A 490,147-nucleotide genomic window follows, 5' to 3' on the forward strand; every position below is an offset into this window, starting at 1 on the left:
TATGCGATTATGTGAGCTAAGTATAAACTGGTTGTCATTATTTTCTCATGGCATGAATTTCTATGTATAATTCCTATTATGAATTCATTATTAAAGGACAAAATGGTGTATGGAACAAATCTTGCTTTTATGTTTGTTTGATTTTTTTTAAAAAAAGTTTGAGTATCTCTCTCCCCCCCCCCTTTGGTAATGGGGATTGAACTCAAGGGCACTCAACTACTTAGCTACATCCCCAGCCCTATTTTGTGTTTTTTTTTTTTTAGAGACAGGGTCTTACTGAATTGCTTAACATCTCACTTTTGTTGAGGCTGGCTTTGAACTCATGGTCCTCCTGCCTCAGCCTCCCTAGCCACTGGGATTACAGGTGTGTATCACCGTGCTTGGCCAAAAGTTTGAATCTCTTTTCATTTCAATGTTGTTATTTTCATTCTTGTTCTGTATCTTGTATATTTTAGAACAATTTTTATATAACATGTATTTCTATTTCTTTACTCTGTAGTTAATTTTTTCCATGTTTAAATTTCTAGCTTGAATTCTTAAAAGAACATTTTTTATTCAAAATAATGAATGTGAAATGTAAGGGCATGCTTAATTGGCCTCAGTCACATAGTTTAAATTATCCCATTTAAAACATATCTCTTCTGTGGGGTGTGGTGGTGTATGCCTGTAATGTCAGAGATTTGGGAGGCTAAGGCAGGAGGATTCTGAGTCCAATACCAGCTTCATTGGTAAAATAACAGTCTTGGATGCCTGGGAGGTCATGAAGGAGCTGGAGGATAAGGAGTTAGTGGAAGCACTTGGTGTCTCCAGCTTCAACCACTTCTAAATGAAAAGGATCTTGAAGAAGCCCGGACTCAAATGGAAACCAGTGACTAAATAGGTGGAGTTTCACCCATACCTCACCCAGGAGAAAATGACTCAGTACTGCCACCCCAAGGGCATCACTGTCATAGCCTACAGCCCCTTGGGCTCTCCAGGTAGACCTTGGGCCAAACCAGAAGACCCTTCACTACCGGAGGACCCCAAGATTCAGGAGATTACTGCAAAACACACACACAAAAATCCTCTGCTCAGGTTTTAATCTGGTTCCAGATTCCGAGAAATGAGGTGATGATCCCCAGGTCTGTGACATCAGAACACATTGTGGAGAACTTTCAGGTCTTTGACTTCAAATGGAGCGATAAGGAGTTGGCAACCATACTCAGCTTCAGCAAAAACTGGAGGGCCTGTTTTCTGGCTGACCAGGCCCGTTTGGCAGAACACCCCTTCCTTCAATGCTGAGTACTGAAGCTGAATCTCCTGATGAAACACCTGGTGGATTCTTTCTCTTCACTGAAGTGGAACTCCCTCTCCCTGAGGCCTATTTTAGCCAAGTTTATATGAAGTCTTACTGTGCCTGACCTTGTCAGAATCTAGGCATGGTTTAAAAAAAAATTTTTTTATTGGTACATTATAATTGTACATAATGGGATTCATTATGCCCTAATTGTACATGCACGCAACATTAGTTGCTCAGTCTTCTTTCCAGAACCTTCCTTTCCTTCCCCTCCTCCCTCTCCCTAAGGCAAGGTTTTATTTAGATCCATATATTGACCCAGGAGAAGACTTATCACAGGCAAGTGTATGACTCAGATGAGCAAGTGACTGTTTCTTCCACCTATTTGAACAAATGTTTGTTAAACAACAGGATCTCTGCTAACATTGAGGATGTAAAAATAAAAAAAAATTAAAAATAATAAAAAGCTACTTATTAAACCATAACTTAAGCAGTTCATCGTGTAATCTACTACATATAAAATATATAAAATATAATTTTAAGGAAAATACCAACCAATGTCTAGTATACAGTGTACATTCATATACGACATAATGCCTAATGTACGCTTTTTTCCTGAATCATTTATTCTTACTTAATTTGTTCTTTTTTCAGTATGCAACACCTACCATTGGCTGTGCATCCATATTCCAGTTCAAAGATGTTCTGCCTCACTTTTTCTGGACAATACAGACTTACTGGGAAATGCTGGGGAATATGTTTGAGTATTAGGGGGACAAAGGAACTTCCTTCTGGGATTAAGAGATTTTTAAACTGCTTCCACTCAGTCCTTCTTATGATAGTTACACCTTTATTGTCTAGTCCCAAAGTGCCTCGTCCTGTTAATTCTGAAGATTCTAGAGAGTAAATGGGGTTGGTTTTTAGTTTTCTCATTGCTACATTAGGTTTGCACTTTCTCAAGTTTTCTAAGCCAATGATAATTCATTCATTCTCTAGTTTCCAAATATTTAAGTTTCCCAGGACAAAATATTTCAAAATGACCTTTGCATAAAAATGCATTTTGGCTCTCTGCTTCCTTGTGTGAAGTTCTGAGCTGCTTTCCTCAGCCATTCCTTTCTGCCATGATGTTCTTCTTTACCTCTGACCCACAGCAATGGAGCTGGCTGTTTGTGGACTGAGACCTCTGAAACCACACACTCCAAGATAAACTTTTACTCCTTTAAAAATGTATTTTGGATACATTCATATTTTTATCTCAATTGTTTCTTATTTTTAAAATAGTTCTGTAAATAAATATTTGGGCATAGGAGTTGCATCTCAAATGCGTACAGGGGCCAGGCAGTATTCTGGCTCTTCTCAGTGAGTCAGATCTCTGGACTAATCAGAGTCAGAAGTAATTAGTTAATAAGTTTGGGAGAATCCCATAGCAATAAAACTATGGGACACCCCAGGAGGAGAATACTTGCTCTAGGTCAACAGGTAGCTGCAGTAGGGTAGAGAAGCCTGTGTGCTGAGGTGGGGAGAGAGGGCCCGAGAGAATTCCCATCTCTCCACCCTGCTGCTTCCCCATGGTTTGAACTTTGAGGAGACAGTTTCAGAAGTTCCCATGTGTCCCTGATGAGGAACATGAAAAGAAGGTGACAGATACAAGTCAAGGGCATTGAGGGCCACGAGGCTGAGAGACAACGTAACTCCAAGCAGAGCCTACATGGCAGACTGCCTGGGCCAGGGGCCAGATGGAGTTCATGTTTGACATGCAAAGGATGCTTGACTCCTTGGGAGGCTGAGCTAAGAGTTCTGGAGGTGGTGGTGGAGACAGGGTTATTGCTTGGCCCCATGTTGAGAAATAGACCCCAATTAAAACCATGGATTTCAGCAATGGATATAAGCGGGACACAGGAGATTAGTTGCCTCTGCCTTCCTTTAGATGTCTCCTAAATTGTCTCCTCCTAGAGATGCTATCTTAGGAAGGAGGAGGAGGCAGTGGTAAATCACTGAGTACAGAGAAACAGCCTTGATGGACTTTGAAAATTCCATTTGCCTGAGTGTTTATCTGGAAGGGACATTTCAATTGAAAGAGATTTGTATCAAAGCCAAGTAAACTTAATCAGAATTAAACTTTAACTAGAAAATTTAAATGGTCCTCCCATCAGCAGAAAAGTTGGGCTCTTAAGAAAGAGTGAGTTCTACAAACCAACAAATATTAAAATATTTGGGTGTTATTGTACATGTCAAGATATGATGGAGCCCTTTCATTGAAATATTTTAACTAAATTCATTGAGTGCCACATCACTAGGTATTTTAAAAACATTTTACATATTTATTATGTTTGTTGCATTCAGTGATATAGATGTTTGAATATGAAACTAGAGAAATCATGGGAATCTGGACATGCATGCTAATAATTAAAACAGATACAGACAGCTTCAGATTATGTTAGAATACAAGACTATTGTTTGGTATTTACCACAATTTCCAAAATCAACTTGACTAGGAAAGACAACTCGACTCCCCCAAATATCTCGATGTTTATGCTTTGAATGATCATGTTATAAATGCAAATTCTGAAGCAAGACATACAAAAAAAAATTGTTGCTCTAAATGTTATTATTGCCATCCCCCAAAGATAAAAAGAGTTGCAAAACATAGCTAAACGTATGTTTTTGTCATAGAGCAGGCATCTGTCTTCCCTTTTTTCCCCCTCCAATAAACATCTAAAAGCTTTGGCTTTAGGTTCGGAGTTGACAGTTGCCATGGTCCTGCCCAAAGCCATTCCTGTCCTTGCATGTGAATGTGCGTGGGTGCGTGCATGCGAGCCTGCTCCAGCTGCAGGGGACTTAAGCTTTGGGATACAGAGTAACCATGTCGTATCCCTCCGGGGGCCTCGTGCGGGCTCTTGCGTGAGTTTCACAGTAGAGCTCTCCCTCCACGAAGAAGTAGCCCTTCTGTTTGAGGTTGAGGTTACAGTCTGCGCACACAAAGCACTCAGGATGCCGGTACTTATCCCGTGCCTTCACAACCGCACCACTGTTGGGAGGAACAAGCTCAAGTGAAAAACAGAGTATGTGACACAAAGGGAGAGAACACAACACAGAAGGCAGGTGTTATCTGCTTCACATTCTGGAAATGACAGTTGTCTCCAGTTGTAGATCCGCCCAGGGTGGTGACAGTTATGTGACAGGAAGGTGGGAGACAACCAGACTAAATCATCCCATGCTTCTCTCTGGGGTTGATGTACGAATATTTTTCATATCATCAAACAAGTAGTTTGCAGACAAAAAACCAACCAACCCAACAACCCATAGGATCCTATACCGAGTTCTTTCCTCTTTGAAAAGAGACCTGATATAGATAAGATAAGACAAACTCTGCAAAGATTCTCAGGGAGTTGGTGGATTTGCCTTTACTGTGGTGGAAACAGTTTACTCCAACCTAGTGCAATAATTGCTTTTGGTGACATCATGACTTTTTTTTTTCTTTAAGGTTCTCTCTGCTCCCAAGCGTCCTGCTCTACTCTTTCCTGTTTCACATTCCTCCCCTGGTTCCAATCAGGCTCATTCCCCACTGCCCTCTTCCTATGTAGCCTAAATCACTTGACAGATGTTACTGCTTGGGTGCCTGAGCTTATGATAGGGGAACAGCAAAAAGAGGTGAGAGAAGTGGCTACATGAGACACATGTAGCACAGAGATTCTAATAATCTGGTTCACTTGAAAATGCCAGTTAGCAAGCCAGGCTATTTAAACATGAAGTCTGTTGAAATGGAGCCTGACTATTTAGAAAAATCATATGTTAACATTTGTGTAACTTAAGCAAATGGGTAAAGATAATGTGTTTTAATTAACAACCTGATGATCCCTATATTTGTTTCTCCCTGTTTACACAGAAAGGAAAGTATTAAAAGGTTATATATTAAAGAAGGGAGGGCTTTTAAATTGCCATTCTTGGAAATTATATTTAAAAACACATTTGGGCATTTTTTTTCCACAAGAGTTATTTCTGAAAGTAAAATTGCTATTGCTGATTCACATTATATGCCAGTTTGGGGGTATAGCTAAGGAATGCTGGTCAAAATGTGCTAAAGTTTGTGGGCATTATGTTTCAAGTTGATGGGTAGAGATTTAAGTTTTTCATAGTTGCCTCTTCTACATAAAGTCTTAAAGTAGAAGAAATGGAAAACGGCCACCAAGATTTATAGTGAAATTTTGGGTTAAAAATAAGACGTACACAATGCCACTCCCACATTTGTCACAGAGTGGCATCTTCTGAGCACTGCCAGCACCACCGTGGACTTTGGTAACAGGAGCTCTCACACTTCGGGTTCCAGCAGGACGATCATCTGAAAAACAAAGTGTTTCCATTTATGGCAAGGAACAGCTGGCTCCAGTTTGCACTTTGCTTCTATTTTAAAGTGTGCACTTTAACCCAAGGAATTCTTAAGTTCTATCTGTGCTATCATTTCCAAAGAGCAGGACCAGTTGACAAAGAAGAGACTTGGTTCTGAAACAGGAACTTCAAAAAAGAGAACCAGTTAAATTTGTTTGTTGGTTTGTTTTGTTTTTGTTTTTGTTTTTGGAGGGAGCTCTTACAAAATGCTCAAATGAGCAGAGGGCAGCTTTCATTTATTTATTTATTTTTATTGTGGAACACATACATAACATGAACTTTAGCATTTTAACCACTGTTAAGTGTGCAATTCAGTGGCACTAAGTACATTCACAATGTTGTGCGACCATCCTAAATATACATTTCTAAAACTTTTTTTTAATCATCTACTCTGTATTCATTAAACAATAACTCTCCATTCCTTGTCCCTGGTAGCCTCTATACTACCTTATGTCACTATGAATTTGTCTATTCTGGCTGTCTCGTATGAGTAGAATCATACAATATTTATCCTTTCATGTCTGGTTTCTTTCACTTAGCATAATGTTTTAAAGGTTTTTCCATGTTCCAGCATGTATCAGAATTTCATTTCTTTTAAAAGCTGAATAATATATTATGTATATGCCACATTTTGTTTATCCAAGTAGCAGGCTCTTGCAAATAATGTGAACACTGGTGTGCATGTATCTGCTTGAGTTTCTGCTTTGGGGTATATATCTCCAGCTGTTTCATTGGTTAATTCCATGTTTTTTCTTTTCCTTTCTCCCTCCCTCCCTCCCTCCCTCCCTCCTTCCTTCCTTCCTTCCTTCCTTCCTCTCTCCTCCTCCTCCCTCTCTTTCTCTTTCTCTCCCCCTCCCTCCCTCCCTTTCTCTTTCTCTCTCTTTCTTTCTTTCATACCAGGGATTAAACCCAGAGAACTTAACCACGGAGCCACATCCCCAGTCCTTTTTTATTTTTTATTTTGAGATAGGGTCTCACTGAATCCCTTAGGTCCTTACTAAGTTGCTGAGGCTGGCTTTGAACTTGGGATCATCCTGCCTCAGTCCAAGTCACTGGGATTCCAGGCATGCACAACTGTTAATTCTACTGTTAAGGTTTTGAAGAGCTACCATTCTGTTTTCCACAGTGGCTGCACCGTTTTACATTTGTCTCTACAATGCACAAGTACAAAGGTTCTCATAATCTCCTTATCCTTGCCAACTTTTGTGTGTGTGTGTATGTGTGTGTGTGTGTGTGTGTGTGTGTGTGTGTGCGCGTGTGCTCGCGTGCTGGGGATTGAACCCAGGCCCAGGGGCATTTAACTACTCAGCCATATCCCCAGGCATTTTTATTTTGAGACAGGGTCTCTCTAAATTGCTGAAGCTGACCTCAAACTTAAAATCCTCCTACCTCAGCTTCCTAAATTGCTGAGATTACAGGTATGTGCCAGCTTCTTTACTAACCCTTGTTTCCATTTTTTTTTTTTTTTTGTGGTACTGTGGATTGAACCCAGGGCCTTGTGCATGTGAAACAAGTACTTTACCAACTGAGCTTTATCCCCAGCCCTCCATTTAATTAATTAATTAATTTAACAGTAACCATCTTAATAGGACTCTTACATTTTTGTGTAACTTTTTAAAGGATAAGTATATATCTTTGGGGGTGGAAAAGCATGGGTAAGACTGTAAGATCAGTAGGCAGCAGCAATGGGCTAAAGGCCCAGCCCTGATATTTACTGGCAGTGTCACCTTGCATAAGCCTGCATTCCTTACGTCTCAGCTTCTTATTGATTAAATAGGGCAAATAATAGCTCCTACCTCAATCAGTTATAGTGAAGATTACATGATAATGTGTGTAAAGTACACTGCACAGAATTCAGAACATTTTAAAGGTTCATTACAATGTTTTATTTATTTATTTTTTTACTTTGATGTTGATGATGCCCTAAATTTGGGAGACTGAGGAATTTTAAGATGTCTACTTAAAAGGATTTTATGATTCATGATCTGGGTTACCCTTGACTACTATGGATAGAATTTGTCTTTGGTGACTTTATATGACTGGTTTCATTTTGTGGCTACTTGGATATGTCCTGAAGACTCTTTTCCTAAACAAGGGACCACCCAAATCCTTCTGAGCAATGATTCATTTGATTACTGACTAAAACCACCTTTTAGGCCTGGCGAGGTGGCACCTGCCTGAAATCCCAGCGTCTTGGGAAGCTGAGGCAGGAGGATTGAGAGTTCAAAGCCAACCTCAGCAAAAGCGAGATGCTAAGCAACTCAGTGAGACCTTGTCTCTAAATAAAATACAAAATAGGGCTGGGGATGTGGCTCAGTGGTCGAGTGCCCCTGAGTTCAATCCCTGGTACTAAAAACAACAACAACAACAAAACCCGCAAACATCTTTTAGACTTGTATCCAGTTATGTTTGCTGTACTCTTCCTGCCCCACCCTTCCAATGGCCTCTATCAATAATGTTTTAGCAGACATTAGTGACTGCTCACCATCATTCACTAATTCCTGGAGCACCTTGAAGGAGCCCGACTGGCGAGGCTGTGTAGGTTCCTCCCGATTGTCATGGAGCATCCGGTATACATCTGACTGGGGGGGTACCGAGGCTGTGGGTTCACTGAAACACAAGTATGGCTGGTGAAGCATCATCAGGAGCAGCAACAGACTTCAATATGCAGTCAACACTATGTGTACAACAACTACTGAACCAAGATTGACTTTCAAGTGAATATTCTAATTTAAAAATATAATATAAATACATTAAAAATGTTGTCTTAAAAACGTCATTGAGCAACAGACCTGGGAATCACATCAGTACTTCCCCATTTGGCAAAACACTTTGGAGGGAAACCAAAAGGTGATTGTTAGGAAATGATATTTTAAGAAACAAGACTCGTGTCTGATAGATATATTCAATTATAGAAGTGAATAAAATTATTTTATTTTCAGAAAAAAGACAACATACACACGATAGTGCAGGAGTGAACCCAGTTTGATTATTCTCAGTCATAAAATTTGGAATGACGCTCAGATTCACTTTTATATTTAACTAAGGGTAAATTGCTTAATTTTGTTTTTAAGGTTAATTTGTTTTGTTAACTTGTGGAAATGACAAAAGTGTCATTTAACTTGTAAGTCAATGAAATTCAATTTGTCATTGTTTAAAACACATAATGCAGAAATCTTCATCTATACGTCTGTTAAACTGATTATCCTACCTTTTTAAAATAGCCACATTAAAATTCATTCAGAATTATAGCAGCTTTATTTTAATTTGTTTTCTACAATATATATATATATATATATATATATATATATATATATAAATATAAAATGAACAATTAAAAATACCACCATACTACTATTTATCAGGTGCTAAAAACTTTATCTCTTTATGTCATTTAACTGCATTATCTAGAAAAGAGTTATATACACATATTTTAGTTGTCTATATTATATTTTAAAATAATCATACATATTACTTTTTTGCAAAATGACTGAGATACATTATTAACTCAATGAATTTATCATGAAATATCTTTAAGATATTGTTACATAGCATTCTTAAGCATCACAATGATTTATAAAAAGTGATTCTGCAATATTGAAGGATGTAATAAGATTTTATCCCATAATAAATTATTTTAATTGAAAAAGTGTGATGTCAAAAGTACTTGAAACGTATTTATAATATATAAGAAAAAAAAGTCAAAGTAAAGCTCTATGGGAAAATTAAATATTTACTTTCATAACCTGAGGTATTCACTTATAAAATTCTATGTGAGTCAAATGTTTTAAATGAAAAATAGTTACCTCTTCACACACTGCCATTAAAAGAGGTATCATCTCATGAAAGTTCTATGACCCTCCCTTCCCTTCCTAATTTTTGACCCCTCAAAAGACAGACATAGTGTAAATTATAAATCAGTTTGAGAATTACTAAATCAGACATTTGTGAAGAACATTAGAGCTTTCAAAAGACATATACATTTGGTTCTTAAACGATTTCATTTTATTGCTGTCACATTATTGCCTTAGATAATTCCTCCAATCTTCTTGACCACCAGGACAAGATATTTGCAATAAATCCTCAGTATTTTTTCTTTAAAGCTTTCCACATAGTTTTCATTCCATTAAGATACTATTAAAAGATACGACTAAAGTTGACATTGCCCGTGTGTTTAGTTAATATGCTCATGGTTCAAAAAGACTGGCATTACCTCATCGAGGGTGTTTCCCCTAGAGCTGTTGAAACCTGACCCTGAAGTGTTTCCATAATATTGTCATCTGAGTACAACTGCATAGGTGTATTAAACTGAGCATGTACAATCTTCACCCCAGGAAGTTCCATTTCCAAAGGAATGTTAGGGGCCATCTTAGCAGCAACTTTCAAGTCACCTGGGCAAATGGTACTAAGAGTACTGACAGAAGACGGGGTACTACGTCCACTGCCACCGTCAATACCGGAGGGAGTGCTGCATCCACTGTGTTAAGGACCACACAACACAGAGACAACACAAGGCACCAGACACAGAGAACAGGACAGATAGGTTGTGAGGAATGGAAGGCAAAAAGTGAGAGGTGAATTACATCCAACTAAAACGCTAGCTAGAATTTGTTTTAAAAAAGGACGATTCATGATTGGAAAAGTTTAATGAAATTCAAAGATGCAGGTGATACCGCATTTGTTGGCTCTATTCTTCCAGGCAATCTGTGAGTTAGGCTATGTGCAGAAAGAGTTGTATATAAAGTAAATAGAATAGATGCAGTTCTCCTCCCTTTTAAAAAAATAAGCCAAATAACTTTACATCTCACAACATTATAGACTAGACATTGGCTAGACATTGTTTTGCATTTCTGAAGTACACTAATTAAAATTAAAACATTAATGAATGATCCTCCACATATGGTAGCTGAATATGTAGCAGGAAGATCCAAAGATGTAGAATAAATATTCAAAATAAGAAATATCTTCCAGTAATACAGAGGTGCTTCAGTTGAATAGTAATTGGCACCTTGTAGGTTATAAGATAAAGTTGTGTTAAAAATATTTTGTAAATATTTTATTACTCTTTTGATATTTTCTGTTTTATTCCTTTATTTTAAAACACTGTCCCATAGCTTAATACAGGATCTAGAAATAGCCAATAAATGCTTTTCACCTTGCCATTAATTATTAGAGGACAAATAAGGTAGTCACAGATTATTTAGGTGCTCCCCTTGGACTAAGATATATTTCTATGATACACAGCTATTTCATGTAAAATTTTGGAAGCACGATTATATTTCCAGGCATATTTCTCATTAACTTTAGAGGACAAGTTATAGGGGCTTATTACTAATATATCAGAAAGGCCAGTCATGCAAATTTAAGAACTAGGGATATTTCATATTCCTTACAAAACTGAATAGGAGTTTGGTCACAACATTTTTCTACATGCAATTTTAAGTGCAGCATTAGATGCATTTTAGGAGAAAGTAAAATATATTAAGAGATTTAGAAAAGCCCAATCATTTAAGATAAAGCAAAAAAGAAATGTTAGTATTCATGTAAACTTCTCTCATGCCTGTCAGTTAGTGTAGCTATAAACTTAAGATGGATAATGGATTTATATGATTCATTTACTGCAAAAATATTCTCTCAGGTTTCAAGTATAATCCCGTTTCTGAATATACTCTCTAGGGCTTCAATCTCACCTAGATAGCAAAACCCAGAAAGATACTGGATAGTGATTTTGTTGCAGCCTGAATAGTTTTAACAACTTATATCACCAAATAGATTAAATTTCTTTTCAGATTGTGTTATCCAATTTTAATTGAACTACATAGCCCAAACCAGGCAGGTAAATGGGTCTTTCTCTTTCAGTTTCTGGCTGTTGAGAACCTGTTTAAAACTCAATTTGCACCTTGGTGAGATCATATCCAGTGGCATTGTTTACCCATTTTGTAGGCTCAACACTACCCTGGATCCTAAAATTAACTTCAGCTGGTAAAAAAGAGAAGTAAAATTTCAGTTGTAGTGAGTTTAGTTAGGGTTACATTTATTTGACCTAAGCTTATGAAATGGCACTTTAGGATTTGAAATACTGAGTGAAATCTTGAGAGATTTTGGCTTCAAAATACTGAAAGTGTTCAACAAGCATTTAGAACTATTATGGCCTGGCTATATGTCAGACACTGTGCTGGATGATAGATAAAATATTATCAGACATTGTGCTGGATGATGGATAAAATATTATCAGATGGAAATTATAGATATGCCTTACTTTGTAATTAGCACTCTTTTATTTATTTGGGTTTTGAGATATTGGCATGGTTGTTTATATAATTTTAATTAAGCAAGGATTGTGTCTTCTATTTCCTATATCAGTGGTTCATGTCTATTAAAGGGATGGAAAAAAATAGACCCTAAGCCAACCAAAATAACCTTTGTAAATTTCTGGGACAATTTTTAAAGATCTCTTAAAATGATGCTTAAAATAAAATAGTTTTCATGGACTCCAGTCACTGTGGCTATTATCATGGTCATCATGACCTTGCTAAAGGAGTAGGTTTGTATCAGTGAGTTTTCCTGAGGTGGAAAGACCACCTTCAAGGTTGATGACACATTCAATAGCTTCACACTCAGGTCATTGTGACAGAGCGTGAATTTCTCTGGGGTGTGTACAGACTTTGGGGGGCATGCTTCTGGTTGTAATTTGTCCAAAAAACACTTGCAGGGAGTGTATTTTAACATTTGGATCTATAAAATACATTGCATATATTTTAAATTATATCTTTGGCTTTAAATTTTACATATTTGCACATAAAACACGGGTATTTTAAAATACTTCAATTATGATGGAATAATTAAAAGAATCAGAGCTATTACAAATTTAGCATGTCCAATTTACTTCAGATTAAATAAATTGTTCATTAATAGTGCTGTAATGGCTTGGTTTGTAGCCTCCTAAAATTTCCTCTCTAAAGATTCTTCTTTCAAAGGAAGCAGCAAGTTCAGAAGCTAGAGAAAATGGTAATATGGCACAAGAAGAAAAGAAAGATGAGGAGGCCTCTTATTTTTTGGAAGGGGGTTACCGAGGATTGAACACAGGGGTCCTTAACCACTGAGCCACATCTCCAGCCCTATTTTGTATTTATTTAGAGACAGGGTCTCACTGAATTGCTTAGTGCCTCACTTTTGCTGAGGCTGGCTTTGAACTCACTATCCTCCTGCCTCAGCCTCCAGAGCTGCTGGGATTACAGGCATGCCGGATCGAGGAAGCATTTTTATAATTTGTTCACTGGCATCTATTTTTAAGCAAATCCTTATTCCTGTACCTCTTCTCCCATCTTCTAAATTTAGCTATATTAAAGGAAACCTTCGAATGATAAATTCACACTGGCTTGTCCTTATTTCCATGTGGTGAAACAGGGCATTATTAGTTCTTTCCCCTTAGATTGAAATTCAATTTCCAGAGAAGGTATTTGAAAAGGATCATCTAGAGATGATAGCTTTTTCTGATTGTTTGGATAAGAATTTCGACCTGGCTTATTATTGTTCTAATTTGTACAGTGCTCTCCATGAGGGTATCTAATGCATCTCCCTCCCTCTCAACTTTTACTTTATACTTTTTTTCAAGCAAGTGGAGAAGTTTCTTGTTGGAGGGCTTCTCTTCCTTTGCAAGAATGAGAAGATTCTTTGCAAGGATCCATAAGAATGCCAGTTTATCTTTATGGAGGGGCTAGGCTTAGTGGGATTTGAAGGTGGAGTGAGAAGCAGATACTCAGGTGGGATGACCAGCACCTGTCAAGCCTGTGGAGGGACCTTAGCTTTCCCCTGTGTTCCCTGTCGGCTTCCTTACTCCTGACCCAGGGCACGATTCCATTTTTGTCCCTGCTGGCTGGGCTTTCCTGACCTGGGATAGACTATGTCTGAGTGACTCAAAGGTCACCGTGTCCTGGATGGGATCCCCAGAGCAGCAGGGGACTAGTTATAAATACACATGGGGATCGAATGAAATTTCACAGCTCTATAATCTTGTCAATATTTACTCACAGAAATGGAGGTTATTTGGCCTCTGCTCTCTGCTAAAGTGAGTTCGTTTCTTTTTGCTTTTGAAATGAGCTACGCGATGAGAAGAGCCACTGCAAACATCTTACAAGTTACTTTCTTGGTCATTAGTAAGAATGAATTAAAGGAGCATGCAGTTCAAACTTCACAATCTCAGAATTTATGACCTGCTTCGGCCTGGGATTATGAAAGGTTTGGGCCGAATATTGTGCTTGTGTTCAAAGTAGTTCACATCCTGTAAAAACAAAGGGTTACAAAAGTCCCTCAGTGGAAGATGACTTTTTAAAGATAAAATCAATTGAACAACAACTGTACAGACAGGATTATTTACCACCAAATATTGATATGACTAAGAAGGGTGGTGATATAGCCGGATGATTTCTTCTTTTAACCATCTATTCACTAAATGTTCAGGAACTGCCTGGCTGGGTTCCAGAACAATTAGAACCAGGTTCTAGATGCTTGTCTTTAAAATAAAAATCCGATAGTGCCTTCAGGAAAGTAAAAGAAAAACAGCAAGAGCTGGACTTTTGAAAAGAAAAGAAACCATATTATCAAGGTCAAGAACATTGTGGCCAGAACTGAGAGACCAGTACTTACTGTTGAGGTGAACAAGGAATGAGACCCCGCAGCTGTCCATGAAGCGCATCTTGGATATTGCTAGTTGAATAGAGCCCAATTGGTGAGTTATAGGAAGCGCTCACTACCTGTCTTTTGTCATCAATGTTTGCTGCTGCAACAAAAGGCTGGGCCCTTCTGTTGTGTGCGGTACCAATGGGTTTGAATTCCTGTACAATGGCAGACAAAATACACAAGGCCACAGAGTGCACAACAAGCCGTTAGTAAGCAAAACTAACAGCATCGCTATTGTTAATAAAGGCATCCTTACCTGCCATGAGATTGACAGAAAGGTTAAAGGAGGAGTTAGGGGTGCATCTTTCTGTCATTTTCCCTGAAATTTGCTTGTGCTATATTCACCTACCAAATGTTACCCTGCAAAGGAATTGACCTTGTTTAAAATATCACGAGATAATTGAAATATTGTATCTCTTGTCTGCTCCCTACTGACTTCATCTATGCTTTTAAGAAATTGTAATGACTCATTTGAATATTGAAAATTTGTGTCAGAAATGAGAATTTTGGCTCGGAAAAAATTATTATGCTTAACATTTTCTCAAGAAGAACTTACATATGCTTTCTCTTCTGATAGTGTCTTGGGAAATCTTCCCCAATGTCTTAAGACATAGTCTATAGAATGATGGTTTATGAGTAAATACACTGAATTGTTTTTAACTAATCTAGGTAAAAATGCTGTTTTTAAAAGGTATCTACAACCACAAAAAAACTCTTAATTTGGATTATGCTATAATCTTGAATTTTGAAGAAATGATAATGATTAAAATAATTGTTTATGAAAGTAGGAACAACATTTATAGATTTCCCCCCTTTTATTGTAGTGATTTCATGTTGTATATTTAAAGAAGTCTTCCTATTTATTCTAGTTCTGGAAAGTCAGTAAATTAGAGATGAGCAGTGTATATGAGTCATAAAAAGAGTTTTACTTCTTTACTTAGAGAAAAGGACCACACATCAGAATCCTAAACTCTGAGTTTGAAGCACGCCTCAGAGATCTGAAATCCTGTATTAGTATTTGTTAATGTAGGAATAATGTTTTCTAGTTCTGAATGGTTGTGTAATTTTGTAAAGCCAGTAAAAACCTTTTATTTTATCTTCTGAAACTGAAAAGAAGAGCTGAATTGAATGCAATTTAGCCAATTCTTCAATAGTGACATTGAATTTACTGATAAATTTCATTTAAATTTCTCCTCCACAACAGTGGCTCACTGCAGAGGAGTTGGCCAAGGCAACATTATTGTTGCTGTTGTAGCAGAAGGACTGAAACAACCAAGTTAAACTTTAGAAATGTTCCAGCTTTGAATTGCAGAATGTGTGAAAATGTGCTAAAAACTTACACAGTGGTACAATCTGATTGTTTTAGCTAAATTAATAATGAAGTCAGATTGGCTGTGTTTTATGATTAACCATTATTATGGCATGAAAATAGTGAACTAGAAATAATTGTAAGTAACGGTAATAGTCATGATCCAGGTCTTTGTAACTCTTTCTGATGTGAAAAAAGAGGAAAATTTAGTTTTGGTGAATTATAAATCTTACCTAATTTAGTTTTGGTGAATTATAAATCTTTTAGGCTAATTACAGTGTAAATTAGGCAGGACTAAATGGCTCAAGCTTTGAAGAACTTAGCTTTTTTTTTTTTAAACAAAGCATGAGCTGCCTTAATAATCTTGGTGAATAGAATTAAATTTATAACTAATTAACATAATATAATGGCTTTAAGGGAAAAATCTTTGCCCTTAATTTTTCTTAGCTTTAAAATGAATAAACATGGATGGTAATTATGCTGTAAATAATGTAATCTTCCTGAAATTATTTGCATCTTAATAATCTGTAGTCTTATCAATAGCAACATATAAGTTAATACCTTTTCTTCACCATTTTCTATTTTGGTTATATACATTGCAAAGGTCACAAATGCAAGTTTTGTTAAAAAAATTACTCTACTTTCCATTCAGATCATAAGGGGAAATATTTCTAACACAGACTTCAAACACTTTTATTTAGGCTTTGCAAAGCATTAGTTTATTGGCTTTCGGAGTCATTCCCAAAAGCCCAATGAAGTGTATATACCAAAGGTAAACAGAAATTTAGTATGGCACTAAAAGGAAACTTTCTATCCAAGTCTTACATCATTGTTGACCATCAAACAGAATCAAAAGACAAATCCAATTAGAAATTTGCTGTCCCATTTTAATCCTTTTTTGCTTTTCTTGGAAAATAATGAGTAACAGACAATAGCTGTACAAAATTTATATAGCAGTTAATATAGTCCAGCTCTTGAGTTTATTCTATCCAGACAAAACAATCAAATAATTCTTATCTCCTCCTAGGAATTCAAAAAGTAATCATCCAAAATTAATTGACAATTTAAAAAACTCTTATTTTTAAACCATAGCAGCTTATATTAAGGAACGATATTTTCAATTAGCGAAATGCTAGAGCCACCAGAGATAAAGCTAAGAAATGTGACAGAGCTTTGCTGACACTGGGAGACTGCAGCTCTTGATAAGGGTCTTGAAATGACCTTGAAATGACCTCAGCAATGTCAGCACTCAAGGGCAACTCACCTTCAGTTTCTGTCTTGGAGAAATGACCCATCATTAAAGACTCAGGATATACTGACCTCCATCAGAGCAATACATTTCCCTATAACTTACAATTTGTTTTTCATTTAAAAATGGAGGGAGATGAGAGAAACAAATTATAGGAAGCTAGTGTATATTTGACCAAGCCACAATGAGGGAGGAAATAATTGCATTTCATCATATTTGAAATCTATGCCCAATTACCCCTTCCTCATGCTCACTTCTCAAATGAAAAATAAAGTCACCCTTATTTTCTCCAGTGACTTTTTCAAATGTTTCCTGTTCTCATTGCAGTTATCTAAACATTGTAGATTAAAGTGAACTTTATGAAGATATACAGTGACTGTGCATGTAATTTGCATCTTTTTAAAAATTCTAATTTGTTATATATGACAGCAGATTTCATTACGATTCATACTACATATACAGAGCCCAATTTTTCACATCTCTGGTTGCATACAAAGTGTAGCTACACCACTTGTTAATTCATACAGGTACTTAGGATAATGATGTCCATCTCATTCCACCTTCTTTTCTACATCCATGCCCCTCCATTTTCCTCCCACCTGTTTGCCCTATCTAGAGTTTGTCTAATCCTCCCATTCCCCCTACCGCCAACCCCATTATGAGTCAGCCTCCTCATATCAGATTCAACATTTGGCATTTGTTTTTTTTGGGATTAGCTAACTTCAATTAGCATTATATTCTCCAACTCCATCCATTTATGTGCAAATGTCATGATTTTATTCTCTTTTAATGATGAATAATATTCCTTTGTGTACATGTAAGTGCATCTTGATTATCGGATCTTCAATGGCATGGATGAAATCCTTTGTATAAAAATGGAGAGAGCTTTCTTCTCATTTAGAGAAGAACCATCTTTTTTTTTTTTCCTGAAAAACATCTTTCTACTATGATAGGCACATGATGTTTTTGAGTTGATCAACCAATATTAAAAAATAAGGGTAATGATTTATTTGAGAATGTCACCTTTGAAGGACTATTGACATACTCTTAGTCTACAGTAATGCTTTGTATAGAAAAACATGTATATCTGCTCCTAGACTGTTCAGGACCTTATGAAAAGAATTAATCCAATTATTGGGATTTGATCTAAACAATTTCTAAGGTCCTTTATAAGCCTAAAATTCAAGTTTAAGTTTATGAAAACAAAATTTGATTATTTAGTGGTAGTATGGAAAATGAAAAAGGAAAGATTAAAAATTCTTATGTCAATTATTACTCTGTAAGAAAAAGTCTCCTAAGCCTAAACCTGTATAGAAAAGACCAACAGAAAAAAATATAAACACTTAATTATTTGTGACTGGGTTTGGATTGATAGATATAATGTTTCTGCAAAGAATAGATATTACTTTTAAAATGAAAAAGAATATTTTATTGTAAAGCACAGGTCACAATACCTATAATAAAAGTTTGACTTGGGTTGAGAAACAAGAGTTTGAATATTGTATCGTTATTTGGAATTTCACTGTCTATCTACAATGACATTTTAAAGCATGAAGAATTTTTTTTCTTAAACTGGCACACCTCTGTTGTCCAGAAGGCTGCTCTGTTTGCAGAGTTCTCATTAAGATTTTAAAAAAGGATCTTTTTACATAGCTTCATATTATTTTAAAAAATAATCATAGCTTAGTGTTTCTCTGATCTCAGTATGCAAGTTAAATTCACTGTTTGATCTTCATAACCACATTTTTCCCCCCTAGTTTATGCCATAGGATTTTCAGATAGTAGGCGATACACTGAAATTTACCTATTTTGTGTAGAGAATGTTTGTCCTGAAGCACAAGTTACGTGAACTGGTCATATGGAAATCTGGCATTAGAGTCTCATGAGGAGTAGAAACCATTTGGTCCATTAGGAGCCCTGAAATTGCTCTTATCTCTGAGCCCTTCAAACACTGGCCTCATGGAGAGGATGCCAGTAAGAGTTAGTCATGACTCAAACTAATGGCATTTTTAAAGGCTCCATCGGACTGGCTGTTATAGCTCTTATCTTTACCTTTTCTTTTTTTAATCTCACTTCCTTTTTTCCAGTTGTAGTTTCATAAATGTTCGTATTTTCTAACTCCAAAATGGGCCACATGGGCTAATACACGACTGACTAGAGGACAGATTATTTAAAAATTAGTATTAAGCCATAAAATCTAATTCTTAGAATAATCATAGTCATAAATTAATGCTCACAGATTTGCAGAAGAGGTGCTTTCCAGAGCTACAACTCAGGTATTACCTTTAACCTTCAAATCTGGATAGCTACTAGTAAAGCACAGGCTCTGATGGTCTAAGTGCATTTTGTGCTTAATCGAATACTACTTGGTAAATTATCTTTGTGTCAGGGTGGGAGGTGACTTAAGGGATTTGGAACGAGGATCAAATCTGTCTAGCCAGTTCCATTCCTTACATCTCATATGGATGAAAAAGGGTTTTAAAAAATTAGAAGAAAATTTGACTGGAAAGATAATTTGCAAAATGGTGAAGTGCAGTTTTGGATGATGCTGTATATGGACAAAGGAATGAAGAATTCCATCTAATTTGTCCTGGAGATAGCAAGAATTTGGATTGGTCTTCTTTAAATAAAGCACCAAAGAGTCACTTTTTTTCTCTTGTGTTGCTTCTAAGTGAAGAATAGATGAAGGTGGGAAGAACAGGTGGGTTTGGACAGTAATCCAAAGGGCTATATATAGGTAATAGCTTTGCTTGGAGAATTTTGTTTTTCTTCTTCCAATCTCTTTTTTCTACCTCTTTGACTTTTTCTCCCCCTGGAAGTGTTTCTACTCACCAACCTACTTATCCAGGGTAAATCACCATCAGTTTTCAGATCCTTTATCACTATATTTACAGGTTGAGCATCCCTAATCCAAAAATCTTGACTTGGAAATGCTCCAAATAGGTAACTTTTTGAGAAAGTGGAAAATTCCACAGCTGTCCTTATGAGATGGGTTGTCATCAAAACACAGGCACACTAAAAATATTGCATAAAATGATCTTTAGGTTATGTGTATAAATGTATGTAAAACAAAAATGAATTTCATTTTTAGACTTGGGCCACAACCACAAAATATCTCATAATGTATAAGCAAATATTCCAAAATAAAAAAATATTGAAATGTAAAATTCTTCTGGTCTCAAGGATTTCACATAAGGGTTATTCAACCTGTATTACCTATCTGGTCGATTTTATCATTTGCTCACCTACCCTGAAGAGTGAGTCTTACCTGACCTCAATATCCTACTGAACTTTCAAGATCTCTTATACAGTGCCACAGCTAGAGGTGGTGGCAGATCAGTTCTGGGAATTTGTTCCCAGGACTGGCCCTGGCCAGTGTTAGAAAAGGCACAGTTTATCATTAGGTCCTCTGTTCTTTTCTTTCCTTTGTCAGCCACTTATTGAGTGGCTGTTGTGGTCTACGGCCTGGAAGAGCCAAAGAGAAGAGAATAGATACAGGGTTCCTGTCTTCAAGAATATTCAGTGTCCTGCTCTTTCCCTTTGGGGTCTCCTTACTCTTCCTTTTGCTCCTTTGGTTTTAGGCTCAAACTCTACCTTCCTTCCCGTCAAAAATTAGAACAAGAATCTTATAAACCCTAAAGACTACATAGGGTATTTCTTTTGTTGGGGGTGGGAATTTGTATTTTAACAGCAGCCCTTTTTTTCTTTTTGGAGCCTTTTTTTTTTTTTTTTTTTTTTTTTAGTATATCACAATTAAGGTTTGATTTAATTTCAGTTTTTGGTTTTTTTTTTTTTGACTTTAGGAAACTAGACACAGTCAGACAAGCATCAGATTATTTGATTAATTTAGCTCATAAGATAAGAGTTGCCTCAAGGGAAAGTTCTCTATCTTTTGCAATTCAGCTGCATAAGCAGAAGATCTCCATGATAACATAATACAAAACTTTTTTTTTTCTTTTGTAAGATAAATCTGATTACAGAATATCCGAATTGGGAATTAAAGAAGGGTGTCAAATAAGATCTGGGCAAAGACCTTGAAGAACTCAAGTTCCCAACAATGATTAGATTAGAGACACCTGTTTCAAGCGGTAGAGCCTATTTTTATTTTGCTTTGTTTTAACAACTTAAACTTCTTAGATTACCTCATAGCCTTTTGGCAGGAGTCCATGATAAGAAATGAAAAAAACAAGTGGACTCTAGGTAAATTTAGCCAAATGCTTCCTGATGAGAACATACTTGCCTTTTAGCAAGATGTTTGCTAGGCATATTTCTCTTTTTTCTTGATGTAAGAAAACATGTATCACATAAATTAATCTCAGAAGGTAAAGACAGACAATCATTTCATCAGGTCTTGTTCCAATTTTTACATTTCCCATTTCTTCCTCTTGGAAGCAGCCCATCATTGAAAGGAAATATAATGCAAATGCCATTTACTCTAACATTCATACCTGTGGTTCTGACTCTAAGTTGATTTTGAAAGGATGAGCTTTCCCATCTTCAGATACCTGTGGAGACCATAAGCGAGTTTCTGCCCTGGAAATAGAAGAAAGTTTTAGTATACTTTAATTTCCTATTTTTTTTTTTTGAGAGTACTATCGACTAATTTAAGCCAAAGGATTTTTTTTTTAACTCATTATTCTGTATTTTTCCATGCCAATGAGTCTTATGTTTCTGTGTCCTTTGGGGGAATCTAGAATAGACCAAGAGTGCCTGGAGTGCATTGTACACTGGAAAGAGTTGGCCTCCCAGTGCCTGTGGGAAATGGCACTGCCCTTGATGCAGACCCCAGGACGTAAAGGCCAGGTCACCCCTTCTTCCCTCTTATCCTACTCAGGCCACCACAGGAAGCAGTGAAGGATGGACTGGGTAGATTTTCTACTGTCATCAGGAACAGAGCTTTGTCCAGCCCTTCTCAGGCATCTCTGGGACCTTATGACTCCTAGGGGAATATGTGCTTGGCAGCAGCACAGATTATGCATAAATGGGAAAAGAATCTATTTCACGCATGAAATTGGTGGATTGGCCAATTCATTGAGCCTCTGTACCAAGAAAAATAATTGTGAATCAGTAATGATATGATAAATGTATATCAAAAAAATTCACTATAATTGGCCATTATTTTTATGGTTCTGTTTCAGATCAGGGGTCTGATGACAAGAGTTTGGGTTCCTTTTCTTTTTCTTTCTTTTTTTCTTTTTTGGTCAGAAGGATCTCACATCTAACACACTTACATGCACATGAATTCTCATACCTTGTAATATTCTTCTGGCCTGAATTTTGTCCAAAAAAAAATGACAATGACTTATAGGATATTAACTGCTGATTTTTAACCCATTTTGGCAAGTGAAGAGATTCTCTTAGGGGCCTCTGTACTTTCCATTCCATTGTCTACCCTAGAATGACTATTAGTCATTCTGTTCAGAGTTTACACGGTCTATGGATTGACTGGGTTAGTAAAGGAAGAAAAAAATTCATTTGGCCTCTTCATTATTTGGACACTCTAGAGGATTCTAATTTTTAAAAATGACTTGTCAACAACTGCTGGATTGATGGACTTCAATGAAGAATAGACTAATGTGGCTGATACACACACACACACACAAAAAAAAAACAGTCAAAATTCTAGGTCCTATGACAGTCCTTCTCTCTAGGACGATGAAACCATTTGTAGCTGTGGTTCACTTTCTCCTGCAAAAAAGATCAAATTTTAACACCATTAATTAAAGGGCACCTGTCAATTTTGAGACACAGCTGGTGTGCGGCTGCTTTGATCCTGTCCTGCGCATCAGCATGAGTCATGGACTCCGTACCAAAGCCATCGATAGCCAGGATGACGTCTCCAGGACAGAGGTTGGCAGCTGCTGCCTTGCTTCCTGGAGTAATCTGGAAGAAATCATGGTACAATTTAAAAACCAACATCTTGATTTTCGTGCCTGACATTTGTATTTTAACCTGGTTTTTAGTGTTTAACTAGGCAGGAAATCTTAAACCTAATTTAAAACAACTTCTGATTTCCTTGTAGTTCCTCAAGCAGGCCAACTCTGTACCTCCTTGGGGTTTATTTATTTATTTTTTGATTTGTTCTTTTTAGATATACAAGACAGTAGAGCATGTTTTGACATATTATTCATACATGGAGTATAACTTATTCTAATTAGGATCCCATTCCTGTGGTAGAACATGATGTGGAGTTACACTGGTTGTTGTACTCATAGATGAACATAAGAACGTTATGTTCAATTCATTTGTATTGTTCTTTCCCATTCCTATTCCCATTCCCTCTCCTTTCCCTTCTCTATGGGGTTTTATATGCACTGTTATTTCTTCCTGAAATGTTTCTCCCACTGTTCATCTGGATGTTCCTTATCCTTCAGGGCTAGGCTCAACCTCCTGCTCCATTTGGAGTAGCTTCTCTAGTCCTTCTCCCCATTATCCTTTACCTTTACTCTCTGTTCATTTCCTTCCTGAAAATTATTGGTCATTTTATGTTCATTTGTTTACTTGTCTATCATTTGTCTTCTAAACTGGACTGTAAGCTCTTGGTTACATGTATATCATGTGTACAGATGGTCCCTGACTTATGACGGTTCAACTTGCGGTTCTTCAAATCTACCATGGTACAAAGTTGATAAACATTCAGTAGGAACCACACTTCAGATTTTGAATTCTGATCTTTCCATGATACCATTAGGCTGAGTGGTAGCAGGGAGGCCATAGTTCCCAGTCACTGAGAGGTAAACAACCAATGCTCTGCAATGCACTGTGTTGGCAAACTGTGACGTTCAGTAGGTTGAGTGTACTAAATGCAGTTTTAACTTATGATGGGTTTATTGTGCTGTAATCCCATCCTAAGTCAAGGAGAACCTTGATTTATAATGTTTCACAGTGTTTAGAATTCATAAATGATAAATGGAAGAATGAACGAAAAGGCTATTTAAGTGAGAGCTCACATAACAAAAAGAGCTAATATTCCGTACTCAAATATTATGGTTACTAATGTCAACCTGTCATTTTCATGCTTGGAAGTTCCTAGTATTTAGAGCAGAATAATACATAAGGCTTGACTCAATTTCAAACTGCTCCAGGAATAAACTAGATTGTCCCTAATGCTCTCTTTGAGGATCAGTCATTAATTCATTTCCCCTCAATTTGCTTATTCTACTTATCTATTCTATTTAACTTTGGGGCTCTAGGGGAGATTTAAGTTCATCTAAATAAAATTGAAAAAATAATAAGTTCTCACGTGTCCTAGATCTTCAGTCTTATCACTGAAATATTTATTGTACTTGCTTTACCTCTGTGATAGTCTCACTGTGGTGATCATGATACTTTTTCAATAGCAACAGTTGGTAAATGGTAGAAGCTGGGTGAAGACAATTGGGATTATTACACTTAGCCCTGGAAGATATTTTATCACTATTTTCCACTTAGAAATTCTCCCAGTCCTAGAACTATTAGACGAGCAAAAGTTTCCATTCCTGATGTGATTCGTAGGGATAAAAATAAACTTCATTTTCTCTAGATAGGGTAAGTCAAAATCGGTATTTTCTATTTTTAAACTTCTAAAACCAGGATGTATTTATTTGAATTAAAACATGAGATAGCATAGTTTATTGTGCTTGCTTTTAAAGCCTCTCTTAGTTTTACTAAGACATGTGAATGGATTTGGTTTATATAACATTCAATACAGTTCGATTAGGATAAGTAGGAGGTAGAGTTTTGTGTATACAAGTCTACTCACATTTTATACAGACTTATTGGAATGTAGATATTGAAAATCTAAGTAATACATATTGAACTTACCTATTGAATAGGTATTGAACATCTGAGTAACTTAGAGATTGAAGATTACTGACATTTACTAATAGTGTTAGTACTAACATTAAGACTACCATCTCATATTTATGCAAGATATTACATTTGCAAAGCTTTTTTCCCCTTTATATCTTTGACTATCCCAATAGCTCTCTAAGAAAGACTGGATGAAGAAGACTGTCTGTTTTCTGAGGAGAGGTGTCTAAGTAACCTGTGCCTTCCTGGTTGGTGAGAGCAGCTTCACAGTCATCTCACCATGTGTTCTAGAAGCTAAAGGAAAGGTGGTTGATAGCCAGAACCCACTTCTGACTTTGTATTCAACCTGGTAATTGCTGTCCTTGGGACTTAATGGAGGGAGAAATAGGAAGAAGAATGGATTTAGAGAGAGGGATGGGGAAGAAGAAGAAATATGATGCCTCTACGTCTTGTTAGTTTTCAAGTTAATCAGAGCTGGTGATGAGAAAATGACTGCAAAATTATCCTGGTTTTAGTAAGTTTATTTATTTATTTATTTTTATTTTTAAATTTGTTTTATTTTTTAATTTTTTGGGGGGTACAGGGGATTGAACTCAGGGGCACTTGACCACTGAGCCATATCCCCAACCCTATTTTGAATTTTATTTAGAGACAGGTTCTCAATGAATTGCTTAGTGCCTCACTTTTGCTGAGGCTGGCTTTGAACTTGTGATCCTCCTGCCTCAGCCTTCCAAGCCGATGGGATTACAGGCATGTGCCACCATGCCCGGCCTGGTTTTAGTAAGTTAAACCATTTGCTTAAACTTAAGAATCTATTACTTCTCAGAATTACTTTATATTATTACTTTACTTTAATATTTTTGTCATATTATTATTTTATATTATTGCTCACAGTTGATGATTACTATGTTTTCCTAAGTTGGGGGAAGAGAGCTGAAATGAGGCAGAATTTTTTAAAGGATTATTATTCAGATTCATTATGGTCTTAAATATTGAAAATATTAGAGAGATAACTGGACATAGCACTGAAATCAATCACACGGCACTATTTTCAAACTTGTTTGATTGCACAAATCACCTAGGGTCCTTGTTGAACATAAAGACGCCCTCCTACTCCAGATGTCTGGAATCAAGAATCAGAATCTCTAGGAAAGGAGCCAGGGAATTTGCGTTAGCAAATGCCTCAGATGATTTCTACTATTCCTATTAACCTATGACTTGGGTCCATCTGGGAAAAAGATAATTTAAAACACAAAGCATGTATAATGTCTTATTTACTGTGGGAGACACAAGGGAAGTTCAAGACATGCCTCTGATTTGATTCTGATGTTAAGAATAAAAATGCAATCAGGTGCAGTGGTGCTTGCTTGTAGTCCCAACTCTTCAGAAGGGTGAGGTGGGAGATGGGAGGATTGTTTGAGCCCAGGAATTCAGGGCCAGGCTGGACAGCACAGCTGAACATCATTTTTCATACACATAAATAAATAAAAATTACTAAAATTATTGAGGAAGACAAGTATATACAGAAAGGCTGCACTAGGGGCATGGGTCAAAATCATGAGATTTGGCTTATCAAATAAACTTCCCATGCCTCTCTTGGCCTAAAGCCCTCTGGTAGCCATATGCAATTCATGTCTCTAGAGCTGTACCTTGTGTCAGTTATAGCAGAATCTCTGCGTGCACCTTGGCATGGATATTTTCAAATGTTATATGGGTGATTCCAATGCAGCTAGGGTTGGGAACTGTTATTTTATTGTTATAATAACATTATTGATCTCATGTAATGTTATGTCATGTAATTCTACGATCTCATGTAATTCTTAAGACAATCTTACAAAGTAGCCATCTCTATTTTAAGAGGAGAGAACTGATGCTTAGAAAGCACAAGAAACTGGCATAGGATCATCTAGTGAAAATTTGAATTTGCCCCTTGGTCTGTCTCATTTTATAGCTCAAACTCTTACACTACCCCACTGTGCCTCTGCTGCAGGAATCACTTCCTTTGCCTCCTCCTATCTCTTTCGCCACAATTCCCCGTAGAATCCTGGGCAGGTCATATATTGGTAGTATCTTCTCTTCTTAATGCATCTATTTCTGGGGGTGGGAACAGAAATCTATCTGAATTATAACTGCATCCCACAATATCATTCACACACAAGCCATTCTACACACAATAGATATTTGTGGATGTGTGAATGTTTTAAGCATATGAAAACACTTTCATGTAGATGCAGTCTTTGCTAGCACAAAATTACATAGGTTTTTTTTTTATTCACATCAATCTTTCTACTACATTTGCTTTAGCCTGAAAAAGAATTGCATTCAGCCAACACGTACCTTTTTAAAAATTCATATTTGGATTAAAGATATATGTTAAAGCCTACACAAATGAATGCACTGACACTTTTGTTGTTACTCAAGTCCACACAATGTTCTTAGTTACAATGATCTCAGTCTTGATTTGGAACTTTCATGTGCTATGAATAGGAAGGAGGGAAGAGTGAAGGGGTAGGAAAGAGGAATCTAAAGAGAAAAGACAGACTGGCATCAGACGTATGTAATCATTTGATGTCACAAACCCAACACTGATTTGTACTGCAATCCGTATTGGAATTTGGTGAGAGCAAACAACCTGTAACTTGTCTATCAGAGCAGATCCACTTTCTGGATGGTTCAAAAATGTCCAAGACAGCCTCCTTAGAACCTTCTTTCAAGAACATCAAAAGAAGTTCACTTAGAGATGTGAACCTTAAACATTTTGTACCACTTTTATATCATTCTATGAAATACTTAGGATAATTATATATGGAATTTGAAATAATCTCTCCCCCGCTTAAACTGAATATTCAAAACATAAATTTTATCTTGCACAAAGTATAGCACACTTATTGCCTAGAAACTATTTGTCTGTGTATGCGCACATGTGTGTGTTCAATGATAGGAAGATTCACCCCATGGAATAATTTGGAAACAGTTTTGAAGAAGAGACCCTTTTTCTTAATTTTGTGAACTTCAATTTTAAATGAGGGAGAGAATTATATTTGTCCCTCTCTCACAAACTGGTTGCAGTTCCATTGTCTAGGAGCATGGCTACACAGTTGCTCCTCTACTTTATAAAATTGAAAAAAATCCTGAGTCAAAATGCATTCAATACATCTAACCTACCGAACATCATAGTTTATAATAACATGGTCTACTGTAGAGTGTTGGTTGTTGGCTCTCATGGTCCTGTGGCTGACAGCTCACTGTTGCAGCCCACCATGGAAAGAGGGTAGCATACTTCATATCACCAGCCCAGGAAAACGTCGAAATTCAAACTTCCAAGTATGGTTTGTACTGAATGTGTACCACTTTTATATCATTGTAAAGTAGCTCCAACATTAGCCCGGGAACACCTGCAGTCTGCATTTGTATAGAGTAAGGCAGGAAGGGAGGGGCAGGGCTTGTAGGAGGACAAAAAGCATTTAACTGACTTGATGAAATACATCTCATTTATGGAACTTTTTGTGACATTATAGATATTGCTGTTTCCAATCTTTGTATACTTAAGAAGTTACATAAATAATAATTTAGATAATTCTCATTTATCTTTATTGGGGAATATTTTTGAGAACACAATCTGCACCTATTTCATGCCAATAAAGTTATGTAAAAAGTAAGCATTTTAGTCAATTGTTCATATTGTGTCTATATTTAATTCTGTAACTTACATGACGTATAAACCATTGTGCTAGGCACTGGATGGCCCGAAGTAGTAATTTCCTGCCCCCAGGAAGCACCTTATCTGGTGGGACCCATATATGCAAATACCCATGATACAAAGCTCAATAGCAAGGAGATGTAATAGGCCCAAAGCCATCTAATCAAACAGATGGCCACACTACTCCTAGAAGAAGGAAGTGGGGGGAGTAGTGTTTGAATGGGTTTCCACAGGCACAAATGACAGCGGGGGGGGGGGGGAGAATTTTAGCGAAGAGTGGGGTACATTTGAAGCAAAGACATGTTAAGAAAATTTAAGCAGCCCCAGTGTAGTGGTACCACTGCTTAGGTATGGAGTGAGAGGAGGAAAGCGGGGGAGAGAGGGAAGAAATGAAATTCCAAAGCTGAGTTGGAATAAATAGTGAAAAGCTATGAATGCTATGCTAAAGATTACAAACTTCATTCTCCACAAGTTGGTGATGCCATTGAAGGATTTTTAAGAATGGGAGAGAGAGGAGCAACCCTGCATTTTTCAAAGATGGTAACATTCCAAGTTTTCTAAGGAATCTCCATACTGCTTTCCAAAGTGGTTACATCAGTTTGTAGTCCCACCAGCAATGTATTCCACTTCCCCCATATCCTCGTTAACACTAATTGTTGCTTGTATTCTGATAAAATTGCCATTCTGGTTGGAGTGAGATGAAATCTTAGAGTAGTTTTGATTTGCATTTCTCTAATTACTGGAGTGCAGGCAGAGGAAGAATGGAGGAACTTTGGATTTCGCAGAGGGGAGTGAGGGGAGGGAAGGGAGCATGGGGTAGGAAAGATGGTGGAAGGAGATGGACATCATTACCCTATGTACATGTATGATTGCATTAACGGTGTGACACTAAATTGTATACAACAAGAGAAATGAAAAATTATGCTCCATTTGTCTACAATGAATTAAAATGCATTCTGCTATCATGCATAACTAATTGGAACAAATTTTTTAAAAAGATGGGTGGTAAGAAAATGCAGGATGGATTGGAGAGATCAATGTCTTGGTGTGAAGTTATGAAATCTTGAGTAACAACGGTGGTTGGAAAAATGGAAATTGTTAGACCTTGAAGACATAGTATTGATAGAATCTGTGACATATCGGACAGCTCAGAACAGAACTATCTGAAAAATAAATGGAATTTTTTGCAAGTATGGGCTTCAGGAGGCAGGCTTTGGAGGCAAGTTGATCTGGCATCAAATCCCATCCTGCTATTTGTGATTGTTGGCAGCCTAATAAGCCTTGTGAATCCTCCTTCTTTTTTCTGAAAAAGTTGGTTTTGCTACTACTACTACTCTCAGAGGATTATGGTGAGATTTAAGTAAGTTAGTGAATATAAAAGGCTTAGAATAATGCACGGCAAGCAAGAGTACAATAACACACACACTTGCTACTTCTAAAAATTAAATGAAAATTGTAAAATAGAAAATTCCGCCTAAAAACAACACATTTTTTTTAAAAGAAATTATTGGTGTTTTTAATGTGTTTGCTTGTTGTGGAGCTAAGGATTGAACTCAGGGCCTTACTCATGCTAGGCAAGTGCTCTACCATTGAGCTACATCCCCAGCTACATCCCCAACACAAATTATTTCTGAGTAACACCTTTTAGTTTTGTTCCAAATGATTTTCAGTATTATTATAATTTTGGTGGAAATATTAACTAGGTCTGTTCACTAAGGCATTAAAGTCCAAGTGAATATGCATTCATTCATTCAACAACAATCTATGCTGTACATGGCTTCAGGGACACTTGGGTTAAAAAACAGTTCAGTTTAACCGGCTCTCCTGGAATTAAAATCATTGAAAAGGCAAACTCAAATGAAATACTCATATCTGGGAATTCACTATTATTGAATCAAGTGTCAAAATGAGTGACACAAATTAAATGAGTTAGAAATTCAAGATAGAACTGGCATTTCAAAGAACCCCTAATTAGCATTGTATCAGATAATTTACCAATAGCTTTTTTTAGTCTAACTGCAGGTGTAATACTTTAAAATAAACTTTGCTTATAATGTCAACAATTCAAGTTTCAAACATGATTAATTATACTGACATTTTACATAGTAATAACAAAATATTTCTTTTATTAGTTCCCTGAAGAGTTATTTGGTGACAAAATTACTTCTTTAGGATTTAACCTAAATATGATTTATTCTTTGTTCAAACTCAAAAGTTTGTTTAATTTAATATAAACAAATGAAAACTATACTCCATAAACTAAAAATGTTTCTTAATAGAGATAATGGAAACTGTTTTCTTTGGTAAGTCTATAAAAGGAATTGCTTGGCTCAGATCACAGGAGCATTTTCTGCTTAATTTACTTAGGAACATTTTTGGGGCTATGTTAAATTTTCATGTCTCATAAAAACACTTGTCAGATGTGTTTATATGTTTTTGAAAAATGTAAATCCAAGCTTTCAAATGATCTTATATGGCCTTTGTGATACACATTTTGAGATTTTTTTAAAAAGGATATTTGTTCTCAAATCTCATAGAAATATAAATAGGACAGAATTTAAAAGATATTGCCTTATTCAAAATCTGTGAGTGATCAGATTAAACATATACATTTATAAAATGTACTACAAGCAATTAAAAAAGAGAAAAAATTAACACTTGAAAATTGAAAGCATAATGTTCAGAAAGCTTATTCCCTTAAGTTAGGTTTAAAATGCTTTATAGGTAGTAACAGAAATAACTGTTTTCTATTAAGAAAAATACTTGTGTTAGAAAAAGAACAACTAAAGCAAATAATGCTTTAGAATTAATTTTAGAAATTCACTGATGGGGAGAAACTCAGTGGTTTCATTTTTACTTTCTCAGTTTTCCTAATTAGATAGTGCTTTACAAAACGTTAAATAAGGAAAAGTTTTACTTGGATATTAAAGCATTATTTTTAGAGTTATCAGTCTGATTACTTTCCACCAGGTCAATTAAAAAGTGACACACTTTCTTTGTAGTTTGTTAAAGACGATGACTCCAAAGCCACGCTCTCTGCTTTGGAAAAACATTTATTCAAAATGCCTGGGAACCCAGGAATACACATTAGTAATATTTTCCCTGTCTGGGCTGATATGAGCGGTTCCAGCTTGGCCAGCCGAGGTTGTGCCCTGCGAACAGCGCCCTGCTGAAGTTGTCATTCAAATCAGAAAAAAACGCTCAGATGCGCATCTATTTCCTAGAAAAAACCGCGGATGTTTTTTAATGCTTCTTCTCGCATTCCCTGCACCCCATCTATTTGTTACAGAAGGGAGGTGGGTGCGCAGAGGAGAAGGTACCCCAGTCCCCGCAGCCTCGCCTTCTCTGATACCTGTCGCGCGGTCTGTTGCTGGGGACCCAGAGGATGCGGAGAACTTTTAAGCTGACTTTGTTAAGTCTCAAAACAGTTCTGCATCCTTCAAACCTCAACTTGCCAGTTGTTGTTGCCTTTGGAACTTGGAGCCAGAAGCCCAAGACTCACCAGTGCACCGTCCCGCCCGCCCCACCCCAGGTTCCCAGGCCACTCTTCACTTGGAGGCACCCGCTGCGCAACCAGGGTCGCGAGTCCCCGAATTGTAACAAAAGCAACACTGGAAAACACCTACCCTGGTGATGATCAAAGGCTGATTGAAGTCTATGCCCCCCGAAAGTCTGAAGCCCCAGGGCGCAGGGCCTGGAAGGACCACGTTCTGGGGCATGGTGCCTCTGGGCGCGACCTTCCGCAGAAGAAGCGCTTTGGCTGCCTGGGAATGGGGGGCAAAGAGGGGCGGCTCGGCACACCGCAAGAGTTCCGCAGCGGCACAAGCCACTCTGCTCCCTGGGGCCGTTTACTAGCCTGGAGTGCAACCGGGGAGCTTTATCCCCGCTCCCGAGTGACGTCATCGGTCTCCCCTCCTCCCCGCCCCCTCCCATCCAGGAGAGCTCCAACTTTGGAAGCAAGACGCGCCTGACCCGCAGGAGTGTACAGATGCGCGCTGGCTGGGTGCAGCCTCCCAGACTCCTCTGGCTGAGAGCGAGCAAGCACTGGAGAAGGCTTCGGGTTACAGCTTCCATCACCCTCTTAAAGTAACACCTGTCCTCCTGTTTATGTCTACTGGGAGCTCAGCAGGGCACTTTACTGGAAGTGAAAAGCCGCCCAACTATAGCCTCTATACTTTGAATCAAAACACAAGCACCTCCTGAACTCCTTCTCTCTCATTTCTTCTGCTGTACTGGTCATGGATTCTCATCAAGAACCTAGGAATTAGAACAGAGACCCCGCCCCTAATAGATGAAAAAGTAGGCTCAAATCTTCATCAGGTCGGGTTAGGCCCCGACTTCCTTAACAAGACTCCTATAGTGCAAGAAATAAAATCAAGAATCAATAAATGGGGTGGGTTCAAACTGAAAAGCTTCTTCTCAGCAAAAGAAACAATCAGTGAGGTGAAGTGAGAGCCTACAGAATGGGAGCAAATTTTTACCACACATCATATAGAGCATTAATCCCTAAGGTATATAAAGAACTCAAAAATCCTAACACCAAAAAAACCAAATAACCCAATCAATAAATGGGCCAAGGAACTGAACAGACACTTCTCAGAAGGTGATATACAACCAATCAATAAATATATGAAAAATGTTCGACATCTCTAGCAATTTGAGAAATGCAAATCAAAACTAAGATTTTCCCTCACTCCAGTCAGAATGACAGCTATTAAGAATACAAACAATAAGTGTTGGCGAGGATGTGGGGGGAAAAGGCACACTCATACATTGCTGGTGGGAATGCAAATTGATGCAACCAATATGGAAATCAGTATGGAAATTCCTTGGAAAAATTGGAATGGAACCACCATTTGATTCAGCTATCCCACTCCTCCGTTTATATCCAAAGGACTTAAAAATAGCATATTACAGTGACACAGCCACATCCATGTTTATAGCAGCACAATTCACAATAGCTAAACTATGGAAGCAACCTAGATGCCCTTCCATAAATGAATGAATAAAGAAACTGTGATATATGGAATATTACTCAGTGGAATATTACACAATGGAATATGTGTAATATTCCATATAATACTGGTATATAGAATATTAAACAGCATTAAAAGAGAATAAAATCATGGCATTTGCAGATAAATGGATGGAGTTGGAGAATATAATTCTAAGTGAAGTAAGCCAATCTCAAAAGAAACAAAGGCTGAATGTTTTCTCTGATATATGGATGCTGATCCATAATGGGGGGTGGGGATGGGAGGAATGGAGGAACTTTAGATAGGGCAAAGGGGAGGGAAGGGAAGGGAGGGGGCAGGGGGTAGGAAAGACAGCAGAATGAGATGGACATCATTATCCTAAGTTCATGTATGAAGATATGAACGGTGTGACTCTGTGTAGGAGAGACACGAAAAATTGTGCTCTATATGTGTACTATGAATTAAAATACATTCTGCTGTCATGTGTAACAAATTAGAATAAATAAATAAATAAGTTTAAAATTTAAAAAAACCCAGAAGCACCTCAACACAATCTGTTATTTAGTAGTTTTGAGTGCGTTAATATTTACTTCCTAGTTATTTGACTTTGCCTAAGTTACTTACAATTCTCATCTGTAAAACTGGTGTCATAATTGTACAAGATATTAGGATTACTGTGAGAATTAAATGAGCTACCTCTGCACAGTACTTGACACAATAAAAATGCTCAATAAATACAAAGAACATCTACAATTAAACATATATGTATGCACTCATATATATTTATGAGTGTCTGTAATATACATTAGCACATTTATAGATATATTCAAGATTTATTTTTTTTAAATGAAAGGATCTAAATGTGAAAATGCTGGTCAAACATACACCCAATCTAATGAACCATCTAGAAGTATATATGTATGGATGATTAATCAATATTCTTAAAATATGAATATAAATAATTTTGAGCAGAGCACTTGTCACCTAACTCAAATTCAGTCTCCAGACATGTACTTTTGACACAAGGAGGTGAATGGAACAATAACCAAGAGTTGGGGCTGCCCTGTGTGGACACTGCAGCCAAAGTGAGGGTTCCTAGGGAGCGTGAATAAGAAACTGGGAAGATCCCCAAACTGGATGAAATTAGAGGAAAAAGAAGGGATTGACTGTTCACTGAGCACCTCTGTGGTCCAGGTGTTATAGTGATTGATTTATACACCATGTGATCTTAGTTCATCTGCACCAGTCTACCAGACTGCTATTTTTAGGTTCATTTTTTTCCAGGTGAAATAATTCTTAGAAGCTGAGTAACTTGCAAAAGCTGAAAAATGGGAAAACCAAATTGAAAACCCAGGACTTCCTGAGGTCTGAGTTGGGTCTCAGTGTGGAATCAGGTATTTCTGTTACATGTCAATATGTTCTGATTTTCAAGGAGTGGGGAAGGATGAGGGAAGAGAAGTATGAAAGGCTTTGGAAACCCAAAAATGAGGGTTTTGGACTTAATGCCTGAAAAGATAGAACCATGTCAGTTCAGGAGAGTGGAGCTGAGGGTTACTTTCAATAGAGCAATCTGTTTGGATGCAGTTTTAAGACAGATGGAGAAAAGAGAAAGGAGATTCAGGAAGCTTATAAACAAAGTGGGCCAGCATGGGAAAGGGTAAATCACAAAACCAGGATGGGTACTACTTTGCCCACTGTAGTAGGTAATATAAAATCCACAGGGCATAGGTGTGTTTTTCTAGTTCTAAACATTTTCCAGTAACCCACCTATGTTGTACCTTTGGGGGAAATAATCATAATATAATCTGTTGATTCTGCCTATTTGGGTTGGCTACATAATTGCAGAACACATTTCCTTTGTCTGTTACGGGCTGTGCGCGCGTACACACACACACACACACACACACACACACACACACAGTCAGTTCAGGAAACAAAAACCAAAAAAAAAAAAAAACAAAAAAAAAAAAACCCCCAAACAACCAGACAAGTTATTTGATGTGTAATTGTCACAATTAGTTGTTTATACCTATCGAAGTGGGGATGATGGCCAGCGTCCCATTAAGGGGTCCTTCTTCCTGCCCAGGATAACCCAAGCCACCCTAAAACTTACAATCTCAAATAATTAGTAGATAACAAAGCAAAATACTCGAAATATATTTACAGAAGATGAAGCCCCTAATAGATCTAGTCCATATGGGTGCTGGAACCAAAGGAAAAATGGCTCCAGTGGTTTGTTTAAGGGGGTACAATCAAAGGCAGGGATAAGTTTTCAAGGGCGGAGTCTTGTTTCTTGTTGTCTTGCAGTCAGCAGGTTGATTGACATCTTGGCAGGTCACGCCCATTTCAGGTGCTGTGCGGGGGTCTTTGGCAGAGCTTGATGGGGAAGTTCACCTACATCAGGTGGTCAATCCCTGTGGGAGGTGCCATAGGGAGTTCCCAATGCCAGACCTATTCCCTCAGGAGGCTGGGATGCTCGACAGTCCACACACAGCCTACCCACAGCTCGTGACATATACATTATCTCATAAATGGGTTTGTAGGGGCTGGGGATGTGGCTCAAGCGGTAGCGCGCTCGCCTATGGCATGTGTGCGGCCCAGGTTCGATCCTCAGCACCACATACAAACAAAGATGTTGTGTCCGCCAATAACTAAAATAAGTAAATAAATATTTAAATAAATGGGTTTGCAGAACCAGTTGTTTTTTTAGTATTATTTTTGCTTTTTTTAACTAGCCGTTTTGGCATTGTTTAGACGTAGGTAACACCTGTACAACATCACTTCATAATGAGTTTTAAGGAAACAAGGATCTGAAATGGGCAGTTTTTCTATATCCAACATTTGCTGAGGTCAGGAGGAATATGTTCAGAGGTGACCGTCAAGGAAGAAGTAAGAGTAGTTGTGCAAGAGTGTTCTAAGGAAGAAGCACTGGCCAATTCCCTGTTATTCCTAGAAATTCCTGCTTTTGGTTTGGGTGTTGTTATAAGAAGAAGTTCTTTTTCCATGACTCCTTCATTTATTTTCTTTTTCTTTTCCCTTTTTTCTTTTCCTTTTTATTTTCCAATACTCTGGATTGGACTCAGGGGCACTGGACCTCGGAGCCACATCCCCAGCCCTATTTTGTATTTTATTTAGAGACAGGGTGTCATTGAGTTGCTTAGTGCCTTGCTTTTGCTCAGGCTGAATTCCTGATCCTCCTGCTTCAGCCTCCTGAGCCACTGGGGTTACAGATGTACACCACCATGCCTGGTCTCAGCCCTTTTAAAAAATCCTTTTTATTTTGATTCTGGCTCTCACTAAGTTGCTTAGGGCCTCACTAAGTTACCGAGACTGGCCTTGAACTTGGGATCCTCCTGCCTCAGCCTCTCTAGTCACTGGGATAATAGGCATGCACAACCATACCCACTGGTTGGTTCTTTCTTTCTTTCTCTCTCTCTCACTCCCTCTCTCCCTCCCCCTCCCCTCTCCCCCTCCCCCTTTCTTCCTCTCTTCCTCTCTCCCTCTCCCTCTCCCTCTCTCCCTCCCTCCCTTCCTCTCTCCCTCTCTCTCCCTGCCTCCTTCCTTTCTTTATTTCTGTACAGGGGATTTAACGAAAGGGCGCTGAACTAATGGGTCACATCTCTAGACCTTTATAATTTTTATTTTAATTTTTTAAAAATATGTATTTTTTAGTTGTAGTTGAACACAATATCTTTATTTACTCATTTTTATGTGGTGCTGAGCATGAACCCAGGGCCTCACACGTGCTAGACACTAGGCAAGCACTCTACTGCTGAGCCACAACCCCAGCCCCCTTTTTATTTTGATTAGGGTTTCACTAAGTTACTTAGGATCTCACTAAATTACTGAAACTGGCCTTGAACTTGCTATCCTCCTGCCTTAGCCTCCAAAATCACTAGGATTATAGGCATGTGCCATACCTCCCCCCTCCTTATTTTCCCCTTTAAAAGGGAACAATGGGACAGTGTTTTGTACAGTGTTGAGTAAGAATGCTGTAACCCTCCTTGGGAAAGGTGTCAAGGGAAATTTTTGGGAAGAAGGAATGTTATAGCTGGATCTCTGAGGGTAAGCAGGAGTTTTCCTGGCTGAATTGGAACGGGACTAGGAAAAAGAATATTCAAGGTAGAAAGTAGTATGTAGAGTGTGTATGGGGAGGCAAGAAACAGACGGCAAATTAGGAAGCAGCAAGTCATTTGGTATGGATAGAACTTAACGTTGGGTAGAGAGAGGAGACCAGAGTCAGGTAGTGAGGGGCTATATCTGAGGGGATTTTGTATGGCTACAATAACATTTTGAGTTTATTTTTTTCAGGAGCCTTGAAGAGTTTTAAGGGAGAGGTGTAAAAATCAAATTTGCATTTGCAAGCATCATCCTGGGAAGTGGGGAGATGGATCTCAATTGAAGGAGATAAGAAGCAGAAAATCCAGTTAACTCAACAATCCAGGGAAGATGTTGATTGGGGCAATAGGAAGAGGGAAGAATGGATAGGTACAGAAATCCTTAAAAGGTTCATTGATGCAATCTGGGGACAAAACTCACAGAGGGGATTAGGGAGAAATTAGGAGAACTGAATAACTCTCCACCTTCTGTGTTAGGCTTTATTTGAGTGGTAGAATTATTAACAAAGGAGAGAATATATAAGAAGGAAGTACTGCAAGATATTTTCATTTTAATCAGGGGATGGTGGATTAGAACACTGTTTTGGTTGTCCTAGTTTTGAAATGCCTGTAGAATATCTGTGCAACATACTGCCCTGGTTCAAAAACCAAGATTTGGAGCCAGACAGTCTGGGCTATATACAGAGCTCCATTGTACTTTCTGGATGAACTTAATGTAACTTGTCCAACATCTCTTTTAAAATGGTGACGACAGGCGAAGAAAGAAAAATACTGCAAGTTCTCACTCATGTGTGGAAACTAAATAGGTTGATCTCATGGAAGTAAAGACTAGAACAGTGGATAACAGAGGTTTGGGAGGCATTGGGGGCTAGAGAGATGTTGATGAGTGTGTACAAAAATACAGTTTGGGGTTGTGGCTTAGCAGTATCACACTTTGCCTGGCATATGTAGGGCACTGGGTTCGATCCTCAGCACCACATACAAATGAATGAAGATATTGTGTGTCCATCTCCAACTAGGAAAAATACTTTAAAAAATACAGTTTGATGGGGAATAAGTCCTAGAGTTCTATATCATAGTAAGATGACTACAATTAATAATTTATTGTACATTTGAAAATAGCTAGATGAAAGGATTTTGAATGTTCCCCCCAAAATGATCACTGTTTGTGATGACAGACATATTAATTATCCTAAATTGATCATTACACATTGCATACATATATTGAAATATAATACTCTACCCCCACAAAATATGTACAATTATTATGTATCAATTGAAATAAGTTAAAATATTAAAAAATGGTGATAATGGGGCTGTGGTTGTGGCTCAGTGGTAGTGCTCACCTAGCACTTGCGAAGTGCTGCGTTTGATCCTCAGCAACACATAAACATGAATAAATAAAATAAAGGTATTATGTCCAACTACAATATATATATATATATATATATATATATATATATATATATATATATAATGGTGATAAGAATAATATTGACCTTCTGGGGTTATTATCAAGTTTTCACAAGTTGATAAACATCAGATACTTAGAACTGTGGCATGCCTCGTGCCTAGAATCATAATAATAATCGTGTATTATTATTAGTGGTAGTCGAATAGTAAGCAACTGGATATGTATAGCTAGAAATTTGGGTTTGAGATAAATATTTTGATGTTATATATATTTGTGGTTATGGATGTTAGGCATTTAAAAAATGTTTACAAATTCATTGATATTTTCCATTTCAAGAGGTAGAGTGTATGTCCTTGAACTCGCATAGACCTGTGACTCTTAGGTAACCAATGAAGTGAGGTGAAAGTGACACTGATTTCTGAGGTGAGGTCAGAAAAGAGGGTGGAGATAGTACATTGTTGATTGTTAACTTTTGTTCCTGAAGACCCAGGTTTCCATGAAAAAGCTCTTGGATGCCATGATGTAGGGAAGCCCAGGGTGCTTGGAGAGGCTATGGTTGGAACTACAATTAATAACTCCAGAATAGACCCTGGAGATGAGTAAAGAGACTCTTTCCAGTCTGTCTTAGTCCATTTGGGCTGAAATGACAAAATACCATTAATGAGGTAGTTTTAATAAAAGACAGGTATTACACTATTGAAGCCTGAGGGATTCAAGAACAAGTTGTAGGTAGCTTCAGTGTTTGGTGAGGGTTCTCTTCCTGGTTTGCATATGGCCTCCTTCTTGCTGCATCTTCAGGAGAAAGTTTCAATATCTTCTTCTTCTAAGGACACTAATCTCCTATAGGGGCTTTACCCTCATGACCTCATGTAAACCTAATTACCTCCTAAAAGTCCTACTTTGGAATACCATCACTTTGGGGTTAGTGTTTTAACATATTAATTTCTGATGGCACAAACATTCAATCCATAACACAGTCCCCAGCCTGTAAGTCACCCCCATCCTCTGGGTCCTTTCAGTTCAGACACCTGACATCGTGGGGTACAGAAGAGTCATCTCCATTGTATCTTTCCCAGATTCTTGGCCCATAGCATCGGTGAGCTTAATGAAATCGTTGTTTTAAGCTTGTAAATATGAGGCTAATTATTAGGCTAATTTGTAAGCTCCCAGTCATAGTAATAGATACTGAAATAAATTTCTCAAGGAAATTGGGTGTACAAGGCAAGAAGAACAGATGCTCAGTGATTAAACCCCGAGGAACAGCAGAAACAGTAGCATTGAAGGGGGAGAAAAAGAGGATGATCTTTCTCCTACAAAAAGTTTAAGGAAAAGGGAGGGGGCACAGGGGTAGGAATGAGGGTGCCATGAGATGGACATCATTACCCTAAGGACATGTATGAAGACATGAATGGTGTGAATATACTTTGTATACAACCAGAGATATGAAAAACTGTGCTTTATATGTGTAATATGAATTGTAATGCATTCTGCTGTCATATATGACAAATTAGAATAAAAAATTAAAAAAAAAAGTTTAAAGAAAACCATGAAAGTCGTGACATGGAAGAACAGGAAGGAGAGAGAAAGTGCAGGAGAGAAGGCCAATATTACAGGGAGATGAGGTCAAAGTGATGCCTGTTAGATTTGGTAATTACAAAGTTACTGGAGGTTTTAGAGCCATGTCAACAGAATGGCGAGGATGGAGGTAGACTGCCATGGTTTGAAGAATAGGAGGAGGAGAGGTGAAGATAGAAAGTCCTTTCAAGGCATTGTCCATGACAGGGAAGGGAAGACCTAGGATGGTCAACTGAAGAGGAGATGCCGGTCACGAAAACATATTTTTTTTTTAAGATGGGAGGGACTCATTGATGTTTGCTGAAGTCAGGATGAAGAAGATGCCAAGGAAACAGAAGAGGGAAATGGATGAAGCAAGATTGAGAGCTGGTCCGAAAGACAAGTGAATGTATAGGTTTCAAAGAGGACTGACCCCTTTTCTTTTGAGTACAGTTGGCGTTCCCATAAATGAAGAGGTGTTAGCAGTACAATGATAGATGACCTACTTTTAGGTCATTTTAAATTCTAACCTGCCTATTTTTGGGGGGACTTAGGGACTTCACCTCTTCACAGGGCCAAGTGTCCCTCTGACACAGCTCCCCTGCTAAAAAACTCCACCATACTTTCTACCTCACAGAATACTTTCAAGGTTGAAATCTGGTCATTCTCTGGATCAGGAACCTACACCAGGACTTCGTTGTCCTTAGGACACAGCAAAACTCTGTTGATGAAAGCCTCAGAGGCTCTTTCATCCTATGGCACATGCCACGGGTGCTATTCAGAGTTGGTCTCTGCACTGTGGGACAGTCATGAGAGAAATGGTAGCTGGTCACTGATGCCTTTTCCAAAGCTGTTTTTCATACAGTACTCAAGCAATTTCTTTTTTTTTTCCTTCTCTCCTTTCTGTTCTTTCTCTCCTTACCTCCTTTTCTTTCCTCTTATCTTTTAAAAATGAACAATGATTACAATTTTTATTTTAAAAATATTTATTGGTGCATAGTAATTATACAGAATAGTGGATTTTTGTGGCATATTTGATCAATTTCATTTTCTAGTACCTCCCCTTGTCCTCCCCTGCTTCCTCCCTCTGACTTGCTTCCTGGGCCCTAACTGATCTCCCTTCTGTTTCATGAGATCTTCCCACACCCCCTTTTTACTATATTCCATATAAAAAAGAAATCATATGACCCTTGACTTCCTCGGTCTGGCTTATTTCACTTGTCATGCTGCTCTCCAGTTCTATCCATTCCCCTGCAAATATTATAATTTTGTTTTTTATAGCTAAATAAAACTCCACTGTGTATATATATCACATTTGCTTTATCCAGGCACGTGTCCATTAATCTGTTGATAGATATCTAGGCTGGCTCCCTAGTTTGGCTATTTTGAATTGCACTGCTATCAACTTGGGTATGCATGTATTTCTATAGTTTACTAACTTTAATTCTTTTGGATAAATTTCTTCATATTTTTAAGGGAAGAATATGTATTTGTTTAACTTAGACTTTCCCTTAGCCAGCTCAAATTTTACAAGCATTAAAAGAACTTAGGAAGTTATTAGAAATGCAAACTTGAAGGCTCCATTCACAAAAGGTTTGAATTAAACTGCTGGGGCCAAAATCCATTGTGGGTGGTCTGTGGACCACACATTAAGAAACAATAATTAAAGTCAACACATAGGATGGTAATTTCTTATACCTTGTACTTTCTCCTATCCTGACCTTTCTTTCTGGCTCTTCTTCTTCTTTTTTCTAACACACTGTTATGATTTGGATGTGAGGTGTCCCTTAAAAGCTCACATGTGAAACAATGCAAGAAGGTTCAGAGAATAAATGATCAGGTTATGAGACCATTAATCCAATCAATGAATTAATCATCTGATGGGATTGACTGGTAACTGAAGGCCGGGGTGTGGTTGGAGGAGGTGGGGCATTGGGGGCGTGGCTTTGGGGTACATGTTTGTATCTGGCAAGTGGAGTCTGTCTGATGCTAAGAGCCATGTGAGCTGCTTCCCTCTGCCACACTGTCCTGCCATGATGTTCTATCTCATCTGGATCCCTGAGGAATGGAGCTGGCCTTCTATGGACTGAGACCTCTGAGACTGTGCGACCTCAAATAAACATTTTCTCCTCTGCAGTTGTTCTGCTTGGGCCTTTTAGTCCCAGTAATGAAAAAAGCTCACTAAAACATGTTATTATCTTTCCATATTTTCTGAGAAGATTCTATTTACAGTCGGTGTCTATATCAAACTTTCTTCCCCCTTCTTACTGCCCCCCGCCCCCCGCTTTCTCTCTGCAGTGTTGGATAGTGAACCCAGAAACTCACACATGCTAGGCAAATACTCTACTCCTGAGCTATATCCTCAGCTCTCAACTCTTAAATCTGGGCAATGTAACAAGATTTTAATTTAATTATCCTCTTACCTAACAAAATAGTGGGTAATGTGAGAATTGCTATGGGGTAAAACAAAGGCACAAAACATTGATCCAAATTTTGAGAGACATGCTTACAAAGATGACTTTTTCATGAGGGCTCTTTTTTACATTTCCAATCAGACATTAGGCTGCATTTCAGGAGCGGGACTTTATTACTCTCGAATATACCACATAGCCACTGAGTTGATGGTCAGTTATTAGGTAGAAACAGGTTTTGTTTCTGAGATCTGTTGGACTGGGAAGTTGAGTCTTCCTTCTCCATTCTTCCTTCAACAATAGTCCTACCAAGAAGCACCTTCCGTGATGATTGCCCTGATCCCCACTGTTTACAGTTTCATCTTCCTCACCTTCACCTTGCTTTGCTGTATTTGCCTGTACTTGCTGGTCTGGCCATGCAAACCAACTTATCCAAGGGCCCGGGCAGCCAGCCAGTGCTCCCAAGCCCTTTCCGTGCATTGTGTCTGACTTCCTCTTTGGTAAGCGCCCATGTGATTTTCATGCTTTGGAGGATTTGGGCCCTGGTGAAATCTCTTCTGGGGAATTAGCCACACTGAATTCCATGCTTTGTGTCTGCCCTTAGTGTTGGCAGGAGCTCATATTGTTTCATTCCCACGTCTTCACACTCCTTGGGACGATGCGATGGTTCAGCTCAAGTTCATTTGGTATTCCCTTCTGAAATGTCGCTGAGTTTTCCCACTGTTTGTTCCGAATTAACTAATAACAATCAAGGGACTCATTAGTATCCTGGGAAACATGAACAGAGGCATTGTGGTATGAGCAGCAAATAGGAGCCCCTCTGGGGCACCAGATCCTGTTACTGTAGTGGCTGCCATTTTATAGTGTTTTTGCTAATAGTAGAGTTGTGAAGAAAGAGGGTGCATGCATATCTATGTGTGTTTGGAGGGGCTCAAGATTTTAACATTTTTGTCCATTGAAGCAGCTTAACTGGGCCATTTACATTCTTGCTGGGTTGTCTTCTGGTTGGATTTCAAGCTGAATGAGGACATGTGGCTTTCTGTCACTGGAAGGTCGAGAAAGATGCTTCTTTTTTTAATGGGATAATTATGTTTCTGGTTCTGTGAAAGTGGATTTGATTAGAAGAGTTTCCACAAAGTGCCAGGCAGCGAGCATTCTTGCTTCTAATTTTTCTTGTTTTTTTTTTGTACCAGAGATTGAACTCAGGGGCACTGAACCACTGATCCACATCTCCAGCCCTAATTTGTATTTTATTTAGAGACAGGGTTTCACTATGCTGCTTAGCACCTAGCTTTTGCTGAGGCTGGCTTTGAACTTTCCATCCTCCTGTCTCAGCCTCCCCAGCTGCTGGGATTACAGGTGAGAGCCACCACGCCTGGCTCTTGCTTCTAATTCTTAAAACAATTCTGCAAGATAGAAATTATCCTACGATACCGGGGCTGTGAGAAGATAAAGGATTCTTGGCAAGTTCCAGAGCTGGATTCAAACCTAATACTTCTTCCTCCCATTTCCTGATTCTTTGACTTCTTCCTGTTGCCTTGTGAGAATGCACCTTTGCCCTGGAGCTCTTCCAACAGTTAACCCTATCAACTGGTGAGTGCAGTGAACCTGGGAAAAGCCAACAGCTCTATTCAAAATGAGGTTCCATTCTCTTTGGAGACCATGATAGAGTCACAAAAAACCGTGGAGAATATTCTTCTGAAAGCTGAAGTGGATTCTGCTCAGAACAGCTTGTTAATGCTGTTGTGGGGATCCTGGAAATCCCTGCCTAAATGTGTCTCCCCAAATCAGAAATACCTGATCTCCCACTGAGTGGTATTTTACTTGCTCGGGTTCACTGGCCTCAGCCCACTGGCCTCTCTCTCGAAGCACCTTTGCTTGTTTTTGCCAACACTGGAGAGTAATCAGAAGAGCCAGGGTGCATATTTATAATAGAAACACATCTGAGCCTACTCTTCCGTAACAGAGACCATGTGTTTGGGGACTTTCCTATTTGGAGTCAGTTTATCATCACTATAAAAACATTTCAAATGAGAGCAGAGTGGACAGAAACCCGGGAGAATTGTATAGGGAGCTCTTGGTTTGGATGGCTGAGTGCCTGGCCTTGGTTTAGTTACTCAGAAGGTTTGAAGTGAAGCGCTCATGCTAGCATTTAATCTCTTACAGATGCCTTGGCCTTCTCCTTGAGCATTTCCACCTGTTTCACCACTGGGATCCAAGGCTGGTCTCCTAACAAATAAAATGTGTGTGTTCTGTACTAGACATGTCAGTTAAATTGAGAGAGAACTGGGTTCCATATACAGTCATCTTTGTGGAGTCTAGTTTTCTTTTTTTAGTTCTTTAAAGATGAAACATTGGTAACAATAACTATTGACTACTTTAAATAGTCCACATTTAAATGATATGGAAAAATATTATTCTAGAATAAGTGTCTGAGATCTTAAAAGGGAGGCACATTATGGAGTGGAAAGAAATCAGTACTTCTGCCCTGATTTCTCCAGTTTTCTGGTGACATTGGGCAGGAAATGAGCATTTTAGTTTTAAATCCTGGTTAGGTGGGTGTGGTCGGAGAGAAAGGCTTCTCTCCATAGGAAAGTCATCTACCAGGCAAACACACTCGCTGAAACTCCCCTAAAATAATGAAATCACCACGTTGGAGACATCCATTGGATGTTCCTGACATAAATGAAAGTCAAACTCAGTGAAGGCTCTGGGCCTCGGTAGGCTGTTGAAATGTCCCTCCCTTGGACCCTTTAGATCTAGATTTTCTCTGATATATTTCACTAAATGTAGTTTTTCTCAGTTCCTTGAAAAGGCCCCTTCTATAGTTGCTTCTTAAATAAAAACTTTTCTCAGACTCATATCATGTTTTGGAATCTCACTGGGTGGTTTCATTAAAACCCGTGGCCTTTTAAACTTGAAAATAAAGCCCATCTCTCCCAACCGAAGCTTGCTTTATCTCCTTCTTCACTCCCTTTCTCTTCCTCCCTAACTTCCTCCTTTTTTTCTTTTCCCTCCTCTTCCTTCTCCTCCTTCTCCTTTTTGGTACTGGGGATTGAAACCAGGGGTGCTTAACCACTGAGCCACATCCCCAGCCCTTTTTATTCTGAGATGGAGTCTCACTAAGTTGCTTAGGGTCTCACTAAGTTGCTGAGTCTGGCTTTGGGCTTGAGATCCTCCTGCCTCAGACTTTCTGACTTTCTTTCTTTCTTTTCTTCTCCCGCACTCTCTCTCTCTCTTTCTCTCTCATTTTTTTTTTCTGGACAAAAGATCCATATATTGATTAATTTTTTCTTTCAGAAATATTCAGACTCAGCTGGTCCAAAATCTAAGTGTTCTGCTTCCTCCCCTCCCCTGTCCTCTATGTTCTGGTGAACGGTGCCACCATAATTGTCACTCAAGATTCAGATTCAAGCCCAGTCCTCCATGCCTTCCCTTAACACAGGAATATATGATGGTTTACCAAGACCCAGGTCACCTCCATGCATTGCTAGCTCTTGTTTTCAAACCCTTATCTCCCTGTCTACCTGTTCGGTTCAGGCTTTCCCAGCTTCTTCCTGGGACAAGTAGAAAGTTCTCCCCACCTCTGTCCTTGCCCTTGGCTTCCCTCCCCCCAGTTCACTGCACACTCCCATGACAGTGATCTTCCCCAAATACAAGTGTGACCATGTACTTTGCCTGTTTAAAATTCCTCAGGAGTTCCTTCAGGGTAAATATCAAACTCTTTAGCTTGGCCCACCAGGCCTTGAAACTCTGCCTCACACGATACTCCTCGAGCTTCAGCTTCATGAATGTTCTAGAGTGCTCCTTCTGTCCCAGACAACATCCCAGCGATTGGGCATACAGCAGTGAACGTGAACATGGTGGAGTCTTGCCCTCACAGAACTCATATTCTAGTGGATAAAGATGGTAGACGAGTGGCTATGAAGTTTAGATAGTTCTCACAGTCACGCAAAAGCACAAAACCAGGGTGGCGAGATAGCAAGTACCAAAACACATGTGTGAATCTGCGGAGTTTTCTTTATATTGGGTTCTCTGGGAGATATTCTGAGCAGGGCAACTTTAATAGAGATTTTTGTTGTTGTTGTTGTTTCCTGGCAGGGAGCAACCATGGGGAGTCTTGGGGAACAGCAGGTGTAGCCCATGCATGGAGAATGCCCTCAGTGTTTTCAGAGTCATTTAGAAGAACGGTGGATGGAAGGAGGGAGTGGTGGGAGATGAGGGAGAAGAAGCAGGCCATGAAGTGTTAGAACTTACGGGCCTGGCACAAGATCTAGTTCTTTGTCTAAACAGGGGGAGTGATAGGACCAGATTTTTTTTTTTTAAATATTGCTCTAAAATAATTCCAATTTCTCTACATTCTGTTGTCAGTAGAAATGTAGAGAAATTGGAATACTCACACTGCTGGTGGGAATGTAAAATGGGGCAACCGCTGTGGAAGACAGTTTGGCGAATCCTCAGTAAGTGACCTCCCAGAGCTACCAGGGCATCCGGCAATTCACTTTTAGGTATAGCCCCCAAATAATTAAGAACAGGTGCTCAAACAAAATCTGATATACCACTATTCATCACAGCACTATTTAAAATATCCCAGAGGTGGAAACAATCCAAATGTTCATCAACTAATGAATGAATAAACAAGATGTGATAAATCTATTACAGTGGAATATTATTAGGTCATAAAAAGGAATGAACTTTTTATATATTTGTACATGCTACAGCATGGATGAGCCTTGAAACCTTGATGTGAAGTGAATGCTGACAGACACCGACGGCCAGTTATTGTATGATTCCATTTATATGAATATTAAGAACAGGCAAGTCTGCAGAAATAGAAAGCACATTAGTAATTACCAGGGGCTGTGGGAAACAGTGACCACTGAATGAGTGTAGGGTTTCCTTTTGGGGTGATGAAAATATTCTGGAACTAGATTTTAGTGATTGTTGGACAAATTGTGAATGTACTTAATACCACTGAATTGTACACTGTAAATGTTTAAAAGGGTAATTGTGTGTGTGTGTGTGTGTGTGTGTGTGTGTGTGTGTGTGTGTGTAGGGGGGACGTGGTACCGGGGATTGAATGAACGTCTCGTGCATGCCAGGCGAATGCTCTAAGAAAGTGGTAAATTTTATGTTGTCTTAGTCATCTCAGGGTGTTATAGCAAAATACCATGGTTCAGGAGACTGAAACAACAGAAATTAATTTTCTTACAGTTCTGGAGGGTGGGAAGTCAAAAATCAAGGTGTCAGCAGGATTGATGTTGGGGGAGGGCTGTTCCCTTTGGCTGGAGATGGCCACCTTCTTGCTGTGTGCTCAGAGGGCCTTTCCTCAAAGTGGGTGTGCACAGGGACAGAAAGGGGGCGGGGAGAGAGAGGGAGGGAGAGACAGAAGGAGAGAGGGAGAGGGAGAGAGGAGAGAGGGAGAGGGAGAGGGAAGACAATTCTCTGGAGTCTCCTCTTAAAAGAATATGAACCCTATTGAATCAGGTCCCCATCCTTTTGACCTCTTTAACCTTAGTTACTTCCTTCCTCCAAACATAGTCACCTTGAGGATTAGAGTTTCAACATATAAATTTTAAGAGCAAACAGTTCAGTTCACAGTATTATGTATATTTTAACCACAATAAAAAAAAATGATTGCTTTGACTACTGTGTCGAACATGACCACAGAGAAGGCAGGGAGCCTGGTAAGTGATTGATACTGTCATTCGTGTAAGAGATGATGGTGGTTTAAACTAGGAGAGTATTAGAGGGGAACTCAGTTTTACTCTTTATTTTCATGTGGAGAAACTTCTCAATATAACATTTTTGCTTCTTATCCCACACCTCACTCACCCTTTTTGTGGTGTTATTGGTAGTTGGTCCACATTTTTTTACTGTGTAGAGCTACTGTATTAATAAGCTATAAGAATCAGAGATTCTGTGTCCTTCCTTCCCTGTATTTTCAGGCCCAGGGTGAGATAGTAACCCTGTTCTGCAGACCCAAACTTTCCACCTGGAGCACGGTCAGTACTTAGACTGCGGTGGGCGAGGTTGTGGGCAGAGAGTATTAGCAAGCTCAGTTAGTCAAGTTACTCTTAGTCAAGACTCTGCACTAATCTCTTTCTCTAATCGGATTCATCAAAATGTATGTGCCACTTTGATTTCCATCCTCATGGCTCACTTGGTCTCCTCCACACAACCTTCAAATCTCAGTTCAAGTGTTACTGTTCTCTGGATGCATTCTGAACATCCCCACTTTCCAATGGAATATATTTGCTTCTCCTGTCTTCTTATAGGGCTATGTGTAGTTCCCTAGCTTAAAACATGCCAAATGATACTGCACTTTATCATCTCTCATGAGTTTATCTAGAGATAAACTCATGCACTCTCATCATATTTTGCACTGTTGCAATACATAGTCTTTAAACATATTAAGTTTCTAAAGGGTAAGGCCAGTATTAATGTCTTCATTTCTCATACCTGATACAGTGTTTGACATGAAATAGGTGTTTAATGAATGTTGAAACATAGCTCCAATAAACATTTCATTATTCCTTTCTCATCTTTCTTTCCCTCCCTCCCTCCCTCCCTCCCTCCCTCCCTCCCTTCCTTCCTTCCTTCCTTCCTTCCTTCCTTCCTTCCTTCCTTCCTTCCTTCCTATTTTTTAAGTCAGAGACCTTAAAGAAATATCAAAATTGTCTCAACCTTACTATTAAAAGTTAGTGTGGCTCATGGAAGAGATTAGATCTACAAATCACATACAGAGATTCAACATACAGAGATATCTATCCAGCAAGACAATTAAAGCTCTCTCATGTTTTTGATAAACTTGCAACTGTGATATTCACCTGGAGTTTGTAGTCTTCTTTGAAGGCTTTCTGACTTCCCAAAGTCATGGAGTAATATTTTCTTGGAGTTGATTGAAGTCAATGGGAATTCATCAAGTTGGTGTGTGTTTTTATTTCTTGAGACGGTGCAAGAAAGCAATGTTTTTGAAGTCACCTGTATTCCCAGAAAATTGAAAAAAAATACATATAAATTGTATATTCCTTTAGATGCAAAACTGATCACCTATCAAGACACTTCAGGAGGAATTTTTTTTTAAAAAAATCAGTGGTTATTGGGTTTTGCTGTCTGTGTACACATTTTCTTCTAGTTTTCCTGTGACTAGGAACCTGCATGCATTCCATGGTTATCTGGATTCATGGCTACGCTCTGAGGATGTGAAACAGGCTGGAGTCAGTTTGATAACATGGCATCTGAATTCTCTGATTTGTATTTCTTTAATTTCTGTTCTCCTATTCAGAAACTGACTTGCTTACAAATTACAAAAACCGACAGATTACAAATTTCCTGAAAATCTAATGATTTAAAAGCTATTTTAAGACGTGTCAAACATCTTAAAAAGTATGTGAGTTGATGTGTATTTCTAAAGATAGTGAGTTGCCTAAAAAGATAAGTGAAATAGTTTAAGCATTATGCAAGTCTACAAGTGAAATATAAAGAATGAATTGTGCATTTCCTTGGCAGCATATTTGAAAGAAGCCAAAATTAGAAACAGAAATTTATATCCATGGGCTTCAAGCACGATCAACTGTAATGACTGCCTGCCATTCATTTAGTGGTGATATTCTCCTTTGTTCTAGGAGAATGGTGTCTTGTCTCTGTGTCTCAGGGGTCAAATTTAGCCCTCTAACTCCCATGTGCACAATAATATAGGGTCTCTTTGGAATCAAGATGTCTTGTAGCTAAATATTGTTTGAAGGTGGAAGAGATGGTTATTGACTTGAGAAGTTGGTGGGAAGCTTGGCAGGCAGTTCTAGAATGGCAGGCATACCAATTTCATTTTATAAACTAGTTTAAAATAGAAGACACAAGATTTTATCTACTCGGGGTACTTCATCTTGCCTGGTCAGCTAGCTTTGATGGAGAGGCCAGAGTTATGGCAAGCAGGACATTCATAGTCCTTGGTTTAATGTTGTGTAATGTTTTTTTTTCTGCCCTTCCACTGGGTCTCTCAAATCTGAAAAATATCACTGTTGAAAATTTGCTTAAGGGATCCCTGAGATTTTAAAATTGTTATATCCAGTTATGAAATAAAAATGTAATGTATTACTGCAGTTTCAAATCAATTGTCAGGCAGGAACTTTGAGCTTCTTTTATTGGGCTTTTCAAAAGTGTCTTTATCATCATCCATTAAAGTTTTGCAGGGTACTTTTGGAATTAACACACATTTTAATTTATTTAAAGAAGATATGGTCATACTTTTGGAGACTCAGATAAAACAAGGAAAACCAAAATAACCAACAGGTCAAAATTAACCTGATTGCCTCTGCTTTTTGAAACTTGAGTATTTAAAAATTCTAAGAGTAGCCAATAGATATCATTTCAGATCAGCCAGGTCACTGCGCTTCTGAGTCTTCAGGCAAGAAGTTATAATAAAGGAATGAGAAGGAGTAATTTCATGAAAATATCTATGGGATCTGAGCATGCATACTGCCAGTTACAATGGTGCCAAAAAACTAGTGGCTTCAGAAGGCCACTTTCTTAGCCAGCAGCACCTTCAAGGTGGCATAAACATCTGGTGGGCATTGAAGTCCTTGGATCAAAAGTAGGTAGATGTGAGCAGCAATATGTCTGGGTGAGCACATTGCAGACATCGCTTGTACTGGTTACCCACTCTCCTAGGAGCCGTTAGCAGGATCAATGACTTTAGCAGAAAGTGACAGCAGTGATGGCAGCTCTGGACATCTTTGTTTTGACCTTTGGATGGTTCATTTTTTTTTTTTTTTTTTTTTTTTTTTTTTTTTATTGTTGGTCGTTCAAAACCTTACACAGTTCTTAATACATCATATTTCACAGTTTGATTCAAGCGGGTTATGAACTCCCAACTTTACCCCGTATACAGATTGCTGTATCACATCAGTTACCCTTCCATTGATTGACATATTGCCTTTCTAGTGTCTGATGTATTCTGCTGTCAGTCCTATTCTCTACTATCCCCCCTCCCCTCCCCTCCCCTCCCCTTTTCTCTCTACCCCTTCTACTGTAAATCATTTCTTCCATTTGTATTATCTTGTCTTACCCCTCCATTACATAGTTCTTGATATATCATATTTCACATTTTGATTCAAGTGGGTTATGCACTCCCATATTGCCCCTTATACAGCTTGCAGAATCACATCAGTTTCACTTCCATTGCTTTACATATTGCCATCCTAGTGTCTGTTGTATTCTGCTGCCTTTCCTATCCTCTACTATCCCCCCTCCCCTCCCCTCCCCTCCCCTCTTCTCTCTCTACCCCCACTACTGCAATTCATTCCTCCCCTTTGTATTATTTTTCCCTTTCCCCTCACTTCCTCTTGTATGTAATTTTGTATAAACCCGAGGGTCTCGTTCCATTTCCATGCTATTTCCCTTCTCTCTCCCTTTCCCTCCCACCTCTCAACCCTGTTTAATGATGGTCTTCTTCTTGTGCTCTTCTTCCCTAGTCTGTTCTTAATTACTCTCCTTATATCAAAGAAGACATTTGGCATTTGTTTTTTAGGGCTTGGCTAGCTTCGCTTAGCATAATCTGCTCTAATGCCATCCATTTCCCTCCAAATTCTATGATTTTGTCATTTCTTAATGCAGAGTAATACTCCATTGTGTATAAATGCCACAATTTTTTTATCCATTCGTCTATTGAAGGGCATCTAGGTTGGTTCCACAGTCTTCCTATTGTGAATTGTGCTGCTATGAACATCGATGTAGCAGTGTCCCTGTAGCATGCTCTTTTTAGGTCTTTAGGGAATAGACCCAGAAGGGGGATAGCTGGGTCAAATGGTGGTTCCATTCCCAGCTTTCCAAGAAATCTCCATACTGCTTTCCAAATTGGCTGCACCAATTTGCAGTCCCACCAACAATGTACAAGTGTACCCTTTTCCCCACATCCTCGCCAGCACTTATTGTTGTTTGACTTCGTAATGGCTGCCAATCTTACTGGAGTGAGATGGTATCTTAGGGTGGTTTTGATTTGCGTTTCTCTGACTGCTAGAGATGGTGAGCATTTTTTCATGTACTTGTTGATTGATTGTATGTCCTCCTCTGAGAAGTGTCTGTTCAAGTCCTTGGCCCATTTGTTGATGGGATTATTTGTTATCTTATTGTCTAATTTTCTGAGTTCTTTATATACTCTGGATATTAGGGCTCTATCTGAAGTGTGAGGAGTAAAGATTTGTTCCCATGATGTAGGCTCCCTATTTACCTCTCTTATTGTTTCTTTTGCTGAGAAAAAACTTTTTAGTTTGAGTAAGTCCCATTTGTTGATTCTAGATGTTAACTCTTGTGCTATGGGTGTCCTATTGAGGAATTTGGAGCCCGACCCCACAGCATGTAGGTCGTAGCCAACTTTCTCTTCTATCAGATGCCGTGTCTCTGATTTGATATCAAGCTCCTTGATCCATTTTGAGTTAACTTTTGTGCATGGCGAGAGAAAGGGATTCAATTTCATTTTGTTGCATATGGATTTCCAATTTTCCCAGCACCATTTGTTGAAGATGCTATCCTTCCTCCATTGCATGCTTTTAGCCCCTTTATCAAATATAAGAAAGTTGTAGTTTTGTGGGTTGGTTTCTGTGTCCTCTATTCTGTACCATTGGTCCACCCGCCTGTTTTGGTACCAGTACCATGCTGTTTTTGTTACTATTGCTCTGTAGTATAGTTTGAAATCTGGAATCGTTATACCACCTGATTCACCTTTCCTGCTTAGTATTGTTTTTGCAATTCTGGGTCTTTTATTCTTCCATATGAATTTCATGATTGCTTTCTCCATTTCTATAAGAAATGCCGTTGGGATTTTGATTGGCATTGCATTAAACCTATAGAGAACTTTTGGTAATATCGCCATTTTGATGATGTTAGTTCTGCCTATCCATGAACAGGGTATATTTTTCCATCTTCTAAGGTCTTCTTCAATTTCTCTCTTTAGGGTTCTGTAGTTTTCATTGTATAAGTCTTTCACCTCTTTTGTTAGGTTGATTCCCAAGTATTTTATTCTTTTTGAGGATATTGTGAACGGGGTGGTTGTCCTCGTGTCCATTTCAGAGGATTTGTCGCTGATATACAGGAATGCCTTTGATTTATGCGTGTTGATTTTATAACCTGCCACTTTGCTGAATTCATTTATTAGCTCTAACAGTTTCTTTGTAGACCATATTGGGTCTGCTAGGTATAGAATCATGTCATCTGCAAATAGTGATAACTTAAGTTCTTCTTTTCCTATTTTTATGCCTTTAATTTCTTTCGTCTGTCTAATTGCTCTGGCCAGTGTTTCGAGAACTATGTTGAACAGGAGTGGTGAGAGAGGGCATCCCTGTCTTGTTCCAGATTTTAGAGGGAATGCCTTCAATTTTTCTCCATTCAGAATGATGCTAGCCTGAGGCTTAGCATAAATTGCTTTTACAATGTTGAGGTATGTTCCTGTTATCCCTAGTTTTTCGAGAGTTTTGAACATAAACGGATGCTGTACTTTGTCGAATGCTTTTTCTGCATCTATCGAGATGATCATATGGTTCTTATTTTTAAGTCTATTGATGTGGTGAATAACATTTATTGATTTCCGTATATTGAACCACCCTTGCATACCAGGGATGAATCCTACTTGATCATGGTGCACAATTTTTTTGATATGTTTTTGTATCCGATTTGCCAGAATTTTATTGAGGATTTTTGCATCTAGGTTCATTAGAGATATTGGTCTGTAGTTTTCTTTCTTTGAAGTGTCTTTGTCTGGTTTCGGAATCAGGGTGATGTTGGCCTCGTAGAATGAATTTGGAAGTTCTCCCTCTTTTTCTATTTCCTGAAATAGCTTGAAAAGTATTGGTATTAGTTCCTCTTTAAAGGTTTTGTAAAACTCTGCTGTAAACCCATCAGGTCCTGGGCTTTTCTTAGATGGTAATCTTTTGATGGTTTCTTCTATTTCCTCAATTGATATTGGTCTGTTTAGGTTGTCTATATCCTCCTGACTCAATCTGGGCAGATTATATGACTTAAGAAATTTATCGATGCCTTCACTATCTTCTATTTTATTGGAGTATAAGGATTCAAAATAATTTCTGATTATCTTCTGTATTTCTGAAGTGTCTGTCGTGATCTTGCCTTTTTCATTCCTTATGCTAGTAATTTGAGTTCTCTCTCTTCTTCTCTTCACTAGCATGGCTAAGGGTCTGTCAATTTTATTTATCTTTTCGAAGAACCAACTTTTCGTTTTGTCAATTTTTTCAATTGTTTCTTTTGTTTCGATTTCATTAATTTCAGCTCTGATTTTAATTATTTCTTGCCTTCTACTTCTTTTGCTGTTGTTTTGCTCTTCTTTTTCTAGAATTTTGAGATGAAGTATGAGATCATTTATTTGTTGGTTTTTTCTTTTTTTAAGGAATGAACTCCAAGCAATGAATTTTCCTCTTAGAACTGCTTTCAATGTGTCCCATAGATTCCGATATGTTGTGTCTGTGTTTTCATTATACTCTAAGAATTTTTTAATTTCCTCCTTGATGTCTTCTAAAACCCATTGATCATTCAGTAACCTATTGTTCATTCTCCAAGTGATGCATGATTTTTCCTTGCTTCTTTTATGGTTGATTTTTAGTTTCATTCCATTATGATCAGATAAGATGCATGGTATTATCTCCGCTCCTTTATATTGTCTAAGAGTTGCCCTGTGACATAATATATGATCTATTTTTGAGAAGGATCCATGTGCTGCTGAGAAAAAAGTGTAGCTGCTTGATGTTGGGTGGTATATTCTATATATGTCAATTAAGTCTAGGTTGTTAATTGTGTTATTGAGTTCTATAGTTTCCTTATTCAACTTTTGTTTGGAAGATCTGTCCAGTGGTGAGAGAGGTGTGTTGAAGTCTCCCATGATTATTGTATGGTGGTCTATTAGACTCTTGAACTTGAGAAGAGTTTGCTTGATGAACGCAGCAGCACCGTTGTTTGGGGCATATATATTTATGATTGTTATGTCTTGTTGGTGTATGGTTCCCTTGAGCAGTATGTAGTGTCCTTCTTTATCCCTTTTGATTAACTTTGGTTTGAAATCTATTTTATTTGATATGAGTATGGACACTCCTGCTTGTTTCCGCAGTCCATATGAGTGATATGATTTTTCCCAACCTTTCACCTTCAGTCTATGTATATCCTTTCCTATCAAATGCGTCTCCTGAAGGCAGCATATTGTTGGATCTTGTTTTGTGATCCATTCAACTAGCCTGTGTCTCTTAATTGGTGAGTTTAAGCCATTAACATTTAGGGTTATTATTGAGATATGGTTTGTTCTTCCAGCCATATTTGTTTATTAATGCTGTTAAACCTGATTTGTTTTTCTCTTTGATTTTTCCCCCCCTTTACTGTCCTACCTCCCACTGTTGGTTTTCATTGTTGTTTTCCATTTCCTCTTCCTGTAGTGTTTTGCCAAGGATTTTTTGAAGAGATGGTTTTCTAGCTGCAAATTCTTTTAACTTTTGTTTATCATGGAATGTTTTAATTTCATCTTCCATCCTGAAGCTTAATTTTGCTGGATACACGATTCTTGGTTGGAACCCATTTTCTTTTAGCGTTTGAAATATGTTATTCCAGGATCTTCTAGCTTTTAGAGTCTGTGTTGAGAGATCAGCTGTTATCCTGATTGGTTTACCCCTAAATGTAATCTGCTTCCTTTCTCTTGTAGCTTTTAAAATTCTCTCCTTATTCTGTATGTTGGACATCTTCATTATAATGTGTCTAGGTGTGGATCTCTTATGATTTTGCACATTCGGCGTCCTGTAGGCTTCTAGGATTTGGGGTTCTGTCTCATTCTTCAAGTCTGGGAAGTTTTCTCGTATTATTTCACTGAATAAGTTGTCTATTCCTTTGGTTTGGAGCTCTGTGCCTTCCTGTATCCCAATGACTCTTAAGTTTGGTCTTTTGATATTATCCCATATTTCTTGGATGTTCTGCTCATGGTTTCTTAGCAGACTTGCTGAGCTGTCTATGCTCTTTTCAAGTTGAAATACTCTGTCTTCATTGTCTGATGTTCTATCTTCTAAGTGATCCACTCTGCTGGTAGTTTTCTCGATTGAGTTTTTAAGTTGGTTTATTGCTTCCTGCATTTCTAGGATTTGTATTTGTTTGTTTTTTATTTCCTCTATCTCCCTGTGAAATTGATCTTTTACTTCCTGGATTTGTTTATGAAGTTCCTTGTCAATGTGATCTTTCATTGTCTGATTTTGCTGTCTCATGTCTTCCTTGAGACTCCAGATCATCTGAAGCATGTATATCCTGACCTCTCTGTCTGACATTCCATCTGTTGCAGCTATTACCTCTTCTAGAGTTGAGTTGACCTGCATTGCCTGTGGTCCTTTCTTTCCTTGTCTTTTCATACTGCTGGCGTTTCTTACTGCTTGGTGAAGCTGTTGTGTTTTTGAGATTTTCCCTCTATTTATTTATATTGCTCTTGTATAGTTGAAAAGTCTCCCTTGCAGGACAGATGGTGGCTGTGATCCTCCACCAATTGGTGCGATCTGTCTACCACGCTGGCGGGCCCTAGGTCTGCTCTGCTGGCCGGTCGAAGGTCCGCCTACCCAGCAGGCGCGAGGGGCACCTCTGTCTCTCCGTAGGTTGCTGGGCCTAACCTCCCGATGGGTCCCTGGTATGCCTACCTTGCAGGCACTGGGGGTGGCGCTGGCTCCGGCCGCAACAAGCCGCTGGGCCTGATCTGCCGCTGGTCGCAGTCCCGCCTACCTTGCAGGCACTGGGGGAGGGGACTGTCCTGCCCCTCAGCAGGCCACTAAGCCTGATCTGCTAGAGGTGACAGTCCCGCCTACCTTGCAGGCTCTGGGGGAGGGGACGGGCCTGCCCCACAGAAGGCCGCTGGTGGGTCGCAGGACCCTGTTCCCTGCAGGCGCGTGTGTCAGCTCTGTCTGTCCGCAGATTGCTGGGCCTGGCCTGCCCGTAGGTCGCCGGTTCTCCTACCTTGCAGGCACTGGGGGTGGGGCCGGCTCTGGCCCCAACCAGCCGCTGGGCCTGCTCTGCCGGTGGTCACAGTCCCTCCTACCTTGCAGGCACTGGGGGAGGGGACGGGCCTGCCCCACAGAAGGCCGCTGGTGGGTTGCAGGACCCTGTTCCCTGCAGGCGCTTGTGTCAGCTCTGTCTCTTCGCAGATTGCTGGGCCTGACCTGCCTGTGGGTCGCCGGTTCTCCTACTTTGCAGGCACTGGGGGTGGGGCCGGCTCCGGCCCACAACCAGCCGCTGGGCCTGATCTGCCGCTGGTCGCAGTCCCGCCTACCTTGCAGGCACTGGGGGAGGGGACTGTCCTGCCCCTCAGCAGGCCACTAAGCCTGATCTGCTAGAGGTGACAGTCCCGCCTACCTTGCAGGCTCTGGGGGAGGGGACGGGCCTGCCCCACAGAAGGCCGCTGGTGGGTCGCAGGACCCTGTTCCCTGCAGGCGCGTGTGTCAGCTCTGTCTGTCCGCAGATTGCTGGGCCTGGCCTGCCCGTAGGTCGCCGGTTCTCCTACCTTGCAGGCACTGGGGGTGGGGCCGGCTCCGTCCCCAACCAGCCGCTGGGCCTGCTCTGCCGGTGGTCACAGTCCCTCCTACCTTGCAGGCACTGGGGGAGGGGACGGGCCTGCCCCACAGAAGGCCGCTGGTGGGTCGCAGGACCCTGTTCCCTGCAGGCGCGTGTGTCAGCTCTGTCTCTTCGCAGATTGCTGGGCCTGACCTGCCTGTGGGTCGCTGGTTCTCCTACTTTGCAGGCACTGGGGGTGGGGCCGGCTCCGGCCCGCAACCAGCCGCTGGGCCTGATCTGTCGCTGGTCGCCTGGATGGTTCATTTTATACGTCGTCTTGACTAGGTGGTGGGATGCTCAGAGAAATAGCATGATTTCTGGGCGTTCCTCAAAGAGATCAGTATTGGAATTGGTGGAATAAAGCAGATGGCTTCTCTGATGTAGGTAAACGTTATTCAGTCCATTAAGGGCCCAACAGAACAAAAAGTTAGAGGAAGGTTGAAAATAACCCTGCCTGATTTCTTGAGTTGGGACAACAATCTTCTCTTGCCCTGGCACTCCTTATTCTGAGGGCTTCAAAACTGGTGTGGAAACTATGCCATTGACTTTCAGCTCTCAGGCCTTTGAGCTATGCCACTAACTCTCCTGGGACTCCAGCTTGTGGATGAAAGATCATGGGGTACCTTAGCCTCTAATTATATGAACCAATACCTTATCATAAATTCACTTCCTTCCTTCCTCTCTCTTTTTCCTTTTTATTGTTCTCTCATTCTTTCTTTCTCTTGTTAATTCATTCATTCATTCTTTCTTTCAACATATACTCACATGCATATATTCATAGATGTAGGATGTATGTATTTTGCTGGTTTTGTTTCTTTGAGTGACCCATATTTCATCTAGATTAATCGCTAATAATTGCCCCTTCGAGTGTAAACCTTGTAGGAGCTGGCCGATACAAAAAGTCATTGTAGAGCACATGAAAGGTGCTCCTGGGGAGATACAGAAGAGTTGGAGACAAGTTCAAGGAGACTTGGCTTTCTAACACAATCACATGGGCAGAGCCAGTGGTAGAATCTTCTGCTTTTAATTGTGACCCTCTCTTAATCCCAGGTTAGAACAACCTGAGAATAAGATTTGACCAGTGTGGTGTAGCTATCAGCTTAAATCGTGACATTTTATGGTTTTAGGTATTTAGAGAGAATGAATAAATAATTGGAAAATAATTGTAAATCAATCCTTTCTCCCCATTTTTCTTTCTAAATGCTTCAAGATTCTTAAGTTCAAGATTCCCAACTTTAGTTTGGAAAGAGGCTTTGACGTAAGTAAAACATTCTTTACAAATGTAAAAAGAACATTAAGGGAGATAAGTTTTATTGATGCCCTATAGGACAGAGCCAAAGAGATAGATGCCATAGATAAATATATTATGGACACTCTTCTGGAAATTGAGCATCATGACTTTCCATTTTGTCATTTACTCCTCACTGGCTTAGCTTCATGTTGATCATTAGCATCAAACGTCACCTCTGAGACTGGCAAACAGCTGCTCCATTTGGTTTAGGGCTAAGGCCGATTCTGGCAAAGAAGATAGAGCTGCTCATTCCAGAAGAGAGGTTTTGGACTGAAACAGCGTGGATGTCTGCCAGAGCAGCAGGGATCAGAATGAAAGCCAGCACTACATGTACCCTTCTGAGCTGGCCCACGGGGGACAGGTGAAATCTATAGGCTCAGGAGTCTGTGTGCTAAGGGATCAAGTGTTGAGGTCTCAAGCAAGAAAATCTCAATCATGAAACAACAGCATAGCATTGAATCTTGGAATGGTGCATCATATCCCATGGAAAAGGTCGGGTTTAGCCTGGTTTCTCATAAAACTCCCTGTCAATGCATCAGAATATTGATAATAGTATATGTGATACATTATTATTATTAGAAATAACTTAGAAAATATTGTATCCAACTAGTCCATAAGTAGTCACTGTCAATCCACTGACTTCTTGCTCATTTGATTATCTAATGAAACTTCTTTATGTCGAAATTGTGTAATGGCAGGTAAAAATAATGACATTCCCTGTCTTTGAGAGGCCAAGATATGCTTCATAAAACAAGCGGAGGGTAATATATGGATAAACTGAGTGTTAGAAATTCCAAAAGTTGAAGAGAATTCTGAAAAAAAAAAAGAAATTAGGGATGGAAATAGTTAGGGAAGAGTACTTGAATATTTTTCCACATCATGAAGAAAATATTTGATCTTAGTTGGCAGAGAACAGAGGGTTTAACTTTGCAGAGCAAAACAATGTAGGTGAAAAGACCATCAGATATAGATTGAAGATAAAGGAGGGGGAAGTGGTAACATGGACAAAGATTGGAGTTATTGGGGGAAGATTGAGTGAGAATATAGATCAAAAACTTGTCTTCTTAGGAGACTTCTAAATTTTTGGCAAGGGTCTTTGGGCTATCATGAATTTATTCACATATATTTCCAATATCTATGTTTTACGCATTGGTCTAGACCTGGAAAGCAAGACTATTGCTTGCCCTAAAAAATTCCTGATAGGGGAGAAAGGCACATGAATAGTCTATTATAACATCATGTTAGATCTTAAAGAGGTCTGTAGAGAGTAGCCTGGTAACGAAGATTAATTTAAGAAGAAGTATTCATTTTGCCTAGAATGGGGGTGGGGGCTAAAGCATTTCAGATAGGAATAATGAAACAGCCCTGTAGATGTTCTTGTGGAACAATCCAAAAGGAATGAAAGCTGAGTAAATGCTGTAACCCAAACTGTAGGTGCCAGTGAACAAGAAGACAGCAGAAATATTCGAAGCTTCAGCACAGCTTGGGTGTGTAAGTCTTTGTAGCTGCCCTGGATTCACAACCTCCACCATTGCCATCAGCTACTACTTACTGAGTTTCTATATGGTAGCCTCAGGGTGAGTCCTGCTGTATTCCATCTTCAGTTTATAAATCTGGAACTTGTAGAGGTGACCAATTTGCTCATGGTCACACACCAACAAATTTTTTTGGACTATATGACTCAGATTCTACCTGGGGAAACAGGGGCTACAGAATTAAAGAAAATGACAACAGTTCTATAATGGATTGTCCTTGGCTTTTGTCTAGAGAGGAAAGAATAGAAGCTATGTTACCAATATCCTTCTGAGTAGACTTTCCACTTTCTGTGTAGTATCCTTGGAGAAGAAAATATCTAGGAGAAGAAAATTTAGAAACAAAAACAAACAAAAAACTTCTGATGTGAAAAATGAGCATTTCTGGTAAAAAAAAAAGGATGAATAGAAATTTTCTTTTAATTATTTATGATTTATATATTAGTACTGAGTTTTCATTTTGGGCAAAATAATGATTACATTGGCCTGAAATAATAGTGACTTGAAAGTCAGATTTTTTTTTAAAGAAAAGTAGACAAAATTGTAATGCATTCCACTGTCATATAAATAATAAAAAAGAATTTTCAAAATACCTCAAAAAAAAGAAAGAAAAAAGAAATCTTCAAAGCAATCATCTTTTATGTGGATAGAGAAATATTTTTCTATATTAAATTCTGCTTTAAAATTAAGCAATGGTACTACAATAGCTTTTTCTTCTTGCCTAACTCAAAGTAATTTTTCAATTTGTAAGGAAGCCAGAAGATAAATTTCTTTGTAGGAAATGGAATGTTATATAAATATTTTCTTGGAAGGGGCATGCACAGACAACATTAATTACAAGTGATGAAATGGTGTAACCTTATGACATCTAATTTTGGTTGTGTTTTAGTGTATTGATTGATGGAATCCAATTTCCTCTCTACTTTATTTAAATCCATCTTGTGGTTCCTGAGCAAAACGCTTAGAACTGAGCAGACATGATAAGTAAGAGTAACGTACCTAAAATACACATTCCTTTCCAAACTGGAAAAGGCATACGTTCCTTTTCCCCCAACCCCACTACTTGGTCAGCTAAACACAGATTGCACTTGTGAATAAGTCAAGAATAAAATCCCAGGCTTCAAGTATTCAATGTTGAAAATTTATTTTTTTATTTCAATTTTCACTTAGATAAGATTCCCAGGACAGTCAGTATTGGTGGTAAGCACAGAAATGATTGTCTCTCTCTCCCTGGTTATTGACTCTTTGCTTCCCTTCCCTTCTTGCTGGTATTAGTGTGCTGCTTGGTTACTGGAGAGAAAAATTTCCAGGCCTGAGCAATGGGGAGGTCATGAGGCAGGAAAGCTTTAAGCTTTCTAATGTGGTTGTTTTCATGAAAGGTCTGACTCTGTTCTTTCAGCATTAATTCTCAATAGCACTCATCTGTCAACTTTTCTCTTTCTGGGTCTTTTTTTCAACCTGGAGTCATCCCAGATACAAGAGGTATCTCACTGTAGGTACGCTGGTACGTAGGTGATGGTACTAGTCCAAAGGGTACCTGTGGTGTTCTCTGAGAAAATGGAGCCTCTGAGCTAACGCTAACCTCTGGACCTATGAGGTCAGACTGGGCACCTTCATTTCTCCCAAGTCACCAGCATCTCTGTCTCTTTGCAGTGGCCAAGGAGATTGAATGGAGTCTCCACACCTGGTGCTTCCTCATGCTCATGTTCAGCCAAGACTAGCACACAACAAAACTCTTTGAGTTCCAAATCTTGCTGATGCATGTCTCTGTGCCACAGCTCTTGGTGACACATCCCTTCCATTCCCATGTGGATTCATTATCCTTTTAGCACATATACTGTGATAGAGAGAGCAAAGTGGGCTGTGGGGTATCGGCATCAGCTTGAACTCTTGCCCCAGGATTGGCAATGCCTGCACTACCATGCTCTGTGGAAGGCCTTCAAAAAGCCTTCCTCATCACTATGGTGAATGTGCCTATTGTCCTTTTGTGTTCTTGGGTCTCACATAGGATTATGCTAGTTCAAAGCATATTTTCATACCTTTGGCTCATTAACGGGAAGAGTCAGGATTCTAATCTTTATTCTTCTAAGTTATCTGCCTTCTTTAAATTCATGGTTGTAAAATGATACATGGGGGAGAGGCAGCTTTTAGTAGCTTCAATGGCTGAAATGCAGACAAATACATTGATGGAGGATGATGTCCATAATGTCCGGGGCATAAAACCTTGCCATGCCAATGTTATGAGAGGATAATGAAGGAATTTGAGTTAGATCCATGTGGTGATGATTGAATGCCACAGTGGGTGCGATTTACGTGTAGGTAACTATTTCTAATCTCAAGGGTTCTCTGACTAGATTCCATTTCTTTTTCTTTCTGCACTGAAAACTTCTTCTATTGCTACAAGACTTTGTTCATCGAGTAGTGTAATGCAAGAGGGATTCTCTCCAAAGTACTACCATGATAGTTAGGTGCTCTCTCTCTCTCCTAATCCCAGGGTAAAGTTACATTTATTTCTGGAGCATTCATTTACTGTCTTCTAAGGCATGGAACTGCTTCTCCAATAGTAAAATTGGAGTTTTCGAATCTTAAAAACATCTTGTTCAATAGTGCTGTTCTGTGTTTCTGAAGCAGAACCCCTTCTGGTTTCTAGTCTTTCTAAGAACTGCACCCCTAGTCCTGCATTGGGAGGGAGTATTTGCCCAGTGCCTGCTCCTCAAGATGGAGAGCTGCTGAAAAAATAATCATCCTGGGGCCAGAGAGGAGCTGACTTACAAAGATGTTAGACCATGTTAGGAAGGAAAAGAGTACTCAGCAAGGATCAAATGACGCTATCCTATCAGCACCTTTGATAGTAAAGCACAAGCTTGCTAAAGCTGGAAGTACATCGTGGTGGGGCTGATGTTAGGTGCATTTAAGCCAGAGTGGAGGCTAGTGAGTGATGGGTACTGAGACAAAGGCACTGATGTTAGATATATAACATCTAGTGCCACGTGGAGGTTACAGAGGGCTGACTTTGGGTTTCTGTAATAGGCAAAGACCCAATGTATGAAGAATTGCTGAGACCCCTTGTTCTTATTTTGCAAATAAAATCATACTTAAAGTGTTCTACTGATTCCACGAGATTCTGTGGGGATCCTTTTTATAATGAAAAGAATGGTGAGCCAACATAAATACTCCTAATTTATTAGCTGACTCTTTATGGTCCATTTTATTGAGGTATAATATACACAGCCAAAGGGATGCACTTTCAAGTTAACAATTTGATTTATTTAAAGTATGCAATGAGCTGCATTTTGAGATTATTATCTACCCATGAAATCACTGCCATCCTTAAGATACAAAATATTTCCATTATCCCTGAATTCTTCCTTTTTCCCATTGAAGTTCTCCTTCTCCTCTGTCCCTGGCCTCAGGCAACCATTGCTTTTGGTCACTGTGAACTTGATTTGCATTTTCTAGAATTTCATATAAATAGTACTATGTGGCATGGACTCCTTGTGTCTGGTTTCTTTTACTCATGTAATGATTTAAGATTCACCCATGTGGTTATACATATCAGTTGTCTGTTACCCCCACCATTCTCTTCCTTTTTTTTTTTTTTTTTTTTGCTAAGAAGTATTTTATCATATGGATATTCCACCATTTGTTGGTCAATACCTGCTGATCAATACTGAATTGATTTTAGTTATAAATAATGCTGCTGGGAACATTTATGTGCAAGTCTTTATGTGGAATTTTATTTTTATTTCTTTTGGGGGAGTACCTGGGAATGGACTGACTGGATCCATTGGGAAGCATGGTTTTTTTTATTAAGAAACTGCCACATAGTTTTTATAAGTGGTGGTATCATTTAGCACTCCTGGGAACAGTGTGTGAGAATTCTCTTTGCTCCACCTTCTCACCAACATTTGGCATTTTCAGGATATAGCACATCTTCTTAAAGTGTAAATTCATATAAATGAATGGTTGCAAATATATAGAATTATACATATTACAAATGATCTTGGAGAATTTTTGGTTTCTTATGACTTTGAAGAAGTCTTTGCCTCTCCCCTTTCCTTTTCTTATGTTTTATTAAATTAGACACTTAGGAAGGAAAATTCATTTTCAAGTCACTAGGGGATTCTTTAATTCATTATAGCTCTGGTTAATAAAAGACACCACTTAATAACCTGACGGGATACATTTAATTCTTGAATATCTAATTCACAACTGGGAAAGAATAAAGAAGAAAGAAAAACGATTCAAAAATTATACATGGAAGAGGAAGAACGAGGTTGGAATGTGGCAATTTCCACATCAGTTGTAATAATGTGTGGTTGCATTGCTGCCCTCAAACCATGGCTCCTCTTATAGGTTTCAAAGGCTGGCAGCTAAGCTGGGCCACCGCAGGGCCACATCACCATTGCTAAACTCTAGGATGCTTTCCTTTTTTTTTTTTTCAAGTTCTGCCTTTACTCTAGCCACATTAATTGGGGTTTTCTAGGAGACAAAAGGTCATGAGAAGAAACAGCAACTGGGAGTAGTTCTATTTCCTGTTGCTGCTCATTATTGACTTTATTATGACATCATCAACATACAAAGCTGCTGAAGTGGAGTAGGGGAGGTGCAGGGTGAGTAGGAAGATATTGGTGGGATTGTCAGTGACATGCCATCTGGAAACCATCTGTACCCACGAGTACACTGGGTAGTGCTGAGTTCAGTGCAAGGTGGTGCTTAAAGAATGTCTGGGGCCCCAATAAAAGGTGAATGTATAAAAGTGGAAAGAGAAAAGAGCAAGATAGGAAAACAAAACAGAAGGAAAAGATTTATGTTCAAGGAAAAAAGCTTTCTAAAATTAAAAAAAAAAAACAACAACGATGATATAATTCAAAGTTTCTCATTGTTACAGTAAAAATAGAAGACACTCGCTGCTGGAGTTTGGATGTGGAATGTCCCCCAAAGGCCCATGTGGTAAAGTCTTGGTCCCCAGCTTGGCAGTATTGGGAGGTTGTGTTAGTCAGCTTTTCATCACTGGGACCAAAATACATCACCGGGACAATTTAGAGGAGGAAAAGTTTATTTTGGTTCAGTTTCAGAGGCTGAGTCTATGGTCAGCTGACTCCATTGCTTTGGGCTCAAGGTGAGTCAGAACTTCATGGTGGAAGGACATGGTTGAGGATCTCTTCGCCTCTCTGGGTGTCCAGGAAACAGAGAGAGGGGGAGAGGGAGGGGGAGAGGGAGAGGGAGAGAAGGTTAAGGAGAATAAAAGAAGGAGAATAAGGAAAAGAAGAAGAAGAAGAAGAAGAGGAGGAGGAGGAGGAGGAGGAGGAGGAGGAGGAGGAGGAGGAGGAGGAGGAAGAGCAGCAGCAGGGGGAGGGGAGGAGAAGAAGGAGAAGAGGAGAAGAGGAGAGACGGGACTGCATGGAAGATGAACTCCTCTAGGGTGTGCCTTCCAGAGACTCACCTCCTCTAGCTGTGCCCCACCTGCTCACAGACACCACCCAGTTAGTCCATGCAAAATAAGATGGACTAATTAGGCTAAAGCTCTCATAACCCAATAATTTCACCTGTGAATATTCTTGCATTAACAAAGGAACTTTGGGGGAATATCTCACATCCAAACTAAATAAAGATGGTGGAAACTTCAAGAGGTGGGACACAGTGGGAGGTCATTTGATCACTGGGGATGTTCCCTTGAGGACTACAGGACCTCAGTCCTGTTCTTACTTTTGCATCCTGGCCATGAGGTGACTGATTTTGCTCTACCAAGTGCTTCAGCCATGATGTGTTGCCGTGCCATATGACCAAAAGCAATTGGGCCCATTGATCATAGACTGGAACCTCTGAAACCATGAGCCCCAGTTAACTTTTTCTAAGTTGCTTCTCTCAGGTATTGGTTACATTCATGGAATACTAACCTACTAGCTAAAACCCCTGCATACTTTTGCAATGGCATTTTTGGTATGTTAAGGGGGTACCAGCATCAGAGAAATGACCAGTGGCACCTGCATTGTTAAGCCCATCCAGGCATCTTTACCTAAATCCCAGCATGTGTGGGGTGAAGGCTGGTGAAGGGGAGAAGCAGCCCTGGTGTGGGATCAGAAACCTGGCTGGCCCTGATGCTTTCTTACCTCAACTTTCAGGGCCTCCATTCCTTATCTATAATGCAGCAGTGATAACTGCTCTGTGAAGGTCTGAATAAGATGAATGAGAGTTGGCATTGATATCTACTTTTTGCTCATGGATATTTTCACATTTTCCACTTTGGGAAAAATACTCATGAGAGTTCAGTTCTGTTAATCTCTTAATTGTTCTATGTCTCCAAGGCACAATGGAAAAATAGGGTGAAAAAAAATTGTGTGGCTTCTACTTCATTGAGTATTAGCAACCTTAACGGTTGTAGACGGGCAGTCCTTGAAGGAGAAAAGATCAGGGCTTGCAAAGTTTAATTCCTTCCATTCAACCACTAAAGCTCAGCCTGTGTTAGTTATCCTCCTTTAGATTTAATACTATCTGGCCTCACAGAATTGCACCAAAGCTGTTTTTCCCTCTTGAAGATTCTCCCCGTTCTTTCTCCAGTAAACCCTGTAGTGAGTTTTGTTACCAAGATGCCTGCTGTTGCCATGCCGACAAGTCCTGTTTTCCCAACTGGCTGTTCTCAGGCTGGCAAGAGGGAACTGACTTAACTCCAGAAACATTTAAACTTCCTGAAAGATTAAATGGCCCTGCGCACTCCCACAGATGCTCTTCAGTGTTCTTTGTTGAGGTCAGGTTCATGCTTCCTTTGCAAATATGATGGCTTTTCTGGAATTCTTTATCTAAAATGTGACATCCCTTAGAAGTTGTTCTGCAGCTGCCAACCAAGGGCTTATCTTCTTAACATCCCTCCTCTCCTCTCATGCTTTGATCTCCAGCTGCTTTTTGGTGGATTCACTTTTTTTTACCTGTTCAGATGGACATACAACCTTGGAACTACCTTGATGACACTTTCCATGGTGTTTGATGTCAAGAACTAAAAATAGATGAAGGCTTGCCCCTTCTCCAAGGAAATAAAATTGAATAACATAACTGGATCACTCTTGGTTATCTTGCAGATACCCATGTGACCAGACTCCTACAAATGGCGGTGAGATCATTTCTAGTCACCTTCTTATGTGTTGGCCGCTGGCTTCTGCAAGCTTTGTAGAGTCCCCCTCACCCCCATTCCCACCCCCAAGCCAAAAGGCAGCCAGTAGTATTGAAAATTTGCATACCAGATTGTCACTTTTGACTTTTACAAGTAACTTCATATGGTTCATTTCCCTTTCCTCTCTCATCTCAGGCTTTTTTGTTCGGGAGGGAGTAGATCTGCTTTTTCACAGCCGTTGCTAAGAAAGAATCCTCTCTGTTTATAGGCTTCTAACAAATAGTGGCAGCCGAAAGACAAATATGGTGTTGTGTTTGCAGGAAGAAGATGGAAGGAGGCCAGCAATTTGCAGCCTCCAAGCACCAAACTCACAATGAGGCCTTTGAGAGTGTTGGCTGGCATTGTGTGTCCACAGATTGCTGGAAATAATTTAAAAAGGTGTTGGCCTCATGCTTTCAATGACAAATTTATTTTCAGAAATTAGCTAGGATTTTATAACTTGATAGAACTGCAAAGTAGCATAGTCATTTTTTTTTTTATCTCAAAGAAGCTTTTGCTTAATGGGAGCCCAAAATTCAGTGTGATTTGTGTCCCTTTTCAAAACAAGTTTGTTCAACCTTTGGGCCAGAGGCTGGCTGGGATGTCACAATCAATGGAAGCCGGGAGCAGGTTTATCTGTGTTCATCTTTCTTACCCCTTTATTTGGGAGGACTTATTCCATTTTTTTAGTTGCCTTAGGATGGCAGTGACTGGGCTTGAATTTAGAAAAAGAATGAGGCAGAGAAAAGAGAAGACAATGGTGTCTTTTGGCTTAACATCAATATATAAGTGGATGCTATGGTTTGAATGTGTCCTCTAAAATTCATGTGTTAGAACTTGATGCCCTAATGCAACAGCGTTGGTTTGTTTCTTTGTTTTGCTTTTGTGGTCCTGGGAATTGAACCCAGGAGTTCTCCACCACTGAGCTACATACCTAGCCTTATTTATTTTATTTGGAGACAGTCTTGGTAAGTTGCTGTTATGATTTGGATATGAGGTATCTCCCCAAAACGTATGGGTGAGAAAACACAAGAATTTTCAGAGGTGAAATGATTAGATTATAAGAAGTGTAACTGAATTGGTGGATTAATACACGGATAGATTAACTGGGCAGTAACTGCAGGCAGGTTATTACTCCAGGTGGACTGGAGGAAGTAGGTTACAGGGAGTGTGACTTTAGGGTTTATATTTTGTCACTGGTGAGCCAGGCTCACTCTTGGCTTCTTTGCCTTATCTTGATCTCTTCCATTTGTCACACAATTCTGCCATGATGTTCTCCCTTACCTTGAACCTGAGCTGTGGAGTCAGCCCACCATGGAGTGAGCCTCAGAAACCATGAGTCAAAATAAACTTTCCCTCCTCTAAGTTGTTCTCTTCAGGTCTTTTGGTCACAGTGACTCCAAAGATGACTAAAACCATTACTGAAGCTGGCCTCAAACTTGGGATTCTCCTGCCTCAGGCTTTCCAGTTGGTAGGATTATAGATAATGGGCCACCACACCTGACTGCAGCAGTATTGAGAAGTGGGATCTTGAAGAGGTAATTAGGTCTGGAGGGAGGGCTCTGGCCTCATGGAGAAATTAATGCTATTATTGCAGAAGTGCATTGGCTTCTCCTCTCTATCTTTCTTCTTTCTTGCCCTTCCACCATGAGGTGACACAGCCCTAGCCATATGCAACCCTCAATCTTGGACCTCCCATCCTTCAGAACTGTAGTAAAGAACACTCTGTTCTTTATAAATCATTCTGTTTCAGGTATCATGTTAGAGTAGCACAAAGTGAACTAAGACGATGAGTAATTAGGTTCTTTATTTCATTATTTCAGAATAAAAGAAATAGTTACCTGGGATAAAACAGAGTGCTATGAAATGATGCTTATTACGAAGGAGCTTAGTGGAAGTGGACTGAGCATATCATCTTCAGTCGGTGACAACAGCCCAAAGCCAGAATAGTAATGGGTAATGGCCAGGGATGAGGACGGTGGGTGATGAGCACACAGCCAGCTGCGACCCAAGCACTCTTCTAAGAGCTCTTTACATGAATATCAATGTATTCAATATGCCGTGCAGCACTAGCAAGCAGGTACTGTTATCCTGACTTACAAGGAAATAGAGGGCATAAATAACTTGTCTGGTATACACAGTAAACCATGGAGTTGTGGCCTGAATCCAGGTGGTTTGCTTCAGAACCATAGCTCATAAGCACCACACTAGGCTGCTTCTATTCATATCCCAGTAGTTCTCAAGCCTGACATTTTGTTCTCCTTTTTTTTTTTAAATCAACAGTACTTCCAGTTCCAGGGAGATTGCTGGCCTTGAAAAGATATTCACCAATTTAGAAAGGGAGAATTCCATACTTGCTTCTCTTTCTTTCCTCTAAGCCTTCTTAAGAAATGTCTTTATGGGTAGAATCCTGGAAAGACATTAGAGGAGACAAGAAAACTCTGATGTGAAAAGAGCACTAAAGATATAATGGTTTTCTTTTTTTTCCCCAACAGAGCATACAGTACAAAAATTGAACTTACCAATTCAGAATTACTGCTCCAAATTTCCTTTTGTAATCCAGATTGCCTGGATTGGTTACTTATCCTGGGTTCCAAAGTATGTCAGAAACTGTCCATAGGCCATCATGGTAGGCTTGGGATAAGCCAGCAATTAGCATAGATATATTCAAGTTCTCTTTGGACAGATTTCAGTCCTGTTGAGAGCTGAGATAGATATATATCAATAGAAGGCTGATTAAGCAGGGTTTGCCATTGTGTTCAAGATGGAATTCATACTCTTGGTCAGTAAGGAATTCATACTTGCTTTTTCAAATCTGACAGTTGAATTTGCAAATATGAAATCCCTTCATGCGCTTCTTCCCTTAGAAATGTCTAGTGTAAATATTCTCTTTTACCCACACAGGTGATGAAATGATGCCCCACATACTTATTCAGAAACACACAGAGAGAGCAGAATATTGGGGATGATATCAAGTTCCATGAACATGAAGACTCCTTAAAACTGGGGCTGAGTGCAGATTTACTTTTTATTTTATACTTACTCATGCCATTTGACTGATTTATAAAATATGCACAGTATTATTTTAAAATAGAAATCTAATTAAAATAGGAGTACCAAGTCTTCATTATTTCTAATATTTATTGAGCGTATAATTTGTGGGGCCAGGATCTGGAGGCAGCCTTAAGCTCTGCCCTTGTGTGAAGAGAGCTGGGATTCCTAATATAGGAGCCATGAGCTGAGCTGTAATGCCAGCCAACAGATGTTCTATTTAGCACTGTTTTAGTTAGATTTTTGTATCACTGTGGGAAAAAAAAAACACCCATGAGAACAACTTAGGAGAGGAAAAGTTTATTTGTGGGTCATAATTTTAGACGTCCCAGTCCATAGACAACTGACTCCATTGCTCTGGGCCCAAGTTGGGGCAACACATCATGGAGGAAGGGCCAGTGGAGGAAGGCAGCTCAGCTCATGGCAAGGCAGGAAGCAGACAGAGAGCAGAGGGGAAAAGGAAGATGCACCCTTCCAGGGTAGTCCCCTAGTAACTCATCGCCTCCAGCCACACCCCACCTGCCTTCAGTTGTCACCCAGTCTGTCCATTCAAACTAGGATGGACTGATTAGGTAATGGCTCTCATAATCCTAACATTTCCCTTCTAAATATTCCTGAATTCATACAGGAATTGGCGGTGTGTGTGTGTGTGTGTGTGTGTGTGTGTGTGTGTGTGGTGTGTATGTGTGTGAGTGACACCTCATATCCAAACCATAACAAGCAACAAGATTATTTTCAGATGGGCTCACAGAGGAAGCTGGGATGCGGGGTGCATTGGCAAAGGATACACAGAGGACGTATTTTAGTTCAAATTTGAGGATTCACTTACTCATTCTCAAGATATCATTGAGCACATCCTATGTGCCACATGTTAGAGAAGCAGGGCATTCCACAAGGAAACAAAAGGCCCAGACCTACCCTCAGAGTAGACTCAGAGGTACTGAGAGGATCATGAGCTGGCAAAACCTGGAACTGGCAAGAGGAGATAGCCCTGGGCAGCGATCTTGATGGCTGGAAGCAGTGTTAGGCTCAAGTGTCAGGAGAAGGGGAAGACATCATCCTGCCAAGAGTCCAGTTGTACCTGAGATGCACTGATCCTAAGACCAGAGCTGTCAGCTCTCTACCCTGTATTGACCAACAGAGAAGATATCCATCTTCCCACCATTGCCAGGAGAACTTCTTAGGGTCTTCTCCCCCCAGATCAACTTGGAAAGGAAGAAAGGAGGGAAGAAGCAATCTGTTAGTTAATACTTTAAAGAGTGTTTACCAAAATTAAATCATCTTAAGCTGGAAAAGTAATAATGATCACTAAATTTGAGCTAGTAAACTTCTAGTGCCACTTAACTGAGTGAGAGTTCAGAGGGGCAATTTTGTGGGTTTCATAGAGTATGATTCTATTTGTATGAAATCTCTAAAGTAGGCAAATCCATAGACACAGAAAGAAGATTGGTACTTGGCAGGGGCCGGTTGAATGGTATGTAAGGGGTAGCTGCTATTGAACTTGGGGGTGTTTTGGGGGACTGATAAAAAATGTCTGGGATTAGATAAGGGTGATGGTGATGGTTGTGCAACTTTGTGAACCCACAAAAAAAGCACTCAATTGTGCACTTTAAAGGGATCTTTTCTGAATTTTATCTCAACAACAACAACAACAAAAAAAAAATACAAAGCATACTGGGTGGGTTACAGAAAATAAGGAAGCTATGATTTCCTTGCCACATCTGAATAATAGTATAAACCAAGTCCATTATATCTGATAATTGTCAATCAAATGTCGATTTTCCAAATATTCTAAACTTGTACCACTTTGGATAAAAGTCCATCTGTGGCTTTATATTACTTCTATTAAGACCATAGACTTCATAAAGAGCTCAACTGGTATCAGAATTCAACTCAGCTACCACTTGTAGCAAAAAATAAATGTTCTTAGATAACTATCCAAAAATTAATCAATGTACAAAGTGCTGAAAGTCAATTGAGATAACATGTGCAAATCCAAATATTTTAAGTTAGAATTTTACTTTTTGATTTTTCTCTGTTTTTGAAGATGAGAAATGATAACTTTCATTTTCTCAACCACAGCGTTTCCTAAAAACACACATTGTAATTCTTACTGCTGTTAAATGTACCAAGTCATAAATTTTATTTTATTTTTTTTGTAGAAGGGTTTGAACTCAGGGCACTCATCCACAGAGCTACATCCCCACCCCTCTTTTGTATTTTATTTGGAGACAGAGTCTCACTGAATTTCTTAGCACCTCGCTGTTGTTGAGGCTGGCTTTGAACTTGAGATCCTCCTACCTCAGGCTCCTGAGCTATTGGGATTACAGGAATGCAATACCTTATCTGGCCATCACAAATTTTTGAATTGAAAAATTTCCTTCATTATCTTTAGATTTGTTTATATTGTTATCATATAAAACGTGGAAATAAATTACTCTTGTTCTGCGTTATAAGCATGAATGACAGTGGGCATTTTTTGTTATTGTTCTTATTATTTCTGCTCTTGGCCTTGAAGCTCCATAGTCACCATTAACACCAAGACTTCTTTCAATCCCTGAAGCAAACCAGGGACTAAGTCTTACACATTTTACTTTTGTAACACCTCTCACATGTGTTCCCCTGACCGTCAGCTCCCAACGCTGCCCAAGCCAGCGTCACTGCTGGCTTCTTGGCTGCAACCATAATCATCTTCTAAAAGCCTCCCATTGCCTTACATCCCTACACCTCTCACCACGGTTAAATCGGATTAAATTGTTGCTTTCTTCTACACTTAGGTTTATTTTCTTTACAAAGCTGTATCATGTCCAACATTTCTCCCCCACGCCCCCCAAAGTTTTGGATCATTTACTATTCAGTGAGAATTAGCTCTGTCAGTTACTTGAAATTCTTTCTGGAATAAAATGGTGTAGAAATGAACTATAGACACTTGGTATCTTGGTTATTTATCTTGGTCTCCTGTAAGGTTTATGTCTCTGGCAGGAAACTTGTTTTCATCATAATTGCCTCTCTCTAAAGCAACTTGATACTTAGAGAAATGTCAAATATTACAAATAAAAACACAGAAGGCATTTTTAATTCTTATCTTTTGAATTTTTTCTAAATTTTTCATTACTTTCTGTTCATTCCCTTTGTAAAGTTTAGCATCCTACAAGCTTCAGTTCAAAACCTTTTTTTTTTTTTCCTCTCTTGATCTCTCCCTGTTTTAGCTAGGTATGTATTTAGGTTGGTTATTTTTCTTAAATAACTTTATAATGGAAATAAGGTTTCAAAGTAGGTTTTTCTTGGCATGGGGGATTGTTGTTTGGCTTTATTGAATAAAAAACCTTTGTCTCTTCTACCCTCATCATTCATCCAAATATAATTGTTATAGGAGAAATTCCAAGGTATAGAACAAGGTAATGTTTATTATTAATATTTGGTGATTTGAAAAAGAATGATGTAAATGATTGTCTTAAATAAGGATTCCTATATCCCTTTGTCAAATTAATCACAGAGCACAAAGGCTCTTTTCAGAGATTTTTTTTCTCTAATGCCAAGAAGAATCACTTCTTGAGCTTTTAGCTAAGGTCAAGCATCTTGATGCCAATTGGATACCCTTCATACCTGGCTGGAGTGGGAAGGAGGAGGTTAGGGCATAGCAGAAGTAAAAGAGAAGTCTGGTTACTTTCTGGTCCTGGAGAATGGTAGAAATATAAAAAAGGAGAGAAAGAATGAAGAACAAAGTATCCCTGGAGGTGTGTGCTTTAAGACAAATTAACTTCAAGAGCAATCTGGATCCTGGTCATGAGTGGGGTGGGATGGTGATGCCCTGAGGGGAAGGGGCTCAGGGGCTTGGCTTTCCAGGATGCCCTGGATCTTTACATGATGGGGATTCAGAGTTGAGAAGGGAGAGATCCACAGGAGTGTACCTGATGGGAAGGTGAGGTGTCAGCACAGCAGATCCCATGTACTTCTGGGTCAGGGATGGAGAAAGGCCATGGCAGACATTCAGGAGTCTGCAGCCTGTGGAAGCTAACGTGAGGCTGAGTCAGCAGGAAGTGATAATCCTGACCAAACCAAGAGAGATTACCAGTTACACCATTCTCAGGTTTCAGCCTTGAAGGCCAGGAGACACTCAGGAGACAAGGGACATAGCCTTGGAGACCAGAAGAGGTAAAGGACATTGTGCCCAAGAGCTTTATTTTTTCCTCCACCATTGTGAGGGTGCTAATTTTCCTTCAAAAAATATCTTGGGGAGAAAACATGGGAAGATAGGCTATTCTGGAAAACCAAGCATTTTACATATTTATCTTGATGATTGATTATTTCCTAATATGAGTGCTGAAATCTCTTGAACAGATTACATTAAAACATTTGGTTAATTATATATATATGCATATATATTTTCCTAAGTATACATAATTTCTTTTAACCACAGGGTAGGGATTTAAAAGTCAGAATAATGAAGAAATTACATATTTTAGGTTTATTTGACTTGTATGTAAATTAAACATGTTACCACTACAAGTTTTTTTCTGATATTAAAAGAAATACATCTTTATTGTAAAATGTTTTAAAAATAGAAGTATCACAAAAATCACTAAGATATGGCCATAGTCAATATTTTTGTGAATTTTTTCAAATACTATTTCAACATATATGTATTCATTTACTAATTTGAATCATGAATATTCATTTATTAATTTGAATACTAGGAAATTAATAGTATTTTATTATTTTTTTACTTATACAATTGAAGATTTTATAGTGTTAACCTGATATAATTTGTCTAGGCACACACATGCATATACAAACACACAGACACATGTAAGAACAATCCTATGATCCAGGGGCACATGCACATAGGTAAACATATAGTCTTCCTTGCAAAAATGGGATCATGTTGTTTTGTAACATTTTTTCCCTTAACTATATGTTGTAAACATCTTTATACATCATTAATTTTCTGTTAGGCCATTTTTAAGTAGTCACAGTAAAAAGTGCCACAATTTATTTATTAGATAAATAATATCAAAATATCTACTAGTAAATAATGTATAAATATTTATTGTTGAATATTTAGTTTTTAAATAATTATTTGATACCAGAAACATCATAATTCATAAACTCATAGCTAAATATTTGAATATAATTATTTTATTAGAATAAATACTTATAAATAATATTGCTGGGCTAACAAATATGTAATATTTTAGACTTTTGGCTATCAATTGTCAAATTTATCATCCTTCAAATTTTATCAATTTACATTTCCATGAACATGATATGAAGACAAATTTTTGCAAGGTTGCTAATTTGCTGGGTGAAAATTTGTAACTTATTTTGTTCTGGGTTCTTATGGTCTACTGGGTTCTACTGAGTTGTTCTATTTTACCTTAGTCTTCATCTCTTTTAAGACATTGTTTCTTTATACCCTTTATTGTGCACCATATATTGTCTGTGGGAAGCAGAGCTTGTGGTCTGGCTTCTGATCACTAATTCTAACACAGGTTTCTAGTCTCAGACCTAGTTAGGAATTTCTATTTTTTTTTTTTGAGTCTGCTGGTATTTTTCTGGAAATATATTTTCCATAAAGATTACACAGATAGTTTAGAATTGGAAAGATCTTGATGATTTAATTGATTTTCTTCATTTAACCAAGGAGAATATTGATATCCTGGTCATATTACTTTTTCAATGTCACAATTATATGAGGGCAGGATGCCAGGCTCCATAGGCCAGATTTTTAGTCTGGGTATATCTCCATCACCCCTCGCTCTAGCAGCCTTTCACAGACTAGGTCTCTCAGGAGGAACTATCAAAATAGATACTGACTGGTAGTCAGTAGTTGGATGTTTCTTCACTGTTCCTTTTCTACTTCTGGCTTCTGTCTGTAAGTCACTCACATTTTTTAGGTGCTAGGGATTTAACTCAGGGGCACTCAACTCCTAAGCCACACCCCTAGCCCTATGTTATATTTTAATTGGAGACAGGGTCTCACTGAGAGTTGCTTGGCATCTTGGTTTTGCTGCGGCTGGCTTTGAACTCACCATCTTCTTGCCTCAGACTCCAGAGCTACTGGGATTACAGGTGTGAGCCACCATGCCCGGTTAAGTCACTCACTTTTAAATAACTGATTAGGTTACTGTGAAAAATTATAATGACTATTCTATGTAATATCTGCTTTAAAAAATCTCTCATTTATTTTAAACACATTTTTAAATGCCACATTCTGATGATCTTTTCAAATTTCTGATAAAACTTAGCAGTGCAGCCAAGAGAGTCAGTCTAATAAGTATATTCAAATGTTTGATGTTAATTAGCATCCACTTAAATGGTAACTTCAAAAGGAGAAGAATGTTAGGGAGCTTGCTTTTTAGTAGTGCCAACTATGCATTAGACATTTGGCTGTTTTATCTCATTTACTCCTCAGATAAACATGTGATGTTCTTTATTATGCCCATTTATACAAAGTAATTGAAGTAAGCACCAATTCAGGGCCACTTCCTTAGAAACCTGAGAGAGTCTGAGTTTGAAAAACATGCTTTGTGTACTATTTAGAGAAGTTGTATGGATACAGCAATACATTCTCTCTATTATACCCTTTCTTTTTGTAAGCTCAGAATTCTAGCACAATCCTCAAATAATATGTCATTTTTCAGTACCCACACGTGGTCAGAAAGGAAGCTTAGATACTTTAGGATTTGAAATCTACATAGTGATCCATGTCATGGCTTTAAATCTTTTCTTGCAAGGGAAAAGATGGTTTCCTGAAGTAGGAAGATTATTCATGCCTCCGTTTAGAAAACAGGTCATCTCATCTATGCATCATCAGTGTTGAGAAGTGTGCTGTGGTTTTCAAAACAGCTGTTTAGCAATTTATCTTTGATAGTGAAAGAAATACCATACCCATTAATCCATGAGCAGATGTCTGCTAAGCTTTTTGTCATATCATCTGACAGCTGACCAAAGGCATAATTTGTGTGTGTGTGTGTGTGTGTGTGTTTGTGTGTGTGTGTGTGTGTGTGTGTGTGTGTGTGAGAGAGAGAGAGAGAGAGAGAGAGAGAGAGAGAGAGAAAGAGAGAGATATCTTGGGTGGGTGGGATGTCTAGATAGCACTAAGCTCAGAGATCATAAGTATTTTGAGATTGATCTATTAGTATGAAGAGGAGCTGGGGAGAGGACGGGAGAATATTTTAAGAACTTAATTATAAATATTTTGAACAAATACCATTGGTGTTTTTCCTAGGGAACAAGCTGAAGATAAACTTACCAGTTCTAATTCATTATCTTCCAGCAACTATTTATTTATTTACTTTTTGCTGATGGGTTAAGGGGAAATGCCAGCAATTCTAGGGGAAGCCTATGCTGTCAGTAACTCTGAATGGCTGTGTAACAACTGGTTAATTTGTACGGGAACAGCTGTTGAAGGGCCTTCTTATTAAAAATAGAGTAAGCACATCTCTTGCTTTCAGTCAGGCCTGTGGTGACAGATCAGGTTCTAAATAGCTTGATGTCTCTGTGTGTGGTTTCCTTTGTTTTGAATTAGACATACTCCATGGGTACTGAGTCACCCAGATGAGAATTATCAGTGGAATTATCAAAAGGAATCATGCTTTCTGTCAACACTCCTGAGTTCCAGCCCCCAGAAGCACTTGGTTGAGATGTTGGTGGCATTCAGTCAGGAAATGTCAAGCCAGAGTGCTTTGAAAGACAAAATTGAGTTGAATCTTGTTGTCCTGTTTCTTGTATCAAAGCTTATCTATAGGAAAAAAAACCAGTGGCACTGGTAACATCTTTAAGTAATGACAGTAAAGAAGTGCTACGGGTTGGCAGTGCATTATAGACCCCAAACACAAATATTTGTTCCAATCTAATTTAGGGACTGATTTTACTTGATATCAAAGAATTGTGAGCAAGTCATCAAAAAGGGACACCAATCCCTTGCCATTTTGTTCAGGGTGATTTTTCTGGGGTGAGTATTATCTATAAATTCTTTATGCTCTATTCTTTAAGCATAAGAAAGCTTATGATTTCTTGCAATCTTATCTATACTTATACCCTAGTAAAGAACATTGATACTTCATGATTCTCCTGTGAACAACATCTAATATTAACTCTTGTTTTCTTATATATTTTAATACCTTGCATATAATATACACCATATGAGTATTTATGTACTCAGACAAACCCTCACAAGTGGAATCATTCATAGTCAATTGAATGTTTCAGTGCCATCCTGTCCCAAGAAGAAGGGAAACAAACAAAATCCCCTTGAAGGCCCTCCTATGGATGCATTTGAGAGTACTTTTATAGCAAATGATTGCAACATATGTTGAAGCAAAGGGAATGAAATAGTCTGGTCTGGTGGACTTAGGTTGCAGAGATCTCAAAAGGGTCTGACTGCCTGAGCTCCAGGTATCCACTTCCTCCTCCTCCTCCTCCTCCTCCTCCTCCTCTTCCTTCTTTTTTCGTCCACAGTACATCCTTACCCACTTGTGCAATTATAGCCTAGAAATGTGTTGTGCCTCATATCAAGGGTATTTATCAGCATGGAAGAAACAAGCCCTTGTAAAACTTGGTGCTATAGACTGAATGTGTGTGTCCCCTCTCAAATTTACATGCTAAACCCTCAACCCCAATGTGATGGCATCTGGAGGTGGAGGCTTTTGGGAGCTGATTAGGTCCAGAGCACAGAACCTTCACGAATGGACTTAGTGCCTTTCTAAAAGAGATCCCAGAGAGTCCCCTTCTGCCTCAATCATATGAAGACACAGCAAGAGGAACATATTTCTGAGGAAGGAGGCCCTTTCTGACATTGAATATGCGGGAGTCTTGATCTTGGACTTCTTGGCTTCCAGAACATTGGAATATAAATCTCTATTGTTTATAAGGCACCCAGTATGTGGCATCTTGTTTTACCAGCCTGAATGGACTAAGACACTTGGGGACACAGCATTCTGAAGGTTAACAAATGAGTAATCTAGAAATAGGGTCTGGATGGCTTTGGGATAGAACCGTACAGACAGCTTCAGCTACCAAGATGAGTTCAGTGAGGTCACTAAAATAGTCAGCAAAATATTGTTTAGTAACCTAAGACTCAATATTAAGTATTTTGTTATAGAACCTTCAACACTCCCTGGAGGTACTCATATGGTTCTGATAAATGTGCAGTCATGTATAGACATTGGAGAAAGTTAAGATTATAGACAGAAATTTTTCTTCTTTTGGGGGTATACTACTATTTACTTGGAGCTCTGCTGCATGGTGGACTGAAAGGAGATTCCTAATCTATGCAGGTCTGTGCTGTATTTAACAATGAGCGATGTTAAGATGCTAAAATCTTTGCTAAGAGGTTATTTCCTTGGAAATCTAGAAAATTTTCCCTGCATAACTGAATGTACCACTTGTGTTTTGTAGGAATGTTCTGTGTGTGTGTGTGTGTGTGTGTGTGTGTGCATGCACATATAGGAGAGAAGCGGTGTGGTTTCTCTGTGGAGGTACAAACTGAAATGCTCAACAGATCCCCTGTTATATCTTATTTTTATGTGTAAGTTTTAAATTAAGGATGGGTTGGGAGGAGGGGCAATTTTAGCCATTGTCACCCTTTGAAACAAAATAGATTTTCTGTATATGTCATCCACTGAGAACAGGGGAGAGAAGAAGAGGAGTGGGTGAAAATGGATGATCTTAAAATAAAGATTGACTGTATTATCAACTTGGGCTGCTATAACAAAGGACCACAGACTGGGTGGCTTAAATGATGAAAATTTATGTGCTCATAATTCTGGATGCTAAAAGTCAGAGGCCTGGTCAGAGGGATTGATTTCTTCTTGGCATGTAGGTGGCTGTATTCTCTCAGTGTCTTCATATGGTCTTCTTTTTGTACATGTCTGTGTTTTGATTTATTTTTATCAGGACACTAGTCATATTGGATTAGGACCCATCCATAAACTCTTGTTTTGCTTTAATTACATTTTTAATGGTTCTATCTCCAAATACAGTCACATTCTGAGGTATTCCATTAAGCCTTCAACATATGAATTTTATGGAAGGGAAAATTCAGCCAAAACAAGGACTGAGCTTCTGCATTTGTACTTACATGCACAGCTACTATTACTCTATAGCTTTATCTAGAGATGAGAAGATTCCTACCCTAATTCACTAGGAACATAAGTGTGGCCTTCCTGTTATAGATGGTATGAGTGATTGGAGGGTAACAGTTGGATATCCCAAGTTAAGTCTGGCTAGGTGGCATGGTCAAAGTTCTCAGTCAGAGGCCGGCTGGTCTTGTCATCAGTTCCTTATAAGAAGAGATTGGAGTCTTCTGGGAGGAAATGGAGTCTTTCTTCCCATCCTGCAGAGCTTCCTAATAACTGAACTCATCTTCCTCCACACTCCTATCTCTTGAATCACGGTATCATCCCAGGGGTCACCCTAGGAAAGAACAGCCCCTCTGCTCTGGGCTGGCATGGGCATGAATCATAGATGCTTCCACAGTTTCCATTTTTGCCCAGAGTCGTTCTCCAGAGATGAACATTTAACTGTAAGTTTCGTGTAGTTTTACCTCATCATGTATCTTCTCCTTACTAGATGTATTCAGACCTTATTTCCAGAATTTGGTAAGAGGGACTATTTTCATCTGCTAATCACAGGACAGAAGATGGAAATTAGGGTTATGGTTCTTGGCTCTTTTATTTGGAATTAAAAATGTTCCTAATATGATTTTCAATATAATTATCCTAAATTGAGTTATTCCAGAGCAGAGACTCTTACCCTGAACACTATGGACTTTTGGGCTGGATAATTCTTAGTTGTGAAAGTTGTTCTGCATATTGTGAAGTCAGCAGCATCCCTGACCTTTACCAACTAGTTGCCAAGAGCACCCCCAGTTGTGATAACCACAGATGTGTCCGTAACTTTTCAAATGTTCTGTAGGGAAGAGACAAAATCTTATTAACATTTTATATTTGACTTTTCTAGGATATATCTTTCAAAATAAATCATTATCTGTCCTGTTAATATCGATTCAAAACGTGTGCACTTTGCTGACTCCAGGATGTCTGGATGTCAGGTCCAATTGGAGTTCACACATTTCTCAATTTACTTCTCCCTCTTCTTTTAGCTACACCTTTGCTCAAAAGATGCCTAAAGCATTCTGTGAGATGATGACTAATATTTTCTTTTCTCCCTTCATCTCTCTTTCTCTTTTTCTACAAATACCTCGGATTACATTGTATTTACTAGCTTGTGGTAATTCCAAAATTCTTACCTTGTGGTTTTTAATTAATTCCAATTTCATGAATCCTGGGGTTTAACTTTGACTTTTTCTCATTTTTTTTTATATAGACTTTGTGATGTCAAGTTGTCTTATTCACTTTGTTTCAAAGTTCTGCTCAAGAGTAGGTGCAGGTTATAAAATGGTAAAGTCAGTTTGATCCCAGTTTTGTCTACACACTCCATATACACATGCATGTGCACGCACGCGTGCGCGTGCACACACACACATACATACACACACAAGTGCAGAAAAATATTTTGGAGGGATATATTATAAAGTGTAATCCTTACCTAAATGGGACTCTTAGTGTTTTTTCCCTCTTTTTGCCATTTATATTTGCTAATTTTTCTAACAATAAGCATCTTGCTTGTGCCATTAAAAAAAAGGAAAAAAAGATTTAAAAGTCATTGTCAAGCTTCTTGAAATATCAGTGCAAGCTATGGCACCCATTCACTGATGCTGTTAATAGTAACAAGAGTTTTATTTGAAATGGCACTTATTTTTGGAAGACACAGGACAACTGAGTCACTCATCATATTTTAGGGGAAAGGATGAAACAAGAAACCCCAAAGGAACAGGTGGAGATTTGCTAGGCAGATTTCTTGTCTTGTACTGAAAGCTTTTTGGGTCAAGATAAATGTATGTGTATGAGCTCAGATGGAACTTTCCTGAGCTCCTGATGGGCTGAATTTAGCAGTGAGCTAAGGCTCCGGGTCACTTAGCGAGTCACCTGGCAGAGAATGGCTAGTGTATCTTGGGGCTTTGTATATTTAAAAGCTGTCCAGCAAGCACATTGTGTTCCTAGAGCACCCTCAGCTTGCCTGTCTCCAAGTGGCTCAACAATACCAAATACTTCCCCAAAGCACTATCCGTGGCCCAGCCGGTTCCATGAAGTTCACAGAGTCTAGTTCCTTAAGGAATCACAGCTCACAGGCAGTCATGCTCTGTTAAAACACGCCAGGAACTGAATTGTATCGTCTGGTTCCTGTGTACTTTTAGAAATCAAAGTTCCCCTGAGGGAAGCCCTTTGTGCTTGATTGAGCACATATTTATTTCTTGTCATCTTGTACATCGTAAGATGCTGTTATGAGGAGAGGACTATTTGTGACAGCAGAATTTGGTAGAGGAGAATAATGGTTGAATGTAGCTGTTTAACTCTGTGTGCACAGTTTGATCAACAGTGTGTTTAGCACCAAGCATGGGTTGTTTAAGAAGAAAGAGCAGAGGCTTGGGAGACAGATACATCAGATTCTGAATCCAATTTCCATCATGTATTGTAATATCTTACATATATGATGAATTATTTAACCTTCTGCAGCCTCAGTTTATACCTCTCTAAAATAGGCACAAAGTGTATTTCCTCTTAGATTTATTGTGACGATAAAGACACAGAATGCATGTAAGTAACAGCTTGGTAGATAGCAACTGTTCAATATTCCTTTACCTCTGGTCAGTTTCTAGGTTTGTTGCCTACAATTAGCATAGGCCAAGAAGTCATAAACTTAGTTTGTAAAAGGACAGAGAGTAAACATTTTAGATTTTTGTGTACTAGAAGGTAAAATTGAGGTTATTATGTACATTATTATATAACAAGGAGAAAATACATCTCTGCCAATTATTATTGATGAAATTAAGAGTCTTATCATAAAAACAAAGTAAAATATTTTCTTTTTCTGTGGCTTCTTTTAAAACTATTTTCTAATATAGACCTACTAATAAAAATAAAGAAATTATTTCTTAGGAGATAATATTTTACTTAATTAGGGTTCAAAGTTAGTGTTCCCTAACATCAAGTTAATGGCCAGTAGTCATCTGTACAAACCACTCCTAACTTTCAGGGAATATAAAAAAACAGACAGAGGTCTGAATTTTCTCCTCAAGCTATAGTATGCCAATTCCTCCTACAGATAATTTATTAATAATTCCAATCTCTGCTTGTGTTCTGACCCTAATTATCAGTGATGAGTAAATAATTTGAAATCACAACTGACATATAAACAACTGTTAGAAGGGTACAATCTGGAGAGGAGGCTGAAATAATTATAAATTTAAATAAACACGTTCTTGGAAGCCGACAGAAGGCTTAGTCTGATTTAATCAAATAAATTTTTAAAGAATATCTCCCTTTGTGGCTGAAATCTGGGAAGCAGTGGGAAGAAATTATCAGGCCACACAAACTGACCACCTACAAAGAGAGCAAGCAGTGAATGGTTATGAAAACAGACGGTTACTCTGCTTTTGATCAAGTAAGAAAAGGACATGCCTATTTTCAATGATGGGGTCGTTAAGGCAGGGATTAACATTTGGCACATAAATATCAGAGGGTCTCTTCCTGTTGCCCGTTTGCTGACCTGGGTGCGTAGATGCAGTTTTATCTAGTTAAATTCCCACAAATGCACAGGTGAAAACAGGATCATAAGAATATTATGTGACATATTCTTCACATAAAGAGAGCATACATTAGTAGAAAGTTGATATTATCGGTGAAAATTATCCAATGGAATAGAGAAGATCAGTGTGGGAACTAAGATAAAGCAAGGCAGCACCGTGTTTTGATAATTGAGTTGTAAAGAGAGCAATGTCCAAGTTTCTGACAAAGACCAAGAAGGGACTGAGGTATACAGAAAGGATCCAGGTAGAAAAACTCTTATTATTTGTATGGCAGAAAAGGTTGATTCCACTGTAGCACATAGTTTGAAATTTGAGGAAAGCCTTTGGGTATTAACGGTGGCTGCCATGCTGTGGCTACAGATGTTTAGGGCAAGAATTCAAAAATTTGAAGATAGTTGACTTGGGAAAGTCACACTTCCTGTGATTAACTTGTCCTTGGACAAACAGTGAGTTTTGAGGCAGAAATATTTTAAAATGTATAATTTAAACTAAAGAGTAATTTTAGCCAAAGGGTATTTAGCAAATGAGCTTTAATGGTAGGTTTAAAAATACTTCTTCTCTGAGCTGTTGCTAACACATATTTTCTCCATTTGTGTGTCAAGAGAACACAGAGTAAATGAATTTTCTTATATTTTAACTAGCAACAGGAAATTAAATACGCAATTTAGGTAGGTATAAATGTCAAAAAGAAAAACTGAAGTATACTTCCAAGCAAAATTTATTAGATGTCTACTCAAGAAAAACACAATGACCTCTGCTTGTAAGAATTCAAAGTCAATTACCTGAAATCCAGGTATGAATATTTTTCTTTTTAAAATCAGATACAGAGTAGAAACAGTACTTTTTTTTAAATATGACAGGCAACAGATATTGAAGTCTTCTCTCATAAATGGCATCAAAGAGAATTATTCATTTATCAGCAAATCTGCATGCAGTTGACTTAATTTCAAACCCCAAACCTTTAAAGTATAAAGCTGATTGTGAACTTGATGGTAATCAAGGTGGTCTACTCAAAAATGCTTCTTTATTTTCTTCCTAAAGAAATTCCTCTGTAATCATTATTTATATACATTTCAATTTGGCTGCTAAGATATTTTAAACTCATAAAGTTTTGCATAAGTGCTACCTTACAGAATCACACTATCAAAGGGTGTGATCTGTGAGATAGGTAAAGGGTATTCTGCTGAAAGTGTTTTAGCAAAGTTTAAGTGCAGGATAAAGATCAGATTAGGAAATCCCCCTGCTTTCTCAATGACTAAATAGTCTGTACAAAAAAGAACAAACATATGTACAAAATTCAAGAGTCTATGTATTGTGAAAAGATCAATCATTGTCCACGGAAGAAATGCCATAAAAAGTTTTGTTTATAAGGTGCTCAAGATCCAAAGATGAATAGTTCTTATGCAAAGTCATAAGAAATACAAAGCTAGTTCTCAGGGTATGTGTAATTCAGGCACTGTTAACCTTATTAAATCTTTCAGGTCCAATGTAATTTTGCAAATTTAGGGCAAAAATATTACCTGAATGATTTAACATTGTCTCTAAAAAGTGCCTAATTTATTCCTAGGAAGTATTTTACACATACCAGGAAAATCAGGCTCAACATATTCCTGTTCTCAAATATAGCCAGGATTCTGGGTTCCACTGAAGAAAAATAATTACTATAGTAAAAATAATTGTATTGATCATAATCCTTGCTAAAACCAGCCTTAATACTTGTGATGCTTCTGAAGTACTCTATTTCTATAAAATAATATGTGGGATTCTTTTACATTTCCATAAAATGTACAACATATCATATGGATTATATGTTCTCATACAATCTCAAATGCGCCTGTGTACACACAGTGAAATCTTACCTACTAATATTGCTTACAGATACTTTCAAGTGTCTATATTAGAATAGTTCTTTGTACCTCTAACACTGCTTTCATTTAAATTTTATCAGATAAATAAAACACTAAGAGCTCATTGTTCATGATGCTGATGATTACATTTTAATATAAAATAGCAATGCAACTTTACAACACAATGTTTTTTTTTTCTTTTAGCCTAGCTAATCCTCTTGTATTCTCATGATAATTACCAAAGGCTCTTATTCACTCACTGTTTGCACTTCTAAAAAGTACAAAAAAAAAAAAAACTGCAGGAAAAGACTCCTATTTGAAAACTTACATTCAATCAACAAAATCACACCCATCCAAATTAACTTTCCTACTCTTGCTTTAGATTTTATAGTCACTGTGCATATAACAACATATAAGTGCAGGCAAACGATAGCTGAAGTACAGTTGTCATATAGTGTAAACCAGGACACTAGGCAAACTTGTGAAAGGAAAATAGAATGCCAAGCTAAGAATGTGAAAATACAAACCACAGCATTTAGGAATAAGCAATCTTCTGGTTGCCCCAGGGGAGACCATCTTTCAGAAATTTCCAAGTACAACCATGAGACCAGAGAGCATCCTGGATACACTTTCTTTTTGGCTTCAATATTTTACCTTTTCTAAGAAAAACGATTTTCTTTCTGATCCCACACATTGACATTTCAAAGTTTAGGGCAGAAAGCAGGAATATACACTTTCACATGAATGTAAGTCTGCCACGTTCCCCCCAAGGCTCACAGTGGCAGTTACTCTGCTGGTGGTTTGATGGTGGCAGGTGGGGATGGTGATGGCGTATTGGAAACTATAAGGCATGACAACGAGAGGCCTTCAGGGATGTCTCAGGCAAGTTTTATGCAGACGTGTTGCTGAAATGCGGCATAAATAAGGAGGGAGAGTGATTCACAGCCTCTTGACATAGTTTCCGGGGAAAGTACCAAAGAATTTGGTTCTTCTTGAGGTTCCTGAAAATAGAAGCAATAAATGAAAAAGGTGTGACAACAAGGAAATATCAGTTCATATCTGTAGACTTGAGCGCTTTCAACCTGCAAGGCTTCACTAAGAGATAAAGCCCTGAAGGGTTTTGGAAAGGATGACAGAAAACTCACTTTAAGACAACAAGAAGAAAAAACAAGCAATTTTAGTTGTGCTGCCTGATGTTTTCACTGCCTCATAAGCCTCAGTGATTGCTTCTGGCACACCAGGCTTGCTTGAAAGAAAAGCTCAGCCTCTTCAGCTAAGGGGAAAGACCACCCTGTGGGGGACTTGGGTGGTGGAACTCGTCACCATGCTGCTAAACAAGAGCAAGGAATGAGAAATAAATGTGACAGGATAACTGGAAAAGTGCAAGAGCAAGTGTTGGTTCAGGGCAAGAGGCTTCCTCAACACAGGTGCCAAATTAAGGCATTATCTGGACTCCGACAATACCAGTAGAGCTTTATTATCTCATTCTCAAAGCACTGCCAGAGTCCTTAATAAAATATGGAAAATGTGAACAATTTACAGAGTCACTAAAGAAAGAAAAGATTAGCCACTACTTGTGTGTTTATGTGGGGGTGGGGAAACAGTTTCAGTCATTGGGCATCATTATAATTACCTTTGGTTTCAAATACCATGATTCCTTGGAGATTTTTTTTGTGAAAGTTGATGCACCAAAAGCTCACTTAGGATTTCTAGCACAATTAGTGTCAATATGGTCTATCAAATTCCATTTCTCATTAAATTTTAGAATTTATCATCTTCATTTGGTTACCATTATTCCACACTCCTAAACCCCTGCCCCATGAAGGCCAGCCATTTTTTTTTTCTGGATGGGAATTATTATAAATAGAATCAGAATCTTGGGGCTGTAAATGTGGCCTTAGTCCTTTCATTTTCTTGGAGATAAAAACTGGCAGAAAATCACACATACTGGAAGCAGTAAAGACTAAAGAGTAAAAAGGCAATGGTTTGTACATATGTATATGCATATGGGGATTATAGAATGCATATGAATGCAGGAAAGATTCAAAGACATTATGAATTCAACGAAGGTTTGACTATCACAGTGAACCATGCAGGAGAGCAAATGCAAGCAAATTGCAGCCAGATGTGTCTGAAAAGAAATGGACACGTACCTACAAACCATCCATCGTCACATTTTTCCATCACATCAATGACATCACTTTCTCTGAGTTCCAGCTCATCTTCATTCCTAGGAGTATAGTTATACAGAGCCTGAAACCTTAAACAGGACAAGCGTGTTTTAATTTTTTTTTTTTTACATCTTTGTGCAATCGAACATAGTGCAATATTCATTTTATTTTTAACATTTCTATTCTTGTTAGCATTTTAAGTAGTGTAAATCTTTGGCAAGCATGTAAAGTAAATAGAAAAATTTAGGTCTTTTTATGGGAATGATACTACCCAAATAACATTTCGAAACTCACAATGAAGAACATTCATGGAAGATTATAATATTCATGAACTGGATGAAAATATGTTAACATTTATAGGTCAGACCTACATTTTAATGTTCAAGTTATCTAAAGTTGATTATTTAAATACTACATAACAAGCAGAATGCAAAAATAAATGATATTTGTATTATTCAGCTATAATAAAAACAAGAAGGAATCATAGTTTTTTTTTGTTTTGTTTTTTGATATCAGAGATTGACCCCAGGGGCACTTAACTACTCAGCTACATCTCCAGCCCTTTTTTGTATTTTATTGAGAGACAGGGTCTCACTGAGTTGTCTAGAGCCTTAAATTACTGAGATTGACTTTGAACTAGTGATCCTCCCGCCTCAGCCTCCTGAACCGCTGGGATTACAGGTGTGTGCCACTGAGCCTGGCTGGAATCATTGTTTTAATAGTCATAATCATTAATAACTGATGGTTGCAAATTGAATTTTTAAGTGATTCTAATTGAGATTCACAAAATGTTTCAGATGCACATCTTCTAAATCACTGTGTGGGAATTACTTTAAAAGGGAAGGTTTTTTTTGTTGTTGTTTTTTTTTCATCAGGAGATCTCCTTAAAGCAGATTAATTTAAAATCAGTGCATTTTCTGAGGATTTAGAATTTGCAAATCACCTATGAAGTTGAGTGGATGTAGTCTATGCTCAGTTATCACTGAGTCAATCTTAAATATTAGATTATGGACCTAAATGGCTCTGGGGCTGGGGATATAGCTCAGTTGGTAGAGTGCTTGCTTGCCTTGCATGCACAAGGCCTTGGGTTCAATCCCCAGCACAATCACAAAAAAAAAAAAAATGGTTCTGGAGAAATTGTGTTGAATTTAAAATTTCTTTGGAAAAAATTACTAATAGAATTCTATCATTTTTTTCTCCGCCTGAATTCTTTGAAGAGATACATTATGGTGACATTGATTAGTAACAAATTCAGACACTGAATTTGTGGTAACAAAATAGAATATATTTTAATGACTATTAGAATGGACTGGCATTTTGAAAAGTAAAGACAAAAATTATAATAGTTGAGAAGGTCAGGAATAATTTGTTTGGCAGTAAACATAAAAACTTATTCTTAATATTACTAAGTATTACCAGCACTATGAGGGGAATTTTTTAAAAAATTGGTGAATTTGATTCTGTTGCTCTTTGTAACCATTATATAATTCTACTATTTTTTGTAAGAAAATAAAAACAACATTCTAGGGTATTTTGGAGTTCTTTAAAGCACTTTGAAAAAATTGGTAAGAATGAGTTCTGATCAGGAACATTAATGATTTATTTCTAATTGCTTTATTCGGTCAGAAAATCATATTTTGGTAGAATAAACAATTCTATTGCTTGAACTCAAATATGGAGTCATAAGTAAGGAACACTGATCCACTAGTTTCTCTCTCTGTTCATGAGCTTTTTCAGCTGGATGGATATGGATAAAGTTGGCTTCAGGGAACTCTAGGAAAGAGCCACTAAGATACAGTGTCTAACAGCCTCTCTTAAAAAGCCCTGTCCTATACCAAAGCCTGAAATTCCAATAACAGAGATTTCTTTCCTTATTGATACCTTATCCTTCTAGCAAACTTATTTCACCCACTTATGTTCTTTTGAGAATAGTCTTCTGGGTCTTTTGTTGTGGGAGGATTCTGATGGTGGGCCAAGTAAAGAAAGGTAGGCAGGTTCCCAGAGCAGGGGTGATAAAAACTGCCAGGTGTTAACGGAAACAAATCATTTGGATGTTTGGGTAAGGCTAGCCTTGAAAGGAGTAGTCAAATTATTTTGTTGTATGTATTGACTTGGTTTTGAGGCTGGCAAGGTGAAGGAATGCTATCTTTTGTATATTCATGGGGGATACTGCTTTCAACATGGTGTCTTTTCCAGTTTCACATCGGAGGGAAACAGTCATTTCCAGGCTGCTATTTTAATAGGTATATACTGCATCCCTCAGTTTGGTAAAACTGATTCTGTGACTGAGCTTCTCAGGCCTCTTTAGCCTTTACCCAGGCACATCTCCAACCACTTACGGAGACAGGCCTATTTAAGGCCACAAACCCCAGCTGCTTGAAGAATCTCAAGGTCCCCAAAGCTAACAGACCAAAATTGGCAAGAAGTCCTACTTCATTTTTTGTATGATAAAAGCCAGCATGCTTGTCAAAATTTACTTACCATTCTGGTTTAATTAGACCACAAAAAAAAAAAAAAAGAAATTTTATGGAAACATAAACAAACCTTCCGGAAATCCTCCTACCTCTGCTGGCTTTCAAAAATCAGTATTGCACGACAGGAAATGCAGTAATTATGATTAAAAATGCTGTTTTGAAAGATGTGTTGGTGAAATGAATGATGGTGGTGGGGTCAGGATGCCTCAGAAATAAATTTGTCTTTATATAGGAAATGCTGAGCCAAACTAGAAACTCTCTGCACAATTTTCTATAACATATTGCACCAAAACTGAATTGTAGTGATATAACATTATATTCCCACTTTTGCTCCAAAACCTAATTTTTAAATGAAGGACATGAAGCAATACCCCCAATGAATCTGTAATCAAAATAGAAATTTAATAAAGAATGTTTTATACATGGTCCAAAGCAGGACTTGGAAAATGTGTCTTCTCCCACATGTGGGGTCTCTGGTTTCTTAATAGCCAAACAACCACAGTTGTCTATGACATAAAACAGTGTAACAGAAGACACTTAGTCATTCATCAACTCCTTAAAAGCTGTTTAAAAGAACATGTTGGTAATGCTATAAACCTAGACATCCCTGGAGTCTATATTTTTAAATTTTATTTATTTATTTATTTTTGTGATGGGATCTTATCATTGTTTGCATCAATAAGAGAAGGAACAGAAACTTCAGAATCACAAATTATATTTGAAGTTTCCCAGTTAAATTCAAATGATTATTTGTGGTGTGGAATTTCCTTCAACTAAAACACCTTTCTGTCTGTACTCTGTGAGAGCCAGTCTCTGTGGGAGCTGGGCTCTAAAGAGGATGCTTTTAGTAAGTTTCAGGTCTAGGATCTACAAGGAGCAAGGGCTTGGTGATGCTCAAGACTCAGGCCGCACAGCAGTTAGAGTGGACGACCTGTCTCATGGGTGAAATGGGGAAGAAAAAGCTACCCAAGAGAGATTCTTAAAGGCAATGTGTAATACCTTCAGGATGAACTAGCTTCTGTATCAAAGAGAGGGAATTTGAAAGGCATATTCCTGGTGCTGGGGAAGTAATACCTTCTAGCTGAATGACAGTGAGTGTTTTGTTTTAATACTGCCGTTTTCAAAAGACGCTTCTAAGCATGTAACTTTGGAATGATGGTATTAAGGTAGACTTTAAGTCTACTTTCAATCAAGCAGGTGGAAAAACAATATTAGGACATTTTGCATGTGTCTTTAAAACTGTAGTGACTAGTTACATAACCAGCAGGCAGAGGAAGAGACAAGTTTATAAATCTTGGGAATCACCACAACATTGGAAGGTTTTCTTAGTGCATAAATGAAAACCTTCTCTGTTTTCTTTTAAGCATTGCTTTTGATCTCTGTCATAAAAGATGGAGACCACTGCAATTACCCCTAAGTTAAAAGATCTCATGGAAGTTACTTTGATCTCTTTCACTTGCAAAGTTGTGCTATTCTCTGTTTTGGTACATCAATAATCTATATTGTGGGTCAAGGTTAGTCTTGAATTTAGAAGATAAGAAGAATACTTACGGTTCCCCCCCACCTTGAATGTTTTCATGAGTAAACACAGGACGCTGTGGCTGAAATGAAATGATTTTCAATGTAATCAATGTTTAAACTGGTAATAATTAAAAGATAATTTGGGTAATGGCATGGTACTTTTCTTGACATTTAATATTTCCTGTTGTAAAAAACCAAGAGGAAGAAAAACAACCACCAAATAAAGGGTTTCTGCAGGATTTATAATTAAAATATTTTGAAGGGTGCTTTAAATTAAATGAAAATAACCATGGTTCAAATGTTTTGAACACATCCACAATCTTGTCTTCTCAAGCTTTAAGAATTCAGGGTTTAGTCCCATTGATTTTTCAAAGGTCAGGAATATGGCAAGAACGTGGACACCAAACCACTAGAATAGGCAGTATGGACACCTTCACTCAACCTTATTCTCCAGCGTTTTCTCAAACAAGCAGAAAGTAAGCCACAGTTAGCTTAACAGCAGAATATCCACATTCATTCTGTAAACTTTTCCTTCACAGACAACATTTTCACATACAGTACAGGTGACATCCCATGCTACATTTGAAGTAACATTCTCTGCTCTCAATGTGGAGAAGACACATGCATTTTTAAAATGAGAAACAGAGAACTTTTAATAGAATGCAACAAACAATATCCAGGTAACATGTAACATTTTTACCTTGGAAGAGAAATATTGGTAGAAATTCCCAGTGCACTGAACTCTCAAAAGAGTTTCCTTGCTTTTTAAACTAAGCATCAAGACCAGTATCTGTAATAGATACTTATAATATTGGAAATGACAAGCCTTAGCATCCTATATAGCCACATAAATACTTCAATGAACGAAAATTAATACATTTGTTGAATATGTCAAATTTGTGTAATTGACTACCTAACTGTTACCTTTTAGGGAGAGAAATGCATGCAACTCATTCATAATATGTTTCAAAAGTATTTTCTTTTAAAGGACAGTTACATGGTGAAATAACAAAATCAGAGTTTCCATGGCAGTGACTCTTTATTGATTACGAAATTAATTGTTAGATCCATGTCCTTAGACATCAGGACCAGTTCTCAGGTTCCCATAATTATGAATAGATTATTGAGAGGCTTAAAAGTTTTTCCTGCAGATTGTCTATGGAAATACCACTGGCCCAGGCTTGGATGGGGAAATCTGGGATTCTCTGAACTCAATGATCAGTCCCCTTCCTAAATTCTTTATCCAACTGCTTCCCATCCATGCTATCTGGGATACACTACTAAAATGTCAATTTCTGAATCCATTCACTTGAAGCTATTACCAATAGTATTTCACTCAATAGTCCATGCACATAATAACTTAAAATTAAAGTTTGGGTAAGATTACATACACGTGGATGGCTTAAGGCCTTAAAAGAGTTTATTCACATCAACCAATAGAAAATTGTTAACAGTGTATCTATTATTAAAATGATAAAACATTATTTTAAGAATGATTAAGATTAAACCATTTCCAGCCATTTTTGATGATTTAAAATATTAAATCACTTTAAATGTATAAAGAGGCAACTGTAAGTCATCCGTAAACCTATGTTACATTTCTTCAAGTTCTTTTTTAATTCAACAAAACTTTATATATGTAAAATATCTTGCATGCTGAAGTAAAAGCTGTATATATTGTCACTAATACTATGTAATAACTTCCAAGTCTTCTTTTCTGTTTTCTTTTTCTTTTAAATGACTGCAGAATAATGTTCCCTCACATATGTATCCATATACTATATTTTTAACCATTTATTTTTGAAGTTTATTGGCCTAATCTTTTTTTATTTTTGCTATTATAAATAACAATGTTATTAACATTATATTCAAAAGCTATTTTCTTCTTTTAAACTAATTCACAGGAGTAAAATTTCCAGTCAAATTACTATTTATTACTATGTATTAATGCTACATGATTTTGAAAATGTCACATTTATCACTCAAAAGTATTGTGTATATAAAAGAGTCTTTAACGGAGTCTAATTTGCTGTCTTTCAAATAACAACCATGATAGCTACTATTCTTTCAAAAAATTTTCATAGCACCATACGTAGTGTAAGACAAAGAAAAGTTATAGATAAAAATATTATTTGTTCTTAAGAGAAAACGTTTTGTAAAATGTTTCATTATGCTCTAATGATGGCCTGCCTATTTCCACATAGTTATATCATCCTAATATGTTTAAATTGAGTAAATGTTATAATTTATAAAAGGCATTCAGTGTTTGGTGAAAGTGGTTGACTTAATATCATTAAAATGGGAATAACACTTTAAAAATGAAGTTATATATTAAAATAAAAACTCTACTTTCAAAGTTGGTATATCTCCATCACTATAATTCTACCAGTTCACTTTCTTTAATTCAACCTGCTTCTTCAATCATTTACGTGAACTATTCTTTTGACGATTGGATTGGAAGAATTGGGCTGTTGCTGTGTGTGGGTCCCTTAGTTCTGCAGGCCTCAGCATGTCAAGAGCTTGTGTTTCTGGCTGTGTCTGTCAGTAATGTCCTTGCTCTTGACCCTGTTTCCCAATAGGTCTTTTCCTTTCCTTCACATCCTTCAAAACTTGTCTCTGCCTGCCGCCCTTTCTATACTGTTTATACACACAGGCTAGAATTTCTCACAGCCTTAATTAACAGAGAAATTGTGAATCTCTCATAAAACTTTGCAAAACTTCCTTTAATAAGACTCACTCCATGTTAATGGATAACTAGGACCCAATTTGGAGGAAAGGTAACTAATTATCGTTTTTTGAATTAGTTAATTTGTGGGTGTGTATTGCTGGGGATCAAATTCAGGGCCTTGGGCATGCCAGCCAAGTGGTCTGTCATTGAACTGCATCCCCAGCCTGTGAATTAATTTATTTCAAAGGTATTTGACCAATAAGTAGTGGCATAAAAAGTGTTAGTGGTTGTTTATGAGCAGTTATTTATGAGGGCACATTTGTGTCTGTTTGGGGCATTGACTACTTATTCATTTCAGCTTTCTTATCTCTAAAGTCAAGGAGTTGGATGAGATGAAGATTAATCTTTCTCCGCTTGGGGAACTCATAAAGACAACCACATTTCCTCGGCTGTGTAAAGGGGCCTCTCATCAATCTTAGGCATTTAATTGTCAGAGAGCCCTGACAAGTGACATTTACTGGTTAATTCTCACTTGTCTTGGTCACATAAAAACAATAATGGTAATAATTCAGCTTTGTTTTCAGACAAATAAACCAAAACCCAAAGCTATTGGATAATTTCCTAATGTGACAAATAGATTAGAAAACAAAGTGGGATGATAAATTTTACTAACCCTCTTTATTGTATGAAATATTACTAAGATAGGCTAGGTGGCTCAACTTGGTTAATCAACATCTTAATTTTGTCTCTAAGATAGGTGTTTATGCTTTGTAAAGATATTCAAGCAAATTATCTCAGGAGACCATCTTCTGCTCAGTGTGCATGTACCCTAGAATTGGTGCCATATCTGCCCTTGATTGCCACCTAATGGTGAGTAGGGACAGCAACACACTACAAGTTGTTTTTGCCTTCGGCCAGCTCTCACCAAATTCCTTCAGCCTGGATTAATTTTGAAAGGATATTTTAAAGACCACAGAATGATGTGGAATGAGCAATCACCTGTTTTCCTAACCATGTTTTTCCCTTCCCACATTTTACATTCTTGAGCAGGAATCACTTGTCAGCCACCGATGTTTTTGGTCTGTGTTCATTTCTATTTTAACTATCTGCCCAGGCATTTCTATTACTCATAACTTCTTAACAGGGCTGAGATAAATATAGAAGAATATATATTTGTGACATTCTGAGAGGCTTACACGAACTGTGAGCTCCAGAAGACGGTTTTCAAGTTAACACATTACAATCACTGCTCTGGAAAATGTGAGCAAGAATTGAATTGTATCATGCCTATATTTCCTTGATGAATCTTAAAAGTAGAATAAAATTTATAAAATTCAGTGCAGCACCGTGCTATTTTTATGGTACCATAAGTATTTAATTTCCCCCTTAGCAATGTAACAATCTCTTTTTTCTTTTAGTGTAGTTATTTATTTATTTTGGTTGATGAGTAGTTATTTATTTATTTTTTAATGCTGTCAAAGATGAAAGACAGGTTTTTAACACATGCTAACTTTCAAAGCCAGGATCAACCACAAACCACTGCTCATAAAGAAACTGGTTTGACCTATCCTAGATACTCTGGCATCAGAAGAAGATATACTTTCCCTTCTCATGTGAGGTATAGTCTGTCTGAAAACCAATCTATTTATGCTTCTGCAAAGGTATTCCTGGAAGATTCATATATATTTGTGACATTCTGAGAGGCCTACATGAACTGTGAGCTCATCTATCTTTTATGACATCATTGTGAAAATAGTATGAATTGTTACTTTAAATATTGACATTGAAAAATCTTTGAAAGCATGATAAATTGTTCTAAAGTTAAGTCAAGTTTTTCCCAGAAAATGTTAATAGCAGTATTTATCAACATAAATGGCTGACAATCTCCTAATAACAGTACCAAGTTTATGTTTATAGGCTTATTTTTCTTCTTTCTTAAATTATGAAAGTAAACACAACTTTGCACAAGTGGAAAGAAAATAGAATATTTATGGTCCACACAAATGTGTAACCTAACTTGCCGTGACCCAAAGCATTCCAGTTCATTGACCCATGGGGATTTATGGATGAGCTCTATCAATTTTGGAAAAAGATTATGTGTGTGTGCGCGCGTGCGCGTGTTGGCTTGGAAGGCCATTTAAAGGCGTTTAAGAATCTCTACAAACTGACATTCCTCTCTCTCTATGGCAACAGAAGATTGCTTCAGCAACAAAACAAGGTCTTACTATGCAAAGCAAAAAAAAAAAAAAAGCACAAAATGCCATAAACACAGAACAGTATCTATATTTTAAAAATGGAAAAGGAAAACTTGAAATGAAGCCTTTGGGAACTTGAAATGCAGAGCCACAACTTTGTAATTGGCTAGTGAAACTCAACCAGGGCCTGTTGAACTAACAATGGTAAAAGGAATCCTGACGTATGCACAGATGAGAATTCCCAAACTTCTTGGCTGCGTTCCCCGGAAGTGACAGTTCCATTTAGAATCCATTCACTCTAAAGTGCTGCAGATGGTATAGAACTAAGCAGCTAAAGGAACAGTAATTGGACCTTTAAGTTTGATCAAAGCTGTCAAAAAATTGGGAGTACATGGACTCCAAAGAGCAATATTGGAGATAAAAGGAGCATTGAGTGAATGTAGCACTTGTCACGGGAGCAACAAAACATTTGGGAAGGCAGCTATGTTCACCCCTACACCACCAACACAAACAACACATTCTGACACAAGGATCATGAATTAAAATAAATCTGAACAAATTGACATGGAAGCCGACATCACTGAAAGCATGTGAGTTCAATATATGATTGGCAGCAGTTTTGGGTTTTGCACCATACACAGTGACTAAAAAGCAGCAATTTAGTCCAGAAACATGAGACAGATGTAGAAAACCGCACACACTCCTGCCCTTATTTGTATTGTGGGAAACTGATCCTGTCTTTTTTGGATTTGGGAAACCTGACACACACACCAGGGAAGGCCATGACCCCAAGTCTTAGATCAGGATTTTCCTGTTGATCTGATTTCACTGGTCATCATCAGCTGGTAACTTCCTCTCAAGGGTCTCTCTTCAGCCCTACTTCACTGTCAGATCATAGCAAGGACAACTGTGGAAGAGCCAGCCCACTGAAAGGGACAGTGGCCCGGATGACTGTCACAAGGTGGGTGCCATCTGACCCTACCCTGTGGGAACTGCCGCCAGGTGAGCTGCAGGATCTCTTAGACATCACTGGGCTACGAGGAGGTTTACCCAGGACAAATATCTCGCTTTTTAAATCAGCCTGGAAAAGCCATAAGAAGTTAGTTAGTTCTCATCTTCATGATGCAGTCTCAGGAGGAGTTTTTCTATCTGGGTCTTCCCATGCACACCCAGCATGCCAAACTCCCGAATAACAGCAGAGCAGGAAGGGTTAAGAGTCTGCAGACAGCTGTTCTGAGGGCTCCACACAGTGTCTACACTCAGGATCAGAGGCTGCATTGATATGGGGCTCATAGGCACAGCAGAAAAAGAATTAGAGAGAGAAGCTGGCATGGGGAAGGAATTTGAAAGCAAAGTACATGGCTATGAATACAAAGTAAAAATTATCTTTTTTTTTTTTTTTTTTGTCCTGGGGATTGAACTCAGGGGCACTCAACCACTGAGGCACATCCCCGCCCTTTTTGTATTTAATTAGAGACGGGGTCTCACTGAGTCGCTCAGAGCCTCACTATTGCTGAGGATGACTTTGAACTCATGAGCTTCCTGCCTTGGCCTAACTTTTTTAACAGAGTACTTAACTACTGGGTTAAAAATACCCTCAAATCTGACCTGTTTTCTTTGTGCTTATTGAACAGATACAAAGTGAGACGGAAACTCATCAAATTTCTTGGAAACTGTCAGGAGGAAAAATTTTCTAATAGCATGTATAAGAAGAGATGTTTTTTAATGGTGAAATATAATTAAATACTAAATATTGCCCTAACTAAAGCTTGATTGTTTCAGCATTTTTTTTTTTCAAAGTAAGATCTTCACTGTGACAGTAAATAAGCCAACCATGTGTGGGAGTAGATTTTACGAGGGGGCAGGATCTAGTAATATAGGGTCTGGCATTTGATTTAGCTTAAAAGACCTTTAGTAGAACTAAAAGACGTTTAAATAAAACGTGTGGTTTTCTCATTTAGGGGAAACTTAACAATAACTATTTATAATTGTCCTCAAATCAATAGTTTCTTGGGATGAAATGAGCTTGGCAGGTTTGCTTAAGGGTGGTAGCGGGAGTGTCTGATGTTCTCTGATATCCGTTTTCTTCTTCGCCTTCAGTAATGGGACCCAGGATGTTGGACAAGTTCATGGCCATTCTGAGTAAAGATTACATTTCCTAACCTTCTTTGTACTCAGATGTATTTGTATGGTAAGTTCTGAAAGATGCAATACAGGTAATTTCTGGGTATTTCCTGGATTTACTGGTGACTATGAAGCCACCATTCCAATCTGGAACATTCTACGTTTATGTCAGAAATGTATTTTTGCCAGGTTGAAGCTAAAACTATTTTGAGTTTTCTGGGACTGCAGGAATTTTGATTTTGATGAATACAGTGGTTCTATAATATCAATGCTGACAGAGGGGGGAAAAACGATGTGGACAGTAACAGCTAAAAAGATCAGTTGAACATAGAATTGGAGCCAAATTCTGTGTTGGAAACTGCTCAAGGGGCTCAGATTGGATGGGGTTGCTTTAGGATGATGACGTCCCTGTGGGACCATAAGAAATGAGTTTCTTGGAAGAAATCCAAGAAAAAACTGTTCTCTATCTTCATTAAGTGCTTTCATTGCAATTTGAATTCACATTCTATAAGTCTCTTCTACAAAATATTCTCTAGGATGTAATGAAAAGTACATCTCAGAGAGGATTGATTTTACAGTAATTTTTATTATAAAAACTAATTAATTTGAAAACATACTGAAAAAACTAGGGAAAAAATCTTGGATTTGGATTATTTATACATCAAATTTACAATTTGTTTATCTTTCAACATTCTATAATCCATAAAGTGGTAGTCAATTTTACTTTTATGGATTGCACATGACAGATTTTTCATGGTCTGAGAATATAATTTTAAAGAATAAAATGACATTGAATTAACCTAGGCTGAATAATGGCTGATAAGGGTTGATAAAATTGTTATTGCAATTATTTCATGCATTCTCTGCTGTACTTATTAAGATTATTAAAGTGGTATTTTCTCTTTGATTTCAGTGCTAGGTTTCTTTCTTTGCAATAAGTGTAAAAATTCAGAGTTGATTCAATTTGTATTTATATTTACTCAGCATGAATAACTCCAGCCAACTTATATTCTTTCTATGAGTAGGAAAATAGATTTATAAGGTTTTAAAAAAAACTCAATGGGAGATTAAATATCAAGATTTGCTCCCCAATGTAAGATAAAATCTTATAGAAAAACATTTACATTTTCTCTGGAGTTAGTTATTTTATGTAGTTATTAAAGTATTCTTTTGATATCTCTGTTCTCTCATATCATTCTATAAGCATCTGAGACCTGAAGAATTTATGAGATGAACTAGGTTCTTGCAGGAGAATAAAACTTTCTAAATTTTAGTTTTGTCCTTGATGCTACAAGGTCAAGTCCTCTGTCTGGTCTCTAAGTTGGAGAACTCAGATTCTAAGGTTCCTTTTTCACTCACTGATAAAGCTTAAAGGCCTGATGAATTAGTACTAAAAGGCAAGTAATAAATACATTAGCTTTAAAAATAAAACCACAGAAAGCAAGGGAGACAATTCTTAGCCTTAGACATTTTATAAAGTGGCATTATAGTGCTTAAATTTTTTTCTAATTATTTTCTGCCAGTAACGGTAAAATCTCTAAGAACAAACAGCAAATAGTCTTTTAAGTATTTCAGTTTTCAAAAGTTCCTTCCACACCTAAATGAATTCACAGAGATGGACTGTTCTGGTGGAGGGATGTGATAACACAGATGTTGAAGACTGTATAAATGGCACTGTTCAGGTGTTGGAGTTCCCTAACATAAAAACTTGGCTCTACCAAAGTTTTAACTTTCATCTGCAGAGACCCCCATTTCATGTTCAAAAGACTAAATATGAGGATGAGTTCTCATTTGAAATCTGTCATCTTTGCCAAAAGGGAAATATTTCAGGATCTTTCTGAGCCTAGAAGCAAATCTTTTCTGTGACGGACTGATTTCGTGTTGTGATGATCATTATCTCTTTCCAAGGCCAGTCATTAATTTTGTTAAAAAATTTTAAAAATATGATCTTAAGGAAGAGTTCAATACCAACAGAGTTGCCAGCCTGCAAGTGTCAGAGATGGATGCTTTGTCAATTGCAACAGTAGAATCATCCTACCTACATCCCCATTTACTCCACCTTTGTGAAAGGTCTTGGCTCAAGACAGTCGATGACAAAGACCATTCTGCTCTTAGGCTCTGCTGTTCCTGCTGATGGGTGGGAGGGAAATGATGGGAGGTAATGAATTTACTAGGAAGTGGGAGAGAATAACAGGCACAAAGCTTACACCTTTGAATGGGATGGTTCTCAAGCTGACTCCCAATACAAAAATCTAATGATTGTTTTTTATGATAATATAAATTTTAGTTTGTTCTTCTCTTCAACCTGGGTCTAGTTACTATGAAGATATAACTTCTAAATTTTTGAACAGAGGCCATGCTATCATGTTAAAAGTTAGCAATCGGTACTCATATAACTTTTTAGAGCTTGTAAGATGCCACAGATTCTAAATGCATACATCTACTTGAGTTGATTTAAAAACATGCAGTAAGCCACACTCAAGACTCAAGATGCAGTTACCTTTAATTTTGGTGAACTTATTTCCTGTTGATAAGAATATTTAGGGAGGAGAGGAGAGTAGGGCTGGGTAGGCTGAGAAAGTGTAGAGACCAGGTCAGAAACAGAGGCCAAGGGAGAATGGAATGAAGGGGAGGAAGGCAGATGGCTGGGAAAAGGTGTAGACGCTCCATCTCCCGAAGAAAATGAAGGTGGCTTAAAGATTGAGGAAAAACAAGACGTGATTATTCACATATCCAGAATGAGGCTGCAAAGTCTTTAGAGAATATTCTCCAAACTGAAATTAATTTTGAAGTTATCCTGGGAAGTGATATTTATGATACATTCTTGCTTTGTGCTTTTTCTTTTGAATTTGATTCAGAAGTCCCAATGGGTATAATTGGTTTAAATTGGGGGTGAGGAGATAACGTATGTATTCTACCATTTCATGTTTATTTGAAAGCTTCTACTACATGTGAAGACAAAAACTATCTACAACCCTGTAATGACCCTTTGTAACTTGCTTGGAGAGTAGGTCACAAACTCTAAGTATCACTTTAGAAACAAGAGAAGTGATGATCTCTCTGTGTGATGTGAACTGGCTACTGGGCTCCCCCCATAAGGCATATGCCAAGCCTGGTGTACTGTTTGCAACAGGCAGATAGCCTGTGAATTGAGCCACTTCCTGTGAATTGAGCCACTTACCTAAAAACATCTTAATACTGATTATATTGAAGGGAAAATTAGTTATTAAAGAACTCCTTTAGAAACATGTTTAACTTAGTGAATTCTCTCTGTGATTGATGAAGTAGTGTGTCTGTTTTATGCAAAGGAAGCATGGCAGGGTTTTTATTTTGGAAATAGAGGAATCATGGGAAAAAAAGTAACTGGCATAGAAGCATATTATGAACCTTTCTTTTTATTTTATAGTTTCAGTACTTGCAAGTAATTATATTTTATTTTTTACTTGCAGAATGCACATTTGAGAAATCAATTTATTTTTTTAAAAAAAGAGAGAAAAGTGTACGCATGAACGTTTTAGGGAATTTTCTCTCTTTGTGATTAACGCTGTTGTTTGATGTCCTTTGTTTGTATGAAGAAGTTGTGGAACATAATTCTTAAGTAGTTACCAACTTGAAGACAATGACCTCTCCAGAAAAATCAAAAAATGATGGAAGGACTATTTGTCTTTTTATTTATTTTATATTATTATAAAATATAAAGTTATATTTTATGTTATTTTACTTTTTTGCAAAGTGCCATCACATGAGAGGTGTAGTCTACTGTTCTTTTGTCTTGGAATTGGACTGATCTGTCTTTGCATCAGCTTCCTCATCTATATAGTGCAGATAATAATATTTCCCATCTCATTGGGTTTCAAAAATTAAAGATGTAGAGTGTTTAGAAAACTGCCCGACAGTAAGAGCTTCAACATTAGCTATTGTTATTAAAACTGGAAAACTATAAAAGGCTACATATTACAAAGACTTTTAAAATGTGAATTTGTACTCATAAAGAAATAATCTGGTGCTGGAATTATATATTTGCACCATTTTATTAAAATATGGAGTGTTTTCATTCATTCTTCCACCCTGACTCACACAGTGCTTGTTCTTTTTGTAATGAAACCTGTTAAGGCAGTATCAGTAGATATTTACTAATGTGATTAACTATCCTAGCTTAGTGCAGTAAGCCTGGTTAGTTGTTGGGTTGTTAGGCAAAGTTAAATACCTCATGACTGGATTTTGCTGCTTTGCTGTCTTCCTTAGAGATCCTAGGATCTGTTGGGATGCCTACTGGATATTTTAGGCAGCCATGTTTCTCCTTTTCTTCCTCCTCTTCAATGTGCAGCTCTGGTGTCACCTCTGTGCCATCATGGCCACACCACAAGACACCGTGTTCTTGAGATTCTGCTGGCCACCTCTGGATGCCTGACACAACCCCCTCACAGATTTCCTCATCTTCCTCTCCAATGACAGGGAGGGTTTCAGGCAAGGAACCCACATTGGTACAGGCAGAGGACACAAATTTATCACCCAGTACTTCAAGAACCCTTTCAGGGTCTGAAAAGCCTCTCTTCATTTTCTTCCCATCTGCAAACTTGTTTCGGGTGGTCTTTATGGGATCCTGAAGTGGCTTTGTATTGTAAGGCTGGGCTGCAACTGGGGTCACGCTCACGTGGGGGGAAGGTGACAGAGAGTGACGTGAGTCAGCAGCTAGGGATGCTGAAGGCAATGGAAGGAGAACAGGAGGCTCCTCCTTAATTTCAAGGATGATCTCCTCCAGGCCATTTGGTTTGGCTTGGTCGCCTGGTAAGGTTAGAGCGCTAAACTTTTCTAATTCATCCAAGAAGTTGTCCAGAAAAGAAGATGGTGTTGGGGACAAAGAGTTTGCTGGTGGATACCCCTCTGTCGGGGACAACCACTTCTGGCCATTTCTCTGGAAGGCTCCTTTGTCTAAGCCAGGTGAAGCTTTGTGCATGGGAGGAAGGGCTGGTTCGCTGGAAGCCAACTTAGAAATGAGCAGGGATTATGAAGTTAAAAAAATAGGCAAATAAAATAATAATAATAATGAGTAAGAACATAGAGACAGAGAAAGGCAGGAAAGGTATGGTAATGAATATAAAAATTAGTCTATGTTTAACATGGACATGGATTTTAAGATATTTGGAATATACCTAGATTGGAAGAAATTGTGTTGAAATTTAAATACATACAATCCATTTATGCTAATTTAAGAAAGCAACTTGAACAATAAAACACTACTCGTTTTGGAAAAGATTGTGTTACATGAGAAGATAAAGTGGTCATAGAGTATGAGGACTGACATCAAAACCTTTAAGAGATTTAATTTAATAGTGTACTTCATTTAGATGATATGCAGTCTTTTAAACTGTGATTCAAAGTTATTGTGGAAAATGTTAATGTAAAATGAGAACCAACAGCTAAGGGTTTTTTTATGTGTGTTTTATTCCTTAAGTTTATCTACTGTTCTTGCTTCCTTAGGCATTGCCCAATCTTTTGAACTCTCAAGACTTCCTTACTCATGTTTTCAAGGTCATTATGATACATCACATGAAGTATTATGGACCATTATACATGAACATATTTCTAAATGAATAAGTTCCAAAAATACGTTTCAAGAACAGAAACCCATAACCAGAATAAATTGAATTCATATAACTACTGCTTCAAATTAAAAAAAAAATATCCAAAGTAACTGTTTATACAGAAAAGAAGAAGATGCTAATGGAATAAACTTCTGCTTGTCTCCTATTCTGCCTCCGAGGCTTGACATTTTATATAAGCCCAAGGGAGTATAATTTATGAAGCTTAATCTTAATGTATATATATCTTAATATTACTGATGTAGTTTGGATATTTAAACAAAATGGTAAATTTGAATTTTTGTGCAAGTTCATGAAAAGTAGTTTAGAAGTTCTTGCTTAGCAATGTCTCATACATTGATCTATCTGTGATGGACAAGAAAACGTGCTGTACGTATATTCTGATGTTTTAGTACTTTCCAAGTAGATGACTTGTTTGGAAACAAAAAATTGTCAAGAAAGATTCTGGAGATGCACTTTCTAGTCGATTGTTTAGGACAATACTTCACACATACAGCGAGGACTCTAGGACCTTAGGCCTTAGTATGTGTAAGTACACATCAAATTCCCACCTAACTTTTGATTTCTGTGGCTTATAATAGGAATGGGACATTAGATGAATTTATTTAGTTTTTCTTTTTTTTAAAAAAAAGAAATATGATGTTGTTTCAGCAAGGAGTACCAAAAATGGCACAAAGTCTCATAAAACTCATCTGAGCATGTTACTACAGGGTACTCTAAGCTGCTTAGCACTTGATACAAAGTGAGCCTGTACATGTGAACTGTGTGGAAATCCATTCCTGTTAAGTCCTGTAGGTGTTGAATTTTAAGTGCTCTACTACTGAGCTATACCCCCAACCCACAGATGCTGAATTTTCAACAACATATAAATTAAGTCTTATTTGAGGGTCTATAGAAGTTCATTTATTGTTTAGAGTTCTATTTTATGGTCTTTAGTATATATAACAAAAGTTTTTAATAATTAGATTTTGAAAGTCTTTGAAACTCACAATAATTCAAGATAACTACTTCTGACTCTCTTTTATGGATAGGATTATTATTTGGGTGAGAAAGAAGGATCTTTAAATTCCTTATCATCATTATTATCATTATACTACATTACACCACTATTACTATTGCTATCTGCTACTACTATTATAAGTGCCATTTGTACCATAGACTTGGTTATATCAAAAGTTGTTAGGTATTTCAGAATACCTATATCACAAAAATGTACCCATAATACAAAAGTCATACTAGTATTCTACTTTCTTTCTAATGGGATTCTATTGTACTAAAAGCAAAAATATCAGAAATAATATCAACTTACATTTGAGTCTCCCCTAAGATGGAAATACTATGTCAAGAAACATCATTTAAAATTGTCAAAGGGTGATTTGAAAATCATTAATGAGCTCCTATTTGCAAATATCAGTTAGAAAATAAAAGATGTGACATTACTTTGAGTCTCATCATTTGAAAATATCTAACATTTCTCTTCCTGAAAATAACTCAGTGCAATGCTATTGGGAATTTCCCTCCATTAAGCCAGTAATATCATAGCATGGATCCCCAGTTGAAATGAAACCAGTAAGTATTTCTTTCAAATTATGGACATAAACTTTCAATGTATTTGTTCCCAGCAATGAGAATAAACTAATTAGTTATTAATGAAATTTGTGTACTCCTCTATTTAAAACCTGGTATTATAGAAAAAATGGAAAATACCAATTTAAATTATATTCACAAAGATTAAAACATTATAATCTAAAATATTATATTGTTTTCATTAATTAGGGGACATGGAAGTTCTTTAATTTTAAATAGACCTATATAGGGACATGATTTTCTTCCTTATACAATTTTATTTAAAAGTACAATTGCTTGAGATTTATCTGGCAGTTTTGTTAAATTCACTGATGGTGGATAAGGCAAATATTTGAATAGAGATTCTTATCTTTTCTCTTTATCAGTAAGAACTACTGAAGTAAGAATGTTGATCTTTAAATGCTAAGTCCTAAGTGGTAAAATAAATATACTCAGGAAGATTCTGGAAAACCTCACAATCAAACAAAACTGGAATTGAGAGTAATTTCCCACAACTGAAACCCAATATTTTAAAGGGGATTACAATGAGTAAAATGCCTACCTTTAGACCTTTAAAAGAAGGTGTTTCTTAAGAACACATTCTATCACTTACTTATTTAAAATTCTCCTAAGTCTCTTTTTTCAGGAGTAGTTTAAGTTTCTGGGGACATGACTTTAAAATGATCTTGCATTGCATATACTTCACGATTTCATAATGGCTGATATGCTGTTTTATTTTGCTAACTCTAGATGGTTTACTTTTCTACATCCTAGCCTTGATCTCAAGCAAAACAATAAATTATGTAACAATAATTTTTGAAAATGTTGGCAAGTATTTAACAGTATTTTGGAAACAATTCTTTGGCAATTGAAAAGTTTATACTTTGAAGTCAATTAAAAGGAGAAAGAAACCCCAAATTACCATCCATAAAGAAGAATACATTGTAATTCAACAGAAAAATAAGAAAAAAATTCACATTGTGAGTAAAGACAGTAGGAGGACAGCTTTTACTTGTTAACAAATTCAGGAAGTAGAGTCTCTTTTAAATTGCATACTGATATTCCACACTCATATAATTGTTTCAAAATGAACCCTAAAAGTATGTACAACTAAAAGAGAAACTAATAAAAAATAAATTGCATATGGAGATAGATAATAATCTTCAGCTACTAGCTCAAAGGAAATAGTAGAATTGGCATATACTTGCCCCCAAACTAATGAATAAATTTGAAGACTTCTAACAATCTACAACATTTTTATTCAAACTAATAAGCCAAATTAGTCTCTAATTTTTAAAAGAATTACTTCGTTCTTTTTCTATAAAGATTTGAATGAGATTTTTGTCAATCTAATAACCATATGTTCTTGAGATACACCATCTTGGGATATACATGGAATTTTATGAATTTTATATATATAAATATTTATATATATAAATTGTAATTGTATCTGCCTATAAAATAATGTATCATGATACAAAATTTATATTTATATAAAATCAAACTTCAGAAAAAATAAAGTTTAAGAATATATATAAGAAATATAGATAAATACCATATAAAGTTTTATGATACTAATGTTTTCTCTTCCAACATTTTAACTTGAAAACAAAATTAGCAAAAGCAAGCATTAACCCTTTATGCCAGAACCTATTTGAGAAAGATTAAATGGCACTCACATGGGTGGAACCAGAGTATGTAAATCCCATCTTTGCAATTCATTTGATAGTCTGATCCAATGTCTAAAATCACATACTAGTTATCTTACTACCAGCTCCCAAATTTAAAATGACAGAATATTCATATGACAGAATATTTTCTTACCTTATTGGAACTTAAGCTGTGGATTCTATCACTAGAATAGCTGTGGGGTATTGGAGGGTCAGGGTATTCCTCAGCACCTTTTGTATTCTTCTTGATGACTTCTACATAGGAAACAGGGAAGATGCCTTGTCTGTTGGTTCCTGGAATTTTACCTTCATACCAGTTTTGATCGACTCTTTTAAGAAGAATAATTCTATCTCCCTGTAATGAACATTAAGAAAATGCATTATAAATAGGCACGCAAAAATATTAAATGCATAACTGCTATTGTTTCTTAATTAACAAGTTTTACACTTGGGAAAGTTTTACACTTCTGGGTTTTGCTTAATTAGGGGAATGCAAGAAAGGTCTTACTAGAAAAAAAAAACAGATTATTGACATTCATGCAACTAAACCATCCATTTATAACATTAGAATCTTCCCTAAGGATGATTGGTGGTTGTGGATACGCTTATATATGTTTCATACTGGTACTGTGTGCAATGAGTTATTTCAAAAAGCAGACTAATTTAAAGGTAATGTTTTAATGACAGTAGCAGCATGCTATCTTTGTCAAATTCAAAGGAATGAGCTTCTTCAGGAAAAGTTTCAGAAAGTATGTCTAAAATGGTTGCAGAAATTGTCCTCAGGAAGGGATAAAGTAGAATAGCACACCATTTTTCTTCTTTAATCTATGTGAACTAAGTAGGGACAAAGAGTGAATTCAAAAGACAGGGGCAAAGAGAGAACCCTAGAATATCCACAGCAGTGGCCAGGACTGAAATCGCCCGGCTGTGTCAGGACTGTGTCAGGACTGTGTCATGCCAGCATCCTTTCTGACTGGTGGCCATGCCATACTGGGCATTAAATATTTGAATAGAGTCTTAGGCTACTGTCTACATTCATGATTGCTCTTCCTGAAGTGACCAAGCCAATGCCATAGATCCTAATTTAAATTTTGTCTCAAACCCACACATGGCCCAGAACTAAGTAGGCAGGCTACTGTTAAGCCACAAACCTGCAACTGCACATACAGAAGTTTAGACAACTGCATCTGAAAGAGTGGTGGAAGTGACATTGGTTAAATAGTTTCAGGATAGTAGGAAGCCATACTTCAAGTGCTACGCAATTGAAGGTTCTCTTTTTTGTCAAAGTGCTGGATGGTTTATTTAACATGTCCTACCATCACTGAGTAGAACTTAATGATGAAAAATGAATCTCCCCAAGTCTTAATATTGCCCTGATTTTCTAACACACCAAGAACACGCAGTCACCAGTGAGCTATGAGATGTACTTAGAAAGCCTTTCTCTAAAATAAGAAACTGAAGATAATACAGTACATGTAATGCTGGGAGGCTAGCAGAGAATCAGCTGATGATGCAGAATTAGGACTGAAATGAGAGAATGAAATGAGGTTCTGCCAGGTCCAGAACTTTATTGCATATGGAGCAAGATTCCACCCAGCAGGCCTGAAAGGTTCCAGACCATTCTAATTAATATTACTACTTCTCTGTATTGTATACAGAAGTGGTCATCTCAAACACATGTATGTCATTGTCCAGCAAACAATAAAAATAGTTCATTTAACATTCTCAACTATGTGGAGTGGCAAGTGAAAAGAGATAGTTAAGAAGAGACTTCAGTATTGGTAGGTTGCTAGAGAAATTTGGATCAGGCCCAGAGAAGATGTCAAGGAAGCATGTCAAAGAAGCATACATGGCTCTTCATTTTTTTTTAATGTGGTGCTGAGGATTGAACCAGTGCCTCACATGTGCTAGGCAAGCATTCTACCCCTGAGCCACAACCCCAACCCCAGAGATGACTCTAAAAGAGTTTCTCCCAGAAAGGAAGGATCTTGAGGGATATCCTTGATTCGAAGATGGAGAAAAATAAGTATTGGACACATATAAAAAATTGAATAATAAGGTAACAGAATATTTTGAAGTGTATTAGAGTGCTTTCTCCTTTTGAAGTCCTGCATGTATAACTTCTTGATATTCAGAGATGCATCCCTTGAAGAAGATTTGGGTTCCTGCTTCCCAGACCTAAGTCACAGAGGGAATCTGAGAGTTCTGTATCCTACAGGGTGGCCTCTGGAAGGACACTAACTCTAGGCAGCCTCAAGAATTTCTTCACAGAAAATGGAGACAACACAAAAATATCTAAGGAAGAAAATAACCTATTTTAGTTTTAAGAATATACAATCTTTTCCAAGGCTCCTATAAAGGAAAATATCTGGGTTACCTTTCTCAGCGAGAGCTCCACGTTGGTGTCTGCATTGAAATTGTATTTGGCTATAGCTTCTCCAATCTCTCCTGGCTGGGCAGGGGGTGGTGGTCTTGCAGGCTGTGCTTTTTCAGGAGGTATGAGTTTCTATAAAGAAAAAGAGTAATTTATTCCTGAATTTATGGTGACCAGTGAAACCTCTACCCTCAAGGAGGGAAGGGAGAAGGACCCACCTCCACATATGAGATTGGAAAAATGCCCACTCTTCCATGGTGCTCTCCCTCATACCAATTTTGATCAATTTTCCTGAGGATGTAGACAGTATCTCCTTTCTTAAATGACAACTCCCTGGAAGAGAGATGTTTAAATGGTCTTTTTCTTGGGATGCACAGCAATTGTTCTTAAGACCCATACCCTCATTAGATCTGTATTTTGTAAATAAAATTCCCATGTGTAAAAAATCTGTCAAGCTCTGTTAGGTGAGGATTTTCTTTGCAAATTCATGGACTTCACTTGTAACTTAAGAAATGCTTTTGAAATGATATAAATCATAGGAAAATTACAATGCAATTAATAATTCTGAAGAACCAGTTAATTCGTGGATTTTGGAATTGGGAATCAGGTCTTGCTTGTTTCACATCCCATTTCAACATGTATCTCTTACTAGCATAATTAAAGACAACTTAAATCATATGAAGAACACTTATCTGACTTACTTAGATGTCTGAGCCTTAAAATCATAAACAGCTTTAGCAGGCAATTTCTGAAAAGAATGGTAAACAGTTAGCACCAACTTAAAATTCGGATTTCCTGTAAGAGAATAGTTTTACATGCAATATAAAGCCTCAAGGAATGATTAAACATATATGATGTACATCCTATATGCAATTTACAAATAAATCCATTAGTTCTGCATTTAGATTTAAGTTATAAGAGCAATATAATAGCTGGCCTCTTCACTGTCATATTTTAAATTAGGTACCATAGTAAATTAATGTCATAATAGGATAATAAAATGCTCACAGAAGATCCTGACCTAGATGTAACTTTAGCTATTGCAAAGGTTTTTCCTGTGGATCACTGTGGCAGGTCACTATGGACTGAAGAAACTCTGAATCATAATAAAAGGACCAAAAGACATGAAGGAAATCATCACCCCTTTTACTGCTAATTAACATGTTAGCCAAGAAATATTAGCCCAATTATCACGGAGAGGTTAGTTAATGGTTGAAAGTAGAGTCACAATCATCCTGTGTCTCCAGAAGGGTTCAGGAATCCTTCAGCACACTCAACCAGCTGTTCATCTTTTAGTCATGATGTGCTCTGACCTGTGCCCAGCCTGAAACTTTGGGCCCCTGGAATCTACCTGAGTCACCCTGTACCATATAGTTAGCAACACTGGCTTCTTCCCCAGGAACCAATAATCCTTTCCTTCTATTCTCTTTCCCTGTGATTCTAACAAACTTCAGGAAACTTGGACAATTCCTGACTTCACAAGGGTTCACAGGTGCTGGACTATATCAGATAGATACTTGTAACATCTGCAGTGGCTGCCAGACCAAGTCTAGCTTTCAGTTTCCATCAAGTCCACCTGTCTCCAGGGCAGTTTAGGAGCAAGAGCTCTAGCCCTGGCTGAGCCATGGACAAAGAATCAGTTGGTACATTGTTCCCAAGATCAGTGTCATTAGAACTAGTTGGTTACGTTTTTTTTTTTTTTTTTCATTTGTCTCCCGTCCCCAACAGGAATCCTCTCTAACAAAGTAAGCCAGCAAAAAATGATTTATATGGTCAGTATTGATTTGCAACACAGCTGACCTAGGGTTGCCTCCTAGATCTAGTGGGCCAGGAAATGGTGCATAGGAAACCCCCTCATTCCACAAGGCAGCTCAGCTCAGGGCTCTTTCAGACATCAACTGTTACTTCATGAGTGTCAGGTCAAGACCCAGGGAGGCCTCTCTGCCAAAGCTGGTCACAACCAGGGAAGAACTGCAGCTAGGGTCAGAGTGCAAACTGCTCGTCGTCTTATTTCAAGCTCCCAGGAAAACTTTCTAGTTTGTTATTTTCATGATTCAGTCTGAGTTCTTTATTGGTTTTGGATGTAAGTGTGACTGGCAAGTGCTTTATCAAGTAGGTCATGGCAGAAAAGACTACAGCACGAATCCACCAACTACCTCTTTTTCTGGAGTTGCTCTTCTTTCTCTTGGCATACTTCTCCCCAAGTCAGTCAAAGTGGATGAGTAACTTCTGGGAGACTCGCGGTCTATTGGAAAGGACAGGGCCCGTCAGAATGAGTATCCACTTCATTATAAGTTGACTTTTCACCCATTTTCCCACATGCCAACTATAATTGCCCCCAAATTTTGTAAATAGAAAGTTGTAATGTAAGACGCCCCAAAACAAGAACGTTTCAAAAGGAATAATATTTGAGGTAGCAGGGTTATTATAATCACAAATATGTAAACGAAATCGTGACATTGCTGATTAATTATACTGTAGCACCTGGTGTAGGTGATTCATAATTATAGAAAATTTTCCGTATCAAAAAATTTTTAATACTTACTATTTCTATTCTCTTTGCTGCCGATCTATAATTAACATCATAAGGTCTATAGTGGCTGGAGTATTTGAAAGTAACAACAATTTGTGGAAACAGAAACATTTTGGGGAACAACATTTTAAGAAGGCAGAAATGAAAAAGAGATAAAATCAAAGAAAGTATGTTGATGACAAGATAAAGTAATGTCCCTTCTCTTCTCTCTTCCTCTGTTTTTAAATACTTGAGTCTTAAGTCATTTTCTTTATTTACACCTTTCTTTGGGCTCAGCTGATAAATTACAAAAGAGATAAGTGAACTCACAATAGTTGTCAAATTGCTTATGAAATATTGAGGGGTTTTGTTCACTTTAGCAAAGTGTAAATAATTGCATTACAAAATTATGACTGCAAATGTTCCTTAATATTTTCTTATTCCTTACACATTTATGTGACTTACATATGGAAATGTAACTAAAGGTTGAAAGTGTTCCAGTAGTCTGTTCATAGAATTTTACCAGTGTTAACTGGGTCAAAAGTTGTCAATTCTTTTTCTTGTTCCTTTACTAAATTTAGTTAAATTAATTCACAAGAAGCATTAAAAATAAAATTTATTTTATCCTTTTGTGAAATAATTTAAAATGCAGACCCATAAGAAGAAAACACTGTTTGGAGGATTCAGCTACTTAGACAATATAGAAGAATTAAATTCCTACAAATGGTGTCAGTTGCATGATGGATGAGGATAAATTCTGAGTTGTAAGTTCCAAAGTTTTTAGGTTTAGAAAGGTGATGCGGCCACAAATATTTCAGGTATAACTTAACTAGTTATTTTCATTTATACTACAGGATCATGTGGAGTATATTTTACATTGTAAGCTAACATACTTTTATTAACATGACACTTTCATGATTATAAATTCAAAATTTAACTTTACAACCCTTGGAATATAAACTATTTCTTGCTTGGCCTAAACGTAATTGTAAAGTGACTATTTCATTAAAGAACAAATAAGTAATAATATGTAGCTCAAAGCTCTGTCAAATTGTGTTTCAATAATGTATCTGCACAAAAATATTGAAAGATAATTACATCAGAATATTAGAAAACTAAAGATTAACTAATTTATAAAAAATAGATTAGAATAATTCTCAGGGAAAATTTCAAATTGTAGAAACTGATTTTAAAAATTCTTATCTATTGTTTTAGAAGCATGCTGTATAATATGAATGAGAAAAAGATAAATAGTAAAGTAAGTAAATAAACAAGCTACATCAGTTACATCAATGTGAAACTTAAATTATATGCTTTTTGACTATGGAAATTATATTTTCTATTATGAACTCTGAAATATTAGGAGTTTGAGTCCCCTTTCTGTTACGTCCACATCTGTATAACCTTGGGCAAGCTGCTTGCATTCTCTGGGCTTCAATTTCCTCAACTGTAAAATAATGGTTTTGACAACACCTATCCCATTGGTTTGTGCCAGTTTTTACTAGGTTATAGATGTGCAGCACCTAGTACTGGTAGTACCTAGTGTATACAAAGTTCTCTATTGACATCCAAAGTTTCAGCCTGAAATGTTCACTCTAGTCTCTTAAAATTTACATAATAAGCAGATGTACTTTAAAATTAAAGAAAAGAATTTGTTACAAATATTAAAAACACCCTATGCTTTTAAGTTATGTAAACTTCAAAAAGTCTGCATTTGAATTGCTATTTGTCCTTGTGTTGCCACTTTAAAGTTATCTATGTAAAGGGATTTGGAGTCACTTTTAACCTAGTCTAATTCAAATTTTGTCATAGCAAAAGTAAATAAATTAATGGAAAATAAATAAAGTAATGGAAAAGAAAATGAATACACTGATCGATGGAAATGGGACATTTATATATACAGCTTAAAGATACATTCACAAAAATTTCATCCTAATTGTGCCCTTTCAAGGGAGAAAATTATTAAATAATCCTAATCTCTTTAGATGTCTACCAATTACTATTCATACCTTCAGTTTTGCTTTCTGAATGCTTTCACATAATACCTTCCATACAGAAAGTGAGCAAATTATTTGAGTGAATGCTCTAAAAATTTTAAAAATAATATAAAAAATGATAAAAGGCTATTTATTAAACTGTTGGTTTTGATTCATTTTACAGAGAAAAGAGATCTCTGAAGGATACTGATATTCAAAGATAGTTTCTTCCCTAAAGTATTCCTTTTAATTAAGTAAATCGCTTAATTTGTCATCCCAATGTAACAGTTGTTGGAAGCCTGGTGCTAAGCTACAACGTGGATTTGCTTTGGCTCCTGAGTAAATTTTTGTGAACTGATGATCACTTTAAGCCACACATGAAGTTCAACGTAACTATGGGCACATGAGAGAGATTCAGTGAGACAGGTCTGCACAACACACATTTGCTTCACAACACACAACGATGCAAGCAGTCCCTCTCACAGCTCAGGAACGATGGGATGGACGAATGGATGGAAGAGCTGGAGGTGAGTATCTGAACCACAGGGAAAACCCAAGAAAAGTTCCTCCACCTTGGAGATTCAGTGCACTCTCGGGGTCCTGGTGGTAGCTGTTGGTGATGTCCACGTCTGGGAAAGAGGCACTGTGAGGCATTCTCCTACAATCGTTCTGGTACAGGGGACAATGAATAGCACCATCTTGAGGCAGTGGGTGGAAAGGCTGGTGCGTGGGGCTCCTTTTCAGAGCTCGGAGGGATGAATTCCTTTCAGGAATATCTGGCAGCAGCTCACTGATAAGACGGTGCAATATACTGTTGTCTGGCAAACTTCCTCTCCTCTTCTCAGCTTTGATTTGGTCACAGATGTCTTGAAGGGCGGAGTCCAGAGCCTCGAATACAGAAGCCTTACATTTTGCTTTTTCAGTCTGTTTTTTGGGAGTCACATTCTTTTTCCTCCGGAAAGGCACAGGGCTGACGAGAAATGCAAGTTTAGACAGGCCAGGGTCCATTTCTTGTCTCCTGGGCTGCTCGATGTTTTCATGTTTGGCTCTTTCGTGTTTTAACATCGTGGTAAATCGCGTGTAGGACGCGGGGCAGCGGCCTTTGCAGGAACTGATGAGGTGCCTGTGATGGTGGTGGTGGTGATGGTGGTGGCGATGGTGGCTGGAGCCGTAGAAACTTTCAGAGGACGTGAACGAGAAGTGATCAAAATCACTTTCGCTGCAAAAGGATGACCCTTCTACGTGAATGTAGTCACTGTGGTCAGACACCACTCCATCTTGGTCACTGTCGGAAAATTCCACGTGGGCTCTCGGTTGCTCCTCGCTGGTGACTTCGATGTGGATTGGCACCAGGGTGTTAGACTGGTAGCTCCGTTGCCCCTGAGAAGGGTGTCTGCTTTGATTTTCTTCCTCCAGCAAAGACTCGATGGAAAATCGCCTCTTGGGACACAAACCATTTTGCTGTGGCTCTAGGGTGACGGGAGAGAGCATTTCGTCTCCTAAATTTGGCATGGATTTTGATTTTTGAATCAACTTTTCAAATTCCGAAATGCGGGTGGGTACCATGTCCCTGGGCACCTCCTCGGTGGAGGACTGGCTCCATCCGTGGAGTAAGCCCTTGTGTTGCTGTTCCTTTTCGTACTGCATTATTCTCGACTTCACAGAGCAGATGACCTCTGAATTCATCAGATCCTTGCGGTTAATGCGGTGCATCTTCTTGTACATTTTTAGGAACCCTGGGGCGTTGTGGGCTGCCCTGTGTCTGATTCTTGATCTGCCATTACCTCGAACCTCCTGGATGTAAGGGGAAGCCCAGGTCATGGGGCAGCTCTCTTTGGAGTCCTCTTCACACAACAGGGAGCCCATACTTTCCGACTTGGTTTGGGGGTCTGGGAAGCTATCGCAGTCATCATTGAGGAGGTCGTCACAGCTACGGGATTTGATTTTGGGGGAAACTGTTTCTTCTGTGCTGCTCCAGATCTCTGCATTTTGCCGGGCCATCTGCCAGCCATTCTTGAAAGTGATGGCCCTTTGTGAGTCCCTCGGGACGTCCAAATGCTGTCTGTAAGTGCTACAGTACTCTAACTCAGGGGAAGGGGTGCCGTTGATCCCTGAGTAACTGCAAAGGGACGGACACATTTTGCTATCATCCCCACCTTTTAATCCAGAGCAGCGTGGCAGGAGAGAGACATTTGGAGAAGTTAAAAAGTTCACAAAGAGAGGAGGTCAGTATCAGAGAGCACAGCAAAGAGAAAGCAGTTAGTGTGGTTTATCTTAGACAGTGATTGTTAACACATGTAGCTTCAACTTCAGAGAAAAAAAAGCCTAAGGCAAAATAATACCTTTTCAATGAATTCAGCTTTGCAACTTTTAGAGTCATTTAAACCATGTGTAACAAGTAACTGATGTAATAAATACACCTATTTCTATTTCCTAATGAATACATCTTTCTGCCAAAGGGTATGCCAAAAATACAATTCTATCTCTTAAGCTAATAGCATGACCTGATAGTAGTAACTTTGAGGATTAACAATTGATGACCAAGTTGTTGTGAACTTAATCAATTTAAGAGGGACAGGATTTGAGGTTTATAATTTAAAATAGGGTAAGAAGTGATTTATAACTTACATTAATTGATATTCTCTTAACTCTGATAAACAAATTTTTTTCATGAGCATTTTGGATAGAAAACATTATTTTCCAAAGTAAAAAAAAAATAAAAATGCTGTGAACTATTGTTAGCAATTTTTTTCCAAGAAAAAAAAATAGTGAGAGGCTCTTTAGATAAAGTAATTTATCTCTTTAATTACTAACCTCAGTCTCCTATTAGACACATTGTTCTCATAAAGATAACTGGATATAATGTAAAACTTTCATTAATTATATCATGCTTCTTTTATGGGGGAGGTTTTTTTTTATTGTTTGACATTTGATAAGAGAAAGCTAAACCTGATCTCAGTTTGGAACAACTACAGAAATATTCTTTTCTTTTTCTTTGCCAAATTAGCTAATAAACAAGAGGCAAAATTACATCTAAGGATGTTTTGTTTTTAGAAATAAAACCGAGTACAGGAAAATATTAACAAATCATGACTTATGATCTTCCCCAAGTTCTTTAAAAGTAGATAAGCACATTAAGTAGATATGTAGTATTTGGGAAAGGAAGTTAATTTAATACTCCCTACTATTAAACAAATATTTAAATTCATCAGAAACCTTTTAACATTCTGGGTAGTATCCAAGAATAATAAATCAGTGGCATTTCATAACCAACTTGCTACCTTAAGATATTTGTTTGCACAAATGAGTAGAATCTGGTAAAGGCACATCTACTTATCTGAGTAAAGGTACAAGGAATGGGGCTCATTCCCCTGAACAGCTGGGTCCTACTCACAACTTCACTAGGCCTTGGAAGGCTTGGGTCCCCGATGTGCACAGGGCAGCCATCTCCACAGCTACTGATCAGCTCTAGATGTGGCCCTGGCTGTAGTGCCTACAATTGGTGACGTGGCTGAATCTATTTTATAGAACTTTCTGTTAGAGCTCATTTTCTTCACACATCTTAAAGTCCTTCTCTCTTGTCAGCTCCAAGATATTGGAGGAGAGTCCAATGGCTCCAGATTTGGTTATAGCTGAAGGTCCAGAGGGACACAGGGGGGCTCATTCAATCCTCACTCTCCATCTTAGAAATATTCCTGTCCCAGAGGCAATGATGCACTAAATGACCTTCCAGGGACCTGAAGCCTGACTTCTTCCCTTCTAATACTTAGCTCACTACCTTTCCAAAGAGGATAGAGGCCATCTGGAAAAATGGCTTATTGATTTCTCAGGTTTAAGATAATGGCTCAAAACCAGTCAGTTCTCATTGCATGGTGAATTGAACACCATGTTGCACAGTAGAATGTGGATGCTCTACTATATATATGAAGATTGGCCAAAATAAAGAGATAATGGTTAAAAAAAACAACTTTAATAGAGTAAGCATTTTTTTATCTAAAGATTTTTTTAAAATGTATGTTTTTAGGGAATAATTTTCTCTGTTGCTGTAACTATTAGTTTATAAATGTGATTGATTTGCTAGGTAGAGTAACATTAGAAATTTTTACTATACATTAATGCTTATAAATATCATCTTTCATCTTTATAAGCCCCCAAACAAATTATTTGATACTTTGTATGTGTTTCATAAAAATATATCTATATTGGGGGAAAAGCAGGAAAAGAAGCTAGTCTGAGTCCTTTAAGTGAACCCAAGTGGCTGGCCAGCTTGAGTCAGTCTGGGAAGGAAGAAAGCCATTGTTCTGAAACTGTACTTCACTTATGACACTGTAGGTAAAAGGTAGCATATCACTCTCACTGCCTGGCTCTCACTTTCAGTCTAGGCTAAAACTTTAACTAGTTCATTTTTGTGCGCTCCTTTATCCTTGCTCACCTTTTGCTCTTGAGGGGGAGGACGGAGAAGAGCTAATGAAAGACTTCGTAAGGGTGGCATTGGATCCTGGGAGGTCTGCCCGACCAGGGCTGGTCCTGCTTGCACTTTGCTCCCCCAAGCCCCTGGGTGGACCCACTGCAGGCTCACTCTTCCTCCGTTTCCTGAAGTCGCTGGCCATGCTTGCAGAGCTGAAAGAAGTAATCATATCAGTTTGACTGGTCCCGATGGAGGTTAGCACATGTACCACAAAGGCCCATGTGATGTGCTAGAGAAGATGGTATATGCAACCCCTAAATCTGCACCCCCAAAACAGCATGGTGAGGATCTCATTCCTTGACATTTAAAATGATTTCTTTAGAATCATCTTTTTAAGACATTTATTCCAACAGTGATATTCTGGAAAGGGTAAAATGTGGGGACAATAAAAAGATCAGTGGTGTTAGGAAGTGGGCGGAGGAAGGGATGGAAGAAAGGGTGGTGCCCTGGGAATTTTTGTGGCAATAAAAATTATTCTAAACTATTCTCTATGACATAGTAGTGATATATACTGTTACACATTTTAAAACCCCAAGAATATATAACACACAGCATATGTTAAAAAATACATGTTTTAGAACATTTAAAGACTTTTTTTTTAGAGCAGTTTCAGGCTTACAGGGAAAAAAAAATCACTTCCATATCTGTGGGTTCTTCGTCCACAGATTCAACCAACCATAGATGGGAGAGAATTAGAGAATTTAAAAAATTGCATTTGTATTTGACATGTACACATTTTTTATCCCAAGCAATACAATATATCAAATATTTGTATGGCATCTACACTGTAAATGATTGAGATAATATAAAGTATCTGGGAAGATGTGCATAGATTATATGCAAATACTATGCCCATGTACATCAAATACTTGGGCATCTGCAGATTATGGTATCCTTGGCAGAGGATGGGGGAGTGTTCTCAAGCCAATCCTTTGCAGACACTGAAACACAGTGTATGGAGAATTCTTTATTCTCACTCCAGTTTCTGTTTTTATTTACCTCTTCTATGGTATGTGTTACAACTGATGAACCTATCCTGACATTTCATCACTGAAAGTCTCCAGTTTACATTAGGGTTCCTGCTGCATATGATTATATGTTCTGTGGGTTTTTTTAAAAAAAAATGCATAAAGATATCTGTCCCTCACAATGTATCACATAGAATAGTTTAGAATAGTTTTATTGCCATAAAAATCCCCTGTGCATCCATCCCTTCCTCTTCCTGCCCCCTGACAATGTCAGATCTTTATATGATCTCCATATTTTGCCCTTTCCAGGATGTCACAGTAGGAATCATACAGTATGTGGTCTTTTAGATTAGCTTCTTTCACTTAGTAGCATACTTCTAAGTTTCTTCCATGTCTTTGTGTCACTTGATAGCTTATTTATTTTATGGCTGAATAATATTCTATTATATGGATGTACCACCATTTCCCATTCACCAAACTTTGATAATTATGAGTAAGACTTCTATAGGCATTCATACACAGGTTTCTTTGTGTGAGCATATATTTATAATCACTTTTTAAAATAAAAATTCTCCTATGGTGAACATTTTGTTGATACTGGCAATTCAGTGTTATGATATGTATAATGTATAATTTCTCTATGGAGTTCCAACAGCATGAACAGATCCAAATGGGGGACAGGGTGGGGCAGGCAAAAACAAAGGAAAGGACTGAAATAAAAGAAGATATCTAGCAAAATTAGTTTCTATTACCTCAAGGATTGCCTGCAGGCTTTCCTAATAATCTTAGCTTTGGAAGACCTAATACAGGAATTCCAACATTCTGTATTCAAATAATGAAAGACCAATAATTTTTCCAGAAAATTAACTATTAAGAATTCCTTCCACCCAGTTGTATAGAATGCTCTATTACAGCAAGGAGTTTTTATTGTGGTTGTGAATCTGAGAAGAATATTAGTGATTGACAGGCTCCATCATACAGCATGCTGTCTGTCAAATCACTGGAGAGAGTTACGTAAACAGTGACGGCATTGGATATAGCTCCAATGGAACTCAGTAAGATGCTATGTGCTTTATTTACATTTTTATCTTATTTAGCCCACCAAGTAACCTATGACGGATTGATATGTACACCCCATATATACAAATGAGCAAACCAAACACACACCTGGGAAGTACAGAAATAGACTTCAGAATTTGCATTCTTTCTAATGAGGAGGCTCCATCTCCTACACATATTTTTGCTGTGACTCTCCTGCCATGTGAGGGTCTATATCTTTAGAGCAATCCTTAGGAGAGATTAAAACTTAAAAATTCAAACATTTATAACATTTTGGGTGAATATATAGATACAAAAGATAAAAGGAGAAGTTGGATGCTCCTTTCTTTGGGCTATTAATGTAGCTGGATGAGCTTTCTACTTAAGTTGATAAAAATTACAGAAGGGCAAAAGAAAGTTATTTGTTGATGATACAATATAGCTGGGAGTTGGTAATATTCAATGTTGCTATTGAACTATGACTGAATTTCATTAAGAATTAAAGTAAGTGTGATATTTGAAGCCTACTTAATAGAACTTCTTTTGGGCTGACTCTGAAGGATTTTTATTTTGTTTCTCTCCTTTCCAGCTGTGTAAACTTGGCAAGTTACTAAGCCGAAGTATTAGTTTCTTCAGAGATATATCGGGGACAACAGTATTTAACTCCCAGTGTTGTCTTTTGATTGAATATGTTTAGGTACTTAGAATGCCAAGTATATAGTAAGCCTTCATGTATTGTTAGTAAAAGAATTTCTGATTTGTGTGGTCAGTATAATTAACAAATATGTGTATAGGAGTTTCTAATTTATAAATTTTTAAATAATTATCCTAAATATTGCTTAACAACATTGAAAATGAGTTATTCATAATACTTATTAAAAGGAAAGAAAAGCGGCTGAGATAGGGAAGGGAAGAATATATCAATCTGTGAAGGAATCCAGAATTATTTTATAAATTCTTGAATATGATCATATAAACTAATGCCAAAATTAAATTCATGAGGTGCTATTTAAAATAAGAACAAATAATACATAATTACCATTGAAAAAGAAACCACTGGCATAGAACATTCTGGTTGTCAATGTCATGGGATTCTTACCTAGCAGGCCTTTCCAGGCTTCTGTCTATAGACTGGTATATGGAGGCCTGTTAAAATAGAATAATAGCTTCATGACAATAATTATCATGGCAAATTTCATTTGTCTGTCAACATTAAATTAGGTAACTTACAAAGAGTATTACAAATATTGAGATTAAAAGTACCATTTATAAGGAGAATAAAAATGTCTTCCCAAATAGACTGGTAATAGAAGTCATGCAACCTGAGCTTCACTTTTCCTATGTACTTTCTCTACTGAGAAACTGTATTGCATTTCTTGTTGTAATTCAAGTTATCTATAGCCCAAGCATTCATTACATGGGGAAAAAGAAGAATCAATAATATTTCCTCAGGAATGCTGAACTGAATAAAGAGCTAAGTTATTCTGTAATATTAAGTTCAGAATCCTGCCTACTGATTGACTGTAAGTACAAATTGTCTACTATGTTTAAAAATATATTTGCAGTCATTATTCGATTTTTACACAGTATAAGCGTTCCCTATAATTTTGTTGTTGTCATCACGAAGAACTTGAGGTATCTTTCCTCTGTCAACAAAGATCTGACATTTCAATGACATCCACAGTATTTGATTTGAAATTAAACTAAACTACCTGGAATTTCAGTCAGGTACAGATATAAGTAAGTTCAGGGTTAGTTTAAAATAAATGATCTAATGAATCAAAATATAACTTTTTAAAAAATTTATTCTGTAGAGTACAGTAAAATTGATACTAAGCAAAAATGATAGATTATTAAGTTCCCATTTTCCATGGCCACCCAGTGTGATTATTGTTGAACTATCTGAAAGGCAAGAGAGGATTAGTATTGAGCTCCCAAATCTTGGAAGTGACAGTACAAGATTGGATGGAGGGCGACAATGTCTAGCATGCATAGGGAAATGTATACCACATTTATATGACTTTGGTCATAGTAAATGCTATTTATGATCAGACAAATTTTAGTTTAGTTTGATGAAAAAACTGAAATTCTAATTTGAAATGTTTGTCTATATGGAAATTTTAAAATGTTAGCCAGAAAGGTAAGATTTGAAAATTTTAATTTTAAATTCCTATTACATGAAAATATTTTTTACCAGAATATTGAAGATCTACACATGTTAACCCCACTTAACAAATAATTTCTATAACTCTGTTTTCTGTTAATTGGGAAATTAACATCAATTAGTCAATTGAAATATTAATATCTAACTGTACAATTGTTTATGTAGGTCAATCTGACAAGTCCCCTTATAAGTAACTATAAAGTTGCTTTTGTAACTAATATATTTATTTAATTCTATTTCATTGAAAGAGAATGGAATTTTATCTAGAGACAAATAAAAATGTTTCTTGACCAGAGAATATTTCTTTCTCTTTTTGGGCCAAAAAATTATATTCTAATATGTTTAGTTCCTAGAAAATGCTTTGATTCCTAGTTTTTAAATAAATATGAAATCAGGAAAAAATATGGTACAATAGCCTGATAAGTTTTCATGATTGTTTTAATTTACTGAACTCTGAATCAGATCCTGGGAAGGTAGAAAAACAGAGAGTAAATAAGAATGCAAGCAAACAAGTGAAAAAAAAATAAAACCACATAGTTATATTATAGTTTAGAACTATTAATTCTACATGTATGCAGAAGAGTAACACCAGAGCTGCTGGATACTGTCATCTGTGAGGATCAAGGTTTTCTTGGGACACAATAATACACTGTTGATCATCAAGTGGGGTCAAATTCAAAACACTTTTGAACATCCCTGAAGAGATCATTAATTTTAGAATGCCAATTTATGATGAGTCTAAACACTATTGTAATGTGAAATAAAACAGAGTGTAAGAACTGATAAATTGATTGTACCTAGTATTATTGCAGAAAACTGCAATTATTTTTCCTGTGATGATTTTCACTTTCAAATAAGCTAAAACCAGTTTTTGATTCTGTGTATAGTCAGAGAAGGTTCAGTATCACATTATAAGGTAAAGCATCTGTGACTAAGAGAAAAACTTGTACTCATAATTGTAAGCATGATATCTGTCCTAAAATAAAAATTCTATATAGAAAAAAGCAATCCATTCGACTTATTATGATCTATTGTTTACATATAGTCATTATTTTATCACACCTTGGAAGGTCGTTTTAATGAAGAGTAGATACTGAAACTTTCCTTCTGTTAAGAATGATGTGATTAAACTTTGTTTAAAATCTGGTAACAATTCTTCATCAATGTTAGTTTCTCAGTTATATTTAAGGATTAAAAAGTATGTTGCTAGCTGGGTACAATGGTACATGCCTGTAATCCCAGCTACTTGGGAAGCTAAGGCAGAGGGATGGCAAGTTTGAGGCCAGTCTGAGCAATTTAGCAGACCCTATCTCAAAACAAAACAAAACAAAAAATGCTGGGGATGTAGCTTGGTTGTTGACTTGCCTAGCATACTTCAGCCACGGGTTCAATCCCCAGTACTGGGAGAATAAAAAACGATTTATTCATGACATATACCAGACTCTTGATAAATGGTAGCTAAGATAATGAATATCAAATCAATTTATATATACTAGAAATGTTATATAAAATGGCATTAAAAACAAACTCTAGATACATTATTGGAGTGTTTTATTACATTCTGACAAATCATGATCTTATATTGATAACATAGTTACTATGTTACTAAAATCAACCAACATTCCTCTCAACCCCTAAGAGAGAATGACAAATAGTTTAAGAACAGAAACTGATTTTTAAGTGATTTTTTTGCAATTACAATAACATTTTAGAATGCATAATATGAAATTTTTAAATATTTTTATGTCCAGGAACTACTGTGAAATGTTAATTATTTGAACTCATTTCACAAAAATTCAACAGTTAATGAAAATTGTACTAAGTAAATTTATTTCTAAAAGGATTGAGCTCTTATATATATCTTTTGGAAATGTAAAAAGTGTGGAATAAGGGGAAGAGCACTAACATGAAGTCTGAGTGATCAGTGGTAGATTTTTTTTTTCCCACCATATTATCAGGTGGATTTTTGGACATATTTCTCAAAATTGTTGCACTCTACTCTAATTTACTAAAAAATGGGTGAGTTGGACATGATACTTAGCCTAGAAATATCTGACCAAATAGAATTTCAAAATCAATTCTTGAGCTGTTTAAAAGTTGAAATGATACCCTTTATTCATACATAAAGGTAACATAGCATATAGAATAGAATTACTTGTTTTATTAGATGTTTTTAGAGTATATGTCTGCTACGAAACATAAATCTTGAAAAATAACTGAATTCAGTAATCCAGAAGGTTCCTGATTATTGCATTTTACTTTTGGTTTGATATATAAATATCGTGGTCACTCCCCTGCTTTGACACACACTCTGACGCCTTCTACAGGGAAAATAATTTTGGATTGCAAATTAAAGCTTTAGAAAATTGGGAATTTCCTCCTGAGACTCTATGCCTGCAATTCTGGTGAACACTACTATGTATCAGTAGTCCCTCCTACAACATTAGTTTTGTTTTTATTTGCACATATTTAATTTTAAAATTTCAATAGAAATAAGATATTTATTAAATATTGTATTCACTTAAAACCATAAAGCAAATACTGTGTGAAAATCAGTTTATTCTGTTTGCTTTCATCTAGCTACTCTTAAGAGTTCTCACAGAGGTTTTTATATGGCAATTGGCTACCAGGCAGTGCCATTTTTGCTTCTGTCTTCTAGTAAGGCCTTTATTGATTTCCAAAATAATTTTCTGTTTTCTTTGCAGAGAGTAGGAAAAAATGCTTTGGTCTAGAGATATTTTCTATTTTTTTTCAATAATTGGTTAGGCATCAATCCTCTAGGATTGACTCCAATTGACTCACACAATTTTGACATTGTTTTATTATTTGTCTAGCTTGTTCCTTAGTTATTTTAAAACGCTTTTGTAAAGTATTAGCATTGACATGGAATCTTTCATGAAAATTTATAGCTTCTTCTAGTACAGAGAAAATATGTATGTCACGTGTAGTTTTATCTGCTAAATCATTGCCTAAACTAAGGGCTCCAGGCAATCCTGTATGTGCCCTGATATGTCCTATAAAGAATGGATCTTTTCTGTCCCAGATTAAACTTTGTATAGTGGAAAACAAAGAGAAAACAGTAGAAGAAGGGGAAATTCTACCAGCATCTTCAAGGGATACTATAGCATTAACTATATACTGGCTATCAGAAAATAAATTAAATACAGAATCTTTAAACATCACAAAAGTTTGTAATACTGCATTAAGCTCTACCTTTTGAGCTGATTGTTTGGGTACTAAAAATGTAAAAGTTTGATCAGGTGTAACTATTGCTGCTGTACCATTATTTGACCCATCAGTGAATATATTTGGAGCATTCATGATAGGTGTTTTTCTTGTCATTTTTGGAAAAATTACAGGATGCAATGACCAAAAAGACAATAAAGGATTAGATGGTAAGTGGTTATCAAATGAAACATTAGATTTGCACATTATTATTGCCCAAGTATTTAACTCATTAGCTAATTCATCAATTTGATTCATAGTATATGGAGTAATAATTTTATGGGGAGAAATTCCAAACACTGCCTTTGCTGTTTTTATTCCTTTGAGTATTAATTGTCCTACAGCCTCAGGATACCTAGTAAGAATAGTGTTAGGAGAATAAGATAAATGTATCCATAATAATGGACCTTCTTGCCAAAATACTCCTGTAGGAATATTTTTTGTTGGTAGTACAATAAATAATAAAGGCAAACTTATATCAATTCTATCCAAATGCATATTTTCCATATATGTTTCAATGATTTTTAATGCCTTTCTTGCTTCAGGCGTTAACATTCGGGGTGAATTTGGATCTGATGGACCTTTTAGGATATCAAATAAAGGTCCCAATTCTCCTGTTGGAATACCTAGATAAGGCCTTATCCAATTTATGTCTCCTAATAACTTTTGAAAGTCATTAAGTGATTTGAGTTGATCTACTCGTATTTGAATTTTTGGTGGACGGACCATGGTTGAGGATAATAGAACTCCTAAATAATTAATTGGAAAATTTAATTGCACTTTATCTATTGCTATCTCTAGATTATAATTTTTTAATAAGTTTGTAAGTGTGGCATAACATTCTAGCAATGTGTTTTTAGCTTTGTGTGCCAATAACACATCATCCATATAGTGAAATATTTGTAGTTCAGGATTTTGATTTCTAAGTGGCTGGATTACTTTGTTAACATAAATTTGACACATAGTTGGGCTGTTAGCCATCCCTTGAGGGAGTACTTTCCATTCATATCTCTGATCAGGACCTTCATGATTTAGTGCAGGGATAGTAAATGCAAAACGTGGACTATCCTCAGGATGAATTGGAATTGAAAAAAAACAATCTTTAATATCTATAACTAAAACATACCAAGTTTTTGGCAAAGCAGACAATTGAGGAATCCCCGATTGAGCAGGTCCCATAATGACCATTTCATTGTTAATGGCTCTTAAATCTTGCAGTAATCTCCATTTACCAGATTTCTTTTTGATGACAAAAATGGGAGTATTATGGGGAGATACAGAAGGTTGTATATGTCCTTCCGCTAATTGTTGTTTGACCAGATCATGGGCTACTTGTGTCTTTTCTTTAGTCAAGGGCCACTGAGGAACCCATACTGGTCTTTCTGATTTCCATGTAATTTTTATTGTCTCAGTGGCCCTTTGTGAAAATCCAACCCATGTCTGTCTGTTCCTTGATCTATTTGTATTGGTGCTGCTATACATTGTTCTTGTCTTTCTAATCTTTTTCCTTTCCTAAAACCTTGTCTAGCCATAATAGTGGGTGCATTTTGATTGATATTATTTGTTAATGTCAAACCTAATTGATCTAAGACATCTCGTCCCCATAAATTTACGGGAAGATGATCCAATACATATGGCTGTATAGTTCCTTCACATCCTTCAGGATCCTTCCAATCTAATAGCATTGCACTTCTATCGGGATTAGTCGCCACTCCTAGGCCTCGAAGCGATTGAGTGGCTTGTTGTAATGGCCAATGTTTTGGCCATTCTTGACGAGAGATGATGCTAAGATCTGCACCTGTATCCAGTAGCCCATTAAATTCATGTCCTTGAATATTTAGTTTTAGCATGGGGCGAGAATCTAAATTTAAAGAAAGCATAGCCCAATCTACACCTGTGGAGCCTAATCCCTTGGAACCTCTTTCTACAACATGACTGGAAAATTTATCATGTAGGCTTGGTATTATTAGTAACTGTGCTATTCTATCTCCTGGTGAAATTACTGATATACCCTTTGGAGAACTGGCTATAATTTTTATTTCACCTTCATAATTGGAATCAATTACCCCAGGACTTATCAAAAGTCCTTTTAGAGTAGAAGAGCTGCGTCCCAATAATAAGCCTACTGTTCCTTTGGGAAGAGGTCCTTTTACCCCTGTGGGAATGATTTGAACTCCCATCTCTGGAGTTAGTACTGATTTGGTGGAGGCGCAGATGTCCAACCCTGCGCTCCCTCTGGTTTGTCTGATGAGGGATCTGATGTGCTGGGCACTACCCTGATGGGGTTGCTGGGGTTGCTGGGTTCCTCCAGTGCTCCGTATATTTGTGGTTTGGGGCCCCGGAGCATTGGGGCCCCCTGTCCATTTTTTGGCAACGGAGCCCGATGCCTTTGTCCACGATATTGTGGATAAACACCTTGTCCTTGTTCGTTTTTTGATAATGGAGTACCCTCTATGGTGGTTTGAGGACGGTATTCATTAGCCCAATATAATGGAGTACCCTCTATGGTGGTTTGAGAACGGCATTCATTAGCCCAATGTCTCCCTCTACGGCATCGTGGGCAAATACCCGGTATTCTACTTGTTTGATACCTAGTTTTGTTAAACCCTCCTCCTATGGGGCAATTCCTTTTAAAATGTCCTGTTTGTTGACAATTGTAGCATGTTCTTGGCCTGGCATCTAAAGCCTGTTTTACTGCAGCTGCCACAATTTGCCCTTGTTCATTAATGTCTCTGGCATCTAAAACCTGTTTTACTGCAGCTGCCACAATTTGCCCTTGTTCATTAATGTCTCTGGCATCTAAAGCCTGTTTTACTGCAGCTGCCACAATTTGCCCTTGTTCATTAATGTCTCTGGCATCTAAAGCTTGTTTTACTGCAGCTGCCACAATTTGCCCTTGTTCATTAATGTCTCTACATAATTTAATATATGTGTTTAAATCTTCATGTTTCCATGGTCTAATGATATCTCTACACCAACGATTCGCTTGGTCATAAGCCAGTTGTTTTATAAATGGCATTGCTTGTTCTGTATTCCCAAAAACTCTGGTAGCTGTTTGAATAAGCCTATCTACAAATTCAGCGTAAGGTTCATTAGCTCCTTGTATTATCTTAGATAATTGACCTTGTAAACCTCCAGGTTCTTGTAAAGACTTCCATGCCCTAACTGCATCTACAGCAATTTGTAAATATACACCAGGATCATATGCAAGTTGTTGCTGCCGATCCTCATAAGGTCCCTTTCCTAACAACATATCTAGATTTCTCTGAGGATAACCAGCTGCTGCATTTCGACTAGCCGTCTCCTTGCAAAATTCCTCATTGGCAACCTTCCATAACAGGTATTGTCCTCCATTTAGCACAGCTTTACACAAACTAGCCCAATCTGCTGGCGTCATGCTTAAGTTGGTAATGGATTCGACCAAGCTTACAGTGAAGGGTGCTTGAGGACCATAGGTTGCTACAGCCTCTTTTAGCTCCTTCACTGATTTGAAATTTAAACCCTGGTAAGTTCGCTGCCCTCCTACCTCAAATACAGGGCATACTTGAGATCCTGTCTCAGGATCCAAACTATCAACTGCGGGGGTTGGGAGTCTCTTAGCATATGGAGGTGGTGCTGTTGATTGGACACTTATGCCCTCTGGTGATAGAGTGCTGTTAGTAGCAGTCTCCTGTAGAGGCGGTGCTGTTGGTTGGACACTTACGCTCTCTAACAAAAGGGTCTTATTAGCAGTCACCTGTTTTAACTTTTCCCCTGATAGATTTTTCTGCTCTAAACTTTCTTCCTCTGTCTCACTATCTCGAAAGACCTTCTCTTTTACTTGAATCTTTTCCTCTTTCTGACTAGCTCGAGCTTTTACTTGAATCTTTTCCTCTGTCTGACTAACTTGAGAGACTTCCTCTTCTACTTGAATCAATATGTCTTCTTCTTCCTCTACCTCTGTCTGAACTGAAGGCTTTGGACTAAGCAAATCAGATATGTACGTCCACAATGTCAATGTGCCAACTGGCAGAGTCCCTGGGCTGTTCTTTTCTATTCTTTTTAAATCTTCACCATGATGGTTCCATTGTGATATATCTAACAACTCCTCCTTAAAAAGCCATGGGCTATATTCTTGTATTATATCAACGTATGCCCTGACTGCTCTTGATTTTACTGGGAAGCTTCCTTCCTTTAACAATTTACTTAACACTCTTTCGGTTTGTTTTTTACTAATTGCTGATCCCGTATTTCTACTATAATACAACCCAGCAAGATAACAGCAAATAAAACCGAGACAGAATCCAATAAAAAGGGAACCACACAAAATCATTATAACAGCCTTTCTATCCTCCTGACATATGTATCCGTCCTTTCTCCCTATCTGTTCCTCAAACGCAAATAGTTTTTCCTCAGATGTGAGTGGTTTTTCTTCCCTCTTACTCATCTCCAGGGACAGGAAAGTTAAAACAAAAACGAAGCAAAACAAAAGAGGAGACTTAGAATGGCTCCCCATCCTCTCGCCCTGCCCTCAGGGGCGAGCAGTTTACTTACCCTCAGTTGCTCCCCGTGCGAGCCACCAAATGCCAAAGTCTGGCTTGGCACAAATCAGGAGCCACTTGTCAAAAAGAAACTAACTTTATTTTTAGAACTACAAACGCCAAACAAAACAGCTCCAGGGAAAAACCCTCAGAGCCCAACTGCCACCACCGGCTTCCACAAGCCTCTCTCCCCCACACCAGCCTCTCAACCTCCCACAATCCTCCTCTCTTGAGGCCGATTGGCTGGGTTGCGTGGGCAGAGCCAAAGAAGTCACCCAATGAGCAGCTCCGTGGAGGAGCCAATCAGCTAGATGTTGCTGGGGCCGCTGTGAGCCAATCATCAGCTGGCAGTCTGAAGGGCAGGGAAACAGCCCAATGAACATCACCGCAGAGGAGCCAATCAGCTAGATGTTGCTGGGGCAGTCTGAAGCTTGCTGGCAGCTGGAAGTTTGCTGGGGCCCCTTTGGCTGTGGCTCTCAACAAATAATCTCTTTGCCTATTTCAAATAAAAATTTACATTACATGGCCTAAATTTTTCATCTAGTTGACTGTCGTTAGTGTTCTTAATAGATATTTAAGTCAATTTCATCTATGTGCCTGGGATGATCTGTTATAGTGTCTGCCTGGATTATAGTGTTCAGAGAATTAGTGGTGTCTGTCAAGGGTATAAAACTGTTAAGTTATAACACACATAACACATGTTTGCCATCCGTATTCTTGACTGATACTAAAATCCATAAGTTTTGAGTATTTAGGAAAATGAAGGAATCAAAAAATAAATATTAGGCAAATGTGGTACATAGGCTTCTGATAACTTAAGAATCTAAATTCTGTAAGCATGATGATTGAAGTGGCTCTGAGAAGTTTGCTAATTCTATTTTCCACAGGCTAAGAAAAACAGTGGTTAATATATGCACTAATATGACAATGATTTTGATTTTTTATTTTCATGCTGCTGAATACCAAGGCTGCGCTGAATAGCTTAACTGATAGTTATGACTGGAATGATTCTTCATGTAGAAATTAGAAATAGCCAATGTCTGTAGTATAATTAATGTCTAGGCAATGATCCTAGATACAGCACAATGATACAAAGATAGGTTTTTCAAAACTGGCTTAGGCACTACAGTGAATTGTAAAACATGGGTGTTCAGAATCACAGTAACAGCCTCTAAGGGAGAAATCTGAAAAAGAGAGAATAATTTCCTTTTACCTCATTGGAAACACCAGAAGAATGATCTTGAACATAATCCAGAGCCTTTTTAGGAGGCTGGGGTGTAGATGAACCACATAAGCAGAAGTGTAGAGATGGAATGGAGGAGAATCAATGGCAGCAAGGAATGAACATGTGGAAAAGGTGACAACAGTTAGAAATTGAGTGCTGATAGCATCAGATACAAACAAAGAGTGACATGAATGGAGCAAAATGGGGGTAGCCTAGCAGGAAGAGTGCAATGTTTACAGATATTCTCAAGCATTGGGCACAATTGCTAGTGTTCAATTAGTAAATTTATAAACTCATTTTATCAAATCAAAATTAGCATTCCTAGTTTGGCCACAGAGGAATGCAAGGTTCATTAAAGAAACATTAAAGGAGCGAGTGGCTAGCATGCTGGTAAGTTTCAATTGTGTGGCAGAAAATGACTGTAGAAAATGTTGATAATTTAGGCTCAGTACAGAGGTTGGTATAATCCTTCTAAACTCTCTAAGCAATAATAACAAGACATATAAAACAAAGATCGAGAACTTTTTTCTTCTTAAATAGAATACATTAATATTAATGTTAGGATACAAATAAAAAAATGGAGAAAACATTTCTCCTATTAGGTAATAAAAATTTCAGGATAAGTTCTTTGGTTTATACTCATTTACAGTCACATTTGATTCAGTTCAATACAATATAATAAATCTAATCAGATTTCCTTTGCATTTTAATGGTCAAAGGGTCTACCATAACCCATTTATGATGCATATACAAGCATATAAGTCAGCATATGATATGGTAAAAGATCATAGACTCTGATTTTTCTTTTCTCTCTCTCTCTCCTTTCTCCCTCCTTCCTTCCTTTCTCTCTCTCTCTCCTTTCTCTCTCTTCCTCTCTTCCTTCCTTCTTTCCTTCCGTCCTTCCTTCCTTCCTTCCTTCCTTCCTTTCTTTCTTTCTTTCTTTCTTTCTTTCTTTCTTTCTTTCTTTCTTTCTTTCTTTCTTTCTTTCTTTCTTTCTTCCTCTCTTCCTCTCTTCCTCTCTTCCTCTCTCTCTTTCTCTCTTTCTCTCTTTCTTTCTTTCTTTCTTTCCCAGGGATTAAACCCAGGGACACTTGAACACTGAGTTACATCCCCAACAATATATATATATATATATAGTCTTGCTAAGTTGCTTTAGGACGTCACTAAGTTGCTGAGGCTACCTTTGAACTTGCAATCCTCCTTCTTCAGCCTCCCAAGCTGCTGGGATTATAGGCATGCACCACCATGCCCAGCATACCTCTGATTTTTAATAAGAGTTGTTGGGCAGTGTAATTGGCATGTTCTTTAAGAATTTAAAATTCATGAAACGTGACTGACACATCAAATGCATTGCTGGTGGAAAATACTTTTCCCAAATAAAACTTGATTTACTACAGGGAGTTATTTAAAGCTTAAACTAATTCTATTCCTATAAAGCCCAAGGGGGGGGCATCCTTGGGTGGGAGTTTAGGGAATAGCAACATAGCAGCAGGTTTCACTAGCAACACTGGACATCAAGGTTAACAGGGTTTCTTAATTTTTTTCTTTTCTCACATTTCTTCCAGTAGGTATTTTATAGTGGGCATATTCTGGTCATATATTAGGGTGGGCACTACCCAGAGACTTTTAGTTGCTGTTGTTTGACAGGCCTGGTTTTAACTTCTGGTTCTGCAATTTAGTATTTTGTGCAAAATTTTAACCTTTCTGTTCCTGTTTTCTTCTTATTATGGGGCATCAGAAAGATTCATGGATTAATGAGTACAGCCAGCTCTCCAGGAACTTGGTGATTCCTCAGCAAATGGGATCTACACAATAGTTGTTGTTATTATTATTATAATTACCAACATGGTCTTGTTTGAACTAGGTCAAAGTGAACTGTAAATGAGTACAAATCCATACAGCTGTAATCATTGCCTAAATATTCCAGAACAGAAAAATCTTCAGCATATTAAATTTACAATTAATTAGGTACAAGATAATCCTGATGCATGATTTGGAAAAACCATACAGCAAGTGTCTGAGGGCCTTAGCCATTTTGGTACAGAAGTAATGTGGACTAAGTTCCACCGCATTTGTATATATATTGTGCATTCAGTTTTTTTTTTTTTTTTTTTTTTTGTTCTCTAAACGAAACCTCTCTCTTCCAATAATGGTACGATTTAAAATAAAGCAAACAAAAACATTCTCCTATTTATCTTATAGTAAAGGCTAACCTCACTTACCGGGCGTCCAAACTCCAGTTCTGAAAAGAATTTATACCAGGGCTCATTTTCTAAATCTATGTCATCTGGATTTATGCGATCAGTCTAGAGCAGACGTGAAGGAAAAGGGAAGGAAAAGGCACACTGAGCGAAGTGAGGGAAATGCTGTGTGGTATGAAAAACACGCGCGCATTCACACGCCAACATGCACCAACTCTCATCCAACAAACCTCAGCAGGAGAGAACGGAGGAAGTAAAGTAAAATGAGTAAAACCAGGATATGAAGATGAGCGTCAAGGTCCCTGGCTATTGCCCCTGGCCAAGGTTTCTAATTCTCTCCTTAGCTCCTTGCACAAACCATGTTAAACTCGCTATGGAAGCGTGGAGAGCACGCCCCAGTCTTAAAATAGGCTCAAGAGAGGCACCAAATGGCTCTTCTGAGGCTGGTCACATCATTGTCCCTGGCCTCTTGGTGACTAGCAGCCCCAGGATCTGAAGTCTGCCGACAATTCCCCCAGGTGCTGGGATCTGGAGAGGCTGGGACAGGGGGAGGGAAAGGGAGAAGAGATACAGGTGCGGGGAGGAGTAAGAGGTGCTGGGAAGCGGTTGGTTAGGGGGTTTTTTGGCAGGAAGAATCCAGGGCTAGGTGACAGGGAAGAGGGGCAGCCGGGGGAGGTGTGAGTAGCCAGCTTCTGACTTGGCCTTCTTAGCCTCTGGAGAACAGGGCTCCTCCTGAGCTTCCCCACGAGCGTTAGAAAACTTAAAAGAAGGAAGGAGCTCACCCGGATGGGAGAGAGAGCTGGGGCGCATGAGTTTGGCGCGGGGATGGCGCTCCTGGGCGGAGGGGAGGGGCTACGCGTGACTTCTCCATAGGGTGAGGTGGAAAGAGGCTTCCGGCCAGGTTCCCTTGGAACAGGTGTTGGAGATGTTGGGAGAGGGGGCTGTAAGAAAGAGGGGTGAAGGAGACACTGATTCATTACATAGGGTCAGTGCGTGTTGTGTGCTGTGTTAGGCCGGGGAGGAAACCTTTCAGAAGGTGCAAAGGCTCCAGTGGGGGTCGAGGACCAGAGACCCTCGGAATAGTCTGGCTTACTGCAAAAATGTAAAGATCGGGAGTGGGCAGTGAAGACAGATGGTGTGTTTTCAGCCACCCCAAGATTCCCTTTCCTCCTGCATACTTTGAGCTACTGGAAAGGCTCTGCGTGGAGCCAGATTTCCCCAAGTAGGTGCTCTGGATGGCTGGCCACAGGGGAGGGAGTGTGGGATGAAATCTCACCTTGGTTTCCTTGCCATTCTAATTTAGAGAAAAGCCAATTTTTATAATTGACTTGCTTCCCTCTGTTGGTTTCAGAACGTTGTATTTAAGATGGAAAAACTAAGGAGTGTTAACATAAACAGTGGGAGAAAATCCATACAATTACTTAAGTAATAGAAAGCAGACACCCAGCAGTTACTTAGCCCTCTCATACTCAGTGTGTTCAAATAATACTTGCCTGACCAGATTGATTCAGGCTGTTCCTTTTTTAAAATTAAAATTGGGTATTAAAGTACTACAGGGGCCTTACTACTTCTTTGATAATTATCACACCACACCAGTTAAATATGGTATAGTTGAACAGTGCAGTATATTAAGTGAGAAAAAATTCCTAAGAAAAATTATTTGGTAACCCTGGCCAGGAGAAGAGCTGAGACTCCCAAGACATATTCCAGAAGGCCCTTAAGCACTCACTGGTCCAAAGCCAATTCCATATAATTTTCTTACAATTCTTAAAGGAGCTCAAGGATTTCCACTGAATAGTTACAACTCAGTCTTGAAAGAAATATTCTGTAACTTTTATAATTTTGAGGGTTTTGAAATAGTCCATATTCCAACAAAAACCTCTATTTTATATGAACTCATTTTAGTGTTTGATTGACTTGTTGTATTTGTAACAGTTTTTTAAATCCTATGTAATGAATAGCCCTATGTAATGAATTAGTCTATATTGAATAATATACACTCAAAGTGTTTTTGTGTTGTGGTTTTGTTTCAATATTTATAGTAAAAGGTTGTAATAATAACTACACATGATGATGAAAAAGTTTGAGACATCATAACAAAAATAGTGCAAGGACCCAAGTTATCCAATACATGCAGAGATCATAATTACAAAGACTGTTTAATAACCCTAGGAAATGTAAGTGATAAGTGATGAAAAAAATGTAACATGTACTTGTGCAGTAGTTATTATGACACCCCAAAGCTGGCATTGGATGATTACAGTAAAAAAAAAAATGCACATATACAGAAGACCACACTGGTGTTCTGGTATTGAAGCTGTTTGTTTTTTCTTTCTTTCAAATGTCATTTTGCTTTGTTGTTATGACATTATTTTTGCAATATATAAAAGTATGAGAGAATATCCTACGGTGTATGGGAAAATGCTGCAGAACTCTTAAGACATTTTCCCTAATTTATGCCACTATTATATTGGGTTTACACTTCAGAAGTAACAGTGAAACTGGAAGAAAGAAAACATTCTTGTAACTACTTTGCCCTTTTCTGTTTAATAAAGAAATTTGATTCAATAGTTCTAAAAATATTAAGATTTTGCTATTACTAAAATATTATTTCTCCAAGTTATTATCTAGAACATTATAGATGCAAAATATAAATAATCATAGAAAGGTTTTTCTGGAATTGAGTTTCTGATAAATTAACATTAAAGAGAATTTTTCAGTAATTTTTCTTCTGTTTAGAGAGGCATACTAGTTCTCCCATAGGAAACTAATCTCTGATTATTTCAAACTTTATAGTTACTATAATTAGATAGTAGTTATTAATTCTTGATTTTATTACCTTTTCTTTCAAGTACAGTATTTTGTTTGTTAAGAGGAGATAGAAATAACTTCCATTAGAGGAAATAAATTTGCCTAAAAAGCATGAACAGCAGAGGGCAGCAAATTTACTAGCTACATGAGTATAATTTCACTTTGACTTCAACTTCAAGAAAATATGTAATGAATAGATAAACTAAGTTCTCATTTTATGCTGGGAACAATGGCACATGCCTAAAACCCCAGCTACTGGAGAGGCTGGGGTAGGAGGAGCACAAATTCCAGGCTACTCTAGACACTTAGTGAGACCCTGACTCAAAAAATAAATAGATAAGTAAATAAATAAAACAAAGAAAAAAGGAAATATGTTTTTATGGTAGAATATAGAAAAGGAACAGAATATCTATCGTTTGGTACCATATCTTATAATGGCAATGTCCCATTAATTATGATTTTTTCCCTATTAAAAATATAATTTATAATTTCAATGGGCAATGATCTAGACTTTATGCCAGTAGACATCAGCAGAAAAAAACACACAAAACAATAACACTGGTAGTCTTCAGTAACTTTGGCATATAAAGAAAGGCACACACCTGAGTAGAGCCTTTGTGTGAGATAAAATGTAAGTGGCAGAACTAGAATTTTCTCTTTGCTGTGGTTGACCTATTGAATCGCCTTAGTTACGCAACAATTAAACGCATTGTGTAGCGATTGCTAAGATTGCTAAGGTACACACAAACCTCACAATAATCAGCGACGTGTATACAGATGGTCAGCCAACAGAAATATATGAAAGCTAATCATCTCCCTCATTCAACTTTCCTCCTATAACAGAGTTATTTTAGGAAGTATGGTCATGCTTCATTCTAATTGCTCATAAAAGGCAGAAGAGCAGAGATAACTGATGTGATCTTTCTAACCCTCTTTTTAAGATCCCAGCAAAACCCTGCTTAATACAAGCTTTATGTCACCAGTGTAAGAGGAAATACTTAAGAAAAGCTATAACTATAAATCACACATCATCCTTATTTAAAAGCTAACAAGGGTGAACAATTTTTACAGTTTAAAAGCATTTAGCTGCTTTTGTGGCTACAGAAATTTCACAGTTCTCAGTCTTCTGAGACTTGCTTTATGTTGCTCCAAACAGAAAGAAGTATATTTTTTTCTTGAGAATTTATGCTCATTAACTTGTAAGCTTCAAAGCACTGGCTGTTAAGTATTATATTTATTGTAGATCCATAATAAAAAATGAATGCTGTACACATTGCTAGTTGGAATAATTCTTTATGGTTCAAACCATTAGATAAAACTTTCAAAATTTTTATACATTTATCTCTGAGTGGCAACTTTTGTTGATAAAGAAGCTCATGTTCATTCATGGTTTAAATCAAATTTCCACTCTGTATAGTGATTTCAATGCTTATTTCCTTTGGTTTTTCTTATTATGTGTAGGTTTAGTGATTGTAGGGAAAAGAGCATCTTCATATTGTTTTTTATTTTATTAAGTGTACAGAGGTCCTGATCAAATGCCTTTTAAAATTAAAAAAAATTAACATGGCTCATCTACAAGCATATTCAATTTAGATGAGACATAAAGTTTCATTAATATAATCCTGATAGCGAGTTCCTATGATTGCCTCTTGGAATAAATAATTGTGGAAATATGGTTCTGACTTACAGATCAAGTCAATTAAAGATGACTTCAACTGGTGATTGCAGTCATTTTCTAGATATCAAACATTAGGCCCATTTAGTCAACATTTCTAAATTTATAGACAAATGAATATTTATGAGCTTCAGAAAAGTGCATTTACTTTTGCTTTCCGGTTGAACAGCATAAATGCATATGCCACTGATTCCTAAGGAAGAAGAAGGTCTTTTTGCCAGGGTTTGGGAAGGACTTTTGTTCAAACAGTATTGCCCCCTCTGCCTCCTTTGTATCCCTGAGAATCATGGAATTAGTGAGTCATAGTTACTAATAGATGGATAGAATCCCTCCTGCATGTCTTGATGGTGACTCACTGGGCCTTTTGTCACTAGAAATGTGTGGCATTCAAAGATAAGCAACAGAACAAAGATTCAGTCTCTTCCTAATTTTACACTAACTGCAAGGGCAAAATCTTCATTCAATTTACTTAGGAATTTGGTGAGTTATTCACCCATACCCACCATATGCCAAGGCTTGTTAGGTGTGGGAGATAGGATGCTGCACCAGACATGGTTCCTGCCTTCAAGGTGCTTGAAGTTGAGAGAGGGACACAGACAAGTAAACAGGCCATGACAGTTCTGTGTGATAAGGGCCATGGGGGGTGGGGGTCTGCAGGTACCAGCAGAGAGAATTTTAAACCTAGAATTGAGAAGGGACAATTACCTGGAGGAAGTGTGACTATGCTAAGACACAGGATGAAAATTTCCATGTGAAGGAAGAGGTAGTGAGGAGAGGTTTCTGGGCAGAGGAAATAGCCTGTGCAAATGAGGAGGTTGAAAGCTCCCGGAGTAGCTGGAACCCAGTAGCAGGGAGGGTGGGAAGAGATGAGGCTGCAGAGGATGCTGGGACTACGTCATACAACGCGAGAGAGTGTGTGTGTGTGTGTGTGTGTGTGTGTGTGTGTGTGTGTGTGGTGTGTTGTGTAAATTATGTTAAAGGATTTGGATTTTGAACGAAGGACAATGGAGAGCCAGGAAAAAAATTTTGAGCAGGATATTTTATAAAGATTTTCTAAATATTGCTCTAGTTGTGGTGTAGAGATTAGGTTGGAGAATTCGGGAAATGGATCTTTAGGTGGCTGTTACCTGATCCAAGCAATGACAGGATCAAGTGTAATTCAGGCAATGAACAAGTATGGACCAGAAGAGAAAAGTGACAGTGGTATCTCTCCTTGTAAGCAGGATCTTGAGTTCACTGGGAGAGAGGGGATTTGAGTTGACAACTGAGAAAACTGAGCAGATGGAGAGGTCCTCTAAGAATTTAAAAGAGCAACAGAGAAATGCCTGACTATTGTGTATGGTTTTTAAAAATTAAAAACAAGAAGAGCAAAGAAATGCTTTCAAACCCTCTTGGGGTAAAAAGACAGGAAGGTGCATCCCTAATAGCTTCAAACCCCTTTGTGCTGTCCATTTGTCTTACATCACTCTTATTTAGCAAGCTTGCACTGTGTCCTCTACATCTGTGTGTTCAAGACACTTAGAATGTTCTGCAAACAAGATTGATACGTAGTACCACTACCCTTAGGCCTTTGTTTCCCCACCTCCCCAGGTTATAGAGGACTGGAATGGATTCAGGATTGATGTTGTGGTGGTTGGGAGGGAGAATAGACTAGTCCTATAACACAGTGCCTGACTAAAATGATACATATGACTTGCTCAAGTCATTTGGCATAACGCTAGCTCCCAATAAATTTGTTTAGGAAGGATTAAAATTTTGGTTCTTTCCATTGCTCCATAGATCCATTCTCATTTCCTTCAATGTTTCTAGGTTCCTTTCACTTATCTTTTCCTGTGACTTACAGAACCTATACATACCCAAATCTCTGACAAGGCTCATGGCTCTAGAACTTTCTATCTTTTTAGGACAATTAAGTATTGGGTCATAATTACTCATGGCCCAGGTTTCTGGCAAAGTAAATAAAATACACTAACTTATTATAAATCAGTCAATAAACTTAATTTATACTGCAAAATAATCAAATAGACTTAGGTGGCAGTTGAGTCCCAGCTAAACGTTTCCCACTCAGCTAATCTAACACAGTAGTGATCAAGTGCACCGGGCATGAGTGCACCCACCAGCTAAGTTAGTTAGGTACTGCCAGTCTCTTTGTCCATAAAATGTGAATACCACACATCTGCTTTCTTAGGGTTGTTGGGGACATTACATGAGATAAGGCATAAATAACTAATTATACAAGCGTGGCACATAGTAAGTGCTCAGTAAAGATTTGCAATGACTGTTTTGGTTGTTGCTATTATTACTGCTACTTTAAAACAAGGAGTCTTTAAAGCTTTAATCTAAAGACTTCAGTAATGTAGGAATTTGAGTCACAACAATAGGGCTCATAAATGAACTTTAGGTGGGCACAGGGAGGATTCTTTAGGTGTGCCATTGAAGAGGTTGCTTATTGGCACAAATACAGATCTAGAAGTGTATGTACACTCAATGAGAGACTTGAAGCTCCTTAAGGCAGAGACACTGTCTTGTTCCCCATTATGTCCCTATCACCCAATATAAAGTCTGGCACATAATTGGTGCTGAGCCAGTTTTCTTGAATGAGTAAACCATAGCAATATCCTGATGGGAAAACTTTTGAAGTTGACTCTGTTTTCTGACACTCTAGCTACGAAAGCATTTCAGTACAATCACAACATCCACCATCCTAGGAGTCTTATAATTATTAGAATGATTATTAAAGTTTTGCTATTTATTTCTAAATATGATATTTTCAATTTCATGGAGTGGTAACATTCTGTTTCCCTTAATTCTCATTCTGGGAAATTTTAAAGTACCTCGATATTCAATCGTATAACGTAGAAAATGGGTTATAAGTTTGTAAAATGGAGTCTGCGAATCAGTGATGTTCCTTTTTTCTTTTAGTTTTTTGTTACTCAAAAACATATGAGTTGTTTGAAGAGAGCCACAGGAGACTTAGATAAATGTCTGTTTGAATTATATGATTATAAGGTTTCGAGCATGCTTCTTAAAAACACCACCACAAATTAAGGGTTTCCAAAACTAAATCAAGGACACTTAGATTGGGTGTGGTGAGGCAAAGGTTTCCAATTAAATTTCAGGGCTGGCTTTGCATTCTAGTCTGTTTGATAGTGTGTTTTCTTAGTTACTCTTGGGGGAGCTAACAAAACTTTCTTTTTCCTGTTCACTGATCCCAAAATTCTTTTAAGGCAAGGACGAAAGTAAATTGATATTGACATAAAAGGTTTTTCTAGAAGCAGGCTTGGAGATGCAGAGGAATTGCAGAGTTTTAAAGAGGGTCTGATCTCTGAGTGGAAGCAAAGGACAAAAAAAAAAAAAAAAAAAAAAAAAGGAGATTGGGGAGAGCAAAAATCCAGGGGACCAGGGAAGAACCTATTTGTTAACTTTAACTCTTAGAAGAAGCAAAGCATTTTTCTCAGGTTTACATATCTTTTTGTTTGCATATCCTTAAAATAAATAATTAGAAAAAATACTGCAAAATGAAATAGTCTTGATCCTAGAATGACAATCAATCGGGATGCTTGAGGCTTGGTAACCTGAGAGGGATTTAACAAAAATCAATTAAGTAACTTGTTATAAAAAGGGCATTTAGAAAATTTCCCCTTAAATTAAAGAAATATTAAGAAACCATTATGGAAGGCAAAGGATGAACCTTCCTGTGTCTGCATATATTAGGGAGATTAATTAATAATCTGTCTCATTGGCAACCTAGAATAGAAATTACATGTTGTGTTTATGAGTGTTTTGTTTTTTAATTAAATCCAAGTTCATGACTAAGCACAGAGTAGCTATGCTAATGAATCTAGCATATGTGCGTACACGAACACATTAATTATATAAATAATTAGATACATATTAAAAATATATATCATAAATAGCTATGATTATTAAAGTGTACCATTTCTAAGACAAGATGCACAGATCATGAAACAAAATAAACATGATTTCTAAATAATGCCAATAAATAAACTACCTTGTGACAAAAATCACTAAACGATGTGCAATTCAGGTTTATTTGGGAACCCTGGCAGCTTACTGAGTGGGCATTCTGATTTATGAGAAGTGCTTACTGGTCTCTCATGCTGCAAAATTGATGACTTCCCAGGTTCATATTCAAAAATACTCCTTGGCTCAGACCGAAATTTTCTGGTGTCCACTTTTCTGTCTGGAGGATCCCAGTCATGCCTAGAAATAAACAACAAATCACACACTAAAATAATCCTGTATGCTTAAAGCAGCTGTACACAAACTATTTGCTCTCTGTTTTCAAAGTTAATTTTAGCAGAGATTAAAAAAAAAATCTCAGGACAAAAAGTTAATTTATGAAAATAGCACATATTGTATATTTTGCTTGACATAAATGATTTAAGGAAAGTCATTCTTTTTATATTCTATTTCCTGTATTTTTTTTTTTTCCATATGGGACTATCCCACTGCTGGTTCAAAAACTCACATGAGGGGCTTATGGACACACAGGCGATGACATGTTAGTAAACTCATGGGTCAGTAATGGCAGCTGTGTATGTTTGAGTTTAAAGAATGTGGCAGGAGGTAAGTGGCAATATAGGCTCTGTGAAGCTATGAGAGTTTAACCCACCACTCGCTGACTAGGTGTCCTCCATCCAAAGTGATAAGGAGTAGCACACACACCATATTTGATCCTATTTCTTACAAGTGGTAGAAGAGTTTGTGAGGAGTTCAACAGAAGCACTTGGGCTGACATACACAGAAACATGCAGAGTGGCGTGGGAGACCCTTTTTGGTGTCAGCCTTGAAAAACCAATATCGGTCTCATGGGAATCTGCTTTTTTTTTTTTCTGAGCTCATATATCATTCAGAGACTGTCACAAAAGGATTTAGCAAGTAAAGCTCCAAGGAAGGACTTTGAAAGTCAAACTTTTTCAGGCTGGGACTAAAGAGGAAGGCATCTTTTAGAGAAGGAAGAAAAATTTGTTGATTATAGATTTCTCAGGAAAAAGGATTTTCTGACTTTAGATTAGGGAAATTCTGACTCCATAGATGGGAATAAAATTCTGACTCCAAAGCATATTGGAAATAGAAGTGCTCCAAGAGGGAAACTTAGGGGCAAGTCCTGACAGTCTAGTAAATTGCTGAGCAATAAAAGACCCCTTAAACGTTTTCAAGTCTTTGTTTCTTCTATAAGACAGAGTAAAAATGTGTCTTTTTCTCTTGCAGAGGGTGTTTGAGCATTATGAGAAAATACATATAGGAGCCATCTGGAATTTTTAAATGATCATCTTATGTCTTTACTGGGAAATAGTATATTTAAATCTGAGTTAGTTTTGGTCATTTCTGATAGCAAAGACACTATTTTGTGTCTAAATGATTATTTTTCAGTTTTAAGACATCACACTTTCTAAACACATAATTCATAAGAGATCGATATTAAAATGAGAATTTCTTCACATGTGATTTGTGTCCATTTTTGTGACATCATGGACCCTATAAGGATCAGTAATTATTGACAAGGAGGTGTTGTATTTAAACTTTCTTAAAGGGTTTCGATAGATGATTCTTAATAACCAGTATTAATAAAGACTAATTCTTATATCCTTACTTGTTCATTGCCAGCATAGGCTTTGGATTTAAGCAGAGCTGAGTTTGAATCCTGGCTTGGACATACTAGCTGCATGAGCTAAGCAAGTTTCTGCAATTTTTCAAATTAATTGTCTTTCTCTCTAAATTAGAATAGGGATGTTCTCAGAATTAAATGACATAATATGGGAAAAGTGCCTATCTAATGAGTTCCAGATAAAGATTACCTATAATAGGAATATAGTGTCATAATCCTACTAAAAATGACCTAATGAAAATGTGTTTGTAGATTTTTGTTTGAGTGTGAATACTCTGAATAAAAATATTTCAGTGGAATGAAAATTTAGGATCAGCTAAAAAAAAACTGGGGAAAATGAATCATAGACATTTATTAGCTAATTCCTTATTTATGGTTAATGAATAATTTCCTCTGGTTTCAAAAAAATATTTTCTTAAGCTAGTATTTCAGATCTGAGGAAACTGAAAATTAACTGTATAGACCCTCACCTGCTGTAGCAAAGGAAGTCTATGTAAATTATTTCTATTTATTTATCTCATATATGCACTTATTGGATCAAAAAGTAGAGGCTGTGTCCACTTTACTTGAAGTTTAACTTTGTGCATTTGAAAGATATTCCAAATACAACAGCATGACCCAACAAAATGCTTGCTACAGACTCCATAGTGGTGGGCCATATGGTTTATGTAAGGACTAATAAAATGGCACATATGTTCTCCCTACAAGACAAGCATGGATTCTTCTACTGAATGCCATGGAGCTTTATTTTGTATTCTAAATTAGGTATAGGCCCCTTTGTGGGATGCGGAATGCCTTACTTTTCTGTTGAAGACCGATCTCTTGGTCGGAGCGGTGGGACCGGAGGTGGAACATGTGGGGGAGGCACGGGAGAGGATGCATCCTTAAAGGCATCGGTGCCGTTGTCAGAGTGGCTTTTGGAAAGAGGTCTGTAGGTCTGGGTCTTTGCAGCAGGATGTGACTGAGTGCTGTAGGATGGGTGGTACAGACCTACCATGAATAAAACAAAAACAAAAATAAAAAGTAACATTTAAAAAAGCATGAAGTTGTTCATGCCTTTCAATATACCCAATGATTTTGAAAACTATTATCCACAAACATTCATAATGCACACATTAGATGGTATATCATGTACCAATTTGTAGTATTGTCAACTTAGTAATCATTATTTATTATTTAATAACATCACATATACAAGCACTGATGACAGTAAATCTTCATCAATTATTTTGGAATTAGTAACAATTCAGACTATTAATAAGAACAAACTTACAGGCACTCAGCAAATTTTCTCATCGATCATAGGCTAATAACATTGGTAAGGTTTCAGAAGAAGATTAAAAATTTTTTAGACCTATTTCCAAATATCTGCTGATACTTTAAAAACTCTGCTTTATATATGACAATTAATATGTTAATTGCAATCAAACAAAACCCTGAACAAGATGTATCCATACGATGCTATGTGAGGCACAAGGGAACATAAACACTCAATAAGCTTCTAGTAAATTTGAGGAAATGAAGTAAATGCTCAGTAAGCTTCTAGTACATCTGAGGAAATGAGGCACAAATAGAATTATTACTGAAAATAATTGGTAACATTTAATAAAGACCAAATGAGGAAAATATACTAAGAATTAAAGGAAATTATAAAATGGTAGATGGGTCAGAGATGCTATCATAAAACCCAAGGGACTAGTCATCCCTGAAGGATTACTTTGGGTGGACAGAAGAGGGTATCAGGGATAAGTACAAGACAAAGAGAAGAGGGATGTGGGGTTAGTAGAAAGGGAGAAGACTAGTTGCAGTTGCTGTTTCTAATGATTAAACGATAAAACTTATAGGAATTCTGGCTTTCCCTGCACTAATTACTCATGGAACATCATCTTCAATATTTAAAAAATCACAAGAATTCTGAATTTCCACAACTGCAATATTTTGGGGTAAGTTTATTTGCATTCCTCTGTTCCTCCCGAAGATCCACGCAAATTTCCGTGACAAATGTGAAGAGACAACATCCACACTTACAGTTGTTGCCTCAGTTCTACAGTCAGACTTCAACTTTTGAGCTAAATAAAGGAGGTAAGTTTGGTAACTGGAAATAAAGATGGAGGGGAATATCTTAATGGACTTCCCATTAGAATCTGAGGGAGCCAGGACCTAAAACCAGAGATTCGTAGCTAGCTAAGCTTGCTTTCCTCATTTTCCCTCTATTTGTCTTTGGAAACTAGTAGCAAAATATCTAATGCTTTTAGGGCCTGAATGCTGGTTCTTCAGGGGTCAAGGAGCAGGGAGCCTCACACAGTTCTGCTGCCAGATTGGCTAAAGGACCCCTAAATGAGAACAAGCTGATGAACAGTCCTGAGCCTGTGGCTGGGCAGGCAGAGAAGGCCCTTGGTGGAATACCTGAAGCAACATTTAGGAAAAAGTGATAAAAGGAACCATGTTTTCAAGGATCTCTCCCTCCAGCTGAAGACCACTTCACAAGGTGCCAGAGTACTCAAATACAAGTGGCAGTGCCCCGACTGAAGTTTTTCTATCAGGTTCAGTGGCAATTCCGAGTTAGAAAAGTGGCCCAGCCAAGTGGGATTTTTCACATCCCTCAATGAATGACTGCATTTTGGAGCAGAAACCTGGACAAGGTCACAAAACACTTGGCTTGATTTGTTTTTTGGGGGAAGTGTATTTGAAAGATCGTTAGCAATTGTAATCACTCTCTCTGCTGATAAAAGAAGATCTTTATCTTATTTTGTACCCTGGTCAAAATAAGATGTTCTTTCACCCTGTCCTTCACACTTTGGTTAAACATTCCTGAAACCCAGATAGAATGAGACAAAACAGTATTAATTCTCATTTCCATGAGAAAAGATCAATCTTTTTGTTATGCATGCTCTAAAAAAAAAAAAAAAAGAAATCAAGCAACCTCCTAATTATAGGAACCACAGTGTGGTCAAACAGAGGGACAAAACAAAGTGATGGTGTAGTTCTTCCAACATTGTTGAGCATCCAATCGTCATGACAAGCAAGGAAACCCATCGGCCCATCCTACCTGCATTATATGTGTAAGGAGTATTGTACATGTCTGAGTCATCATCTAGAAAATGAAACATAAATATTATGGTAGTACAGATTCTGTCACCATGCCATAACAACACAGCAGAATTTCAGAGAAACACCAGAAATTTGCTAAAAGAGCAATGCATTTTTCCTAGTTCATAATATCCATTTATGTTTCCAAGTACTGCTTTTTGCTGAGCCTCTCTGGACTGACCTTTCTTATCTTTAATGTATTTGCCTTATGGCCCTCTTCACAGCATGCAAAGCCCATGCCTTGTTCTCACTTCCCTAGGAGGCTTGTTAACTGCAGGCAGCAGGCTCAGCCAGCCCTGCCTACATCACTCTCCTGATAAGGAGCCAGCGCTCCAGGCAGGAGGGAGAGGGGAGGAAAGAGGAGTCCGTTGAAATAGACAACATGCCCAGTGCAGGATGTGAACAGGGAAGGATGGAGGGACAAGACCAGAACACTTGGCAGTGTCCAAGGTGCTCCTTCTAAGAGGCTTCCTGGCAGCTTGGGGGTGAAGGAGAGGCACACATCTGTGAGTTGAGGAGTGATAAAAGAACAGGAAGAATGTTGAAAAGAAAGGGGGCATGAGATTCACTAGGGTCTTGACATTTTTGTGTGAATGAAATCATGCGAAGGAGGAGTAGATCTCCTTCAAACCACAAGGCCCCCAACAGAAAACAGAACATGCATACCAGGCTTGTGCACCATGTGGATTTGCTTAAACATAGTCTTGTACCAGTCCTTGGGTCGGTCAACTGTCTGTAATAGAGAATAGCCAATAGTTAATAAAACTGACCCGAGGTAAATATTGCTTTTCAATGTCCTCATTGCTTGTAGTTTATCTTTTTAGTAGCAATTTCTATTTAGTTATAAAAATTTTCTGACTCTTCACTATTACTTGGTGGTGATTTTAGCAATTTATCCTGTTATATATGCAAATTATAATTCTATTATCCCACCTCTGAGTTCATACTGAGTTGGAGCGTTAGATGCTATGGTTTTATTTGTTCAAATCACAGCTGTGCACTGACTGCATCTAGCTCTTTATATGTGACATTACCTTATTGTACATCGGTAGAAAAGTAAACATATATCTTTATAATCATAACTAAATGTTTTGCTTGACAAAATCTTTATCCCAACTCTTTCAAAGTTACATGGGCAAGAAATTTGACTATTTTGTTTGACACAGTTAGCTAAATAAACCAGATTTTCTAAGACTGTTCTCTTGATTTGGAAAGTTTGGTTAGTACTGCTACAAAAGTATTCTTGTACTTGTTAGCTTGAGCATTGGTTTATATTTTATATCCTGATTTTTCTTTTGGAAATAGAGGTACCACATTTTTCATCTGGAAATTGAGGGTCCTGTGCCAGATGGCTTTGGCAATGCTGCACAAGTAGATTAACAATAAGGACTACTTGACTTTATTTGCCAATCACCTCTGCATTCTCAACTCTTCCTACAATGGAAAACTGAAGGCAGCTCATTGACTATACAGTCAAATGGCTGCAGCTGGTAGGAAGGACCATAGTGATAAAACAGGAGACTGGCTTTTATTTGCTGGCTCAAATGGAATAGTTAAACATGTATCTTTTTTTTTAAGTTATATTTTTTAAAGATGAACACAATATCTTTACTTTATTTTATTTATTTTTATGGGGTGCTGAGGATTGAACCCAGTGCCTCATGTGTGTAAGGCAAGCGCTCTACCTATCGCTGAGCTATAACCCCAACCCCAAACATGTATCTTTTAAAAACTTTATTGCAGTGCTGAGGATGGAACCCAGGGCCTTGATGTAGGCAGGCAAACGTACCACCTCTGAGCCCAACCCCTGTGCAACATTTAAGGGACTTTTATTTCCATAAAAGATCAACTTCCCTTCCATTAATCTTCATTTCTTTTATAGTATAAGAGCAACAAAAAATAATACATAACTTTGTGCAAAAATATTTTCTAGCCAAACTTGGATGCAACCAATGGGAACAACGAAGCCTAATAAGTCAACTAACGTCACTGAAAATGGCAATGTATTTTGACGGACAGGAATATTTTGCTCAATTGTTGGAGGGCCTATATCAGGCAGGATTTCACAGTTATGCCATCTGCTAGCTTTATATGGTGAGCAAAGAGATGCCAGGCAATGCCCCATCAGTTGGCAAAGGAGAACATGAAACTAGTAAAACGGGATTTTAAAATTCAAGGTCCCTTTCTAGAAGAAGTCCTATAATCCTTTAAAGCTCTTTTTTTTTTTTTTTTTTTTTTTTTTTTACAAATGCCATCATGGAGATTGTCATGCTTCATATTGTCATTATGAAAGTAGATGTCTACTCAAATCTGAGGAAATTTACTTTTAGATGTGTCCTTCAAAAACATTTTGCACAAACAGTAATTACCAAGACTTCATTGTGCTGTCGTCATCTATAACCTTGACTGAATAGATTTCAATTTTTCTACTCCTACAGTTTATGAAACATCAGAGTTTCACAATGAATTAACATGCAGAGATTCCCCAAAAGAAAACAGACATATTTTCTACATACCACTTTACAGTAATTCTGTTCTAATCTTTGCAACTTTCCAGTTCCAAGAAATGGTCAAACAAGTGTTATATTTGAATTAAAAGGAGGAAAACTTTGCATGTCTCTTAACTAGCTGGGCTTAATTACATGATCTCATGGGGTCTGAGCCCTAGTGATTTTTGTTGTTGTTTTTGAGAATGGCAGTAAAAGGCTGACAGAGACATCCCAGGGCGCAGGAGAGTGGTCAATCTAGAAAGCTCCTTCCCTTCATTAAAGTAACTCAAAAGTAGTGGGTATTGATTCTAGGCTTTCTGGAGCGTCTGGCCCATTTAATAAAATCCTGTTGCCTTGGTATATGTTGGTCATCTGAGCCGATACTACGACATGGTGCATTCAGTCAGTACTGCCTTTGGTGTATACACTGGGCAGAAATTTAATATGAAGTAATTTGAGTCTTATAATCATTCCTTTCTACACAGCTGAGAAAGGAAAATACCCTTGGAGATTCTTGGCCTGCTGTGGCTCAGAGATGGCCTGACTCAACATTTATAAACACAGCTATACTTGGGGATGTGCTCTGTAGGCTGCAAAATAGTAAACATGAGTAAGAGAAGTCTTCATAGACCTGGTCCTTCTTGGTAAAGTTTTAAAGGTCTAAGGAGAGAATGATTGTACATAAAATTACGGTTCCTTATAAGGAATTTCTGGGTTTCTTATGTTTTATTCTCTATTTTTAGAAGGCAAATGAGCATCACATGTCTAGTGTATGTACTTGCTTATAACTAAGCATGCTTTTGATTTATTGTTGAAAAATAAAACATAAATTTTAAGATTACTTGGTTTTCACTAACCATCAGTTTTACCTTTAAAATACAAACAAAGCAAGACCTTGCCAGTTAAAAATTATGTCTTATGGATTAAATAATGGATCAAGTTTGCATGCCCATTATTACATATCATGTACTGACTTAAAAAATCTACCCAGAGGTTTCAGATAAAAGTTTTTGAGTCCAACTTTATAATTACATTAGAAAGCAAAGATCTCTTAGTATGTTTATATACTGTTCCTCAAGGATCAATTAGACAAAACTAACGACACCATCCCTGTCTGACTTGGTATCCTTACATTATTAGGTGGAAAAAAACAATCAAATTTAACAATTTTGAGTCAGAAATCCTAAAAAAGGACACAAATGACCAAACACCACCATCGGAAACATGTAATCATTGTAAGACTGAAAATATTAGTCACAATCCCTGAACTTTTTCTGTTACTTCACTATGACAATCATCAGTTTCAACACAGAATTTTAGGACTTCACAATTCACCCCATTCAACATTCTAGCAATCTAATGAGTCAAAAGCCCCAGTTCCTGCTGTACTGATTTTTTTTTAACTTCAATTAAAACACGGATGCTTATATTAATCCATTTTAACTCTTTTCTCTGTATATGGACTCCTCATATAATAAATGCAGGTTCAAAAAGAGAAGAAAAGCCCCACACTTTAGCTTTTTTGGAATGCTTCAGTCTTACCACTGATTCTTCCTGATCTCTTTCCCATTCTTTCCCTCTACCCATGATTGTCTTTGGCTCCCCAGGTTTGCATTCCAGGGAAGCAGCTCTTGGCAACACCCAGCCCTTTATGTGGGCTTGGCCGGCAAACTGTGTGCCTCTGGGGGAGCTCCTTTCTCACACCTCCCCCCAATTTCACCTGCAAAGATGCTGTGGCTCTCATCCTGGTGTCCCCAGTCCTCCTTCTCCCCTTCTCCCCGGCAAGCACAAGCCTCCTCTTCAAGTGGACCTGGTCAGCACGCAGCTGCCTGCCCTGGCTCTCAATAGCTGCCTCTGCTGCTGCTGAGCTTTGCCAGAAGGGGCTGCCCCCGACACACTGAGCAATGCTTTGGCAGAGTTTAAAGACTTAAAAAAAAAAAAAAATTCCCAACACTTTCACTTATCATCCCCAGAGAGCGCCCAGCAGGCTCAGTTGACAGGGGACACTCAGATGTGGATTTTTCTTTAGACACTTTTCCCTTTCCATGACATTAGCTCCCTTCACTCCAATCATCTCACCTCCCAGCTCCCAATTCACAGCTCTGCATCTCCTGGTGTTAACACACATCCATTTCAAGAAACAAAATCACTGGTTTATTTGCAATGCATGTGGGAATTCAAGGCAGCCAAAGAATTTGCTTTTTTTTTTTTTTCTTGTTCCTTCTCTTTTTTCTCTATGGCTCTATCTATTCTTATTTTCTTTAAAAAAGTTTTATCATTTAATTAAAAAAAAATCACAATTTTCATGACTCTTAATTTAAATGGAAAAACAGGTTGCGTAATTTTCTTCAATGGACAGTTCTCTTTCTCTGCCACACAACATAATATTCATGAGAACTCAATGGCACAGAGGGCAATCCTCATTATATAAGACCCTAGGAATGCACAAAGCCACGCACAATCCATCCTTTGTAGAGGCTGTGCATAGACCCAGGCAGACGCACACGCTGGCATTTCCTACCGTTCTAATTGCTGTGGGGATTCCGGATTCATCCACTGGCCCAATCCCCGGGTAATGTGGAGCTTTGATGACTGTCACTCTCTTCTCTTCCTCTGAGGATCTGTACAGTGGGATTGAGCTGCTGGTGGTACCGTCCAGAGACTGTGCATGCTGGGAATAGGTCTCTGCAGAATCTGTGCAGAGAATTTGGTGAAATATAATATATTGGATGCAAAAAGACTCAAAATTAATAGTGCCTCTTGTACTTCTGTGCCAATTGTAACATAGAGGTCATATTTCCATGGCTCTGTCTTTTAATTCATTGACTTTGTTTTTGAGCAGCTTGTGGTATAGAGGATATAGTGTAGATGTGCTGTGAACAGGCTATAACATAGAAGACCTCAACATTTATGACATTTGTTGAATGGCTGTTTGACAGCCACTGTTAAGTGAACACGACATGTTCGACCTCATCTTCCCTTCCAGTAATCATGAGGGACTATCTTGGGAGGGAGACAACAATCAGTTCTGATGAGGGGGCAGAAGCTGAGATGAATTCAGTAATTTCCCTCAAGTCACAATTCATACCAATGTTATTCTTGTGATACCACTGACCACCAATGACAGTGACTTCATAAAAAAACCAAGTGAACAAAAAATCACTTTAAAAATTTTTACATCCAAACAAGCATGAATGTTAAAGGTTATGGGTAAAAACAAAAACAAAAACAAAAAATCTTTAAAATAATTAGTATAAATTGAGTTGGGTTTAAATAGCCAATGGCCATAAAAGGCCCTAACCATAACGTTTTACCATTTGAAGATAGCAATGGTATTGAGGATATAAATTAGAGGAAGCTTGTCAAGATCCTATCTTCCTGTTATCTTTATCAACTTCTGGTATACTTTCAGAAGCAACCAAGGGGACACCCAAGTATTATATTTTCCACTTACGCTGAGTTTGAAAATATGTACTGCCATTCATCTGGCAAAATTAGCAATAAGACATCCTGTCTTTTATCAATTAGTTTCAAAATTTTGGTGACTAAGAATGTTACTTTCTTTATACTGTTTATGCCATAGCTTGGTAGTTCTGTCACTCAGAAAGTTCTTTTATGTGGAAACAGAAGAGTCCTATGTTTCTGGATAGAATTCATTGATATCATTCAGATGTACATGTGTGGGGGTAGATGTACATATATATGTACACACACATATACATACACAAATATTATAAATAAATGTGTTTTTTCATGAAAAATTGCATGAACATCATAAATGAACATTTTAAAAAATTCAACTCATCTTTATAAGGGAAATTGGAGTTAAGGTCTAACATTTATAGCTATTATTATTGTTATGAATATTTTCAATTTAGTTTGCAACAGAAAAGCATTTTTAGTATATGTTTTAAAAGAATGGATAAAGCTAGGAATAAAACTGCTTTATGTACCAACGAATATGAAATAAATATCTTTTCAAATTCCAAAAAGGACTTGAGAGCATAATCCTAGTATTTTAATCATCAATGAATGTTTTTCGAAAAGTTAGTACGTGCAAAGTCCTAACCTAAGCACATGGAATCAACTCTGTCTTTACCTATGTTTCTTCAGGTTATAGAGACTGTAGCTTATGCAATGGAAGTTAGTTCTTTATTTTATTATTCTTTTATATGGTCCACTTAACTCTTATCTTTGCAATCCCTTGTCCCCAACTAACTATAAAGAGTAAACGTATAAATTCTTGTAAAATTCTTCTACTATCACAGCATTGGCCAATTAGAATTTGTTTGATGTTTATAAGAGAAAATTCTTCCCATGTAGTATAGTTAATATGTAAAATCTGCTCATTGATAAGGTCTAAAATCAAAGCCTCTCTCTATTTGAATATTTATAATTTTTTTTTGTTTGATGTAATGGTGCTGGTAGGGGGCATAAAACTGTGTTCATTAGGACAAGCAATTGGATAAAGAGTCACACTTTGATAATAAGTATTTGGGAAAGTGTTGTGGATATCCAGAATAACTTGTAAAGCTTTACTTTATATGTGTGATACTATATAGTTCCATTACAAAAATCTAAATATAATGGATTTCTGATATAATACTAAGTATGGGCTGGTGGTTAAAGGGAAAATTTTTGGCACAGGGAAGTTCTACTTTCTTGTACTCTAAAAGGACATCATTATAAGATGCACAGATGATCCCCAGGGGTAGCATTAAAGAAGGTACAAGTATGAGTCTTTAATGAGTCCCACAGCTGCATTTGAAGTCTTATAAAGAATTTGTTGACCATGGAAGCTGAGTTCCACCATGTACAGCCTGGATATTGCCATAACATATTCTTTAGTAAACTAGGGATTATCATGATCTTTCAATATGGAGTCACTATTGGGAAGGTGGGGTGCTGCCTGTTGTCAACCAGGGAATAGCAAAGTCCTGTATTCTGGTCACTTTTTCTCTGTTGCTGATTTGCAGTGGCCAGAGGATGTGTCCTCTCCTTTTTTCCTTTCCCGAGAGGCATATGTGGGCATGCTCTCCTCAGCTTCTTCTCTGCTTCTTGCTCTCCTGGAAGCTTTCTAATTTCTCAACATCACAGAAGCTTTTTCAGCCTGAATTCATATAGTGTTTCAATTTGGTATGTTTTTTAATGTTTGGGGGTTTTAGAAGTATTTATTACATTCTTTTCTAAACCATGCTAATATATTTTATATAAGATTTTTCTTTTTATGGCATAGCATCTTTTTTTGGGGGGAGGTTTAAAGAATTTATGAGGCCCACCAAATTATATGCTTAAATATTTTTATGTTTATGTTTTCTTTTTTCCTGGAGGAGAGCTATATTTTTCATCTGATCCTTAATCCCCAAAGGGTTAAGAACTGTTTCTCTATAAAATTATGGAATCATCATTTAAGAGACCTCTGAAGTTTCCCTTGTTTAGCTTCCTACTACCCCATCCCAAACTGATGGCCTTCTGGTCTTGGTAGTTTATTACCGTGTGAACCAGTACTTTATTGTTTTATTACTTTGTGAGACAGCCTGTTCCTTTGTCACACTGTTTTGACTGTTAAACCATTCTTCCTTGTATATAAACCAAAAAGAACATTCTGCAGCAAAAGTTCTTCCACAAAGGTAAAATCTGCCTCATGGAAAAGTACTACATTAATGTTCCCTGAGGAGTGTAGACTCTCCTCTCCCTAACTGTATCTTTTTCTTTCTACCTGCCACCTCAAATATCAAATAGCCTTTTTCCAGACTCAGAGGTAGATGGGATCATGGTCTTGGAAGAGCTGGGTATCTGTGTTGTCTGATGTTGAAACCTCTGCCCTGGTTCCTCCTAGGACAGGTCATTGAAGAGTGGAGTGTTGAAATATCCTGCCTCACTTTGATGCCTTATGTTTTTCTCGTGTGCTCTGTACTTATATTGAAATAGCTGCGGGACTCCTGGTGCTCACATCACTTACCAAGGGATCTGCCATGCTGCATGATCATGCTTGAGTTGAGCGAGGCTGGGAGAGAATACGCCGAGGGGGAGAACGGCCGTTGATAGTAACTCATTGGACTCACGGCTCCTCCAGAGTTGCCATTCACTGTTATCTGGCTCTGAGGAAAGGGCAGAGGCATCCTGTTATAGCAAACGGTTCCTGTAAACATCTCTCCTTTACATGACAAGGAAAGGCTTCCAACTGCATGACAGTAATCAACTGCCAAGTTCTGATTTATTTCAAAAACTGATGTCATAGGGGCAGGGCACATTTTTTTCAGTCTCAGTCTCTCTCTCTCCATTTTATTTCTGAAAGTCACTCTCCTCTATATCAGAGGGCACAGAAGGTGGCTAGAAAGGATGGAAGCAGTTAGACACTCGGTTCACAGAAGTGCCTAGTGGTATCAACAGGAGTCACCGCTACATAAACTTGGAGGGTGCATGTGCTCCTAAAAATCATGACTTCAGTAGTTGTGACTTAAATTGCACATGCAGGATTTGAAATGAATGCTCTGACATAAGGGAAGAGATTGGTTCTCAGATTTAGGAATATCCTCTAGTGATTAAAGGTTTCCAAAGCAAAGTTAATAATCTAAGGAACAACCTTTTCTAGAAGAGTCACATACCTAGTAAGGCATCAGAAAGACATGTTAAAATACTCACTTTTCCCTACTTCAAACTTCATCTGTTTGATTTATTAACAATTTATTTCAATTAATTTATATATGAGTGTTTTGTATTCCCAAAGGTATCTCAAGATTCTTGTTGAAGATGATCATAGATAGGCTTCTTTTTGAAGTTTTTATAACATACAACCTGGTGCTAACCATATAGTAGACATTCAATAGATACATATTCTAATTGAACTGAATCAGCTTAGTTTTGACAAGTTAAGCTCAGGAATAACAATTCACAGCACAGCGATGAGTATTATGGAGATTATGTACTGCATGCAAATAAGACAAAACATTAGTAAGAACTTTCAGTTAAAATTGTCTTATAGCTGAATACACACAAACACGCGTATGTACATAAAGACCCATAATTTGCGAGCTTGTCCTACTTATTTTAAAACAAAATAAGCTTCTATTATACAGGCTTGAAACATAGACAAATAATTACACAGTTCCACGATTTCACTTTAAAATAGGTTATGTTTTCAAATGACCTAGAATAAATCTGATTTTATTACTTCATAGCCATAACACATAGATACTAAAATCAATAAACATTTCATTATAAGGATTGCACTTTTAAAATACTTCTTTAAGATGTTAGGAAAATTGCTTTCATATCATAACCAATCATATATTGAGTACCTTCTACCTGGAGAGACCTGGACATTCAATGTGAGGCACAGATCTGATCAAATGTTTCAGAGCCTTTAAGTATCCCTGGGCAGTGATCTGAGGATGTTTTTGATTACTTGCCCAAATCAAGTCTGGTGGATCTTTATAAATATAATCTTAATGTTATTGCTCTAATGTGCTATAATTAATGTTAAAAGTAGGAGATTAATTTTTATTAAAAATCAGTAGGTTGCAGTGGGTTGAGTATCCATTATCCAAATGCTTGGGACCAGATGGATTTTGGAATACTTATATATACATAATGACATACCTCAGGGATAGAACCCAAGGCTCAACATGCAATACATTTTTATTTCATTCAAGCATTATACACATATGCTGAAAGTAATTTTAAATAATAATTTTAGTGCACCTGCATTTTGACTGTCCTTTCTCATGGAGTCAGGTGTAGAATTTTTCCACTTTACTATGCCATGTCAGTGCTCAAATTTTTTTCAGATTTTAAAGCATTTTGGATTTTGGAGTTTTGGGTTAGGAATACTCAACCTGTATGTTACGAAACTTAAGAAACGGAATCCTATTTTGATGGTTTCAATAATATTCAGGGATTATAAATGAACATTGAATGTAGATTTACACTTTTTATTGTGTTAAACCAATCAAGATTTTAGTAATTAAATAATACTATTAGGATTTTTGAAAATACTTTATAACTATAGTGATTATAATTAAAGATGAGGAAAAACATCTCATGAAGAACCTATGAGCAATAAACTGATATTGGTATTCATTTCAGTTGCCGTCCCCCCCTGACTGTGTACACAAGACCATATGCATAACTGAAGATCCCAGAGAGTCTTAATAACAGACAACTGAAGAGATCAGTACACGAATTGATATGCTCTGGTAGGACATAGGCAGCCATACCTGCCAAGCACCTGATAACACAGGCTGGTCTCCTGGTGTGGCAAGGGAGGAACGTTTAGTGGAGTAAGACCTATAATATGTTTTAAACACCTTCATTGGATGATTACCAAAACCCATCCAAAAAAAGATGGATGGGATTCATTTCCTGTAATTGCAGAGTCTTAAAAAATATATGGGTTCCTAAAACATTTCTCTATGCATGAATGTTGCAGATTTAATGTCCTGGATAGAATATAGAAACTATGTAACATGAATAAAATTTGTTTATGACAGTGCTCATTTGGAACTTCATTGTAACATTTATTTTAGGAAAATAAATTCCCATTTATTTATTTATTTATTTATTTATTTTCTGCCTAAAGTTATGTGCCTTTGAAATGGAAACCATTATTTCTACATTATATGCAATTGAAAATTTGTGCCATAACATTTTGAAGCATTTTAGGCATTCGTTAATAATTTATTAGGAACTGCTTGGCATATGGACACTTTTCAATGACATAGCATGTAGAAAAAATATTTATAGATGGAAGGCAAATATAAATAATGTATTCATAAATTTCTGTATTGGAGTGGCTCAGGAAAAATAATTCCAAAACAATCACAGGGCTAAATTTCTGTAATGTTAATTAAGATTATTTACATCATCCTCTCCTGTGGGGCAAAAGGGTTCAAAAGATGTAGTTTTTTAGTAAAAGGCAAGTAAGAAGAATGAGCACCACTCAGTCAGTAAGCACTTCTGTGAGAAACAAGGATATTAAACTATTTACATAGGACCATTAATATGAGTCAGTGAGGAAAAATGTTATCTACCAGGTATTAACATTGGATTAAAATTTTTGAAACATTTTAGACTTTTTTCTACATTCTAATTATAACAGTATACATATTTAACTTTCTGAGATAACTCATATTAAGGAAAATCACTGTACAACTCACCAGCCATAACCATATACTGAGCCATAAGTAAACCATTTTGAAGCAATCATAAATAACTCTTTAAAATTAAGTAAAGAAAATCTAAGTAAATTTTATAGCTTGAAGTAATCTTAATGAGGATGACTGTAGTGCATCTCCCTGGCAGATGGTATAGAATTGGTTTACTCATCAACACCTATGTGAAAAAAAAATGTTCAGCTGCATAACAAGATGGCAGACAAGAAATCAGTCTCTGTAAAAAACGGTGGAGGCGAAGGAAGGAAGAATAATTACATGAGTGGTGGCAGGGGTGGTTAAGGTGGTGCCATCTGTCACAGCAGACCTCTGACCCCAGGTTGGGGAAGGTGTCTCAGAACAGTCAGTGGTGTCAGGGTTACCCATCTGCAGCTCAGCTAGAATGGATGCGGAGGACTCGCTCTCAGAGCGGGAGGAGTGCTCGCCCAGGGAGGAGTCTGTCCTGAGAGAGCCTGGGTCGTGGCTGTGGACAAGGCTTTCGGGAGCTAGGAGAGGGTGTTTATAGGAACAATGTGACAGGCTCTGGGGCTTAGGCAGGCACGAAGGCCCCAGATCATCAGGTGGCCGTGCTGGGCTGGAGCCTCTATCTGGTGCAAAAGTGATTCCTTTTGGGTTAAAAGGAATCGCAGGAAAAGGGCACGAAGAAGCAGCTTCTGATGTGGTTTGTCTGTGTGTCTGTGAAGCATTTACCTCCAACACACTGGCAGCTAAGTGCTGATTTCCACGCTGAGTTTGAGGAAAAATAATAAGAACAGATATGAATTATCCAATGAACAAAAACATCTCTGTTTGGCAATGGAGCAGAGAAGGCAAAGCATTGGTTTTATTTGCAAGCACTTTAAGAAAATACACTCAGATGGATTAGGTGTCAACCACACAGTACAGAGAAAACATGGAAACATGAAGAAAACGAAGCCAGGCAGTGTTTTTTGGAAACAAGACTAGTTTTCACACGGCACTGCAAACTAAGTTTGGGTAGTAGGGGCTGTGAGTGTTGACATAAGAGATTTCTCCCTCAAAAGTTTGAGCTTTTTGTCCTGGTGACAGCAAAATGATATCAGATTGTCCATGGCTGGGCAGTATTAGTTTGACCTTCACAAGAGAAGCCTTGTAGCATAGCTCTTCCTGTGGCCTCTCCATGGCCATAATGTCCCCAAACTATAAATCAGTTTGCCTCATTTTTTTTTTCTGGCTTATGGATTTAAATACTGATCAAACTAAAAAACAACTAAGTGGAAAGGGGATTTGTTTCCTTTCCACTCGTTGAGTCTGTTGATTTCACTGAAACATGAAAAAAACAACTGAACTTTAAAATAGCAGTGCAAATAGAAGTTCTTATGTGTGAAAATGAAGTGAAAAGAAAAACCAGCCAGTGGGAATGGTTAGAAGGCACCGTCCTTGGTTAGAGCTAATGTTAAATCTCAGGAAAAGGAGAAAGAAACGGAAGGAGAAATAAAAGGTTTAAGATCATCAAAGCTATTTATAAAATGCATATATGTTGGAGGGATTGTCTGCAGCAGGAAGGGAGAAGATGGTCCATTAAACATTTTTGCATTCATCTCATAATTTTGATGGTGTCTGACCATACGTATTAAATATAATGATAATCATAAAACTCCGTGAATGAATTAAACTTCAAAGCAATTTTTCCCTTTTAGTCTCCCCTCCTTGAAGAATACAGGATCTTGGGGTATTTGAGACACTGCCAGGTGTAAGATGGCTAAAAGCATTATGGGATATTATCATCAAGGAGGGACGTGGATTAAAAAGAATTGTATAAACTTAGCAATATTGCCTAGTAAAGATTTAAGTGGTACCATTTGGTGTCCTTGGCCAGCCATAATTTTCATAGCAGCTGATGTCATATAGGTTGAGGGCCTCATAAAAGTCATAATTATTTTTTTTGCCTCAGGCTTTTAATTGAATACTTAAAATGCACCATATAAAAATTTCTCTCTGGGTCATAGATCCCATAGAAAGCTCTTGATTCTTCTCTTAGGAAAATTGTAAAAGTTCATGCATACATAAGGTTCTGTATAAACAGAAATACTTGCTTCTTGACGAATCATATTACATTTGTTTCTATAGCTAGAACTGTAAAATTCAATAGTTGGTCACCCAACTATTTCTTTTTGGGGAGGTACTGGGGATTGAACTCAGGGACTCTCAACCATTGAGCCACATCCTCAGCCCTATCCTCAGGGGCTCATGCACTCTTTAAAGCACATCCTTAATCCAACGAAGTTAAGAAATTCCAACCCTGCATAAAAAGACAGATTTCCATATTCTATTTTTATTTAATAAGCTTTGTTATTATTGTTGTTTAAACATAGTCATTTTAAATAATTTTTTCTTACTGTTTATGATTTTTAAAATCTCTAGAACTAACTGATTGATTTTAAGTCTGAGTTACCTAGACTCAAAAGGTTTTAATGGGAGTGTATCCATTGTATTAGAAAACATTTATAATAATTGTAGATTTTATTGGGACAGAGCTACAATTTTATGAAACTATAATAATTATAATTTAATACATCAAATTTTGATTCAAGTCTGAATGAAATTCAATATGAAGCACTCTTTGGATAGAGTCAGTGGAATTTCTTACTGTAAAGTGCTTTCACTAAACTAGTTTCCATATAATCATGAAAATATTCCATGGATCATTAAATTTGTGTATACTAAGTGAAAATTCTGTTAAATATTTTAAACAATGAAAAAGAAGTTGAGTCATCTGCTTAAATGAGTTTTTGGTCCCCTTAAAAATTAGAAAAATTTAATGACTTCAACTCTCATGAGATTGACTCTCCGTGTCCTTTGATGTGAAACATGTCAAAAACTAAGGCATATTCTTCCCATGATTACCTGGGTCATGGCATTGCATCTGGGAATGGTCTTTATCCATTCATTCATTTTTCCAAAGAGAATACACACAGAAAAGAGAACTGTTTCATCTTTTGTATTTTTCTTGCTACCTCCTGACATGGTCACAATTTTGAGTCTCTTAAGATGTGTATGTGGGGCATGTATGTATGTGAAGGGTGTATGTGTGTGTGCATGTGTGTCTGAAGGTAACATGAAATACTTGCTTCTTGACGAATCATATTACATTTGTTTCTATAGCTAGAACTGCAAAATTCAATAGTTGGTCACCCAACTATTTCTTTTTTGGGGGGACTGGGGATTGAACTCAGGGACACTCAACCATTCAGCGACATCCTCAGCCCTATTTTATATATATATTTTTTTATTTAGAGACAGGGTCTCACTGAATTGCTTAGCACCTCATTTTTGCTGAGGCTGGCTTTGAACTTGCCATCCTTTTGCCTTAGCCTCCCAAGCTGCTGGGATTATGGGCCATTGTGCCAGGCTAACTATTCATTTATTTAGTAAAGTTTTGAAATACCTTGGAATCCTTTTACATGACCTTAATCTCCATACTAACGAAATGCTCCTGGACAGAAGAGCAGAGGGAACCATCTCATATACATTTCCCCAGAAAATGTGAGAAAAGAAGAAAATGAATGTGAAAAAAAAAAAAAAGAGGGAGGAAGAAGTATTATCTTGCTCTGGACTACACTACTGTAGCAACTTTATTTGAATGTAGTGGCAGAGATGACTGCAGAAAATCACCCTGTTTTATGTCTTCTTTGCAAGACTATGTAAAGCTAAGCTGTCTGAATATGGGTCAAGGGTCACTAACTTTTTATGAATTTGAGATGCTTTTTGTTTTCGCTAAAATTATTGAGGGAGGAGCTAGAAACGCCAGCTAGCTGCTGCCTGGTCTTTAGAAAGAAAGGGAAACTTCCCAAAGCTTGGCATCCCTATTTCACCTGATTATTAAAAATAGCATTGAGCCTGTTGGTCCAACTGAATTCAATCCAGAATGCTAAGGAGAATCTGTGGATGAGAAAGATGACTAAATCAAGTCTGGAGCTCCCTGAGTAATGAAGAGCAAGGGAACTCAGAGGAAGGTAGATGTCAGAAGTGGAAAAAGCACAGTGAGTTGGAGGTAAGCACAGCAAACTCAAGTGCCTGCCATGGAGCAGGAAGCCATCTGGACTATGCAAATCAATCCAGATACTAGGTAACTCAGAGAATGCTGGGAACCAGGACAGAATGGAGAAAACATATTCCCCAAAGGCAGGATGGATCTGCCCAATGTCCTTTGGCTTGAAAGATGTCACAAGCTAAAGTACTTTCTCTCTAAAATGATCATGTCATGTGTGATATCATTAAAAATAAAAAGTAAATTAAAATTAAAAATTTCATTAAAAATGAAATTAACTCAGTGACAACCACAGCATATCAGTAGTCATAAGCCCTCAAACCACCAGTTTGTTGACTCTGTAGACGTAGAAGATGGAGGTGGAAAGAGGGAAGGTGGATGTGGACTTGGTGTGAAGCTGGGATAGGAAGAAAGTGCATGGCGTGGCAGGATGTGGAGTGAAGTACTTATTTGGAGGCAAATATTTAACTGAGAGATAAGAGCTCAGTAACTGAAATAAACATTATTTGAATGCAATATTAGGGAAAAAAATCAATGCAAACAAAAGTCCATACTGAATAAAATTTCCAAAGTTTAAATAAAGACCAGTGCCATGCCAAGCCATGTTGGAGACTGAGGAAAAAAGAACAGTTTGTGTACATGATTTTTTTGCAGGAGATACTGGGGATTGAACTTATGGGTGCTCAACCACTAAGCCACATCCCCAACCTTATTTTTGTATTTTGTTTAGAGACAGGGTCTCACTGAGTTGCTTAGCACCTCAACACTGCTGAGACTGGCTTTGAACTCACGATCCTCCTGCCTCAGCTTCCCAAGCCACTGGGATTACAGGCATGTGCCACCACGCCCAACTGTGTCCATGATTTTTTATGAAAGCATATGCCAGCAATAATGTTTCCAAACTCTACATCTTTGCTGATCTCATGTTTAATTGAGAGAATAGTCATGTTTGACAATTTCCTCTTGACCAATGAAGAGCTTAAATATTTTTTTGTTTGACTTAAGATGAAATAAATTTATGATAAATTTTTTTTGGTAAATAAAATTTATTTTTATTTACCAAAATTTGAATAATTCATTTTAGTAAAGCTACCTTTCAAATTCTCAGTATTTTCAAAAGATCTAAATACTCTAGAAATAAAACTATTAAAAACATACACAAATGTATATGTAGAGGGACATATTTTCTCTTCAGCTTTATGTTCCATATTTTCTCTTTAGCTTGACAGGGCCTTGGGGACTAAGATATTAACATCTTCCCTTTAACATCTTTAGCCACTGAGCTTCTAGGCCTTTCTCAAGGAACATGTGGGGCATGTATTCAACAGCAAGCAAAGGGATTTAGCAGGTTTTTGTTTGTTGTTTGTCTGTGAGGTTAACAAATTGCAAAAGATGTAAGTCATATTGTTTGACTTTGACAACAGGTGGGAGAGCCTCCTGGTGGCCTTGGATCTGCAGTCAGGTAGACTTGGTCAAGTTGTATCATCATCCTTGGCCTCAGTTTCCTCATATGTAAAATATGAGCATAAGTAAAACCCATCTCATAAAGTTTGTGAAAAATTAAATGAGATAATGTAATAAAGGTGCTTGGCACAGTGCCTAATGTGTTGTAATAACTGTTATTTTTTAAAAAAACAAACATGCTTAGAAGGCATTGGGATGCTTTGCACAAAAAAACAGGATAGAGAGAAGACAGCAATATGAAAACTGTCAATAGTAGGAAGAAAACTTCAACTTTTCTTGCTCCACAGAATGAATATGTATGATTTAAGGAAGGTAAGTTCAAGAACAAGCTGATTGCCCACCATTTGGGAGATGTAGAGGATTTCAAGATTCTTATGATTTTTAAATGGGGATAACAATCCCAAATATTCTCTAACATTCAGTCTTTCTCTTACACACACACACACTCACACACACACACACACACACACACACACATCAGATGATGACATTGTCAAAGATCTTGTAAACTCATAGCAAAGTGGTTACAGAACATTGGTTGACCAGACTAATGGAATACATCAAAGATCAGATCTGGTACTTATGGGGATGGTCCAGAAAGTATACTCTGTAATTCATACTTTTTCTGTCATTTCCACACAGTTGACACTTATTCCTTACTCTGCATATTGATTTCTACATATTGATCCCATGGAGCAAAAGAAATGAGTTTTCTCTCTGCTCTACTTGACAGATAAATTCCCCTTTGTGTCCCCAACATATGTGCAGTAGTTGCTGTGGAAGTCTTTGGCAAATGATTGATTATGTTGTTTCATAACAGAAGGGCCAAGTTTATCCCTTAGACGAAAAGAGCACAGCACGTACAAACGCCATCAAAGACCAGGTGTAGCTTTTTGCTGTCTTTTTAAAGCTTCTGGCTTAGGCTTTCACACATCTGACACTGAGAACAGTGTGACAATTTTAGCAACGGTATATTTGTTCACACAGCAACAGAAGGATAACATGCCTCATTTTTTCGTCTTTCTATACATAAATTTGTGGGAGGTAAATTTTAAAATGTGCAGTTGACAAACCATATGTCAAATTGTCAGAATTCCTCTAACAGTAGCCTATAGTCATCTATTTACACTAACGGTCAGACTTTCATAATAACAATCATATGTAAATGAAACTTCTTCAATACTAAAATTTGTTTTCCAGTCCTTAGTGTAGATTGCTTTTGTTCCTTAGTCTTCTAATTTCTTGGGAAACTAATTTTTTATAATAGCACATATTTGACTGATATATAGAATATGGCTTATAGTGCTTGATGCTTACTAAGATTTCTTGCAAGAATGTGAAATGTAAGTATTTAAAATGGAAAGGTTGGGCTGGGGATGTGGCTCAAGCGGTAGCGCGCTCGCCTGGCATGCGTGGGGCCCAGGTTCGATCCTCAGCACCACATACCAACAAAGATGTTGTGTCCGCCGAGAACTAAAAAATAAATATTAAAAAATTCTCTCTCTCTCTATCACTCTCTCTCCTCTCTCACTCTCTCTTTAAAAAAATAAAATAAAATAAAATGGAAAGGTCACCTGTGTAAAAAACCATTAAATGGAAAATGAGGGTTAAAGATGATGTATATTACAATAGTAATGATGTGAAAACAAATTAAATGTCCATCAAAAGATGAATTGATAAAGAAAATGTAGCATATACATACAATGGAATATCCTTTTGCATTAAAAAAAAGGCAATCTTGCAATATGTTACAACCTGGGTGAATCTGGAGGACATTATGTAAGTGAAGTAAACTAGTCACAGAAGGATGAATACTGCCTCATTCCCCTTATGCGAGGCATCTAACACAGTCAAACCCATGAAAGCAGAAAGGAGAGTGGTATTCGCCAGGGGCTGTGGGGAGGTAGAATTGAATTGCTTTCAATGTGTGCAGAGTTTCATTTATGCATGATGAGTGAACTGTAGAGATCTTCTGTATGACATTATGCCTGTAGTTGACTACACTGTAAAGAAGACTTCAAATTTGTTAAGAAGGTAGATCTCATGGTACCTGTTCTTACCAGAATAAAAAATAAGACAATTAAAACTGCAACAGCTTTATGCTTCCTTTTTTTTTTTTTTTTAGAGAGAGAGAGAGTGAGAGAGGAGAGAGACAGATAGAGAGAATTTTTTTTTAATATTTATTTTTTTGTTCTCGGCGGACACAACATCTTTGTTGGTATGTGGTGCTGAGGATCGAACCCTGGCCGCACGCATGCCAGGAGAGCGCGCTACCGCTTGAGCCACATCCCCAGCCCTTATGCTTCCTTTTTTGACTGTTAGGACACACTCTATCTTGAAACAAACTATAAGTCTGATGAAGAAAAGTCTTATTTACCAGTATAAAAATGAAGTAGTCTTAAAAATAATATATTTCTTTTCCCCAATCAGGTCCATAATTTGTAAAAATGACATCATTTCAAAATAATAACGGTTACTTTATGTTGAAGAATTACTGTGTAGCAGGCACTATGCCAACCTTCCTATATGTATTATTTTACTTAAACCTCATGGCAACTGTAGGAGATGAATGCTATTATTAGCTCCATTTTATAGATGAAAAAACCGAGGCTCAAGAAGGGAGAATAACTAATCAGAAGGTCCTACGTTAATATCACCTTGGAAGACCTGACAGTCCAGTTGCTCTCCTCCTAGGCTTTCTTAATTGCACTCCAAAAGTCAAGATTAGGTTTTCAAATTCCATCTTATACTTGCCCCGTCTGCAGCACTTGAGCAGTGAACCATTCCTTCTCCGTGTGATTTCCCCTCTTGTCTATTCACCTGCCCCAGATCTCTGGATTTCCTCCATCTGAGAATATGGCTTTCAGTCTCCTGGGCTGGTTTTTCCTATTAATGTTGGGATTTGCTTAGGCTCAATTCTTGGGTATCTTCTTTTCTCCATACTCGTTCCCTGTTGACCTCACTCAAGTCTCACTGGCTACGAGAAACGTCTGTAAGCTGATGGCTTTAACTGTGAACTTATTTCCTGAATTCCAGACTCTTGTATCCAACTGGACACTTCACCTCTCCCTGTGGGTGTCTTAGAGACACCTCAAAGTTATCATGTCCCAGTTGGATGTGGTGGTGCACACCTGGAATCCCGTGACACTGGAGGGTGAGGCAGGAGGATTGCAAGTTTGGGGCCAGCCTCAGCAACTTAGTGAGACCCTAAGCAATTTAGTGACACCCTGTCTCAATAGCAACAATAACAATAACAACAACACAAAAGGGTTGGGGATGTGACTCAGGGACCCTGGGTTCAATATCTAGTACCAAAAAAAAAAAAAAAAAAGAAAGAAAGAAAGAAAAAATCATGTCCCAAATAGTATCTGTTTCCCCTGACTGCTCTGCCCATGGTTGTTTGGTCTCTGTTGATGGCAACACCACCGTCTCAGCTGATGTCAACCTTGATTCTTCCTCTCACGCCCCATGAGCAATCTGCCAGGAAGTCCCTTGTACTGTACTTCTGAAATATAGCCACATAGTTGAATTTCTCACCACCCCTACTGCTTCCCCCTGGCTTTCAGTCACCATTGTTTCTCACTGAATTTATATTTTCCTAATCGGTTTGCCTGCTCACTTTCTGGCCCTAGGATAGATAGGTTTGTTCTCAGTTGTTCTAAATGTCCCTGCTAGAATGAGTTGGTTAGGATGTAAGCCAAATAATTATAGTAGCAGCCTCAAAATCCTTCAGCGATTCCCATTTTTACTGAGGATAAGAGTCAAAATCTTTGCAATGGCTTCCAAGGACTTTGGTCAGTTGGTCTTTGTTTTCTGTGACTCCACCTCCTATTACTCTAGGCCTCACTTCCTCTCTGGCTTCCTTGCTGGTCCGACCTTGGACCTTAAATGGCAGCAGCATGCTTCAGCCTTAGAGTCTTTGCACTGGATGTTCTCTCTGCCTAGAATATTTGTCCCCACTTCAATGCTGTTCTGTCCTTTCAATGATATCTATTTGACTAACCTGTGCGCCCCATCTCTCTGCTCAGCATTGCTTAATCACATTTCCCCAGAGTAATGTCTTTCTAATGTAGATAAATTACTTAAGTTTTTATTAACATTTGCCTCCCCCACACACACACGGCTTCAACTCCAGCTCTGTCACTAGAACCTTGATACATAGCAAGTATCAATAAATATTTGTTGAATGAATAAAAGTAGCAGAATCTTGCATCTTAACTTTGGGATCATGCTAATCCTCTGGGGATTGTGTAATTATCAATTATACAATGATGCTATGACAGAATTTTACATATATGGAAATCTTTACTTCCTAAAAATCTGGCTAATAAAAGTTGATTAATTAGATAGATAATTAATTAGATAGTGGAGACCCACTATCCTCAGTCAGCCTGGATAGTGACAAAACCATGGAAATGATCAGACTTAGGTTTTCAAACATAATAAAACCGTTTTGAGGAGCCAAATTGTATTAGATGAGTCCAATTGTTCTAAATGTCCCTGTGACTTCGCCGACCCCTGCTTCCTGTAGGGACACATCCTGAGACCCATGTCAGCTCCCTGATGCTAGCATAGTTCTGGATGTACAGGCTTAGATTGATTTTGCTTCCTCAGACCATCCTGAGCTCTTGGGCCCCATTAAGACACCTGCCTTATTTCTCCTTATGTCATAGCCCCATGTCTCTTTTCACTAGTGAGAAACTATTTCACAATGAGAGGTATCATAGTTCTTCTGAGGACAAGCTCTGCGGCCATTGGGTTTATATTCTGACTGGGGAAGCAACTCACTTTGGTGCCTCAGTTGCCTTATCTATAAAATAATTGTAATAATACATACATAATCAATACATATTGATGATGGAAATAAATCAATAGGGCAATGCCTGCATATGGGAAAACCTTATTATTTATTAGCTGCTTTTATTATTGATATTATCTTATTACCTGTGGGCTCTCCAAAGATATTAATGTTAATCCAAAAAGTTTGCTCTCCTGAATGAGTTTTGTATATTATGATTAGCTAATGAAGGGGATATTTTAATACATCTTATATTTTAATCATCTTTGTTTAAGTTTTCTACATTATGGATGGATAGGAGGATCTTGTTGTCAGATATCTATTGAAGACTCTCTTCAAAGTTGTGTTGTGGATGATATTTAACAACTCAGTGGCAGTAAATAGTATTATACAAGCCATTTACTTAGGTCCTATTGTTTTCAATACTTTCATGACTGCTATTGCTGCTAGTATTATGTTTTTCATTAGTGGTTATTGTTTATTGAGTGTTCGCTCTGTCCTGAGTAGATTACCTCTAATAGCTTCCCAGTCTTCCCACGACCTATGAGTTAATATTCTGACTTCTTTGTTTAGACTCCAGAAAATTTAGTAGTGGATTCTTCATGATAGTCAGTGGTAGAGCCTGGATTAAATTCTGTAGTTTGTTCTTCAAGTTCCTGCTCTGAACACTACATTATTTCATGGAAAATCCAAAAATAATGGAGTGCGTTTCTCTTCTAAACAAACAATAAATGTCAGCACAATGATGCTACAACAGAATTTTACGTATATGAAAATCTTTGCTTCCTAAAAATCTGGGTAGTAAAAGTTGATGTGTTCACTATCCTTTCTGACATGATAAACTAATCTAGTTTCAGTGAAAATGAACATTGAGCTACAAAGGAGTAAACACTGCTTGATATTGTGATGAACATTTCTTGCTAGAGTGAATTATTGACAATTATCTTAAGAAAGTGTGTACACTCAAATAAAATTAGCTAACCAAACATCTGGTCGGATAAAAATCTCTTTGAAATCTGAAAGTACTTTAAGTATTGAAGTGGTTTGCAGTGTCTTAAAGAACTGACCCTTCAGTGATTTCTAAAAAATATCTAGGAAGAAGAAATTTCTAGAACTGATTTCTGGATAAAAGTGTGTGTGTATGTGTGTGTGTGTGTGTGTGTGTGTGTGTGTGTGTGTGTGTGTGTGTTTAATTAAAATATACCTGGAAATTTACTGGTAGATTTAGTCAACCTTTAAATTCTAACTGTAAGATGGTTTCTTTCTCCTTTTCCTTCCTACTTGGAAACAAACAAAGCATTAGTTTATGTAAGAAGCCCAAATCAAAGGAGTTAGAGTCTCCATTATGCACATGAAGAAGAGACTGGAAAGTGTAATGTACCACCCGGCAGTCTGAGGACTGAGAGGCCGCAGCAACTGCAGACATTTGTTGCTCTTGCTGAGGAGGTATCTTTGTAGTCTCTGGAGGAAGCTCAGGATGCTGTTTGTGGCTTTCAGGATCTTTTCCTGAAAGGGGAGCTATTTGAATGGAAAGAGATGCTGTGTGTATCTCGGGCTCTGGGTTAGGGGGTGGTGAAGAAGGCCTTTTGAGAAATAATGGTACTTCAATAGGTTTGGAGAACTGTGGAGAACTCATGGGGCTGCTACTTCCTAGATCCTGGTTCTGAGTTAGTTTCATGGTAGAAATTCTCCGAGTATGAGAATCTTGTGTGTAGTCCTCTTGTAGCAATGGGGTACTGTCAGCGAAGGGAGCAGAACCTATTCTGGGAGCTGTTGGGAGAGGATTAGTGATTTTTTGTGTATATGACATAGTTGTGTTGGATTCTTCAGAATATATGATTGTCTGGCTAGAATTGTCACTAGAATGCATAGTTGTGTGAAGAGGCTCTTTGTTAGTAAAGTATTCTGTACAGGAAGGGGTTTGTGGGTTAGTTATCAATGAGTCTAAAATGTCAGGCTTTCTGTGATTGGTTATCAAGAAGCTACAAGAGCTCTCTTTTCTGGCTGGTGGAAGGGGTGCCTAGATGGCCAAAAGCATCCGGAAAAAGAAATAACATTGAAGGAAAAACAGAGAAAGTCAAAGTTAGTCATGAAAGAAACCTGCCCTTAAAGGTAGAACAATCTCTCTTTTCTCACTATGCTTTATGTTCTCTTGGCTAGATTAAATTATCATTTTCATTCCTATAAAAATTCCTATTTTAGCCAGGAGCAAGGGTGCACATCTATAATCTAGTGGTTTGGGAGGCTGAGGCAGGAGGATCACAAGTTCAAAGGCAACCTCAGCAACTTAGTGAGGCTCTAAGCAACTTAGCAAGATCCTATTTCAAAAGAAAAATATAAAACAGGCTGGAGAATGTATCTCATTGGTTAAGTGCCCCTGGTTTTAATCCCTGATTTAAAAAAATAATATTATATAGTTGCCTCCATCCACATTCTGGGAAATTATGTTAAAAATGAACATATGTTCTCTTGGCATATTTTTAGACCTCAAGGTCTATGGTTAATGAGTCACATAGTTTTACAATATTTTTCATGCTTGTGGCACAATTTTACTCAAATCTTCAACACAGAGTCCCTTTAGTTTTCAGAGTGAATAGTTGCATAACTCGTATTTATTGAACATACAATGTATTGTTAACCTTATGATTTTGAAATCCAAAACATCAGCTGCCAGCTTCTTAAGAATTAGAATGTATCCTAAACATTATGTTAGAAGATGGCTTACTTTTATGAGCTTAATCAGAAAAAAAACCAAAACAAAACAAAAAGCCCATAAAAAATATGAAACACTTGTTTTGAACATAAAATTTGTTCTCCTTGTAAATAGAAGTCTGGCAAGCAAAGCAAATTCAAAAGCAAATGTATATTAAAAAGAAAAGACTAAGAAAGAGGTTGCTAAGAAAGAGATTCTAAAGCTTTAATAACCATGCTTTAAAGTAACACAGTAAAGAAGAGTGTGCAGGATTACCTGAGTTGGTGATTTCTTTTCTTGCAGGTTTGGTCGAACACTTCTAAAACCTTTTGCTGCAAGAGAGGAATATGTAGCATCTCCGTTCAGTGTCTCTTGATTTCGATCATTGTAAGATCTCCATGCTTTTATTAAGGGAAAACAAATTGGATACAAAAATATCTGGGTTCACATAAACATTTTTTTTCAGAAAATTTATTTTTATTTCTAAAATGGAAATATTCTTACTAGAATTTTTATTTAAAATGCGTAGCAATGTATGAAATTTAAGTTTAACATGAGATCAACAATGTGGCTATGGATATGTATAAAAAAATCCTCATAATAAATGTAATAGTTTTCAGAATATCTTTTCTGTACCTGAGTCTGGTGAATGAGAATCACGCCCTGAAAGAAAAAAAATATTGAAATTAATGCAAGGGTACAATAATTGAACAATCCAGTGAAAATAGTTGGTGAAGAACTATGTGCATAATTTTTGCAGACATTATCTCAGTTCTAAAACTCTGGGTACTTTAAATATAATGAGAGGTTTGTGCATTAATTTTAACTTCAATGGAAATGTCATTTACTAAATAACCATAATATATAATTAACACATATATCAAACACTAATTTTTCTCCTCAATAATGCTGCAGCCATATAATTTTAAGATTATTGTTACCCATGAATTTCTTACATGAATTTCTGAATATTGAATTAAAGGATCTAAAAGGATCTGGTTCGTAAATAATGGATGTTTTTCATAGCATTAAATCAAATGAGCAGACCCATAACTGGCAAAAGCCCTGTTGTTACTGACTTTATTTAACTTCTGTGCTAGAGATGAATTTTTTTAATAGTTTGCATTGTTTCTATCAGATCATGAGATACTTTCAAACATTCTGTTACTTTTGAATTTTCTTCCTATTGTTATTTAAAAATCATTTAAATTTAAAATATGAAAGAGCTGTTAAAATGCATTCCATTTTCCTTTAACTCATGAATCTTGGAAAATAAATTTCAGTAGCTTAAATTACTCTTGGTAATGCAGTTGGAAATTGACTCAATCCCATATTTATTATTGATTTTATTGGAATTATGCATTCAAGAATCTTCTGTATGTCTATTTGGGGTAATCAAATGTGCCCAATGTGCACATTTAAAGTTATCAATTTGTCTGTGTGGTTCTATTATACAACATGGTTAATTGCACTTAGATATATAAAACCTTGCACTTGGAAAGAGTCCTACAGGCATTTAACTGTCCAATTCCTTCTACTTGTTACCTGGGACCATTATTAAATTACTATTATTTCAGTGACTTTTTTTTCTTCTCATGTATAGGGTATAATTATTTTGAACTCTGAACACTAAATTTGGGACGGTAGAAGCATAAATAGTTATGAAACCCTATTTAATTTTATATATTCTCGTTCTCTCCTTTAGGCAAGGCCTTTCAGACAGATTTTTTTTCCAAATCAAAGGAATAAAAATAAATATGAATCAGCACAGAGTAACTTAGAATGACTCCAGCCTGGGTGAGTTAGAGAAGACTAACAAATTCCCATTCTTTATAAAACTGAAAAATAGTATGGGATTTTCGCTCTAATAAATGAAAAACTGGAGTCATAAAATGAATACCAAACAGTAAAAATAACTTTAAACATTGATGAATGAAATGTACTAGATTCTATTTCCAGAATTTGATGGAAGGTGAAGATTGAAATTCGTCATTTAATTCAGTTAAATGATGTCGAGGACTCTATAAAGAAAACAAACATAGTCTAGTAATACAGAGCAATCTCTGGAATTTTATTTGGGACATTTAGGAAGAGAGATTTAGTAATGACTAGGGTGTCACACACTGTGGACAAAGAACAAATTTGGGGACTTAAGGAAAAAACAACGAATCAATCATGATCGTTATTTATATTATAATTATTTGCTTGAGAATAGGGAGTTTATTTTTCTCTTGGTTTGATAAGATGAAAAAAGAGGGTATGTAGTATGTGCTGAGGAGTGATGTCATAGGAGCCAGATATGTGGAGGTGCCTGTGGTTAGACGGGAGGGCGTACTAAGCTGGTCTGAAGGGTGTGATGTTTTTATGTGAGGTCAATGTATCCTATCATTGACAGTTTGTAGGGGGTAAACCCTGTTTCTTCACATTGCAGATCACATTGGAGATTACAGGACCCTAAGAAACCATACATGGGAAAATCAGAGGTCAGTCTTTCTAGGCCCAACTATGGACCAGGGTGTGCTAAAGAAACATGAGGTATTAATAATGGTGCTCTCTGCGGAAAGGCCTTGCCTAAGAGGGAACAAAACTGTGTAGAATTAAGAGAAAGGAGAAAAGAGAAAACTAGCCATGGATTAAAATTTCAGGATGAAGCAATATTTTTATCTAAGTTTATGTTGACGATTTAAGTCTACTTTTAAGTGGGTGGTTTTTAAGGATACTGACATGTACAACATTTCAGTTTCTTTAAAGTAAGCCCAATTCTAGATATTAAAAATCCCCAGCTCCGATTTGTGACTTTATTGTAGACTACAGAAGTCCTAAAAGAGAAGTTCCTTCCCACATGGACACCATTCACTATAGCTCAACTTTTATAGTATCACTGCCAGAGAAACTTGGGAAAGGGAGGACCTGTGTATTTTGGAGCAGGTAACAGAAAGTTTCCCAGGTCTGTGTCAAGAGTAAAGAGAATATGGATTCTAAAAACTAAGAAAGTTGAGCAGGTAAATGGCATGGCAGATACACAGGGTGAATAGTTTTGCCCCAGATCTTGAACATCACTGATGATCATTCACTTGTGAAGAATCAGAATTCAGATTCTAACAATCAGAACCCTGAGTTTCTAGCGTGTTTTAGCAGACAGCATTGTTTGCCTGAAATGCTAAGAATGACAAAATGAGATTTTGCATCTGAAAATAAACAGGGTCTTTGAGGGTTGAGACTTGTCAAAGCTCCTCACTGGCACAATGGGCTTGTTCTGTGTCCAGGCCTTAGTGGCCGAATACCTGTCAGAGATATTCTTTAATATATTCCTGGTCTGTTATCAGGGATTGGCCCTCAAAGGACCTTCTCAACTTTATGATTCTAACATCAGAGTTTTCATGTGACTGTGTTGGTTGTGCCTATCTGTCACATCACAATCTTTATGTTCAGGTTTTATTAAAATTCCTTTTAACTGATGTACTATATTGACTCTATCACCTATATTTTTCTGGAAAGTTATGAGGACTTTAATCCTTATGATGCATTTCTTTAGAGGACTCTAGTGCTTTGTACGAATTAAAGTCGACCTTAAATTCATGTCAATTAGTTGTGTGGCTCTAAGTACTATAATAAGTCTTTGCATTTATTTTCTTTAGTTATCCTCATTTAATTCTGACAAGGCCTTGTGGATTTGGGAAATGATGTTCTCAGAGAGGCAGGAAAGTGACAATTATTCTATTCTATTTTTTTTTAAAGAAGAAAACTTGAGGTACAGACAAATTTTTTTTTTAAGGGCATAAAACACACCAGTGATATTGGCAAGACTATCTCTTGGCAGAGTGGTCCTGTCACGAGTGGCATCCTTTACCAATGTCACCTCAGACTGCCAAAGGTTTTTGATTAAGTGAAATGTACTTTGGATGTTTCTCTTTAATCATCATTTTGCATCTAGCCTAGGTTTAAAACATCGGTGTGAGAGATGGTGCATTATCCTCTGGGTCTTCACTTCTGATGAGAGGAGGAGGAGACACACTGATGTAGGGGATGAAGAGTTGATGACACCTGCGGAACTTCTGATCTGAAGGGGCTTGGGGGAGGGGTGGAATCTTGTGTTTGTTTATGGAAAGGTTGTTGAGTTTCAAGAATATTAAATGCAATGAATACTTATTAATTCCCTTTTGATTCACATAAAGACGGTCAAATATATTCTTATGAAAGCTCCCTTAAAATGTGATTGGACACAACAGATGCTGATTTCTTTCTTTAAAATGTATTTAAAACTTCCTTAAACCAGTTAAGATTACCGTATGTGTCTGTTTTAAAAATTGCATCCAAAATTCAGGGGACTTTATTCTCTAGAAATCTTACTTATAGTGAGATAAAATATAAAATAGCTCAGAGTCAGTACATAGTCTTATCATTGAAGATTATTTCATATTCCTGAAGTGTTAAAATTTTTCTCCTAATTGGATTGTGAAGCATTGAATCTTTTTCTAACAAGTTGACTGATAGGAAATTGTTCATGTTTAACTTTTGACACTCCAAAATAGCAATCTCTATTCAATCTAATACTGTCTTTTGATGGTCACTTTTATAAATAACAGTAAATTGGCATTGATGGAACAGTGTATCATGCCTCAGGAGTACATCAGTGGGCCACACCTGAGATTATAAAACTTGATAAATGATAGTCATGGTACAGGCATTCCAATTACATAATGGCTCTGGCTTGTATTTTATTTATTTCCCTACCTCCTTTCATTCTTATTTCCTTGACCTATCTAATGTAAATGCCTATCGGTTTTGTAACACCTTGTCATGTTTATAAACACATGAATAAAATATGTACGAATGTATCTAGAGAGATTTTTGAAACCAAAAATGAGGTCATACAACATACATTGCAATACAACCTGAAGTCTTTTAATCTTAACATATTATGAAACTTCCTGGCCTGATATTCGAATTTGGACATTGAAATCCATTTGTGAATTGGAGGTGGTAAATGGACGTGGAATTCTCCATATGAAAGTTTGTTTTTTCTTCAACAAAACTGGGTAGTTTAGGACCTGGTGGCTTTAAAGCTAAGGGCACCTGTAGTAGTTAATCAACTTCTAAATGTATGTGAGTAAAAGATTGTGATATGCATAGTAAGAATTAAATTTATTTAAGAACTTTTTACCCCTTTCCCAATTTTGCTCCAAAACCAGAAACTGCAACTAACAAACCAACAATGAAACCAACCAACCAGCCATCAGAAGGCTTGGCTATGTTTTGGAGTCTAGGAATAGGGTTTTTTTCTGGGCTCACTGATCTTTTATAACTGCAGCCCCCTCCTGAGGGAGACTGTGCCTGAGGGCTTAGGAAAGTCATTGTTATAAAGAGACTACCTGAGTGAATGCCCTCAATAACTTTCTAGGGTGTATTTTTATCTGTAGATACACATTAATTTTAACTGGTCAAGATTTTCATATATTTAAAAATACGTATTAGATGGGTCTTTGCTGATTAATGAAAGGGTAAGGCCTTTCTCTAAAAACTATTATTCTATCATTCTGCTTATAATCTTTGGTGAAGAAGCAAATTAATGAAGATTGGCTTTCCAGAATTTCTTCCTGACCCCTGTATCACCAAAGAAACATATCATAATGAGATATGATGTTACTTTATTTTATGAGATAACAAAAACTTGAACAGTTATTAACGTTTACACTTATTCAACATGTTTTTGGCAAGTGTCTGTTGTTTTTAATTAAATTTTTAAATGTGTTCTACAAGATATCAGTTTCTTTTGACCTTTTATTTTTAGAACATAAACAGCTAGAAGGGATAAAATCTATTCTTGGGATAAGAAAAATAAGAACTCGGGGCCATTTGAAAGGTATTTACAGCCACTGTACTCATCCAAATAAGATCATTCTGGAAAGAAAGAGAGGTCAGGTACAGCCATTCAAGTGTGACATTCTTTCTGTGAGTTAGTGGTATTATACCTGCGGCCAATAGGTTTGGAGAACTTTGAACTCTCTTCACAGATGTTAACGTAACAGACATGGCAGCACGTTTGCGAGCACACCCACCGCTATCTGGAAGCAAAAAAATGATATAGCAGAAGCCAAGGCAACAGAGGAAGCACATGCAAAATCATGCGTTTTTAAGTGAAATGTGCCAGACACTCGTGAGGGAGATGAACAGTCAGAATTAGTAACCATGGAGCACATCTGCAAATTTCACACTCATCCCCTAAAACGGACAAAACAAACAAACAAACTCCCCCCAGGGGTCTGTCTCAGAAATAGATGCCAATGCTTTAGGAAAAAAACAAAAGGTTTGATATTTAACATTCAATGTTTTTTTTTTTTTCTGTTGTTGTTAATGAAAATATAGGCACAGAGCTCAACTGTGTTTATACCATTTAAATTCAATGCATAACTCTATAAGCAGTATATCTAGCTTTTAGAGTTATGGATTATCTACTGTCCACAGTTAAGCTCTATAGTTATAATATACTTTTGTATTAATAATTTAGGTTTTACTGTCTTGTAGCTTTTATGATTCCTGAAGATAGCTTGAAATAAATCTTATTCGGTGACATAGGCCTGATATACTTGATAATATAGGATTTATAAAGAAACAGCATTATGGGAAACTCCATGTCTTCCCAGAGTTATGGAAATGATTAGCCCAACTAAAATCAGGAAAAACATTGCTCCATACAGTATTAAAATGAGCATATTTTTAAAACTAATTTGTTGCTTTTACACTTTTGAACAATGATCTATATTTATACTTAAGCACATTGTGATGTGAAATAAAATAAGTGCAAATGCATCAGACGTTTTATGTGCTATGAGAAGTTTAGGCTTCTAAATCTGGAAGACAAGTCTCCTAAAATTGAAAGGTTAATGTTCTATTTATGACCAGATATGAATTCCATTCCCACATTCCTTTGTATTATAATGTGTGCAGTAATAGCATCCCTTACTCTCCTCATTTTGATCATTAAGTCAGAACAACGTTTTGTCTTTTTGAAAACTAAGACAAAAAGAACAAATAATGCAACCATCAACAAGATAATACAATCATCATATTTGTGATATGCTATCCCTATATATATTTTTTCTTTATTTCATAGAGAAACATATCCATTTGGTGCATTAGACACGAGAGAACTGAGCTTAGTAATGACACTTGGAAGTAAGATTTGAATTAGTTATTGATAATACTCGCAAAGAATAAGGTCAGCAGAATTCAAAGTTGGTGGAATTATTCTCATATAACTTAACAATATATGTTTAAAGTCACAATTTCTTAATATAGAAAATAAATAAACCAGAAACCTAACTTGAAACAACATTAGGTGAAAATAAGCCCAATGAATCAAAGGCTATAATTAAGAACCCAAAGAGAAAAACACAAATGATGAAAACTGAAGGTAGCTCCAAGAGAAGCACCGACAGGATTTTAATAAACATGACAAACTGAAAATAGCCAGGAGACAAGCTGTCTGCTAACGTGGAACTGATGTCCTAGGACACAGGGTATCTAGCAGCTAGGGCGGGTTGGGTAGTCAAGGGTGTTGGAACTGAAAACTGAGAGCACTCTCAATCATTTTACTTTCTGGTTCTTTGATTCTATATATCTGAAAATAAGCAGAGATAAAAACAGAAAATTCCAGAACGAGAAGATCCAGGACCATTGGTTAAACTTGGTGTTTTCGCTGTGGCCTGACAGACACTGTGCTGTCTCAGTACATTCACAGGGACGCTGGCGGCTGTCTCCATTTTTGAGGAAAATATAGTAACATCTGATGGATGCTATGTGAACTGATAACTTGAAGAAGAGCAAAGTTTCTACCTCCCAGGTTGTAACATCTATGCCTTTGGGTGACATGCGTCTTTGAAAAACTGAATTGAGGGTGGTTGTCATGTTGAAAACCAAGTGCCCTGTAAAAGTGAGACTGGCCCTGTACAATCTAACCTTACAGTCTGAGAAGTTTTTCAATGCACCACAGCCATTAACCTATCATTACTAAGTAATTGTGGTTATAAAGAATGAAATAAAATTAATATTTTCTTTTAGTTTGCATGACTATTTTGTCAAATGGCTTTTAAGTTGTTAGCACATAAAAACTTATTAAGAAGTATTATTAAGTGATTGAATTGTTTGCATCTTCTAATAAATAGAATTGTTAGATATTTCATTTGGCCTCAAAGCTTGATGAAAATAATTACCGAGACATTGTTACTCTGAGCCAAGGAAGTTTGGAAATCTTTGGGCTAAACAATTTATGTGTTTCAGGCAGCTCTAAACTTTGATCAAGTAAATGCAGAATCTGTCTTTGTTACCATTTAATAAAGAGCTTATTTTTAAAAAGTCAAGGTTATGTGAAATTTAGAAAACAGAGAAATCTATTATAGTATACTTATGTATTGAGACTTTCTGGTATTTCTTGAGAATATTTTTAAGGACGCAAAATGAGGAAGTTATCTTTTATACATCAGTTCATCTGAAGGAATCCTAATGCTGGTCTCTTCTGCACAACTATTCATGATCTGCAGCCTCTGAGTCACAATTCTACCAAGATGCAAGACCTCTGGACAAGGTGTTTCCACTGCTAGAGAATACTCACATGGGTAAACCATGTTCAATGAATTATTTGGTGTCTTTTTCTCTCTTTTCTTCAATAACTAATTTCTATGCCTACGAAAATAATGGGTTACAAATTCTGAGTGAAAATATAGCATGCTTTGTATATTTTCCTCCATTGTTTAGATAATGTAGAATGAAAAAAAATGAATCACATCCTCCTTGGCCAGTTCATTATGTATTTAATTGAAAGCAAAGATTAGATTTAAAGTAATTTTTAAATTATAGTGACTAATATGTAGATATTTAAGTTGTGATATATCTCTTCAATGATTGCTACATAGATAACACAGGCCAGTTTTACTTACTAGTTATTTAGAAACTAATTCCTACTTTATTTTGTAAATACAGCAACAACATTTACAATTTTCTAAAATGATATCTATTTAGCCTCTTTATATACATTTTAAAGTGATGTTTCTATAGCCACATTATAACATTTCTTTGGAGTTTAAAACAAAGGGTTTAAGTAACTTCTAATCAATTTTTATGTCTAAGTCTGAAAATCATATTTCACATGCATATATGCTTAAGTAAATTCACCCATGTAAGCAAAATAATCCTATGCAATTTAACATTCATCCAGAATCAGGTTTACTCTATCTAATAAATGAGAGAATGTTTTAGATGGTTGTGGTTATATTTAGGCGGTTCAGTAGTAACTTCGTTCTAGTATGAGACTTAAACAGATTTAAAAATTTCTTTGCACCTACCTTTGTCATTAGGGATTGAATTATATGAATAGAAGATCAATTATGCAGAATATATTGTACATGAATAAAGTATATTTACTTTAATCACATATACATATATATCACAATAGCGCTATAATAATTAGGAAAATCAGCACCCAACAAAATGAAGGATATTGGGAAGTTATGTTCAACTTAAGCCTCCAAAGAGATGCCTCAGATCAATCAGCACATACCACTCCCTCAAATGGAAATGTGCTGATTGAGTTTGGCAACAGAGTTTATCCTAGACCAGCTGAGGGCTCTATGTTCTATTTGATTTCTTTGCTGTCCTTTGCCTAATAATATTTCTTATTTCATTTTCCACGACCAATTTTAATACCTCCAATTCTTGAAATGCCTTTACTTGTTTAGTTTGGAAGAGCATCATTTCTCTTGACATCTAAGCCATGCTTGTCCATTTTGAGCATCTCCAATACCCTCATCTTGCCTGTTGCTCTACACGTGTCTACAAGCCGGTTGCAACCTCAGGACACAGCATAATCTAGGCCAGTTAGAGCAGGTTTATGTTAAGGGGCTTCCAGGGAAAGATGGACATAGTATATGTCCCTACAGTTGATCTGGGGATTAGACATTCGTTCTCACTAGTGGGTTATTAATTCTTCCTCTAGGCACTTTGATATTAAGATACAAGCAAAATGTCAGAGAGCTTGATGTGAAAGAATATTTCAAGCCATTTTTTTTCTCTGCCATAAAGTGACTGACTGACTAAAATAACTTCCTAGCAGCACTTGCTGGACAAAAGGAAATGACATGGTTTAAACACAAGTAACAAAATTTCAATGAGAAAGTCATTTCCTGCATTACTTAATACTGGTATATAAGACTTGGGTTGGGGAGAAGATGAAATTATAAACCAAAATATCTAAAAGACAGAAAAAATTATATTTCATATGTACATCCCATGTATCACAAACACTTTTATGATTAAAATATACACCATAAAGTTTGGAGACAATCTAAAAATATAATGCTTATGTCTATATGTGGGTTGTGATTATGAATTAATTAAAGTGACTTTCTATGCATGATGCTTTGACATTCTATCTGCCAACGTTGTCAACATAGAATTTATAGAATGGGAAAGTTTAAATATTTTTCACCAGAGCAACCTGTCTTTGAATTTAGTCCATCTTAAGTGAGAGATTTCAAATGTGGGCATACAATACCTAGCATTTTGGGGAGTTAATTTTAAAAGATGATTAGAGAAAAAGAGAGTAAGAGTATGTAATAGAACCCCTTTTAATGGCTATGAAAAGAAATAAAGGAATGAATCTGGACTATATATCTAATCAGAAACTCAGTATCACATTTAGGATCAGAAGAGTGATAAACTAATGATTTGGGGCCAAGATGATTTTTAGAGATCAAAGCTAAAAAGTTTAAAACTAATGGAGACAGCATACCTGTATTCATTTTGACCTTGGAGGTTTTGTTATTAAAGTCTTCAGATTTCCTGTAGAAAAAAAATGATGCATAATTTGTTCGCTAGCATGTGGAATAAGATACCATCAGAGTGTACTTTTGTTGTCCTGTAAACCTGTTAGTTAATGTCACATCATCATTAATCTTACTTAAACCAAGGTTTTAAAAAGGTTAGTCAGATTTAAGATACCATTCAAGTTAAAATCCAACTGTTCTTGATCCTAGGACCATAAACTTATATTTTGGTTTAATGATGGCTGTTTCATGAATCAAAAGAGTGTTCATTTTTGAAATTAAATTTCCTTTACAAACATTTATATGAATGATTTTTGTTCTCTAAACCTGGAAGGATCATCATTGCTTGTTAATTTTCCTCTTCCAGAATTATAAAAGGGACCTTTGACATCATTACAAGAGTGGGTTATTTTCACAGGCCAATTTATCTTAAAAAGCAATTGAGGGGAAACTTCATTAGAGTAAATTTTATTTCTTATTTTTCTGCATATACAAATAAAGAGGCCCATTTCTTGTTCTGTTTGTTTGTATCATTTTCCCAGAATGCTGCATGTTTTTGAACGCTAGGCCTTACTATTGCCCCTGTGGAAGGAATGCCAATGTAGCCAGGCAGGAAGGCAGGGGTCGGCTCAGGAGCTTTGAGAAAGTTCCTTCAAATGTATTTATTTTAATCTCTCAGTAGCAAAATTCCTAATATGTTAACCTTAAATGGACAAAATAAATAGAAAAGTTGCCTCAGGGGATGTCTGTGACCAAGGCTGGGACAGCTTCTAAAACAAGAAGGGATAAACAATTTCCAGAAAATGAGGACTGTAAGGACATTTTCCAAATTCTATTTGATCACTCCTTTTAGAAATAGGCAACATTGTATATTTAAACCTGATTCAGGCTTCAAAACTGAATGTGAACATAGTGTTGGGGCTGGAATAGCACTGACTAATACACACCAAATAGAAGGAAGCCTAAATCCCAGAACACAAACCCTCTTAACATGTAATAATAATGTTTTTATACCAAAGGAGAGATTTAGTGATCAGCACATATTGTGTGAATTCAGACGCAGATGTTTACAAAACATCTGACGCTCAAAAGGTAAAATAGGATTAAGGAGAACAAAGCCAGGCGCCACAAATCCTTGCGCTTTTCTTTAAAGTGATGTATCCTGTTACTTTAAAATGTAATTTGTGAGGTTTTTCAACTTCTCATTGTTTTAGATGTCAAAATGTGAAATGACTAACTTCCTAATCAGGCAAGACAGTTTCCAAGCTGTTAAAAGAAGAGCCAGGGTGGCAGAACTCTCCAGAAGAACCTGAGACTGAAAGGCTTCTTGGGTACCTAATGAAAATGCATGATTCTATTTCCCTTATTTGTGCTAAAGCCATTAGCAAATTCATGACTGAGAACTCTTTAGACAATTTAGACTAAAGCGAATCTAATCTCTTTTGTTCTGTTCTGAAAAAGTGTCTTTGATTGTACTTACATAACAAGCACAGATTATTCTGGAAAGCATCAAATTCCTAGAGTGTTTGCAGCCAGTAGAAGAATACAGTATTTCAAGTACTCTCTTAAATTGGAATTGAAGCAGGGCCAAGAAAACTGACTATAAAACTACCTTGAACCATCGTTCGTGGTCCATAAAGCAAAGAACTTTGCACAATGGGTTGTCAAGGTGATTTCCTGTAGGTTGTGTTGAGACTGTATTTGCTTAAATTCAGATTTTTTTCCCTAAGTTTTAGGTAAAAAGCAAATTGTATGTATCCTAACTTGTATATAACAATGGATTTGTTTTACTTACGGGACAGAGTAGCCTTTATTCTCAATATACTTATGGCAGTAGATGGTTCTGGTTATACATGGGCATGAATATGACTTCAGGTCTAGAGAGTTGTTAGTTCTACAGCTGGTTCAACCCATGCTAGGCAAATGCTCTTCCACTTAACTACAACCCCAGCCCTTTTAAAATTTTATTTTGAGACAAGTCTCACTGAGTTGTTCAGCTGCTCTCAGATTTGCGATCCTCCTGCCTCAGCCTCAGCCTCCCGAGTACATATTATTACAATTGTGAGCCACTTTCATTTACCAAGCACCTCATTATTTTCCTATGGAGCAGAGAAACCTTTGTTCAAAATATGCACAAGATAATAGGCTGGGTAACTAAAACTATTGAGTGGGGGTCCTAAATATTTAGATTGGTTATACTTTGGCATCAGCATGACTTTTTGTCTAAGGTCTTATAATTCTGCTTGAAACCCTTGGGTTATCAGGAAACCCATCTGAAGAAGACCAAAGGCCAGATCCTTGCCCCAATATTAGCCAAGAATTCTGTGTTATTTATTTATTTATTGTACCAGGGACTGAACTCAGGGACACTCAACCACTGAGCCACATCCCCAGCCCTATTTTGTATTTTTTATTTAGAGATAGGTCTCACTGAGTTGCATAGCACCTCCCCATTGCTGAGGCTAACTTTGAACTCAGGATCCTCCTGCCTCAGCCTCCTGAGCCACTGGAATTTCAGGCATGTGCCACCATGCAGGACATCATTTTATTTTGTAGACCTGAATTTAAATACCAGCCCATCTATCAAAATAGAGGACTTAAATTTGAATTCAGTTAATGTGAGGAGTTGCCCCCAAAGATTTTCTATGGAATAATTTTAGTCTAATAAATTGTTGTGGTCATTTTGACATTAATCTTCTCATAGTTCACATATTATTCTGGAAAAGGGGCACATAGATAATCAAAGTGTTGGGAAAACATTGTGGGATGTTAGCTATTTTAAAAAATCAATCTGACTTTATTTAAAAATAAAAAATATACTGTGATTAAGGTTACACATCAGATTTAACCTGAATCACATATTTACTTTGAAATGAGATCATTTGTACCACTCTTTCTTCACGAACAACCCTAACTGATCCATGTGTCAATGCATTTCTCTTTCTCTCTGAATGTAGTTAAGATTAAAAATGTTCATAAATGCTAAATGGTTTCACATTTCAATTATAATCAAATGAGTTCATCCAGGTTGACAGTTATCTTTTTAAAATATGTCAACATGCTCCTTTGACTTACGGGAAAACTCCAAGGAGGAGTTTATTTTGTCCTTTATAGTCCCTGAGTTTAGAAATGTAAGAATCCACCTTGACACCTTTTCTGAATAGCTTCTCTAAATTGGTAGCCTGTATGTGAGGCCTACGCAGAGACTTTCTGTGTCTGAGTAAAGAAATCTTCACATCAGTGCATGATTGCCCTTGCTCATAAGAACAATAGATCCCTCTCAACACTCCTGGCCTAAGGGTGCCCAAAGATGTCCATTGTTATTCAGAAGCCAAATGATGCCAGCTTTTATACAAGTATGTTGAGATCAGAACACAGTCAAAATCATTTCTAGGAATGAGGAAAAATTATTACCACAAATACTAAGGAAGAAAAGAATGAGGTTATTGGTTATTTTTATAAGATTATACAGTGTTCTTTATAATTATACTAAATTTCCTGATGCCTGGGCAATTTTCCTGAATAAAGAGCACTGTCTTTCAAGGAAATCTGCAATTTTTCTCTTGAGACTTTACAACGGGAGCTCTCAAAATACTTAGAGATCTTTCTTAATGACTGTATTGATTGGAAGTTGATCATCTGGTAGGTGATTCTATTTTTCTGGTGTTATTCCAAAGTCTCAAAGTTAGTGAAGCACTCTATTTAACTCTAAAAAAATGCTGATTTCATTTGCTTTAAATGGCCATGTGATTTCATAGTGCCCCAGCATCCGACTTTCATGGGGTCCTTTAGAGTAATCCTTCAGGGAATTATAGGATACATCTAAATATGTATGTTTTTTTCTAAGACAATATCATTTATTCAAATTGATAATACAGTATCAGAGAAGTTCCATTGGCTTATATTATGTAAATCAAAAGCGAAATGGATTCTAAATGAAAATAAAATCAGATTCCCCATAGTGATTCAGACACATTAAGAAAGCAACATGTGTAATTAAGATATTCCTGTAAGACATGTAAGAGGTGCACTATATAGTGTAGGAAAGATAGCCCTATGGTTTAGATACGGATTGAGTGTATCCCCAAAGACTTCATATATTTAATCTCCAATGTGAGGTATTAAGTGGGTGGAAACTTCATTCAACTAAGGTGTTTAGAAGCAGGGCTTTTAGGAGGTGATTAGGGTAAGATAAAGTCATTAGAGTGGAGCTCTCCCAATTAAATCTTTTTTGGGGGGTTGTACCAGGGATTGAACTCAGGGGCACTCTACCACTGAGCCACATCCCCAGCCCTGTTTTGTATTTTAATTAGAGACAGGGTCTCACTGAGTTGCTTCGTGCTTTCCGGTTGCTGAGGCTAGCTTTGAATTTGAGATTCTTTTGCCTTAGTCTCCTGAGTTGTTGGGATTACAGGTATGTTCCATCACGCCAGGCCCATGAATAAACCCTGGCGGATTTATAAGAAGAGGAAGACAGACCAAAACACACACACACACACACACACACACACACACACACACACTCACACACACACACACACACACTCATATGCACACTCCCTGCCTCTTGTCATGTGTTGCTCTGTGCGGCCTCAGGACTCTGCCAGCAAGATCATCTCCAGATGGGACCCTTACACCTTGCACTTCCAGGACCGGGAACCAAAATAAAACTCTTTTCTTCATAACTTATTCACTTTATAGATTATTGTCAACAGAAATGGACCAATATAGATGGGGTGTGGAATCAAGCCTGCCTGGATCTGGAGCCCAGTTCTGCCTATTTCTAGGCATCCATGCAAGCTATACCAATGTCATTGCCACCTTTTTCTTCAATAGCTGCAATAAGATTAAACCTGTCCCTCTTCCCACTGACAGGAAACCATCCTCAATCTGGCAAACTGGCATCATTCCCATAAACAATATTTCAGGTATTTTAAAGTAAACTTTTGCCTTGATTATGGTTTAAGAAAATAATCTAGACTTTACTGGAAATACATGAGGCATAATTATATTGCTTTAGATAGAAGCAAGTCACGTGGATTATTAGGCTACTTAGATGGATTCTCCCATTTCCCAATTCTCCCATCCCCCAACAGCAACATGTTAGAATCTGTTTTCCAGGAAGCTTTTATTTCTTCCTTAAACAGATCCTTCTTTTAGCTAAGATTGTTTCCCCCTTACATGGCAGTGAATAAGAAGAGACAGACCTAACAAAATAATTGCATCAAAGAATTGCCTCCTAGCCTCATAGTTAGAGTCACAGCTACTTAATCTAAGTAGAAAATGACAGTAAAAGGTTGTGATGATTAGCCTTAAAAAAAAAAGATTCCCCATTACCTTTGACAGTTTATAACCCAAGTGGGGGGTAGAAGAAAAGCGATGTCTGTAAAATGTCACACAGTGAATTGTGTGACTAATGGCAGAGTGATAGCGTCTTGATGGCAGCCACTCCTACTTAGTTTACAAAATGAGAGCGGTTCCTCCTCTTCTCACCATTGTACAGACAATTCCTCTCCTAAGGGGAAAAGCTTAATATTTAAAAAAAAAAAAAACTATTTTTTTTGAAACTATGTGCTATGTATATATTGATATCCCAAATCATTTGACTTAAAAAGAAATTATTTAATCTAGCTTAGTTTTGAAGGTTTCACTCATAGAATTTAAGTGGAAATAAACATTAAATGCTCTGGCAGGAATGGAAAGATATCATATCTGTGTTTTAATTTTAAAATTCCAACCCTGAAAGAAACCTTAGATCAACCACCTCATTTTTGAAGTTAGATATTTGAGGATAACTGAATGACTATGCCAAGGTAAAGTAGCAATAAGCAGACACCTAAAAGCAGCTTAGCTCTCCTGATCCTTAGCAAAATATAGGCATCCTCTTTAAGGCATCTTAAAATGTTTGAAATTAAGACCAACCCCTCAAAACATTACAGTACAATGATTAATTAAATGTTGAATCATAGGAGCTAGGGTTAAAGGAAAGAATAAAATATCAGCAGAAATTGTGGAGAAGGGGTAAACTAGTTGATGAATAAATGGGGGCTGTTATCATAGGGCCGTCTGTTTATTCTTTTAGATTAAACGGGAAATATTGACTGCTTGTGATAAAGATTTCTTTTGCCCAGTTACTGCTCAAGTCCAAATGGAAGGCATCATTCTGATCTCATAAGCTCAGATCAATAGATATTACTAATATTTTCCTGAAAGTCTCAGGATTTTAGTAAGTATGCTTATTTTGTTTTTAAAAATTTCTTCCGTATTTTATTGGTGTATTATTCTTGTATAGAACAGTGAGATTCACTGTTCCATATTTTCCCATGAACATGACATAATAATACAATTTGGTCAATGCTTCTCCCCACTATTTCCCCTTTCCTTCCTCTCTTCTCTCCCCCGGTCCCTTCCTTTTCTTTATTGGTCTCCCTTCTATTTTCATGAGACATGCCACTCCACTTTTTTCTCCACTTTTCCTCTCTGGTTTTCATACATGAGAGAAAACATACAACCCTTGACCTTCTAAGTTTGGTTTATTTCACTTAACACGATACCCTCAGATTCCATCCATTTTCCTACAAATGACATAATTTCATTCTTCTTTATGGCTGAATAAATTTCGATTGTGCGAATATACCTTTTTTTTTAAAAGTCTATCCATCCATTGACAGACACCTAGGTTGGTTCCCTAGTTTGACTAATGTGGATTGTGCTACTATAAACATGGGTATGCACGCATCACTACAGTATGCTAACTTCAACTTTTTATGATAAATATTGGGTAAGAAGTATGCTTATTTTAAAGTATTGTCATAGCAATTTTATTTTCTGAAATTACTATAGGCAAATAATCCTGATTATTGTTAAATGACTATTAAAGAAATGGCCACATTTTTCTTCTGATTTAATACATATGTTTCTTGAACACCTAAAAGAACATATACATAATTAAATAATGCCTAAATTTATTGTGCACTGCCAGTACTATGATAAACGTGTATTCATCTGTATCTCAGAGATACAATGCTGAAACGTGATAGGATAAATGATCATGACAACATTAAACTTTAGCAGAGATAAATGTGAAATCCTGCAATTAGACTAAGCCAAATTTTATGATAAAATTAAAAAGATTGATAACTTAAAATTTTACATGAAATAAGACTAAGTGCTTTAGTGGACTGAAGTGGGCGATATAATTCTTTAAAAACATAATTAAATCAATGTACAAATGAACAATGGTATAAATCCAGGAAGCTGTAATCCCATTTTGATGGTCATACTGGGGACCAACTGACTCAATTTAAAAATGTCTCCTTCTATGTTGTCCATGTGCCAGCGTGGCAGGGTTGTGGGTTTCTCTGGGCTTTGGAGCCTGCTGTCGCTGAATGGTGAACTTGAGCTTGGTGAGGACCCACTATAATGAGCTGGGGAGTGAGCATTAGCAGAAATAAGAAAAGTTACTGACCTATACTCAAATATTTTTTTTTCTATCTCAGAGAACTCATCCCAATGTTAATGTTCTCAGATAACCCAAATTTGTACTTTGAATTGGTAGGAAGATGCATGGAAAATAGTTGCAATTAGAAGCTTTAATGCTCCCTTAAAGATGAACCTGATTTTAAGAAATCTGACATCCAAATGAGACTGTTTTCTTCATGCTGGATTATTGACAGTCTTGTTTACGACTCTCGTCAGAAAGAATGTAAACTGGTCCATCCCAGAACTAAGTGCCTTTAGATTTCTGAATAGTACAGCAAAATGAATTGATACCTATTGCCCTTTTGTTCAGCGAAATGCCAACTCGAATGACTTCATTTCTAGTTCTTACCCGGCTCATATGTTCCCAGCATTCTTCCTTTTTTATACCTAATATAGTCCTTCATACCCTGCCACTATTTAAAGCTAAAACTTCCACTCAATCCACCAAAAATAGGCAAGGAAAACAACATACCAATTTATACTTAAATTATACATTGGAGAACAGTGAGACTCAATTAAACAAAGTTTTTGTCATTTCATACCACCTTGCTTATTTGATAATGGTGGCTAAATTTAGAAATGGTTTTAACACTCTTTAAGAAGATTATTGAGCATATTTTAAATACATAGTTAAATTTTATTTGGTCTGATATTTATTAGTTACTTTCCCTCTTTTGTCTACAAACTCCCAACTTTCTTTCATCCTGGATTTTGTAGCTCTTGGAGAAACAGAAAAGACCTCCTCTTGACTTCCCAACCATCAAGGGACAGGAACTCTTCCAGGAGAATCAGGTTTTATCCCCAGGATAGGCTGCCACAGAGGCATGGAGTCATGAATACCCTCATAGACCCAACCTGGGCTTCTTGGTCATGTGGATTCTACTTCTGCATCCAGAGACAGTTCTAGTTCAGGCTCAGAGGTGGAAAGTGTGTTCGCCTGAACATCCCTAGGACATAATTTGGTACACATTGATATCATCATCATTTCTTCTTTTTATTTTTTTAATATTTATTTTTTAGTTTTTGGTGGGAACAATGTCTTTATTTTATTTTTGAGTGGTTCTGAGGATGAACCTAGTGTCTCATGCATGCTGGGCAACATTTGGTAATGGATACTCAGAAACTATGTTGTGAGAATTTGTGGCTACAGTGTTCTATCCCAATAAGTTTGAGGAGAGTGATAACTTTCCTATAGTACATAAAAGTTTCTATTATGATCTATTATAATTAGGATGTTGCCTATATTCCTTTCTTGTATTGGGGCTGAGGGTAAGAAATGTCACTTATATTAGGGGGAAGTAAAAGAGATGGAGTGTTCAAAAAGTTGGCAATTTTCTTTCTTATGGGAAGAACAGTTGCACACACATCATCTGTTAGGAAGAATCAGAGAGGATTTAACAGCCCAGGTTTCAAAGAACTTTCTGGTACACACTCTTAAAAGTGCATTAAATTCTTTTAGTTGTCTTATCATTAAAGTTGGTATGCATTAAGTCCTGTGTGTGAATATGTGCAGGGAAAATCACTTTTATGTGCCTGAGTTAAATTTATAAAACGAAAGATTGTTTTAAAGTACAAAAGCACATAGTTCTTTTTATGGTGGGACATGTTGCTAAACATAGGAAGGTATGTTTAGTCAACAAATGCTCACTGAACTTTTCTGTGCAAATCACTAAGTTGGCTTTCATGATTGTATTTATCAAGCAAAATCTAACTGGAAGCCAATATTTAATGACTCATTCCTATATTAAAATTCAGAAGGAAGAGACTGTTAAAGATTCATATTTCTGATTGCGTCAGGAAGAGGTGGGATATGTGTTGACATAAATCAACAGCATCATCCCAGGGCTGTCTTTCTCGTTAGTGAACTTAACTCCAGAAATAAAATCTACAGGTTGTCTGCATATCATGTGTCTTTCTATATTATCTCAAGCATTTTTCCACTGAGATTCTCAATTTTTGAATTTATGCCTAAGATAATATCCATTTTATAAGTCTACCCTGAAACAAACAGAAAAAGCCCCAAACTTCAGTCCATATATTACCATTACCTTTTAAAAATCCTTTTTCATCATGAGTGGTAGTAGGGATGGAATTGACAAGAATGACTGATTTTGTTTGTATTCTGTTAGGCTTTATAGTAGAAAAGACCTTCAAAACAGATAAATCATAAGGCAGTTTACCATTCCAAATGGTACATCCTTTTGTACAACTTATACTTATGGAATAAAGTCAATATATTGAGTTTACAAAACAGGACCAAGTGATCTGAGCACATTGTATTTCTATTTTCTTTAATATTTATTTTTTTAGTTATAGTTGGACACAATACCTTTTTCTTAAAAAAAAATTATTTATTTTTATGTGGTGCTGAGGATCGAACCAGGGCTATGCAAGAGCTAGATGAGCACTCTACCTCTGAGCCACAACCCAAGCCCCATATATCTTTTTCTTTTTCTTTTCTTTTTTAAGGACAACAACACGGGAGCACAGTGACATTTCATGCTGTTCTTCATGTGGGTGACTGCTGTTCCATGATTCAGTTTCTGATGAAAAGATTTGGTATCAAGCACATGAACAGTGTTGAGGGCCACAGCCGAGTTGGGATGACGCATGGCATTTTTGCCAGAAGTAGTGATTGAGAGGTGACGCCAGCGAGCCATTAAGATGACGACTTTTGAGTTCTCACAGAGGAGTTCCCGTTGAGTTCCAGTTGAGCTCTCCTGGGATTCCTGGAGAGTTCCCATTGGTTGGGGAAGTGCCGGAGGAGGGATTTCCGGTTGGTGGTTCCTGGAGGAGCCGCGTGGGTGGCATTCGGGAGAGTTCCAGGAGAGCATGTGTGGAGTGTACTAATAGAGTTCAGAAATAAAGTTTGTTCCTGCTTGAGTGGTTCGTGATTTGTGCCCAGCCAGACTTCGGCAAATAGTTTTTTTATTAGAATGTTTACTTAACAACAGTTATGATTTATTATTCTTGGCCATCTTTAAGGCTGTGATAAATGGGTCATTAACTTGAAATGACTGGGAAAGACAATCTGAATTAGGGAGGAATAGGAATTATGGAATGTTTGTGAAGAAACAGCTTTTCCTTCAAAATTATAGATGAATCCAGGCCTGAGAAAGAATGCCCCAAAATGTGTCCTTTAGGGTCTTGTTTTAATGACTACATAAGAATGATCTGTACTCACATTCATTTGCAGGTAATAAATTTTTTTTAAAGTTTCTTCATGCAATTTAATTATTTATACTAGTATTTTACTTAAGAACCCAGTTTTCAGTATACGTAAAAGTAAAGACAGCCTAGACTCTCACCGAATGACCCTAATTTCTAAACTTTTATAGCTAAGTTAAAATTCATACTTATATGAATTGTATTTACATAGCCAAATTATAATTCATATTTATTCCTCATTTCAAGCTGGATTCATGATATTCCCTCTCCCTAAATCTTGCTCCATTTTTTCCACTATCCCTTTACTTTGTGGATGGTACCATTCATTAATCAAATATTTCAAGAGCCCATTTTATTCCAGGCATCTTGTAAGCCAGAACCTGGGTTTACTCTTGACCTTGCCCTCTGCCTCGACACTCTGTGCTTTGAGAAGTACAATGAGACATTTTGCTGTGGGAAGAGCAACATGCAATTCACTGGGCCATGAGACTTAGGTGTGAAGCGATAAGCATTTCTAGTCCTGTTGGTTTGCATAGGTCAACTACAGGTTAAGCCGAGCTTAGCACAAGGAGTGAAGGAGATGGAAGCTTTTGGTGAATTAATGGTGACTGAGGAGTTAATGCTGTTGCTTCCTGTCCCAAGACTGCAATGGACACTAAAACATATGATTTTCTAGTGGTTTACAGGTAGGGGATGGCACTGCACATAAAAGAAGGGGAAAGCAGAATGCACACACACATGCACACATGCACACAGGCATGTGCAGAGTTTGTGTTCCCTGCCCAGTTGTCTCAAAGGCCTCTAGTTTGTGGATAATTTTATCTTCCTGGTACAGATATGATCACCCAGATGTTGAGATGTGAATGCCACCAAGAATTACCCATATCATTTTGGTCCAAATTCATTATCTAGTCCTTTCTTTGTCTTAGCAAAAACATTTTAGGAAAATAATTCATTGAGACGGATTATTTAAACATTGGACTTGTTCGTCACAAATGTAATAGTAGCTTACTATTCTATATCAATATGCTAGTAGGGGATTTTCTCCTTTTTTTTCCTCTGATGCACTCTCAAGCCCTACCAATATCTAGTATGCAACATTTACTAGCTAAACACTTATTGAGCGAAGAGATCCTCATTCACAGACACGATGGAATGGAATGGTTTCCCTTTTGAAGTAGGTCATCAGGGAGGGAGATCCAGACAAAGAAGCGGGGAGACCCCTCACTTGTCCTTGACACTCCACCCCTTGGCATTTATTAAGATGTCTAGGGCCTTTTTTTCTAGGTTCTTCCAGGACACCCCAAATCTAACAGTGTCCCTAAATATTTACTATGTCTTCTAGCATGGGCTACTCAAGGTCTGTCTGGGTGATTCAGAGGTGCCAGGTACAAATACACACACATTTCTGATAATCAGTTGTGAATGTTGAGGTTGCTTGAGCTGATGTTTTGGCTGTTGGAAGGATGGTATGAAGTGTATTTAAAAAGTCATTTGATCAATTGCTAAGCTATGGAACCAACCTAGGTACCCTTCAACAGATGACTAGATAAAGAAAATGTGGTACAGATACACAATGGACTATTACTCAGCCACAAAGAAGAATGAAATTATGTCATTTGCCTGTAAATGGATGGAACTTGAGACTATCATGCTAAGTGAAATAAACCAATCCCCCCAAAACAAAGGCCATATGTTCTCTCTGATATGTGGATGCTAACACACAATAGAGGGGGAATAGGAGTTCATTGGACAAAGGGGAAATGAAGGGAAGGGAAAGTGGATGGGAATAGAAAGGACAGTAGAATGAACCAGATATAACTTTCCTATATTCATATAGGAATACACAACTAGTATAACTTCACATGTGTACAACCACAAGAATGGGAAGTTATACTCCGTGTATGTATAATATGTTAAAATACATTCTACAATCAGGTATAACTAAAAAGAACAAATAAAAAGTTTTTTTCTTAAAAAGTTATTCAATCAACTAGAGATCAGTAGAGGAAAGGGGGGAAGAAAAGAGGGGGAAGTGTTGGGGAGTTGGCATTGGCTAAATTATATCATTATATTGTATGCATGAATGAATATGTAACAACAAATCCCATCATGACGTACAGCTACAATACACCAACAAAAAATGTGGAAAGAGCAAATAAAAAATCATTTGGAATTTCTGAGGAGCAACAGTTGTCATGAAAATGATAAGCTTTTGTCTTATGATTTAGTCAATTCTAAATGACCAATCTGTATTATGTGATTTACACCAAAGTGTCTTTACTGTTGAACTCTAAACATTGATGTGAACTATGATTTTGCTTTTCCAAGAGGAGAAGACTAAAAACACTACTTAACTTTGGGAAAAATCTCAGTACATAGGCCTTTTATATCTATTATACCAGTCTATACACCCTGGCCCAAATTAGTCAAGAACAAGGAAAAAAGCAATTCCTTAGCTCTTTTACCTTTTAATTGCTTATAACATAAATGGATTTATAATGACAATGGACAGTGTTGTAGTTTTAGGAGGGGTTTCTCAAGTACACAGGACTGAATAAATCATCATCCTTGGTATATGACTTTCTTACAACAGGTCCATGTACCACCTCTCCCCCCGCAGTCACCCTCCTTTCCCTGTCACTAAACATCTACATATCCACCCTCTAAAATAAAAGGTAAACCCCATAAGCACCTCCTAACCAGGTGCCTTCCTCCATTACAGTATCCCCTTGGCTCTGTATATTGAGAGCCTTCATTCTGAATTCCATGTGTATCCTTTTATTGCTTTCCTTTTTATATAGTTTCATTGTATCTATGTGTCTCCCCAAAGTATACTTATTTTAATCTTTGTAATGATGTCATCATTACATGGCTAAGATTCACCCATGCTATTTGTGTTTTCATTTTGCTTCCTCTATATTATTCTAATTTATAAATATATCACATTTTTCCACATCTACTTTCCTGTGTAGGAGGCACTTGGGTTGCTTATAGATTTCTGCTATTTTCAAGAGTACTTCCATGAATATTTATGTACATAATTCTTATTGCTTTGCTGGTTAATTAACAGCTTGCCAGAGAATTTAAATGAAAATAATAGCTTCCACTTTTAAAAAGTTCTTTCAGTGTGCCAAGAACTGTCCTATGAATATTCACACATATATTAATTCACTTGAGTATCATGACAACCAAAAAAGGTACTATTGTGATATCACCGTGGAAAAAAGTTAAAAGAAACATTAAGAAAATTGTCCAAGATCAGTCAGCTATTAAGTAGCCAAGTCCAATTTGAGAACCTAGGCAGTATAGCTTCGAAATTTGTGTTCTGAAAAAAATTGTTCTACCATGTATTTATTAAACTAAATGCCTTAAGCATTTCAACAGTTTATAATAATTTGATTACTGACCAAAAAATTGAATGTTAGACTGTCATAATTGGGACTGATCAAGGTATAGGGTAGCCTGCAATAAGTAATATTTAAAATACTTATGTATATCATAACTACCCTAAAAACAAATTTCATACAAACTTCCTGGTCTATTTTTTTTTAATCATGTCTTGCACAAGGTTCTTTGCAAATTTATTTTAATGAGACCACCACTGATCCTGATGCATGCTTCCCCCAACTGAGTGGTGGCAGTTCTCTGTTTATTTCTCAGAGTCATCTATGAGTGCGTGGTTCTTGATGACTAATGACAGGATGCTCCAGGCCCATCTTTGTGCTCCTTTAAGGAGCTCAGGCTTCCACTGTGAGTCCAGTACTAAGGGAGCAAGCTGGGCCCTGGGTGGCCTTCATTAAATCAGATGAGTTCCAGGCCAAAGTGATGTGGTCTCTCATTCCCCAAGAGACAAAATACTCCTGAGAGATGAGCAAAGTCCCTCCTAGCTCAGTAGAGAAGCATCCTCAAAACTGTATGGAACTGTGGGAAACACCCTAAGCATGACTTTCCTTAAGTTCACATGTATAACCACATAATAACTCACAATAAATAGATTTGGTCAAGCTATGTTGGCACAGGTACACATAACCTATAAAGGCAGGAAGCACATACAGCCTTGGTTCACTCCTCCAGGACCAAGGACATCACCAGAACCACCCTATGTGGCTCCATTGATTTTTTGGTCATCCTGATCCTGAACATTTTGTCTCTAGAGAAAGAATGAGCCATCCCATGGATGAGTCACATTTTAGTTATAATCACCGGAACACTCAAAAATGAAATCATTATATTCAACTGAATGAACCTTATAAAAAGTAAATTACTTCATATACATTTGGCATAAAGATAAATCGCTATTTTGAGTATTTCCTGGAATTATCTCATCTTTTCGTCCCACCCTCTATTATGTTTATTTCCATCTCTCGTCCTTCCCAGTGTTAATAAAAAAAAAGGAGAGGAGGAAGACCTGAAGTCATTAAGGCCCAGGGAGACAAGGCCCACAGAAAAGTAGCATTTAATGTACCTTTTCAGGATACAAATAGAATGGCTTCAAAATAATTAAATACTAACTTTATCACTATTTTTACAACATCAACTTTAAAGCTTGAATTAGAATTTTACTTATGGGTCTCCTACTTTTAACTCTATGTACCTCTATCTCTACATGTGTATAAACATGTGTCTCTCTTTCTTTGTTTTCTTCATACAGATTTTCAATATATTTCAATGCTTAAAATACGATCCAGAGATGATTTTGTATAAATGTAAATCCCTTTTCTTTTGTTTGTCCAAAGCTTTAATTCAGTGCTTGTAAACTAGAGAGCCCTTATTTTTTTTTTTAATAAAAGAAAGCTATATTTACAAGAAAGGAACTTATATTCTGCTGAAATGAAATGGCAGGTTTAAAAGAAAGACAAATCTTTTGTATTAGGGTAGGGATAATCATTGGTGATTTTTTTTCTCTAGTGTGACAAGGGTTTATAATGCAGTTTTTTTTTAACTTTTCAAACTAAAATAACATGTAAATAAATTATAACAGGCATGCATACATGAATAGACACACACACACACATGCCCCATGTTTAAAATAATATATCCCTGTTATAGTGAGAAAAATTGACCTGTTCTTCCCTAAACATGATCCTTCCTACTCCTGGTTGTCCCTTTGATCATCTCAGAATCCTGCCACCCCTCATCAAACCCTATTCCCTTTCTTTTCAAAGTTCAGGTGAAGTTCTTCCCATCTCCCCCTCGCTGGGTGGCCCATAACTTTGCATTACTGTGGGGCCACTCATCCAACAATGAAGGACCCACTTTCATAGCACTTCTCATGTTACTGTCGTTTCATGTAACTCTAAGTCCTTTAGGAGGAGAGACAAAATCACTTAAAGTTTTCAGCCTCAGTTTCCTTGTAATATGTGAGGTAGGGACTACATTTTGCTAACTCCAACGTGTGTAATTCCTTTTTCTAAGACATTAAATCACCACTGATGTTTTGTCTTTGTTTTTACTACGCTTCCTCCAACTCAGAGATCTTTCAACTACAAGACCCAGGGTGGTCCTCAGCTTTGATAATGGCTGACTGTGGGTGCCATTGCCGTAATACGATGTAATAGCATGACTGGGGCCAGAGGTAGGAAGTGTTCAAAGGAAGTCAAAGTTCAGACTGTTCAAACTTGTTACTTAAGTGACTTAAAAAAAAAAAAGAAAAAGAAAAAAAAAAAGCAGACACCAGGGAATAGTTCCATCGTCAACCAAGTATGTTTGAATTATTATGTTTTATATTAGATCAGCATCTATCTCTGATTCCAAGATGGATTGTGTTTCCCCCTATATTTAACACTTAGTCTCTTCTTTTCCATATGATGCTTATACTGCTATTGTGGTCATTGGATTCTAGCACTAAAGTGGATTTTGCTTTTATCTTTGTGAGTTACACAGTTGCTGTCATGTAGTTGGAGCCCTGCTCTTACCAAATACAGAACCGGAATCATCTCTTAATGGTGGCAGCATAATGGTGAAAGTGCACATGCCCATCTGCTGCCCATGCTGCACAGGAGGCAAAAGTACACTTCCAGTTCAGGTGTGGAGAGTCCACCCTGCCCTATGGAGCTGTGTAAACATTCTTCTCTGTGTATTCCTCAGAGGCATCTATGAGTGCGTGGTTCTTGATCACCAATGACAGGATGCTCCATGCCCATATTTATGCTCCTTTAAGGATCTCAGGCTTCCACTGTGGTCTAGGACTAAGGGAGCAAGCTGGGCCCTGGGTGGTGGTCTTCATTAAATCAGATGAGTTCAAGGCCAAAGTGATGTGGGCTCTCATTCCCCAGGGGACAAAATAAACACAAGAGTGTTTACTCTTCAGGTAAACACTGATGGACTTTCACAGGTGCAAAACCAGGCCATAGTTCTATTAGTAAATTGAAAATCAATACATCTAAAGCATAACAAGAATCATGCAAATTAGATATTTAGAATAATGTTGAAACCAATGCAATCCCTTTCTATAATTAAACAAGGTAGTGTATCTTTAATACAGATATTTTGTTTCTCAAGTTCAGCTATAGCAGTTGGTAGAAATTTATGGGCCTAGTTAACATTTCAGCTCAGAGGGGCTCTGGCTGTATAGCATCACCCATGTCGGTTCTGAGTTAAGGCTCCAACAAGACTGCAGAGCACCCCAAGCATCTTGGTGTTCACCCATTTTTTTTTTTTTAATGTTTTTACCTCTTTTCTTTTCTTTTTTTGGCACTATTTTCTGTCCAATTGCAATCTTTTCTATAGGCTTCCCAATCAAAATTCTTCACCTATGTTGAGGTCTAGGCAATCATAATTGAGGCAATCACAGAGTTAAATATGAATGTGTTTGAAAGAAGAGCGATTTAACCTAAATTGTAGCACAAGATGACATGCCCAAGATAACCCCAGAGTCTTTGCCTCTGCCTGGAACACTTCCTGTGTGTATGCCTAGCCATGTCCTTTAGTTTTTCAAGCTAGTACAGAAATGCTACCCTATCAGAAGGACCTTTCCTAAGCACCCTGTCCAAGTGCCTGCTCTGTATTTCCCTTGCTTTTAAAAGTTTTTCCTGAAGAACAGTTCTTACTGCCTCTCCCCTTACATGTTTGCTTACTATCTCTTTCCCACCTGAAGAGCAGGGGCCTTCATCAGGAGAATGTGATTCAGAGGAAGGAAATTTAGTCATGGGGTGGAACATGCACGGAGGTTCAGCCCACATACTGGCACTGTGTTTCTCCACATAGGGTAGTCAGGGGAAGGGATGAGTCTTACGAGTTGCTGAAAATCAAGATTTCTTTTTCCATTAGGGAGTGCCAAGAGGTAGTCAACTTGACCACTTAGGTAACTGTGGAAATATTGCTGTTGTGGACAACCGTGAGGGGAAGTCAAGAAGACTGGAACAAAATTTATGATATTCTGCTTTATAATTTGGTCAACAGAAACACTAACCATTAATTTTTTTGCTAATTGCCCTGATGTCAGTACATTGCAGCATTGTATGAATTAATTTTATCATATCTCCATACTAAATATCATTATTTGCCTTTGTTATCTTATATGAAGCTAGACACACACTGTGACCTCATTTGGACTCTGATTATGGATTCTAAATAAGGCTGAAGCAATTCAGTGGAATTTGAAATCCCTGCCACTTCTTATGATTCTGAGTTTGAATTCTATAAATGAGATGAAATAGCTACCACTTTTTTTTTTTTTTTAAGGAGGAAGAATTTATTATGGGACTCAGAGTTTCAAAGGTCTTAGTCCATAGACTGCTCATTCCATTCCTTGGAGCCTGAGATAAGGAAGAATATTATGGTTGAAGTGTGTGGCAAAGGAAAGCTACCACCTATCTTTAAGTATAATGAAGAAGTTACTTTTTTGAAGATAACCAACCTGAATTATTTGATTGGCTGCGTGACCGATTTTCTATCTTACATTTAATTTCCCTGGGCTTTCTTAAAGTTATGAATGATGAAGCATTGTCTTATCAAAATAACACACTTGCATTTTCATAGGTTTTCTACAATTTCTTTCAAAAGAAGTATCTCAAGTAATGGAAGAAACCAGCAGGTTGGAATGTAGAATATTGTTAAGCAAAGGCCTTGCAGTGACCTTCAAGTGTTCCATTGGTCGTCAGCTAGCCCTCTGACTCTATGCTTCGTCTATACCATGGTCATACTTGAATTTCACCAATATACCAAGCTGCCATCAGGTGGAATCATGTCAGGCTGCACACATTTAATATTTATCTATCTTCATTGACACATACTTTAAGCTTTTTTCTTAACTCATTAGCACACAGAGCTTATTACCTAAAATTTTCACAAAAACCTGTTTTGCCATAGCAAATGATTAGTGTAATCTACCTGCATATCTCAAATAATTTAATGTTTCACTTAAGGAGGAATACATGATTCTATGATTCTATGAATTATAGCCCCCAAACACAATAAGAAATTGTGTTTGGGGGCTATAATTAAAAATTTACAAATCATTTTGTTTTAAAAAAACTTACTTTACAGTAGTATTTATTCACAGCAGGTTTTAGAAAATTTCAAGATTTTCTAGTAAATGTACATAAGTTTGTTTGTAAATAAGAAAACATTATTTTACTTAATTATTAACTTTATAGGTAGCATAACTATATAACTTGTCTAAACTGAAAAAATGATGTTAAGAGTAAAAGTAGATGTCATTAATATTCATATTGACCTAACAGACATACAATGGGATTATTCCAGGCAATAAGAAAAAATGAATGACTCAACAAAATTTCTTGTATTTCAATATTGATTTTGTCTTGAACAAGTTGTAGTTTTTCTGTTCAAGAAATACTCCTGCACTCTAAGAAAACAGATAACCACGTTGGGCAAAGCTTATAACAAGGTCTATAGGACAGATGTGAAGTAAAATAACTACTCAGCTCAAAAAGAAAGTAATTCCATTTAAAATAATTGAGACTCAAGAAATAACATGACTAAAAGTTCAAAATCGGGAAAAAGCACTGATAAAGTTAACTTGATGTTTCCCTAGGCCTTAATTTATCAAGATTAGAAGATACTACATTACACTTCAAAAGGTCTTTTTAAGAAAAATATATTAACAACCATTTTATGTAGTGAGTAGAAAATTTCTGGAACTCAATAATTTTAAGTATGACAGACTAAAAATGTAGACAGAATCTAAATCCTTAGAAGTATGCTTTAGTGACAGCTGCATTAATGTTTCTTGCCCTTGACTATAAATGTCTTAAAGACAGAGGTCACAAAGAATGAAAAATACTAAATGCTTAATGAATAAATAATAGGTATTAGTTGCTCACAAATGATGCTGGAATATGTAGCAGATATTTTTAAGGCTATTCTGGGTGGTAATTCTTCCTGTAAAGTGTCTATGATGCTTTTACTGGGCAGCACTAAATTCTAAATTCTATTATCCTACTCAGAATGAGTTTTTTTTTTTTTTTTTTAAATAAAACCTCACCCTGGCCAGGCATGGTAATCCACACCTGTAATCCCACTGACTCTGAAAAGGAGGATCGCTAGTTCAAAACCAGCCTCAGCAATAGCAAGGCATTAAGCAACTCAGTGAGACTCTGTCTCTAAATAAAATACAAAATAGGGCTGGGGATGTGGCTCAGTGGTGGAGTGCTCCTGAGTTCAATGCCTGGTACCCAAACTAAAACAACAACAAAAACACCCTAAGATATTTAAAATCCTCTTTTTCATGGTAATAGAAATTAAAAATTTTTAAAGATAGAAGAGAGAGAGAGAGAGAGAGAGAAATTTTTAATATTTATTTTTTAGTTTTTGGTGGACACAACATCTTTATTTTATTTTTATGTGGTGCTGAGGATTGAACCCAGCGCCCTGTCCATGCCAGGCGAGCGTGTTACTGCTTGAGCCACATCCCCAGCCCAGGTAATAGAAATTAGACACACTTTCTCTATTTTCAGCAGGTTTGACATGAAAAGCAGGTCCTAACAAATGTTTATGATCCAGAATCTGAGCTGTTTTACAGAATAGCAGCCTCACCTGCTGTCTTTGGTTTTCGGGCAGAAACCAGAGTGGAGTACCACAGTTCCTGAGGCTGGGCCAGGCTAGTGCCATTAGTGTGAGCACTAACATTGGGGACAATGTCACTTTGTAAAATGCTCACTCTACCCTATGCGGATGGATAACGTCAAAGAGTCATCCTTTCTCTGAACCTCATTGAGCTTCCTCCTCTAGAACAAAGGTGACAATGGTGCCAACCTCCTAGGATTGCTGAAGGACCCCGTGGGCCTCATAGGCATAAACCCATTTAGAAGTGGGTCTGGTACATTGTGGCAAAAATGGTGCATCTGCTAGACTGAATTAGACCAAGATATACTCCATGCGTTTATAATTATGTCCAAATGGATTCTACTGTCCTGTAGAACTAAAAGGAACCAATAAGAAAAAGTGAATATGTGTCGATGTATGTGTGAATAGTGGTGAAAGCATTTCGGATATGGGTCCCTTACTTGACTGGGTCATTTATTCAAATGAATTCTCTAGTCAGGTTTTCTCTTTTTATAAACAGGTTTTTTTAAAGGGGTAAACTAAACCATGGTTTGAAGTGATGAAATGAATTCTCCTAGAGCCATCTTTATTTCTCTGCTGCACAGATGGCTGAGTGAAATCTGTCGATTGCACCTTTCTTTGGCGCATTAAGGCGGCACGGGCAGCAGCTTCCTGGGATTGAGTAGGAGCAGGTTTTGATTGACAGGTCTCACCAGCACACCCGACTGTGAAGCCAGATAAGGAGCCCACTGGGAGAAAACGCCAGGGAAGGCGAGGTTGCCATGACACAGTCCAGCCCTACGTGACAGATGTCCCTTTATATGAAAGAGGTGGGAAACCAGCTTCAGCAAAAGGAAACGGGAGAATAGCAATATGATCCTGATTACTAGTGACGTTTAATTGCAATTAGATTTTTAACAACAAAAGCGATAAAACTCGTCAGTCTCTTGCATATAAAACCACCTACACTTGGGGACATTTTAGTGCTCATTCTTCCTACAATGGCATAATACCAGGTTCATTATATTTGCAGGCTATTGAAAGGAATTAATGACCTAGTGAGGGAGCTCTGCTGACTTTGGACTTAGAAGTCACATGCACTTGCACTCAGCCACATAAATTATTCCCTGGGAGTAATCTTTAGTGAGTTGCTAGGAGATGACCAGTTTGTGTTTTCTTTTGGTTATAGGGCATAACCACCCCACTGTCAAAATGCCAAAAGAAAAAAAAAAGTAGTCATTGATTAACATATTTTTTTCCTGTTATTTGTAGTGAGATATTAGAATTCAGACTGTTTTGCACAAAAGGAGGAGACTAAGGGAGCTGTGGATATCTCCCTAGTAGAATTATAAGAACCATTATCAGAGGAAGGCCATATTCTCCAATAATGGTCCGGTGTTCAACATGTATCATTTACTTAATCAAAATGAATCATATATGCTATTCATTTCTTAAAATAATAGTATTATGAGCAGGTATGATGGGTGACTTATGGTTTAAAACAGGGGCTTACTCATAGAGGTAGATGTACAAGGGTCAAAAGAGATAAAGTGCCATGAACTGAGGAATGTAATTAGCTCAACTCTTTGGATTGAGTTAAAATGAAAAAAGAGAGAAGACTGTGATTCTTTGGGCCCCAAGATTAAGGCTCAGTTCATTATATCACACTTTCCCAGTTAAGAGAGTATAATTCTTTTTCTGTTGACAGCCAATATAGGGCAGAGATTAAAAGTGACAACCTGAGTTTCTATCCTAATTTACTACTTACTAGCTACCTAACTTGGAGTGAATCACTTCTATGCTATTTTTCAGTTTCCACAATTATAAATAGGATAGGTTCAATGGGGGATGGACTAAAATAATATATGTCATAGAAACGTACCTGTCACAAGAATGAGTAAGGGAACATAAACTGTCATTTTCACTATGATTTTTAGCATTATTAGTATTGTTTTATTATACCTTGAGTGTAGCTCAACAGCACCAAAGAGTTTAAGGATCCATCGTTTGAAACTTCAAAGAATTAGAAAGACTTTGGTTTTGCAAATTTAGGTAAATGGGATAAATTAACCCAATTAGGAAAAGTTCATAGAATCAAGGGGAAAACTGAAAAAGGTTTTCCTATCTCTCTAGTCTTATTAGTTGTTGATTATCACTTTATCTTGGTGATAGATACACCCTTGCTGTTTATGTGCAGGATTCCTAAAGTGGGGTACTTACTTCATATGTGTTCTGCACAAGAAGCCCTATGTTTATTCCACCTAAAAGTCTCATGTAGTCCTGAGCATCAAGCAAGAGAAGGTGCATTACTCTGGAAGTTGTGGGTTCCATATTATAGTAGTTAACTGGATGGGCGTCTAGTTCTCTTTCTACCTTTGTCTACATATGCTTCCTTATTTGCCAAATGACAGTCAGGCATTTAGACATGCTTTCCTACTCTCTACATTTTCATAATTTTATAATCTTCTTTGTAAGAACAGTGTGTGCTATAATTTCCTTTGCAAGTTAGCTCTAAGCAAACCTATCATGTGCAAACCCAGCTATAAATCAGAAATGGATAATTTTCTTTTGCTCTACAAATGAGTTATAGGATTGTCAGATTTCATTAAACAGCAGGTTTTCCCAATGACTCTCAAATGCAAACTGGTTTTTGAAAAATTATCTTTCCTGTTGTCTATTGTGTAAAGAAAGATGCATGATAAAGTTATTAAATTATGCATTTAAAAAATTACTGTGCATGCATACCCATGCTTATAAGCAACACAGTTCACAATAGCCAAACTATGAAAGCAGCTTAGGTATCCGTCAATGAATACATGATGGAGTTTTATTCAGTCATAAAGAAAAACTGAATTATGACATTTGCAGGAAAATGGATGGAACTTGAGAACACTATCTTAAGTAAAATAAGCCACAGACTTAGAATGTCAAGGGTCATATGTTTTCTCTCACATGTGGAAGCTACAGAATAAAAAGGAAAAGAAAGGTGAGAGGGTTTCATAAAAATTGAAGGGAGACCAGTAGAATAAATGAAAGAAACAAGGCAGGGGGAAGGGAATGGAAAGGGGAAATACTGTGGAATGATATTGGCCAAATTATATTGTTATATTGTGCATGTATATGAATATATAACAACAAGCCACACCAATATGTTCAATTATAATGCACCATTGAAAAATGTGGAAAAATTACTCTGGCAAACCATTATCTTAGAGGTTACCTAGAGAACTGAAAAGGAAAATTCATACTTTCTCATATGGATAAGCAGCAAATAAAAAGTTGCTCTGAACTAAGGCAAGAAAGCCTTTTGAAGAATGAGGCAAATAGACCTGCCAGTGTTATTTCTATAGAGACTCCTACACTGGTGTTAACTGTACAATGTAATTAATTATTAAATATGATCCAAGTAAGAGCAGTCTATACTAACACAATTTAGTTTTTTTTTTTCTCTCACTGGCTTTTGGTGATAGATAGAGTAACACTTATAAGGATCAGTTTCTGCAACTCAATCCCTCAGCCTACTTTTTTAGTGTAAATAAACTGAAAAAGGGAGAAAAAGGCAAAAGGATAAAGTGCCATGTTTCAAGAACATTTGTCTTGATATTTCGGTGACAAGCTTAATCAAATTAATTATATTTGGCTCTGACTAGCTTAGCATAAGGTGTTAGTTTTTAGTTGTAAATGAGTAGCACTTGACAAGGTGAGAAATCTTCTTCAACTGTTGGAATCATCCAAGATACATTTCTAATCTACGTTTTTGAAAACAAAAGCCCTAGTAATATGCAATTAGATATATTTTCTCATCTATAGCTAGGTTCTGCAGAAGGGGATTATAGCACGGTTCCTGTTACCAACAGAGAGAGCTAATGATCTCCACATACCTAATCTTTCCTTCTTACCTTATTAAAAGAAGTTTTAGCTAGGCACATGGCTTTATCCAGGCTAAGATTATATTTGTCAGTTTACATTATTTTGGGGCCAAATTTTAGCCAGTGGACGTGAGAGGAAATGGTGTGCATCTTCCACAAGGCTGTGACCTAAAAGAAAAGGGGATGCTCCCCTCCCTCCCTTTCCTCCTTTCTGCTCGCTGGAATGTAGGGCTGATGTTAGGATCTGGAGGAGGATCTTGATCAAAGACCAAGAGAGGGTTGACAGCTGAGGAAGGCAGAGTAATAAACGGAAAGAAAGCAGGTCCCCAATAATTGCAGACCTCTCCTACTACCTCCACACTATCAATTTCAACTTCCACACAAGTAGGCAATAAAGAGCTCTCTTGTTTAAGCCTCTATCACTTTGGTTCCCTGTACCAGCAACCGAGTTTTATCCCAATGAATGCAATGCCACAGTTGGAATTCAGAAAAGTATAACAGCCCCATTAAATGTATATGCCTAGTTATAAAGTGAAAGTCTCCAATTTTCTACTTAATTTCATTTTCCTTCTGTCACAGGTTGAATGACATGTTGGCTATTAAACATATTCCTGGTGGCACTAGAACTCAATAGATGGTGCATGCAATTGCTTTCAAGGGCTAGGTCATTTTACTTGCACCTCATTCAAGTATCTTATTTTGTCCCTCTCTCTTTCCTTCTCTCCTCCCTCCTTGCCTCATGAAGTCCATTAGATAGACCATAAATTCCCTGAGGACAAGACCATGTTTCACTATTTTCTATTCCATACTTAACACTGAATGCCAGAAATTAGCAATTTGAAAATGAGTGGCCAAATCAAACACAAAATTTAACTTCCAAGTTTCCATGTAGACACTATTGATCTCTCTCAAAAACAACATATTCAAAGAGATGTTTTAATGGCACTTTAAGTGACTCAATACCCAAGAAACAGCCATAGGCACAAGAAACAGTGACATGATACATTTAGTTATACGGTAGTTTTGAATCCTTAAAATCTTTAAGTATAAAGCACCTCAAACCCAATATTTTATTCCATTATTGATTATTTTTAGTAAAAGTTGAAGATTAAGAGTTTCAAGAAATCATGAAAGACTGGCAAGATAAAATAACCATGGAATATAGAAAGCAAAATGGCTTATTCTGAGGTTTAAAAAATAAAATGAACAATAAATTCCGTGAATTTTTCATTTCTCTCTCTTTCTGTTTCTTTTTGTGGTACTGAGGATTGAACCCGGGGCCCCAGAAAACTAGGAAAGCATTCTATCATGGAGGTATATCTCCAATCCCTCATTTTTCATAACTCTTCATTTTTTTGGGAGTTGATATTATGAAAGTCGATGCTGTTTGTTCACACATAATGTAAACTTTTTTTTGCAACTAGAAGGATTTCTACAGCCTGGGTACATGGCTTATCCAGGCTAAGATTACATTTATCAGTTTACATTTATGAAGAAACAAGTTGTAATTTACCCTGCAAATCATGCATTATGTACCTAATGCAACATCTTTTCAGTGATGAAATACGGACAAGGTTAAGATTGCTACACACTTTCTGAAAAAAGAAGAAAACTTTAGAAAACATCTTAGCAATGAAAATGGAGGCAAAAAAGCAATAATCTTCCATGCATCTAAACTATCTACCCGGAAGCCTGTCTTCCAGTTCATTCATGTTATGGAGCTGCAATGGCTGCTGATGAATAGTTTGCTCGTTATTTTTTTTGATTTTGAGGTCTTGAGAAGCATTTACTAAATTTGTTAAAAATTGGCTCTTTTTAGATATACATGACAGTAGAGTGTATTTTGACATATTATACGTGCATAGGATATACCTTTTTCTAATTAGGATCCCATTCATGTAACTGTACATGAAGCAAAGTTTCACTGGTCATGTATTCATATATGAGCACAGGAAAGTTCTGTCCAGTTCATTCTACTGGCTTTCCTATTCCTATCTCACTTACTTACTAAATTTTTTGAGAGATATATGTGCTCTCATCTGAAAGAATAAATCATGTATTTTTCACAGGGGCGGTGTTGATAATCCATCCCTTGAAGCGAGGCCGTGTGGGAAGGCAATGTCCCAGGGCCTTATGGGCTTAGATTCTAGCCATGGCAGGGACATGCTAGACACATGGCTAGACACGTCGCTTTGTCTCCCTGGGCTTCAGTCTTGAAGTGGGAATGATCCTAAAGTGTTTGATCTGCTTACTCCATGGGGGTGTTTAGAAGATTATGTGAGACAAAGTATGACTATGACGACTGGGGCAGTGTATAACTTCCACCAAACCCAAATAACAATGAAAGCTAACTTCCCGTTTCCTTTTATGCCCCGGCTCTCTAACACAGTTGGATACAAAGGATTGATCTGCTATCTATTTGGAGACAAGATCACCATGGTGATTGGATAGATCTGTGCCCTAACTTCCTGGAAGAATAACTGAACAGGTAGCAGGGAGCTCTTTGAAGCTTGGGTAAGCAAACTTTTTGAAGTAGTCAGTGAAAGTCTTACCCCTCCCCTCCTTTTTGTCGCTTTCAATTGGAATTTTGATCCAGATATGAAACACAAATAGGGTTGGAAACCAAGCATGATGAAAAAAGAAAAAAAAATTCTTTTAGCATGATCAGAGGATGAACCCTGGACCACATTTTCAAAGAAGCCAAATATTTTCCTGTAAAGTGGAAGAAGAAAATGCCCAGATTTTTCTGCATAGTAATATGGTTTCTGTTTTAATATGCAATAGAAACAAGGGGAAAGCAAAAACCATTTAGGGGACTAAATAAATCACGTGAGGCATGGCACTGAATCGGAAAACTGAGATTTTCCTCTTAGAAATCATAGACTTTTGTTCCATGTAATTAGGCCCTGTGTTGCTTAACTTCCAGATAATTTAGAGAAAATCATCCTGTGAGATTATAACTTTTCTCCAAAACAACCTTTGCAATGTGTAGCAAAATATAGAAAGGAAACAAAAATGGGAAGTTTTTAGATCTTAGCCAACACAATCATTTAAGCTCCAAGTCCTTATATGCATGCACAATATTAATGTGCCTTAATGAATCTTGAGTTCTGTAAGAGATGTGAGAAAAGCAGTGCGTCAGAGCTGTCTGCAAAGTCAACAAAAACAAGATCTTGGTATGTCATGGGCACAGGCAGAGTGAGGATGTAGCTATGATGATTATGTTTGCTATCAGGGATGTATGTTACTTTCTGAGTTTTCTTTAAATAATATGAAAAACACCCATGAAGCTCTAATAAGAGAGTTTTAATTCTCTGGATCTCAAAAAGATCCTTCAACCCTAATTAGCTATGAGAAATTACATGTATTTGGAATTCATGTGAATATTTAACTGAAAGTTGACATTCTTTGGAAAACTGCTTTTGCACTGATGAACTGTGTTCTAACAAAGCAGCTATATCATCTTTTCTGGGTATTTTTAAAAGCAAAATGGTGCTGCACAATGAATCTGTATCTGGCATCTGATTGGTGATTAAAAATAATCAGGAATAGATCTTCAGTGATTCTGGGATAGAATTTCAAAATGATTGTTGGAAGAATAGGGCTAAGAGAGACTAGAGGGTACTCCGACTTTATCCTTATACTCCAGCCTGAGAGCTTTGTCAACATTGATAATGCTATTGATACTAAATTGTCTGATAATTAGAACATGAGGTTTTTCTTTTCTTTTTTCTTTTTTTGTACCAGGTATTGAACCTAGGGCGTTTAAGAATGTGACCACTGAGTCACATCCCAAGCCCTTTTTGTTTTTTATTTTGAGACAGAGTCTCGCTAATTTGCTTAGGGCCTCAATAAGTTGCTGAGACTGGCTTTGAAATAGAGATTGTCCTGCCTCAGCCTCCAGAGTCTCTGGGATTACAGGTGTGCACCACTGCACCTGGCTGAGCTTTTCATAATAGTTTTTCCTCTGAGGAGATCCAAAATTCTACCCAATGTGCCCAGAAAATAACCAGTTATTAAAAGTTCAGTAAAATTTTGTTTTGTTTAATAGTGGAAGTGGCTCAGACTTGAATTCATATCATCACAGTGGGAAGAAGGAAAACATCTGAGAAATTAATAAGCCCCAGAGCTACTAAAGGTATATGCATGTTGGGGCTGGAGTTGTAGCTCAGTGATACAACACTTGTCTCGCAAATGTGAGGCACTGGGCTTGATCCTAACACCACATAAAAACAAATAAAGGCATTGAGTCCATATAAAACTAAAAAAAAAAAAGAATTAAAAAAAGGTATATGCATGTTGGGCACAACTTTGGCCACAGAGCCAAGGATCTGAAATAACATAAATGCCTTCCTGTTGGTTGCATAGTAGCAATTTAACTGGAAACCCAGAGACAAGAACTCTTCTGCTCTCTTTCTCTCAAGAAATTTGAAAACCATCTTATATTTTTGGAGAATAAGCGCCAATTTAGTGTGTATTGCAGATTGCATAAAATAGTGTATGTTTTAATAAGTTTAAATCTGAGCAGCATCCATTAACAGAGCAATTTATTTCCCTGAGGATTATGAGAAAATAATTGAAGCTTTAAAGGAAGTCAAGAGAAAAAAATTGTCTAATGTACACCAGGAGGAGTATGTTCAAAGAGAAAGATCAGAGACATGAATTTGCTTAAAAAAATGCTCTTAGTCTTATTCTATTCATTTCCTTACAATAATTTCCCAGGTTGTTAACACATACAGACTTTGGGGGTTTGAGATAAAAGGCACATCCGTCACATGCACACTGGAAATATTAAAGTTTTTTTGGAGTTTTGTAATTGTTTCTTTAACAAGCATGTCTCTTTCCAGTTCAACTCTCTCTATAGAGTCAGGGGAAGAAAAAGGTGGAGTTCATAGTCACAGAGTAAGAAGTTGACTTTGTTTCATTGAAATGTCCAGGTCCTGAGTTCATCAAAGAACACAGGGGAGCAGTTGCAGTATATTAATCCATGGATTCCAGCAGCATTGTAGCTACCTATTTTTGATCACTTACTTTAAACTTTTTTGGTATGCCATGTACCACAAAGGATAGCCTGGTACCAAAAAGTAACAATTATGGGTGTTTTCAGTGTCTACTTGTTAGCCCCTGGTACTTCAGGACCCCTCATTCTTCTCTTCTGTATGCCAATGTCTGTATAGTGGACAGCAGGAAGATTTCAAGGACATAATGAATCAACCTTTCTTTATTTAAATTTCCAAGCTGAGTTTCCAATCAAGGAGGCTAGGTATTAAAGAGATCTTGGGTTTTTTAACTGCATGTAGCCTCTCCTTTTCTTTTAGGTTTTGACTTTTTTTCTTCTTCTTTCTTTTATTATGGTGCTTGAGTGTTTCGAAGGGGAAAATACGATAAATTTAGATCTTAAGCCATTCGAGGACAACTTTTTGCATGTTTTTTACCAAGTACTTGGAATATTTTCATTCAGAGAGATTGAAAAAAAGACCAAAAGGAGAACTGCTAGTTAGTAGTTTTCTAGCTACCAGAAGGAGCTAGTTATTTTTCAACATCAATTATTTCCTGGAGTGCTATGATATTTGTGGAAATCACCTCCAACATAGTTTCCCAGGGAACTGACGATCATATTGACAGCTTCCCTTTGACAGACAACTCAGGGGAGTGAACCTAACTTCAAATTTCCTTTCGCTCCTGTTATTTATACTGTTGCCAGAGAGTTCTTCCTAAAACCTAGCCAAATGGTATCACTATTTTCCTTCTGAGGGCTCTCTGCTGTCCAAGAGGTCAATTTCTAACAATTTACCATAACCTCAAGTTCATCTCATGACCTGTCTCCCTTCTCCTCTTTCAGTCTCATCTTCCACCACTTCCCTCAATTTCGCCATCTCTCTCTGCTCATCTTGAAATCACCATGGACTTTCATGCTGTTTCTCACAAATATGGATTAGAATTGCTTGAACCTTTTAATTTACCCAAATCCTATCCATTTTTCAAGACTTTCCTCCCCATGAATTAATTGCTGTAAATATTTGTGTCCTCAGAAACACTTTTGAGCAGTACTAGATGACTGCTTTTCCTTCATGTCTGCTCTCACCACGATTTCTGACAGATTAAGGATGATTTCTTTTTCACCATTGATCTCTCACTGTGTAACCAATTCAGTAACTTGCCCATCTTATGAGATGGATCATATATAAGTGTGTGTGGATGGTTTATATTTTAACAAAGAGCCTTTTTAAAGCAACCACAGTAAATCGTTGACTAGTTCCATAAAAAGGTTTGTATCTATTTTTGAACACTTTTTTCTGTTAATATTTACATTGAACTTCAGCCTTTTGTGGGTCAACAGTTACAAGCCATCCTAGCCTACAAAGGGATGAGAATACCCTGCAGGAAAAAAAAAAATGCCCTTTGCAGATGTTTGAGTTTGGAATCATTATCAGAGGTGCTGAATATTCTAGATACTTATCTGTGTTCAAAGGGAAGCAGCATTTGACAAAGCTTCTGACTGTGGGCTTCTGGCACCTACCATGCAGGACCCTGTTGCAGAGGGTCACACTCTCTGGTCTACATAGCATCTAAAAATTCCAGCAGAGCTTCCTTCAGAAAATTACTTCATCTCTTAGAGTCTCCATTGCCTCACCTGTAAACTTTGGAATTGCAACTTTATGTGCTAATGAAGCAGACCAGGTACCCCCACCCAAAAGACCCTTGCCATAATTAAGCTTCTCCTCTTGTCAGATCAGCAGAATGTCTGCAGAGTTGCAGTGATTGGTTGTTTCCTCTTTCTTGTAAATGCCAGGTTTGTATACAAGAGGTGTGACAGAGTTAGTCTGCAAGCATGTTGAAAAAAAAAAGATATTAACCTCTGTTTTCTTGGTAAAAACTTGTGAAACCTCTCTGGTCTAGAGGATGGAACAATAAACACTTGTCATGTGAAACTCCCATCTCCCCCACCCCTCACTGGGTAAAAGTTCAAAAAATTTCCAAAATCTTGGTTCAGAGGAAGAATTCTTAGGCGAGAGTCACCTTTGAACCCTGCAGTCAATAAACCTACTTCCTGAAAATTCCTGGGTGTCCAACCTCCTCTGTCCTTCTTCACTAAGGGTCCCTAAGATGGGATTAATCAAAATTCTAACTTAGTGCTTAGACATAGGCATTGACCGAATTATTAGCTATTATTGTTGTCTTTACCATTCCTTTCGCCGTTGTTTATATAGTTCTTACTAACACTGCTGTGAGTTGCAGGCATATCATGTTTTGTTATTTTAATTTGTTCTATCAAATCAATTATCCTTAACAATCTTTTAATTGGTTTGCCTGTCCCTAGTCCCCCCGTCTCACTCTCTCTCTTTCTCAATCTCTTTTCATTTCAAGCTGCGTTGGTAAGGTTAACATTTTGAAAAAGGACAGTGACTTCATATTATCTATTAATAAATTTCAAACCCAACCCAGAACAGTAAGGTCTTGACCTAATTTTTAAGACATGATCCCCTACTTCCCTTCTCATTCTGTTCTTTAAGGCTATTTGCTGCTCTTTATAACACACATTTTCACCTTCATTTGAGTTTAATCTGCACATCTTAACTGAATACCTACCTGTATGAGACATCGTTCTGGATCTTGAGGGTGTCAAGTTCATACAGACAAGTCCCTGTCCTCCAGGATCAAATGACTGGTGTGGAAATACAGCTATAATTTTGAGTCTTTTGTGAGATGTCTTTCTCATTGGGATCGCTCCTAATTATTCTTAAAATTGCAAACATTCTTAGAAGTTTATATCAAAGTATCCTCCTTAAGTTTCCCTTTTTCATTAACAATAACATAGTTCCTCATCTGTACCACTTCATCTAGTCTTTCTTTATGTTATTTGTGTTTATGGGTCTTCGAGCATAAGCCGATATTTTATTTACTCAAAGCTGACATTAAATGTACAAATGCCTTACACTTTCATGGCCCATTTTTTAAAAGACCGATCCCCCCAAGACTTTAATCTACATAGTTTACTTGGTGTGAACTATATTTACTTAATCTGAACACATGATAATTTCAGAAACCATATTTAAGGCTATGTATTACTTAGCTTGAATGAATAAGGTGATTGTTTATTTTCTTGAAGTTCTTAAGCTGTTTGTTCTATAAGTATTAATATATTAGAAATTATGGAAATAGAAGCAGGAAGAAATAGGAAGACATAAATATAGTATGGGAGCCTGGACACAGACAAGGCATTTCAGAAATAGAAGGGGTAGAAATGTGACTGAGAGGAGGGTTTGTTTTTAGCACATTTGGGCATGCATCCTTAAATATGAGACACATTTCTGGAGAGAACATTGGGTCCTGTGGGTAAAGTATTAGGTTGCCTCATTTTATATTTACTTGAGGCTATTATAGAGAACCAGCAAGAGGGAAAGCAAAGCCTAGTGAATTTGGTTTCAGAGCTGGTAACCATGTTTTTGACAGATTAGGAGCCCAGAACAGATGCCTCCACAGAAGCTGCAGCACCTGGAAGCATGCGCGCCCATCTCTTCACACTGCTTGGCATTGTTTCCATGGTTACCGGATGACTCACTCACTTCAGTCAGCCCTGAAGGGATCTAAATAGCTTCAGCAAAGCAAATCTCATTCTCTCTGGAAAGTGGGCAGATTATTAAGGAATGTCCACAGTTTGCATTAATGATCCTCTTGCTGATGTGGTCACAGCGAAAGCTAGCCAAAGAGGTGGAGAGTCAACGTACTTTGTTAATGATTTACCATTAAAGTAATAATTAAAGTAATGATCACATAGAAGTAGAAGTTAGGAAGACTTTAATAAGTTCTGCAATTGGCTTTTTACTATACGTAGTGACTGACTACTTACGTAGGTCACTTAGAGTGAGCAAATCTCACTTGGTTATCTCAATGCTTTTGATTGTTTTGAAATTCATGAAAAATTAACAATGTTGTTGCCAGATTATCAAATTAAGCATTTTCCCCCTCAGATTGTGTCTACATTTAAAAAGAAAACCCCAAAGCCAGGTGTGGTGGCCTGTAATTTCAGGATTTGGGAGGCTGAGGCAGGAGGATCACAAGTTTGAGACCAGCTTCAGCAACTTAGTGAGACCCTGTCTCAAAATTAAAAAATAGAAAGAGCTTGGTATATGGCTCAGTGATTGAGTACCCCTACCTTCAATCCCTAGTTACAAAAACAAACAAACAAACAAATACAAAACAACCCAAAGAGATCAACTTTTTATTTCAACTTCCTTAAATGAATATGCTTATCTTAGGAAATAAGCCTTATTTATCAAGGTTATTAAATAATTATGTAATAGTAAAATATGATCTCCAAAAATGCCTCAGGATTAGTCTTATTTTATTTTGATAAAATCACATTGCTAGACATTTTAACATACAATAAGATAATTTGTTCAGAAAAAATAATTAAACCCCAGAAAGACGAACCTAAATCATCATTTTGAATTATTGGTTGATGTTTATCTCTGAATCTGCTCTGGACAGGCCTTCCTTCCTTCCTTCCTTCCTTCCTTCCTTCCTTCCTTCCTTCCTTCCTTCCTTCCTTCCTTCCTTCCTTCCTTCCTTCCTTCCTTCCTTCCTTCCTTCCTTCCTTCCTTCCTTCCTTCCTTCCTTCCTTCCTTCCTTCCTTCCTTCCTTCCTTCCTTCCTTCCTTCCTTCCTTCCTTCCTTCCTTCCTTCCTTCCTTCCTTCCTTCGTTAACTAACGTGGGAATGACTGACTTTTTTTTGGAGGGGTGGGTGGTTACTAGGGATTGAACTCAAGGGTATTCAACCACTGAACCACATCCCCAGCCCTTTTTCTTTTTTATCTTGGACAGAGTCTAGCTAATTTGCGTAGGGCCTTGCTGAGTTGCTGAAGCTGGCTATAAACTTGTGATCTTCCTGCCTCAGCCTCGTGAGCTGCTGGGATTACAGGGATATACCACAGTCCCCAGATGGAAAGACTGACCTTTTTTTTTTTTTTAAGAATTTAACCTTTATTTATTTGTTGTTGTGTATTTGTATTTACGTGGTGCTGAGGACTGAACCCAGGGCCTCACTTGTCCTAGGCAGGTGCTCTACCACTGAGCCACAACCCCAGCCCAATGACTGACTTTTAAGATAAACTAATCCTTGCCTAGGGGTCAGATATCGAAAATTACAATATATGTAACCGATTTCTATAGCTAACTTGGTTTTAGTAAATTTATGCAGAATAACTCTATTATAGAGATTACTAGAACGTTTACAATAAAAAACTATTTTTTTTTTATTCCACAAAGTGCTTTTTTTTCTAAAAATGGGGGCCTATCCAGTCAGATGGTGCATAGGATGACAGTTCTCTCTTCTCTTATGGAGACCAATAGGTTTTATGTAATGCCAGTGACTGTGTTTCGTAAAAAAGCTTACGGCATCGTGTGTTGGAGAAAACCTGACCAGGAATCGATGACTTCCAGCTCTGGTTCTAACATCTACCACCTAGACAGATGTTTTCACCTGCCTGTGGATAGAAAAGGGTGTTTGAATTGCCAGAATAACTCTTCACGGATGAGAATTACTCGAGAATATTTTGCTAGAATCCTGTCTTTGTCATTCTATCAAACTCTGGTCATCTTCATGGATCCCGCGCTCTATGAAAAGACTCAATAAAGACTTGTTCACTGTCTCAACCATGGTTACATAGTGATTGGTAAGATTATTCTTGGTGAAACAGTGAAACCACAGGACCCTATTTCTAAATCTGGTTAGCCAAGTGCCTCCCGCATTCGCCTCGTTATTACAAAACGATGCATGGCAGCGCTAATTATTTTAATCAGAGTCGTTCCTAATTCCAAAGTTAATCATGATGATTCCCAAATTAAGAAGACAATAAATTAAGATGAAATGCCATTGACAGGCCTGTGTAATCTCCCAGGTTTCTTAATCAATCAAGTCGTACATTAAATCATGATGTTTGGGTTGGATTTTAGGGCTCTGGAAGACCAGACACAAACCCCAGCCGTGTGTGCTGTCCACTCTGTGAGGAGGACAAGATGATGGCTGTGTCCCTAGCCCAATGTCTCTCCAGCATACAAGCTGCGCCGGCTACTGATCAGGAGCCAGATATGAGCTTCCTGAGGGCAGTGGAAGGGGGAATGGAGTGAGCCTCCAAACTTGCCTTTCCCTGCTGTGAAACAGGCTGATGATACCTATTTGCCACCAGTTGCGCTGAGGATTACATAACATGAGAAGCCTTCGGCACAGAGAATGCCAGATAAGGAAAATTCTAGAGATGGCAACAGCCCCAGGAAGGCCACACCGCTGATCCATAAAACCACTCCTCATTTCCCACTCTATTTTCTTATATGGAAAAGTATCAATTCTACTGAGATTAAACAAGGGAAACTCTTGTCAGGTTAAAGCTATTAAAAGCTTCTGACTCTGTGTAGTTGAAAAAGAAAGGGAATGTGGCTCTGTCAATGACTTCCCACCCATCCCTCTGGCTGCTTAGCACATCCCCACTCACTCAGAGGAAATCCTTGTCAGAGGCTGTAACAGGATTTCCTTCTGAATTTTTTCCATATTTTCATTTTCTGAATAAGTAAAGAGCAGAACTAGATGCCTTGAGCCTTCCCTGCCTGCCTGTCCTTATGTTAAACTTTTTATGTTAAATTTGGGCCAGGCATGTTCACCTGTAATCCCAGAGGCTTCGGATGTTGAGGCAGGAGGATTGTGAGTCCAAAGCTAGCTTCAGCAGTGAGGCCCTAAGCAACTCAGTGAAACCCTGTCTCTAAATAAAATATAAAAAAGGGATGGGGATGTGGCTTGGTGCCTAAGTGCATCCTGGGTTGAATCCTTGGTACAAAAAAATTTATTTGGGAAGAATATGCCTCACCATCAGGGTCAACTGATGACCACAGATCTGTAAGTTCTCAGGATCAGTTAATTCAAGAATATGATCCAGTGTCACATTTGCTTAGACACCTAATTTCCAGACTGTAAAATATGAGGAATAATGTAGATAGTGCTTTATTACTTTTTCTTTTCACTTGGCTTGATGACTCACATTCCAGATGGTTCTGCTCAGTTTTAGAATTATCATGATCTACTTTGTAGAGAGGGGAAAAAAATAATACATTTTGTGTACTGTACAACTTATGTAATTTATTTTTCAGGGAACTGAGAAAAATTTAACACCATGTAGAAGAATTTCTAGCTTCTTTAATATTAGAATAATTTTAGCTTCTATCACCGGTGGCGTAATTTACTTAATTCCCTGTGTTGCTAATAAACATTTACATTTTCAAAGAATGTTTTTAATGATATGGAAAAATATTCCTCAAACAATGAATATTTACAAGCACAAGATGTAAACTGGTACAGACAATGTATTTCTCATTTTGTTTTTCCAAAAGGTCAATGTGATTGGTGTTTTAGAAAAAAAAAAAATGCCCCCAGATGGTCATTTTACCATCTGGAGGGCAGGTTGAAGTTTTATAAAATTTAACTTCTTTATTATAGTCTATATTATTAATTTTTCCCCTTTCATGTCACTCACTGGGTAGACTTTGAACTAAGAGCCTGGAGCCCTCACTGTGTGGATCTCGTCCCACCACTGTCACCCAAAGTCACTAAGGACAAATCAATTTCCTTTTCTTGTCTATGAAGCATGCCCTCTCCCACTCCCAGGGACACTGCCACATTTCGGATCTTAAATATCCTTCAAAGGCCCATAAGCTAAAGACTTGAAACCCAGCCTGTGGTGCTACGGGGAGGCAGTAGGACTTTTAGAAGGTGGGGCCTAATGGAAGGAAGTTATGTCATTGGGGGCGTGTTCTTTGGGCATGGCCTTTAGGGGGATATTGGGATTCCAACCTTGTCTTCCCTCCTGCTGTTTGCTTCTTGGCTGCCATGAGGTGACAGAGTTCCTTCTACCCTGTGCTCACTGCCTGATGTTCTTTCTCCCCATAAGCCCCAAAGCCATAGGGCCAAAAAACCATGGCCTGAAAACTCTGAAACTGTGAGATAAAATAAACCTTTTTTCTTTTATATGTTGATCAACTAATGTATTTTGTCACAGTGGCAGAAACCTAACACAGACATTATCAGGACAACCAAGAAAATTTACTAAGTCCTATGCTTCAGTACTTATGAATTTACAAAATAAAGGCAGTAAAAGAATTTATTGAGCTGTTGTAGAATACGGATGACTGGGCATTTCTGTTGCTGACAAGTGCGGATGGTCAGAGTTCTTGTGTAAACTGCTCTTGGCCTTGGGAGGAAACCCAGGATTGCTACATTTGTAGGCTTGCATTAGGTCATCTCAGAGCAGGAAAATGGGAATATCTCACTTTAGGGCCCTGACCCAAATATCACACACTCAGGCAGATCCAGGCTTCAAATGCAGTCTACCTCTGGAGCTAGGTACCTACACCTGGCCTGTTGGTGGCCAGGTAAGCAGCTATAAGCCATCAAGAAGCCAGACAGAGGCTTTTTCGGGACCTAGTTGTAGATCAATGTTCTGCCATAGTTTATGGTTACTGATAAAATGATACATTGATTTTTAAAAAGTGATGACACATATTTACTGACCATTCCCACAGAGACCATCAAACAGGGCAATTTTCTTCTAAGATGTAGCAAATGAGTAGCATCACTATTTTGTAGATTTTTTTCTCATGGTTAAGCATTCATGCTATTTTAATGGCTTAAAAAGGCTTAAAAAAAAGTTCAACTAGTTAATTTTAATCCTTTCTTTCATCAATGATACACAGAGCTTCCTTGAGCACACAGTTTCACCCTGACAGATTCAAATACAGAGACTCTAATCCTGCCCACCTAAAATAGGAGGAGCTGGAACTTAGAATAGAACATTCCTCCAAATGGAAAAGGGCTCAGATGGTTAATGCAAATGAGGAATTTCAATTGGCTTCAAATGGAGCATAATGCAAAATAACCACCTCGCAAATCACTTTCTTTTATATCTACTTACCAAAATATTTATAAAATGTCTTTGCAGTGTCGTACCTAACTAAGCCTCTTGGTGTTTATTTTCTCAGTAGGATTATCTTTGTTTTTATACAAAGCCTGATGTAATAACCAAGGACTGACTTTTAGAAAGTAGTCTCTCATTCTTTCTCTGTCTCTGTCTCTGTTTTCTCTCAACATATTACCAAATCAGTGTATAGATGGGAGACTAAGATATCACACAGATTATTATTGTAGATTACGGATGGTCAGTTCCACAATCTGATGTCTGTGCCCTGGTATTTGACCTTCTTTCTTGAAAAATGTACATGTAAAACTTTGGCTTATGACCAGGGAAGTCGAACTTTTCCTTTTGAAAATAATATACAGCAGAAAATGGAAGTCTCAATGGAGACTGGTGACCTTCTGAATTGTTTACATGGGAGTAAATAACTCCAGGGCATTCTGTAGCGCTCCAGTCAGAACAATCTAGGGGCACATCAGGCTTTAGGAAAAACTCATTCTTTTAGAAAATAATTTCAATATAGTATGAGAATAGGAAGATCATTGAAGTGTGAAGAATACCAAAAAAGATTGACCTATTTCAAGGAGAGCCATAGTGCTTAGGAGAAAAGTAAGTTGCAAGCTTATATACATATTCATATAGATACTCTCTAGGGGTTCATGCATTCTCAAGGAGACTAAAGGGACTGGGGTGATAGCTAGGGGTGATTAGTCCTCTGTGTGCTGGCCTCATTCAGAAATAGCTTGGACCAGTTGGGCCAGTCCTGCTAGGGAGGTCACTCCCTTCTTTGGCCTCTGCAAAGCTGGTCAGTTCCACGGATGTGGAAGAGAGTGAGTGTTGAATTTGGGCACTGAAGTTATTCTTTGAGGTTGCAATAGATACTTTGGAGCTATTTCCTGCTAGGAGATGACCCAGATCTTTAATTGTGGCTATTGTGGGGTGAGTTGTGTCCCCAAAAAAGATAGGTTGAAGTCCTAGCCTCCAGTGACTGCAAAAATGACCTTATTTGGACACAAGATCTTTGCAGAGGAAATTAAAACTGAGATGATACTCTAGTGGGGTGGGTCCTGAATCCAAGGATCAATATCCTCAGAGAGAGAGAGAGAGAGAGAGAGAGAGAGAGAGAGAGAGAGAGAGAAGAGACGAGACAGACACACAGAAAGAATATCATGTGGTGATGGAATAGTCCTGAAGATGTCATCATACAAGGAATGTCAAGAATCAAGAATTGCTGGTAACCCTCAGAAGCTCCAAAAAGCCAAGGTCAGATTCTCCCTCAGAGGCTTCAGAGGCAATGTGGACCTGCAAACACCTTCATTTCAGACTTCCAGACTTCTTTTGTTTCAAGTCTCCAGTTTGCTTTATGTTGTTACAGTGGTGCTAGGAAACTAATAAAGTGGCTAAGGTATGTTCTGTAGCCTCTCTTCCTTTTGTAATCCAAGGATGGAACTGACTTGACCTGAAGGGGTAAGAGAATGAAGTAAATTTGCTTTGGGAGTGGGCAGGTAGATATGGGTAGATTCCTCCATGGTGAGTTAGAGGAGCAATACACACTGGTGTCAAATCCAGGTAATTCGAGGCCAGAGTGATTTCAGAAAAGAAAACCAAGAAGCCCAGGAGTCAGTAGGAAAGTTACCCAGCAACCCAGCTAGCCCAAGGCTGCAGACAGTGGTCTTTGGAGGGAGGGAGGGAGTGAGGAACTTTTTTCCTTTCTACCTCTGGAGTCCTGAGTAGGGCAGGTGGAGAGCCAGAGAAAATCAACAGAGGTGGCATGGAGGTCTCCAAATGTGTGTGCATGGCTACAAGCATGTTTTCTATCTGTCTGACCCCAGAGAGGTATCAAAGAGCAAGAGGTATCCTCTCTCAGATTGTATGGGAATGGCTGTTCCTGGGAGACAATAGGAAGGAAGGAGCTTTAGGACAAGGGTAGGGCTCAATTCTTGGGTTCCTCACAGTGTTTCTAAGACCCACACAAGCTGAGTGTGGTAGTGCATGCCTGTAATCCCAGCGACTTGGAAGTCTGAGGCAGGAGAATCACAAGTTCAAAGCCAGCACCACACACCAAACACACACACACACACACACACACATCTGTGCTTTTCCTCACTGCCTCCCTTCCTCTGATGCTCCCATTGATTTTTAAATCACTCAGCTTAAATCAAATGTATCTATGCAGAATCTCAAGACAGAAGTTTTGCTGAGAATAACATAGGCATGAAGGTCAAGGACAGGATGTGCTCATTTTCTTGTGTTCATACTCTTTGGTGCCCACTGTCTTGTTTTCTTAACATCACTGAGAGATCTTTTTACCAAAGGTCACACATTAAGTATCTTCCTGCCTCATCAGTCCCAAGCCCAGGCAGTGGATTTTCCCCATGAGGACAGCGTACCTTCTGAAGAAATGCACCCAGATCAGAATGGTATATGAGTCTGTCCTAGTCTGGCTCTAGAAGAGAAATGTTACAATAAATAGGTGGGCGGGATCTGCTCCATAATCACAAACCCCACCAAAATTAGCAGCAAGAACAAACTAAAAAACTTAACTTTATCATGATATATTTTTTTTCTTTACTTCCCAGAAAAAAAGCCATAAAAAGGAAATAATGCAAACTTATTAATTTTAGTTTGTTACATACCACAATTAGTTACCATTTGGTAATTAAGTGAAAAAAGGTTAACTAGGGATGTTTTACCCATGGTTATGGGAGGTGGGAGTAAAGCAAACAGTGTGCTTGGCAGCCTCAGATATGTTCAGCTGATTTATTTTCTCTTTCCTTGGTCCTTAATACAAAATTCTTTTAAGAAAGCTTCGTAGGCAACCAGTGATCAGTATTTTAACAGAATGGAAAAATGTCATGTAACGAGGACCCTGTGTTAATAACATACTTCACACTGGCCATTCCCAACTCCTCTTCACTCTTCCAGCCTGTGTGGAGTGAGACTGGAGAGGAGAGGGACGTGAGGCTAAGAGGGAGACAACTCATCTCCTGCATCTTCAAGTCAGCTTTCCAAAGCACTCTCCTCCTTTCTGCACCAGCACTTGGTGCCGCCATAACTTCCTTCCACCTCAAGTTAATTCATTGTGTGTGGAAGCTCCCCCCTTTGTCAAAAATAATCTTCCTAGATTTTTCTTTTCTCTCTGCCACTCATCTTTCTGTTGCCCAGACTCTTCACTCACTGAAGATCACTTTTTGGGGACTGGTCTCTGCAACTTACAGGGGTGCACCTTTTCTGACCACTTAAGGATTTAATATGTGCTAACGGAAGTTGAGCACACTCTCTCAGGTAAATTATGTTTTAAATGGGTTTTGGGACTTTCTAATTGGGAATGGCCCCTATGGTGGAAACTTGAGAGCAGGAAGGAAACCAGGGTCATGGGATGTGGGGCAGCTACTTGGGGGCCAGAGGGAACTTGTGAGGGATCCTCATCTCTCTTCATGAGCCTATTTCAAAAAATATCTCTGATTTTATAGCAAAAAGCAATGCATGTTTCTGCAGATAAATCAATCCTCTGGTAGCAATAAAAATTCCATTTTGGCATTCTATCAGACTTGCTTCAAATGAATTACTGTAAACTATTTTTTTCCCTTCTGGAAAGAATAAAATTTACAGATATCTGCAGATTTGGGAAGAAAGCTTTTTTTCCCTAAAGGGAACTATTCTGACCACAAGGAGAAAAGGGCAAAGTACACACACACACACACACACACACACACACACACACATGTCCATGTAACTCTCCCTCCAAATCTCTTCCAGTCTTTATTCCATTGAACTTACCTGTTTACATATAGTATCAGAAGGTAATTTCACTAAACATTCATCTGCTTCTATGTTAAACTTTTGTTGAATTGCCATCTCTGGACTATATCATTGAAATTTTCGACCATCTACAGTGGTGTGTGTGTGTGTGTATGTGTGTGTGTGTGTGTGTGTGTGTGTGTGTGTGTGTGTGTGTAATTTTGTCCCTTTTGCCTAAAATAGATCAAAATAAGTATTTTCCTTACAGATAAGTACAATCCTCTACCTTTCTGAACATGCACCTTGATTTAGTTCATTTTGCAGTTGCAATGGACAAATACCATGGAAAATGATTAGAATCTGACATTCGAATATAATCCTAATGTTGCAGAGTTCCCAGCAACACAATTATAATATTCACTGCAGCCAATGCTTACTGTGATTATAGTGTGCTAAGCTCTTTCCCAAGCTCTCATATTAAACTAGGTTATTCTTCCAATAACACACAAGGTAGGGCCTACTATTTCCTACATTTGCAGATGGGAAACAGAGCCATGACCACTGCCAAGTTGCTCAAGTCTCAGCAGTGGGGTGGGCCTCCCACATAGGCAACATGGTGCCCAAGTCTGTGCTCAGACACTATCTGCTACTGCTGCTGTAAGTGACCCACTATAATAGTCATAGTAATTTTTTCCATTATGCTTTTTGAGAGCTTGGATACTAAGCCAATGAAGAAGTAATCTCAATATACTTTGTGGTTTTGTCCTACTCAAAAAGGGCTCCCCTTCATGAAGATGTTATAGTGTAAGCCTGGACTTGTATTAACCTCCACACCACCACCCAAAGAATTCATAGCACCTAAGGCAATCATAGGTTAAAACACATAGTAAATCAATATTCTCATTTAAAAGTCTTTCCTGCCACTATTCAGGTAACCTAGAGGTTAATGAGCAGAGACGTTTTGTCCCAAGGGAAAGTAGAAAAAGAAGGTGGTTTAAAAATCTTGAAGCCAATGCCATTTAACCACAGCATTATCTTTTGCTTTTATACCTATAATGGTATAGAAATGAGGTTTCAAAAGAGAGCCAAAGCTTGCTTATCTATAGGCATGTGGTATAGACGGTGGATCACATCCTTCCTCTATCATTTTCCAGAGTTTTGGGGTCTTCTTTCGCTCAGGGTACTCTAACACATCCAATGACCCCAGCACTCTCCAGGACCATGTTTAAGGTATATTCATTTGTGTTTGCCACTTACTTGCCCCAAAGCCCCTGAAGAGTCTCACCTTCAGCAATGACTTGGAAAATTAGGAACTGATAGTCCTTATCAAAGTACATTGAAATGTTCCCTAACAAGAAGAGCTGGTTCATTTACCTAACAATCCCATACTTACTTGCAAAATTTATTTTTTTGCCCCATCACTAACATTTTTATTCCAAGTTAACATGTCAAATAAAACATAATGAAAATGTCTGAGTTCTGGGTTGTTTTTAGCAGTATCTATTAATCTGAGCTTCTAACCTTCTTTACTAAAGAATAGGAACCAATGTAAAGAACTGAGTATGCTCCCAATTCTCCCTTTCCTACAATTATTTAAGTGCCTTAAAAACACAGTTTCTTTCACTGTCTTTTAAGGTGCCATAGAAGGAGAGATTGATTTTCCAATAATTGTTTAATTTTACTTGGAATTTTCATTGCTTTCAAGTTTCGGGTTTGGGACTTAAAGAGGCTTGGTATAGAAGAGCCATCGTTGGCCCAATCCTGACTGTCAGCTGATGTCTGTCCCAGGGCTGCTGGGGAGAGGAAGATGGTGGAGGTCCAGAAGGAATATCAAGAGCTGGGAACCACCCTATTGCTCAACTAGTGTCAAGAATTTGTCTGCTCTTTTCATTTAACCTTGGTCTTCCCTAGGTTGGCCGCACTGTTTTAGGAGCAATATGGGATAATGTGGGAGCAATTGAAAAGAAATTAAAAAAAAAATTGGGAGTGGGGGGGAGAATTCTGTCATTAAAAAAAAAAAAAAAGCAACTTTAAAACATTGTCTTGCCAAAGTCTAAATGGTCCTTAAGATGGCTGAGAGTTCAAAGGTTCTGATACTGAAACCTGGGTGGGAAACCTGTGTGAGCAGCTTAGTACACATCCTGGCGTCACCAGACAAATGTCGGAGGGCAGCTGTGAGGAGCTGAAAGGACTTCCCCCCTGATAAAGCAAAATCTCCACAAAATTAGGTTCTGTTTACTATCTTGCTGCTACCTAGACCTCCTGTTGAGCTCTGAGGCAAAATGGAAAACCATTTTAATAGTCCAGCAAAACTTCCTTCCCATAAACAGATCTTTCCGCACTCAAGAGTCCAGAAACACACTTTGTTTATTGCAAATAAGAGGCAACAATGGTTTACTGGTTCAGAGCAAGTCCACTAGTCCCTCAGCGATTTCTATGAAACAACTTCATGAAGCCTAACACTGCAAGATGAAAAGACAGTGCGAGAAGGAAGTTGCAGAATTAAGAAGGGGAAAGAACTGCATCTCATGAGTTCTGGCTTGTCTTCTCTAACATCTGCCTACACTTGTCATGACAATGAGGCAGGCTGTTGGTGCAGCCTGTAGCACACACAAATACTTTGCTGGCCTAGATGAACACATCATCCACATTTAAAGCAATTTTTTTTTTGTGTGTAAATGATGGTGCTGTTAACCTCCAAGGGTTATTCAAATATTTTCTGAGAAATTGGCTGCTTTGAGTTCTTTCTTAGAATGTCACGTGTTTCGTTTTTGAGCAGCACAGAGTTGACAGGCTAGACATGGCAGAGTTTAGTTAATTAACTAATTCCTGTCAGGAGAAGCAAAGTGATGGGATTCAGAGAGCGGGTCCCAGACAAGGGATTTTCCTTCATCCATAGCAGAAAAAGAACATGTTGTGTGGCTTTGTAACTGGGCAAGTTTAGAAATATTTTTAAGCTTTCTGCTTTGCCAAGTGTTTCATAAAAAACTATTTTCTTTCTATTTCATGCCAAAAAATGTCACCCCCTAAATATTGTTTTTCCCATAACTGGCCACATGTCCAAGATTTTCTTCTTTTCTAAGAATAAATAATTTTTCTTGGTTATAAAAATGCCACTTGTTCTATCAGATTAAACATATCTTTATATAGAAAAAGCATCTGAAACATTCTACCAGTGAGCCTAAGGAAAGCGTCTTGCTCAAAATAATTTTGTTCAGTTAATTTTGATGAAATGAAACATTTTGAATTCTGTTTGTGACTCTCGATGGAAAGTTCAGGCTTATTTTGTAACCCTCTCAATTCTACTTTCTCTCTCTGTCCTTATTCTATTTCATTTTACTAGAAAGCATTAAATAAGAATTAATTTCTGACTTTGACCAAAATAATACCTTGGAAATGATATCAGTGCAAGGGAAATCACTGGGTTCCATTCTCAATTTGCACAGTTAGCTGGAGTTGGAAGGGTTCAGCTGTCAAGGTTTCAAGAACTCTAGCATTAAAAAAAAAGTGTGAACTTGCAAATTAGCTGTCAAGTTTAATAGAAAGCGAAGAATGCAGCCAAGAGCTGACTTATTTCCATTCTTAGTATGCTATTGATCTTGCTTCAAGGTAAAGCACAGAACACTGAAAAATAGCAATTTGTATGAGTTAGTTTGGCATTTTCTTTTTTTACCATATAAAAAAGATCATTATATTCACAAAGTCAAAAAGCTGAACAAGGAATCTTAAAAGTGGGAAATCAAGTGCAAAACAAAAACTTGCTTGAAAAAGCAAAAACAGTTATAAACCTAAAATGTGATACATATTCATAGAGAAATAAACTGAGTGGCATTAGCTCTTGTAAAACCCCTAAGGACCTGCTATAATATATCATAGACTTAAAACCTAATACTGGGCAACTTAAAATATGCTCATTTGCAATTGACTTTTAATGCAATTGACATTTAACTAATTATTACAAGTAAACCTACTATAATAAAAAGTATTCTGAGTTGGTTTATAATATTATTGCTAGTTAGGTTAATTTTAAAAACCAGTCTGTTAGTGTGTGAAAGGTTTTTTTTTTTTTTTTTTTCTGTGTGTGTGTGTGTGTGTGTGTATTTTCAAGGATTAAGGGAGGGATTTTCTGGTCCTTTGTAAATGGTTCCTTCTAAACATCCTGGTTTATAGATCTTTATCACACTTTCTAAAAATGCAGGCTTATTTTATTTGGAGAATGCATTAAAGATAAGGACATAGAAACATTTCAGAGAGACCACATGACAATCTGATTCTGAACTATCACAATGTTGCTTCAAATAAATCAAGATCTTCCCAAGATTAACAATATGCTGAGAAACTAGAGGATATAGCAAATTATTTTGCTTGACTTCAATCCACTTTCATCCTGCCACAAATGGTACCAAATAAACTTTCCAGCCCTCTCCTGTCTTACTATTGCATAACCCTTTCCCCACTCAAGCATGGAGAATTATGTATGTACATGTTGAAAATATCAAGCATCTCAAAACACTTACATTTTGTTGAACTTGGTCTCCCATGGTAAAATGACAAAACCCAATGTGGTGAGTTTGCTTCCTAGGAACAGCAAATCAGCATCGTGATGCATCCAAGTCAGAAATAATACCCTTCATTTGCTGCTCTTGGTTTAGTATCAGTGCTATAAAAAATAGATGATGGAAAACTGGAGCTCTTGACAGAAATACAAGTCCACGGTGTGTGGCTTGTTCAGGAACAGTAGAGAGAAGTGGCAGTCTTATCTATACATCAAACTTGGGCTTCGTCTGCGCTGACAAGTGGCAGCACATGCAGAGTATACACACGCTGTCAAGGCATTCATCACTGTGGGCTCGAAGCAATGCCTGATTCATTTTACATAAATGACAGGGAGCTAAACATACGCACTCCTGCTCGAATTCAACTAGCATGGAAATTTGAGCCTATGGAATATCACTATGGAGTAGGCAAACCAAGTTATTTATGGCACTTGGGTTTTCCTTTTTGCTTTTGCAAGAAAGGTAATTTCCAACACAAGAATGTTTTGTGGCTTTGGCACGGAGAAAGCTGGAAGTCAGTGAAATACAGGCTTGAAGGTCACCCGGTCTGTCCTGCCGCATGGAGGGGTATTGGGAGGCCAATATGCAAAACAGGCAGCTGGGACCAGCACCAACTGTGTGTACTGATCCTTTGGCACTGACTCCAGGCCAAGGAGCATATAGAGAAAGTCTAACTAAAGATTGCAAATGAGGACCTGTGGTCTTTAACTTGCCTGAGTAATGAATGGCTATGAATGTAAGAATGAGAAAGATGATACAAGGTCGTTAAAGAGAAACATCATTTGAATCTTTTAATGTTACGTAAGAAAAAGCAAGAAGCACCAAGAAGGAAAAAGGCACACTCAATACCAGGAAGATATGCCAGAAAAATACCATTTGATCCTCAATCCTATCACCATGTTAAGGCAGATGACAGGCCTAAGACTCAGCATTCCCCCATCTAGCAGTCTATATTCCTGCTTTTATGGTTGTTTGGATGTTGCATGAAATAAACTGAAGATCTACATCCTTGTTTTCATTATCTGCTTTATTTCTGGTCCATTAAGTTGGACAGACCCAGCCACAAATCATACACTGGCTTGTTTACAAGGGCAAAATTGAAGCTTGGCTTTCCAGGTAATTATTAAGATGTGCATCACTGGCCACCCCACCCTGACCTCCACTCCATCCTCGTCTGTGTTCTCTTTGTCTTGTCTCCTGCATTTCAGACTCATTCACATTTCTTACAGCCTCTACTCCTGGGCCTGGGGTCCTTTCCCACTCACCGACTTGTCTTTCTTTGAAATTCATTTTTTAGCTTCTGTGTTATCTCTGATACTCTTTGTCACACTGGTTTATTTTCCCTGATAATTTTTGCTGAAGACAATACTCTCTAGTTTCTGGAAAAGGCTTGACTGGAAGAATTTGGATGTGGAGTTTAAATGACCCCAAGAACCTTATGTTTCAAGTCTATCAGCTGGCACTTTAGGGCTACTCAGTTCCTAAAGCAAGCAATAAATAAAACCAAAACCCAAATAAATAAATAGATAGATACATAAAGCAAAAACAACTGACCTAAGTAAAGGTAATACATAGACACACCTGTAGCATGACTGTGAGGTTAGACTGGTTGGCTCTGAATCTTGCTTCTCCCATGAATTGATTGCTTAAGTTTGTATATCACAAAATAGAAATAACAATAATACCTGTTTTATAGGTTGCTTTATTGCTCTTTCAGTAAATTATTATTATTATTACTTTTTTTGGTACCAAGGATTGAACTCAGAGGCACTTGACCATTGAGCCCATCCTCAGCCCTGTTTTGTATTTTATTTAGAAACAAGGTCTCACTGAGTTGATTCACCCCTTGCTTTTGCTGAGGCTGGCTGTGAACCCAAGATCCTCCTGTTTCAGCCTCCTGAGCCACTGGGATGACAGCCATGCACCACCACACCCAGCCTCTTTCAGTAAATTTTTATTGAGCACCTAAAATTCCCAGTCAAATGGATACAGAAGTACCCGGAGTAGACAAGCGTTGTACACTGGTAGGGTTTACATTCCAGTACAGTTTACTTCAGGTATCAAGTAAAATGATCCATCTAACCTGCACCACAGTGCCTTGGACATAGGAAGCACTCAGAAGCTCCTAACTAATCACAGGCAACAATCATAAATATATATTTACTACAGTGAAAATGATAGAACATCTAAAGAAGTACGAGTAGAGGAATTAGTTGTTAAAATTGTGCATGAATCTGACGCGAAGCACATTCTGAGTGGGGCTAAAGTCTGGGCCTGTGCTATCTGATGTGGCATTACAAATGCCTGGAAATGTGTATTTATAGTTTGGACCTATTTGACCACTATATGACACTGAACATCTGCACAGCTTCCAGAATGTGTCGACACTCTCCTTAACTCTAGAGCGCCTCTGGACAAGCACAGCTCTGAGCCCTTTGGCCACAGTCAGTACCAGCTCCAGTTTCCTGAAGAGGCATCTAGTTTACACCCCTCTACAAAAATCAACCTAGATCTGAACTTTAGATCTTAAGATCAGGAAGGGGGTAAGATTGAGGTCTGCAGTGTTACTCTTTATCAGATAACACTCTGCCCTTTTTAGTTACCATATTTTTACAATTATTTCCATTTGCTAGTTCTATTACAGCACCCTATCGAGGCATGCTAGTTTTACAACATGCTGCTGAAAGAAAATTTGCTATTGATGAGTCATTTGATCTCACAAAATTTTGGCACAGTATGCAAACATAGGATGTTTTCAATTGACTCTCTTTTTCATACTCACTTCACCCTGATAGAACAACTGGGGAGCAAGTTTTTGTTTTCACATTGATTTTGCAAAGAATTCTGAGCTTGCTCCTCAGTTGCTACCTAGGATGGTAAGGAATAGACATGCCTTGGTAGCAATGCTCTGCTCCTATGTCAAAACAGGGGCCATCAGTCCTATAACTGTTTATTCCACATTGTCCTTCATGGAGGAAGAGGAGGGCATATAGCTAAAAATGATGACATGTGATTATTTATTGCCTCTTCTTAGCACATTATCCTGTAGTTTAGATCTCTGTTTTTAGCTACCTAATCTGCTGAATTCCTTTGCATTCTTTCCCCTAGCTCTTACAGAGTCTATGCTGGAGAGGGCTCAAGTGTCAATCAAGTGGCTGGACAAGGCAAACTTTAAGATGATGATCTTTCCTCCTCCTGGATTTTCTCCTCTCGTCCTCCTCCTTCTTATTTATTTATTTATTTATTTATTTATTTTTGGTTAATCCATCTCCTACCCTTTTTATTTAGTTTTATTTTCTTCCTAATCGTTCATGTGGTTGGATGCTATTATGACTTTATGATTACTCTATGATCAAATGAGGGCTGGTGGTTTCAAAGCAATATACCTTATTGTATAAGTTATTGCTTCATGTGGAAATCAGAACCACAGTAGGTCCATGTGATACTTTCCAGGGTCCCCAAGAGTACTTGGTGGGCTTTAAAGCCAGTTTTCATCAGCACATTACTTTAGTCTATAGCGTACTATCAGGAGAGAAACAGACCATTGACTATTTTAGACTTTGCATTTCTAAAGAAAAACTGTGGCTTGGATTGGGTTACACAGGAGATAATTGATAACTGATCACTGTCATCTCTTTTCTTTAGCTCAAATCAAATAATGAAGTGGTACTGTCTTATAAGCTATGCAAACAAGTGATAGTAGCAAGCCCATTGCGTTGGGTAAATCTTTTTAATTGGTAGGATCCCAGAATGGGAACCTTTAACAAATTAAAAAATGTCTGATGGACTGGAAGCCTGGACTATTCTGATGTGAAATAATATCATGACATAGGAGGCTATTGAAATAAATGGCCATTATATATTAAAGACCAGGCCATTGAAATCTGGCTCCTAATATTATGATTTCCCTAAAATTGTGACACAGGATTTCCCTCTTAAACATAAGCAATATGATTTGGTGAAGAAATGCTCCCAAAAAGTGAGTCTTCTTTTGGAGGAGGGGCTTAAAAGAGAGAGAGATATGAAGGTCTTTAGCCCAGGTCCAAGTCAACTCTTGTTAGGCAGCAAGGGCTAAGTAGATGGCAAAGAAAAGAAAGGGCACTTGTGTCTGAGGTCAGTTGTTTTGAGTTGAATGGACATACCAGGAGTGAGTAAGTACTCCCCAGGTCACTGGGGGATGTTGAACTGAGAATCAGGCACAGAGGAGATGGAGCTGCTATGAAGAAGGCCAAGAGGGTGCAGTCCATGGGTTCAAGAAGAGCAGCATCCCTATCCAGGAATGGATACTGGTGGCAGGAACAACATGATGTGGCCAGTAAGAGCACAAGACAGATTGTGCAGAACTATCCCTGAACCAAGGAGGGATCCCGGACCACACTAATTTTTATTTTTCACATCTTTTAGACAGATATCTTGAAAAATTCCTGGCCCCCATGCCTAGAGGAGTCCATTAGCCCTGATCCAGACTTATGCTCAGGTAGACAAGGAGGACTGAGGGACATGGGTAGGCTCCATATTATCTCCCACTACACTTTCCTCATGGCCTATTTGTACCCAAGGAGCAGCAAGCATTCTGATTGGATGATGACAATGTATTCTGAATTTTCTAAGACTACAAGCAGCCACACTATATTTAATAGCCACACTTTATAGAATACTTAATACTTGCAGAAAATATGCAATTGAATGTTTTAATCATGGATTTAAAAGCAAAGTATCTACAGATAGGTAGAGTTTCTTTTGGGGGTTTTCTTTAGCTGATACATTTATTTTATAGGCATATACTCCCTCCTTCCCCACCAATTTGTAGCCATCAACTTGGGCTGCATAAAGAATGTATGCGATGAAAACCATTTTATTGGTCTATCTGATTGCTGTCTCTTGACCTTGACCTTTACCACCATCTTGATCTTCCTGAAAAGTGGGGAGGATACACCTATCACAAATATGTCTTCCTGGTCATACTTTTGATCTTTCCAGATATCAGCAAAACGATAACTATGTCTTTCTACATTGTGAAGTATGGAAAGGAGCAGAGGAAGAAATCACAGAAAGAATAAAATGACAGAAGTGTAGCTGGAAAGCAGCAAGTGGCTTTTCATCAGGTTTGCCTTTCAGTAAGATGCACAGGAGAGAATATTTTCTCTATACTGAAGTGGCTTGAAAAGTAACAGAAAGGTGAATCCCCAGTGAACTAGTTCAAACATACTAGTTGCTTTTCAAAGTATTCAGACATCAACATGAGATACCCTTTTAGGGTTGTTTCTCCGAAGTATGATAGTTTTCCAGAATCTACCTTCCTAGTCTCTTTTATCCAATTAGAGTTATGAAGGTGGAAATGAAGTCTTTGGTCACAGGTAGGGATAAGCTGTGATAAGCCAAGGTGTGTGTGGAATACCCAGTATAGCATTCCTGTGTAAGGTTCAGGTCCTCTAGGAGAATACCACTTGGTGAAAAGACCTTCTTCCCTTATCAACCAGATTGTCCCCTGAATTAGTTGCAGCCACAGTAAGGACTAAATTGTGTCCTCTCAAAATTCATATATTTAAGTTCTGACCTTCAGCACGTTGAAATGTGACTGTATTCTGAGATAGAGTCGTAAAAAGGGAATTCAGTTTAAATGAGTTCATTAGGGTGGACCTTAGTCAAATCTAGCTAATGTTCTTATAAGAAAAGGAAATTTGGATGTCTAAAAGGGACAGTAGGGATGCTTGTCCACAGAAGAATAACTTTATCTCCACACAATACATGGGAAATTGGTCATCTACAACACAAGGAGAGAAACCTTGGGTGGAGGGTGGTGGAAAATAAACCTACTGGCACCTTGATCTTGGACTTCTGGCCTCCAAAACATTGAGAGATAAATTTATGTTATTTAAGTTATTAGAGTGTGATACTGTGTTATTATGTCATCCCTAGGAAACTAACACAAGCCTACAGGGTTTTACCTGTGAGCAAGGGATACAACTTTATCTTAACTGCAGTAATTTAAACTGAGTTGTGAGTGTGTGAAGGTAAGCTCAAACAGGCTTACAGTGATCTGCCCAGAGAGGACTAGAGGACATTGGTTCATGGTCATTTTGCTCATGGGTGCCTGACCTCCTTCAGTAAGAGCTCCACAGAATAAATGGCACTCTGGTCTTCTCCCAGGGGCAGCTAAAAGTTCCAGGGTGGTGTCATCATCAGGAGCCCCCTGGTGCCCACCATAGCCCCAGACAGACGAGTCAGTTGACAGGTGGTTGGGGCAATGGCATCTCCTTGTCATCCCTCAATGCACACTGCTTCATGCTGTCAGTGTGAGAGATGGAGATCTGTTCTCTTCTGGACCAAGGGTATGTATATATATATATATATATATTTTGGGGGGGGGCTTGGAATATGGTAAGAGCTGGTAACAAAGTGTGATTTGTGTGAGGAATATCTTGTGCATTTTGGTGTGGCCCACTTTAAGGTAGAGAGGTCTGTTCTGAGTGGAATTAGGAAATTAGCATTTAACCATACAGTAATTGGACCTGCAACCCTGGCTACATGCAGGTCCAACCTGGCTTTAAAGGAGGGAATTTCAGCTCAGGGCCTGAGTGTGTGAGTGCAGCTGCTACAGATGACTAGCTTCATTATAAGCAACCTCATATATTCACCAGTAAAACTTTAATCATGCCGACTTTGGTTTCTGCAATGTTTTTGAAAACATTTTCAGAGTTTACCTACCATTAATTTTATCCTTCCATATTTACATTTGCTTCTAGAATTTGGAATAAGGTGAGTTGAAGGACAGGATGCTAAAATCCTTTAAGAATTTCACAAATCTCCCTGTATATTAAAGCAAAAGCAAGCTGCATGGCCAAGTTAGGTTAGGCAGAAAGGGCCCATGGTCAGTTGTAAGGCACTAAATTCTAATGGTGAGAAAATAATTATTATGTATTTCGTATATGCGTGTTGACACAAGTGGCATGTTAGCCATAAATAAAGCTCATCGGTTAATCATCAAAAATAATTCTCCCATATAATTAGATAAAAGAGATCCTACAGATTGGGAGAAAATCTTCACCACCAACCTCAGATAAGGCATTAATTTCCAGGATATACAAAGAATTCAAAAAACTTAACTCCAGAAAATCAATAAATGGGCAAAGGAGCTGAACAAACACTTCACAGAAGAAGAAATATGAATGGTTAAAAATATGAAAAATATTTAACATCTCTAGCAACTAGAGAAATGCAAATTAAAACTACACTGAGATTCTATTTCACTCCAGTCAGAATGACAGTTATAATGAATATATGTAACAATAAATTTTGGCAAGGATGTGGGGAGAAAGGTACTCTCATACATTGTTGGCGGGACTGAAAATTGGTGCAAGCACTATGGAAAGTATTATGGGGATTCCTTAGAAAACTTGGAATGGAACCATCATTTGATTCAGTTATCCCACTCCTCAGTATACATCTAAAGGACTTAAAATCAGCATACTACAGTGATGCAGCCACATCCATGTTGATAGCAGTTCAACTCACAATAGCCAAGCTATGGAAACAACCTAGGTGTCCTTCAATGAATGAATGGATAAAGAAAATGTGGTATATACACATAATGGAATATCACCTAGCCATAAAGAAAAATGAAATTATGGCATTTGCTAGTAAATGGATGGAAATGGAGAATATCATGCTAAATGAAATAAGCCAATACCCTGCAAAAACAAACAAACAAACAAAAAACAAAAAAACAAGGCCAAATGTCCTCTCTGATTTGTGGACGCTAACCCAGAAAAAGGGAAGTTGGGGTGGGGAAAAATAAAAATAGATTGGACTAGACCAAGGGTAATGAGAAAAAGGAGTGGAGATGCGAATAGGAAAGAAGTAGAAATAATATCATGTATGACCACAATAGGGGAAACCTAATAGAATAAATTATACTTTATGTATGTATATAATTCCAAAATACATTCTACTGTCATATAGAACTAAAAATAAAAATTCAAAAGATAATTAGATGTTGTTAATGAACTTATCTGTTTTTGTAATCCAAGTAATAATCTGAAGAAATTATAATAACTAAACCTGGATTATTGTTCAAACTGGTTTACATTTACCTGTGTCACTAAAGGATGGTCCTGAGCTATTTCTGGAGCCTGTCTTATTGATGAGATTTTGTGCCCTACCTTAAGGAGAAACTCCCTTCCACCTGAAGAGAATGGGCAGTCTCACCTACCACATTCTAAGAAAAGAATATGTGGAGCAATGAAGGAGACCCAAGATAAGGTAGTTTTCTGTTCTCAGAGGATAGCAGAAAGTGGTCAAAATATATCTGGAAGTATGGCCCTGGTTGCTGCAGGTGTGGTCTTCTGCTTCTTCTTCCTCTTCCTCTTCTTCTTCTTCTTCCAGGGATTCAACCCAAGGTCACTCAACCACTACAGGGTCTCACTAAGTTGCTCAGTGCCTCACTGTTGCTGACGCTAGCTTTGAACTTGCAATCCTCCTGCCTCAGCCTCCTTAGCCACCGGGATTACAGGTGTGTGCCACGACACCCGGCTTTATTATTTTTAAATATACTCTTTGGAAACTGTTAGCAAGACCCTTTCATAAAACAATTTCTTGATGAAGCTATGGAATTCCATAACCACCAGTAGGGATCAGCAGGCACAGTGCCATTGGATAACCTCTGGATGTGGTACTGAAGTAGGTACCCAACTACTCAGCCTTCCTGGATGAGGAAGCTGCTCCAGGCTGTCTGAGAAGAGAAGCACAGGAGCAGTCAGCATAACTTGCTACCACAAAAGCCACTGTGGTCTGAGGTTGCCTCAGCCTGAGGAAGGTCTGATATCATTGCCAAGAACAGTCCCAGGAATTGCTTGTTCTGAGTCACCTCTGGGAAGAGCAGACTGTCAGGAAGATTTAATTGCTTTGACCTTCCTGCCTTCTTGATATCCCATTGGGAGTTTTAGGGGGAAAGGAGAGAGAGTTCTCTCCTTTTGTATAAAGCAACAAGAAAGAAGAAAAAACATTTTCATCTAAAATCTTGGCATTGGAAATCACTCAATCATACAACCCTCTGATTCCTAGTTATTCTGGCTCAGAATTACAGAGAGCAGTGTGTCTTGGGGTGTGACTTTTAGAACAGCAGAATTTAATGAAAGGAAGACACTAGAAAGATAAATTAATCCAATGCATGCATTAATGTCAAGGAAGGAACTTCAGTGATGTTAGAGAAGCAAAAGTAGGATAAGCCAGGGTAGACTGACCAGTTTGCCAGGAGTTGATGGGTCTAATGGAAGAGTTGTAGTCACCCATTTAGACAAAACAAACAGAGACCAAAGTCCTTAACAACACCAAAAGGAGAAAAATAAAAGAAAAAAAAATGCATGCCTGTTAATTGTACATCCATTAAGCTCCTTATAAACATAAAATTAGAAGTTATACTTTAGGGATTATTGCTCGTTTGCTGTCACAACTGGGTGCTATGGCTTCATTTTGTGTCTACAAACACTGGTTGGGCTGGTTGCTAAGGGGATCCACTGGGGAATGATAACTATTCAAATGTGACCCCTTACAGGGACATGAGCAAATTCCACTCCTGATATCATCCATGTATTGTTGTGGAGAATCAGTATGCTATAGTGGGCTGCTGTTTAACCTTGGATTGTTCTATAAATCCAGGTTAGAATCCTTCTCTACTACTCACAAGGCTTGTAACTCAGAGCAAGATTATTTTTTAATTCTTGTGAAGCTGTTCTCCATATGGTAAATGGAAAGGATGGTGGTAAAGTACCATTTCTAAGTGTCGACTATTCACATCAGCTATGTCCAAATTATAAAGCCCTGGTTAAGTTTATCACCTTCCAACTGTGGGCTTAAATTTGCTCATAATCCCAATGACAGTCTATTCCCATTAGAAAATATTACAAGTTGATAGCACGTCTATTTTCAGAATCCATAATGCTCAGATCATACTTGAAAAAGACTCTTAAAAATTGAATATGATCATATCACCCATCACAGGATAATAGCATGCTCTGTGGAAGTGTTCCTGTTGTATTGCAAAATAGAAAGTTCTAGAGTAGATAAATTAATGCTGTAAAGTCCTCAACAATTGGTCTTTATTGATGTTTACTGGCACAGTTGTTACACACTTCACATAGTTATTTTGTACAATACTGAAAATACCTTAACCAATTCCAAAGTAACCACATTTACTAATGAGTGGCTCATTTGAGAATAAAATGCTTCGTCTTGGCATAGTGAGTAGAACTCATGATTAACAGAAAAATCTGAATCAGAAAATGAGGCCTTTAATTTTTTTAAAAAAAACCTTTCATTTATCTTTTGAAACTTGTGGGTAAGATATTTAGGAACACTGACTTCTTTATTATTTTTTCCTTTTTATATCATTCCTATCTCTTCTTTTCCCTGACCTTACATGGGTATTAGAATTCGAAACACATGAACAAAGAACAACCAAAATCCCATTATATATAAGGCACATCCAGCATTGCAAAAATCTTTCATGACATTTTCTGCCTTGAGTTTATGCCCTTGTTTGGGAAGAGAAAACACACCCCATGAAAAGTGCATGATTCAGGATTTAAACAAGAGCTCAAACAAATCATAGAGGAATTGTTATATAATAGGGGAACATCCATTAGTTGCTAGAGGTATACTATTTGTCCTAACTACTATGTGAATTTGGAGAAGAGAGAAATCCAGCAACTTCCCAGTTAGGATTGAGGTACAGGACATGGAAAAAAGGAACTATGTGAAAAACAACGTGAATGGCTAAGTCAGTTTGACTATTAGAACTAGCACTCAGAATCAAGAGATGAGGAAAGCTGGGTGCAGTGGCGCAGGCCTGTAATCCCAGTGGCTTGGAAAGCTCAGGCAGGAGGATCGCAAGTTCAAAGCCAGCCTCAGCCAAGGCCAGGTGCTAAGCAACTCAGTGAGACCCTGTCTGTAAAAAAAAAAAAAAAAAAATACAAAATAGGGCTGGGGATGTGGCTCAGTGATTGAGTGCCCCTGAGTTCATTATCCAGTACAGAGAGAGAGAGAGAGAGAGAGAGAGAGAGAGAGAGAGAGAGAAAAGGGAAATCAGTAGCAAACTGAAATAACACAATGCCAAAAAGACAAAAAGCAAGGTGAACAGAAGTTTGGTGACTGTCTTTGACATTTTGCTAAATTATCGGACAAAGGAGGAAGACTCAGATATCCTAAGGCAAAGTCGACCTCCGACACCCCACAATGAGGGCTGATTCAGGACTGGGTCTAGCATTAAAGAAAGCAGGCTTGGTGGCTGCCCAGCTGGTCCCAGAAGATGGCTAAAATACTCTGAATTAAATAGATAAATAAAGACCACAACAGAGACAAAATGTGTTTGTGCACATGTGCATGCGAATGTGAGGACTGAGGCTTCAGAGAGGAGAGGAAACACAAAGAGGAAGGACTTCAAGGGAAGATGCCTGACATTCCACAGCAGAAGCCTAGGCAGCAGACCAGTTGGCATAACAACTCCAAGGTGTACCAGAGAAGGGTTTCTTCCTAGGGTCAGCATCTACAGAAAAGCAAAATCACCTTTAAATTAAGGTGTGATTTAGAAATATTTTATTATCTAAAATAGTGTAGCCACAGACATGGCAATTTTGCTTCCCAGGGGACAAGTGACAATCTGGAGAGGTTTTTAGTTGTTATTATTGGACTACAGAGGGGTGTTAAGTGGTATATCATGGGAAAAGGACAGGAATGCTACTAAACATCCACAGCATGCAGAAGGATCCCTAAAGCAAAGAATTATCTGGTTAATCCTGGTGCATAAAAGTGCCAAGGCTAAGAAATCTAATTCAGAGGATTGCAGTGAAAACAGAACAATATCTTAAAATAAACTATATCACGTAGTTGCAAAACAGCATTGTCTAGTTGACAGACGTTAACATTCCGCATTTATTAAAAATGAATGTAAGCAATAATTATTATAGGTAGAGTTATTTAATAGAGTCATATACTGCAGCAGACTTTAAAAAATTTCATCACCTTTTTAAAAATAAACTGAAGGAAACTTTCATAAAAATCATGCCCACGGAAAGCAATGATATGCTTAGCACAGTCCTTTTCAGAAAAAAATTCAGATATAATGAGTGGAAAATTACCTAAAAGACTGAAAGAAAAGACAAGTTAATCAAACCCAGCTATTGGTTCTATTTTATATGTGTCTTTATAAAGTGCTAACGAATGCCAACCCATGTAGTTACGACAAAAATGGATATCCTGAAGAATCTGTATCATTTTTGAGGTATTTAATGGATGTGTCTCAGACAAGAAAATATTACATGTCGAGTATTCATAACAGTTGATCTTTTAATTGGCATTAATATGCTGCATTTAGAACACTAGCCACCACTGAGATGAAAGACATTCCTGAAGGGGGAAACTTTCTCAGAACCATTAACATAGCCATGAGTACTTTATAGGTTGCTACAGCACATTAGCCACAAATAATTTCCATCGCAGGAAGTACACTTAGTGTAGTTACTGGTGCATAATAAATATTTGATCCTAATTAGACCTAATGAATGGATTTTAATTCTGTATTCACCATGTTTTTTTAGGACACTGACCCACAAATATGAAAAAAAAAAGTTTTGTGGGAGTGGTCATTTTAATATCATTGCTAACATTTTTCATTTACCTAAGTCACTAAATTAATGAGGGTAAACATTGTCTGGAAATTTCTTTTAAAAGATAGATGTGGTTGAAAACATTTATCATGAGAATCTTAAATTGCATAAAGATTCAGTGCCATGTGCTTTGCATTGAATAAGAAATTGTAATTTCCTTTGCTTAATTTTTTTAAATTTCATTAAGGAGCTTAAGGTAAATATGCTTTCAAAAAATATAATTTGGAAAATTTTAATTGGGGAACTGACTAATCTACTTTTTAAGATTAGTTGTCAAAATGGTCATCTAAGATAAAGTAAAAAGTATGATCATTTTGTATGGGGAAATTAAAATAAAAGTTTGTTCTTTCTTTAGTTTCAATAGAATAACTCTTATCCTCTTAGGAGGCAGAAATATTTTAGCAACCATTTCCCAAAAGACATACTGTATATGTGATATAAATGCTTTGAAATGGAATAGAAGAATTAAATTCTATGACTTTTTTCTATTCCCTTAAGGTCACAGCACTATTGGATGTGAGTTTCTCAATTATTCACTCATCTTTTAAAAAATTTACCCTTGAGAAATGTGTCTTCATATATAACCACAAAATTCATTAAGGCAACTTACACATCATACTATAGAGCCATGTAAATCTGTAGTTTCACGAGCTGTTGAGGTTGGCCAACTCCTGAAACCCCCAAATCCCAAATCTTAGTGACTTAAGGCTATGAAACTAAACATCCAGTGTAGATCAGTGGGGTATAAGGAGTCCTCTGCTCCAAGCATTCATTTAATAATGAGGGGCCTTTCACCATGACATTGGGTCTCAGAGTCTTAGATGAGAAAAGAGAGGAAATGGAGGATCCAGCATAGGCTCTCAAGGCAGAACTGGAAAGGGGATCTCTTATTTCCACTGACCAGAAATGAGTTACATGGCTTCTCCTAATTGCAAAAGAGACTGGAGAATGTAAACTGGCTGAGTGCCCAGAGGAAGAGGAAAGGGCTTTGTTTAAATGCATACCATCATCTCTGACAATTAAATCAGTAAGAAAAATACCCATGTCATATCTCTCTACTCTTGACAGACGTATTGTCAATGATGGATTCTCTTCCCTGGCAGAATGCTGAACAGGGCCAATATAAGGTTGTGTTAAGATGGTCAGCCTTTGTCCTGGCAGACTGAATACAGACCCAGTCAAAATGTCATCCTATCCATATCACTGGCCTGATCCTCCAACCAATCATAACGCTCTTTTCACTTTGTGATTGACAGCCTTACTTCCCATTGCATTCATAGCCAACTCATGGGAAAGATCAGATTATTGTCACCTGCACCTTCAACCTAAGCATAGGGAAGAACCACTGTCACCTGGAGTGAGACCATAGATTCCACTATCCTTACCCTACATCAAAATATGCTCCTTTAAACTATTTGGAAGGGAAAATAAAAATAAAATATTAGGCACCTGAAACACACACAGATACAAGGAGTTTGCCATAGAAAACCGTTTTCTAGTCATAAAATCCACAACTTCAGATTTGGTATACATATCAGATCCTGAACTATGCCAGCTACGTGTTGACTGTCAGTCATTATCAGGAGATGGCACAATGAAAAGTGTCACAGAATCTGGAAGCAGCGTCAAGCCTTGAAAACCAGATGTGACTGTCAATCATGGACTAGACCACACATTAACTCAGGGCATATGGGCTAAAGGTCGCACTTGACTTTCTTAATGCGTTAGCATTAGAACTAGAAAGATCGGCACATTCGTTCTCTCAACACCTTTCTGTTTAACTATCTGTAAGAATAGAAATGGCTTCTTACTCCTCAAATCTTGCTTAGCACCAAATCATCTAAAATTTGTGCATCTCGATTGCTTTCCTAGTCATGTTAATAAGAAAATTTAACTTTTCAGAAAACAGATTTAAAGCAAATCTCAGTTAAAATGCAAAACAAAAAATAAAAATAAAAAAGTCCCAGATTTTTACAAATATCGTTTTAAAGGAACTGTAAAATTAAGGCACATGATTTGAAACAAAGGAAGACATCCAAGAATTTTAATAGTGTGCAGATTATTTGAACCATCTGATGGCAGAATAAACATTAAATCAATGGAACTCTTCATTTACAACTTCTTTATGAGAAAATGTTCCAAGAATATCAAACAGCACGTGCTCTACAGAAGCTCTTCTTTATCCAACTCCTATTATTTTGCTCATGTCATTTCAATCCTTACTCACATGAGAACATGTTAACTCTGTAAAATGTAAAGATTAATATAAATCAAATTAAAGATTTCCCCTTAGTATAGCTATAATTTTGTTGTTTTTTTCACATGGATTTTTTTCCCCAAATTACAGGCATTTGATTTGATAAAGAGGATTTTTCATCAAGTTTTTACTCCTCTGTTCTACGATCCTGTTTTTGAGTAAATATTTCTCTAGAATCAAGTCACATCAGTCAGTTCATAGAATTAAAAAAGTACATGTTTAAGCCATCCTCAAACTCAAGATTGCTTTTTGCTGACAATGACTGGAACTGCATAACTTCACATGGTTAATCTACAAATTTTTTTTTTTTTTTTTGGTGCATGAGCTTATAGCTTAGATAACTTTTAGGGTTGGTTTTCATTTTTCCATTTGGGGGCTGGTTTTCTTATTTAACAGCATGGAAAAGCAGGATGCACACTGGTAGGGAAGGTCTGATTTAGTAGAAGACTTCAAGATGCTGTTAAAGTTAGTTCACTTCTTTAAACTTCAGTGGCTTCTATAATAAGCATTTATATGATGCAAAGTCCCTTCAAAAGACATGATTTTTAAAAGAGAAATATTCAGTTGATTATGTTGTCATTTCATAATGAGCCCCAGAAATGAGACAGGATATTCACTGATGGCAAGAAAGCAGAGGAGGATAAAATTCCTTTATACTGTTTTTCCAAATATGGCTTCCTGGGTGCAAAGAGCACACAACTAAATCTCACATTCAACTCTCACTCTTTACACAGTCTAACTTTTAGAGATTTTTGTTAATGTTCTTTTTCATTATTAACATCAATTGATATCAAGGAACTTCAGAAATCAGGTTTGCCCATGGATGGGGTCCAAGTCCTGGGAACAAAGCTTTGCTCTTAGAAGAAGTTTCTTAGATTGTATGTTCATGAGTGAATGGCTGTGCTGTCTCAAGAGTGATGGCATGTCAGTCTTTCTAAATTTAGAAATGAAGCACACCCTGTAGTCTGACAAAGGCCTGTGGCGAAGAGAACAGCTTCTTGCTTAAAGGTATGAAGTGGGAGTGGAAAAAGTATTTCTGCTTATACAGGAGGGTACCTTTCAGGTATCGACCTCTTAGAGTAGACTGCTGTACTTTAGATGAATACTCTACAAAGTTATCTCCAATGATGAACAAAGATAGATGGCAATGCTTTAGAGAGAAGTCAATAGAATGAAACTGTGAGATTTCATTGTTAGAATTTTACTAATTTCATCCCTAAGTAACCATTATACTAATTATTTCAAAGCTTGTCACATTTTGGAAAAATCCTGTGCTTATTTTCGATATTCTAAGTCAACTTTAGTAATCAATTAAGGTTAGATCTTCTACTTCTATAAAAATACTCTATGCCATGGAAATTTGTAGCATTTTCCATTTCAGGTTGCCTCATTCAAATGGTACAAATTCAAAGGTAGCACAAACTGCCACTTTGATTTCTTTCTTTTTTTAACATATTCCCAGCCCCCATTCAGGCTCAGGTTTCCCAGTTCATGTTCAACTCTCATATCAGGAAAGACCCTTGTGTGTTACATTATGTTTAGTTTCCATTGAATTGGAATTGAGAGTGTCTCATCCTTTTTATTACTTTCCATGGTTTGGCCAAACATTAGGAATGAACACTCTGAAAAATTTTCAAAATGCACCTATAAGGGGCATCCTGTGCTTGTAGGACACATCTCCGCAGCCTGTGAGTTTAGCAGCATTACAATACTAATCCCTGAAAAGGAAATGCCACAAGGAGCTTAGCTGCTTTTCACAAATCTGAGTTCATGAACAAAAATAAAACTATAATGCATTGAGAAACAAATTCTTCTCTTTTTAGTTGCATGTAGATTTTTTATTTGAAAGCAGACATCATTGAAACAAATCAGCTCTGTGGCCAATTTTGAGAATGTGAATGACAGTATAAGGAGGAGAAGAGAGAATTATAAATCCTACTCTGAATAATTTGTCACCACACTAGTAAAGCAGGAAATATTTCATTTTAAACTATTGCAGTTTCAGGTACATTATAAAAATTAATGGTTGTAACTCCAAACACAAGATTTGTAGTTCACACACACATGAGCACAGATTTGTGTGGGTCTTTGGAGAAAAATATATATCTATGTTAAAACTATGTATTTCTTTGAAATGTGGTTCAAAGCAAGGAAGAAAACTTTAAATAATTTTTTCTCTTTTAACTCCTTAAAAGCCCCAGAGCAAACACCTGACCATATGCTAAAATACTCGAATTCATAGCTGGAATCAGTAATGTCTTTATTCATTGAAAAATCTTGTTTCAATATCCCTCTGTTAGCCCTTTTCTTGGATGTTTATCTTGAAAATTTGTACTGAAAGCTCAAAAAATTTTAAAGCTACATTCGTCTTCCATAGATTATTTCAGAAATAACATTCCTTCCATATTTAAATAGGAGCAAATGTAACAATATTTCTATAATCCACAGATAGTTTATATATTCTAGTACAGACAGCAATCACCCTAAATGCATTCTTTCCAAAGGACAAAGGACATCACATAAATCCACCTATATGTGGATGTTTATGGTGACATCTACCAGTTTTTCACGAAATCCTACCTCCTCATTAGTATCAGTGATTAACAGAAGGGCTTCTCATTCTAGGTTGGTGCAATGTCCTTACTGGTTCCTACACCAAGACACTGATCTTTCTAATCATATCATTAAGCTCAAACCTTTTTGAAGTCTTTTTGACACTTACTGCTAAATCTAAATTTATAGATTCCATTCTCACGGCCTCCTGTATCTTCCTTTCATAGCCCTTGTTACGATTTTAATTACATGGGCTATTTGGGCAATTATCTTCTAATAACTGGGCTCCCTCTGCACTGTAAGCTCCATGCCAGGGGAAAGACTGTCCCCAGTGGATATCACAGAGGTCTATACTGAGTACTGAACAGACCTTCAACAAAGCTAGTTATGCAATACATTTTAGAAGATCCAGAAGTTTGATGTTTAGCATTTTTATCCTTCATATTATGCAATCAAAGTTGTATTTAGTTATGGTAAAAATTTAATGACTTGGAACTTTATGTGATCCCTGAATATGACTCCATTCATTGTTTTTATATTTTTTTTATTAAAAATTACAGCTTAGTACATTTAATTTGCTATTGGCTTATTAATTTAAGAATGATCTTGCATGAGTCAGAAAGGAAGAGAGGAAGGAAATAACAGGTTTATTAGCAAAATCAAACAGCCTTTTAAGTGACCACAGAAAACTGTTTTAATGCCTTAGGCAATTTCTTTTTCCTTGGATGAAATATTGTCATAAGGGTTTTTTATAATGCTCCAGATATTTATTTCTTAACATTCTATGCGAAGTCTTTACTTTCATATATGAGTCATATGGAATTTATGGTTTCAACCTTTGTACTTAGACTCTTGATTGATTTTTTTTTTAAACAAAACTGCTATCATTTAGCATTTGCTCTGACAACCATCACATTAGTACATAACAAGTGGCAATGAAGCAAATGATTTGGGAACATTGTTAGTACTATGTCAGGAGAATCTGAGGAAAAAGGTTCTTTGAGGTAAGTGGCAAAGCTGACACTGGATCTCTGCTCCATGCCCAGCACAGCGAGACACACCCCTTCCTAATGAGTCTGGAAATATTGCCAGCTCTGCCTTTTATCTCAGAAAACACAGGGCTATTTATGCCGAAACACGATGCACCAAATTTACCTCTCCTGATTGACAGGGTCCTTTTTCCTGATCCTTAAAGCCTGAAAAGGAGATAGGAGAGCTGCTATATGATAGGAGAGTTTGGTAGATGGGAAGTCTACATGCAAAGCTGGTTTGTTTTGGCACAATAACAATGGCTTCGAAGGATTAGACTGGAAGGCAGGGAGAAAAGATAAAGAATAGTCGGAATATTACTGAGAAATCCTCATCAAGAAAGCTGCAATGGCCTTTTAACTAGGACAAGGGATGATATGGAAGATTTTGTATAGGTAGAATCAATGAATAGTGACTAACCCGGCATGAAGAATAATTTGAATGCACGTCTAAGAATCTAATCTTAAATAACCGGGTGACTCCATTATTAGGATATAGTTGCACGGAGCAAGAGCAGATGGGAGTTGGAAGATGGCATTTTATCTTATTTTGCTTTTCATACTGGGGATTGAACTCAGGGACACTTTACCACTGAGCACATTTCTAACCCTTTTGTTTTTGATTTTGAAACAGGATCTCAGTAAGTTGCTGAGGCTGTCCTTGAACTTTCAAACCTCCTATCTCAGCCACCCCAGTAGTGAATATCAGTATGTGACACCATACAAGAAGATGGTGCTTTGGAAGAATGGAGTTTGGAGTGCTCAGAAGGCATTCAAATGAGCTCCTTGGAAAAGTGGGTCTGGAGCACCTGACAAAGATCAGAGACAGAGATGTAGGTTTTAGGATTATCACGAAGCAGGAAGCTGGTAAACTTGGGGAAGCTGGTGGAGATTTAGACAAGAGGGGCAGAACCCAAGGGAATAACAGTAAGGTTAGCAAAAGAAAAGGGCACCCTTAAGTGGAATTCAGAGGGTGTAATCAGAGACACTGAGGGACAATTGGGAGCCTCCAGTGTCACAGAGGCAAAGGAGAAGATATTTTAATGAGGATCAGGGAGTCAACAGTGCCTAGGCCAGTAATCTAAAAATCTTTTCCTTGCATTCATTCTCAAATATTATTTCTACTGATTATGTTTTATTTGGTTTCTCAGGTTTAATAACAAAGATATGAGGAAATTCAAAGTTATTCTTTATGTTACTAGATCTGCATGATTTCTCAAGATGTATTTATTGTTTATTTAAAAATTATTTATATGCTTCCGTGGACTTTATCTATGAAGGAGTTAAGAACATGCCACCCCAAAATATGCCACTCTGACATATGGACTATTTTAAGTCAAAGGCACTTGAAAAATAGCAGGTGCAAGAAGATCACCCTGACCTTACTTCTGTTTCTTAAAAGCAGGAGATGAAATTCTCACACAAAAAATTTGTCCTTGCTGTATGAGAAGGAAACAGCATTCTTCTCACTAGGAACTGAAGTTGAGATTGCAAGAAATCTGTACCAATATGCCTTGTTAGACCACCCCTTACCTTTCTAGCTACTTCTACCCTCCATTAGTTTTGCTGGCACAAACCTTTTGCCTTGTCGCATTATCCCAAATTACTATTTCCTATCTAATTCAGTATGCAAGTTTTCAAGCTATAATTGAGTCTTTGGATCTTCCAAATTATGAAGCCTTCTGTGCTACATAAAAAAACAAACAAATACCCAGAACGAAAAACCCTATAAGGTAAAGCCTTCCCTAAGCCTACAAATAGAAAATAGCTTTCCTTTGAGTTTAATGATTTAAAATTATGAAGATTTTTGACTTGCACTAAATTTTCAGACTACCTGTTAAATTACTTGAAAAAGAACAATTAGATTGTCTGCAATTTTTTGGTTTTATGATTAAAACTATATTGAGCTTCTTTGTTAAAAAAAGAACAAATAGAAAAAAATTCATTAAATATCAAACATCATTTGTAAAAACTCTTTAAAAAGATAGCTATTTCCACCAGATTTTTCCACTTAGTATGTTGGAATGACTCTGGGTAAAGTAAACTGAAAGGATTGCAATATAAATTTTCAAAATTAAGTATGGATTCCCGTCAAATGGTAATGAAAAATTGCTAGTTTTTATTCCCTATGCGATTTTTAAAAAAGTGTTAAGTGTAAATATTAACTAACATCTGTGTGTGTATAAATTTTTGTGAATATATTAAATTAGAAGAAATATATTAAGTTACAGAGTGAAATCTTAATATTTAAAACAGGCAACGCTGGCTTAGCATAGTATCATGATAACAGTAAACTTGAATATATCAAACCATGTCATTATTCTTCTTAGACCATGGCAACTGAGAAGACTCCCTGTATGCTACTGTCACCTTGTATACATTTATTGCATAAATATTTTTAAAACAGGAATCCCTTCTTCACAGTCTATTATCCCAAAGCCAATGTCAGTGGTAAGATAGTGTATATACTTATTCATCGCTAGATTCAAACCTCATCACAAATTATCATAAAGCATAATGAAAAATTATTTGATACTTTAAAGAACAAATAGCACATTTACAACAATGCCTTATGGAAGAGACAAACCACAAAGCTGATCTTGAACACAGGTTTACAAAAGACATTTGTATGCTAAAGAGCTAAATTTATTTTGTCTTCTGGCTCACCATTTATAGACATTTTAGGCCTTAGGCAAAAATATAAGCTAAACATTATATCATCTTTTGTGTCATTTTCTCTTTGTAAATTTTAAGAAAATTTGGGCTGTTTTAGGCAAAGAAAATTAATATTTTCTCTTAATATTAGCAGCTGAGAAATGTCCTTACCATCTATTCTGTATATAGAATATATCTAAACTTAAAGCATGGGATGGAAAGAGATTTTTTTTTTCAAGCAGGTCTTTATTCAAACATTCACTGGGTAGAAAACAATACAGTAAAAGTCCATGTATACATAATTTATCCTAAAACACAAGATGTTATGAATTCAGTCAAAGCCTGTAGTACACCTCTGTACCTCCTACCTCCAGAGGGAATCCATACGTGAACCTGCTATTTATCAGTACATAATTTTTTTTTACAATATTAGGCTGCAGCCTTTTAATAGACACTTTTGTAAAGATTAGAGTAATTCTTTCCTATGTCTGGCTGTTAATTTTTATCTTGAAAGTCTGTTTTGGATTTTATTACTTTTTCTGCATCAATTGACATATATTTATATTTATATCTGCTCTATATTTAGAGTGTAAAGTTTTAAACCACAACTCCATATGATTCCTATAAATGATGAAAAGTAGTCTTTAAGAAATAAACAATTGAATATATAAAAAATCCTTCTGACATTTCATACAATGAATATAAAATAGTGTATGACATTAAAAGTAGCCCTTGTGGTCACTAAAAACACTGTCTGGTTTTACTAGTAAACTCATTTCTTTCCTCTCTGGTTTATATGTAAAATCATTCTTAAATTAAAAAGTATTGTCAAGAGTTAAATGCACTAGATTTTAATGTTCAGTAAAAAATGCAAAATGGTTTTCTGTTAAGTGTTTTGACACATATGCACTTATTTGGTTTTTCAGAATATAGATTAGCAAAAGGGTTATGTGAATATGCAAAATTATGATGTGGACACAAATGATTATTAACCTTCAATGCTTTTAAATTTATAGCCCCAAAACATTGAAATTATTGTAAGGAGGATAAAAATCTCCCTGCAATCAAGTTGTCTCACCTTAGCATAAACATTATCAATTTGCTCTTAGACAAAGTTTTTGCAAGCTGTAGTATTAAGTGATAGATCTCACATGAGACACACACACAAAATATGTGTGTATCAATTCTAAATAAATCTTGGAACATAAAATGCATCCGTGATGAGTAAAGTTGATCACAAACAAAATAAAACACAAACAAGTAATCATCATCCAAAAAAGAATTTTAAGTAAACTTCATTATTTTCACAAAAAGTCATTCTTTGAATTTACTCTTTCACTCTGTGTTTCCTTCTTTGTCTTGACTTTCTTAGTTTTTCATCATAAGCCATGGTCTTTTGTGATCTGAATATAACGTCTAGAAAAGTTGTTTACATCTAACTTAGGTTTTATTCTGCCTTGAATGAAAATAATCATAGTAGATATAAAGGAAATTTCAATGATTTAACTTTATGCCGTAAGTATTTTGTTTTCTTGTTTGAATGCTATGATGAAGAGGTGATATTCTCTAAGCTATCTGCTTCTGCCTCCCAAAACTTAGTGTGTTCCTGTTACTGTCCTCTATGGTCAGAGGCAAGGGCAATTTTCTACTTCAGAATGAGGCCTGGATCTCTTAGTCTGGATTTAGCACCCTTCTTGAATTAGCGCTACCTTCCATCTTTATCTGCAACACTTCTCTGCTGATTCCTTCAGTATGAGCTCACTGTTCTGGCCTATTCACAGATCAGCACAGGAAGGTCAAGCAGACACCAGGCTACACCTTCTAAAACTTAATTTAGCCCACAGGACATGGTTTCTAATCTAACTGCACATTTAGACAGCCATATTTGTTTTTGATTGTTTCCCATACCTAACCATGGTCTTTAACCATTCTTTTTAAAACTGGGGGCCAGGAGTAGAACTCAGTGGTAAGCACATGTTTAGTATATATGAGGCCCTGGGTTCAATCCCCAGAAAACACACACACACACACACACACACACACACACACACACACGTGAATATTCTCACAGTTCTAAAAACTAAATATGAATTAGGAAATATTTTTGATCTGTAGATGAAAACTGTATTTGGAAATTATATTTGATTTTATGATCACTCTACTGGCATGTACCCATATATAATCTTTTCAACATTCTTGGGTGTTTTAAAATTAAGAATGTGTTCTAAGCCTTGAGTGTTAACATAGTTTCAACATATTTCAAAGGCCAGTTCCAACAAACACAGAACTCCTGAGGACCACTTGCTGCTAAACTTGAAACCAACCAAATTTCTTAGGTTTGCGAAATTGAATGAAAGAAGTACCACTGAGCTGAATGCCTGTCAAGAGCAAGGGCTCCACGAGAATTAAACCAATTCACAGTTGTACTTGGACCAGCACATTCAGAGGGTCAAAGAAACCAAAATGGAAAGCTTTAAAAACACATGCTGTTCATGTGTTTTTCTATTAAGCCAAATTCCATCTCTGTTTTTAAAATTCAAGTCCAAATGTATCTTTAGAACCAGAGATGAAAGTTTCTGTTCTATCCTTTCTCATACTAAGTTGGCTTTTCATAAGAGAGTCCATTTAAAAATTTAAACTGTGTTGAGTTACTAACATGATTCTTTTTGCTGTACTGACGGGTCATTTCAACCATCTGGTTATGGCCTCTGTTTCCCTGTACCATGGGCAACTTCATGCCTTTTCCTGTAAGCCTTGCTGCTCTTTTGCTTGTTTTTTTATTTCAGTGAAATAAAGAAAGTTAAAAGTAGTTACGATTTGCAAATGTCTCATTCGAAGTTAAAGTGAGTGCCTGGGTTTGGTTGCTAATACCATGCGTCAATAAGAGTAACCAGAGCTCTTGGAAGAAATAACTTATTTTAGGATCAGGCAGAAAACATACAAAATGAGTTGGGAGCATCCTGTAGTGCCAGGAAAAAAAGTCTCAGAATGATGGGAGTGTGTCAAAGGGACATTAGAGTCAACTGAAAGCGCTACTCATGGCCAAAGCTGGAATAATGTGAGAAAAAAAAAATCATTCAAATAGCATTGGCTTATCACCCAAATATAATATCCATGTATTTATGGTGATGTGAATAAATGATTAAATTTGAATAAATGGAGGAGAATATAGAAATCTCCCTTGCAGAAGAATTATAAATAATTTATGTAGATCTTCTTCACTGAAGGCAAAACAAAGTAACTCCCTGATCCTTATGTATGGACCCTGCAGAACAGTTTTTTTTTTCCTCCTGAAGGGTTCAGTATGGAAAGGGGAGAGAGATCACCTTTATAGTAGAGAAACCTGCCAAATACTACCTCAGCCAGGTGATTGAAGATATCAACACTGCTATGACATCTTGACATTTATGTCCCCTTGATTCGATGCAATGAAAGTGTTACTTTATCTCTGTGGTCTTCCTTCCCCAAGCCTATAACCCTAGTCTAGAGATGAGAAAAACATTTGATGAGTCTCAGTAAAAGGACATTCTACAAAATACCTGACCAATGTTCCCTAGTACTGTCAAGGTCACCAAAAATAAGGCAGGGAAAACTGTCAGAGCCAAGAGGAGCCTAAGACAATATGATGATTAAATGTAACATGATATTCTGGATAGAATCCTGAAACAGAAGGAGAACACTAGGTAAAAACCAAGGATAAAGCTACAGATAAAGTATGAACTTGAGTTACAATAATGTGTCAGAATCAGTTAACTGTATTAATTATAATAAAGGTACCATAGTTATGTAAATGTTAATAATGAGGAAAGGGGGAACTCTTGTTGTATTCTCACTTTTTTTTAAGTTTAAAATTGTTCTAAAATAAAAATTTGATTTAAAAAGTTAAAATAGATATCTTATTTTAATCTAAAATGCCACCCTGGGGTTCAGCTGATTTGTATTCTGGAGTGAATTATTCAACACACAGGCAAATATTCTCTTAACTCAGGGAGCTGCAGGGTCACTGTGCTATGTATGTGAATCTTGCAACTCAGAGAACTAGCTACCTGGGAAGATTTTCTCCTTCAGCAACTTTAAAAGGTGGCATTGACAGAGAAGATCTTCGTTTCTCTCAGCAAGAGAGAAGTGAAAATGACAGAAAAGAGAGGGTCCTATGAGCATGAAAAAAATAGAGTTGGACCAAGAGGCTCAGGGAGGCTCTCTGCCAAAGGCAGAGGAAAGAATAGTCCCCTCCCTTCTCTACTCTCTGCTCTACGCGAATTCTGGCTGGTTGCTCAAGTGGGCTGTACCTTCCTATGGGTACAGCAGTGATTTTAGAGGTCATTAGGGTCTCCTACTCTGTGATTCTCAGGATGAAATCTGGGAATGAGAGTGGCAGTCTGCATTTGAGAGGCCATCCTGGAAAAGTGAGAGAAGAGGCCACAAGATAGTGTGGTGTATTGGCACTGTCATCATTAAGGTGTACCTCAAGTACTGCTTCACATTTCCCAGGAAAACATATTATCCAAACAGGTAAAATTCTGATGACTCTTCTAAAGATGACTGTCTTATCTGTGTCAGGTAAATCATTTCCTCTGACCTGTCTGGGGAGGGATTCTATTTGGTATCCTCATGTCCATATCAGAACTATATTAATATTTTTGCACAAAACCAATGTGTTTTATACATTCATTGAGGCTACAGTAATGTATTCTGGAGGATAATTATTACAAGGATTCCATTTTTTTTCCTGACACTAAACACAAAAAAATTTTTAAGTCACTGAATTTTCTACCCATAAATGTCAAACAAGGTCATTTGTGAAATAAGCTTCTCTTTTTTTTAAGGTTTAAGGAATATTTGCATGTGCACAAGTTTGGTGTTTATTTTCAATCTGGTGATTTTGGCTTTTCCCTTATGTTATGGATGATGAATATTTAAATATATTAAATTCTTATATTTTGATGTGTTTAGTTAAACCCTCCTTTTTTGAATGGTTCTGGATTTTTTTCCCCTCCAGAACTTCTATTTGAACATTTTCCTTTCCTCTGCTCATTATACTAGTTTAGATATATTTAAATGAGATCTACTAACAAATGCTATACCAGAAACCCCAAGTTATTAATGGCTTTCAAGTGTTTACCTAATATGGGATCAACTATAATCATTCTGCAAGTCATCTGCAAAAATGTAAGCAGTATCTTTAGTAAAAGTATATTTTGTTAGTAGAGGGTGGTGGTGCACACCTGTAATCCCAGTGACTCAGGAGGCTGCAGCAGGGGGATCTCAAATTCTAGGCTGATCAGGGCAATTTATTGAGACTAAAAAAATTGCAAAATGAAATTTGACAGCAATTTAATTTTACCATGAATTTATAAGTGTCACTAAATTTAGTGCAACTAAATCTTTAATGAGTTCACCAACTCATTTTCACCAAAGTTCTTCAACTGAGTTCACACGTCTTCTAACTAATAAAATGACAAGTCAAATCCTCATTTCCTGGGTGGCTTTTCATCTTATGATGGCCATCGACCCATGAGGATCTTTCTGAGACTGACTCATGTGACTTCATCTACAACTATTTAGTTCTTCCAAATGGTCCTATTTTTATTGGAGATTATTTACTATGTCTGGAATCCCAATGCTTGATGTCTTTAATGAGAAAACATAATACAAAAAAAACTTCAGTGTTCAGCCAACACAAATTTATGTGATCAACAAAAGAATGTTTTCAGATCCTCGGCTTGATTGTTTTTGTTTCTGATGTGACAGATTTGCTGAACAAAGTTACAAATCCCTTCTTTCTCTCCACTCTTCATTACCCCCACCCAACACTCGCGCGCGCGCACACACACACACACACACACACACACGCACGCACACTCACAATAAGGTCCCATTTGACTGCTAACACAGTTCTAGGTTGCCAAGCTTTCCTGAGGGAAACTGACTCACACTAAGTACTCCTTTTTTTCTTGGTATACTTTAAGTCACAAGTAATATCACTGAAGTTTTCAAAGCTTACAATGTTCCCTAGGAGTATCACAGTTGAGCAGGTGAAAAAAAATATCTGGAAGTTTATTATTTTTCCACCAATATATTTGACACCACCTTTGGAGAGTGAACAAAAGGCATACTGTCAAGCGGATAGACCTGGACAAAATGTTACTGTTTGTTCCTCACAAGCACAGAGGTATATTTAAGCAAAGAAAGACATTCCATGCCTCTCCTGGGACTTCCTTCCTTCTGCTAAATTATACCAACATGTTCACACCACTGTGGTTCAGACTGTGCTGGAATTCAAACGGCAGACTCCTATTTGCCAATGCTTAAATACCACAAGCTATAAAAGTTCATATTAGAATTGAATTGGCTTTAAAATATCAGAGAACACATAGGGGAAAAAATGTGTATACACAGGAAATTACAGTAGAAGATATGGAAATAAGGAATGTCCTTGTTGGACAGATTCTATACTTCTACAACAAAGCCTTAAAGTCTCCAGAAGTCACCTGGCTTTGGATCATGTTTCAGATCCAGGCTCACTGACATTCATGAAACTTTTGGCAAACCAGGGCCAAGTTTCGAGCAAGGCTTGGTTAAAATACCTCTTTCATGTGGAATCTGTGTGTGAAGCTCAGTGGTTTTGGCTAGCTTTCACCTTGAGTTTCACATTCAAACAATCCGAAGTTTCAAAGTCAAATCAAGGGGTAAAAAGAAATGGGGAGAAGTGGGGAGCAACAAAATAGGGCAAGTAAATGGCTTGCCTAAGAATGGGATATCTATCTACCATCTTGTGAAGGGTTTTACTCTGGAGCCCTTTCGTTTTGCAACTGAACTTGTACTGTAGCAAATCTGCACACAGTACTGCTGGACCAAGCCTCCTCAGTACTAAAGGGGAAGATTATTCTTAACCCCTCAAAAACTCCAGGGAAGCAGCAGAGCACCGTGCTCAAAATAATTGGGGAATTTAAAATACTGACTATAAAGAAATGTGATGATTGACATGCTCCTTCTAATGAAGTGGGTTTGGGAAATTCAAAAAATTCTGAGCATCTTTAGAATTTTCTACCATGTGAATTTAAATTCCATGGATCATCATGCATTTTCTCCTAAGGGTGGTGGGCAGGACTGCTCCCATAGCAGACTCCATAGCTCCACCCCTTGAAGTCTGGTCCTGTAGCCACTTGTTTCCTTCCTTTCTTAGCAAGGTGCAGGGTACAGGTTGCAGACTGTGTCACCTCTGTGGAGCCACAGTATGGGACTTAGTCTCCTGATAGGATTAGACTCATTTGGTCCCTAGCCTCCAACAAAATATTCAGGGACATTTTGGCCAGGAAATGTCAAACTCAGTGTGTGGCTGAAAACTTTAAAAATGCCCTGTGCTTGGATAGGAAAGCAAAGGCTAGCAGTCAAGTATAGTAGTACACATGAGCTTTCTTTAAAATAATGAGAATATTTAAGAGATGTTTGAATGGACTAGTAAGTGCTACATTTTGCCCATTTTAGGGGGAAATATCTATCTATCTATTTATCATCTATCTAACTATCTATCTCTATCTATCTATCTCATATATGTCTTATCCCTCACACAGCAAAAGACTCTTTTGGCTGCAGAAGTTTTTTTATTGTTTGTTTTTTCCTCTTTTTATTTTTCTTGTTCTTCCTTTTCTTTGTTGTTATTCAAAGGATCATTATGTCTTTAAGTGCATGTTTTCTTTTCAAATGTGGTCTGTGATACCAATAAACATCTTTGGGAAAAAAAAAAAATCTCTGAACTCCAAGAACTTCAGTGCTCATTTTTTAAAAAAAAGCAACAGTTAGGCCCAAAGGCACATGGTAATTTTGAGGACTTGGTTCCATGTGCTGTCATCTGCAACTTGTTTTTTGACATCTGCCTGGAGGGGTGCAGCAAGTTGCCATAAAGTCTATGTAGTGAGAGAACTTTGCAGAAAACCCTTTCCTTTGAGTTGATACTTTTTATAGAAATAAAATCTAAGGCATAGCAGTGATCAGACGTAGCCAGTAGATTATTTGAATGAAATATTATCAAAGCATTAAATAAACAAACAAAAAAGTCTGTGGGGGGTGCTTTTTACTGAACATAATAAAAACAATAAAAGTAAACGCTACGTTTGAAGTTAAAGTCCACAGATCAAAGTACTTTGCAAAATGTCAAGTGCAAGCATAAGAGGGGGGAGAAGGGAAGCCCGGAAAACTATCTAAAATATTTCATTGTCACATTAGAGAAAATCCCAGCAAATGTACCTATCAAGCAGCTTCAGTAAGATTCAGCTTAGGTAAGGAATCCCAAAACTAAATCACTTAAATTATACCAGAAGTATAAAAAACAAAACATCAACAACAACAACAACAAAAAAATCCCCCTTCCAAACCCCACTGTTTAATTCTGCACCAGCAATGAACAGCACCGTGATGAAAGAACACAACATACCTACCTCCTTGTCCTTAGAGAACAATTACTAACATATTTTCTTTATTCAGGTGGTTGCATTTTTTTTTCTTTTTTGAAAGTGCCTTTAGAAGGTTAAAAATAAGAAAGCAGTCTAAACAACAAAATTACGATGTCTGAGAGGTCTTCTCACTGCCCTGGCAGCCAGTCTTAATTAGAGTTCTGACGCAGTGCTCAGCTTCTGTATGGCAGGCCAGTATCATGGACAGCTTCGGGCAAAGTTTAAAATTACAGCCACAAAAACGCACCAGTGCTATTGCTGTCACCTGGAACACAGTATTTACCTGGGAATCGTTCACGGCCTCTCTTTATTTTCACTATAAATAAGTTATTTTAAAAACATTACTCAAGAACATATCTGAAAACAAATAATGTCAGAATAAAAATCTTACCTACGGTCAGCTGGGTTTCACAGTTGCTCTAAACAGAGGAAGTAGGAGGCAGTGGCCTTTTACATGTAGAGGTTGTTTATTTAGCCCTTTTTAAAAGGTCTTGAACTCCCGAGGTTTAAGATTAAGTCCAATCCAAGTGTCTGCAGGGAAAAATGGGCAGAAGAGAAGGCAAATAAGAGAGGCGAAGAATCCCAGCTGCTGGGTGGTGCTACTGTTCTGAGAGCATTTGAGCTATTTTCAGCATTAACAGCAGCCGGAGTTGTCTGCAAAGTGATGGAAATGCTTTCCCCGAATCCAGTCGCCTCCCCCCCCCCCGGGGGGGGGGAGGGAAAAAAAAAACACAAACCAGGAAACCCACAACAACTCAGTTCATTGTGCAAATATTCATTTAAATTTTGAGGAAAATTGCCAGCACTATTGAAAATGCACACAAAAACTTGAATTGGAAATCTTAAAGAAACACAGTGCCTCTCCATAACCCTCAAGTTTCCAAAATGATGTACCTGATCTGTTGAAAATAAGATGTTTGGGCTTATTGAGAAGGAAGACTTTTCTTCTGATATCTACTTGCTTACGTATTTGGGTCTCCGAACACTACGTCATGTAGAAATATCTGTTGTCAGCCTGGACTGAAGGCTGGGGACAAATGGTTTCTTTCCAGCACGCACCTAAATTTCCAGTTTCATCAACTATGCTATTTTTGAAAGCTACTGGGTTAAGCTGTTGACATTTCTTATCTGTTGGCAGGGACTGGGGACCATTCAGTGACATGATGCAGAGGGATGTCTATCCCCTGCTTCTGCCCCATAGGCCAATGAAGAAATCATTCAGATTGGGTCATTGGTGATGACTGGCAAACTTTGAACTTTCATTTTGTTTCTAGAATTAACGGCTAAGATCCAGAAGCTGCATTCATTCATTCATCAAACACTCATGGACCAAGCGCTTTGGAGCCCACTGTATGCCAGGCAATTCTGAGAATACCACGGTGGGCAGAATAAGCAGTATCATGGACAAGACTTCAGAGGCTTACAGCACACAACTAGGCAAGAATTAATAAACACAAAAGTTGTTGAATTTTTCAGCTCCCTTTTCACCAGATGAGTCTATTCAAATCACAGCAGCTTAAGGCTGAGATTTCTTTCCACCAAGACTAAAGGAAGGGATATGCATTGTCATTGCTTCATCGTGCCCTTTACTACTCCACTAAGAAGGAAAAGCGGCTACCCCACCAAGGGAACACATAAGAATTTTTGTAAAAGCCTTTACTTTATGTAGCTGAAATCCCTGAATCTTTTCCAATCCCTGCTTCCCATAACAAAGAAGATGCTTAAGCAGCCAGAAACCCTTGCCTTACTCAGCAGGTGCAAGAAGCGTCCCTAGTCTTAACCCAGTAAATGTCATAATTAATTTTACGAGGATTGATTACTTACTGATGCTCATACCAAATCCAGTTCTTCCCTTACCATCAAAGGCAGTGAGCTGATTACAGAAAACATTGACAACTATGCTGACGTGTAAAAACAGGAAAGCATGATTATTTCAAATACTATGTTAAAATAGTGAAATCCTTCAGCTCATTACATTTTTTTTTTACTAAAACCAGGTGTATATTTCAATTCAAGAAAGAACCACAACTTAAGTTTGAAATATCTAATTAGAATTTTAAAATAAAATTGACTTTGCTTAAAAATACACATCAGGTTTTTTTTTTAAATCACTGTAGGATAATGCATTTCTCTGTTTATTTATTTTAAACACTCACTTTACCATGTCTCAAATACTTATAGGTATGGATATTAATTTAGAATACTCATCTTACTTGTTGAATGGTAATTCTACTGGTAAAAATTGGAAGGCTAGCCTCAGGAGGACACATTTTTTTAAAAAAAATTGTGTATACTTTTTCCTCCTTATAATAGTTTATAATAAAAAGGAAAATCCTTTGAAAATTGATTTTCCTTGAGATAGATGTGATGAGAGAGATGTGGATGAGAATATCACAGTGTGCAGAATAACCAGTATCATGGATAAGGCTTCAAAGAAATATTAACTATTAGACACTAAGTCAATTATTATTTTAAATTCTGGACTGCTTGTTTTCCATGCCAATCCTAATGGAAGCCCATTGCCTCACTATGGCCTACGTAGTCACATTCTGTCAAAATCTTTCCTTGATGAACTGGTTGTGACCCTGCTAGCCACTTGTGCTCCTTGTTTAGGAAGACCTCTATCCTGCCCTGTGCCTCACTGACATCTCTTTGTTCCATGAGAATCCTAACGGTTCAAACATCCAGTCCATAGCACCTTCCAACAGAAGAGTGCAACTTTGCTTTTAATCATATTTTAAAAGGTTATAGGATGTAAGTTCTAACTTTTCTACTTATCCAACTGTTCTAACTTTTATTTTGCACAACATTGACATCTTAAGAATGATACTAATTATAGTAACGTTAATTATTTTGTTTATATTTTTCTTTCATTCTCTCTTTTTTTAAAATAAATAAATTCATTTAAAATAATTGTAAAAGGATTATATTGGAGCGGGCTTTTTTATATTGGAGAAATAATAAAAAGGGCTTTGGTATACCCCCACTGCTGTATAAGATGGGGACAATAACAGCACTAATCCACTGAGCTGTGGCATGGCTTATATAAATTTTGCACACAAAATGCTTGAGAAATGCCTGAGATGTAGCAAGCATTTGGTAAAAGTCATGTTATTATCACTTAAGCCTGGAGCTTTGCTTTCCAATATGGCTGTAAATGGCTAATGAGTTCCTAAAATGTGGCTAGTCAGAACTGAAATGTTATATAGGTATAGAATGCACACTAGACTTTGAGATAATATAAAATGTATATAAATAATAATTGACATATCACATTAATTTTTATATGGATTACTTGTTGAAGTGACAATATTTTGGACATATTGGGTTAAAAGAGACTATGTTAAGATCAATTTGATTGTTTTTCTTTTTAAATATGACTACTAGAACATTTAAACATTACATATTTGGCTCTCATTATATTTCTGTTGGATAGGGCCATCTAGATCAGTAGTTATCAAACTGTAGCATTAGTCACCTAGAAGGTTTGTAAACTCACAAGTTGCTCTGACCCACCTCCACAGTTTCTGATTAAGTAGGTTTTGGGGAGTGTCCTGAAATTTTGCATCTCTAACAAGTTCCCAGATAATAATTCTTTTTTTTTTAAAGAGTGAGAGAGAAAGAGGGAGTGATAGAGAGAATTTTGATATTTATTTTTTAGTATTTGGCGGACACAACATCTTTGTCTGTATGTGGTGCTGAGGATCGAACCCGGGCCGCACGCATGCCAGGCGAGCGCGCTACCGCTTGAGCCACATCCCCAGCCCCCAGATAATAATTCTTGACCAAGTGGTCCATGGATTAAAGTTAATGTCATCACTTGAGGTCTTGTCAGAAAGTCAAAATCTCAGGCACCATCCAGACCTTCTGAACCACTATGTATGTTTAATAAAATACCAAGGCTCTGTGCATGCATATTAAAAGCTGAGAAAAAAATTGATATAAAGTAGTCTGTCTTCCTTGGGTGCAAAAAAAAAACTTATCTGAAAAATGCTAGTATGCTAGACCTGCTCCTAGAGTTTTATTTAATCAATCTGAAGGAGACGTAAGCATCTTATCTAAAATACTCCCAGGTGACCCCAATGTCTAAGTAAATAGTGAGAATTTGTGATACAAGACCCATCAGACCAGACGTTAAAGGGTCAAGAAACCAGTCACTCCTTCTAGTGAGGGGAAGATGTCCATGAACTTGGAACACATGACTCATGGAGATGGCAGAGAAGCAGGGAACCACACAGCAATGGACAAGGAATCAGTGGTTGGTAGGAGTTGGGCAGGAGACACTCCATGCTCTTGCAGGTATGATGGAGGTCCCAGCTCCTTTATTTCTGGAATTCAAAGGAAGGCTGGATAAAGCAGAGCACCTCCTCAATCTCAGAGGAACAAGGACACTAAGCAAATTATCTGGGCAGAGATGAAGGCTCTGGAGAAGATAAGAACCTACTTGTGAGAATCCTGGTGTAAGTCAAGAGTGGACCCAGGGGCCATGTGAGAGTGTTGCAAACTCTGTATGTCAGGATTAGTTTCAGAGGATAGATAGATCAGAAATAATCTTTTAGATGGAGAAGAGAGACAAAAAGGAATGAAAACATTGAAAGACAGTTTACTGTTCATTTCCTTCTCTCTTTCCCTAATGCACAATAAGAATGGAGACAATTCTAAGTATTGGTCTAATTTAAGCAATTTATGCTAAATTTACAGATCCCAAATCATCCTAGTGGGTATTTATACCCCAAGAGGGGATCTTGTTAACCCAAATAACTCTTCAATTAGAACTAGTGAGAAAGAGCCATGTTTTGCAGGAGAGAGACTTTATTTTCCATGCAAAATAAGTGAGCACATCAGCTTTGAGTTGAATACCTCATCAGTTTGTCATGTGACTCCTCACTTTACACAGGTGGTCCCAGAACACTGTGTGTTGAGGAGCGCTTCATAAAATGAATCTACACTGGAAGAGAAAATCTGGGTTCGTGCTCTTAATATTTAAAACATTCAGGGCTGGGGTTGTAGCTCAGTGGTAGAGCACTTGCCTAGTATGTATGAGGCACTGAGTTCGATCCTCAGTACCACTAAAAATAAATAAATAAATAAATAAATAAATAAATAAATAAAATCTAAATAAAAATTTCAACTCTGGGCTGGGGTGTAGTGGTAGAGCACATACCTAACATGCATGAGGCCCTGAGTTTAATCTCTGGCACCAAAACCAAAACTAAGCTAAATAAAATCCCAAAGGCTAAACTAAAACCCAAAACAAACAACAATAACAGAAAAATGACCATCGATAACTTTATTTCTCACATTTTTGGTTGATTGTTTCAGAAAACTTTTAAAGAAGGATAATAGTTTAAAGCAGTGTGTATCCAGAGTGACTGAATCCTGGTCCTATCATTTATGTGTGATCTTGGACCAATTATCCTCCCTGAGCCTCAGTTTTCTCCTCTGTAATAGGACCACCTTATTGGGTTGTTGTGATGATTAAAATTGTTATTTGGAAAGAACATTAAAAAAATCTGGCATGTTCTAAGTGCTATATATACACATTGGTTAAATAATCAAAATACCTTTGAGCAACTGTAGTTATCTACATATAGTGGAATCTAGCAACTTTTTTTATATACCATGATGATTTCCAGGATCCTTTTGTGTGCGTGATTTCTTGAATTCACATATTTTGAGTGTTTCTCTGAGTTGTTTAAAAAATTTTTTTTCCCAAGAGAACTCAAAATTCTCAATTGATTCCTCATCACTTCCTATTATTTGAGAGGACCTCAGTAGGAAGGAAGTGAATGTAGTTTTCCCATGAATATTGTTTTCTAGGGCATATTTTTTTTTCTCCTGAAGTCCTTTGAAAAGTGAATTGCACTATAGACATTGGAAAGCTTTTGTGGCCCATGTCAGTTTAGCAGCATTGTCTAATATTCCAGGAGAACAATGTATCATTCTCTTAGTCAAATGTTTCAGTGTTGAGGGGGAGGCAGCAAGACTGTCTGAAACCCTGGCATGAGTTTCAAAGACGGATTGAAAAGGTGGTCAGATTCTCTTACTCTAGAGACTACAGAAATCAGATAATGCTGATTAAAGGAAGGAATGGATCACTGAAATCAGGCATGCAAAATGATGCAAAACGAAACCTAAATTAAGCAGAGCCACACCTTTTACACTTGTTTGCTTCAACCGTGGTCAACAATGTAATGCATACGCAAGAAAGGTAATGATGCATAGTGGCATCGCACACGGAGGATCTGCTGGGTCACAAACCTCGGTTTGTTGTGTGTGGAACAACACTCAGAGGCACAGGGTGGGGAAACGGTGAAGCCTGAGAGGTTTAGGATATCAGATGAGTCCCCCAAGCCCTCTAAGCTGGTGTGCTGAAATGTGGGCAGAGAAATTGGATGATAAACCCTTACTAGTTTTTAAATCTATGCTTTTATTTGAGATTATAAAAATGATGTTTAGTAAACCCCCATCCTTCACATCTGCTGGTGTCACCACTTGAAAGTTGTCACATCACATGTCCAATTACTCCTATATCGGGTTGTTGATGGTAAGCGATTGCTCTGTAGAAGGTGACATGCTGCCTGCCACATGTCACATCAGGCTATTTGTCACTAAACTTTTCCAAGTTGCTGAAAATTTTTAATGAAAAGTTAAAGAACTATTATCAAATGCAAGGCATTACATAGAGATAACTTCTTGAACTTTGCTAAAACTACATTCTCTTGTTAAAACTTTATTGCTTTTAAACTTACAGTCTGAATTCCTGTGTATTTTAAAAAAACTACTCCTGCTGTTGATATAACCAGGATACAGCTTTTCCTGGCATTTAAATTCCTTTTGAAATTGAGCGTATGCAACAGTTGCTAAATATGATATAAAAATTGTTAAGATGAGCCTTCTTAGGGTGCCCTATTGAAAGTCCCTCATGATCTTGTGTCTTCTAGAATATTCACTCACAGTTTTACTACACAGCTTCTAGCTTTATTTCTTTCAGCTTCTCTGGCCTTCTCTCAATGCCCGGAATGTTCCACATTCAGGGCCTTGTCGAATGTGGTGCCCTGGGACTGGAGCCCCTGCCTTCTTCATTCAGCAGTTAATGCCTTGGGCTTCAGTTGAAGGACTTTCCTTATCCACCTACGTAGAACAAGTTTCCTCCTGTTTAACTCTTGAAGAATCACATTCCTCACTCCTGTGAGTTCAACCTCTCTAGCATTTGTTTGAGTGATGGATTACATGTGCATTTCTCCTCCAGTAGCCTCTTGGCCAGTTTTCCATTCTAGTTGATTCCCCACACAGGTATTGAATTTGTGCCTGGCACAAAGTAATTGCTGCATATGGATTTGCTGAAAAATAAATGATTAAATAAATTCTGCACGAGCAACAAACGGGTGCATTTTGTTATGTATTCATCAGAATTTGTGAAATAAAAAGTATCTTGTTTATAAAAAGAAAAAAAAATCTCTATGTATTCTAATTAAGCAGCTGTTTCCAGTCAAGAGAAATCCCTGAAATGTCTTGCTCTCTAGAAACTTATTTGGTTTAAAATTTCTCTTAAAAGGCAGATGCCACTTGTTTTTCCCTTGGGGTATGATAAATTCTTTTGTCTTAATAATTTATATTTACCTTTTAAAAATGATTTGAAACAAGTCTAGTCACATGCACACATTTATCATATCTCTGACCTTTTTCAGAACCACATGTTACTCTATTGGGGTATATTAATCCCTCAGGAGGTCCCCAGTAAATATTTCTTTTGATTAGGTTGCTGAGAAAATTGTATATTTGACTATGTATCACTAGATAGTTATACCACTTGATTCTCTGCAAACTATGCCTGATGGTGTTTATAAGGTATGAGCAGACAGACAGGCATGCATGAAGTGTCACACCACTAAGTTACTTGGTCAGATCAGCGTCATTCCCATTGTGTGAAATCCTTTCTCATATCTGCACTATACACTAGTTATGAACATACAATGAATTATTAGTCACTGTTTGAGAAGCTGGGAAACTTGCAATCTTGTTTTCTAGTAAGGGGAAAGGAGAGTTTGGTGTGACCAAGGCTACAGAATGGGAGTCAGAGGCTGAGGGGGATAAGCAATTGGTCTTAGCCATGCTGACTTGGAAAAGGCCATGTAATCTCTTCCACCACAGGGCAGATGAATGCTTATAATAGTCTGACAATGCATTAAAATATACTATTTTGCACAGGCTCTTTGTAAATGCATACAACACTCCAAAATCACCAACCCACAGGATGGAAAATATCTTTTCTGAGTCATTCAAGAAATGAATGAATGAACCCGGCAGACCATGCCACATTTCCATAATGACTATGATATGACTACCAAAGTTAATTTCCAAGGGGCAATATTGTTACCCTGTTTCTTGGCTTACAACTTCTAAAAACCTGAATGACAATGAAATCTCTGAAATGATAGTCTCTTTTTGTGTGTTAATGAGTTGTTTAAGAGCTGACATCTCCTCCAGGTAGATTCATGATGGGGGCTGGTTACTGGAAAGACCCAAACAGGATTTTTAGTTTTATCCCTTAATTTCCAGGAAGGGGAGAGGGACTGAAGGATAAGTTGATCACTAATGGCTGGAGATTTAATGAACCCAAAGGAAAGGGTTCAGAGAGCTTCTGGAGAGTTGAACATGTGGAGGTTTGCCCAGCATTCCTTTCTACACACACACCTCACTCACCCTATGTGTCTCTTCATCTGCATCCTTTGTAATATCCTTATAATAAACCAGTAAACATGTTTCCCTGAGTCCTATGAGCCACTCTAGCAAATTTACCAAACTCAAAAAGGGAATTGTAGGAACCCCTATGTATAGCTAGTTGGTCTGAAGTACAGCCTGGGACTTGTGACTGGCATCTGATGTTGGCTGGGGGGTGGAGCTCTCAACCTGTGGGACCTGATTCTATGTCCAGGTGGTCAGTGTCAGAACTGACTTGCAGAAGAGGATGCCCAGCAGGAGTCATCTGTAGCATTGTTTGGTTGTCTACAGCTGGGGAGAAATCCCTCCACCCTTGAGCTCATACACATCTGTGATGTTGATTGTTATTGAGAGTACAGGAGAAACTTGAGTTTTCCCTTCCCCAAAACAGTCACACACATATACATAAAATTCTAGAAAAGTGTCCTTGAAACTCTCAAAAATGAAGGATAAACAAAGAACAACTGAGAAGAGTTGACTGACCTTCAAAAGTTAGAAGGAACTACAGATTCCTTCTGTCAAGTACCTAATAAAAACTTCTTTCTAAATGAACGCAGGTTGGACACGGGAACCTTCAAAGACTGAATGTATGCATGTTCTCCATGTTGCCTGCCTTCTGTTCCAGACCTAACTTTCTGGCCTATGGGTATGCTGTGACATGGGCTGCACATGTCACAGGAATATTAGTGCCCTCTGTTCTCAAGTGGTCAGGTGAGCCCTGGGTGTTGGAGTCCCTGGACCAGTCACCTCTGATTATTTGGCAAGCTCATCTGATTACTTCTGTGGGTCTAAAATATTATTGCTTTTATGTTTTTCATGATAGAAGTTAGAGGGTGAATGTATTAACTAGCAAAGTCAACCAACCAAACAAAAATAGCCAAGTCAGCCTCCCAAATAAAAATAGCAACATCCGTCCCATCACAGAAGGGAACACCAGAAATAAGGAGATATGGGAGAGATGTGTTGAGAAATGAATAAAGATGTATCGATTTTACAAAAAAAGAAGAAGAAAAAAACTGTGGTGGGGAATCTTTGTTTAGACCCTTGGGGCTGAGCTAGAACTGGAGTGGTCTCCAATAGCAGGTATGACAGGGGGGAACCTGCCTTATCGTGATGGGATTTTCATTTGTCCAGGCAGAGAGGTGGCAGATTCAACTCTGAATCAATGTTCCCATTTTGCTTTCTGGCCAGTGCCCTTCTTACTGCAGAATTCTAATAATATGCCTCATTAAAACTTCCAGATTCCCTTGCAGTTCGTTCCAGCCAATAAGTTAGCAGCAAGACACCCTGCTGTAAACTTCACAGACACCAAATATTCCCCAGAAGAAGCCTCCCCGGTCCTTCACCCTTTAACTTTGTACTGCTCCTGATTCATTTGATGTAAATGAGGTGCTACTCTGGGAGGCCTATACCAAGGGACAGAGAATAAGGTGAGCCACCTGGGGCTGCTTTTTCCTGGGCCTCTTGCTTGAAGAAAATCCCAATACTCGACTAGTTTAAATGGCTAAATGGAGGTAGTGTGTAACCTGAAGCTGGAAACAACACAGTCATCTAAGAACCACTTTATGACATTAGGCAGGCTGAAACATAGCCGTAAACTATCAAGCCTGCCATTTAGATGCCATGGAGAAAATAGTTTCAGAAATTTCAAAAGAACTTCTGGTCCTTCACCACCAGCCCTTAAAACCAGGTTTGCTTCGGGCTTCAGCCCTTTTATAATTTCTTAATGGAGTGAAAATTGGTCTGAAAAATAGGATCTAACATGCCTGAGGCCCTAGGAGGTGCACCATTTGAATATTTGGGGCTCTAAATATAGCAAAGTCGTTGGCTCTTCTGAAACTAACACTTAATGATCAGCAATATCAAGAGAAATAAAAGCGTAGCAGTCATCTACAGGAAATACAAAACAGGAACCCACTGTTTATCCTGTTCTGGGTGTACATTGCCAGATCATTGTTCGGAAAACTTTGAACAGGGTCACTGGATGTAGCTTACAGAGCTTTTAAAATCTAAATTAAATGGCGGAATTTGTCCTTGTCACAGAAAAACTAATTTTGAAAGATTTTTCAAGGCTAGTAATGCATTTACTTTGAATGTTTAAAAACCCTTGAGACTCCTACTTAGGCTTTTCCTAAAACAGTGAATGCTATCTGTCCTAATTGAAGAGAAGGTGTGTTGGATTAGGAAGCCATTAATTTCCCAGAACTAAATAAAGTTAAAAATACACATGGAACAAGTACTCTTGTTTCATGGGTTTGGATCAAGTACCATATACTGAGGAAATGGACATAAATCATAACATATGATGTTATAACATACTGTTGCATATATGTCTTGTCTTTGATCCATTTTTGCCAAAAATCGCATTAGAGCACGTATAATCTGCCATCATTAAATCTGAGCTTGGCTTCCAAGTTGTGTGGCTGGCTCCTTTAACCTCCTCTTGCTTCTGGTCTCTTATCAATAAAATAAGAACCATAGCAGTGCTTAACTCATCTGATCGCTGTGAAGATTAAATGAAGTAATACATGCAAAGGTCCAATGTCTGGCACACAGTAGGAACTCCCTAAGGGTGTTCTTCATTGTCATTCTTCATCCTCTCTATGAACAACATCAGGCAGTTAAAAGCATGCACTCTGAGCAGAAGAGGTTACCTCTTGGATTTGGGCACAATTTGTGATCCTCAGTTCCCTTATATTAAAATGTGCATATTATGAATTACTGTAGAACATTTTAAAGAGGATTGAAGAATACAATGCATGGAAAAGTATACCTGGTATAATCATTAGATGCTAATTTTTAAAAATTTCAAAGACAAGCTTTTTGCAAATATGATATAATAAGTAATCTTCAAAGTGATATGTACTTTTACTTTGCTGATGGGGAAAATGAAATGAATTGGGTGTATCTATATAATAAATTTAATTTTCTTATAGTTTATTTCAGATAGCTCATTTTCAGAGTTTCAGTCTCAGTTTTTGTCTTTGCCATTTTAATTTAAGAGTTCATGGAATCGTAAACAACTAGATTAAGAAACGCTTATTTCTCCTAAGAATTCTATCCTATGGTTGACAGAACAATCTCTCTAGAGCAACAGTATCATCAACATCTCATTTGGGTCAGTAGAAGATTGAAAACAGAAAGGTATTGACACTAAAAGGAATAAATTGAAAGAAAACAGAAGAATTGACTTCCTAAGGTCCTGAAAGAGTCCGTTGAAGAATCTGTCATGCTGGGAGTGGTGACAGGCCTTTGTAATCTCAGCAACTCCAGGAGGCTGAGGCAGAGTGACTGTGAATTTGAGGCCAGCCTTAGCAATTTAGTGAGACTCTAAGCAACTTAGTGATACCCTGTCTCAAAATAAAAAATAAAAAGGGCTAGGGATGTGGCTCAGTGCTAAAGTACCCCTGGGTTCAATCTCTTGTACCAAAAACACAACACACACACACACACACACACACACACACACACACACACACACACATACACACGAAAGAAACAAAGAAAAAGACTATTTCCATAGTAGGTGGAAGGAGGTGATTTATAATCCTCTCCATCTTGTAACAGATAGACATACACTTAACTTAGGCTGATTGACTGCAAATAAAATAAATGACACTGAAGTTTCCATATCCACCTCTAACAGTAATTATCAACACTGTGAGAAAGAGGAACCCAGGCCTTGGAATCAGGCAGAGCAGACCTCCAGCTTTAGCTTTCTCCGTAGCAAAACATGTCACTTGGGCAGAGTTACTTTATCTCTTAAAACCCTGATTTCCTTACAACACCAGGTATCTACTTAAGAGAATTTAATGAGACTTTGTGCAAAAATCTCCAGTGCCTGTTGCAAAAGAGAGGGAAGAGAGGGGTTTAATATATTGTTATAGCAGTTTCTTTTTTCCTACTAGACTGTAAGCTCCTTGATGTCAGGACTCCCCTTAAAAACTTAAATTCAATCAGTTCCTCATACAATATCTGGTCGTGTGAATATAGAGAGTGAAAATATAATCAAATAAAACTAAAGCAGCAACAACACTGAGTAATGAAAGAAGGCTTGAGTTATGTGTAAATAGCCAAGGGATACAGCTATTGGCAAATTGAACTGATGCACTGCAGAATAGATTTAAGTATAAAATAAACAATAGACAATATTTTCCTTACAGAATATATTTAGAGGAGAGACAAAGCTGTAAAGGACAGAGAAAGGTTGTCCCATTAATCATTGCACTACCTGAGGGGATTATAAATAGCATCTTTAAATGGAATATAAATCATCTCAATTTTCTTACTTTGTAGACAGATGGAAATGACTTTAGATTCCTGATTTCTATGAACTCTGATTCTGTTTTATGTTCCCAAGAGTCTTTAGATAAAATTCACATCTTCAAATTTCTCTCTACATCCCTCTCCTCCAATCTTGTGATTTTCCTACCACCAGACAGGGTCTCCAATTTGGGGACTCATACATATCTTAAGTTTGATTCCACTGACACAGATCCTGGATGGGCAGGCTTCATGTATTCTTTCTATCTCAGGGTCCCTGCCTGCAGCAATTTCTTGAATATGGTCCAGCCGGAGACCTTCAGGACCAATTTGATTTCCCAGATTTCTTACTTTTCATTTAACCTTAAATCATGCCTAAAAGGAACATAAAATATACAAGTTGCCTTTTCACATATTGAAAATTGGGTCATGAAGAATAGTTTTATAGGAAGTCATTAATAGGACCAAGGCCTGAGAATCAATTTTCCAGTGGGGATGAAAGGTCATAAATGCCATTGATTGCAGAGTCCCATGTGAGATGAGATAAGAATTCCCATGGGGTCCTGTCAATCTGTACCATGAACACCAGGGTTGCTCCAAAGGCAAGCGCTACTTTGTTTTGCCTGGGAGCAGCCTTGAGAAAGACTTGCTGTTCAAATCCTTGATGAATCTGGCACAGCAGTACAATAGTAGGCTCATTTAAGTATCAAGTGATAGCTTCAATGGGGCAACATAAAAGAGATTTTTATACAGAAAAGAAATAGACACAAACAGCAGGGAAAATGAGATTTGCAATAAGTTTAGCAAGAATGGTTTTAGCTGGGAAAGAAATGAATAGACGGTCTCCTAATGAAAAGGGCAAAATTTGGAACATCACAGCACAAAACTGGGCACACATTTAGTTGGGACCTAACCAGACACTCAAGTGGAGTAAAATGATCTGAGGATCAATCAATGATGAAAGTAAAATAACATCATGTCCAGTAATTAGAAACAATAACTCAGGAAATGAGAGAGAATTCTCAGAGATAAATTATTTGTATTAATGCAAGTCTATTAGTCAATCTCTTCTGAAATAAAGAGGAACATGTAGCTGAATTTATTTTAAAGCATTCTAAGAAAGTATACTTACTTAGTAAATTTTGTTGTTATACCCTGTAATGAATCCTACTTGCAAAGACAGAAAAAGAGGAATAAGTTCAGGATGCCCTTGGACTTCCACAAAAAACGTTGGGTAAGAGAAGAAGGAATTAGAAAGGCCCTAGCAAAGGGTGCCCATCACTTGTGCCAATCCTGAGCTATAAATTGCAGAAGCTCTACCATTTTGTAATGTGAACTCTGTGTTTGTGTTACTGATTAAAATCTATCCACTTGGCCTCTTTTTAAAAGACTTGCACACATTTGAACACACCTTTGAGACTCCAGATTGGATTTATGCACCACTTTCTATTTTGGGTAACCACAAAGGTACTGGAAATTTCAAGTAGCAACAAACACCTCGACCTACAAACATAAGAACATGAGCTAATGAAGACGGGATTTCCAGGTTGCAGAGCTTGCATAGACTGGGGGCTCCAATTATTCTTTGGGGTGTTTGACTTGTTGATCAAGACTGGGTTAGGTCATCTTTTTGCACTGTTTTTACTATTTCAGTTAATATAATACCGCTCTTTTTTTAACCATAAAAAAAAATCAGCTTAAGGTCTATTTTTGAAGCTACTTGTGTGCTGCCTTCCTATGACTAAAAGATAGTTTTTTTTTCCCCCCCAGAGGAAATGAGATGCCTTCCTTGTACTTCTGACCAGCCCTGTGGAGAACATTCTCTTTCAATCCAAATCATTTTGAATTAACTACAAAGGTACTCAGAGCCTTCAGCTTCCATTCAAGAGTTATTAAAAACTGTCATAATAATTTCACTATTTATCAAAGTACAATTTTACAAATAATTTATGAATTACATTTATAATGGTAGTTGATATGTCATATAATCACATATCTCAGGATATATTATATGCTATTTATTAAATAGTACAAGATATCACAAATGATAATTTATAAATATAAGAAATATAATGCTATCTTATAGAAATATAATTTCTATAAGAAATAATAGAAATTTACACTCCCATAATTTGAGCCCACATTCTCTTCTATTTTCACTTTTGAAAGGATAAATTGGTGTTGTGTCTTCAGAATATATTTGTTTCTTTTAATAAATTCATTCAAGAGAGAAATCATAACACATGTTGATATTTACTGCAATATTTTATTAAAGTCCTCTCTCAAGAGTTAAATTCATTTAAAAAAATGAGGAAAGACTGTTATGTAATTTTGCTTCTGTACTTGCTTCTTGACCATGTTCTTTCTTTCTTAGTGCACTTAGAAATTAGTTTTGACACTGAAATTTCTTCCTACACATTAAATACACAAAACTTGCATTGCTTCCAAGTCAAAGTGAGAAATGCCTGCATTTACCATTTCTGTATTGTTGCAAAATAGTATAGCTACCTTACTTAAAAGGTTTATGGATGGTCTTTGTTAATTTACGAGCTGAGAAAACATCTCTAATTTCACAACTTTCAAGGTGGCAGGAGATTGGCAGTCTCATTTCTGATTACACTTATCTCCATTCACTGCTTCAGTGGTTTTGCTAACTTTGTCCTGAGAGAAACCAGCTCTTCGGTTAAGATATGAAACACAAAAATAATGGGGGAAGTAAAACAGCCTATTAACACATACTGATTCCTGTCCACACTCACACACAAAGACATATTATAACTAAAACCTTCCTAGTTCTTACTTACACGATAACTACTGCAGCTCTACAAGTAAAATAGATGTATCTTTACCATATCATCTGTTGGATGTGTTCTAATAGCTTTCCCCAAATGGATAAGAGCTATAAACTTCTGGGATTATTACAAGATATCTCAGTCAGTGGGTAACTCTCAAATTGGAACTTTTCTACGTGGGAAGAGCCAGGAAATCTGTGGACTCCAATCTTTTCATTTATTTGTTTAGCCATTCACATAGCATTTTTCATGTTAAGAATGTTAACATCCCTATTTACACAACAGACCCTTGGCATGATGGAAAGCATCTCCCAATTCTCATAGGACAACTCTAAAATATGTTTATCACTGAACAAAGACTACATTAATTTAGATCACGACTCAAGATTCTCTGCTCACATTTCCCTGAAATGAGCCATGTTTGTACCTTGACATTGACTCTGTGCTATTGAAATTGGTTTCTTCTTCCACATCATGGAAATGGGAATAGGGCTGATTTGGTTATAAATATTCCATAGTGTCTATCCTCTGAAAAATTTGAACACTGAGTTGAAAACCCTGAATAAGAGAGAAGTCATAAAAAGATATCAATGTGTTTTGAAGAACATAACTATATAATGATACATTTTTCATAAGGAACTTTAAAAGTTTGTCTAAGTACTAATTCCAGGAAACATTCTAATTTTCAATGCAACTTAAAAGTTACATCTGTTTGAATTAAAATGATCAAGCTTTCACCACATGCCATATCTTCTTATCTTCTATTAGTATGCATAAATTCATTGCCTGCATAACAACAAAGTGTGGGAATACATTTTACTAATCTAATCAGTTTTTTAGGAAAATACTTGTTCACATTTTGTATGATCATGTGTTTTGTTTAGACACACTCATACCTTATGAATTGGGCGACAAAGTCTCAGATGCGAAGTCTAAATAGACCTTGGCAATGTATAAGCTCCAAGAGGGCAAGAACTTCTATCTATCCACCCAATATGGTGACTAACTCATAGAAAAAGCTTACCTTCTACATTTGAAAAGTTCATGAGGGGTAATAATGAACTAAGCCAACCAAGGTAAAACTGGCCATGTTACATGTCATGAACAGCGAATGTCTCATGAAGAAACTTTTGATTTGCTTTTTCTTATTTCATTTTATAATATTATTATTACTTTTGTTTGGCACTAAGAATTGAACCTGGAGTCTTTTGTGTACCAAGCAAACACTGCCCTAGACCCCTTTTCTTATTTTAAACGTCATGGATGAAGCCTTTAACCTAGCATCTGTGAAATAGAATTTATCATAAAAATAGTGTTCATACATGTTTATCATACTAAATACTCCTTTAGAAATGTGGAAAAAAATTAAGTTTTTTTTTTTTATCCCAAAACACACATTCTCAGTTTGACCATTTTCTTCTTTAGATCACAGTGTTGTAGTCAACAAAGAGAAATTGTTTGACGTGTACATAGCCACAAGGCTCTTGATTCTTTTTGAACTCCAGTTGAACCGTATTTGGTTCCAAAGTAGAGCTAATTATTTTTAATCTGGAGGTAAAACCACCACCGCCAGTACACAGGCCCACTGATACTGAGCCCAGAACATGCAGCTGGTGACCAGCATTCCCAGGGTACATTTTCTAAATAATCTCCCAAATTAAAGTGCATGCCATTTTAAAAATAAAAGGAAATTGATTAAAAAAATTATATTCAGAGGGCTTAAATCTTTTTCTATTGCCCAGCCTTGTAACATTATACATAGAAGACTGAACATGATTAGAGCTCCATAAACTTCCTTTGATCACTATTTAGATGCACCTCCTGAATTTGAAAATTTCAACACTTTGAGGAGAGTTAGAAAATATAGGCAAACAAAAGAAAGAAAGCAAAAACCACTCACAATCTCATTTAAAAAAAATTAATCATTGACCTTCTAGATTTTTCCCCTTCCTCTTTTTATCATTGTGCTATTTCTGGTCTTTATAAAGGAATTTGGTGTTCCTTTCTACATGAATGTTTCCATAGAGCCCACAAGCAAAACTGTAGAGAGGATGATAAAGTGAGAATTATAACATTTTCTTTAGGCTGACCTGCAGTTCCCATGAGCAGGAGGTTTAGGAAAATGTTGAGAACACAGGGTTTAGAATCTGGCAGATCTGTTGGAATCCTACTTTCTCCACATGCGTGACCTTGTGCAAGTTGTTTAACTTCTCTGAGTCTGTTTCCTTTTCTGTAAAATGAGAATAATACCCTCATCGGAGTGTTTTTGTGAATAGTCAATGAGAGGTATTTAAAGAATTTGGCATGCTGCCTGACACAGTATGCATTGAATGAATAGTAGCCATTATTATTGTTTGTAAGAATACTTACTGTTATTTTACATTCCTAACTAACCTTGTAGATCACAAAGCTCTGATACCCTATGTCATCAGGCCTAATTTTAGATCAGCCCAAGAAAAACATAATTAAGTACATAAATCTAATTAAAAATGGGCATAGGAAGCATTCTTAAGTAAGTTCTTTAGGATTGTAGGGATGGAGTCTCTCTTCTCATAGTTGATGGCAACTCTCAGAAACAGCAATCTGCTTTTTATCATCTTTGAGTATTGAAGAATGTTCAAATTTTGAACATAATCTAATCCATACATATTTGATACATTTTTTGCACTGAAAGATTGGTTGGCCTTAATGCAATATAATCCATTTGGGACCAAAAGATTGAGAACTGTGTTGATACAGTCTTATGGACATTTCCAAGAGTTTTAAGTTAGACTATAACAATTTAAAAATGAGGTGAGCATTGAAAGCCTGGTGAGTTTTAACAGTAATCATCTTTTTATTAAATTATTTTTCTATTCTGAAAATGTATTTTTATTTATTTTATGTATTTATTGTTGTTGTTCTGGGCCCTGTCAAGCTTTATTATATGGAGACCGCTGAGATATCCCTATTGTACTTTAATATCAGGAGATATTTATTGATGATATTAGTTATTGCCTATGAAGAGTCAGTTGTGGCTGGGCACGGTGGCACACACTTATAATCCCAGTGGCTCAGGAGGTTGAGGCAGGAGGATTGCAGGTTCAAAGCCAGCTTTAGCAACTTAGTGAGACTCGAAGCAATTTGGGGAGACCCTGTCTTGAAATAAAATGTAAAAAGGACTGTGGATGCCTTGGGTTCAATTGTTGGTACCAAAACAAACCAACAAACACACACCATTTTGTATCAGGAATTACAGTGTGTACTTTGCATGAATTACTCCATATAATATCACTAATGGTCTTTTGATGTAGGTATAATATCTTCATTTTCCAGATACCAAATGATAGGTTTTAGGACACTATTCCAACATATGGCATGGTGGTATTTGAGAAAATAGCAGAAGCAGGTGGGTCTGATCCCCTGCTCTTCTCCCCTGAAGATAAAAGAAACTTCTAACCTTTCTCTGAAGTAGGTCATAGACTCTCATGTGAGAGGCACCCACCCTGTACCTGGAGGAAAGAAGACCCAGGCATACAGAGAAGAATCTGAACCAACAGGCCTTGTTAAGTCCCTGCAGTTTGTTACCGAAGCTCAGACCCTCTTTGTCAGTGGGACCCTCCACAATAATCAACTTCTTCATCAAACTTAGAATAAAATACACGTTTCCTGGTTCGTTTGGGTCTTCATTTCTTTCTGAAGTTCCATGTCATTTAAAACTTATATGAAATAAATCTGCATTTTTTTCTTGTTATTCTGCCACTTGTTATATAGGGGCCTTAGCTAGGAATTTCCCAGTACATGAAGAAAGAGATCTTTTCTCCCCTACACAAACCTGTCACTTGGAAGTCACTAAGTCACATGCTTTCACAGGCCAACTCAATGGCTGGATTTTAGTTTACCGTTCCACCGTCTCTAGATCAGCTCATTCTCTCCTTTCTTGGAAAATACAGAATTGAAGGAATCTTGTCCTTGACAAGGTGCAAATTAGTTATGGGATATAAAGATGTTAAAAAGCACTAATTTTTTTTTTTGACAGAAAAAAAATTGCTGTTTTCTGACTTTTAAAACTAGGCCATCAAGGACAGATGACACAAATTTCTTCACTAAGTACAATGAGTGAAACTTCCAACTATGGTTTGGATTTTTAAAATAACCACATAAAGAAATGACATTAGGCTGGCAGGAGAGGGTAGGGGAAGGAGAGGGAAGGGGCAGATGGAGGAGAGGAAGAAAGGAAACAGGAGGGTAGAGGACACAGTAACATTCATGAATATTTGGGGCCATTGGTGCTTGGACCTAGTCCATGAGTCAGTTCCCTATTTTCATATATACGACAAGGAAAGTCTGAAACTCAACGTTAGGTCTGCATTTTTAAGATAAATGCATTTCATTTGTAAGGTGTTCTGTTCACAATAAACCAAACACACAAAAATTCAATAACATGTCTTCAAGTACTGGCCTGGGAACTGCAAAGGCTCAGCTATCCCAACCCCTCTAACTATTCTACTTATCTCAGAGAATTCCAGGCTGTGTAGATGTGCAGCTGTGATTCTCTCTTATCATGACAAGGTGTGGGAAAATAGGGTTTTCTGGAAATAGGATGGTAATGAGGAATTGTCAGGTTCCCCACCAGGTTAGGGGCTCCCCACTAGGTACCTTGACCTGGTACAGAGGTTAGATGATGGTGTCCTGGCCTGACTGAGGTTCAACCTGTGGAATGGTATAGCAGGACTTGCCCAGCCTAAATGTACCATCTTGGGGAGAAGCTGCTTTTTTCTTCAGCCAGAAAGAGTGGCTGCCAGCAGAGATACTCCACAGTAGCTCAAAATCACTCTTCATCTCATTAAATAAATTGAGTTTGATTTACCAAGGCAAGAGTGTCCATATACAAAACATAAAAGCACAAGGGATATATGCAAGATTGGCTTTGACAGCGTGTAATTTGAGCACTTGCAGCTGACACTGTGCTTTGAAGGGCCAGGTACTCAGTTTAATATTCTGCTGTCATCATCCCCAAAATGATTAATAATAATTTTTGAACAAAGGGCATTTTCATCTTACACTTGGCCATGCAAGGTACACAGCAGATCCCGGTTGTGTAAAACTTCAGCACCAATGAACAAAGTCTCCATATGTTTTGGAGACTCTGCCCTCATACTCTATATCAGTAAAAGATGGAAGATAAAGTCCAGGGGCAGTTTTGGTATCGTTCTTCCCTTCTCTTTTGCTATGGGTACACACTCTCTTTATTGCCTCTACATGTACCCTATTTGATCTATATTTTCAGAAAAAAAAAATTTTATTCTGACTACTCTCCAATAGATATCTGCCCAGGCTTTGACAGTCTAGACAATGTTGTGGAACATAGTGGCCACCAGTCAAACATGGCTACTGAACACTTGAAAGGTGCCAGGCTTGAATTAAGATGCACCACACATGTAAAAAGCACATTCTATATGAAAAAAATAATGTAAAATCAGTCATTACTATTTTCATACTAATTTCTTATTGAAAAAATAATATTTTGACCTATTGGGTAAACAGGTTGTAAAAATTGATGTCATATCTTTTTTTTACCTCTTTAATATGACTACTATAAAATTTAAAACCATATATGTGGCTTCTGTCAACTGTTCAAATTATACTTTTACTGGTCCAGACCATGTTTTAAAACCATGATTCCACCTGTTGGCTACTAACTTCTCCATCTCAAAAGTCTTAGATCTATTTCATTACCTTCTTTCCCACACATCCATATCTTATTTTTCCAAGACAGAAACCTGGAAATTAAGCTATTCTTTTGCTCCCACTCCCAAATGTCTACTAAGTACTATTGATTCTACCTTTTCATGATTTCTCCTCCTCCTAATTTCTCTCCAGACTTCTCGTCCTGTGCTTGCTCAGGTTTTTCCTGATTCTCCCTGGATGATGTAATTATCCTCCAATGAGCAGTCATTTAATTCAGTCTAGCCCACTGGTCTTTAATCAGAGTGGCTGTTTAATAATGACTTTCTTCAAGAATACAAGTAACAATAAATGTTGGCAAGGATGTGGGGGAAAAGGTTCACTCATACATTGCTGGTGGGACTACAAATTGGTGCAATCACTCTGGAAAGCAGTATGGAGATTGCTCAGAAAACCAGGAATGGAATCACCATTTGACCCAGTTATCCCTTTCCACAGTATATACACAAAGGACTTAAAATCGGTGTACTATAGTGATGCAGCCACATCAATGTTTATAGCAGCTCAATTCACAATAGCTAAGCTATAGAACCAACCTAGGTGTCCTTCAACAGATGAATGGATAAAAATATGTAGTAAGTATACACAATGGAATATTACTCAGCCACAAAGAAAAATGAAATTAGGGCATTTGCAGATAAATAAATGGCACTGGAGCACCTTCCAGGACAATACTCACATCCACAGTGATACCAACTTAGCAGTTCATTCACAAGAACAACAGTAAATTGCCCTTAGATTTATCTTACATCTGTGCATTCTATTAATATATTTCTATTAATGATACACCATACTGAAATAGAATCACCTATTTCTAGGGCTATTTGTCAGTCACTGTCTGAGATACATTCCACACACCCAGAAGAGCCACTCACTGAGAGCAGATCTGGACTGAATCAATCCCTCCCTCTTCTCCCTGCCCATCACTGTTGTGCATGCCTAAGTTCTTCTCTTGCCTGAGATATTGAAACTGTTTTTCGGAAGCTTTTCCTGGGTCTAATAGAACTCTAGAGAAGCCCAGGAACCTAGTCCTGGACACTGAGTTAGCAATTAGAGGGCTGGGAATGAATTTCAAATTCGAGTGACTGCAAAAATGCTTTGTATTCTACCAGGCCTAGTTCTCATTATTGTTCCTACATTCCAGACACCTCTCTTCCCCCAAAATGCCAATGTTCTTTACTTCCCTGCTCACCTGGACATGGGGTTCTGTCCATCAAAACCCTCTGCCTTTGCCTTGCACGTGGCTCAAGTAGTCCAGGCAGGGTCAGCCGCACACTGCTCCCTGGCTTCCCTCTGAGTGCTTGCTCACCCTCTGTCTTGGTGGCTTGTGATGCTACCTCCCCTCTCTTGTCCTTGAGACTATGAATAATTCCCAAGAGCTATAACTCTGACAAGTCTCCCCTGAACTCACATAGCCAGGGAAATTAGAGGCACACGATGCTTGCCTTCCAAAGAACTCACTTCTGTGATAAGAATGACAGTAATACTTGCTAACAAGTCTGCTCCCCACCCCCACCTTTCCTTCCCTTCCTTTCCTCTCCTCTGTTGAGTTGGCATATGTTGCTATGTTGCTTAGGCTAGTCTCAAATTCCTGAGGTCAAGCAGTCCTCCCGCCTCAGCCTCCTAGTAGCTGGGACTAACGACAGGCATGTGCCCCTGTACTCAGCTTGGCTGATATTTCTTGAGTTTCGCATGTATGCCAGACCCTTCTCTACCCAACCAGAACACATACTCCATTTAATCTTCACGTAACTCTTTGGGATAACTTATCACTTGAATCCTTGGTTACTTTTCCTTAGGTCTTATCTCTGCTGCCCTTACTAAGGTCTTGCTCTGGGGGCCCCCACTAGTTCTTGCATCTTTTCTCTATCCTGTTCCCCATGGCCACAGACAAGCTTCGTTCTTGGTCATAGCAGACAAATTTCTCCATCTCTCTCCCTCTTTCCTCTTTTCTTTCTACTCTCTCAGCTGGGTCCTTCTCCATCCTTACTTCCTATTGCTTCTGTATCCTTGGAAATGTGCTCCTTTCCCCCTAGCTTTTGTATTGGGGTATAATTGGCAAATTAAATTGCATATATTTAAGATATGCAATGTGATGTTTTGATATGAATATATATATTGTGAAGTCTACCACTACAATCATGTTAGTTAACACTTATTTCACCTCTTAGAGTTATCTATCGTGCATGTTGTGAGAACATCTAAGGTATATATTTTAGCAGTTTTGAGTATATAATACTTGTATTAATAATTAGCATAATATAATTATAACAATATAGTGTTATAAATATATAATAATTATAGTCCCCGTGCTGTACACTAATTTCTCAGAATTCATTAATCTTATAACAAATTTTGTGTGCTTTGATCCACACCTTCCCATTTTCCCTGTTCCCTGACCTCTAGCAACCCCCATTCCACTTTCTGTTGGAATCAACATTTTTAGAATCCATATACAGAGACCTCCCAGGGTCTGTCTTTCTCTATTTGACTTATTTCACTTAGCATATGTACTATAGGTTCATCCATCTTTTTGCAAATGACTGGATTTTTTTTTTCTATTTTAAGGCTGAACAGGATTCTAGATAGATATTTGTGTATTTATCTCACATTAAAAAAAAAAAAGTCATCCATGCATGAACACTTCAGTTGTTTCCCTGTCCTCTTTATTTACATTGGATATATATCCAGTAGTGTGGGATTGTTGGATCATATGGTAGTTTCATTTTTAATTTTTTTTTTTTGGAGAAAACTCAATATTGTTTTCCACAATGGCCACACCAGTTTACCTTCCCATCACCACTGGTCTATTTAAGTTATATTTAAATGATGCCTTGATGGAGTTGGGATTTTGGCATTTGCTTTGAAAAACAACTTTATGGCATGGAAGATGGTTTTACACAACTCACGTTTAAGGAGCATGCCCTCAGTGCATCCCTGTCAATCGTTTCATTGGTGCAACCACCTGTGAGGCATGTGATCTTCTTCACCACGACCCCTAAGTCTTCTTCCCTGATCCTCGAAGAATCCTACCATCTCTGAGCCATTTATTGCCATCTTCCAGAACTTCAACTCTTGAGACAAGTTTCTGCATTGCATAAGTTACTCCTGCACATGTCTTTCTTGAAGGAATAAATAAAATGTACTGATTGTACCTCCCTTAGAGCAATTTATTACTTTCCACCTTCAATTACAGTAACTAGCATTCCTGTCTTGCTTTTTTTATCTGTGTGCTCTTTGAATGATCTCTCGGCTTATTTTCTCACATTCTACTCCAAAAGTAGAAGTTCCTTGGTGGGGGTGCAATAAATGAATGGTGTGAAAAAGATATCATTTTAAAAACATGTAATTACAACTTTTACTTGAGTCTGTGTCTCCTTAAGTTGCACACAGACTTAGGATCTTCTTTTACTCAGCACTTTTCTTATCAAGACCTTCTTTTCAATACCAGATAAAAATGTAAAAGACGTGACTGGGTAACTTAGAGTAACATACCAATAACTGAGACACGGTCCTCTGGAGTCTGAAGCAGGAGAGTGAGAGACCTTGTCATTGTATGATCAAGCTCATCTGCCAGAAAGGACCTCCCCAGAGATTCTGATGGACTTGGTCCTTATAAACTCTTGGTACTGATGTTTGTGGAGCAAACAAAGCTTGATGGTAGTCTCAAAATCATTTGTCACCTGGCATTACACTTGCCAGATAAAATTCTGATTTTGTTTCCCTAGAGAGTTTGCTATTAATTAATAATCGGACCCATGTCCCTTAACAAAGAGCCATTCTGCTCTGTTGGCCAGATGAAATACTCTTTCACTTTTGGAGATGTCTTAGCTAGAGCATGAGCAGATTTCTTGAAAATGATTTACTTCTGGTTGGAAATGGAAACATTTGAATTTCAAATCAGCACACTTTCTAGTTCCTACTGAACTCAAAACCTTGTTTGGTTAAGTGGTCCTTTAATTAAAACAAAACAAAATAAAAAAACTTAAAGGCTGCAGTCCTTTGGGGTCCTAGATATTAAGCTTCTGTTCTCTCTTCCTTATCTGTACCATGGTCATACAATCCTTCTTTTCATAGGCTGGGTTAGAAGCAGAACATAATAAAAGCTGAGCTGGGCTCAATGGCACAGGCCTGTAATCTCTGAGGCAGGAGGATCACAAGTTCAAATCCAGATTCAACAAAAAGTGAGGCACTAAACAACTCAGTGAGACTCAGATTCTAAATAAAATACCAAAGAGGGCTTTGGGATGTGGCTCAGTGGTTGAGTGCCCCTGAGTTCAATCCCTGGTACAAAAAAAAAAAAAAAAAAAGACTGAGGTGTTTGGGAACAAAGCAATTCATGAATGAAACATTCCCCAGGAAACATGAGTTTATGATCATAATCTTTCAGCTCTCAATGTTTGTGAAATTAAATATCAGAGCCAAAAAAGGGGAAAAAATTTGAGGGCATGTTTTCTCAATTCATTCCAAAGAAAGCAAAAGTTTAGGGTTCAAGATGATTATGATGTAATATTACATCATACAGCAATATATAAGTAAAATCAAATTATTTTGACAGATAATTCTCACATGAAGCACTGAACAGACATCTGGGACACTGGGTCACAGGAAAGGTGATTTTAAACTAAACTAGATAACTTATGGTTTTAATTATCATTTACTTTTATTAAATGAAGATGATGATTTTTCCTCTCTTCTGACAATAAGTCTAAAAATTAATTTAAAATGTAGTAAAAATATTTCCCACACTTCCAAAGGAAGATTTTATTATGAATGTAAGGAAAAGTCATTATGTTAGTCTTATAAAATTAATCTGTTACAGAAAGGAAATCAGTGATATAATCAGATTTCAGACCACATATCATATGAAGAGTTGTTTCTAAGTAAAAGCAATGTCAAAGAATTAAAAATATATCATCAGTCATTTGGATTATTGACCTATTAAGACCCTTTTCCCAAAACAAGTTAATTTTCAAGAAGTGAATTATTATTTTTGATCAAGGAAATAATTATGCTCTCCAACATTTTTATTGTTTTTTGGATGGTCAGATATAACTAACATGGAGTAAAGTTGTTCAGGAGATTAAAATCTGGGGAAATAGTCTATAGAGATTTAAATGAGTCAAGTTATTTTTGGTTGTGCCATGATTTCCTCTGTTGACGACTTAAGACTTAAAAGGATTACTCAGATTTAGCTTAGTGTTTTACATACTATACATACATGGAATGAAACCCATTTCAATTAGGATTCCATTCTTGTGATTGTACATGATGTGGAGTTACACTGGTTGTGTATTCATATGTGAGCATAGGCAAGTTATGTCTGATTCCTTCTACTGTCTTTCCTAGTCTCATTAACATTTTTAAACTTGAAAAGGTCTTCCCACACAACACCTTTCTCTGTTAAATTTTGTGACTGTTTAATCTGTTTAATCTTATTTCAAACTCTTATTTAAAAAAGGAAAATTTTAAGTATGGAGTGTTGATGATATTTCATGAAGAACGTGACTCTAATCAGAAGTGTTAAGAAAACTAAGAATAGAAATCAGTTTTTCTTGTCTCAATTACTCATGACGTTAAGGAGTTACCTTTGAGTTTTCTCTAAGCTTCTGATTATATTCCCGTGTTATGTAATTGTTGAAATATAGTGCTTCTCAGGAAAACCACATTTTGCTTCAAAAGTAGCATTTTCTAAAATTTCCATATTTGTTCCTTTTCTGTTTTCTGATTTTTCAAAAAAAATTAGGAAAATTTTTGAATTGCCCTTTTATCTCTAGATGCAAACAGCACTTTTTAAGTCACATGTTAACATTTGCACAGCACAGAGGGAAGATCTGATTACCATGAGCCATTCCTTCATTCAGCAAATGCTGACTGAATATTTAATAGGGTGACCTGTTTGCTGAATGCCTTCAATGTCTCAGCTGCCATTCTAAAGAAAGCTGAGTTTTCCTTGCAACTTTTGTTCTGCTCAAGCAACCCCTACCTTTTTTCCTTCTTGCTACTGGCCGCTCTCTGGATCTCCCTCTACCTAAACTGGCCAGTTCACAAGGCACATCAAATAACACAAGACTATTCATTAAGAGTAACTAAGTGGTAATAAAATTTTCTTAACCATAATGCTATGCTTATATAAGTTTTCAGATCTAGATATTGAGAGGCAAGTTCTTTTAAAAGTTGCTTATCCCCATAGAATAAAATTCGTAGTATTTACTCAAGGCAATAGCATATCCTACCGATTAAGTGTACTGATTTCAGAAAGCGCTGAAACTTCGCTAGATGACACAATTAGCACAAGAATAGCTAAAATCATTGTTATCTAATCTCCTTTCCTTTGTTTACTTTAGCACAGAGAACTGAAATGATTGGGTGTGAAGACATCTTGATAACTTACAAAAAGTCAGCTCATTTTGAAGCATCCAAGTGTGAAGTTCCTAGTTTTTTTTTTTTTAATAGTGTAAAGTGTAGGCAGTTGGTATAAAGTATTAAGATGTTGAATGAAAATGACCCAGTGAGGGATCAACAGTGGAGGGTGAGTCCTTATACTCAAAGGCTTAAGCACATTTCTATCAATTGGGTTGCTGCCTCTACAGTGGTCACCTCTTTGGAAGACTAATGTCCCCAAGAAACTAGCTGTCCTCAGGAGGAAGTAGGTACAAGGGTTTCTTTTTGGAGGTCAGAATGGACATTTTTACTAATTTCCTCCAATGTGGCCAAAATGTTGCAATTTTTTTTTTTTTTTCACTTAAAAATCTAACCATTCTTCAGGTCATTTCCTGATAGTACTCTGATATTCCCTTCTTGGAATGTCATTGTTTTTAGTTTGAAGCCCATTTTTGCTCAAGTGTGTTGGATTCCTTAGGGCTGATCTTTATAGCTTTATGAGTCTCTAAAGAATGCCAGATTGAGAGTAGAACATCAGAAGATTTGAAACCTGAGTGGCTTATGTGGCTTTGTCCTCAAATTCAGCCATTACAGTAAACATTTATTAGGAAAATGAATCAATGTGCATTGAAGTCATCTTGATAATCAAGTCAACTCACTTTTTAGCAACCACGTGTTACTTTTTAAACTTATTTAATGGTGTATAGAATTATATCCTACTCAAAGGAGAGGATACGATTTATTACAGGAAAGTATTTTTGATGCTTGCCAATTATTGAAAAAACATCTTAAGAAAAGATAAAAGAACTAAATGTCTAAGTTGAATAAAAACACCCAAATTTGAAAATGGAAACAACAGCATAAATGGACAAAAAAGAAAAAAAATCATTGAAATTTTCAAGATTCTTTATTAAATTTTTCTAAATTGCAACAAGGGTATAAAAATATTTGGAAGTTTAATGAGAATATTACTAAGGTATTTTTTTGTTTTTTGAAACAAGAGTATTTTCCTTGAATTAGACTCAGGAAAAGTGACAGTTTTCTGTAATTTTGTTCAAATAATGATTTTCCAAAGCACAAAATTAATGCTGAAACTCTGTATAGAAAACTTGTATAGGGAAGAGAAAAACACAGCTGTTTTGGCCAAAATGCCTAGCTAGTAAATAGTACATTTATGTATTGAGGACTAGGATACAGTAAAGTGTGATATAAATCTATGTATATATGTCATGCTATTAAACCTTCAAATAAACACCTGTCATAGTTGGTTCCCTGTCATTCATCCAACTAATACCATTTTAATTGAGCTTACATTAGCATGAGTTATTTGCCAATATTTAGATATGTAAACATTTTCTTAAAGATAAATGTACATGTCTTAACTTTTTCAGAAATGATGCAAAGATATTTTGAAAACCTTAGAATAATTTTGAAGAGTAATAGTTTAGAATTTAATAGGCCTATATATAATTAAATCATTTATTTGAGGGCCTTTTAGAAAATTATCTAATATGATCATTTATTTGCAACTCTTCATTGTAAAATGTAAGTGCCAACCATTTCATTACACTATCAAATACAATCATATGTAATTTAGACCTTCAAAATATTATAAATCTCTTAAAATATAAAATAGTGAAAATGATAGATATATTATGCAATCGTATTTCCTAAGATCTAATTACTATATGTGATTTAAAATAATAGTTTAAATGGAGTTAGTTATTAAGATGAATTTCAATTTTCAATTTTAGCTTTAGCTATTATTTAATAAAACATGCTATATATTAAAACCAACTAGAAGTTAGCCAAAATAAATCTTTAGAAGATAGCATATTAATTAAGAACTGCTATTTATCTTATTTTATTAGAAAACTCAATGGTGTTATAATAATGTGAAAATGTCTAGAATATGAATTTAAGTTATTTCCTAAATATTTTGCTTTCTGATTCTAAACATCTGGATATTTTAAATTTCTTAGTGTTTGTTATTTTTTGTACAAAAATTCATACAGTAATAATACGACTTTTACTTTTGACACAGATATATGAGAGAAAGGGATTAGATGCTTAATAAAATTCCTGATATGTATCTTTGATGATAGCATTGTGGTAATTTTTCCATAAAATAGCTATTAAAATTAGGCTTATTAAAAATAACAATTCTGCTAAGAATTTTATCTCACCTGGGAACGCAAGTTGTAGGAAAGATAAGGTAACTAGCAATTTACCTTTCAGAGGAATTTAGAAAAATAAAAATAAATTCTGCTATTGTTGACTTTATTTCAACTGTCCAGTCTCTTTCCTGTTTGCAATCTTTACTTTTTTTCTGACCTCAGTATGATAAACAATTCTGTAAATATATTATACAACAATCAACTACTTGTTATCAAGTCAACGTAGGTTGTAAATAGTCTGAATTTATAACAAATTTCAAATAGGGATACTTACTATCCTTACTTTCCCCTGAAAATTAATTTAATGGCTGTAGATAGATAGAAAAAAAGACTTATCTCTATATTAAAACTTTCCAGTTGTTTTGTTTAAAAAATATGTGTTGCAAAATTTTCCCTTAGAAAAAATTCTGATCTATCATAAAACACTTTCAGCTTTTATGCTACAGTGTGATCCTGAAGCCACACTTTCCTGTCTGGGAAGTTAAAGTCTCATTGTTGTTTTTTCTAAAGGTTTTGGGTTTCTCTGATGAAAGGCAGAATTAGGACTTACGTTTTGAGGTCAAGTCTATACAGTAACTAGTAAAGAAATAGTGAAGTCTGATACAATGCCTGAATGCCACTGGTAACCAGACACTGGACAAAGTACTTCAGAATTAGAGGTCAGCCAAACATTGGAAGCCTGTGATCAGAGACTAATGCAATATCGTGCAGTAGAAAGAACTGTAGGCATAAAATTCATATGAAGCTGAAGGTGTGAAAACAGCATGGGGAGACATCCTTGCTGGATTTTGAAGGAAGAATGAAAGACAGCTGGTGTTGAGGGGCAAGATTTAAGGGAAAAGTCTGAAACAGGTTGTCTCATTTGGAAGTGTTTGATAGAGCATATTCAGAAAATTACAAAATATTTGATATTTCCAACAGAGGAGTTGGAAAGTGGCAAAAAACAAGTGTCCAAAATTATACAAAAACCAAGGTGCAAAGTCTTGAAAGATGAGGATTATGTCTTTGAATTTGGTTCCTAATGTTGAATAAACAACTGGGCAGAAATGACACAGAATGCTCATCTTTCATAGCTGTCTCCTTAAAGGGTTAGTAATGCAGGGAGAAACCAGCACAGGTATAAAGTTTATGTGTCCGTCTTTCTGTGCGGCTCTTGTCCCATTCTGAGCCACTTCAAAGGCAATAGTTACAGCCCTCAGGTGTGTTTTGGGAATTTCCACACCTTGTCCTTCTAAAAGTTCCCCCCAAGATAGACGAATAAGGAATCATTTTCTTGCCTCCAGTCATTTCACTGTTAATTCTCGGAATTCTTTCAGAGGTTCCGAGGGAATTTGGTTGGAAAGAGACTTTTTCTGCTGTTCATTCTACTCTGATAGAATCATTTACTTGGCTGAAATTTTTATTCATAGAATTAGACTCAGAGCTAGGGCTGTTCATTTAGTTTTTCCTTTTAAAGTTAAACATAAGTGAAACACAATGTCATCACCTCACCATCTCTTCCCATATGGTGTCACATTCACATGGAATTACTTTTATGTATTCTCATCGTTAAATTTGGCCATTCTTCTCTGCACTGAGATTCTTAGTCTGTATCTTTGTATCTTGAATACTGGTGACGTTTAGGACAAAAGTTTGAAAAAAAAATTCTCCTTATGCTTTTCAATTCTCTTATCTGAAGGTATTTTAACAATCGCTCTATCTGTACAACAGGTGATTCATGCTCACGTGTATCAATGAAAATATACTGAAAAGTATAAGGAGACTCCTCATGCCATCTATGTTTAGGGAGAAAAAGGTAGCAAATAAAAATGTATTTACCTGAAGTCATCTCACCTACTATGTATAAATTTCACTGTAAATTTCTACCTTCAGTAGATAATAGATTTTATTTTGAGTTTTCAAACGTATGTTTTTTCATTAAATATTTTCAAGAGCATTATAAACTATCTGGCCCTTCTGGTAGACCAACAACAGAATTGACTCAGGTAAAGCTGAAATGTGGCTGAAACAGAATTTAAAATCATTCCGTGGTCATTTCCTCACCAGGGATTTTGATTGGACTAACCACTTTAAAATCCACAGTAACAGCTTTGTTCCTAAGAGACTATAAATCAAAGAAATACTCACTAAGGGGCAATTCCTAGTGCAATTCAAAGTCTGTGCTATTATCTCAGAGCAACTGACAGCAAACATCCGCTACAATTACTGGTGTACATTTGTATGAGGTGTGTGGTGTTTTTGGTTTCACTCTTCTCTGAAACCTATCTGCTTGTGAGAAAAATTGTGCAATAAAAGAAGTTTTACCGCCACATACTATAGCTGGGATTGAGCTCAATGCAGAGACTCCACTTCCTTTCTTTCCCTGGATTCTGAGCCGGGGGAGCACAATGGGGGTGTTGTGCTCCAGGCCAGCCTGGCATGCATGATACTCAGAAAGGAGGTGTGAGCAGCTTCCAGTACCTACACTGTTTGCTCTACAACTGCCCCGAACAAAACCAAACAGCACACCGAGACACTCGATCCAGAATAAGCAAGTACAAAATCCACTGACTATAATGACCTACATAGGGAATGGCATTCCTTAATTTAAAGGTATACACAGGTGTGTTAAGAGTTGCACAAATCAGTTACGAGGCTTAAAAATAAATGCTTCACAATTTACACACTGCTGGTTTTCCATGTGGTTCTTACAGTATGTCAAAGTGTAGGTCATAAAAGAATCCATTGTTACTAGGAGAGAAAGATTGTTGGCTATAAAAACTGTCCACAGTGACAAGCCCCATCATAGTTTGTTAAAAACAGTAAATATTTATTTTTGACCCAAAGGTATATTGTTAATATTTTTTTATCACACAATTTCCAGAACTTAAATTCTTTATATCTCTGACACTATAGTGTGAAAGTGTGTCTAAGTGTATCTGTATATATTTTTGTGTTTCCTCGGTAAATTCAGATTATACAATCAATGTAAATTTTTCTGATTAAGTTTCATTCCAAGTTATTTTAATGCTGTGCTTTCAAAAGGGGGAAACTGAAAAAGCTTACCTCTGTCAGCCAAGTGGGATGTCTGAAACCCCCTTCTCCTCCTCGGCCTCAGCGTGCAAGCAGATGCTCTGTGAGCCAACAATCTGTTAACAGGAAGCAGGTAAACCCGAGAGCGTCCGCCTGCGTTACAGTCCAATGCCCATCCGAGCACACACCTGCTTTTTCAGACCTGCCGCTCATATGCAACAGCCACGCACAGGACCCGTGTTAGCAGAGGGCAACACCCTCCTTTTGGATCACTAGTTTCCAGGATAAGCAGCTAGGGAGCTGCTGAGATAATATTGCAGGCAAGGCTTGCCTTCCCAAGACAAAACCCTTTCCTGCTGCCTGATAGCAGATATGCAGCATTATCATTCTGCATTCCACTTTCTCCAATCAGCTAATTGCAACAGCGGTCAACAGCCTGTGGAAAGAGCAGCTTGTAGGCATGCATGGCTGTGATAATTGTATACTAATATACACATTACTTCTCTTTTCTCTGGGTAGATTTTTAAAAAATGCTTCTTCCAGAGTAAAGCTCAGCAGAATATGCCACCCTGTTTTCCATAAGTAAAATGGCTGGTCCTCTCAGCACTGCTGCAGACAGCTCATTGGGTTCCACTGGCTTTTCGTAGCCATAGCAACAACCAACAGACAGACTTAGACAGCAAGCATGGCTGATCATGTGCAGCCCGACACAGCTTGTTAATTTCTTTTCATCAAACTCATCATTTTTGAGGAGGGTAGCTTCTGTTATCTTTCTAAATATTTCACCAATAATACAAGTGTGCTGATTTTTTTGGCTTTCCCAAGAAACTTTTGTTACATGAGTGGCGGCTCCATGTGAGATCCAGGAAGTGAAGCCCTATTCGTGTCTATCCAGGTTAATAATATGCAAATCACTGGAGAGACACTAATTGGGTACCATTGTAAAAACAGGTTCTACCTTCCAGTCACATGAAGGAGAATGGTAAATAGAGATGATTGTGCTTTTTCTGTTTTTAAATGATAATTTTGTTACCGCTTGACTGAAACAAAGCCCTACAAATTGTTATGTAGGATCAAAATTATAACCCAATCAACTAGAATATTTCAATAGGATTTTGAAATATACATTTATTTATGAATTACATTTATCTAATTGCTTTAACATAATATATAATTTAAGATAGATTTTTTTAAAAAAAATTCCTATTGTTTCTGCTATAGAAAAAGATTCTTTAATTATAATCATTTGTAATTTTGAAGTATTTATAAAATCCAAACCAAATGAAAAAAAAAAATCCTCTGACTTTAAACATTACTTCCAAGGCAGAAATAGTTTTACTCCTCAGTAAAAAAGTTACGCTTCCTTAACATTTGACCTCCTCAAGGAATCTCCCATGATTAATACCATTAACAATTTAAAACTGCAAAATCCCCAGTCTTCTCTTTAAATATTGTCACCAGTCATATTCTATTTGACATATTTCCAAAAGTACTGTCCCATTTAGTTTTTCCCTAGCAATCTGTTTGAAATAGTGTATTAATACTTTAGACATAAATATAGATTATTTTGCTAGTAGCCATTGATTTATATTTTTTTAGGTATTGTGTTTCCCTACCCAAATTAACATTCTGTCCTCAGTATGTGTAGGAACCCTGTGGATGCAGATTTGGGGATCCTCTATCTCTGCTCCTTGTCCATACAGTTTCACATTGTGCAGGTTTGAGCCAACTCAGGCTCTGCAGGTCCAAGGAAGAGCAAAGAGAGTGGATGATTCTTGCCTGGAAGGTAGGGTCCTCACCACTCTTCTTTTCTTAAGCCTGCCTACCTTTTCTCACTGATGTTAACTTCCCTTTAGTTATTGAGTTTGCTGGTGCTGAAAGTGCCCCTACCTTCACCTTCAGCTTATAGTCTACTCTTCACTTCTCAGGTTTCAGAATCTTAAATTACCTCCTATTTCATGCTTCCTTGCCTTGCAGATGTTTTTGCTACCTGAAAGGTTCTCTGTCCAACTCCACCCCAGCACCTTTTACCTCCATTCCAAACTGGCTCACTCTTTATCCTTCGACACCTTGCTCAAATAGACCACCTGGCCAGTGACACTCCCAGGTGGAGTTCACAGCACCCACCTCTGTGCTGCTTCCACTGTACCTGGAGTGTCTGACTCTCCTATTACAGTACTTGTCATGCCTGTTGACCGATTAGCAGGTGGTTTTTTTGTTTTTTGGTTTTTGTTTTTAATATCTGACTCCCAGACTGTTCTGTCAACGGCCTGAAAACCAGTATGGTTCATGTCCTATTTGTCTTCCATGCTTGGAATATACTCATTGCCCAAATACTCTCTTTCTTTTTCTTTTCCATTTCTTTTATTTTCTTTCTTTTGAGATGGGGAATCTCACTATGTTATTGAGACTAACCTCCAACTCCTGGACTCAAATAATCCCCATGCCTCTGCCTCCACAGTAGCTGGGACGACAGGCACAGGCACACACGACCGTGCCCAGCTTTCTCCATGAGATTTGAGGGAGTATTTACTATATGGTATGAATAGGTACTGAGTGACTGGGTAGTGTGAAGTCTGTTTTAACTGATTTTTTTCAATATCACATATTTATTTGCTCAATTATTATCCTTTCAGAAACACTGGAGTTATTTTGTTCAAATGTTGGCATGTTACAAAAAGATATTAAAAAAAACCCAAAAACACCCATGAGGTCATTTTGTATTTTAGAGTGGCTTTCATTACATTGTATGTCTGAAAACATCTTTATTCTACTGACATTCTTGATTACTTGGCTAGGTATGAGAGTCCCTGAAGTGAATTTCCTTTGGAATTCTGAAAGCCTTCTTCCTTTTCTTGTAGCTCTGGGTCCACTCTACCCTCAGCTCCTTTTTCCTCCAAAGAAGAGAGCTGGAAACTACTCAAGCTGCATAGGGCTGGCAACTAGGGAACTGGTACAAACTGAGACAAGCACTTTTCCTCTGAGGTCCCACGGCATCGCTGACCGTTGTGTCAATTGTGTCCCTTGGTAACCACAGGCAGTTGGTTCCAGGAACCCCATCACAGGACACCCAAAGTCCCAGATGCTGAAATTCCTTACATGAAACAGGTTAGTGTTTGCATATAACCGACGGCACGTCTCCCTGTTTATTTTAAATCTCTAAATTACGTTTAGTACGTGATTCAAGGTAGATGCTATGTAAACAGTTGTTATACAGTATTGTTTAGAACATAATGAAAGGAAAAATGTCTGTACACGGGGCAGTCATAATTTTTGTTTTTGAATAGTCAGTCTGTGGTTGGTTGAGTTTGCGGATGCTGAGACAGCAGATGCAGCATTCTGGTGGTCCATGCAGACACAGCTTGGTCCTTCCAATGCTCTCACCTGCTGGGAGCCCCGCCCCTCCCAACTCCATCTACCTGGCCCAGTGGGGTCATCCTGGCCCTCTGGCTGGATCTACCTAAATTTTCTTCCTTCTTCCCTAAGTGTTCATTTAAAATTTTCTAAATACAGATACCAAGACAAATCTGACTTGGCCAGCTCTATTGTGATTCAGATGAGATGTCTCAAAGCCACCAGCAGCTATTTCACCTGGCCACCCTATGCCTTAGTCTAGTCAGCTATGGCAGGGATGTTTGGCATCTACTTATCCAATTTCTGCCAATATAATAGCTGCGGATAACAGCTTATTGCAATTTTAATTTGCATTTTTTCTAATTACTGACAAAATTGATTATCTCTTCACTTTTGATGGTCTTCTGGTTTATCTTTTCTGTAAATTTCCTATCCATAGCTTTAGCCTGTTTTCTCTATTGGAATGCTATTTTAGTGTGTAATTTTAAATAACAGTACTCTCACAATTTTTATACAGTTAAGTGTAATTAAATTTGTCTCATAAGTAAATTTAAACATCCATTGATATATGAAGGGAGCCTTATAATTCTTAATTGCTGATTGGTTTGGTTTTTGTTATGAAATAAAATGTAGAATGTGGGTGAAAATCTCTATTCACAAATCATTTTCAGTATGAAAGTGCATACAATCACATCACAATATGTTTTTCTAAAACAAATACAGTATTTGTTTACAAAGGATTTCAAATAAAATACTATAATAATGGAATATCTAATATCTATCTTCTATTTTAAGCATTTAATTATACCACACACACCAGCCTGTCTGTATCTATGTACATTTATCCATCTACCTCCCCTCTCCCCTGCCTATCATCGGTGTACCAAGGGCAAGCCCAAATGTGCAATGTACAAACACCTGGAAAATCTTAGGTGGTGGACATTTACAGCTGATTTTGCTATTCGTTCCACTTTTCTGCAAGATTGGAGTTTTTTTGTTTTCAAGATAAAAAGTTTTAAACAACTGAAATAAAAGGAGAATAAAATATAGTGTTTAGAACAGAGAACGATTTCATGCTAAGTTCATTGTTGGGGATATAACTGTTTATTACGGTTAAAGGTAAAGAAGTTGACACGTTGTCAAGTGACTAAGGGGACAATTATTATAGTGATTATTGTAATGAAGAGACTTGGTAGAGAGTACTGGAAATATTTTGCAGTTTGTTCAAAGATGTTTGCCATTTCCCTAAATGTACTGTTTCCCCACATCCTGATCGTCAGCCATCTATTCTCTGCTTCCCATGGTGCCATCTTTCTTAGTGTGGTTCCTTCACTGCTGTAGACATTCATGATCACAGTTGCTTAAATCAACAAGTTCTTCACTCTTGCCTGTTCCTACCTCCACAGCTAGGTTCACCAAAGGATATGATCTCTGATACAAAAAACAAAGAAACCCCTTAAGACTTAGAGAGTAGAATTTGAGCACTGAGTATTTAATGGGGCAGCCTGGACTCTTTTTATCAAACTTCGACTGAACTTTCTAGTTCCTAACAACAAATAAAATAGAACATCCCAAACCTTTCCAAGAGGTCTATCCAGTTATTTTCACAATGACACGAATGTGCTGTTAAGTGGGACCACAGCAGGAAGTGTGATAACTACCTTGGATGGCTTTAGGAAGAGGATTGGAGTCTCTCAGTAAAGCAAATTGGATTTATTTCTAAGAGTCCAACCTCTAAGAACTGTAGGCTGGGAAGCAGACTGACCCACAGGCTGTTAATCACAAGCCTCACATCCTCGGAGGAAGTCTGATCCTGATTAGCATCCAGAATGACCTTGATAAATCAGAGAAACCCCAAACCAAAACAAATCCGGCATACTGCAGGCTTTCTGGACGTTCACTTATTGAACAAATTAAAAATGAGAAAATGATTACAAGAAAGCAAAAGCCTTCCAGAGGGCAAATGATAAGAATGTACATTTTAGCAATATAAAACTATTTTTAAAAACTGGATATAAAGTAATGCCTATTAATACAAAACTACCAGATGTGTACCACAGAAGAAAATTCTTACTTACCAGAACCCCTAGAAGCCTCTATCTCCTCTAGATTAAGGCAAATAGGGAAAAGATGGCAAGAACTATAGAAAGGAGCTTTAGCCAGGCCTAAATCTGGACAGCCTGCTGGTTCTCTCTCTCTCTCTCTCTCTCTCTCTCTCTCTCTCTTTCTTTCTTTCTTTCTTTCTTTCTTTCTTTTTTTTTTTTTTTTTTGCACTGGGGATTGAATTTAGGAGAGCTTTTACAGTGATCTACATCCCTAGTCCTTTTTATATTTTAGTTTGAGACAAGGTCTCTCTAAGTTAAGTTAACTAGTGATCCTCCTCCCTCAGCCTCCCCAGGACCTAGGATTACAGGCATGTACCACCACACCCAGCTGGACAACCTGTTCTTGACAGGCCAATAATAACAATGTTGTTCCAAATACTTCAGGTTTATCAAGCTCTGGGTTTGCAAATGACTATGATTGCCATAGCTTAAAGAATTGCTTTTTCTTAACATATGCATTTATTTGTGTCAGAACCAGGTAGAGAAAAACCTGGGCTTATCCAATAACCACAAAAACTAACCTCCTATTAAACCCACCTACCCACCCACCTCCACCCCTGAGAGCTAACCTCAAAGCGAGTACATTTTGCTCTCCCCAGCCAAAGAAAAGCAGTGTTAAGTTTGTCTTAAGGCCCCAGTGAGAGAGATTTGGCAAGCAATGTAGCAAAGACTGCACTCGCTCCCAAGGCATATGATTGTTTGTGGTTCATAATGATAAGCTTGCAAGGGGAAGAGGAGGCTGGTTGCTTTCTGTCTCCTGCGAGGAGCCCGGCTTTGTTCTCGGGAGGCCCCCAGAGCAAATGAACAGGTTGTATCTCCAGTGACCTTTTCCACTTAGCATTGTGTCCTGTGGAAACAGTGACTCCCAGGTACTTCCAGGCAGTGTGCCACCATACTCAAGCCCAGCACAGGCTCTGGGCTCTGCCGTCACAGCATTGTTGAATTAGTAACGAAACACATCAGTCTCAGCAAACAAAGCCTGGCAAGAAGCATTTTAAAACAAATGCTTCTGGTTTCACCTGAACCACTGAAACAAATTAGGAGGCACAGGGTGAAACCTGGCAGCTTTTGTAACCGAGGAGGGCAAATGACAAAGCTCTCAGCAGCCAGATGAACAAATCCCAGAGCAGTGAAAATGAGAGGGGTCACCTTTTGCACTATAGAAACCTTTCTGAGGTGCTCAATGAGATTCATTCATCAAAGTAATCAAATGGGGCCTGTTAGGATTTGGATATAAAGAGTGCCCCCAAAACTCCCGTTAATGCAGGAATATTCAAAGGTGAAACGATTAATTAAGAGTTTAAACTAATCCCTCCATTCTAGTTTAAATGGACTGACTGGGTGGTAACTGTATGCAGGTGGGGTTGTGACCTCACTTTGTCCCAAAGCAATGGAGACATTCATCAATGGGTTAACACTTTGAAACCATGAGCCCCAAATAAGCTTTCCCTCCTCTAAGTTGTTCTTGTCAGATAATTTGGTCACAATGACGCAAAAGCTGACTAAAACAGGGCCTGAGTAATATAAAACATGGTACACATTTTAGAATCCAGGAGTCCAATACCAAAAAAAAAAAAAAAAAAAAAAAAAAAACCAACAAAAAGCAAAAATAATAGTTGAAAAATGAAAACCCCCCAAAAAAACCACACTGGAAATAGTACATGCCCAGTTAATGTCTTACCAGTGAGAGTGTGCACACCTAGAAAAAAATAAATTATGTGCCCTTGCAGAATATTGCATGGGAGTTCCATTTTATTGAGTTAAAACTATAATCCAGAGCTGGGCTCAGTGGTGCACGCCTGTTATCCCAGTGGCTCTGGAGACTGAGGCAGGAGGATCGCAAGTTCAAAGCCAGCCTCAGCAATGGCAAGGTGCTTAGAAACTCAGTGAGACCTGTCTCTTAAAATACAAAATAGGGCTGGGATGTGGCTTAGTGGTCAAGCGCGCCTGAGTACAATCCCTGGTTCCCCCCACATCCCCCAAAAAGAACTGTAATCCAGAATGGTAGTGCTTTTGCCAAAGTCTATCCAAATCAGAATTCATTTCCTACACTTTCAACAGGAAGACTTTGATACACTAACTACAGGATAGTTACTTTGAACTGGTCACAGGGAAGGATGTTCTTTTTTTGGTCATCTACTACAGCAAAGGAAAAAAGATTCATTTGGAACCACTCCTTAGGGGTTTGAAGCAGCATGAAAAATCATTTCACAACTACCTTTACTATAGGCATAAGGATGGATTAAAAAAAAAAAGTTCTTCTAAGAGCTGATACCTAAGCTACACCTTAATATGGAGGCATTAATGAGAGAAAGACATAGGAGGGAGTTAACAAACCAGATAAGTAATACGAGTCCCGTCTAAGATATGTGATCTCTTGATACATTTTACTCTCACACATTAGATGACATAAATATAAACCCTGAAGTAAGATAACCTATGAGAAATTTTAAACTCATCAGTTGTTAACACCTGAGAAATAGTCTTCTTATATAATTAGGAGAGAAAAACCCAAACTGGAGTGCTTATATAGAAAAAGATATATATTTTTCTCTCTTAAAAAAAATAAAAGATAAGCTAGTAGAAATTTTGCTGCATGGTTATTAGGACCCAGCTCCTCTCTTTAGAACACCATTTTTCTCCTCAAGGAATCCTCTTGATCCAGAATGGCTACTTCTGTTTTTGCCATCACAATCATACTCCAGTCAAGAAGATGGGAAGAAGGAAGGAAGAACAAAAGGCACATTTTCCACGTGAGTGGCTTTGTCCCCTGACTCTGTGTTAGGGCTTGAATAGAGGGCCAGGGCCTATATATGGTAGGCAAGCACTTAATTATTGAGTTACAGTCCCACGTTGGCCTCTTACAGAGTTTTACTATAGGTTTGATTCAGCACTTCTGATATCTCATTGCCCACCCCTAATTACAAGTCAAGCTCAAACATACAATCCTTTACCTGGGCACGATAAGATAGTAATCTGTCATTAAGGAAGAAATGGAGAATGGCTATGGACCGGCAACAAGCTGCCTCTGCCAGATAATGTCAGCCATGGACCCAAAGATGGTCTTACCTTGTTTTGGGGCCACCATTAGGGAGCCGATCCACTTGTCAGGGATTCAGTCACGTCGATAGCCTGCTTTCTAGTTTTGCAGAGAAGCTCCCTGAACCTACGTTCTAAGATGTTGCCGACCTGGCCAGGTGTAAATAGAACTAGGGTGAGCAGGGCTGATTTGACAGGTGGAGGAAATACCCTTCATTTGCAAGAAAGTGAAGTATTGTCCTTGCCTTTTGTCAGCGGTGTCCTTGCCTTTGAGCACTGTGGTTATCTTCACTGTGTGGCCTTAAACAGGCCTAGCCTTATTCTGGTTTCATATCAATCTCAGAATTTATTTTTTCTTTCATTTATTAGACTAACAATGAATATGGATTCTACTATTCTGTAAGTTGTTTAGCTGTGTGACCTTGCACAAACGACTTAACCCCTTTGAGTCTCAATTTCCTCGTTATGAAAGGGGATGACATTTACCTCAGTCATCATGGCAATTAAACAGATTTATTTATACAAATTACATAAAATGATATCAGGTATGATTTTATGTTTCCATTTCTTACGTTTCTGGCACCACTATAATGGACTTTCTAATAAAGTTGTAAAGATCAGATGGACACCCGAGTCAAAAAGAAATGCAATTTCATGTACCCATTAAAATGAGGGTATAACTTTACTTGGGCAAAGGAGAGGGAGAAGAGAGGAGGGAGCATGGGGCCAGGAAAGATGGTGGAATGCGATGGACATTATTACCCTAGGTCCATGTGTGACTGCACATATGGTGCGACGCTACATCGTGTACAATCAGAGAAATGAAAAGTTGTGCTGCAATTGTGTACAATGAATCCAAAAGCATTCTGCTGTCATATATACCTAATTAAAATAAGTAAATTAATTTATTTTAAAAGCTGAAAAAAAAATGGAAAGTATAGATCAAAGAAGAAATCAGTACTGGTACTGGAGGCTTTGAACTTCTGTCTTCTGTCCTCCTCCTGGCTAATGCTGTCCCCATCCTCCAATGTAAATTAGTGCTAATTGCTTATTCTCTCTCACAGTTCTGGCTCCTATAATCCTTTCGTGAAAAATGGTGGAGAGCTTTGTGGACCACAATGCCAAAGAGATGCTGGGGGCAAAGCCAGCCTTTGGTGGAGGTGGTGAAGGGTCACTTCAGAAACATGAGGAAGACACACACACCTTGGGGAGTGGGAAAAGAGCCTAAGGAGGACTTTCAGACATTGAGTGTCCCTTGAAGGAAAGAGTCACTTTTAAACTTTCATAACTGAATTTTGAGACAAGGTCCTAGGTGGCCCAGTTAGAATCAGATCACACACATTGTATAGTTATATCTACTTGTGTGCTTATTTATTGAAGCTCTGTCTGTCCTGCTACACTATCAACTTCATGACAGCAGGAATCGTTTCTGTTTTTTCTTCGCCCAGTTTCCGGTGCTTAGCACAGAGCCTGGCCTGTAGACACGGAAACTGTGAACGAACCAATGAGTGGGCAGGGAAATCCCAGGTGAATTGCATCGACCCCCACGGCTGGCACTTCATCCAATGCAACAGACGTTTCTTTCATCTGTTCTACCTGCTCTGAACTGTGCCAGGCATCAGATTACTAAATTACCCCTCACATTCTGAGTGGGTGAAAATACACATCAACAAATGGTGATGTTAATGTGATTTCTTCAGCATCATTATACTCAGGAAGAAATGGGAGCACAGGGAAAAATGACTAGTCCCTGATTTTCATGGCTGTGACCTAGCAGTGTCCAGTAGACAAAGAGGATGTCGCTAATTGGAGAAGGCAGGGATGGGATTTCTGAACTGGGTGGCCCATGTGACAGCAGAAACAGCTAGCCCCCAGGAAGCTAAATGTGGCTGAAGTTTGGGCTGAGGCAGGAGACAAGATGAGATTAGTAGATGTGTGAGTGCTTATGAAACACCTCGACATGCATGTGATGGATTTTAGACTCTCTCTCTCCAGAAATGGGAAGCCAACACAGGATTTTTAAAAGAACCAAGACGTGACCATATGTGTAGGGTAGACAGCTCTGGAACACATCTACTTAGGTAATATATTTCAATGGAACAATTTACAGGGCTTTATGTTTTGGCTGCTTCTATTTCTTGTTACTGTTATCAGACATTCACTGAATACCTTCTCTATGTAAGGTACTTATAGCAGGTGCCAAAAGAGTTTCCAACAAAATGAAGGGACCATAACTTATAAGACATATCAATATTTCATGTTCCACTATAAAGAAAAAAAACTGTTGCCAATGAAATTTGTAACACGATGTTCTTTTGTGCCTTACAATTTTTATTACAATTTGTTGGAAGAGTTCTTTCAAATGTATTTAGATTAAACTTCATCATCTATCACTCTGTGCATACAAAAAGAGAATAGTTGTGGGAGAAGTTGGTTAAGATAGTCCTCAAATTCTTCACATAGCAGTTTTCAACTCTTCTGAATGACATTTATACTCAGGTCTTAGATATTCATATCACCACCCTCCCAAATAAAACCTGCACAATATCATCCTCTATCTTGTGCTTTGCAGAGTTGGATGTATATCAGTATCACCAGGAAAAGTGGTAAAAATAGAGGCCCAGGCTACACTTCATTTCAATAAGTCTGGGTCTCTGTATTCTCTGTTGGTATTCTAGAACATTCCAAGACCACCAACATTGAGAAACAAGGGAGAGTTGTTGGCACAGAAGCATTTTGTGAGTACATGGCTTCTGTGTTCAGTACTTCCTTGCGGTGAGCTTTCTCTGACAAGCACATGACAAGTGACAAGTGACTGGGTTACATGTAAATTCCTTTCATTTTTGGATAATCATATATTCTTCAATGAATTGACATTTTCTATAAGAAAATAGCTATTAAAATAGTAATAGTAAACTGACTTTCTGGACAAATCAAGGAAAATTTTGATTTTTACTACTCTTCTATGGTGGAAGCTTTGATGTATATAAAGACATTTTCAATGTGAAGATAGGGAAAGGTTTTATGAGACTTTTTAATTTATATGAGACTGAAAAAAAGTGTAATTAGTCACAAATTACATTAAGAGGAGAGAAGAACAGAATAAATATAAGCATCATGTGTAATTTTTATATAGAAAAAGTTACAGGCTATTTTGTCTGTGGTTTGATATAAAGGCCAAGCAGAGAATACAGTAGCTTGCATCTCAGAAATATGGTCAGTTATTGAAGAGAAATGACCCTAAATTTAGTAGCCTATAGTTTATACTATATCTATGGTGAGAGGAACCTCTTACTAACTAGGAAATTTAGATAATATGCTTAACTTTTGTGGTCTTCATATTTTCACATTGAAATAGTCACAGTTATTATATTTATTTCCTGGGGTTGCTATAACAAAGTGCCACAAACTGGGTGGCTTAAGCAACAGAAATTTTGTCTGAAGGTTCTGGAGGTTACAAGTCTGCAATCAAGGTGTCCACAAGTCCATGCTCCCTCTGGGCCCTCTGGGGAAAGATTCTTCCTTGCCTCTACCTATTCTTCCTTACTGGTTGCCTGAGCAATCCTCGATGTTCCTCGGCTTTCAACAGCATAATCCCAGTCTCTGCTTCCATCTTCCCTTAAACATCTTCTTCCTGTGTGCCTGAGTCCAAACTCCTCTTTTTCATTAAGTTCAGGAGTTATTGAATTAGGCCCCACCATAATCTGTCATGCTCTCATCTTATCTTCCTTAGATTGGTGAAGATCCTGTTTCCAAATAAAGTCACATTCACAGGGCTTCCTTATGTCTTTTTTGGGTGACACAATTCAATCCATAATAGTTATGATACTACAGCTATTATTCTTTTTGGGGAAAAACATTATTCCCTATCTAGTTAGGTCTGTAAGGAATGATATCATGGACAACTTGATCAAACTGAATTAATAAATGCATGAATTTCCCAGGACACTCAAGGAAAATTTCACACAATCTGTTGATCTGGATGCTTCTTGTTCTATAATGAATCGACAAGAAATTTCCCCTACTAGATTTAGAGTGAATGTACTTTTATGATGTCGAAGCAGCAGCAACAACAAAAGAAGGATATATCTGGTAAGTTAAAGAGATCCTACCAAATCTTCTCCAGATGGATTGCATTTTACAGAAGAATCTTCCAAAGCAACATTCTCCCAACCCATATTCAAAATGTCCCCACGTATTTTGGAGGCAGGCAGTCTGATGGCCAGACATGGTTTCTGAGATGGGTCAGAGGATTCTGGATTCTCTTCAGCCAACAATTTTTGAGGAGGAAAAAAAAGTGTGGTTTTATTGTATCTCCCAAAGCATATATTGCTTGTTCATTCAGACCCACCAAGATTGTACATATACTCTGGCTATAGGTCCAGTTCTCTCAGAAGTTTCAGCCACCAGTTATCTAAAGCATTTTTTAAAAGCCTAAAATCTCGGGATTATTATGTACATGGAGAATAGAACATCTTTTTTTGAAAATTTGAGTGTTCTTTCTTTTTTTTTTTGCTTTATTGGACATCATTTATAATTTTGAAGCCTAGTATAATAACAATCAATGTAATTTATTCAGCAGATTATTATGTGCCAGGAACTATGTTAAAAGTTTTGTAAATATTAAATCTGTTCTTTATAGAAAACCTGCCAAATAAAAAGTATTTTTATTTGACAGTTGAGAAAGTAGGCTTAGAAAAATTATGACTTCCAAGGTCAGACAATCACATGATATATCTTATTTAAATATGGTTTCTCTTAATTATAAATGTAGAGACTCTTGTTGGCTTTGTTAGGATTTCTGAAAGTCAGCCTTAATGGAATGGTGATGTTCCCAATGGCTCCCCTTCCCCCATTTATCAAGGATAACTCATTGCAGTCATTCTCATTAGTCTTTCTGCAACTCAGAATAAAGGTGTTTTCTTTTAAATGTTTTGAGACACCACACATAGTGGGTGACAGTTGGGGCTCAGAACATGATATTCTGATGCCTGATACTTTGGCAAGCTGAGTACTTTGAATGGAAGGAAATTGGAAAGCCCTCAAAAACCAAGGTCTTTCTGACCTTCTCTCATCCTCCTGAATTCTGCCCCTCGGTCTCCTTCAAAGCCAATCATTGAAACCAGAGTTTCTCTTCCCCAAGGCAAGTCATAGAAACCGAAATTCAGAGCAAGCCATAAAACTTAGAAAGTTCACTCTCTCTTCCCCCTTCTCCCTAAAAGTCCTTCATTCCAGAGAGGTCCTGCCCATACCAGGGAGGAAGGAATGCTACAGAGAAGTCAAGAAGAATCTGAACAGACAGGTCTTGCTGGGTTTCCCCACCTCAACTTATCACCGTGAGATCATTACCTTTGCTCCAATCACATTTCTCCACACAGTGTTCCATTCCTCACTGAGCATGAGCATGAATACAGTTTCGCCTCAGTCTTGAGGTCTTCATTTCTGAAGGCTCCCAGGTCACATAAAACTTGGGTTAATGGCTTGGGAGGCTGAAGCAGGAAGATCTCAAGTTCAAAGCCAGCCTTAGCAAATTAAGAAGGCCCTAAATAACTTAGTGAGATCTGTCTCAAAAAAGAAAACAAAAATTTAAAAAGGGGCTGTGGATGTGGCTCTTTGGCTCAGTGTCCCTAGGTTCAATCCCCAGTATCAAAACAAGCAAACAAAAAACTTGGGTTAAATTAATTTGTCAGGCTTGTCCCTTGCGAACTTGTCTTTTTATAGAGGCATCAGCTGTAACCCTTTTGCGGGTTGAGAAAAGGTGTCACATCTCCCACTCCTACATGCAGAAGGGAATTGAGCATGACTACAATATGGATGCTAGATTTTTCATTCGTCATGATCATCACTTGAAAATCAAACTACAGAGTTGCTTTGGAAGGTGGATGAAATAATTCCTGCTTCCAAGTGTTCCTTTTGCTGGGCCCCACTTGGGTGTGAAGAAAAGAAAAATGTCTTCGAACTTCCAATCGATGGCAGGGACCTATCTCATTCAAGATTTCCTCTCTGTGAGATCGAACATCTTCACCTAACTCTCCCACAGAAGGAGATATTGCAGGTCACCACAAGGAGTCTTTCTGAAGTTAAACACACTGGTCCAGAAGCATGGAAAGTCCTCAGTCTAACATGTCAAACAAGAACTTCATTCAAGCAAAGTCCAAGTGCGGAAGCAATGTTTTAGTAAGCAACGTTTGAATCAGACACTTCCTCAAACATGGACGCAGACAAAATTCTAAATTTATTTTGCCACATAGATGTCGTTCTACCACCACAAATATTTCTTAGTGCTCATGTGGTGTGCAGATCCAGAGAATTTTTCTCTAAGAGTTTTCTCTACATAGATGCCTTGGTGGAAATGTTTTTTTTTTTTTTTCCCTTGAAGTGGCTCATTAAGTGCACTCACCTAGTAGAGTAAGGTATGTGTACTCACTGACCATTAATACCTGTTTTTCAAGTTACACGGCTTGATGATAAACACAAGTCCATGAGTGCAGCCTAGTATGCCAGCAGGTCATAGAACTCTCTCGTGAGTTCTGTTTTACATATTTGCTTTTTCTTTACCCTGTACATTACTCATATACAAGTCATCACACTTGCTCAACAAAACAAGTTGGTCATGTGAACTAATAAGTGCAGGCAGGTTTATTAAAAGAAATAATTTAAAATATTTTAAATGATGATTATCTTGCAAATTCAGGGCTACTGATTATTTTCCATGATTTGCAGGGTCAGTGGGGGGAAAAATGGAAGGATAAAGAGCTATTGAAATCATGCTAATTTATTCAGTGAATATTGTTTTGAGTTCTGTGATGTGTTAGACACTGAAATTGGGTGAAAAGTGAGAAGTTAGGGTTTACTATAAAAGCTATCCCTAACTATGTGATCATGAGCAAATTATTGATTTAATGTTGTCCATTTTCATTATTTGTGGAATGGGAATGACTTAGATCCCTATCCACTCACAAGTTATTTTGAGGATCTAATGAATGTTTTCACTTGCCAATATAAAGAACAATGTAAATTAAATAGTTTCTTTTCCTTCTCCAATGCTACCACTCTCTCCATCATCTTCTGCTAACATCATTATCATTATCATCTCTGTGGTCATAGGTTGGTTTTCTAGAAACATATAAGAAAGGTATATATTGAAGGGGATTTACTGGGGAGTACCTTAGTTATCATTTCTGTAAGGGAGAGGGATAGGAAAAATTGGACAAAGAGGGAAAACAAATGCTAACAAAATTTCTACAGAGGCCAGAGGCAGTTAGGAAGGGAAAATAACCCTTCCAAATTGTCTCAAATGAAGTCGAGGAGATTTGACCTACTCCTGCAGCTACTCGGCCAATGCAAGAGCTTATGTGGGGAAGACATAAGCTTGGGCAAAGCCATTCTTGGAGAGGGACTCAGCTATGAGCCTTCAGCAAAATATACTCCTGGAGGCTGGGTGAGTGAGCACCTTGATCCTGAAGGGGAGATGTGTGGGATTATTGCATCCACTGAAATCATCAATATCATCTGGGCCCTGGAATGGCTTTTAACAAGTCCTTGTGGGCACATAGTCACTTCATTTCTCTTCCATAGCACAACAAAGAAAGAAAAGATGGAGTTGTTGTGTTATTAGTCAAATTAGAGATGAACCTCAAAAGCATCTTAGGAAGGCATGGAATTATGTTCCACTCACCCACCATTCATGGAAAAACAAGATCCTGAGTGGCCCAAGAAGCAGACATCATATATGGATTCCATATCAGTATGTTTTGCTCCATATGAATTGCCCTTCAGCTTCGATTTTTTTTTTTTATTACTGTTAGATTCTTAGAGTAAGGAAGGGCTTGGCAGGTCTGTTGATTCAAATGCTACCTTGTGGTTGAGCTTTCTGCAGAAACTCTGTCAAACATCAGGCAACCACCCCTGCATGGACCAACTCCAGTGATGAAGATGCACCACATTCTCAACCAGCTCATAATGCTGTCAGGGGCTTCTCCACGAGTGACTAGCATCCTCCTTTTCACAGTTTTTTTTTTTTTTTTTTTTTTTTTACTATTGGTCTCTTGCTGTGCTCTGGGACAATACAGACAGGAGCTAATCTATCCTCCAAATGTGCCAAACACACATTTTTAAATCGTGCTTTGCTTTGAAACTTGCTCAGTTCCTAAAATGTGTCCCTGAATTGCAATATTTTCAAAACCAATACTTGGCTTTGATCCGTAGCATATCTTCGTTTCCCTCTTACGCTATGAAGATTGTTCCAAGTTTTTTCTAACCCGCGTGAAGAAAGATGAGACAATCTTCCTCATTCTTGCTATTGGACCTCTCTATTCATATGGTTTAGTATTAAAACGCTAGACTCCAGTCTCCATATGTGAAGGGTGTGATATGGTTGGCAAGACAAGCCTTACTCTTCAGCCAAATCTCTCCTAATCTTGTACTAATGCAGCTGGGTTTTTGAATCCTAGCGTAGGACTCAATGGAGATTTGTATGAAATTCAATTTTGTCTCTCGTTCTGACTGTTGAGATTTTGATGGACATAAATTTTGTTTCAGGATCTTTCTCAGTACCACTAAGGTGATTTCGAGCACACGTGCACACACACACACACACACACACACCCCAATACACACTCACTGTATATAAATATTGGACAGAACAACATAAGAAATTTAATTTAGGAAAGGGGAGAAAGAATGATAAAGAGAGAGAAAGCAATTTCTCTTCTTATCCCACACTCACTCCCACTAGACACCCAGACAAAGAAACCAAGAGATGACTTGGAAGGATTAGATGAGGCAGATTGAGCATCCCACTTACCACAAGTGGAGGACTGAGTTTTAAGTTTTTTCTCTCAATTTCTGTCACATGGTCATTATTTATAAAATGTGGACACCTACTCTAGAGTTATGCACTGGAATGAAACAGTCCTGAAAAAATTATTTCATAAAGTATGTTAAATTATTTTTCATGAATTAGTCGCTCAGTCATCTGCCCTGTACCATCCATAGTTCTTAGCTTTTCTACTCAACTTCTTGAGTAGTACTAAAGATAGATCAAAATAAATCATTTGGTTTTTAGATTTAAGTCTTCAGGTGAAATGACTTTACTGAAAAGTGTAACTAACAGTACTGCCTTTTCTAGCTACCTTTTAATTCAAATTCAAATTTTGAACGTCCACTATCATTTTCCCATGGGTTCCAGTACCTAGGTGTGATATACTTTTATGAGACACAATGGCAATAGTCTATCATTTGATTATACATGTACTGGCAATTTTTCCAAAGTCTGATTATAATCTTTTCACTTCTTTCTGTTTTCTGTTTGGGTTTCCCTAAATGCTATTATCAACCTGGATGCAACATACTGAAAAGTGCTTAGAAAAAATAGCAAGAAAGGGCACATTCTGGTTGATGGTCTAGGTGTTCTAGGACCATTGTTGGGGAATGAGCCATTAAGCTACTGGAAGTTTCCCAGTGAAAGAATCTGCAGGAAAATGATCAGGAAGTAGGAAATCCAGAACACCTGAGTATCTGATCCTGAGTCTGCAAACAGAAAGCAGGTGAACAAACATCATCATAAACACAGAAGAAACAGGAGCATTATCTTGAGTGTGTTGGGAAAGGCTTCTTTTTGATCTCTGGAGTGCAACCTGGTCCCACTTAAGAAAGGGACTGACTTCTTAAGTAAAAGTAAAGGCTGATCCCTAAAGTACAAAGATGAATGTCTCAGGTGGAGCCCTGCTGGTAATGATGCTGCTTTTGTCAAAGAAAGAACTGGAACATCTCAGCCTGCTGCCCTTTGTTGAAGTTGCATGGTTAATTATTTACCTTTCTCACCATTGAGCTCAGATTCCTTTCTTATCAAATTGTTCCGTCTGAACCCAAAACAAACAACCTCCCTAAGGGCAGTTGGTGATCACCTCAAGCTGGGTTTCTGTAACTTGGCAGAAGGTTTTTTCCCTATTCTTTTTCTCATGGTTCTTTCTTATTCCCAGCAACTGTTCTGGGCTCACTTGGGCTCCTGCATAGGTGCTTACGGTTTGCTATGACTTGCTTCTTTTTGATATTTCCAACTTGCCCTTCAGAGCTCTTCCTTATTTTTAGAGTTAGTCTAATTTCTTCATTTTTATAGGGTCTTTCACATTCCCCCGGAGAAGGAAGTCTTTCTCCCTGCAAGGTTTTCTGCTCCTCGAATTTTTGATCATGTGTTCTAAAATGGACTTAACTTTGTTGTCTAGAACTGGAATAATTTAGTAATTAAAAATAATTAGACAGCAGGGCTGGTATTTTGGGCTTGTCTCTTCTTTTTCTCCAAGACTCCTACAGGAGCAGATTGCTCTGGCCAAATGTGGCAGAAGAAGAGCTAGTAGGTGGGATGGATTCAATCAAGCAGATGCTCCTGTTTCTGCAGTAACTTTCAGTCTAAATTCCAAGCTCAGAGGAAGCAGATATTCTTATCTTTGATTCTGGACATGGTTTACTTAGCTTCTTAAAAAATCATTCTTGATCTTTGATCTTTACTCTGAAAGTCTGATGCAATTGTACCTTCTATTATGATACTTCTGATCATTTTTTGGAAACAGGGAAGATATTGGAAATACAATAGGAAAGGAATAAAAAATGAATGGGACCCGAAAGGGCAAATCAACTTGGCGAATGTCATTTGTTGAGTTACCAGTGCCTTCTCTCCTTTAGTGAATCAATTGTTCCACAAAGGAAGCTTATTAAGTATTGATTATGTCACAAGTACTAGAATATTGGCATAGAATAGGTATTGGCATAGAATGATAACCAAGGCCAAGTCCCTACCCTCAAGAGGCTAGTCTAGATCAGAACACAATTCTCTCAAATCACAAAGTTCTGCTCTTTCCACCACATTCTGCGAAGCTATTAGTATTTCTAAAAAGTACATTCCCCATTTTTCTAACTAGGGCTGACATGAGACAAAACTGAAGTTGGCAAAACTTCTAGTCTCTCATCTTTAAATTCAAACCAATAATAGCATCTTACTAACGTGGTGAACGAGTAAATGAAATAAATTGTGCTCATCAGCACAGTGTTGACCACATATTAATGGTTGAACAAATATTAAATATTATGATTCTTATTAACTTTCTGTGGTTGTAAACATGATCAATCCTGATATGAAAGAGAAGACTTTTAAATATATTAGAAACTGATGAATGTTAGTTCTTTGAATGTTAATACTTTGTAAAGCAGCTTCTTTCAGTCTTTGCACATATGTCATATTAGTTTCTCCCAGTTAAGATTAGTCCTTTTACACTCCTGTAATCCCAGTGGCTCAGGAGGTTGAGGCAGGAGGACCACGATTCAAAGCCAGGTTCAGCAACTTATTGAGGTTCTGTGCAGCTCAGCAAGACACTGCTTCTAAATAAAATATTTAAAAAGGGGGCTGAGGATGTAGTTCAGTGGTTAAGCACCCTTGGGTTCAAACCCTGCTACCCCCCCCCCCTGCAAAAAAGAGAGAGATTTGTAATTTTATATATGTAGAGGCTCCCTTGTCTGTGATCTTTTCTGGGAAGGCAGTGAGATTTAAAAATCACCTAGCAAACTCCAAGCCTTACATAAAAACCCTATCTGATATTGTTATATATCTGTTAAAAAAACACTATTATTTTTGTAAATTTTGATTCTATTTTTAAGAGCCTCAATATAAATAGTCTTAAGGTAGTAATTTACACTGATCTATTCTAATAAAAATATCATAAAATCTTATTTATATACTTCACTTGTATTATCTTCGCTGCTTAAAAATGAGATAAATTCTGTTTTTTTGACTTTCAAGTCAAAGATCTGGATATGTGTCAAACGAGAGAAGGGCAGAGTTTGTGTCCAGCCATAATTCATTTTGGATATTCTAGGTTATTAAAGTGTCAGTCAAAGAGAACTGATGACAATTTATCCCTTCTCTTAATTTTAATTTTTTATGTCTTAGTCTTATCCTAATACCAAATGTAAAATTAATATAGTTTGTCCAGTTCTGACTTTTTGTCTCAAGATTTTTTTTTTTTAAAGAGAGAGTGAGAGAGAGGGGGACAGAGAGAGAAAGAGAGAATTTTAACATTTATTTATTTTTTTCTTAGTTCTCGGCGGACACAACATCTTTGTTGGTATGTGGTGCTGCTGAGGATCGAACCCGGGCCGCACGCATGCCAGGCGAGCGCGCCACCGCTTGAGCCACATCCCCAGCCCCTCAAGATTTTCTTAAAAGCACTTTTGGTTGTGACTGTCTTTGAAACCTTTCTACTGACAATTCAATTTGCTCAAAGTAATTTTGTGGGAAAAAAAAATATACATCTTCCCCATAAAGGATTTTGAGAAAATATTAACCTACTTTTGAAATTCAAGATGGGAGCCATTTCTGCATGAATCATTAATTATTAGTCTGAATTCAAGTGTAATGCTGAGGATTTATAGTTTTTGAATCTCATCTACCTCTTTGATGAAGTTCTTTTCTTTAAGTAATAAAGGTTAGCAGGCTTGATATTTCTAAGATCTTTCCTATCTCACTGTGATAGAGTATGAAAAGCACTACTGCACATAGTTGGAACATTTTTTTGGTGTTACATTTTCTTCAGATGTGGTCTTAAAATTGCTAATTCCAAAGAACAAAGAGTAAGTTATACATGGAAAATGAAGTCATAATTTTATCGTTATCACCCTGTCTAACTATAACTACCAGTGCACATCATGGCCAAGAAAGGCCAGCGTGTCTGCTTGGCACAGCTACAATAGTGGGCTGATAAGTAACCGATCAGCTTATCCAGAGCATTCTTTTCATAGGGAGGTCACTGTCCTTTTTGTTCCTCAAAGTCTAGCAAAGCTTAAACATTCTAGAAACTGGTACTTCAAATTAATTAAATGGCATCCTATACACGGCTTCTGGGATTATCATCTTGTAATACTGCAGCTTCTGTGCTTTTAAGTTCGCCTAATTAAATCCTTGTGAATGTAAGAAATTAAGCAATTAGTGTTTCTAACCATATAATTAATAAATGCCTTAAACACACTTTCCAAAACCAGAATGGTTTGGGAAAAAATATAGGTTGCTACTATATTTGAAATACAAAATGGAATGTCAACTTATAAAATCATGTAAGTATGAAATATTATTTTAGTGTTTCTTCATAGGTAAAATGAGAATTTTAGCACCTAATTCATAGGCTTTTATAAGGATTTATATAGAGCATTTAATTCAATTAAGCATTTGATTTTAATGTTTAATTTTCAATGAACTATTGCATAATAATTCTCAACTCATCTTTATGTAATAAATGTAATAAAGTGCAACACAGTAATTTCCATTGAAATAATTAGTCTTAAAGATTCAGAAAGCACTTGATGTTTCTGCAGCACACAAATTATTTCTTTTGCCCTTGCTGGACTGGCAGCTCAGGAGTGACTCAACAGCAAATAGCTCAGTTCCTGGCACAGAGGATATGATCAACAAATAGTTCTAGGGTTAATCAATGGAAAATGATTAATAATTATGACATTATGACATAATGAATTATGACATGGACATGTTAATTAATAGACATTCTGAAGATAAAATAATGGCTAAAAAGCCTTTGCAATATGTGCTCCATGAGCAAACATAACATATAAAATGTATGCATATATGACACATTAATTAAATAAAAGACAAGTATTTCATGGTATATTTTTAGCACATGCTCATTTCTATCATGTGCTTAAGTACAAAATCTACTTCCCTAGTCTTGAAAAGTTTAGATTTATGTAGGAAAAAGCTATATGTATATGTAATTCTTAAATCAGAGAGAATGCAACCAATATTAAATATCAAATCCGTTACCAGCTATGTGCCACTAGTTCCTAAAGTGAAAACTACTCTTCTTATTCTTCAAATAGTGAATGCAAATATTTCTGTTTAAAATAATATATCCCAAGTTTGGGCCTTATCAATTTTAACATAGTGCTTTTTAATTAATATTGCAGAGCATCAATATATATTTGATTTGGTTTGCACATAATACAAAATCATTTTTTCTTAGCACCTACTCTATTGTTTTCCAGGGCATATGCATAAGATCTAGATATCTTTAGGTAATAAAATACATCTAACATGCAGACGTCAAATATATAAAAGTGTCTCCAAAAAGTAATTTTCAATCATTTTTTAAGAAAGATTGTGATAAATCATGCAATTGAATATAAAAATGTCATTTAGTCACAGAAAAATCAAAGACCATTTTGATTTTAATGGTGTCCAAAATTTTATTGACATATTTAATTTAAAAAAAGAAAGAAAGAAAACCTTTTGTTTTCACATTCAGGTGAACTTTTGACATTTCCCCCGAGATGAATCTTGACTACAATAAAAACTAACTGGACAACAGAATGCTAGAATGTGCTTACCTAAGTAAAAACAGAAATGAAAATTCATTTTCACATTGCCCCCACCCCCGCAAAATAATAAGAAATGAAAGATTTAAAATTTTATGGTTTGAATTTTCACCAATTTTGAAGAGAATTTTGTTTTGCTGTAGAATTCAACTAACAGACACTAAATAATGGGAAAAGCACATGGGCCAGTTCCTCTCTCAGCAACCATCCAAGGACACTGAAGCCAACTTGCATATTTTTGAAAAATATACATGCAAGAAATAAAATTACATAAATCTAAGTAAACTTCCTCACATCAATATAGTCCAGAAAATTATCACATTTACATGCATTTTTGAATTATATAATAAAACACAGTCTATCCATTATTTATTCCTAGAGAAATACACATACAAACATAGATGGCCCCCGAAGTATTGCTAAGAAGTTTCAATGCCATTTACTTCCGGGAGAGCATTGCAGCTTTGCCAGGGACCCTGAACCAGAAACATGTTTCTGAAACTGTTCAGTTTAAGGCTCTAGTGCTCTTTGTATTTTAGAAACAGGAAAGTTACTGGCTTCAAAACTCTCGCATAAAATAATTTTTTAAAACATCAGGTGAAAAGTCAAGTAGGAGAAAACTTCTTAGACAATCTTTAATCAAATGCAACTGGGTTGGAAGAAGATACATACTTATTACTTGGCTGAAATGGTTTTCATTCTAATTAAAGGGGTTGAGGTAGATTATTTATCTTCAGACTTATGAACATAAGTTAACAACATACGGTTGTTAACATTCCTGCACTCAGATATTTTCCATACAAATATAAATCTTTGAGGCATGTTGAGATATTTCCTTTGAAAAGCCTATAAATCTCTAAGAAGTTAATTAGCATAAAAGTATTAAAGTAAAAAATTGCAAATACGAAATGGATCTGAACAGAAAAATAATTTAAATTGCTCTAAGACAACATACACTACCTTTAAAATGTATAGCTTCTTTAATAAAAAAAAATGCATTGCTTTAAGAAAAGGAAAAAATATGGAATTTTTTTGTGAAACTGTGTGAGCAAGTTTCCTATGCTCTTCCATTTAAGGTGAGGTTTTGTTTGGTTTTTGGTGGGATTTTAATTTGGGGGATGTTCTGTAACAGCTCTCCTATTTACCCAAGTCCTACTAAACGTCTATAAGTTTAGTATTCCTACCAAATGTCTATAGGTCCCTTTATAATGTTTCCCATTTGACATCAACTCCAACAGATGGTGTTTTTCTAAGAATCTTAGTTATAATTTATGGCACCTGGATAGAACCAGCAGTCCCTCACATTTTCTTAACCTGTGGCTCCTCAGAGTGTGTGTGTGTGCATAGGGCCCATATAACATGCACCTAGATCCGGTTGTCCCCACCTACCCTGTAAGCCTGGGTTCCCAGCTGGAGTGGTCCCAGCTAGAACTCATTCCAATCCTGTGGTTATAAAACCCCAGTAGGTCCTCTGCCGTCCTATCTTCTCACTCCACATGCTGCCTCCTCCTCCCCTTGGGGTTGGGTAAGACTGTCATCATGCCCATCATGGTTGGAACCATGGCGGTTCGCTGCCAAGGTCTGGCCCAATTCAATTCAGAGGCTATCGGGAGAGAACCTGCAAGTATGAGGGGTGGGGGTGATTGACACTGACCAACAGAGAGAAGAAAGAGGGAGAAGATTTGAAGTGTCGTAGCTCCTTATGGCCTCGCCTCCGGGTGACCTGACAGCCACGTATCCTTTCTTGAGAAGCTTGGAACCGTATCACTTTGTATTTACTTTTCCTTATTCCTGCTACTATACTTTCAGTTTTCCCTCACTCCTGCATCCTGGGGTTGCGCGCTCCCTTCTTCCCCGTGAACTGTTAGCCTGCAAGCCTTGCCTCAGGTTTTCTGTTCTAGGGAAACTGGTCAAGTCCAAGCAAGAGTAACAATGTAGATTTCACTGTCCCCACCGGACACAGAATTTCCAGAATCTGAAAGCTCTCCAAAAGGGTCACGCTCACCAGCAGGTATTTCATATGTGCCCACAAACATATCTGCTCAGCTACCCTATGGTGTCTGAGAGTGTTTCTTCCTATGATGATTCACTGACGTTCTCGCAGGTGCCATAGTCTTCCATGGGCCCTCACTTTCTCACCTTGCCTTTGTTACACTGAATTTCTGAGGTCCCAATACAGCACAATGTTATTTTGCAAGGTAGGGGAGACCATTCCTCTTTTTCATATCATTCTGTCTTTAGAAAGATCCAGTAACAGTAGGACTCATGATCCACTGTGAAAAAAGAATTAAAAAACTTCTAGAAGGAAACTCAGTCAGAAGACAAATTTAAATGGCAAACAGCCAGACTTAACTCAGACACAAGTCTCTGATTTAATCTCTGCCACTGTCTAAAAACAGAGAAAGTGAACATAGAGAAGATGAATAAGATTCTGAGAATTTCCAAATGAGTCTTTAGACCAGAACTAAAACAGATCTAAGAAGATAGCACTCGATGCGATGCCTATGGCTATTTTACCCAAGAATCGTGCCCTTATTGCAGTTCTAGAGACAGTGACACTGGCACAGAGGTCAGTGTCCAGCGGAAGGCCTGCAAGGAATCTGTTTTTGCAGTATTTTAAACACCCGGGTATCTAGCAGCCAGTTACCATTCTGAGGGATAAGTCATGGAGTGCTGAGTGTTCCTAGGGACGAGGTGTGGGGAGAGGTTAGGAGGATAATGGAACTTCTCATGTGCTTCAGTGCTTTATGTGCTTGTCATTTATTTATAGTGCTATAAGGAGCTGGTTTTTGATGAATGCAATTATCATCTGAACCCTATTCAACAAAGGAAGCGTGCATGAAACTAAAATGCAAATGAAAAGCAACATCACCATAAAATAAAAGGAAGGAGATTGTATAAATGGAAATGTGGCATGTTTGGGGTCTGAACGAGGTGGCACAAAATCTGAAGTTACTGCCTGAGAGCGTTATCTATTTGGCCTGATTAAAGAAGGGCTCTCAGAGGGACAGGCACAAACACAGGGGCACCAGCACCAGAAGGGAGCTGAGAGGGCACCAACTGGAAAAATAAAACATCATGTAAAATGTTTATTGGGGAGGGTATAATCTGCTGTTCAGCTTGCTTAATTCCCTATGGAAAAAATGGAAAGAGTGAAGAAGAGCAGCTGTGAGCACACAGCTCCAAGCTGGGTTTTGCAGCATAGCTGTCTAGGAAGTGTGGAGGTGGTTGCTTATAGCCCAGAAGAATGAGTACAGGTAACTAGCAGAGAGTGATAGGGGAGTTCCATGCTGTGTAGTATGTTGGGAAGGCTGTCTTCTTTAAACATACTGTTTGGGTAAACAAGTAAAAATGAAATCTTTCCATACCATGGAAATACTTTAAGAAAGAAAGGCAGCATCACGCAAATGGGTCAGAGAAAATGCCAAAGTATGAAACACCTACTTATTTGCAGACCCCAAATTTCTTTCATTCGGAAATTTAAAACTCCAACTGATTTTGGTGTAGTTTTTTCATAGGTATCTCTCTTCTTGGGCCAACAACTCATAGTCAAGAGAATAATAGCACTAGTATCTGGCACATCTGGTCTCTGATTACTGCTACTAATTTCCTCTAGGCATATCTGTAGGGTATCCAAGTGCGATATAATCTTTTTAGTTCCATTCCTATCTTCTTCTTCTTCTTCCTTTTTTTTTAATCAAATCCAAATAGGCAGGAGAAAACATGTGTTACTCTTTGGGGGAAAAAGATTAGAAATCACCTCTTAGAAGTATAAAGTACTGCCCTCCTTTTACATAAACTCCATTTGTTTCTCTGGGAAATTTTCCTTTGCATACACACAGTTTTTTCTTTTTTAAACAGCATTAAAGAGATGGAACACAGGTACCTATATGTGTATGTTTTTATTCATCTATTCAACGAGTTGTGAGATGCTCACTGATGATGTTCCCTGTCTTGGAGGCGAGACTGCCTCCTAGATGGAGTCCTGTCATATAAACGGCAGCATCAAGGAGCTGCTCCTAATTCAGATTGGGTGTGAGTGTTAGAGAGGGGCAAGAGGGAGGGAAGGGAAAGGGGGTGAAGTCAGGCTTCCTGGGGATTGTGACAGCTGAGCGGTGTCCTAAAGGATAAGCAGGCATCAGGTGGAAGAGTGCAGGAAGCAGAGCAGGCAAAGTGGGTGAGAAAAAGAAAGGCAAGGAGGTGAGGAAAGGTGTGGAGTGAGCAGTGTTGCAGAAAGAACAAAGGTCACCCAACCAGGCCTTTCTTCCCTGCCTGTGGAACTTGAACTTGACCTTTTAGGTGATGAAAAGCATTGAAGCCTCTTCTGTTGGGGAATAACAGAATTATATTTTAGGCAGATTATTATTTTTTTTTTTTTTTTTTTTTTAATTGTTGGTCGTTCAAAACATTACACAGTTCTTAATACATCATCTTTCACAGTTTGATTCAAGTGGGTTATGAACTCCCAACTTTACCCCGTATACAGATTGCTGTTTCACATCAGTTACCCTTCCATTGATTGACATATTGCCTTTCTAGTGTCTGATGTATTCTGCTGTCTGTCCTATTCTCTACTATCCCCCCTCCCCTCCCCTCCCCTCCCCTCCCCTTTTCTCATCCCTGTTTAATGTAAATCTTCTTCTCAAGCTCTTCGTCCTTACCCTGTCCTTGTTTACTCCCCTTATTTTAAGAAAACAAGGCTGAGGTAAAGAACTCCGGTTAGGTTCCTGCAAAAGACAATGAGGGTCTAAATGGAGGTGGAGCTGGGAAGGATTAGTGGAGGAAAGACACCAGAGATATTTAAGGGATAGGTAGGAGTAAATCTATACAGCACTTGGCCAGGAAATGGAGGGAGATGAGTTCATGGACTGGATTGTACCTTTCTCTCTTTCTGTATTATCCCCTTCTTTCAGAGGGGCCAGAGCCCCAGACCTGTATCTCCCTACTCTCTAACAGGATCTCATGTTAGGCCCCTCCCATGAGAGAGAGTCATGAAATATTGAAAGAAATAAAAGGGGAAAAAAAAAGAATACTTATTAGTATTCCAGCAATGGTGCACAGGTACGTAGTGTTTGACAGATGACAGAATGATTGGTTTTTGTCAGAAGCTGCTGCATAAGCCACTGAGAATCTCTGGTGCTGTGGACATCTTAGATTTTTGGTGGAGGTTCCTTGACATTTCTGCAACTTGTTTCCCTAATGACTAGCAGTGGTTTCGCTGGATGCTGCTTCTTTATTGCTACTATAACTTCCTAATATTCTGTATTAAATCTTTCCTTGACTAATAAGTCTACAGTGGTTTCCATTTTACTGACCGAACTGCTGGAAACAGATAATACTCAGGTCTCTGAATTAGGTGATGAGGTGAATAGTTAATTAAAGAATTCATTCGTTTATTTATCATTAATTATTGAACATCTACTATATGCCCAGGCATAGGAATCAGAGATATAGTTACTACTATCACACTGATCAAAGTTTCTGCCCTCAAGGAACTTAACTTCTATAAGAAGTTAAAGAGTACCATAAAATCGATAATTAAAGTCACTTCAGATAGTAATTTTAGAAAGAGAATATCAATACTGTATGAAATAAAATGTGACTGAACAGAGAAAAGTGTGATTAGGGAGGTCACATTTGAGCTTGCATGACCCACACATCTAAAAAGTGCTAGTCATGCAAAGATATAGTTCCGTTACAAAGTGAGAACAAACTTTGTTGGCTCAAGGAAGATAAAGGAAGTTCATGTGAGTAGAGTATGGCACCCAAGGAGGAGAGTGTTAGGAGATGAGCCTGAGGGTTTTGTAGAAGCTACATCATGTTGGGCCTTTTCAGTTATGGTAAAGAATCTGGAATAAGCAATTAAAAGGTTTAAGCAAAGGCAATACACTCAGATTTGTTTTTAAAAATATCACTAGAGAAACCAGCTTGTAGAACAAATGGAAATGTGGGATTCATTAGTAAATATTAAATTTGACATGCCTCTAGAACACACAGTTGATATGCAATTAGATAAATGAGTCTACTGGGAAAGGTCTGGGACTTAATATAGAGTTAGGAGTGTGTGGTACAAAGGTAGCATTTGGTGCTACAAGAGCATATGAGGTAGCACAGGCAGTAGATGTAGAAAAATACAGCACATGGTTAGGGTAGATTCTGTGGAATTGCCACCTAAAGGAAAGCTGGAGGAAGAGAGCTCTACAGGAGAAGGGAGATCCAAGGAGAATGGAGAGTTAGGTTGACAAATTTCAAGAGAATTTCAGCGAGGAAAATAAAACAACAGTTAAAATATAACTGAGATTAGGAACAAAGAAAAGGTACTCACTTTCATACATTATCGAATTAGACATCCTTGCCTGAGCAACAAAGCAAGAAAAAGAAATAACAGGCATATAGCTATAAAAGAAGAGCTAAAACTGTCTATTCACAAATGACAAGATTGGTTAAAAAGGAAATCTCAAAAAATCTGCAAAAAACTCATTAGAACTAATAAATAAGTTTAATGAGATTTCAAGACATAAATATACAAAATCAATCCTATTTCTAGACACTAGCAATAAACCATTGGAAACTGAAAACAGCAATTTCATTTGCTGTAACACCAAAACAAAAACAAATTTAGGGATAAGATTAACAAGATATATACAGAATTTATGTGATTAAAATTGTAAATGATTTATCATAAGTTATTAATAAAAGACACTAAAGAAGACCTGAACAAATGGAGAGGTATATCATGTTCATAAATGAGAAAACTCAATTGTGTTAATATGTCAATTCTCCACAAATAGGTCTTTAGATTCAATGCAATGAAATTCCAATCAAAATTCCACTTTAATCAAAGTACTCACAAGCTCTTTTAGAAATTGATACTTATTCTAAATTTATGTGGAAAATCAAAGGAAGTAGAAAGGCCTAAGCAATTTGGTAAAAAAAGAACAAAGTTGAAGGTATCACACTTACTTCAAAATATACCACAAAGCTGCAATATTTAGGACAGATACTCCAAGAGTAGAGGAGATAAAACATCCTCTATTTGAGAAAGGAAAGATATATAGGTTGGGATAACAGAACAGAGTCCAGAAACATCCCTCATCTTTGACAAAAGTGCCAAGGAAATTCAATAGTGAGATGATAGTCTTTTGGGCAAATGATCTTAGAATTGTATGTGTAAAAATATACATTGATAAATGCTTTGGATCATGGTGAAAAGAATGGAGAGTGATTGCTTCAGGGATGTTGGATTTCCTTTTGGAATGATAAAATGTTTTCAAACCAGATGGTGATGATGGTTGCACTATGTGAATGTATTATTGTACACTTTAAAATGGTTCAAGTGATGAGTTTTATATCATGCATATTTAACACAATAAAAATTATAAAACTTAGAAAAGGAAATGAAGAAAGAGCTCTTTGTAATCTTGAGTTAGAAAAATATTTTTTACATAGCACACACATTGGATAAGCCAGCAACAGAAAAATTAATATGCAGGACTTAATCAAAATTTAAAACCTGTGATTTAAATTTTGGGAGAAGGTATTTGCAAAATATATACTTGATAATAGACTGGTATCCAGAATAGGTAAAGAACTTTTACAACTGAAAATTAATAATACAAAATGAAATACAAAATAAGCAAAAACACCTTACCAAAATAGATATACAGATGGTTACTAAGAACATGATACAATTTCTAATACCACTAGTCATTTGGGAATTGCAAGTAAAAAACCACAAGAGAGATCATACTCTTTTGTATTGATTCAGAGAAATGAATACATGCCCATATAAAAAGCATAAGTGAATGATTATAGAGTCTTTATTCGTAATCACTAAGACCCAGAAGCACAACTATGTATCGGCTAGAGAATGGGTAAATAAACAAGTAAATAAATAAAACAAGTAAACAAATAAATATACAATAAGACAGTTGAATCTCAAATGTATTATGTTACTGAAAGAAGCCAGACACAAAAGTGTATGAACTTCATGTTCCATTAATGTGACATTCTGGGAGAGCAAAACTATAGAAACAGAAACAAATCAGCATTTGCCAGGAGCTAGGATAGGGGACGACACTGACTATAAATGGAAACAAGGACTTTTCTTGAAATGATAGAATTTCTATTTTCTATATCTTGATGTGGTGAAAGTTCATGCAATTTTCGAAATTCATAGATCTGTACACATAAAAAGGGTCTATGTTACTGTATATGTCTTTATAAATCTGTCTTTAAAAAAGCAAGTAGGAATACTGGTTGGCCAAGGCACATGAAAATGCATTGGCAATCCCATGGAGAGCGTTTCACTGGTAAAGCCTGGAGCAAGATAGAGATAATAGTCTACATTTATTCAATGAGGCAGGAAGCAAGGTGGAAAATAGCAGAGAACAGGCCTCTGCTGAGTCCTCCATTCATAAGTTCAATTGCCATGTGTCTTTCCCTCCAGGCTTGTAATTCAAACCCAGGAAAGATTGAGGGAGATGAGTCCAAAAGAGGGGAATGTTGACTGAAGATTCAGAATCTCCAAAGGCATTTGTGTTTGACAATTTTACTTATAATATTTAATTTGGAGGGAAAACAAACCTGTAAAAAGTAGGAAAAATAAAGATTGGTAAATTTTTCTTGTTTGATGAGTATATCCAGGATAAACAAACCAACAAACCAAAAAATACTCATTGTGGATTCATTCTTCCAGGGAGGGATTCTTTAGGATGGCAGGAGTGGTCATGGAGATGCCATTTTTTTTTTTTAAATCACATAAGGGTACATGGGATGAAACAATCAGAGAAATTCTGTCCCATGAACTTATACTTATTTTGCGTTAAATATTAGATGTAATATTGATGTTATCTTAATCCTTTGTACCACTCTGAATGTGAGCCTTAAAAAGCAGAAAACAATTTTGTTCCAAGATAAGGGGGAAAAAAATCTAACTTTGTTATTCCTACTTCTCGTGTACATGGTGAGGTAAGACACTTTCTTTGGGGTTGTAGGAAATGATCTGAATTGGTGTCCCTTTGACAACACCTTCAGTATCTTTCGGATCCATGCACTGAAACCTCACTCTGCTCAGTGTAGAGGTGACTACTGAGTGCTAAAATGCTGGTACCTTAAAATCAAGCTGCACACATGCGTCATGGTGAACAATTTTAGCTCAGAATCCATCCTCCCTCGAAGGCTCTGGGGATCCTGGATTTGTACCATCCAGACGTCTCCCCCCTTCTCCCAACTGCTGCAAGTCCTAGCCAGATCTCACAGGATGAGTAAGTGACATATGGCATGTGTGAAATTCCCCTCCACCCTGATGCCCTTCCCAGAGCTGCTGTAGATGGCAGTGACAATTATAGTAACCTTGACTCCACAAGGAATGTGACAACTTAAACCCCAAAGACGACTTAGCAATGAGGTATTCCAGAGCGATAAGTTGTACCCTAGAGCCCTGGAAGATGACTAAACTGCAGAAACATTGGGATCCCATCAAAGGAGATTTGTTCATGAGGCAGAAACTGGCTTCACAGACAATGACTGAGATTTCTCTATTATCATTTTTGATGCCATTAAGGAGCAAATGGTTTCTCTTTCTATGAGAGCTAACTGACTCTCTGGCATTCCACAAGCTTCTCAGATCCCTGCCAAAACACAAGGTTGGCCCGGCATGCACTCTGGGATCTGAATTCTTCACGAACTTAATGATCCTAAAAAATCTATTCCCAAGTCATAATTTGGGATTGGGCCATCTGGAGAATTTGATCAATTTCAGAGACCCCATGGGAATGATATTGTAATCCCCAAGCTCATACTCCCAGATTCTATGGTTATAATGGAATGGAGGCTGAGAAGGGGGTGTAGCCATGGCAATTTTTCATAAAGTCTCTAGGATCCAGGATAAGGATGTAGTGGTCCCCGTGGTGATTCAGGTCTTCAAAGACTGAGGGAAGTTTGGGTGCATATAGGTAAAAGTCAAGCTGCAAGAATTCCTGAATGCCTTTCGCCACAGAACCCTTAGTATCATGAAATAAAAAAAAAAAAAAAAGGAAAAAAGGAATAAAAGTGAGGCACAAGGCATGGCGATTTTTTCCTCAGGAAATCCCACAGTGACTTACAATCTTAAATTTTGCTTTGGCAAAATTTTTTTCATGTCAATAATTGCCGTGACTATGAAACCAATGGGCAATTCAAACAAAAGCAAATTGGTGAAAAGTGAAATTAAAAAAAATTAGAATAAAGTTCACAAGAATGAAGATTCTCATGTTTCAGAATTAAATGCCAAGTTTTATAAATGTTCTTTTTAGAATGCCATTTCCTGACAAAGAGAATTTGAGTGTTTCATTGGACTACTAGTTTTCTGGGTGCAGTCTAAGTAAGCTTCGCTTCTGCAGATAAAATGTATCCTAACCATTTTCAAGTTGCTTGAGATTTTGAGATGCCTATAGATGAACCAGAGTATTATATCTTCTGTGGCACTTTTGCCACTGTGGTTTATTACATCAAAGAAGCAGCACATGATTATGACCAATGTGTGCCACAGTGACTTGACCTCTACTAGCTGGTTTGGAGAAGGTTTGTTTGGTTTTAAACAATGCTCTTTGATCATGAGGGTAATATTGGAACCACCTCTTGAATGGCTGACCCTTAATAAAACAAGTACTACTGCCCAGTAAGATTATTAGATTAATATTTCAGATTAACAGAGCATCTCCTTCCTACTCAGGGTCCATTAAAGGTCCTTGCATTTTGGCACACCCCTGTTGATTCTGTTTCCATTCCAGAGAACACACACTATATAGCGGATCTCTTGGAGCTTCATCAAGACCTCTGTGAATTCTGGCTTGAGATTTTTTTTTTAAGATTTAGCCCATTGTATTTCCAACTAGAATTTCTCTTAATGGAACAGTCTTTCTTCATTACTTCCGTTCAGTTGACAAGGAAAGGATTCATGGATTTGAAGTGACTGAATCAACTGCTCAAACGGGTTGGGTTGGATTGTCACTTGTCTCTTTCCTTCAAATATATTTATTTGAGATTCTATTATAAAATAATCCACTCCAGTGCAGTACAAGACAATTTCCTCATTCATAGGCTCTACAATTCTTGCTCCTGATGACACCCTCTCCTGTCTCTGCAATTACTCTTTTAGATGCAGTCTGATGCTTTACCACTCATTGTAGAAAAGGACTGAAACCAGCATGCCAGGCTTTCACGGGGGCAGGCCTGGGTCTTTGCCTGTAAAAATGGGGAATTAGCAGCTTATTATTTCAATTCCAATGAATGTGTAACTATGAAAGGCTTTATTCCATCTGGTCCTCTTCACAGGAGACAGAAAGAAGGAGGCAGGAATGTCGATGGCCAAACCACTTAATTTCTATTGAGACTAAAAAAGAAATAAAGAGCAGATCTAGTCTGCCAGAGAACAGAAGACAAGCATATGGTTGTTAAAATTACAAGAACAACTGGGATCCAGAAGACAAACTGCTTTAAATGCTACCAGGGTTTCTGCCTTGCTTTTTCGTCCACACCCACCCTGGTGACTTCTACAATTGCATAAGCCTTCAATTCTTCAAGACTGGGTAGATACTAATTTAGACTTGGTCTCTGGCCTGTTATGAAATAAAGCTCTTTCATGGCATAAATGTAGGGAAAAGGTGAAGCTGATTTGAAGATGCCTGTGAGACCTTTCTTCTCTTTATGCCTCTCAGGCGTGAGTCACCATTTCCTCTTAAAATATGAAGAAATGCTAAACATGGCTTTCATGTGGGATGTACAGTTGGTAATGACTGAGTTGGGAAAAAGATAATTCCCTGAACCATTCACATGCCATGAGTTCTCAAAGCATTCTTGAGAGATGCCAAGATATTAACAGAAAGCTAAGATTTTGCTTCAAAAGCTGATCCTGCATGTCAAGTGTCTAATAACTTTACAAAGAGTCCTTAGAGGGAGAGGATTGTTCTTCATATTTGTTAGAGAAAACTTAAGCAAATGACAGTGTGTAGCTTGATACCGTGGCATCATTGGCCTTAGGAAATTTTAACTCCAAACGATAGCTATGTTCTGGAAAATTAAAACCAAAACAAAACAAACAAACAAAAAAATATCCAAAAAACCCTTCATGACTTAGGAGCAATATTAAAAACAAAACAACAGCAACAAAAAACAATTTGTCTTCTGTCAGTTGAGCAACAAAATAAACTTCACCAATTGTCTATGGAAAATTATAGAGCTCTCTGTATCATATTTTTTAAAAATTTTTATTTTATCAATTCTTCTTAGTTATACATGACAGTAGAATCCATTTTGATAAAATTATACAAGCATGAGATATATCTCATTCTATTTAGGATCCCATTCTTGTGGGTGGGCAGGATGGTGGGATTCACTTAGGTATTTTCATATGTGTACATAGGAAGATTATGTTAGCTTTATTCTGCTGTCTTTCTTATTCCTATTCCCCCTTCCTTCCTTTCATTCCCCTTTGTCTAATCCACTGAACTTCTCTTCTTCCTCCCCTACCCTGCTTATTGTGGTTTAACTCCCAAACATCAGCAAAAACATTTGACCTTGGGTTTTTTTTTTTTTTTGGATTGGGTTATTTCACTTCGCATGATAGTCTCCAGATCCAGTATGAAGATTCCTCAAAAAGCTAGGAATGGAAGCACTATTTGACCCAGTTATCCCACTCCTTATAATATATCCAAAGGATTTAAAATCAGCAAACCACAGTGACACAGTCACATTAATGTTTATAGCAGCACAATTCACAATAGCTAAGCTTTAGAACTAACCTAGATGCCCATCAACAGATGAATGGATATGGTATAAATACACAATGTAATATTACTCAGCCATAAAGAAGATTAGCTTTATGACACATTTGCTTTACCAGCACAAATTTTCTCAAGTGGGATCAGGATTTACTTAGAGTGTATGGTGGTTAATTTTAGGAGTCAGTTTGGGCTAAGGGGCCCCAGATGATTGGAAGATATTATTTCTGGGTGTGTCATTGAGGTCGTTTCCAGGAGAGATTAGCATTTGAATCTACTGCCTTTACCAATCAAAGAGGGCATCATCCAATCTGTCCCAATAGAACAAAGAGGCAGAGGAAGGGTGAATTTACTTTCTGTTTTGAGTCGGGACATCTGTCCTCTGCTCTTGAACATTAGTGTTCCGAGTTCTTGAATCTTCAGACTTGGGCTGACACACACACCACTGACTTTCCTAGGCCTCCTGCTTGAGAATAGCAGATCGTGGGATTTACGGCTTCCATGATCACACGAGCTGACTTCTATAATAAACATCTTACGTGTGTGTTCTGGGTCTCTCAAGAACCCTAGCTAATATGGAGCACTAGTCAAAACCTGTTGAGAGGTAAGAAGATAAGCAGCTTATCTTTTGCATGTTTTGCTTCTAACATTATTGTTGCTCAACTCAGAGAGCCTGTATTTTATCAGAAGTGAAGAAATTCACCCTAAACTCCCATAAAGACCATGATTTGCTATATACAATTTTACTTAACAACAGATGTTTTAAAAATTGTTCTTTTTCCCCATTCCTTTCATAAAATAATATGAGTACAAATAGAATGTGGATTTTTTTTGTGATCATTTTTTATGAGAGAGCCTGTTCATTCCCATGAGCAATAAATAAGCAGGGGATTACAAATACATAACGTACAAATTATCCTTATGGGATCTTCATGATCTATGCTTACTTTTATTTTCTTTTTAAACATGTCATCCTGTAGAGAAAAACTTCATGGCTATAACAAAGACCCTCTCATAATAGAGAACCTGGCCCAATATCAGGAGATAATTGCTGAATGAACAAATACTTTCAGCATATTATAATTCCAAAGCTTTTAGTAAATTTAGCATAATAGCCAAAACCATAAACTCAGTGCTACAAATCCCTAATTAAGATGCCTAGGGTACTTTTTTTAAAAAAAAAACTATGAATTATGCTCCTATTTTTTGTATTCTGATGTACCTTCTTCTAAGGTCTCTGAGTAACCACTACATGCTATCAGTTAGGCAAGTTGGGACAGAAAATAGGTTAAGAACTAACGTTTTTGCAACGCTGTCCCATAGTTTCAACAATCTCATGATCAACTGTTGGTTCCAGAGTGGTATCTGAGGAGTTAGATAACAATTCTCTATAGTTGAAGATTAGATCTGTCTTTTACAGGTATAGTTAAGGCGACTGTAGTTTCCAAGACCAAAAAAAATGAAGCACATCGTCTAAGAAATATTACCACATTCACGGAAAAAATAGCCATGAACCTTTTAATTTGGGTCTGTTCTAGAAAACTCAGGTCATCTGGTTGTTTTATAGTGTCATGGTCCCTGGTTTTAATATAGATGTAGCTTTTTAGAAATTTCCTTAAAAGTGGGAAGCATCTTAAAAAGAGAAACAGATTTCTATGTTCGAGTTATATATTTCAGATGGGACACATGTGCCATCAGTGTTCCACCTCTGTGTACCACCTGCTTGCTGCTCTCTCTGATGGTCTGCAGAGACTATGGGACTCAAGACCTGGATGGCTGGGTAGAATTAGAAGCACCTCCCACTAGCACATAATGTCTCTGTGGTTTCCCTTCTTGTTCATTCAGGTTAATATAAAGCAGTTCTTTATTTACCATCAAGCAAATAGACACTTTAAGAAGCTATGTCCTATCTGATCTGGTAGGAGATAGGACACCTATGGGGAGGAGGTAATTTGCCCCTGCCACAGGGCCATGAGTTCTTCAGGGATAGTGAGGATCACCACACATTAAATACAATGATGGGGGGTAGGCTGGTGGAAATGAACTGTCAAATATGCATACTGACTGACAGGTGTGTATATACTGCATGTAAATTACCTCCTCCCCGTAGGTGTTCACGTGGGTGGTGACCCAGAGTCTGGCTTTTGAGTACCATCCTCAACTTGAAGAACGAGGGGAGAAAATGATACTAATTATGTGCTTGGAATTTCAGATAAATTAATATTGCTCATCACAATAATCCAGGGATTCAGGCATTATGAGACTTTTCATAAAGGAAGAAACTGAAGATAAATGAAATAAAATCATGTCTCCGAAATTTTACAGGACAAGGTACATATCCTGTTCCAAATGCATAGTGTAAAACCAGAAAATATTTTCCTGGTGTTCATTGAGGCACGATCTTGACTTATTTTAGTCCATATATTGTATTACTACCACACCCTGAATGTGTGCATCGGGGTTTACTTGGGATAGCTATTTAAATGGTGACATATTAAGGCAGCTGGATAATTCTTTCTTTCTTGGACATATATAAAGGAGGATATCAGAGGGACATATGAATGAAGCATATACCCTCTCTACTTCTGGGGAAAATAGGCAAACTTATTTTTTAATGCGAGATAAAAGTATCAAGATACCTTTCTCTATATTATATTGGTAAAAGTTCTTAGATATTTGCAAATGGTATTATATAAGATGTGACTCATAAACCATGTCTCATACTACAAGATGGATCATGGAGCACGTGCTAGAACATTTCTTTTTGATAGAGCTGGCATTTAGGAACACTGAAAATTTATTTTGGGATTCTCTGCAGTGAAGGTAAAACTATGGAGTCTTTGGTGCTTACTTTTGGTAAGCCTTTCAATAAGCATCAGATGACGAATAAAGAAAATGCAAACATGTTATTTGAATGTTACTTTTAGGTTCCTTACAGAAATCAACCATCTGGTATACATAAGCGTTTAAGAATAGTCTCTGAAACAGATACTCACTACATGAATCACCCATTATAGTTTTTAAACAGGTTACTATACCAAAAAGTGCGACAAATGTTTCTTTAAAAATGAACAATCAGATATTCTGGAAGGGAAAAGAGAGTGGTTGAAGAAGTCAACCCAGAGGAAATACGACTGTGCTGAGTTCTGAAGGTGAGCAGTAGCTGGACACCAGATATGCAGGAGATGGAGGGCATTGGAGGCAGGTACAAATTCATGGAGAATATGGGAAAAGGTGAGTGTTGATATTCTTTCATTTCTGAGCTTAGCCACCAGATGCAAGAGTCCTATTGGACTTGAAACCTAACTATGTAAGGTCATCTTTTTTTTTAGAAGAGGTGAGCCTGTCCTTTCTCAAGGGACTGTCATTATAATGGAAAAGCAGCAGGGTGCTTCTGAAAGCTCAGCCACAGTGGATTGCTTCAGGAATGGTAAGTGTCCCAGCTGGGCCAGGAACAGTTCGCTATTGTCATTTACATCTGGGATACTTTGGGCGTGAAGATATTGTCTTGGTTTGGATATTAAATGTCCCCCCCAAAACCCCACAAGTCATCAGCCTGTGAGAGGTGGTGGAACTTCAGGAGTGGGACCTAGTGGAAGAAAGGAAGGAAGGCCAGGGGGAGGGGAGGTATGCCCTTAAGGAACATATTGAACCCCTTCCTCTTCTTTTCTCTCTCTCGGCTTCCTAACCTCTACATAGTGAACAACCTTTTCTAGCATGAGTTCCTGCCATGATGTCCTGTTTTGCCATGAGCCCAAAGCAATGAGGGCCAACCATCCAATCATGAGCTAAAACTTCTGAAACCCTGTGCCAAGATAAATCTTTCCTCTGTTAAGTTGATTTCTCTCTGGTATTTTGTGACAGCAATGGAAAGCTGACTAACAGAGATCATTTTATTTTAGTCACTTGAGATGAACTAAGTCTGGTTGTCAAAAGATGTCAAGGCATTATCTTATTTATTCAGCTTGGGGAGTGAATCACTGTGTTTTAACGAAATAGAACACTGTTGATTGTGAATCTGAATTTAGAAGTAAGAGATTCTACTGTCAAAGTGATTTTCTTTTCTTTCTTTCTTTTTTGTTTTTGATGAGAGAGATGTTCAACTTAAAATTGCTATAGAATTACTAGGGAAATCTCTGACAGCAAGAGAGGAACAGGGAGGCTGCTTAGAGAGAAGAAAAGAGAGAGAGAGAGAGAGAGAGAGAGAGATTGATTTTATTGAGTATTTGCTAATCCTTGATTATGAATGCATCTTTGCCTTCAAATGTCACAAAACATTAAAATATTTTCCACTGGCTTTAACAGACTTCTGAGACTTAAAACATTTTATATATACCCATTTACATGAAGATATTGTAAAGTAATTATCTCTTTATATATTTATAGATACATTTAAATCATGACACAAATTCCATAAGTAATCAGTTTACTTGTTTGCACCTAAATCATCCGATAAGATCAGTTTCTCCAAGAATTTGCTTTGCATGATCTGAGGCGCAGTTTTTCAGTGCAACACTCTGCACTCTCTCTAGGATGTGAGGAGTGATCACTGTTCTCAGGTTATTAAGCACACATCCTGCCCTCTCAGAAGACTTATGAAGACAATTTTAGGGGTATGCCTATGGTAAATTTATCTTCAACTACAAAACTCAGGCATGTGATATAGATAAAGTTTTTTTTTTTCCTTAGTCTGTATGGAAATGCAAATTCATCCATTTGGGGCCACTTGATGTTGTATGGATGTTTACCAAGTTCACCTCAGAACAGCACAAAGCAAATGTAAGCACTTTACCCAGAGAGCACTAGATTTTATTAACCACTTGACGTCCCTAGAGGAAAATGCCATGTCATTAGAGGCTCCTTGGCTGCTAATCAAGGGCTTTTCATTTCCTTAAGCACATTGATCAGGTAACAAGTTTTCTTCTCTGAAGAACAAACTGTTTAGGAAAGCATTTTCCTAAGGCACACACAGTTAAGTCCGTTTTCCTTTGGTAAAAACAAACATTGTGCAACTGTGAGGCATTGAAGCAGGACCTGCACCAAGTGTCTGGACTCTGGTGTGATGTGGGTACTCATTCCAGCTCCTTCACAGGTCTTGCTGATGGACAGTCATGTGAGCCCTCTCTTGCTGTTGGGGTTTGTGTCTGGGATACTAGCTTGGCATTTAAGATGCCATTTTCTTTTAGTCACTTGAGGTGAACTATGATAGGTCATCAAAAGATGATAAGACAAAAGTTTGGTTGTTTGCTTTGTGAATGAATCACTGTGTTTTGATGAAATAAGAGGTGCCTTTGTGATTATCCCTATAATAACTCACTCAGCACTTGATAAATTGAAGTCAAATCTGAGCTTACATTTTAGATTATAACACTACAATTCTCACTCAAATAAAGCTGTTTGTTTGCTTATTGATTGATTGATTGATTGATTGTTACTGCAGATTGAACCCCAGGGTGCTTTATTACTGAACTTTATCCTCATCCCTTTTTACTTTTTTTGAGACAAGTTCTCTCCCTAAGTTGCTGAGGGTCTCACTAAGTTGCTGAGACTGGCCTTGAACTTGAGATCCTCCTGCCTCCACCTCCCGAGAGTCTCTGTTTCTTAAATAGCATAAAACTCAAACAAATAAACACCAGGATACAATTCAGTGAATCTCTCACATTCCTTTCTCATTCAGTCCCATGTCGGATTCAAATCATGCTTATTAACTAGGATGTTTCTAGAAGTATCAGGTACTAGAAAGATCATGGGCTTTGTGATCGGATCAGATTGTCATTTCATTTCCTCCCATACAGCTACGTGACTAGGCCAAGTTACTTAACCCATTGAGTTCTAGCTACCATCCAAACCTGTGGCAAAATAATAAGGCTATGAACTAATTATGCCCAGGCCCTCGCCTCTCATGCAGAAAACAGGGAGAAGTGACTTCCTCCTGGCTCTTAACCCCACCCTTGTCACTTCACTGTCTTATCTACAGATAAAACCTTTGTGAGTTTTCTAGATCTCTGGGTTTTCCCCAGTGTCAAGGACCCTGTAGCCATTGCTCTGGCTAAAATACTCTTGAGTGTGTGTGTGTGTGTGTGTGTGTGTGTGTGTGTGTGTGTGCGCGCGCTCATGCGCAGGAGGGTTACCAGGGATTGAACTCAGGGGCACTTGGCCACTGAACCATATCCCCAGCCCTATTTTGTATTTTATTCATAGATGGCATCTCACTAAGTTGCTTAAAACCTCGCCTTTGCTGAGGCTGGCTTTGAACTCACATTCCTCCTGCCTCAGCCTCCAGAGCTGCTGGGATTACAGGCATGCACTGCCACGCCTGGTTATACTCTGTTCTTTAAAACTATTTCTTTTCACATTTTCCCCTCTTACTTTTTTCCTCTCATATAAGGCAGAAATCAAAATACTATAGAAGCATGAGGTGCTTTCATTTGTTGGGTGTCAAGAGACTTCCATGGGGCACGTTTCCTCTCCTCTGTCAGTTGCTTATGGCTGGGGTTACCAGGAGCACTGGTTTCTCCTAGGCCAACCTGCAGCTCAGAGCTTGTCCCCAAGGGGCAGCCACAGACAGGAGACCACAGTATCCATTACGATGAATAAGATCAAAATGTGCTTTTAAACAGGCAGCTGAACATGCTTTCAGCTAAACAGTTCATTGATTTCATGATTCTATGTGATAATCGGAGAAAAAAATCCAAAGGGTATGGTTAAAAAGGTGACAACTTTACCTATTTCTTTTTACATTAACAGCAATACAAGGCTGAGGACATCAAGAGGAATCTGTACATTCACAACATCTCCCAGGAGGCCTTGGGATGCTTATTTATTAGTTGTGGCAACATCTTTGAAATGCTGTGAGGGTTGGGGTTTGTCCATTTATACATTGTAATGAACACATTCTAAGCTTCAGTGAAACCCCCAAGGACTAGAGGAAACAAGCCTGAGAAAAAACACCTCAGAAATTGCAAACTAAAGAACAACAAACTGGCTTGTTTTTATTGTTTCTAAGGAGATTTCTTTCAGGTCTTTAAAAAACCTGAGTATTAGCTTTCGTGCAAGTTATTACAATCAGAAAGACTTGAAGAAAGAGAGTTCATTCGTTCATGTGGCCGCTGGACTGTGGCTTTCTTGAGATTCCTTGGCTGGAAAGTCAACACCTTCAGTGGTCCTTTTCCCCAAGAGAGAAAACTCACACATCCCCCAGAGCATACCTCATGTACCTCATAGCTTCCTCTCATCTCTTAACCTACTTCCCTCACATGCTATACTTCCCGAGCTGGGCTGTCCCCACAAAGCTGGACTATTTCCACCTTTCCTGACCTTGCTTCCTTGCTAGGAATGCTTCCTCCTCTACAGGATCACGCTAGGTTCACTTCTTCCCCATGCATTTCTGGATACCCTCATTCCTATGGAAACTGAGAGCTCCCTCCTGTCGGTCCCCATTTTCTCCACTGATACTTGTGTTCCAGACCCTGTGGCACCCATTGCTCTGCTGCTTTGCATACCAATCTTGTCTAGTCGAATAGCTTCCCGAGGTTAGAAACCATTTTGAAGTCACCTCTCATACCCAGTGCAGGGACATTATGGAGGACCTATAAAAGAGGAGGAATAGATGGATGCATGGGGTGGAGGGGGATAAGGACTTAAAGCAAGAGGGAATATGGATATCAACAATACCTAAGGAGCTAGTGCCAATTATATCGAAGAATAGGTGCTTGGAGATAATGAACCAGTAAAGTAACAAATATTGCAAGTCATTCAGAGAGATGAAGGTAGGTAAAAATGACAGAGTCTGTAAAAATTTCCACCCTATGCCAAAGATTCTTCCATAATTTATTAACTTTTTTTCCTTTTTAACTTTGGAGGTTTCTTGAAGGTGGTTCATCAATAAAAGCTCAGTGACAATTGTATCATCAGCTGTAGGTTCTGGGACACGTTCCATTGAATATGAAACAGGATCACACAGCAACACAATGAGTGAAGGAAGACCAAGAAGAGCAAGAGAAAGAAGATTGGGTCATTAACTCAGAAAGCAGTGATGGAATTTCTGCCAGCTCCAAACACCATGCTAGGCACTGGATAAACAAGACTGATAAGAGTTTTTCCTCCTCTAAGAAATATAGCAATGCAGGGGAAGACAGTAAACAAAGAAAACAAATTGGCCATTAGTAGCTTCACATAACGAGGAGTGTCACAAAAAGTAAGCATGCCATATGGTAAGAGTCCCTTCCTTCTCTCCTTGGTTTGGCTGTTAGATAAGGCCTTATAAGGAGTTGGCATTTATGCTGAGACCTCCTTGAAGAGAAGAGCCCTGAGAACATGTGGGAGAAGAATGTTCCAGGCAGGCAGGATGTGTCAGAGCCCCTGAGATCAGAGGGAGAGACCAAAAGGAGGATAGTGAGGGCAGGGCATGGAAGAGAGGAAGATTCACAGTGATTCACAGAGGCAGGCTGGAGAGAGAGGGGGAGGCAGTGAATGCAGTGCTTTTGAGGTCAAGGGGAGGAATTTGGGGTTTATTTTTGGAGCATTTTAAAGGAGTGAAAACAGATCCGATTGGTATTTTATAAACAACACTTTGCCTGCTGCTAATCGGGGACGGTTAGCAGCGGGGCCATGGTAGCAATGGTTTGAATGAGAGATGGTGGCATGAGCAGGGATGAGAAAATGGAAATCCAGGGATTATCTGGGTAGAGAGCATGGAGAGAAACACAATTTCCGTAAACACCATATGAATGGAAACTCTTCGTGAGGTCTGTGTGTGTGTGTGTGTGTGTGTGTGTGTGTGTGTGTGTAAGAGAGAGGTAGACACATTAAGTGCCACTGTAACACGGAGGTGCAGTAGGAATTGGACAGTGACTCTGGGTTAGGTGTGAAGAAGGCGGACAAGGTAGCACTTTGGCCATCTAGGCCATGACACAGGCTGATGTATCTGAAAAACAGTGAAGAGTGGTCCCTGAAGGTTGTAGGCATGAGAGTGACAGGATCAACCTAACTCTGAGCAAACCTTATATTTTTTGGAGGACGGTACTGCCCTGGCCAGAGGGAAGTCAGGCTCCCCTTCACGGTGACAGCTTCCCCAGGGCTTTTCTCTCCTGAACACAAAGTACAACAGGATCCCTCATGTGCACTGAGATCACTGCTCCTCTTGCAGGTGATTCCTTATGAATGAACTATGCCTCCCATACTAAATTCTTAGCTCATTGAAGGTGGAGACTGAGCGTGACTTAGTTTTAAAACATTTAACAAGGCTGGGTGAAGTGGTGCACGCCTGTACTCCCTGCAGCTCAGGAGGCTGAGGCAAGAGGATCTCGAGTTCAAAGCCAGCTTCAGCAAAAGAGAGGCGCTAAGCAACTCAGTGAGACCCTGTCTCTAAACAAAATAAAAATTAGGGCTGGGGATGTGGCTCAGTGGTGGAGTACACTTGAGTTCAATCCCCAGTACTGCCCCCCCCAAAGAAAAACAAATATCTAAAAGGGGCTTTAACAGTGTCTCACATGTAATATGCAAGGAATAATATTTCTTGAATGAGTGTTTTTTTTTTTTTTTCCCCTAGTGGGGAGCTTAGAGAATCTACTGCTGCTTCCTCCTTTTTCTCACCCTCAGGTCTCACTCCTGTTTCCTCTACACTGAAGGCAGCAAAGGGTTGTCTTCCCTGCTTAGTTACACCTGAAACCTTCTGGAACAGATGAATAAGCCTGGACATTTTACAACTGTCAGCTGGTAAAATTCACATTTAGCACCTTCTCTGAACCCCTAAGACTCTTACAGCCCACTATAATCAGGGGACCAGTGTGTTCCTCTACCTACCCGCTCATCCCTGCGAGTGCCAAGGCCCTGCAACCAAACCAGTGGGAGGTGAGATAGAGAATAGTGAATAGAGAAAAGGTTTGGAATAGCAATAATTAGCTGTTACTTTCATGTGTTTCATGATGACCAAACTAAATGCTTGGTCTATTTTTACATTGGAGAAGCATAGTATTAGATACTTTATTTTTCTTTCTTTCTTTCTTTTTTTTTTTTTTTTTTTTTTTTTTTTTTGTGCTGAAGATTGAACCAGGGCTTTGTCTACACTATGCAAATACTTGGCCACTGAGCTGGGCCCCAATCCTATTAAACATTTGTTAAAAAAAAAAGTGGGCCAGATTAGAAATTATGGCTTACCTTCTTTCAACAATATGTAGAATCTGAATAACAATAAACCTTTATACTGAGTGCCTCTGCATGCCAAGTAATATGTCAGGTATTGAGGTTGGGAAAAAGAGATAAAAATAATATATAGCCCTATAAGGATATTTTAATTCTGTTGGAGAGACAGGTGAATCGGCAAGTGCAAGTGATGAATTTAATCCACCACACTAGCACCTTTAATTCATAAACCAAAGGACCACATTTTAAATATACTTCCTCCTTATCTGTTTGTATAAAAAGATATGACACCAGTGAAACTCCACATGACCACCAGCAAAACTCTACATCATGTCCGACTGCAAGAATGGGAACCTAATTAATAAAAGTTATGATTTCATGTATGTATAATATGTCAAAATACATTTTAATGTCATGTATATTTAAAAAGAACAAATAAAAAAGAAATTATTGCATACATTGGTTTAGAAATAATAGTGTCACTGTATAAGATTATTATAATTCTTCAGTTTTAGGTTTCTTATCTTGCCAGGCTCCTAAAATTCATTTATCATTCTTTTTGTTCAGAATTGAATCTTTAGTCAGTTTTAGTGGTATTTCTGTGACTTCTGAGCAGAATCAGAGCCCATAGAAAATGCAATCAGAGTGTGCACCTATGTGGAAGATGTGTGCTACTTCCAAAGAGAAAGGTCAGCTTGCTAATTTTCACATTTTTATTAACCTATCATATGTTAAGACTGTGAATTAAATGTCACCTCTTCATTATGGGGCTTTTGTAGTCTCACTATTTTAATGTATATCTGCACAACTCATCAATACAGCGTTCTTTGTTTAATTACTTAGCTGTGAAATAAAGCGAAAAGAGAAGACAAAGGTCTCTCCTGGAACACAGATTATCATTTATAAAGATTTAAATAATCACAAGCTTCACATGTTTTCCATCCAATTTATTTTGCGCCACAAGATAAGACAAGGTATGCAATGGCTAAGTCCTGTGTTACAGTTAATTTTAACTTTCATATCAATAAACAGATGCCTTTTCAAGTTATAAAAAGTGTGCCATTATTATCAACCGGAGAGAATGAGGTCATCGTTCTCATAATAGTGTAAAAAAAACTAGAGTATACCAGGAGGAGAAAAATATACCTGAGGGGGGAAAATTCCATGCAAATAAGGAAATATCTTCTGAGGCAAAGAATATCACATTGGATATTGAATTTTCTCCACAACTCAGCACTAGATCTAAAGAGATTAAAAGCCCAAATGGAAATGGGCACTCAGAAACTGGAGGATTGTGGTCTGCTTTCATGTTGCTGTATTTATGTACTTATCGAGTAGTACTCCCACATATTGGATTGTGAATCCTTCTACAAAGCAGAAAAATTAGAGCAGAAATCTATCCAGTTAAAATATGGATCATCACCACACTTGAAGATTCAAGATCATCCCCAACACTAGATTTACTCAATTGGATTAAATTCTAAGGATCTGGGGAGAAGGGGCAGGCAGGTAAATTATTTAATTTACTAAAAGAAAGGATTTGGGTGGGAACAAATAAAATATCTCAAAGAAAGCAAGTCATATGTAATAAGAAAGGGAAGACAAGTTCCGTAGATACTGTGCTCAAAGGGGGAACCAGAGAGGTGGCTTAGGATCAGACCTTTACCTTGTCCTGCCCCGCCCATAGCATGACATTCCCACCTCCCTAAATGAAAGCTTAGTTTAGACATTACCTTGGGCATCTTTCTGTTGAATACTTTCTGCCTTTGATGTGACTGCCAAGATGGAATAATTTAGAGATCCCTTTATTTTTCAAAGAGAATAATTCACATAAGTTTAATCATCAACCTCCAACTCAAGTGACTGAAATGTAAGAAAATGTAGGGACAGTTAAACACGGGCCGTTCCCTGCACAGGGACAACAAAGGGTGATAGTCCCATAGCATTAAAGGGTTTCTGCTGCTTCTTCCCATTGCCCTCCCACCCTTCACCCCTGGCACCCCACCCTCACCAATATCCAACGATTGATTCAACTATATTAAAAATAAGCCTCTTTGTTGAAACTTGGAAATGCCAGTTACAACCTTGGATCTAAAATTGCTAGATTAATTATTTTTGGTCTTTCCCTTGAGAGCTAGTAAAACAACACACTCTGAGGCATCTTATACCCTTTAAAATTACACATAACTTATGTATTATTTGATGTTAGAATGGAACATTGAAGTTTTCAGAGCACCATTTCAAGTGTGGCCTTTCTAAAAGAATGAGTTGACCACTCAGGAAATTTTAATGAACTCTTGAAACTTCTAGGGGTTTCCTTCTAGTTTAAGGCCTTCACATTGTTTTTTTTTTTTTGTGTTGTTGTTGTTGTTCTCTACAATGTGGCCTGTTTTTACTCTCTAAGAACAAGCTGTGGCACTAATCAAGTTTTAAATTATGCTCCCAAGTTTCTTTTTATCTGATACTGTAATGCAAAAATTCTAGATCTTTCTTGATAAACATAACTTTAATTTCTTTCATGCAAGGTGCTGAGATTTTTATTTTGTTATTATTATTATTGCTTTATTTTAATGATGGAAACCTATTTGGCTCCGAAGTACAAGCTGTCTACAGAATGGTTTCAAATTGCATGATTTAACTAGGCTTTTTGCCACGTGTCCTGTTGAACTCTCACCCAGGAAATGCTGGTCATGATTTGTATAAAATTCCAAGGGAAATTCCAGAAGGCCTAGAAAACCTCAAAAAATGCTGTCATATTTGAGGTGTTTTTTTTTTTTTTTTTAATGTTTTCTAATCCCTTCGCTGGTTTCTGTACTCAAAAGAACCCTGCCACCATCCAGTTGATATTGTAAGATATTGGTCACCGTTACCAAGGAGTGGCTGGGAGAAGTTGATGTTGGGTGAACACCAGGCAGCCCTGAGACTCAAGGAGCCAATGTTCCCAGACTCCGCCAACAAACCCAGTGCATGTTGACTTGGAACCCAACAAGAAGGACTTGTCCCAAATCATATTTAATTTCATTTCCAATTCTAATTGTGAATTATGAATTGTTAGTAACAAAACCTAAAGTAAAATACGTGACACTGGAAATGAGTCTAAGTAGAACTGCCCTTGTTAAATAAAACACAATCACACATTTATGCACATATATTGTACTTAATGTATGTTCAATTGAATAAGCATTGTGTGTGGATTCCAGGGCATTATTTTTCTTCATTCTTTTTCTTGTTCTCTCATTCATAGGACAGATTCAATTAGCCTTTTTACACAAATTGAGTCTGCTCTATTTTAATTCATTTTAGTTCATTTAATTTAACCATTTAAAAACATTGCTAGGCAAGACTGGTTGGTTTCTCTCATATCTCTCTCCCTCTCTCTCCCTGCCACCCCCCCCCATCTCAAAACTCTCATTTCTCATCAGCATACAAATTACATTTTATGACAAATGCATCTATTTGCCATCTTGTCAGTGGGCTAGAAACCTCAGAATGAGACACAGATTTCTGCTACCTCAGAATGTAGTTTATCACCATGGGTACTACTATATGTTAAATTGCCAGCTTCCGTAAACGTATACCTGTTCATCTGCATCATTTATTTCAGTAGTGTTCTACTGCAAGAATTGCCATTATGGAAGCAAGTTAACAAAGACAGGACTCTGAGTTCTGAGACAATAACACCCAGCATGGGACTTTAATAAGGAATGACTTTGGTCAGGTGCAACACAGTGCATACTAAAATACTGAAGGTTTATTTCAAAGTCTACAAGTCATCTCCACCTCATCAGTTAGGAATACCCCCCACCCCCTGCCCATCAACCCCAGCATTCTGAAGCCTTCAAAGGCTAATTCCTTTATCCCCTTCCTTCATGACACATGTCTAATCTTGAGTCACCTAAGCCCCTTGCTGTAGTTTGGATCTGGATTGTTCTCTAAAAGGCCCAGGTGTGAATTCTTGTTCTGCAGTGTAGCACTACTGGGAGTGGCGGAACTGTTAAGAGAAGGGACCTAATGGGAGATGCTTGGGTCATTGGGCATGTGTCCTTGAAGGGAATATTGGAGCCTTGACTCTTCCGTTTGCTTTGCCACCTGGCTACTATGAAGGGAACAGCTTCCTTACCATTTAATTGGCAATAATGTATAGCCATGGACTCCAAACAATAGAACCAATCAACCATTGACCAAAACTGTGAGTCAAAGTGAAACTTTATTCTTTTTAACTTGATTGTCTTAGGTAATTTTTTACAGTAACAGAAAGCTGACTAACATGCCCCTATAAAATACAGGAAGTACTTCTAACTTCTAGCAGGAAGTGAGCAGCAGAGTAGCAGAATAGAAACAGAATGCTTCTATTTACTACAGGGAAACCCTCCTCCCACTAAAATTTTAGAAGACCTTTGGTATTCGGTTGAGGGGCATGGATAGAAAAGAAAGAGACAGTACAGACAAACGAACATTTCAATATATTACCTTATCACTATTAAACATCTTGATTATTGGGTAAGTGCCATCTTTGTACCATCACCAATCACAATGTTTTTTATGTTAAACTCTCTCCATAAAGTCTTTTTAGTGGAATAGAGATGCTAAATGTGTTTAGCAAAATTCAGTGGTAGGGAACTCATCCTTATAACCAGGAACACCATGCCAGACACCCTATGGAGGAGTGTTGCTTCTGAATCAGCGCAGAAAGATCCCTTGTCTTGGACAGTGCTTGGACAATTTGTCAGATATAAATCTGAGCTTTATGTAAGGCAGCCCAGAATGTTCTGCTTTAAGTACAAAACAATAAAAACAAATAAAATCCTCTGGCGTTAAATGTAGTTGAGAAATGAGACTGATTTTATGGAGCATCAGAGGAATACATAATCACAACAAAGATCGGAAGGCTCAGACTGTTGGGAAAAATTTGTTGTTGTTGTTGTAAAGAGATAAAAAACCAAAGCAAAAGCAAAAAAAAAAAAAAAATACCTGGAAGAGGACAGGTAAAGAGCAAAAGGTCAGGACTAACTGGCGGGTTTTCTATTCCAAGTAGCAAACTCTCAGAAGAGAGATGATATAAATAATTGATAGGAAATATTGTTTTCCTAATCATTTTGACTTACTGAAGAACGGCACTGAGACACTTTTTTTGCATAGGAAATTCATTCAATTGGGAGAAAACTGACTAACTGCAGCTAAAACAAATCAAGGGTTTATTTTTTTCTTATTGAAAATAGTGAGCAGATCAAGACTTTTGTGATGGATCTGCTGTGCTATCACTGACCCAGGCTCCTTCGCTCCTAGTGCTTTGCTGCCCTTAGCATATGCCCTTATATCTGGCTCCTGTAGGACGGTTACAACAGCCTCAGTAATCACATCCACATTCCAGGCAAGAAGAAAGAGAAAATAAGAAGAATGATAAGGCGCACACCAACATTTCTTGATTCCGCCAGCATTTCATTGACCCAAACTGACTTCAGTAGATGTTGATAAATGTAGGTTTTACTTGGTTACTTCTGATGGCAGTAGGGCTGTCTTTGTAGGAAAGGAGACTGAATATTGAGTGGGCAATTTGCAGTGTCTACCATAAATTACCAGGCAAGAAAGAAAGTTTTATGGATAGAGCATTGAGCCTTGTTGCTGTGTGTGAAACTGCAGACTTAGCTCATTTCCTAGCTGCAAAATGAAGGTTTGTTTTTCTAGTTCCAGAAGAATGGATTTCTTTGAGGAATTATTCAAATGTGCTAATTATGTTCTTAACGTCTTCTTTAAATAAAAGATAACCATAAAAATACATCTGCACCTTTATATTTCTAAGCTTCCAGGGAGAGAAAAAGTTGAAAAATCTTTCTTAATTGTCTACTGAAGGGTAAGACATTTAATCAACTGTATTCACATTAGATATAAAATAATCATAACCACCACCATAACAAAACAGCACATTTTCAAACCATTGAATGCTCTGAATTTTGGATTTTATTTTTCTTTTAAGTGAGAAAAATATAAATGTCCTTATATATTGTTTGGGATCTATTGTGAATAGACCTCAATGGAAAGCTAGGTTCTGTGCACAGGGAAATGGCAAGGTATGTGAACTCTTTAGGACATGAAAGATACCAAAGTCTACCAAGATGCTACCTGCCCCAAGGGGTCTCCCAGAAGACTCTTTGCTTCTGGATCTTGCTTCTCTTCTGTTTATGACCCAGTATGGGCTTCCTAACTTTTTATGCCAGCAAAGACTCATTCAAAATCATCGGAAACCGTGACTGCTCTTTAGTGTTAGGCTTCAAACTGTTTGTCTCTGATCACAATTACTGTGTCTCTAACGAGATCAAACTGCTGGCAGCATCAGTAAGTCCTGCCTGGCAAGTTCCTGGGGTCAGCAGAGACAGATGCTGCACTGATAACTCAGGGAAGGACCGTATGGGCTCCCGCTCAGCTCTCTCAGGTGCCTTGAATTATCGCCACCTTTCAAAAGTTTTGGGGATGGTGAGAGTTGCCAGGTGCATCAGGGCACCAAACCTGTTCTGGAAGCTCTAAGATTCCACTTGGGTGAGGCAATGCTATTGATCAGGAAGAAGTTCTCCATTGTGTTTTTTGTAAAACCCAGTGTCAATCAATGATTTGTTATTCTAAATAACAAAGGAGAGAAGCCTCATTCATTCATTTAAAGTTTCTGAACACTTGTTTTACCCCCATCCCTGTGTGAGAATTGGTTCTTTCCACATACCTATGGCGAATACTAGGTACTGGATGGAAATCAAAGGAAATAATTTCCCCAATACAACATTATTGGAGTTGTTAAAAAAGCAATTAATGTATACTTTTTGAATCAATAAAACCACTCATAGTACCTGCCTTTGTGTTAGTCTGATATATATCCTCTTACATTCGTATGTTGAAACTTAACATCAGTGTGATAATACTAAAAGTGATACCTTTAAGAAGTGACTAAGTCATGAGGGCAGATGCTTCATAGATGGTATTGGGGCCTTTATAAAAGGGTCTAAGAGACTGGGTTTTCTCTCCTGATTTTCTGCCACATGGAGGGTGCAGCAAGAAGGACTTCACCAGACACACAATCAGCCTGCACCTCAATCTGGAACTTCCCAGCCTCCAAACTGAAATAAATAAATTTCTCTCTTCCATAAATTCATTCATTCTGTGGTATTTCATTATAGCAGCACAAACGGACTAAGATATTTTGTAACTAAACTAATATTTCTGTACAGTCTTCGAATGAGGTATAGTCCCAGGCACTTGACAATCGTCCCCAAAACGTGAAATTCATTTTTCTGTACCTTCACCAAAGGTGAGCCACATGAAGCTCTTTCCTTCTTTACAATTTGTTCCACAGTATTCATCGATTTCTGAGAACTCTGAGCGTGTGGCTCCCAAGAGCGTTGAGCCCATGAAACCAGTTTTTAGAGCTGAGGTACCAATCAGAATAACCTAGATTTTACAAAAGGAAACAATAAGAGCTTAAGGAACTTCTCACGTGCTCAGAGGAATGTCTGAGTTCTAGAGAAAACCCAACACCACTTCCTCTTTATTATTTATAACACCTACTAAAGAGATCCATGCTGATCGTGTTATCATTGGTGGAGAAGAAAGCCAACAGACTCAGAAGAAAGATCACGGTGGACACCTGAAATGTGAAAACTCTGCAGGCAGGGCTTCCTCCTGGGGTCGATCTGAATCTTCTTTTCTTCCTTGCCCTTACTATTGAGCCATGGGCTTATGGCAGTGGTGCTGGTGGGCAGGTGTCCCTGGGGCAAATGCTGCTCCATTTCCCCCACCTGCAGCCTCCCTGTTCATGCTGCAGTCAGGACTTCAGGTTGGGTGGGTTGCAGTTGGTAAAATACCTGAGTTACTCTAGCTTGGAAAGTACCTGTCCTCGGATGCGCAGTTGGCTCCCAGCGACTAGTGTTGAGCCCGACATTCTGGTCTAATTTCATATTTCCGTGTGCAGAATACCTTGACAAATGTCAACTTTCTATGGCTGGTGACAGTAGCTGCTTTGTGTGCAGATGTGACCTCTCTCTCAGGGTTGTCATTAATCTCTAATATGATACTGCTCATTAAAAAAAAAAAGCCATATGGATTTTCCTGTGGAAAACACTGAAATTGGCATAGGTTTGAATATTTTATCACAAAAATACAATAGATTTTAAAAATATATTTAGTGGATATCTTGTTTTAGCTTCATTTTCATATTCCTGAAGGTATGCTGTAATAGAACCTCTGATTTTATTTATATTTGGGGGAATAAATACATGGAAAAGAAGAAAAATCCAAGGAATCTTGAAACAGACAATTTATCAAGAAAGCGTAAGGTGCAGTAAATGCAGTTAATTGAGCAACTGGTGCATGATTTGTAGTCCTGGGCTCCGCCTGTTGGTAGAGGGAGGACTCTAGGTGGATCACAAGATGGACTGGGCCTTTATTTTCCTTCATCTGCATAAAGAGGATAATAATATTTCCTTCACAGAACTGTATGAATTTTATAACTGTTGGTACGCTTGAGAGCACACTAAATGTCAATAAATGACCGATGAGGATGACAATGAAGAATGAGGACATTATTAAGAAAAACTCACTTCCATTGTGTTTTAAATAATTAAGACTCTTCATGCCAGGAAAGTGCTGCAAGACACCACTCATCTTTTACTTAATTTTGTCATGTCGATGCAACCAGAACCTAGAATCTAATTCTTTCTGAACTAGTTTCAGGAAGAAAAAAAAACTAGTGAGGGCAGAAAAGGAGAGAGAAAGAGAGATAAATTTTTCCTCCATTCTCCAGAGCTTTCTTTTTTTTGTGGGGTGTATGGGGGAACCAGGGATTGAACTAAGGGCTGCTTAACCACTGAGACACATCCTCAGCCCTTTTTATATTTTATTTTGAGACAGGGTCTCTCTAAGATGCTTAGGACCTCGATAAGTTGATGAGGCTGGCTTTGAACTTGCAATCCTCCTGCCTTATCTTCCGAGCCTTTAGGATTACCAGTGTGCACCACCTTGCCCAGCTAGAGCTTCCTGCTTGTCCCACAGAAGTGGGAGCCTCCAGCCTCTCTCCCATGTTGGGAAGTACTGGAAGGGAGAGAGCTCTCTCTGCCGCGTAATTGTTTTTACTCAGGCAGAGGTGTCTGATATGACCAATCACATCTTCATATTCATTTATTATCTCTAGCAGTGGCAGTACCTGTGTGGTAGGCTTGATGGTAAATGAATGGTAGGAAAGTTTGACACATCTGTTTTATTTACCAGTGTATTCCCAGCGGTTGGCAATGTGTCTGCCATAGAGAGGACTCTTACTGAATGTTGATTAAAAGACTGTCAATTAAATTAGTGTTATTATAAAATAAAATATGTGTTTAATATACAGATATGTATCTGTATATGAAAAAAATATATCATATATTTCAACTCAGAAAAGGACTTGCAGAATGGCCAAATACTCTTCTTGCATTATAGAACTCATCATTTACTATGTTGCAATGACTTTATTTTTAAACTGTTTTTGAATCTTCCCTGATAGACTGTTTGAATTCCAGAGCCTATATAGGTCTTTTACCTTATATGAACTCAAAGTCATAGGAGAATATGTTTTTAATGATAACTGCTTCTAGTTTTCCTTTCCCTGAGTGGTAGCAGCCAATAAATCCTTCCTTGCCATTTGAATTTCCAATTGATTCCAACATATATCCTGCAGCATAAGAAATTTTCCAATACTATAATATATACTACCTGTATGTTTGACAGTTTTAGTTTTGTTTCCAACTAGAGTTTGAAGTTGGAAAGGGAGTTTGTGGTCAGATTCAGAAATCTAGAGAAAATAAATACCTAATATCCTCTGTTGATAGGTGCTGATCACAAGGATGGGTCAATTATGTAATAGTGATATGATCTCTACTTTTGTATAAAATATGCTATATAAAAGTATGCATCTATGCTCATATAAATGACCACACATATTATTCAAAACTATGATTTTAAAAATGTTTGCTCCCTGAAATAAGGTATAAGAAATAGACTTAAAAAATCAAAGCATGTTAACTATTCTCTTAAAGGGAACTATTCATAAGTAAACATAAAAATGCAATCTGTATTAAACTACTAATTAGACTAATATAAGTTTAGTAATGTGATTTTCTCCGTACTTTAGTTAAATCAAACAGAAATGTCTACCTTTTAAATGATGCTTTTCTACTTTATATGAAACATTATTTTTAATATTAACATAGTATACCAACATTCATCAGTAATGGAAGAACATCCTATAAACCTTTTAGCCTGCAATTTCACCTCTTATACTTTATTTCAAAGAAGTAGTCTTAGACATGTGCAGAAGTTTATCCACAGTTTATCTGTCATTCATTGTGTTATTTTTTTATAATGACCAAAAGCAGAAAAAGGAAAAAAAAAAAAGAAACTATCTGAAACAACAAGAGGGAATTGATTAAACTGCAGTTCATTTAGACACTGGAACACAATATCACAAAAATAATGAAAAATAGTTAATAGTTAACAATGTAGCTGTATTAAGATAGAACACTGAAATCACAAGTTCAGTTTTATGAAAAAAATGTATGCACCACATTGCAAGAGACAAATAAAAAATATAACCCACAAGTATAAACTCTAATTTTGGGTATGTGAGAGAATTATGGAGAATTTGTTCAGGAGAATATAAATTTCCTGAGGGCAGGTCCTTGGGTCAGTTTTGTTCACTGTTTTGTTTAATAGTGGAACGTGATCTGGTGCCAGGTAGGGATTCAATGATATGTTCAAGGACTGTGACTTTATTTCTCTATTTTTATGTATTTATGATTTCTGACTATCTTTGCTTGTTGTGAATTTTTTAAAAATGCATTTCTTAGGGACATGATGAATTCAGCAGCTTTAGGGCCAAACATTCTCTCTACCCTCTCCACCACACACTCTACTGTTATTTTTAGAGTTTTCATAAAGAAGCTGATTCTTAATAAACTCTGCTATGTCTTTAAGAATTTCAGCAATTGTTTTCAGTTGACCTTAACCTTTTATGAGTTGCCCTTGGTCCCCGTGCAAATGACCTTGCACCTAACATAGAGACAAGGACATTTCCTTGATTCCAAACTTAAAAATCTGATATCCCAATTCACCCTGTTTTCTTGTTGTATTGTTTTGTTTTGTATGCTGCCGGATATTGTGTTTAGTAGTCCACAATGTTTCACGTGTGTGAATATTTATATTTTTAAAAATCCTGAGTCTTTTGTTTTTATAACTGAATATGTGCTTGAGTGGAATCAGATTTCATTATGAAAGTGAGGGGTGGTTCCGCCATTTGGAAATCACCCGGAAGCTCTAAGATCAGAAAGCACATGCTGAACTACTTGTTTTGTAGTATAACCAATTCTGAGGTTCAAATTCTCCTAGTTAAAAATAAAATAAAAACAACATCACAAAATAAGTTCAAAATATCTGTTATACAACATCATGACTGCAGTCAAAAACAAGGTTTGGAATAACTTGAAAATTTCTAACAGAAGAGATTTAAATATAGTCAGTATGTGAAGCACATATCTCATATATGTTGATTAGCATGGTTAGCCATGCTGTAGTGTGTGTGTGTCTACATATCAAAACAGGTCATACACCATAAATTTCTACAATTTTTATATGCCAGATAAAAATAAATTAAAAATATCAGCAACAAAACAACCTTTCCTGGAGGTAGGCATTTTTATTCCCTTTGGGGTCAATTCATATCTATCTATAATTGAAAGTATCAAACCACCTCCTATGGCTAGTGATACTATTTTATACCAAAGCAAATGAGGTGATTCTAGATAAAATTATATCTAAAGGAATTAACAGAAGAATCTACATGTATTTCAGATAAATGTTTGTGAAAACATTAGTTTTCTATATTGCAGCAACAAATAGAAAGGGGAATGGGAAAAATCGTCAACATAATTTGAAAAGCTATAATGTTGCAGCACAACTCCTATGAAGATTGCTAGGAGATCTGATTAAGATTTAGACCCGGGCTGAGGGTATGGCTCAAGCAGTAGCGAGCTCACCTGGCATGTGTGCAACCCGGGTTCGATCCTCAGCACCACATACCAACAAAGATGTTGTGTCCGCCGAGAACTAAAAAATAAATATTAAAAAAAAAAAAGATTTAGACCCCTTATTCTGTGCACCACCTATTGAAGCTCTGGGAAGTACTGTCTGTGGTCAGGATGGACACGAGGACTGTGGTAACTGAGCAGACTGCACCGAGAAGAAGGAAGAGGGAGAAGACAAGGAAGAGCAGGAATGAGGAGGAGGAGGGGAAAAGTGGCAGGAAAGAGAAGAGAGGACAAAAAGAAGGAAGGAAGGAAAAAAGAAAGAATTCAGAAATCAGACATCTATTTTATTTTTTAAAATAGTAAAGTTTAAATGGAACTGCATAACAATACTTAACCCAATAGAAGGATTTAAAGAGCATAACTTCAGTAAAACAAAGTCAAATAATAAACCTCTGATATTCAAAGAGAGACTGAAGCAGCCCCTTGGCAGAACTCAGGTTTAGAGACAGCAATGAGTAGATGAAAGTGAAAGTACTGAAGCAGCAATGGAGAGAAGAGAATAGTTTTGGAGATGCGACAACAGGGATCTGAATAAATAATATAAATTAACATAGTACCCGACATTCTTTGTGCAAGAATTTTGTACCCAGGAAAATTCTCTGAAATGAGGAATAGCACCTGCCTTCTAAAGAAAATAAGTGCTGAAAAATTGATATCAGGCTGTTTGTTCTCCCTGAAAGCCCGTGTGTTGAAGGCTGCATTCCCAGCCTGGTGCTACTGGGAGGCTGTAGTACCTCTAAGAGGTGAGGCTTAGTGGGAGATCTTTGTGTCATTGGGGCTGGCTCTCAGGAGGGTTTGTGGGACTCTTTGCTTCTCCCTCTTCCTTTGTCTTTTGCTTCCTGGCCAAGAAGTGGGGGATTTTGCTGTTCTACAAACTACCCCCCATGATGGGCTACTACAGGCCCAAAGCAATGCGCCAACTGATCCGGGACTGATACCTCCAAAACTGTAAGCTCAAATCAAACTTTTCTCTTTGTAAATTGATTATCTCAGGTGTTTGCTATAGTGACGGAATGCTACCAAGCACACTGTTTCTGTCCTTGGGAGAAATTTTGACCTAGTTTCTTTAATCATTTTATCAGTCAAGTTATAGTCACACTCTTGATTTCCCTAAAGGAAAAGTCAGGCAATCATCCTGGTAGCTTTCAGTAGGTTTACACATCAAATCTACCATCTGTTCTCAATGTATCATCAGCTCTTCCATACCTTTCCTGGGCTCAGCTTGGATACTAACTAAAAAAAAAAAAAAATCAACATGCTCAAGCCCTATTGCTGGCAAAGAAGGGGCTATTCAACCAAAGAGAACTTATCATCGATGTTCAGAACTAGTTTACAGGTTTCTTCTTTAAAACTAGTTGGGAGTAGTTTTTGTTCGTGTCTTCTGATGGGCTATTGGAGATGAGTGAATCAACAAAACCTGTTAAGTTACCTAGATAGCCAGGGGGTAAGGTAAAAGTTCACTGTAACTCTTTCACATTCCTGCCTTTGAAATGAGACACAGCAACCCTGGGCATCTGCTGAAAAACTCAGTATTGTAGAGAGAGCCAAGAACATAATGAAGGCTTAACTCAGAGTATAGAAGTGTCTTCTGCTCAGAGTTTAATCTTAACCAAGATCACCTCCATATACACCGACTTCATTCATCTTATAATGTCACCTCCATTGCCAATGACCTTTCAAAAGATTAGCAATTCCTAGTTTATTCCTCCAGGTCTCTTAAGGTATCCCATATAATCACATATAAACTCAAATTGAAAAGAACTAACCAGTTATTTTTATAACCTCTTATCAGGTTCTTCAAAATTTTTAGGAAAGAAGAAAATACGTAATAATATATAAAGGCACTTGAACACTTGGCTCTTTGTTTAGGATTTTTCTAGAACATCCTTGGCATCTCTGTAGAGAAAAATAGGTAGCATGCTGAATGCCAAATCGTGCTTTGCACCCACCCACTCCATTTTCCATTGCACTCTTCAGAGATATCTTTTTAGAAAAAAAAATTGGTCCTATTCGAATAAGCATCCATAAAGTAAATAATGCATGATTTTTAAAAAACCTCCCATTTGATATATAGGTACCAACAGATAATTTTATCACCTTGTCATTCCTATTCAAAAGTTCTGAAAAAATCCACGGTATTGAATATTCTTTCTCTCCTAAGTTATTCTGCTCATTCAGAAAGCTCAGGTCAAGTTCTTAGATACAAATATTTACAAGCAAACAATAAGTTCACAGGCAAAGATGGAACATTTTGAACTGACTGAGAAAGAACATATGCTTAGGATTTGCTCCCTATGTCTAGAGAGTTTAAAATCCCCTGCTAGAAACTATTTTGAAAGGAGATGTGAGGTGAACTTGGGACAGCCCAGGGTCCTGTGGGCTGCCATCTGAAGAGCATGCTATTAATGTGGTGTGTTCTGGTTCACCTCTGCCATCCACTGCTCAGCCCAGGGACATGGTATTCAGTTTGGGAAGCCCCTGAGGGAAGGGAACAGGCACACCTGTAACAAGAAAAGGACTGCAACATAAGGGCTGGGGCTTGTGCAACTTTCAAGATGACAGAAGAGATCTGGGTCATTTAGCTGGGAGCAAACTCAGTGTTGCAAGAAGGGACATCATCACCTTCAAATATCTGATGAACTGCATATTTTTATGTTTGCCCTCGTAATGGCTTAAATTAGATCAAATACTTAGAAAATCATTTCTTTCTTTCTCTCTCTCTCTCTCTCTCTCTTTTTTTATGGTGCTGGGGATTGAACTCAGGGCCTTGGGCATATGAGGTAAGCACTCTACAAACTGAGCTATATCCCCAGTCCAGATCAAATGCTTAGAAACTACAGAGAAACACATTTCAACTCAGTAAAAGGAAGAATCTTCCACACGGTCTGAAGATAGAATGGGCTGCCTTGAGAGCGCTGGGTGTTTTGTAAGGAAAGCTGGACATCTGGTCAGGAGAGAGGCAAGAGAGACATTCAAAGATCAAGGAGAGAATGGGGGGGGGGAAAGGGTCTCTGAGTCCATGTACCAAAACTTGGCTGTTGAGCTAGGGTGTAGATAAAGCCACCCACACGTACACCCACTGTGCAAACAAGGAAGGGGAAAAACACTGCATTTCTTCAGTGAGTGGACCAAGTAGAAGAGAAGGGCCTCTATACTGAGGAAGTCTTTGAGCAAGCCAAATTATGGCGTTGGAAGAAATATACTTCCCACTTTTAGTTGATTCTGAAGCTGTTATAAAGATTTGGTTGTTTGATGGGTTGTAAAACTTCTGCTTATAATAACTGCCGTTCAGCGTCAGGAAAGAAAAATCATCACTTCTTGACAACCCCAGGCCACGGTCTTTGTTATTTAATAGTTTGACACTGTAAATTTGTACCCTGAAGTGTGTAGATGGAATAGATTAAAGACTATGTAATCTGTTAAAAAGATTTGTTTGCAAGTGGCTTGAAATATGCATTTTTAAAATATTTTTGCAAAATGAGCTACGATAGCCGAAGTTAAACAAGATGCCCAGAGTTCTCACCCAGCAGATCAGAACTTAGCAAGATTTTGGAAAGTCTGAGGATTGGTAACACTCTCCTACTATAGGAAACAGTTCTTCAATTATTTGTAATTATTGTTATTAGCATCATTTCCTGAAGGGTTAATACGATGTGGTTGCTGACCTTCTGAATAACAAGTTATCTTATTATGCATTTGTAATTTTATTCCTCAAAAATTTCATCCTTAAGATGTTGTTGGTGAGAAATAGTTACTCTTTGGTTTATTTACTAAATTATTATGCCTTAATTACACAGTATATATACATGCATACATTGAATTGCTGTATATTTTCTTATAATTCAAATAAGCATAAATTATATGAGACCTGGCACTTCTTATTTTATTTGCCCTCCAGGATCCAATATATTGCCCATCTTAATTAATTCATTCTGAGTTCTCACTGCAATTGTTTGTAATGCATGCAGCATTTGTGCTGGTAATGGCTCCTAAAGATAAGACCATGCACTAATCCCCAGAACCTTTGAATTTTATCTTATTTGGAAAAAGGGATCTTTTCAGAATGTTATTATCCTGAACTATCTGGGTGGGTCCTAAATTCAATCGCATGTATCCTTACAAAACAGAGGCAGAGGGATTTTGAAACAGACACACAGAAGAGAAGATGACATGAAGATGGAGGCAGAGATTAGAACGAACGATGTGGCCACAAGGCAAAGAATTCTAGCAGCCACCATAAGCCAGATGAAGAAAGAATAGATTCTTCTCTGGGGCCTGCAGAGGGAATTTGACCCTGATAAAACTTTGATTTTGGCCTCCAAAGCTGTGCAAGAATCAATTTCTATTACTTTATGTCATAGAGTTTATGGTAACTTGTTACAGCATCCATTAGAAACTAATACTTCTAAAATATGCTTTGCTGCCTTTTCTTGGCTCCTAAATATTGCTCCCATAATGTTCCAAAATTCTTTTCCCCATCCTTTTGTATTAAAATCCTGCTGATGCTCAAGACTTAGCTCCACCCATGGTGGCCTCAGCAGTGACCTGTCTCCACCCAACCAGCATAATGGGAGAATCACCCAGCTGCATGAACACAGAGAAAGCCCTCACTGCCTACTGACAACCATGAGTCTTAGTTGTCTCATTGAAAACTCTCTCATGACTGTAGATCAAAGGAAATCAGTTAAAAGCATTTAGCACAGTACCCCAGGAAGACAGGTGCCAACTGACCTATCCGCTTTCTGCATTACTAGGGCATGGCTGGCACAAACTCTGGCATTCCACCCGTTGTCATGGTGCCATAGGTAGAGAACGAGACTGAGAGAGCTTCTTGGATTCTCATCTTGTTCTAACCATTTTCTCTTTTGGGAAAACAACTGCACTCTTTCTCTCTCTCTCTTTCTCTGCACCTTCCACCATGCTCAAAAACATAAGGAGGTCCATGATGTTTAAATAAAGAAAGAAAATCCAGCAGGGTGCAGTGGCACACGCTTATAATTTCAGCTGCTCAGGAGGCTGAGGCAGGAGGATGGCGAGTTCAAAGCCAGCCTCAGCAAAAGTGAGGAGCTAAGCAACTCAGGGAGACCCTGTCTCTAAATAAAATATAAAATAGGGCTGGGGATGTGGCCCAGTGGTCGAGTGCCCCTGAATTCAATCTCTAGTTCCAAAAAAAAAAAAAAAACCCAAAACAAAAACCTAACTGCTCCCTATTATTGATCACTCTACTTAATCATCTTTCACTGTCATTTTCTAAATACTCCTTCCAGTGCCTCATCATTGCACACTGTAAATCATTTCAAATCTGATGCACATGCTTACCATCTGCTATTCTTTCAAATTCACTAGTGATGTCATAGTCCCAAAGCCCAGTGACTACTTCTTGGACATCATCATGACTAACCTGTCTGCCTACTGGACATCTCCAGTGGCTTCTCTTAAGTTCAAAATGCTTAAATATCACCAACTGTGTCCCCAGTTTATATTTCAATGTCTCTGTGTTAGTCATCTTTTTTTTTTGTCACTGTGACCAAAATACCTGACAAAAATAACTTAGAGAAGGAAAAGTTTATTTTGAGCTCATCGTTTCAGAGATTTAGTCCATGGTGGGTCGACTCCATTGCTGTGGGCCTGAGGAGAGACAGATCATTATGGTGGGAGGGTGTGGGAGGAGCACTGATCATGGTGGCCAGAAACAGAGAGACAAGGGGCTACAGGGAGGATGAACCATCTCAGGGCACACCCCCAACACTCCACCTCCTATAGCCACACTAACCACCCAGTTAATTCATTTAAATCATAATCCAATAATTTGCCTCTGAATATTCCTGCATTAACATAAGAGCTTGTGGAAAACACATAATATCCAAACCATAATAGTTCCTCAGTCTCTAATCAAGAGGTTAAACATTCATCTTTGATATTTTTCCCCTTTCTCCCACCATACCCAATCTGTTTCCCTCTCCTCCTCTTCTCACTTGTCAATTTCACTTCCTGAACATCTATAGAATGTATTGGTTTATACTGCCATACCTTGGAATTAATGAGATGATTACTTGTGTGTCCCTTGGGCAAGTGACAATTACCTCCTAATGCATACCTCCCACCTTCCTTCGTTCCAAGATCTCCTATACAATTCGGCCAGATTAATTTTTTAAATGTGTTTATAAAATACCTTTTTCCTGTACAAAATCCTCTAATGGCTATCCACTTTCTATTGAATTAAGCCTATTCAATTCAATTTTCTCAAAAAACTGATACTGAAACGTTCTTTGTACTACATAAATACATGGCTAGCATTCACAGAGCTCTGCTGTGTTCCTGGTGCCGTGAAGCACTTCTCAGATATTATTTCCTTTGTGCCTCCTCACAACACACCTGGGTTTGGGTGGGCTGGACCCATTATGATTGCGGTTTCTGAAGTGTGGTCAGGATTAGAACCCGTACCTTCCATCTCTGCAGCCTGGCAAGAGAATCCACAAGTAAGACAGTCTCCTAAGCCCTCCTCCGCTCGTAGCCCTTCTTCAGATCCCAAGCAAGCCTCCCCCTTCCAGCCTTCACACGTTGGTCATGTCCCCTGAAATTTTCTCATGTCGGCCTCCTGAGTGCATGTACCATCCCTTGAGCCCTGCCACAAGTACTAGCTCTCTCAGGAAGATCTATCACCTCACCTCCAATGGAGGATCCATTCCCTTCTCCAAGTCTCCACTGGACCCCAATGCTCACTTAGGCCTCCAAATAGCACAGTGTTTGTGTGTGTCTCATGCTGTTGGCTGGATGACCAGGAGATTTGGTGTGGTTCTTCCCTCCGGGTCTTCATTGGCCTATTGAATTTCAATGCCTGAATTTTCTGCCTGATTATAAAATAGACAGTAAGGATGGAAAAAAACACTATAAGGAAGTTTGTACGTTACAGTATTAAATACAGCACACTATGCATAATTAACACTTAATAAATACAGAATGAATAGAAGGAATAGATCACTCTTCAACTGTAAAATAAAGGAGTAGAATAGACTACCTCTAAGGGTCCTTCCAGATCTCAAATATCATGGGCTTATGATTCTGTATATTCTAATATTTCCCTCTTAGGAACAATAAACAAAAGTCAGCGAACTTCTATATTTGCCAAAATAAAATCAGAGAAACTACTTTAACTAACTACTTTTCTATTTTATTTTGTTAGACAAGTTACTTTCCTTACTCTTGTTTTTATGATAGAAATCCTAAAGCAGCTACACAAAGTACAATGTTTCAATTGCTTTAAGAAACTAACCTGAGTATACAGAAAAAAATAAAAGATTTTAAAGAAAATACAGAGCTGGGAATGAACTTTGAAGAAGTAAGTGGTTTAGAATTGTGTCATGTATCCTTAAGGAACAAAGGTCAGACATAATCTGAAATATCCAAACATCTCTGCAGCGTTTCTGTTTTACAAACACCAAAAAATCAATGTTAGATATTTCTCAGGGCAATGTCAACATTCCAAAGTGTTTTTTTTTTATAAAGAAGGACTTTGTACACTAATGTTCATAGAGCCATTGTTTATAATAGATAAAAGATGGAAGCAACTCAAGAGTCTACTGACAGATGTATAGGCTGAATGGGATAATATAATATGGTACACATACATACAATAGAAAATTATACAGCCTTTAAAAAGGGAGTAAGTTCTGGCATATGCTACAACATGAATGAACCTCAAAAAAACATGCAAATTGATAAATCAGACACATAACATCAAATATTTATGATTCCAGTTAAATGAGGTGCCTATAGTGATCAAATTCATAGAGGCACAAAGTAGAATGATGGTTTTCATAGGGTGGGGGGAAGCGATAATGGTAGCTAATGCTTAACTGGTATAGATTTTGAGTTTGGAAATTGAAATTTTTCTGGAGATGGATGAGGGTGATTAAATGCAATATACATGTACTTAATGCTACTGAACTGTACACTTAAAATAATTAAATACTTAAAATAGATAAATTCTATGTTTTGCCACAAGTTAAAAAAAAAAGAAGGTCTTTGTATACATAAAAGAGACACTGTCGTATCAAAACAAGAATGAGGGAAATATAGAATACATTTCTCTCTGGTTCAAATAGTCAGACTAATTAGTATTTAGTGGTAATGTAATAACTTGTGAATTTGCAAGGATGCTAGAGGAGGAGAAGCAAGAATGAAAGGCAGTGGTGGGTGGAACAGGGGAAGACAGGATGATTTCTATGCTGCGTAAGAGAAAGAGCCCTGTTCCACTTAGGAATGTGGTAAGAGGATTTGGCATGGGATCCTGACATCTGCACACTTCAACATGGTAGAAGCAGGGTGAACAGGTTGAAATACACCAGAGACAGCACTCGCAGCCGTGTGGAGGGTGAGATTTTGGGGTTGGAACTCATCCATGGAAAGGGCTTAAAACTTCATCATCCTCTAGGATAATGAGAGCCTGGCCTCCTCAGCAGCACTGTGTTCGTGGATGTGACAATAGTCTGCCCTGGGTAGAGTCATAAAAACATGCGTCTTTTAAAAAAAGTAAAAATGGTGGTGGGGGGAGGTATATTTGAGCAGAAAATATGAAAAAGAACAGAGCAAAAGGATCAAACACAGAAGGAAATGTTGCCAGGAGGCGTTGGAGAAAAGTGGGAGTAAAACATGCCACACGCGTCAAGGCCCCCAGTGTATTTGCATAACATTATAATTAGATTTTGACTAATTTTTACTTGGCATCAGAAGTAAGAAACATCAAGAGATTGTCATTTTTTTTTTTTTTTGCTTCATTGGAAGTCTTGAGAAATGAAAATGGATTTGAAAATTTCTGTGTGTATGTTCGGGTCCATGGAGTCTCCCATTCTTTTTAAGAATGGCCCTCACCCAGGGCACTTCTGTCCATCCCAATTAAACCCCATGTTCCAGTAAAGGCCTGACCAAAGACATCACAGCCCTGCAGATGTCTTACCTCGCAAGGCACCAATTTCCCCCTTTAATTGTTTCCCTGTCAGAATCAATCTCTCTCTGGGGTCTGTTTTTGAGGCTCAGCCAGTTAGCCGCATTGTGCTGACACAGCTCAGCTGAAGCCAAATAGAGAAGCTGCCTCAGTCCCCATTAAAGGAACAAAACACACAGTCATCCCAGACATGGCCCCCCATAGCTATGACAAACATCACTGTGACTTGAAAATCACAGACTGTCAGAGATTGAAGGGGGCCTGGAGACAGTCTCATCCCAGCCCAGCATTTGCCTGAAAAAGAGAAAGGAGGAGAGCAATCACATGGTGGGCTAGTGACAGTGTCTACACTCAGTCTTGCCTTCTGATCCCTGGGCTGGCTCTGTTTCCACACTGCCGTGGACTGCCATAGCATCTGTTCCTAAACAATCCCTTCATCTGATCACATTGCTTTGCGCAGTTATCTTAATGTTAGATTAGATGTGATTTACTCATTGTGTGCTTCCAAGGATCCAAGATACAGAAAAGAAAGGGCCAATAGGCTCCCTGTGGAGACCAAAGTTCCTAGGTCCTAAACCAAGTTCTTGGGATTAACAAAGCAAATTATGATGTCTCTAAAGACAAGACAATCAACTCTATTCAGGTGCAGGTCCAGTGGAAGTTCTTTTGGCAGTATAGCATCTTCTGAACTCAATGCTTCTGTCTGAGCAACTCCTTACTGTATAAACTCCTGCTGTACTGAACCATCTCTATACAGAATCTAAGAGGGCCAGACAAAGTTGACCCCATAACCAAAGCTCTGTCAAGGTTCCAATCTTAGATTTTCAATGTGAATAATCCAAAATGGTGGCCGTGGCATGCACATCCATTTTCCAGGCTGCAGTGGCCAAGGAGCAGGTGGCATCTAAGTTCTGTGGGAACAGAGCCACACCAGGAGGAACCTAGTAATCTGGTCCTAGTGCCTGGCTGTTTTCCTGCTCAGTGACAAGGTCTTAATGTTCATGGCCCCAGACAGTGCCTGCAGTTTGACTGGTTCAGATGAGCTAAGGTTCTACTCTGAGAACTTTGCCTAAACAAGGAGAAACTTGAATTCATAGTGACTTCAGCACACTGTACTATTAACAATTAGTTTCCAAAGAAGTAAAATTTAGGCAAATAACTGATTTTCTTTTAAAATATAAACTTTCAAATAATTTTGACCAATCCTTACCTTATTTTCTTTTAAAAATATTTTTAAAATATTTTTAAAATATTAGAAAACTGGATCACGTATTCACAGCACATTTCATTTGGATTATAATTAACCAGAGAGAAGAGTCAGTAAGGACCAACTCTATTAGAGTGATAGAGTTTGAAATTTCAATGAATAGACAGGAGCAGAACTATTCCTTTGTGAAGAAAGATCATCAGCCAAAAGTATCTTTGGATTTGGCAAAATGATTTCATGTAAAGATGGGTAAACCAAATATTCTAATGAATCCTGAGATGGTTTTATTATGTAATTTGTCATTGAAAAGAGGTGGAAAAGCTAGATTGCAATGGATTCCTGCACTTTAAAAGAATGGTTAATTTTATGCACTGATGTGTTCTGCATTTGATATAAACTCTCCAAGAAAAGAATTAGAAACCTGTTGCCATTAGTATATTGGGCATGTATCAAGAATAAATATGCTGTTGAATTAAAAGAGTAGGTTAGTGTAATAGTAGTAGTAGTTAAAGCATCAGTTCATGCTAATTATATGAAAAGCCTCTCAGAGAGCAAGGACTACATCTTGAAGTAGATTTCAGAGCTAGAGCTGGCTACCACGGGTGCTGACCTGGGTGGGCTGGAAACACAGATCTGAGAAAAGGAAATGCGGGTGGTGCTGCAGTTTCATTCAGTCATGGACACTAACATCAAAAGCTAATTTTGAATGCAAAGGGGATGTTGTGGCAGTGCTGGAAGATCACACTTTAATACCTCAAATAACGGCAAGGAGGAGGAAAAGGAGAACACGGAAAAGGGAAGAAATAGAAATACACGAGTGATTATCTATACTGAGCTTAACTAGAACCTTAACAAGCCAATAAGGCAAGACACCAAAGAGTGGAATTTTCCTGAACTAATAATATCTTTTGGACATACAAGTGCAATTCAACTTGCAGGACAAGATTTTATGTTAGCTGTACCCAGACTGCACATAATAATGTAATGATTTTCTTTTAAACAGCTAATAACTGTTTTTTGGGTTTTTTTTTTTTTGTGTGTGTGTGTGTGTGTGTCATAGGTAAATTCCTTATGTCCTGTTTCAGTTGACAGCTCTTTTCTAAACACCCAACCACAGTGGGATGTAACAGAATGATCCACAAGGGTGTTCTGTGAGCCTGTCTGGTGGTCTTTCCACCGCTCTCTTACTCATGTGTGTCTACAGTGTGTGCCCATTAATGACAAGCCAAATTTTCTGAAAAGGCTACAGTGACAAGGTTCTTATTTTAAGAATGGGATCATTGGGAATTAGGAGCACCATGTTGGTGCACCGCACCCAGCAACCCAGCATTTCCTAGGTGCTGCAATGATACCCGTCTTTCATTACAAATGCTGCTTATCTTTAAGAAAAACATTTACTACATGTCAGCAATGACTGTATTATTGAACCATTGGGGAAACTGTACTCATCTGCAGCAACCATAAATATGGAAGGTTGAAAAGGATAGCTCAGCAACCTACTATATGTAGTCATGGGGGAAAAAATAAAGCAACAGAACACAAACGAGTTTGTTTCAAGCCAAGATATAAGTCCAAGAAACCAGAGAACATGACATTTCATAGCAGAGTTAACTAGGCAAGGAAGGTGGACATATACATAAACTTGGAGTTTTCACTTACTATTTTCTTATTAACATTCCATTCCTACCTGAAAATAGAACACAACTGATAGGGTAAAATTCTGATAATACTTCTACCTCGGTGGTATCAGAGATACTCCTTTGTATCCTAAGCCATTGAAGGTTTTAAGATTTCTGTTCTGACTAGATCATTCTAGCAACTGAACATAGGGTAAATGGAAGTGGGGGACTATGAGAAGGAAAATAGGAAAATATTTCAGTGGTCTATGTTAAAGATTAGAAAGTCATGAACTAGTACTGTGTCTATAAGGAAGGGAAGTAAAAAAAATGAAAGTTTAATTAACTATACTTAATGATTATTTGGATGATGGAGGACTGGGGTGAGAAAAATGAAAACATCAAGAATAATACCTGGATGTTTCAGAGACAATATACTGTTTTGGTTTCATCAGGCTATATCAGTGGCCAAACAACAACAAAACAATGACCAAAACCAAAAATTAATTTAACTTGTGAATATATTGTTTTGTAGACTAGTCTTATGACCTTGACTTTATCCATAAGAAAAGATCACAGATGCAGTGGGAATAAAACAGAGGGGGGTGTGCTAAGAGCATCAGTTCAGCATGGGATAAAATACAATTCTTCAGGAGAAACAAAGAGAATGTTATTTGGATGCTTTAGTTTTCACAAGAAAGTCCAGGTAACTGTAAATTCAATAAAAGTACATTGAACATAAATTTAAAAACTTATTACAACAGTATAATTGCATCATATTGATCACGATGTTTTTAATGGTAGTGCCCGAATCCACTCCTGCCTAGATGTTTAATAGAGTGACACAAAAAGTAGTATCATACTTTGGTTCAAGAAGGGATTCTTTTTAGCTCACACTTCAAGCAGGAAGATGCTCTTACAGGTAAAAAGAGTGAAAATCTCTCTCATGGATACAGAGATGATGCCAGTGTCCAGAGCAACTTGCTCTGGAACAAAGGAGACAGGAACCAGAGAAGACTGACACACAGAGCTTACATTAGAAAGAGATGGTGCCGTAATGCTCAAGCAACGACCAGAGTAAGAAGTAGCCCAGCCAGTCTAGACAGGATCATGTGGGACATACATCAGGCAGAAACTATTCCTCAGTCAGATGGTTAATGGTTATCAGTGGTTCTCTGGTGAAAAAGAATTGGCAGCTGGTATCAGAGCCTTTACTACATTGTCATTCACTGTATTTAAGTATGTATGGTCATGTGGACATATGTTTCATTTCAGAGTGGAGGTTCAGTCATTCTTTCTAGCCCTTTCACCATTTGGTGAAGCACTGAGATTAAAACCCATCTAATAACTAACCAACCCAATTATACCCTCAGAAATATCCAGTCAAGATTGTCCAGGGGAGTCAATCATGGAGTTGGAAAAGCCATTCTTAACACATCCTGTTTTGGTAAGTAGATTTGTGTTTGTACAAACTGTTAGTTTACAGCCCCAAAGTATTACACCTTGAAAGTTTAACACAGTCTTTACGACAAAACAAAAATCACTGGTTCACTCCATAGCATTTAACTAATGGTTACCATGTTGGACACTATGGAAAACTTGTTAGAAAGGGGTGAATTTGGAAATCTAAACAGTAGCTAGCTTCTGCTCTACTCTAGAGGAAAAGAGATGCGAGCTGAATGAGGCAAAGTCATTAGAAGGGAGAAGACAGAGTTAATAGAAATTCAGAGGTAGACATGGTTCATTAGTAAAACACCAGTCTAGTATATAGGACAATAAGTTACTATACTTGAGAGTAAAAAAATTAAACTGGATAGACCCTAACTTGTCAAAAAAATCATCAACCTACTTATTATATGCTGAAACCCCATTAGATAACCACAGAGCCTCTAGGATAAAAATTAGACTTCTTCAGACACATAAATGTCAAATAAAACTCAACCTGGATTTATATGGTGGTCACAGGAGTCAGCTTTGTGTCACCTGAGAACCATTCCAGACAAGAATCAAATAAAATTGGTAAGCTATAGACATGATTATCTACAAAATGACATGAATGTCATTTCTCAATAATTTTAAAGTGATTAATCAGAACAAAAAAAATGGATGAAGATGGGCCATGTGTAGAGATAATAATAAAAGCATAATCATAAAATACAAGAAAGGCAGTGAATGATGTGAATTACATAGCCAATACTTTTTCTATTTGCAAAAGGTGTGATGAGTTGAGAGACAGAAACTGCTTACAAATTTGCTTCGATGCTCTATGTATATGCATAAGGGAGGGAGGGAGGGAGGGAGGGAGAGAGAGAGAGAGAGAGAAAGAGAGAGAGAGAGAGAATGTGTATATGAAAGAAAATTAAAGCTACTAAAAAATAAAACTCTAATTCAGCAACTAAAAACATGTTCTACATTTAGTCTAGAGACAAGAACAGTCCAAAAAGCAGTGCAAGCAGTGCAATTACCAAGTTGTCTAAGACAATTTTTTGTGAACACCTATCTTTTTCTGGATAAACTCTGATGTCATTCTGCACAAATCCAAGATCTTCAAATATCACTTATATGAAATAAGGTAAACAAATTAGGTTACATTTATTTATTTTCCTAAAGACTTATCCCTAGAATTTCATTAGTCCATCCAAAATTATGATGCCATTGTAAAATTTAATTTATGCCTATTTTTTAGACTACGTATACTATATAAACTGTGTTTCTAAAACTAGGTTACCTGTTCTACCTAAAATCCTGAAGAGAAATTTTGCAATAAAACAAAATTATGGGAGAAATATTTTTAAGTGTAAAGGGGTGAGCTAGAGTTAAATACAATATGGTTATGAGGTCTAAATTATTAAACACAATATGAAAATAAAATCTTTCTTTCCTTTTTATTATTTTTTAAATAAATGACAGCAGAATGCATTACAATTTTTATGACACATATACAGCACAATTTTTCATATCTCTGGTTGTATATAAAGTATGTTGACACCAATTTGTGTCTTCATACATGTACTCTGGATAATGATGTCTGTCATATTCTACCATCCTTGCTAATCCCTGCCTCTTCCCTTTCCCTCCCACACCTCTTGCCCTATTTAGAATTCAAATACAATCTTTGGAAAGGCTGAGATTTAAAAGGAAAGAATTCCAACTCTGCAGCTCCAAAGTAAATGGCTTGTGAAAGAAGTGAATCAATTTATTAACATTTTAAGGCCAGGTCATTTTCAAATTTTAAAAGATCTTTATTATGAAATAAGAGTTCTTAGGTGAAACTTCTGAGTGGTTATCTTCTTGGGGATACTAGTGTCAATGATTAGTCCTGAGAGTTGATAGTGCTCACGTGGGGAACTTAGCTAAAACCTTTCAGCATGAGGAAGTGGTTCAGAGACAGGAATGGTGTTTTTGCTAAAAAGAAAAAAGAATTACAACATACAGGTTCAATCCCAATTATTTTCTGTTTTGCTAAAGCTTCTATAACATCTCCCATTATTGATTTTGTATATATTTGAATTCAACTCTGTTGAGAACAAATAGTTTAGCTGTTCTGGGATTTATGCAATATTCTTAACCATGATGTTTATTCTTTGGGAAATTAATGAAAAGCTCCTATTCTGAAGTCATAATTGCTGGGCTGAAATCTGGTTGTGCCATTTGCCAGTTCCTCATTTGTGAACTGAGAACAACAACATCATTGATTCCATGGGGCACTGTGAGTATTAAATCCAAAGAGGGTTCTCAGTGGGCTGGCTATCTGAAACATAACACAGGTACAACAAATATCAGCCATCCTATTATTACGAAGGAACTTATATGTAATTAAAGGAGCTAAAGGGAATGGAATATAGCTTTTAATTTTATACTGATATTTTTGGGGGAATGTCATAGGAAATGATTACCTCTGGAAGCTAAATTCAAAATCCTTAATCTTTAAAGAAACAATTTGGGTTCTTTCATATGATTGAGAAGTTCAGAGCTAAAGTCCACAGCATCATTCCCAACAGTAACTCAGCAAATGGTTGGGGTGCTATTATTCCTATTGCTATTGTGATTCCCCAAATGCATTTCCTGTTCACTTTGGCTGGACACATAGATGCTCAAGGTTGGTAGGCAGAAGCTACCCATGGCTATCTGGGACAACACTGTGGAGAAGGCCAAGTTTATTCAGTACACACCCTTCAAAGTTCCTTATCCATCCTGAGGAGCTACCCATTAGCTATATTCTGGTCTTCCTTCCCCTCTGCCAAGTAAATTGTGGAAAAACATTAACAAAATATTTCAAATAACTACATTCTATGTGTTCTGTTCAGGTTAAATTTTACATTTTGACTGATAATTCACTAAACCAAAGTAATGACAGAATGTCCTCCATGAGTATTGGTGAGGTCCTTGTGAACATCTTTCTCAGAGTCTCTCAAATTGTACTTCATAACCTTGAAACTTACATAGCTGACTTTGGTCATATGGGAATCAGGTCCAAGGGACCTGATCAATGGAATACCAGAAGTATTAAAATCAATAGTGCATGCAGAGAACTAGTGGATAATTACAAAGCTGTACAGTCAAGACCAGACTTGACTTAGAAAATTACTGGCCCATATTACTTTGTCCTTTTTACCATCTAGGAATACTTCTTGAGTAGCAACAGCCCATTCTTCTGGAAAGTAACTCTCTTGGCAATAGTAGGATGTAGTTTTTTTTAAAAAAACTAGCAACCACCATGCATTCCTTCAGAACTACTTTGAGATGGAAATTTTATTTGCCTAAGAACTGTGGCCTCCTATTGTGACCTTGATTTTCTAAAGTCAAGTTTTTGAGCATATAACCTTATTTATTAACTATGAGCATGATTTCAGAGGGGAAAAAAGATCTGCCTAAATATCCTAAGTTACTTTTATGAAGAAAATTCTGGAACCCAGAGCAAAACTGTATTCCACTAGACTGCTGTCTCGTCTACGTGCAGGAGGTTATGACACTAGATTGGAAATCTATATTTTTGTGGTTTAGAAACGGGGAGAAAGGTGAAGAGGACACCTAAGTTTAATGAAGTAGGTGTGCCCCACCCCATTCCAGCTGTATAGAATAGACATGAGTGTTGGGCAAGGAAGTAGTCTTCCTGGATGACCATGGCCTCTGTGAGGACAGCACAAAGCTTCCCCTTGTGATACTCTTCCCGTACATAATACCCCAAGGCAGTTAAGGAGGAAGAAAAACATTCTTCTGTCTTGGGATTTTCCTGAAATTACTGGTTAAATAACATTACAGGCAGCATTAAGTCAGTAGCAACTTGCAAACATCAAACATTATGTGAGGCAACCTTGAACGTGACTTTGGTATCACAGAGCGGACTTGAAGTTTCAGGAGACTTCAAGAGGAAGAGAAAGCACAAAAATAAGTAATTCTTTATCTGGTTCTGTCTCTGTTTGAAGAAGTGAGCACACTAAATGAAGAATGCATTCACCTCCAATAGGCAAGGAAATGATACCAGCCCTCTAAAGGATTTAAAGTAAACTGTATCACTCCAGTGAATCAGCTGCCTCTCAATCTGTGTGCTGCAAAGCCTTGGGGCACTAAAGTATACTATTAAAGAGTCCATAAAATAATATTTAAAATCATCTCGCACTACATATAAATACACATATTTATGTATATATAAGAATATTTTTAATGTGTGCAGGAGCCCCTTAAATATGCTATTTATTTTACAGTAGTATTTTCTCAATCAAGAGATACTGAAAGTTATATTTATACAGAGGCCTACTAAATCTTTAGGCTCTGAAAAAAATTACTTTTATGGAGAAAATTCTGGAGCCCAGAGCAAAACTTTATTCCATTCCTAAAGCCTAACAGCATTCCATTTCTGATGTTACACTTGCTAAAATTGTTAAATTTGAGTTTGAATTGCCTTTTAATTCTTCTTTTTTATCTTTTTATAGGTATATGTGTATACTAAAAGTGATACTATATAAATTTCCTGGTCAAAGACCATGATTACAAGACAAATATGGTTCGGGGCCCTTCAAACAAAAACGAATGTTCTCTGCTGTCGTAAGAATCAACATAACCTCTTCTGTGTCCCTCAGAGAAGGCAGAATCCTTTGCTCCTTTCCCAAATTCTGTATGAGCCCCAGGTGGCCCTCCAAACTATTGTAGGGCAGTGATAATTTGGGGCACATCACACTGTGCTCTTCAGTCCCACCTTAATTCAGATAAAAAGTAGAGCAAAGTCAATATCAAAGCCATTCTAGAAGAAAACTGGGAGAAATGATTAAAAATGTTCAGGCATCTCCAGGTCAGTAAGGGAGTGGAAAGGGACCTGAAGCCCTGTTCTCTGCCCTGGTGACAGCCACGCCATGGCCGATGGGCATCATCCTCAAAACTATTGCTATGGAGGCAGTGGGCACCGCAGGCAGATAGGAAAAATCCACCCAGGTTTACTTGGAGTGTTCAGATGCAGAATGCACCACTTACATGGACACTGGAAATCATTTATGTTTATATTTGTAAGCATTGATTTGTTTCAGAAATCTTTGGATTTCATATGCCACTCTATTAAAAAGGGAATAATTCTATTATTAACTTATCCAAGTTCACTTGCACAAATCCTTTGCAGACGTTGGGATGTTAGAGATACTTTGTTAAGATATTTGGGTCCAAACCCAAAGAAATACTTAAGTCATTTTTAGGACTATTCTTTAGCAGGAGATAAATATACATTGAATATATATTGAAGTCATAAAATTGTCATTCATTAAGTGGTTTCTTAAGAAAACTGTCTATTGTAGCATTGTACCTATAAAATTGTCATTCATTAAGTGGTTTCTTAAGAAAACTATCTATTGTAGCATTGTGTAAAGAAATAACCATCAACAAATAAATAAATAAAATTTGTCCATTCTTCCTAAGATTCTAACACTTACCCAATCTAGGGCATTTTAATATAAAATCCCATGAGAAACTTATTTCAGACCTATAAGGTAGAAAAGGCTTTGGGTCTCCTGAAGAGTTATTCATAGTCCCTCCCCCCACCACTCCCCCGGATTGAACACAGGGTAGATATTAGGCAAGCACTCTACCATTAAAATGCATCCCCAACCCTTTTTATTTTGAGGAAGAGCCTTGCTGAATTGCTGAGACCAGCCTTGAATTTATGATCCTCTGCCTCGGCCTCCCAAGTACCTGGGATTACAGGCATGCACCACTGCACCTGGCTTATTTATGGCCTTTATAATGTAATTGCCAAGCTTTTGTTTTAGCTTTGGCCATTAACAAACTAATGTTGTGGCCTTCATGTTTATGCTGTGTTCTTTTCCTTGACTGATTTCTTTTATGTAGTCTTACTTTATTTCTTGATGGTTGGTATTTATTTAAAATCACATCCTATCCTTTCGAAGAACATGATTTTAGTTTGTGGGGTTTTGTTGGTTTGATAAGTTACCTCAGTTCTTAGTGGGAAAATGCAGGAACATAGATAAAGACCCTTGTGTAGATATAGAGACATAGCTATAGATACAGAGCTCTAGTTAAGCTCACACTACTTCTCCCTCCTTCTCTCCCTCCCTCCTCATGTGTGTGTCAAGTAAACTTCATATTTCGATTTCACTAATTTTGAATCTTTTCCTTATGTAAAAGTGCTTTGGTTTTCAAAGATTCATTAGGCCTAGGCTTCCTCTTGGTGAATATAACCACACACCACTGTTTGCCTCTAAGGGAATGACAACAATCTTAGAACTGCTTTCTCAACGTAGCTGACTATAAAGTATAATTAAACATTCAAGGACATTTGAGTGGTAATGGTGGAAAATTCACCTCAAGAGGTGCATCAGGCGGAGAAATGTCCAACTCTTCACACATTTCCATGACCAATCTCTTGAAACAAACGCCTTCTCAGCATATCTCTTTGGCTTTTCTTTTTTTTTTTTTTTTTTTTCTGCTTGAGGAACTACTTCATATTCATTCTGCTCTCAAGGGCCATATTCCTAAATGATACAGCTCCCATGTCACTTACTATAAACTGATAATCCACAGATTTTTAAAATCTTATTTTACATGCAGATATAAGTCTAAAAGCCCTTTAAGCGAACCCCAGGCTAGGGATGGATATAAAAATACCATGCTGGTAACTGGCCATTTGAGGTATTGATAGACGCCCAATGCCATAAAAGCTATTTGAATAGTGTGTGAAACAGGCCTATTGTCAACGAAAATGCCATGTTCCTTCTGACAATGAGAACTTGCTAAACTGTAAACCTTAGAAAGGATTTACTGGAAAATGGGTCTGTCTGCTGTGTACACCCAGAAAAGCACCCACAGGATGGAGTGGCCATGATGCTTCTCAATCTGTGTTGGGTTTCTCTCAAGGGACAAGTCTTTAGACCTCTGAAAGGCCATGAGTTCTTAACCAAATAAATTCTGGTGAGTATTCCTTTTAAAAAACAGGAAAATTTTGAGCCCAGGAAAGAAAAATAGAGGAACTCTCATGGGGCACAAGATAAGAACCTTCACTCTCTCAAGATACAAAATAACGAGGTGGCAACAAAACACTGAGCCATAAAGCTCCAAAATATAATTCCCAAATAGCTAATATGCAGGCAAAGGTACATCAATAAATTAAGTTGGTGCATTAAAGATCTTTTAAGCGTGGTTCATCGTCTCATAACCAGAGGCACCGATTTGGAAGATCTGGGAGGGCTTCTAATTAAGACAATTGCAATGCCATTGGGTTCAACAGAGCATGATATGTCAAAAGCTTTGTAATGTTTTGAACAACCAATAAAAAAAAAAGAAAAAAAAAACTTTCATGAAGAACTCCTCAGAGAAACAAGTGTGAGCTCAGCAATACCTTCATGCTTTTCTATTGCGTTTCTGTTTCTGTTAGTTCACGGTTATGGCTTCCATACCATGCTGGCTGTGTGTCTGACACAACTCAAGGTACAATGACAGGAAGTTTTAAGACTCACCCAGTTTCAATTCCAGCCTCTGAAATTAAAGAAACTTTTTCAAATTACAGTTTGGCTCTGTAACGTTGCTTTTGGCCACTCTTGAGCCCATTTTCAGCAGTAGGAGTGACACTACAAATAACAGCCCTCACAGATGGATTTTTAAAATGTTGGGGTAGGGACTGAATAAGGGCCTGGCCACTCCCACCCCATTTTCAATGGGGTCTCTTAATGTTTTCCATCTTTTGCTCAAAAGAAATGCTGATTGTGTATTAAAGAAACCCAGTGAATAATTTGAAAAAGTTTTTAAGTTTTCTCATTCCACTTTAAACACTCCAGTCCCACAATGACTCCAAACCCTAGCCTCTTGTTCACTTCCCATGTCTCTATTGTCCTTCTCTGGGATGCCTCCCCATCTTTTGCCCCTTATATTTCAGATCACAGAGCTTAAAAATCATGGCGGCTGCCTGAAACTTTCATTATATAACCTAAATCCTGTGTGTATATTTACATATAAATGATGCAGATAGGGACCACAGACAATACTATATTATAATAAAGTATTCATGAATAATTCCCCTTCTTAGTAAATCAAAATTTAACATTATCCCAATTCCCTCCTAGGCTTTTTTTTTTTTTTCAGATGTTTAGGAAGATCATTTCTTAATATCCAATCTAGGATTTGATTTTTAAAACAAATTTCCCCTTGGAAAAGACTAAAACTATTACATATTAAATCATCTAATATTCAGAGTAACTCCACACAGCAGGTACTAATGCCTTCCATTTTGCTCGTTAGAAAATAGACTCCAGAGAAAATAGTTAAGAAGCTTGTCCAAGTTTATAAGCACCACGGAGCACATAAAGGATTCAAACTCAAGTTTATGACCTTCCTGCTCAACTGCATTTCCTTTCTTATGTGTTACAACATAAGCTTATCTTATAACCCTGATAAAAATTATCTAAGATGCTGCACCACTGTGAACATTTCCTTCATAAAGTCTGCAAGTTTTCCTCTTGGTGGATCCACTTAACTGTATTTTAATGGTTCTAAAATGCACATTTAAATTTTTTTTAAAATATTTCTTGAATGAGAGTGTATCTTACAACCAAGGCACCGCACTGGACACTGTAAGCCAGGTGGCAGTGAGTTATCACGGAATTACCTTAACCAAAAACAAGGTTACAGTCTCAGTGACACAGTCCAGTAACCTTTACTCGCTGATGTCAGGTCCACAAATGACAAGGACCACCTGAGCAAAGAATAGGAGTGCTGTCTGTGTTCTAAAACCTTCTGTTAACATCTACTTGTAAGACCACAAAACATACATAATTAAAATAAATTAAAAAACAAAACAAAACTTTAGGCTTAGCTGTGATCAACTTGGAAGAGAATCCCAGAGACAAAGAGCACAAACAAAAAATGCCATGTCAGTGGCACTCCTGAGGCACAGGGAATATTTATGGGAAAAACATGCATTTTATGACATAAAGTTGAAAAGTGGTTGGGAAGAGGTGGAGTTGTATGAGAAAAGTTTTAAGAGCAACAACCAATATTTCACATACTTGTCCCCGTGTATGCACAAAATGCTAGAAGATAAAACTTATGCTTAAATAACCTACTTCTTTCTGTGTTATTTTAAATTAGTAGTGCTCCTTTCTTTTCTCAGTGGTGTACAGATGGCATCTTTGAAGTTTAAAATATAGGTAATTTATTTAAAGTGTCTCTTATTGTTGGGCATTCTTAATGCATCTAAATGTTTGCTATTAAAGAGATATTTAGTTTCTCTATTTTGTACTATAGTGGAAAAATACATAGATGAGAATTACAGGATTAGAAAAAATAGTTTTACAGTTGTTATTTTTAATAAAATTGAATTTCTGCTACTATCATCATAGTATTCTGGTTTTACAACTAAATTTACTTTTTTGGGTCGGGGGGGGGGTGAGGGTACCAGGGTGAGGTACCAGGGGCCCTCAACCATTGAGCCACATCCCTAGCCCTATTTTATATTTTATTTAGAGACAAGGTTTCACTGAGTTGCTTAGTTCCTCACTTTTGCTGAGGCTGGCTTTGAACTTGCAATCCTCCTGCCTCAGCCTCCCCAGTGGTTGGGATTACAGGTGTGTACCACCTTGTCCAGCAACATGTTGTTAACATTTAAAATTTTTTTTAAATTTCAAAGATTAGAATACCTCATTGTCGAAATTAACATTACTCTGGGTGTAGGTAGTATGGATTGACTATTTGTGTTCTTCACCAGTTTATGTTGAAACTCTAGTTCCTATTGTGATGGTATTTGTTGTGGGGGGAGCTTGGGAGGTAATTAATTAGGTCAAGAGGGTAGAGCCTTCTGGTGGAATAGTACCTTTATAAAAAGATATGGGAGAAAGCTTGCTTCTTTATTCTCGGTGCCATGGGAAAATACTAATGGGAAGATGATCTCTTAAGACTGACACCTTAATCTTGAACCTCCCAGCCTCCAAGAGTGAGAAATAAATGGTAATTTGTCATGGCAACCTGAATTGACTAAGGCAGTGAAGTTTGTAACTCTCATTTTCTCCTGTTAAATTTTTTAAAATTTACACATAGGATATAAAATTTTATGTTGGCATTTTTGTATGCTTCTTACTATGTCACTGATAGAAAGCTTTGTCATATTTTTATAAATATTTTCTAGTCTACATTATTTTCTTTTAAATGTTTTTTAATTGATTTTATTTTTTAAAATACGTGACAGTGGAATGTATTACAATTCTTATTACACAAATAGAGCACAATTTTTCATATCTTTGTATAAAGTATGTTCACGCCAATTCATGTCTTTATACATGTACTTGTTTTCTTTTTTTTGCATTACTATTCTTATTACACATATACACTACAATTTTTCATATCTCTGTATATAAAGTAGGTTGACACCCAATTCAAGTCTTCGTACATGTACTTTGGATAATGATGTCCATCACATTCTACCATCCTTGCTAATCCCCTGCCTCCTCTCTTTATTTTCTATTTTCTATTTTGTTTATATTCCCATGACATAGACATTCTAAAATTTTTAGATAATTAAATACCTTTGCAATTTCTCCTATTTTGCAAAGTTTGATTAAATAAATTTTGTTTTTAACTCTTATCAACGGGAACATGATAATAAACTATGAATCAGAATTATTTATTTTTAAATAGCTGATTTGCTATTTTATTTATTAAATAGTTTTATTAAGCAGTTTTTCTCTCAAATTGTTTTGATGGTGACCATGTATTTTCCTTATGAGCAATATAAATTATTTCTTATCATATTTTCTATTCTGTGAATTTTAAGTTTGATACAAAATAGATCCTGCAATTTTTAAGTAAACGATTTCACACATTAAAAATGTACTACAAGAACATGAAATTGAAATGAGTTTAAAGAAATGGTAAATATGACAAACAAAATATAAACAAATCACAAGCAAGAAAAACTAAAGCCAAGAAAGCAGCTAAAAACACATATCATAGTGTCTTGCACAGGTGCTGGGAACAGGTTACAAAGTCAGCTCAGCTTTTCTAGTAGCCAGTGCAGAAAAGGGGTCCATTCCTATAACCCAATTCCCAGTGTCCTTGAGATGGAAACAGAACAACTATTAAGAATCTCATGCAAATAGTCTCTGTGCTGAGTTCCAGAGGGATTTCTCATTGGATTTTCTACAATAAATACACTCTGGGATCTAATGGATAAGTAACTGGATGATATCCTTACAAATGATGTAATGATTCTGAGGTTCACTAGGTTATTGGCTCCCTAACAAAACAGAGTTAAGGAGATGCTTGCAGACAGACTTATTTATCTTATTCATTATTGCATTCTCATCACCTGGAACAGTCTAAGAACATAGTAGAGGCTTAATAAATATTTACTAATGAAGTAAAACTCTTGAGTGGCACCACTTCGGAATCTACCTTCCATGAATGCTTACGATGTGGCTGCACAATACAGCTGTCAGTGCAGTGCCAGACGTCTCAATGCTTAATTGATCTGGGAATTGGTCTAAAAACTCTCAGCAGAAGTTATGGTGGCCAATGTGCCCTGACACCTCACTGTTCGATTTATTGTGACTGTATAATGCAATTTTTTAAATCAGATTGGTCAAATCCTCTTTCATTTTGATCCTCTCCTTTAAATATTTATTCCTGTTATTTTATCTCATCTTTTTAAGTTCAATTGATCACTAAAGTGGTCTATTCTGTCATCTCTTGGTTGGGTGCCCTGCAGTCCTGCTTTACCCAGGACTGTCGAATTTATATCTCTTGTCCCAGAAATTGTTGCAGTCTCCAAAGTGTCCAGATTTGGATGCTTCTTTATATAGTGATTCTATTTACAAACTCTGTCCATTTTATTCATTCCCATAGCTATGGCCATACTCTGAATTTACCTTCCTCCTTGTTGGCCATACAATCCCAGTATCTATACATTCCAGTCAGTCTCCTGCCTCTGCCCTTGCTTAGTGCCAACCCATTCTCTATCTCTCAGTCCAAAGGGAAGAGAAGCTCCTTCCCTGCTTCAAATACTTTAAAATATGGGTACTAAATAAACTAATAATTTTTCATATACTTTCCCCATATGAGATATATATATGTATATATTCATTATATATGTGTGTGTGTGTGTGTGTGTGTGTGTGTGTGTGTGTGTGTGTGTATTCCCAACCTTTAAGAAAAATCTGTGTTGAGATTTTGTGCTTAATTGCTCTGGATTTTAGTATACTTTTCATATTGTTCTCAGTTATTAAATGATTCTTATTTGTTGAGGAGCTATTTCCTTCCAGTTGGTACTGCAAAATAAATAAATACAAAAATAACTAATAAAATAAATAAAGAGCCTGGGCTGAACTTCACTCCTGGTGTTCTGCTTCTATACTTCAGGATAAAGCTAATATTGTAGTTCATTTGTTCTTGAGCTAAATTCATATTTCCATTCTCTCAGCATACTTTCAGGCAGATATTTGATCCTGAATAAACAAAGGAGGAAAGTGAAGTGCATGGGTTTTGATCAAAGAGGAAAACAATAATAAAAGTGATTGTTAGAAGATTTTTTTTTCTTGATTCCTAGTCCTATTTATTTAATTTCTTTGTGAAATAGAAGAAATGAATAAGAAAGTCAAATTTGACATCAGTGATATATACTTGTCTTCTTAATTCTTGAAAAACATCTCTGTGGTTTTTATAAAGAACTAGTTTTGATTTGCTTGGAGCTTAAGTATTACCAATTTAGGAAAATTGACAGTCAATAACATGGATATGAAAATACTTGGTATATTTTCTCATTTTCAATTGGGGGTAAGGAAGAAAGTGACTTGAGTAGGACAAAAATCTCTAGATCGTACACAAGTAAGGTGCTGAAATGCAATTCCCATCCATGTGTCCTAATGGCCAAGGACAGTGTGCACTGTTACAGAATGTCAGTGTTCTGCAATGCTGTTTAGTCAACATACTCCTATGGCACTTGGAGAGGAATATTTTCCATCTATAAAGCTTCTCCTTGGCCATTGCAGGAGAAAAGGGAAGTATCCAAAACAGAAGCTGTCCCTAGACAGAGAAATACATGATTAACTTTGATATCTTGGCAGCTTCTTTTTAAAAGGTCTTCCATTTCACCACACTGATTACAAAGAAAAATAAACTTGTATAGATTTTTGCCCTGGAGAATATCAAGAAAAAAATCTGATTCACTGTCTAAGCACTTGATACTATGAACAATTTAAAATGTTAGACAACAAATAGGGGCATTTAACACTAACGTTTCTTGTATAGACTCTTACCTAATAAACAGCCGGATACTGAAAACATCAACACCTATGTTTGTGCTGCATTAATTTTATAGGCACAATAAGCCCTCCTGGATGATGAACATTTTCTAATTCAAAGGATGACTCATGGAAAACATAGTTTTCATTTGCTAAAGTGCTGTGGGAATGAATTTAGAAATGTCTTGCTGAGTTGAAATGAATTCAATTTGAATGAAAACCCAAAAGCTATGATAAACTTTAAAAATGTTCAGGGACATTTTGCTGCTTTCATCTATCTGAGAAAACAGAAAAACAAATGAAATCATATTCCTGGGACCCATTGCACAGCTATATCCTATTATATAAACTAGCATTATATAAAACAAAGTCATGAATATCATATTTATTTATAAAACAAACCAAATAAAGCCAGTTTTCTCAAGATGTAAGATGACATTCAATAAAGTATGACAATTGAAGTTCATATTATCTAAAACTTAAAAAACATTTATATATCCTAATTTAGATTGACCTAACAAACAATATTTGATTGATTTTTTTAGGTACATGCTAAAATTTTACCAAAGGATTTAACAAGTGGATCTTTTAATGTAAATCATAAAATTAAGATAGAATTCAATTTAAGTTTGCAATTTGTATCTTGTATTTCTTTGTTCTCAGCTATTGTGTTAAAAGGTAAACCTTAAGAAGTACATAACAATAATAGTTTTCTCATTTTATTTCTTTTTTAGAACCTGATTAAATAAATTCTGAGGAAGATGGTGATTAGGTGGTCATTTTTAGCAAGGTAGCAATTAGAGGATATTTATTAAAAGCAAAACTAGTATAGATTCTTATCAACCTGGGTTTTAGGATATATAAATGACTTTTCAAAGACCCATTCTTTGCAATAGTTTACTTTGAATGTCTTCCCAGTAGAACTTTTTTTTTTTGAGCTTTGAAGGTCAAGTTTGAAACAATGTTCATATAAAAAACAAAATTTAATCTTTATAATATCTCTGTGTGGGAGATGGCTAACTCAGTCACACTAAATTGAATTCAACAATAGCTCCTCATAAAACCACTTGCCTTTCTTAAGGTTTGCGGCACACAGACCTTCAAATAGCTATAACTGTTGACATAAAAAAGGTTAGAAATCAGAAATTTTGCAGTACCAAAAATAAATATGTTTTAAAGTACCCCCTTTCTAATATGAAATTTCATGATTCCATAACTGGGTTACTTTTACTTCAGATAATTAAATACCAGATCTAGCTTTGCCAAAATTGCAACATTCAACTGAAAACAAGTAATCAAAAAAAAAAAAAAAAAAAAAGGTAAGAAACAACAGGAAAGCATCTGTGTTTCTCTAGGCAAGTTAGCATACTTCCTTTCAGAAATTAAAAGATTTCTGAAAAGGAAAACTAATCTTGTAGATTTGTTGTGCTAATTGCTGTTTCAATAAATCTCAGTTAAAAAATGTGTTACAGATTCATTTCCCCATTCCAGCGTAATGAAAGTACAGAATATTTTCTTGTTTCATTTTTTCTTAAAAATATACCTTTATGCGCTGGTCCACGGAGTTGCTACTCTGCTATGTTACCTTAGAAAAATCGGGCAAAGTCCCTGTTTATAACAAGTTACACAGGCACACATTGGAATGTTATTCAACCAGCTGTTTTAGAAATTGATAGTTTATAGATGTGCAAATATCTGAAATTTGGGGATGAAGGGTACTATTATGTTATGACCATGAATGCGGGGTTACTGTAAATACTGCGGTAACCCAGGCCTGAAAGAATCTATTAAGCTAACATTATGCATTCTTTAGGTCTTGAGGTTTCTGAAGTCCATCCATCATTCAGTACCAATGGACATTTATAAATATCACTAAGTTCCACTATCAGGCAGCTTTGTTCTGTTTTCCTGCCCCTCCCTTCCCCTTTTCCTGTCCCATCATCTTTATCTAACCTCTGTAATCAATCATGACTAGTTTATTATCATTTGAAAAATAGTGCTGAAGTGTTTATATACAATCACTTTGTAATTAATAGGAAATGACTTTATGGGGTTGTTTGATCCCGGCTGGTAGGAGAACGCCTGGGTTGTGTCCAGTGGATTTTTTTCCACCTCCTTACAGTAGTGATGTGTGGCGAATGGATTGTAAACGAATATATGCTGTGTAATGAATTATGGCACCACAGACTGATGGGAAGAGCAGTTAAGGAAAACAAAAGGCCTTCATCTGAAAGGATGTCCTGTGGACCAAGGTCTCAGATACCACATTCTATTTTTCTCATTATTTTAAAATATTTCTTGGCCTTTATGCTGCTTTCAACAACATTTTTATGTAATCAAGTGAATGGTGACTTGGAGGGATCTGAATGGAGCGTTTGTTTGGAAGCAACTTCTGCTGTTCTCAGTTCCATCTTACATGAGTCTCCCTCTAAGGACAGGACCATAGACTCCCTCGGTTTACCTTGAAAAGCATTTCTTACAAAGTATGTCTTGGAAACGTTTTGCCTGTTGGCATAAAGCCTAAATGAGGATTAACTCAAAAGATCATTATGACAGCATGGAAAAATCATTGTGCACTGAGGAAAAAAAAACAAAAACGAAAAGCCAGCCATGAAGTTAAGACTGTGTAGGGTCACAGGAGAAATAAAGATGAGCAGGTTTGATCGCAGTCTGACTTTAGGATCTGCCTTATTTTCTTTCTATTCTATTTTTTTTTAACTCCCATTTCCCTTCCTCCCTCTATTTCTTTTGCACCTTCTTCCTTTCTTCTGGAAATATTTACTGAGAACTTCCTATGCACTGCGGAGGAAAACAAGAAAAAATCAACAGGTCTCGCCTCATGGAGCATCAGGTTGAATGAAGGAGAGATATTAATCAAGTAATCAGTCTATTGAAGGTCTAATGATAATGGCAAAGCAAGATAAATGCTGTGAATGGAAGAAGCACTGCTCTTTAAGAGGGTTAAAATAACAAAAATCTCAACCTAGATAATTTGGAGGGTTTGACATGTGCGGCTGGGAAGGCTGGTATGGAAGTAGCACTTGGACTGGAATCTGAAGAATGTGGAAATTGTCGCTGAAAGGAGATTGGAGAAAGAAGTTGTACATGCAAAGTCCTGTGGTCAAGGTTTACGTGAACTTCTGTGGCAGGAAAGCAGAGTGAAATGGCAGGTATTTTAAAAGTTTGGGAAAGCAAGGATTGGCCAGGTCATACCAGGTCTTCTGGGTCAGGAAAGTACCTAAGCTCTTCAAACTATGGAGTCATAAGGCTCTATTTTCATTTTTAAAAAGTCACTAAAACCATAAATAAGGGACTGGAAAGAATCAAGAATGGATGTGGGAAGACAGAATTAGGAAGTAATTTCAGAGTTCAGGCAGAAGGTGGATGTTTCATCTACCTTCTCATTGGAAGTAAATTAGAAAAATAGGGTCATCAAGATGTTCTTTGGTGTGTTTCTATCTAGAAAATGTTTGTATAGATGTGGTTTTCACTCTAGGCAATTTCCAGAAGTTATGGCTGGGAAGGAGAATGGCTTGCAGAGTTATTCTGAAAACAGTTTCAGTGGCCATCCTACCCAAGGACAAGCATGAGTTAAAGCCACCTAGTCACCCAGTAGTGAGGCAGTTCATTATTACTGATTATTATAGAATCAATAATTTTAGCCATCTGATTCAATAGCTCTGCTAAAACGCTGATTCTTGAAGTGGCTTAGTGAGGAGAGAGGTCTGGTAGATAAATGAAGAATTTGAGGCCCAAGACAATCTCGACAACAATCGCAGTACATTTCATTTGCAATAGTGGATCTCAAAGGTGGAGATTTTATATCCCAGGGTAGATTTCAATGTTTGGAGACATTTTTAGTCATCACAGTTTGGGAGGTGAGTGGTTCTGGCACCTCATATGAAGAAGACAGGGATGCTACTAAACACTCCACAATGCACAGAGCAGCCTTCCCCCCAGCAAAGAATGATCTGGCCCAAAATATCAGTAATATAAAAGTTAAGAAACTCTGACTGTCAAGAATAGAAGTGATCAAGACTTCTGTGTATCATGAACATTGCAGACAAAAGAGAATGCTTAGCTTTAGTAATGGAAACACTATGTGAGAAATGTAATGTTAAAGTAAAGCAAATGAGACATGTTCTGGCAATTCAGTTTATTTGAAATGCCTGGGGTATTTATTCAACTGGTATTTACCAAGCATAAAATAAACTCAAAATACGTTTTTTTAGAAAAGAAGACAATACCTAATAAATCACTTTTACAGACTTACTAATCTCCGACATTTCTTTGGCAAATACCTTGTAAGGCATTTCTGCTGAAATTATATTTGTCAATTCTCAATTCTCAAGGGTGGCATGATATTTGGATCCGATAGCAGATGACGCAATTTATTTTCTAGTTCATGTATTTTTATGGTTAGAGTTGGAGAATAATAACACATTGTACATGAGGAACTGAGTTTGCAGTCTTAACATCTAATAATTTGGGTTTTAATTCTGTTTTTAAGTCATTTTTAAAAAAATACTTATGTTCTGGGAAACTTCTGTTTCCAGTAGCTCTGTCCTTCCAGAGATACTTTCTATTTTCCCCACCTGGGCTCCACTGAGCATTTTTTTAATAGTTTGCATCAACAGATGCATATACTTTCTGGCTTCAAGATGGGTTGACTAATGAGGGTTGATGAGGAAAGCAAGTTGGGGGCCTTTATTTTCCCAGTTCTTCTCTGTGGCATCCCCCACATGTCATTTTAGCCCATAGATCTATTTGTCTCCATTCACCTCTTCCAGCCTTAGGTTGGAAAGAGAACCTTGCATATGACAAATTCTCTTTTACTGAACTTATGCCATGGTCCCACCATGGAAAAATACTCTCATTATTAAACTCTCATTGAAGCATTCTAATGAAATTGTACTGTTTGTGGCCAACATCCTGATGAATACAATTTATATTATTATGGTATATGTACTAAACATGATTTATGAAGACTCCACATAGGATCATAAAGTACCTTGAAATTGATACACAAGTGGTATGTGTAATATATCTGTGTAAATTAGAACTCATCTACAGGTGCAGCATTTGGTGTGCAAGAATTTTCATAAAATTCAAAGAATAAGCCAGAAGAAAACTTTTGTAACTTTTTTGATAACAGAGGATTTTTGATGTCAATAGAGCATTCGAATAGCTGTCTCACTACAAGGGACATCGGAAGACCCCATGAAGAACTAGATCTCTCATGCTTTTCTTTATTGCAGTCAAGTTCCTTCTCTTATGAACCAGCACAGTTAACTCAACTCTCAAAGTATTAATTTATTCTCATTTAATCTTTAGTTTACTTGGAGATTTTTTAAAAATCTCATATACTTTATTACATGAGTGATCTGTATATAAATCTGTCTCAAACCTTCTTCTCTCTACAGTTATCAGATGCAATGCTGAAAGTACAGTCATTCCTAACAATCCATGGAGGATTGGCTTCAACTCCTGCGTATGAAGTGACATATTATTTCCATGTAACCTATGCATATTTGTACCTTTTAAATAAACTCTGGATTATTTGTAATGCCTAATACAATGTAATGCTGTGTAAATACTTATTTTGATGTATTGATTAGGGAATAATGATAAGAAAAAATTCTGTACATGATTTAGTATAGATATAATTTCTAAATTTAAAAAAAATTTTTTAAATTGTTCTTTTTGGATGTACATGACAACAGAGTATATGTGGACCTATTACACATACATGGAATATAATTTCCCATTCTTGTGGTTGTCCATGATGTGGCGTTACACTGGTCATGTATTCATATATGAACATAGGAAAATTATGTCTGATTCATTCTACGATCTTTCCTATTCCCATCTCCCCTCCCTTCCCTTTATTCCCTTTTGTCTAATGCAATGAACTTCTAGTATAGAAGTAATTTTTTTTTTCCAAATATTTTCAGTCTGCAGTTCATGGAAAAAGAATCCACATACATAAGGGCTGACAGTGCATGGGATGTGTAGCCAGGCAGATCCGTGTCATGAGATGTCTTGTCTTCAGCAAGAAAAATAGATTCAAATCTCAGCCACTTACTGGATTTGTGATTATGAGCTTAATTCTTCTGAGTTTTAGTTTCAAAATATATGCAATGAGGTTCATATTACCTATTACCCAGTATTTGGTAATCATTAAATGATACTATATAAACTGCATAGACTGGCACTTGTTTCTAGTGGCTAAGCCAGACGGCCATTCTTCCTTCCTTCCTTCTTTTCCCTCACTCCCTCCTTTTTCTCTCCCTCCCTCCCTCCCTCCCTTTCTTTCTTTCTTTCTTTTCCCTTTGCTTTACATTATGCCTTGGAAAAGCAGCCCAAAAGAGAAAAGTGAAAATAACTGACTGGACCCATATACGCTATGAAGCCACTTCTCTAAGACATGTCATTAGACTGATACAACTAGAAACAGCTAACACAATGAGCTTGCTCCACTATTTATTAGTCATCTTCTCTATTAAGAGAAGATAAAGCTGGACACAATGGTGCATGTCTGTAATCCTAGTGGCTGAGGAGCCTGAGGCAGGAGGATCATGAGTTCAAAGCCAGCCTCAGCAATTTAGTGAGATGCTAAGCAACTTAGTGAGATCCTGTCTCTAATGAAAATACATAATAGGGCTGGGGGTGTGGTTCAGTGGTAGAGTGCCCCCGAGTTCAATCCCTGGTAATCCCCCACAAAAAAGAGAAAATAAATTTCTTTCATTTTTGTTTGAGGGGTATCTTATTTTCTTGCTGTCATCTTTACATTTTGGATCTCTCTGGGACACCTACCCAAGATGACACATGATAAATGGTGGTGACAGAACTGAAGTATTGGCTTTGTTTCCCTGTGTCTTTCTTTTCTTATGTGGTCACAACAATTTCTGCTACTTACACTGCAGCATTTCTAGGGGAACCTCAAATTCCTTAATATAATATACATAATACAATCCCCAATCAGCTTCTTATTGACTTAGAAAATATAGTAAGTGATAAAGATTATACTACTATACAAAAAAAATCTACTGTTTTTCTGAATTCTCATATAAGAAAATGAACCAACAGTACACTATCTTTCTCACTGATCTTCAAATTTATGAACAATTTCAATATTTCTGAAAAATATGTAAAATATATGTTATTTACATCAGATAAAAAGTAATTCTAAGAGGAAACATCAGAAAATCAGTTAAAAGTAGTGGTAAGCAAATCAGATTATAATGCCAGACTGTTTCAAATATTAAAGTAGCATAATCTTAGAGTCATGATTCTAAATTCAAGATATTCAGGATATTGAAATGGTCTTCATAGCTTCTACAAAAGAGAACTTTTAAATTCACTCTTTTTACAGATTTTGAATGGCCAGATAAAAATCAGAACTCCAACCAATTCCCACCATCTCTGATGTGAGCTCTATTTTGTGAGCCGGATGACTTAATGGAACCCCAGGGCAGATCAATTTACTGTAGCACAAGGTGTCTCTGTCCCAGGATTTGTGTACCTGCATTTGTAGCAAGTCCAGTCATATATTACACACCTACTTTGCCTGTAATTGGAGACAGCTGATGTACAATAGTGCTGAAAGAAGTGTACTTTTTCAGCCAGGGAACTTGTAATAGATCCTGCTTCGTCTAGAATTGCCATACAAAGTACCTCCATTCCACCCTAAAAGTGCTTGAGTGACTGAAAGAGGCGAAAATAGAGCAGAATGGAGGGTGTATGTCGGACAGGGTCTGGCCACTCCACCTTCCAAATGCAATGGAATCTAAATCTTGAGTGTTTTTATTTTTTTAAAAAAAAACTTGGCAACTTGAAAGCAATGAATGAGAAAATTCCATATGAGTTTCCCTCAAAAAGTAGTTCAGACACTAAGTCTTGAATTTAGCTGATACAAAGGAAAAGTGAGGGAAAATACTACCATTCTCTTACTGATAAGATCATGGTAACAGATGTCACTAGCATAAATTCACCGAGTATAACCATAAAGATTGGTTGTCAAAATGCTTTTCAGAGATCCATTCAATGAAACTTCCTGCTATGAGGATCTAAATATGATATATGAAAGAAAGCTGTGGGGCTTCCACTTTTGATAGGAGACCCTTAGCAGAAGAGGCAGAGGGCTTGGCTGAAAAATCCAACACCTTCCTTGGCAACTACCAGCTTGTACAACAGATCAAGGAGGGAAAGGAGGCAAACCAGACAGTGCTTGGCTTGAATTGTATTTCTATACTATGTGTGGGTTTCAATTTTCCATGGTCCTTGTTCTCAAAGACATTAGACAGCTACCCTTTATCTTTTACTTGGCAGCGTTAATCTCTCTCCACTCAGTCATTTCTAAATTGAGGCTAACACCAATACCAGAAGGATTAGCTAAGCATATTTGTAAGTACTTGACAATCATTGCAGGATTTCTTTTCTTTTTTTTTTTTTTAATAATGTCACCTCAAAACCAAAATGTTATGGACTCGTTCAAGTTAACTATCTCCTGATAGAAAGTTGTAGATGGAAATGAAGAAGTATAATTCTACTGCTTTGTAACAGGGGCTTAAGAAACATGTCTATTGAATGGCTCCTTATCTTTTTTGGAAGAAAATATAACACAATAAAATTTGAAAAGGAGAGAAAAAAGGAACAGGATATATTTTGATAGGTATAGTAAGAAGTCAAGAGTAATCCATGGGAAGAGACACATTTGTAGAGATCCTGAGTTTGTAGAGGTCACTGGGACACTTTGCTTTTCCAGGATGCCACCCTATCAATCTACCACCAAGCCGGTTGCTATTTTCAGCCAGTTCTTTATGTAGGCTGTTGGCAAGCCCTTCAGGATTTCCAAGGGATGCTTCCAGTCCTTGAACAAGAGTAGTCTTGCGTTCCTCCACACTTGGAGCACAACATTCTTCAGAGCCTTTACTCCAAGAGGTTGGTCTATTCAGACAGCTCTGCTACTGGAACATTACCCAATGAGTTACGCCACACACTGTTCAAAACACTAGCTAACATTAGGAAAACAGAGCTGTTCATTTCAGGGAAAGCATTCCTCATCTTATGAATGGATTCAGTTACCAATTGCCACAGCCCTAATCAGGCACAGGATGGCTGCATATGATGAAGTTTACCTGTAGAATAGGCTTTCTATATGGTAATGCACTTAGCCTTAAAAGTCAGGGTTAGCTTTACTGTGTGATTATTCTTCACTGTAAAAACAAACAAATATCTAAGACTTTAATTCTTTCCTAGTGGATTGTTGGCAATGGTGGATTTTATCTCTCTCTTTCTGTCCTTGGCCTCATCATAACATATTACTTGAAATGATATATATTGTATTAATGGCTGTGAGGACTGGGGAGACTAACCCTGGGCAGAGCAGCCAAGGTCTTGGTTCTGCACTGGGCAAATTGTGTAGACTTTCCATATTTCTTTTTTGCGGGGTATGGGGAGGTACTGGGGATTGAACTCAGGGGCACTCTACCATTGAGCTACATCCCTAGTCCTATTTTGTATTTTATTAGAGACGGGGTCTCATTGAGTGGCTTAGTGTCTCACTAAATTGCTGAGACTGACTTTGAACCTGCGATCCTCCTGCCTTCACCTCCGGAGCCACTGGGATTACAGGTGTACACCATGGCGCCTGGCTTCCATATTTCTTAACATGTAGTAATTACTATAGTCTCCAGAGTACTTTGTGGATGATAAAATGATTTAATAAACTTTTCCTTTATAAATTGACATGTTGGTATGACACAGATATTAGTATTCTCATTTTTAGCTCAGGAAAGGAAGGTCTAGGAAGTATAATAATCCACTTACAGTTATGTGCTAGTAAATTGAAGAAATTGATATTTTAAATTCATAGAATTTAACTCCTAATTTACGGAGTTATGACTTTGAAGTTAGATACCCTGTCTAAAGCTTTCTAAGAGACCTTTTAGGAAATCATTTAATCTCTCCAAGCTTCAGATTTCTTCTCTAGAATGGCAATAATACAGGCTAACCCTCAATGAGGTTGGGAGGATTAAAGGTGATAATCTTTAGGTTGAGTGGTTAAGAAAGAATTCAGCAGATTATTAAAGAGATTATAAGCAGACAAAGTAAAATCTCATGTTCTTTCCTCTGTTCTTCCTTATCACTCTCTGGTCAATCTTGAGTCTATACTGCTTATGTTCCAACAGTATGCCCTGAATCTTTTTCTGAGTCTTTTATTCTCAGATCAGTCAGGATACTTCCTTCTATAAGCCTTTCTTTTCATTTATGAAACTCCAATTGCTGATTGGCAATGAATACTCATTGCCATGGTGATGACGCTCAGGAATGGAGGCTTAATAACATACTACATTTATAAATTAAAAAAAAAAAACGCACAAAAAAGAGGGCAATACCTCCCCACTATCTCCTTCCTTAGGTATGGTATCAGGGTTCTAAAATTAGTTTCTTAGTTTTAAAAAAAAGTCTAAAATTTTCTTAGAGGAACTGCAAATGAAAATATTCTCTATCTTTATAAGTACTTTCATACATCCTAAAAGCAATTGATTCTCAACACCAGAATTTCCAACAGACAATCAATATATCACCGGAAACTAACCCATTCCTCTGTGATGTGTACTCCCCCTCTAGTATGGGAAGCAGCATGAAAGCAGGGAGCTGATCTGTTCTTTTTTCACTCTACCTCCAGAGCCTATGGTAGAGCCCTGAACCTAGAAGATATTTCAATAAATATCTGTGACAGGAAGGAATGAATGAAATGAGTATGTGGATGGGTTGAGCACGCTGTGTGAGTGAAGATCACCTACAGAGGTGGAAGACACTCTCCTGCCCTCCAGGAGCTTGCAGTCTACCTCAGGAGACACAGCTTAGCAGGAGACAGGAGCACTTCCTATCAGCACATATGACTGTGGTGTCAGTGAGTGGACAGGGAAAGGCCTTAGGAGTTCAGGGAAGCGAAGTTTCACTGGAGCAAGGTTTCTGCCCCAATAGTCACCATGCTTTCAAATGGATACTCACAGCAATTAAAAATAGCCTTGTTCAATCTCAAAAAAATGCCACCACTTAAGTGGCATAAACCATAAAACACATACATACACACACACACACACAAAAAAAAATACTTGTCATGACGCAAGAACATGGTTGTTTTTGCATCTATGGCATTCTAATTATAACATTATTATTTAATTTTCTGGTAAGTTGTGTGATTCACTGAGGCCATTTCAGACTCCCCCCCACCAAAGTGTTTTCAGAATTAACACTTCTTTCAAAGTCATAGTCTTTAAATATGTAAATGTTCAACTGGGTTCGAAATTGGTTCAACACATCATCCAGGAGTTCTAAAACCGGTTGCAAAAGATAGGGAGAGTGGTCAAAACCCTGATCAGTGGGCTGGGGTTGTGGTTCACTGGTAGAGTGCTCACCTAGCATGCGTGAGGCACTGGGTTCAATCCTCAACACCATGCAAAAAATGAAATAAAGATATTGTGTGTCCACCTACAACTAATATATATATATATATATATATATATATATATATAAAACTTGATCAGTGCAAGAAAGGCACACATTTAAACAAAAAAGTACATCTTTCCCTCATTTTAAAGGTAAAGTACTTACTAGACAACTAGAAAACACAGAAATAAGGACCATAACTCTTGCTTCTGTTTTTAAAGTTAGAGTCACATATTCAGGACGGGTATGAACATGTATATTTGAGAACCCACATTTTGGCTATATCTTATAATTATTAAATATCAAACACTACTTATTCATCCTACACAGTTTACTGAGTGAGGACTGTGTCCAGCTCTGTACTGGATCTTCAGGTATGGGGTAGATAGGGAGGAAATAGGCATGATTCCAACCTCGCAAGGTTGCTTGCAATCCCAGCAACTCGGCAGGCAGAGGCAGGAGGATCATGAGTTCAAAGCCAGCCTCAGCAAAAATGAGGTGCTCAGCAATTCAGTGAGACCCTGTCTCTAAGGAAAATACAAAATAGGACTGGGTATGTCGGCTTAGTGACTGATTGCCCTTGAGTTCAATTCCCCGGTATGCACCACCCCAAAAAAGCCAATGGAATTTTATTTACAGATTACAAATACCATATTGAGTCTGAATACAAAGTCAAAGGTACAATAAGAAAGAACAAATTTGGGACATCATCTATATCCCAGAGCATAGAAGGGTCCTCTGATTAGAGCAGTATTTAAGCTGAGAGGTCAGGGTTAAGAAGGTAGTTGCTTGTAGAAGGGAGGAGTGGTACAGGGGACAGAAACATTCCAGGCACAGGGTCAGGTGTGTACCAGGACTCTGAGAGCAACACAGCACTTCCTGGATGGCAGAGCATCAGTTGGAAAGTGGTCTGAAATAGGGCTGGAGAGCTAGGCAAAGCCTGTATTCATGGGGTATGTGCTGTGTCAGGGATTTTACATGAAGCAAATGCAGGGCCACTGTTGGCTTTCAAGCATAGGAATGGACATGGTCCGATTTAAAGGTTAAAACTTACTCTCCTGACTACAATGCCAAGAGGGCATTGGTAAAAGGCTACAGCAAAGTTTCTAAGTGAGAAGTCAGTGTCTTGGGCAGGGTTGTGGCAGTGGAGGTAAAGAAGGTAAGCTTTAGCTACGTCTTGGAGGTGGTGACTTACTGCTACAGGACATGGAGCTGCACTCGGTACAGGAGATGAAAATTGAGAAAGGAAGAATAATAAAGGACAAAGTTTAGTTTTCTGGCATGAAATCTCAGGGGTGCAGGAAACATTGACTCATGTGCCGATGATGGGAGAAGATTTGGTTGGAAAGAGTTTAGTTTTAGACATGTTGAATTGAAAAGTTGTCAATGGTAGGTCTGTTTTTCAAAATAAGTCTACCAGTTTGGGAACATAGTTCATTTCCAATTTAAATGAGTTTATTTTAGATATTGCTCTGATGAGGATCCTTATAGGTTTTTCCTTTGCCAGTGAAATGTATGTCTCTCTAAAATCTCCAGGCAAAAATATGTTTGCCCTATTGAAATTGATAATTTCACTAATAGCAAAGCTAAATGAAAAAAGCACATAAATGTATTTAAAGTGATAAAAAGATTTTCACTCTTTAGATATAATTATGTCAATTCTGTATAAAATTACATAATTTATGATTACATGAAAATCATAATTGTGTTTGTGAAAATCACAATTATGAATGCATAATTGTGATTTTTTATTTTTACTCACAATAGGGCAGGAAGGGGGGGCTAGGGATGAATAAAGGTACTTTGGATTAGACAGAGGGGATTGAAGGGAGGGAGGGGGTATGAAGGTAGGAAGGATAGTAGAATGAATCAATCATTATTACCCTATGTGTATGTATGATTAAATGACCAGTGTAACTCTACACCACGTACTATCAGAAGAATGGGAAGTTATACTTGATTTATGTGTGATGTGTCAAAATGCAGTCTATGGTCATGTATAACTAATTAGAACAAATAAAAAATAAAATAAAAGTTATGGAGACATTCAAAAAAGGAGAAATGGACAAAAGACAACAAGGAGTTAATGGGAGAAATCAGAAAAGGGGAAAAAATCAATCTATTAATGTTTGTTGATAAACTACTATATGCTAAAAACTTTCAGGAACTAAGGAAAAAAGCTTTATCTTTTTAGACTATAATTATGGTAATTATAATTTTACTGCTAAAGAAAAAAATATTCAGGATATTTATTAAAGACGGTTAGGTAGCCTTTATTCAAGGGAACTACTAAAATGTGGTTTTGTGATAGGAAAACAGCAATACTCTAAACACAAGGACGAGCAGATTTACAGCCCAGAAGAAAGTGGGGGTCAGTGGATGGAAAATTACAAAGAGGAAATATCAAGGTTAGAGGGTCTTTTGCTAGACTGACTCCATAAATATTCTTGCTGAAAGCAGGCCAGAGTGATAAGATATCAGCGGCAGGGGGAATGAGGAATTTGGTCAGAAACCAAAGATAACCAGATAGTGAGAGTGGGAGATTTTCACTAAACTGACTCGGCAGGATTTTTGATAAAAGTTGACTAAGTGGGTCAGGAGAGGCCAAGGCTGGGGCCTTGAGCGTGCAGAGAGTCCCATCAAGAAGAGTCTTTGTCAGTACAAAATATAAAGAGAGTGAGAAGAAAACCAAGAGGATGTGTAAGTCAATGATCCAGTGTGTAAGTTTAAGAGAATGTAAGTAAAAGTGAGCTTTCCTCCTTCCAGGAGTGTTACACACACACACACACACACACACACACACACACCCCTTAGAAAACCCCTTGGAGGGTGGGGCCCCAAGATCATGAAGAAGTGAGGTTAATCAACAGTAGCTAGACCACTTCAAGGATAAGGGGAAGTGGAGCAGCAAAGAAGGCAGCAGATTGATCCACTGAGAAGCTGGAGAACTCTCCCAGAGGCCATTAGCGGGTATAGAGTAGGATGTTAATTTTTCCGTTAGTGACCTACACCTGGTTTTTAGTGTCAAGTGTCACATCCCAGCAAGTTAAAATGGCTGTGACTCTAAGATCTTAATTCCAGATGGCAAGTTCGACGAAGTGTACTTTGGCCAGTGACTACTGCTGCCATTAAAAAAAATAATCATCATCCATTAAAATACAAAAATACCAAATCAACACCTCCCCTCTAAGGATCTAAGCCAACTGCATGGCCTCTTCTCTTTAACCAGAGCCAGGTTCTTGATAGAAAATGCAGAGAACAGAGTCACTTAAACATAAGGCCACTGCATGGCAGGTGTGCATTCGTTGGCAAGTGTCTGAGACCAGCTTCCATCCACTACTGTGGTCAACACCTGCCCTAGAGCAGATGGGGGCCACCCTCACACCTGTCCCTATTGCTTGCCATGAATCTTTTCTCTGAAGGGCACACAACTTTTTTTAACAGCTAAAAAACTTTTCCCTAGGTTTTTATCATCCCCTATAAATACAGATGTTTAAGGATCCCTTGTTCAATTATCCTATGATGTTTTCAACCCTCCATCACTGACTACTTAACACTCAGAGGAAAAATGGAACTCTTTTTTAAGCCTTTGGTTCGAAATGCCTCTTCTAAAACTGTCTTCCTCTGGTAATGAAGTGTTTTGTATTATTACAACATGGAGAAAACATGTGGCTCTCAGGGAGTCGAGCTATGATGAATATGTTCAGCCTTTCAGAAAGACAAAGTTGACTCAACAACACTGTGACTACTAATGACCACTTTCCTCCAGGAAGGTCTGAATCACTAGACCCGCACAGTCTTCAAAGGCAATACGGAGCTTGTGGATAATTATATTTTCATGTGTTGGTAAAAATACCACCCACCCAATGATCTTATGTCTACTTGAACATTGCAGCACTTTGACAGTATCACTGTAGAATTATCATGAACTGTGGTGTTTAGCAGTAACCATTCAAGTAGGGCAGTCTTTGAATGACCTCTAGGGGCTTATTAGTTTGATTGGGCTGCCATAATAAAGAATAACCACAAACTATATAAATTCAATAACAGAAATTTATCCATTTATAGTTCTAGAGGGTGAAAATCTGAGATCAAGGTCCTGGTAGGATTGGTTCTTTCCAAAGGCTATGAGGGAGAATATGTCCCACATCTCTGCCCTGGATTTTAGTGGTGTGCTAGCACTCTTTGGCATGTGCTTATGGATGCTTCCACCCAATCTTGGCCTTTATCTTTACTTGGTGTTCTCCCTGCATATGTGTCTGTCTGTCCAAATTTCCTCTTTTTATAAGGAGGCCACTCATCTTGGATTAAGTGCCCACACTAATCCAGGAGAATGTTGTCTCAACTAATTAATTAATTTAACAATGATCTATTTCCCCCCAAAATGAACACATTCTGAGGTACTAGAAGTTAGGGCTTCAAAACAGGAATTCAGAGGTGATCCACACAATGTGACCACTATCATTGGTGCTGTGGTGAAAGTAGGCCACCCGAAATTAGGATTCTTCTTGAAAAGGTTGCAAAGCTGGGGGATACAAGTTTGAACTCCAACTGGCTTTAAACTCTCTCTACATCTGACCTGTTCTGATATAAGCTTTCCAGAGATTCTAGTTTTGTTCAAAAATCAAAAGTCTTTTTTTTTTTTCAAAGCACTTTTCTCCATAGGAAAAAATAAAATCTTTAGGGAAGACACATTCTCAAACTTTTCCCAGTCGGTTTTGTTTAAGGCCTCCTCTCTAGCTGGCTAGGGAGCTGACTGGTTTCTCTTTTAACTTTCCTGTGTTTTCCTTCATAACCTAGTTGGATAATATAGCAACTCAAAACTGTCTGAAAGAGAACCTGCAGGACATGCAGCCTTTCCTGCTTTCATTCATTTGTTCATTCAACAAATGGCTCTGAGTACCCCTCTTCATGGCACAGCTTTTGTAAACCCCTAAGGACAAAATTATGCATAAAGCACCATCCTTGCTACCCAGGGGCTTGTACTCTGCAGATAGAGCCAAACAAACCAGGATACTCTTTAAACTAAAGGCATCCCACTTTAATTTAGAAAATGGTGACTCTTTCACAAAGCAATGTGAGATTTTTTACACACACACACACACACACACAAAAAAAAAAATACTTGAGAGAGAAATCTAGGCAGTTGTGAACATTCAACTCAGATCAGATACTCAAAATTAGGTCCTTTTCATGAATTGTTTTATGGTTCTCTTCCTAGACTCAAGGGACAAGGTACTTGATCATGACTCTTTCAGATAGTTTCTTACTGAGTCAAGAAGTTTTTGCATTATTTGCATTAAAAAACATTTTTGTAGTGCCTTCTAGATATCAGATATATTCTATTTGTCATTTCATATCAAATAATCAAAGATATCAAAATAAACCAACAACCAAGACTAATGTTGCTCATTCTCCAATTCTTGAGAAAACTCCAAAGACACATGATTCATACCCACAAACCAATGGGCAATGTATCAATGGAATAAACTTAAGCCAAATTCAATAATGGAGATTTCCTGGCCTCAAAAGGCACAAGGAGTCTAATCTAAAGCATTTATTTTCATGGGCTTCAGTCCCACCATAAAAGGCCTGACGCTCTGTTGTCAATATAAAATTTTCAGTTTATTATTTTGTGTTTATACATCCCTTGTCTTTAATGGGAGACTTAAATATAAGACATGGGAGATTTATTGAAGATTGTGCTTTGAGCCAGTTTGCTCTGTCTTCACATACTTGTGAAAATCTACATTTCAACAGGTACAAAAGAATATCAGGCAATGGTGCTCACTCCATGTCAGCAATATTCCCAGGACTGTGACGACAGAAGACAACAGATTCCCAAGCCACAAAGACTTGCTATATTTCAGCACAGGCAACACACACAGCACAATGTTATAAAACCAGTGGATAGTATACGGAAACTCAGAAAGAGGAAAGAAGAGGGTGGACTCTCGAGACAGAGAATCAAATGTTCATGAGAAATCTTAATTTTTAAAATAAGTTCCCTCAAACCTGATCTGAATTTTGAGGCTTTCTCCCAGTTGACCTCTTCCTCTAGTTACAATAGCATAAATAATCATAAATCCCACTATTTCAGTGATAGAGCTAATTTTGAATATTCTTTGTCTGATCACCTGTCCTAATTTGGGGCCAGAAAAGATGGTGATCATGGTTAATGAGAATGCAATTTACAACAGATTTCTCTTTTTCTCAGTGTTCTGGAACTTGCAAGAACTTTCTTTTCCTCTATTCCTGTCTTCTGCTCTTACGTCCAATAGCAATAGCACTGCATAGTCTTGGGTTATCAATTTCTCTAACGGTAAAAAAAATCCTTGGGAATGTCTAATCAGATTGTTTTTAAAAAGTAAATTTAAATTCTTAGAGTAAGAGTACTATATTCTGAAAGATTCCATAGCATTATCATTCTAATTATGAATTTAATTAAAATTCTACTCAGGATTATCTTCTTGGACGATAAGCTATTCTAATCTCAAATAGCATTTGATCGATTTTAATTATGACAGTTTTCTGACAACTCGTTCTTTTAATCCAATTTTAAGAAAAATTCATTAGTCTTTTATTGGTTGTGAGAACGAGTTTCACAACAGAATTTAGTGAAAGTGCTTTGTAAGCCTATAAGAAATTTATTATATGTTCTCCCGAGTGCCTTTTAATTAATTAATTTAGTTTTGGTACTGGGGATCTAACCCAGGGCCTCATGCATGTTAAGCATGCATGTTACCACTGAGCTATACCCTCAGCCCTACGTGCCCTTTTGGAAAGCATCCAGAGCTCCAGTTTATTAGCCGAGTCTGCTTGCCTATGTGCTTGAATGAATACAGTCCTTTGCTGAGACTGGCCTCAAACTTGCAATCTTCCTGTCTCTGCCTCACAAATTTCTAGGATTACAGGTGTGTACCACCACAACTGGCCCCTTTTGCTCTTTCTACACATCATGAGATCCACATCTCAAGGCTGATGGTTAACGTCAGAGTGAGGAACTCTGTAGCTCCTGAGCACAAAGAATTGGTGCACTAAATCCTTTATTGAAAAGTACCTCTAAGTCTTTCCCCTGCCTCAAACTAGTAAGAGGTGCATTCAGAAAAACTTTACATATTGGGTCATGCTCTCTTACAGGCTTCCTATAAAAAAGCTCATCAGGTGACGCCCAAATAAAATCATTCAATGGAAACCAACACTTCACTCCAGAAAGACATTGACAGTAACGGCATGTGATGTGAAGGAGGCTGAAGCCCCAGATGGCAGTGGAACTAAGTCCCAGAGGCGTCTTTCTGTGGTCAGCCCCCTCACCTGTTTCTTTCTGAAAATGTAACTGGAGAAGTTTCCATCTTTTCCTACTTAGAGTATCTCCTCTTTAGTCAATTGAAGCACTTTCATTTTTCTAAACAGCATGTTCAGTATATTACTCCTCTTCAGGTACTTTCAACAATTTTCTACATCCGAGATTGTAAAGAAATAGTTCTCAACATTTTGTAGATCAGATATTCTTTGGATAATCTGAGGGAACCTGGGAGCCTCCCACCCAGAAAAATGCAGACACACTCTCTCTTTCTCATCCTTCTATTCTAACCTCAGTGCTTCGACCTCTGTCCATGAACTCCAGATTATACAACTTGTTCAAGAAGATAAGGACCCTAACTTTTTGTCCTATTCTCTGTAATCTCACCATCCATTGTCAATGATTTGGCTGTTTCTGAACTTTTGGTTGTAAGTATCCACTCTGATAATTACTTCTTTCCATCCCAGGTCACTTATTCTATCCTTCTACTACAAATATCATTTTTATGTATCTGAGACTTCCAGTGCATTGGCACTACTAAGTTCCTACCACCTGTCAGCAATGCCATGTGGCACTTTTCTAAACTGCAGCATGGATTCCATAACCTATTGGCATTCCATAAGCTATCTGTATTTTTTTCCTTAATTCCTCTGCTTCTTGCTTGTCCCACTGTACACTGGTTAAGCGATGGACCAGTGTCATTAAATCCAACTCTCAAACTACTTTGTCTATTTCAAGCATACATGTGACTAAGAATAAGAAAAGGCACACAGGCATGTTGATGGACTTCACTTCAAACATGAGTATACATTTCAAATAGATATTTAATATTAATATTGCTTGGTCATTCTCAGATTGCCTAATAAAAATTCTTGTTCACCTCCATTGCTCAATCTTTCAACCTCTTTATGTTATCTACTAATGGTTTTCCTTTACATTTTAAAAGGAAGTCTATTACTTCCTTTTCTGTCACCAATACATCACTTTACCTAAATTTTTCTTCTCTCACATTTTATTAAATTCTCCCTTCTTCTATCTGTACAAGACATACTGATCCATTGTCTACTTCATAGTTCACCTCTTCCATGACCCAGTAAATTCTCCTAGACAATTATTTATACTCTCCCCCAGAATGACCAGTCTCTTCCTCTTCACTGGAATAGTTTCATCAGCATTCAAATAAACTGTCATGTTTCCATCTTAGCAAAGACTGTTCTGTCTTTTGCCTACATATCGCTCTGACTGCTACTCCATTTCTTCCTTCTCCTTCCCAGGAAAATTTCTCAAAAGAAGTGCCTGTATTCTGTTTCCTCCCATCCTCTCCACAGTGCACTCCAGTGAGGCCTTCATCCTTATCATACCATGAAACCACCCTTGTCATAGTCACCGACACCCTCTTCCACCTCATCAAATCCAAATGTACGATCCAAGCCCTCTCCTTACTTGACCTTTGGGTAGCTTTTGACCTGAATGACCACATGCTCATTTTTGAAGCTTTTTTTCCCCTTTATTTTCTAAGACACCACAATCTCTGAGATTCACCTCCCAAATTCTTATCCATTTTTAAATTCTCTACTTCCATGGAGAATGTGGGAATGCATCAGAATCAGTCCTTGACCTTCACCCAGCTTTCTCCTTTGGTCATCTCAGATGGCCTCATGGTTTACATACCATGTAAACACAAAAAACTCAAACATATATTTCCAACCCCAGTTTCTCATCTGACCACTAGAATGGTATGGCCAACAGCCCCAGTTACTTCTTAGAAGACTCATGGCCTGCACAATATTATTTTGATTAAACTTCTTCTGCATAAACTGACACATTTCCATCTACCTTTTATTCCCCACACAGTTGACTTATTCTCTGTAGGTTGTTCTACCATAGTATGTTGGGATCCTATCATGTCTTACCATATCCACACTTAGGACCCCTCACTACACTCATTCAAGCTCCTCACCTCTCCGCTGGTCTGCACATTCACCTCCTCAATGGCCTGTCTGCTTCCAGTTCTAACTTTGCAGTCCAAGAGTATACACCAGAAATCAATTTATATCTTTTCTCCTAATTAAAATCTTTGAATTGTGCCTCAGCTCATACCAATAAGAATCAAACTTATTACCATGGTCTTTGTATTCTGACCCAATCAACTTCTCTAATATCATCTTCCCTCTGCTCCAGCCAAGCTGGCAATAGTTATCTGTTCAGGTCTTCATACCTGCTATTACCTGTACCAGAATACTTTCCCCCAGGTTTTTGCTTGGCTGCTTCTTTCTTATCATTCAGTGTTTCTTCCTGTCTCCCTTCAAAGAGTTTTTTTTTCTGTATTACTCTATTATAAATACTACACCTGTTTATTTTCTAACTAGTGGTTTGCGATCAGAGGAGATTTTGCCTCCCAGGAGGTATTTCATAATATCTAGACACATTTTTGGTTGTCATCACTAAGAAATGCTATGGGCATCTATAAGTAGAGGCTAAGGATGCTGCTGAACAACCTATGATCCACATAACAGCTCTCTACAACAAATAATTATCCAGCTCCCACAAATGCCAATAGGGCTGAGGTTGAAAAACCATGTCATGGCTGTGCCGTATTATTATCACATCACTTATCAGCAGAATAATAATAGCTAATGTTGATTTCAGACTTATCATATGTCAGACACTCATCTCAAGTTTTTGCGCTTGCTTTTGTTATTGATCCTCCTACCCTTCAACTGTGCAAGATAGATTCTATCATTGTCTTTGTTATACAGACAGTTAAGTGAGGCAAGAAAATGTTAAGTTGGGGATCTGAGATTTGAATCCAGACTATCTGTCTCTTTTAACCATCATTTTATAGGATCATGAGATTACCTTCTTTTACTATATACTTATTATCTGTCTCTTCCTATTAGTTCATTATCCCCATGAGAAGAGGGGCCTCCTCTGGTTTATCCCTGGATGCTCTCCGTCTAGACACATTGGTAACCAAAAACCCTGAAAGAATGGAGTTCAATATGGTTCTGCCATTACATTTCATGATTTTCTCAAACAAAGCTTTTCCTCTTTACTTCTTTCCTCAATACCTGGCCAACAATACTCATGCATCCAGCCTGGCCTCAAATCTTACACAGTGATTGAGGTCCATAGATTCCTATAGTTGTTCTGATAGAGAGAACATTCATTAGAGATCAAAATTTTAAATTATTTATTTATTTATTTTATATATAAGAAAAATAAGTCTCAGAGAAACTAAGCAAGACAAAGACAGAAAGAGAGGAAGAGTGGAATGAAATTAACCAAACTCTCCTATGTACATATGTGAATATACCACAGTGACTTTCATCTTAACGTGTATCTGTGAAACACTAATTTAAAAAAAATAAATAAATAGGGCTGGGATTGTGGCTCAGCGGTAGAGCACTTGTTTCACACCTGTGAGACCCCGGGTTTGATCCTCAGCACCACATAAAAATAAATAATCGAAATAAAGGTACTGTGTCCAATACAATTAAAAAATAAATATTAAAAAATTTTAAAAAAACATAAATAAATAGAATACTAGTATAGGAAGAGAAACAGGGGAAGAGAAGGGGAAGTCCTGGGAACAGAAATGAAGCAAATTATATTCCAGACTTATGTAATTATGTCAAAGCAAACCCCAATATTATGTATAACTATAATGCACTAATAAAAATTCCATTTTTTATTTCTTCTGTTTTGAATTTTCTTATAACTGTGAAATGCTAGTGGGAGAAGAGAATCAATAGGAGCTCTTGGGATAAGAGGTCCCAGGGGCTTACTTAACCAAGCACTTTTTCCCTACTCCAAATACAGTATTGCCTTCATTTAGGTGATGAAATTCCCCAGCTTCATATTTTATTTACCCCTAACCATCAGGAAGGACAATGTCCCTGTGTTCTTATCTAGAAGAGTTTCCACCTTTCCCCCCTTGTTTTATTCCAAAAGTATCAGAATTATTGTTCTTGTCCTCAGTGAGTTTATAATATAGAGAAGGCAAGAGATAAAATTTGTCAAACTGACTCACGTTCTGAGACAATGACTAGAAGAACAGGTTACTGCTCTGTAAATTGCATAATGCTTCTGGGAGTATAATGGGAGAAAAGTAGTTTATACCCAAATGATGATCAGGGAGTAGTTTACTTAAAAACTAAGATAAAAAGTATTGCACAGTTAATCTATATGACATCATCTATATTTTCTACAATGTAAGTGGTTTAATCCAATAATAATTTTGAGACTTTCTACATTTTTTCTGTTGGAGTGGCATTGGAATAAAGGAGTTTGTATAAATAATTCCTTTATAGATGACTATACAGCATATTCAGAAAAGATATATCCAGAAGAGCTCTTAAGGATATTTAAGGCCACAGTATGATAAACTTCATGGTGATTTGGTGAACTGGATATTCCACATAGTAACAAATTGCTTTCCCTCATGTTGCCTAGTGAGGAGATGCTTGCTTTATAATGGAAAGATGTGAAGTTACTGACTTAACAAAACAATCAAAGGCAGTAAAGTCTGACATGGAATCTCGTCCCTCCAGATGTGAGCCCACATCAAACATCACTGTTGCCAGAAACATATAAACAGTATTTACTTGAACTGCAAGAAGAAATTCCTACTTCATAGGAAGAAAAAGGGAATGAGTGAGATGTCAAACAACTGCAATGAAAGAACCACATAAATCCCTACATGGGATATTTTATAAGATAATGAGTTTCCTTTCTTCAAATAAGTCAGTGTCATGGGGAATACTCTAGATTAAATAAGACTAAATTCATGAGCCTTGAGTATAACCTGGCTAAAGAAAATAAAAGAATAAAATAATTCAAAAGGACAATTGAGAAAGATTAAAGTGAACATTTGATGATATTAGGAAACTACTAATTTGTTTAGTTATGCCATGGAATTAAGTCCTGTGTGGAATAAAGTCCTTATTTGGGGCATCTAACAGCTAGGAATGAAGTGTCATAATGTCTGAAACTTATTTTCAGATGCATCTTCAAAACACAGGTGTGTGGGCATAGAGCAGTAAGGTAAAATGTTACTCACTAATTGTGACCAATGGGTATTTGATGAACTATTCTTTCAATTTTTGTTATATTTGAAATATTGATTGATTATTTGAATGTTGAATATAAATGTTAGAACAAAGCTAATGGTAGTGCTTTAGAACATGACCTGTCAAAACTACATCGCCCTGAACTTATCATTCTTTTTTTTTAAAATTTATATAGTACCAGAGATTAAACCCAGGACTTTGCACACACAAAGCTATATTCCTAGCCCCCCCCCCTTTTTTTTTTTGAGGCAGAGTCTCATTAAATTGCACAGGATGTCCTTGAACTTGTGATCCTCCTACTGCTTTCCCAAATTGCTTGGATTACAGGTGTGTGATACCATGCCTAGCAAGAATATTTATTTCTTCTTGTTGTTTTTTTCCTTTGTGATGCTGTGCATCTGGGATTTGAACCCAGGGCCTTCATTCTGCATTGTTTATAAGGAATTGTTTTATGAAAATTCCCTGCTCTATAATATCATTTTACTGTATATGTTCCTTATTGGAATGCCCCCATATAGAGAGGCAAATACTTTCATAGCCACCTACTTTCTGTCTTCAAATCTTCTGTAACTTCTAGTGACCAGCAATAAATTAATTTGAGGTCCCATCTGGACACCATAGGCACCAAATTGAAGCCACTGTGTGGATACTGGTTCGGGACAGGATTTCAAACTTATACTTCCATTGACATCTGTATGATGTTGCAACCTACATAGATTGATTCTCAACTCCGTCTCAAGAGTTCTAGATTGCATGATATTCTAGTTCTAATGAATTTCTATAAGACAGTAAAATTCAATACTAGAAACCCAGAGCATGTCTAAAATTTGGATTTGAAATGCTTAGTGCAGAAATCATATCACCCATTTGATACATTTTTACTCCTCACATTATTGAAAAAATCAAAATATGGTACAAAGTCTTTATAAATATTTAACAGGAAAATGCTGGCATAACAAGAAGAGTTCAGTAACACATGTCTGTGAAGTTTTGAAGCTTTATGGAAAGCATTCATTAGATGGACAGATCATGTGACTTTCCACCCTGGAACATGAAGAGGAGCATAAAGGAACACGATTCCATGAATTTCATGAACATCAGCAGCAGCTCACTCCTTATTATGGTGTGTCCACATTCATGAGATAATGTATGAACCCTTTCAATACTATAAAGACAGAGCATGGCATAGGTAAATGCAGAGTTAATATCACCATTCAGGGATGAAATATCTGGTGTCAAACATCTGTTACAAATCACCTCTTCCTGAATTCTTCAAATGCAGCTGCCAACAATGGATGGGAGAAGAAAGGGCACTGATTTCAAGACCCTTCCAGGATGCTTTGAACATATTGCTGTGAGTCTAGAAAGTGCTTTTGGAGTTTATGATTCACATTAAGCAAAGTGGCCATGTGTGCTATCCATTTTTACTTCAAAGTCTATGATTTAGAGAGGAGCGCTTATCATTGAATAGAATATTTTCTATGAGCATTTACTAAGAGAAATACAACACTGTGATCACACGAAGGCTTAATCCACCTGTTGATTTTGTCGACTCATTGATGGTGACTACCGCAATGAGAAGTTGTCCATTTTGAGGTTGATGCACCTCATCAGGGCTCTTCTAACAGAATAATGTTGAATAAACAAGGAATTCAAATCATAGGTGGCATTCCCAACACCTAACTCCCACATAAGTAATATGGTATGCCATATTACTTAGCAAATTTTTTAACTGTATTCTCATATTTTTGAATGAGCTTAGGTTGAAGGGAAGCATATTTAATGGCCAACATTTTACAACAAGAATGAAAAATGGTGACTCAAATACTAAGCTACTGTGGGGCCGACGGTGCATGCCCTATAATCCCAGTGGCTCAGGCTAAGGCAGGAGAATCAAACCCAGCTTCAGCAACTTAGAAAGGCCTTAAATAACTCAGCAAGATCTTATCTCTAATAAAATATAAAAAAGGGCTGGGGATGTGGCTTGGTGGTTAAGTACCTCTGAGTTCAATCCCTGGTACCAAAAAAAAAAAAAAAAAAAAAGAAAAGAAAAAAAGAAAAAGAAAAGAAAAGAAAAAAGAAAGAAATCCTAAGCTACTTCCTGACCAGGGCACAATTTGGTAAATTTTTTGGAAGATATATTTGATGTCATCTACAGATCCTCTTTTTAGTGTTTCATTGCTATATATCCATTTCTATATTTTTATAGAAAAAAATACTTTTCTTTCCCACTTTCATTACAGAAGATTTTCCTTCCTTCCTTCTACACTTACTGAGAACTAGACATGTTAGAAACATGAACAGGGTGGTAGATGAGCTTGAGGAAGGACATCTAATCCACACTGGGTGTGTAGAGCAATGGAAAGGATGGCCAGACATTTGCTATGAGATGTGAGACTCACACACACACACACACACACACACACACACACACACACTGAAACAGAGGTGTGAGAGCGGAGAAGGAAGTGACAGGATGGAGGATGTACAGGCTTATGTCCAGGCAGAAGCAGCAGCATCCAGAAAGCGCTGGGTGGTGAAAAAGCAGGATACACTTGCCAACTACAAGTGGCTCCATATGTAATGAACACTGAGCAGAGACCAATAGGGGGCTCCTGTATTAAGACGACCAAAAAAAGACTTTGAAACTAATCCATGGGGGAAGTTGGACTTTGTTCTAAAGCAAAGCGCTATCTCAAAAAAGTTTAAGACAGTTACTAACATGAATGAGTGTATTTTAAAAAGCAAATGCTGGCACTTATGTACCAGTTGGAGGAGGCAGGTCTCCAGATCCATTACAAGGTCACTGCCATAATCCAAACCAAAAAAATGTGTGCAAATCAAGGCAGTGGAGAGACTGGAGGAAACAGAGATGGGCTGGAAAAAGCAATAAACCCACAAACGGTTTTGGTAAGTTTTGCTATCTGAAGGAGTCTGAAAATGCATGAGCCACAAAATTTGAGAAGTGAGTTAGACATAGGTGTAGATTCCAGAAAGATCAATGTATGACATTTCTTGAGCACTTATGTTTTCAAGCATTTTTATTTCCTAGTGTTCTAATGAAAACATTGATCAAGGGAATATAGAGGAAACAAATAGTAACCGGAGCTCCCATCTCCTCAACAACCTTATTAGTTCCCTAAATAAAACATTCATTCTTTTAAGTCTATATTGAAGGATAAATTTAACACAAGCTATACATCTGATCTTACTTTTGTAAGTGGGACATATTTTACAGCACACGCCTTTGAAATGTCACGTGCCCAACAGATCTTTCAGTTCCAAAATGCTTTCCATTTTGTCAAAGGAAATGTTTATTTTAATTAGATAAAATGCAATGTTATAGCCTGTTGGATGGCTCTGACTCCAGAAATCATCTTTCACCAGTGGCTATCTGTGCTGGGATCACAAATCAGACACCTCTTCCTGGGCAGTAACCAATGGATACTTACCACTTGGCACTGTCACTACCCCAATTCTCACCCATCCCTTATTAGCTACATTCCTGGGATTAAGGAAGGAGTCAGAAAGAAAGGAGAATTTTTGCCTCCAAAGATCATGACCCTGGTGCTTATAGCTTTTTCCTTTTCAATTTTCTGGAATTCTTTTCCTATCCTTTCTCTGTGCCTTTGTCCAGAAAAATGTGACCATGTATTCCTTCAGTCCGTAGTAACTCCCCTTCTGTGGTCATCCACACTACAGGCAGGGAAATCTCACCATTCTCAGTGACTTTAGTGAGGGATAGAAGACTTTGTTTCTCCTAGTATCTTAATATCCTTAGCATTCGATTTCTTGATTTTCCTCTAGTTTCAAACTTTGGAGGTGATGTCTTTTTTTTTTCTTCTTTTTCCCTAAAATAATTCATTCCCCATTTTCTAGCCCACGCCTTCTCTCACAGTGTAAACAAGCAGAACAACAGAAGGTCATGAGGACTAACGTTAGACAAACTTGGGTTCAAGTCCAAGTTTTCAGTTTCCAGCTTGATAGCCTTATTAGACCAGTCTGGTTACATTTCTGTTGTTGCATCTATAAAACAGGGATTACAAATCTCTTTTCTCTTGAGTTTTTAAAAGTAAGTATAAATGAGACAAGTTGTGTTATATCTCAGCATATGGCTCAGCCCTAGGAAGTGATAATCCAACACAGTTTTATTAATGCTGAAAAAGACTGGTTCTTTTTCTATCTAGGCTATTCTGGTTAGCTTTTTTGGGGAACTGTGACCATACTTAATACAATCCTAGCCTCTTCTTTCATGAATTCCCAGATGTACACAGCTGTTCCTCTGTTATTATTTTTAATTTTTCTTATCAGACCATCTATATTTTACTGGAAATCCTTCAATTTCCATTAGAGCATCATGGTTTTTAAGGGTTTTCTTTCTTTCTTTCTTTTTTTAAATTTTGCTTTGTTTATGTTATACCCTTTCCAAAATTCTTGGATTTCATTTATAATTCACTCCTCAAAATACTGACCTACTCAGGAAACAGTTTCACATCCTCAAATACACGTTAGTTCTCCCTGTCCTTCTATTCATTTATTCAAGCTATGATAATCACCTTTTCTCTAAGCTCCAATACTTCACAAATGAAATGGAAAAGATAGGCAATATGTTGTGATACACAGAATAATAGATTTTGATATTAAATTAGAAAACATGTAAAATGCTTACCGAAAAAGCCACTAGGCACATGGTAAGGAATATTAAGTCTTAGATTACCATTAACTATAAAAAATATTACAGCATGTGATTTTTGATCTACTTGTCCAACAATGAACAGGAAATTTCCAGAAATAGGGGAGGGCTCTAGGTAAAAAGCTGCATTTCATATCCAGGTAGCAACATACACTATTGCAAGCACAGAGGAATGCAGACTAAAACAGCATACCATGTTTGAGAACTCCATGTAATGCTCAAGAAAAAGACGGGAGGCGGGAGCAGTGGGATCAGGGCAGGAAATGAGGCAGCTAGGTAGGCAGATGTCAGATAATGAAAGCCTCTTTCATGCGATGCCAGTATTGAGTCTCAACTTGACTCTGGAGCCCAAAGAATTGTTTCCAAATTATTAAATGTCTACTCTGCCACAGATGGCATCCTAGATATTTAACATTCATTATCCTATTAAACTTCAAATGAAATACAATGTAGATAGATATCAGTTCCATTCCATCGACACGGAAATCAAAGTTGTCAACTATGAAAATGGTGCAATCAGGATCTGATTTGAGGTCCACTGCAAAGTTTCTTTTCTATCATTCCATACATTGGGAGTAACTGGACTAAGTAAAGGAGAAAGGGTGGGAAGTGGCATTCTGACATGTTTTAAGTAAAGGAGCAATGTGAAACTTATCTAATTTATCAGGATCCGATCTGTGCAGCGAGCAAGTGTGAAGAACAGATTGAAGAAGGAAGAGTTTAGGCATGAAAAACCCACTATAATCAAAGTGGGTCTAAGCCGTCTTCTGGTGAGAGATGTAGGAGTCCACACAGCGACAGTCTGGAATTCAAAGAAAATACTGGATCTGAGGCCTACTGGGGAATTTAACTTGACAAAAATCAGTGTTCGTAAAATGCTCAGTGACATTGTATGCCACGAAGCTCAAGGGTTCTTCATCTCACCCTGCTGACTGCAGGACAAAAAGCGGGGAAGGAAGAAGAATTTCCCCACAACTGGTAATGGTCCTATCAAGAATATTTTGAGAATGGTGTTTTCAAAAGTGGTATCAGGCTACAGTTCCAAACCCAATCTATTTTTGATAGTGAGTTAGGAACCAACCAGAAACTTGATGAAGAAAATGAAATCAGGGACGGGTAAAATATAAATTCTTGGAGAGAGAAGCAGGTCATGCTTTTGCCATAGCTAGCAAAAGGGGCCACCAAAGTGGATTAGAGAAGCTCCATATTTCTGCAGTGGCTGGAGGTTTAAAGGTAATTTGTATAAATTACCTCTCAGAGGTTCTTTATTCAATTCAAATATTTACTTAGTGTTCAAGTGTGCCTAGCAATGAGTCCAGCAGTAACCAATGTCCCTTTCAAGATTTAAGCAGTATTTTTTTTTAATTTAGTATTTAGAACCATAAGAAATACAAGGCTACGCTGGGAACAATATTTTAAAATTTTAATCCACATTTTGACTTGAGAATCTGATTTTTTATTAATATTGCCTGTTTTTCCTCTATAAACAGGCTGAATGAGCTTTCTAAAAACACTTTAGAAATTGTATGATGACCTGTACCAACAGTGAATATCCAATCTCATGGTGCTAGGGTCAGGAGGGAGGAAGATTGAATGCCAGTGTGAACAAATATAAATAGAATAAAGTCTCAGATGTCTCAAAAGAAGGCTGAGTGCCCACCAAAAGAACTCATATAAATGTTCCCCTTCTATCTGCTGCTAGGAAAAAAATATGAATGATGGAGTTTAAAGTGGGAAGGGAGGTTTGGAATCTTAGACTGACTGGTTTATATGTCATAAACCCAGATTTGACCTTCAAATGATCCTTGAATGACATCATACTGAACAAAACCAGACAAACTTTTTTGGTAGCATTCTTCCTGCAGAAGAGCATCTTTTTTTCCATTACCTGACTTTTAGGGAGCTTATTATCTCACAGTCCTGGTTGTCAACAGGTATGTGATCTCTTGTCACTACTCCAAGCATATTGGGAAAACATGCACTTGGTTGCCCACAAAGATCTTGAAAAGAAATGAGTAGAGTTTTGAGCTTTGTAAGGGATGCAAAATAACAGCTCATACAATGCCTGACAATGACTTTATGTGCCTTCCTTTGACTGAGGGGGGTTGATCACCTGGTCTCATGCCAGAAGTCTTTCCTCTGACTCCTGAGACCCAGCTTTCCTTCCAGCCAGGGCCAAAGTCCTCTTGGAAGTCAACCTCCACCTCCTATAGGTGTCAGATACTTCTGATGTGCCTTTGTGCCTGTTCTCACCAGCCCTCCCTGACATTGCATGTTCTGAAATTGGACCCTACACTAATGAGAGTGACCTATTGCTTTATCAGTATGCACTTACCAGACTTGATGGGCATAAACACAATTCCCTGGTATCAGCAGTACCATGAGGGTGCCAGAATGCTGTGACCTGGGGTTTCTGAGAGATATCGAAAAAGGATTCATTCTTCCTAACTCCCAGATTTTCTTATTGAGTCAACTATGGGCTATTCATTTGGCCATCTTACCCTTCATGTAACTTTGATATTTCAGTGTGAGCACACCTATGTACTTCTTAGGAAAGAAATTGGGTTAAGAAGTTAAACAATACTTATGTAACATTTTCAATGTCACAGGGGTAACGTGAGGTTAAACTTTTCTTTTCCTGGAAAAACTCCAGTCTAGAAAACAAACAAAAGCTGTAAAAAAGAAGTCAGAGGCTGAGTGTACCTGTAACCCCAGCTACTCAGAAGGCTGAGGTAGGAAGATTGCAAGTTCAAGGCCAACCTAGATTAAACAGAAGGTAAACTATGACAAGCTGTAGAAGAAAGTTAAAATAGTTTTCCATAGTGTTCCTTCATCCAGAGGTGTTCGCTCTTCACTAGCATTAAATGTAGCACTTGGGCACTGGCCATTGGGAGAGATGACCTTGGAAACATCAGGATCCCCCTAATTCATGCTGCCTGGCCAGTGTTCTATGTATTTGCTCTTCAAATAGACTGCAACCATCTCTGAATCTAATCACTCCTAAACAAATGGGAGCAAATGGAACTAATTTCAAGTTAGAGAAAGTCAAAGAGGGGAAACTTGAATAGGAAGAGTTGGAGGGCTATACAAATTTGAGGATCATTTTTGCTTAGAAGCTGTACTCTTATTCTTTGTGGAGACAGAAATGTAGCTTGCAATAAGCCAGAGTTAGTCATCAGGAAAGCCAGTCTTCACATAATCTCCTCACACATACCCTGGCAAGAATTAATAGACCAGAAAAAGACAAATTCTGCTCACTCCCTTAGATTTCATTTCCTTTTCCTCTTGTTTATTCACCTTCAACCAGTAAATAGGTTCTTCCTGAAAAAATGTGGAAGTCACTGCTTATGAATGACCACAGGAAAAAAAAAAATATGCATCATATTCTTTTCAAGAGTGCTGCCTACCTAAGTTTTCAACTTTATTTTGGACCCATAACCCAATTATTGTATGCTCCTAGTTTACCTGATCTCTCTGTAGGCATTTATTAAGTTACATATTATAGGATATATTTCTCAGACTCCAAACTTTCCAATCGTCCTTACTCTTTCAATAGCATCTCTTTTTAGGACCCCCCCCCCCACTTCTTCCTTGTGAAAAAGTGCTCCCTACTCAGCATTCTCCTATGAGCTTCTGTTCTCAGGTGTTGCCAGGATGACAAAGGCTAATAACATCTTAAAGTATTCTTCCCAAGGCTATTTGCATTTAAATGGGATTCAAAGCAGTAAACTGAAGGTAATGTTCTCAAAAGGCAGAAGTTTAGGTTTTATCTGAGAGATGAAAGAGAATAGGGAGGGCGAGGACAGAAATGAAGACACTAATAAGGACCTTGCTACTGCTTCCACTGGAGTCAATCCCTCTTCTAGGAAGTAGTCATGTTGACCCAATCAGCCCCAATGAGGTGAGAGTCTATTTTGCGCTCATATCTTTATAATTACACCCTTCTTATATTTGCACAAACTGCTTATAATTATATGGACTTCTTATAACTCTCATAAACCAGCTGAGTAGGTCTAATCCACCTCGTCTACCCAGGAGTAGGTGGCAGTGCTGGGCTGCAAGCCAGTCTCTGTCTATTATTTCATCCCTATAATGCCTCTCAAGGAGATGTCTCTTCTTTTGCTTTAATCTACTCCCTAAGCTAACCTATCTCTTGCTGCCCTAAAATGCTTTATTGACAGTTAACCTCATTTTCTAAGATTACATTCTGCCTCTTCTTTTTTGTTTTTCCTTTAGTAGAAACAGATTCACATCAACTCAGGTACAAGGACTCTTCTTATAATCCAAGTGCAAGATACTATTCTGTATTCTCTTCTATACAATAATACTAGCCCCTACAGCCCTGTGACCAATCATCAAAGTTGCTTATGGACTCCCTATGGCCATCCAGTTAATGAATTAATTTACCTTCTCAAAAGCAATATCTTTTTAAAACATAGACAAGGCAATAATCTCACTACATGAAGAACAGTATTATTTTTAATGTTAGTGTTGATTTTTAAATCCTAATGTTAGAATTTTAATTTTTATATAATTGATTAAGATGAATTATAAATTACCCATAACCAAACCATGATTTTTAAATATTAGCTGAACATATTAGTTTTACTTGCTTAAGACACTTAATAAATAAAGTCATGCATGTGAGGAATATTTACAGAGACTGAAAATCACAAAGTACATCACAACAGTATAATTGATAATCTACAAAGGCAGGGTATATTGAGTTTCACAGACAATAATTTTAAAATAACTAAGTAAAAAAGGACTAAAAATACCACCGGGTTCTCAATTTAGATACTGTATTAATGCCTTAATATTTTCCCTCTTTTTGAAAATAACTACACACAGAATCTGCACTAATTATGAGAGCTTTCAGAGATGTGTCATAAAAATGTCAATTTCCTACGAAGATTAAAATTTCTGTGGGTCATGGTTTATAGAGATAAGTAGAAAATGAAGCAAAGCACTGGGTGCATTCACGCCTATTCCCTGAGAAAGCAGATTCTCCCCACTTCACTCAGGCCCCCATTCATAACCCACTGATGTGTGACTTCAAATGTCCCACGGAGGATAATGAATAACTTACCAGCGAAACCATTCCATATGCCTTAACCATCTAGTGTCTTAGACATAAATTAAATTTTGCCTAATGTATAGCATAAATTACTGCTTTCATTTAAATGTGTGGGACATGATAGAAGTCCCTGCTTTATCCACTCCTAATGCATCATTGATGGGGATGAGAAACAAAAGAAGGAACTGACTCTCAAAAATAAATGCTCCACAGAGCAATCTCATGCCTAACCTAATGCAATATGTTTCTCATGGGTCTTTTGTTACTCTGTAACATATTAAATTATCCTTTCAATTACCTTGGCAACTAAAACAAGAGCCCCTAATATGCTGATGACTTTTAGATGATTACACTAGCTGTCAGTAATAAATGATAATGAAGGCATCTTAATTATTAAGCATACTGAAAATATGCAAAGTGTTCTTTTTTTTTTTTTTTAATAAAACTTGTGTTTTAAGCACAGAGTAATCCAAATACTGGCCACAATCTCTTTCTTTACCTTTGATGGGCAATTTAGACCTTTTTCCTTTCTAAGACCGAAAGACAGCTACATAAATTGTAGCAACCTTTAAGATAGTAGGCACACGCCCCCTGATCCTTCTCGGGTCCTCTTAGTTATGAATGTAGCAGAATGTGATGACTTGAAACTGCATTTTTAACCAGCTTACCTTCAGAACAATAGCAACATTAACAAAGAGTCTGCCTGATAAAAGGTCTGTGCACAGTTCATTTAAGCAATGTAAAGTGTTCCTTTATTCTGCTCAATGCGGTCCCCCCCAGAGATTAACCATTTTGAAGCTGGCACAGAGACTGAGAACAGGAACAAAGCGCGTTACTAGAAAGCAGAGATCCTCCTCCAGCACCAGCCTCTCTGCTTTCGGTAATTCTTAAGCAATAAAGAAACTCAAATGAAAAAGTACTAATACCTTCAAATGAGAACATTCCAGCACAGGAGTCTCATTCGTTGTCTTGCCGGCTGTTGTGCAGAATGAGTTGCTGGGGCATGTATCCCTCTCTTAGCTACGGGTCTGCTTGCTGGCTGCAGCCTACAGAAGGAGCATTTACGACATATATGTGGTGTTCATCCGCAATCAAAGGAGACTAACTAGCTCAGCTTGGTGCTGCTTGCCTGCAGGCATCAGATCTTTAGACCCTCTGCATCCGATTGGCTGCTGCCTAGCCTTGCTGTACTCCTCTACCCTTTGACTGTGTTCAATACATTCTCCCTAGGGATCTAGTCAGAGAATTGCTGGTTAGGGAATCAGTGGAAGGTTAAATTGAGCTAGTTTTAAACATCAGTGTCATGATTTTCTGTAAATATGTCTAACGGTTCATTTTCCAATGTTCTAGGTAATCTACCCAGGAGAAATCTAATAAAATGGGTGTGATTTAACAGTAGCAATTTTGTGTTTCCTCTCTGAAAAATGCCTTGAGTTTAATGTATGTATAACACACCACTGAAGTGATCAGGTGGCTTTTTGCAGAATGGCATGTCTGTATAATCAACCTTAAATCAAAACAGATGGGGATGACAGAATATATTAAGAAGGTTATTAAAAATGCCAGGAGATGCAGTTGAATAATTCCACTGAAGCCAGCTCAAGAAAGTATTATAAATCATTTACACAAAATGCTCATACAATATTTATGGTGTATTTTATATAGCTCTATCCCCAAAACATAAAAATCAATGACAAATGATAAAGGCTTTATTGACATATTCTAGAAGAAAAGTAACAAAAAGAAAAATAAAATATTGTGTTCTATGAAGTAGTCAAAATGAGAAAAGAACAAAAAACGTACACTTTTATAATCTTTCCATACATTGGACTCAATTCAGTCAAGAATTTAGAACAGGGTATTTAAAAGTACCTATTGGGTAGTGTGTGTGTGTGTGTGTGTGTGTGTGTGTGTGTGTGCGTTTCAAAATGAGAGAGTGTCAATTAAAGATTGCTAATTGATTACATACTATCAAATTTTTGTTCCTCACAAAACCCTACAAAAATGACAATGCATTTTTAATTTTTTAAAAATCACAAAAGCACAAAGAAATATGGAGAAATAGAAATCAAACTTAGGAAAGCATAAAGCACCTTGGGTGGAAAATCCAAAGTGAGCTGAATCCTCAACTAGCAATGGGCAAAGTCAAGAAGCAGTGACATTTACAACCCACCAGCTCTGATAAGCTCTAGAATTGGTGGCACAGGGACCTGTGGAGGAGGGAAAGAAAATGGAGCTAAGAAGGACAGGTGATCTGACTCTGCGCATCCTTCACAGAGCAGAACACAGAAGGCTCACTCTTGGCAGAGACTGAAACAGAGCATCTCTAAATGTGACTAGTTGAAAATAAACCTACCGAACTGGAAAACTGGAGAGTTAATGGGAAACTGATATAGAGAACCCAGGCTTTCTTTTCCCACTAAGACTTAAACCTAGGGTACTTTCTAAGAAATGGTCCAGCCAGATCACCCAGCACTCAATGCCATATTCCTAAGCTCTCTTTGTGACTTTTTAGTGCCTCACTCTTACATATAAGCAGATCAGATAAATATCTAACATCAAAGCAGAGAAGGAAACAAAAAAGAAACTAACCAGGCAAATAAAATACATATAAGAAAATATGAGGAAAAGTAAATAGGAGGGGAAAACTGGTATGCAGGGAGAAGAGCAGTTTAAATACTATTCATGACGTGCATGTCAAAATAAGAGATAGCCTCACTTTGCATAGTATTGCTATTTTCTGTTGCTAATAACACAACACCATAGAGGAGGAAACTTATAAAACACAAGAAATTTATTTTGGCTCATGGGTTTGACTCAAGATCAAGAGGCTGCATCTAGTTTTGGTCTTCTTGTGTGGGAGTCCTAAAGTGGCATAGGGCATTGCATGGTAAAAGAAAAGGAGTACCTGAGAAACCTGACCAAACACTATCAGGATAACCTATTAACCATTACTACATTAATCACAAGAATAGATTAATTCATCATGAGGGCAGAGCTCAAATCACCTCTCAAACATCTCACCTGGTTCCACCTCTTAATATCTCATAATAATGATGAAATTTAATATGAGTCCTGGAGGCAGACAATACTTGAACCATATCACATAGTTCCAGTATTCACACATATCAGTTTCACAGTTTATAGCACCAGTCCCCCAGAAATACAGCTCACATTTCAGTGGCCATAGTATATTAACAAAATAATTATGTAGTGTTCAAATAGTGTCAATAATAGGTGAGCATCATGACCAGTGACCTATCACATCACTTCTTTCAGAATCTATCTATGGCTGTGTTTTTGCATATCTTTTAGCCAGCTCATGCACAGACAATGGAGAGTATTGAATCACCTCCTTCTCTCCCAGTGAGAACCCAATGTGACTCCTTACAAGAATGGATAATGAAAAGACAGAATTAGCTAATTTGTTCAGCAAATGAGTGAAAATTTCCATAGAAAATAATACTGGATATGATTAGAAGGTCTGAAAATGGTCAGACCAAGGAAAAGATTGCAAGGCCCCTGTACCTGTATGAACCATGAAGTCCATGGGGACAGGAGAAGAAAAATGAAGTAGCATTAACATCTTTTAGATTAAATTGCATGAAGAATAAAAAAAAAAGACTTTCGATTAAAGACCAGTAATAGAAAAAAATAATCTGGAAACTATTCAGGTCAACATTGGATTTAGTCGCCACATTTAAAAAAATGCTCCTTACAAGAGAATAGAGAAAGAAAATTTTGTTGCCAGAAAAAGTTGGCATGAATTGATTACACTTATCTTGTCAAGTTGCTAGAACAACAACAACAACAAAAGGATACTATTGCGAAATTTGCACCTAGATTAGTTGAGATAAGCAGATATGATAATGTCAAATATTTTATGTGGATAAAAATATGATAAAAAGGATGAAGTCGTCTCAGAGGAAATGATATTGGCAAAATAATTCACAATAAAGAGCCCTGAGAGACATTTCATAATGTTAAAATCACAAAGGGTGGAAGCTGATCCAAACTTAGAAAGGAGGAGGATGATTTCCCAAGATATATAGAAGATGCTCCGTTCATATTGGAAGTTATACCATGAGGAGGTGGCAAACTGTTCAAAGAAAGAAATCATTTCACTTTTCAATGTTCTAAGTTACAATGTACTAAGTATATACTAGTTTTATTATTTTATTTCCCTATACACTTCTCAATTAATAATAAAAGCGTTTTTAGTGTTATGAAGAAAGGATTAAATTTCACAGAACAATCATTATTTTCCCATTAATTGTTAATATGGTTTCAACTTGCTTGGTCATTTTTATAGTATTGCATTACACTTAAAGAAAAGCTAATTGTGTTGTGTCTCTGAAGTAAGAAAATGCCATGGTAGGAAAGAAATACATGGGATATGAAGAGCTCTTGGAAAACTGGATAGAAAGATTGGAAGATAAAGTTAAGGAAATATACTTATTTCCTTAAATATATTGGATGAAAGTGGAATTTTTTATTTAAAAAAAAGGTAAGAAAATGATAGTTTTGGAATTCAACATCTGGATAACAGGAGTTCTAGATAACAAAAGGAAACAAAATGAAAAAAAATTGTTAAAAAATGATTCAATAAAAGTTCTCATGAGTTTCTGGGAAGTATGATATTAAGCACATAATTGGCTTGTGATTAAGAAATTCCAGAAAACTTAGAATGAAGATTTTATAAATGGTAAAAAAGAATACTGTGTGTTATATAAATAATTGAGAATTAAGATGGAATAATTCCTCTCAATATTAGGAGCTAAAGATAATGGGAAAATGTCTTTGAAATTCTAGGAGAAAATGATTGTAAATTTAGAATTTCATACACAGCAAAATTATCTCTGAGTTTAGTAGAAGAGAACCTTTTTTTGGGATATGAAATGTCTTTAAAATTTCCATTTCAAGAGCCAGGAGTGATGGTGTATGCCTATAATCCCAGCAATTCAGGAGACTAAGATAAGAGGATTGCAAGTTCAAGACTAGACTCAGCAACTTAGTGTGGCCCTAAGCAATTTAGCAAGATCCTATTCAAAATAAAAAGGAATGGGGATGTGGCTCAGTGGCTAAGTGCCTTTGGGTTCAATCCTAGAACCAAAAAAAAAAAAAAAAAAAAAATCCACCTTAAGAATCTTTCCTCAGGAGTCTATTGGAGAAAGTTATCCATCAAAATGATAAAATAATGTGAAAAAGAGAAGAGAAGACAGAGTCCAAAATACTGGGATCTAAAAAATGAAAAGGGTTCAAGTAGTTTCTTTCTCAGAATGGTATTTATTAAAGTTTCAAAATAAAGACTATCTAGCAGATGTAGGTGGCTATCTGTGAGACTGGAGCTGACTAGAAGGTTCTAGGACAGAGAGTTTTAGAAAGATAATATTGATATGATATATAATAGCTTTGATATTTTAAGAAAAGTTTTGTATAATTGGGGGGAGGGGTTCTAGGCTGCACTGATAATAAGTATATAAAAAACTGAGTAACAAAAATGAGAATTTTAGTGAATAAGAAAAGTAATCATTATACATTTCATAACTCAGACTTGAGTTGTTTTTACAAAGCCATAGTAATATGATATTCATAGAGCAAAAATTTGATATTTGAAGGAAGCTGTCCACAAGTGCAAGAGTATGGTAGGTACAAGATATGTGGGTAAAAGAAGTAAATCCTTATCTTCCAAAGGAAGGAGTAAATATAAAATTCCTAAAGATGAATCATCAAGAAGTGAATATACAAACATGTTATTTAGTAACAAGGGAATAAATAATAGAAAAATTATCTGTAAATGTTTAATGTGATTAACTCTGGCAAACAGAAAATTATATTAATTGATATTTTTTAATCAAAGAATCTAACTCTATATGTGAAAATAAAAATGATAACAGAATATTAAAATCTGAGAAATGTTTTGAAGTGTTTACATACTGATGGTAAGGGGGGAAGTCAAGATTTATGACAATGTGAAAATAGGAACCTATTTGTGTTTAAAGGAAAGAAGATACAATCTTTATACCTCTTAGATAGATGCATAAGAAAATAATTCATGAATGATAATTGCCTGTGGGGATCAAAAGTGAAGAGTTTATAGTGGGGAGGGGAAATTTAATTTTTTATATGGGAAATATATAAATATTTTCAATAACATTAGGTAATTTGTAAAGAATAAAATTTCTAATCTAAGAGAAAAATATATACTTTTGTAATTTAAGCACTTGTATTGTTACATAAAAAAAATCTTACAATAATCCTCATATGAAATTTGTTTTCTAGTTTTTAAAAATAAGACTTTGAAGGGCTGGGGTTGTAGCTCGGTGGTAGAGCTCTTGCCAAGCATGTGTGAGGCCCTGGGTTCCATCCTCAGCACAACATAAAAATACATAAATAAAATAAAGGTATTGTGTACAACTATAACTAAAATATTATATATATATATATATATAAAGATTTTGAAAGTGGTGAAAATTAAAGTAATATGCCACTCCACTAGGCATGTATAGTGTTACATGTGTAATGTCACAAAAATAATGCATTTCAATAATATATATTGACTGTCCCTAGGAACTCTTCCCATGGCTGTGGCTGAGTACTGCATTGGCAAACAATTCCTTGGAAACCCTCCACATTGCTCACTATAAGCAGAATCTTTGGGGGCAGGGAATGTAATTTGGCTCTTGTCTGTGTAGGTGGAGGAAGAGATAAAGGATTCTGAGAGATAGTGGTGAGATGGTGAGCCAATTTTATAGAGGAGTGAAGAGTTTAGTTTCTGATATCATAAAGGTCATGGCTGACACTCTTCTAACAAAGACAGTTTAACAAGAGAAAAACATAATAAATGTGTTTCATCAATGTTTTGCATGATATGGGAGCCTTCAGAAATGAAGATCCAAGACCCAGGAAAAACCATCTATTTTTATGCTTAGGTTCAATGAAGCTTGAACAACCTGTGTAGACATTGGACAAAACAGTATAATGTAACGGGGAGCCTAGCAAGGCCTGTCTGTTTGATTCTTCTTGGGCTCTCTGTGAAGCATCCCTTCTTCCTGAGTGTGAGGCAGAACCCCTCTGGAATAAGGCAGTTCAAGGGAGATGTGGGAGCTAACCTTTCTAGATTTTAAGCCTTGCCTTGGAAAGAGGGTTGGTTTCTATAACCCACTTTGGTGGAACAGGAAGTCTGATCACTATAATTCCAGGTCGGGGGCAATGGGAGTGGGAGAATGTCAGAGAATCTTTGCTTCTGAGGCCTTCTAGTCTCCTCTAGTTCAAAGTACAGTCATGCAAAGGGGATACATTCTGAAATATGAGTCACTAGGTGACCTGTCATTGTAAGACCATCACAGGAGGTACAGACACAAACCTAGAAGATGCAGTATACTACACACCTACGCTACGTGGGACCCCTAGTACTGACCAGGCTACAAACCTGTATATTAGTTCTTTGAATACTGCAGGCAGTTGTAACATGGTGTATGTAAACACAGAAAAGCTACAGTAAAAAAGATTAAAATGGCACATTTATATAGGACACTTGCCATGAGTGGAGACTTGCAGAATGAGAAGTTGCTCTGGATGTCAGTAAAGTCACAAGTAAATGCAAGGGCCTGGGAAAGTCCTGTACACTACTAAGGACTTTATAAACACTGTACACTTCGGCTACACTAAATTTGTAAAAGAAAATATTCTCCTTCTTCAGTAATAAGTTAGCTTTAGCTTACTGTAACTTTTTTACTTTATAAACATTTAGATTTTTAATTTTCTCACTCTTTCTTTTTTTCTTAATAATAGCTTGAAATACAAACATATTGTATAATTGTATAAAATATTTTCTTTATATTCTTATTTAATAACCTTTTTTCTATTTTTATTTACTTTCTGGTTTTTTGCACTTTTTTGTTAAAAAATGAAGATGCATATATATTTGTTTAGACCTGCACAGGGCCAGGATGGTCAATTTCACTCTCTTTCATCCCTACATCTTGTCCCAGCAGAAAGTCTTCAGGGATAAAACCTCACGGAGCTGTGATCTCCTATGGTAACAACGCCTTCTTCTGGAAGACCTCCCAAAGCCCGTCAGAGGCTCTTCCGAGGATGTGTCACTCTTTACAGAAATATATCCTTGATACTTTGCTTAGTTTATATATTTTTTTTCATCAGCGATTTTACTTTTAAACAGATAATGTAATATGAACATTTCTCTGTTAAGAAATCTTTTCAATATTGGGGTCCATGTTTTAAAACTTTTTAAGGAGCTTGTTGAGGTCTGCAAAAGCTTCTACTAACGTCCTGACTGTGAATTTTCTTGAGGGCACGTCTTTCTCTTTTGCAGTTTCCTTTCTTCTTGCTTCTTTTAGCTATGTGTTCCAGTTCCAGTTCCAATAACTGATTAGTCAATTCTACAGGAATAAATCTAGGAGCTCCTCAACGTCATCCTCAAACACACCCAGGGTAAAGTTGTTGGCTACCTCAACCACAAATTTGTTGATTTTTATAACACTTGTCCTTGGCCAATCCTTTGATGATATGGACAAAACTCTTTGTGTGTCTTCTTCCAGATGCCATTCATACCTCAAGCCCAAGCAGGGTTCTTTGTGCAGTCATAGATGTTGAATCCTTCCAAAATTGCTTCAGTGCTTTCTTCCTTGGATGCAAGGGCCTGGCCAAATTCTTTCTCATACAGTAGAATTTAAAAGCTGCTTATCTCCTTGATCCACTGGTTGGATCAAAGTGGTGGGAGAAAGAGCAACTTACTATTGGCATGAAGATCACCAATAAAAAGAGGATTTATAGGTGCATTATCTGCAATAGGCAAAATCTCAAAAATCATGTTATTCTCCAAGAAGTGCTTCTCTATTCCATGGGCATAGCAATTCAGGAGAGTGTCTTGAAAGAGGCGATGGGTCAGCTATGACTTCTCACTGATCCTGCAGTACACTGGCATTGCATGTTCACTGACATACACAAAGACCCTGATATTTTTACTGTGCTGGATCACAAAGGGTTTCAATTTGTAGCCTGCAACATTGGTCCCAGATAAAAATGTTCTCCTGTCCTTAAAAAACTTAAAACCTGGCATTAGTTTGACTCCTTATGGATGAATGTCCTTTCAGGCTTCCTTTTTTCAGAATCAGGGGGTTTCATCTATATTGAAGATTTGCTTTGGCAAGTTATATCCTTTCACAATATGCTCATCTAGAGCTTCCAAAAATTCCTTAGCAGGCTTCGTATCAGCACTTGGAGATTCCACACTCACTTTCACATTATGTAATGAATAATAATTCTTGAATCATTTAATCCATCCAGAGCTAGCAGGAAATCAGCATCATAGACAAGTCCAATCTCTTCTTTCAACAATGCAAATACTCTTTTCTTTGGCTACGATTCTCATGCTTTTGGAGAAGAATATGCTTCTGTGTCTGATCCTTAATCCAGGTCACTAGAAGTTCCCCTGGATATGATAGAGGCTCTTCTTAATTTTTATTAGTCTTTTTGGTATCAACAAAGCAGATCCTTTATCAGCAGCCATCATTTTGTTCTTGTTATTAAAGATCAAATCTGTGGGGAAACGGAGCATGCCTGATTGGCTAGCTATGACATCACTGATTTCCTACCTTTATAATCCTGAATCATTTTTAATTTGGTTTCCAGGTCAGTAACTTGACCTGGCCTCTTACTGTTACGAACTTTCACCATGGAGTTTGCCTACTCAGGGGCCATGTTGAAAAAAGCAACATGAGGCAAAATTAGACACAAGAGAATGTGAACCAATGAAGAGAGTCATTAGAACTAGATGTGTGTGGCTGCTGCCAATGTCACACAGCCTATTGTTTTACAGTAAACTGTTTTATTTATTTTTTAATTGGTGGAGCTGGGGATCAAGCCTGGGCTATCACCCATACTACACAAGCACTCTACCACTAAGATGCCACCAGCCCAGTAAACTTCTTTTTGTAGGTAGAAGAACACTTTAAAATAACAATAGAAGGTATAAGTATAGTAAATCCATAAACCAGTAACATAGCTGTGTATTGCCATTATCAAGAATTATGCATGGTAACTAATTATACCCGAATTACTTTTCTATGATTAGCAGTACAGTAGGTTTGCTTACACCACCATTACCACAAAACACGTCAGTATTACTTTGTACGATAAGATTACCATGGTTATGACATCACTAGGTGAAAGAAAATTTACAGCTCCATTTCACTTTTATGGGATTACCATTGTACATAGGCCCCCTTGTCGACTAAAACATTATGCAATGCCAGGCCATACTTCAAGACGTCATTTTCTAAGGCCCAACAGAAACAGTAGAAACAGAAAAATCATGTGGAATGCTTTTGATGTTTACAGGTGAAACTGTAGTTATGATCAAAGGCTGAACACTCTACTACGGAGTAGGCATAGAAGTGAGAGACATAGTTCAATTTAGTCATACTGAGACTTTAATTCCAATGTTTTGTTTCACCATTTACCAAAGGAGCAACCATTGGATGAGTCATGGGAACATTTAGAATCTCAGGCTTCTCAACTCACTTACCACACCGGCAATACCATGATAATCAAATGTGTATAGACCCTCAAGATGTGTTAGTGCTGAGAAAATCTAAGAAAAAGTATATTAAGCTATAGCAAGCTCTTTACAAAGAGCTTCATCAATCCTTCTTTTCTCAGCTACAGTCCTCTTTTGTATTTCCTTTTTATATTTCATGTAAATGTGATAGTTGGCTCTGTGATGTCATTTTTTTGTAGGATACTTATAGATGGTAATAAAAGTCCCTAGTATCTAAGCATTTTACTACTCAGTTTCCACTTAGTTCTCAAGCTTATTCCTGACTTTAATGGTGGAAAATGTGAATTCTCCCTGGAATCCTCCAGAGTATAAAATGTTTGTTGGCATGCTCTTCAGACTCATCAATTTCAAACACTTTCTTGTTAGAGGAACTCAGAGAAAATAATAGATCTTAAAATCAGCTCCAGAACATTCAAAGAGCACTGTTTGAACCTCTGACACAATGGAAAAATAAAACAGCATTCAGGGGAAATATACAAATATGTTCATCATATTTTTCTCCAAAATGTGGATACTTATTTAAAAAATAACTCATTTATGAATATGAAAGAACCAGTAAACTAAAATATCCTTATTATTTGGCACCAGAAACATTTTATAAAATTATAAAGCAAGTTTGATTATCAGTTTGAAGCAAATGAAAGTAAAGTTAATTAAAATTTAAAGCACTTATTTGATGCCTTTGAAACACTTTGAGAAGAATAAGAATAGCTGAATTCAATTGCAGGGATCTTCAAGGATTTGGCAGTTACAGAAAATACTTTGTAAATCATATTTTTGGGGCTAAGAAATTTTAAAAAACACTCTTTTGATTTATACCTTTAACTTTAGAATAAAACCTGTAAGACTAATTTCTTATAAAAAATTATTTTTTCTCAGTCATTTACCGCTTGATTTATTTATTCATTGAACATTGAATATTTCATGTTGAAACCCAAACTTGTGTGAAACTGTTGATTTGGGGGTATAGAAAGAGAAAGGAGAAGAAATAAGTATTAGGAAGAAGAAATTGTTCCATGCGGTAGTATAATCCCCGCTGCCCACTCCCCACCCTTTATAAGGGCATACCCAGAGGTGTTGAAGGGTTGGTCCTTTAAATTTAGCTCTTCCCATTTCCTTTTGTAGATCTAAATTAGCACTAACTTGGGTTTTCCAGGAGTGATTATAGATTTTTCTTCAGTCTTTGATTATGGAAATTAATTGGATATACTTCTTATGTAATATGAAAGTGCAATAATTACTAAGTAGGCAGATTGCCTACTTAATGAAAGTTGCACATTTCCAACAGAACTTAGACAATAAAGTAAGCAAATCTCTCAGGTTGTGAAATATAAATGTTAACTGCCAGTTCCAATTTCAAAAACCAGGGATGCAACATCCACCTCTGAGATTTGTCCAGCGATACAGAAGGCAGCCCCTTCCTTCCTCAGTGCAGATTTCTGCTGTTTACAGTAGGTTTCTTCTCTTCAATCTGTCGCTGATTTTGCCTGTTCATTGTAAAGCCATATTCCGCTGAGGATCTCAAACACAATACAGTTGGCTAGTGTCTGCTTACAAGAGCTGAAATGCTTTGTTTTGGAATCACCTTAACAGCTAAACTTATTGGGCTAGATTTACCACCTTGGCCTACTTCATTCAGTTATTTTCATGAAAATGGAGAATTCTGATGCTGGTTCATATGAGCGTATCCATTAGACCAGAGCTCAGATAAAAATGATTATTATTCTGATAAATTGCACTGTTTAAGTTAGCTCTTCTGAGCAACAAGCAGAGGAAATAAAATACTCAATGTCTGTGTCAGTGGATCTGAGGGAATGTAGACATTTCTATTTTAAAATATTTTTCAAGAGCTTCTTTAGTCCCTGATAAAAAATAAATAAATCATCCCTCAATCTAAGTTCTGATTGTCTCCATCTCCTTCAGACACATTTAATCATAGCTCTCTCTTACTGATACTTGGCTTCGACTGAAATAAAGAAAGAGAAATAAAGGAAAAAATTGAACTAAAAGCATTTTACTCAGGACATCTTCCTTCTATTTCCTTTTTCTTTGGCTCAAAAAATAAGAGGATCCAGGAGAGTTATTGTTGCTAGTAGCTTAAGGAATGCTAAGTCATCAATGACAGATAAGAAAAAAATAAAGAAAATTCAGCAGTACATACATTCTAGAAAGACTGAGTAAGACAAGAATCCACAAAAATCATTATTAAGGATCAATACTTTCTTTATACCCAGTTTCCATTTTCTTCTTTTCCTATATTTACTGTATAATTTGATGAAATGGATAAAAATTCATCCCCCTTTGCCTTTAATAGATCCAATATGTGTAAAACCAATACAGACAGCATAAATCATCCTGGCATAGCTGAAGGTAGCTTGGGGAGCTGGCCTTTAAAATTTTGTGCCAGTTTTTCCTGTTTCATTCTAAGAGAATTATAATATTGGTTGTTAAAAAAACATTAATAATTTCAACAAATTTAGTTTAAAGATCTAAACTAGTGGTTCATGAACTGGTTTAGAAATATAAACCTTTAGCATATAAAGGTTTAGAAAAGGTGCTCAAAAGAGACCAAGAGAGGAGTTGGGCTAAACAAGGTGTGAGAAAGCAGAAACAGGGAAGGAAAAGTGGACAGGTCATCTCAAGTTACTTTCCTTGTGGGGTTAACACAGAGGGAATTGCCTTATTTCATTGGCTGGGTCTCTTCTGATTGGTTGATGTGAATCTCCTAATTTTTAGAAAATTGCCTCCTTCCAAAGTTTAATTTGCTTACATGACACCTGGCATGAGTAACTCCATTCTGTTGAAAATAATGGCCTCACATTTCACGTAGCATCATTATATTCTTTAAGTGTGGAATGTTTTTATAGACTGTCATTCTTAATTTCTCAGATTAGAATCCCAGAATGAAAACCAATCCCTGAGTTAAAAAAAAATAGGCTTGATGATTAAATTTAAATCTAAAGCAAATGCATTGGTTTTGAAATGATCAAAGTAATATATAAATATTTATTTAATGCAATGGCACTCAATTTATTGATTATAACCTCATCTTAATCTTCAAATTATATAACAAAAAACACTAAAGTATAAAACTATTTATTTATTACTTATCAAGATTTTATAAAAGAGACATGAATGAAATTAGGGAAGAAAGAGAATGAACACAAGAATAGAAGAAAATTTTGCCTTACAAACTGTGCTATATATTTTTATCATTTTTCTTGAGACAGTCCTTTTTAAAAATTAAGGAAAAGTATTTTGTATTTACCTGCTTGTTTACTCTTTCTGATGTTATTTATTATTATTTTTTCCAAATCCAAGTGGTCATGTAGGACCATCTCTATTAACCTGATATGTGACCTTTAGTCATTTTGTAGTTTAAAACTGCTGGTGGTAAGTACGTTTTGTTTTGTTTTTTTTTTTTCCTAAAAAGGGCTCTTTTTTATATTGGTTTACAAAGGAAAATTTTATTGGAATGAGATTCTGAGTTGACACATTTTCTTTCAATACTTGAAAGATGATGTTTAATTATTTTCTGGTCTTTATTTTTTTATTAATGAGAAGTCAGCCACAAAATCATGTTTTCTGATTATATTGTATCTTCTTCTCTCACTAATTTTATGATTTTTTAAAATTTATCTTTGAATTTTAGCCTCTTGACTCTGTCATGGCTTAGGGAGGGTTTCCCTGTTTTTGTCTTGTTTGAAATTGACTAAGTTTCTGTGATCTGTGGATTTGTGCCTTTGAGAAATCAGACCCCTGGGTTAGTCTCATGTTTTTGTCAACCCAAAAGGCCTTAGGTACTCTGTTCTTTCTTGTTTTCTCTATGTTTTACTTTGAGTAAGTTCTATCAAACCATCTTCAAGCTCATTGTACTTTTCATTTGTGTGTACATTCTGCTCTTAGCTTTTTGATGAACTTTTCATTTCCAATAACTTGCTTTGTAGTTCTAGAATATTTTGTGTGTGTGTGTGGGGGGGGGGTGCTGGAATTGAACCCAGGATTTGCCCATGCTAAGCAAGAACTCTACCACTGAGCTATATCCCCAGTCCCAAGAATATTTATTTTGCTCTGTTTTTCTGATTTTATTAAGTTATAGTTGACAAATAAAAATTCTATATATTTACTATGTGTGATATGATGTTTTGACTCTGGAATACATTTGAGAACAACACCACACTCAACCTGATTAATATAGCCATCACAATACATGATTACCTTTTTGTTGTTGTTGTTTCTTTCTTTTTGTGGTGGTGAGGATATTTAAAATTAAGGGTTTTGTAGTTTCTAAAAGTATGATATCCTATATTTCAAATGAATAGAAGTCTATATTTTTCTTGATAAAATTTTGCAATGATAATGAACTATTTTTGACCTGAAAGAAGAAAAACAAACAAAACCAACTTTGGGAATTGACTCCTTCCCAGGATGGTAGAGTCCATGAAAGAGGGAGAACACTGCTGAGAGTGCTCTGAGAGAAAGACAGAGCCCAGAGTCCCAAGCAGATGTCTGTGCAAGGCAAAACACTGGTCTTCAACATTCCAGGTTTCAGCAAAGATTATCTGTCCTACTGGACATTTGGAAACACAGACATGAGAGAATTTAAGAAAGGTCAATGGTTGCTGGGTGCAGTGATGCACACCTGCAATTCCAGCAATTCTGGAGGCTGAGGCAGGAGGATCTTAAGTTTGAGGCCAGTCTAGGCAACTTAATGAGACCCTGTCTCAAAATTAAAAAATGAGCTAAGAATGTACCTCAGTAGTAGAGCCCCTCTGATTTCAATCCCCAGTGCCAAATACAAAAACAAAAACTAAACAGGCCAAAGATGACCATCGTAACATTGATTTTCATTTCCTTGAGACCATGAAAACTTAGCAAATTTTGGAACAATCTTGGAAGGAATCCAGTATAATTGGAAATACCATTCCTCACCAACACTGGAGAAGAGGGGCTAAGATCCAGGAGAAAGTTCATAAAAAGGAAAGAGAGCAATGTATTTCATACAGCTGAGTTTTTGTCCTGAGAATCATGCTTTTGCCCTCCTAGAGCAGACAAGGTAAATTTTAAAGGCCTCTTTCACAAGGTACCATCCATGGCCTACCAAAGCACATATTTGCATTAACATGTTGTATGGATGGGCCAATCCTTATTGAAAGCATATAGAAGGGAATACAAAAAGAAAAAGAAAAATGGAGGTGGACTTCATGGACAGCATGTTTTTACTCAGCACCGAGGAGGCACATCTTCAGGACAAAATGGCCCCAGGCCCACCACTAGGGTCTGGGTTTTATATGCAGCCTTAGCAAAGCCAGGCCATGGGAGGAGTTAGCTGCTTTTGGTGGGTCCTTTTGATGGGCAGTGGGCAGGGCCAGTTGTTGGGAATGGGAATGTAAGTTCCTTTGGGGCCTATTGTCCATATTCTTCACTTGTCAGACTATCACAATTCATGATCACATAGAAGAAGTAATATCCTGTAGGGAATATGTAAGTTGTAGAAGCCGTAAGTCAAAGTAAATTTCTTCATATGAAAAACAAGGGAGAACTGTCTTACTTGTTGAGAAGGAGACTACTTACCATAACAGGGACGCTTACTCTCTCACTAGACTTTTGGTTGATATAAAAAGTCACCCAGGACAAACCTACATTAGGTCAGGTAAGGTGTGTAAATATAAATCACACCTATATTTGAGGAAACAGGAGAAATTAACATAAAAACCTGGCCGAAGACCACTGAAAGTTTGGGAGGATCTCAGTGAAAGTAACCTGAATAACATTCTGAAAATATATATATATATATATATATATAAAATGTAAAAATCAACATCAGAAAAAAATGAGCTCACTACAAAAAAATTACAGACAATATGAGAGAAGAAATTTATCAGGAAGAGTCAGAAGTAACAACAAACTGGATAGTTAGCACCAAGAACTGAGAATATTAAGATTCTTATCTGAAGTTGTAAAATATAGATGTTTAAAATTGTTAAAGGCCTAAAAGAATAAAAGTGTTAAAAGTACATTACTATATTAAAAAAAAACACACAGTTTTGAAAAAAGAACCAACAGAACTTTCATAAAAAGGAGATATACATGTCACTGAAATAAAAATCAGGTTAAGCCGCTGATTAGACATACCTGAAGAGAGGTTGGGGGAGGTAAGAGGAGGTCTCAGGGTGGGGCAGGGCAGAGCAGGTGAGCTGAGGGGAAGTGCTGAACCTGGAGATCTGTGGGAAAGTGAGAGGGCAGCGGGTGCCTGGAAGAAGGGCCAAAGATGTGGCCCTTCTAGATGAGTAGAGCCCGGCTCCACCCTTCAGGTCTTTGACTCCCTGAATGGCATCACAAAATTGTCCCACCTGGAGGCAAGCAAGCAGATGGCTTTTATCCCTGCATAAGCCAGTGGATTTATAGTGTGGTCACCTGTAAAGGGAGAGGCGTAGCCAGCTGAGCATTTCCAGGTGAAGTGTCTCCCAGTTGTTTAAGAAGAATTCATCATAGAAGGATGCACTTGGGAGCTGCCAGGAGCCGGCACTCAAAGGGTGCAGGGTGACTGCCTGCCACAGGGAAGGGGCTTCAGGAGCCTTGCTACAAAGAGGCCTTGGGAGGTCATGCAAATGAAGCCGGGAAGAGAAGGAAAATGTATGGAGGAAAAGTTAAAACACAATACGGATAAAGGAGAATATCCAATTTATATCTAAAGGGGGTTCCAGAAAAATTAGACTTATGAGAATGGGGGTCAACTGAGTATGAAGGAGACCATGTTATTCTAGCAAACGATGAATTGCGCTGATGTGGATTCCTGTGCCAGGAAAAATGAAAATTGTGGGCAGGTAAAGATGTTCCAGAAATAAAGACAGGATCGTTCAGACAGAACATGCACACTGAGTTCTGAGTGGGATAGACAATTACAGATAATTAGAAACTTTAAAATTAAATAGAGAGAAAGGACAGTTTACCTACTGAGAGAAAACAACTAGGTAACAGCACACTTCTCATTAGCAAAGAGAAATGTAAAAAGGCAATAAAATAATATCTTCAAACTGATCAGGGCGGAAATTGTGGACTTAAAATTCTAAATACAGCTAAAACATCAATTAAACTTCTATAAGGAAAGAGATGAGCCTAGGTCTGTCCTATTCATCATTTTTTGTTTCGAGTCACTAATAAGTGGCTTGTCACCTTGTAGAAATTCAACAAACAGTGGTAGGATAAACACATTCATTAATGGTATCTCTGAACCTTGACCTCTACCACTTTTTTGTCTTCAAATCAATATTCTTCTGGAAGTTTAGAAAAAGACAATCTTTAATTCTCAATCATTTACTCTTTTTTAAGTGACATGAAAATTATTTATTCTGGAAAAAAAAATGAAGAAAGAAACTAAGGAACTGTAGAGTTGAAATTATGAACCTCAAAATACATTTAAATAGGACATGAATGCCCCCACCCACCAATGACAGCTGGTCCTAAAGTCAAACTCCTTGAGGGACTAGAAGGATAAAGTTGGTTAATTTTTGAAGGGGGAAGAAACAAGAAAATAGAAATTATTGTGACTTCTGGTAATAACAATAAAAATACACTGAAATTCTACTTCCTACAGATGAGTTATTCTGGAAAGTGCCTTTAAAAAAAAAAGCCTTAAAATACTGAGGGGGAAATGAAAAAATATTGAATGCTTGGTTGAATATTTAACTGAAGGACCTCCTTCTATGAGATAAAACAAGAGCAAACACAGGGAAACCCTGGAATCGAAAGCTGACAACAAAAAATTCTAGGTGTGAGGCATAAGAGGCAAGGCTTTAGGTCAGCATATGTAGGGACCTGGGAACAAGATTTCTTTAAAAATCTAAGGTCCTTAAAATGTTATTACCTTGATTTAAAAAAAAAAGTTTAGAAAATAATCATTGTTGTTAAAGGGAAGGACACATCTTCCTGTATCAGTTCTGAGTTTGAAAAAAAATTTAATGTAATTCTAAACATGTCTTTATAGGAGTTTGGGGTTCCCCAAGGCCCATAAAATTCCAAAGAAATTAGCATCATGGTCCAGGACTGATAGTGCTCTCAGGCATATGTTAGAAGCCAGTACTTTTAGAGTAGCCAAGGTCTCCTAGATGATTCACTAGATTTGAAAAGGCATGCTTTTGCTTAATATTTTCTGGAGATTCCTGCTCTGTAAAATATTTTTAAGGTCACTCCAACTACATTTCTTGTCTATCCCATATAACTTGTGTCACAAATATTTTGGGTGGATATAAGGTTCTTGGTTGGCATCCATTTCCTTTCAGAGCTTGGTATATGTTGTTCCAGGATCTCCTGGCTTTGAGGGTCTGGGTTGAAAAATCCACTGAGTTATGAGATGGTTGTTCCCTATGTGTAATCTGATTCCTCTCTTTTGCAGCCTTGAAGATTCTATCCTTATTCTGTATGCTAAGCATTTTCATTATAACGTGCCTTGGTATAGATCTGGTGTAATTTGGTACATTTGGTGTCCTTTAAGCCTCTTGTATTTGATTTTCCAATTCATTCTTCATGTTTGGGAAATTTTCTGACATTATCTCATTGAAGAGATTGTGCATTCCTTTGGTTTGAATCTCTATGCCTTTCTCTATCCCAAGAACTCTTAGATTTGGTATTTTGAAGTTGACCCATAATTCTTGGATGTTCTGGTCATGGTTTCTTACCATCTTTGCTGTGTGGTCAACTTTATTTTCAAGAGTGTATATTTTGTCTTCATTGCCTAAGGTTCTGTCTTCCAAGTGATCTAGTGTTGGTGATGCTTTCTATTGAGTTTTTTATTTGGTTTATTGTTTTTTTCATTTTAAGGATTTCTGTTTTTGTTTTGGGTTTTATTTTTTTGTTTGTTTATTTGTTTCAAAATCTCTCTTTCTTGAAGTAATCTTTTGCTTCTTGTATTTTCTCTCTTATCTCTTTTTTGGTGTGATCATTGGTTGCCTGTATTTGCTCATTTAGGTCATTCTTTAATTTGCAGATCATTTTAATTATGTACATTCTGAACTCCTTCTCTGACATTTCGCACTGTCAATGGATTTTATTGTCGTAGTATCTTGGTTTGTTTGGGGCACTTTCCTCCCTTGTTTTTTCGTGTTATCTATGTATCTTCATCTCTTGCAGTGCAGATCTGAGGTATTTCAGTTTCTACCTACAACCTTGTAGTGTCCCTTCAGGTTACCAATACCTCACCTTTAAGAGGGAGATCAATATCTACAGCACCTAATACAACCAATATGCAGCCATAAATCTATGAGCTTCTATTTAGACATTTATAGTTTTGTCACTATAAACAGAAATGATGAGTTTGGTTATTTTCTACCATATAGTCAGTAGGTTTTCATAAGGGTTTACAGTTTCTAATGATGGACAGGGGTGGGTAGGGCAGGATGTGATGCTTATGAGGTAGGATGTGAGAATATAGGGGTATTAGATTGTAGGATGAGTGAAAGGGGAATCAAAAGAAGTTGGCTATTTGTAGGAGAAAAAAGAGAGAGAGCTGACCCTATGTAAGGCTATCTGCAACAGGATGGTGTCTGTTAGCACACCTAGTAGGGATACCTCTGGTACAACCAGGCCCACAGGGAACTTGGTGACAGTCTTCCAGATCCTGGTTATAGTCCCTAGATGGAAGTGGCCCCATCCCTAGTTGGTGGCGGCAGTAGCTTCAAGCTTGTAAGTACCTTGATGCTGGGCTTCCAGAGCCCAATTGGTGTCCCAAGATGGAAGCTGCCCCAAGTAAAAATGGCGGAGGCAGAAGTGGAGGTAACCCAAGATGGTGGTCCCAAGATGGAGGCAACTGCTTTCAGAGATGGGGCTGGAAGGATGAGCTGAGTGATGGTGGTGGGCACCCTGTTCGGTGATGGCACATTGTGGGGTACAATGTTGCAATAGGCAGCTGCATCCTGGCCCTATCCATTGTCCCACAGTAGAGATTACCACGTGGGGAGGGCTATGGTGGTGGCCGCAGTGTCCCAAGATGGAGGTGGATAGGGCAATGCAGTGCGTGGCTCTGCGTGGGCACAGTGTTCCTCTCTGTTCTAGGCCCAGTGTTCTGATATCTGGGAGACAGCGCACAGTGTTGGGTTCTGGTCTCCGTCAAAGCCTACAAATATTTTTGTAACTAATAGCACAGTAATCTCAAGAATTGGCAAATACTAAGTAAATTTTCTGGATGTCTCTTTTTTCCCATTGTGTTGCAAATTGTGTGATGCTTGATACATTTGAATTGACATGATAGAAACATGAAAAATAGATACATTCAGTTCTAAGCAAAACAGGCAGATCCAATTGGCAGCATTTGAAATCTTACACTAATCAGAAGATGATCAAAACCAAAACTAATAACTAAAAAGAACAAAACCAAAAACAAACAACAATAAAAAACTAGCTGGGCTTGGTACCACACACCTCTAATCCCACAGACTCAGGAGGCTGAGGCAGGAGGATAACAAGTTTAAGGCCAGCATCAGCAATTTAAGGAGGCCCTGTCTCAAAATAAATAAATAAAAAGGGCTGAAGATATCGCACAGTAGTAAAGCATCTCTGGGTTCAATTTCCAGTATCAAAAAATAAACAAACAAAAATAAAGAATTAACAACCAAATCATCATAAGATTTTATCTGGAACATTTTATGTAAGTCATCTGGTTCTCAATCCTGCAAAAATGACAATAAATCTGTTTTAGAGGTTGGTTTGAATTGAACAGCATGGAGCTCACACCTCTGATTTACCAGTTCTCGCCAGCTTCAAGAACCGTTGTTAATAAAGTGACCAAAGTCCTTGTGTCTTTTGCTTCAATTACATCAAATTTACCAACAGAAGCTACTTCCATCCAGATGGAAATTTTGATATTAACACTGACTAATTTTAGTACAATGTTCTTTGAAAATTCATATCTAATTTTCTAAGGCATTTCTTAACAGATCATCGTGAGCATGTCATTTGGACCCCCAAAACAAACTTTTAAGATAAAGCTAGGCCAAAAGCAATTGGACAGAACCATACACATTTGTGGGATTTTGTTTGTTTTAGTACTGGTGATTGAACCCAGGGCACTTTACTGCTAAGCCACATTCTTAGACATACATTTATTTATTTATTTTAAGACATGGTCTTGCTAAGTTGCTTAAGGTCTTGCTCAGGCTGGCCTTAAACTTGGGATCCTCCTGCCTCAGTCTCCTAAGTTGCTGGGATTACAGGCTTGCACCTCTGGCCCTAACACACATATATATATGCTGAGGGCCATTACCAAGTAGGAATGACGCATCGAAATTTCCTTGCCAAGCGTACCCCATGCTGCTTAGAGGACATTTGATGGAACATTGCATGCATGCTTTAATAAGGTGACCTTGCTCAAGGACCAAGGCGGATCTGGGTTTAGAGCTGATCAGGTTTGAGGAAGTAACCGGCTCCTTGAGTTTAAGGCGTTGCCAGTTTAAGATAATGGGTTTTAGGGAAGTTGGCGGTTGAAGATTATTGCTGGGATTAGGGTGTTCCTGCTGCTTGTTCCCGTTGAGTTCTCGTGAGATTAAAATGGGATTTGGAGATAGCCTCGTGGAGTAGATGGATTGTGCGGGTAGACGGCAGAACGTGTTTGCCCCTGGACCTGTGTGGAGGCAGTGTGAGAGCGGGAATAAAGAATTGCTGTTTGAACCTACAAAGCTGTGAGTGCCTCGTGATTCTGGTGCCAAGCCGAGACATTGGCCTTGGCATATATATATATTTTTTTTTTTAGATGAAAGACGTGAAATTTGTAGAAACTCAAATTTAAAGAGGAAGAATCTGCATGGAGATAGCAATTTCTGTTTTCTATTCTAGAAAAGACTAGGGTATAATTCTTAATTAATTGCTTTCAACTAGACAAGTCAGTCAATTCCCCCGATTCAGTTTTTATAAAACCACAAAACTTTACAATCCATCCCTGCTGGTATATTAAGGCATGTTGCTTTGCCACTTATGTCATTCTCAAAGCACTCATTAGGTGGTAGAATGAAGTCAAGTCTCTAGCTTATTAAGGTCTTGGGAAGGAGAGGAGTGTTTCAGGGCACCTAGAGAAAGAACCATTTCTTCCCATACTAAGACAATAGTCAAAGAAGGTTTGGTAAGCCAAATTAAGTTAAATTGAGCTGAGTTGAACTGAATGAATTCCATCTAAATGAAGCCATTGCAACAAGTCACACTGTTCATTTTTAAATGAGCTTTCTTTTTTTTTTTTTTTTTCTGAAAGAGTCCTTTAAACCTGTCCTTCAACAAAAGCTAATGACATCACCTCTGTAATCTCTTTCTGAGAACAGTTAACATTTTAAAAGATTTAATTTAGGAGAAGTTTCCTCAATATCTTTATTATGCAAGATTAGTTATTTTTTTTATATCCATTCTTTTCCATTAAAACCACAAATAAAATCACATTTCTTGCTGTATAGCTCGGTAACATCTGCCTTCACTACTAGATTATAGCTACATCTGGTTTGTTCACCATTCTATCCCAGGACTGGCTTAGTGCCTGGCATATGATAGCTGATTAATAACTATTTGATAAATGGATCTTTTAATTAAAGAAAATAACAAAAAAATAAACCAATTCTAATTATGTAATTGCCATTGCACCTGAAAGAAAAACTGGGAGTAAGGAAAATGTTAACATTTTATTTATATTTAATAAAAGTTTCTTATATTTAATAAAGTTTTCTCTGTGGTAGCCCGGGGTCTGTAGCTTTAGGTCTGCAAAAGTAGTTGATTCCTTTAAAGTTGGTTCCTTTCACTGTGGACATTGGTCTTTACAATAGGAATAAAACAAATGTGAGAATTTGCCAAGGCGATATGGTATCAAATATGTGAGTTGGGAGAAAAAATGGACTAGAATTGAGTTTATTTTGCTTGACAATGGACTTTGACTTTTAAAGTACATATTACGTATCTGTTTTACAATGAGGAAACTGAAGCTCCGTGGTGTGGTTACAGAATTGTCTCAGGTTACATGACAGGGCTGGCGTGCAGACAAACTCATGTGTCCGCATAGTGACCAACAGCCATTCTGCTTTGTTTACACCACTATGGTACTGAGATCTGGATGTTAACCTGGACAGCAATAGTTTAAAAAAAAAAAAAAATGGATGGTGCATGCCTGTAATCCCAGTAGCTCAGGAAGCTGAGGCAGGTGGATGTGAGTTCAAAGCCAGCCTCAGCAACTGATCATAATAGATCTCTCTATCCCCATCTATCCACTAGATGGATAGATGGGGATAGAGAGATCTATTATGAGAATTGGCTTGGGTGCTTATAGGAATCCTAAAAGTCTATTATTTGCAGACTGAAGAACCAGGAAATCCAGAGATGTGATTTAGTTTGAGCTTGAAGGCTTCAGAGCCAGGGCTGCTGGTCAGGTAGCTCCCAGTGCAAGGCCAAAGGACTGAGAGCCATGGCGGCTGGTTGTGGAAGCCCTGGAGTCAGAACCAGGAACTCTGATGTCTGGGGAGAGAAGATAGATGTCCATTTCAAAAGAAGAGAGAATTCATCTTTGATCCATTTATTTGTTTGTTGTTCTATTCAAGCCCTCAAAGGGTTGGATGATGCCCACTCACATTGGTGAAGGCAGATCATTAGCCGACTAATTCAAATGCTGATTTTTTCCCCCCAGAAACAGCCTCACAGAAACACTTAGAAATAAGTTTTTCCTACTATGTAGGCATTACTCAGCCCAGTCCAGTGGACATAAAATTACCATCATGATCTAGTACCACCTCACTTCTTTCTCAGCTGGTTCAAACTTCTCTCTCCCACAGCAGCCTCACAACTCTCTGGACTCCAAGACAACACAAATAGTTGGCAGGAAGTATGTTGGAAACCTGTGGTTGGGTCACAGTAGTGCCTCCATTGGTACCTTAAGTCACTGTTACTGAATATGGATCTGATGACTGTATGTCCTCATATAAACAAATATATCTGCTCTATGATTTGTGTGTTACCACCTGTTATGGTTTGGATATGAGGTGTCCTCCAAAAGCTCACGTGTGAGACGATGCAAGAAGGTTCAGAGAAGAAATGATCGGATTTGAGAGCCTTGACCCAAATCAGTGGATTGATCACCTGATGGGATTAAGTGGCAACTGAAGGCAGGTGGGGTGTGGCTGGAGGAGGTGGGCATTGGGAGAGTAGCTTCGGGATATATATGTGTATTTGTTGAGTCTCTCTCTGGATCCTGATCATCATGTGAGCTGCTTCCCTCCAGCACACTCTCCTTCATGATGTTCAACCTCACCTGGAACCTCAAGGTATGGAGCTAAGAACTCTGAATCTGGGAGCCCCCAAATAAATTTTTCCTCTCCTAAAATTGTTCTGGTCAGATCTTTTAGACATAGCAGTGAAAAAGCTGAATAAAACACCATTCTTCTTATGATTCTGATATCTCTTTTGATCTTTTTAGTTCCTATTCTTATGGTCCTGGCCCCCTGCCTAGAGATGCCTAATTTGTAGCTACCTAAAATCCCTGGCACTGACTCAGATATTACTCAAAGGAGCATTGAAAAAAATGATTTTAATATCTAAAAAGGCAAAAAAACATGTCTGGTATGTTTTTTAAACACACAAAGTTGCATTCCGAGATTTTAGTAGGCTTACAAATCATGTACAAAATTAAGCATCTGTAAAAGGAAAGATAAATAGTCCTCATTTTGTTTCCAGTCTGCCACATACATTCTGTGTGATTCTGCAGGGCACTATAGGACTGGGATACTGCAAGCTGTTGAGAGGCCATGGACACTGCACCATACTGAGCAGAAAAGTGTCAGTAAGTGGTGACCAAGACAGGGGGCCTAGGAATCCCACATGGTGTCTGGCACTCGGGAAGTACTCACTACACCTCGTTTGGCCTGACAGGCAGATGAACTGAGTTTATGAATAGCTGCCATCAGTTAGAGTCAAGACTTAGCAATGGTCACGTAGAAATTCTCTGAATCAGGGATATAAAAATTTTAAGTTTATTTCCATCTCATAGAACCATTCTTGGGCAGTGGAGCAGTGCAGACTAGCAGAGTTGCTTCCACCTTATTTGGGGACCTTCTGCATGGGTGGAACTGAGTCCCAGATCCCTGTGCACTCCAGCTTGGGGGAAGGGATAGGGTCAAGGAACATGTGCTCCATATTCAATGGCCTTGATCTAATACCACAAATATTACTTCCACTGAAATGCCAGTGAGTGGAACTTAGTAAAGGCAGCCATCATCTGAAGAAACAAGAAAAGCTCTGAAATATGGTCCCTACAAGGTCAGCCATACACCAAGACGCGACACAATATATTTTAAAATTTTTTTAGTTGTCAATGGACACTTATTTATTTATATGTGGTAGTGAGAATCAAATCCAGTGCCTTCCACATGCTAGGCAAGCGCTCTACCGTGAGCCACAACCCCAGGCCCACAACACAATTTTTAAGAAAAAAATATGGAACAAATTTGGTATATACTTCCCTCTGTCTACCTCATACTCCTCCCTCCAACTTTCACCAAAATATTTGTATATGCACCTTTTTCCATGCACAGGACACATCCCAACCATTCTCCAAATGAAGTCCCCAAATTCCCATCTACAGTGCACCCATCCATCTCAAGTTCTAGTTTCCTTGGAAAATGGATTATTTCTGATAAAAATGGTACCAGTGTATGAGAACCGGCTGCTAAACACACAAAATGTCAAGAAAACAACAAAAGTGACAGAGAGATCCAAGATTTTACAAAGTACAACTTATTAGGGACGTCTGGATAGAAGCATGTCTTGGGTGGCAACAAGACAGGAGATTCCTGGACCCCAGGACAGGAGGAAAGGATTTATATGTTAAGCTAGACAAAGGTGGACTGAGGGTACCTTAAATACACCTGGCCTTTATCAAAAACGATTGACATGTCCAACATCAATTAATATACAGGTTGGCCAAACATTGGCTGGGTATATTAATGACTTTCTTTGTCCTACAGGGTTTGGGATGTGAGCTTGGATCACCTGACAGGGAAAAATAGCAGTTATGACCAAGAAGGCTGTGGTCATGTCAAGATGAATCCCCACATGGATGGTCTTTTTTGATCTGGCCAGAGGTAATTGCTCACTGTCTACTGGTCTATAAACTGAAAGTCCAGTTATCTATGTCTTTCCCTGCTAACACACACTACACACGTGCATGCACGCATGCACACACACAAACACAAATACGCACATGCAATGATGAAGCATGAACATCAGACCTGCAATACATACTTCAACTGGAGAAAGGGAGGAATATGCATGGAGAAACCCCAGTGATGGTCCTTAGCCAGGCAGGAGCAGTGGAGATTCCCTGCTGACTCCTGAGAATGTCCTTGGTTAGTCCCCCACAGCACAACCAGCTCTGCTTCACCTTGAGCAACTCTCTTGATCACCATCTCCCTTGACCCAGAGATTTGCTTCCTGGGGAGGTAAGATTAGCATTGTTTCCATGCTAATATCTGAAGTGGGTAGGGACTATATGCTTGCTGGGGTTCAAACAGTCACAGGCATCAGGAGCCAGGTCTGTCATTTCAAAATTTTAGTAGGCTTCTTAGTAGATTCATTTTCTTCCACGTAGTCCCCACATTCAGAACTCTTTTACCCTTTTTACACATATTCTTGTTAGGCCCACCTTATTTCCTGGCTTTAAGGATCTATCCTCTTATTTATTTATTTGTGGTACTGGGGATTGAAACCAGGGGCCCCTAACACTGAGCAACATCCCCAGTCCTTTTTATTTTTTATTTTGAGACAGGGTTTCACTTAGTTGCTAAGAGTCTCAATAAATTGCTGAGGCTGGCCTCAAACTTGTGATGCCTCCTGCCTCAGCCTCCTGAGTTGCTAGGATGATAGGAACATGCCATCCAGCCAGACTTTTCTTTATTTTAAGGGCACTTCTTCTGCGGACATAAGAAACATGAGGTTATGTGTAGAGTTGACACCAAATCTGATCTTTTCTGCTTTGGTTTAATGATAGTTTTTTTTTTTTAAGTTACAGATAGACACAATACTTTTATTCTGTTTATTGATTTTTATGTGATGCTAAGGATTGAACCCAGTGCCTCACCCATGCTAGGCAAATGCTCTATCACTGAGCCACAACCCCAGCCCCTAATGGTATGTCTTTGAGAGAGGCCCTGAGAAATCACAGACCACAGGTGCTATCTGGAGTATAGAAGCAGGAGGTATTCCTAACCCACTCTGTTTTCTTTGATTTCTGCTTATACACTGGACAAATTCTTGCCTGTATTTCTTTCTAAAGTATCTCACTAGAATGCAGCAAGAACTAGGAAGATTCTGGTACTAGGGCTCTGGGTTTGGGAGGTAAATACGGTCTGGCTTTCAAGTTGTTGCAGATGACAGGGTACCAAATACTTCACCAGAACATAACAAGACGGACTAGTTTTCCAACCTGTTATACACATGCCCTCAATTCCCAGAAGGTGGCTTCCAGGTCCTAGAAGTTCAGCCACCAAGTTCCAGTTTCTATATAGGTTGTAGAGGAACTAAGTTGCTGACATAAAGATGTACTTTAATACATTGATTTGAAATACAGTCTCTATGTAATATTTTTTGACAATGTAAGAGAATGCCATTTATAATTATGCCAAGAGAACAGGTAGAAGACAGGACTGTCTTAAGAAAAGTAGGATCATGTTATGCTATTTAAAGAACGCAAAATTTATTTCACTTTCATGGAACAGTACTAAGGTGAGTGGCCTGTACTAGCAGTGTGTCCTCTCTCTTCATGGGCATTACAGGAACAGGTTCTTGCCAACTTCTTTTGCTTCCATTTCCTAGGGTGTTTTCCTTCGGGTTCAATAGTACCACGATGATTTAGCCTGAGAGAGAGAGAGAGAGAGAGAGAGAGAGAGAGAGAGAGAGAGAGAGAGAGAGGTATGGAACATACTTGCTAAATGTCTAAGGTCAAAACATCACTTCTTCCTCATGTCCTTTGATGAGGACTATCATGCCTATCCTGCAAGGGGGACTTGGAAATGTGATGTATATTTGGGCAACTGTGGGGTTCCCAGAAACTGTAGGACTACGGAATAAAGGAAGAGAAATTTGTGGATATATAGAGGCCACCATCAAAACAGCAATCTTCCATATGAAGAATGATTTCCTTATTTGCAATTTAAAAACAAAATACCCCCAGTGTTCTTAGGCTTTCAGTTCTTTAAGACGACATCTACATGTTTATTAACTTCAGTTTATGTTTGTAAAATACCCTGGTTTAGTAGCTGTTATGATTTAGATGTGATGTCCTCTAAAAGCTCACATGTGAGACAATCCAAGAAGGTTCAGAGGAGAAATAATTGGGTTGTGAGTCTTAATCCAATCAATGAATTAATACCCTTACAGGAATCAACTGAATGATAACTGAAGTGGTGGGGTGTGACTGAGGAGGTGGAATTTGGGCGTGGCCTTGGGTATACATTTGTACCTTTGCTCCTGATCACCATGATATGAGCTGCTTTCATCTGCCCCCCTCTCCCGCCATGATGTTCAGCCTCACCTCAAGCTCTGAGAAATGGAGCCGGCCTTCTATGGACTAAGCTCTCTGAAACCATGAGCCCTCAAATAAACTCTTACTCCTCTATAATTATGCTGGTCGGGTCCTTTAGTCACAGAAGCGAAAAAGCTGACTAAAAACAGTAGCCTTGAGGGATAAACTTTAACCAAGCATTGACATTTGTGGTCTTTCTTATTATTTTTCACACTCCTGTTTAGTTTAGTAATATTTCAAATATTGAAATTTATTGCTATAAATTAAACTCCTTCTCTTGGTGAGCATTGACATTATTCTTAACTGGCACAATTTTTATCATTTCATTAGTGAGAGTTTTCTGATTTTTGTTTACCAAAGGGAAGTAATTTTTTCTTTATTCTTTCTTTTTCCCTAATACCTTACATTTTATTTTAATTTTTCTTTTGCATTTTTCCTTTATTGGGCATATATAGGAGTTGAAAGATTAGTTTAAGAACAATAAATATCCAAGTGTCCTCTATGATTTGTTTCCTTTTTAAAAAAACAATACTGAAACTTGCTTAACAATCATAGTCATTTATTCCCTTGCAGGGCTTGGCTAGGAACACTTTGTCTTGTGGTGGCCCCCAATTCCTCTATGCACCCAGTGAGGCTAATGGCTGATTGACTTCTCTTTCCTGGGAATGAGTTTTTCCAGCACTTTTCATTACTCATATAATTAACTTTGGGGCTTAGGGATTTGCTAATTGGAGCCTTGGCAATCTCCTACTGTTAGACTTGGTTTGGCAAAACCACTTAGAGGCACTTTTCAAAGGAGAGGGACGACTTATGATTTCACCATACTCAAACAGTGCTGAGTCTTACTACTTCCTAATCCTTCAACATTCCAAACCTTAGTTCTATTATCAAGAATAAAAGAAGCCACCCCTGTCTCCTGGGGGACACAAAGCAATCACATACTTCAAGATGCTTCTTCCCCCCCCCCAAAAAAAAACATTGTTCATCTTTTTGGGGGGCACATTATCTAGCCTCAAAGTCAATGAACTTTTCCAGAGAACTGGGATAGCATTCAGACTAGGTCACTACTGCAGTAGCTTGAAAGAATCATTGTACTTTACAAAGTTAGGAGTCTGAGAAGTAGGAGACAGCCGAGGGGGAATCTGACTCAATGTGAAATAAATCTCTTTGCATAAAACTGCTTAAAGGGGTAAATGTTGATTTATTAATGTATCGTACAAAGAAGAACTTATGGAGTTACTAAGTATGAAAAGAACGTGTAATGAATGAAGGTTGAAAAGTTCATTTTTATCCCTGGATCATAGTAATGGTAAAGGTAAAGGTAACATCTGAGCATGCTCTTCTGACTTTACTCTTCCATTTGCATGAAACATTATCAGAGGTATGGTGTTTTTTTTTTCTTAGTGGATTTCTTTAATACAAAAATAAAGCCTTTCATGGGAATTAAAAAATGAAAGAGACCTTTCAGAGTTCCAAAAATATTGCCCAAACTCAGCCAAGATTAATATGGTCAAAGTTTCCATGAAAAGCATAATTTCATGGGAGTTTGTGCCTGTTCAGATGTGTACAGAAAAGTGCTTCCTTGGTACTCCTTTCTGTTGTACTCACCACAGGAAGATCAATGTGTTTATCATGATGTTCATGTTACCATTTGTGTTGCTCTTGCCATTTTTGTCCATGAGGAGGTTGAGATTTTGTTTTTTCTAGTCTAGGGTTAAACATAATACTAATGTGCACTACAAGTCCTTAACCTTTATGGGTTTATGGAGTACTTCCACTGTCTAAGCGTTTAGTAGATACTATTATGATTTCTCTTTCATTGTTTTGACAATAAGGAAATGAAGCCCAGAGAACTAACCGAATAACATAGCAAGTGAATGTGAACTAAACTTCACATCTCCAAGTTCAAGTTTGTTTCTGTCTCCTAAAATAACTCTCCACCAGACCACCATTATAATATGTATGAGTAATATAAAGCAAGGTGTTTATTGAACCTAGTTATATGTAGAGACTGCACCTTTTTTCCTAATGGTTTGTCTTAATGATGAGAACCTGCACTGGCTCCTTTACATGGTAAAGAAAACAAAGCTTTTGGAAACAAGGTCAAATCTAGACTTGAAATCTCTGGGTCTGCCCAAAAGAGCTTGAAAGAGAAGGTGAGGTGACTGTGCATTTATAGCCACTGTGCTGCCTTTGAGAGATAGCATCTTTGTAACTAACACTGCTGTCTCATTAGTGCAGATTCTAATCTGGCTTTGTGCAAGATTTTCCATTCAGTCCTTGGTTATTGTCCTTTAGTAGGGAGATCTGGCAAATGACAGTTGAATGACCTCATTCCTCTGAACCATGGGCTGAAGCCAGAAACTGAATTTTGCAAAATGGAAATGTCTTGAGGGAAAAGGAAAATATGGAGATGGCTCTAGTCTGGGAGGTTGTTAGGGTGAACAAAATAAAAATTGATTGTCTCAGGGTTTAATTTGGCTACCCTTTATAGGATTGATTTACCAAATGCAAAAGTATTAGATTTGGTGGACTATAAACCAAATGAACTCTTAGGAAAATTAAATTTCCTAGAAAGTGGTCATTTACACGTGGTACAGAACTACACAACGTGTGCAAACTTGCATTATATTCTACTTATATATGTTTGCTATAAATTTTCCACAATACCTACCGGTAAAATAAACTCCAAAGACAGCATTAGAATATTGACTTAATTAAAAGGTGAGAGGAAATTATGTCCTGGAATATCCTAGAATAATAGTGTCCTACCTGTAATAGGACCTACTGTGTGCCATCTCCCTATAGGAGATCATATCAGAATTGCCTGATCAATTTATTTGACTACTTCAATGCTGTGAAAGACATACACACATAACTCAAACAAAAAGATAAGAAATGAGTTCAATGCGTGTATAGATCTATGGAAAAAGTACCTTAATCTATGTGGAAAATATTTATAATAATGTACATCAGCAGGCAGAAACTGAGTATCTTCCTTGCAACAAACAACAACAACAACAACAACAAAATGTGATGCTTCAATCTCCTGATGTGACATGGTGTGGCAAAAAGGACCCCGAGTAACAATCCAGCTAGACCTTGGTTCCTATCTCAGGCCTGTAAATACTTTATGATCTTAGGCAGATTTCCTAATATCATAGAAATATTTACTCCTAAATGAGCCTGAGCTTCCTCCTTCTTGTAATGGGCTGGTAATAAAATGAAATGAGAAGTGTTTGGCACTTGGTCAGTATCCAATAATACTATATTCTTTTTCCTAGTCTTGGTATTTGCTGCACATGCTGGAATACCTATTTTTCTTAACAAGGTAGAACTTTCTAAGTTGAATGGCAATAATTTGGGTCCTATAATATTTTTAACAGCCACAAATTTTGCAGTTAGAACTTTTATGAAATATAAATGTACGTTTTAGGGCTGCCACTTTCTACTGCACGTTCACAGATTGATTCATTTTAAAACTGCTGAATTTTAGCATGAGTCTGAAATGTTCCAGAGCTTTGCAAATGATTTAGAAAAAAAAATATTCTATTCACAGACACTTTTGCTTCTCCTTGAAACTTCCAGTACTTTGAGTTAGCTCCATTCTGTGTTCAGATCATAATCCTCCCACATCTGGCAAATGTGGATAGGTAGAATGAATGCGTACTGTATTATACTAAGCAGAGTAGCACACCCTTATTTGGTAAGAATGGGACAATGACTATTTCTGATTTTCGGATTTTCAGAATCATGGTCTCTGAGCTGACAGCTTAATTGTTTAGAGTCTGAAAAACGAGGATTCAGACAAAGTGATCTTTCATAAACACAGGACTTCGTTCTCTGAATTTTTTCTCAGTTATGGCAATATTGGGGGAGTTTCCAGGTTCTAGAATCTTGGTCATCCACATTCCATCCTATCAGAGTAAACAAACTACATAGGAACTTCACAGCTGAATCCTATTTAGCATAATATCATCAACCAGATCAGGCTCTGAAGTCATATTTAATGCCTAAAATTCCCTGTAACAACTTACGTTTAAAATTTACAGTGCTGTTTTACTTGTATTGATACGCAAAATTTTAGGATTTATTTATCAATTACTTTTCTCCATGACCATGAACATCCTAAATCCTTTTTCCTTTATTCTCTAGGTCAGTTTATGCACTCATATATCCAATTAAACACATTGGCTTTTTAGCTTCATTATTTATAGTGCTATAATATTGGCTTTGACCTATTAAATCTGCCTCATGTATAACTCTGTATAAAACAATATCATGTACAATGATTTATGGAGATGTTTTAGATTTTTCATTAAGTTCACAGGAGAAAGTTAATATAAGTAATTGTGGGTGAAGTAAGACTAAATCCATCATCCCAAAAGACTGACTTCCCAATGACTGAAAAAAAAAAGATTGGGTTGGGATGATACTGTGTGTTGTTCTTGTTGCCCTCTATCCAATCACCTTCCTTTGATAACAGCACCCTGATTTTCCTTTGACCAGTCATGGTATATGAGCCATACCATCCCTCTTTACCCTCAGACCATGTAACTTTGGGATTGCCAATGCCAACAACCCCAGCCTCCATCTAATTAATCCTGACTGGCCCTGTACTTCTTGCTGCTGTAATTGGTCAAAAGACCCAACTTTCTAGGACATTGTTAAGTGCTTGAGGAAAGGAGCTATTTCTCCTTGTAGGGTTGTTGAGCTCCTGGAATGTAAGGCTGGGGAAGGGAGTGACATCTTATCACCACATTGGAAATGAAGCTCACATCTTGAACACCAGAGCTGAGACAGAAAGTTTCCTCCCAACAGCATTCGACTGGCCTTTGCCTAAAGTAGCATCTCCCCCTGGGCTTTGTAAATAATGTGAGAGAACATTTTCCCTTTTTCATTTGGATGGTTCATTATTGCAAATTTTACTCGGATTTCAGTCTCTTGAAACCAGAATTATCCTGACCAATGTCACAGATCTGAAATAAACTGCATATCTTGGAGTCCTTAAGAATAGATCAAATAATAATATAAAGAAAATGATAGCAATTTAGTTGTTCTTTGGTCTGACATATTCTTAATCCAGCCTACTATGGAGATATTTATTACCCTTCCATCCATCTTTAATAAAATGAGGTACTAATACAATGTTTCTCTTTAGAACCTAACTGTAGCCCAAAAACAAGTGAATAAGCTTTGAAGAACTCTAAGTTGGGGCCACATTTAAGTTGCTTGTAACTCAGGTGAGTGTATTCTAGGACACAGAGTCTGATAAATGTATGTCCCTTCTCTAGCCACCCCGGGCTGCACCACTTTTCCTGCAGCTCTTCCTCACTTAGTGCCCTTCACACACATAGTTGCTTCCACCTGGAATGTTCTTTGCCCTCCTTTCTAAGTAGCTTGTATAGAAACATACCTGGCCCCTGTATGAGATAGGTCATCCGCTACAAGTGGCATCCCTAGTGCTTCTCCTTCTTAGTACTTTGCATATTTATAACAGTCTCTCATTATTCATTTACTGTCTATCTTCTCTGCCACAGTGTCTACTCCATGAGATAAAGGAAATCATTTGCTTACTGCTGCCTTCCAACACCTAGCCCAAATCCTGGCAAACAAAACATACTCAATAATAATTTTCCATAAAACCTACAATCCAACGTGGCCATCCATATTACAAAGACTTGTTCTCTGAATCCTTGATTTAACCCTTCTTCTTCCTCCAAAAGATGATTCAGGGGGCTTGATCTTTCCTTTGCTCTTCTTTCTAATTGATCTTTCCTTGCTTCTATGTTCTCTCCACTTTCTCTCTTCCCAAGACATTTACTATTCATTTGATGCATTTGTAAGTGACAGCTGTAATTTGAAAAGAAGAACCCATGATGCCTAACGTAAGATGACAGTATGTTTTTCATGAAATCCATGTCTCTCTATGGTAACAATTGTCTCTGTTAGAACCTGGTTGGGAGGAATCAAATAATAGCTGAGCATAGTAACACTCAGGAGGCTGAGGCAGAAGGAGACCTTGAGGTTAGGAGTTCAAAATGAGCCAAGAAACATAGTGAGAAACCATTTTTAAAAAATGAAATTTAGATGCCACCCTTGAGTACTGTGGTAAATGTTGATGTTCTCTGACTTAGTCTTCATAAGAGTGGTGGTGACTTTGGGGATGACGTTCTTGTTCACTTTTTCTTGAACTACTCTTTCTTCCAATAATTTGGAAGCATCTGTATTTAGAAATAAAAACTCTCAAGATGGAATTGTATCCCTTTTGTAACAGCAGTTTTCAAAGATACAATTTCATCCCCATTTTCATAGGAACAGCAGCACTTCCTTCCTTCCAAGGAGAGTGGGGTTGTGGTATGAAGAGGGAGAGCAAGAACCAGGGGACTAGACCAGCTGCCCACAGTATCCAAAATAGATAATGTGGTTTGATCCATCTGGTTCCCAAGAAGGTCACCAAGGGATAACATTTCCCACACCAACCTCCACTGCATATCTGAAAATGATATCTCTACTAGCCCATCAACCTCAAAAAAATGTGATTATGAGTATTTATAATACACCTATGCTACACTCTGTGAGACAAAATTTCTCAATGCTCCTTTCCTCAGCATCATCCATTTATTTTTGAAATGATGCCATAATAAAGATATATAAGTCTGAAAAGTTTGAACTTTGAAAGACCTGATTGTAGCATGATTTGAAAAACACAACTTATATAAGCCCTGTTGCCTCTTCAACTTCTCAATCTATAAAAGGTCAGGAGTACATATTGAGCTTTTATAAAGAGTTAATAGCAAACCTAAGTGTCTATACTCCAGCCTTCTCTGCAGGTGTGCCCACAAAGTCCCCCAACAGCTGATTTTATGCTAAATCATTGTGGTATTTATCTATATATTTCTTGGACAGTTTTCCATTCCTTCCTTTTCCCTTCTGGTACAATGCGGTTCTCCTATCACTTGCAAGATCCTGATGAAACAAGAACCTATTTCTGAACATCTCTCCCAGAGTTCTCAGAAATGGCAGCCTTTTGTGGATGGCATTCCTATTTACTTCTTCTCAAAGTACTGAGAGTTTTTTCTAATAATTTTGATAATTTTAATAATTTTTAATTTTAATATTAACTTTAATAATTTAGCAATAAAACTCTCTAGATGACTTATCTAGATGAATAATCTTTATTTTGTAAGAGAGATTTTAAAAGATATGATTTCATCCTCAAATTAAATAGTCCCCTGCTTCTAGTGCAATATCTAGGGTGTGTGGGTTCTCAAGAATGACAGTTGACATGGAACTACATATCATAGGGTTTTTTCTATTTAAAAAAATATTAATAGTTGATACATAAAATTTTCATGCTTTTATGGGACCCATGTATTACATTGTAATGCTTGTGAATGTAGATGTCTTCAGAGATTAAGATAATTTATCTTGAGAGTTAATGTATGATCTATAACCCTTATCTATGAGTGTTTTAGTTTTTTTTAACTCATGACTTTTATTATCAGAGTCAAAAATCTGTTATTATTTTTTATTTTTAAAATTTTTTTTTATTGCCTATACATGACAGTACAATGATCTTGACAATTCATACATTTGAATCAAATTTAGTTTTTAGTTTTTGTTTTTTTTTGTATTGGGGATTGAACTCAGCAGCACTCGACCACTGAGCTACAACCTCAGCCCTAATATTTGTGGTTTTTTTAGAGACAAGGTTTCATTGAATTGCTTAGCACCTCACTGTTGTTGAGGCTGGGTTTGAACTCTCAATCCTCCTGCCTCAGCCTCCCAAGCTGCTGGGATTACAGGCATGCGCCACTTCTCCCGGCTTGTTTTAGGTACTCTTAAAAATATAAATAAATATAGTCATCCCTCTCTTACCCAGTTTCATTTCCATAGTTTCAGCCACCTGTGAACAATAATGGTCTAAAAATACTGAATGGAAAATTCCAGAAATAAACAATTCACAATTTTTATATTATGTCCCATTCTGAGTAGTAACAAGAGTCCAGTGGCATCCTTCTCTGTCTTGCTTGGAAAACCAGGTACAACCAGGTGACCAGGTAGAGATAAGCGCCGGTGGACTTGTGAACTCCTGAGGACATTAGAGGCTGAAGGTCAAAAGGTTAAGCAGAAGATGATGGGTACCCTAGAGACCCAGTTCATTTGTCTCTGTTGCAACCACAAACAGTCTTACAATATGAAAATGAACCAAGCTTGGCCCATAATACCAACATTAAGTCATACCTTAAACTGTGTTTACACACATATACAATCAAATTACAGGTACTAGGAGTTTGTTTCTCCTTTGACCAGATTCCTTCCTCTCTAGGAATTGAAGAAAACTGTTTTCAGAACTGTATTTCTGACTTGGTTAATATATTATTTTTCTTTTCTTTTTCTTTTTAACTTCTTTGTCTCTTCTAATCTGTCTATAATAGACTAGCTACTTTCTTGAAAAAAAGCTTGTTTTATTGCCATGGAAAAACCTGGTATCTCTGTCTATAGATTGTAACTAGTAAGTCCCACCTCAAGTCCTGAATGGCTACCTACCCAGTTTAATCCTGAAACTAAAAATCTACCACCTTCCAGAACAAAATACAAAATAGTCATCTCCCACAGTTGTCAGCCAGAAATATCTTTGTTCCATGTGAAATGTGGCTTGTTATGATATGCAGACGGACTAAATTGTGGTGAGAACAAAAAGATATCACTATTAAATACGTTCTGGAAGTTTTTCTCCCACTTTGTAGAAGATACTGGTTATATGTTTACTTCCTAAATTTCACTCTCAGAAATCGCAGTCTTCCCAGGGTTTCTAAAAGAAATTTTTAAAATAACTCCGGAAGAAGCTTTGAAATTGCATTATTGAATGTGTTAAGTCTATAAATGAACATATTTGAGATTAAATACCTTAGACATATGGATGTGGGGAGGAGCTTGTTTTCCAAGACCCCAGGGAAAGGCGTGCCACACACTCTGAATTTTCATCTGGTAATTTTCTTTCATAAAGAAAACAATTTCAAAAAACAAAGAATACTAGTTTACCTTGTGATTTTTTTAGAAATATTCATTTTTTAGTTTTAGGTGGACACAATATCTTCATTTTACTTTATGTGGTGCTGAGCATCGAACCCACTGCCTCACACATGCTAGGCCAGAGCTCTACCACTGAGCCACAACCCCAGCCCTACCTTGTGTTTTCTTATTAACCAACGCTCACCCCTCATTTCCTGTTCTTAGCAACAAGAATTTGCTGTCAATTGCTTGTCTTGCTAAAAGGCATTTTTATCAAGTTCATGAAAATGATTTATTAGCTGTCCAGACTTAAGGCCCCGCTGACATTTCCCCATCAATGAAGTCCATATGGTTCCCACAAAGTTAACCAACACTTTTATTCCTATTCTTTTCCAAAATTACAGGTAGATATTCTGAGAATACAATCAACCCGAAAAATACAATCAACCCGCAAAATACAGCAAGTTTGTTTTCCCCAGATCCCTTCTTTTGAGAATCTAGATGCTGCTTTGAACATCTATGAGACAGATTAATTTGAAGATTTTAAAATAAAAAAAAAACTTTGGTTTTCATCTTTCTCACACACATATGTACACTTTCAATTCCATTTTTTTACTATATGTAAAGATATGATAAATAGAACAAATAATATCTAGAATTCCTTCTGTGTATATGACTTTATGAATGCACCATTGATCACTGAACATAAACAGTTATATAATTCCACCCTAGTTGGAAACATAGAATGGAACACTCAAAAATCAGTGAGATAATTTAATTGAGAACACATTACTTACATTCAAAAAACACTTATAATTCTTTTAAATTTTTTAAAATATATTTTTATTTTTAATTGACACATGGTAATGTGCATATTTATGGTGTATGGCATGATGTTTCAATGCATGCACACGATGTGTAATATGATGTCAGGGTAATTGGCATATCGGAGATTGTGTGTGTGTGTGCATGTGTGTGTATGATTTTTGCTCTTCATATATTGATAAGGAGACATCTTCAGATACATGATTTGATCAGCATGTACAAGTCCTTTTCTGTAAATCGTTAGAGAAGCGCAAACTGTCCAAATAGGAGAAGTCGAGATCACTTAGCCTCCCTTTCTTTCTTGGAGGTAGGATGTGAAAGGCTAGAACACAATGATTCAGTACAGGTCACATCAGGTGGGTAGAGTCAATGAGGCCTTGAGTGCAGATCTTCAAGGCAGAACTATTTGTTCCACACCAGGTTTTCTGATCACAGTTCATTGTCAAGTTGATGCTAATAAAGCATTACTATATCATTACCCAATATGAATTAGTCATACTCAACCACACTATTATAGAAAAAAAGTATATTTAAATACTCAAATCATTTTTGCAAAGGAGTGATTAAAAAGTTGTTTTTTTTTCTGGCAATCCTATGTTAAGTAGAAAAAGTGAATGTGAACATTTACCTCCAAAGCATTTCTTATTATTTGAAGTCCAGTCATCCCAGGAGAAAAAACAGGTGTTACATTTACATCTGATTCAGGGAAGTGTCAGAGAAACAAATGAATAGAAGCTGTTTGGGTTTTTTTGTATGCCTGTGTGTTTTTCCTCTCTCTATCCCTGCTTGCCATATCACCTGTATGCAATATTACCATACCATTATTAAATGGGTATTACCATTCCTCCTCTTTAAATTCCTCCTCATTACCTTGGGCTAACGGAGCCACACAACCAGCAATATGGACAACTGTATATCTTGGCCTCATCTCTTCATCCTCATCCTCTTGGGAGATCATATATTCCCCACCAATAGTTAATTGGTAACAGCTCTAATTAATTCTGCATTGAAATTCTTCTTTCTCATAGACTCTCATTCAATCAATTGCATTTATTGATTTGACTGTGTTCTGGGTACTTCTTGCTTGTGATGCTACAGGAGTGAACTAAATAGACAAATGTCCCCTAACACCTGCATATGCATTCCAGAGAAAGGAGACAGAAAAACGTACAATTAAATCTACAGAAGATGATACACCATGTGCTGGGAAAATGAGGAGTACCATGCCAGTAGCTTAAACAAATAAGAGTTATAGAAATTTTGGTGGTTGCAGTGATAAAAGGATTAAGCCAGGAAAGGTCTTGCTATGAAGGCAACATTTTGTAAGTTCCTTCCTTTTATTTCTCTCCCTCTTTTACAAATCTGTCTTAGTTTTTGAGGGTCAAATTATCCCATTTTATTCATACTTGTCTCTCCAAATCTATTTTCTTCCCTTTATCCCATTATTTTGTTTCTCTGAGATGTCCCAGCACTACTTTCATCATTTTTAGTAAGAAGAAGAGAAGTGAAAAATATTAAAGATTTTGGGTTTGAATATTGAATTCAGAAGAGATTTTGGTAAAAGTCCAGCCATTTCTGCCTGTTGGTTTACTGCAGATGATATGAAACAGTGTGAACATTTTAAGAAAAGATTTATAGAATAAAAATCATACAAGTAAGAATTCATACTCCATTTGAATCAAATGTATGATATATCAAGATCATTGTAGTGTTTTGAGCAACTAATAAAAAAATTAAAATTAAAAAAAAACATACAAGTAAAAAATAAGGCAATTGGTAACTTCCAGAAGAAAAAGATTCTTTGAGAAAAAAGAAGTGTAATTACAGCAAATGAGTTACTTTTACAGTAAGCCAAAGTTAGAGTCATGATAATGTAAACCGTGTTTATAGATCTGTAGATCTGTGTTGTGGTGGTGGAGATGAGGATTCACAGGACATAGTATCAAAGGGGATTGCACAATTAAATCCACATCTAGCAACTGCAGCTTCAACTCCCACAACAGTGATATAATTGATATTGTCTAAAATTGATGAATCAAAAATAACAGCATATATGATTTACTTTCTATGTGGATATCACCTAAAAATGTCAATAGTGCTTATCCTGTAGGAGCAGGGTGATAGGATCTGAGGAGTTGACCAGGGACTGCTGCTTTCACACTCTAAGCGTCTCAGAATAGTTAATTTTTAAAAATTGTGTGCACCTGTTGTTTTAATCATTGTTAAAGAAAAAATGCAAAGAAATAATAAATTGAAAAGTGGTGCATTGATTAAATTGATTTTTTCTTTTTTATTGATTTAAAAAAAATAAATGACAGCAGAATGCATTACAATTCTTATTACACAAATACAGCACAATTTTTCATATCTCTGGTTGTATATAAAGTATGCTGACACCAATTCGTGTCTTTATACATGTTCTTTGGATAATTATATCTATCATATTCCTTCTTCCTTGTTAATCCCCTCCCCCTTCCCTTTCCCTTCCACCCCTTGCCCTATCTAGAATTCATCTATTCCTCCCATGATCCCCCTCTTTACCCCACTATGAGTCAGCCTCCTTATATCAGAGAGAACATTTGGCATTTGTTTTTAGGGGGATTGGCTGACTTCATTTAGCTTTATTTCTCCAATGCTATCCATTTACCTGCAAATGCCATGATTTTATTCTCTTTTATTGCTGAATAAAATTCCATTGTGTATATATGCCACATTTTTTTAATCCATTCATCCACTGAAGGGCATCTAGGTTGGTTTCACATTTTAGATATTGTGAATTGTGCTGCTATAAACATTGATGTGGCTGTGTCCCTGTAGTATGCTGTTTTTAAGTCCTTTGGGTACAGATTAAGGAGAGCGATAGCTGGGTCAAATGGTGGTTCCATTCCAAGTTTTCCAAGGAATCTCCAAACTGCTTTCCATATTGGTTGCACCAATTTACAGTCCCACCATCAAGGTATGAGTGTACCTTTTCCCCACATCCTCCCCAACACTTATTGTTGTTCATATGCATATGTATTCTGACTGGAGTGAGATGAAATCTTAGAGTGGTTTTGATTTGCATTTCTCTAATTGCTAGAGATGATGAACATTTTTTCATATATTTGTTGACTGATTATATATCCTCTTCTGAAAAGTGTCTGTTCAGGTCCTTGGCCCATTTGTTGATTAGGTTATTAGTTTTTTTGGTGCTTAGCTTTTTGAGTTCTTTATATACCCTAGAGATTAGTGCTCTATCTGATGTGTGAAGGATAAAGATTTGTTCCCAGGATGTAGGCTCTCTGTTCACCTCACAGATTGTTTCTTTTGCTGAGAAGAAACTTTTTAGTTTTATTCCATCCCATTTATTGATTCTTGGTTTTATTTCTTGCGCTATAGGAGTCTTATTTAGGAAGTTGGGGCCTAATTCCACACAATGAAGATTAAGACTTACTTTTTCTTCTATTAGACACAGAGTCTCTGGTTTAATTCCTAGGTCCTTGATCTACTTTGACTTGAGTTTTGTTCATGGTGAGAAATAGGAACTTAATTTCATTTTGGTGAATATGGATTTCCAGTTTTCCCAGCACCATTTGTTGAAGATGCTATCTATGCTCCATTTTTATGCTATGCCATTCTGTGTGGTTGAGTGGATAAAATAAATAGCATCATTGTGTTTGTCCTGTAGGAAGCAACTAGTAAAGTATAAAAATTGTCATAATCCAATACCATCAATTTTATGGTCACATGGTCTTGATCTCTTTGAATCTCATCTTTCATGTCTATAAGTTAATGATATTATCTATGTTATGGTTTAGATGTGGTGTCCCCCAAAATCTCACGTGTGAGACAATCCAAGAAGATTCAGAGGAGAAATGGGTTGTGAGAATCTCACCCTAATTAGTAAATCAATCCCCTGGAAGGGATTAACTGAGTGGTTACTGAAGTGGTAGGGTATGACTGGAGGAAGTAGGAATTGGGGGCGTGGCTTTGGGGTATATATTTGTATCTGGAGAGTTTCTCTCTGCTTTCTGATCACCACGTGAGCTGCTTCCCTCTGCCACACTCTTCCGCCATGATGTTCTGCCCCATCTGGAGCCCCAAGGAATGGAGTTGGCCTTCGATGGATGGAAACCTCAGAAACCGTGAGCCCTCAAATAAACTTTTTCTCCTCTACAGTTGTTCTGTCAGGTCTTTTAGTCACACTAGTGAAAAAGCTGACGAAAGCAATCTACTTCAAGGATAGTGTGAATTAGAAAGACCTCTAATGATCACCAGGTGCTAGACATCCAAAGAGGAAGACAGGTGAAGGTTTGTCCCTAGTTTGGTTTTCCAAACCTGCCTTGCAGCCCTGGCTGAGCCCTCAGGAAAAGAGGAAGGGGAGTGGAAAGACAGAATTTGGATCCTTTATTTATTTAGTTATTGTGAGGCTGGGGAGTGAACCCAGGGCCTTGTGCATGTGAGGCAAGCACTCTACCAACTGAGCTATATCCCCAGGCCCTGTACTTTGCATTATTAATATTTGGATCCTTCTTCTGAGTCCTAAATCTTTGTTACCATATGTTACCATCTGTTGCTCCCTTCTTTCCCTAGTATAGTACAGAATAGAACATTGTTTTCAATGTAATTGTTTATTTATATTCCAGGACCAAAGTTAAAGAAGCCCTTAAAACCCAAGGATTAACTTCTTTTGTTCCCTACTATTTTAAAGCACAGGTTTTATGATTAGATGTAGTAAGACCAACAGATCAGAAGATGACTGCCTTGGAAAAGATAATTTCATTATTACAGACCCCAATGGGAGGGAACATGCCACACCAGGGAGGGCCACATGGAAAAGGACCAGAGTCAATTAAGAGGCAGAAGGAACCAGGAGAAAGCCTGGGTAAGAGTCTTTACCATGATTACCAAGAGAAGAGGCAGGTAAGCAGAGTCAGTGGGCTCTGGGGCACAGGAGCTATCCCTAGTGGTCTTAGAGTGGTTAGGGCAGAGCAATAGTGGCCCTGAGTCTGAGAGCCCTAATAGAGGAGGTGGTTAGGGTATGGTCTTTGGATTTGCATCTTTGCATTTGAAAGGCTTTCCTTGGAGAATGAGTTGTGTGTTGTCTCTAGGAAATGGCTGACCCTGGAGAAGCAGTCCTTCCGAGTCAGCAAAGACCCCAGATATCAGAGCATAAGCAGAGAAAATAGATGTCATGATTAACAATGGAAAATTAATAACTGGTCTCCCCATTTGAGAATAAAAGGGAAACATTAGAAAGTATTAACAATGCAAAGTATAGGGGCTGGGGATATAGCTCAGTTGATAGAGTGCTAGCTTCACATGCACAAGGCCCTGGGTTCACTCCCCAGCCCTACAATAACTAACTAAATAAATAAAATAATGCAAAGTACCAACCCACCAAACACTATATATTTTGCAACCTGGCGTTTTGTGAATCGTGACCATCCCATGTTATCCAAAATTTTTATCATCATTGTTATAGAAGTCCCTTTAATAGGCTTTTTTACAAATGTGCATTTGTAAAAACATTTCAGTTTGGACGCCTAACACCGTAAAACAGAACTCTGATGCAAATCCTCCATCCATCATTCTGGAAGCCAAACCAGCTTCACGGCCCTCCATGATTCCAATGCTGAAGGACTTACCATCAAAGTATTCTTTGCATCTCTTGCTATCCAAGAAAATAACTGGAGAGTTTAGTAGTTGGTAAGTCACCTCAGCCTCCTACGGCCCCATCCACCAGTGACCCTTGGCCTTCCATGTTCCTGAACTGATGAAAGAATGTGGCTGTGTTCTCTCAAACAAGTTTGTCTTAATGGGCTTGCTCCAGGGGAAAATGCTCTGTTAAATGCTTTATTTATTTATCCAACACACGTTTATTGAGTGTTGATTATGTGTCAGACACTTTTGTAAGCACTGAGCATCCAGTAGTGAACGAAATGGACAAAAGCTCCCTTGTGGAGCCAGTGGAGAGCTGGCCATAGCCAAAGTGTAAATATACGGCATGTCAGATGGTACAAATGTTGGGGAGCAAAGTGAAGGGAGAGATGGGGCTCATGAATTTAAATAAGGGAGTAAGAGAAGGCTTCTGTGGAGGTGCCATTTTAGCAAAAAACTCAAAAAAAGGCTTGAGAGAGGATGGCTGGTTCCCACAGGCAAGTCAATTCTGTGTTGCAATACTAAGTGCGTCTCTCAGCCCTTGCCACAGTGAACAACAAGCAGAGGTCAGGTTGGCGAGGGTAAAAATTAAGGCAGATTCTCATTCATCATCACTGCTCTCACCAAGAGTTCCCTCAGCACCTACTGTGTACACTGTACTCCCGTGAGCATCAGGAAAGGCGAAGCCGTGAACCTGAACTTCTGAACAGGGATATCCTGGACCACCCGTCCTTTTCAGGGCTTGGCATAAAGCCACGCTGGAATTTAAAGGAACCTGAGATGACTGTGCGTGAGAAGCCTGGCCACAGTTGATTTGCACGAGGTTTGTGGCTGAAGGAGAACAGGTGAGCGGGTTTTCACAGGTACGTGGACATAAAGAGAGATGAGAAGGGTTTGGTTTTGATGTGTTGGGCTGTCCACCTGGATCTATGGAGGTGTTGTGGGGAGGACTCCATTGAGGACTCCAGGGAAAGTTATCAGGTCAGGTCAGGTCACAGGGACACAGCTCCCTTGGCCCTGTCCTCTCCTGTAACATGCATGGCAGCCAAGTACGCAGGCCCTCCCCTAATGGAACTTTGAGGAAAATAGACATGACAAAAGATGCGTGTTGCACGCAGAACACTGGAGGGCATTTGTGTTAGCCAGCTCCCGTCACTGTAAACAAAACCGCTGACAAGAGCAATTTAGAGGAGGAACAGTTGATTTTGGACTCACAGATTCAGAGATCTCAGTCCACAGTCAGCGGACTCCATTTCTCCAGGCTTGCAGGGATGGTAGAATATCATGGCAGAAGGGCATGGTGGAGTAAAGCTGCTCAGCTCACGGCAGGCAGGAAGAGGGCAAAGGGAGACGGGGGAAGGGGTGGGGAGAAAAAGAGGAGGAGGAGGAGGACAACAACAACTAGGGACCAATTACCATCTCCAAGGACACACCCCCAAGTGATCTACCTCTACCAGCCACATTGCATTTGCCTACAGTTTCGACCCAGTAATCCATCCAAATTATTAATCCATCAAGTGGATTAGCCTGCTGATTAGGTTATTGCTCTTATAATCAAATCATTTCACCTCTGAACATTCTTGCACTGCCTCATGAGCTCTTCCAGGGGCACCTCATATCCAAGCCACAACAGCTTTGGCACAACAAATATCCCAAGGATCCCTAGCAATAGCTAAACAGAGCACTGGCTAGCCCAAGGAGGACCTGTGGGAAAGCACACATTTGTAGACAGAAGCAAGAACCAAGAAGCAAGAATGGCCAGTGGAACAGATCCTTGTTATGCATGGGAGACTGGAGTCACTCAGACTGGTTAGCTCTGTGGAAACCAGGCCCATATATATTAGGTTGCAGCCAAGCACTGGGTAAGTAATGTGTAGTCAAATTTTATGGAATTGAAATTAATAATATATCTAGCCTCTCTGGATTTAAAACACAGTGTAGCCAAGGTAAGAGCCAGGGAGATACAGATATTCAGTTTATATGGGGGGAACAATGGGCCCCTGAATATAAATGAAGACTTCACCTGTGAGTTTGGTGCATGGCCACATATAGCTCCAGCTTGCAGCAGAAATTTCACAGATCAGTAGTTATGATCTTGGGTCAGCATGGGAAGGAGCATGAGTCCCATAAACCAGAAAGTCAGACAAAGTTAAGGATCTTTCTATTCTACTGTAAAAATTTGCAGGCTATTTTTACATCCTTCTAGAAACACTGTTGTCATGCCATCATGAGAAACATCTTTCCACCTCCACACCTATGGAAGCCTTTTGAACATCAGTCAAAATACATTGTGCTTGGGGTTATGCGATGTATCTTTTTATAGCATAATAAGAGCTTCCCCCCCCCTTTAACATTTTTTAAATAGCTGACAACATGATCAAAGTAATCCATTCCTTGTTTTCCTTTTGCTAAAGAATAAATAAATCAGATTTAAAATCTGAGACTGTGATAGCAATTACTCAGTGAGAGCTGAGAACTCCAAGTTTAAAATACCTGATAACAATTATTTCTTGATAGCTTAACATTTAGGAAGAAGCAGCAAGTCTTCGGAAGACTGAATGGGATCCCCAGTGCAGAGAATAGTTAAGAGAGCTGTTGAAGTGTAGGGTTGGAACTGTGATGTCATCTAAGCCAGACTTGCAAAGCCACATGCCTGGTATCTGAGGTCTGGTATACTTTGTGATGGTGTGAGGTGTTCTCACAGCAGGATTCCATAGTTTTTCCTTTGAAGAGGCACAGCCAGGTATGCAGAGAACAATACTGCACTCTAGCGGCCAGACGTCGGTTTATTTTAATTTTTAATTTTTTTTTTCCTGATATTGTCAGTGATTCCCGGAACAATCTGCTGCTTAAAAAGTGAAGGAAACGATTGATACAATTTCCTGGGTGAAATACAGACCCAAATAATCCAGGTTTTGTTGGACTTGTCTGGGTAATGACAGCTGCGTGGTCTGATCCAGCCTTTGGGGCAGTGAGTCACATTTATTCTATTCATAATTCAGTTTCTTCAATGCCAAATTCAAGATGTTTCTAACTCCATTAAATATGTATATGATTTTTTTCATGAGTTGAATGAGTAAAAGATATGTACTTGTTCCCCACAGAGTTGTGATGTGGATTGAGTAAAAGTGTATGAAAATAGTTTAAAAGTAGAAAACTCTGAACAAATGTGCTACTAGTGAGGAAAATAAATGTTGAACTGTTATCACTTAAAATACATCTTTAATTCAATTCTGTGTTTTATATTTTTTTCTCAGACATTACGACACACCACACACACACACACACACACACACACACACACACACAAATAATTGATATCCTGTAATTGCCTCTCTTTAGATCTACTGATAGAGGTCTCATCATGAAGTGAATGCCTATTAGTAACTAAACTTGGGGAAGTTCGTGTTTTTATATACATGATTCATCCATAGGGATTTTCTTTAAGAATTGAGCCAGGTACTGTGACACATGCCTGTAATCCCAGTGTTTTAGGAGGCTGAGGCAGGAGATCGAAAGTTCAAAGTCAGCCTCAGCAACTTAGTGAGACCCTAAGAAACTTAGTGCAATCCTGTCTCAAAATAGAAAATAAAAAGGGCTGGGGGTGTGGCTCAGTGGTTAAGAACCCCTGGGTTCAATTTCTGGTTAAACAGGAAGGAAGGAAGGAAGGAAGGAAGGAAGGAAGGGAGGGAGGGAGGGAGGGAGGGAGGGAGGGAGGGAGGAAGGGAAAGAGGAAGGGAGGAAAGAAGGAAGGATTAAATAACCCACATTTCTAGAGGTGCCTTTGTACAACCATTATTATAAGTAAACCTGTGTTAAATAAAGACAGAAATGGACAATGGAGAGTATAAGCCCTTACTCAGTGAAGGTTTCCCATTACAGACCACCAATTTTTTAAACCACCTTCAAGGAATTAAAACCAGAAGAAGGAGATGCTCATCAATGGCCACTCAGATTGTCATAGTTTTCACTATAAGAGGATAAAAATTGGGTGGCAAATATTTGGGTTCCAATTATATAACATGCTGATGATTATTTTTCCAGCATCCTCAGCAAAATATCAGATTCAGAAACAGAATAAGAGGAAATATAGTCTCATATACTGTGCTAGGAAGATGGAATGTGAAAGAACATTTCCAATAAGGGAAATATTAACTTAAAGCAGGGGTTTTTAAATTATTATTATATTCCTTATAATGATCCTGAAGGTACTTACTATCTGGTCTGGCAGATGTTGACACCTGTTTTTTAATTTCATGGTCATGCAAAAATTCAAAATTACAACAGAAGAGGTAGGAAAGATGCTAAGACAACCAAGAGTGGCCAGCTGCTTAATTTGCATATGGAATTAACGTTCATAGTGCTGGCTCAGCACACCCACCCCTGCCCGGTGGACCCTTAAGTACTAAAGCACGAGGACACTGATGTGCTGGTGCATACAGTGCTGAACTGTGGAATTTAGATATTTCCTCCTCTACTGTAGTCTTATTCTTTCATTCTTCATCAACCCATTTCATTAGGCAGTAGTTCTAGAAAAGGGAAAATTTTCAATCACTGAGCCATTTGCTCCTTAAGATGATATAGTTTGTCTTTAATATAAATGTTTCATATATATATTTCAAAAATTACATGTCAGAGTACTTTGTCATCTTAAAACAAATGCTATAGCATCAAGCATATGGATTCATGTGTGTACTTTATACTTTGCTAGCTCAATCTTTTTCTTTTAAAGTTGTGATCTGTACGAGATATTTTTTTGTATGTATGTATAATGTGCACGACATTCAGAAATGATATTCAAATGGTCAGTGGAGACGGAATGATAGGGCTCAGTCTGAAGGCTTCAAATAGACTCTGTCACATCATGAATCACCAGGGCAAATCAAGTGCCCTCCTGGTTTCCATTCCTGTTCTTGTCTATTTCGACTGTTTCTGATCCACAGGCGAATCACAGTGCCCACATGCCTGGGAGTTGACATCTTCTGCTAAGACTCTGCCTAAGTTCATCCTGCTGTGAACTCAACTTTCACATCAAGGACCAAATTTTGGCCTATGTCCCATGATCCTCTGGGCATCTGACTTGAGCAAGTCCCTGTTTGGGCGATACTATTCCTGTCTTGGCACTGACACATTGTACCGTCTGGGCTAGGATAAGCAGCCAAAATAGGAGAGCTTTGGCAATTATACGGGATCACCATTCTTTTTAGACTGAAGTTGACATATAATCCCAGTAGTTAAAATAAACTAACATCCAGGTATCCACCCATTTGGGAAACAACACAACAAATCTAGAGGCTAAGACAAACATACAGAGGGTACATGTGAGATATATCATCTTAGATAGCGATCAAACTTTACACACACACATTCACACACAAATTTATGGGGGGAACACATTTGAGTTCCTGTTGTTAATGCTGTCAACCTGGAACCTGCAGATCTCATAGAAATGCTGAGCTCAAATGAAGGACCCTAGCACAGAGCTTCTGTGGCTAAAAACTGTTGGTTTCCTGGCCCCAGGAAGAGAACTGTACCCCAGGCCAACTCTGCCAGGAAACAGGATTTGTATCTGTAAATGAGGAATAGAAGGAATACTTTTCTGTGGACAGCTTCTCACCTTTTTAATCTGAAAAACTCTTATCCAAAATCCAAGAAATATCTCAAATAATTATACCTCCTCATTACCCTTGTGTTCTTTTTATCCAGACCCATGTTCCCTCACTCCTATTATGGCATTTATCACATTGGTTTATGTGTATTTATTCTCTCTAGATTATAAGCTACTGTAGAACAAAGATTGCCCTCATTCTTCTTTTGTTTTTGTTTGTTTTGTAAGATGCCCGGGATCAAATCCAGGGCCTCATACATGCTAGGCAAGTGCTCTGTCATTGAGCTACATCCAATATCCTCATTCATTTCTATCTCCTTAGCTGTATGTAGTAATGTGCAAATACTGTTGAGTACCTCAATCTAAAAAATGACATCCAAAATTCGCAAATCCAAAACTTTCTGAGTGCTGACATGACATCACAGTGAAAAATTCCACATCTGACCTCATGTGACAGGTCTCAGTCAAAACACAGGCACACTCAAAATATTTTCTAAAATTACCTTCAGGCTATCGTAGAGGTGTATATAAAACATAAGCAAATTTTGTATTTATTTTATATTTTGTATCTTGGGTCTATTCTCACTTATTATATATTTCATATCATGGTATTTTATTTCAAAATCTGAAATAATCCAAATTCTGTCTCTAGTCATTTCCAATGAGAGATGCTCAACCTATAGTAGAACTCCAAATGATTGATGGCAGGTCAGTTAGCAAACATTTCACTTCTGAATCTTCCAGCAGTAGGGAAGCTTAGATCCCTTGACAGGGAGTGAACCAAAAACTTCAGACCACCAATGTTGGATCTCTGAGCATTCGTCTTTGAAGAAAGATCCAGATAACTACACAACCATTCTTGAGCTTATCTAAAAGCAGAGGTTTGGGAGGCAACCAGGTGAAGTCAGCTCTGAAGAGTGGTGAGACGTGAGGCGAAGTGGGCAGCAGACTTTCTCTGTGGTGGAACATGGGAGGGGCAAGAAAGCAGGCCGATGGTGAGCAAATTCTTAAGGACCAAGTTCAAGCAAGTGCTCCAGGTAGTCTAGCATACTAAGGAGCCTCAGACCCCAGGGGAATTTGCACTTGCCCAGGAGCTTTTCTTCCCAGAAACAAAAATGGGCAAGTCAAGAAATTCTCCAGCCAAGAGTCTACTGACAAAGGTACAATGCTTATGAGGGACAAGCTGTTGGCCCTGGGGGTGAGGACTGGGAAACACTCAGGTGCAGGATCCTGTGCCAAACACAAAACCCACCTCTTTTACCCTAGACAAAGAGGCAGGAAATCCTCCTGCCCAAGACTCTAGGAAGCTTCTCAGAATAGATAGCAGCTGAGAGAAATGACTCTCTATAGTTGTATTTTCGTGGAAACTTCATTGCCACCAGTGCCTCTGAGCACCATGATACTGGAGAAAGTGAAGAGCACCCGGCTGAGACTTCTGCAGGAATCTAATGCCTCTGCCCTGCCACCAGGCTTGCGACTCTGTCTGGTGCTACATATTTCCTCCATCTAAATCTCACAGGGGAGATGTGTCACCAGCAAGTCATGTGTCACCTACCTACAAGGGCGTCTGAAAAGCATATTGTTGTTGTTGTTGTTGTTGTTGTTGTTGTTGTTATTGGCTTTTCTACCTCTGCAATTCAATCAGGAACTCTACTGTGTAGTTCAGGAAGTGATTTTACAAGTGGTTTGGAAAAGGAATTGAAAAGCCAGTCCATAACACCTACTCCTATCATCCAACTAGATGCCATTTCATCACACGGCCTGTTTTTCTCCTTCCGAGTGCCAGAGCAAACTTAAAATGCACATGTTGTTTTGTTTATTTTTATTTGTGGAATGTCCCCCAGTGCCCCATTTCTTGATGAGTCCCACTCCTGCCTTGTTCTTTGCTCACCTTCTTCTTTGGGAGTCCTTGCTATAGCGGCTAAGCATAGAGCTGACATTTGGTAAATACTGTTGAATAAATTAGCAGACTCTGAGAACTAGAGAAGATCAAGACCAAGAGATGGTTGCCCTTTCCAAGCAAAAGGCACATTTACATTCCACTTTCTGAGATCTAGAGGAGGAAAGTGCAAGGAGATGCAGATGACACGTGTGCCAGGAAAATCAGTTGGAAAAGCAGCAATTTTGACCGGGGAGTTATGGAGCTGTATGTGACTCACATGCTCTCCCCAAAGAAAGAAAGATCATTTAAAATATTCCCAGCCTCTCCGCAGGTATGAAACATGTGTCACCAGCAGGTCATTACCTTAAAAGTGCAAGCCATCTGCCAGAACCATGTTTGGAAGTGCCGACAGCCTGCAGCAAGCACTCAGTATATCTCCATTAGGCATTTACACAAATTCCTGGAACCTGTGCCAGCTAGCCTTTCAAACTGATTCACTGGCAACTGAAAAGGAAGAAAAAAAAAATTCCAAAGTCTTAGGATACTTTTTTTTTTTTCCATTCTCTTTCTACAGCTAAAAGGAGGCCAGAAGCTTAAAGGGGGATTGGCAATAGCTGAATAAAAGCCAGGAAGAGAGATTAGCAAGAAACATTCAGAGAGCTGGGGATTTCTCTAGGCTTTGGTATGAGAAGAATGTGGTGTTCAGACTGTGCCTTTGGCTTGCTATTTCTATCCTGTACCTTCCCTTTTCCGTCACCATGAGGGGGTTGACATGGGGTCTGTCATGAAGGTGCAGTCCCCAAGGCCCACCCTAATTCAATGGCTATTGGAGAACCCAGAAGAGGCCTTCTCTGCTCCCACCTGCCTTCCACAGGAGAACAGCAAACCCGGTGTCCCCCCGAGGAGCCTGAACTTGGCATGGATGTGAACTCCTTCCAAGGGACTGGTTTGTCAAATTTCCATATATCAAAAGCAAGTTAGCAACAAACAAGCAAGTGGACAGCCAATTAATACAATCATCCTAAATTTCCCAGTGCCTCTCAGCATTCTGCTTTCATTTTATTATTTACCATGAGAATTCTTCCTTTGGATCTGCCCTGATGCTGTATAATTTGGCCAAATTAGTAACTCTTAGGCTCATCTTTTCCCCTCAGACAAAAAATATGAGGATATTCGTGGAGAAGACAAAGGTAGTGAGAAGAAAGTTCCTTGCACTCATTTCTCTTGATATTGGGGAAGGTTCATAATGAGTACAACACTTTTTGAAGTGCATTTTCAGAGGTATTTCTATTCAAACATATCTCCTTTTCCTGCAAATCTTAATGCCTTGGATATCCTACCTTAAAAAAGTACCTAATTTCAGTGCTTTGAGGATAAAAAAGCTCAATAGATGCCACCTCAAAATATGTGAACCGATGACTTCAAATTGAGGGTGCTTCGTATGTTAGCTTTGTGTTTCTGTGACAAAATACCTGAGGTTATCAACTGAAAAGGAGGAAAGGTTTATTTTTGATCATGGTTTCAGAAGTTTCAGTCCAAGGTTGATGTTGTGGTTTGGATATGAGATATCCTCCAAAAAGCTCCTGTGGCAATGCAGAAATGTTCAGAGTTACAATGATTAGATTGTGAGAGCTGTAGCCTAAACAGTGGATTAATCCATTTGATGGATTAATAGTTTGAATGGATCACTGGGTGGTAACTATAGGAAATAGGTCACTTGTGATATTCCCTTGGGGATTATATTTTGTCCCTGAACTCTCTCACACTTCTCTCTCTCTCTCCTGCCTTCCATGAACTTAGTAGCTTTCATCTGCCATATCTTTTTCCACCATGATGCTCTGCTTCACCTCAGGCCCAGAGGTGACCCAACTATGGACTGAGACTTCTGAAACTGTGAGCCCCAAATAAACTTTTCCTCCTTAAAATTGTTCTTGTCTGGCATTTTGTCATAGCAATGAAAAGCTCACACACTTGGCTTGGTTGCCTTTGTTCTTATGGTTAGGGAAAAAATCATGGTTGGAGCCCGTGGTGGAAGAAACTGTTCCCTTATGGAAGTTGAAAGGGAAAGAGGAGGGGCCAGTGTCCCAATATCCCATTCAAGGTCACATGGCCAATGACCTAACTTCCTTCCACTAGACCCCACCTTCTAAAGGTGCCACCATCTCCCAAAAACACAATTGGCTGTTCCCATAGCATATAGACCTTCAGGGGACATTCAAAATTCAAACTGTAGACGTGGGAGAGTAGTAAATGCAGGGAGAGGCTTTTTCTAAACTCCCATATCTGTCTAAGGACAGGTCCTCCAGAAGGTCTCAATCGTCAGAATCTCCTCCCCAGAAATCTGACCATGAAGGGAAGACTAACTCCTAGAGAAGAAGAGGAGAGTGCAGGTTGGCACCACACCCAGACTGACTTTGTCAAAGGTCACCACCTATTCTTCTGAGGGACCATTCATCTTTCCCCCAGATCATTGACTCTCCTCTAAGTCACCAACGTCCCTGCTCCACCTCCCCTACCCTGACCCCCACAGTGGGTATGTAAGTTTCTGGATCTCATCAGGATTTGGGGTGTTGACTTCTTTCCCACGATGGTCCTGGGTATGTCAACTTGTGAACCTTTTCTCTTTTCAATCTGCCTGCTGTCAGTTTATTTCATAAACTTAATTATCAGACCCTCAAAGTATAGAAGAAAGTCTTCCCTCTTCTAGAAGGAGAAAATGACTCCCTGATTGCCGCTGTGTGCTTTGAAAAATGAACTTTTTACTGGTGTTGCTGCCGACCTCAGGGCAATGAGAACAAAGACTGGACAGAGAGGGTTGGGGGTGGGGAGGGAGAGGGAGGATGTGCACACAAAACTAAAGGGCATACAGAAGAAAGAGGGGTTGAAATACAAATTGGAGAGAGGGATGAAGACCAATTTCACACCTTTACCAGGAACCAGTTCCTGTGATGATTAGCCCAGGTCCACAATAGCAGTGTTGATCCACAGGGCACAGTCCTCAGGATCTAATCACCTTTTAAAGGCCCCACCTCTCAACATGGTTGCACTGAGGTTTGAGTTTCTAACACATGAAATTTGGGGACCATATTTAAACTAGAGCCAGAAAAAGAAGAAGAAGAAGAAGAAGAAGAAGAAGAAGAAGAAGAAGAAGAAGAAGAAGAAGAAGAAGAAGAAGAAGAAGGGGAGGAGGAGGAGAAGGAGGAGGAGGAGGAGGAGGAGGAGGAGGAGGAAGAAGAAAAAGAGCATTTGCTAAAGGGAGGGTTAAATTAATAAATCAAGCTGAAATAAATTTTGATTCACAGTCCTACCCCTTCCCCAACTCCAGCAGGTTGATGCTTAGGAGTGAGGTGTGATCCATTATAGAAAAATTGAGAAGCTATCTTTTTAACATCTGACCATGATGTGATTGATTTCTTACCCAGTCATATAATCAAACTTAGGTGGTGATTGCATGTCTACTTAATTGATGGAAGCCCAAGGGCTGGGAAGAAGAGATAGTGAAATGACATGTGAGATCCTACTGATAAGCGAGTCTTTTCTCAAAACGAAAATTTTTGCTTGTTCTTCTTACTCTTGATACAAGGAACAGAGGCAGTAAGCTTTCAGTGTCTCCCTACCCTGGATCCCCCACAGAGAGGCAGAGCTTTGAATCAGTGTCCATCCAGGTCAGCTCAGCATCTTGAGTTATTTTGAGCCATGGTCTGAAATGACTTTGCTTTGGAAGAACAGTGAGTCAACTTCCAGTGTTTCCTATTTTGAGAAATCCCAGGTTTCTATTCACCAACAGAAGAATCAGCATTCAATTTGCTGGGACTTGCAGATTGCTATAAAGACTAGAAGGTACTAAATGAAACAAGAACAAACAGTTCAACCAAGTGATCAGCACACTGAAGAAAAGCTATCTATAAAACAAAAGCCCTTGCACTTTCTTAAGAAGATAAGCACACAGTGAGAAAGCAGAGAAAATTGTTTTTACTTGAACAGGCAAAGAAAATAAAAAACGTCTCTCATTCCTTCTCAAAAAATTTTACCTCATTAATTCAAACAGCATCTGTAAGCCTAAAGAGTGTTATATACATACAAGTGTTATTATTTATTCAATGTACAGATAATTCTGAATGAATATATAGATTACTAGCCCCCTTGCTCTAGTGTTGTGGTATCTCCAGAGGTAAGGAAATACTTATAACTATGATATTTGGGGAAAAAATCATTTTTAGCTCTTTTCCTAATTAGTATCTAAATATCTATCCATTTGTGCTGTTAAAATTAAAATTAAATTGCTATGAAACACTTTAATAGATTAAAATTGTCATTTTTACTTATGACAACTTTTTAATAAGTAATTCATAAATTATTTATTAAAAATAAATAATTCATAAATATAAAATGACTTCTTAAGATCTCAAGTCAGTCTTAATTTTAAATATGAAGAGTATATGCTTTTGAACACATTCAATAGCTTTTTAAATGGATTTAGTGAAGGTGGGTATTCATGCTACCAACTCAGTTTTATTTTTATAAACCTGCTACTGCAATGCAAATTTTATTTGAGAGATGAGGTGAATCCAAATCTGCCATTTCAATAAATGTCTCAGTCAATCTATTTTAATGAGCAGAAATATAATGCATATAAGCCAGAGACGAACGTGGAAACAAAATACAAAGCACTAGTCATTAAAGTGAACACAGCAGGAAGCAATTGGCCAGGAACAGAAAAGATTACTTGAATGAATGAACTTGTAAGAGAGGAATTTGAACGTGGACCTAAATTCAATTACTGGCAAAGGACTACTAAACGATAAGGACAAATAAATAGGATGGAGTGGGGGTGAGGAAGAGAAGGGGAAACAAAACCTTGAAGATACGCTGATGAGGTGAAGGAAGCTGGTCAATTCAATTATCAATTCATTCAAGGAGTGAATACGTGCTTATTGAGAACTTCGGTTGTGGCTCAGTGGTAGAGCGCTTGCCTAGCATGTGTGGGGCACTGGGTTCTATTCTTGGCACCCCATAAAAATAAATGAAATAAAGGTCCATCAACAACTAAAAAAAAAAAAAAAAAGAGTTTTGTGGAAGATTGCCTGGGACACAAAATATGAAAAACAGAAGGGAAGAGAAAAGAAAGAATAACCAGTTCTAACCAAGAATTATGAACTTTGTTCAGTGGGAAAGTGACTCTAATCTTAGTTCATTTATTGCACACAAGAGAGATGATTGACAGGTATGCTCTTGTAGAAAAATGGGAGAAAAATGGGAGAGAAGTTACAGGAAAGTCTGGGAAACAATGGATGGAAGCAAGGCCTGGAACACACACACTAATGCACTATTGATTGAATTTGACCCCAGGAGGGCATAAGATAGAATCTGAGGGCAGGACCACAGCCCAGTATATCAGCCTTTTGGAACCCAGCAGACAGTCAGCCCAACACACAGATGTAACACAAACACTGCTGTCATTCCAGTATTTCCATAGACAAAGGAAAATGGTCCCTTTGGATCCTTTTACCTACATCTATTCAGCCAGCAGGAAAACCCTGCTCCTTTTCTGCAAGAGAGCCCAAATCTCAATACCAGCGGCAGGACCATGCAAGGAAAATGAGAAGACATTTGGTAGAGGTAAGTGGTGTCTAATTATTCTAATGTCCAGTGGGCTTACTCATCTAATTAAAAAATGAATTTTACTTCGTTAGTACTGTGTCTAAAATTTGGGAACTTTATGAAAAAAAAAATTGGTCTCTTTGCTCCATCTGGTGGTCAATCTTAAAATGACATCCTCTTGACATTTCATAGCCAAATCATCCGTGGCATTCCACAACCAGAAAAATGAAGGAAGAACACGGTAAAAGCAACCCCTCTTGTCACATAATTGGGAAGTGCTGCAAAGAGAAGTTACAGGAAAGTTTAGGGAATTTTCTCTGTGATTAGCAAGGAAGTTCTTAAATCCAGTGCAAGGCAGCAATCCTAATTCAATTATGACTTGGAAGTTCATGTATAGGACACAACTTCTGCTGCCAATACAACAAGAGTAAACATAGCCTAGAATGTGACCCCTAAAGTCTAACTTCAATACGAAATCACTTGAGAATTACATCACAAACTACAGATGTTCATATGCAATTCTAGAAGGGAGAAAGAAGGAAGGGAAGGAGAGAGAGAAGGAGGAAGGGAAGGTGCCATACCCCATCTAATTGTAGCTGATAAAAATAAATACATTAAATGAACTACACTATCATAAGACTATTTGATTGTAATAAGTAATTGATAAATTCATTAAATAGAAAATAAATGATATGTCATTTATCATTATTAATGATAAATTCATTAAATAGAAAAGTAAAATTATCACTGGAAATTAAAAATAGAAGAAATTCTCATTCAATGAATATTTAATATATGCCAGGTACGTACTCATGTTATTTTATTTAGGCCTCACCATAGTGATTTAGGTAAATATCATGATGACCATGATTCACATATGAAAAATGAGGTATTGAGAATTTAGTGACCTTGCCCAAAGTCACACATAGTCACTGATTGGCAGAACTATGGTGTAAAATATCCATCTTCCTAATTATAAACCTCTGCTTTTCCCTGATGGATTATGATGCCTCTTTCTATCAGTAATGCTTTTAAATCATGACCAATCATAAATCTAAAAGATGTACCCTGTCTTCATTTTCCCCCTTAATATATTTCCTATTATTTTCACTAGAATGGTATGTATTGCATGCAAAAGTAACCATTGAGGGTTGCAAAAAGAATAAAACAGAGCTGGAATGATCTTTTAGAACTTGGAAACGCCTGAATTGCAAGGCAAAGGAAGAGAAATTTAACTTCATGAAGCATTTCCAAATGCCAGGATTAGATAACTTCCTTCAGTGTAGCTTGTTGTACCAAGACCAAACATTGCTAACTCTTAGGTATGCCCAGCTGACAGTCTTTTCCACAGAAATTTTGGCTCAGTGACTTAATTAAGCAGCATCAGATTTGCAGTCTCAACACCAAAAGAAGGACTTTCGAGCTTTCTCCTTCCTTAACTAAGAAGACAATTCCTAAGACTCTCACTGCTTCCTGCTAATCCATGTCAAGAGCTTTTAAAACATTAGCCAAAAAGTAGAGGGAAATAATCCATTGCATTTGATTTTTATATAAAATTCTTTTAAAAACTGTCTTAAAGCCATTTATGCTTCTGCTGAGTATACAAGTATAATGTTTTGAGTTATTAAACTCCAGGTTTGGAAAAGCAGCAACAACCACAATTTTTTTTTTTTTTTACAAATGCTCATGATGGATTATTATACCAAAGTAGCATTTTTCAGGTCTCCAAAGCATCCTAGAATAATTTGGTTTACGGCAAAAGTGTGCTTTATTGTTAAAGTTGTTAAGCTTGACACCAGAATTCCTATGTTAAAATTTTTCATCTACATCTGCTAGAATGTGATAGCTGATTTTTTTCCTCATAATTTAAAGATAAAGTCATTAATAAATTCAAGACAGAACAAAAACAAAAGTTTATTTCCTAATACACTAGGGTTTACAGGAGGGATTATTTTAGGGATCTAGCGAGATAACAAACTTGCACATCCTAAAGCTAAAAATGAACAAGAGATAACAGTATAGCTGCCATCGTTCCAGTAAGATTCCCACTAGTGCAGTGGTGTTTCATGAGGGGAACACTGAGCCAACCAAAGTCAAAGTGCTTTCTTGATGTCCTCCAAAAGAATGGCTAAAAAGGGTCCAAAGACAAACTGATCAATAGCACTAGTCATCAGGGAAATACCAATCATAACCACTGCACAATTGAACAGAGTGACCAAAATTATAAAGACTGACAATAGCAAACATGGACAGCAGTTTAGAGCAGTGGGAACTTCTGTGTATTTTTGATAGGGATATCAGATGACTTTGTTTTTTTTTTTTTTTTTAGAGTTTTCTTTATTTTTGTCCCCTCTTTCATTTTTACCTTCTCTTTTCTTCACCTCTGTTTTGATTCCAATTCTAGCGATATGCATCCCTTGACCTCCATGAAACCCCTTCCTGGTATGGAACCCTGGCTGGTAAGCTTTGGGCACACCTAGTAGAGAACTGTCTTGACCTCTTTGAACATTACCATTGGCATCTTTTACTCACCAATTGTTGTTTTGGACAAAGGTCCTTGAATTTTGAAATGCTGCTTTCAAATTGATGTCTCATGCTTTTTGTTGAAATTTGATGGATATTTTGGAATTTTCCCATGCCTAGGCTTGTCAAATGTCATTTCCATCTAATTTTTCCTGTACAAATGCTGATGTTTTGTTGGCATTATGGCTGTTGATAGCTCAGTTACATATTCTGATATTTTGAAGTTTATGAACATACTCTGCTTATTAATTTTGTTTTTGATGCCATCCATGGATTTTCAATTTTCCTTTCTAGCTGATTTATTTGCTTTTCTTTTCCCTAGGAGCTTAATTTCTATATTTGCAAGTATATATTATATAGAGTGGTGCTTTTAAAAAATTATTAACACATCCATAGGGTTCAATGTGATATCCATACATGCATATAACATTTTGATCAAATTCAACTTCCCTTTTTCCACACTCCACCACATCTTTCCCTCACTAGTAATCCCTATTCTACTTTAAGGCCATTTTTTTTTTTCTAGTTTTCATTTAGGATAGAGACCATGCAGTAATTATCTTTCTGTGTCTGGCTTATTTCACTTAACGTGATATCTTCCAGTTCCATCGATTCTGCTGTAAATGACAGAATTTCAACCTTCATAGATTTGTATATGTATGAGCACCCTGATTTTACTTTCCTTGGCTATATATCCTTCAAAGACTATCTGTTGCCACTGTCACATCTTCAAAGCCCATGCATCTTCATAATCATTTTTATTATAAAAATCTCACATAGGCATGATAAAATTGCAAGCAGCATAGAAAAGATTACTATGAGAATTAAATTCTTCCTTCCCACAAGTACCTGGAATTTTTCTAGTCAAACTCCCTGGAAGTAACTATTGTTCACAGTCTGTTGTAGTTTTCTAGAAATTTTATAAGAATCTGAAAGAGGGACCAGAAGATGGCAGAGTAGAGGGAAGATGTATTCCAAGTTACACCACAACTCAGGACCAAAGCAGTGAGTGTCCAACTTCTCAGTAAGGTGGGTGAAAGAGGGATTTCACTAAAATGCAATATTGAACATTCAAAGTGATTTAGGGACTCAGAATTTGGGGTACAATAAACAAAGAACAAAGAATACATTGGAGCCCACCTGGTTGCCACATTGGTGCCTAAAGTGGGGGCAGTTTTGGTGCTGATTCACCATGGAGGGAGGAAAACAATGGATTTGGTACAGAAAAAAACTGAAATTAAAAAAGGTACCTGAACTTGGCTGATCTGGAGTGTGCAATGTGCACTGGTGCTTGAAAAGCGCACACTGCTTCTCAGCTGGCTGTGGAGAGCTGAGGTGGGAGCCATCTTTGAATAATCACACTCCAGCTGAGGCTATGAAATAGGGGAGATCAGAGCAAACACCCCCACGATGTCTTTGCAGGTGCCTATTGTGTGGCCTAGAGTGTACCTGGCAGAACATGAGTGAAACAGATGCAGACAGAGCTGTATCCAGGGGGATTCCTCTCTGAAGAGTGAAGAGGAAGCTAACTCCATTCTCCTTTGAATCTGGTGACTCACGTGATCAGCTGAAGCCAGTCTGGAGTCTGAGTAGGCAGGAGTGACTGCACTTGGGGACAAAGCCCAAGAAGGTTGTGTTTCTGGGCAGCAGAGTGTGTGGAGGATAGGCTCCAATTAGAATTCTTATGAAGCTTTTGAGATCCAGACTCCCATCAGAGATCAGCTACTACCAAGCCCTAATCTCTCCAAAGCAGACACCACCCAACAAAGCTCCTGAGGCCTGATTAGACCTAAACCCCACCCTCTGGAACGCCCTTCAGAGAACTCTGCAGAAGTTTTACCCTGGTAGTGCACCAACTGGTCTGTTTGAACAAAACTCCAATTAGTAGTGCTTTCTAACCCATCTGACCTCATGCTGGTGAGAAGGGAAGCTGCATCTGCTATCAAACAGTTTCAATCTTAGCCCACTCCATCTGGCAGTTCAGTGAACAACACAAAAACAGGAAGGGATTAACAACCCCCATCCCTTGCTCTCTATCAGTACAGAGCTCAAGAAGAAATGGTAAAATAGACGGTTTGACCTAGATAGTGCCTACCCGTTCTGGTTAACTATTTTGACCACCTCATTGGCAATATTTCTTTCATTTTTCATTAGGAATTTTTTTTCCGTGTGTGTGTATGTGTGTGTGTGTGTGTGTGTGTGTGTGTGTGTGTGTAAATTCTTGCTGTGCTGATTGGTTCAGGGACATATACACATAAACCAGTTTCTTTTTCTCTCATTTTAAGGATTTTTTAAATGTAGTTTTTTTTTTCCCCCTTGCACTGTCTTCTAAGGGTTAGTTTTCTTGGTTTGTTTATTTTCATTGTATTTTGTATTATTTTCATGTGTTTAATTTAGTTGTTTCTCTTTCTCTCTTCTCCTGCCAAATTCTATTATCTCACTTCCTACCTCCCATGACATTGCTTCTCCTATCCCCCCCCTTCTCTATAAACATCACCTGCTCTACCTGTTCTGTCTTCTCTCTGTTTACTTTTTTGAAATTGTAAACTATTTTCTATCTTCCTAGCACATTGTCTTTTCTCTTAATTAGCTCCATTCTACCATCTTTTAGCCCTAAACGGATTATATAACTTCTGCCACCACCATTAATGCTGACGTAACCATTACTACTGTGGATAATATGGTTGACAACTACTGTTTGTTTTAAAGCCAGATCTTGTTCATGGTTGTTGTTTTTATGGTTGACAATTGCTGATCCTACTATTCCTTGTTTTGTGTTGAAGATGTCAGAGTAGGAACTGGGTATTTACTTTAATGCTGTGTGTTGTTTGCAATGGCTGTTGCTGTTGTTTACTTTATCCTGTTCTGTAAGGTGCTGGAAACATAGAGGGACACTATTAGTTCACAGGTTAGAGACTGCTGCTGAACTCAACTCAACCAAAAGACAATGTAACTTGCTCCACATAAATTAATGATACTCAATCTTCAGCTACACTTGAATACAAAGAAAACAAGAGACAAAAACAAAAATTAGCAATTAGACTATTTCATTCCCATCCCATTTAAGTTGGGTCACCCATTAATAGGCTAGACAACACGGTAGAGACCTGCTGTCCAATTCCTGATCTGTCTAGTTTATGCTTATTTTTTTGTTTTTTGTTTTTTAATTTTCATGTTTTTATTGATTGTTCAAAACATTACAGAGCTCATGATATATCATCTTTCATACATTTGACTCAATTGGGTTTTGAACTCCCATTTTTACCCCAAATACAAATTGCAGAATCACTTCTGTTACATACTCACATTTTTACATAATGGCATATTAGTGACTGTTGTATTCTGCTACCTTTCCTATCCTCTACTATCCCCCCTCCCCTCCCATCCCCTCCCATCTTCCCTCTCTACCTCCTCTGTTGTTGTTCAATTCTCTCCCTTTTTTTTTTTTTGTTAGTACTGTTTTAAAGGCTGACCCCACCATGCTTATATAGGTGGCAAATAGTGTTATAGACATCACAGTAGTCATTGGACATTTATCATAAAGCTATGTATCTGAAGCAAACTTTAGTGCCACTCCTGGTCCTCTTCCTTGTAAGAGTGGCCAGAAAGAGATTGGGACATTTTAAGATCACAGATTAAAGATCCTACAATTGAGAAATACATCTCAACAAAGCAACAGTGAATCTCACTTCACACACAATCTACTCCACCTAAGCCCTGCATTCCTCCAAGTCAAAGAAGTGAGGGGACAAAAGCCCCCAAACCAAAAACAAGGGCCCAAGAAGGAATAGTCAGAGAGGGACCTCAAGCCCAACCCCTTGGGATCTACTCACATATAAAAAAAACAGAAAAAAGTCCCAGAATAAATAAGATAATTACAAACAAAAGGTCATGTGTGGGGGGAACAATGGGTAGGGGAACTCACCTCAATTGATGCACAAGTCCAAGATTTCTGAAAACAAAAGGAAACAGGCAAGCAAATCTCCCCCCAAAATCCACAATGCCCCAACAAAGTATCCCACTTATAGTGATGTGGAAAAATCCCAGAGAAAAATTATAAAAAGCTGATTGTTAAAACCTTCAATGAACTAAAACAAACCTAAGGAAAGAATTAACAGAGCAAAAATAGGAGATGAAATACCACTTTAATAAAGAAATAGAAACAGGGAAAAGATACTAAACAGAACACTTAGAAATGAAAGACACTATTAATCAAATTAAAAATTCACTTGAAAGCCTCCCTAACAAATTGGACCATGTAGAAAATAAAACCTCAGCCCATGAAGATAAAATTTAAAAATTCTCAACATCTCTAGCAATTAGAGAAATGCAAATCAAAACTACTCTAATATTTCATCTCACTCAAGTCAAAATAACAGTTATTAAGACTACAAACAACAATAAGTGTTGGCGAGGATGTGGGGGGAAAGCATACATTGCTGGTGGGACTGCAAATTGGTGCAGCCAATATGGAAAGCAGTATGGAGATTCCTTGGAAAACTTGGAATGGAACCACCTTTTGATCCAGCTATCCCACTCCTCAGTCTATACCCAAAAGATTTTAAAACAGCATAATACAGGGTCACAGTCCCATCAATGTTTATAGCAGCACAATTCACAATAACTAAACTGGTACCAACCTAGATGCCTTTCAGTAGGTGAATGGATAAAGAAAATATGGTATATATACACAATGGAATATTACTCAGCAATAAAACAAAAAAATCATGGCATTTGCAGGCAAATGGATAAAGTTGGAGAATATAATGCTAAGTGAAGTTAGCCAATCCCCCAAAAAACAAATGCCAAATGTTTTCTCTGATATAAGGAAACTGATTCATAGTGGGGTTGGGAGGGGGAGCATGGGAAGATTAGACAAAATCTAGATAGGGCAAAGGAGAGGGAGCGGGAGGGATAGGGCAAAGGGATAAAAAAAAAAAGATGGTAAAATGAGTTGGACATCACTTCCCTAAGTACAGGTATGAAGAAGACACAAATGATATAAATATACTTTGTATACAAGCAGAGATATGAAAAATTGTGCTCTATATATGTAATATGAATTATAATGCATTCTGCTGTCATATATAACAAATTAGGATAAAAATTTAAAAATAAAACTTCAGGCACTGAAGATAAGCTGTATGATCTTGTGTTATTTATTTATTTATTTTTATGTGGTGCTAAGGATCAAACCCAGTGCCTCACATGTGCTAGGCAAGTATTCTATCACATAGTTACCACCCCAGCCCCAGGCTATATGATCTTGAGTACACAAAATACAATAAAGAAAAAAAAATCATAAAACATGACTATAATATACAAAAACTCTGGGACAATATTAAAAGACCAAACCTAAGAATCACTGGAATAAAAGAGAACCTGGAGATATGAACTAAAGACACAAAGAATATTTCAATGAGATAGTTACAGAAACCTTTTTCCATACCAGAAATGAAATAGACAGCCACATATAGGAGGTTTACAGAACCCCAAATAGACCTATTCAAGTCAGAAGCTCTCAAAGACGTATCATAGTCAAAATGTCTAACATAGAAAATAAGGAAAGAATAGTAAAAGCTGCACATGTCACATTTAGGGGCAAACCAATAAGGATCACTTCTGCTTTCTCAGTTCAGACCTTAAATCAGGAAGGACCTGGAATGAGTTATTTCAAGCCCTAAAACAGACAACTGCCAGCCAGGTTTATTATGCCCATCACAGCTCAGTTTCAAATTTGAGAGAGAAATAAAAACTTTTCATGACAAGAATAATCTAAGAGAATTCATGAGAACCAAGCCAGCACTACAAAGAATACTCAAAGATAGCCTGCATACGGAAGAACTAAAAGACAATTCTCAAAGCTCACAAACAGAGGAAGGTCCATAGAAGAATACCCCATCAAATGAGAATCAAGACCAGAATGAAATATAGCAAAAAATCAAAACATCAGGAAAGCACAAACACATATCCATACTAACACTGAATGTTACTGGTCTCAACTCCCCAGTTAAAAGACACAGATTAGCAGAATAGATCAAAAAACAAGATCCAACTATATGTTATTTACATGAGAGTCATCTTATAGGAGAAGATATTTACAGGCTGAAGGTAAATGGATAGGAAAAAAAAAAAGTATTTCATGCATATGAACTCCAAAAACAAGTAGAAGTAGCTATTCTCATATCTGACAAAGTAGAAGTCAAACAAAAATTAATCAGAAGAAAAAATGAAGGTTAGTGCATCCTATTAAAGGACTAATTCAAGAAGAAAATATGATTATAATAAATATTTATGCCCCAAGTGTCAATGCACTCAAATACATTAAAAAAAATCCTTCATAATTCTATGGCATACTTTCCCTTGGATTTCATAATTACTGATGAGCAAGCATAAATTATTTTATGCCACAGCAATTTCAATTGGATGGACCTTTTGATATCTGGCCTTATTTGAATGCCTATTCCTTTTTTCCTGGTGTATAATAAAGTGTATACATACTCAAAAAAAAAAAAATCCTTCATAACCTTAAATCCCAGATAGATCCCAATAAATAATATTGGATGATTTCAACACTCCATTATCATCAACAGACAGGTCATCAAAGCATAAAATCAATAACAATATCTCCAACATAAATAACAATATAAACCAAATGAAACTAACAGATATCCCCAGAATATTTCACCCCAAAGCAGCTGGATTTAACTTTTTCCCAGCAGTTCATGGAATTTTTTCCAAAATAGATCATATTCTAGGCCACAAAGTAAATCTTAGAAAATATTTTAAAAAAAAGAAAGAAAATTATATAATCCAATGTATCCTATCAGACCATAATGCAATGAAACTAGAAATGAAAAAGGAAAAAAAGAAACAATATAAACATATGTAAACATATGGAGATTGAGCAATATTCTCTTTTTCTTAACTTGTTCTAATTAGTTATACATGACGGTAGAATGCATTTTAACACATCATACACAAATGGAGCATAACTTCTCATTCTTCTCATTGTACATGTTGAAGAATCACACCAGTTGTGTAATCATATATGTACATAGGGGAATAATATCTGATTCATTCTACTATTCTTCCTACCCCCATACCCCTCCCTCCTTTACTCCCCTCTGCCTAATACAAAGTACCTCTGTTTTTCCTTAGTCACCCCCCCACCACACTGTGAATTATCCTCTGCATATCACAGAAAACAATCAGGCTTTGGTGTTTTGGGGATTGGCTTATTTTGCTTATCATGATATTCTTCAGCTCCATCCATTTACCTGCAAATGCCATAATTTCATTCTTCTTTATGGCTAAGTAATATTTCATTGTGTATATATACCACATTTTATTTATCCATTCATCTATTGAAGGGCACCTAGATTGGTTCCATAGTTTGGTTATTGTGAATTGAGGTGCTATAAACATTGATGTGTCTGTGTCACTATAATATGCTTATTTTAAGTCCTTTGGGTATAAATTGAGGAGTGAGATAGCTGAGTCCAGTGGTGGTTCCAGTCCAAGTTTTCTGAGGGATCTCCGTACTAGTTTCCAAAATAGCTGCGCTAATTTGCTGTCCCACCAGCAATGTATGAGCATACCTTATTCCCCACATCATTGTCAACAATTTTTGTTGCTTGTATTGTTCATAATTGCCATTTTGACTAGAGTGAGATGAAATCTTAGTTTTGATTTGCATTTCTCTAATTGCTAAAGATGTTGAACATCTTTTCATGTATTTGTTGATTGACTGTATTTCTTCTTCTGTGAAGTGTCTGTTCAGTTCCTTAGCCCATTTATTGATTGAGCTCTTCATATGTCCTGAAGATTAATGCTCTATCTGAGGTGTATGTGGTAAAGATTTTCTCCAGTTCTGTAGGCTCTCTTCACATTATTGTTTCCTTTGCTGATAAGAAGCTTTTTAATTTGATGCCATCCCATTTATTGATTCTTGATTTTACTTCTTATGCTTTAGGAGTCATGTTAAGAAAGTCAGTTCCTAAACAGACATAGTGGAGATCTGGACCTACTTTTTCTTCTATTTTGTGCAGGGTCTCCTCTCTAGTGTCTAAGTCTTTGATCCACTTTGAGTTGAGATTGGTGCATGGTTAAAAATAGGAGTTTAATTTCATTTTTTTACATATGGATTTCCAGTTTTCCCAGAATCATTTGTTGAAGTGGCTATCTTTTCTCCCATGAATGTTTTTGGCACCCTTGTCTAGTATGAGATAACTGCATTTATGTGGGTTTATCTCTGTTTCTTCTCTTCTGTACCATTGGTCTATGTTTCTAGTTTGGTGCCAGTAACATGCCATTTTTGTTACTGTTGCTCTGTAGGATAGTTCAAAGTCTGACATTGGGTTGTTTTCTGCTTCACTTTTCTTGCTAAGGATGGCTTTGGCTATTTTGGGTCTCCTTTTTGTTTTTTACCAAATGAATTTCATAATGGCTTTTTCTATTTCTATGAAGAATGCCATTGGGATTTTAATAAGAATTGCATTAAGTCTGTATAATGCTTTTGGTAGTATGGCCATTTTGACCATGGTATTTCTGCCTATCCAAGAGCACCGGCGATCTTTCCATCCTCTAAGGTCTTCTTCGATTTCATTCTTTCATGTTCTGTAATTTTCACCTCTTTTGTTAGACTGATTTCCAAGTATTTTGATTTTGTGAGGCTATTGTGAATAAGGTAGTTTTCCTGACTGTTCTTTCAGTGGTTTCATCACTGATGTATAGGAATACATTCAATGTATGGATATTGGTTATATATCCTGCTACTTTGCTGAATTCATTTATAATAATACTCTCTTAAACAAAGAATGGAGCAAAGAAGAAATGAGAGCAAATATCAAGAAATTCTTAGAGACAAATGGGAACAGATATACAGCATATCAAAATCTCTGGGACAGTATGAAAGCAGTTCTAAAAGAGAAATTTATAGCACTGGGTACTTACATTAAAATATTAGATGGATGCCAAATAAATAAGCTTATGCTCCACCTCAAGGCCTTAGAAAAAGAAGAACAAACTGACTCCCCAATCAGTAGAAGAAAGGAAAAATTAAGATCAGAGCCAAATCAATGAAATTGAGCATAAGAAAACAATACACAGGATCAATGCAGTGAAGAGTGGTTCTTCTTTTTTTTTTTTAAATATTTATTATTTAGTAATAATCGGCGGGTACAGCATCTTTGTTGGTATGTGGTGCTGAGGATTGAACCTGGGCTGCACGCATGCCACACATATGTCTATATGTCCATCTTGATGCCAGTCACTGTGTTCTGATGATAGTAGCTTTGTAATAAGCTTTGAAATTAAGAAGTGTGCCCAGGACCGGATGGGTATACAGCAGAGTTTTACAAAACCTTTAAAGAAGAATTAATACCAATACTTTTCAAGTTATTCCAGGAAATAGAAAAAGAGGGAGCTCTTCCAAATTCATTCTATGAGGCCAACATCACATTGATTCCGAAGCCAGACAAAGACACATCAAAGAAAGAAAACTACAGACCAATATCTCTGATGAACCTAGATGCAAAAATCCTCAATAAAATTCTGGCAAATCGGATACAGAGGCACATCAAAAAAATTGTGCACCATGATCAAGTAGGATTCATCCCTGGGATGCAAGGATGGTTCAATATACGGAAATCAATAAATATTATTCACCATATCAATAGACTTAAAAATAAGAACCATATGATCATCTCGATAGACGCAGAAAAAGCATTCGACAAAATACAGCATCCCTTTATGTTCAAAACATTAGAAAAACTAGGGATAACAGGAACTTACCTTGACATTGTAAAAGCTATCTATGCTAAGCCCCAGGCTAGCATCATTCTGAATGGAGAAAAATTGAAGGCATTCCCTCTAAAATCTGGAACAAGGCAGGGATGTCCTCTATCACCACTTCTATTCAATATAGTTCTCGAAACACTGGCCAGAGCAATTAGACAAACGAAAGAAATTAAAGGCATAAAAATTGGAAAAGAAGAGCTTAAATTATCACTATTTGCGGATGACATGATTATATATCTAGAAGATCCAAAAGGGTCTACAAAAAAACTACTAGAACTAATAAATGAATTCAGCAAAGTGGCAGGATATAAAATCAACACACACAAATCAAAGGCATTTCTGTATATCAGCGACAAAACTTCTGAAATGGAAATAAGGGAAAACACTCCATTCACGTTATCCTCAAAAAAAATAAAATACTTGGGAATCAACCTAACAAAAGAGGTGAAAGATCTATACAATGAAAACTACAGAACTCTAAAAAGAGAAGTAGAAGAAGATCTTAGGAGATGGAAAAATATACCCTGTTCATGGATAGGCAGAACTAACATCATCAAAATGGCGATATTACCAAAAGTTCTCTATAGGTTTAATGCAATGCCAATCAAAATCCCAATGGTATTGCTTGTAGAAATAGACAAAGCAATCATGAAATTCATATGGAAAAATAAAAGACCCAGAATAGCAAAAGCAATTCTAAGCAGGAAGTGTGAATCAGGTGGTATAGCAATACCAGACTTCAAACTATATTACAGAGCAATAGTAACAAAAACAGCATGGTACTGGTACCAGAACAGGCGGGTGGACCAATGGTATAGAATAGAGGACACAGAGACTAATCCACAAAGTTACAACTATCTTATATTTGATAAAGGGGCTAAAAGCATGCAATGGAGGAAGGATAGCATCTTCAACAAATGGTGTTGGGAAAACTGGAAATCCATATGCAACAAAATGAAACTGAATCCCCTCCTCTCACCATGCACAAAAGTTAACTCAAAATGGATCAAGGACCTGGATATCAAATCAGAGACTCTGCATATGATAGAAGAAAAAGTTGGTTCTGATCTACATATTGTGGGGTCGGGCTCCAAATTCCTTAATAGGACACCCATAGCACAAGAGTTAATGGCAAGAATCAACAAATGGGACTTACTTAAACTAAAAAGTTTTTTCACAGCAAGAGAAACAATAAGAGAAGTAAATAGGGAGCCTACATCATGGGAACAAATATTTACCCCTCACACTTCAGATAGAGCCCTAATATCCAGAGTATACAAAGAACTCAAAAAATTAGACAATAAGACAACAAATAACCCAATCAACAAATGGGCCAATGACCTGAACAGACACTTCTCAGAGGAGGACATACAATCAATCAACAAGTACATGAAAAAATGCTCACCTTCTCTAGCAGTCAGAGAAATGCAAATCAAAACCACCCTAAGATACCATCTCACTCCAGTAAGATTGGCAGCCATTAGGAAGTCAAACAACAACAAGTGCTGGCGAGGATGTGGGGAAAAGGGTACTCTTGTACATTGCTGGTGGGACTGCAAATTGGTTCGACCAATTTGGAAAGCAGTATGGAGATTCCTGGGAAAGCTGGGAATGGAACCAACATTTGATCCAGCTATTGCCCTTCTAGGACTATTCCCTGAAGACCTTAAAAGAGCGTACTACAGGGATACTGCCACATCGATGTTCACAGCAGCACAATTCACAATAGCTAGACTGTGGAACCAACCCAGATGCCCTTCAATGGATGAATGGATTAAAAAAATGTGGCATTTATACACCATGGAGTATTATTCTGCATTAAAAAATGACAAAATCATGGAATTCGCAGGGAAATGGATGGCACTAGAACAGATTATGCTTAGTGAAGCTAGCCAATCCCTAAAAAACAAATACCAGATGTCTTCTTTGATATAATGAGAGCAACTAAGAATAGAGTAGGGAGGAAGAGCAGGAAGAAAATATTAACATTAAACAGAGACACGAGGTGGGAGGGAAAGGGAGAGAAAAGGGGAATTGCATGGAAATGGAAAGAGACTCTCATTGTTATAAAAAACTACATATAAGAGGTTGTGAGGGGAAAGGGGGAAAAAAAAAACAAGGAGAGAAACGAATTACAGTAGACGGGATAAAAAGAGAAATGGGGGGGAGGGGGGATAGTAGAGAATAGGAAAGATAGCAGAATACAACAGTTACTAGTTTGGCATTATGTAAAAATGTGTATGTGTAACCGATGTGATTCTGCAATCTGTATTTGGGGTAAAAATGGGAGTTCATAACTCACTTGAAACTAATGTTTGAAATATGATATGTCAAGAGCCTTGTAATGATTTGAACAACCAATAAAAAATAAATAAAAAAAATAAAATAAAATAAAAAAAAAAAAAAAGAAGTGTGAATCCTTTGACTTTAATCTTTTTTGAGATCGATTGACTATTGGGATCCCTTGAAATTCCATATGAATTTTAGGATGGATTTTTCTATATGATATTTCAAAAAATGTCATTGGGATTTTGGTAGAAATTGCACTGAATCTGTAAATCACTTTGAGCGGTGTTGAGTCATCTTGACATTATTAAGCCTTCCAATCCACCAACACAGGATGTCTTTCCATTTAGTTATACCTTCTTTAATTTCAAGTAAAGTTTTCTACTTTTCAGTATGCAAGTTTTTCACCTTCTAGCTTAGGTTCATTCCTAAGTATTTTATTCTTTTGAATGTTATTGTAATGGAATTATTTGCTGAATTTTCTTTTCAGGCTGTTCATTGTTACTGTACAGAAACACAACTGGCTTTTGTGTACTGATTTATTATTTTGTAACCTTACTGAATCTGCTTATTAGCCTTACAGAGTGTTTTGGTAGATTCTGTGGAGCTTTCTACATTTAAGATTATGTCATATGCAGACAGAAATCATTTTACTTCTTCCTTCCCATTTTGGATGCTTTTAATATATTTTTCTTGCCTAATTATGCTGGCTAAAATTTCCAATATGATATGGAAGAGAAGTGGCAAAAGTGGACATAATTGTCTTGTTCCTGATTTTAGGAGAAAAGCATTCAGTCTTTCACCATTTAGTATGATGAGCTATGGGTTTTTCATAATGATCTTCATGACATTGAGAAAACTTCCTGTATTCCTAGTTTGTGGGTATAGTACAATTTTTATTTTAATGCTTTAAATGTTTCAATGTGGTTTTCATTTAATTTTTTAATTTTTAGTTGTAGATGGACACATGCCTTTTATTTTATTTATTTATTTTTCTGTGGTGGTGAGGATCAAACCCAGGGTCTCACACTTGCTAGGCGAGTGCTCGACCACTGAGCTACAACCACCAGTGAGCTACAACCCCAGCCCTAGTAGATCTAGGCACTGGCTGGAGATCAGTCAGTCCCCCTTCCGGGCAGTCGATTACATCCACACCCTAATCACTTCTCTTACTGGACTTTCACAATTCGGGCAGTATACATCTTCCCTGATTGCCTCAGAAATAGCTACCAGACCTCTAGGGAAAGCCCCTGTGCTCCACTATATGGTGAAATAATTCAAATTAGGCAATCCATTGACTAAAACAAAATAAGTAAGTGGTAATTTCACCCACCTCTTTTCTTAATATGGATCTAAACCATTGTGAGAGCAACTTAAGACAGAACTCAGACAGTTGGCAAGCCTGCACTTTAGACTTGCTGCTCTGTTTCCCAGCAATGGACACCCTTTCCTTATCCATGTTCCTAGATGTTAGTCCAGGTGAGGGCCACCTTAGTGCAATGGGAAATGATAGGCCACTTGAGTCACACTTTCCCACATTGGGTGTTCCCTCGTGTTTCTGGTCACAGCCTGTGTTTCCTAGAGGCCTATTCCCAGAGCCTGTCATTTCTTTGACAACTGTATTTCTTTGTTATTGATTAGAGAAAGGCCTTGGTTTGCCTGTATGTTTCACACAATCCCCATAAAAGAAGCTGTTGGTTGACCTTCCTACAGTAGAAAAATGGCACCAGGTCTTATTGATGTTGTTCAAATGGACCATGGACCCAACCTGTCCATTGCTCCTGAATAACATGTGCTCTTGACAGCAAACCTTGTATTCCCCAGGTTCTCAAGGGCAACATGAATTGCATCCTTGGAGACCAGTGGCCCAATATTTTATTCAAAAGGCACCTCTCCTGGCACCCTTCCTCCCACCCCAGAAAAGGACTGGAATAGACTCCAGAGCTATGATAAACCCTGGGCCTATGACCCTTGAGAACCTGCTGCCATTGTGCCTTGGTTTGTGGAAGCAGCCCTCTAAAACCTCAGTTTGGCTACCATCTTTCTATAAGGTGGAGCCAAACCTTGTGCTCTTGGTATATGCCTTTCGAGGGAGGGGGGTAGCCATACCCTGCCCTTAGTCCTTTGCCAAATGCCATGGTGATAATGAAGGTCACTCCTCTCCTAAGCTCTTTGTCTTCCTGGGGAGCTCCTTGAGATTAAATGATGAAACAACAATGAGATTTTGCAGATCTATGAAAAAGAACTGTCACTGTCACATGTGATGGAGCTCTGTGGAATGTTGCTGCTTCTCCTCTCTTAACTAGGATGACCTTGACAATGGACAAGACTCAGAGGTCACACAAATAGCTAAACTTCTCTCATGAGAACTAATCCAGTCGCAGGAGACCTATCCCACTCCTACAAGAAAATGGGTTGCTACAAAGCAAGGCCACTGGACATACTGTACCCCTCTGCGTAGGGCCATTTGACTTTCCATTCCCTGTCATATTGCAGTACAGCCATGGAAGCCCTCACCAGGACAGCAGCACCATGCTGTTGGGATCCTTCAGCCACCAGAATCAAGAGATAAATTATCTATAAATTCCCCAGCCTTGGGTATTTTGTCAGAGCAACACAAAATAGACTAAGCCATCTGAGATACAAATTAGGTGAGAGAGACACAAATCCTTTGGGCAACTCCCAGATAGTACAGGATATTGCAAATAAGGTCTGTACTACCACCTCCAGTTCAAAGTGCATAATGAGGAGTTGGGCTACTGCCTCCTCTAAATGGAGACTATGCTAAGATAGAAAGCAACGGTGAATGAAAGTTCCCTAAAATTTGCTATCATTTTTTTAAAGAGAGAGAGAGAGAGAGAGAGAGAGAATTTTTTAATATTTATTTTTCAGTTTTCGGTGGACACAACATCTTTATTTTATGTGGTGCTGAGGATCGAACCCAGCCAGGCGAGTGCTTTACTGCTTGAGCCACACTCCAGCCCTAATTTGCTATCATTTTTAAGGTCAATTTTTTTTTCTTAATTAGACATTCATTTGGTTGCTGTGGACCTTTGGAAGTTTTCCAGAACAACTTCCAGGTTAATTGACAATTTTGTTTTGTTTGTTTGTTGTTTTTGTTTTGTTTTTAATGGTTTTAGGGGAGAACAAGGGCTTAAGGCCATTTTGTTGATATTCATCCTTTGAGAAACTTTTGTGTAGTTAATACACTCATTTAAAAAAAAAAAAGCAAACAACATATTAAGAAAAATTCACAACACACTTATATAAAAACTAATTTCTATACTATCCCAAAAGATGCTACAAATCCACAACAATACAAAAACCAAGTAGAAAATTGGATAAATGACAAAAATAAATGTTGTCATTACTTTTGGTGGTGTTAACTCTTGTGTGGGCATATTTCTAAATAAAGTAACAAAGTTATCATTTAATAAATGTTACATCTTATACCCTACATCAGAGTTTTATGAGTTTTGTTGAGTTTACCAATTTTATCGCCAAATCTTTGTGACATCCAGCAACCTTCCCCTCCCCTTCTTTCCACTTTTACTTCCCACTTTTTAAAAACCAGTTCTCATATTCTTATTACAAGATCATGATGTGATACAGAAAACAGTTCCTCTTAGGTGAAAAGCAAGAGGTGTGTTCAAGAGTAACTATCCATTCCTTCCAACTCTGAGCTTTCTGTTCATTTCTCATGATGAGTCAGCACTTAACATTATAAAGGGAAATCAATTTGCATAATTAACCCTCACCAATGATCAGTTCAATCTGATTATAAGTAGCTAATGATTTTATTAGACATTTATAGCTCCATTCATCAGATGCTTAGTGAACATTAGTTTATTTCAATTTAATCTGGATTTTTTAAAATGGGTGTTAAGAGTAAAATTGTGTTTAGAATTTTATGCTGATTTTAATAAATGAATTTTAATAAATGAATATCAAATTCAGGGTATAGAATTTGCAAAGATGCTAACCAATAAAAGAGATATCAATAAAAGAGAGATGTCAATAAAAGAGAGATTTCACTTATACTAACCCATTTCACAGATCTATGAAAGACAGTGAGATATAACCATTTTTCTATTTTTGCCAATATTCCTGGGCTTTTGGAGTTATATCTGAGGAATTATTGCCAAGGTTAAGGTCAAGACACTTTTTCTGTTTTCTTATAAGTATTTATGGCTTTAAGTCCAATGTTTAAGTATTTAATCCATTTTGAGATAATTTTTATGCATAGCACAAGTGTCCATTTTCTTTCTTTTGCTTGTGAATATCTATTTTTCCAAATATCATTTATTAAAGAAACCTTGTCCTCACTGAGTTTTCTAGATACCCTTGTCAAAAAACATTTGATCAAATATCCATGGGTTATCTCTAGGCTGTCTTCTGTTCTATTGGTCTGTGTTTAAATTACAACCTTCTGTCTTAAATCAATGTAGTTTTGGAATATATCTTGAAATCTGAAAATATCGTAACTTCATCTTTGCTTTTGCTCAAGTTTTCTTGGGCTGTTTGCAATCTTTTCTGGTTCTATGTGAATTTTAGGACTTTTTTCCTATTTCTGTAAAAAAAATGCCATTGAAATTTTGATTAGGATTGCATTGAATTGGGTAGCATGGCATTTTAACTGTTTTAGTTCTTTCAATCTATGACCACAGGATATCTTTTTATTTATTTGTATCTGTTGTAATTTCTTGCATCAGTATTTTATAGCTTTCTATATATAAAATTTTTGCTTTTTTCATGAAGTTTATTCCTAAGTATTTTTTTTCTTCTTTGATGCTCTTTCGTTCACAATAGCCAAGGCACGAAAGTAACCTAAATGTTCATCAATGAATGAATGGATAAAGAAAATTTAGCATACACCTATAAAGGAATATTATTCAGGTTTACAAGAGAAGAAAATTCTACCACTTACAGCAACATGAAGGGAATGATGATGAGTGAAGTAAACGATTTATGGGAGTGCTAATGCTACATGACACCATCTATGTGCTGATCTAGAACAGTGGAAACTCATCAAAGCAGATGGTGGAATGGTGGTTGCCAGGAACTGAAAGGAGATACACAAGTAAGTTAATTAGTCAAAGGATACAAAGTTCATGTTGAACAAGATGAGTGAGCCCTATAGATCTAATGGAGAGTATAATACCTGTAGTTAACAATATTATAGTGTGTATCTGAAGATTTGTTGAGAGGGTCAATCTTATGATAATTGTTCTTCCCACAAAAATAATAATAACAGGAGGTAGAGACAACTCTTGGAGGTGATGGGTAAGTTTACATAGATTGTGATGATGGTTTCTTTATCAAATTGTATAAATAGGTACAGATTTTGGGATGTCAATCATATCTCAATGAAGTGTAAGAAAGAAAAAAATGAAGCTGGGTATATCCCCATGAAAGAAAAAAAAAAGATGCTATCTCTTTTCAAATTGTACATAAAATTACAAAAAAATAAATAAATAAAAATAAAAAGTTCAACCATAAGCTGTGTGGCAAACATTGGTTTCTCAGAGGGGAAGTTCAAGTTCAATTGTGCTTAGTAGACATGAGTGAGAGTAGGGAAAGGGAACATAAGTCTTATTTCCTCTCTTCTTGAAATTTTTGACATTTTTTTTCTCTGGTTCAGCTTTATTTAAACTAGTTGAAGTTCAATGAGCAGAAATGGAAGTGACACTGGAAAGAGGAACTACATGTGTCTTTTAGAGAAAGGGTTCAAAGAGAAAAGAAATGCCTTCCAGAATTTCAGACAAGACAGAGCAAAACTACATCCTTTCTGAATGATGACTACAAAGACAGACCAGTGAGTTCACAATGACTATCTAATTCTCCGAGGGAAAAATTTTTGTGTTTAGGTTCATAATTTCTCAATCACATGAAGTTGCCCCTGAGAAGTTGTAATGATGAAATGTGTAGCCTCCCTGTGGCTAACACAGAGATTAGTTAGTCTGATCTCCTTGTTCCATTAGTAAAGGCTTGCTCCTGAGGTTCTTCAAGAACCATTCTAAATTAAACCGATGCCTGAAATGGACTCTTAAATACCCACTAGTGCTCTAGCCATTGAAGTAGATATTCAGTCTGAGACAAGTTAAAGTATTCCTCAGTGATTAGTTCTCACAG

The 490,147-nt window shown here is 37.5% G+C and overlaps 2 protein-coding genes and 1 pseudogene across 45 annotated transcripts; 1 reads left to right on the plus strand and 2 right to left on the minus strand.

Annotated features, from left to right (window-relative positions):
• The first annotated feature begins 688 nt into the window (after positions 1-688).
• On the plus strand, positions 689-1,391 carry LOC101958868 (aldo-keto reductase family 1 member B10 pseudogene; annotated as a pseudogene).
• A 2,183-nt stretch (positions 1,392-3,574) lies between these two features.
• On the minus strand, positions 3,575-32,265 carry Pdlim3 (PDZ and LIM domain 3). Of its 2 annotated transcripts, XM_005329204.3 has the most exons (8): positions 32,017-32,265; positions 22,631-22,782; positions 21,348-21,432; positions 13,876-13,943; positions 9,876-10,139; positions 8,148-8,272; positions 5,504-5,615; positions 3,575-4,304 (listed from the first exon to the last, which is right to left on the minus strand). In XM_005329204.3, exons 1-8 carry the CDS (start codon positions 32,107-32,109, stop codon positions 4,115-4,117), a joined length of 1,089 nt encoding a protein of 362 aa, XP_005329261.2. In that variant the 5' UTR covers positions 32,110-32,265; the 3' UTR covers positions 3,575-4,114. The 2 variants fall into 2 exon arrangements, with proteins under 2 accessions (XP_005329261.2, XP_005329263.2); XM_005329206.3 differs by lacking the exons at positions 9,876-10,139; positions 13,876-13,943 and adding an exon at positions 14,309-14,496 and having other exon boundaries at positions 32,017-32,257.
• A 53,543-nt stretch (positions 32,266-85,808) lies between these two features.
• Sorbs2 (sorbin and SH3 domain containing 2) lies at positions 85,809-412,796 on the minus strand. Of its 43 annotated transcripts, XM_078031048.1 has the most exons (28): positions 293,777-294,327; positions 261,056-261,195; positions 225,150-225,205; positions 184,238-184,287; positions 179,424-179,516; positions 174,088-174,114; positions 173,728-173,852; positions 157,278-157,416; positions 153,837-154,009; positions 149,493-149,559; positions 148,786-148,830; positions 146,537-146,726; positions 144,214-144,328; positions 136,401-136,559; positions 135,640-135,723; positions 133,406-133,462; positions 123,383-123,429; positions 120,242-120,429; positions 116,382-117,965; positions 113,478-113,566; positions 112,023-112,069; positions 111,540-111,654; positions 111,325-111,453; positions 109,102-109,302; positions 93,822-93,911; positions 93,152-93,201; positions 89,109-89,215; positions 85,809-87,956 (listed from the first exon to the last, which is right to left on the minus strand). In XM_078031048.1, exons 4-28 carry the CDS (start codon positions 184,245-184,247, stop codon positions 87,895-87,897), a joined length of 3,993 nt encoding a protein of 1,330 aa, XP_077887174.1. In that variant the 5' UTR covers positions 184,248-184,287; positions 225,150-225,205; positions 261,056-261,195; positions 293,777-294,327; the 3' UTR covers positions 85,809-87,894. The 43 variants fall into 43 exon arrangements, with proteins under 43 accessions (XP_077887174.1, XP_040150476.2, XP_040150481.2 ...); XM_040294542.2 differs by lacking the exons at positions 225,150-225,205; positions 293,777-294,327 and adding an exon at positions 412,644-412,796; XM_040294547.2 differs by lacking the exon at positions 225,150-225,205 and having other exon boundaries at positions 89,109-89,185; positions 293,777-294,328.
• Between the last annotated feature and the right edge of the window lie 77,351 nt (positions 412,797-490,147).

Source organism: Ictidomys tridecemlineatus, chromosome 14, assembly GCF_052094955.1.
Source record: "Ictidomys tridecemlineatus isolate mIctTri1 chromosome 14, mIctTri1.hap1, whole genome shotgun sequence".
NCBI lineage: Eukaryota > Metazoa > Chordata > Mammalia > Rodentia > Sciuridae > Ictidomys > Ictidomys tridecemlineatus.

Bases quoted from the DNA above. Each gene is read 5' to 3' on its own strand.
- Pdlim3 (XM_005329204.3), bottom strand. From the start codon at position 32,109: ATGCCCCAGAACGTGGTCCTTCCAGGCCCTGCGCCCTGGGGCTTCAGA. The intron at 13,944-21,347 runs GTATGAATGTTA...TTGTTTTTACAG, and splicing joins ACTTAGAGTCAGAACCACAG to GATGTGAACTACTTTGAACA. The intron at 4,305-5,503 runs GTACGTCTTATT...TCCTCCCAACAG, and splicing joins AAATGTGGGAGTGGCATTGT to TGGTGCGGTTGTGAAGGCAC.
- Sorbs2 (XM_040294542.2), bottom strand. The intron at 111,655-112,022 runs GTAAGTCAGATA...TCTCTCTTCCAG, and splicing joins TTTAAGGCTCAGACATCTAA to GGAGTTGTCATTTAAGAAAG. The intron at 109,303-111,324 runs GTAACCCAGATA...TGTTCATTACAG, and splicing joins TGGAGCTCTCGCTGAGAAAG to GGAGATAGAATTATTCTTCT.